Genomic DNA, 576,716 nt, shown 5'->3' with positions numbered 1-576,716 from the left:
GCAACTCCTGGGTAATTCTCTTTGCCTACATCTTGCGTTAATTTCTTTTTAATTAAAACCACTATTTCATTTCATAGAAGCTAGAAAAGTATACTATATTAGATTACATAAGACATGGCATTAAAAAATAATACATATTTTCTTGATTTCTAAATTAAATTATGGATTTAAAAAACTATTTGTGTTCATACTGCTACTGCTAAGTCGCTTCAGTAGTGTCCAACTCTGTGTGACCCCATAGACGGCAGCCCACCAGGCTCCCCTGTCCCTGGGATTCTCCAGGCGAGAACACTGGAGTGGGTTGCCATTTCCTTCTCCAAAACATGAAAGTGAAAAGTGAAAGTGAAGTTTCTCATTTGTGTCCGACTCTTTGCGACCTCATGGACTACAGACTACTAGGCTCTTTCGTCTATGGGATCCTCCAGGCATGAGTACTGGAGTGGGGTGCCAGTGCCTTCTCCGTTTGTGTTCATATATTACTATAAATACCCTATGTGGGTTTGCTCGCTTTTGTCAGTGCTGTGCTGTGCTTAGTCATGTCCAAAGCTTTGTGACTGCATTGACTGGAGACTGCCAGGCTCCTCTGTCCATGGGGAGTTTCCAGGCAAGAATACTGAAGTGGGTTGCTATCCCCTCTCCAGGGGATCTTCCAAACCCAGAGATCGAACCCAGGTCTCCCAAACTGCAGACAGATTCTTTACCATCTGAGCCACCAGGGCAACCCCTGAATACTGGCATGGGTAGCCTATCCCTTCTCCAGGGCATCTTTCTGACCCAGGGGTCTCCTGCATTGCAGGTGCATTCTTTACCAGTTGAGCTATCAGGGAAGACCCCACCTTTGTCAACGCACACCTTAACTGTGTGGAAGGTGAAATTTTCTTGTTCACCCTGCCCTTTTTAGATATCAATCCTTTTTATTCTCCCGGCTGATTTTATTAAGACCTTACCAGTTTTTATCTGGGAAACATACCTTGTCTGAAGCCTTAACTTTTTCCATGTGACTTAACCTGACCAATTTTGGGGTTGATTTTTTTTTTTATTTTGCCCATTAAGAAGGACTTTGCTCTTAAATATTTGTTATGCATCTCATTTCTTTCTCCTGTTAAGAATAATGTTTGATTACTTAATCCAGGTTTAAAAATTTATCCAGTTTAAATTTGTTTGTTAACCAAACTTTTAAATACACTAACCATTTCCCCCAAAGCTGTAAAGTGTGATCTCACAGGAGAAGCAGCTTCACAGTCTTGATGAATATCCCTCTCACAGGGTTTCCCTTACACAAAATATACCCCAAGCACTGGACACACAGCATGCCATCACTAGCTATTTGTAAATGAATAAATCATATCTTTCAAAACATCAAAACCTATTCTCTAAGCAAACAGGACTACTGACTGACAAAGGCTAAAAGTTTTCATAACTTGGATAAGATGCAAAAACCTTTCCTTCTACAAAAATGTTTCCTTAAATGCTATGAACCTCTTGCCTATGAGAATCACATCTCTCAAACTGGTTTTTTTTTTTTTCATACCACTTAAAAGAGACTATCCAAGTTAACCCCTGAGTCTAGAAATATTGGAAAACTGCTAAGTATACTCATGTATCCGTAGGGTAGATTTTACAGATAAAGATAAAGGAGCTAAAGTATCAGCACCATTGAGGATGAGTCTGAGAATGTTTAGGTTCTCCAGGCAAAGAAGACTCAACAGGACAATCTGAGGTGTTAGGACAAAAAAAACACAATATTTTAAACTGCAGACTCTTCGCATCAGGGCAGATACTGCCAGCGAGAGATCTGTGTTTTATTGAAGTCTAAACTAATTCCTCTTGTTTTTTGCTCCTGAATTGTCCATTTGCTTTGGGAGCCTCAGTGGGTATAAGGGGAGAGAAACAAATTAAATCAAAACTGCAAAGACTTGTTAAAACTACACAAGGTGTGTCTAGCTCTCTTATTGTTATCTGATACGCTGGGAGAAAAGAAAAATTGTGGGAATTCCATGCTGACTTCCTAATAACTCACAGCTGATTAAGTCAATCTTTGAAACAGGCAGTGAAAGCACAGAGCAAACAAAAGTTAAAATGCAAGAGCATAAACTAATCGCTGTTTCTCTTTTTGGAAATTGTGTTGGCACCAGGATGAGAAGTAGATGGAAAAAAAAAATCCAAGAAAAACAAAGACATCTCTCTCTAAGCCAGTAAGTTTACTAATTAATGAAAAGCCAGACTTTGCTGTTAAGGATCTGATGCAAAGTGATTATGAGCATATTCCTCCGTAATGGCTACCACTGAAAAGTTCCAAGGAGGAACTCAAATATGTGCCTAGAGAAAGAAGGAAATAGAAACATTTATAACCACCCAACATACACAAAAACACCCTCATCTAATCTAATCCCTGAGTATAAAACTTTACTCATGTAGTTGTAAATTGGGAGATCTCAGGTATAAAACTCTGTATCCAATAAATATATAATGGTTTAGTGGACTAGTGACTGTAGCAGACTTAGTTATTTTTGCTTTGGCAGCCAACAATACAGGATCATAGGGAATCCATATCTCTAAAGCCAGAGAATAGCTCCCATTCATTTGTGGCATCATTAGCAATATCGTGATACTCCTTAAGGACAAAACACATAAGTGTTCTTCTGTCACTTACAATTGTGTCAAGGAAAAAAAGCAAAATGAACTTGCAAAGTCACGCACCAGCTCAATTTTGGAAGGAAAAAAAAATAAATCTTCCTTTGAAGGAAACGAAATCAATCCCCAGTTCAAATTAAATTTGAACTATTCTGTGAAGCTCCAATACACAGCTCCAATGACAATCAGTACTTACAGACTTAAGGTGCAGGCAAGTAATGTTTCATTTAAAAGAAATTGAATGAGGATTACTGACATAGAAAGTTTTGATGCTATTTTGTCATTAGTTAAAGTTAAATCATGCTATTATTGGCTCAGGCGTGAACATCTCAATCCTCACCTTTTTTTTTTTTTCTTTTTCATTTCAAATGCACTAGAAACCCTTTGTATAGTTGGATTTGTGTCTTCATCTTATTAAAACCCTGCTATGCAGATGTATCATAAGTGTAGCCTGAGACTTCTGTCTCATACAAAATTTAGCTTAAATTCTACTGGCATGAAATACTTTGTTATGCACAAACCTTCTGTTTGGTTTGCTGACATTCTTCTTAGTTGGCTCTCATGGTGATTCATTATCTTGTGATATAGATTTCCAAGTATCATCTTTGTATTGATTTTTATATCTTTAATAACCACTCCACAGAAGATGGCTCCACTGGTGTCATTGATTGCATCAAAAATTCAAGGCTTACAGAAATACTAGAGGGCTAATTGGTAGGAGAACTTTTCAGACTTAATCTTAATGCAGTCTTAATCTTCTGCATTAAACCTGCCTGAAGGTATCCTCTTGGAGTCTACAAGGGGAAGTTTAGTGCCTCATTGAAAAACACCTGGTGAGAGCATGCAACAACATTGCAATTAATGGACTACAAACTCGAAAATGCTGCTTAACACACATTCAGAAATTATGAACAATCCTTTCATCTGGAGCCTCCATCTCTAGAATGCTTCTTGCCTTCCCTTTCTATCACCTCTGGCCCACCAGAGCCAGATTTGCTTAATATTTTAGAACCAAATCTATGGTGTGGGGGGAAGGCCTCATAATTCTAAAGCATGTACCACCCTGGGACTTGAAGATTTCCCAATTTAACAATAGAATTCTTCTGCAGAAACTCAGAGCAAACATCCTGTTTATATAAATAACATTAAACTACACATTTATGACTGCTGGTGTAGGGCTAGCAAGTCTGGAGGACCAGTACATGACCACGTATACCGCGCTGTAACTTCCTTCCTCCCAGAAGCCCATTCGTAGAACATCCAGATCTGTTTTAAGTAATCAGAAACCTAACCAAAAGGGAGAAGCAGGTACTTTCTCCAAAGCTTAAGAGTCATTTAATTATAAAGTTGAAACCTGGACTTATTGTATCTTTTTCCAAAACTTTTTATCCATCAACTTTGTGCCAGTCACTGTATCGAAGCACAGATGAGTATAACTTGGTATCTTCCCTAGAAAACGTTACTTTCAGAAACCTATGCATGGAAGGTGGAAAGTAGATAACTAACTAGAAGGCAGGATGTACAAGGATGTGGGCTTTGTTTTTTAGTTTGTTTTTATTTTTTGGATGCAGCATCCAGTATTCTAGTTTCCTGACCAGGGATTGAATCTGTGCCCCCTGCAGTGGAAGCACAGAGTATGAACCACCGGGTTGCCAAGGAAGTCCCAGGATATAGGCTTTGCCATTGGCCAAATCTGAATTCTATTCTACCTCCAAGACTGTGCTCTGTGATACTTGGTAGATTGCTACCTCCCTGAAAAATGGCAGCAGTTAAAAGTTTTTTCCTCATAATCATATTATGTGACAGTGCATGCAATGCTGAGTATTGGGCATGTTACTCATGCACCCATACATTCATTACACAATGTGTGTTACCTATTAGAAGCTGATATAGGAGGAAGCCATGTATCATTTTCCCCTCCCTGTAAAATTTGCAAAATTCACTTAAGAGAATGTGGACAAGATAGAACAATTGTTTAAAAAATTTTGTATCCTATCTACAAACAAAAAGTTAAACATATGCTAGTTCAGCATTATAGATGTAGCATCAAAAACTAAAAGGAATTTTGAATTGTTAAGACACTTGGAATTAAAATGAAGACATTAGAAAAATTGGAAAGACAAAGGGATGAATCAAGATGAATGCCATAGAGAGATTTTTATAAAGGTCATGGTGAATATTTTGATGTTTATCCTTTAGGGACTTGAATCTAGATTCAAATAATATTTAAATTACTAGAAATTAGAGTTGAAAATGTCAAATTTCTTATTTAAAAAATGAGATATAATAATCTGATAAAGAAAGAAACAAATATGTAAGGGTCTAAGCAATTAAGTATCAATTCACTGTTAGAGTTTATTGCTGAGATTATCTTCAAAGTGTTGCATTTATAATATGTGTGGATTTAAAGTATTTTACCTAGAATATGCGAAGAATATTCTAGAATAATTTACCTAGAATGTGAAGTCAAGTGGGCCTTATGAAGCATCACTATGAACAAAGCTAGTGGAGGTAATGGAATTCTAGTTGAGCTATTTCAAATCCTGAAAGATGATGCTGTGAAAGTGCTACACTCAATATGCCAGCAAATTTGGAAAACTCAACAGTAGCCACAGGACTGGAAAAGGTCAGTTTTCATTCCAAGCCCAAAGAAAGGCAATGTCAAAGACTGCTCAAACTACTGAACAATTGCACTCATCTCACACGCTAGTAAAGTAATGCTCACAATTCTCCAAACCAGGCTTCAGCAATATGTGAACCGTGAACTTCCTGATGTTCCAGCTGGTTTTAGAAAAGTTAGAGGAACCAGAGATCAAATTGCCAACATCCATTGGATCATCGAAAAAGCAAGAGAGTTTCAGAAAAACATCTGTTTCTGCTTTATTGACTATGCCAAAGCCTTTGACTGTGTGGACCACAACAAACTGTGAAAAAATATTAAAGAGTTGGAAATACCAGACCACCTGACCTGCCTCTTGAGAAATCTGTATGCAGGTCGAGAAGCAACAGTTAGAAATGGACATGGAACAACAGCCTGGTTCCAAATCAGGAAAGGAGTTTGTCAAGGCTGTATACTGTCACCCTGCTTATTGAACTTATATGCAGAGTACATCATGAGAAACTCTGGGCTGAATGAAGCACAAGTTGGAATTAAGATTGCCGGGAGAAATATCAATAACCTCAGATATGCAGACGACACCACCCTTATGGCAGAAAGCAAAGAAGGACTAAAGAGCCTGTTGATGAAAGCAATGGCACCCCACTCCAGTACTCTTGCCTGGAAAATCCCATGGACAAAGGAGCCTGGTAGGCTGCAGTCCATGGGTTCTCGAAGAGTCAGGCATGACTGAGCGACTTCACTTTCACTTTTCACTTTCATGCATTGGAGAAGGAAATGGCAACCCACTCCAGTGTTCTTGCCTGGAGAATCCCAGGGACAATGGAGCCAGGTCGGCTGCCATCTATGGGGTCGCACAGAGTTGGACACGACTGAAGCGACTTAGCAGCAGCAGCAGCAGCTTAATGAAAGTGAAAGAGAATGAAAAAGTTGGGTTAAAACTCAACATTCAGAAAACTAAGATCATGGTACCTGGTCCCATCACTTCATGGCAAATAGATGGGGAAACTGTGGAAACAGTGACAGACTTTATTTTGGGGGGCTCCAAAATCACTGCAGATGGTGACTGCAGTCATGAAATTAAAAGATGCTTACTCCTTGGGAGAAAAGTTATGACCTAGACGGCATATTAAAATCAGAGACATTACTTTGCAAACAAAGGTCCGTCTAGTCAAGGCTATGGTTTTTCCAGTAGTCATGTATGGATGTGAGAGTTGGACTATAAAGAGAGCTGAGAACTGAAGAATTGATGCTTTTGAACTGCTGTGTTGGAGAAGACTCCTGAGGGTACCTTGGACTGCAAGGAGATCCAACCAGTCCATCCTAAAGGAGATCTGTCCTGAATATTCATTGGAAGGACTGATGCTGAAGCTGAAACTCCAATACTTTGGCCACCTGATGTGAAGAACTGACTCATTTGGAAAGACCCTCATGCTGAAAAAGGTTGAAGGCGGGAGGAGAAGGGGACAACAGAGGATTAGATGGTTGGATGGCATCACCAACTCAATGGACCTGAGTTTGAGTCAACTCCAGGATTTGGTGATGGACAGGGAGGCCTTGTGTGCTACCGTCCATGGGGTCACAAAGAGTCGGACATGACTGAGCAACTGAACTTAAGTAAACTGAACGTAGAATATGATATTTAAATAAATGGCAAATGCTTATATTATACAAATTATTTTTTTCTATTCTAGTCATTATTCTTGCTGCATATTTAGTTGCTTCACATAATTTAGTCATCTATCTGGCCCATAATTACCCATTTATTGATGAAATTCAGTTTGTGCTTTTATTGCATCCTCTTTCCAGAACTGGTTACAGCTTTCAACTAAGAGAGCAAATCATTTTCAAGTGGCTTCATCACAGATGTTTTTATATCATTGCCCTATATCTGCCTTATGAGTTGTCTTCCCACTAAATATCTGATTTTATATTTTCTCCAAGAACCCACCATCCCACTTTCTGGCCTCCTCCTTTTGCCTTTTATTTGCTTTCTCCTTTGTTTCCTTCTTTTTCTTTCTTTGCTATCTTTGGCCTTTTTTCTAAGTTTCTACTGCTTTTTCTCTATTTCACTTCCATGTCTCTTCTCCTTTCCTGTCTTCCTCTTTCCCTAATTATGTTATTACCTAAACTAAAATACAATGCACAGAATTGTAACTCTAATTCAAATTTTATATACCCTTTGGATATTTAAATAGCAATCCAAGGAGTCCCCCAATATAGTGCTAAATTCATTTTCCATCTGTTACAAGAAAGCATTATGACATGAAAGGTAGCAAAAATCCTACCAAATTAAGAAGCCACATATACAGTAAGCACAGTTGTCCAAGTGTTAAGATTTTTTTTTTCCTTAAGCTTTAACTTTCTTTTTTTTTTTCCCTACCATCTAACTGGAATTTCCCTGATTGAGGGAAAAAGGAGAAGGGGGTGACAGAGGATGAGAGTTGGATGACATCACTGACTCAATGGACATGAGTCTGAGCAAAATCCAGAAGATAGTGAAGGACAAGGAAGCCTGAAGTACTGCAGTTCATGGTGTTGAAAGATTCAGACATGACACAGCAACTGAACAACAATAATATCTAACAGAAATTATTAAAGGTCTCTGTAGTCATCAATATAGAAAAAATACTTTTACTCAATAGTCAGTTAGTATGGAACATGAACATTAATTCCATTTTCTATTTTTAAGATGTTAAAATAATACTAAAAAAGAAACTAGATCTCTACTCTTAATACACTGGAAGAAAAGTTAAACATTCAATACCAAGCAGCTATTGTTTACGAAAATGTTTCTGTTTAAACATAGTATTATCTATTCTTTCAGAGATTTAATTTTTAACTTACTAACATAACATATATGATAACTGACCAGTAACCAAAGGATTTTAGTAAAATTCCACTAAAAAATATATTTTAAAGTTTTCCCCTCTAAATTTCTCTTTAATAAATATAAAAAGTACCAAATATCTGCAAAAGTGAAAGTTAACAAAAATTTCCAGCCAAATTAATTTTTTAATAATAGGTTAATATATAAAATGGCCCAGAAATAAAATATGGAAGTTTTGACATTTTCAAAGTATTTCATCTCAGGGCTTTCTCTGATTACAGCTTGCTTGGTATATTCTCCAAATGGTGGCCCACATCATTCCACAGTAGGACTCATCTTTGCAATTACTGGTCTCATTCTTGAAGCAAATCACACATGCCTTTTAATTTGCCACTACAAAATTCCAGTTCAGTCGCTCAGTCGTGTCCGACTCTTTGCGACCCCATGAATCGCAGCACACCAGGCCTCCCTGTCCATCACCAACTCCCGGAGTTCACTCAGACTCACGTCCATCGAGTCAGTGATGCCATCCAGCCATCTCATCCTCTGTCGTCCCCTTCTCCTCCTGCCCCCAATCCCTCCCAGCATCAGAGTCTTTTCCAATGAGTCAACTCTTCGCATGAGGTGGCCAAAGTACTGGAGTTTCAGCTTTAGCATCATTCCTTCCAAAGAAATCCCAGGGCTGATCTCCTTCAGAATGGACAGGTTGGATCTCCTTGCAGTCCAAGGGACTCTCAAGAGTCTTCTCCAACACCACAGTTCAAAAGCAACAATCCTTCGGTGCTCAGCTTTCTTCACAAAATTTATGTAACTTCAAACTAAAAATTGAAGCCCAATGGATTGGATAAGACTGGCACCCTATCTTTCAGTCAAGTAATGAGTCACTGCCATGCTTTAAGCAGCTATGACGCTTTTACTGGTATTATCTTGAATTCTTACAAAAGACCCATTATATGAAAATAATAATATCAGATGAGTAAGCCAATGTTGCCTAAATGCACTAAGTTAATAATTATTCAACACAGACTTTCTGTTCTGTTTGGCAAATAGCACCATTCTGTGAAATAAGTTTCCCAGTGGTTAGTAAATGTTTTTGTTTCACATTGTTTTATTTATTGTACTAAGAACATTTAATAACATGAGATCTAGCTTTAAAATGTTTGTAAGTGTACAATTCTATATAATCAATTATAGGCACAGTGTTGCACAGTAGATTTCTAGAACTTCCTCATCTTGTATAAATGAAACTTAGAATTGTACATTTAACATGTCTCCCACCCCACAGATTGGATATGCTTCTAGGGATTTGAAGAGTTACCCCTTTTACTTTATACATGACAAGCAAAATGATCAGAAATAGGACTAGAAAACATTGATATCTTGATTCCTCTCAATTTGCCTCTGAATGTCATGCCTAACAAGGAGAAAGACATGTCAGGAATGAGACAAGAAACGCTTCTACGGCCACTTCCTAGCACAATTGCTGGTGTTTTCACCGCTTCAGGACCATCTATCTTGTAATGTCTCAGTTTCACATCCAGTTCAAAAGGGAAACAGCAGTTTTTATGCAGATGTGTGACAGCATATGGTCAGGATTTAGATGAGTGAATACTTGCACCTGGAAATCAAATATCAGCACAGCAGACCCCTCCTGCTTGCCCAGGGCAGCATCCACCTCACCGGACACTGAGGGGGCTGCCAAATCAAACACAATCCAGATGTCTCCTCTGCCTCCTCCTCTGCCCATACAACCTTCCATTGTTTTCTTTGTCCTTTGGGAATATTTTTGAGTATTTAAAGGAGCCACAAAAATCGAACAAAACATGTTTTTAAAGCAGAATAAACACAACACCCATTGAGCAGTTAAAGCTTTTTTGAAAAATTAGCTTGTTTCAATCTTTTAAAAAGTTTGATTTTCATTATCTTTTTCGAAAACACGTGAAATTTTTGTTATAATCCTTGATCAGAGGTTTAGAAGAGTGTCCCTCTTAATTTTCAGATTGGCCAAGACAATTTTTGAAATAGTACTGTCTCAGATGTCAGTGTCAATAATGTCCCCAACACCTGCAGTGATTCTGACTTTTACATGGTGCCAACTGCCCATTTATTTCCATTGATTGCATTTTACAATGAAATCTAGTGTTTTGCTTAGGGGGGTACCTCACTAGTAAAGGATCCTGTTTTATCTTTTCAAAACATTTGGTTTTTTTTAAGGCTTGTCATGTAACTTCTTTGTACTTTAATATCTATATGTATACTTCAGAAAGATGAAAAGATAAAATGTTGTAAATGTGTTGAGAGCTTCTGATCACACTGAAGCAGTAATTAATCTTTCAAATCTCCCATATACAGATAGCTTCATAAAGCAGGCCAAAACAAGGTTGGGGGAGAGATCTGCCCAGGAATGAAAGAATGAAATAAAATTTAAAAGTAGTGTGTGAATATGAGTTCCTTAAAGCAGAAATGAATAGTTGGTAGCCCTACAAAAAAAGAAAAGAAAGAGGAAAAAAGGGAGACAGGGGGAAGGAGAGAGAGGAAAAGATAGGGCAGGAAGGAGGAAAGGAAAAAAGAAGGAAGGAAGGAAAGAAGGAAAGGTTAGCCTAATTATCTATGGTTGCCCTTCACAGTATGTTGACAAAATGCCCACTTAGAAGCAAACTTAAAGTAAAAAGAGATGGCAGCTTCTGGTGATTAATTTTATTCCTGTATGATCTACGTATGTGGCATTTGACTTAAAGTTATCAAGTAGTCTGTCTAATTTTCACTCAGTTATCTGTTATAAGTGGAGAAGGAAACGGCAACCCACTCCAGTAAACTTGCCTGGAAAATCCCAGGGACAGAGGAGACTGGAAGGCTACAGTCTATGGGGTCATGAAGAGTCCGACACGACTGAGCGACTTCACTTTCACTTTTCACTCTCATGCATTGGAGAAGGAAATGGCAACCCCGTCCAATATTCTTTCCTGGAGAATCCCAGGGACAGAGGAGCCTGGTGGGCTGCTGTCTGTGGGTCGCACAGGATCGGGCACAATTGAAGCGACTTAGCAGCAGCAGCAGCAGCATCTGTTATAAGAAATAGGACTTGCTCATATTAGCACCTTCCTCCTGTATTACTGACTGTTTAAATATTTGACTTATGACTTTCTGGTTAGTCCAGATCTAAGAAAGCTTTCCATATTTTTTAAAAAAGCAGGCTGTTGTATTTATTTTGTGTAAAGTCATTTATCAGTGGGAGGGTAAAGAAAATTAACAGAAAAATAATACAAGTTGTACAAACTTTATCTAAAAAATATCTATGTAATCATTGTCTTCAAATGTGTATGTAGCAAGGAAGAGTTGGTCAGGCTGACTTGACTGAATCTCACTCCCTTCATTATTAGCTACATTCTTGGTCTCTCTGTAATCATTTATTGTGGCATTTAAATCAAGCAGGAGAACTTAGACAAATGGTTGGGCACTTGGTCAGCTTTTGTTACATGTAATTTCTCCTTACTATTTTTTTCTCTTTAAAATGTTTCTACTATTTGTTGTAAGGGATGGTTCCCCAAACTGAAAGTTTTTGTTGCAAAGTTGTTCCAAAGGCAGCCCTGGAAACCCAAACCTGCAGCTGCTGTCTGATTTCAAACTGAAGAGAAACTGCTCTGTTCTCCCTCCCCCTCTGATTGAACTCGAAAGGTGTTGGGGACAACTGAGTCTTGTTTTTATTTGTCATGGTTTCCCTTTTTTGTGAGATAGTCACCTACATTTGTCAGTGAAATATACAGACAGTAAATGAACCAGAAATGCAATAATCTCCTGTCCAGTCGGTCCTGAACTACTTAATTCATGACATAGTGCTGAGGCTGAATCAGAAGACTGATGTGTGGGAAAACAGTTTAAATTCTTTACAGGAAAGTATTCTCGGTGTCATTATTTATTATTCATAAGAATGAAAATATCACCACTGTGTTTATTAAAGAAAGTTGTAAGGAAGATAGCTTTAAACCTGTTTCTCAAATTTGTCCTTATAATGTGGCAGAGAGAAAAAGTTTCTTTACCCTCTTTCCTTTCCCTTCCTTTTTTTTCTTTTTTCCCAAAGCAAACCAAAATAAGCCCTATTAATGTTCCTATATCTGAAGGAAAAGAATTGCTCATGCACACACTCATATTAGTAGTATGCCCCATTAGGAAATCTTGAAATGATTGATATTTAAAGTGTTATCATCTCAGGTGGATTCTCCCATCAAGTACAGATTTACAGCAGTTGCATTTTTTCCTTCTTTCTCTCTCTTGTTTTTCTTTCTTTTTTTTTTTTCCCCTACATGCAAAGACAAAATGTAAACCCAGAAGAATTCTGTTAGCTACTTTTTTTTTTTGGTCTATTCAGTGCCTTCCTCTTCGCCTTCCTACCCCTCCTCATTATGCAGCTCCAATCTGTACACACACTCCATTCTCCCCTACCCACCCCCATCTCTAGTGGTGTGAAAATAGAAAAGCATCTGAGTATCTGGGCAGCCTATCAGTTTGCTAAGGTTCATTTTAGCTAATCCAGACATCCCGCACAGCAGGGGGAAAACTGCTGTATCTAGTGAAACAAGAGCATGAATAATTAAAACTCTGTTATTAATGAACTTCCAGTCGTTATGTAAATGAAACTGATTTCAAGTCTAATTTGTCAGCCTGAATTCTTTTTCTGTTCTCCCTTTGTCTAGGACAAGAACTCATCATAATGGACTTGATAATAAAACACTAGTAGACATGCTGCGTGCAGTGCCCATCTGAGTTAGAGCTTTTAGTGTGGTTAATTGATACAGTTACTCCAGAACAAGTCTATAAGGCATTTTGTATGGCTCTAAGTTTTAAAAGCCGCTCTTTTCCCCTTTGACAGCGCTGCCTATTCTTCACACATATCTCATTATCATTTACCTTTACATGAGGGGTGGCATATAATTACTGCCTAGTAAATAGTTTCTTTTGCAATATCCATGATGTTCAAAGACAGCAGAGTTCAAAAAGGTCCAGGAGAAGGGAAGTCTGTAGTCTTCTAAGAATGACAAATAGCCACTGGAGAGAGAAAAGAAAAGAAGAGAGAAAGGAATACTTGACAAAGCGCAAGACCACTAAGTACTGATCGCCCACTGCTCCACCATCAAGTGTTACTCATGCTACTGCTGGCATTGTCCAAAGGATACCCTGATGTCTGTGGCCACATATTTCAGCTACATTGTTAAGATCCACTGTATTGTTTGTGAAATCCTTCACTATTAAGGTGACAGCTTCAAATACTACAATCTGATTTCCTGGAGTTACAAATATTTTACACAACATAAAAGCAATAATTCTTTCAACAGAAAGCTTTTCCGCAGTGTCAACTTTACTGAGCTGAGATCTTTCCATTTGAATTTTGAAAAAGTCTCTTATTTTTGGAGAAATGTATACATTAGATATCAGAATTTACTATTTTAGATATTTGGCACATGATTTTATTTGTATAAGACAATATGTAACAAAAATTGACTCATTTTTTATATCTGTTACATTAAAATGATTGTGCTCCATTTTTAGGAGGAAAAAAGTGTTTTCCATTTGGAAAACTATTAAATCTTCTAAGCTGCATATGCTAATAACGTGATTCTTGCTAATCTAGTAGATTTTTAATGGAGGTATAGTTCACAGTAATATTAAGTACTAGAAAATCATTGCTTGTTCCCCCAAGTATGGATGTACTAGTTATTAGAGGGTGCTAGATTTCTCTATCAGCATCTGCAGTTCCTTTGTATATTGAAATTAGAGAAGGGTTGTAGGTATCCTTTAGCTCTGCTGTCTTTTGTTATTTTGTAATGCTGCTTTGTTTATAGTATCAAAGAATAAATAGCATCCTAATCACTTTTGTTCAAATAAAGCAAAATGGATATCTCAGCATCCATATGAATGATATAATCAATATTTCAGAGATCAGTCATTATAGACTCCTAACACATTTTCAGTCATTTAAAATGTGCCAGACACTGGGATAAGAAATAGAAATAAAAGTTTGAAGAGGAAGCAATCATTTTTCAAAAAGAGGTTAATAAAGATCGATTAACCAATATTTATGACTTGATGTGAAAAGGCACTATATATATAGGGTCTCTTGAGAGTCCCTTGGGCTGCAAGGGGATCAAACCAGTCAATACCCAAGGAAATCAACCCTGAATATTGGTTGGAAGGACTGATGCTATAGTTGAAGCTCCATTACTTTGGCCACCTGATGCGAAAAGCCGATTCATTGGAAAAGACCCTGAAGCTAGGAAAGATTGAAGGCAAAAGAAGAGGGTGGCAGAGTAGGAGACATTTAGATAGATAGCATCACTGACTCAACAGACATGTACTTGAACAAACTCTGGGAGATAGTAGAGGACAGGGAAGCCTGGTAGGCTGCAGTCCAAGGGGTTGCAAAGAGTCAGTCACGACTGAGCGACTTGGTTCTCTCTCTATATATATGAACATAAAGTGTACAAAAATGTGTAAAATGTCAGAGAAGCATTCAGAAATAATTTGCAGGAAGCCAAGAGACACAATGCTTCAGAGAATATCATCTTATGTACTTCAGGTAATGGCAAAATGTTACCTAGACCAACCCACTGTCAGTGTTGTCAGGGCAGGGGTCTGGTTTTAATATGATTCATTTTCTCCTGGATGCGCTATGTAACAACCCATGCCTCAATTTCCCAAGCAGGAAAAGGCACACTGTTATTCCAAAACATGTTTGATTTTCATGATGACAAAGTATAAATTAAAGGTGTAAGTTAAATAAATTTGCTGCTGCTGCTAAGTCACTTCAGTCGTGTCCGACTCTGTGCGACCCCATAGACAACAGCCCACCAGGCTCCCCCCCGTCCCTGGGATTCTCCAGGCAAGAACACTGGAGTGGGTTGCCATTTCCTTCTCCAATGCGTGAAAGTGAAAAGTGAAAGTGAAGTCACTCAGTTGTGTCCAACTGCTAGCGACCCCATGGACTGCAGCCTACCAAGCTCCTCCATCCATGGGATTTGCCAGGCAAGAGTACTGGAGTGGGGTGCCATTCCCTTCTAGTTCCCTGCAATTTCATAGGGATGTGACTGGACCCATGGCATCACAGCAGGGCCAGCACAATCGATGTATGATGGTGCCCAGCTTGACCGTGGTAAGGGACAGTCCCATAAGTATCTGTCAGGCTTGCCTTGAGGAAGTTTCATCCCCGTTGTGTCTTTGCAAATCCTTGCTAAAATTACACTGGTCTCTCTCTCTCTCAAACTTGATAAACCTTGAATTCTTTTAAACCAATCTAAACCTAATAACTATTTACACTGAAAGACAAAAGCAATCCAGCAAGATATGAGATGACATATAACGTATATCACACCCGCACTCCTTGTCTCCCTATCTCCCTACTTTTTATCGATGATATGGCTCATGGGGCTAGCAACTCTGTTCATTCTAATTCCTAGCCAACTCCAGAAGAAGTCATAAAAATACTTAATCTGAAATTAAAGTCAATTAAACTACATTGCTTCTTTGGAAAGTTAAAAGGAAAACACACATAAGTAATAGAAATCAATTATTGTATATTCCCAGGCCTGTTCTTATAAGCTGGAGAGGTAATCAATCACTCTAGAGATTTCCTCAAGGTAATTACTGTTTATTCTTTAATGATAGTACCATCTTCCTCTTTTTTCCTTCACATCAGCCCCTTGCAGCTGCCACCTCACAGAAAGCAAATAAGCAGCAGTTAAAAAAAAAAAAAGACTAGAAGAAAGTTGTTGGTGTTCTGCATAATGTGGCCCTTCAGACTGCTGAACTGCATCTCTTTCTGTGACCTGAGGCTACAATACTTTATGGTCCATACTGTATATACACATCATAACTGATTTTCAGTAATAAATGTGGCCATGACTTTGGGAGGAGGCACAGCAGTATAGGGAGAATTAATGGGAAATATCTTTCTTGTGGACATTTAGTCATTTAAAAGAATGAAGTTTAAAAATAATAAGCAGCTGAAAAAGAACATAGACCAATTAAGAATTTAAAACAACTAGCATCCAACTAAGTTTCTTTCTGCTCCTTAGAAAGAAGGGGAGAAAAATACTAAAAATAAATACCACTACTATTATTAAGAGCCAAAAACATTAACCAAGAGATTTCACAGCACTTCAGTCAGAGCTCAGCTAATGAATATATGTCACCTTAGCTGGTTTTAGCTGACTTTGAAATTAAAGTTCCAAACCCTGCATGCAGAGAAAGCTGGACTTGAACAAAATGGACTTGATAAACTTCATTGTGTGCTGAGATCCCTAGTGAGATTTCCTGCCCATCCATGACCAATCGGTATTATTTTTTCAGTGACTGGTACTTTTGTGAGCAAGATTGGGGTTTCTGGGAGTGATTAGCACTTTTCACCATTGATTGACAGGTTCAAACAGAAATGAGACAATAGGAGGAGTCATTAGGAATTCAAATGTAAGGTTAGTGTTTGCAGGCTTTGCCACTGATTTTAGTGGAAAGGAACTATGTATAAGGAAAGGAATTAATGTTTAAAATGCTAAATTATGAAGTAAAATTCATCTTTCCAACTTGAGCATTTTTTCAGAATTTAAATTAATAAAAAATAATAATAGAATGAAATAGCAATAGTTTATATCTTTCCTAGAAATTTCTCAAATTGGTCATGGATACATTTGGTTCTTTGCTTTATATATTTAAGACCCAAACATTTGAAGTCCTAGAGAAATCCTTGATAGTAAATGTTTCAATTTGATTTTCTCATATATTAAAAATCTTGAAAAAATAGAGATGTGTTGTTTTTCTAAGGAAAGAAATATGATGAAGTTCTCCATTACATCTAGAGAAGATTCCTTAGGGAAATAATTATGGTGAGTGATTCTAGCATTGACCAGTAATTGATAATTGGCCACAAATAATTAGGGTAGAATATCTTTACTGGAGTAAATTATGCTAATAGTTCATCCTTATCCCTAGGTGCTGAAGTTGGTTTCTTGTAAGTAATTTTGTTTTAAATTCACATTATAAATTTAAAGTATTATACTTGAAAATTTAATCTTGTTTGGCATCAAAGTTAAAGCAGATAATACAGAATTAAACAAGCCTAATCAAAGAAGAAAAATAAAATGCATGCCATGATTTGTCATGATATTTTAATAAGAGTTGATTTCTTGTGGGAAAATAAGCTTTTTGTGACAACAATGCACACAAACTGTATTTTTTAAAAAAGCAAACTCAAAGCAGAGCAAAATGTGTGATTGAAACCACCTCACACATTTGAATAGAAGCATTTTCTATACCTCATAAGCTGTTAATATTTAAAGGATGATAGCATAATCTAATACCCTGTGCACAAAATAATCACCACATCAGATTTTTATGCATATCCTGTGTCTAACTCAGCTTTCAAGCTGTATTTTTTTAATATGTTGTGACTAATTTATGCCAAGTTTTCATCAACCTGGCATTTTTCATTTTTTCAATTGACATACAAAGTTCTGTAATTTGTGTGCTCAGTATGTTAATATACTGAGACAGTAAGGGAAAATCCAATGTATCACTATAACAAAAATAGACTGTCAGGGAGCCTCCATGGAAGTCAGAGGTCAAGAAGACAAGTGCAATCCAGTGAGGAGCTAGTGTGAGGATTTGTGTGGGTCATTAATAATCCACGCTTCCATATCATGAGACAATTTCTGTCCTTCTTTTTTGACCAATTGACCCACCATCTGCTCCTCAATTTCCCTCCAAATTTTTCAGGCATGCTCTATGAGTGATTCTCACACTTTACAGCAAATTGGAATCACCTGGGGAAATTTTTAAAACTCTGAGGTTTGGCTCCCACCCTACACATTCTGATTTCTTGGTATAGGGTGCAACTCAGACATCAAAAGACTGTTCTTAGCTCTTCAGGAGATTCTAATGTGCAGCAAAAACTGGGAAACAGGACTCTACATGCTTTCTGCCTCCATTTTCTCTAACTTAATCTGAAAAAAAAAAAAACAAACAAACACCAGTGTCTTCTCCTATAAATAGCTAAAAGAAATGTTTCTCTGTATTGCAGTTGATCTCAGGCACAGGCTCCTTGATCTGCTATCTTTTTCTGAGAAGGATCACATCACCATACACAGTGCTTCTGCCAAACTCACTTAAAGCCTCTCATCCACTCTCAACTTCTTTCTTATTTCCCTTTTATACTCTTTCATCCTCTAAATTACTACAGATCAACTGTTATCCTTCTCAGTTTTTAGCTCTTATTCACCTTGCTATCTTTAGCTATCTTTGGTATCTCATTGCCAGTTTAAGCAGGAAAAACTTTCCTTTTCAGTGTTACCTATTTCTTTCCCTTTATCCAAAAACCTACAGGCAGCCTCTAGTCCTTTCTTCAATCTTCATCCGAGAGCTAAGTTAAGACTCTTAGCCAATTTTTATCTCATTATAGAGGACTTTTCTGTTTCAGACTCTAGTTTTCGACTGTGTCCTCCGAATGGACTCATTGCTTTCCTGTGCAAAATGCTGCTGTCAGACTTCTTGTCATTTTACCTGTTCGTTATGAACATCTCAACAGTGTGTTTCTTAAATGTATCCTATCTAATTTACCTCCCTATTGACTTTTCCCAGGGTCTCTTTCAGTCCCCAACTAACCCCTGAATTATACTGGATGAGAATCTGCCTTGGGATTGACAGCAGTACTTAATGCTTTTGCACCAAAGGGATGCTATTTGGAGGGTTGTTCCACAACATGGATGACCAAGAGCCTCTCTAGATATCATGGAATTACTATAAGCCTTAGAAGCACATTTGTTCCTTATCCTTATTCTTTTTCTTCTCATCCATTTAATTATTCAGACTCACACAGCTAACACTGAGCCAGTATGACCATAGAGCCAGGAAAGAAAATATAGAGCTAATAGTTACAAATATCTATGTTTGTAATCTATTCTTAGGCAAATTGCAGACTTACTGAAAAATTTTATAAAATAAATAGATGTCCGTTTGCCTTCTACCTCACAGGCCTTTTGCTACATAAGCTGGGATTTGTAAAATCCGTCATTATCCCTGTGTCTTTCCACCAGTCCTCCCACCCGCCATTTCCCTTCTCATCAGATTCTACAGTCAACTGCTCCTTGCTTTCCCTACTCCTTTTCTTGTCTCAATTACCCACTTTCAAGTTCTATATTCTTTTTACCAAGTCACCATCTTGTATTTTCTCCACTCTGTCTTGTAAATCTACTTCTTTCCATGACACTTTTCTATAATAGTTTTTCATGTTAAGTCTTTTTTTAAAGGAAAAGAAACAAACACCCCCCCACCCCTGCTACATTTTTAAAGTCCAATATATACCAGTGAAAGAAAACTAATTTCTTTCTGGATGCATTATATTTCTAAAGTATTTAATAAACATATATCACATAATTATGTATGTCAGGTTTTGGATGTAGAAATAAAGTCATAATAACATATGAGAAAAATTACTGCTTAAGAATCAAAAAGCAAGATTCGGTTGTCACAAGTTAAAAATGTCACAAAGTGAGTTTTAATGAGTTTTAAAATGACTTATTTAATTAACTTAAGTAATTGGTTAACTTTAGATGAAGTCAGTAATACACACAGTTACTTGTAGATTTATAGAAAGAAAAGTGTTTTTTCAGCATTTGGATTTGAAACAGGACAGATTTGTTTCAAATCTTGAGTACTGTTTTGCTAGTTGTATATAACCCTCAGCATGTAACTCAGCCACTCTTGGTCTGTTTCCTCACTAGTAACAGACAGGTATAACCAATATCTTGTTTGGAGGAAAATTTTAAGGTCTAAAAGAGATGAGAAGATCTGTTAAGCACATTGCAAGGCTGGGACATAAGAGGTACTGTATGAATGGCAATTGGCATTAGTTCTATTGACATGTCTTAGTAAACCCATAGCTTCTTCCCTGGTAGCTCAACTGGTAAAGAATCCGCCTGCAATTCAGGAGACCCTGGTTCGATCCCTGGGTCAGGAAGATCCCCTGGAGAAGGGATAGGCTACCCACTCCAGTATTCTTGGGCTTCCCTAGTGGCTTGGATGGTAAAGAATCCATCTCAAATGCAGGAGACCTGGGTTCTTTCCCTGGGTTGGGAAGATTCCCTGTAGAAGGGAAAGGCTACCCACTTCACTACTCTTACCTGGAGAAGTCCATGGACAGAGGAGCCTGGTGGACTACAGTCCATGGGGTCACAAAGAATCAAACACAACTGAGCGACACAGCACAGCACAGTAAACCTATTACCATGTGTATCGGTATTTTTCCTACAATTCCTGGGTAGCTCAGATGATTCTTTTTTCAGATCAACCAAATCCATTCCCAGCATTTAATATATCAATACAAACAGATTTTATACTTTCTTATCAATACATTAGCAGTAGTCAGTATTATGTATACTTTGTCCATTTTTCAGTTAGGAGAATGTTAAATGGAATTCGTATTAAGATGCTCCATGTGCTTTTGAAATAATATATCTGTTATCAGCCTTTATAGCCACTAGATGTCAATACAATGTTTATCTGGAAGTTTTAATAAAGATTCATTAATATCCTATTTAATGATTAAATAATATATTCCCTTTGCAAGGTATTTTAATATTAAAGGATTTCAGAGCATTTTACTGTAATACTTATGGAATTCACTCCCTTGAAAACTGAAATGATTCACCTCATCTAACTGTAAAGAGTTGTTGAATAGGAACAGAAATTTATGCCAAAATCAAATTAAAATTGCTAAGAAAAGTTTATATAGGCATAATATAATTGCCTTAGTTGGATTTTCCCACATATTTTACTTGCAGAAACACAATTAGATCTTTATTATTCATAACTGAACAAAAACCTAAATTTTAAATATCATTTAATAAATGAAGTCTTTATTATTTATAACTTGATAAAACCAAATTTAAGATTTTAAGCATTTTTTTCATAGTTACACTAGGAATTCTGTGAGAATAAATATTTGAAGGATCGAAGGTATTTCTGGAATGGTTTACTTTGGGATATTGGCTATCTTGTTATTGATTTGGCTAAAGATAATGGAAATTTTTTTATCAAAAATCAGCTTTAGAAGGCTTGAGGATTTTTCCCTGAGCATATATAGCTTCATTTTTGAAGCCCCATACTGATACAAAGAAATGTACCTTTCCTTTGACATTAGAATAACATGACCTACATGTAAAATAGAGAGAAAAAAACTTTGAAGGAAACAAACAAACAATATTCATTTCTTAGCCTGGCCAATTCCTGGCTAAAAGACCACTAGAGGTTGGGTGGGAAAAAAAAAAAGAAAAAAAAAAAATCAAAGAAAGGAGAAAAGAAAAAGAGCCATATTATCTATATCTGAGGGAGGTACTAGATATTTTTCCCAATTCAAACTTTACATGTTTTTTCTCTGAATACATGTCAAATAACTTATCTGTGTATTTTAGCCAAAAAGGTTAACAAGAGAACTTGGAAAAACCACTAGCCTAAAAAAATCTTTAAATATCTGTTATGTGTCCTGGTAGTACCCTATAATACTAACCCCCAGTTCTAAACAAAATGGCTGGGGTGGGGGGTGGCTTCCCACATGGCGGTAGTGGTAAAGAACCCACCTACCAGTACAGAGACCCAAGACAGGTGGGTTCGATCCCTGGGGAAGAGCCCCTGGAATAGAAAATAGCAACCCATTCCAGTGTTCTTGCCTGGAGAATCTTATGGATAGAGGAGCCTGGCATGCTACAGTCCACAGGGTTGCAAAGAGTCAGACACAACTGAGGAACCAAACACAGCACAATGAAATTTTAGGAAAAGAAATAAAATTTTAGCACAATATAAGAAAGTTTCTGGTTTTCTTTGCCTGCTTTCTCCAGCCACTTTTCAAGGTGGCAATATTTTATGTAAGATTATAATTTAGCATATTAAATACTTTAGGAAGAAAGAGTAAGTAAAACTATTTGGGGGGGGTGGGTAGGAAAGAAACTGAAGGCAAGAAGTTCTATTCGAAGATCCACTTATTAGTATCCCAATTATTTTATGGAAATTTTCTTCACAGTTAAGACTCCAGATACTGTTATGTGTCCTGGCTGGATCATCATCCATCCAGTGCAAACAAACCAGATGTGGGGGTGGGGATAACAGTGATAAGACTGACAGAGGGAGTGCGGGCATGCGAGAAAGATTTGTGCAGCTTCAGAGGTTGAATTGATTTATTTAACTGCCCTAGTTTCAGTTAAGATCCAAAAAGTGAGAATAAAAAGTAATAATTACCTTACTTTCAAGAGAGGGACTAGCCCTGGACATTCGAGGGTAGGTGTCAGGTACATGAGTCTATTGAACACATGGAATATTGCTAGTTGATCTGAGATATGCACTAAGTGTATATCAGTTTTCAAAGACTTGATATGAAAAAATATAAAATATCTTATTAATATTTTTGTTCATATGCATTGAAATAATAAAACTTTCAATTAATTTGGATGAATGAAATATATTATTAAAATTAATTTTGCTTCTTTCTTTTGACTTTTTAAATGTGACTGAAAGAAGCTTTTACATTTTATGTATGGATTACATTATATTTCTATTGGACAGCACAGTAATGTAGTATCCAGGAGAGCCTTGTTTACAGATCTCAAAAATGGTTTTGTGACCCTAATCCTATCACCCACTTCTAACTTAATATTGTAAAACAAGAGAGTGAAGAATGCTTTTAAAGGAAAAATATAGCCCTATCAAATGTAGCATTGTGGCATCTTCCTTCCATTCAACAAGGGATGTGCTTTCTCCCCACTTTAATCAAACAAAGAACTTCAGAAGAGAATCCTTTTTTCAGACCTAGCTGCAGATCCAAAGGAAAAACTGACACCTCAGATTATATAGATGCCTACAGAAACCCTTAGGCAAATCTCTCCCCTGTTACATAGAGCTGAAGTTGGAAGAGAGCTTTTAGAAAAACCTAACCTGTGTTTCTTGCCAATAGAAGTCAGAGGCTAGAGTTGGTAAGGGGAAGAGAAGGGCAAGCAAAGAGGTAGAAAGAAGTGAGTGAGGGTGAGTTACACCTATTGGAGGTTTTCTAATGTGAACAGGCTTGAGCTGGAGAAAAGAAAGGCTTTAATAGGATTCAAAATGAACATTTTGATTTGGATAGAACTGTACTGAAAATGATATGTCTAATACATAAAAAATGACCAGAAAACATATGGAATATTTCCAAGTTCAGAGGCTTTAAAATATCTATTACATTTATTGTCTGTCTCTTCCATTAGAATTTAAGCTCCAGGAAGTCAGATTTGTTTTATCTATGTTGTTTTGTTTCCACTTGCATACTCTAAGTGGCCTAAAATAGTGCTTGGCACATAGTAGGTATAAAATAAAGGTTGGCTGAATGGATGAATAAATGAATCTGACATTGTAAGACTGAAAGCAGTAATTGGAGGGAAAGTGCTTCCTTTTGTATATATGGAGTCTAGCATGTTCAATAAACTTAATACTTCTGTTAGGAAAAGCAATGTCTGTCATTTAACAAGCATAAAGTGGCTGGTAGATAAGGGGAGGGATTGCTGATCAGTTCAGCAAATGCAGTCCATTTTAGAAATTATAGAGTATAGTCAAATCATTATATGATACTATACTATCAAAAACTCCTAAATTTTCCCACCCAATAGTCTCATATTAAGGCTTGTGCTACTTAAAATATTTCCAGTGTTTCAGAGTTATTGAACCTCTTTCCATTAGTAAGATCCACAGTAAAATTTCTTCCATGATTCATGGCCAATTACCTTTGCTTTTTAATTACTGGTCATTTTGAGTTTGAGTTTTGAATATGATGAGCACTTTTCATTATCTCACGTAGATTCAAGTAAAATTGACAAAGGTTGCAACTTTAACAGAAATATAAGTTGCCACCTGTTTAAAGTCTAACCTTCTCCAGCAAAACACATTGTTAAATGATTTGTGATCCCTGCACTGAGGACCTAGGGCCTGAGAGTCAACGTGATTAGTTATTTAGGTTTCTGTCAATAAGTCTTCAGTGTTCTACTTCTTTTCTAGAGTTCACTGACATCAATATTTGTACTTCAGAATCAACAAAGATATAATAAAGTGTTAAATTTGTATTAATAGTTAAGAAAAAAAATCTGTGGCTGAACATTCTTGAAAAATGTATTCATGCATGCATGCATGCTAAGTTGCTTCAGTTGTATCCGACTCTTTATGACCCTGTGGACTATAGCATGCCAGGCTCCTCTGTCCATGGGATTCTCCAGGCAAGAACACTGTGTTGCCATTCCCTCCTCAAATATACTCATAGGCATAAAAATATATCCATAACATATTCATGATTGCTGTATTTCAAAATATAAGATGGCACTAGTTATTTTATCTGGGGATGGGAATTCAGCTGAATTGTGTGGATAAACAGCCCTCCCTCTGAGCCCAGGTTGACCCTCACAGCTTCCATTACTCTACTCCATGTCCCTGCAGCTTTCTTTCTCTTTGCTGCCAGACATCTTTTTCAAAGGTAACTGCTCACCTTTAAGCTAAATTCATGAGATCTTTCTCAAAAAACTTTTATGGTGACCTAAACAGGAAGGAAATTCAAAAAAGAGGGGATATATGTATAGTTGATTCACTTTGCTATAGAGCTAAAACTAACACATTGTTATAAAACAACTATTCTCCAATAAAAATAAATGGAAAAAAAAGAATTTTGAACATGCATGTTTTAGGATATTTTATGAAAAGGAATTAGGAACCTCTATTTTTCTACTTTTGAAATAAAATGTGGCAAATTTTCATCTAATTTCCATTATTTAATGGATGGTGAAAAAAGAATGCTGCAACCAGTAATAATTTTATAGATGATTTCATCTTCCTAAAGGAGAAAAACAATTTAAAGGGATAATCTTTGAGAGGAGACGAGCAGAGAGGTATAAAAGACAAAGAAAGCAGTAGGGGTAAAAGACTGGGAAAAGTGGATCAAATAGACAGAAAAAGAACAAAGTGTAAGGATATCAAATTGTCAATTCAAGTGTTAACCTGAGTTAATAGTGGCTTCTTAGAGCAGGTTCTTTAGAAAAGGGCTACTACAATCTGTGTAGGAAAAAGTGTCATGATCGTGGGGCAAGAACGGGGAAGTAAGATCACAAAAGCTGTGTATGTCCATCTCTATTTTAGAAGGTAAAGTTCTCTGCCAAAACAAACAAACAAAAAAACAGTTGAGTGTTCAGAGGAAGAAAAGTCACCATCAATGTCAGAGAATTCTAGCTATTCCAGCACTGAGGAACTAGTTCTGAATTTATTTTTTAAACTGAGAAAAAAAATTCTTTCTACTAGACATTTAAATTTAAAACAAATATGTGGTTTGGAAAGAACATAAACCCAAAGAAGAAAAAGAAAAGGAGATGAATAAGATCATTTGACTATTTCATACTAATTCACATCTTTGAGGTCTTCCCTTAAACCACTGAGACAACTTGAATACATGATTGATGGGCTACTTTAAGTAAAAACAGAATTGTAGAGAGTACTTAATATTCTATAAATCTAGGTATTAGGCAAATATTCTCCTAGTGCTCAGAAAGAAGAGAAAAAGATGAATTATCTTTACTATGGAAACAACAGCCTTCTTCCTTTCCAAAGTAAAAGCCATCTATGGTCTCTCCCCTCATGCCAAGATCCTTCCTCCTTCTCTTGCACAAGTTTATTGAAAGAACGTTGTGCCCATTTACCTTCCATTTTTCTGTTTCCATTAACCTCTCAGCTTCTTACAATGGATGCCATTACGTTCTGCTGAAATCTCACTAAGTTTCTACCTAAAGATTTGCTACATATCCAGTTTACAGCTCATGATTGCACACCTTTCACTGTATCTTCTTTCAGGTAACATTATGTTATTTTGAAGTAAGAATCTTTGGGGATTTTTGGTAGTCATACTACATCTTTCTTAAGCTCCCCATCTGGTCCCTCCTACTCTGACAATATTTTCTTAGATTCTGTCCTCAGCTTTCTCATTCCAAATGTTTGGCTTCAGATATGTTAATGACAACCATGGATTGCCATTACCATTTTCAACCATAGTTTTATATGATGCCCAAATCTATCTACCTGGTCTAGAGAGCCTAAATGTTGGCCTGTGTGCTGGCTGCCGGTAGAAATACCCATGGTTGTCCTACACACACCTCAATTCAACTTGCTTCAAATAAAATTGATTTACTCTGTTCATAGACCCACTTTCCAATCTGTTCTCCAGACTGGTTGACAGTTCCTGGCAACTCTTGAACAAATACTCTATACCCACCATACATTTTGCTACAGTTTACATGTGCATATCATACAGGGAGCACAACAACCCTCCAAGATGGATTATGATATCCATTTTAAAATGAGAAATGGAGGTGCTAAGAGATTGGGTAACATGCCTAAAAGGACATAAGGCTAATACACCATAGAGCCAGGATTATTATTGATGTCTAAGTATTTTGAGAGAAAATAACATTTTCATGTCAATCTGAGGGAAACATGCATAATAAGAGGTAGGTTTATTATGTTTCTATAGAGAGAAGAGCTGGAACAATGCATTGAGATTATGTGAAGATAAAGTTTCTGTCAGTTTATTAAAAAATACTTTAAAGGTGACATTATACAGCAAAGAATCAAGTTTCCAAGCAAAGTAATGGCTTCAGACTCACAACTGCTATACAAGTCTTTGGGTAGAGAAGAAACTTATACTATACAAACTCCTAAACTTCACAGCAGAATAATATTTCCTGGCACTGCCTCATGTGGATGATAGATTCAGTAGTCTGCTTACTAATCATATGAAAAACTGAAGAGACACATAGTGTGTAAATATATTGCAAATTTGAAAATCAATGCAATGGCACCCCACTCCAGTACTCTTGCCTGGAAAATCCCATGGACAGAGGAGCCTGGTAGGCTGCAGTCCATGTGGCCACAAAGAGTCGGACATGACCGAGCGACTTCCCTTTCACTTTTCACTTTCATGCATTGGAGAAGGAAATGGCAACCCACTCCAGTGTTCTTGCCTGGAGAATCCCAGGGACGGGGGAGTCTGGTGGGCTGCCGTCTATGGGGTCACACAGAGTCGGACACGACTGAAGTGACTTAGCAGCAGCAGCAGCACCATGTATTAAATGGTGCAACATCAGGAAAAATTTGATAAAGTTATTTTAAATAGGAAAAAAAGCATGTTTTCTGCATTTTAGTGGTTAGACTGCCTTAGGTCATGTCATGTGCTCTGTTTTGAAGGGCAGTTACCAGGTCTGCTGCAAATATTTCTAAATGATCTGTCACTAAATGTAGTTCATTTGTGCAGTTTCAATAGGAAGAAGGGTGAAAATGTGATGGAAAAAAACTGACACTGTGCTGTAAAATTGAACAGAATGTATGTTGTATGTTGGGTGTGATTTTTGCTTTTTTCCCATAGGTATAGTAATCTACGTTATATGCAGCTTGGGTTTTCATTTGTTTTTAATTTTTTTTTTTAATCTAGTAGTTGTTATCTATATCTCTGCTTTCATAAGGGGTCTGTGCTCAACACTTTGCATCATGTGATTAATTCTTAGGAGGAGTGTGATAAATAGGTGCAATGAACAAGAATGACCATAGTGGGGAACATCTGAAAGGTATCAGATAAGAGATGCTGGAATTCATGCTTGGTTCCTGTGGCCAAGGAGGCTGGGCAATATTTCCAGGGCTCTAGCTGGTTCTGTGGAGGCCACTGGCAGGTGCCTACAACAAGACTCTGTTCATCCTCTGTAATTAGCACCTCATCACTTTCAGCTTGGTGTCACCCAGCTGGCTAGAGCAAGACAACACCTCCAGCTTGACCTGGGCTCCACTCCATTTTCTTGGAGCTCGTGGAGACATGTGATGCTTTCTTTAAGTGCAGCTGGTGCTGGCATTTTCATTGTAAATTTGAATCTCTGTTTAGAAAAAGGTGATAAGAACAGTTTGTTTCAAGTCCCTGGTGTTTAAGCCTTAAGCAATTCCCAGCAAATACATTCAAGGCTCCTTCTAGTTTGATGTGCTACAATTTGTAGTCTTATTAATAGTAGCAGTGTTCAGATTTTTCTTAATAATATGCACCCCAAACAAGTCTCTACATGGGCATCAGTGTTCCTCTGGGGTTCAAAGTTTGTGCTGATTGCTTTTAGTTTTTTTTGGTGGCCTTTGAGCAATACAAGCTATAAGAAAAATACTAGGATCTGCATGCATTTATCTGAGGATTTTTTTCCCTTGTTTCAATGGGACAAAAAATGGGATACTTTTTAGATGCATTGTATTTCATTGCAGTTCTCTGTTAATGAGTGTTATTGTCTAAAACTGCACAGTGAATTACATGTAAGAGCTTAATGTATTCTGTTTTTCTATACAGTTTTTGCACCATCAGTATTTAACCTATTTAAAAATTATCTTGATATGTGTTGTGCTTTAAGGTAATCACGTAAATAGCATTTTAATTTATTTTATAACCCAATTGTTTGTATCTTGGCTTTTGCCCCCAATATTAGAGTTTTTGACTAAAATATTTGCCTTTTAAAAAATTCCTTTCTAAGCCCCTTTATCGGAGAAGGCAGTGGCAATCCACTCCAGTACTCTTGTCTGCAAAATCCCATGGGTGGAGGAGCCTGGTAGGCTGCAGTCCATGGGGTCACACAAAGTCGGACGTGACTGAAGCAACTTAGCAGCAGCAGCAGAAGCCCCTTTATATACTCTCTAGGTATCAGATACCTAAGATTTGGAGACGGGGAATGTAATAGTGCAAATTAAAATTACTTCATGTTTTATTATACTCTATGCAACCATGGGGTTGCTACAAGTCGGACACGACTGAGCGACTTCACTTTCACCTTTCACTTTCATGCATTGGAGAAGGAAATGGCAACCCACTCCAGTGTTCTTGCCTGAAGAATCCCAGGGACGGGGGACCCTGTTGGGCTGCCGTCTATGGGGTCGCAAAGAGTTGGACACGACTGAAGCGACTTAGCATCAGCAGCAGCAGCAGCAGCATGCAACCTATTATATGTCTTTATTTATTCTCTCAACTTTAAGATTATTCTTTTAAAATTATCATTACATGTCATAGTTATATCTTAAATTGTATGCAGACTATTTTCTGGACCTTGTCAAATTTTGTTCTCATGACAATTCTGAATTTTTTAGGTAAGGAAACTGAAATCCAGACAAGCTGATTTATGGGCTGATGTCACCCAGCTGATGACAGAGTAGGCAGATCCCAAGGCCAGTCCCTGTAAACAACACAAAGGTGGAAACCTGCTAACTGGTTCTAGACTGACCTACCTACCTTCCACCGGAATCTCTCACCTAGGAAACAACCAACAAGGGCAATGAGGAGGCCTTAGGCATTAGTAAGGGCCTTAGATGTTTATTAAGCATGGTACTTTGGTCTTATAGCTAAACTTTTCAGAGCCTAGTTATATCATTTATAAAATAGACAAAATCATATTACACTTATGTGATTATTATGAAGACTTGAAAAGTGAAAGTAAAAGATCAGATATTTGGCATTGTAAATGTTAGTTATCTTCATTTCTTTTTTATATCAAAAATGTAGATGCTTAATCTAGTATTACTAGACAAAACGGAAATATTCTTAGTTGGTCAGTTAGGAGCTATATGGTGTTTATCTTGACAATTCACCCTGAAGTAGAGAAATATGTCAAATATAAGTTTTATTTCAGAACATATGATGTAAACCTACCCTACCTCTATATAAAACAGTTGGGAAATATTTTACAAATAGCAGGAAGTGTAGATAAACATATTGGGAAAAATAAGTACATATTTTTTCAGCTCTACTTGTTTATTGTTCTTCATTATCATCATCATAGACCAAGAGTAATAGCTAGCATTCATTATTTAAATACTGCTTGCTTTTTATATATTAATTTTATTCTCACAACAGAATTATCTGATGCATCGCTTTTATTAAACCCATTTTGCAGGCATAAAGAGGCTAGGTCAAGCAGTGCAGGAATTCATGCTAGTCTGTCTGATAATAGTGCCCACATTCAACCATCACAGTACACTGCCTTAAAATAAGCTAACTACTACTTATAATTTTATCAACATATCAATTATAGTAATGAGGAGATGCCCTAAACTTTTGTATTCCCATATTAGATCATATGTATATTTCAGCATTTATGTTATTTCTTTCCTTGCTAAAATCAATCATTATCAGTAAAGCTACACAAATACTGTTGACAATAGATACAAATCAGAAAAATTTATTTTGAACTTTGGGTAACACTAATAAATATTTGTTCATTAAATATTTTTCAGTTATTTCTATCAGTGTCTAGTGACAATTATTTTAATCATATTAAAAATAACTGTAAATATGGGAAAATTATTTGTGAAAATAATAGAGGAGTTAATTGCAGTTTATGAAATAGGAAACCCAATAAACTGTCAACAGGGAAATAATTCAACAAAATTCAAGCCTTAGGAAACAAAACTTTCCTGTTCAAATGATCTCTGATGCAAAATCACATGGAAAGTATTTTTCTCACAAAGGTTATGCGTGAATTCCATAAAGAGAGAGAAATGAATTAGAAGAATACAATATTCAACATCACTTTTAATGCTTTAGTCCTCCCTCTGAGGTTGTTTCCATGGTCTCTGGTAAGGCTGCAGGGAGGAGCTATGGCCCTTAGCTCAGAAGCTCCTGGGCAAATGGGCAGTTGCCTGGGACTCAACTGGCTATGGGCAGCCAGCAGCCTTCTGCCTCTGTTTTGGAGGAGAACCAAGAGTTGTGTTTTGTTAATCTGGGTAACCTCATTTTCTTCTCATTTAACTAGTGGGAGTTAATTGAACTACCTGCTGAGATCTCTGGCACATAGCTAAATAAGGTGAAATGAGGTTACAATGTTCCCTAACCCACTTTTGGCCCCATTTACAGTATGGTCTTGTTTTCGAGAGGGTCAGAAAACACTTCGAAAATGGCAGAGTACATCCAACTGCTTTGTAGCTATACCTATGTAGATTCCTTGGTTTCCCACTCCCTATTTCTACCCTCCCTAAACAGCCCTTCCCTGCTTCTTCCCCTCTATCTCACCCAGATCCACTTCCCCCTTTTCAAGCCAATTACCAGCAAATCCTTAGAACCTTCCCACCCAGATCTATGTATTCCATTGATGTTTCCAGACACATTGTGTCGGCAACTTCTGTTTTCAACAGCTCTTTGTCTCTTAACAGACCTCACTAATCCCTGCTTCAGCCTGAAAAGTCTGTGTCTATACAAAGCTAAACATGGCCTTGAAAAAATAAAAGTCCAATACATCAACTGCTTATATTATTTTAAAATATCAAAATGTTTGATAGTTTAGCACTGCTATAACTGCATTAAGTAATTATTTGGTCTTTAGTAGAAACACACTAATTATTTCTGACATAGAAAATAGAATACACTTTGTGGCCTCAAAAAAGTTTGAATAGAGCATTATATGTTTCTGCATTGCTTTCCCTTGGAAAAGTGTTATTGGAGGATTCATTTCAGTATCCTCTTTCAAAAAGGCATATTATTAATTATCCTTCAATTAAAAATAAATAATTTTTAAAATATGTTTATTATTTTTTACTACTCAAGTAAAATGTGTGTATTAAAGAAAATTCTTTTAATTCAAAAATATAAAATTACTTTCTTCTTTTACCTGAACTCACACATATAATTTATTATACAGAAATGATGCAAACAGCCATTTATATCTTGTTTTGTCTTTCTTAAGCCAAAGCCAAAATATCTGAATTAGAGTTATGTACTGATTGCCTTAAGCATCAACTCTACTATAAAATAATTCACTGAATATTTTTATTTACTGTTGGTTGTATTTCAATCACTATCAGTGCTTTTTGCTAGTAGAATAATAGTAAGTATGAAATTGATATGATATATCACAGCAGTGATATATCATTACTTTGTATTTACGAACACAGCAGACCTTAGATAGGATTTTGTTTGTAGATATAATATAAATAATTCCTTCTTATAGATTATCTTTTTAAGCCTTATACCTGCATTATACACAACCTTACATTTTACATTAAGTACACAGAGACTTATTGTACATCACTCTACTCTTACTTAAATTGGGCACCATCTTCTCCTTGACTTCTCTTGCTTCCTCCAATATATTAATGTATGAATATACCCAAACCTGGAGGAAAATTTTTCTTATTTGGTTTTTCTTCAAATTTACTCTAGAAAGTTGACTACCATGTGACACCAAGAAGGGGAGCAAACTATAATCCCCAGAACGAAGACTTACCAATAAAACAATTCTCCATGAGCTGTTTTAGGAAACATAAACCCAAACCTAACATGAACATCTTAGGATCATTTCTAAAAACCGTATCTGTCTTACACAGCCTCTGATAAAACCCTCTATTCAGACTTTTATGTTCGAGTTAGGAGTGATGAGTGCCTTTCATATTGAATCTTGTTTAACCCACTTCAGAAAAGATCCTTGGTTGGTATATCCTAACAGGATAGACTAATCAGTCAAGGATATGAAGCAGCCGTGGTGAATGCTCAAACATCTTTGTCCTTGACGAAGCATAGAAGTGTACTGACAAATTATAGAATATTCCTGGAGTAAATTTTTAAAAAAGAAAAGAAAGGTACATAAATAAGCCAAATTATTTTCTGATAATAAGCAACTATTTCTACTCCAGGGTAATTTATTCTTTCAATAATAACACTACATAGACCCCAAACTGCATGAGGATGTATATTATTTTTCAGAAGAGAAAAAAAAAAGAGCAACGTATAAACAGAATCAAGAAACTAGACACAGGGAAGTCTTACCCACATCTCCACACATATCGTCAGTCAGAATGATTAGAGAGTAAAAATAGGAGATATGTTGACCAGAGTGCTTTTTAGATTGGATGTGACTTGATGTTTGATTTTAAACAAGGTGTTTTCAACCATATTTCCTTTCATAAAGCTTTTAATAGACATATGGAAATGGAAGACACATGTTTAACAATTATAAAATAAGCTCATTTCAACTCTCTGAAATAAGACTGAAATGTTCTCTAAATCAGGGTCTCTCTAATTTTCAAAAGACTAAATCAAATCCCCAAATGAAAGTAATTGCAATAGAGCAAACTAAGACAACTTTGTGGCTATATTTGATCATTCTTAAAGGGTATAAGTTTCCAAAGAGTATAGATTTTCATGTTTTAAATTGTGTAAGTCTTCAGTATGAAAGGACCAGCTCCCCTCACCAGATGTTTGTGTATACCTGCTGGGGGCTACTTACATACACATAAGGGAGGGGAATAAATTGTCTGTTGATTTGGTTTTTATAAATTCTTTAAGAAAAAAATTCAAAGATTAATCAAAATCACATAATGAAATAAAAAATACCTCCATATTTTCTAATTAAACCTAATTATTTAAAAAGTACCTTCTTAAATCTTAATCAATTTCCTAGTTCAAAAGGCTGATTGGACTATAGAGGAACAAAACAGATTGCCCATGTCAACAGATCATTTTATTTGGGCTCCAGGTTTCTGAATGAACTTCCACACAGACCCTTGTAGACATCTGAACTCCATAAATCCACAGGTGTTTAAGAAGCCCTAAAGGCTGGGTCAGATACCAGTCATGTTCCACTATGACTTTACAAGGATTTTGTACTGTGTAAACAACACTTGCAAGGATTTGTCTTTACTGCTGAGTAAAACCAGTAGCAGCAAGAGCCACTTTTAGTTTTCTTCTCTAAACTGTGATTCAGTTCAGCTTTGATTCAGTTACAAGTTGTGTATAGTAAGTTATCTTGTACACAGTGGAAGTAGGATTTTAGTTTTTAGCTTCATGAACAGGATAATATGGCATAAAACACAGCCTCTAAAAAGAAAAAAAAAGCCATTTTATAAGGGAAAATGTATTATTACAATAATTTTTCATCTTTCCATGCACTGTATTAAAACACAATTTTGAAATGCCCAAATATTACTTCCTAACTTCTCTTCAAAACCAGGAGGTTTGAATATCTCACATACCCTCCCCCAATAAGGGAAATCTGAGTGAAATTAGTAGAAGCAAATGAAAGATTTACCCATAAAATGTCTGGAAAATCTAGTTTTGTCTTCATTTTATTCCTTTTTCATTTTGTTTTAGTAATTGAGCCAGAAAGCAGATTCAGAGGGTAATTCAGAAGAAAAACTAAAAAACTATAGGATGATAAATATACCATATGTCTTGAGCACTATGACAAGCTATGATATTTAAATGTCCCTTGATAGAACATTGTTAGTTTCAGCTAGATTGGAAAATTAAGTCTAAAAAAGAAAAGCAAGGAATATTTTTTTAAGTGCTTGAAGAATGAAAACAAGGTTACCCATCTGAGTGGTGTACAGTAATTAGGAAGTAAGAAAAGAAATCAAAATCATAAGGAGATTTTCAAGATTAGAAGAATTAGGAGATAAAATATAAAGGTCTATAAGGAAGATTGTCTGCCAAGGCAAAATTAGCTCAAATTAAAAGCCTAGAATCTCCATCTTGTTCCTGTTTTAAGATTTAAACTGATTTTAGGAATGTGTTTATGGTAAAAGCTATCTGTCACATACCAAAATAATATACTTTGAAGTATATTTGTTAATGAAGCAGAATAAAAAAATAAACATCAACATGTTCCTTTACATGGTCTAAATGGTACTTCTGTAACTTGGTTTAAATGCAATATTTCCTTTATTAAAAACTGTTTCTAAAATACCTCAAAAACAATGAAAACAAGTATCCTAGGGGAATAATAATTTCTTCAATTCAGTTCAGTCACTCACTCGTGTCCGATGCCAGGCCTCCCTGTCCATCAACAATTCCTCATGTCCATCGAGTCGGTGATGCTGTCCAACCATCTCATCCTCTGTCATCCCCTTCCCCTCCCACCTTCAATCTTTCCTAGCATCAGGGTCTTTTCAAATGAGTCAGTTCTTCACATTAGGTGGCAAAAGGATTGGAATTTTGGCTTCAGCATCAGTCCTTCCAATGAATATTAGACTGATTTCCTTTAGGATGGACTGGTTGGATCTCCTTGCAGTCCTAGGGACTCTCAAGAGTCTTCACCAACACCACAGTTCAAAAGCATCAATTCTTCAGCATTCAGCTTTCCTTATAGTCCAACTCTCACATCCATACATGACTATTAGACTATCTTCTAGCCTTGACTAGTCGGACCTTTGTTGGCAAAGTAATGTCTCTGCTGTTCAATATGCTGTCTAGATTGGACATAACTTTTCTTCCAAGGAGTAAGCACCTTCTAATTACATGGCTGGAGGCACCACCTACAATTATTTTGGAGCCCAAAAAATTACGTCTGCCACTGTTTCCACTGTTTCCCCATCTACCTTCCATGAAGTGATGGGACTGGATGCCATGATCTTAGTTTTCTAAATGTTGAGTTTTAAGCCAACTTTTCCACTCTCCTCTTTCACTTTCATCAAGGCTCTTTAGTTCTTCTTCACTTTCTGTGATAAGGATGGTGTCAACTGCATATCTGAGGTTACTGTTATTTCTCCTGGCAATCTTGATTCCAGCTTGTGCTTCATCCAGTCCAGTGTTTCTCGTGATGTATTCTGCATATAAGTTAGATAAGTAGGGTGACAATATACAGCCTTGATGTACTTCTTTCCCGATATGGAACCAGGTTGTTGTTCCATGTCCAGTTCTAACTGTTGCTTCCTGACCTGCATACAGATTTCTCAAAAGGCAAGTCAGGTCATCTCTTTCAGAATTTGCCACAGTTTGTTGCTATCCGCATAGTCAAAGGCTTTGGCATAGTCGATAAAGCAGAAATACATGTTTTTTCTGGAACTCTTGCTTTTTTGATGATCCAGTGGATGTTAGCAATTTGATCTCTGGTTCCCCTGCCTTTTCTAAAACCAGCTTGAACATCTGGAAGTTCACGGTTCATGTACTGTTGAAGCCTGGCTTGGAGAATTTTGAGCATTACTTTACTAGCGTGTGAGATGAGTGCAATGTGCGGTAGTTTGAGCATTCTTAGGCTTTGCCTTTCTTTGGGGTTGAAGTGAAAACTGACCTTTTCCAGTCCTGTGGCCACGCTGAGTTTTCCAAATGTGCTGGCATACTGAGTGCAGCACTTTCACAGCATCATCTTTAGGATTTGAAATAGCTCAACTGGAATTCCATCACCTCCACTAGTTTTGTTCATACTGATGCTTCCTAAGGCCCACTTGACTTCACATTCCAGGATGTCTGGCTCTAGGTGAGTGATCACACCATCGTGATTATCTGGGTCATGAAGATCTTTTTTGTATAGTTGTTTTGTGTATTCTTGCCACCTCTTCTTAATATTTTCTGCTTCTATTAGGTCCATACGATTTCTGTCCTTTATTGTGCCCATCTTTGCATGAAATATTCCCTTGGTATCTCTAATTTTCTTGAAGAGATCTCTAGTCTTTCCCATTCTATTGTTTTCCTCTATTTCTTTGCACTGATCACTGAGGAAGGCTTTCGTATCTCTCCTTGCTATTCTTTGAATCTCTGCATTCAAATGGGTATGTTTTTCCTTTTCTTATTTGCTTTTCACTTCTCTTCTTTTCACAGTTATTTATAAGGCCTCCTCAGACAGCCATTTTGCTTTTTTGCATTTATTTTTCTTGGGGATGGTCTTGATCCCTGTCTCCTGTCCAATGTCATGAACCTGCATCCATAGTTTATCAGGCACTCTGTCTATCTGATCTAATCCCTTAAATCTATTTCTCACTTCCACTGTATAATCATAAGGGATTTGATTTAGGTCATACCTGAGTGGTCTAATGCTTTTCCCTACTTTCTTCAATTCAAGTCTGAATTTGGCAATAAGGAGCTCATGATCTGAACCACAGTCAGCTCCCAATCTTGTTCTCTTGTTCTTTATGACTGTATAGAGCTTCTCCATCTTTGGCTGCGAGGAATATAATCAATCTGATTCTGGTGTTGACTATCTGGTAATCTCCAAGTGTAGAGTCTTCTCTTGTGTTGTTAGAAGAGGGTGTTTGTTATGACCTGTGCATTCTCTTGGCAAGAGTCTATTATCCTTTGCCTTGCTTCATTCTGTATTCCAAGGCCAAATTTGCCTATTACTCCAGGTGTTTCTTGACTTCCTACTTTTGCATTCCAGTCCCCTGTAATGAAAAGGACACCTTTCTTGGGTGTTAGTTCTAGAAGGTTTTGTAGGTCTTCATAGAACTATTCAACTTCAGCTTCTTCAGCATTACTGGTCAGAGCATAGACTTGGATTACCATGATATTGAATTGTTTCCCTTGGAAATGAACATAGATCATTCTGTCGTTTTTGAGATTGCATCCAAGTATTGCGTTCAGATTCTTTTGTTAGTTATGATGGCTACTCCATTTCTTCTAACAGATTCTTGCCCACATTAGTAAATATAATGGTCATCTGAGTCAAATTCACCCATTCCAGTCCATTTTAGTTCGCTGATTCCTAAAATGCCAACGTTCACTCTTGCTATCTCCTGTTCGACCACTTGCAATTCGCCTTGATTCATGGACTTAACATTCCAGGTTCCTATGCAATATTGCTCTTTACAGCATTGGACCTTGCTTCCATCACCAGTCACATCCACAACGGGGTGTTTTTTTGGCTACATCTCTTCATTCTTTCTGGAGTTAGTTCTCCACTGGTCTCCAGTAGCATATTGGGCACCTACCAATCTGGGGAGTTCATCTTTGAGTGTCCTGTCTTTTTGCCTTTTCATACTGTTCATGGGCTTCTCAAGGCAAGAATACTGAAGTGGTTTGCCATTCCCTTGCCAGTGGACCACATTTTATCAGAACTTTCCACCGTGAGCCATCCGTCTTGGGTGGCCCTACATGGCAGTGCTAATAATTTCTTAGCACTGCTGTAAAGTACATACAAATGTCAACAAATATCAAAGAGTTGTGTAACCTTTCTACATTAGAAAGTTTGCTGAAGAACACAGCTCCTGATTCCACGGAGAGTAAATAAGCATTTGGGAAAGAGAATACCAAATATACTCAAGTAAACATCGATTAGCAGTCCAGCCTGATTCACCTATCAATGAATCATGCATAAATGATGAATCAAGTGGACTGAAGATCAAAGACAATCAGCGCGTAAAAGACAAGACTCAGAGTTAACCTCCACAAGAGATTAGACATCAGCAGAGCCAGCACCTCTGCCTTATGTACAACACTCTCCTCATGCTTTATGTGCATGTATAGCTCAATAATCTTTCTGATGCCTTCCACATACAAGCCACAGTGCTAGCTTTCTTGTGAAAACATACCTAAATCTTTCCTTAAACATGCTCAGCAGGAGGAGATTGTAATTTCTGAGAGGAGTTTGGTTTTGAAAATAGAAATAAGATATTTGTAGTCGTATTTAGTGTGCCAGATGAGTAAACAAGTCAGACAATGCACATGTGGTCATAACCTCTTTGTGTGCATCCTTCTCACTGGCCCTTCCACACTTTATTTACATCATCTGTCTATAAGGCTGACGTTGAAGATCAGGAACCAAGATACTGTCATCTTTCTGTCTCAACTCCTGACACCTTGCCCATTGGTTGAAAAGATCTGACACTTTGGTGTAGTTCAAAAGTAGTCTCTGAAGGCAATCCAAAAGGAAGTCATAACATCAACATTTTTGTCAAAGGGTTAACTATTTGGTAGAAAAAAATACACACATTCTGAGATTTTAAAAGCTAAATCCAATTATTAATAGATTAATGATGAACATTTACTACAAATGGATAAAACCAGTAAAGTGTGTAGTGCTGATAAATAGAAGGGAATTATTGAAATGAATATCAAGTTATACATTATTATTTCAGTTTTTCTCCCAGAAAACATATAGGTTCTGAATTTATGTTTTGCTTCCAGAGTTATAGATATTTCCCCCATGCCCTTTTTTCATTTGGACTGCACTTGGAGATTTATTTCTCATGCTTTGGATATATGAGGAGTTAGAAAACCTATCTCATGTTTGGTAGATTTCTAAATGACTGAATACATTAATCTCTAATTCTAATCTTTAACCTCTAATTTGTGCCTATTGATTGAACAGGGAAAAAGTTACTTCAACAAAATGTGTAGGTGTTTGACAGTGTGTGTGTGTCTGTGTTTAGTCACTCACTTGTGTCCATGCTTTGTGACCCTTAGGGCTGTAGCCTGCCAGACTCCTCTATCAATGGGAATTTTCAGGCGAGAATACTGGAGTGGGTTGCAATTTCCTCCTCTAGGAGATCTTCCCGATCCAGGGATCAAGCTCATATCTCCTATGTCCCCTGCATCTCTTTCATTGCAGGCAGATTCTTTACCCATTGAGCCCTCAGGGAGGCCTTGACAGTGTTTAAGACCTTAGAAATGTAGCAGAAGTGATGAGAGGACCGGATACCAATAACCGACAGGCTAATTGCATGACTTTAAAAGAAAAGAAATATGAAAGGGGCCTTGTTATGCTTGAAGTTCAAGCAGTATAAATACATTTAAAGATAAATTTGTAAATGGGCAATATTGCTGAAGTATAAAAGAGCTAAAGTTGCATATCCAATAACACTGTGAACCCACGTAACCATTTCAAGTAAATACTCTAAAGTTACATTCAGATAACTTCTTACTTACTTGAAAAATGGATAGGATGAAGACAGGGTGTAGAAAAATGTACACATATGTACTAAAGTACATTTTTCACACAAACACTTAGAAGGTGCTGGTTTCTTAGCTACACATAGTAATATTTTTAAACTCAGTGAAATATTTTAAGAATATGCATTAATTATATTGTTTGTTTCTAATAGAAAATAAAACTACCGATCTTCAAGGATATTTCTTGCATCCTGCTTCCAATCTATTTTTATTGTCTTTATTTTAAAACTCTTGTGACTCTGCATATTTGATTTAAATTAATAAAAATGAAGGAAAAACAAACGGTAAATATTAACCATACAAACAAGTTGTATGAACAAAGAAGTGAAGAATACTTTAAATTCTATTAACTTTTTTAATACAAATTTTCAAGTAGATTTGTGTATGTTTCATAAGTTTAAAATTCAGTTAATGTAAAGAACTTTATTGTGATTATGACAGTCTATTGACCAAGATCATATGGGAACATGAAATGTAATAAAACCAAGAAGTACTGAGATTATTGCTAGAAAAAAAAAATGGATTGTGAGAAATATTTGGGCCTAGAAATTCTGTGATACAAATGTGTTTCTAATCATTGAAAATCATCTCTGTGCAATTTTTAAATCTAGACTAAAAATGCTTCATTTCTAAACTTGGAAAAATTGATTACATATGAATAAGATCATACTCAAAATTGGATATAACATTCAATATTCTGAGTTCAGAAAGACACTTTAAACAGTAAGACAGTTAGTACTACCATCCAGATACCCTTCTGATGTGCTGATTCAGGGTGGACTACTGACGTCAATCGGAAATGTGCTGATGTAGAGATTGATGAATCTATTTCCCTTCTGGATTTCTTCCTCATCCAGAAACAGAACAGGAAAGTCTTATGTTTCAGGAATAGAAGAGTATGTGAGTAATATATAATGACTTGAATTATGACCTCTTCTGACATCAAATATATAACATATATTTTTTATCTAGAAAAAATATACAAGTACATGTAAGTGTCAAGGGATAGACAAAAGCTGAAAAAAAAAAGAAATTACAAAATCCTTTTTTAAAAAAATATAGTATCCTAGTAGTATTGAGAAATAATACCCTCATCCAAATGCTATACAGCTCTAACTATCACAAGAGGTAAAGCCATTCCGTCTCTAGGAGATCTGTGAAATATATATCAGAAGCAAACAAACAAAATCCTAAAAAACCAAATGCGATAGCATGATAGCTGAGCAGATGCAATGTCAAGTTGCCCTACAATTCACTATTACAAGACAATGTATTACAGTAGACAAATGCTGAACTCCTAGTGAAAATATATTTGTTATTCGTCAAACATAGGCCAATGATTACAATAAATATTTTTCTCCATATATCATTGGCTACCTGCCTATCTTTAATTTCAGGGCCTTGAAATTTATCTCATGAAATATTAAGATATACTTGTGCTGTCCTATTTTTAGTTCTATTTCTCAAAAACGTTTTATTTGTATAATATATCAAAAAAGAAGACAGAATGCCTGTATGTTTCTTCCCTTTGTTGGGATATGTGGAAGGAAGGGAGTGGAGGTTATTTTGAGCACAAGTTTATCTCTGGTCAGCTGAAACACATCAGTGAAGTAATTTCTATTTAAGTTTTGGCTTTGCCACTGAGTTTGTAATAAGCCAGAACTATCAAAATAGTAAACAGGACACAAATCAGTAATGGTTGGCAGAGAAAGAGCACAGAATCAGAAAATTTACATTTGTAAGGTGAAGGAAGTGGTCAGTAGTCATTCATAGCACGAGCCAGCAGTCTCGTAAGAAGTTTGGGTCAATAGATGCTATATACTTACTTGAAATTCCCATAACTATTTAAAACATGGGGGCAGCTGTGTTGTTCTCATTCTGATTCTTGACATAAATGAAAGAAGAGAAGTTGTTAAGTGAATAGGACAAGATCCAGGCACTTTCTGAAGCAATTTTACGTTAACAACTCTGTTCACTTTTAAATAAGCTGAATACCAAGAGTGTCAAAATTCCCAAACTAGCATCTCCTTCATGTTTTGACAATGTTCACTGACCTAATAGCACCACGTTTTGCAAACTCTCTTGCCTAAATGCCAGTTCTGCATATTAAGTTAGCTCTGCCTTGCTAGTGGTGTCAGAATCTTACTGATTCTCACTCACTGAAGTGGAAGACTTGCTGCTATCAATCAGCAACATCCTTAGCAATTTATCTGTTCCGTGTAAACTGAAACAAGACATGGTGTCCCATTTTTAAAATTTCAACTGTACTCATCATTTTTAAAAGTATAATCAGAAGACTCAGAGTCCCTTTTCTGAAGGTAAATAGCTGTTTCTAAATGGCTTTTCCCTGGGCACAATCAAATGCCCATGCTAAAACCAAATGATAAAGTAACTTTCCCAACATCTACAATGTGTTTCATGGAATAAATAATACAATCACGCAATTTTGCTGGTGGAGAAAACCTTAAATATCACCTGTGGCATTCATTTCCTGTCACCACAGAGGAAACAGAAGCTCAGAGAAATTAAGTAATTTTTCTAAGAGTATACAGTATTTTGGTGGCAGGGTATGGGCTGGCACCCAGAAGTCTTGATTCTTAGTCCAAGATTAGATTCCTGTCAAAATGCCTGGAAATGTTCCTCTAAAAAGGGTACATCAGCACTTTAATTTACACACAGTCTTTCTCTCTCTTGCTCTGTCTCTATCTCTGTCTCTCTCTCTACAGAGCTGCAGTTTTACTTTTTTCTTCACCTTGAGGGATTTAGAATCCACAATTCTTTTCTTGGAATACTTTGTTTTAATATATCACTTTTTTTTTTTTTTTTTGCAATGTCTGTGCCCAAGGACCTTGATAGCTAAAGTGCTCAGAGCTGATACATTCCATATAATGAAGCTGCTAACCTACATTTTTTACTCAGCAAAATGAATTTGCCCAGGTAAACCCTGGGTAGGTAAGTTTGCACCTAGAATGTACCAAGAACAACATATGTGACATAGATGGACAACGATTAACTCCTTTTAAAAGCTTTCAAATGCCTTAGAATGTCGGGAGTAAAGAATCTGAAAACTGCAGATCTTATTCAAATAAATCAGGAGAGAGCAGATGGTTGAAGAAGGCACACAAGCAAGAAGGAAATCTCCTGTTCTCCCTTTCTGATTGCTTTGCCCACAGAGGAATAACGATTCAAAGAAAATCAGTAATCATGGCGGATGTCATTAGCATATTCCCAATAAGGGAGCTTACATAAAATTCCCAGAGAAAATGAATGACTGCTTGAAGATCAATGTGCAAAGAGTACGTTTCCAGCTGCCTGCCTTCTCCCAAAATGTGAGATATTTAAGACTCTTAAAAATTGAACTTTGTAAAAGATATAGGCAAATGCTGAAGGCTGTTTAAATTAATAATGATGTAACTATAAGCAAAATAAAGCAGATACATTTGCAAGTTTGTCAATGACTAGAATGCTTTAGCATCTCATGTTTCACATTTCTTAATTAAACTCCATTTGGGCTGTAACCAAGTCAAAAGACTTATTAAAATATTGAATACCCCTTTTATTCTCACCCCTTTGTAACGGAGGATTAAGAAAGTTGTGAGAAAGCACCTTCATTGCTTTATCATGAATCCATGTGGTAAAATGTGTTTTTTTCTTCCTAATTGATGAGTAGAAATCATTAAAATAACACATCTATTCTAAAGAAAAATGTGCATGAAGCAATTTTCATAGGGGAAAATTTCTAATTCAGGTAACTATGAATTTCATGTGCCCATTTTGAGAAAATATTTTGGGAAATGGGCTTTTTATTAAATGATAAGCAAGAAAATAATAGATGCTCACTGAAAGTCATATGTCATACTTTTGATGAGTTTGTCATTATATATGTTTCTCATTGCTTCCTTGTACACTTTCTAGATTTCTAGTTATTGAGGGGATAAAAAAATCCACTGTTTTTGCCAAGCTGAATATTTAATCTTAAAATATGAGAATAGAGAAATGAGAACTTCCCTCTTTAGAAAGAACAGCAGTCCTCAAATATGCAAACACCTTTCTCGATAATAAATCTCCCGCATAAGTTAACCATGAGATACAATATTGGCAGTCTTCTTGTTAAGTAGAGAGGATCTAGGTAAAGTTATCATTGATTGGACCAGTAGGAGGCAGATGGTTAAATAACACAATGAGAAATGTCACAATAGTTTTATTATTGAAACCCAAACTTTCTATGGTGGTAGACAGATTGCCTTCATTTCTCATCCATAAAACAACCATCTTGAACATTTCATCAAAAAGAACTTTTTCTTACACTGGCATTGCAACCAATAAAACCTTTTATGCATGGCAAGTTGGCAGAAACTATTAATAAAATGTCTGTCAACTGCACATCTCAGTGTTTCTTTAGCAAAAGAAGAGGGGGGTCATTAATTACAGTTTCTGTCACATACAAAAGGCACAATGATTATTCTGGTTTCTTCACAGCCTGAATTCACCTAATGACCACCTCTTCTGTTGAATTTGAAAAGGGATAGGTCCTTATCCATCTAAACAAAAAGCTACAGAGCAATCCGAACACATTGCCTGTGTCTGCCTGGGCAACAAATGTGTTATTTTAGGTTGACTCTGAAAGAGGATTATGAATATGGATAGAATGCAAATACTTCATCTATCTTAATCAGAATACAGGAATTCAAGCTGTTGAGGGGGAAAAAAAAAAGACCTTAGAATTCCCATACAAGGAAAGAAATTTTATAGTGCTTATTGAATTTAGAAGACAGAGATGAGGAATGAACTTAATGAATCCGTTCATCAGAAGACGAGAAACAGACTTAGCAACAAGTGTAGATCAATTACCCTGATGACAAATAAATACAATGAACTTTCAGAGTGGGAAACAACTGTTTAACACAATTTAAAAAGAAAGCATTTTTGTTTCCCTTTTGGCAAATTTGCTTTGTCCTCGCCTTCCTACCTGATCAGTTTTTTTCCTTCTATTAACTATTTTTAAAACCCTTTCCACCCTCTTCATATGAGCTTTCCTCACACAAGTTTTGCAATGTTACACATGATAGAAAAAAAAATTACAACTACATAATTTTTTTTCATTAAACGTAAAAAGAATAAAAGGGTCAGGAGTGACTTGTATAGTTTCCTTCTGAATTCACAACAAGGTTTTAGCAACAACATTGTGTATAAAACTGCCGATTTTCTTTATTATTTCAATTTATCCTCTCAAAGGAAGTCAACAAAAAGGTCTAGGTAGCCAGGGTGCCCTGATCTGGATTCCCCATTTTTTTTTTTTTTTCACATTTAATGGATGCATTAGTTCCAGGTATTCAAGTGTTGAAGTGCAAGAGCATCCTTTGTTTTTTATTTTAAGAAAGTTTTCAATTTAGTGTACTTCTTAATAGGAACACAAATAACTACTAGTCCATCATGCTATAAGTTTTTAAATATATACTATAATTATTTCATAAAATTAATTCAAGGATTTCTTTATTCAGGGTGGGAAATTTGAGGAGTAGGTCTCATCTTAAAGAGCAAAACAACTTTATAATAATCTATACATCCAAGAAAATAAGAATAGTTTTAAGTGCAGGTTTATTACAAATTAATGTTGTTTTATATCTACAACATTCAAATTTAACTCCAGTTTTTATGAGCTGTGTGACTTTAAGCAGACTGTTTAACCTTTCTGTGCCTCACTTTCCTCATCTACAAAAGGATGAAAATACTAGTAGTTACTTCATATAAGAATTAAGTAATTTAAAGGATATTTAAAAATGCCGAAAACACTACTGGGACATAGTAAGTGCTAGTAATGGTTTCCAATTATTATAAATGTGTCTATTTTTACTTGCTCTAAAGCCAAAAATAAAAAAAAAAAATTGAGAGCTAAGCTTAACAATCCAAAGATTAATGCATACACTAAATCTGTACTCCTCCCTGACTACTGACAGAAAAGATATGGTAAAAATTCCAATAAGAGTTCTGCAAAATGAAAGTAGGATCCACTCATTATGAATGGGATACTGTGAGAGACTGAAGATAACAGAGGACAATAACATCGGTAGTGTTCAATATGTGTTGTTTTTTTCTCAGCTAGAAAAAGTGACTAAAAAATCTAGCCAGTATAAAAACTGATACTGTTTACAAAGTTTAAATCCAAGATAAGAGGTTCCTGTGCTCTTTTTCACTCTGACACATGCCTATGCACATATTATGCATGTGTATATATGTCATCTTTATAATCTTTTTTTTAAAGACTTCTATTGAATAGAACTTTTTATTACCACTGGTTAAAAATGTCATATCATAAGAATCTGGCAAGCATTCAGAACCATTTAATCTTTCATCGAGGTTTATTCAGAAGAGGTTTATATCTCTTTTGTGCATTGTGCATTGTCAAGTGCCCACCACAATTTGTCTCCCCCATACTGGACTGACAGATTGAGCGAATAAGCAAAGAGCTGGAACATTTGAGTATAATTGCAGTGTCAGCACTGTTAACTGTATTTATGAGAAGAGAGTTAACACTGTGACATTAATAATTTCATCAGATTACACATGTTTGCTTGACAAACAAGCAAGCTATTCTCTTTAAATTATCTGTGACTAGTGCTGTTTTCAGTTGGAGAACAGCCATGAATTCCAGTTTAAAAAGAAAAATAAACTCACCAAAACACTATTCAACTTATATTGCTACATTTTGGGGAAGGGAAAAAATTAAGTCTTTAAATATTTGCATTAAACCAGACTTTATAAATCCTGGTTTCCTGCCAATAAGAAAGAAAAAATGATTAGGAATGTACAATAAAAAGGAAAGGCCAGGAAGTATAATAATTGTGTCTAGCTGTACTGTAGTTCAAAAATAGCTTCAGGCAGAGACATGAAGTCTTTTAGTTTGCCTTGACTTTTTAAACCACTAGATGCTCACCTGCAGCGGTTTCTGTGATTTGTGGCAGCTTACCAAAGGCACAGGATAATAAAGACAGTTTGTTACCCTCTAATTTTGGAGGGGCATAACACATGAAGCTTGTACAGCAATCTCTTACCTACATATTTCACTCCATAAGGGGAAACAATAAGAGAGAACATGACATGTATTAGAGAAGTAAATTACAATGTTATACTCTTTGGTCCAATAAACCATTGTGGGCTGTCATGGTCCTGACTACTGAAGTGTTGTTTTATGCCACAGCTTAATCAGCTGGGTCTAGGCTGTGCTTTCATATGCCAGCACCTGAGGCAGCATAAATGCGGTGATTCACACACATGATCACTGGAGCCTGTATGGTGAGGTCCACACAAACTGCCATGGAGGTTATTGGCCAGGGTGATAGATCTCCTCACCCTTAACTTAGAAGAGGGAATGGGACTTGAGCTTGATTGCTAAAATTAACACAAAACATTGAGCCACTTGTTTCTCTTATTTAATAGGAACATCTTGCTGTTGTTGATTTAACAAAGGTAATGTTTCATCACTGAAGCCTTGAATCTATGCCCTTGTGAGAACCTCACTGGCAGAAAGTATCTGTATTTATGAAGCTTATGCAAGGCAGCATAACCTCAGTGCAAAAAGTTAAAAAGAGATATATTGATTCCATCACTGCTGCTGCTGCTGCTGCTAAGTCACTTCAGTTGTGTCTGACTCGGTGCGACCCCATAGACAGCAGCCCACCAGTGTCCCCTGTCCCTGGGATTCTCCAGGCAAAAACAATGGAGTGGGTTGCCATTTCCTTCTCCAATGCATGAAAATGAGAAGTGAAAGTGAAGTAGCTCAGTCGCGTCCGACTCTTAGCAACTCCATGGACTGCAGCCTACCAGGCTCCTCCGTCCATGGGATTTTCCAGGCAAGAGTACTGGAGTGGGGTGCCATTGCCTTCTCTGCTAGCAAACCCCAAAACAAAAACCTATCACTTCTGTAAATACATACAAAATATGTCAAAAGAAATATCTGACCTGCCTTTTCAGTATGCTTATGGCAGCATGTATTGATAATATACCAAAAACAAAGAGAATGATTGTAACAGATATATATACATACACATGCATATACAAATAATCTGCAAGTATTACTTGCAGAGTAATTACTATGCTCTCTTGAAAAATCTACTAAATCTGATAAAAAACAGTAATATATTCTTGCATTGAAAATAATCTCAACACAATATCAGTAACTTAGAAATCATATCACCAGAGTTTTATGCAAAATAGGGAAGAAAAAATATTAATGAAACATAAAAAAATAAAGCAAAATTTCCCACGAGGGTAGCTATTATTTTTTAAAACTGCAAAATAGTGCTGAGGATGTGGAGACGTTGGAATTCTTGCACATTTCTACTGAGAATATAAAATGGTATAGCCACCATGGAAACAGTGGGCATATGTGCATGATAAGTCACTTCAGTACTGTCTGACTCTTAGCGACCCTATGGCCTGTAGCCTGCCAGGTTCCTCTGTCCATGGGGATTCTCCAGCCAAGAATACTGGAGTGGGTTGTTTCCCTTCTCCATGGGATCTTCCCAACCCAGGGATTGAAACCGAGTCTCTTATTTCTACTTGCGTTAGCAAGCGGGTTCTTTACCACTAGCGCCACCTGGGAAGCCCACGTTGAAGCAGTATGCTGCTGCTGCTGCTAAGTCGCTTCAGTCATGTCCGACTCTGTGCGACCCCATAGACGGCAGCCCACCAGGCTCCCCTGTCCCTGGGATTCTCCAGGCAAGAATACTGGAGTGAGTTGCCATTTCCTTCTCCAGTGCGTGAAAGTGAAAAGTGAAAGTGAAGTAGCTCAGTCGTGTCCAACTCTTAGCGACCACATGGACTGCAGCCTACCAGGCTCCTCCGTCCATGGGATTTTCCAGGCAAGAGTACTGGAGTGGGGTGCCATTGGTTCTTAAAAAAGTAAACATAGGATTATTATAGGAGCCAGTAGTTCCACTTCTTGGTATATACCCAAAATAACTAAAAGCAGAGAAAGCTTTCAATTTGAACAGATATTTATATACCAATGTTTATAGTAGTATTATTCACGATAGCCAAAATGTAGAAACAGCCCATATGTTCATATATGGATACATGGATGAATAAGATGTGGTATATACATAAAACAAAGGATTATTTAGCCTTCAAAAATAGTAAAATTTTGACATATGCTACTATATAGATAAACCTTAAAGATACTATGCTAGTGAAATAAGGTATACCAAAAAAAAAAAAAAGAGAGAGACAGTTTTGTATGATTCCACTTATACAAAGTACCTGAAATAGTCAAATTCATAGAAACAGAAAGTAGAATAGTGGTTACTGGGGACTAGGGAAAGGGGTGAATGAGGAATTATTGTTTAATAGCTACAGAGCTTCAGTTTGGGATGATGAAAAAGTTCTGGAGGCTATTAGTGGTGAAAGTGAAAGTCAGCCAGTCATGTCCGACTATATAGTCCATGAAATTCTCCAGGCCAGAATACTGGAGTGGGAAGTCATTCTCTTCTACAGGGAATCTTCCCCAGGGATTGAACCCAGATCTTCCACATTGCAGGCAGATTCTTTACCAGCTGAGACACCAGGGAAGCCCAAGTTAGTGGTGATGGTTGTAAAACAACATGAATGGACTTCCCTGGAAGTCCAGTGGTTAAGACTCCATGCTTCTCTGGTTGAGGAACTGAGATCCTTCATGCCACGCAGCCAAAAAAAAAAAAAAAAGAAAAGAAAAAATACAACATGAATGAATGAAAATCTCTAAAATGGTAAAATTTATGTTACAGCGTTTTGTTGTTGTTTAGTTGTTAAGTCATGTCTGACTCTTTGTGACCCCATGGACTGTAGCCCGCCAGACCCCTCCCTTCATAGGATTTCCTGGGCAAGAATACTGGAGTGAGTTGCATTTCTTTCTCCAGGGCATCTTCTGAACCTAGAAATCAAACACATGACTCCTGTGTCTCCTGCATCTCCTGCTGTGGCAGGTGGATTCTTTACCAGGGAACCAACTGGAAAGCCCTGTTATATGTGTTTTACCACAAAAGAAAAAGTTTCTTAAGGAAAAAAAAAATAGGTGCCCTCACCCCCAAATATATCTATCTTACTGTAAATATATATACATATATATATATATATGTATATATATATATATGTTTGCTATGTAACACTAATTACTTATCAAAAGGGAACAAATATAAAGTTAGAAACTTCAATTAGGATAAAATCTAGAGTTGTGGAAATCAAATTGGTGATAATATGTTCCAGCTAGGTCACGTTATCATGTGTTGGGTTCATATCCCTTTGTCCTAGACACTAGAGGTGCTCATTGGTATCCTTAAGATTACAGTTTTAAGGGAAATGTCCACTGCTGCAATGTGGATTGCTTAAGGATAAATTTGATGCCTGTGTTAGACAAATACATGATTGAAAGTATTTTTATCTATACAATGCACTCAATTCACTTTTCTACACAACCTAGCATTTCAACCCTCAAATTATAAGTAAATTTTTATAAGTTTTACTGAGGACATCTAAAGATTTATCTTGAAATAACCTCTCAATAACTTATTGGTATACTATTCTGCAATATTTCTGCTATGTGAATTTGCTAGATCTCTGGGTTAGCCCTTGTGTGTGTTGAGAGTTCAATGCAAGTTATTTCTGCTCAGATCTGCTGTAACTTGAAATCTTGTTTCAGTAATAGCTAACACTCTGTTTTGTAAGTGTACTGTACACTTTATAATGTTTGTATTTTGGCTCCCTCATCAAGGTACAGAACCTTCCTTCCTTTCTATGTTAATGTCAGCCACAAATATAGGACTCTAAAGCCTGGAATTGAGAAAATGAGTGTTGCTTAGTTGATTAATTAATTATATATATGTATACATATATATTGGAATGAAAACTGACCTTTTCCAGTCCTGTGGCCACTGCTGAGTTTTCCAAATTGGCTGGCATATTGAGTGCAACACTTTCACAGCATCATCTTTCAGGATTTGAAATAGCTCAACTGGAATTCCATCACCTCCACTAGCTTTGTTCGTAGTGATGCTTTCTAAGGCCCACTTGACTTCATATTCCAGGATGTCTGGCTCTAGGTCAGTGATCACACCATCGTGATTATCTGGGTCATGAAGATCTTTTTTGTATAGTTCTTCTGTGTATTCTTGCCATCTCTTCTTAATATCTTCTGCTTCTGTTAGATCCATACAATTTCTGTCCTTTATCGAGCCAATCTTTGCATGAAATGTCCCCTTGGTTTCTCTAATTTTCTTGAAGAGATCTCTAGTCTTTCCCATTCTGTTGTTTTCCTCTATTTCTTTGCATTGATCACTGAGGAAGGCTTTCTTATCTCTTCTTGCTATTCTTTGGAACTCTGCATTCAGAAGCGTATATCTTTCCTTTTCTCCTTTGCTTTTTGCTTCTCTTCTTTTCACAGCTATTTGTAAGGCCTCCCAGACAGCCATTTTGCTTTTTTGCATTTCTTTTCCATGGGGATGATCTTGATCCCTGTCTCCTGTACAATGTCATGAACCTCATTCCATAGTTCATCAGGCACTCTATCAGATCTAGGCCCTTAAATATATTTCTCACTTCCACTGTACAATCATAAGGGATTTGATTTAGGTCATACCTGAATGGTCTAGTGGTTTTCCCTACTTTCTTCAATTTAAGTCTGAATTTGGTAATAAGGAGTTTATGGTCTGAGCCACAGTCAGCTCCTGGTCTTGTTTTTGTTGACTCCCAAAGAAAGGCAATGCCAAAGAATGCTCAAACTACCGCACAATTGCACTCATCTCACATGCTAGTAAAGTAATACTCAAAATTCTACAGGCCAGGCTTCAGCAATACGTGAACCATGAATTTACTGATGTTCAAGCTTGTTTTAGAAAAGGCAGAGGAACCAGAGTTCAAATTGCCAACATCCGCTGGATCATGGAAAAAGCAATAGAGTTCCAGAAAAATATCTATTTATGCTTTATTGACTATGCCAAAGCCTTTGACTGTGTGGATCACAATAAACTGTGGAAAATTCTGAAAGAGATGGGAATACCAGACCACCTGACCTGCCTCTTGAGAAACCTGTATGCAGGTCAGGAAGCAACAGTTAGAACTGGACATGGCACAACAGACTGGTTCAAAATAGGAAAAGGAGTACATCAAGGCTGTATATTATCACCCTGCTTATTTAACTTATATGCAGAGTACATCATGAGAAATGCTGGACTGGAAGAAACACAAGCTGGAATCAAGATTGCTGGGAGAAATATCAATAAGCTCAGATATGCAGATGACACCACCCTTATGGCAGAAAGTGAAGAGGAACTCAAAAGCCTCTTGATGAAAGTGAAAGTGGAGAGTGAAAAAGTTGGCTTAAAGCTCAACATTCAGAAAACGAAGATCATGGCATCCGGTCCCACCACTTCATGGGAAATAGATGGGGAAACAGTGGAAACAGTGTCAGACTTTATTTTTCTGGGCTCCAAAATCACTGCAGATGGTGACTGCAGCCATGAAATTAAAAGATGCTTACTCCTTGGAAGGAAAGTTATGACCCACCTAGATAGCATATTCAAAAGCAGAGACATTACTTTGCCAACAAAGGTCCGTCTAGTCAAGACTATGGTTTTTCCTGTGGTCATGTATGGATGTGAGAGTTGGACTGTGAAGAAAGCTGAGCACCGAAGGATTGTTCCTTTTGAACTGTGGTGTTGGAGAAGACTCTTGAGAGTCCCTTGGACTGCAAGGAGATCCAACCAGTCCATTCTGAAGGAGATCAGCCCTGGGATTTCTTCGGAAGGAATGATGCTGAAGCTGAAAGTCCAGTACTTTGGCCACCTCATGCGAAGAGTTGACTCATTGGAAAAGACTCTGATGCTGGGAGGAATTGGGGGCAGGAGGAGACAGGGACGACAGAGGATGAGATGGCTGGATGGCATCACTGACTCAATGGACGTGGGTCTGAGTGAACTCCGGGAGTTGGTGATGGACAGGGAGGCCTGGTGTGCTGAGATTCATGGGGTCGCAAAGAGTCGGACATGACTAAGTGACTGAACTGATACATATATATTTTTATTATATATATGTATATGTTTAGTTTTGTCTGCTCTGGATCTTTGCTGCTGAGCTCACGTTTTCTCTAGCTGCTGCAAGCAGAGGGTTACTCTTTGTTGTGGTTCTCATTGCAGTGGCTTTTTCTCAGGTTGTGGAGCAAGGGCTGTAGGTGCATGGGCTTCAGTAGTTGCAGCACTCAGCTCAGTATTTGTGACACACGCCTTAGCTGCTCCATGGCACGTGGGATCCTCCCAGACCAGGGATTGAACACATATCCCTTGCATTGGCAGGTGGACTCCCAACTGGAATCCTGGACCACCGGGAAGTTCTGAGTAAACGAGTTTATAACTTTGTTTTGTGGCACTTGATATTTATGTCAGTTTTTTGTTCTTTAAAATGGGATGAATGTCATTATCTAATTTTAATTAAATTCCTTTAGAAATCACCATGCTATATATAAGATGGACCTAAATATTCTGCAAAGATTATTACTTGTAGATACAGTCCATTCATTCTTCCTGGAGGAGTTTCTGTACTTATTCTGAGAAAGACAGACTGGTGAGTATGCAGAATTAAAGAAATGCAGAGAACAAAAGGGCAGAGTAACCAAAACGGTGGCGTTTTCTTCAAACACAGATCAAGAGTAAAACTATTTTAATGTGAAACCCAAGAATGTGATGAGACTAAAAGAGTAGAACCTGAGTTGGTAGTACCTTTCTAATTAGCCCCAAAAAAGCTGCCTCATAAAATATTAAAAACCTGAAAGAAAGGAGTGGATTTACTATGGTAAAAGGTTAATTTAAAATTCTTGAGGTCAATAAATTACCACTTAAGATGACATTCCCAAAATGTGTTCCAAAGTATACTTGTTCTAAATGGAAAAAGAATTTCCCACAGTCCAACTGGCTTGTGCACCGTATCTCTATTAGAGATGGACAATGAATATCAAAGGCCCTGTTAAAGTTAAGTTTTGAAATAAAGATAGTTCAGTTTTATTTAACCCAGTGTTTCCCAAACTTGTTTGACCTTCAACCATCCTTCTTTCCCTGACTCTCTTACATTCATCCATCTAACAAATGTTCATAGAGGGCCTACTCCAACTTAAGAACTATTCTAGGCTCTGGGGATATAGCAGTGAAAAAATAAAGACTTTGCCTGGATAGACTATATAATTAGGAGACAGATAGTAAATAAATCAAGTGCTGCACATAACATGTCAGCAATGGGAAAAAACTTTTAAAAATAATAGTGAAGGGAAGAGTGGGTGGTCAGGGATAAGATGACACTTGAGTCACAGGTAAGGTACATTGAGTTGATCAATTGCTGGAGGACTGAGGGGACCCAATGGGAGACCAACACTGTCTGATGAGGGACCCCTTGGCAGTCTCATTGTGACAGGAGACTTCTATATGGAGGCATAGGCATTAAACAGTTCAAAGAAGGGATTGATTGTTCATCTTCTAAAAGCAAATGAAGTCTTTTGGGTCCCTAGGGTATGGTTCATATACTAATTCATTTGCAAATGGTTTGTTCCTTGGCTTCTAATTAGTGACATTCTCCTTGTTGACCACATATTATGAAAGTGTGTTACTCTCAAGTCCTCCATTGCACATTATGTGGCAGCCATTTGCCTTGTTCCTCCGGAGGTTGCAGCATGAGGAATCAACTGGTCATTTACCATTTGTCATAACCAGAAAGGTAGCTATCACATTGCTGAACTGTGTTGAGTGGAACAATGACAGGAGACTGACATGGTTGCTGCCTGAGTTTATTCTTGATACCACAGGAAGGGGCTCCATTTACTATTGTAATCTAGATTGAATAACACTCCATCAAAAACTTCTCCAGTAGCTCAGATGGTAAAGAATCCACCTGCAACACAGGAGAACCAGATTCAACCCCTGGGTCAGGAAGATCCCTGGAGAAGAGAATGATTACCCACTTCAGTGTTCTTGCCTGGAGAATCTCATGAACAGAGGAGCCTGGCGGGCTACCATCCATGGGATCACAAAGAGTCAGACATAACCAAATGACTAAGCACACACAAAGATAAACTAGTTTAGAAAGGTGGAAAGTTTACCTTATGCTATCTGGGGACACAGCACATTTTCTATTTCTCTGGTAGAAATATTTCCTACTTTTAGAGCCAGCTACATATTTGCAGAGTTCAGTACAAAATTAAAATATGGGGCCTGTTGTAGCAAAAAAAAATGCTGTTAAAAGTTCTAAAATATACAGTTTTATTTTCTTTTCCTCCAAGGTCTTTTTCTCTTGACTTGTGCTATTGTTCATTTGCTACTTACTGTCATTTGTAAGTAGAGTAAAATTTTAAATTATTAGCATGAATATTATTATTCAATTTTGTATTGAACAATGCCCATTTTAAATGCAAATATAAGAGTGTTTAAGTTACATGGAATTGCTGAAATTGCACAACTCATGTTCTATAACTTGGAGATGTATTTGCATTTTATTCTTACCAGAACAGTGAAATTGCTACATGAAACTAACTCAAATATTTTCATTTCACCTCTCGACACATGCATGTGCTATCATCACTCTCTACCTTAGTGAAGGATAAGGAAGGATTGAAAGGAAAAAGCCTATGTGTTGCCCTATATTGTAGTTCCTTCTATGTGTTAATAATCACCACCACTTCATAACAGACATATCATGCTTACCTTGTACTCATTTTGAGACTTGCTGAACTCCCACACGTTATTGTGGATTGTCCCATTATTGTCCCAAAATTGTGGATCCACCACAATTTTTTGCTCATGAGACATCACTGATGTTCTATATGAACAAGGAGGCAATAAACAATAGACACACATTGAATGCATGTGCCTGTTTCATTGTCCCATTAGACTTACTTATACAAGTTCAAAGGTAAAATTATTAAGAATTTCTTATATCAAACTAAAGTGCTTCTGCACAACAAAAGAAATAATTTCACAGAATGAGAAGACAACTTGCAGAATGGGAGAAAGTATTTGCAAACCATATATCAGATAAGGGGCTAATATAAAAAATATATAAGGAATTCATATAACTCAATAGCAAATCATCATCAACATTTGACTTAAAAAATGAGCAGAGGACCTGACCAGACAATTTTCCAAAGAAGATATACAAATGGCCAACAGGTAGATGAAAAAAGGCTCAATATTACTAATAATCAGGAAAATGGAAATTAAAACCACAAGAGATGTTATCTCACAAATGTTGAAATCAGTTCAGTTCATTTGCTCAGTCGTGTCCAACTCTTTGTGACTCCATGGACTGCAAAATGGCAGGCCTCCCTGCCTATCACCAACTTCCGGAGTTTACTCAAACTCCTATCTATTGAATCGATGATGCCATCCAACTATCTCATCCTCTGTCATCCCCTTCTCCTCCTGCCCTCAATCTTTCCCAGCATCAGGGTCTTTTCAAATGATTCAGCTCTTCACATAAGATGGCCAAAATATTGGAGTTTCAGCTTCAGCATCAGTCCTTCCAATGAATATTTAGGACTGATTTCCTTTAGGATGGACTGGTTGGAAACATTGGAATGGCTACTGTCAAAAAACAAGGGATAACAAGTTCTGGGAAAGATGTAAAGAAAAGAAATCCATGTGCACTGTTGGCGGAAATGTAAATTGGTACAACCATTATAGAAAACAGCAGTAGTAGAAATCATGGACAGATGAGCCTGGTGGACTACCATCCAGGGGTCATAAAGAGCTGGACACAACTGAGCAACTAAGCACTAAATACCATATGACTCAGCAATTCTACATCTGGGTTTATAGCCAAAAGGAAAGGAAACCACCATTTCAAAGTGATTTCTGCACCCCTCTATCCATTGCAGGATTATTCATAAGAGCCAAAACATGGAAACAACCTAAACGTCCGTGGATAAAGAGTAATAGAATGTTGTTGTTGTGTTGTTCAGTCATCATTCGTGTCCAACTCTTCTTGATCCCATGAACTGCAGCACACTAGGCTTTCTGTCGTCATTCATGTCCAACTCTTCTTGATCCCATGAACTGCAGCACACTAGGCTTCCCTGTCCCTTACCATTTCCTGGAGTTTGCCCAAGTTCATGTCCATTGAACCTGTGATGCCATCCAACCATCTCATTCTCTGTTGCCTTCTTCTCCTTCTGCTATAAATAAAAGGAAACCCTGCTATTTGTGACAACATAGATGAAACTTGAGTGTGCTATGCTAAGTGAACTTAAGTGAGGCACAGAAAGGAATATACTACATGATCTAACCTATATGTGGAATCCAAAAGGCCAAAGTCGTAGTAATAAAGAGTAGAATATTGCTGCCAGGGGTTGGGGGTAGATGCAATGAGGAAATGATGGTCAAAGAGTATAAGCTTCCACTTGTAAAATGAATAAAGTCTCAGTTCAGTTCAGTTCAGTTCAGTCACTCAGTCGTGTCCGACTCTTTGCGACCCCATGAATCGCAGCACGCCAGGCCTCCCTGTCCATCACCAACTCCCGGAGTTTACCATAACTCACGTCCATCGAGTCAGTGATGCCATCCAGCCATCTCATCCTCTGTCGTCCCCTTCTCCTCCTGCCCCCAATCCCTCCCAGCATCAGAGTCTTTTCCAATGAGTCAACTCTTCGCATGAGGTGGCCAAAGTACCAGAGTTTCAGCTTCAGCCAGGACTGATCTCCTTTAGGGTGGACTGGTTGGATCTCCTTGCAGTCCAAGGGATTCTCAAGAGTCTTCTCCAACACCACAGTTCAAAAGCATCAATTCTTCGGCACTCAGCTTTCTTCACAGTCCAACTCTCACATCCATACATGACCACAGGAAAAACCATAGCCTTGACTAGACAGACCTTTGTTGGCAAAGTAATGTCTCTGCTTTTCAATATGCTATCTAGGTTGCCTCTAGGTATCTAATATTCAGCATGGTGACTACAGTTAATGATATTGTATATTTGAAACTTGCTGAGAGAGTAGATCTTAAATTTTCTCACCACAAAAAGTGTAATTATGAGGTGATGGACGTGTTAACTAACCTTATAGTGGTGATCATTTTGCAATGTATATATGTATTAAACACCACACTGTATATAGTAAATTTATACAATGTTTTATGTCAATTATATTTCAAAAAATCTGGGAAAAATGAAATTTAAAAAAGGAGGCTAAGAAGAAAATCTCATTAATAGAAAAAACATTCTGATAAATCAAATTGATTCCAATATTAATAGTCAGTTTAAATCATGGAATTAGTTAACAGCATCAAATTGGGATTAAAGAAAGGAATAAAAATCTATTCTTACAAGTTGTTTAAAAACAAAACGGTCATTGGCTGATGCCATAGTCTATAAATCTGATTATGCTGTACATGATAAAGCATTCCCTATGAGAGAAAAAAAGAATTCCAAGCCTATGAAAGTAGAGCATTAAAGCAAGTGCCAGGCCTTACTGATCGGAGGCCTCTGTGCATGAGTTGTACACCCATGATGATTTTAAATAGAGCACACCAAGAAGCGGAGTGGGAAACACAAATGAGGGTATTGCCATCTCACAAGGAATGTTACAAATGTTCCTTCATTTATTCTCCAGATGTACCTCTGACATAACCTTTAGCATGTGAAATACTCACCAAGAATATATACTAAATATTAGTTTGAAAATAGCTTCAGGACTTAGTTTAAACAACTGAGCTAAAAATGTTCCCAGCCCATCTGTCATTTTCTTTAGGCTCAATGCTAGAAACTTTTGATCCATTAATGGAACAGTTTATTCATCTTTTAATGCATGCAGTATCATAGCTCCTCTTCCTCCTTCTCATGCTGAAATCACATTTCGATTCAAGTCATTCTTTGTTGCCTTCTTTCTTTCAACCACTGCCACATTCTTTGTGTATCAAATCCTTGTCTTTCAGAAAGATTAAAATCTAGAGTAATGGAGTACCCTGACTGCCAAAATCAATTGAAAACTAATGCACAAAAATGCACAAAGCCAACAAGTCTACTAGTAATTCTGACACCCCATTAGCTGTATCTTAGGGTCCAGTTACCCCTACATAATTTCTTGTAGCCAATATAGTCCTTGTTCTGCTCAAGGTGTATTGTTTTCCTTTAGTGCAAAATCACTTAGAAAAAAAAAATTTGTTAGTAACATGGCAAAAACGATGCTGCCTGTAGCACTACACACACCAAAAAAAGTTGCTTCCAGCACATTCCTTTTACCACCGTACCTATTTCTTTGACTTTCTGCCCTATTCAGATACATGCTTTGTAACTGATGTGGAATATGCAGCATTTTGACAGGCAGATCATGTAAGTGTACTGTAAACCTGGTGCCTGCCTGCATTGTAGTAGAAATCGTATTACCAAATGCCTAACAAGAAGCATTATGATGCTGGAAAGTGTTAAAAAACATGAATGAAAAAAGACCCCTTTACACAGAGCCCGAAGAACTAGTTCAAGCAACAAAACCCTATTTTCCATCTTTTATGTAAAGCAAATGGATTAACAACTGGCACGAAGCTGAACTGACACCCTGACTCTCTGTGCCAGGCAAGCTCTCTATTGAATTGTCTGCACCAGCCATTTCTTGTGTGCAAACAGGAGGAACTTGTTCAGGCAGCAGCCACTCTGAATGGTATGTGAGGATTTAGTGAAATACATGCTTAGGGCAGCTTTCTTAATCCTTGCAAGTCTGTCCAACAGAGGGAATTCCCGGGGAACAGATGAAGGAAGTCTCTGAGTCTTTCATTGCATACAGTCAAGTCCAGGAAAAAAAAGTTTGTGGAGCTTTGTTCTATATTCACTTTCTTCTCACCCAACAAACATCGCTGTTAGGAGAAAAAGTTCAATGAATGATGGTAATAAACAGGCTAGTACTACCCACTGATTAAAGTGTCATGATTCCTCTTTAGAAATCAAAGGAGTTATCCTGCTAATGAACTAAATCAGACTGAATTAACATTCATATTAATAATTATTACTAACAGAGCTAGCTGTGTTAGGAGTTATAATGATCATGTGAGAACTGAATATGATATTTCTCAGGTGCATATCTTCCCATTTAAAGCAGATTCAACAGAAACATGCAAGTAACCCAGCAGCCTAATTTTGAAGACTGGAGCAAATTTTTTCGGAGTAAGGATGGTAGATTAGGTCCTAGGTGAGTAATGAAAAGAGGGGTGAAAAACAAAATTCCTTATTAGAACCAGAAGTGTCAACCTGACAAACACACTCATTTAAACTCTTTAATACTATATATGGAGTACATATGGTACTCATTTTCCCTTAAAATGAGCCATGATAAAACACAATTTTATATTCTCAAGGCTAGAACAAGAGAAGATATGCATTGGTGATAATATTGATTTTTTTTAAAATTCTACTGAAAGGCCATTATTAGACATAGGTTATAGTTACAGTGAAAACTGAGAGTTGCTTTTAATCCCCTGGGGGGAAAAATTATGTTGGCTCCTTTTTCTCATTGTCAAGGTGTAGAAAGAATGAAAAATACTTTGGTGTATTTCATTATTAGTACACATGAACAGTTTGAACTCTCCATTATTGGATTGTCTTTTTTCATAGTCAATGCCTTTTTCAGCCTCCTTTCAAAAAACTATTTGACAAGGAAAAAATAGCTTTCTTGGTTTGATATGTGAGTATATACAAGTTCACACAAGTTTTCAGAAGAAAGTAAATGAAGAGCATGCCCTGCAAGCTTAATCATATTAACTCTGAATATAATCAGAGCTTCAAATTTTGACTGTATATTAGTGCTAAATGTGAATGGTATACAAAGACTATCTGGAGATACTTCTTGATCTTGAACAAAAGTTTTTAATAAATAAAAATCTATCCCTACCCCTCAAGGTAAAATTTATATTGTATCTAAAAAAAATATTAAACATCTCAGCTACAGCCAGATACTATCACTAGACCATTTTGAACATGGAAGAAAACCCTCCTGAAATAAGTAGTTATAGGCAATCAAAATGCTGCCATACCTTGAAGATACTGTCTCTCTTTTCAACTAAGACCACAACAAAAGAAGACCACAGACTTTTTAATACACAGATGATTCAGGAGCTTTAGGATTGTTTCTTTAATATTTCAGTTCTCTAAAATTATTGCTGTTAACAATTATAGGTAGCTAGCACCTTTATTCGGGGAAACAGTGGAAACAGTGTCAGATTTTATTTTGCGGGGCTCCAAAATCACTGCAGATGGTGACTGCAGCCATGAAATTAAAAGACGCTTACTCCTTGGAAGAAAAGTTACAACCAAACTAGAGAGCATATTGAAAAGCAGAGACATTACTTTGTCAACAAATGTCTGTCTAGTCAAGGCTATGGTTTTTCCAGTGGTCATGTACAGATGTGAGAGTTGGACTGTGAAGAAAGCTGAGCACCAAAGAGTTGATGCTTTTGAACTGTGGTGTTGGAGAAGACTCTTGAGAGTCCCTTGGACTGCAAGGAGATCCAACCAGTCCATTCTGAAGGAGATCAGCCCTGGGATTTCTTTGGAAGGAATATGCTAAAGCTGAAACTCCAGTACTTTGGTCACCTCGTGCGAAGAGTTGACTCATTGGAAAAGACTCTGATGCTGGGAGGGATTGGAAGCAGGAGGAGAAGGGGACGACAGAGGATGAGATGGCTGGATGGCATCACCGACTCGATGGACGTGAGTCTGGGTGAACTCCAGGAGTTGGTGATGGACAGGGAGGCCTGGCATGCTGCGATTCATGGGGTCGCAAAGAGTCAGGCACGGCTGAGCAACTGAACTGAAGTGAACTGAACTGAGCACCTTTATTTTCTTTTAGGAAAAAGGAGGTGAAGAGAGGGTTTTATAAAAATTAATAATCTCACTTTTCCCACCAAAATTTAGTTATTTAATATGATTATACTTTCCATATGTTTCTTCTATGCTGCTTTGTACTGTAAGATAGGAAAGGTGAGCCAAAACGAAAACATACGTTATGTGAATATTTGACTTTGACAATATTTGGGCCAAATTATAGAGAAAAAGATGTCCTGGAAATGACTATTTTTGTTAAAATTATGAAGTGCCAGGATAGACTTTAGTGAATCAAGCAATCATATTTTTCAAATCATTTCAGGAAAGGATAGGGAGTTGGGAAAACTGCTTTTTAGATCTCAACGTTTTCTAATAGCTTTTTCCATTTTATCATAGGTGAATACTACCTCTTTAATATGCAGGTGTTTGTTCATGATGTAAGCCTATGTGAACTTAGTGTGGTTTTTGCTTCATCATGCTAAATGAGCAAACCAAGTGATTTTTAAAAACATCTACATTGTAATTCATGAGCCCACAGCTTGCTGTGTGTAGTCTTCAATGCTTTATAGTGTGATGTTTCCACATCAATTAAAGAGATGAGAGAATGGGTTACTTGAAGAGTTTGTTTCCTAGTAATCAACTGTAAAGAGACCAAGGTCATGTAACAGATTTCTTCTTCTTTCTTTCTTAGCCAGGAAGACTATGTGAATGCAAATTGCTTTATTGGTGAAGGGAATTAAAATTATAAAAAGCCAGGCTGAAACAAGTGCAAAATCAGGGCTGTGTCAGAGCAGGGACAATATAATTGTGGTATGGATTCCCATATGGGACTAAATTATCTAGATTTTAGTAACATCAGCAGTTCTGTGTAGTTGCTGGAATGCAGCCAATGTGCCATATTTGCTTCATTTTTACGACGGTTCTGATTCTACACAACTTTAAATATGCAGAAAGCCAAAATTGCTCTTGTATTTTGGTGGCACTCTTCAGATACATGTCTTCTCAAGTCAGGAATTTTATTTGACTATTAAATAGGAAACACTGATGTGGCTTTATTTTTCTAAGCAAAATGCCATTTATTATCATTTCTATCTAGGCTATAAGATCCTCCCACTAAGGAAAAAAATGTGAGTACATATCAAGGTTGCCTTCCTTTACAGTGTACCATTCGGTAATACTGTTTTGTAGCAACTCAATAAAGCTGATAGTTTTTCTGGGTTATTACCCACAGCCCCCTGCAGGACAAATTAGCATTCATGACCTGAATAATGCTTACTAGAAAGAGTTCAATGGAATTTACTTAATCAGAATCATTGCTTTCTCTTGGCTAATTTTTTTTTTTTAACATAGTCCCCAATGCCTGCTAATAGCATGTATCTTTCAAGCCAGTGTTTAATACCTGATAGAGGGGAAAAAAAAAACATGAATCTTCAAGTATTGTAATGTCTCTGTGGTCTTGAAAAATACACTTTTATATATAGTGAATGAAAATTAAGATGTCTATGTTCCTTAATGTTTTCTAATTGTATTTATATGTTTTTTCTTTTTTTAATTTTTGTTGATTTTAGAAAGGAAAAGAGCGATTTTTCATTTTTTAATTATTCCCCAACAGTTTCTTAATTTGTTGAGGACGAACCTAAACAATTAGTCATGGTTTTGGAGTGGATCCTCTATAATATCTCTGCATTTCTGTACATCAGAAATTAGACAATTTTATAACAGACAAAGGGTGCTCTTTTTGATAATTTGTTTTTATTTTGTTTGCTTTTGATGCTTTGTTTGATTATTTGAACCAAAATACCAAGCAATGTACTTGTTAGGATATTAAAGAAATGAGGAGGAGAAACTACCATTATTTCGTATGTACAAAACACTTTGCCAAGCAAACTGTTTATTTTATTTCACTAATTCTTGAAATGGTGCAATGAGGGAGGTGCTAATGTCTCCATATTTACAGAAGAGGAAAATGAATTTCAAAATTTAAACTACTTACTCCAGTTTATATATCCACTAATCAAAATATAATACAAAGTCTGCCTGAATAGAAAGCTTACACTTTTTTGTTTCTATGTAATGATTTTACATTTTTTGAAAGGCAAGAAAAGGAAGTCCTAAACCAATTCCACTTACTGAATCTCTAATTTGGAAAAGACTTCTAACCTGGAAGAGGAAATGTTCCTAAAATGAAGTTGTGAAAGAACGTCTTCAAGGAACCATCCAATAGGCCAGCAACCATAGTCTGATAGGAGAAGGAAATGGCAACCCACTCCAGTATTCTTGCCTGGGAAATCCCATGGAGAGCCTGGTGGGCTATAGTCCATAGGGTCACAAAGAGTCGGACACAACTGAAGCGACTAAGTTAGCATAGTCTGATAAAAGTAGAGTAGTCCACAGCAATGAAACCTTTCTCTAAAAGGTGTTTTAGCCCATTTCTCCTCCTTCCTGTCATCTTTCATAAACCCCCACAATCCAGCAGAGTAAAAGACAGGTGTGAACTGCTGGAGCAAAGAGTTCCTGAATGGACCTTTAATGAAGGTTGGGAAGTAGTCCAGTCAAATGAAGCTAAAGGGCAAAGGTATACAATAAGAGTTTACCTATTGTGTTTGCTTATTGTTTATTTATTGCATGTTTTTTGGAGGTGACTTGAGGGGAAGCTGATGTAGTTTATACAGGGTAGTTAGAAACCTCTTGGCTACTTCACTGATTAGATTCTATACTTACAATGTAATAAAATATTTTAATACAACTAAAAAGGGGATTCACTCTTTCAGGCCCCTATGCATGCAGTGCTGAACTCAAATTCATACATAAATTACATTTCCTGGGGTGCAAAATGGTTATCTCATTTCTAAATCTAAATAAGTCAAAATGTTTTTCCAACTTTGGGGGTTTCAGAAAACCCACACACATTTTTGCACAGATTTTCCTTCCAAACACTAGAATATTGCTAGGAAAATTCAATCCATATGTTTCAGATTTACTTAGAGTTGTATCAGAATCTTGTGTTGCAATTGACATTTGATGTTCATGAAGTTTTCTGAACGCTTTTTATTTTCCTTTAACTCAAGAACAGAAAGTTGATTTGTCAAGCTTATATGTACCAAAACCCCAAAATATTAAATTTGGGTTGAAAACAACAAACTTAAAATTCTGCATCAGGCATAAAATTTAATAAAACATTTGTCTTGCCATGTCTACAATGTTGTATACTTGAAGACATGCATATTCCTGGCAATATGGAATACATAGATATGGATTTTTTTATATATATTTACATGGTGAAGAGAAAATGGGACAATGAAAAGAAACAGTGTCAATTTTTTTTAAAATTCTGAGACTCCTTCCTGATTTAAATGTTAACAGTATATTGTTTATAATTCAATACAAAAGACATGTGCAGTGACAGCCTATATTTAATTTTTTTTCCATCCTTCAACAATCTCAGTTCAGTCTCTGATTGGCATTTGAGCTCTTCATCTTCTTCCAGTGTGCAGCAGATGATACATTTTCAGATCAGTGGTGTCCCTCCTCATCACAACCCAGACAGATAACACTAGGAAGGACAGCAGGAATCAAATAATTTCAATTGCAGCATTAGTGTCTTTGGGGTGGAAGTATAAGATGATATTCATTTGTTTCTGTTACTGCTATCTTAAGGGGCTATAAAATGACTATTTCCTTTATTTGTGGCTAATAATGTGGTTCTGCCCCATCTTAGAACATGACAGTGGTGTCTTCCAACCAGAATCTGTTCAGAGAGAGGCATTGCTTTTCCAAGGAACCAAGCACCTTGGGGGGAAAAAATATTTTCTCTTAGCACAAAATAGCTAACAATCTTCTAGCATTTGTTTGTGGCAATGTCTGCAGACAGCGTAGGAGTGGGCCATTTACTTTGTTATGTGATTTGCATGTTGCAGCCTCTTGTGTAGTTTTCACTATTTTTCCTTTCATTGTCTCTTATTTAGAACAAAAATGATATGTAAAAAATAACATTGCAATGTAGAAAAATAAGAAAATGTATGTAACCAGGAGAAAATAAAAAATTCCTGTAACCTCCCTTTCCAAAGATAACTGTCATTTACATTTGTCATATATATGTCTCTCCACTGTATTTTCTATTCATAAGCATGCATGTAGTATATTTTTTACCAAAAAAGATGAGATCATACAGCACATACTACCTTATTCAGTGAAGAGCAACAGAAGATTATGCTGTATTTTAAATTGTTGTATGTCATTCCACTGTTGGAATGAAATATTTTCTCATCCAAATACTAACATATAACCTTTCAAATTTATAAATTCAGAATTTTAATTTTCAAGTTTTTCCAATATATTGACTACATAAACAATACTACAAATAATATATTTCTTTTAAACATTTTTCCATGTTAATAATTGCCTCATTAGGGTAAGTGTCTAGAACTGAAACGATTAGTCAAAATGTCTTTTCAGTCATATTAAAAGAATAGCATGCACTTTACTTTTTCTTTCAAAATGACAATGGATGTATGGCTCTGTCTCCATGACTTGTCAGGACCAATCACTCACCTTTGCAAAAGGCCTGGTAGGTTGGGAATATATAGGGTAGACCAAAAAGTTTGTTCAGGGTTTTTCATAAATTAAACAAAACCCAAAGGAACTTTTGGCCCACCCAATATAATGTGGTGGTAACCGTGAAAGAAAAGTAAGCTTAAGTGTCCAAAGGGGTTAAAATGCGTGCGTTGTTCCAGGATTTCGTCTTGCTATTTAGATTCCTATATTTCCTTCCTGCATTGTTATTTTTCTGTACCTTTTTCAAGACCCTTATCGCCCCTCCTGAGTTTCACCCCTCTAAAGACCTGAATTTTAAGGTCTGTTTTAAGTCTACCCACGAGCCCCATGTGTTTTCCCTGTGCATAGGTCATTTTTATAGTAAACTCTATTTGATAAATTAATATTTAAAGTTAGAAATATTTAATGAATGAAAATTCTTGTAAATTCAGTATTGACCAACTTCCATTTGGGGGTATAATCCTCTATTCTTGCTTGAGAGAAAAGACAAACCTGAGTGGAAATATACATGTATATATACCCTTCAGCAAAAGGCCCAGTTCTATACCAAATCATTCACTTATTCACTGTGTGACTTTAAGCAAATGGATCAAACTCTCTGGACTTCAATGTCCTCTGTCAGCCACTGATATTCATCTTTGTGCCATCATATAGAAGACAGTGGTGCAGTGGGTGCTTAATAAATAGTAAATTCTGTTGTCGTTCAGTTGCTCAGTTATGTCCAATTCTTTGTGACCCCATGGACTGCAGCACACCATGCTTCCCTATCCTTCACTATCTCCGAGTTTGCTCAAACTCATTTCCATTGAGTCAATGTTGCCATCCAAACATCTCGTCCTCTGTCATCCCCTTTCCCTCCTCCCCACAATCTTTCCTAGCATAAGGGTCTTTTCCAATGAATCAACTCTTTATATCAGGTGGCCAAAGTATTGAAGCTTCAGCTTCAGCATCAGTCCTTCCAATGAATATTCAGGACTGATTTCCTTTAGGATGGACTGGTTGGATCTCCTTCCAGTTCAAGGGTCTCTCAAGAGTCTTCTCCAGCAGCACAATTTGAAAGCATCAGTTCTTAAGTACTTAGACTTCTTTATGTCCAGCTCTCATATCCATACATGACTACTGGAAAAAGCATAGCTTTGACTACATGGACCTTTGCTGGTAAAGTGATGTCTCTACTTTTCAATTTGCTGTCCAAGGTTGTCATAGCTTTTCTTCCAAGGAACAATCATCTTTTAATTTCATGGCTGCAATCATCATCTGCAGTGATTTCTGAGCCCAAGAAAATAAGGTCTGACACTGTTTCCACTGTTTCCCTATTTGTCATGAAGTGATAGGACCAGATGCCATGATCTTTGTTTTTTGAATGCTGAATTTTAAGCCAGTTTTTTCAGTCTCTTCTTTTACCTTCATCAAGAGGCTCTTTAGTTCCTCTTCATTTTCTGCCATTAGGGTGGTATCTGCATATCTGAGGTTTTGATATTTCTCCCAGCAATCTTGATTCCAGCTTATGATTCTATTTTAGACATATGTAGACAAGGAAGGTGAAAGGTACTGATTGAAGGCCATTCTAAATGCCTTTAGCCCATTTCAGCAAGATGTCATATCGATCAAAAATTGTGTTCTGCCACAAGTAACCAGAGTACATCGTGAGAAACGCTGGGCTGGAAGAAGCACAAGCTGAAATCAAGATTGCTGGGAGAAATATCAATAACCTCAGATATGCATATGACACCACCCTTATGGCAGAAAGTGAAGAGGAACTAAAAAGCCTCTTGATGAAAGTGAAAGTGGAGAGTGAAAAAGTTGGCTTAAAGCTCAGCATTCAGAAAACAAAGATCATGGTATCTGGTCCCATCACTTTATGGGAAATAGGTGGGGAAACAGTGGAAACAGTGTCAGACTTTATTTTTTTGGGCTCCAAAATCACTGCAGATGGTGACTGCAGCCATGAAATTAAAAGACGCTTACTCCTTGGAAAAAAAGGTATGACCAACCTAGACAGCATATTCAAAAGCAGAGATGTTACTTTGCCAACAAAGGTCCATCTAGTCAAGGCTATGGTTTTTCCAGTAGTCATGTATGGATGTGAGAGTTGGACTGTGAAGAAAGCTGAGGGCCGAAGAATTGATGCTTTTGAACTGTGGTGTTGGAGAAGACTCTTGAGAGTCCCTTGGACTGCAAGGAGATCCAACCAGTCCATTCTGAAGGAGATCAGCCCCGGGATTTCTTTGGAGGGAATGATGCTGAAGCTGAAACTCCAGTACTTTGGCTACCTCATGCAAAGAGTTGACTCATTGGAAAAGACTCTGATACTGGGAGGGATTTGGGGCAGGAAGAGAAGGGGACGACAGAGGATGAGATGGCTGGATGGCATCACTGACTTGATGGACGTGAGTCTGAGTGAACTCCGGGAGTTGGTGATGGACAGGGAGGCCTGGCGTGCTGCGATTCATGGGGTCGCAAAGAGTCAGACACGACTGAGCGACTGAACTGAACTGAACTGAACTGAATAAGTAACCAGAAAGAGTAATTTAATAAAATAAGGAAGCTTTTATATTCCCACATAATTCCACACCCCCAGGTAGGCCTTGTTGGCGTTGATTAGTGGTTTAAGGATGTTAGAACCAAGCTCTTGTGATTAACCTGGCATTTTCCCTCCTCCATCAACACATGGCTGCTTTTGCTGCTTCAGCCACATGTCCTCATTTCAGAAAAAAAGAAGAAAGTGACAAGAAAGAGGTAAAGCACCCATATGAGAAATTCAGAATATACTGTGACCATCTCATTGGTCATTGCCACTTCTCACTGCAAATGAGGTTTGGAGAGCTGGCATTTGCTTTTCTAAGAACGCCAGAGTAATTGCCTGCCTGCCAAAAATGGCTTTCTCCTTTTCTTACTATACCTCTTTCTCTTATGTGCTTCCTGTCTGAGACATAGTAGACTCAGTTGATATGATTTGGATGGACAGTGCTGAAAAGGCCACCCCGAAATTCTTCCTCAACACCAGTTTCTGTTAATGCCTAAAATTTGATGACCAGCAAGCTAAGTTACCACCCATTTTATATTAAAATGCATTTAGCTTTGGAAAGAAAGCTTGCACTTGCTTCATTTCTGTTATCAACCTTAGGTAATCAGTAAGTTAGTTGATTAGATCCTTTTAAAGAGGAAGCTAATTGAAAGTAGGTTTTCAGCTAGGAAAGATGGAGACCTGAATTCTGAGTAACAGACACTAGCCAAGCAGGCACAGAAATGGGTGAGAGGAAATGAAGAGCAGAGGGCGACATGAAGACACCGAGAGGGAGCAGGAGCTATTATGAAATAGTAGGTAAGCACATCAAACGTCCTAGGAATATTTTGTTTGCTCTTTTCTCTTTAGAACTCCATACTAGTAAATATATCTGATCACACGTAGAACTTTATATTGATACACATCTCAACACAGGAAACCACAAAAAAGAAAACTAGCCCAACCTATGTCTATTAGATCCTGCTTCAGTTTCCACATTAGGTGAAGCCAGATGTGGCTACACTGAGGACACACTATCCAGAGGAATGAGGAGTGTTCACTGCACAGGCTGCCACTCAAGTGGAAGTCTGCTGCTGCTGCTGCTAAGTCTCTTCAGTCGTGTCCGACTCTGTGCAACCCCATAGACGGCAGCCCACCAGGCTCCCCCATCCCTGGGATTCTCTAGACTGGTTTACTGGTAAAACCTTGGGAAAGAGGCATTTATCTGAACATTTTTTTTAACACAACAGAAACCTCAGTAAAAAAAGAATCAAACATCCTGGCTTCAAGTATACAAAGAGTATACCCATGCTAAGTTTCTGCAGTTGTGTCTGATTCTTTGTGACCCAATGGACTGTAGCCCACCAGGCTCCTCTGTCCATGGGATTCTCCAGGCAAGAATAGTGGAGTGGGTTGCCATTTCTTTCTCTAGGGGATCTTCCTGACACATATATCGAACCTGCATCTCTTGCAACATCTGCATTGGCAGGCGAGGTTTTTACCACTAGCTCCACCTGGGAAGCCCTACATTATGTAAAAGGTATTTAACATCTCTGTGCCTCAGTTTATGCATCTGTAAAATGGTCATAATATTGTATTTTATCTTTTCAGTTTACTAGGAAGATTAAATGAGATAATATAATTTAAGTACTAAGAACTATATCTAGGATACAGAAATATTTGTTATATTGAATTGAAAACATTCCCTTTTTTATATCTCAGATGTTTCATTAAATATTAATAATTATCTATATGCCTACAGTCTTTTACAGTTTCTAAGGTGTAGCCTTGTCTGTTTACTTGTTCCAGGGAGGTAGATCATGTTTATAATCCCCATTTTATAGATGAGTAAATGGAGTCAGAGAGTCATACCCAAGGTCACACAGATGGTGATAAAGCAGAAATTTCAACCCAGAAATTTGAAGACATGTTTAATGAACTTTCTATTAGCCCACTGATTTCTGTTTAGAAGACAAAAATTGTAATCATGGCAAAATGAATATATCTCAGGATTGATTATTTTTTCATGTACTCATGATCCCCAAAAGTTGTATGTTCATTTAAGTGTAGTCTAGTATACTTTTCTAGGAAGGAAGTATTTTACTTCCTGACTTCTATATAATTTTGTACTGTCTCAGAATGGCCACAACCTGTTCCACTAATATTGAATAACCCAGTAATTATACTTCCAGTAATATACCTGAGAAAAGAATGCTAAGCAGAGAGAGAAAAAAAATGTATGGAGAAGGATATTAACTTTAGAATTGTATACAATAGCCAAACAAACAAGCAAAAAAAATGACCTAATAACTTTGGGATGGGATCAGTTACATAAACTAAGATTCATCAACTCAAAGAGATAATGATAGTCATAATAACTACCAGGTATGGCTCATTCAGTACAAGCCATGCATTTATTAGCTCCTTTCAAATAGCGTTATTTTTTTAAATTTCCTGAGAGTTGGGCATCATTGCCACCCCATTACATAGCGATAACACAAAGCCAAGTAGTATGGTTGATATTGCCATATGATTCATCCTTTGGCCATTCTTGTTTCTTTATTGCTAATGGAACCCTGATTTTGCTTGAGAAGAAAAGTAAACAGCCCCAAGAGATGAATTGAGAATACTCTAAAATGATTAAAGTAGTCCCAATCTCCTTTGTAAGTAGTTAAATTCAGGGATTGGGCAAGCAATATAATTCTGGTCAACAAGACTTAAGAATAAACTTGTGGGAGGAGTCTTCTTTAAATAGTTTCCTCCAACCTTTCTTTTTCTGCTCCCTTTTTTCGTACCTTTGAACATGTTTATGTAAGTAGACAATGCTTGGAGCTGAAGCAGCCATTTGGGGATCACAAACGGATAAGACTAAAACAATGAGAATGATGAGGCAAACAAGAAAAATAATCTAGGTCCCTGACATTTTCAGCAAACTGCCAAGCCACCCTGGTATTGCCTGCATTTGAAGGCTTTTATTTGTTTGCTTTTTTACAGAAACAAAACACATCCTTTTGGTGTAAACCACTGTTCACCTATCAGTTTGGTACTGAAAGCAATTGTATTAGTTGGAATTAGATAAAGTTGTGAGTGATTTAGAATTTCTCCAACCAAACTAAGACTTAAAAACATATAAAAGTCTCTCTCATTAAAGCCCATGATGTAGTCTGAGACAGATATGGCATTCCACAAAGTCCTCAGAGACCAAAACATTTTCAGGTTTCTGTTGCTGCAGAAGTGTGTTCCTATTGCTGGAATCAAGACGGCTGCTTGAACTCCAGCCTTCATATATGCATTCCAGATAGCAGAAAGGAGAAAGGGGTGAAAGAAAGAATATTCCTCCACCTTTTAAGTCCAGGCTAGCAGGTTTCATGCACCATTTCACTCACATCACATTGGATTGAACTGCTAGCTGCAAGAAGGCAAGGAAATGTCATTTTTATTCTCCGAGGTCATACGCTAAGCTGAAAATCAGCAATCCAATCCATTACAGAAAGTAAAGAACATAGAGGAAGACATATAACGTAGATGATCCCACATCTGTCTCACTCCAAAGCCCTGCACTTACTGCTGTATTCCACTGTCTCTGGTAGCTAATTAGACTATATGATGATGGGAGTAATCTTTTATACTATTTTCTGTACTTTATTTTTAAACGTTCACAATTTAAGTATAAAAAGGAGTTTTTACTATGTTATGTAGGATAAAATTATTTACAGATGAGTATGGGTAAAGTTATGCTTTCAAAATATTTGAAGGACAGGATGCATTTGAATTTAGGAATGTAAATGAATCAGGGATTTGTTACTATATTTCTCTATTTTTAAAGGCTTTTTTAATAAGCAAGTAATAATTTTATAATAAAATATCTTACACTTATATATAACCATGATTTCTGAACCACACAGAGAAGCTTTTTCCATATAGCCACTAGCAGAGTCTATAAGTAGTGGATTTTATGAAGAAGAAAAATGATAAATAGCATGTCATTTGATGCTTCATAATTTTTGGTTTGTAACTTTGTGGGTCACTGATTTCTCAAAGAGTTTTCATTCTTTCCGCACATTAGTTAGGTGATTGAGGAAGGTGTCAGGCTACTGAGACATGGGAAAAGATGATGTGGAGGAATTAAATTCTGCTTTTCTTTTGACTGAGTATACAAAGCACGCAGCTTGATTTAGCAGTTCTTCCCCTGTGTGTTTGAACCTCTGTCTGCTGTGGGCAGTATTAAGACATTATCCTTGGCATTCAAATGAGATTCATATTTTGTTTAAAATAAATTACTGATTTTATAAAATCAACGCTAAGAATCGGTGGAATGGTAAGGGCCAAGAAACTTGAGAAAAGAATTACTGGTTCATTGTGATTAAGTTGTATGTTGAGATAGGATTAGGAAGAAATGTTCTTGGAGGAACATTATGAATATAAGACGTCAGTTCAAGAGAGCTTCATCACTGTTTAGTGACAGCACTTGCAAATGTTGCTTTAGCCGTAGAAGAAGTGGTCAGTAGCACATGCCAAGGAGAAATAGAATCCCAGGATTGTCCTGTGATATATACCTTCAAAAATTTTAGGCATATATAATTTGTTGTTGTTGTTGTTTAGCTGAAAATTCGTGCCCGACTCTTTATGACCCCTTGGACTGTCAACTGCCAGGCTCCTCTGTCTATGGAATTCTGTACTTACTGCTGTCTTTCATGTATACTTGCTTGCTGACATTTTAAGGGGAAAAGGAACAAAACCTTAGCATTTATATTTATTTAAACCAGTGAGCTAATATATAATTATAATAAAATTGATAAAATTTACCTTTTATCTCTTAAAGGTAGAGAGCTATCTTTACCATATAAAAGAGTGATAAAGCTAACTTTTGTTAGTTTATATACATATTTTAGTCCCATAAAGTGAATATAACAAAGCTTATTCTTATTCAGCAAGAAATCTATGGTTCATTTCTAGTAATTTATTTACATTCAAAGGTTCAGTAGAAATTTCATCTCTGAATATGTTCTCAAGAAGATGTCCTACCTTCTATTTCTTATGTCATTCAAGTACTGTAACTTGAAGTACAATAAAAGTTTGGCTTTTTAATAGCAATAGGAAAAATATGGAAAAAAATTAACCAAAAGGTTAGCAAACATCATATGAAGAAACTTGAAAATCTACTGAAGAACAGAAATTACTAGATAAAGAGACATACAATGTTCTTGAACAAGAGGACACACATCATAAAGTTGTCCATTATCCTATGATCATCTATAAAAACTGTGTGATCCTATGTAAAATATCAATCCAAGTATATTTGAAAAGAGATAAGCTGATACCAATATTCATATGAGAAAACAATCAAGTAGAGCCATGGAAACCTTAAGAAGTGTTGAGACGGGACTTCTCTGCAGGCATAGCGGATAAGCATCTGCCTGGCCGTGAAGGGGACACAGGTTCGATTCAGGGTCTGTGAAGATTCCACATGCCATGGAGCAATTGAGGCCATGAGCCACAACCACTGAGCCTGCACTCTAGAGCCCACAGGCCGCAACTGCCAAACCCATGTTCTACATTTTCTGAAGCCCGAGTGCCTAGAGCCTGTGCTCTGCACCTAGAGAAGTCACCACAATGAGAAACTCACACACTGCAGATAGCCTCTGCTTACCACAACTAAGGAAAACCCTTACAAAGCAATGAAGACCCAGCACAGCCAAAAGAATAAATTAATCAAATAATGAAAAAAGAAGAGAATGCAAATATTTAAAAAAAAGTCAAGAAGGGAAACTACCTTCCGGTTATTAAAACGTCCTATAAATCATCAATAATTTAAAAAACCTTATAATATTGGCCTGCATGCATATATATACACACACACAAACATGCAGAAACAGAATCATTTTAACAGTCCAGAAAGTACAAAAACATAGGGGAATTTAATATATAAAGAGAGCATATCAAATAAGTAGAGAAGACATTAATTAGTTAATAAAGAATATTGAAAAATAGGATAGTTATGTGGAAAAAAATTATTTTGATCCATAAAATATCCAAAGCATGCATTAAGATAAAAAGTTACCCAATAAAACATGGGTAAAGGAAATGTACAAAAATCACAAAGAAAAGCAAATACTTTTAAATAAATATCAAACTCACTCATGATTAGGGGAAATACAAATCAATATCACCTGGAGATTTTTGTTTTCATGTGTATGACTGGCAAAGACCCAAAATGTTGATAATACACTGTGTTGATGAAGGTATGAAGAAACTGAATTTCTTCCACTTAAATGGAAGGCAATTTTGCAAAAGCTAAAGGAAAGAATACAAACATAAAAACCTTTTGAAATTGAAATTGCACCTCTATACATATACAAGTGCAAAATCACACCTACATGTAATGCCATACTAGGAGCTTTGTGTGTGTCTATGTGTGTAAAAGCAAAAGACAGAAAATAACCTGAAAACAAAACAGTTATAGATATAACGGAACAACCACACAATATAATATTTATGTATGGGTAAAGAAGAATAAAGAAGCTCTTCATATAAAAACATAAAATATTTGTTATATATTTTAACTCAAAAAACAAAATATAAAACAGTTTGTAAAGCATGTCACCATTTATGTTTTTAAAAGGAAGGGATGGGATACACACATTTGCATAGAATATTTTTGTGTTTATACATGAGAAACTGAGAGTGTTGTATATCTTCCAGGGAGGAAAACTTGGTGGGTAGGATATGGGAGTGATAAAAACCTCTCACACACTTTTTTATCTTTTAAATTATTTTTAATCTTTTAAAATATTATTATAAATATTGTTTATCTTTAAATATATATTTAATATATTTTATTTAAATATATGTAGTATTACATTATTAATTAAATATATGTTATATTAATATTCAATTCAGTCGCTCAGTCGTGTCTGACTCTTTGCGACCCCATGAATCGCAGCATGCCAGGCCTCCCTGTCCATCACCAACTTCCGGAGTTCACTCAGACTCAAGTCCATTGAGTCGGTGATGCCATCCAGCCATCTCATCCTCTGTCATCCCCTTCTCCTCCTGCCCCCAATCCCTCCCAGCATCAGAGTCTTTTCCAATGAGTCAGCTCTTTGCATGAGGTGGCCAAAGTATTGGAGTTTCAGCTTTAGCATCATTTCTTCCAAAGAAATCCCAGGGCTGATCTCCTTCAGAATGGACTGGTTGGATCTCCTTGCAGTCCAAGGGACTCTCAAGAGTCTTCTCCAACACCACAGTTCAAAAGCATCAATTCTTCAGCGCTCAGATTTCTTTACAGTCCAACTCTCACATCCATACCTGACTACTGGAAAAACCATAGCCTTGACTAGACGGACCTTTTTTGGCAAAGTAATGTCTCTGCTTTTCAATACGCTATCTAGTTTGGTCATAAATTTCTTCCAAGGAGTAAGCGTCTTTTAATTTAATGGCTGCAATAACCATCTGCAGTGATTTTGGAGCCCCCGAAAAATAAAGTCTGACACTGTTTCCACTGTTTCCCCATCTATTTCCCATGAAGTGATGGGACCAGATGCCACGATCTTTGTTTTCTGAATGTTGAGCTTTAAGCCAATTTTTTCACTCTCCTCTTTCACTTTCATCAAGAGGCTTTTTAGTTCTTCTTCACTTTCTGCCATAAGGGTGGTGTCATCTGCATATCTGAGGTTATTGATATTTCTCCTGGCAATCTTGATTCCAGCTTGTGCTTCCTCCAGTCCAGCGTTTCTCATGATGTACTCTGCATAGAAGTTAAATAAGCAGGGTGACAATACACAGACTTGATGTAGTCCTTTTCTTATTTGCAACCAGTCTGTTGTTCCATGTCCAGTTCTAACTGTTGCTTCCTGACCTGCATATAGGTTTCTCAAGAGGTAGGTCAGGTAGTCTGGTATTCCCATCTCTTTCAGAAATTTCCACAGTTTATTGTGATCCACACAGTCAAAGGCTTTGGCATAGTCAATAAAGCAGAAATAGATGTTTTTCTGGAACTCTCTTGCTGTTTCGATGATCCAGTGGATGTTGGCAATTTTATCTCTAGTTTCTCTGCCTTTTCTAATATATTATATAAATATATTTAATTAATCAAATAGATTATTATATAAACAATATGCTTATTTAAATATATTTATTTAAATTTATTTTATATTTAAATATATTTTAAAATAATATATTTTTATCTTTTAAAATATTTTGAGTGTATTAATATTCAAAGAATAAATTAAAATGCAGCAAACTTTAATCACCTCAGTTTCTAACAGTTGTATCCTGTAAGCATGACTGGTTTCAGACACCTATTTTCTATTTAAAGGGAGAGTGTTGAAGCCAGTTCCCTTTAAACAAGTAGGCTTGAAATAAGTACAAATCAGAGAAGCAGAGTGAATAAAAGCATCCAAATAAGAACATAACATTCTTTGAGTGTGAGTGAAAGTCACTCAGTTGTGTCCAAATCTTTGTGACCCCTTGGACTATAGCCTGCCAGGCTCCTCTGTCCATGGGATTTCCCAGGCAAGAACATTGGGGTGGGTTGTCATTCCCTTCTCCAGGGGATCTTCCCACCCCAGGGATCGAACCCAGGTCTCCTGCATTGCAGGCCAATTCTTTACCTTCTGAGCCACCAGGAAAGCCCATCAAAATGTCAAAATGGGCATCCTGAATGTACTTTCTGACGTAGTTTGTAAAATATCTTCCCAACTCTGCATTGAGTGACATTGCATTGGCAGCCTGTAATCGACTCTAGTGGGAGTATTTACCCCAAGGATACTAACCAACACTACGAATCAGGGTGTAATTAGAGTTTGAGAAGAAGGAGACCCAGTGGTTACACATTGCCCAGCACAGCACTGGCTCAAATGTTCTCTTAAACCATGATTTTCTTTGAGACCCTCAAATTACTTGACATTTTTTTCCTAAAACATGGGTTGATTAAATGACAGTGAAGCTGATGAGAGAGATGTGTGGTAAGAGAGATTAAGCATAATGCAAGTGGAGTGCTAACAATTAAAAATATGTCATCTTGATGCACTATCAGTGGCACCTAATAAGAGGAATGAGAGCATGGAGACACCACTCACTGTATTTTCCCAGTTTAAATGTACAGAGAATTTTCTGTCTCATTTTTAGACAATTACACAAATACTAGATGAATAGAATTAAGCAGTTTTGCAAGCTTGTTTTGTTTCTTTGTATCATACAGTGCATCTCATTTAATATTTGCTTGTTTTATTAATAATTGAAAGCAACTTTGCAACATATAAGAATGCTTTTGACCCTATGGGAATTAATATCTAGTGACAGTGATCCATAGATGATACATGTTGTGATAATAAAAATCCTAGTCATCTATTTTGCACTTTGTGTGCTGTAGATTGTTTCCTTACTAGTATACCCCCCTTCACGTGGAATTCGCATGACAAATACATCTAGGTATTATAGCTTGATAAGCAGCAAACTTCTTATAAATACATGTATGGTTTTAAAACAAATTTAACCTTATTTAATAAATATGATGAAAGAAAAAAAAACAGAATGTCATATGCATCTTCAAAGGAAAATTACTTTGTGTTTTAAAAAAAAAGAACTGCAATTTTTGAAATCATTCTGTGTTAAACTTTTATAAGCCCAAATTAGGGCTTCCTTCTACAGAATGTTTCCTCTAAAGTGAGTATATGTTCAAGAAGACCTTTTTTCAGAAGTGTTTGTATTTTTCCTGCTTCAGAAAACAGCTTCTGCTTATGTAAATACACTTTCCTTGTCATTACCTGTGTCAGTATTTCCCAAAGGGAAGTGTATTTCAAATATACAAACTCTCCATATTTGGGAAATGGAAATTAAATCAGATATTTTTACTTATTTGTTTGTTATTAAAATTCTAGGTTGTTTGCCCAAGGATAGAGTTCATATAGGCGTACCTAACTGTACCATTCTAATGCATATATTTTCTTTATTGAAAATGTTGCATTGACCATTTTGATATACTTCTGGCTTCAACATTTCTCTGGCTATCAGGTTAATGGATATATTTTGATGGTATTAAAAATCAAAAGTCAATGACCTCTAAATCACCTCTAACTATAAAATAACAAAAGCAAAAAATAAAATCAATATATGAAAATAAGAATAAATCAAATTGAACATTTAATTCAAACTGAGCATTTAATTGTGGGTGAGCATCACACACACGCACAAAGCCAACTCAAACCTATCTCCCTTTAGAAATTTCAGAACCAGTGCAGATTATTCATCAGTTGTATGAATTTGAGCAAGTCAAATTAGCTTCCCTAAATTGTAGTTTCCTCAACTCAAAGTGATGTTAGTTGCATAAAATAAGCAATATGCATTGGGTGTCAAAATTAGTGATCCAATGAGTACTATAGAGTTAAAAAGGGGGGAAATTAAATGCTTCAGAATAGAAAGCAACCCTTGTTCATATTGGTAATCTAAACACCTAATATAGTGCCTGGTAAAAAGTGAACACTCAGTCAACGTCTGTTGCAGAATTAGAGTGATCAGTAGTTCTTTGTTAGCTGTTATAGAAGGAAAACTTTATTAATATAATAGAATTTTAACAACATCTTGAAGAATGGGCAGGATTTGTATTGATGAGGAGACTAGGAAAAGATATCATAAATGGGAAAAATAGCAGAAGCCAAACTCTGGAGAGGAAATGAGAAGAGTGTTTTAAGAGGACAATGAATAAGATTTCCAGACCAGAACTAAGAGCACATAAAACCAAAAGTAAAATCTAAATGTTACCAGGAAAGGTGAAAAGAGATTTATGAAGAGCCTTAAAATCCAAGTGGAGGAGTGTGGACTTTATTAGGTAAGTAAATGAGCAGTGGAGGAAAGACATGATGAAAAATGCTGTTTAAGGGAGTTAACCTGGCAGTGAAGGGGGGATAGATTCCAAGGAAGGAAGTTTGAGCTTCAGCCCCACAAGGGGAGGTGGACATGCAGCAAAGCAGCTGGTGTAGAGGTGAAGGGCAGCGAAAACAACAACGGAGGAACAGATTTGGGAGAGATGCTAAAGTAAGAATCCAGAGCATTTAGTGACTTTTAATATGAAGCATGAAGATGAGGGGTCAGGAGAGTAGGATAAAGTTGGTGCTAACAGCGAATTTTCACAAGAATAAACTAGGTTTCAGATGAGCCTTGTGGCATTCTTCTGAGAATAACTACATTGTTTGCTACAATGAACTGTCCAATATATACTGGGAAAAATTAAGTATGGATGGAATCCTTACTCTTCATGCAGTCTGTGCTAGGTGCTATAGGAAACAAGAGAGGAAATAAGTCAGTAACATAGATACTTTCAAGATACTGATTAAGATGAATATTATGAATATTAAGTGCAGTGTGTATCAAGCACATAGAATGTCTCAGGCACATTAAACAGACTGTCTTATTTAATCCTTACAATAAATTTATGAGGCAAGTACTATAATTTGTGCTCAATTTGCTTTCATAGAAAGTTGAGCGCTATGGTGGTTAATTAACTGATCTCAGTATAACAAAGCCAGTGAATAGATTCAAGAATAAAGTCCCACCAGTCTGATCCCAAAGCATACAGTGTCACCACCAGACTGTACATGACTAACATATATGAAGTCATTAATGGATGACATAAGACTAAACGTTATTGAGGAACAACACCTGTGGTATCATGAATTTTGTTTTAGAGCAGGAAGAAGAGAAATAGGGTCTACAAGAGAAGTTGTATAAGCAACTACACAGAAAGGAATGGCATAATGTACCCAGCAACATTGGTGAGATCAGCCTCATGGCTACATGAGAAGGAGCATTGATGGGGAAAGCGTTGAAGGCATAATCTGGGCCAGATGATGGCTACAGAGCTGAGTGCCTGGAACAGAGTTGAGACTCAATGCATACTGCAATCAATCCATTAATAAATATTTATTGATCACCAGTCATTTTTCAGTAGTGGCAAACCCTGGCATTCAGGATAAATGAATCGTCCTCTCCCATTTACCAGGTGTCATCTTAGTTTTCATACCAGTACAGGCCTAGAATGCAATTCATCCAGACAAACACCTCATTTTTTAAAATAAAAATGTACTGCAGTATAGTCAATTTACTATGTTGCCTTAGTTTCAGATACACATCAAAATGAATCAGTTATACATATACATGTATCCACTCTTTTTTATATTCTTTTCCCATATAGGCCGCTACAGAGTATTGAGTAGAGTTCGCTGAAGCACTTATTCCAGTTCAATTCAAGCTGATCTTTCCTCAGGAGGGCACAGACTCAAAAAATGTCTGTGATCTTCATTACACTCAGTTTCACCATGTTCCATCTTGTTACGCTGGCACAAAACCCCTAAAGGCTCTGTGTGACAGGAGGAGAGGAATATTTTAGTATACATAGTAGACTGAAGAGGAAAAAGAACAGAGTTTAGAAAGATAAGTACCTAGCGCTCTATGTGATACATACCTCATATGCAATAAGTATTTGTTAAAAGAAGAAAGAAATTTTAAAGAAGGTATTCTAATATTTCAAGTTTGAGTCAAGAAGGACTTGTGTTAGTAGAAAAGGAGAATCACAAACGAATCAAAAGACATTTCACAGGAAAATAATCAACATAATAAATTGAGTATGTGGGGAAGGAGAGAAAAAAGTTATGGTCAATACCAAGTTTTTGAAGCTGTGCATTTGACAGAAGTAACTGAGAAATTCAATAATTAGAAGTTTTGTTATCATAGGAATTATCTCTCTGGTTCTCTGTTGTAATCCAGAAATTCAGTTCAGTTCAGTTCAGTCGCTCAGTCGTGTCTGACTCTTTGTGACCCCATGAATCGCAGCACGCCAGGCCTCCCTGTCCATCACCAACTCCTGGAGTTCACTCAAACTCACGTCCATAGAGTTGGTGATGCCATCCAGCCATGTCATCCTCTGTCGTCCCCTTTTCCTCCTGCCCCCAATCCCTCCCAGCATCAGAGTCTTTTCCAGTGAGTCCAGAAATTAGCAGCATACTAAATAAATAGTAGGTATACAATAAATAACTAAGGCATTGGGTAACATGTTCATTTTAGGAAGAAAACCAAATTCTCATATCCTGAAGCAATGAGTCTCAATTCAGAGTGATGACATTTACCGCTAAGGATCCATGGCTTAATGAACTATTCTGGAAGGGATTTTGCAATGTCCTTTAATAAGTTAGAATGAGAAATACACACACACTAACACACATGCCTAGCGATACTCTTGATTTAAGGTTAGGGCTAGGCTCATGTCTACCATAGAGGATCTGGGTTTTATATTGGCTGGGTTCCTGAAATCACCTCCAAGATAGATTTATTTACCAGGAAAGGAATGGACCTCTCACCTGCCTGGGCCCCATTATCAATTTTTCTTTAATATCTTAAATTGTTATACGTTTCAAGCCCCACAAAACCTGGACCCACCTTTGAACCACTAGCCATACATTAGGTCCAGCTGGAACAAAAAATTAAGAAATATTTGAATTTCTTGTTGTCATTTCATCATGCCAGATAATTGAAGTTTGGATCCAAGACTTTGGGTTGAGTTAGAACTCAGTTTCAATTATGCCATTTACAAGCTCCATGGCTTTGGTCCACTATTTTCAATTTCTTCATCTCAAAATGGGACTAATAATAACTATCCTTCAGAATTATTACACAGTTTAAATGTGCATGAGTTCAACAAATTCAAGTTTCATTATTATCACTAATTAGTCCAATGATTCTGGACTAATCATTCATTTTTCCCATTTTGTATTTAAAATATACATAATTGATATATTGTTATAAATATTCAGAAACCTATTAAATAAGTTTATCATAATTTTCCCTTTACTTTTCATGTTATCATGCTAAGAGAATTCCTGGATATGCTGATTTACACGAGTTACGTACCAAATTCAGAACATACATTTTCCTTTTAAAAATTTCTGCAATCTCAACATCCATTGAGTATAAGTCTAAAATTGAGCACTAAAATTTTATGAGTAATGCTTTTCCCTGCAGAGATTACCCTCTCACCAAATCATTCCAAGGAATTTTGTCAGGCTGAACAACAACAACAAAAAAAACAAAATCAAAAAGTAACTTAGTGGGCATCATTATTGGAAACCCCTAAAAATGCCAAGGAAATCAATAAATAAAAGCAAAAGCATAATTTGTATTATAACAATCACCAAGTAGGGTGTGATTAGAATTTTTATTATTCTAATGATTATCTTTTAGAAAAGTGAATTTACTTTTTTTTTTGAGGGGAAAGTGTCTCTTACATACTTTTGCCCTTGAATCTGTTACCCTGAATTTGTTCCCCAACTTACCTATTCACTATATCCCTCCAGAATTGGACTAAATGAATTAGGCCAAAATTTCCCAGATTTTTAAAGTCTGAGAAGTCCTTTTTGTAGTAGTCGTATGTATGCTTAAAAATTATAAAATACCAAAAGCAACTCTGAATTCCATAATGTTTTCAGATGAATTTTAGCTGAATAATCTCAATAACAGCTATATACAGTGTAAGCATAGCAATGCAAATGTGTATAAGCTGTATAGAATATTTTAATACAGAGATTGGTATACATTCTTTTAGGAGTAAGTCCTTATCTGCTCCCTTCTGCAACCCTAATTTCATCCTAGGAGTCTAAGCAACGGCAAATGAGAATTATTGTTTCAGGCATTTCAGAGTCATTTGGCAGAATATTGTTGCTCATTCTGAGTCTTAATTCTTTTCCAATATAAGAGAAAATCATCATGTGAATTAAGAAAAGAAGGAATACATATGAGGCCACTTTCAGATTATGGGCTTTTCATGCAAAGCCTCACCATGAAAATCTGAAGAGAATCTCCTTTTACAGACTATGGTAAACCTAAATTCTAATTCTGGTTCTGCCATCCATTAAAATTGGGTGTCACCTAACCATAATGGGCTTCATTTACCTTGGCTGCCCATTAGAATTGTATTAGAAGATAATACTTTTTATCTGCAGCATGCTTTACCAGCATCAAAGCACTTTCACATACATCTACAAAACAACTTTTGAGCTAAGACAAATACTGCTACTCCTACTATTCCCATTTTTCAGATAATAGAATTGAGACATAGATTAACTATTTCATCAAGTTAGACTTAATTAGTGTTTGAGGCATATGCCTAGGAAAGTCTTCTGATTCTTGAATTAGATTTCTGACTATACCCCACTGACCTTCTGCAAATCTAAGATTCTAAGACATGTCCCATCTTAGAGACATTTGACATGGTTTATGCCTGAGATTCTTTGGTGTCTGGTAAGAGCAGAAAAATACCACTATTTTTTAAAGTTTTTTCAAATGTCACAAAATCAAATGCAAGTTATTTTAAAAGATTTTTTACTAATTCAGATACTGACTGAAAATTGTTATTTTTTTTTTAAATTTTGATGACAAAAGCATACATTTAAGAAGCTTTATATTTTCTCTCACCTTTCTTTCTTTAACGTATTGATTGTGGGCTTGCTGATCCTATGTTTTTGGCATTTCTGAATGAATCTCTGTGATTTGAAATGGCTGCTACTGAGTTGTTGCTGAGCACTTTAATACAAGTCTACGCTAAGTGTATACAATATAGAAAGGGTTCTTTTCTGAGGACTGAGACACTAAGCTTCAAGGAAAGCTGAAGAGTTTTGTTTTCCAACAGCTGTCAAGTTTCTTTGAAAGAACTGAAAAGAATCAATAAAGGAAGATGTTAGAGTGATTTTAAAATATTTTAAATATCTTCAGTTTGCCAATCTTTTTCAAATTAAAGTTATCTTGTTAATCATTTCACAGTTGAATGCCTCTATCTTTAGAATTTTGCTCTGAAATTATATGACTCTTCTTTATGTGTGTGTGTTGACTCTGTATGTGTTCCTTTTTTTTTTTTTTTCTTTTCTTTTTCTTTCTTTCAGCTTTTTCTCTGAATGGCAAAGGTTTATCAGAGACTAAAAACTTCTTATATTTTCAAACAGTTGAATTTGTAGTAAAAAAAAAAAAAAAAAAAAGATTTGATCTAGAAATAAAGATGAAGAGGACATGGAAATAAAGTAACATTGGAAGAATAATGAGAGAAGAAACAGGAGACTAAATTGTACAGCAGACCACGTTTAAGCAATTTACTTGGGGTTATGTGTTTTTAAAAGCAACATATAATGCATAGCAGAAATTTGGTAGAAGAAATTGTGTTGTGTTTACTTTAAGGCTCTCGATGATGATAAACAGTTATTTAGTACAGGTAGGATGCCCGATGGTGCACAGAACGCTGAATTAGATATGGTTCCTGCAAAGTAGGTTTGAAATCTAAATATAAATTAGAGAGTCAGAGAATAAAACACCTAACATTCTACACATGTAAAAACTGTCATCATGGGCTTTCTAAGTGTACTTTCAGACATAATTTGCAAAAATTTTTAACTGCACATATAAGCATTATAAATAGAGTCGCATTTACCCATATTTTATATATATACAGATGTTAAAATGTGGACATCAGATGTGCAATTTAAGAGTGATACACTTAGCTGCTAAATACAGGCATCCACCTGAAAATTGCTATCTTTCTGCTCATCTCCCTTACATTTTAAGTTCTTTCTAATTCTTTTTGAAATTACAAGTTTGACTAAACATACAAACATTTGTTGTTTCTGACTAATGTGTGTTAAATATATATTTGGGTAAAATTCCCCCTAAATAATTTTTAAATTTTGTGTTTCATCTCTGTAGTTGCTATTTTTTTACTTTATGAAAACATTTTATTTTTTTTTAATTGGCAAAATGGATAATTGAAGAGCCATGGAGAAAAGCAAACCATACTCTTCATGTGAACAACTGTCTCACGTTGATGTCTCAAAACAAGAAAGATTTCTGCTATTTATTTACCAGAGATGAGTACATATAATTTCATTGTGCATTGATTTTCTCTAAGAAGGGAGGAAGTGTGGTCAGCTAAAACAAAGCATTGAAGTGGGGAATCAGCAGCCTCAACTTCTATTCTCATCTTTATCTTCAAAATTTTCTTAGACTTTTAGAAACTCACTTGATTACTGTTATCCCAGGCTTTTTTTTTTTTTCCCCCTCATGGTTATTTTATTTTTATAATCAACACAATCAGACTTACAGATAAAAATTATTTGAGCTCTTTCATTAGAATATTTTAATTGGTCTGGTCTATAAAAACAATAAGGGGGCTTCCCAGGTGGCTCAGTGGTAGAGACTGCCTGCCAATGCAGGAGCTGCCAGAGACACAGGTTGGATCCCTGGGTTGGGAAGATCTCCTGGAGAAGAAAATGACAACCCACTCTAGTATTCTTGCCAGGATCATCCCATGGATAAAGAAGCTTAGTGGGCTACATTCCATGGGATTGCAAATAGACACAACTTAGCACACACGCACACATTAACACAATATATTGATAAAACAGAAGCTATTCAGGACTATAGTCATTCACCATGCATGTAGCCATATGTTTAGTGGGAGCCTACTGTATGCCAGGCAATGAGCTAGGCACTGCAGAAATATATTGGGTCCTTAAATCAAAATATACTGATAAAACCGTTGTTCTCTGAAAACATAAACTTCCCAGTAGGCCAATACTGAATGAATTAAGGATAATAATTAAAAAAAAAAAAAAGATTGCTGTGCATTTAAAATACAAAAAAATCCTTTGTTTTTGAAAAAATACTGTTAAACACAAAATTTTCAAATCCCTTTAACTGTTTTTATTGCTTTCAAATTACTGTTTTTAAATTTGTGGAATATATCCATTCAATATATATATCTGTACCTTGAAAGTGAAAGTAAGTGAAGTCGCTCAGTCGTGTCCGACCCTTTGTGACCCCGTGGACTGTAGCCTACCAGGCTCTGCCATCATACTGGAGTGGGTTGCCATTTCCTTCTCCAGCGGATCTTCCCAACCCAGGGATTGAACCTGGGTCTCCAGAATTGTAGGCAGACGCTTTAACCTCTGAGCCACCAAGGACACTGTACCTTAACACATATATTAATTAGGACTCACAGCAGCACTATTACTAATTAAAATTATTTTAGCCCTGTTAAGAATGAACCTGCTATTCATTCTGTCCTCAAGTTTTTTATGCCAGTTCTGCCTTCTTGTTTACATTGAAAGATTAAAAAATACACACACTGTCCTTTTCAACTTGTTAGTTTACAGTCTTGCTGTTTCTTTTTTTCATCTATCATCAAAAATGCTTTACAGGATTGAATATTTAACAAGAAATGTGACTTGTGCTAGCTTTTATTTCTATTTTTCTCTTCACATCTGTATTAGATAGGAATCTAGTAAAGCTATTATATAAAAAAGAAATTCTGAAACACAGAGGCTCAAACAATATATGTTTATTCTTTCACATAACAATTTAGATGGACAGAACCACTGGTATACAGCAGCTGCACAATATCAGGGGTGCAGGTTCCCTCTGTTTAATTGCTCTGCCATCCTCAACTGTGGCTTCCATCTCCGGCTCCAGTGTGGCTGCTCTGGCTCCAACCATCACTTTTACTTTCATGCATGCATACTCAGTCACTCAGTCATGTCTGACTCTGCAACCCCATGGACTGTAGCCTGCCAGGCTACTCTCTTCATGGGATTTTACCTTCAGTTAGCAGGAATAGAGAAAGGGGTAGAGGAACCCATCCTTCTTTCTTTTGAGGGCATAATCTGAAATTTTTGCAGATAATTTCTGAAATGATTCATAGCATAACAGAAGACATAATGAAGTACTGAGATGATTGCACTTATACACAGAATCACTGTAAATATAATAGTCATAAATGCAGCTTCATACCAGGATCCTGGGTTATGTTGAGGCAGCATTATTTTAGGTGATTTTCTAAAATGGCATACATACAACTCTTAGTAAAGTTTGGGAGAAACAATATAAAAGCCTCCCTCAATTTACATAATTTTTGCATTTTTGAAAAAAAAGTTTGCTAAAACAGTACAAAATAAACATAAAAAACTTACTGTTGGATGTGAAATCAAATTAGGTTCTAGGCTTGGATAATTATAAGCAGGTTCTTTACCTGCAGAAATGTCTAGCAGGATGTTTGAAAGTCATGGGATATGGATCAATTAATATTGTGTGGGACTTTCCCTTACTTTTGGGACACTTACCATCCCTGGCACCATGAAATTCCCCCCTCTACTTACTGTAACAACCAAAACAACTCCACAAATTTCCAAAATGTGCCCCCCACCCCAGGGACCCAGGGACAATAAAATTCATATAGATAGCTCTAGAGCTACAAGGTATGTTGGCACCTACTCTAATTTCCAGTGTGTCATAGATAACAATTTAACCGTATACTTTGCTATGGTGTAATGAAGGGTCATAAGATTTCTAACCATTAGTGCATGTGTGTGTGTATATATATATATATACATATACCATTGCCACCCATCACCCGCTGCTGCATGTCAAGGATTCTTTTAGGAAAACACACCACTTACCAGTACCAAATTATGCAGTTGTGAGCTTAAACTGCTATATAAAGGAACCCTAAACTGGCCAAATGTTTACTTCCTTTTTATGTATTTGTTTTCCTAGGCACTCCAGGACTGATATGCACAGACTTATAATTTGGGGACCTTCTGTACATCTTTCATTTTGCTCTACCATTCTCCAATATGTTTTCATTCCATGCATCTACTATAGCTGCTCTAGCCCTAACTACTGTATCTGTATTCCAACTCTGTAAAGATTTTTTTTAAAGCTATAATCTTTCCTTTTCAAGGAAAATCTCAAAAGCTACACAGACAACTTTTGCTTGCATCTCTTTCTCCAGAACTTAGTATTTTTATTTTTGAGATTCTAAAGCTGGAGTTGGTAACTCCAAACATCTAGTAGACATTGTTCTACCAGACAAATGGCATAGTAAAATGAATCACAAGCTAGAAATTTTCATTCTGACTATGCTGCTAACTAGCTGCTACATCCTAGGAAGATCATTTAACTTCCATGATTCTTTTTCTCCATCTGTAAGAAAAGGGATGTTTAGCAGCTTATTTCAAATTTCCAAAATTCAGATTATACTATAATGCCAGATCTTATGACTAGACTCAATCTTAAACCCTTTTACATTTTCCTAAAAAATTATTTTTACCCAGTCTCTTCAGTCTACTCATTGTAAGAGATTGATTGTTATTTCTAGAAGTCCTTCCAGTGTTACAAAGTACATTAAAAATGCAGAATTTAACAAAAACATTTTACTTTATGTCTTTATAATAATTCTTTTAGACAAATATGTACTCAACACACATCACATGTGAGACACTGAAATAGACACAAGATATAATGGTGAACAAGATAGGCACAATTTCTTCCCTTGAATAGATACAGAGACAGAAAGTAATTGTAGATTATAGCAAGTGCTATGAAAGAAATGTATAAATGTCTGGAAAAGGGACTAACAGAAGTGACCAACTTTAGATAGGGCTATCACAAAAGACCAAACAGATTTTTAAGAGAGAATGAACTGGCTATGCAATGGAGGTGGGGGGGGGGGGGGCGGGGCGGGGTGTGGCTGTGGGTGGGGGGGTTGGGGAATTTGAGTGGAAAGTGTACCAGGGTGGCTAGAGAATAGTGAGGGCTGAGAGATAAGGGAAAGGGAAAATGCCCCAAGAAGAGAGTGGAAAAATTAAAAAAATAAAATAAAAGGGATGAAATCATACAGATATTGATAGGCTCTGAGAATGAATTTGAATGTGCACCAGTTTATTTTCTTGGAAGGGTTAAGACACTGAAGGAGTTCAAACAGGGGAACTGCATAAATCAATTTGCAGTTTAATGTCATTTCTGCTTTTGGTGAAAGGTTATGAGAAGCCAGTAATCCAAGGAGAAATGATATCAAAGACAGATGGGTGACAATAGAGAGAGAAAAAAAATATTTACAAAGTACAATTTAAGAGGTTTCATTATATCTAATATCATAGAACCAAGAACCAGTCACATTTTGAGGTCCTACATTATGTCCTACGTGGGAGTATAAAGATACATGGTTGTCCCTACCCACTGAGGACTTATAATTTATTAAAGGAACAATTAACATATAAAAATATCAATAATCATATAGAACCTCCCCTGACACCTTATAAAAAGTCATTTTTTTTCTCTTAACAAGGAAGATATGTAGGAAACTGAAGATAATATTTTTGCCTTATAAATGCAATTGTTATGGCTTATTGTATTTATAGCCTGATTTTCCTGTGCTAGTAACCAGAATGTGAGTAAAGTTCAAAGAGGTACTTCATTCATTTCCACATATATATTTTTCTTTATTTAGGCCAGATCTTTGACATGGGGTAGATACCAGATTGAAGCAGGTGGTGGGAAGATTAAAAGAACACTCAAGTTAGATGTTACCAGCATACCAAACTCTCACGCACATACCTGCCTACAGAGATCCTGAACTCTGGCCTCTCACGGAGCCACTCTTTTCTTAATTTAACTGTAGTTGATTTACAATATTGTGTTAGTTTCAAATGTTCAGCTTCAAATTCTTTTCCATTATAAGTTCTTACAAAATATTGAATATAATTCCTTGTGCTTTATAGTAAATACTTGTTTATCTTATTTAAATGATATATATCTGCTAACTTCATACTCCTAATTTATCCCTCACATTCCCCTTGCCCCTTGGGTGACTATAAGTTTGTTTTATATGTCTGTGAATCTGTTTCTGTAAAAAAGCTGATTTGTATTATTTGTTTAGACTTCACATAAAAGTGATATCATATTATATTTGCCTTTCTCTGGCTTACTTCACTTAGTGTGAGAATATCTAGATCAATCCATATTACTGTGATGAAAATATTAATTATTTTCTATGAGTAATAGTCTATTATATATACATATACACATACATACACATATATATATCACATCTTCTTTACCCATTCATCAGTCAATGGACACCTAGGTTGCTTCCAAGTCTTGGTTATTATAAATAGTGCTTCCATGAATAATGGAGTGCATGTATCTCTTCAAATCTTTCCTGGGTATATGTCTAGGAATGACATTACCAGATCATATGGTAACTCTATTATTAGTTTTTTAAGAAACCTCCATACTGTTTTCCATAGTGTCTTCAACAATTTACATTCCCACCAACAGTGTAGAAGCATTTCCTTTTCTCCACACTCTTTTCAGTGTTTATTATTTGTAGACAGTTCACTGATGGCCATTCTGACTAGCATGAAGTGATACTTCATTGTACTTTTTATTTGCATTTCTCTAATAATTAGTGAAATTGAACAGCTTTCCATGTTCCTGTTGGCCATCTATGTGTCTTCTTTGGAGAAATTTGTATTTAGATCTTCTGCCTATTTTTTGATTAGGTTGGTTTTTTGATATTGAGTTGTATAAGCTAATCTGTATATTTTAGAAATCAAGCCCTTAATTAACTGAAGGGTATAAATTTATCTCTGAGCTTTCAATCCTGTTCCATTGATCTATATATCTGTTTTTGTGTCAATACCACACTGCTTTGATTACCGTAACTTTGTAGTATTATCTAAAGTCTAAAAGATTGTGCCTCCAGCTTTGTTATTTTTCCCTTTTCATGGTTCCCTATAAATTTTAGGACTATTTATTCTAACTCTTCACAGGTCTACTCTTGAAACTACTTTTGCCTAAATAAGAGAAAAACTCACAGATAACCAACATAGGGTATTTGCTTTCTAGAAATTATAAGAAACTGATTTAATTTCAAGTAAGAAAAGAGACCAATTGCAGCAAACAATCTCATTTAAAATGTACTATATTAGGAATATCCTTTCAAAGCAATATCTTGGAATAAACTGACAGTAACTTGCCTCAGACTTAAAAGCCCTGGATGAAAAGCACAATACTTTCGGTGCTTAAATTACACTTTGAGGCAAATTTTCAAAAAATATTGACATTGGAGAACTTCTTATGATAGCCTAATGGCATAGGGTTTGTAATCACTACCACAAGTCAAAAACTACCACACTTTCACATTCATAATAATAACCTCAGTTTTTGTGGATGGTAATGTGAATGGCTCTCTGAGTTTGTCAAGAACAACAGGGATAAGGAAAATTAAAAGAAGCTGGAGGCCTAATACTTGTGGCCATTCCCATTCCCATAATGCTTTTTTCAGGAGTAGGCAATGGTAATTCTGATATCCTGGACACAATTTAAACCGAGTAATAACACATTGACTACTTAAATGCACCCTGTAGTTTCAATTAGCTGATTATGCTTCTGAACATGATTTGGCTATTAGGTAAGGCATGTTACAGCCAGCGTGCATTGTTTCAGTGGTGAATAAAAGGGCATTCTCATCTAGAACCAGCTTTTCAGACCTGTGCAAGAGTAAGGATATAATTGAAACATTTATAATGTACAATATAGTGACAGTTATTAATACTGTATTTTGTAACGGAAAGTTGCTAGGATATTAAATCGGAAAAGTACTCAAGAAAAAATTTTGTAACTGCTTGTGTGTGTGAGTGCACGTGTGCTGAGTTGCTTCAGTTATGTCTGACTCTTTGTGACCCTATGGATGGTAGTCCACCAAGCTCCTCTGTCCATGAGATTCTCCAAGCAAGAATATTGGAGTGGATTGCCAAGCCCTCCCCCAGGGGGTTTTCCCAAACCAAGGACTGAACTCATGTCTCTTGCCTACCTCCTGCATCTGCATGTGGATTCTTTATGACTAACGCTACTTGGGAAGCCCATTGTAACTGCATATGTTGACAAATGTTAACTAAACTTGTTATGATCATTTTGCAATTTACACAAATATCAAGTCATTATGTTATACATCTGAAATCAACATAATGTTGCTTGTCAATTATACATCAATTAAAAATAGATTATATGGACCTTAACTTGCAAATGTTTTCTGAACACTAGGGTCAATAACACTTTTATAACATTTCATGTGAAGTTAAGTGGCTCAGTCTTTGTGACCCCATGGACTGTAGCCTACAAGGCTCCTCCATCCATGGGATTTTCCAGGCAAGCATACTGGAGTGGGTTGCCATTTCCTTCTCCCAGAGAACCTGGGTCTCCCGCATTGAGGCAGACACTTTACCGTCTGAGCCACCACGGAAGATGGGCACAATAAAAGACAGAAACAGTATGGACCTAAGAGAAGCAGAAAATATAAAGAGGTGGCAAGAATACACAAAGAACTATACAAAAAAAATCTTCATGACCCAGATAACCATAATGGTGTGATCACTCTCCTAGAGCCAGACATCCTGGAATGTGAAGTCAAGTGGGCCTTAAGGAACATCACTAAGAACAAGGCTAGTGGAGGTTATTCCAGTTGAGCTATTGCAAATCCTAAGAGATAATGCTGTGAAAGTGCTGCACTCAATATGCCAGCAAATTTGGAAAACTCAGCAGTGGCCACAGGACTGGAAAATGTCAGTTTTCATTGCAATCCCAAAGAAAGGCAATGCCAAAGAATGTTCAAACTACTGCACAATTGTACTCATTTCACATGCTAGCAAAGTAATGTTCAAAATTCTCCAAGCCAGCCTTCAACAGTATGTGAACTGAGAACTTCCAGATGTTCACTCAGGACTTAGAAAGGCAGAGAAACCAGAGATCAAATTGTCAACATCCATTGGATCATAGAAAAAGCAAGAGAATTCCAGAAAAAACATTTACTTCTGCTTTATTAACTATGCTCAAGCCTTTGACTGTGTGGATCACAATAAACTGTGGAAAATTCTTCAAGAGATGGGAATACCAGACCATCTTACCTGTATCTAGGTCAAGAAGCAACAGTTAGAACTGGACATGGAACAACAGACTGGTTCTAAATTGGGAAAGGAGTATGTCAAGGCTGTATATTTTCACCCTGCTTATTTAACTTACACGCAGAGTACATCAAGTGAAATGCTAGGGTGGATGAAGCACAAGCTGGAATCAAGATTGCTGAGAGAAATATCAATAACCTCAGATATGCAGATGACATCACCCTTATGGCAGAAAGCAAAGAGCTTTCTAAAGAGCCTCTTGATGAAAGTGCAAGAGAATAGTGAAAAGCCTGGCTTAAAACTCAACATTAAAAAAACTAAGATCATGACTTCCAGTCCCAGCACTTCATGGCTAATGGATGGGGAAACAGTGACAGACTTTATTTTCTTTGGCTGCAAAATCACTGTGGATGTTGACTGCAGCCATGAAATCAAAAGATGCTTGCTCCTTGGAAGAAGAGCAATAACAAAACTAGACAGCATATTAAAAAGCAGAGACAATACTTTGCCAACAATGGTCTGTATATTCAATGCTATGGTTTTCCAGTAGTCATGTATGGATGTGAGTGAAGTGAAAGTGAAAGTCGCTCAGTCATGTTCGACTCTCTGCAACCCCATGAACTATACAGTCCATGGAATTCTCCAGGCCATAATACTGAAGTGGGTAGCCTTTCCTTCTCCAGGGAATCTTCCCAGCCCAGGGATCGAACCCAGGTCTCCCTCATTTTCGGCAGAATCCTTACCACCTGAGGCACAATGGAAGCGAGTTGCACCATAAAGAAAGCTGAACACCGAAGAACTGATCTTTTTGAACTGTGGTGTTGGAGAAGATTCGTGAGAGTCCCTTCGACTTCAAGGATATCAAACCAGTCAATTCTAAAGGAAATCAATCTTGAATATTCATTGGAAGGACTTTGGCCACTTGATGCAAACAGCTGTCTCATTAGAAAAGACCCTGATGCTGGAAAAGATTGAAGATGGGAGGAGAAGGGGATGACAGAGGACGAGATGGTTAGATGGAATCGCTGGCTCAATGGACATGAGTTTGAGCAAGCTCCTGGAGATAGTGAAGGACAGTAAACCCTGGCTTGCTGCAATCCTTGGGGTTGCAAAGAGTCAAAAATGACTGAGTGACTAAACAACAACATTTTCACTCCTAAGAGAGGCATAGCATCCAAGAATATAGTGCTCTACTATTGTGATTATCAATTCAATAAATAGAAGTTTGGTATTATTGCTTAGCATGAATATCCAGTTAATAAATATATAATAACATTCCAAAGCTCAAAAAAATAAAGGATATTCATAACTCAGCAATGAATTAATCAGATTTTATAATAGATATGTCTCAGCAAATAATACTGGTTAAATAAATCATATTCCTCTATTTCAACATTTCTTCCATTGTTCTACAAAAAACTGGTGTCCTTGGAGAGCTTAACAGAAATCCATCAATAACAGTTTCTGTTATCTAACAAGTTTGGAATATACTGAGTTGAATAAAGTTAAAAGCATTTTATGTTTTCACAATGCCTTAATAATACACTAATTCTCATTTTGAACTCCAACATATGTGGAACTATATTTTCCCAAGGCATGTGACTATAAGAACCCTGGAACATGTACTATTATACGGTATGTTTTTACATTAGTTATTCTCTCTACTGGCCTTAAGGATCTTGCTCTTTCACTTCCTTCAAGTCATTTGCCCAAATGGCACCTTCTTAGTGGGACCTACTCTCACTAACCTGTTTAAAATGTCAGTCTCTACGCTTATCCATTTGGCAATCCTGATTTACCTTATACGTTTTACCTGTTATCCACTGCATTTATCATCTACATCATTAAGTAATTTATTATATTTATATTCTGATTTCTTCCATTAGAAAGAGAGCTTCAAGAAGGTAGGAATTTTTACTTTTCTTACTTTTTTGCATGTCCAGTTGTTAGAACAAGGCCTAGCATATATTATGTTCTCAATAAATATTTGTTGAATGAAGAAGAAAAGGGAATGGTTTTCATATATTTTTAAAATCAAGATGTGGCATGTAAATAATGTTTCCTTTTCTCCTGTTGTGGAACTTATGATGTATATTATGATCAGTTATGTCTTAGAATCTAGCAAATATTATCAGGGAACACTTGCATTTTTGGGGAACTCATTGCTGCCAGAGTTAATTTAGCATGTATTAGGAAAGAAAGAATTTAATGTCATTCATGACTTTTCTTTCTCTAATTTTCATCACTCCCCTTCCTCCACCTGAAATTAATTTTTTGCCAAGTTGCCAAGCTCTGCCAACTCCATTTCAATAATAACTTCCTCATTAATATCCTTGTCTCCTCTCCCACTAGGAAGAGCATATTTGGGGGGGGATAGCTGGCAATAATCCTGGGGAGGAGGCCAGAACCTTATCAGAGGTGGCCCTCAATGCAATTAGACTTTCTGTGGGAAGCAATAGTGAGCCACTTCATTGGTTTAAACAAGATTAGAATTTTTAGAAAGTAATCTCTGACAGTGATGTATCAAATGGCCAGGACATCAGCATGATCCTCATTTCTAATTCTACACTAACTCTTGATTTCCCTTCTTGTGATGATCTTTCCATCAGTTTTTCATGAGTTCTCTCTTTGGTCACCGGCTCACATCTCAGAGCTGCTAATTTTCTAAGAGTCTAGATATGCAACGTAACACAGGCTCAATGATGTCTGTGTCCCATCTCCTCTGAGATCTTGCAGCCTCCATGTGCAGACTGACCAGAATTTAACAAGTGGTGCTGGGAAAACTGGTCAACCACTTGTAAAAGAATGAAACTAGAACACTTTCTAATACCATACCCAAAAATAAACTCAAAATGGATTAAAGATCTAAACATAAGACCAGAAACTATAAAACTCCTAGAGGAGAACATAGGCAAAACTCTCTCTGACATACATCACAGCAGGATCCTCTATGACCCACCTCCCAGAATATTGGAAATAAAAGCAAAAATAAACAAATGAGACCTAATTAAAATTAAAAGCTTCTGCACAACAAAGGAAACGATAAGCAAGGTGAAAAGGCAGCCTTCAGAATGGGAGAAAATAATAGCAAATGAAGCAACGGACAAACAACTAATCTCAAAAATATACAAGCAACTCCTACAGCTCAATTCCAGAAAAATGAATGACCCAATCAAACAATGGGCCAAAGAACTAAATAGACATTTCTCCAAAGAAGAACAGATGGCTAACAAACACATGAAAAGATGCTCAACATCACTCGTTATCAGAGAAATGCAAATCAAAACCACTATGAGGTACCATTTCACGCCAGTCAGAATGGCTGCGATCCAAAAGTCTACAAGCAATAAATGCTGAAGAAGGTGTGGAGAAAAGGGAACCCTCTTACACTGTTGGTGGGAATGCAAACTAGTACAGCCACTATGGAGAACAGTGTGGAGATTCCTTAAAAAACTGGAAATAGAACTGCCTTATGACCCAGCAATCCCACTGCTGGGCATACACACCGAGGAAAACAGAATTGAAAGAAACATGCGTACCCCAATGTTCATCACAGCACTGTTGATAATAGCCAGGACATGGAAGCAACCTAGATGTCCATCAGCAGATGAATGGATAAGAAAGCAGTGGTACATATACACAATGGAGTATTACTCAGCCATTAAAAAGAATGCATTTGAATCAGTTCTAATGAGGTGGATGAAACTGGAATCTATTATACAGAGTGAAGTAAGCCAGAAAGAAAAACACCAATACAGTATACTAACGCATATATATGGAATTTAGAAGGATGGTAACGATAACCCAGTATATGAGACAGTAAAAGAGACACTGATGTATAGAACAGTCTTTTGGACTCTGTGAGAGAGGGAGAGGGTAGGATGATTTGGGAGAATGGCATTGAATCATGTATAATACCATATATGAAATGAGTCACCAGTCCAGGTTCGGTGCATGAAACTGGATGCTTGGGGCTGGTGCATTGGGATGACCCAGAGGGGTGGTACGGGGAGGGAGGAGGGTTCAGGATGGGGAACACGTGTATACCTGTGGTGGATTCATGTTGATGTATGGCAAAACCAGTACAATATTGTAAAGTTAAAAAATAAAATAAAATAAAACAACAAAAAAAAAGAAAAAAATGAAAAGGGTCAAAGGGAATGGGGGGTATGACATATATTTCCTATTATAATCTCCAAAAATCTTCTATAATATAAATAATACTATTTTGCAAATGAAGGAACTTCAGTTCAAAAAAACTAAGGATTTGGGCATTCCCTGGCAGTCCAGTAGTTGGGAGTCAGTGCTTTCACTGCCCAGGCCCAGGTCCAATACCTTTTTGGGGAACTAAAGTCCCACAAGTCTTGTGGCACAGCCAAATAAAAAAATAAGTAATTTTACTGAATTTCACATAGGTGGTGAGGTTCAAGCCTAAAGCATCCCAAAAAATAAATGTATAAAACTGACTGAATTTGAATGAACTCATCCTAAAGGGTACAATGTATACGTTACATGAATTATTACATTTAAATTCCAAAAGCCTTAAGAGAAGCTGTATTTCTTATCCCCATTTTACAGATCAGGAGACTAAAGTTAGAAAGATAAAGTAAACTGTCTAAATTTACACTGCTATGAAATGATGGTTCTAGGAGTAGAGCCCATTTTATTTAATTGAAGTAAGATACCCCAACTCCCATATCAGCAATAAACTCCAGTGTTTTCCACCATGCCATCTTGCTTCCTATGGTGTAGACAAGAAGACATATTGGCCCTGCCCTGACCATCACTGCGTGCTGGTCTTTAAGCCTTGGTATCAGTGAGCCCTCTGCTCCCCTTCTGCTGTGAACAAACCAGCAGTAGCCATCTATCCTGCCAGTGTTTGTAGGAAGGAAGGGACCACCCTGGACAGATCAGTGCCCTGAAAACTGAAAATCCTTTTTATCATGTCTTTTCCTGTTTCATTTTAATAATTTATATCCCCTCCACCACTGCCTCTACAACCCTCTCCTACAATTATTGGGAAAGACAAAACTTTAAAGGATAAAATACAAAATTACAGTTAAATTTCAACTGTCAAAGAAAAAAAGTCCTATATAAATTTTAAACATTTACCCTTATTTTTCTGCTCAGGACTGTGGGTTACATGGAGGCTCAGCAGCATTCCATTTGGACACCCAGGGACTAGCTTCTCCTTTTTTTCTTTCATACTTGTTTTTGGTTGGTTTTTGATAATTGAGGTTCAGGATATAGATATCTAAATTATTAATAGTTGTTGTGTACTTTGTCTCTCTGTACCAAAGGAGTTATTACTCAAAACAGTCTATATAAGACAAAGATTGGCACAAATAAAGACTTAGAAAATTTTAATTCCCATAGATGTGATGATAAGACACAATAAAAAGAAAAGCCAGAAGCATCACAAATGTATTTACACTATGGTCAGATGTGAAGGAAATGGGGTTACTTTAAGATTCAGGCTTTATTCACAATCCCACACCCACCAAGTAGTTTAGAAAAAAGCATTTTAGTTAAATTCAAATTTTTGATTCAGTCTTATTTGGTAATTCTTTCCATCTCTTTCTGTAACCTGCTGCTGCTGCTGCTAAGTCGCTTCAGTCATGTCCGACTCTGTACGACCCCAAGACGGCAGCCCACCAGGCTCCCCCATCCCTGGGATTCTCCAGGCAAGAATACTGGAGTGGGTTGCCATTTCCTTCTCCAGTGCGTGAAAGTGAAAAGTGAAAGTGAAGTCGCTCAGTCGTGTCCGACTCTTAGCGACCTAGTTTCTGCCTAGATGAGTCAGGGAAATGCTTGTCAGAGTTCTGCCCTCTCCACCTGGATATACAAAGGATGTATGAGGTATCTGTAATCTTATAGGAGAATACTCTTTGAGTATATGAGGTGTCTTCTAAGCTTCTGGTTTGGCCTACTCCCAGAACTGGTAACATCCCAGAGTGACTTGTCCATACTCTGGGCAATCCAATGCCCCCATTACTAGAAACTGTCTTTAGTGATGATCACTCTTATTTTCTATATTCCGACAGTGCCCTGGGGCACTATTTATCATTGCTGATTGGAACCCTTCTCCACTTTTGATGATGAAATGTATTCCCTGCTATGTGACTGTGATCCCAATAGGACTTCAGCCTACATTGGATGACTTCATTCCCTTTAAGCAACCTCCTTCAGCAAAGTTGCTAGGCAGGTCCTTCAACTACTTTCAGTCAGCTCTTTCTGGTTCATTCCATAGGATGCTCAGAAACTTCTGGATAGATACCATACCATACAGGAGCTGAGGGGGACTCTGAGGCACTTAAATTCAGACCTTTGTGTGCAAAACTATATTAAGTCATTAAATTTAATTTGGTGTTACAGGCCACCCTGCCCCCACCCCCATTTAAGCAGAAGTTTGTGAGGTAATAGCTTCCAATATCCTTGTGGAGGGCAGAAATCACTCTTCAGTTATTTCCCCTAACCTCTCTATAAGATCTCTTCAGTTCTCCTCTCCCACTGAAAACCTTCCCACCCCTAGGGATTAGTGAAGAGAAGAAAAGCTGAGAAGAAAGCTCACCTACCTTTCTATCTTTTTTTACCCAAGATCCAATAGGAACAGAGAAGCCAGGCATGTCCTGCCTTCTTCCTAACCTGTCCCATTCACCTCACATTTAAGACTCTCTAGTATTTTCTGGCCAGCTTCTTGATTCGTTAAAAAAGAAATAAAGGAGTTTAGAAAATCCTTTTCTTTCAAGCAACCAAAATTTCATGACTATTGTCTCAAAAGAGTAAGCTTATGAGATCCAAAACTGATCAACGGCTTCTTTGTCCTAACCCTGGGAATGCCCAGCACCTTCCCTGGGGCTATACGCTCAGGAAGTAGAAGGGGACTTGATTTGCAAGGAACTCAATTTAAAGGAGAATATAAGTACTTTGATTTATTATTTCAAATGATTCAAATATGATTTCAAATAATTCTCATTATAACTCCCACTAAAATAACATTAGGTCTGACTACATCAGATTCTATGCTCCAATATTATTTTATTTTTTTACTCAACTCTTACAATAAACCTATTTTGAAAGACTTATTACACCTATTTTCAAAGAAGAAGACCAAGGCTCAGAATGGTTCACAGCGTTGGTAAGGAGTTCTCGCTCTTATCTTCTGTAGTCCAGAATAGTGTTTCTCAGTATGACTACAAATCACAGTGAAAGTAAAAGAAAGAGTCGCTCAGTCGTGTCCAGCTCTTTGCGATCCCAAGGACTGTAGCCTCCCAGGTTCTTCGGTCCATGCGATTCTCCAGGCAAGAATACTGGAGTGGATTGCCATTCCCTTTTCCAGGGGATCTTCCTGACCCAGGGACAAACCCAGGTCTCCTGAATTGCAGGCAGATTCTTTGCCATCTGAGCCACCAGAGAAGCCCACAACCCCCAGAAGAAATACAATTTATGTCAGAATCCAAATATACAGATTAAAAAACCAAGATTTTCATATAACAATTTTAATTTCTACTCATTTTCTTATATTTTATGCAATCTATTCCTTTCTTTCTTCTTCTTTTTTTTTTTAATCTTGGCCACAACCAGCTAAATAAACTTCACAACCTACTAAAGGGTCATAATTTACAGTTGAAAAATGCTGCTCCAGCACCTATGGTATCAATACTACTGAATTCTAATAGAAATTACTTCAAACTATTTAGCCATTTGGGCTTCCCAGGTAGCTCAGTGCGTAAAGAATCTGCCTGTAATGCAGGAGACGCAGACTCAGTCCTTGGTACAGGAAGATCCCCTGGAGGATGGCATGGCAACCCACTCTAACATTCTTGCCTGGAGAATTCCATGGACAGGGGAGCCTGGTAGGGGGCTGTAGTTCATGGGGTCACAAAGAGTCAGACACAACAGAACGACTGAGCACACAGTATAGCTATTTGGAAGTCAGACTAAGGTTATTTTTTGTGTACATGTTGTAACTGGGAGAGCTCAAGTATGAAAGACTTGAAGCAAGTAAAATAGTGAGTAAAATGTCCATTTTTACTGTTGAGAATTAGCCGTAAAACTCCTTAGCAAGAGAAAATCCAGAAGCTGAATAAACAGAGATTTGTGGTTTAAACACTTATCATTTCACAAAGTCATCTTTTTAAATTTGGCCTCTCAGAACTTATATCTAGATATTTTCACCCTCCATTTTAATCTGTAGACTTCATCATATCTCAGGATTTTAATTTTTTCCCCAAGGATTTAGATTAAAATGCAGCATTGATTCCTTCAAAATTGTATTCCAAATCTCTAGTTTCAAAAAAGAAAGGCTTTCCTGAGATCCAAACTCTTGGATGATAAAGGATTTGTCAGTGGACATTCTGCACTTAGAATATGCAAGATAAACCTAGGGTTGATAACACCAATTAATAATTTTGGAATCAATGAGTGACATATCAGGAAACAGAAAGTAAAGAAAATGTTCAAAGATTGCAAGGTCATAAAACCTAATAAAAGTCAACAAATTTCTGCTTTTTCAGCTCTAGAATCATTACAAGATTGTGTGCTGGAGTACCTTGCTTTAGGCAAATTTCAAGCAAGTTAAGAAATGGGCCTTCTCCCGTGTTTACTTTCTAGTTCTCACTAAACTATACCTTTGACCTCTGAAGCATTTGTAATATACCAGGATGTGGTTATAAATCAGATTAGTATTACCAGGCAGATACTTTTGGTGTGCTGGAAGCACTAATCCATCAGGTACCTATTGAAGCCAAATAGATGACATTAGTACCTCTTAGTTGGGTTAGGTTTTCAAGATGTACAACTGGAGGCCAAACCAGATGCTTTTGAAAACAAGGGAAAAAACTATTCAAAACATGGCAAAGAAAAGTGTACTTGAGTAAATGCAAGGAGACCTGAGTTCTAATGCAACAACCAACATTACCATAAATTAGTTTTAGAAGCCTTGCAAAGTTATTTAGCCTAGTTAAACTCAGAGATCTTACCTATAAATATTTCCTGTAGCTTATCATCTGTCAACTGTTTCATAGCTACTATTATATCAAATATTCATTATTATCCTCAAATTGCACGAGATCAAAAATCACCTTTTAGAATCATTATCCTCAGCACTTCAGAGAATACTGTAAATAATATTGTTTCTAGATTCTATTCCCACTGAGAAAAAAACTAGCACTTGGATTTTCAGGATAGGGTTAAAAAAAAAAAATGTATAAACAAGATTGTGGGAGGAGAAACTCATACAACCTGCAGGGGGCACTAAGGTACTTTTAGAGAAAGGATCAGAGGCCTGGGCAGGAAAGGTACCTGTTACCCCAAAAGTAAGGAGGCAAATGTGAAGAAACGAATAGATGTCTTCATTTATCATTCATCATATGGTTCTGCTACTTGCTGCTTTTGCTCTCAAGTAGATAGCCTAGACAGCAATCAGTGATTATAAAAGATAAACTAGGATAGGAGAGGGATAGGAGAGGGGAAAATATTCCAAAAAAGAAGCTTCTCTCTACAGATTTGATAAATGAACCTTTGCCACCTAACAACTCCAGGATTTACTGTTTAGTCAGGATTAGGAAATCCAAGGAGAAATGTTCAGAGTTCATGACATTGATTATTGGCAGAACTGTGGTAAATTGCTGAAAGGAAGCTTAGTTATTCCTTTATAGGGTAGAGTCAAAAGGAGATCACAGATGGAAGACTCAAGTCAATGCCTTATTTTGCAGGAAGGAATGAATTGGATTAAGAATGATGTCCAGAATGCACTTACCTTTGTATAAACTTAACAGTTTCTAAAGCCCTTTTGTATAGATATTATCTAATTTACTCTTTATGATGACCATTTTGTATTTGAAGACATGGAGGTTAAATGGTTTGCCTAAAGACACACAATAAATTTCAGAGAGGGATTTTTATGAAAATATTCATTTCTAGTAGTTTTTAATAGGTCATTATGCTGCTCTACCTACCAAGTATGTTTGGAGGGACTTATTCACGATGGGAAAATTCTGTTACCAGTCCAAGAGGGTCAGTTTATATTTTAAAGTGAAAATCAAATGGCAGATAGTCACAAAGCAAAATAAGAAGAATTTCTTATCACATGCTTTGTAGTTCCAAAAAGCTAACTGGAGTTTTCACAACATTGTCAAGCCAACACAAATGGCTAATCTTAACAGTACGCTAAATTTGCAGTCATGTCATCTGCCTGATCAACAATATGCCACGCTGCCTAAAATTTATCTCCTTACAGCTCTCTTTGGTGAAAGTATCATTTCTAAGAGGTCCCTGTCAGAAAGTAAACAGAATTCTAGGAATAGAAGTTAATAGAAGTAGAATCATGCTTGCCTTCCTTCCACCTGGCCCTCCCCATCCCTTAACAAAATTCATTTAGTTCAAATATTGATATTTCAAAGCCCCAAAGCCAAAGGAAATCTGGAGTCACAACAGGAAGAACACGTTTGGGTGTGAACTCCAGCCGGAGGCCTCAGGTCTCAAGGTGAGACACAGTGATGTCATGAGCTTGAGAAGGGTTTTGAATTCAGAAACAGGTGGAAACCCAGCTCTGCCCCTTAGAAGTTCTTAGACTTATTGAGTCCTTTTTCATATTTGTGACATACTGATAAAATACTGAGCCTGAAAATTGATGTAATAATCAGAAATAATACATGCAAATGTATGATGCATAATAAATCCTCAGTAAATGATAACTGGAATTTGGGGTCTCTGATGGCTTGGTGGGAAATGTAGCACAGAGCAATGTTGAAAGCCCTGAAGAAAAGTTTGGCCTCTTTCCCAAGCCTGCCACAGCCAGACCTGACCAGATCTTATTGTGGGTCTGCATATGCCAAGGCCAAGGACTCTATCAGAAGACATCTTTTGTCTGTGTCACTTTAAGTTCCCAAGTGTAAGGATTTATTATACTTTGATTTGAACAAGTCCTCCAAGATCAAAGATGGGTTCTGAATGTTAGTTGTCAAATGAACAAACGATTGTGGAAATATAAAAGCAAAGCAATTCATGTTGCCTTAGGAATAGCTCATTTGCAAAATCTAATATGCTATTACATTGACATATTTTCTCATTTCATCTATTAAATCCTCCATGTTAGCAAAACTAATTTGTCACAACCAAATACTACAATTATGTATATTTATGTTCACATTCTATGTGTATAGGCTGCCTATAGTGTCTAACAAAACCTCAGTCTGACTTGAAAAAATCAGGAAATGAAGGTCCAAATATGAATAACAGCCTCTGTATTTCAAATATCTTTGAGTGTGGTTAAATATTTTTTTAATCTTCTGAAATTCATACCTTTCTAAAACTTTAGTCCTTCTGACATGTCAACGATTTAAAAGTTGTTCTTAAAAACAAAACCTCAAAATGAAAAACCTCTGAATATAACACCATGAATTGAAACACACACAAGTAAATGGTAGTGTGTAAATAGGACTGCTCATGAGATACCAAACTGGAGGGGGATTCACTTTCCTGTTCCCTGATTTTTTGCTCTAATCTTCCATCCAGTACATGGCCTATTTTACTTTAATTTGCCTGCAGTTGGCCTGGGAAAAATGTTTATGTAAAGACAGATCTCTCTTTTTTGTGGTATAGATGAATGCACTAGTTTAAACTCCTCTTTAATTGTTGACTAAGATCTTGAAGAGTTCTTGAGGCTCTACCAGGTCCTAGAAGAGTCTATTGAGAGTCTCAACCTTTTTCTTCCTGCTAAGTTCTTTTTTTCTGTTAGGCTGATAAACTCCTAAAGTATTCAAAAGCAGTTGTTTGAAAGGGATTTAACATATTCTCTTGGGTTTCTAGATGTAGGGGAAATGTATTTGGGCCTGGGATTAATCGGTCTCTAGCACAGTTAGACCTTGTTGACTTCTGTTTCTAGTTCTAAAAAGATTGCTGGAATGTGATGAAAACACTGGACTACTTTTCAGAGAATCCTGTTGCCATTCAGTATGCTTTGTCCTCTAATTCCCATCCCAATACAGATATCTCTCTGTAAATTTTAGTCTTTAAAATTAAGATTTCAGGTAATTTGATGTTCATTGTGTTGTTGTTGTTGTTCGGTTGCTAAGTCATATCCAACTCTTTTGCAAACCCATGGGCTGTAGCCCTCTAGGCTCCTCTGTCTATGGGATTTACCAGGGAAGAACATTGGAATAGGTTACCATTTCCTTTTCCAGGAGGTTTTCCCAACCCAGGAATTGAATCTGGATCTCCTGCATTGCAGGCAGATTCTTTACCACTGAGTCACTGGGGAAACCCTTGATGTTCACCAGGTAAATGCTAGCTAGATAAGGTAAAAATGAAGAGAAGAAAGAGAAGAAAAGGGAAAGGAAGGACAGGAAAGGGGAGGGAAGGAGAGAGGAGGGAGGAAGAGGAAAAGAAAGAAGAAAAGAAGAAAGTCATGACACCATGCAGTCTGGGAGGCGAAAGTCTGATCAGATGCCTGAAAGGGTTTAAACTGTTAATTTTCACATATTGCTCAAGTAAGCAAAACTAAAGGCATTTTTCTAATAATCTCAGACATGGTTTCCTTATAATGTACTACACAATCTGTATTGATTACTCTGTGGGGGAGATACGCTTTTAATAAACATGTATTCCAAAGTGAAGTGTAAAATCAAAATTTAAATTACTATATTTGAAAGCCCAGTGTATCAAAACAAAATGTCGACTGGGGAGGAAAAAAAAACTTGCATTTCAATCATTTCTTGAGAAAATAATTCATAATAGGCACTAAGATGAACAGGGCAAAACAGGCAGCAGAGGACCAGAGAAATAAATTCTATACTTTTTCAGACAAGATCAGGCATGTTCAGGGTGGTATGGCTGTAGACTCTGTACTTTTTCAAAACAAATTAGATGTAAGGATGTCTTCCATGAGATCATTTAGGGACAGGAAAAAAAAAAAACCTTAGCTGTGAGTCATGAAAGAAGAATACATTTTTATGCTTCTTGAAAACAAATTAAAATTTACAGTAGTACTTTAAAAGTGTTGAATTCATAAAAATATTTAAATATTAATTCACTAAATATGTCATTTATATGCATGTGATAAAGATTAGATTTTAAGCTTTTAGCATTATTTACAAAGGGCATTATTTACATAGAAGAGCAAATTAATTTGCCAAAGTTAAGAAACCAGTTTCTGAACTTTTAGTATCCCCCAAAGCGGTCTATGCAACTATGCAAAAATTTTACACATATTTAATGTTCTGCAGAAGAGGTCTGTAAGAAAGGAAATTATAAATGTGCAAAGTAGTAAATAGGAGGGGGGATTAAAAGGAAAAGCAAATTTATATTTGTAGTAGTAGGGGGACTATTGTTTTTGATTTGTTATATGCTTTAATCTGGCATGCTATTTCACCCTTCATGACACACATCAATACCTTCTTTATGTCTGACTATTACCACTCATTTAAAAATCTATTTTACATGATTCTTTCAGCCAAAAATGGACCATAATGACACAGAATACAGCATGTGCTTCATAAATTCTGTAAGAATCAATACTTTGGCTGGAAATTTGTCAGTCTCTCAAAGTTATGCATCATTAAACTTTACTGTTATTACAGTGGACTCTTCTTCAAAGTTCAGTACCTAGCTCATATTGGAGAAACGCTTTTAGAGCCAGGAAAGGTTGAGAGAAGCAAAAGCTGCTTGCAGTGGGATATATACCTTCGGATGATGCTTAATTTGCAAAATGCAAATAGAACAAAAGCTATTTTGCTTAGGTATGGGTAGGTAGTTTATAAAAATCAGGTTTCTTTTATCTAAAGGTCACATAGATGATATCTAAACAAGTTTGGAACATATCAAAAATTCCCACCTACTGACCAGATTCCACCTTTAATACTGACAATTATATCAGGCAGATTCAGACACAGATGACTCCTGAATTCCTCACCCATTTGACACTGCTCCCTGGATTAACTTGTAATGAGAACACCTGATGCCTTTTGTTCTGCCCTCTGTGAGAGGCAGTTGGTGATTGCCATAATGACTAGTCTGTGTGGACACCTTTTCAGCCACACCTGTAGGGATTCTAGCTGTAATCATGAACTTACCAAGGGCCTCATCAGCATCAAAAACAAATGTTGACAGAGTTCCCTTTATGTACTGTCTCCTGCTTATGTCTCTAGTCTCACCAGTCAAGACTTCACTATCCTTCTAAACATAAAAACTATTTAAAGTGGCCAGAACAGACTGAACTCTTGCTATTAGGTTCAAGACCTTGAATCTTGTCCAAGGTCCTGCCCTTTCTCAACTATTACTATCTTTATGACCCAAGAATATTTGTAATCTTCTCTGGGAAGTCCTCCCTGATCACCTTAGATTGAGTAGTACTTCTGTATTTATTGAGCACTCTGATATAGTCCTTCATTGTTTTTTTACTTAATGAAATTGCCTATCTATTGTCCAGTTTCTTGATAACAATGACAGTTTCAGTAGGGACTGTGTGTTAGTTACTATCGTACCTCCTTGCCTAACCCAATAGCTGGAACATAACAGGTGCTCAAAAAGCCATTAATGAATAAATGAATGAAATCTTCTATGTGCAAAGTAGAATGGTAAATTCTAAAAATCTCAGTTATTAATCTTAGCTCTTGTTCTTGAGGGCTTATAATAAGGTAAGTAAAACAGTATAGACATGGTGTTTTGAGTTTTTCTAAGAAGGAAAAGAATTTTTAAAAAGCACTCACTAAGAAAACATAAAAATTATTTTCATCAGTTACAGGAAAGTCTTACTTTCTTTGTGATAACACCTTCAATTGATTATTTCTCAAATTAGTCATTTATAGACTACATGAAAAAGTAAAAAACAAATGATCATTTTAATGAAGGAATTATTTGAAGTCGTATGTGTGAATGAAAGTTCCTCAGTCATGTCCGACTCTTTGTGACCTCATGGACTGTAGTCCATTATTCTCCTCTGTCCATGGAGTTGTCCAGGCAAGAATACTAGAGTGGGTAGTCATTCCCTTCTCCAGGGGATCTTCCTGACCCAGGTCTCCAGCATTGCAGGCAGATTCTTTACCATCTGAGCCACCAGGGAAGCCCCATATGAAGTCATAATACCTTTTAAACATAGTTTCACTTATTCCTATAACTGAAACATCTCACCCACTGGTTTGTTGACAATGCCTTCAGGGTCACATTGCCACATTGAAGAGTTTGAAGTGCAAAGATTCCTTTATATTTATTCCTTTACCCAGCATTTCAGCTCCAGTATATTTCCAAGTTTGGCCTGGGCTCTTAAAATTCATTCTTGGGTGGGGGGGACAGGGGGGAGGTAAAAGGCCTGATTCTCATTTCCTAAGAAAGTTAATACAATAAAGTACTTATAATAGTCCCTGGTACCCGGTTAACTACCAATTGTGTTTGTTATTCTTATCTCATACCCCTGATATCTTCAAACTTCCCTTTCAAAAGCACTATATCTAAGCCTAAAAGCAAGTACAGATGGAGAAGAAAAGTGATATAATAAACGTTGCAGCAAATTCTGGAACTATTTCATACATTTAAAATTATAGTTCAGAGTTCAGCCATTTGAGTTGGCTGCTAAACAATAGACATTGTGCCTGGTCTGGGTAGGCGTAAGCAAGCTGGAATCTGACACAGGTGGGATCTTCACTAGGTTGTCATTCTGGCCGTCTGTTCCCTCTTACTTCCATAATGTTCACCTTCAATTTTTCCATCAGCCTGCAGGAGATGTTGGGGGTTAGTCATCCTCCCACCACATGCAGAGAGACAATGTAGCCTGATAGGCTTTGGAGTAAAAACTTCTTGCATTTGAAACCAGCCCTATCATTAGCAGCCTTGAACCTCCTTTTTTTTTATTTGTGAAGATGGAATTAATAATAACCAGTCATAGTTTAAAATCTATTGAGGATAAGTGCTAATTAATATAAAATTAATGGCATAGGTATGCTCTGATCTTCAGGAGAGAAAAAAACTCTTTTAAGTAGATAACTGATTAATGTCAGTCATGAAGGATATAAATACTATGAAGAATTGGTATCATGTACAGTTCAATAGTGCTCTTGTGTGTCACAGTATGTGGCCTGTGCCCAACAGGCTATGGCCCATGTTTTTTTAAATGTGCCTACCTCACCATTTTGCATTTGTTTAGAATTCAAAGTGTATTTTTTAACTGAACAGAACTGACAAGAATCAATAATGACAATTAAATATCATGCTCTTAAAAGATCAGAACATTACTGTAGTTTTTAGACAGAAGAAATTTAAGTACCAAGAAGAAGAGACACCTTTTTCTAATTTATACAAGGACACTTACCTGAGGCTTGCCACTCCCTGTCTCTACAATGCCTGTAACTAACCAGGCTGAGCAAACAGTAGAATGTTAATAAATACTTGGTGAATGACCAAGTGACACAGCAAAATATTTCAAAGAGCCTGGGTATTATGAAGGATTGTAACAACAGAAGGCAATATTGTGAATGGCGAAGAACACAGACTCTAAAGTCAAAATTACCTGGACTCAAGTTTTAATTCTATTACTGTTGTGTATCTTGGATGAGTTATTTAATCTCTCTGTGCTTCATTTTCCTCGTTTATAAAATGGAAAAATAGTAGCATCCATTTTACAGGGTTCCTGGAAGGATGAAGTGAGTTAGTACATATAAAACACTTAGTACTGTGCCCTGTTCAACAGCAGTCTAGACAATCATATTCTATAGTAAGTGTCCAATAGACTACTACAGCCTCTATTTTTTTAATATAAAAGTTTAATATAAAACTGTGCCTAATACACAGTTTTGTACATATTAGAAATTCAAGACATATTTTTGGACTGAAAATGATTGATGAGAGTAAGAAAATTTTGAAAATATACTCACAAACTTATAGACTTATTATTATTCAAATTAAGATGTGTTCAGTAAATGTCTTGGAGATGAAGGTGATAATGGGGAAGAAGAAGGAGAAGGAAGAAGTGGGGGGAAAAGAAGAGGAGGAGGTGCTTACAAGGATGAAAGCTTGGTCAGTCAGGAGTCAAAGTCTTAACAGTGGCTTCCAGGTCTCCCAATGATCTTCCCTACCACCCCAGTCCCAGCCACATTCTTCTCCAGCCCACCTCCCTCACCCCTTTGCTGCCTCTGTTCCAGCCACATTTATCTTTGTGAAGTTTCTTGATTGTACTAGACACACTCCTATGTTATGGCTTTCATTGAATTTATTTTCTAAGCCTCAAATGCTTTACCTTCAGATATTTGCTGGGATATTTTCCTTAGTTTAAGTGTGTGGTCAAATGTCACTTTTTCCACAAAACTTGGCCTGCCATTGTCCCCTATATAATACCACTTGCATCACACCTCCCCTCACCTGCCTCCATACACACTCTCAGTTTTTCTTACCCTGGCACATATAATCTTCTAACATACTGTACAGCTGGTGGCTCAGAGGTTAAAGCGTCTGCCTGGAATGCGGGAGACCCGGGTTCGATCCCTGGGTCGGGAAGATCCCCTGGAGAAGGGAATGGCAACCCACTCCAGTACGCTTGCCTGGAGAATCCCATGGAGGGAGGAGCCTAGTAGGCTACAGTCCATGGGGTCGCAAAGAGTCGGACACGACTGAGCGACTTCACTTCACTTCACTCCCTTTACTCAAGTGCTCTGCCCCCGACAAGAATGTAAGTAAGCCTAAAGAGAGTGGAGGTTTCTGTTCATTTATTTCATTAATATAGCCCAAGGACCTGAAATAGAACCTGAACCATAATAGGTACTAAATAAATATTAGTTGTAAGATTTCTCATTTTTTAATCCTTTCCTCTCTTGTCATTGTTTTTTTTCTTTCTGTTCAAATCCAACAAAAAAATGTTCAATTTGCATTGATATTACTTTAGTTATAGGATTTCCATGAAACAATTAACATTCTCTATCTTGGCCTAGCTCTAATATGAGCAAAGACCATATTGAGCTTAGAAAAGCAAGATTTTGCTTAGTTTTGTTTTGTTATGTTCAGCCAAAACTTTGTGCCTTTCTGGGCAAATTACAAAATACAGAAGTTTGCATTCCTTAAATAAAAGCACTCCTGATTCAAATCTTTCTTGAAGAGGCTAAAATATTTATACATCAAAATATTTTATGCTCTTCTTATTTTATTTTGTATTGGAAAAGAAATAACACAATATTATCATCTTAACCATCTTTTTAGATTTACATTTCAATAGCATTAAGTACATTGACATTGTTGTGTGATCAATTTTCAGAACTCTTTGCATTTTGTAAAATGAAAATTCTGTACCCATCAAACAACAACCTTCCATGCCACCCCCCACTCCACCCACCTCCTGCAGCCCTTGGCAACCACCCTTCCACTTCTTTCTGTCTCTAAAAATATAATTTTTAAGGTACATGAACAAGTGCATATATGGTTTTCTAAGGAATGCAATCAACATTCACAATCATTAATATGTATTTTTAGTTGTAAAGTATGATGCAATAAATAATAAATAGAAGGCAGAGGTAATACAAGTAGAAAGGGGAAACCAAATTGTGCAAAAAGAGGCCATTTAAGAAGGAAGTGCAAAAATAAAATATACAGTAGTTAAATTTTTCTTGAGACTCAGGTAAGAAACATAGTTTACTTATAAACAGTAGTAACTTTTTCTATATGCAAATTCTCAAGTATGTGTACATATATCTACTCCATCCACATATATTTTCATTTAAAGACTAGGAAATAGTTACAGCCAGACTCTATATGTTTAAGGTACTGACATGGTTAATGTACATATTTAATGTAACTAACAGATATCAAAAAATTAACCTTTTTTAATGCCAACTTTTGTTTATATCCACATTTAAATTTTTATGTCCAATCAAAATTTTCTTATGTCCAATAAAATTTAAATAAATTTTATTTGTTACCACTTAGCCCTAAATATTAAATTTTACTTTTTCAGCTGTAAAATATAATTTATATAAAGACTTGTTTTATTTACTGCTGTTTTCTAGTAGATATTTCTATTATTTAGGATTTTAGTAAATTTAATTTTAATATTTTTGTAAACTACATGAATTCTTTCAATTTTTTAAAAAATATTTGACCACATTCTGTGAATATTATTAAATTTTAATATTTACTCTCTCTGCTGCTAAGTCACTTCAGTCGTGTCCGACTCTGTGCGACCCCATAGACAGCAGCCCACCAGGCTGCCCTGTCCCTAGGATTCTCCAGGCAAGAACACTGGAATGGGTTGCCATTTCCTTCTCCAAAGCAGGAAGGGGAAAAGTGAAAGTGAAGTTGCTCAGTCGTGTCCAACTCTTTGCGACCCCATGGACTGGAGCCCACCAGGCTCCTCTGTCCATGGAATTTTTCAGGCAAGAGTACTTGAGTGGGTGCCCATTGCCTTCTCCAGTAACTTTCTCTCTAGTAAGGTCTTTAGAGAATTGCTTTCCCTATCTTGGGTTGATTGTTGTTTAATTTCTAAATCCAAGGTGTTAACGTCCAGAAACTTAAATAGTATAAGAGAAATATTAATGTTTTCATTAATGATATTTAGATAATATCATACAAATCTGTAATTCTGGAAAGCATTTTATTCCTTCATTCATGCATTCATTCATTCACTCATTGACTCATTGCATGGATATTATTGTTTCCTTCATAACAAAAGCAAAGCTTGACTTTTTGCCTTTGATTTGCAGAACTCATTGTTAGGTGGATGCCACATCGTGCCGGGTAATGTGATACGTGGTGTTTAGCTGTCAATATCTATAAACATTTCTCAATATGACCTGTGAATGTTAAACTATGTACAGTGTTTCCTGTAATTATCTCTTCAGAAATGTGACAGAGGAAATGGGCTCATGTCACCCATAGGATTTGAGAAGCCTCTGATGAAAATCATTGTAACTTGGCTTCTATTTTAAGACATTACACACCAATTATTATCATGCACTTAGAGTATTTTTGTGTCTTGCAAAATATTTTAGAATTATTTTTATTGCTTTTCCCTGACAAACTCCTTGCATTCAGGTCACTATAATTTCCATTTTTAAAGGGAAGTTTTTGATTACTTAGGGAATAGAATAAAATCATTTGGGGTTCATTACCTTTCTCTTTTTTTTTTAAACACTATCTAAAAAGAGGAAGAAAAAGGAGATAAAGAAAAGAGACCCTGAAAGAATGATCAATACACAATTGACTTGTTTTGTTTGTCATATTAGTGGCATACATGGCACTGATTGTCCTTGTTTAGTCACTAAGTTATGTCTGACTCTTGCAACCTCATGGACTGTATCCCACCACACTCCTCTGTCCATAGGATTTTCCAGGCGAGAATACTGGAGTGGGTTGCCATTTCCTTCTCCAGGGGATCTTCTGGACCCAGGGATCAAACCCGGGTCTCCTGCACTGGAAGCAGATTCTTAACTGACACAGCTACCAGGGAAGCCCATGGCACTGATGGCATCATTTTATACATACTTGGGTCAGTTACAATGCATACAGACTATAACAGAACTTTACAGTTAACCCCCCTTTTTTTTCAAGGAGAAATCTACAACCTAAAGTGAAAATAAAATTCAAGTCTCTTAACTCTAAAGCTACTATTCCCACTATTTCATCTAGTAAATCTCCATCCTGCCTATAAGAAGCTTAATCTCAAGAGAGAAACATCATATATAAGTTCCAAATTTCCTCTTCCTGATGAAGTATTTGTATATGCAAAAATATGGCAGTTACACCCAAATATACAGAGAAAGTAGAGTTTAAGGTATGAGAAATAATATAGTTTTTTAGTGCCACCTAACATGACCATGCCTTGTCAGTAAACAATATAAAAATAAGGGAAGCAGTCACCCACACACTGTGTGTTCCCTAAACTCCTCTTATTCCAAGGATTGGCTCATAACAGTTCATTGATATTCATAAGATGTAATTAATTATTAACCCTTTCCATGGGAATAAGACTTTTAGGAATGCAAAAGCAAAATATGCAAATATAGTTAATAGAATAAAATTCAAATTAAAGAATAATTGTCATAGAAATAGCACTTTCTGAGTGCTTCTATGCATGCTGCTCAATTGCTTCAGTCATGTCCAACTTTTTGCAACCCTATGGACTGTAGCCTTCCAGGCTCCTCTGTCCCTGGGATTTTCCAGGCAAGAATATTGGAGTGGGTTGTCATGCCCTCCTCCAGGGGAGCTTCCCAACCCAGGGATCGAAACTGCTTCTCCTGCAACTCCTGCATTTCTGGAAAATTCTTTACCACTGAGCCACTGGGGAAACCCTCTGAGTGGCTACTGGAAGTTAAACATTTTTGTTTTACTTTTATGACCTCGCTTTAAAGGAAAAAACCACCTATCTATCATATAGATAGATCACTTCACAGATGAAGAAAAGGAGATTTAGAGGTATTAAATAACTTCTCCATTGTATCAGAGACTGTAAATGGCAAATCCAGACACAACCCAGAAGTTTCTAACTCCAAAGCAATGAACTTATCCATTGTACAGATTTCATGTTACTGATGTTAAATCCTTTTCCAGGATTATTTCCAGAATGTGAGAAGGGCATTTTGTACATAAAGGGTAGGTTAATGGAATTCTAAGTCAATTATTATTTATATAATTCAGTGTAACAAATTACTCCCTGAAAGTCAACAGTTTAAGGCAACACAAATTTTGCCTTACAGTTTAAGTGGTTCAGGAATTTGGGCACAGCTTAACTGGGTCCTCTGGATCGAGTCCTCATTAGATAGCAGTCAGGGTGACCACCAGAGCCACAGTCACCTCAAGGTGAGACCAGAAGGGGACCCACTTCCAAGCTCACTCAGATGGTCATTGACAAGATTCAGTTCCTCATAGGTTACTGGACAAAAGGCCTCAGTTCCTCATCGGCTGTTGCCTAGAAAATTTCTCTGTTCCTGGCCCTGTGGACCTCTCTACAAGGCAGCCAAGACAATGGCAACTGGGCTTCTATCAGGATGTACAAGCAGGAAAGCAACAGAGAGAGTGGGCAGGGCAGAAGCCAGAGTCTTTTGGTAACCTGGCCTCAGAAGTGACACACTATCTCACTTGCCATACTTCATGTATAAGAAGCAAGTCACTAGGTTCATCCCATACTCCAGGGGAGGGGATCCTCTGTGAATACTAGGAGGCAGGGAATTACCAAGAGTCATTTTCAGGGACCAGTCACAGTCAAGAAAGTATTCTCAGAGGATATGAGAATTAAAAGCTCAGTTGACCTTAGCCTACCTCTGGTTCTAGCCAAACCCCTGAAATATATGTCCTTCAGTTCAGTTTAGTCCAGTCGCTCAGTTGTGTCTGACTCTTTGTGACCCCATGAATTGCAGCACGCCAGGCCTCCCTGTCCATCACCAACTCCCAGAGTTCACCCAAACTCATGTCCATTGAGTCGGTGATGCCATCCCGCCATCTCATCCTCTGTTGTCCCCTTCTCCTCCTGCCCCCAATCCCTCCCAGCATCAGAGTCTTTTCCAATGAGTCAACTCTTCGCATGAGGTGGCCAAAGTATTGGAGTTTCAGCTTTAGCATCATTCCTTCCAAAGAAATCCCAGGGCTGATCTCCTTCAGAATGGACTGGTTGGATCTCCTTGCAGCCCAAGAGACTCTCAAGAATCTCCAACACCACAATTCAAAAGCATCAATTCTTCGGCGCTCAGCTTTCTTGACAGTCCAACTCTCATCCATACCTGACCACTGGAAAAACCATAGCCTTGACTAGACAGACCTTTGTTGGCAAAGTAATGTCTCTGCTTTTCAATATGCTATCTAGGTTGGTCGTAACTTTCCTTCCAAGGAGTAAGCATCTTTTAATTTCATGGCTGCAGTCACCGTCTGCAGTGATTCCACTGTTTCCCCATCTATTTCCCATGAAGTGATGGGACCAGATGCCATGATCTTTGTTTTCTGAATGTTGAGCTTTAAGCCTTCAGCAGTCTCCATTCTAATTCAGGCAGAGTTTAATATTATGCAGAGTGAAGCATGCCTGCAGCATGACCTGAGAAACAGTATAATTCTGCCTGGGAGTAACCTAGACGAAAATCCATTGCTTTTCAAAATTACATTTTCATTTTCAAAATCAGAAAATAAAATGGTAGACCTAAGTAATCCTTTTTTGTGTAATGGAAAGAAGGCAGCTTCTGGAATGTTCTGCTGTGTTTAAAAGATGCATCTCAAAGATGCCAGCTGTTTGAACACAGACAACTTCTTATTGATCAGAACCTCAGTTTCTTGACTGTGGTTCAAGGATGCACTAACTCTTACAGGGGAGCTATGAAGATTAAATAAGATGACTTATAGGAGAGTATTTTGTTAACTGCAAAATGCAACATACAAATATGAATTTTGTCAATACTCCCTTTAGCCACAGAACAGGATAGATTGTTAAGAACAGCTCCTTTGCTTACTATTTAACTATCTTATTAGAGCAATAAATATCTTTGGATTATGAATAATAAGTGGAATGTGTTTTGATGGCATTCAGAGTACCATTAGTAGCCACATTTGTTGTTGATTTACAAAAGAGAGAGGAAAGAAAAAAATTATTTCCAGTCAGTTTTGTTTCAAAGAGGCACTTGTGATTTCAGAACTTGCTTGCCTCATCTACAATAAAAGACTTAAGCTTCAGCAGTGTTGAAACCATCTGGCGATGTGAACTTCCTTCAGCCATTTTTCATTCCAGAGTCCTCAGTTGAAATGTTCTATTGTGGGTATATTTGACTTGAGAGAAAGCATTTTCCCATTTCATGTGAGAAGTACGTGGAGTTTAGGCCCCCAATGGACCAGAAGAAAACATTAGCCTTTCTTCTTTAGTGGCCCTGCTTGAAATTTCATCTAACGTTTTCCCATTAGAAATGAGATGGTGAGATGTTTTCTGGGAAGTTATTTAGGTGTACTAAAAATAATCTATAAGGATCTATTGATTAGAAGTAGATGACTCAAACTTGATTTGTGTGCAATGAAGTACCTTGGAAGGTGATGTGATTGACAAGCAGTGCAGAATAGATTTGGGGCTGGAATAGTTAGGATATTGCAGCTCTTTATAAAGTACACAGCAGAGCTGAGCTGTGGAAAACAAAATTTGAGAATGAAAAGTAAGGAATTTAGAGTACTGAAATACACATATTCCATGGTCGTAGTAGCATATATAAGTTCAAACAAAACAAGAATTTTACATACAGAGAGTTATAGAAGAAAAGGAATTCCAGGGTGTTTCCATGAAATTTGAAACTATTCCTGTCATAAGATGATCCTGATTACTTTTGTTCAATCATATAGTTTTAAAATAACTTACCAGCAGATAATAATGGTATTACCCATTAAACTGGAGTCAAACAAACAAAAAGCCCAAATCTGAATGGCTTGTCCATAATCGTGTAATAACCATGGAAGAGATTAGAAAAGGATGAAATGATGGCCTATGAGTTTCACAACTGGAGTAACAAAGGTACAATATATATTAACAAAATAAGTGAAACCCCAGCCAGTTATGAAAATGCAAGAGTCTATTGAAAATTGTATAAATTTGTTATGTCCTTTCACTCCACAGGTTTATTAGAACTCAAGTCATCATTTAAGCAAATAATCTAATATTCAGTTCAGTTCAGTTGCTCAGTCGTGTCCAACTCTTTGCGACCCCGTGAATTGCAGCATGCCAGGCCTCCCTGTCCATCACCAACTCCCAGAGTTCACCCAGACTCACGTCCACTGACTTGGTGATGCCATCCAGGCATCTCATCCTCTCTCGTCCCCTTCTCCTCCTGCCCCCAATCCCTCCCAGCAGCAGAGTCTTTTCAAATGAGTCAGCTCTTTGCATTGGGTGGCCAAAGTATTGGGAGTTTCAGCTTTAGTATCAGTCCTTCCAATGAACACCCAGGACTGATCTCCTTTAGGATGGACTGGTTGGATCTCCTTGCAGTCCAAGGAATTCTCAAGAGTCTTCTCAATACCACAGTTCAAAAACATCAATTTTTGGCACTCAGCTTTCTTCACAGTCCAACTCTTACATCCATACATGACCACTGGAAAAACCATAGCGTTGACTAAATGGACCTTTGTTGGCAAAGTAATGTCTCTGCTTTTGAATGTGCTATCTACATTGGTCATAACTTTCCTTCCAAGGAGTAAGCATCTTTTAATTTCATGGCTGCAATCACCATCTGCAGTGATTTTGGAGCTCCCCAAAATAAAGTCAACCACTGTTTCCACTGTTTCCCCATCTATTTGCCATGAAGTGATGGGACCAGATGCCATGATCTTCGTTTTCTGAATGTTGAGCTTTAAGCCAACTTTTTCACTCTCCTCTTTCACTTTCATCAAGAGGCTTTTTAGTTCCTCTTCACTTTCTGCCATAAGGGTGGTATCATCTGCATATCTGAGGTTATTGATATTTCTCCCGGCAATCTTGATTCCAGCTTGTGCTTCTTCCAGCCTAGGTATTTGAAAGTATATTTTGCCTGAGACAAATACTTTCTCATTTAAGTAGGAAATTATAATATGACTATTTTATTTATTCTAAAAATAATTATTCATACTTGTTTGAGGAAATTTCAAACTATTCATGATTTTGAAGCAAAGAAGATATTCAGTTATACTAATAAATCATAAGTAGAAAACAACTAAATTTAAATTAAATTTCATCTGAGCTGCTCAACTTTATTCAAAAAATAGTTAAATAAACCTCATTTTGTCTGTATATGCAAAATATTTCAAAGGACAGACATTCTCTAGCAAATTTAAATTTATAATATTTAAAAACAACCCAAAGATTGATCACTTTAAACATTATCAAGGTTGGAATAAGACTGTCAGGAGCTAAATATAAGGATAATCAGTTGTAGAATTAGCTGTTGGTTTTTTTTTTAAATCTGGTCATAAATTGTCTAGTTCTGTATTGTTGATATGTTAGCCACAAATTAAAATAAGTAAAATTTAAAATTCAGTACTTTAGTTGCACTAACTATATTTCAAGTGTTCCACAGCCATATGTAGCCTTACATAGCTGTGCTGTAGACAGCACAGTTATAATAGATTTCCCATCATCCCCCATGGCAGCCCACTCCAGTATTCTTGCCTGGAGAATCCCATGGACAGTGGAGCCTGCCGGTCACAAAGAGTCAGACATGACTGAGCAACTAAACACACACACACACACACACACACACACACAAAGTTCTGCTGCACAGCACTGAATTTATCTCCCATTTGCCATGTCTTTATGTATGGTCTTTTTCACCTGTTTAATCAGAAAAATATGTAGAGCAATTGATACACTGTCAAAAATACGGACAATTAGATAGTAATTCTCTTTTTCTCTAAAAGTTAATGAACACAAAATATTTCATGCCAAGGTGTTCCACTAAATTATGGAAGTTATAACAAAATGAAGGTTGAATATACTTAGGATTACATATCAGGTCCAATGAAGCACTAAAATATGCTTATCAAGTCTCCATTTGTCCTCTGTGTTTGGAAAGAAGTTAATGAAAAGAACGTAGTTGTTAAAATGCTCTTCACTAAGCAAAACAATATTATGAAAGGAAGTTCTTAATGTGTGCAAAGATTAGAATGTCATTGAAACAAAATACTTAATAGAGTGGAATGGGCTTCACTCTGCCGGGAGAAAAAGATTTTTCTCTTCATATTCCAATTTGTTCTTGGGAGACTTAAACTGAATGTGTTTAAATGTGCAAAGCCATCAATAATAAGATAAGTCATAGTATTTTTTTTTTTTTTTTTTTGGTATCTGAGAACTTGCTATCTGAGGATCTCAAAGTAATATATTGCTTTGCTGTAAACCATTTAAAAAAAAGTCAGCCTGCTCAGTTTCTTCACTGGCTGTGGTATTGATGAAATACAAAGACTTCACAAAGAAAATCAAGAATTCTGAAATCTTAAATTTAACCATTAAAATGATGGCTTAAATAGAAGGTAGATTTTTCTCTAAGAAAAACAGAGTTGTGTTTCCCTCTGTTAACAAAGAGAAGTTGAAGCAATGGCTTTTCTTCCATGTAATATATTTCTAGAAACAGGGATCATTGTCTCTGAACTTTCTTGACCTTATCCTGTTCTCTTTTGCTAAAGTCATTAAAATGATTAGAACCTCAAGCAGGGTTACAATGTTATGTTCTTTTTCTCTTTTTAACTTTCTCTGAACTGAATCAACCAGTTTTAAATCCTGCACACATCCTATTAATCCCATCTAGGTTTTCTGTCTGTCTAGATGCGTTTCTTCAAGAGATTCCCTGAATATGCGTTAAAAAACATAAATCACTGGATTAAACTTGTAGAGAATGATGAAAGCTAAATTCGTGTATATACATGTGGTGGGACAAATGGACCCTTTTATTATTTAACCTGAATGAAAGCAATAAATCTGAAACAGGTTTAACTGATGATATTGGTAATCCACAACAGATTTTGTAAGTGTTTTTGAATGAACATTGGTTTTGTTCAATAATCCCTTGGATTAAAGAAGGGTTAGATAACTCAAACAATCTGCAAAGAGTAGTATTATTTTGCTATTTATCTTTTACTTTTACCAAAAAACGATATTTATGGTTTAGGCTTCAGCAAATTAGACTAAAAATTGCATATGTCATTTTGTTTTTTAAAATTTGTAGCTAGTGTTAGACTGTATAGTTTTACTTACATTTTGAGGTAGCAGCTTGTTCTTCATTCTCTACTGTTTGCATGTAATATTATGCAATAGTATATATGTATTTTGTTTTCAGGTATCTTAATAATAGGTGTCTTCTCTTAATTGCTTTCTATACTGATCTACTACATTTACTTTAGGTATCCTAAAATAAATAAACTCTAGGATGTGGGATAAAGCTTTTTGTATTTTTTTCTTTTTTATTCTACTATGTATTCACTTAGTTGTCCTAAAAAAGTGAACTCATTGAACTCATTCTTAGGTGAATACTTGGAGTTAGTTCTCATAATAATTAAAAGCAAATAGTTGTTAACCTTTACTTAGCAATTACTACATGCCAGAAAGTCTTCATTCATTATCTCATTGAATTCCTCACAACAGTTCTGTAAGATTGGAGCAATTATATCCCCATTTTTACAGATGAGAAAAGTAAATAACATAGTTAAATAATCTCCCCAAGGTCACACATCTAGCAAGTGGTAGATGCAAGCTCAAATGGAAGCTATATGACATCAGATCCCACACTCTCAGACACAAGATTGATTATTTATTGTTAAGTCACTAAAATTAGTGACTTAAAACAGCATTATCTCGTAGGTTCTGAGGATCAGGAATTCAAAAGTGATTTATCCGGGTGATTCTGGATCCCTGACTCTTAGGAGGTTGTAGTCAGGATGTCATTGAGAGCTGCAGTCATCTTAAGGCTTAACTGGGGCTTGAGGGTCTGTTTTTAAGGTGGCTCACTCACGTACGTGTTGTTCAGATGCCTCAGGTCCTCTTCTGCTGTTAGCAAATGACTTAGTTCCTTGCCCTGGGACCTCTCTGAAGAGCTGCTTGAGTGTTTTCTTGATATAGTAGCTGGCTCTTCCAAAATTAAACCGAAATCACAATGTCTTTTGTAGCCTAGACTCAGAAGTCATAATCCATAATTTCTGCAATATCCTATTGATTACACAAATCAGCCCTATTCTACATAGGATGGAACTACACAAGTAAGTGGATATCAGGAAACAGACCATCTTGGAGTTCATCTGTGGTATCTGTTAAAGTACACTACCTCCCAAGGCAAGCTCTATATTCCCAGCATAGAGCGTATTACTACAAAACTTGGGCATTCTAGCTTTTCATGTCTGTACTTATAGATAACTGTATTGAACAAAAGAACAGCACTGAAAGAGATATCTACTGCTACTGATTTAGATCTTTAATGACAAGGTTATTATTTTTATTACTTAAGAATTTCCAGAATACTATTCACATCATATTCAAAGTTGGAACAACTTTATATCCAAAAGGAGATGCTGAACGTTTTTTAGTAATCCATCATTTTTCTCTCACCCAAATTACCATTATGCTCTAATCTAAATTTCCAAAGGTTATGCATGCTACTTCTGTAAAGAGCCAAATAGTAAATACATTTTCAGCTTTGCAGGTCATACAGTCCCTGTTGCAACTATTCAGCTTTACTGTTTGAGCATGAAAGCAGTCACAGACCATATTTAAGTTATTAGGCATGTGTGTCTCACAATAAAACTTTATTTGTAAAAACATATGGTAGATCAGATTTGGCCAATGGGGAATAGTTTGTCAATCCTTGGTAAAATCATTCTTTATGTAGACTTTTGAACAGTTATTACTTTGATGTAAGGTAACAAAAATTACTTTAAATTTTATGTGACAGAATCTTATTAAGTGGTTTTGTCCTGCCCATAAAATATTGTACAACTTTGGGAAAGTTGGCAGAACTGTCAAGATAGAAAAGATGAACCTCAGTAAAAACAGAACATAATAGATAAGACAAACAATTTACCCATCAAATCATTGTTCTAAAAATATCAAGTCATTCTAGAGTATAAACTGATTTAGTGGGGATGAAATTCAGATAATTCTTAATTCTGTTGATATCTATCTGATGAATATTTCATATTTTCAGCTGACCTTGAATTGTCTAGACTTTATGCACTGCGGCCAGCATAGAATAGGTACTCAATAAATATTTGTTGAATGAATTAAACATTTCACCTATTCTGTATCACACTTTTCTCACCGTTAGGCCTTCACTGCATTTTCTTGTCTCTTCAATAAGTTTGTCAGAAAATATTGTGATACATGAAGTTCACTGTTAGTTTTGCTTTTAAGAAGTAATTCTAGAAAAAGCAAAGGGCATGTAAGAAATAGCTATTGAAAGATAATTGAAGATATAAAGATTTAAAAACAAATTGGAAGATTATAGAATAGAATGAACATTGACTTCAAATAGAGCAGAAAACAGGAGCAATGAAGCATCAGACAACGGAATAATTGGTGAGGAATTTATTGGCCTCTGACAAAGTTATTAAAGACCAGTTCAATTTAGTCTTTCTCACCTTCATTTCTATTATTTTTACTTTGAGGCCAGAAGTTATTTTTTTGAAACTTATAATGTGGTTATATCTGTATCTTAAAGATATCTACTAAAGTGTTTGCTCATTCATTCAAATATTTATTGAATATTTATAAATGTCAAGCACTGTGCAAGTTTTTGTGTTTGAAAAACAAAACATGGACCTTGCCCTTAATCTACTTAAAGGCTGATATTGTTGTTTAATTGTTAAGTCGTGTCCTATTCTTTTGCAACCCCATGGACTGTAGCCTGCCAGACTCTTCTGTCTAATGATTCCCCAGGCAAGAACAGGCAAGAATACTGGAGTGGTTTGCCATTTCCTTCTCCAGAGGATGTTTCGGACCCAGGTATCAAAACCGTGTCTCCTTCATCCCCTGCATTAGGCAGGCAGATTCTTTATTACTAAGCCACCTGGGAAGCCCTCTTAGAGACTGATGGGGGATACAAAAGAATAAAATAAACACGCATGGTAAAAATGAACATGTCATAAGATATAAGTTTCATATCCAACTTAACAAAGTAAACATTAATCAGATGTAGTAACCTTTAATATTTAGTCCCAAAGATAAGAAATAGCATTTCAGCTATTTCTACTTTTCAAAACAAAAGCAACAACAACAAAATCATAAACACTAATACTGCTTTATAACTGTGTTCCAGAGAATGCAAATCATTTAATGGTGTTTTAAAGGGAAAATTTCAAAGCCAAATTTTTTGTAAAATGGTGGGTTCGAAAATAAACAGCTTTTTTTTTTCATTGCAGGACTTCTCAGTGCCTATAATATAGTAATAAATATTGCAGCTCACCCAGAGAGCAAATATGGTTTAGTGTCTTGAAATGTATTTGATGAGGGTATGCTCTTTTTTAAAGAAACAGGATATGAATGTTTTTCAGAATATAGTTTGTGAAACACTACCACATACAATTCTGTATGTTTTAGTCAAATCAAATGAATTATATTCTAGGAGAGCTAGTTCTTTAAGTGAAATATTAAATAACTTTTATAAGCAACTGTGTTTTTACAGAGCTCTCCAATTTTTCATTTTTCAAATCCAGAAATTGGTTGCTTTGCTCTTTTTAAAATAAGCATTTGCCCATGGTCCCATTAAAGACTATCAGGTTTTACTGATCCTCAGATGATCATACAATAGTATTCCAGGGAGCCCAGCAAGGTCACAGAGGCATCTGTAGTCGCAGCCTGCAGAGCACAGCAAGAGGCTGACTGGATTATGCCAATTGATGGGAACACTCAGTAGTGTCCTGAACTTAAGCGCTCTTTTTTCTTTCCATTCCTCCAACACCTTCCTCTTTCTATTTCTTCAAAGCTCCTTTTTACCCTTTCCTATTCTGTTGATTTATTTATTTTTTTGGCTTCCTCTCCCTTTTACCTACTTCCCTTTCCAATGACTTAGGTCTATCTATACTCAAAGACTTAAATTTAACCCTACTGGTGACCATCATAGCAAGAATATTTCAACAGTGTTTTATAATTCATGTCTGGTAATGGCAAAAGTGAAGCAGGCAGCTCATTCATCATGATAGAAGGAATAACAAAACCGTCATCATCAGCACACTGACATGTCTTTTCCCAATCTCCTCTTTATTGACTCTACTGGTAATGGCTCAATCTTGCACAAAGTAGTTTTAGAAGGTAAGACCACACCATCTTAGTGCATGTGTATGGAAGGGGAACCTCTTTTTAGGTAGAGTTTGATTTATATAGTGCATGCGTGCTCAGTCGTTCAGTCGTGTCTGACTCTTTGCGACCCCATGGACTGTAGCCCGCAAGGCTCCTCTGTTCGTGGGATTTTCCAGGCAAGAATACTGGAATGGGGTTGCCATTTCCTCCTCCAGAGGATCTTCCAGATCTGTATATTGAACCTGCATCTCCTGCTTCTTCTGCATTAACAGGTGGTTTCTTCACCACTGCGCCATCTGGAAAGCCCCTTGATTTATATACTATTTGTCTCCAAATCAGGCACTGTATTACTTGAGTATTTCAAATTTTAAGGTGCCCTCTCAAATACGTATTTTAAACAACTAAGTAGGTTTGCAGCAGACATAGAGCCTTAAAGAAATTCAAACAATAGTTTTTTTAATTAATTTATTTATTTTTAATTGAATTATAATTGTTTTATAGTATTGTTTTGGTTTCTACCAAACATCAATATGAATCAGCTATACGTTAGTTTTTTAATTGTTAAGAAGTCTTTTATTGAATTGGTGAAAATAGAAGACAAAGTTAATGCAGACAATAATTATTTCTCGGGAGTCACACTTCATAATTGCAAGTGTTAGATAATATTGTAAACAAGTTTTTATTCAGATTGCTTTCAAAAGCAATGTAGTAAGTTATTACAAAGTGGAGATCAAACAGATATCTACAGAATGGTTTTATTTTAAGTTATAAGCACTTTTAAAAGAAGTCTATGGGAAGCCCTACAGGCTTAAATAGGAAAATCATCTAACATGCAGTGAATACTTACAGAAGCGGGGTAAGGAGGTATGAAAATGAAAATGGTTTAAGGAAAAGAAGGAAGGAAAATCAGAGACTGGTGACTTACCAAAGGAAGCACCTGCTTTTCCGGAAATTAAAATCACATATTAGGTGGCTCTGACTTAATTGCCAAATGGTGTGAAGCCCAGTCTGTAATGTAAAAGGGTCCCAAATTATAATTGGGCATCATGGATTAAAATTCAATACCTGAAAATTTCCTTAGAAATGAATAGGCAACAAGAACAGACTGCAGAGCCCAGTACAATATGCTTCCCACAGCTGACACTGGCAGGTCACTTCATTTGGCACCAAATCAAGTTCCCAAGTGGTCTTTAAGGGCATTCAGCTGCTGAGTGCTTATTTCATTCATCCCTTATTGTGCTGCCAGTAGCAGATCCAAAGAAGTAGCATGAATCAGCTCTGTGGATGGAATTTTCTCAGGCCGAGTGATAGAGATGCAACAGAACTTACCACTTTAGTGGGACCTGCTGGCAGCAATACCCTGAATGGTAATGACACTTTCATACAGTGTCATTCAACAGGAAGTTTGGGGATAAGTTATATTAAAAATGAATACTAGGATACTTCCAAAACAGCATTTTCTGAGAAAAAAATATCTTAAATTAAAAATATTACATATTTTTTTCATTACCATATAACTCAGAAAAATTGTGAAACAAGATGTAGTCCCTCTTTGTACCTCCAGGCAAAAAGTAGAGGCTGACCCTTAAATTCCCTACATTAAGGATAAAGCCACTGTGTTATATTTAGTTCTCTTTAGTTACTTCTTTCTAAGGTACCTCGAGGAATAAAAGTCAATTCATTCAATATCTTTAGTTTTATATGTGCTAATTTCAGAGCATGTACTCAATATTGGAATGTGTTTCTTTGTTTTTGTCAATTTTAGTAAAATTTTCTAATCATAAAATAATATTTTGTGTCATCCCCCATGCCGGCTTAAGAACTGCAGGAGCTAGAGCAATTCTACTGAGGTCATGAACCTGTCTGATGAACTACAGATGAATGTAAAATATTCTTCCAAGCTTAACAGGCTTTATTAATGTGCAGTTCCAGTACACATTTTTTATTTAAATTCAAGGAAAGGTTAAAAGGCAGTAGTTTTTATTATTGTTTCGCCTTTGGTTTAGGACAAATTCTGCATGTATCTACAACAGAAACAGTCTGTTAATTATTTCATATAAATCACAGTTACCAGCGGTATTTAATAGTGCTACTATCTCTGAATAGTGAAGAGTCTTACATTTCCATTAGAATTAGAATGGAGGGCTAATTATTTTAGTTAAATCTAAATTTGATCTAAACGGCAAGCATATTTGGCACTCAGCATAGAAACCCATGGCTGTTATAAAAAGACTGCCTGTGAATGCAGAAGCTAGAAAAATACATACGGATTTTTTTGTTTTCCAATTTTAGGAGAACTTGGTATAGTTACAGTGGGATCATTAACATAAGTATAGTAATATAATGTAATTAATATAAGCTTTCTGTTCTCCTGTTTATGGCCAAATTTTGCAGTATAAAATGAGCTAACTTGCCCCAATAAATTTGGACAAGTATCTAAATGCTTCTCTAAATTGAATTTCTTTTAACTTCTTATTACAGAAAATTCTGAATTTGCACTAAAATAAACAATAGTATAATAAAACCTAATGTACCGGCTATCCAAATTCAGTGATCATTGACCCATTATCTATCTAGTTTCATCTATACCTGAACACCTTCCCTCATTACACTTTTTCTCTTGAGCAGACTAAATGTAGAAGAAAATATTATGAAATTTTTTAATTGAAAGAATTTATTTTTAAAATTGATGCCTTCTCAAGGTCAAACATTTTACTTCAGAGGTATTTTTTTTCCCACTTTACTCAGGAAAGGAGTGGTATAGTATACCCACAACATGAAATGATGGACGAAGCGAATATTTAGTAAAACCATACCTAACACTTCAATGATCTGGGTTTTCACCTTCTATAAATTTTCTAGGGAAGTAATGTAGCGCTCTGGCTTGCCAGTGTAATCTCTTCATGCACGTGTGTTCAGTCACTCAGTCGTGTCTGACTCTGCGACCCCATGGACTGTGCCAGGCTCCTCTGTCCATGGAATTTTCTAAGCAAGAATACTGGATTGGGTTGCCATTTCCTACTCTAGGGGATCTTCTCAACCCAGGGATCAAACCCAAAACTCCTGTATCCCCTGCATCGGCAGGTGAGTTCTTTACCACTAAGCCACCTGGTAAGCCTGGAGTAATCTCTAGTCTTACAAATCTATCATTCCTCTAAAACTCTCAGCCTTTCTCTCTCTCTCTCTTATTTTTGCCTGTCTATAAATAATAGGTAATAATAGTTTCCACATCATAGCTTGTAACATTTAATGGCAGCCTCCAAGGACAAGTGTCAGTTAAATGAAACATATAATTAACATTTGTGCGATTCTAAAACTTGGTTACTTGGCAATATGCCAATCAGAGAGTAACCCCATTCAGTTGACAGGCATGTAGTGATCATCCAAGTTACAGAATGTACAGCAGATTCAATTGAGGCCAGTCTTTGCTGGGTGCCAAAAATATGATGAAATGCTTAGTTTGGCATACCCACTAAGTGTGTGTTTTTATGTGACGGCTGAATTAGTGTTCTACACCTTGGGACTCTGGCATCTAGACTTCTTGTTCTTGATTAATTCATCAATTTGGTTAATGCTATATATCTTTACCAAAGAATTAATTTAAGTATATACACACACACACACACACATATACGGCTTCTCTGGTGACTCAGATGGTCAAGAATCCGCCTGAAATGCAGATGACACAGGTTCAGTCCCTAGGTCAGGAAGATCCCCTTGAGAAGGGAATGGCTACCCACTCCAAACATCCTTGCCTGGAGAATTCCATAGACAGGGGAGCCTGGTGGGCTACAGTCCATGGGGTCACAAAGAGTCGGATATGACTGATGAACTAACACTTTCACTTTTCACATATATATACAAGTACATGCAATTGTCATTATTTTGTAATAAGTGTGATATTATAAAATTATTTCATCATCAGTACTTTCTCACTAAGAAATAGGAAGGCGTGATCTCAGTCTCAGCCCCAGTCTTCTATATACACATCAGCTTTTTTGGATCCCATGCTTTTCCTTTCAGACATGGTTATCATTTCCCTACAAGGCATGTCTCTTGAAGTATCCTTGCGTGCAAAAGCTCTTGAGAGTCATTTGACATTTACTCAAGAGCAAGATCTCTGTCTTTTGCATTGTGCCTGTTAATTCTACTCTTTTAAGTCCAACCTTCTACTGATTTCTGTAACTTTGGATCTACCATTTCTGTCCTGCACTACTGCCAAAAGAAGATATAATCTCTGTTGAGTTGGAAAAATCATATTTTCATCTGTAGTCCTCAGCTATTAACACTCTGCGTGAATCTGTGCCAGGCTCTAATTTCTCTTGGCCCCACTAATCATTGAAATTCAGTCCCTTCTACCCTTGAACTTCCTGGTCTTCAATCTGGATGTTCCACGTGGTCCTCCAACAAGGGTCTCCTCAGCCCATACATGTTTCTTGAACAATATGATTTTTTTAGCAGGTCTTCTCTGTTCTCACCAGGTTCCTTGGAGATACCCTGGCAGGCAGACACATCAGCCAGACTTAGCTCTGCTTTGTAGTGGGGTCTTGAGCCTCAGTGATGTCTCTTACCTGTGCTAATTCTAAAACCTGTGCCTCTGAGAATTAGTGGTCAGACTAAGACAACTTCACTTCCCAAACCAGGTGTCATTTGCAAGATTATCCTGTTAGGAAATTAGCCTGTTCTCTATGCTCATTTACCCAGTTTCCTGTCTCAAATCTTTCCCTTCTCACATAGCCTCAAGGCACAGGGGGGAAAAAATCAAGTTGCTACTATTCAACCAGAAACACCTTCATTTTTAAATTGTTTTAAGATTATTTAGATGTTCAGTCTTTCCTGCCTCACCGTGTGTGGGTTTCACTCTAGCGAAGGCACTATAGAAAGATTTGGATGTATGTTTTCTTTGATTTTTCTTTTGAATAAATCCATATTACAAAAATCAGCCAGAAAAGGCGCAAGCCATTGGGAAAGCATTTAGGGTAGATTAATTGCTTATCGTTTTCATTCTCTCTTCAAAACGTATTGAACCACTTGTTTTACATGAATTCGAAAGGTTGGCACTAGCTTTCACTTCAGGAAATAAATGACATAGGGTATTATATTTTAAGGACCATTAAAACCTTGAAATTGCACAGTGACTTAGAAAACAACAAGTTATTTAGCCTGGATAGCTTTGTAATGGTTATACAATGGGGAAATTCATTGTTAAATGACCCTCCCACTCTTCACATATAATGCTTGGCAGGAAGAGGAAGGAGAAATGAGACCAGCATCCGGGCACTCAGGATATAATGTAAATGATGTAGGAACATTAGGGGTCTGTGTGCCAAGTGGATTGCAGAGAATGCACCAAATCTTCCCTGAAATCTTGTGCTAGTTGACTCACAGCTGGTGATTAGAAAGTATTTTGCCCATACTAACGAGGTTAGTTCATTGCTGCTGTCATAATTCCAAACTTCTATATTCTATGACAAAGTTGCTCTTAACTGTATGTTAATATGTTTGCCATAAACAACAGAAGGTAGCTGTAATATTTTAATGAAACTATTCTAATACGAATGATATGAGGATTGCATTAAGTAGCACTTGAATCTGATGCTTCTGTTGTCTAATTTATGATCTTTCTAACCTTTCCTTTTACACCTTCATTAAAGCATCTAGGAAAGTAATGAAACCTAGCTATCAGACCAGAGGAGGACATAACAAGTTTAAAATAACAAGAACTATAACAAGAAGAATTATTCTAAGCAAAATTATAAACCAGCAACAACAATAAACAAAAAAAACAAGCCCCACCTGTTTTTATGATGAAAAACCCAAATAGCATTTGAGTCTACAAAGAAGCAATAATTGCTTAACTAACCAATGTGACACAGTTCATTATTTTTCTATTGCACATTTATGTAGTTTTCCCCTCTGAAGCACACACATAATTTGGGTTTTTTTTAAATATGATTTACATCTGGCACTTGAGGAAGATGTTTTAGGAAACCATAAATTGTTATTCCTTGTAAAAGCAATGTCCTTTTTTGTTATTGCCAAGATTTCTTTTCCCTAAGCACTCATTCCCTGTTCAAGACAGTGTAGCTACTAATGAGCAAAACACGGCAAGTACCTCAGTCAAACGTTTTCCTTTGTTTATATTCGTGGAGTTCATCCTGCAATGGGAAAAATCCCTTAGTGTCAAATAGTCTAAAAGTGCTCAAATTCTGCCAAGAGGAAAGTTATAAAGCTTTGTGTACCCATGGTTTAAATTAATCTAAAGCAATGCAAAAGTGACTCATCTCAAAGAACATCAACCACACTGCTTCTATTGTCTTCATTTATAAAATGCATTCTATTTACATAAGTCCCATTTCCAGATATAAATGTCACTGATTGGCAATACTACAATATGAGCATTTAAATGACAAACTCTGATACAGGCACTTGCCACTTATTAAAAGGTATATGATGTTTTCAGCCCACTTGAGATTTTCACAGTAGTTCCGGTTACTAGCAATCAGTTTTCGAAAACACTGTACGCCCAATAATAATGAGCACCTTCAGATGAATTTTTTTAAAAGACAGCATTAATTCAGGACATAGATTAAAAAAATAAGTTTGATGGTGAAAGTGAAGTGAAAGTGAAGTCGCTCAGTCGTGTCCCACTCTTAGCGACCGAATGGACTGCAGCCTACAAGGCTCCTCGGTCCATGGGATTTGCCAGACAAGAGTACTGGAGTGGGCTGCCACTGCCTTCACAAACCTACCCACACATTTTGGTTTCACGTAACATAACAGTGTATGAACTCTCCCTGCCTTTTTATATTTTTCCTTCTGAAGGATGTTCAAAATATGCTATTTTAAATATAATAATCCATAAATAAAATACAGTGCTTGCCAAAATTATTTTTTCACATATATTTATGGCCTTTAGATGTTGTTTTGGATGCTGATTTTCTCCTGAGATACAATTTAAAAGCTTTCAAAAATGTATTTTTTAAAATTTCTATGAAATATGTAGAGTTTTTGTGTGTGTGTGATTTGTGTTTCTATATAGCCAAATTGCTCTGTTGTTATAAATACTATATGTAAAATTACCAAATTTCCTGGCATTCCACTTTTATAGGGGATACTGCATCATTAAACACTGAAAGAATATAACTGTTCAAACTGCTTAAAATATTTTGTAACCATAAATTATTATCCAAAAATATTTTTCAAGTAGATAAAAAGAGTTGTCAATTCTGCACAGTGAATGCCTCATAAGGGGCTCGTTTGTGGTTGAAAACTGAATAAAAGCAGTAAATTAAGACCAGACTTAACCATAGAGAAGCTGTAATCCACTGCAGATTTCCTTGGTGAATGAAGTATTGTTATGTGGATTTATCCTCCTTGCTTGTACAGTTAACCAGTCACATCTGTGGCCAAAGTGTTGTCTATGCTCAAAGACAACGTGGCTTCACTAACCCCAAGGAGGTCAGCCCATGCTGGTTTACATTTTATTGATAAGTGCAAAGCAAACTTCACAACTCTTTCACGGGGGCTGCCTGTGAAAGGGCAAGAAGGATGTTGAAGCTGAACTATTTTTTTTTAGAATGGAGATGAGTATCACAAGATGAGGGGGCACTTGAGAATCTGCCAGTGACACTGGGTGTTCACTTCTCTAGTACACATGATGTTAGCAGAGAAGGCTGTGACGAAGCCAAGAGAAAAGTGGGTGTGAAAAAAGCATAGGAGCATCTAGGGTTTCTGAATGCAGTCAGAGCTGAGAACGGGCAAGAATATGGTATACATGAGAGGAGTATCACTCATCATAAATATTCAATTTCAAGAATTTAAATAGTTTCCAGACATAGAAACCCTTGATGGTTATTTTATCCAGCATTATTGGTTTTCTTCTGTTGTTTGTCAGCAGCTACCATAATTAATGAATAAGACCCTGTAAGTCTTGACAATGAGTCAGTTTAATCTTAAGTCTGTGTATTTTTCTTTGTGATTACATGCCAATAAAATAACTCATTTGCCTTTTTGTAAATTAAAGGAAGCCAAATCAGTCATATCTCTGCTATTCTTTTCTTTTAGAGCCCAATGATTCCAAAGGACATTAAGTTTGATTTCTCAGATGAAGGTTTGTGGCTGCCCCTCATGCTTTTCAAAATATTACCAAGTCAGAGCCGAAAAGAAAACTGTAAGTGAACATTATTTCAAATCAGTTATTTTTCATTGTTTGGGAATGTTTTCTCACATTTCTCTGTAATTCATTCTAATTTGTTCACTTTGTAAGAGATGTGGGAAAAGAAGAAAGAGAGAGAACACACAAGTGAAAAATACCCTTTTATTAGGTGGGGACTTGCTATTTTAAAATTTTAAGAATCCAACACCTTTCTAAAACAGCATTTTATAGATAAGGTCAAATTTGCAAGAAATAAGTTCATTATTGAACATGAGCAGGCAACTGTTTCTTACGGTTACAGTAAAATGTGTGTAAAATATGAACTTAGTACCCTGATCCAGGGCTTGAATCTTTTGGATTAAGATTTTTTTTTTGAAATTTTTCAAAATTGTAATATTGTTCCTCTGTGAAAGGGAAAATATTTAGGGCTAATGAGACCTTCAATAGATTCAGCAGCTCTATTAAGGAGTAAATAGGTTATCTGCTCAACAAAAGCTCATCTGGGACTTGAAGTAACATGGATCTGCTAACACTCATAGAGAGCTCCCAGAAAACATGAGCTCTTGAAAATTTGTGGAGATTTGATTTGATTCCTGAAGAATAAATTTATAATTACCATCTTCACTTAATAAAAGAAAACCATGACTCGATTATACCTATTATATCTTTACAAAGGTGTCTATTTCTGAGGAAAGAGGAATCTTAAAATCTTTAATATTACAGAGTATATGTATATGTTCCATCAATACTTTTGGCGTTTCAAAAGCTTTCCTTCTACTTAGTAAAAAGTGGTAGTGTGCTAGTTTCCTGTAGCTTTAGTTTAAATTGACTACAAATATTGTACAAGTTCCTGAACCTAAAGACAATATTTTTTTCTATCAAATACAACTATTTAAGTCATACTCCCAACCCTCTACATACATGTATATCCCTTGGAAGTTGAGGGGAGAAAACGTCAGGAGAAACTCCTTAGCAATAACTTAACTCTCTGGTGCTTTGGAGTTATAAGTATTTTCTAAAATGGTTGCTGATTGATCAAAATAATAATTTATTGTTATACTTCTCCATGGCTTCTGTGTGCTGCAACAATTTAATAAAGAAATAAGACTTCCCCTTAAAATAAAGTGTTTATTAGCGTTTATAATTCCGTGTTGTGTGGCATGTTAAGTGTTGTGAAAAGGTTATGAATCTACTCACTGCAGCATCAAAAGTATAAAGGTGATAGGTGAGAGTCTTTGTTGCAAGTGCTGAGAAATAATCATTTAAAGGTCAGTTGCACTCAAAAAAAGAACACTTGTTTAATAAGTAACTCATTTTGGGATATGCTGCACTTTTAAAGGTTACAGAGTAGACCAATTTGCCAGTGATGTCAGCAAGAAGTACTATTAAAGTCATTGGTCCTAGTAAAACTATCCTTCTTAAAATTCAGATTGCATGCCTTCTCACATAGCGCAGCACACATGAAAACGTGCCCAGATCATTTACAGCATGGTTAAGTACTCAGCTCCTCCTAAAAGCAACCGTGGAGCTTTAGGGAGGAAAACATTAGTACACACATGCATGCCATCCCACATCGGATTCATTCTTTAAATGTTATTAATTTCTAAGAACATGTCATGGGTTACAAGATTTCTCACTGGATCATATCCCAAAAGTGTGTTTCTAGAAACTCTTACAGGAATGAAATAACTATTGATTCAGCTACATAAATGAAACACTATTTATTTCTATCCTTTTCTATTCCAAGAGCAATTTCCCTCCATGGCTTTTCCCTCCAAAAGCCAAAAAAAAAAAAAAATTCAGTTTAACAATAAAATAGAATATTAACCTGATATGTGAAAAAAGAGAAATAACAACAATAATAATATGGGCAAAAATTTTTTAATACAGAAGGGTGTTTTTTTAAGACCTGAATAAAGGTAGTGGTTTATTACTATGAAAAAGGTTGCCCATAGGGAACTGATACACAGCAAATAGAAGCTATTTTGTTGTTTAGCATTTTTGAAGCAGTGTTTTAAGCTAGCAGTAATTTTCTCTAGAAGATAAGATTTCGACCTGAGATGCGTATATGAAAAAAAAATTTAAGAAAAATCTCTGCAGAAAGCAATCTCTCTGAACACTTGATTGCTTAAGATTTGCGTTTACTTCTTTCCTTTTTACATAGGTCGCAAAGCTTCCCAGCTGTGACATTTAGTTTGTGGTAAATAGTGACTTCTTCGATTTTTATAAGGAGCTGATTTTTAACATAACCTGGATAAGAAATTTAATTATAGTTTAAAACAATACATTTTATTGCAAACTTCCTAGATTTGTTATTTAGATTAAAGGAGTAAGAAACCATGTAACTCTTATTCTATTGTAAAGAACTGTCCTTATGTACATAAGACATTTGCAATTAGAAGAAAATACAACTCTTTTATTTCAAGCAACTAAGCTAAGAATCAAGTTATTCTCTTAATTTGCCTTGCTTTTCATTTGAAAAAGGACAAAATCTATTTCCTGGGCAATTTTGCAGAGCAAAGATATTAATACTTTGGGGTTTAATTGTATCCTGTGTTTAAATACACTGTGGGTGAAACCCCAGACCTCTGCTTAATTGCTGTGAGAAAATAGCCTGATTTCTCTGAGATTAGGCACACGCTTATGTATACTTTGACCCAAGAGTGCCTCCTTCAGAATTAATCTTCGAAGGTAGAGGGGTTTGCTTTTATATGTGCTGCAGGGCCATTCGTGACAAACAGGGCCTAATAAACTAACTTCACCCTTCAGACCTCGCTTTTGCTGTCAACATTTTTCTTCATCTATTCATTTCACACATCTCTTGTGCAGTGGCTTATTAGCAAACCCTAAACTGGGCAGGAGGAATCATTTTAATGGTGTTTTTTAATTAGAGGACTTTAAAATTTAAATACTTCAGAAATGGAACAAAAAAACTTTGTTTTTCTAATGAAGCATAAAGTGTTCTAAAATAACTCCATTTAAGTAAATACTGTAGGCCTGTGAAAAGACAAACAATTCATATTTACTTAAAATTTTGTTCTGCAGCTGCATTTAATGTATGAAAGCACTTTTTCTTTCCCATCAGCTACATCAGAATTGTTTTTGTAAGATGTAACAGAATGTTCTGGTTTTTAAATATTTATATTAATCAAAGTTAGAGCTGTTTATATTTTTTGGCAATAGGGCTTTTCTTTAAAAGTGATGCACTTCCATCTAACTAAACAAAAGTGTTGAAATGGCCTGTCATGTAAACTTCAACATAGTACAGTTGGTAATAGAAATTTTGAAGACAGGAAGAGAGGGGAGCTAGTCTCTAGGTTTCAGGTTAAACATAGATTAATAAAATGTGCAACATTGGTCATTTCCAAGATTTTCCTGAGGAAATGTCATTCATTGCCACCTGTAAACTATGGAGTTACCTGGTTGAAAGGTTTGTGTTCAAGTTTCTTTTGTGGTTTCTTGGGGCATTGGTAAGTCAAGCCTGAAAGCTGGGTGAAAAATGACAAATCACTATAGCTGGGAGCTTACTACATCAATCAATTCATAAAAAACTCCTTTACATTTGCTATATTTCTAAACTATTTTTAGTAATGACAACACTACCTTCATATTATATATCTACAATCTTCTATATTTATGAACAAAAACAGCTCAAACTAAAGCATTTTGAAGTCAAACCTCCAGCTATTATTATTGCCATCAGCTTAGGTTGACTAATACAGACTCTTATAAAGGAAGTGCAGTCTCTATTAAAGACATTTAAATAGCAACCTAGGGAATTCCCAGGCAGTCCAGTGGTTAGGACTCAGCATTTTCACTGACTTGGGTCCTGGGTTCGATCTCTGGTCAGGGAACTAAGATCCCACAACCCACATGTGTGGCCAAACAAAGTAAAGAAAGAGAAAGCCAATACTTGATACAATTCATCAATAGTTAACATACTTCTTTTGTAGTTTAGATAATCCCCAATACTCTGGAAACTTGGTAAAACACAACTTTAAGTAGATTGGTCCACTGGGGATTGTGTTGTTATTGTTGCTGTTGTTGTTTTCATTTGGTAGGTCAAATTGCATAGATTAACCTCTATAGAAAATAGTTCTAAACAGGATGAGTGGGACCTAAGCTTTTAGTCCCTAACATGTAAGTTATACATGCTTATGCTTGCAGGTAATGGTAAGCACCTCCCATACAAACAGGAAGTATGATTATGCATTTCAGGCAGAAGGGCTAACAGTCCTCCTGTTCAAACTTTTGGCCCTTTCAGATTCCCTGATCCTGCATTATTTTGTTTAACTTGATGTAAGTCTTGACCAGTAGCTGACTCTGAGAAAACATTTCCTGACATAATTTTCAGAGGTGATGTGAGATTATTATGCTTGCCTTTTCATTTTCGGTTGAGAACGAAAAATCTAATGGTGGTTCCTGGCTAATACTTCATGCATGGTCTTTTAATTACCAAGTCAGACTAATTCATTCCTTTGACCTTTAGCATTCCAAATTCATTTTCAAACAGTGGTTAAAATAATCAGTGCACACACACATACACATTCACAAGCACACAAACACATTTAGAGGGGCAAATACGTGCTATAGTAGAACAAGAAAGAAGTGGACTCTTTTTAATTACCTCATTCATAATATAAAGTGGTGAGGGAAGAGCAAGAAAGGTCAGGGTATAATAAATATAAAATTTAAATCTCTAAACTAATTTACTTTTTTTTGTTGTACCAGCTAAATCCAATGAAAATAAACGTGTATTCCATTATGTCACCCTATTATGGATTATTATTAATATCTTATTTCCAGTTTTATGCAATTTTGGTATAATCCAAATCTATGCCTTAGCCTGGGTAGGGGGTTTTGCTTGAGGTAATTGGTGTTGCGTAGTCCAAAGCACAGAAAAAAGAAGACATATCTATAATCTTTAGTCATTCCCAAACACGAAGATAATCGGACCAATTCTTCTATTGTGTACCCTCCCTCTTCACGCAGAGTTTCCTTTGAAGTCAGAGGGAGCTAGAGGAGCTGAAGCTGAGAATGTAGCTGGAGGAAAAGAGTGAGTATTATCAGGTCAGATTCTCATAACCAGGCTTTATGCCACATTAACCATTGAGTTTCCTATAATGAAGTATCTTTTATTATCGTTTTTACCTTCAGAATTATTCTAAGATCTAATACAATTTCTAATAATATGCTGGGGATTTTTTTCAAGCGTATTTATTTGAACTTCCTAAGGCTACATCTACATCCTAACCTCCCAAAAATATAGAGAAATAATATTTTTAGAAAAGCTGAAAACTTAGCATTGCTTCTGCTTACTTGAATGTCTAGGTGAATCGGAAACACTGCCAATTAAACTGACCTCCAGAGAGACTACAATGCAGACAAGTTAAAAAGGAGGTGGGAGCTGGCTACTTGTAAAACAGTTTTCTTTTGTTCTCCCTGTCATTCACTTTCAAGGAGAGACAAAATGTAGGCTTGCATTGAGGTTTCCTAGCTAAATTTCAGGCTTGCTATTGCCACGTGGCCATTTATTTCTTTGCCCCATTTGTTACAAATCACTGGTGTAATGCATGGGAAGTAAAGTTATATAGATTCATGCAATGATGGACTGAAGGTGTGTGGACAGCCATTTGATTTAGGTGAACAAACAGTTGTCCAGAGACTTCCTTTGGTTTCCAAATCTCCAACAAGAGCAAAGGATTAAAGGCAGGAACTAGAACAGGTCAACTTGTCAGGCTGAGAGGCTGTCTAAAAGCAAGCCAATCTCTTCATTTAGTTATACATATACACATGTGATAATAATTATCACATGGCCTAGCATAGCATTCTCTTTACAAATGTGTACATATTTTTTATTTTTATATAAATATATATAAATATTTTAAGAATACAATGCTAAGCCACGTGAAAACTATTACAGATACAAAAACAAATCACATGACCCTTGAAAAATTCAAATTTGTGTGAGGGAGAGAGACATGTTAATAAACAATCACAAAACAAAAATATGACAAGCATCATAACACAGGCATAGAAGAGTAAAAAGAAGGAAGTTATTAATTCTTCCTGGAATTTGGAAAGAAGTGCTGGATTGGTCAATAACAGTTTCACAGAGAAGTTGATAAATAAGCTGTAAAGTATAAGTATAAGCAGATACATTCGAGCAGAAGAGGCAATCCAAAGCAGAAGAAATAGCATGGATTCAAACCAGAGCAAGTCTAATTGATGGAATAAATAGTTGAGTCTGACTATATGCAGCACATGGTGTGCAGGCTGTATATAAGGGGAAGAGTCTATTAGAATTCACTTCCAAATTTCTGACCAATAAACAAAGCCTTGTATGTTATGCTAGATAGTCAAGATTTTATCCAGGCAATGGTGAAAAGTCACCAAAATGTTTAAGCAAGGTAGTAACATGATCAGAATGTTTTAAAAAGTAGTTGAGGGACTTCCCTGGTGGCTCAGTGTTAAAAGCATCTGCCTGCCAATGCAGTAGAGATGGATTTGATCCCTGATCTGGGAAGATCCCATACGCTGCTGAGCAACTAAGCCCATGTGCCACAACAACTGAGCCTGTGCTCTAGAGCCTGTGAGCTGCAACTACTGAACCCACGTGCAACAGCTACTGAAGCCCACGTGCCCTAGAGCCTGCGCACTGCCACTAGAGAACAGCCCCTGCTTGCTGCAGCTAGAGAAAAGCCCGTTCAGCAATGAAGACCCAGCTCAGCCAAAAATCAATCAATAAAATTATTTTTAAAAAATAGTTGATATCAGTAGAGAGGAAGGTTTGGAGAGTAACAAGAATAGGATAATGGTCATCAGTTTTAGTAAAGTTGAGAATTGAAAATGCATAAGAGCCTTTGCCACAGTAATAAATTGAGGAGAGATTTTAGGATTTTTTTTTTTAATTGCAAACCTTAGTCTATTCAACTTTTCATGTGCATACTACTATGTCTGGGTCAGAGTGATACAGGTGGATAAAAGATTTTTCCAGTATAGTTAACAGTAGAAGATGGTATCTTAAGTTAGAATTCCTAGAAGTAGAGCCCAGGATTGAAATTCTTCTGAAAATGATTTACTAAGGGAATGCTCTTAGGGGAAAGACGGCAAAAAAAGCATAATAGGCAGAAGAAGATAGCCAAGAAAGACATAACTTTGGATGGAAACTAGCTTTAGTTTAGTCTGGTGCCTTGACTAACTATTGAACATAAATTGTACCACAGGATTAATACCTCTTATTCCCAAAGACAGTAATTTTCAGCTGAGTTGGCACTATTCAATGGAGGGCAAATCTTTGGGAAGGGTGCAGCCATGAGCTCTGACCGGCCAAGGACTCACAGCAGCCGGTGGGTAGGAGAAATGCCAGCAGCACAGCAGTCCACCCCCTGCACTGCTCAGACCCACTTGCTTCTTTCTTAGGTTCTCTCTTCCCAGGCACAGCTGCTTCAGCATTCTGGTTAGCGTAGGACTTAGTACAGTACAGTGTTTTCCAGACTAATGTGTAAGAGAATGGATGGCAGAACAAGCTACAGCTTCTCCTGCTGCAGTTTGTCCCAAGGCCATAACATAGTCACCAGCTCCCTCCTTCATCACCCTTCCAGATGCTCCTCCTTATGGCCTAATACTTCTGCAGGTCTAAGTAGATTGCTGGGAGGCGATGAGGGGGTAAATCAAATGAGCTTCTCTAAGGGGTCAAATACCTGGTTACCTGCCCTAATCAGGGTATGGTTGCTGTACTTGCCCATTACAGATAAACAAGGCATGATAATTCCAAAATACACCCCAAAGACCATCTGAATGGCAAACATATTGCTCCCTGTCTCTGACATGTGGCATTATTGCTCCCCCTTCGTTGATAATAAGGTCAGTTTTCTTACCAACATAGTAACTTTTTTGTGCCAGCTAGTCTACTGGTGGGCTTCCTGAATGGCTGAGTAGTAAAGAATTCACCTGCCAATGCAGGAGACACAGGTTCAGTCCCTGGGCTGGGAAGATCCCCATGTCCCTGGAGAAGGAAATGGCAACCCACTCCAGTGTTCTTGTCTGGAAAATCCCATGGACAGAGGAGCCTGCAACGCTACAGTCCATGCGGTCACAAGAGTGGGACACGACTTAGTAGCTAAACAACAGCAAGTCTACTGATACAAGGAGTCCCAAGGTAATGTGACAATAGCTTTAAGTTTACTGAGACTCTTGAAGTTTCCACCAGTGGAGGTTTCCCTTCATTGGACCCAGGATCTCTAAACTCACAAAACCTAAAGTTACAAGGATGGATCACTCAAAGTGACAATAAAAAGTGTCTGTCTTATGTTCACCAATTGATGCCTACACTCGTGTATTCTACCTAATCAGGACAGAGCACCATATATCCATGGTTACAATGAATACAATTCCCTGAACAAATGGTACCCATCCTCACAGATTATCATCTCTAAGCTGGTGCCTTAGTTGTGTCAGAGTGTAGTAGGACCAGTGAAAGCTATGGTAATATGCCCACTGACATATTTTCTTTGCCATAAAGTGAGTGCCTTGGTCCAGTTAACATGATGTAATCCATAGAGTGCACAAGTACAATACTCTGCAGAATATCCAGATAGACTCTGTCCCTTCAGACTATATTTTGCCTGAGGTGGAGAATTAACATAACACTAAGTACCAACAAAGGTCCGTCTAGTCAAGGATATGGTTTTTCCAGTGGTCATGTATGGATGTGAGAGTTGGACCATAAAGAAAGCTGAGCACTGAAGAATTGATGCTTTTGAACTGTGGTGTTGGAGAAGACTTTTGAGAGTCCCTTGGACTGCAAGGAGATCCAGCCAGTACATTCTGAAGGAGATCAGCCCTGGGATTTCTTTGGAAGGAATGATGCTAAAGCTGAAACTCCAGTACTTTGGCCACGTCATGCAAAGAGTCGACTCATTGGAAAAGACTCTGATGCTCAGAGGGATTGGGGGCAGGAGGAGAAGGGGACGACAGAGGATGAGATGGCTGGATGGCATCACCGACTCGATGGACGTGAGTCTGAGTGAACTCCGGGAGTTGGTGATGGACAAGGAGGCCTGGCATGCTGCGATTCATGGGGTCGCAAAGAGTCGGACACGACTGAGCGAATGAACTGAACTGAACTGAACTAAAGTAAAGAATATGGCTGCTGTTGTTCATCCATATGAATGTAAATTGCTTCCAATCCTCCTTGTCAATGGGTATTGAAAATAATATATTTGCCAGAATACTAACCAAAATTTTGTATCCAGGTAATTTGCCCTAGTGCATCTATTACACACAGCATAGCCACAGCTATTGAAACTACACCTTGGTTAAACTAAGAGTCGTCCATTGTCATCCATCCTAACCATCTATTAGTTTATGTATCATCTAGACTGGTGAATTACATCAGGCTTCCCCGATGGCTCAGCAGGTAAAGAATCCACCTACGGGGCAGGAGACACAGGAGAGGCAGGTTCAATCTCTGGGTCAAGAAGATCCCTGGAAAAAGAAATGGCAACCTATTCCAGTATTCTTGCCTGAAAAATCCCATGAACATAGGAGCCTGATGGGCTACAGTCTGTGGGATTACAAAGAGTTGGACATGACTGAGCACTCACACATGCATGATGGAGATCATAATCCCTGTATCTTTTAAATCTCTGAGAAAGGTACTACTCTGTACAACTTTCCTCAGGATATGATCATTGATTTTGATGTACTAACTTGGCAGAGGAGATAATTTCAAGGAGGTCCACTTGACTTTTGCTCATATTTTATGATAGCCGATCAATGATAGAATTCTACCAACTTATAATATATCCAATTATACATTCAAGAACTAAGTATATAAATGACCACTGGGTAAGTATGTGGACCCACCATGAAATAAACCAGGGTCAGGACTCCTTCATTTACTTCCTGAAAAGTATAAATAGCCACTCTAGTAGAGAGCTCATGATGGTGCTTTAGCACCAAATCATACTTTGCATCTCAAAGTCCCAGAATGACCTGAGTATTCCCTTTTCCCTAGTGTACAGTTTTCTGAGTAAATAGCTCTTGTCCTTTTGGGGAAGGCCTAAAAAGAATCACAATTACTTTAATGTTGCATTTCCTTTCTCTTGGGGCCACAGCATCTCCTTCAGTCAAGGAGTTCTGGCTCAGAACTGGCTCAGATCTGAAAAGAGAGCAGGAGATTTAAGATTTTCCAGTCAGTTATCCAACCTCAATATTTGCTTATATTTTGATTATGTATTAAGCAATACATTTGTTGGCTGCCCATCTGTCTTGCCCTTATACGAGGTAGACATTGCCATAGATACTTAACAACAGCCTCCATCCCACCTGCAAGAGAGCCGTTCCAACCTGACTTCCCTTTATGGTGATTGCACCCACTTTGCTTCTGACAATTAAATGCTGCCCTGTAGCCTCTGCTAATCTGGAATTCAACCATCTCCATTGCTAGAGTGGACCACAGTCCTATAACAGGGTCTCCTACTATCCCTGGCCTAAGAAGAACTCTGCTTCTGCACTGTTGGAATCCTCCTTAACAACACATTCTTCATTATGTTAATAAACAGAATGTTCTTCCAACTCCGCTGAGGCAAGTAGACAAAATGGGTCCTTGAGCACTACTTAACCAACCCATTTTTGTGTTCCCATTTTCTATATGTTTTTTCCTTCCTCCACAGTCTATTGCTAGAGTGTTGGAATTTCTACTTAATTTCATGTGGGCCATCACTTTTTCTGAGCAATCAGATCTATCCTAGCCTCATATTAGACCTTTTACCCAGGGCCTTGCTCGCATGTTAAATTCTGTCATAACAGAGCAATCCCATGTTGGCAAGCAGTCCATACAGCTTGATATTCTGCCACCTTGATCCAGGATACTCTAGGTTCACTCTCAGGCATACTCTTTGGTGCGCATATCAGCCAACACCTGGCACTCAGTACATAAACTCATCTCCTCTCTGGAAAGGCCATTACTTTCCTAGTTAGGATATGCCAAATGCAGCCCAAATTATCAGTCTGATGTCCATAATGGAAAGTACAGACCTGAGAACTGTCTTGAAATGAACCTGCCTCATTTGAGGCTTCTTTATAGTTTTCAAGAATGAGGTTTTCATCTTCATTAAGAGAGATGGGGCTTACTAGCTACTGCTGCAAGCCGAAAGTATTTGAGAGAATGTACAGATTTAAGGCTCTCAACTACACAGATATGCCTAATCTCAGACCTCAGGATCCTACTCCTTTTCTTTCAGAGCCCTGACTTTGGCCTAAGTGACTTGCCTAGGCTGAGAATTTAGCTTTCTTTAATGTTCTGCCAATTTACAATTATGATGTGAGAGTGATCTTCAAATCTGTTTGCCCTCTAGCTAGGAGATATGAGTGTCTCTTTAAATGCTGCTAATTTTCTGACTCCCACAGTTTTCTTTAAATTCTGAATAATAGATCTGAGCCTGTGTGGCAGATAGGCTCTTAGAAGGCTCCCAGTGAGCCATGCCTCCTAGCATTTACACCATGGTATCATCCACTTTCTTGAGTATGAGCCTCCTTTGGACTTGCTTTTAACCAGCAGAATACAGCAAAAGTGATGAGATGTCATTCTGTGATTAGGCTACATAAGGTTTTTACTTCATTCTTGATAGCAGAATCTCTCTCTTTCTGGCTTTGATTAATTAATCTGCCATTTTGGAGAGGCCCATGTGGCAAGAAACTGAGGATGGCCTGAAGCGAGTTGGTCACAAGGAACTGAAGCCTATCAAAAGTCATATGAGCTTGAAAGTGGTTACTTTCCCAGTCAAACCTTCACGTGGATGACACCTTGATTACAGTATTTTATTGATCCCACAGCAGAGGACCCAGAAGGGCATCCCTGAACTTCTAACTTATAGCAAAAGGGAGATAATAAATATGTGTTGTTTGGACTGCTAAATTTGTGATCCTTTGTTACACAGCAGTAGTAGCTAATAGAGCATTCTTTTTCTCCCTGCAATGATCAGTGATACTTAATAACAGTCATCCAAATCCATAGTTCTTATACTTCCAATTTCCCCATATCTCCCAAAGCTAGAGATATTGCACTAGCTATGGCATTGCATTCTACCAGTATGTCAACCCATTTTACCACCGTGGATGAAATTTTTAGCCTAGAGTTGGCAAACATTTTCTGGAGTGGACCTAAGAGAAAGTATTTAAGGCTTTTCAGGTCATGTAGTATCTGTCTCAAATGCTCAGTTCTGTCTCACAATGCATAAATGAATGTGCTCCAGTAAAAATTTATTTACAAAAAGCAAAGAACTGATTTTGGCCCACAGGTCATAGTTTGCTGACCTCTGATACCAACAATCACACTGCTACAGAATGCCAGGTCTGGCAACATGCCAGTAGTCTACCTACCACCAGTGACACAAGGGCCAGATTGCTATCTAATTCTAGCATCTCATCTTAGACTCTGCTCCCTAGGACCACTTCCAGAATCATCCATCTTGGTCTGAGTTTCCTAAAAACAGAACCTAAGAAAAAGATTCTTATAGACTTGATTTACTGAGGGAGTTCTCTTAGGAGAAGTGGAAGGGAGGAGCCTGAAGAGGGCAAGGGAAGAAGTTAAGCAAAGCTGTGTGTTCAGCTGAAAACTATGAGAGCCTTGTCCCAAGGGAAGCTCTGGAGCACCAGAGTTCAATACATTCTTGGAACAAGGGGCCTGGAAGCACGACCTTTTATTCTGCTTTTGTATCTGTTAACCACTGGCTGCCCCAGTGGGAATATCCCAAGGAAAGCAACTTCTCTTCTCAGAAGACAGGTCAGCTGTTAGCTGTGAGTGACCATCCCTCACATAAACTGGGGAAGGGGTACTTACCTACTCCATCCTTAGGGCAGCCCTTTCACCCTGATTAAATATTATCAGTAGCCTGGAAGCATTTTCATTAATTTCTAAGAAGTAGAAATGGGGCGATTAAAATACAAGGAATGTTAATGATGTCTGTGTCCTTGTTGTTGTTTAGTCAATAAGTCAGTGTCTGACTCTTTTGTGACCCCCTGGACTGTAGCCCACCAGGCTCCTCCATCCATAGAATTCTCCAGGCAAGAATACCAGAGTAGATTAGCATTTTCTTCTCCAGGGGACCTTCCCAATCCAGGGTTTGAACCCACATCTCCTGTGGATTCCTTACCACTAAGCCACGTGGGAAGTCCATTAATAATGTCTAAAGGATGCAAAATAATTTCTGTTAATTTTTGTTGTATACTTTATAGGTATTGTTATCACTTTCTTTAGCCCATTTGTCTTAACTAGAACCAACAGAGTCAAAGTGGGTGAAATTGAAGGGCAGTTTGGGGAGCATCAAGGGAAACATTGGCAGTACCAAGATGCAAAACAAGTAGGTTGGTGGCTCAGACAGTAAAGAATCTGCCTGCAACGCAGGAGACCTGGGTTAGATCCCTGGGTCAGGAAGTCCCCCAGCGAAGGGAAAGGCAATTCACTCCAGAATTATTGCCTAGAGAATTCCATGAACAGAGGAGCATGGTGGGCTATAATCCATGGGGTTGCAAAGAGTCAGACATGACTGAGCAACTAAGTTCTCATATCATCTGGTGTTTTCTATTCCATAGTATAACAGCAGTCACCACAGAGCCCAACTGCTTCAGTCTCTCCCGATCTATCTCATATTAACTGTGTAAACTTGAGCAGGTCACCTAAAATTTTGTGGTTTATTTTCCTATCTGTGAAATGGAACTAATACCACCATCTAACTCATAAGGTCATCATGGGGGGAAAAACTGAGTTAATAAAGTGAAGTACTTACTATAGTACTTGGTACATAAAATATACTTTTAGTAAATGGCATCTTTATTAATATTACTGTTGCTGTTACATTTATCCACTGTTACATTTAAATGTGTACTTTTTAATATGCACCTAATTGCATTGTGTGTTATGAACTCTATTTCCTCTTAATCCTGTGCCTTGGAATGCTAGAATATAGAATTAGGTTAGTCTGCTCTTAAGCAAAAATCCAGGTCTCCTTCCTTGATCTCAAAGGAAATTTTGCAAAGAGCCATATTCTTGAGCTTCTTCTGTAGAGAATGAATTGGAAGTGTATCTATAACTATAAAAGCAAAACCATGAATTTTTTTTTCTTTGTCCACACCTGAGATAATTATCTTTCAGTAACAAAATTGCAAGAATCTTCAATCTTTAGTAAGGTAAAATTATGCCTTAATTTTGTGAATGTTCTTGGCTTGGCCAACTATAAACAAGAACTTTTAGAGAGTTTGAAAGTATTATCATACATAGATTTGCAACTATGTATACAGAAACATATAAAGAATATTGTTTATTGTATATTTATACATAATTCTTCAGGACATTACAAGTTTCCAAATTTTAGACAAATAAAAATACCTTTGAATTCATAATAATGCTCATACAGTAAGAATTTGTACCCTGGACCCACATGAAATACATCTGATTCCCGTAGTCTGCTTCTTCTCTTCATCTTTATGACTCACTGCTCAATAAACAAGGAAATAGGAACCAAGCAACTAGGGAGATTTGGAAGAAAGAGCACAATTATTTGACAAGTGAAACATCTGGAAAGGGATCATGGCCTCATTATCTTTCAAAAATAGTTAATGAAACTCTTCTTTAGTTCACAGAAGAATTATAAGTGGAAGTGCTTCATCAAAATTTAACTAAGAAAATGTATGCCACTGCTTTGGATAAGTCAAGTTGTCATTCTGCTCCATAAATATTTATCCTGCAGATGGTTTTTAAACCTACTAATTTCCATTTTATAAGAAAAAGTTAAGTTGGTATATTTATTTTAGATTATATTACAGAGCTTTTCAACAGTTGGGATTTTTTAAAAACATGTATTCAATTCCTTTTCCTATTTAAAATCAGTGGCTTGAATTGAACAAATCACAAAGTGGTAGAAATCTTCACAGTTACCAGGCAAAAGATTGGTGTTACCTATTATGTCCTTTCCTAAGCAATGTAAAAATCTGTTTTAAAAAATTGGAAATCTTTTGAAATCCTGCTCTTCAGAAAAAAAATATTTAAAATCAATAAGTCATTGAACAATAAACAACTTTTGGAAGATAAATTGGAGAACTAAATTATTTTTAACCCAAATATGATTATGCATTTCTGGTTTAAAAACTCACTGTAAAAAAAAGAACAAAACAAAATGAAAAAATCAACTCATTCTTTCAACAGGACTTAAGTAGAATATAGTAAGGAACAACTGGTGTCATGTGAACCAGCAAACACATTAAATATATACACACTGCACTGTGTCTATTTGATTCAATCACCAAACACTTTTTGAGCACTAACTAAATGCCAAGGACAGTGACAGGTGCTAAGAATGCAAAAATGAAATGGTGGTTACTGCCTTCAGGGAACTCATAGTCTAATGCAAGGGATGGCCACTTCAACAGTTATCTATAATCTGGGATGACAAGTACTGTGCTTGCAGCAATGGCTACATATTATGGGAGCAGGGGGAAAAAAAAGTGACTGCCCAAATGTGGTTTGAAAATGAGAAATGCAGTAAGAACTTTTTAAGAACTAAGGATCACAAAGAGTCAGTCAGTTTATGAAAGAAGATTATTAGCAACAGCTTCTGTGGGAGCAAATACAGAGGAAAATTCTTAACTGTAAACTCCCAGGAAAATTGGGAGTAAAAGCATTTAGACAGCCACACAATTTCAAGCAATATGCCTTTTTTAACATCTCAAGGATGTTTTGACACAGCCTAAGTTGTGTTTCTAATGACAGACCTCAGTCTGTGCAGTGGTACCCCGATAACTGCTATGACTATAGTAAATTTCACAAAAGTTGTTAACAATTACAAAAGATCATCATTTCAACATGGCAGTCAACCACACACTAAAACTAAATTTGCATTGTGGTATATTCAGTTCTGGGGCAAATGTGGTCACAATCAATTAATATCTAAGAAAATTATGGTGTGACAAAAACATGAAGTGAAGTGCTCAGCTCTTCATTCAGTTAATAAAACTCGTTGAGTCGGCAAAATATAATTACATGAACCTGAGATATGAATATATTGCTTTGGCATTTGCTTTCATATCTCTTTAGGCCATTAAATATATTGCCAACCGCAGTTCTTTATCTGAGTTTTCATCTTCTCCCCCGTTTTGCTTCCAGAATACACAGTTTTATTTCTCTTTCTGGACAGTTTTCTGAGTAAGGCGGTAAAAATGTATCAAGCAACAAAACCTTCTGACTTGACGATTTTTGCCCTGAAAAATTTCACATACATTTGCTTTTATTTGGGGGTAAGAGGTAGAGTTAATTCTCTGCCTCAGTTTGTAATTTGCCCTTTAGATGGTGAGCAGACACTATTATATAAAACTGCTGTTATTTAAATTCTTTCTTCTGTCTGTCCCCAACTTGTCTGGTTTTGGTCAGTAAGAGTTTTGTCTTATCCTTCTGAATATTTGAGTAACATGATTAATCTTTTAAAGCACTCTAAGAAATGAAGATTTAAATTCAGTCCCTGACCCATGAATTTAATATAATGAAAAGGCACCTTCCAAACAAAGAAAAGATGGGAAGATATCCTTTCCTAGAAATGTAAATGACAATAGTGAAAACCAGTTGTCTCTTTTCTGATCCTTTGTCTTTGACATCTGTCATTTTGGGGAGAGGGTTATGTGGGTGTTGGATGGTATTACAGTAGTAGTTGAAAAGTTCTCTTCCTCCTGTGGTACGAATGCTCTATCCTTGTTAATAACTTCCTATCTTATATTCTAAATTTCAGATATGTTTCTCCTTAGCTCACAGGTAAGAATTATATTTGCAGGCATTTTGTACATTTAAATTAAAGTTTGAAAAACAATAACAATAATTAAAAGATGTGAATTTATTTAGTGTTTCACCATTTTCAAAGCATTTGTACAAATATTATCTCATTTGATCCTTACAAAAACCATGTAGATAGGTAGGCAGGTATTACTGTTTTCATTTTCATGTGAGAAACTTAGCTACTTTGGTTGGGCTCCCCCAGAAGCTCACTTTAAGACAAGGATTCAAGTGCAACTAATTTATTTGGGAGTTGATCCCAGGAAACACTGTTGGACAGTGAAGAATGAGATAGCAAATGGAAGAAAGCCAATAAAAAGTGCATTTTCAAAACAGTTTCCAATTTGGCAAGAGGATCTCAGTCCTGTTGGGGAACTCTGAAAGATGGTATAGAATACAACTAAGTATTAGCCCAACTAAGGGGCAAAACTGGAATGTTTATCTACGAACTCCCCATCCATCTTTGGTTAAAGTTGGCCTCTAGAGATAACAACTCTAGGGTATTTCCACCTTATTTTATCTGTAAATTGAACACATTATCAGAGCCAGAATAAAAGTTCTCAATCCCAGCAGCACATGTGTTCACTGTCAGCAGTGTAGTGTTCAGGGTGCAGAGGTGAACGCTGAGGGAACATGGGTGGGTCAGGACAGCTCAGCAAAGTTAGAAATTTATTAATCCAGTGCTCTTCAGTCCAGGAAGAGAACTGGGCCCTTTGATTGTTCTATAGATTTGCTGATACAGTAAAATTGATGGCATTACTTCTGCTCAAAGTTTAGGTTAGGAAGGAGAGAAGAGGGAAGAAAAGATTCTCAACAGCAGCTGAAAAGATTTATTCACCATATATATATATATATATATATATACACACACACACATATATATATATAATTAAATTATGCAAATCCTGAAGCTTTTGTAGAATGCAAAGAAATATCAACATATGATCCTTTACCTAGCAAACACACTAATACCCTGCCAAAATACATTGCCAAAGTTTTCAGTCCAATTGGGACCATTTTGCCAAGGACACTGGAACAAATTTTAGCATTTACAAGTGCCATAATACATTTAGAGGACATGTATATTGCAGAAAATTATGACACACAAGTGGTTAAGCAAACATTATGTAGAAAAGTCACAGCCAATGTGTATGTGTCACCACTTGACAGCCTCTTCACATCATGTCACTCACTTATCAGTGGTAGTAGGTTTTCACAATTGTGAAATATTTGCATACAGATGTGAAGGTATTCTTTTGGCTTACTCAATAAATGAGAATGGGGCTTTATGCACCCCTGAGTTTTCAATTAATGTTGTTGACAGAATGAATGGCTATTTATGCCAACCAGCCTTTCATGTTCATTCATGGAACACAATACCTAAATCTTAAAGGTCTCATCTAAATGGCTCCCCTCTTAGGAGGTTGCTTATGGATTCCATTGTATATATTGAGTAAGCATAAGGTTCAATGATTCTATCTAATCAGCAGAGGGGACCTTACATTTTAGCAAAGCCTGCTGAAAACTTTGTTCTGCAATGGGGTATTATCCTAGAACTTCTACAATAAGTCAAATGTCTGATTGTACAAAAGTCTCAGGCACCAAAAGCTTGAAATTAACTTTCCCAAGTATACCCCATCCTTACCACATCCCAACACTCAAACATTTGGGAGGAAAGATACCTACACAGGAAAATGATTTCCTATGTGTAGTAAATCCTTAGTACATTTATCCATCTGACTGTGTGAACAGGGGCCTAGCACATAATTGGAGCCCAATAAATGACTTTAATCAGAAAGCAAGTTGCGAAATTATCAGCCTTGACTATTCTGTGTTGTAACATTTCTGTAGCATGGTATAGTTTCTGAAAGGTAAAAGTATACTCACCATCCCCAACCCTCCCCCATAATCTCTTCAAATAGGGAGACGAATGTGTAAATATTATCTCAGAAAGATGTTCATACTAGATGCGTGAAACTCCATATTTATACTTAGATTAGAAACAGAAAATTTCACCAAGTTTAGTCATTATTCATATTAGTTCAAATCAAAACAGTAATTCTTTTTTCTATCAAGATTGTTTTTAAAAAAAAAACTTTCACAAATACATTAACTCTTTCTAGTCTCCAATCAGCCCTATGAAATGACTGAGGATTACTGTCTCCATTTTACAGATGAGAAAACTGAATGATAAAGCTTAAGTAATGTCCTTAAAGTTGTATATCAGTGAAAGAAAAAACAGCATTCCATTGAGGTGACATCAGAGGCTAGGATACTAGTGCAAATTTATGAAATGTACTCTAAAATAATACAATTTAAAAGTTCAGACTACATTTCCCAAGTTTTGTGACTCCATACAAAACATATAGGCATGTTTGTTTACTTCTGCAAAGCAAATTAAATGTGTAGTCCATGCATTATTAATGTCTATTATTTTAATTCCTAAGAAATATGTGTATCAAATTGCCTTCACAAGAGAAATATTAAAACAACTTGTATTTACATGCCATTTTAGCTTACATATCTGTGTTTATTTTACCACTAACTTTAGGACAGTGATATAATGTGACACTATTTTCAAACTCTGACATGCTGATGACTGTTCCGGAGCACAGATCAGTGCTTGTACACCAGGGATTTCCAGTCTGGGATGGGAATGTACCAAGACTAGAGGCTTCTCATTAAAGTTCATGGGTAAACAAGCAAAGAAGTCAGACCAAATGGTCACCAAAGACCTGAGTTATAAACTAACCCCAGGGGATCTTTTTAGAATTTTTACAACATTTACCCACCATTTCCAAAAGACTCTCAGTGGTTCTAACCCATCTCTAACTTATTATTCAAGAGTAGCTCATTTCCTCTTGCAATCTTTCTCGTTCTCTGTGGCCAGTAGAAAGGGGCAGACATGCCTAGCACAGACCCCAGGCTTCTTAGAGCTAATTTAGGGCAAAGGCAGAGCGATGCCCTAGGCAAATATTTACAGGGCTCTCAGGAACTCCACCAGCAGTGGAAATCGCTGCCTGATTTGCAGTTATATGCTATGACTTCCAGAATTTTGAATCTGAAAGATAATTTAAAGATTATTTAATACAATATAGTCATTGAATAGGAAACAGTCTCTTAGAATCTGAATGATTTGCCTGAGTCAATTGCAAAGCTAGAGATAAAACCACTCAGAGTAGAATAAAATTTATCTCTTTGTTTAAAAACATAAAATATAATCAAGATAGACTAGTGGTGAGCCTGGCGAACCAACTTTACAGCACAAGATCTCAAAGTAAATCTTGATTTACTTAGAAGCCTTGAGACAGAAAACAAGTCAGGTTGGCCTCCCTGCTTAAATAATGAGGTTAATATTTATTTCTAAAAAGGCTTCGATCTGTCATCTAAAGCCTTAAATCATATCCATCCAATGCCACACTTAAGCATTACGGTAATGAAAAGGAACAGCCAGCCTGAAACGCAGGGGCTGCTGATAGATGCTAAAATAATGAGTATGCTTCCACCTTGTGCGTAGGTGATCATCGGTGAGAGAAGGGCATGACTAGCAACAGCTTTTTCCTTGGTGTGGTGTAGAGTTGAGCAGGATGATTTATAAACCTCAGCACATTGAAGACCAAAAAAATAAATCATTAAGTAGCATGGCTCATGATTCAACCTGCTTTTTTTTCCTCCCTCCTAACATGGGTAATAAATTGTGTGGGCTTTAATAATTTATAGGAGATGTTGTTATAATATGAGAATATTAACTTTAGTGAGTCTTTTAATTTGCTTGTGATGTCAATAGTGTGCTGAAGGGTTCCTTCTACAGGACAGCAATACCGCTGGAGCACAATTGTATTTTGACACTTCTCTCAGAGGCTCCTGGGGACTAGATGAGACAGTTCACTTTAGCACTGAGCTTATCAATTTGGTGCATGTCCCTCAGGAGTTACACGCCACAGAGAGAATTAAACAGAACAGTTGGAAAGCACTTAGAAGCATATTAACACATTCACATACAACCCCTTTTTCCCATGTCCTTGTGGGAAGCATAACCTGACAAAGTCCATTTTATTTCTGTCCAGGACAACTTCTCAGGTTTTTCTAGGGGGAAAAAAAATAGATGAAAGAGAAAATTTAAAAGTTAACAGAATATAACACCAGGAAAGCTACCTAAATATTCTAGATTCATCTAGGAAAGTGGCCAATCTCTTCCCAGCTAATCACATCCTTCACAGATTCCCTCAGATGTTCCCCCATCATTCCACAAATGTGTGTCACAGTAGTGACCCTCTCATATTTTAGAAATTGTTTCTCAATGTCCTGCCTATGTTTCCACTCTAGAAGGAAAAAGCCATATAACACTTAGCATCAGAGCCATTTATAATTATATGCAGGTAAAATAAAAGAAGAAGGAGGAGAGAAAAGGGAAGAGGAACAGCTGAAGAGATGATGCTATGAGAAAAGATAGTGCCAGGGTGACAGGTCTGCAGAGAATTAGAGCATCAGCAAGACATCTTTCCTAAATTTTAACTCTAATCTAGAATCCTCATGTATATATAAGACCTGCCTTTTTCATGTATTTCAAACCAATATCTCTCAATATACAGTTTTTTAATTCTTAAATTTAAAAAACTGTAAATTTGAGAGATTAAAAATGAAATGACCATCACAGACAGAAACCAGCAGAATGAGACAGTGCAGGAATCAATAGTGGTAAAATGAAGAAGGCTGATATTACTAGATTAGCACATGATTGAAGGAGGTTAATAGAAAAATAAACAGATTTAAAGACTTAACCCTAGGTCTGCTTTGCTCTTTTATCTTTCAAATGGCTATTCTTACTTTGAATTTTCATTAAAATAATTTTCCTATGACCTGTAATATCAATATCTCTCTCCAAACTTCACCTGAATTTAGGGTTCTCATAAGCCAAACACACAGGATACCATATATGGCTGACATACTAAGAAAAACTTTGAAATTGCAAGCCTTTTTAATTGTTTTCTTGTGTTTCACAATCCCATCCACTAATCAACCTCCAGCATTCTGAGTAATGCTCACATGTGGACTATTACATGATAATTTGTGCTATCAGAGAATGGGAAAGATGCTCAGGAAGAAAGGACAATTGGGAAAGATTTTTGTTTGTATCAACATTTGACTACTAGTCAGTAGTCTACTGCTACTAACATTACTTTTTTTTATCCCCAACAAAAGAAAAGAAAAAGCAAAAGGCAATAGCTATCAAAGGGTATTTCTATTCCTCCCCTTTTCTTAAATGCAGTCTGACTTATTTATTTAAGTTTAAATAAAGTTAGTTCGGAGAAGGCCCTGGCACCCCACTCCAGTACTCTTGCCTGGAAAATCCCATGGACGGAGGAGCCTGGTAGGCTGCAGTCCATGGGGTCACTAAGAGTCGGACACGACTGAGCGACTTCACTTTCACTTTTCACTTTCATGCATTGGAGAAGGAAATGGCAACCCACTCCAGTGTTCTTGCCTGGAAAATCCCAGGGATAGGGAAGCCTGGTGGGCTGCCGTCTATGGGGTCACACAGAGTCGGACACGACTGAAGTGACTTAGTAGCAGCAAAGTTAGTTACTTGGTAGATTTATGGCTCATCTTTTTAATGGTCAATCTTACATTGAACCCAATGTCTGAAACAGAATGTGGAGGAATTACTTTGTTGAAATGGTGAGAGGAGAGCTGGAACACCCTGTACTCAACTTCCCATGCAGGACTTTCTGTGAACTACGGGAATTCAGTGACATACAGCTTAAAAACTCTTGGGTTAGAGCATAGCATAAAGGGAAGCACAAGTTGCATTCTAACAGAATTAGATCGTTACAGTCAGAGCAAATTGTCAGAACAACAGGTGACAGTGCCAACTACAAGCAGCCATCTCACATTGTTGGTTTTTCCTGAGTAAGTATGAAGAACCGAAAAGCAATCAATCCCAGGATGAAGGAGTTTGGGGATGAAATGTTTTCATTAAAACTTTGGGACAGTCCTGGACAAATCAGGATAGTCGGTCAACCTATTGATGTGACAAGTCAAATTTCATCTTTCAGTGCTGAGACAGTGATGATGGCAACATCTTCAGGTAGAGAAAATTGCTTATTAGGAGTCAGCTGGGCCATGTGTGGTTGGCATTGGAGAGCTCTAGATTCTTTGATAGAGGAAAGTTGGATAAACAATGAAAAAGTACCCCTTTTATAAACCACAACACAGAGGGCAGATGTACAAATGCACACCGCCTACTTTGAAAAACACAGTGTATTAATTTTTATCACCAATTGGTTCTTCCTTAGAGAGAATAACAAAGCAATTGCATGTAATATCATTCCAGCCTCCAAGACAGGAAATTTTACAGATGAAACTGAGCTTCAGGTTTTTTCAGTCCAAATTTAGTCCACAGTGTCCCACTGACCATGCAGCCCTTGTGTATATCGCTTCCCAGGTGGCACTAGTGGTAAAGAATCCACCTGCCAATGCAGGAGACACGAGAGATGCAACTTCCATCCTTGGGTTGGGAAGAGTCCATGGAGAATGAAATGGCAACCCACTCTGGTATTCTTACCTGGAAAATTCCATGGACAGAGGAGCCTGGCAGGCTACAGTCCATGGGATTGCAAAGAGTAGGAAACATCTGAGTGAACACACAACATACATGATTTAGAGTCATAAAGGTGGGCAGCATAGGGGTAACAATTCCCTCAGATGCTGCCATGCCTGCCATCCAAGGTCAACACAAAGAGCCCTTCCCCAGGCTGCAAATCCTCGTATATCAACCCTACCGATGGAGATCAGGCCCTGCTTAATTACAAGGCTGAATTCTAAATGTGCTTGGTGTTTGTCAAGTCAGGAAGAGAGAAAACTATCCTGTCTGTGATTTATGTGTGCCCAATGACAAATTATATTATTCAAGTGAGAAGAGCAGATGGCCCCTAAACAAGACAGTTATGGCCCACAATTATAATAATTATAGTACCCAGTGGGTCTCCAGGATATCAAGAGAGCAAGGAATCTAACAGTCACCCCACAGACACTGAAAGGAAAAGGAGTTTAAACTAAGCCCCAAGTAATAAAACAAGTTGACACTCTTCCTCACCAAGATGAAAAGGTTGATTTGCTCACTGTGAAAAGACAGCACCAAAGGAATAGTGTGTGGTGTATAGACCATGGCCCCATGGCCCCAGGCATGACTTGGAGTTTCTCTAGCTGCTTCTGTGAACATCAACATAGTGAGCAAGGACACTGCATTAATTTGGGTTATCTTGGGAGAAACCTAACTTCTCAAAGGCTGATTTACATCAGTCATTTTTGTCCCTTATTTCCATTGCCGATAGCCTGGTTCTATTGTCTGTGACGATATGCAAATTACCAAAACGCTTTCCATTTGAGACCTTATATGAATAACATCAACTCTAGGCTGTTAAATGGAATTAAATGAAATAGGCTAAACCTGATGACTGAAATTTTAAAATTTCTGCAAGAGGCTCCCCTTCTCCCAACTCCTTTATTAATGGCCAATTGTAAATGACTTTCGCAAATGGAAACACCATTTGTCACCTTTTTTTTAACAAGTGCTGTACTGTACTATCTCAACGCCCCCCACTCAATTTAAGCTTCAAGATTTATAGCTTGTCATGAGCGCCTCTATCTCTCTGTTCCTTCTTTGTACCTCCCCACATGCTCAAGCAGCTTTTTTTAGAATAAAGTGAAGATAGTTTGTACTGAACTCAAACTGAGCATTCTGAGACTTGACTTCAAATATTTGCATTGTCCCCTATTCCCTTAATTCTGTTCTCTCCCTCATATAGTATTACTCCTCTCCTGTTCGAGCATCATCCATATTCTGTATGAGCCTACTCCTTCCTTCAAAATTCTTACTCTATGCATGCTTAGTTTTGTTTTTTGTTATTTTGAAATCTTTCTGTTAGCCATCTGTATGTCTTCTTTGGAGAAATGTCTATTTAGTTCTTTGGCCCATCACTCATTATCAGAGAAATGCAAATCAAAACCACTATGAGGTACCATTTCACACCAGTCAGAATGGCTGCGATCCAAAAGTCTACAAATAATAAATGCTGGAGAGGGTGTGGAGAAAAGGGAACCCTCTTACACTGTTGGTGGGAATGCAAACTAGTACAGCCACTATGGAGAACAGTGTGGAGATTCCTTAAAAAACTGGAAATAGAACTGCCTTATGATCCAGCAATCCCACTGCTGGGCATACACACTGAGGAAACCAGAAGGGAAAGAGACATGTGTACCCCAATGTTCATCGCAGCACTGTTTATAATAGCCAGGACATGGAAGCAACCTAGATGTCCATCAGCAGATGAATGGATAAGAAAGCAGTGGTACATATACACAATGGAGTATTACTCAGCCATTAAAAAGAATACATTTGAATCAGTTCTAATGAGATGGATGAAACTGGAGCCTATTGTGCAGAGTGAAGTAAGCCAGAAGGAAAAACACCAATACAGTATACTAACGCATATATATGGAATTTAGAAAGATGGTAACAATAACCCTGTGTACGAGACAGCAAAAGAGACACTGATGTATAGAACAGTCTTATGGACTCTGTGGGAGAGGGAGAGGGTGGGAAGATTTGGGAGAATGGCATTGAAACATGTAAAATATCATGTAAGAAACGAGTTGCCAGTCCAGGTTCGATGCACGATGCTGGATGCTTGGGGCTAGTGCACTGGGACGACCCAGAGAGATGGTATGGGGAGGGAGGAGGGAGGAGGGTTCAGGATGGGGAACACATGTATACCTGTGGCGGATTCATTTTGATATTTGGCAAAACTAATACAATTATGTAAAGTTTAAAAATAAAATAAAATTAGAAAAAAAAAAAGAAATCTTTCTGTATAATCTTGATTGGCAGGTATAGATTTATTTGTCACCTAGGAACCAATTACACTCAAAATTCTAAATGATTCCATTTTATTTGGTCTTTCTGTAAGGTGTGACCAAATTTTGTTCATCAGCAAATTGCTGTGGCATTATTTTATTTGTACAGAGATTATAGACACCTGATATAACTTTCATAAAAGTCAATGAATACAGTAGACTACCAAGAAATGACCCTTGCATTAGCATACACAAGCACACACACATGTGCACATACACACACAGGCTTCAGCTTAGCTTATATCAATTCAAGATCTGTCTTGTTTTGCTAGTTTATTTATACCAGCAACATAAGAATTTGGCTATAAACTCAATTTTTTTTCCCCTCATCCTATGTCTTTATTTTCCTTCCTTTTTTTGTTTTCTTTTTTTTCCTTCCTTCTTCCTTCTCTCCTTCCCTCCATCTCTTCCTTCCTTCCCCCTTTCTTTTCTTTCTTCCTGTCTTCTCATACACATACACCTTCACAGCCATGCAAACGCACATGCAAATGAATGTCTGAAGAAAACCAACTTGGTGTGGATGCAGGGGGGGGAGGGGAGGTGTTCAGTTTTGTGTGTATAATCTGTCTTTCATCTATTTGCTTATTCAGCTATGGCTTTCATATAAGTACTTGACCTCTACAATCATGTAAGTAGAAAATCTCAAAGCAAACTCTTGTCCATTTTGATGAATTAGACTTCTTAAACAATGACTTGCCTCTCAATTACCTAACTTTGACTTAATACCCAAAAGCAATACTTTCGTAAAGTGAATCATTTTGATGAACTTGCAAAACACAAAATTACTTCAGAAACTTCATCTTTTAAGTCTTTAAGCTGAGCTTTTCTTTGAATTCTGGTTGAATTACCCTGGAGCCAATCCCAGGAGTATATTGATATCTTTCTCTGAGTGACTATGATTGTTAGTATATGGACATGAACAAGGAATTCATATTTACATTGATGTATGCTATGCTAAGTCATTTCAGTCGTGTCCGACTCTGTGTGACCCCATAGACAGCAGCCCACCAGGCTTCCCCATCCCTGGGATTCTCCAGGCAAGAACACTGGGGTGGGTTGCCATTTCCTTCTCCAATGCATGAAAGTGAAAAGAGAAAGTGAAGTCACTCAGTCGTGTCTGACTCTTAGTGACCCCATGGACTGCAGCCTACCAGGCTCCTCCGTCCATGAGATTTTCCAGGCAAGAGTACTGGAGTGGGGTGCCATTTCCTTCTCCATACATTGATGTAAGTTTCCCCAAATACAGCTTTGGATATCAAAATGTAGGTTATAATCTAGTTAATCATTAGTAGTTCAGTTATGTTCAACTCTTTATGACCAAATGGACAGTAGCCCACCAAGCTCCTCTGTCCATAAGTCTCCAGGCAAGAATACTGGGAGTGAGTTGCCATGCCCTCCTCCAGGGAATCTTCCCCACCCAGGGATTGAGCCCGGGTCTCCTGCATTCCAGGCAGATTCGTTACTGTCTGAGCCACCAGGGAAGTCCATATTCTAGTTAAACTGAAACTATTTTAACTGGGGAATTCCCCTGAGGTCCTGTGGTTAGGACTCTGCACCTTCGCTGCCAAGGGCCCAGGTTCAATCCCTGGTTGGGAAATTGTGATCCCTCAAGTTGCATCGTGACATGTATATATGCTGCTGCTAAGTCGCTTCAGTCATGTCCAACTCTTCGCGACCCCATAGACGGCAGCCCACCAGGCTTCCCCATCCCTGGGATTCTCCAGGCAAGAACACTGGAGTGGGTTGCCATTTCCTTCTCCAATGCATGAAAGTGAAAAGTAAAAGTGAAGTCGCTCAGTCGTGTCCGACTCTAGCGACCCCATGGACTGCAGCCTACCAGGCTCCTCCGTCCATGGGATTTTCTAGGCGAAAGTACTGGAGTGGGGTGCCATTGCCTTCTCTGACATATATATATATATATATGCATATGTATATATATATACATATTAGGCATTATATATATATGCATATGTATATATATATACATATTAGGCATGTATTTCCTTCCAGACATTCATTAAACTCTCAAGACTAACCAGTGAATGAGTTGTGATACATGTGATCCCTGTCATCTTGGAGTTTATAATCTAGTGGTAAAGGAGCAATTAAATACATGACCAAGAGTGATAAAGGAAGTTATAATGAGGGCATCTGATCAGGTCCTTTTAGACTAGTAGGTGGCTCAGGAAACACTCTCCAAAGTAAATGTCATCGAAACTGAGGACTGAAGGATGAATGGCAAAACTGATATCAAAGAATTTTGAGTTGAAAGAAAGCACAGATGAAGTTCAAGGGGCAAAAAAGAGCATTCTCCCTTTGTTACTTTTCTCCTTTGCAAAGATTCATGTGACCCTTGTATTAGTCAAACATTTAGCAATGTAATTGTATGCATTTTGGAGTGTTTATATTTCAGGAATCTCTCCCAAAATGTATTTGCCTAACTCTCTAACATGATTTGAGTTTTAGTTGACTAAAGAAAATGAAAGAAGGAAAATAGTCATCTCTCTTTGGCTGTAACTGAGTTGAGAAAATTTAGCTAATTCAAATGTTTTAGTTGCAGTAATATGGAAAAGAGATAGAGACAAATCCATTAAAGCAGATTTTGTTTTCCTTTCTCTTAGTCCCTTGAGTTTATTCTCAAGGGCATTCTCAAGGCCATAAACTCATGAACCTTACTAAAGTGAAACACCTTCCTAATATTTCTCCTAGGGCCAAGAAAAGGAAGCATTGAGCATGTGTGAGCATTAGGCTGATCTTTAAAAGGATGTAGTAAGTGGGTTTCACTGTACTGGCAACTCTCATGGGTTCATTTTTTCTGCTACACTGGGTAGCACGTTCATATCTGATTTTCAGTGCATGATTGCTCCTAGTTATCTTGCAGTATTCCTGCTTCAGGAGGGTTCAGCTATTCCGTCCCTCTTCCTTTCTCTGGGAGAAGGGTGGGTCAGAAGGTAGAAGTAGATGGGGCATTGTTTCCCTGGTTGCTTCACAATCCGGTTGCTGGTGCTCGCCATGCATGAGGTGCACAGGAAGGGAAGGTTAGACTCTTGCCCCAGAATTAGCTTTAGAGGATAATGACAGCATTGCTATTTTCTTTGTCAGTTTCCTAGCCACATCCCTTATGCTTTTCTAAAGCTTTTTTCAATGTTTGTTAATAAATGTCACAGAGAAAAAAGAGCCCCATGCTCAAATAAGTTTGGAAAATACTGGGTAAAACAAAATTAACAAGGTACTTTGGGGTGTGTGTATTTGTGTGTTCCCTTAAAGCCTCTCGGAGCCTTTAATATGCTCACGTGCATTGTGGGTATTCAGTCCTTACCGATCTCATTTAGCCACTAAATATGTTTTTCTTCATAGCATCTCACAGGGCCAGTATTCCAAGAAAGAATATAACTCTGCAACTTCTATCCATTGCCTACTTAAGACCAGGGACTCCTCTGTTGACTTCCTTTCCATGTACCTAATTCTTCATCCTTCTCCCCAAGTTCCTGTTACTCCTGTTCTATTCCTTTCACCATTTTTCCTTCCCCTCCTTTATTCTCTTTTCAGAATTTAAGATAGCTGTTGAGTGACTACAGAAATGCCTCATTGGTCGCAGGCTCTGGTCAAGGCTCTGGAAAGAGATTGCCTAAGACCCCTGTGCTTGAGAGATCTGCATTGGCTGGAGGGGTGGGGGAAAAGTGCTAAACAGGTAAATACATACACAAGTGAATTATATTTACTAATTCTGTTTTATACATAATTTTATTCCTTTATTTATCTTTGGCAGTTCTGGGTCTTTGCTGCTGCTTGGGCTTTTCTTTAGTTGCAGCAAGTGGGGGCTACTCTTAATTTTTTTAGTGCCTGGGTTTCTCCTTGCATCAGCTTCTCTTGTTGCAGAGCCCTGACTCTAGAGTATGCAGCCTTCGGTTGTTGTGGCACTGGGCTTAGTTGCTCCTCAGCATTAGGAATCTTCCTGGACAAGGAATTGAACACTCTGATGCTGGGAGGGATTGGGGGCAGGAGGAGAAGCGGACGGCAGAGGATGAGATGGCCAGATGGCATCACTGACTCGATGGACATGAGTCTGAGTGAACTCCGGGAGTTGGTGATGGACAGGGAGGCCTGGTGTGCTGCGATTCATGGGGTCACGAAGAGTCGGACACGACTGAGCAACTGAACTGAACTGAACCCTGTGTGGACAGGTGGATTCTTTACCACTGAGCCACCAGGGGAGCTCTACATCTTCTAATTCTTGCAAACTAAACCAAAGCTCATTTGGTATGTACACGGCATTTTTTTTTTTTTGTAAATAAGTTATTATAACAAGCTTGGAGATGAATGAGGGTAAACTACTCCCTCTACAACTCTGCCGTTAGGTTGCAGATGAAAGCAAGTCTCAAAACAGATTCTACCACAAATAAAGGCTTTACTCAATAAAATTTATTAGCAAACAGGCATTTCACAATTAATAAAATCTGTCCTGTGGCTTGGTGGGATGCCAACTCTCTGTTCTTGTATGTATTCCCACCAACTTCTTACACGATGTTTTCCTCAAGATGGATTTGACACTATTCCAGAGTGAGGATTCTGATGCCCTCACTGTCAGCAACAGGCAATCAGAAGTCTTCTAAATCAATGGTTGAACCTGGAAGATTTCAAGATCAAGTGTTGTATTCCAATCCTAGAAAGTATTTCTAGTTTTCTAAACATTATTCATGCCAGACTGGGAGATACAGCCAAAATATTTTTGACATATTCATCTTTGATTTTACCATCAAGAATCCATTTCTAGCATCCATTGTGCTAATTAACGAGGTGCTAATTTCACCAATAAAAATCCACTTTTGACACTCACAATGCTAATTAGCACAATATCTTTATCAGAGATAAAGATAGCTGAAGTGCTTGCAGTAGCCCCCTCTGGAGAGTGCCCTTTCTGTACAGCTTTAGCTAACAGCCTCCCACCCTCCTCTGGGAGACTGAATTCTTGATTACAATGCTATCTGCACCTGGGGTGCAACTTCAACTAACTTATCCTTGAATCTCAAGATCTATTCTAAAATATTTTATGTAAATTACGGTGTGGCTTCTCTAAGTCTTACAAAGAAAACAAACAGGTTAGTGACTTGGAATTTATTTGAGAAGGCCTCTGGGAGGAAGACAGGTGATACCTAAAGATATTCAAACTAATATCAGAGTGAAAAGAGCAGCTAGACTTAAGAGCATATTGGGACAGTGTATTCTAGGCAGAGGTAAATGGAGGTGGCAGAGGTTCTCATATATAATAAACTTACATGTTCAAGGAGCCAATGCAAGTCCAGAATGGCTAATGCAGTGAGACAGCACCCGGAAGGAGAGGATATGAGGTCAGAGGAAAAAGGAGAAATTCGATTGCAAAGGCCTTAACCGAGTTTGGATTTTACTCCAAATGAAATGGGAATTCTTTGCAGAGTTTTAAGTAGGAGAGTGACATGGGACTTACATTTTAAAAGAGGTCTCTGGTGAGTGAGAAGAATGGATTACAGGGGTGCAAGAAAAGAATCTGTGAGACCACTTAGGAGGCTATTGCAGTTTATAAGAGATTATGGGGAGTCTAATTTAAAGTGATATTAGGGAAGATAGAGGGAAGAAGAAGAGAAAAATGGAAATTTTTATGCTAAATTTGGACATAAAACCAATTGGACTTATTGATGAATAAGAATTAGGAAGCAGGGTGAGAGTAAAAGGAATCAAATCCTTAGTTTGGGGGCTTGCACAACTAGGTTGTTTGTGGTTCCACTTATTAAAATAAGGAAGACCAAGGGGGAAATGGGATCTTTGAGGGAGTGTGTGGGAAGTGGAATCAATAGCATAGAATGAGATCTTCAACATGTAGATCAGGATCTACCTGTAAGGTCACACATTTTAAACTGATGATTCTCAAATCAGTTTATTCCACTGAGCCTAGCACATTTTTTTTAGAGCTTGTGTAAATAGCTAGAGGCATACTAAAGCCTTCAGCAGTATTATACTATCTACTCCTTTCAATGATCTTACAATAGAAAATCCTATCCTTCTTAAGAATCTAAAAGCTTTGTGAAAATAAAATGTAGTTCTGTTTCATATAAAGACTAGAAGCCCTACTGTAGTAGTCATAGGCTACAAGGCAATTATTGAGGAATCGAATATAACATGGCCTTCAGATTCAGAAGATATGAGATCAAAGTGTGGCTATGCTCCTGACTGACACTATGATGCTGGACAATCTGGAAGCCTCAGTTCTCTCATTTGTAAAAGTGAATACTGATTACAGTATGTGAAAAAAAATTAAGCTTAGTAAAACTATTGTATGATGTTTGCCATACTGTATGGTTTGCTGTTATTTTATTACTATTTAAAAAAAAAGACACATCAGGGCTTCCCTGGTCATCCAGTGGTTAAAAATCTGCCTGTCAATGCAGGGGACATGGGTTCAATCGCTCCAGAAAGATCCCCCATGCAGCGGAGCAACTAAGTCTATGTGCCACAACTACTGAGCCCTCGCTCTAGAGCCCATGTATTTCAAGTACTGAACCCACTCACCACAGCTACTGAATCCTGAGCGCTTAGAGCCAGTGCTCTGCAACAAGAGGCCAAGACAGTAAGCCAGCACACCACAATGAAGCGTAGGCCGCACTCACCACAACGAGAGAAAGCTCATATGCAGCAATGAAGACCCAGTATAGCCGAAATTAAAAAATAAAACAAACAAATCTTAAAAAACATTTCAAATAACACAGGCCTCATTTGTGAATGGAATAAATGTGAAGCGTACTCATTGAGCCTCCTGCATGCAAGACCTTCATTTGACAAGACTTTGATATATAAAATGTACCAATTTTAACAAAAATATATTCTCCTGAGCCTCCAAGAAGTGAGCCCAGGTAACAAATGGCATTATCTCTTAGCTTAAAATCATTTAGTCCAGTGCTATACAAAAATTCACCGCAGCAAAATCACCTAGGGAACTTTCACTAACGCTTGCCCTAAACCTGCAAAATCCAAATCCCTGTGAGTGGGGCCCAGAAATCAATATTTATCAAGTATTTCCCAGGTGATGCTGCTGGCTTCCCATACACTGGCTTCCCACAGAGTAACACTTGGGAATGCCATGTATAGGTGAGAAAACCAAAATACAGAGAAGTAAAGTGACTGACCCTAGACTGTGAGTCTTTTCCAATCTAGATCAACAAGCTTTCTTCCTTTGTATCTCATAGGTGTCATCAAGGGCCTGGGTCTTGCTGATCCTTCTAAATAAGAAATCTTTGAGTGGTGACAATAGTAAAAGCCAAGCCTCTTTGATGCCAAAAATAGTACATGGATCTATGTACTCAATGCAACCACAAAAATAAGCAAACTAGTACTCATGAGACTAAAACTTAAACTGAATCAGAATGGGCTCAAGCGAAGATCAACAGACCTAACAAAAAGTAGACAGAGAGCTTACGTTTATACGTATACTTAGCACCTCCTGTATATTTGAGTGGGGGTTCTTTGGCAATAGTTTGCTGTGGAATCCTACAGATAGTTTAGAACTATTTTCTGACAGATGAGATGAGAATTATGTACCAAAAAAGTGAGGGCCTTGGAGACAGATCTATATAATCTTGAAAATGTTTCTCAACCTCTAAGCCTTAAGTTTTCCAACACAAACTAAAAGTGATTTTACCCACTCTGCAATGTTTGTGAGTAGGGCATACAAAAATGTATGTAAATTGCCCAGCACATATTAGCACTCATTAAAAAGAGGACCCACTTGTGATCCAGCGGTTAGACTCTGCACTTCCAATGTAGGGGGTACATGTACGATTGCTGGTGTGAAAACTACTAATAAAATCCTGCAGGCCTTTCAGTGAAGCCAAAAAAATAATCATAATAATTATCCTTGTGGTTGCCGTATTATTCAGCTGTGTGTACCGTGTGATGTGCTGTCAGTGCTAAGTGAAGAAGACATGGTCCCAGTCCTCAAGAAATTTGTCTAAGTAGAGGAGAGAGGGAACACATTACTATAGTAATATCATTTTAGAAGTATGGGTTCTGGAAGCAGTTTGAATCCAGCTCTGTCACTTACCGACTGTGCAATCTTGGGCAAGTTACTTAACCTAATAAGAAATTTCCTTATATGTAAATCTGAGATCATTATGCTTGCCTCCTAAGGTGTTTGTGATAGTTACAAAGACAATACATGAAAATACGTAGCACAGAGTCTGGAACATAATTAAATGCTCAATAAATCCAGTTATTATTATTGTCAACTTGTTATGCTAGAAGTGGGCAGTGGGTGGATGGCTGTACCAAGAAAGGTACAAAACCAAGCTCCAGGGTGGGGATGGTTTCTGTGCAGGAAAACCTGTGATGAAACCAAGGCCAGAACTGAATCTTGAAGGTCATATGAAGATAACCCAGAAAAGAAAAAGGTATGGAGTACTGAGCAGATGGTGACGTTAGTAGTAACGTCAGGGATGCAGTAAGGGAGCTACAGTTAATTCTGCCTGGATGCAATGAGAAGCACAGAGCAGACAGACGCATGAAAGAGGCTGAAGAGATGGACAAAAATAATGAAGTAAGGGCCTCCTCTAGGGTTGAGGAGTTTAGACTCTATCCTGTAGGATACTCAGAACCTTTCAAAGGCTTTAAGCAGAGAAGTGACATGACCAGATTTGTAGTCTTAAAAGATAAGAATAAGCAATATAATCTAGGAATAAAAAAAGCTAGGAGTAGGAAGGGGTTAGCACTTATAAATATGAGCAATATCTATGAACATTTTCTGAGCTAAATGACTTTTAAAACAATTTCCAATGCTGATTTAAGATACTTTGCACAGATGTGAAAGCATGTTTTTTTTTTTCCTGATGGAATCTCATTTCTGTTCTAAATTCTTTATATCCTTTTATTTGCCCTCATTTGTGTTTACACCACCTGTCAATTTAGAATAATCTGTGATTTTAATGTGTTTTCTCCCTCTTTCAGATCATTATTAAATGCACTAAATAAAACCAGACCCATCACTGCCTCTGGCACTTCCCTCCCTGAACACTTCCACCTAGTTCAATATGCTGATTGTTATTGGCATAATACCTCTAAACTCCTTGAAACTTACTTAGTACACTCTAGTCCATATCTGTGAACAAGATAAATAGACAAATATTTTCTTTTTAACTAGGTAAGATGGGGCCCTTCTAGCTTGTACTTGTGAACTTTGGCCTTCCTGATTTAATCCCAAACAAGGGCATATATACGGAGTCTAAAAAGGATGTTACTTGATGAGGTACATGTAAATCAATGAGTTTCTTGCTCAGTGTGCTTTTCAATACATTCTAGTGGTTAGACCTAATCAATCTCTTCATTCCATAGTATAGTGATTGGAGTGTGTGTGTGTGAGAATATGATGTTGCTTCTGAAGCCAGGTTTCATGGCATCAAAATCTCTTCTTTACAGAGAAGGCAGATCTCTTCCCAGTAGTCCAGAGATTTTTCATGTAAATCTAGGAATGTATAAATTAGTCACAGATGCCTCCCTAATCATTCAGGTCACCCCTGCCTCTGTATTTCTCGACTCCACCTCCAGTTCTACTCCTACATTCCAGTTCTTCAGGAACTCAAACCAGATTCCTGGGCACATTCGAATGCCATGTGTAAGAAAAGAAGAGAGGCTGTTCCCATTGCAGAAGACAACTCTAAAAACAGATACCAGTAAATCCAACTACAGTAAATATAAACATAAAATCTTACTTGGTTCCTAGGTTTTGCCTTTCCATTCATTCCTTCAGCAGATATGTTTTGAGGCCCTATCTAAGAGTTTGGCTCTATAGAGATTGTAAAAAAAAATTTGAAAAATCATGATTTAAAAAATAATAAATAAATGGGCCCTCTCTTTAGGAAGCTAAAACCCAGTTGGAACAAATGACTCAGGGGAAGTAACCCAGAGATTATGTTTCCTTGAACTTTAATTTTTTTTTCCCATATCCAAAATGGCACCTCAAACAGTGGTTCTATTATAAACATGACTTCACCTGATTAAGTTGGGATGAGACAGCTTCAGATTGCATGTACAGATCATCTCACCATACGCATGCCTAATCTCACTTCATAACCTACCTCACACTTCCCCTGTTCTACAAAATGTATGTGTGTGTGTGTTAGTGGCTCAGTCATGTCCAGCTGTTTGTGATTCCTTGGATAGTAGCCTGCCAGGCTCCTCTGTCCATGGAATCCTCCAGGCAAGAATACTGGAGTGGGTTGCCATTCTCTTCTCCAGGGGATCTTCCCAACCTAGGGATCAAACTCAGGTCTCCACCATTGCAGGCAGATTCTTTACCTTCTGAGCCACAAGGGGGACCTCCTACCATCCAATGTCAAGGCCTAAAACAGATGTGGCATTATTTGCTGGTGCATGCCTGCAGAGACAACCCTAGATGCATTTGGAGCCTGGGCCTCTCACCCAGTAAGGCAGGCCTACCTCAAAACACCAAATATAATGAAGCCATACTATTGACAACTTCTACGGCTCTCTGATAGATACATCTGGAACTGAGTTTTAATGAAGTCTAGAAAAGAGGAATAGGCAAGATGCTTCCCTGCCCTCTCCTTTCCATCTGACAACAAACACAAGACCTAGGGAAGCTGCCTCAATTGCCCTAAACAAGAGTGAGGTGCAATTATCTGAGTTCATCTACTGTATTTGGAATTTTGCAGAGTCTGGCTGTTTCTGGTTACTGGTTACCTATTTGGGCTCAATTTCTCAATTCAGGTGCTATGTCTTCAGGTTCTGATCTGTGTGGATAGAGTTTTCAGAGAAATTATTCTTTTCTAGTTGTTGACTCCATAAGACTAATTTTCCCTAAGTGATCTATTTTGTAAAGTCACTAATTCCAAGTCCTCAGCACTGTGTGCTCTTCACTTTCTGTCTGAGGCCATGTACTCAACAGTATCTATTGTGAGTTTACAAAGCGGTTAGGCACTATCTTCTGTGGACAAGTTCATTGAACATTAGTCTATGTGACTGTTGGAAAGATAGCAGGCAACACCACTCACGGATATGCTCCCCTTGGATTCAATTCAGTTTAGTCGCTCAGCCGTGTCTGACTCTTTGACACCCCATGGACTGCAGCACAACAGGCCTCCCTGTCAATCACCAACTCCAGGAGTTTACTCAAACTCATGTCCATCAAGTCAGTACTGCCATCCAACCATCTCATCCGCTGTCCTCCCCTTCTACTCCCACCTTGAATCTTTCCTAGTATCATGGTTTTTTTCAAATGAGTCAGTTCTTCGCATCAGGTGGCCAAAGAATTGGAGATTCAGTTTCAGCATCAGTCCTTCCAATGAATATTCAGGACTGATTTCCTTTAGGATGGACTGGTTCAATCTCCTTGCAGTCCAAGGGACTCTCAAGAGCCTTCACCAACACCACAGTTCAAAAGCACCAATTCTTCGGTGCTCAGCTTTCTTTATAGGCCAAATCTCACGTCCATACACGACTACTGGAAAAACCATAGCTTTGACTAGATGGACCTTTGTTGACAAAGTAATGTCTCTGCTTTTTAATATGTTGTCTAGGTTGGTGATAACTTTTCTTCCAAGAAGCAAGTGTCTTTTAATTTCATGGCCGCAGTCACCATCTGAAGTGATTTTGGAGCCCAAAAAAATAGTGTCTGTCACAGTTTCTACTGTTTCCCCAACTATTTACCATGAAGTGATGGGACCGGATACAATCACTTAGTTTTCTGATGCCCGTGATCTTAGTTTTTTGAATGGTGAACTTTATGCCAACTTTTTCACTCTCCTCTTTCACTGTCATCAAGAGGCTCTTTAGTTCTTCCTCTCTTTCTACCATAAGGGTGGTGTCATCTGCATATCTGAAGTTATTGGTATTTTTCCTGGCATTCTGGATTCCAGCTTGTGTTTCATGAAGCCCAGCATTTTTCATGATGTACTCTGCATATAAGTTAAATAAGCAGAGTGACAATATACAGCCCTAATGCACTCTTTTCCCTATTTGGAACCAGTCATTATTCCATTTCCAGTTCTAACTGATGCTTCCTGACCTGCACACAGATTTCTCAGGAGACAGGTCAGGTGGTCTGGTATTCCCATCTCTTTAAGAATTTTCCATTGTATGTGTGGGCCACACAGTCAAAGGCTTTGGCATAGTCAATAAACAGAAGTAGATGTTTTTCTGGAACTCTCTTGCTTTTTTGATGATCCAGCAGATGTTGGCAATTTGATCTCTGGTTCCTCTGCCTTTTCTAAAACCAGCCTGAACATCTGGAAGTTCACGATTCACATATTGCTCAAGACTGGCTTGGAGAATTTTGAACATTACTAGTGTGTGAGATGAGTGCAATTTTGCAGTAGTTTGAGCATTCTTTGGCATTGCCTTTCTTTGGGATTGCAATGAAAACTGACTTTTCCAGTCCTGTGGCCACTGCTGAGTTTTCCAAATTTGCTGGCATGTTGAGTGTAGCACTTTCACAGCATCATCTTTCAGGATTTGAGATAGCTCCAGTGGAATTCCATCACCTCCACTAGCTTTGTTCGTAGTGATGCTTCCTAAGGCCCACTTGACTTTCCATTCCAGGGTATCTGGCTCTAGGTGAGTGATCACACCACAGTGATTATCTGGGTTGTGAAGATCTTTTTTGTATAGTTCTTCTGTGTATTCTTGCCACCTTTTCTTAGTATCTTCTTCTTCTGTTAGGCCCATACTTTCTGTCCTTCATAGTACCCATCTTTGCATGAAATGTTCCCTGAGTATCTCCAATTTTCTTGAAGAGATATCTAGTCTTTCCCATTCTATTGTTTTCCTCTATTTCTTTGCATTGATCACTGAAGAAGGCTTTCTTATGTCTCCTTGCTATTCTTTGGAATTCTGCATTCAAATGGATATATCTTTCCTTTTCTCTTCTGTCTTTCACTTTTCTTCTATTTACAGCTATTTTTAAGGCCTCCTCAGACAACCATTTGGCCATTTAGGACATCTTTTCCTTGGGGATGATCTTGATCCCTTCCTCATGTTCAGTTCAGTTCAGTCTCTCAGTCATGTCCAACTCTTTGCGACCCCATGAATCTCAGCACACCAGGCCTCCGTGTCTATCACCAATTCCCAGAGTTCACTCAAACTCACATCCATTGAGTCAGTGATGCCATCCAGCCATCTCATCCTCTGTCATCTCCTTTTCCTCCTACCTCCAATCCCTCCCAGCATCTGAGTCTTTTCCAATGAGTCAACTCTTCCCATGAGGTGGCCAAAGTACTGGACTTTCAGCTTTAGCATCATTCCTTCCAAAGAACACCCAGGACTGATCTCCTTCAGAATGGACTGGTTGTATCTCCTTGCAGTCCAAGGGACTCTCAAGAGTCTTCTCCAACACCACAGTTCAAAAGCATCAATTCTTCAGCACTCAGCTTTCTTTATAGTCCAACTCTCACATCCATACATGACCACAGGAAAAACCATAGCTTTGAGCAGACGGACCTTTGTTGGCAAAGTAATGTCTCTGCTTTTTAATATGCTATCTAGGTTGGTCATAACTTTCCTTCCAAGGAGAATGCGTCTTTCAATTTCATGGCTGCAATCACCATCTGCAGTAATTTTGGAGTCCCAAAAAATAAAGTCTGACACTGTTTCCACTGTTTCCGCATGTATTTCCCATGACGTGATGGGACCAGATGCCATGATCTTCGTTTTCTGAATGTTGAGCTTTAAGCCAACTTTTTCACTCTCCTCTTTCACTTTCATCAAGAGGCATTTAATTCCTCTTCATTTTCTGCCATAAGGGTGATGTCATCTGCATATCTGAGGTGATTGATATTTCTCCTGGCAATCTTGATTCCAGCTTGTGCTTTATGCAGCCCAGCATTTTTCATGATGTACTCTGCATGTAAGTTAAATAAGCAGGGTGACAATATACAGCCTTAATGCACTCTTTTCCTATTTGGAACCAGTCTGTTGTTCCATGTCCAATTCTAACTGTTGCTTCCTGACCTGCATATAGGTTTCTCAAGAGGCAAGTCAGGTGGTCTGGTAGTCTCCTGTACTATGTCACAAACCTCCATCCATAGTTCTTCAGGCACTCTGTCTATCAGGTCTAATCCCTTGAATCTGTCACTTCCACTGTATAATCATAAGGGATTTGATTTAGGTCATACCTAAATGGTCTAATGGTTTTCCCTACTTTCTTCAATTTAAGTCTGAATTTGGCAATAAGGGGTTCATGGTCTGAGCCACAGTCAGCTTCAGGTCTTGTTTTTGCTGACTGTATAGAGCTTCTCCATCTTTAGCTACAAAGAATATAGTCAATCTGATTTTGGTGTTGACCATCTGGTGATGTTCATGTGTCAAGTCTTCTCTTGTGTTGTTGGAAGAGGGTATTTGCTATGACCAATGAGTTTTCTTGGCAAAACTCTATTAGCCTTTGCCCTGCTTCATTCTGTACTCCAAGGCCAAATTTGCCACTTGGGTTATCTATTCCAAATATATCAAATGCCATCAGAGCAACTTATCTTTCCTGGCTGTTGATAAGAGTCCTAGTTTTTCATTTTCTTTCTTTCTTCTTCTTCTTTTTTTTTTTTTTTTTTTTTAGTACTTTATCTCCATCTGGGATCTGAACAACCGTGGATTTACAATTATGTCATTGATGTGGAACACACAATCCACACCAAAGACCTTTCCCTTTTCAAGAAAAAACTTGGCTTCTTGGTTGTACAAGGACGGTAGCCGAGCTCAGATGCTTTGTCAATGTTTCTTTAAGTGATATTTTTCATTACAAGCCCCATTCCTGTAGCACAAGCTAAACAATTCTCCATGGAATTACCTCCACACACAAACACACTTCAGTAAGTAGCCCTTTGCCAGGGTCATTGGAACTAAAATGAGCAACAAAAAAATTCTACCCACTCTTATTTCTGATAGTGACCTAATGTTGCTCTTGAAATGTGGAAGGAGTGACACCCTAGGGCATAACCTTAGTTGATTATGGAACTCCCCCTTGATTATAGTCCTCTTTTATTTGCAATTGCTGAATTTTTACAGCTGCTTAACAAAAAGCTTTATTGTTAAAAGCCATGTTGACTGTTTTCACTTTCAGTTATACTGAATATACCTTTGTCTTTGCAGCACAAGGAAGGAGAGAGTAAAATAATATTGAATATTAAGTGATTTAATATATGTGATTTATTTTTATCTTTGGTAGTTTGCATTATGGCACTTAATGCACAGACATGTGGCTATGTCAAAGCATCCAGAAACAAAGCTTAGTAGTGAAGTTTTAGTACAAAAATCAGTTCTTGGTCACCATATAATAGTTCCGTGGATCCCCTGGCTCTGAATCCCTTGCCATCACTCATAATACACTGTTCCCAGTCCTCTCAGAGACTACTATCTAAACAAGATTGACTATCACAAGGGGAAGAACAGAAAGTTTCCCATGTAATGTCACCAATTTTTTTCTTTTCATTCTGAGAATCCTTCCCCAGGCACCAGCACAGTTTTAAAGGCAGAAAGGTGACCATATTTTTATGACAGTTTTTTTTTTTTTTTTTCCTCTTGGTCTGAGGTTGGAGCACAAGAACAAAATAGCTCTTTTTGTTCATTGTACCAAGAAATTCCCTCCTGGATCTATCAAGTGTGACTGTTCACCTAGCAAATAGCTTGGACATATCCAGACATAAACACCATATGAATAAAACATTTTGCAATTGTTGGATATAGTTATGTTTTTACAAAGACAAGGTGTTCTGCTCTATGCTATCTGCAGAAGTTCACAGTAATCATTCTTGACTGTGACACTTTATCTTACTAACTGAATAAAAATACTTTTAATTATCCCAGCTACCTCTGTTTGTTGTGACAGTACATGCATCATTAATTTGGAGACTTTTCTTTAACAGTTACTGTAACACAGTGGCATGTCTGAGTTCTGAATCCGTTTTCTAAAAAGGTTGAACATTTGGTTTCCATACGTCAACTTAGACATTTATTTATATATTTTCCTTTCTGTTAACTTTAAATGAAGATCTTTAAAATGAAGACTAGGGAGGAAGGATTATTACTTGGCTATATCTTGATGTTTTACTGAAAGTCCCACAATATATGCAATTCTGTCCAAGCTCTCTTTTCTGTTTTTGCTGTACCATGTCTAAAGAGACTATAATACCCAAAATAAAATTATCTGGACCACACGGTGAAGTGTAGACTGAGATCAGCACCTTGATTTGCTTTCACAGGCTGAAGAAACCGCCCTAGCACATCACCATTTATGAGTGGACCACTGAAGCCCAACACAGTAGTGGGTTTTTTTTTTTTTTAATGTCTGTCTTCAAACCACCTGCAGTGCCTTTAATACCTCATTGCCCTGGGCACTGACCCATTGGAGATTTCCCTATTCACCAACAATCTAAAGCAATTTGCACTTATTGACACCATAGCAACTAATTGGTCTTCACGACCTGCAAACTTTCAGGAAGGTCAATTTAAACCACCTTTGTTGTGTCAGGGATCAATGTAAAATTCCTCAAATCAGATGCACTTTTGCTCTCTAATCCCACTGGAAAGTTGTCTGAAGCTTTCTTTGTTGCCTCAGTGAGAAAGCATCAGACTTACCAGGTCTGCCGTTTAAAGTTCTGTTTAAAGTTTGATGTAACACTATTTTGTGATCCCTATGAAAAGATTAAATAAAATATACCAATATATCCTATAGAAAGATCATTAAATTATATCAAACTCTTTCTGTAAATCAGGTCTGGTGCTAGGTGAGGGATGAATGTGTTTGTTTTTTTGCATTTAATCATCATCATGTCAGATTAAACCACAGAAACAAGTGTATGAAGTAGTTTAGGGAGCTAATTTTAGAGTCAGACTTTATGGGTTCAACTCCCTGATCCTCACTTACCATGCATAAGACCTTAAGCAAATTACATAACTTCTCTGTGTCTTAACTTCTTTGTCTGAAAAAAAGGATCGTTTTTGGAGATTTAATAAATGAGTGTATATAAAACAGGATTCCCTGGTGGCTCAGATGGTAAAGAATCTGCCTGTAATGCAGGACATGTGGGTTTAATCCCTGAGTCAGGAAGATCCCCTGGAGAAGGAATGGTTACCCACTCCAGTATTCTTGCCTGGAGAATCCCCATAGACAGAGGAGCCTGGTGGGTTACAGTCCATGGGGTGGCAAAGAGTTGGATATGAACAAAGCTGAACCAGGTGGCAAGACAACAGTCTCACTTTGCCATGATGCACGGCGGGACCGGATTCGCCGGAATTGACTCCAGCTCTCCAGAAGTGAAAGGCTATTGGGCAAGTTTGGATGCATCTACTCAAACCACCCATGAACTCACCATTCCAAATAACTTAATTGGCTGCATAATCGGGCGCCAAGGCGCCAACATTAATGAGATCCGCCAGATGTCCGGGGCCCAGATCAAAATTGCCAACCCAGTGGAAGGCTCTTCTGGTAGGCAGGTTACTATCACTGGTTCTGCTGCCAGTATTAGTCTGGCCCAATATCTAATCAATGCCAGGCTTTCTTCTGAGAAGGGCATGGGGTGCAGCTAGAACAGTGTAGGTTCTCTCATAACCCTTTCTGCTGTTTTCCCATGATCCAACTGTGTAATTTCTGGTCAGTGATTCCAGGTTTTAAATAATTTGTAAGTGTTCAGTTTCTCCACAACTTTATCATCCGCTAAGAATTTAAAAATCACGTTCTCTGTTCAGCTGTTAATGCTGGGATCTATATTTAGTTTTATAAGCTTTTCCCTGTTTTTAGTTTTGTTTTGGGTTTTTGGCTCATGAATTTTATTTCTGTTTGTCGATAAGAAATGTAAGAGTGGAATGTTAATAAATTTCAGTTTAGTTCTGTAATGTCAAGAATTTAAGAATTAAAAAATGGATTGGTTAAGAATTAAAAAATGGGATGGCAAAGAGTTGGATATGAACAAAGCTAGTGGAGGTGATAGAATTCCAGTTGAGCTATTTCAAATCCTAAAATATGATGCTGTGAAAGTGCTGCACTCAATATGCCAGCACATTTGGAAAACTCAGCAGTGGCCACAGGACTGGGAAAGGTCAGTTTTCATTGCAATCCCAAAGAAAGGCAATGCCAAAGAATGCTCGAACTACCACACAATTGCACTCATCTCACACGCTAGTAAAGTAATGCTCAAAATTCTCCAAGCCAGGCTTCAGCAATATGTGAACCGTGAACTTCGATATGTTCAAGCTGGTTTTAGAAACAGCAGAGGAACCAGAGATCAAATTGCTAACATCACTGGATCATCGAAAAAGCAAGAGAGTTCCAGAAAGACATCTATTTCTGCTTTACTGACTATGCCAAACCCTTTGACTGTGTGGATCACAATAAACTGTGGAAAATTCTGAAGGAGATGGGAATACCAGACCACCTGACCTGTCTCTTGAGAAATCTGTATGCAGGTCAGGAAGCAACAGTTAGAACTGGACATGGAACAACAGACTGGTTCCAAATAGGAAAAGGAGTACATCAAGGCTATATATTGTCACCCTGCTTATTTAACTTATATAGAGAGTACATCATGAGAAACGCTGTACTGGAGGAAGCATAAGCTGGAATCAAGATTGCTGGGAGAAATATCAATAACCTCAGATATGCAGATGACACCACCCTTATGGCAGAAAGTGAAGAAGAACTAAAGAGCCTCTTAATGAAAGTGAAAGAGGAGAGTGAAAAAGTTGGCTTAAAGCTCAACGTTCAGAAAATTAAGATCATGGCATCCAGTCCCATCACTTCAAGGCAAATAGGAGGGGAAACAATGGAATCAATGACAGACTGTATCTTCTTGAGCTACAAAATCGCTGCAGATGGTGACTGCAGCCATGAAATTAAAAGACGCTTACTCCTTTGAAGAAAAGCTATGGCCAACCTAGATACCATATTCAAAAGCACAGACATTACTTTGCCAACAAAGGTCTGTCTAGTCAAAGCTGGTTTTTCCTGTGGTCATGTATGGATGTGAGAGTGGGACTATAAAGAAAGCTGAGCGCTGAAGAATTGATGCTTTTGAACTGTGGTATTGGAGAAGACTCTTGAGAGTCCCTTGGATTGCAAGGAGATCAAACCAGTCCATCCTAAAGGAAATCAGATCTGAATATTCATTGGAAGGACTGATGCTGAAGCTCCAATACTTTGGCCACCTGATGGGAAGAACCGACTTATTGGAAAAGACCCTTATCCTGGGAAAGATTGAAGGCAAAAGAAGAGGATAACAGAGGATGAGATGGCTGGATGGCATCACTGACTCAAAGGATGTGAGTCTGAGCAAGCTCCAGGAGTTGGTGATGTACGGTGAAGCCCAGTGTGCTGCATGCAGTCCATGTGCTCACAGAGTTGGACATGACTGGCCAATTGAATGAACTGAACTGAAATGAAGTGAAGTCACTCAGTCATCTCCAACTCTGCAACCCCATGGACTGTAGCCTACCAGGTTCCCCGTTCATGAGATTTTTCCAGCAAGAGTACTGGAGTGGGTTGCCATTTCCTTCTCCAGAGGATCTTCCCAACCCAGGGATCAAACTCGGGTCTCCCACACTGTAGGCAGATGCTTTACTGTCTGAGCTACCAGGGAACTGAACTGAACTGAACCACATTTCTTGCTCTTTGTCTATTTCTTGTAGATGTCTCAGTGTGCTCTGATTTGTGTGGTAAGCAGAATTCCAAGATGATCCTAAAATCTTCATGCCCTGATTCTATGAACTGTCTCTGCCCTTGAGTGTGCATAGGATGCTGAAAAACAACTAGCAAATCAAACATATAAACTTCTTAGCATGCCACTCCTACCTAAGATTCTGTTTTAGCAGACTAGAAAAAGATTTCCTGCTAACCTGAAAGAAGCAGTCGTAGCATAAACTCCCTTTGGAAAAAGCCATGTGACAGGCAACTGTAGGTGGCATCTAAGGTCTTAGAGTAGCACACTAACAGCTAGTGAGAGATGGCTATAGCCTTGTGAGACACTAAGAAGAGGACCCCAATAAGCTGCACCTGGGCTCTTACTCAACAGATAATCTACAGACTTGGGGGATAATAGACGTCTGTATTAAGCCTCAAAGTTTATTGGCACTTGTTATGCAGCAATGGGAAATTAATCATCTGACTTTAGCCTAAACAAATGGAGGACAGAATGACACTGGTGTCTGGACCAAAACCACAGCTTGACTCCCTCACTTCTTCCTCTGCAACTAGTTATAGTTTACTGTATACTTACATTTTTTCCTCTGGTTACAAGAATGAGTGGTTCTACTGTAAGTCAAAAGCCTCTCCTTCTTCAATTAATATTTTAAATCTCATCCCATTCCGATATGCAAATAACTCTTTAAAAAGTTGTTGTTCAGTTGCTCAGTCATGTCTGACTCTTTGCAACCCCATGGATGGCAGCACACCAGACTTCTACTTAAAAAAGTAGAGGGACACAAATTTAGATGAAAAAATTGAATGATAGTTTTTTCTTCTAATTATAGAACTAATAATGTGTTCATTGAAAGAAGTAAACAACAACAGGAGAGGAGTCATCTAAAACAACAGCATGAAAAATGACCATTGATCTACCTATCTATCTATATATATATGGCACCATGTATATTTTAGAACCAGCAGTTTTTTTTTCGGTTGTGCTGCACAGCATGTGGGATCTTAGTCCCCTAACCAAGGATTGAACCCATGCCCACTGCAGTAGTAGCATGAAGTTTCAACCACTGGACAGAATCAGCATTTCTGAATTAACAATATACAAAGCACTTTTTCCAAAGTTATTTAATGATTTTTGATATCATTTTTAGTTTTATAATGTGCATGCTAAGTTGCTTCAGTCGTGTTGGACTGTTTTCAACTCTATGGACTATAGACACCCAGGCTCTTTTGTCCATGGGATTTTTCCAGGCAAGAATATTGGAGCGAATTGCCATGCCTTCCTCTAGGGGATCTTCCTGACCCAGGGATCAAGTCTGTGTCTCTCACGTCCTCTGCATTGGTAGGCAGGTTCTTTTATATAATATTCCGTTTTATATATTTCATTTATTTAATCAATCTGGATGAGCTAGAATTTGAAGGGATTTACACATTTTTCCAAGTTAGGCTTTGGAACACTTTTAATGGGCATCAGTATTACTCTAAACCAGAGTTGTCAAACTTAAGAGTATCACCTGGTGATCAGGTTAAAATGGAGATTCTAATTCAAAATCACAATCAGGTCTCTGGGATAGAGCCAGATTTCTTATTTCTACCAAGCTTGTAGCTGACTCCGATGCTCCTATTCCTTGGACTAGATTTTGAGAAGCAAGGGACTATATAAGACAGAGACTAGATTCAGCAAAGTCCTTGGGAATTAAAGGCCTGACCCAGGATAGATGCAGAGGCAGTGGACACTAGAGGAAGTTGACAGATATTTCAAAAGAACAAACAGTAAAACATCATGACGCATTGAATCTAGAGCATAAGTGTGGTAGAAGAATGAAAATCTTCTGTTTCCTAAAAACTTCAAAATTAGTAATGTTAATGACAGAAATGAAGTCGATTTCCAAAGATTCTGATGAGGTTGTTCAGCTATTCTGATTTTAAGGTAAGACTACTAGGTTATTGTTGTGGGTTGTCTTGTGTCTTTTATAAAGATATGTTGAGGTTCTAATCCCAGGTACCTGTGAAAGAGATTGCTCTTATTTGGAAATAGGGTCTTTGCAGATTAATGAAATTAACAGGAAGTCATACTGAATTAAGGCCTAAATTCAGTGACTGCTGTCTTTCTAAGGAGAGGAAACTGAAGACATGGAGATAAACACATGGAGAAGGAAATGGCAACCCACTCCAGTATTCTTGCCTGGGAAATCCCATGGGCAGAGGAGCCTGATGGACTACAGTCCATGGGGTCACATAGAGTCAGAAATGACTTAACAACTAAATAACAACAAACACAGGGAAGTAGACCATGTGATGACAGAATCAAAGACTGCAGTTGACAAAGCTGCAAGTCAAGGAATACCAAAGATTGCCAGCAGCAACCAGACTCTAGGAAGAGGCAAAGAAAGATTCTTTCTCAGAGACTGCAGAGTAAAAGCCCTGCTGACACCTTTATTTCAGATTTTTCACATACAGAACCATGAAAGAATAAATTTCTGTGGTTTTAAGCACTTGATCACGCAGTTTGTGACATATCAGGCAACTCTGGGAAACCAGTGCTATTACTTAATTGTTCAAGTTGTAAAAACAAATAAATGTATGAGATTGAAGAACATATATGCCAAAGATAGAGATCCCAGTTTTGGAAACCTTAGAGACTGTAGTTCAAGTTTAAATAGTTCAAGCTGCTGAGAAGATAAGAAGAGTTGGCAGTATAGTCTTGAGAAATCACTCATAGTTGAAGAAACTGAGCAGGGAAATATGGTAACCCCAAAAAGTCGTTTAAGGTCTCTAAGCCCCACAACCCAATTCTGTGTTAAAGAAAAGGCTGAATTCAATGATCTTGAGTTCTTTTGCAGCTCTATGATTTTATAACCATCATTAAGCTACTTCTTTGGCTAGATGCTGGGAAGCTAAGAAGCAATAAGAGGAAAGTGCAGAGCATTTTGGTGATAATGATAACAATAGGAATACTTTATAGTATGTCTTTCTGGGGAGTTCAAAACATTTTTAACTATATATACTATTAATCCTAGCACCTTCACTATGAAACAGAACAAGCATTACCATCATTTAAAGAATAAAGAAATCGAGACACAAGAGAGTTAAATGAAAAAGATTCTTCAGTTTAATATATTGCCTGAATGAGGCAGAATGCTTATCAGGAGAAAAACTAATGACAAAATAAACAGCATAGAAATACTGGTGGGAGACCCATCACAGTCTTACAGTCTCCTTTCTTTCCTCCCTCCTTTTTTCCCTCCTCCCTCTCTCTCCTCCTCCCTCCCTCTGTCCTCTAAATTACCTTGCCCCTATTTGTAAAAATACATTTTGGTTACAGAATATTTGATACTCAACAAAAGAGAAATAATTGACATGTTGGGTGATGAGGAAAATAGGTATTTTTCTTCCTTGTTATTTCAAGTGTTTTCCTTCTTAGGGCTAATGAATAAAGAATAGCTATGTTAGATACTCTGTCATTTCTGTAAAGCTGTCAGTTTTCTCCAGTCTTTAAGGACTGGAACAGCCATCAATGGTACTTTACTTACAGAAAGAAGCTACAGAGCTGCCAATTCTATGTTGTGAGAGTTGGGCCTCATTTTGTCCTTTAGAAAAAGCCAATTCTTAAGCAGTCTTACCCCTTCCCAATGCACTTCAACAAAGTATTAAAACTGTACCCTTTTTTAGTGTTATAGTTACATTCTTTGGGGTGCTATGACCTCAAAAGTTGGAAAACAGCAACCATCATAGTCTGTATTAAAACACAGAATTTTCCAGCAAGCATAACTTCCGAGTGGCAGTAATCATCTTAAGAGCAAATCATACATGAAAATACTGGCACACTTTGCATGAATTGAATCACGGACTATGTATATTAATAGTTAAAAGTTCTTTGCTTAAAAAGCTGTCAGAGAGGAATTTTCATTCTTTCATTTGCCTTTGAAGAGTGAATAGCCTGCAGCAATCTCAGCTATATTTTTTCCACTATGATACAATAACAATCCCAAGTGACACACCCCCTGAAAGACTAGAAATTGGGTTAGACTATGAGAATTTGATACCCAAAACACAGTATCTTAAACATTCTGTCACAAAGCACCATCCATAATTAGGGTGGTTTTCTCGTAGAATTTTCTAGTGATATTTCCCTAGAAGTGTTCCATTTTTGCCACCACTTGACTGGTAAGTACCAAAGATCAACTAACACCACCAAAGACCAGTAGGATTGCTACCAGTCCATAAACTATTGCTTTTATGACCTGCTATACTTTCATATGGGCTTCGTGGGTGGCTCAGTAGTAAGGAATCCACCTGCCAATGCAGGAGATGAAAGTTGAATCCCTGGGTCAGGAAGATCCCCTGGAGAAGGAAATGGCAACCCACTCCAGTATTCTTGCCTGGGAAATCCCATGGACAGAGGAGCGTGGCGGACTACAGTGCATGGGGTCACAAAGAGTCGGACACGACTGAGCCACTGACACTGACTCACTCATACTTTCATATAACCTGTAAAGTAGGACAAATGTTATCATTTAAAACATGTAAATACTGACACATGGAAAACTTAGTTAAAAATATTCTTCAACTGTAACAGAGTGAACTGGTCAGGGGAGTGGAGCTATGAGACATTCCAAGGCTTCTGGATTGAAGGGCCTATGAAGGGACGTTGTACTTCAGTCCTTTGACCAGTGCTCCAAAGCAGGCATTTAATAAATATTTGCTGAGGTGGCAGTGGAAGCGTTTGTACCTATACTTGACCAGTAGGAAGAGAAAATTGGCAGTTATACAGTTTAATGAAGCTTTAACAACTCGTGAATACCAAAATGGCAGAAAGAATCAGTGGGTGGGGAGGTAAAGAGAGCTGATTTAAAGACGGGGGGGAGTGAGGAGCCCTGCTCTACCTGCTTTGATAGTCTATTCATTACAGTGATGTCAAAGCAGATACACATCCCACATCAAAGGGTTTTTGTAGCACCCTTAATAATTATCAGTGAATGTTATTAAGCTTATTACTATTATTATTATTCTAGAAATGGGTAATAGGTTCAGAGGCCATGAAACCAATCCAAATATCCATAGCAAATATGACTATAAACTCACATGAGCATTTAAAAACAAAAACATACTTGAAAGTGAATCAAATTTATCTAACCAGCTAGGCAGCCTTAGTGGCTTTCTATTCTCCCGGAATCTGAACTCTAGACACTCTGTAAAAATTTCCCAATAGAAGAGGTGGCAAGAATACACAGAAGAACTGTACAAAAAAGATCTTCACAACCCAGATAATGACGATGGTGTGATCACTCACCTAGAGCCAGACATCCTGGAATGTGAAGTCAAGTAGGCCTTAGGAAGCATCACTATGAACAAAACTAGTGGAGGTGATGGAATTCCAGTTGAGCTATTTCAAATCCTGAAAGATGATGCTGTGAAAGTGCTGCAATCAATATGCTACCAAATTTGGAAAACTCAGCAGTGGCCACAGGACTGGAAAAGGTCAGTTTTCATTCCAATCCCAAAGAAAGGCAATGCCAAAGAATGCTCAAACTATCGCACAATTGCACTCATCTCACATGCTAGTAAAGTAATGCTCAAAATTCTCCAAGCCAGGCTTCACTAATATGTGAACCATGAACTTCCTGATGTTCAAGCTGGTTTTAGAAACAGCAGAGGAACCAGAGATCAAATTGCCAACATCTGCTGGATCATGGAAAAAGCAAGAGAGTTCCAGAAAAACATCTATTTCTGCTTTATTGACTATGCCAAAGCCTTTGACTGTGTGGGTCACAATAAACTGTGGAAAATTCTGAAAGAGATGGGAATACCAGACCACCTGACCTGTCTCTTGAGAAATGTGTATGCAGGTCAGGAAGCAACAGTTAGAACTGGACATGGAACAACAGACTGGTTCCAAATAGGAAAAGGAGTACGTCAAGGCTGTATATTGTCACCCTGCTTATTTAACTTATATGCAGAGTACATCATGAGAAATGCTGGACCGGAAGAAACACAAGCTGGAATCAAGATTGCTGGGAGAAATATCAATAACCTCAGATACGCAGATGACACCACCCTTATGGCAGAAAGTGAAGAATAACTAAAGAGCCTCTTGATGAAAGTGAAAGTGGAGAGTGAAAAAGTTGGCTTAACGCTCAACATTCAGAAAATGAAGATCATGGCATCTGGTCCCATCACTTCATGGGAAATAGATGGGGAAACAGTGGAAACAGTGGCTGACTTTGTTTTTCTGGGCTCCAAAATTACTGCAGATGGTGATGGTAGCTATGAAATTAAAAGACACTTACTCCTTGGAAGGAAAGTTATGACCAACCTAGACAGCATATTCAAAAGCAGAGACATTACTTTGCCAACAAAGGTCCATCTAGTCAAGGCTATGGTTTTTCCAGTGGTCATGTATGGATATGAGAGTTGGACTATAAAGAAAGCTGAGTGCCGAAGAATTGATGCTTTTGAACTGTGGTGTTGGAGAAGACTCTTGAGAGTCCCTTGGACTGCAAGGAGATCCAACCAGTCCATTCTAAAGGAGATAAGTCCTGGGTGTACATTTGAAGGACTGATATAGAAGCTGAAACTCCAATACTTTGGCTACCTGATGCAAATTGCCTACTCACTGGAAAAGACCCTGATGCTGGGAAAGATTGAGGGCAGGAGGAGAAAGGGACAACAGAAGATGAGATGGTTGGATGGCATCATTGACTTGATGGACATGGGTTTGGGTGGACTCCAGGAGTTGGTGATGGACAGGGAGGCCTCATGGGGTCGTGAAGAGTTGGACATGACTGAGCCACTGTACTGATACTGATAATAACAGTTGTCTAACGTCCCCTTCTAGGTACACCCAAGAGGGACAAGCCTTTAACTGTGCTGGGTTTCCTAGCCATTGAACTGGGTACAGAGGTAGATTGTGCTATATTCATATACTATAAGTAATATCGTTGTTCAGTCACTCAGTTATGTCTGATTCTTTGCAACCCCATGGACTGCAGCATGCTAGGGTTCCCTGTCCTTCACTATTTCCTAGAGTTTGCTCAAACTCATGTCCATAGATGGTGATGCCATCTAACCATCTCATCCTCTGTAATATTAATGAATTATTATTATAACTAACTGAAAGTTTACTATGTGTCAAATGACCCAATAAACTCTTTGTTTTCATTATCTTATGTAATGTCACAACAACCTACTGGAATGTACTATTATTACTTCCATTTTCCATATGAGGAATCTGAGAATCAGAAAGGTTTAACCTTTTCCTGTGATCATTGTGGAACTGTCTTATTCTGAGTAAAAGCAAACTCTGAGAAGTAAGAGTAAACTTGAAATGATAAGACAGAGACATTGCACCAGATTAGAACTATAAAATCAGCTAGATCTAACTCAGGCACAGAGGCTTGGGAGATCCCCTGAAGCTCCAGATTTTCACAAGCTCCCAAGCCTCCAACTCCAATCTCTCAGTCTTAGTAAACCACGAGATTCCTCAGTCCTGGCTCTGGCCACAGCTGTGATCTGATCCTTGAGAAGCTGGAAGCCATCCTTGGCTAGTTGATGAGATTCACCGTCAGTAATTTGTATCTTATTGGCTTCTTCACAAGTCAGGGCAATCATTTAACAATCATACTATTTTGAGTGAATAACAGTATTTTTGGAGTTTTTCTTTCAATGTTGCCTTGAAGTCCTGCACCATATTTTTTAAATAGCTTAAACTTTCAATGTCACGAACCGCATTCCATAGTTCATCAGGCACTCTATCTATCAGATCTAGGCCCTTAAATCTATTTCTCACTTCCACTGTATAATCATAAGGGATTTGATTTAGGTCATACCTGAATGGTCTAGTGGTTTTCCCTACTTTCTTCAATTTAAGTCTGAATTTGGCAATAAGGAGTTCATGGTCTGAGCCACAGTCAGCTCCTGGTATTGTTTTTGCTGACTGTATAGAGCTTCTCCATCTTTGGCTGCAAAGGATATAATCAATCTGATTTCGGTGTTGACCATCCAGTGATGTCCATGTATAGAGTCTTCTCTTGTGTTGTTGGAAGAGGGTGTTTGTTATGACCAGTGCATTTTCTTGGCAAAACTCTATTAGTCTTTGCCCTGCTTCATTCCATATTCCAATGCCAAATTTGCCTGTTACTCCAGGTGTTTCTTGACTTCCTACTTTTGCATTCCAGTCCCCTATAACGAAAAGGACATCTTTTTTGGGTGTTAGTTCTAAAGGTCTTGTAGATCTTCATAGAACCATTCAACTTCAGCTTCTTCAGTGTTACTGGCTGGGGCACAGACTTGGATTACTGTGATATTGAATGGTTTGCCTTGGAAATGAACAGAGATCATTCTGTTGTTTTTGAGATTGCATCCAAGTACGGCATTTTGGATTCTTTTGTTGACCATGATGGCCACTACATTTCTTCTGAGGGATGCCCGCCCGCAGTAGTAGATATAATGGTCATCTGAGTTAAATTCACCCATTCCAGTCCATTTCAGTTCACTGATTCCTAGAATGTCGACATTCACTCTTGCCATCTCTTGTTTGACCACTTCCAATTTGCCTTGATTCATGGACCTGACATTCCAGGTTCCTATGCAATGTTGCTCTTTACAACATCGGACCTTGCTTCTATCACCAGTCACATCCACAGCTGGGTATTGTTTTTGCTTTGGCTCGATCCCTTCATTGTTTCTGGAGTTATTTCTCCACTGATCTCCAGTAGCATATTGGGCACCTACCAACCTAGATCTGATAGATAGAGTGCCTGATGAACTATGGAATGAGGTTCATGACATTGTACAGGAGACAGGGATCAGGACCATCCCCATGGAAAAGAAATGCAAAAAAGCAAAATGGCTGTCTGGGGAGGCCTTGCAAATAGCTGTGAGAGAAGAGAAGCAAAAAGCAAAGGAGAAAAGGAAAGATATAAACATCTGAATGCAGAGTTCCAAAGAATAGCAAGAAGAGATAAGAAAGCCTTCTTCAGAGATCAACGCAAAGAAATAGAGGAAAACAACAGAATGGGAAAGACTAGAGATCTCTTCAAGAAAATCAGAGATACCAAAGGAACATTTCATGCAAAGATGGGCTTGACAAAGGACAGAAATGGTATGGACCTAACAGAAGCAGAAGATATTCAGAAGAGATGGCAAGAATACACAGAAGAACTGTACAAAAAAGATCTTCACGACCCAGATAATCATGATGGTGTGATCACTGACCTAGAGCCAGACATCCTGGAATGTAAAGTTAAGTGGGCCTTAGAAAGCATCACTACGAACAAAGCCAGTGGAGGTGAGGGAATTCCAGTTGAGCTATTTCAAATCCTGAAAGATGATGTGAAAGGCTGTGCTCAATATGCCAGCAAATTGGGAAAACTCAGCAGTGGCCACAGGACTGGAAAAGGTCAGTTTTCATTCCAATCCCAAAGAAAGGCAATGCCAAAGAATGCTCAAACTACCGCACAATTGCACTCATCTCACATGCTAGTAAAGTAATGCTCAAAATTCTCCAAGCCAGGCTTCACTAATATGTGAACCATGAACTTCCTGATGTTCAAGCTGGTTTTAGAAACAGCAGAGGAACCAGAGATCAAATTGCCAACATCTGCTGGATCATGGAAAAAGCAAGAGAGTTCCAGAAAAACATCTATTTCTGCTTTATAGACTATGCCAAAGCCTTTGACTGTGTGGATCACAATAAACTGTGGAAAATTCTGAAAGAGATGGGAATACCAGAACACCTGACCTGCCTCTTGAGAAATGTGTATGCAGGTCAGGAAGCAACAGTTAGAACTGGACATGGAACAACAGACTGGTTCCAAATAGGAAAAGGAGTTCGTCAAGGCTGTATATTGTCACCCTGTTTATTTAACTTATATGCAGAGTACATCATGAGAAACGCTGGACTGGAAAAAACACAAGCTGGAATCAAGATTGCCGGGAGAAATATCAATAACCTCAGATATGCAGATGACACCACCCTTATGGAAGAAAGTGAAGAGGAACTCAAAAGCCTCTTGAAGAAAGTGAAAGAGGAGAGTGAAAAAGTTGGCTTAAATCTCAACATTCAGAAAACGAAGATCATGGGATCTGGTCCCATCACTTCATGGGAAATAGATGGGGAAACAGTGGAAACAGTGTCCGACTTTATTTTTCTGGGCTCCAAAATCACTGCAGATGGTGACTGCAGCCATGAAATTAAAAGACGCTTACTCCTTGGAAGGAAAGTTATGACCAACCTAGATAGAATATTCAAAAGCAGAGACATTACTCTGCCAACAAAGGTTCGTCTAGTCAAGGCTATGGTTTTTCCTGTGGTCATGTATGTATGTGAGAGTTGGACTGTGAAGAAGGCTGAGTGCCAAAGAATTGATGCTTTTGAACTGTGGTGTTGAAGAAGACTCTTGAGAGTCCCTTGGACTGCAAGGAGGTCCAACCAGTGCATCCTCAAGGAGATCAGTCCTGGGTGTTCATTGGAAGGACTGATGCTAAAGCTGAAACTCCAGTACTTTGGCCACCTCATGCAAAGAGTTGACTCATTGGAAAAGGGAGGGATTGGGGGCAAGAGGAGAAGGTGATGACAGAGGATGAGATGGCTGGATGGCATCACTGACTCGATGGACGTGAATCTCAGTGAGGTCCGGGAGTTGGTGATGGACAGGGAGGCCTGGCGTGCTGCGATTCATGGGGTCGCAAAGAGTCGGACACGACTGAGTGACTGATCTGATCTGAAACTTTCAAAGTCAAATTGTACTTTTAGAACCACCAAATTATGGAGATCTAACCCTGATAAGAAAGTTAGAGATTCAGCTGGATAAATGTTGAATAATATCAGTCATAAAATGTGACTGTAAAGTAAGATTTATTCTGAGGGCAATTCCAAAGCTGAGTTTCAAAGGTGCTGGGAATAAGGATGTCAACATTGCACTTCCCATGTGGCCTTTCAGAGCTACCATTTGAATGTGTAAGTCCCAATGGGTGTGTTGAACAATCAGACAATTTTTACATGAACTTCTCTTACCAGCCTAGGACACTTAGCTAAATGTCCCCTCTTGATGAATCTTGATTGAAATAAATCAATATTTATTGAGTGGCTACTGAGTGATAATAAGCCAGATAGTTAGTGTATTGTCATATTTTTTTCTCACAACAAGTCTGAGAAGTTAGAGTTATTATCCCATTTTACAGAAAGGAAATTGAAATTCATAAACAAGGCCTCTGCCACCTATTTGTAGTATTAGTATTTAAAACCAGTTCATGCTTGGGTGAATGTTTACTTTGCACCACTCACAACTGCTTCAGCCCTGGCCTTTCCAAGCTTCTCTCTAGGAAGAATATTTGCAGATAACACAGTACTTCCTTACTTGTAAATCAATCAAATAGCAAACATATGTCACAACTTCTTCTCAAAAAGAAAATGATTTTTTTTCTAGGCTCAAAAACTAAAGTTGCTTTACTTCACAAATATTTATGACTTGTATCAATATTAGATATCTTTACTTCTCTAAGAAATAACAAGAAATGATGTGATTTATTTTAGATAACTTTTAAGATTGTTGAAAAGCTCTTACATTAAGTATAGTACCTGAATCACAGATTGTACATTATTCCCAGGTCTCATTAGAGTTTTCAAGGAGAAAGTCATCCTTTTATCAACCAGCTAGTAGAATATCTGCCAGTAGAATTTATGGTGCAAGAGTGACCATTAACTCCTACTTTTTTAAAGCACATTTTCTCTTAGAGACCTTGACAGTTTAGATATAGGGCAAAAGCTTCATTTACTGACTTCTAGTTGAAGAAGATGAAAAGGGTATTTTGAAAAGAAATATTAATAAAAAAATAAAGGTTGACTCATATAAGCCTTCGAGGAAGAAGATAAGAATACCATGCAAATGCCAGTTATATATTTTTCCTTGGTATTAAATATTATATCATATTAAATGCCTGAAGGTATTAACAAAAACATCCTTATATCATAAAATGAGATCTTACACTGAGGCAGTATTTTCAAACTGATGGTTACAATTCTCAAGTACACTGTTAAATCAATTTAGTGAGTCATGAACAGCATTTTTTTTAAAGAAATAGAATACAATAGATTATAAAAGAAAATATTAGAATAGAATACTATCAGAATTCTATCAGAATACTGATACTATGTATCAGTCTGCATACTTGTAAAGTTCAGTTTTGTGTTATGAATGTAAGCCCAATATTCACTGCTGTTTCTCCATCAAATAGAACAGAGAATACAGGTTGGCACGCAATTGACAATAGATAGATATTTGTCGTCAAATGAATAAAGATGTGTATGTGTGTCAGTATGTATATTTTCATTCATATTTTATATTAGATCAAAATGTAAAATGTACTTAATATGAACTTCCCTGCAATGCAAGAGACATGGGTTTGATCCCTGGTTCAGGAAGATCCCCCGGAAATATACTCCAATATTCATGCCTGGGAAATCCCATAGACATAGGAGCCTGGAGGGCAACAGTGCATGGGGTCACAAAAAGTCAGACTTGACTTAGCAACTAAGCAACAACAGCAACTTCTTTATATAGGACAGGATCAAAAATTCAGAAAAGTTTGTGTGTGTACATACATGCATATGCATACATATATACACATGCACATGTATTATAATATTTAATAATTATACATACAATGTAACATCTTAGGCAAGATTTCCTGGAAGTAGAGTCCAAGTGCAAATGATATACTGAGAGTGTTTTTAGGAAACACTTATAGAAAGGGAAGTGAGCAGAATAAGACAGTGCAGAGAAAGCAAGGCAAAGCTGTAATTCCAGAAGTCTAAACTCCCCACTTTCTCCAGGAAGGAAGCTTGCTTAAGGACAATACCCCTCCAGAGAAGGGGACAGTGGCAAGCCAGACTAAAAGCTGATATTTATTCATTTATTCAAGACATACATATTGAGCGCCCACTCCATGTCAAGAATACTGTTGAGCCCTGGAATTTCACCTTTAGTGAAGTCACTCAGTCGTGTCCGACTCTTTGCGACCCCATGGACAGTAGCCTACCAGGCTCTTCCCTCCATGGGATTCTCCAGGCAAGAGTACTGGAGTGGGGTGCCATTTCCTTCTCCAGGGGGTCTTCCAGACCCAGGGATCGAACCCGGGTCTCCCACATTCCAGGCAGATGCTTTAACCTCTGAGCCACCAGGGACACCAGGAATTTCACCTTAGCTCATAGAAATTATAGTTTAGTAGGGCAAAGCCCAATTGCAATTTTTAAAAATATAAAATACACATGATAGAATAATTTGTAATAGGCAAGGGAGCCATTTCCACCACAAATCAGATTACTTGGATGATCCTTACTTTCTTTCACTTCTTAGTTTTCTTATATTTTCCTAAATCTTCACAATGAAACCAGAATATGCATTTAAAATGAGGTAACATAAATGTGAAGGCATATATTGGGCTCGATTGGCAGCCTAGAGAAGTTTTGAATATACCAATACTTTTTTACAATATGTAAAGTGTATTACAACTTTAAAGTTTGCAACTGTAAGAATAATTACAAGAAGTAGCAAAGAAAAGAAGTCAACTATGCCATTGGTGTGGGGAAAAAACTATATTTCTAAAGAAAAGAGTTTAGCAGAATCTTCACAAAGTTAACCAACCAAAACAATTTCTAATCAACTGTTTGATTTTACATGTTCTCCTAATTTTAGATGATTTTTTAATGTTTGGATGATTAAAATAATAAGCTATGCAACCTAATTTTGATTTGAAAACATACATTAATATTGAATAACTGAAAAAATTCCATTTATTCTCATTCTTGTACTATTCTCACCTCATTACTGTTTTATTTAGGAGTACATCAGGAGTACCTGGTCAATTTGCATCCAAAATATTGATTTTATCATGCTATTCACCTGCTCCAACACCATCATTATTTGTGACTTATTTACAGTCTAGAATAAACCTATCTTTCTAATCCTATCTCCTACCATTTAAGATGTACTGGATTTAAACCCTGCCTGGTTCCCTAGTGCATTAAATGAACTCTCCCAAGAGGTAAGGCCATCTGCCCTTCATTTGAATGCCCTCTACTCCCACGTCTGCTCCCGGGTTCTGAATCTAGTTCTGGCCCAAATCAGAAAGCACACATTGTGAAAGTAGGTAGATTTATGATTCTCTGATTCACTTCAGAGAATTGAGGATTAATGACTTTTTGTCCTGCCTACTTCTTACCTTGCAGTTTATATTAGTATTTCTCAACATATCACCCAGATCTTATTAAAATGCATATTCTGATTGGTGGGTAGGTATGGAGCCTGCAGTTCTGCATTTCTAACAAGTTATCGGTAATGCCAGAGGTGCTACTCTGGGGACCACACTTTGAAGAGCAACACCTGGTACACTGATTCTCAAAGTTGTCTGTAGCTTGGAATCACTTTATTTGAATGGGGGAAAACCTCATCAAAGAGAGTTTTTAAACTCTCTTCCCCACCCAATTAATTCTAATCTACAACAAGCTGGAGAAACAGTGGTCTAAGATATACCCGAGTTCTGTCATTATGCCCTTGATTGTTCTGTTTCACCTGGAATCCAGTCTCAGTAATCTACACAATATGATTACTGTCATTCTAACTTCCTTCCTCTCAACTCCCACCCCTGAATCAGACACTGGAGTTCCTTCTCTGAATGAATGGGAAATGGCTCTTTCCCAAAATAGCAGGAGACTAGCTAAATTTTGAGAAATTTCCTTGATACTGATTGTAGGGCTTGTCAGCCTAGATGTTTAAAATCTGGGCTCTAAGACTGTTCGCTCTGAGATATCCTATCACAGAAAATTTCTCTTGCCTATCAGATATGTCTTACCTGGCATTCTGTAATGCCCAATAGCCACATGAGAAACATTTGAATACATACATTTTTAAAAAGAATAATTTGTTCATTTATTCAATTACATTCTTACCAAGCATCTCTTATGTGTCAGGCTGTGTTCCAGGATCTAGGAATACAGCATTAAATAAAACAGACCAAGTAAAGCTCCTGGCCTATTGACACCAAATCCTAATAGGGCTTCCCTGGTGGCTCAGATAGTAAAGAGTCTGTTTGTGATATAAGATACCCAGGTTCAATCCCTGGGGTGGGAAGAACCCCTGGAGAAAAGAATGGATACCCACTCCAGTATTCTTGCCTGGAGAATTCTATAGACAGAGGAGCCTGGTGGGCTACAGACTTCTGAAGGGCTTCTGCCAGTTCTTCTGCAATCTCCTCTGGCCGTACTTCATCCCACCCAGCCCCATATGCCAACAGAGCACACTCTGGTAACGCCCCCTCAGGTGGAAGGTGATCTTCAAGCCTGTGGTGCCAATCACGAGTACATTTTTTCTTGCGGTCAGTGGAACAATAAGAGAGACAGATAGCAAGCAAATACATACTTAAACTAAGTCCAAGTAGTGGTGAAAATTATGAAGTATAATCAGTATAAAAGGATAAATAACAACAGAATCTGCTATTCCACATAGGACAGTCTAAGGAGGGTCTCCTGTGTAGGAAACATTTGAGAAAGAGACTAAGGAGGAAGCCAAACACCTAGCTGAGAGGAAGGAGGCTCCAGGCAGAGAGAAGGAACAAGGACAAAGGCCACTAGTGGGCAGTTGGGAGTGTTTATGGTGGAGTAAGGTGGCCATTGTGGGTGGAGCTGAGTATGCAAGAGTTATGTGTTAGGAGGACAGGTGGGCAGGGACTGAGATTAGTGACAACCAGGTCAGACATAGGCAGGACTTTCATTCTAAGTGAAATGGAAGTCTTTGGAGGAATCTGAGCAGAGGACTTTAAAAAGACTGACTTAGATATAATAGATTTTTTGTATCAAAATCTATTTGATAATATTTGCCTAATGTTTAAGGCTGCTAACCTGCCTGAGAATATTTTAAGATCTACTGCAGAAGAGTATTTATTAATCTATATCATCGTCTACTCTTTCCTCATTGTTTAATGGTTAGACAACTGTTCTTCAACTCTGCAGTCCCAATATGCAGAGAGAAACAGAGAGCTTTTATTTGGGCTACATCTTTGTAAGATCCTCTTTTGGCTTTTTAAATATGGATGCAAGTGAAGGAATCTCTCCTTTAGATGGAGCATTCAATTACCTCATGCATCCTATCTGAATGCCTAACACACTTATCAAACATTACAGTCTGAACAGAACCACTGATTTTCTCTGTCAAGTTTATACCTTCCATTTCAGTAAATAGCACCATCATCAAAACTGATTTGGTGTCTTGGATTCCTTCTCATCCTCACATCTAATCCATCATTAATACTTCTTGGTTCTACCTCCAAAATGTCTCATGAACCAATCACTTTCACCACCTCCTCCACTACACTTTTAATCCCCACCACCATTTGCAGAGGTGAGGGGAGTCAAGGGTTCAGTTTTTCACATCTTAGGTTTGAGAGGTCAATTAGACCCTCAAAAGACAATGAAGTTGGTAGTAACATAAATGAGAGAGAAAGTCTAGGCTACAAATATACATTTGAAAGATTTATGGGTGGATCATCTAAGTGGTATCTAAAATAAGGAAAAATGTCCCAGAACTGAGCCCAGGAGCACTCTAAGAGTGGAGACTGAGTAAGAGTCCCAAAGGGGTAGTAGGAGAACCAACAAAAGCTTCAGGAAGCCAAGTCAAGAAAGCGTTTCAAAAAGAAGTGATCAGTTTTGTCAAACACTGCTTATGCACTAAGATGAAGACTAGTAATCAAGCGTTAAACTTAATTGACTATGATCTTTTGCCTGGACTACTGAAATAGTCTTTATTTTAATCTTCCCACTTCTTGTCTTGCCTTCTTGTCATGCAATTGTCCACAAAAAGCAAAACAAACAGAAATCCAAAAATAGCAACAACCAAAACAAAAAAATCCACACAGATCTCTTTCTAAAACTTAATTATATCAGATCATTTTCCCATTTTAAGCCCTCCAGTGGCTACTTACTGCAAATGGACCTAAAATGAGCAAGGTTACACATGATCTGGCTTCCACCAACCTCCCTGAACTCATCTCTTCCTTGTTTTCCCTAATATGCTTCAAGCAAGATAGCTTTGAGTTCTATTCCATGGAAGATAGATATTGTTGAAACCCTGTAATTATTCTCCCTGCCCCTGGAAAGTTTTCAGTATACTGACCTTTTCCTATCTTTAGCATTAAGGTTTCTCTTATTTGCCTGAGGATTTTCTTGAATTTTTCAGGAATTTGCCCGACCTCCACAGAGAAGCCTGGTGGGATACAGTCCATAGGGTCACAAAGAGTCTGAAACAACTGAAATGACTTAGCACGCCCTCCACAGGTACAACCTGAAAGTGCAGGAGTGTTAACACTGAGGGTAATACTCAGCCACTGAGATATAGGAGAAGGCAGTTACATGGCCCAGGCTCCCAGCCCTCTTGTTAGAAAGACTGTCAGGTGAGATCCTTATAGTCCCTCTCAGGGGCTCCACCCCAGAAGAAATAAGTCCCTGTTATCTATAGCAGCAGCCCTCTCAACACAAAGGTTTTTCTTGGTTTTTCTCTCTCCTTGTCCACTTTCTCCATTTTCTCTCTGATACTTCCTGAGATAACCTCCCAGATGAATTACCTGTACCTTGTCCTTGCTAGGTGGTGCGTTAGCAAAAATCTGCCTGCCAATGCAGGAAACACAAGAGACAAGGGTTTGATCCCTGGGTCTGGAAGATCCCCTGGAGAGAAAATGGCAACCCACTCCAGTATTCTTGCCTGGAAAATTCCACAGCCAGAGGAGCCTGGGAGGCTACAGTCCATGAGGTCACAAAGAGTTAGACATAACTCAGCACATGCACACACACTTACCTTGCCCTTAACTCAGGGTCTATTGTGAAATACCCAACCTAAGACACATAACAAGCCATTTCCAATCCTCGAGCTTTTCTAAGTGTTCAGCTTTCAGCTGAGAAACTTCTTTGCTCAACCCTTTGTATGGCATCCTTCTTATGCGTGGGCTTCAGCCAGAATACTTCATCCTCACAGAACCTTCCTGGCCCTCTGGGTTCAAGTAGCTTCCACCAGTCACTCCATCACTGTTGTATCTTCTTCATAATGTTAATTGGTGCTAAAAGTTACCTTATTTATTATTTCATGAGTTTATTGGTTGTCTCACTTCTTCCCCCATCATGGTCAGCATTCAAACCCCCACACATATTCATGAGACACAAGATTGTAAAAATTTCTCATTCATGGGACACAACTTATGAGAATTCCTTTAAAGTACAAAATCTCTCTACCTACTTGCTCAGCCTTTAAAACAGTTCCTAGGCTGGAGAACACAGTCAGTATTTGTAGACTGGCTGACTCAAGGCCCTGCCTCTGATACTAGAGTATATGTACTCCTGCTCAGTATTATACCAGGTGGTTTGCGTTTGTGTACCCAATAAGCACCAAATATGATACATCTTTCACGAAAGTAAAATTGATCAGAGAAAAAGTGTGTGTGTGTGTGTGTGTGTCTAGGAAAGTATTCAGTCATTTACTTCTCAATAATTAAAATTTTTATTTTTATATTTAAACAAACAGATGTCTTATGGAGTAACATGGGAGATTCTCACGGGCTTTCCTGATAAAATAAGTGTTCAGTGTCCCTTGCTTTAGGGGTACTTTGATGGGAAAGTCTGAAAGCCTTCCTCTAAGGGACCCATACTCTAATTGGAAAAAGGAAGGAAACTCTAATGGGAATGGATGCTACACAAGCTGTCCTTATTTTTTTCTTCTAAGCTTTTTCCTTGTTCTCAAGAGCCTTAAAACCATTACCCATACTTCCCCACTTTCTGGCCCAGTTTTCCCCAAACTGAGTTCCCTAGAACCATTAATTTATGTTCTTTAGAGATTAAAGAATCTGTGTTCAAATAAAACTGAAAAACATCAGATTATGCCTCCTTAGAACCTGCAATATGTAAATGTGCATTTTCTTAGATCAAAGAGAGGCTCTACTTGTGTAGAACCCCCCGAAAAAAACACTTACTTGACCCTGAAATCCTTTGGGGAGTTTTTAAAAACAGATTGGGAGCACTATGCTGACTGACCCAAGAGGAAGAGGATGGTAGTCCAAAACTGGAGCGCATTCCAAGTCAAGCATCATGCTAAGTGCTTTTCATAGGTATTTGTATACCCATATGGTAAAGGAGTGATTATTTCCCATAACCCTTAAAAAACCCTTCCAGGTAGGAATTATAATTTTCAATTTTTGAAGAGAACAGTGAGACGTAAAATAATTTGACCTTGGTTCCACAGCTAGTGAGTAGTGGATAAAGAATTTGAAACCAAATTGGTTTGGTTCCAAAGACCCTTTCTTCTATTTAGCATCACTGGAAAAGAAAAAAAGGAAAAACTGGAAAAAGCTTCTACTGATGTTAAAATATAGAATTTCCAGATGTATTCCTCAAAAATAGGGAACTTGGCAAAGGAGATTGGGAATAAAGATTTAATATTTTAAAATTATTGGTTATTTCAGCTGGTATTTTATATTTATATTGGCTGTGAAATGTTGATTTATTTTATATTCCTAGAAACAATTATTTTTAAACAATTGCTTGGAATTTTGATTAAAACACAAAAATTTCAGTTTGAATTCATTCTGTATAGTCAGTCCACACACAATTCAACACATTGAAAACTGAAAATGTTTTCTATGGCAGCATTTAAGAGAGGAATCATGTATATTGCTGAAGTAATTATGAAAGTATTAATTTAAAATTCAACATACAGTATAACTAGTGAATGCCTAGTTTGTGGGCCTGAGGAAGTATCTTATAAAAGGTACCACAGTTGTCTACATAATAGTGTTATGTATTTTTTAATACAAATATTTATGAAGTCTAAATAATTTTTTAAACCTTTACATGCTCTCTTTAATTTCTTATTTTACCAGAGATGTAAAATACAGGACTGCATCACTCTAGCTATCAAACATGTGGCAATCCTACTAGAAAAACTAATTGGAAAATAAAGGTATTTTTTAAAAGATAAACAACAGTTTTCTGATGATCGAATAAGCTAAGTGACATCGGTTAACCAGTCCAAGGTCCTGTTTCCTAGTCTTTGACTTTTTCTTCCATATTTTGCACCAGGAGACCTTGAGGCAGGTATACAGCCCACTTCCCAAACCCCCTCCCACCAGTGTTAATAGCAGCAGGTCAGTTTGCTGATGTAACAAATGGTTGAGATGGTGATAGTATACTGTTGAAGTAAATACTAAATTCTCTCACTCACTGAGAGTCTCTTTACCTAGTGTTCCACAGTTGATGTTTTCTGGCATCCTTTAGGGAAGCCCATAGTTTGGCTGCATTCTTTCTTAAAAAGAAACCATCACTGAACTTTCTGAAAAATCAACTAACTGAGTGAAACTGTGAAGATCTGGCTCTACCCCACTAAGTGATTTTAGGCAAGTGATTTAACCTCTCATGCTCTCAATTTCCTTATTTGTAAAATGAGCCTGTTGAGATAACTAAAATTGTGTCTAAGCGCCTACAAATTCCAAAATTCTAAGATCAGTGTTCCAAAGTGTGCTACGTCTTCTCTGTTACCAGCACTACATCGTATCTTCCTCTTTGTTTTTAATTTATACAAATTCTGAAATGAGTACTGAAGAATGCTGCTGCTAAGTCACTTCAGTCATGTCTGATTCTGTGTGACCCCATAGATGGCAGCCCACCAGGCTCTGCCGTCCCTGGGATTCTCCAGGCAAGAACACTGGAGTGGGTTGCCATTTCCTTCTCCAATGCAGAAAAGTGAAAAGTGAAAGTGAAGTCGCTCAGTCGTGTCCGACTCTTATCGATCCCACGGACTGCAGCCCACCAGGCTCCTCCGTCCATGGGATTTTCCAGGCAAGAGTACTGGAGTGGGGTGCCATCGCCTTCTCCATACTGAAGAATAGTAGAGTTCAATTCAATAAGAACTTATTGTGCACTTTTATCAATTTGGCAGCTGTCGTCAAACACTTTGGAGAAGGCGATGGCACCCCACTCCAGTACTTTTGCTTGAAAAATCCCATGGACAGAGGAGCCTGGTAGGCTGCAGTCCATGGAGTCGCTAAGAGTCAGACACGACTGAGCAACTTCACTTTCACTTTTCACTTTCCTGCATTGGAGAAGGAAATGGCAACCCACTCCTGTGTTCTTGCCTGGAGAATCCCAGGGATGGGGGAGCCTGGTGGGCTGCCATCTATGGGGGTTGCACAGAGTCGGACACGACTGAAGCGACTTAGCAGCAGCAGTCAAACATTTTATCATATTTATTTTTACCAGAGACCTAGGTAAGAAGTTACCACTCTTCCCACACATTCAGATTTTCCACACAACTTTTACGGGGCAAACTGGGATATAACCCAGATCTCCTAATCTGGAATGCACTTTCCACTAAACTGCAATTGAATGTCCTTTAGTTGTTCAATTAAACAAAATTTAATAAATTTTCTTTGCAAAGCCATTTTCTTCTTGTTGCTATCAGAGCTTCAGCGGATATTATTAAAGTTTAAAAATCATAAAAAGCACATTTAAGAACTATCCTCTTGGCTTATTCTCCTCTACTTTCCAGTGTTCAGGCTCTTCTAGTTGAAAATTTAAAAAGAAGATATAAAACAGGCTCTTCTAACCGGAACCAAAGTAGGATATGAGCCAGGTAAATTCAATCCTTTGTCCTTTTGAACTAGGTAAAGTCAGCCAGTTGTCCCTGCCCTAAGCTTTTATCCCACATTCCTATAGAGTACTTCTTTACATTTGCATAGCAAAGACCTTTAGCAAGATGAATGCGCTTCCTAAGACGAGGCTCAGAATTGTGGAAAACGTACTAGAGCTAAAATCAGAAGGTCAAAGATGGCAGTCTATTTGAAACACAACTAAGCAATGTGATCTTCAGCAAATTCTTCACTCTTAAGAAAGGAGCAGCTTGTGCTTAAAACATTTTGAGCAGCTAATAGTTCTCACATTCAATGATTCACTTTAGATTTTCAGAATACCTGTCAATCACATATTAATACATGTGCAGTGCATCCTTTATCCTTTTACATACCTTAGTGCATCCCAGTGAAAAAAAAATCTAGCATGACAGTTCTAAAATCTTTCATCTTCTGCCTCCCGATTTCAGACCTAGAGTTCATCACTTTATCCATTTTAAGTATGTTTTCCAGAATTTTTCTATGCATCTCCATACTATAGGGACATATAAGAATATATAATAAAGGAGATAGATTTAATTTTTTTTAAACCTCACATCACATATTAAATATCTTTCTTTATCAGTACACATTGATTGTTTTCATTTTCTACAGCTACTACCTAGTATGTTGTGATACAAATGTACTCTATTCTGTGAAACTATTCTTTCTTTGCTGGACTTTTAGACTGTTTTTCCCATCATGCTATAATAAAGCATGATGCATTGGACAACCTTACATGTTGCTTTTGGTCATATGTATGATTTCTCATTGATTAGATATTGAGTTTTAATATACCACCAGCACATTTTTCCAACACCACTATACCAACTCATCCTTCCTACCAGCAGAAAACCCCACACCTCACCAATATTTGATGTTACCGAACAACTTCAATCTAAGGGGTGAAAATGTTATCCTTGATTTTACTCATTCTTTCCTGTGCTAGACCTTCTCATCACAGTTTCTGGTCTCTATCCCTCCTAATACCCTAATGATGGTTTGGCCAGTGCCCTTCCTTTTCAGTAAATGTTACCTTAAAAAAGAATCTATGTCACTTGCTTTAGTACAAAAGTAAGTCATTTAGCTGCTATTCTAGTGGATATTTGCACTTCAAGCCTCATCTCTAATTGCAGAATAAAAGGCTGTAGAGCAATTTAAAGAACTATATAGGAGGAGAATTATGTCTTGGACTAGGAACATTTCACAGCTTCAGAAATCACGCTGTTAAAGATCTGGCCATGAACCACTAGGAAAGACTTGTTGAAGTGTGGACAATCATGATTTTCTCATTAGAAAACACTTGTTTATGCTGACTGCTACTCAGATCATCTCAACATCAGAGAATTTAAATAACAAATATGCTAAACCCTTTTGAAAAGTAGTATGATATGGTTGTTGAGGAAAGATGAGATACTAGAAATCTGCAACAAAATTCACTTATATTAACAGGAACCCCATAGCAGCATGGTTGTATATTTAAAAATCAGAAATATTTCCTACAAGCTTAAGAAAGGAGACATACATTTCAGACATTCAGCAGGTCTTTTCTTGGATTGATAAAACAGTTCTGTTCTTTTTTTTTTTTTTTTTTCAGTTAGTAAATATTCTTCCTCTGAGAAAGATCTTTGAGTCTAGGAATCAGTTTGATGAAAAGTCTGACCCCAACCACTCTGGACCTCAATTTTCTTATCTCCTAACTGAAGATAAAATGCTATACCAGCCTCAGAATGTGGCATGAGATTAAGACACTGTATATATATGAAAGTAATTTCTTCTGTTCTAAAATGGATCTGTAATTATTATTAAGTAAATAATAAAACAATATTTTTGAATACCCACACATATCTGAGACTCATACTCACAAATATCTTCTGAGATATATATTATTCCCAAGAGAAAGTAGAAACTGAGAGATTGAATATCATGCTCAAAGTAAAAGCACCAGCAGCTAAATTCAGACAAAATCTTTTGGAGTCTAAAATTCAGATTCTTTCCAGCACATAATCTACTCTCTTCACTTTAAAGTATGCAACACCTAGCAGTGAATATACAAATATGAAAGTTTCAGTTCATTTCAGTTCAGTCGCTCAGTCGGGTCTGACTCTTTGCGACCCCCATGAATCACAGCACTCCAGGCCTCCCTGTCCATCACCAACTCCCGGAGTTCACTCAAACTCATGTCAGTGATGCCATCCAGCCATCTCATCCTCTGTCATCCCCTTTTCCTCCTGCCCCCAATCCCTCCCAGCATCAGAGTCTTTTCCAATGAGTCAACTCTTCACATGAGGTGGCCAAAGTACTGGAGTTTCACCTTCAGCATCATTCCTTCCAAAGAAATCCCAGGGCTGATCTCCTTCAGAATGCATTGGTTGGATCTCCTTGCAGTCCAAGGGACTCTCAAGAGTCTTCTCCAACACCACAGTTCAAAAGCATCAATTCTTTGGTGCCCAGCTTTCTTCACAGTCCAACTCTCACATCCATACATGACCACTGGAAAAACCATAGCCTTGACTAGACGAACCTTTGTTGGGAAGTAATGTCTCTGCTTTTCAATATGCTTTCTAGGTTGGTCAAACTTTCCTTCCAAGGAGTAAGCGTCTTTTAATTTCATGGCTGCAGTCACCATCTGCAGTGATTTTGGAGCCCAGAAAAATAAAGTCTGACACTGTTTCCACTGTTTGCCCATCTATTTCCCATGAAGTGATGGGACCAGATGCCATGATCTTAGTTTTCTGAATATTGAGCTTTAAGCCAACTTTTTCACTCTCCTCTTTCTTTCATCAAGAGGCTTTTTAGTTCCTCTTCATTTTCTACCATAAGGGTGGTGTCATCTGCATATCTGAGGTCATTGATATTTCTCCTGGCAATCTTGATTCCAGCTTGTGTTTCTTCCAGCCCAGCGTTTCTCATGATATACTCTGCATAGAAGTTAAATAAGCAGGGTGACAATATACAGCCTTGACCTACTCCTTTTCCTATTTGGAACCAGTCTGTTGTTCCATGTCATGTTCTAACTGTTGCTTCCTGACCTGCATATAGGTTTCTCAAGAGGCAGGTCACGTGGTCTGGTATTCCCATCTCTTTCAGAATTTTCCATAGTTTATTGTGATCCACACAGTCAAAGGCTTTGGCATAGTCAATAAAGCAGAAATAGATGTTTTTCTGGAACTCTCTTGCTTTTTCCATGATCCAGCAGATGTTGGCAATTTGATCTCTGGTTCCTCTGCCTTTTCTAAAACCAGCTTGAACATCAGGAAGTTCACGGTTCACATATTGCTGAAGCCTGGCTTGGAGAATTTTGAGCATTACTTCACTAGTGTGTGAGATGAATGCAATTGTGCAGTAGTTTGAGCATTCTTTGGCATTGCCTTTCTTTGGGATTGGAATGAAAACTGACCTTTTCCAGTCCTGGAGCCACTGCTGAGTTTTTTTCCAGTCCTATGGCACTGACATATTGATTGCAGCACTTTCACAGCATCATCTTTCAGGATTTGAAATAGCTCAACTGGAATTCCATCACCTCCGCTAGCTTTGTTCGTAGAGATGCTTTCTAAGGCCCACTTGACTTCACATTCCAGGATGTCTGGCTCTAGGTGAGTGATCACATCATCGTGATTGTCTAGGTCATGAAGATCTTTTTTGTACAGTTCTTCTGTGTATTCTTGCCACCTCTTCTTTAATATCTTCTGCTTCTGCTAGGTCCATACCATTTCTGTCCTTTATCGAGCCCATCTTTATTGCATAGGAACCTGGAATGTTAGGTCCATGAATCAAGGCAAATTAGAAGTGGTCAAACAGGAGATGGCAAGAGTGGACGTCAACATTCTAGGAATTAGAGAACTGAAATGGACTGGATTGGGTGAATTTAACTCAGATGACCATTATATCTACTACTGCGGGCAGGAATCCCTCAGAAGAAATGTAGTGGCCATCATGGTCAACAAAAGAGTCTGAAATGCAGTACTTGGATGCAATCTCAAAAATGACAGAATGATCTCTGTTCATTTCCAAGGCAAACCATTCAGTATCACAGTAATCCAAGTCTATGCTCCAACCAGTAACGCTGAAGAAGCTGAAGTTGAATGGTTCTATGAAGACCGACAAGACCTTTTGGAATGAACACCCAAGAAAGATGTCCTTTTCATTATAGGGGACTGGAATGCAAAAGTAGGAAGTCAAGAAACACCTGGAATAATGCAAATTTGGCCTTGGAATATAGAATGAAGCAGGGCAAAGGCTAATAGAATTTTGCCAAGAGATCGCACTGGTTATAGCAAACACCCTCTTACAACAACACAAGAGAAGACTCTACACATGGACAACACCAGATGGTCTACACCGAAATCAGATTGATTATGTTCTTTGCAGCCAAAGATGGAGAAGGTCTATACAGTCAGCAAAAACAAGACCGGGAGCTGACTGTGGCTCAGATCATGAGCTCCTTATTGCCAAATTCAGACTGAAATTGAAGAAAGTAGGGAAAACCACTATATCATTCAGGTACGACCTAAATCAAATCCCTTATGATTATACAGTGGAAGTGAGAAATAGATTTAAGGGACTAGATCTGATAGATAGAGTGCCTGATGAACTATGGAATGAGGTTCGTGACATTGTACAGGAGACAGGGATCAAGACCATCCCCATGGAAAAGAAATGCAAAAAAGCAAAATAGTTGTCTGGGGAGGACTTACAAATAGCTGTGAAAAGAAGAGAAGTGAAAAGCAAAGGAGAAAAGGAAAGATATAAGCATCTGAATGCAGAGTTCCAAAGAATAGCAAGGAGAGATAAGAAAGCCTTCCTCAGGGATCAATGCAAAGAAATAGAGGAAAATAATAGAATGGGAAAGACTAGAGATCTCTTCAAGAAAATTAGAGATACCAAGGGAATATTTCATGCAAACATGGGCTCGATAAAGGACAGAAATGGTATGGACCTAACAGAAGCAGAAGATATGAAAGCTTACATTGTGTTTAAATGCAAAATTCTGAGTTTCATGAGGTTTCACTGCATTTAATATCCAAGTATCTAAACCATAATATCAGTCACAGCAATATCAGTCATAAATGCTTTAAAGTTGAAGGTTCATTCCCAATAAGACAGCACCTATTCCTGGGTAACATACTGAAATCTGGACACACAAAAATGGATGGTGGGACTGACAAAGCAACTAGGAAGTTGCTATTACATGCGGCTTCCCCAGGCTGGGGCCAGTATACATTCTGGGGAGATGCGATAACAGCACATTTTACATCCTCATGTGTTGAAACCAATAAATCTTAGTCCTTCTAGGAGCACAGCCCTGCTTTGGGTTAAAATTGAAGCAATTGATCTGCAGTTCAGCTCTGACTTAACTCTGCCTTTTTTCTTTTTATGCAACCTCTACCTATTTAGATGTCGGTCACTGGGTGGCGAAATGCAAAGGCAACCAAATGTTGAGATGATAGGAGCAGTTGATAAGCCAGTATTTTGGGAATTTCTGCTGCTAAATAGAGGCTGAAAGGGAGAGATTTTACAGCAAATATTTGTTATATCCTAGAGCCAGCAGTGAGATAAGAAACAAGGGGCTACTAATTTAGAGACAAACTAAAAACTACCTTTATATCAAAAATGACTGGTTCACACCAACTCAAGGGATGACAGTCACAGACCAACACATCTGACTCCTCTGTTGTATAGATCATGAAACTGAAATCCATTCAAGAGGCACAGCTGGGATTCAAACTCAAAACTCTAGTGCTCAGTTCAGGGATCTCTGCCCAAGTATGCTCCTGGGGAAGAGGAATTCCTGATTTTCTTACCTGGAAATATTTCAGACAAGATCTTTAAAGGTATAATTTAAATAATGAATGCCAGCAGGTTTCAGAGAGAAAATAATCTGTGCACTCACAGGCATTCTGACTCATCCCACTGGACAAGTGTCTGCCTGCACAACCCCTTGGACAATTGGAACCAGAATGCTGTGCTATATTGCAGGGTTTGCACCAACCAAGTATCCCAGATCAGGCATCAGCACCATGCCAGCAGTGCCAAAGGCAAGCTAGGAGATGACTTTTATTGACATCAGGCAGTTATCAATTCCAACCTACTTCACAAAATAAAGGAAGTTGATTTGGGAATTTTCCCACATTTTCCAGACTCTTCTCCCCGCTTTTGGAAAGCCCTGCCTCTCCTTAACCCAAGCACCCTCAGGCTTCCACCATCCTGACCAAAGGCATTCTACCACTTACCTAATCTCCTCTTCTAGACCCAACCTAACCCTAAAGTGCACCAAAATTCCCTTCTTCCTTCTTACTGTACAGGAAATCTCAAACAAGATATTATTTGACTAAAAGAATTTATAACAAGGTTATCAGATAAAGCTATCATTTTGTTCCTACTACCCCAAAGATTAGTATTTTGAAACTTCTGTTGACTTATCCTAAAGGAATCTTATTATATGAAAAAAAGTGTTTTTGAATTGAGGACCTAGACTTCCTTAGACACTCCCTACTCTCAGCACTAGCCATGACCATATGATACACTAACATTTAATTTCCATTCTGTTCTCCCAGGGCATCTTCTTTCTTTTACTCCACTAACAGAGACTTTGTTTTTAAAGAGTTCCATTTGAAAATTAATAGAGAATTTCTGATCCTGTTTAAAGAATGGGTTAGTCTATCCTACCGAACCATTTCTGGGTTGGACTTGGTGTTAAACACAAGTCTGTATTATAAATAATGAAGACATTCCCACAAACCTTGGAGAGAGGTTTTTTCATGATCTCCATTTTAGGGAAAATGGGCTTAGAATACAACTTGCCTAAGGTCATGGTAAGGAGTAGATTGTGAGTCAAACCCAAATTCTTTGGATTCCAGAGACAGCGTTCCCAGCCTCTGCACCATGATGAGGAAAGTTCTAATTCCCGGTCAGAAGGCCCAGCTCTAAGTCACGGCTCTACCACTAAAAGATGATGAGCACCAATTCCCTTAACCCTTCTGAAACTCCTTCCTCCACTGTAAAATAGGGAGATAATAATACTTATTGTGCCGGGAATGTGAAAAGTGATATATAAAATGGTACCAAATCTATATGGGTATCTCTCACATAAATATGGTGCCTATTTTTTTTTAAATCACCTATTTCCAAGGGAATTTCATGTCTATGTATATGTGAATTCTACAAAAGATGGACTTGTAACATAGGTGACAGTAAGCTGTCTTGTTCTTCACTCTGGCTCTGAATAAATACTTGCTAAATAAATGAATGACTGACCTTTGTAAAACAAAAGAGGAACATGACAGGTAAAGGAAGAGGGCTTCATTAATTGAAAAACTGTCACTGGTATGAAGAAATACAGTCGACTTTTCCACATGACTATCAAAACCTAAGTAGATAAATAGTAGTAAGATGCATTCTGATATCCTATTAAAATGAATGAAATCTTGTGTTGCTGCTGCTGCTGCTGCTAAGTCGCTTCAGTCGTGTCCGACTCTGTGCGACCCCATAGATGGCAGCCCACCAGGCTCCACCATCCCTGGGATTCTCTAAGCAAGAGTACTGGAGTGGGTTGCCATTTCCTTTTCCAATGCATGAAAGTGAAAAGTGAAACTGAAGTCGCTCAGTCATTTCCGACTCTTAGCGACCCCATGGACTGCAGCCTACCAGGCTCCTCCATCCATGGGATTTTCCAGGCAAGAGTACTGGAGTGGGGTGCCATTGCCTTCTCCGAAATCTTGTGTTAGTTTTTAACAAATCAAATGAGTTTATAAAGTTTGACTTGTTGCCCTATTCTGACCTCTATTTAGCCCCATTTAGGCTTGCTAAAGCTACCTTAATCCTACTTGAACTTCTGTACCCTATTTCCCGTGATTTGCAAGTCTTTAAAAATATGGCTGTGAGGAGAGTGTGTTTGTTTAGTCCAGTTCCTTTCCCCGCCCCCCCTTCATCTTCTATTTTTGGCTTTCACCCTTCCCTCTTGTACCTGGCATGTTTCCCAAGAAGTGCTTCAGTTGCAAAGAAGGAAAATACTGACAGTGCATAATTTAAATGAGAGAGATGTGCCATGCCACATTTTCATTAAAATTACAGAAAAATCCAAGCTGTGTGGAGTTTAAGGGAGATCAGAATAGAGTCCAAAGTGCTATCATTACATTTTGTAGTGTTTTTTTAGCTCAATAAAACAGCTGTCCTATATTTGCAAAATAGCTTGGAAATTGTTGGTCTTGGAAAAGGAAAGATGCACACTGGGTTTTTTTCTTTCTTCACTTCAGTTCTCTACTAGTTACAAGAATTAGGGAAAAAAAATAAGTGCACAGTTCCTATAATCTCTACTAACATCTAAACATGAAACCAAGAATATGTTGAAAAGAGCTTCAAAAAGTGAATTGGGACAAAGACTTGCTAATAGATTCACAGATTGTTACCCACAAAGCAAATATTCTTCCTGAGAAAAAAGTTTAATAAAATAATGGCACTTATTTATAATGGTGTTTCAGTAAGCAAAATTTTTTGCAAACTTACATGAAGTGACCAAATAAAGATGTGATTCTGGAAAAGAAGATCTGAAGCAAATATAGAGGATTGAAGGAGATCAGCCCTGGGATTTCTTTGGAAGGAATGATGCTGAAGCTGAAACTCCAGTACTTTGGCCACCTCATGCGAAGAGTTGACTCATTGGAAAAGACTCTGATGCTGGGAGGGATTGGGGGCAGGAGGAGAAGGGGACGACAGAGGATGAGATGGCTGGATGGCATCACTGACTCGATGGACGTGAGTCTGAGTGAACTCCGGGAGTTGGTGATGGACAGGGAGGCCTGGCGTGCTGCGATTCATGGGGGTCGCAAAGAGTCAGACCCGACTGAGCGACTGAACTGAACTGAACTGAACACCAAACAAAACTATGTGTGTGTGTGAAAGTCACTCACACTTTGTTGTGTCCAACTCCTTGTGACCCCATGGCCTGCAGCACAGCAGGCTCTCCTGTCCATGGGATTCTCCAGGTAAGAATCCTGGAGTGGGTAGCCGTTCCATTCTCTCAGGGATCTTCCTGATCCAGAGATCAAACCCAGGTCTCTTGCACTGCTGGCAGATTCTTTATCGTCTGAGCCACCAGGGGAAACAATACTAATTTTCCACTTAATTGTAAGTTTCCACCACTCTTGAGCTCACTCAACCTTTAGAACTGGAGGTCTGTTATATTTTGGCATCAGTTTGTTATGTTTTGACATCAGTTTGAATAACAGAATACTCCTACCATTGAACAGGAGATTTTCATCTCAGTGGTTAATAACTTTCCTATTCATGGCTAACATAATTTTCTTATAGTATCTAAGGATTTAAGCCCAAGTATCAGAGATCTCAATTAACAAAAAATTGTCTTTTCTATTTGAGAATCCAACAGAAAAAAAAAAGTTGAGTGTTTAGTAATCTTAGAAAAAACACTTACTTCACTCATTCTGCAAATGAACTACATTTCTAGTTTCCTAGCTGAAAATATATAATTAGTTCTGAACATAATATCCTTATAAATGTGAATTCATCTTCAGCTTTGTTAACAAATGAGATTCTCATCCTAACATACCTAGAACTTCCATTCTGCCGTATCACCCTATACATAATATGTTTCTATTTTTTCTCTTTAATATTATATTTAATTACACAAATAGCATATGTGTAATATGAACACATCACCATAAAAAGAATAAGCAACAAGAGGACATAATTTGTTACTCTAGTGGACATCCATGAATAGTTTCAGTTCAGTTCAGTTCAGTCGCTCAGTCGTGTCCGACTCTTTGCGACCCCATGAATCGCAGCACGCCAGGCCTCCCTGTCCATCACCGCTCCCGGAGTTCACTCAAGCTCACGTCCATAGAGTCGGTGATGCCATCCAGCCATCTCATCCTCTGTCATCCCCTTCTCTTCCTGTCTCCAATCCGTTCCAGCAGCAGAGTCTTGAATAGTTCAGCTTTTCCAGTTTTGAATTTTTGTCTATTTAATCACAGTTCCCATCCAGCTCTTTCTCACTTATTAAATTATTATAACTTGTTTTAATAAAGTGAATCAATTGATCATTTGTAGTAAATAGATCCCCTCAGTTGGATTTTATTAATTGCATTCCTTTGGTGTTATCCAACATATTTCTCTGGTCTCTGTAATTCATATAAATTAGTACTTGATCTACAGACTGCTTCAGATTCAGTGTCATTCAATGAAATATATATACATATAAGTTGTTTAGTCACGAAGTCTTGTCCAATTCTTTTGCAGCCTCATGGACTGTAGCCTGCCAGGCTCCTCTGTCCATGGGATTTCCCAGGCAAGAATACTGGAGTGAGTTGCCATTTCCTTCTTCAGGAGATCTTCCTAACTCTGACCCTGACCCTGACCCTTCCTGACCCTCATCTCCTGCTTGAGACCCACATCTCCTGCTTAGCAGGTGGATTCTTTACCATTGAGGCATCAGGGAAGCCCCTTCATATACACTTAAAAGTATATTGAAAGTACTTGATACATCATGGGTATTCATTATAAGATATTGTCTCTATAGAAACTTACATTTTACCTTAACAATATGTTTTCAAGATCCCATCCCTCCTCAGTATTGTAGGTTTATCTGAACTCTTTATTTCATAAAATAATATGTATCATAATTTGTATTATCTTCTCTTTTCTCATGGACTTTTAGGTTATTTTCACCTTTATTAACAATGTTACATTGAACATCCTTATATGTGGACTTTAATGCACACAAGTGACACCTTACAGGACAATGAAATCTTTAGCCCCTTTCCTCCTGTGCACGATGTTAAGAGATCTGAAAGGAGGAAATTTTCATTCATAGGAAAAAAAGCAATAGAAGGTCATTTTGTTCAGTGCAAAAGCATTTAGGTTCCTTCTCAACACTGAAGAAGGAAATATTTAAGATAGTTCAGTGATCTCTGAGAATAGGGTACCTGCCTAACAGAGGGTGCTCAAAAGCATCCATGGAGGCATAGGAAAAAATTAGAATCTCTATTTCTATTTATTATTTTCTAAGTGTATATTTTATAATGTACAAACTTGCATGAAATTTATAAACACACACACACACACACACACACACATATATATATACACTTTTATATGTAAAATGAGAATGTGCTCAAAATGTTTAATCAAAAAGGATGTCCTAAGAATAAATGTTTAGATGCTGTGTTTATTTGTTAAATGGAGCTGAGTTCCTCCAAAACTGACTCTCTACTGTGTATCTCCATCTAAATAATTTGTCATCACTTCGAACTCAATCTGTAAAAAATGCAATCATCATTTTTTTTTCCTTCAAGGTCCAGCTTCTTTCCCTGGTTTCTGTGTCTGTTAATGGCATCAGCAGCTTTCTCCCAGTCACCCAGCCTCGAAACCCTGAGTCATCTTTTGTTTGCTCCACCTTCCATCTCAGTGTCTGCAATAGCTTTAACATTTATGTTTCCTCCTTTCCATCTCCACTGCCAACACCTTTCTGTGGGACCATTTAATGACTATCAAAATAAAAGTGTAAACAGTCTACAATGCTTGCTTTATAAGCTGGTATATCCTAAAAGCTGAAACTTTCTAAATCACATTTCTGATATACCACAAGCTTATTGCAACCCCACATGTAATTGAAAATTGTAAATTGGGAAATATTAAAACTACTCCTAAGTACGGAATTCAAGAGCATTCATATGCCTTGGCTTCAAACTCTTCCTCTCTTTTTCCAGGCTAAGATTTATTCAGTTATACCCTTACTCTGTTCCTGATACGTATTTAATGTAAGTTTTATATGACATAGAAACACTGAAGATCCAGAGAAAGAAACCTGAGTAAGTGTTTTCTAAGTTTGATGAAGAGTGGTCATCTAAAACTATGAGTTTAATGAAACTGACGTAAGTGTAGTAAACTCGGGGAAGCCTAGCAAGCCTTGAATGTAGAGTTCTTAGTGTCCCATTTTCTTCTGCGATAAGGATGCTCCTTTCCTCTAGGCCCAAGGAGGGCACCTCTCACACGAAGGTTTTATGGTCTATTCAAAAAACAAGGGGTGAGGGGAGGATTCTGACCTCCTTGCTTCTGCCATTTTTTTTAAGCTCCTGTGGCTTAAGACATTCCTACCCCAAGGTGCCACATTTTGGGGTAGCATGTCCTGAACTCCATTACAGACATATTGTGAGTGTTATCTCATTTAATTCTCATCATACTATATGAGATGGAGGGCTAAACTTCTAATAATGAGATGAATTCCAGAACAAGAATGTCTGGATTCCAATCCCCTTCTTATTAACTGTGTGACAAGTGACTGGCTAGACAGGTTTGCCACCGTCTCCTCTCAGTCTCCTCATCTGCAGAATTGTGACAGTGACTATCTTTCTCACAGGGTTGCTGTGAAGACTGTGTTCACACCTTTCAAATGCTTAGAAACATGCTTGGCACAGAGTAAGTGCTCAGTAAGTGTTATCATAGTCCTTTATTTAGTAGTAATAGTATAATATATACAGCTCCATTTTTCAGAAGAGGATGCTAAGGCTGTAGAGGTTAAATCAGTTTCTCCTGTTCACTCAACTAGTGACTGTCAGAACGGACACTCAAACCCACATCTGTCTGTCTCCAAAACCCATGTCTTCACATAGTCCTTTATTTCCTCCAGTTTCTAGTTTCACCTCTCCTACTTCCTATACCTGAAGCTCCGGTTCAGTCAGTCACACGTTTCAAAGATGCTTTGTAATTTTTTTTTCCTTTCTTTTGTCTTATTTTGCCTTTCCTCCTGATACATCCCCATTAAAATGCATTTCATTCCTCTCCTTCCTCTTCAGTGATGATCTCAGCCTCTTAAGATCTTATCCATTCTTGTGAAAGGCCACCTTTTTCTCTGATACCATGGTTAAAGCAACTGTGATCTGTCTGAGTTGAAGGGCCATATATGTTATGAAGGTTATTATAGTTATCCTTTTAGTACAGATATTTGTGGATATACAGTAGAAACTAGGCTTTTATGTTTGAAAGTCCTCCAGAGACCATCTCGCCTAATGACTGTTTTCAGAGCCCCAGGGTCAAAGGAGGCAGCAGCCCAGGATGCCAGGGGCAGCTGGGAAAGGCTGAGTGGGTGGACTGGTTCCCTCTTTACACACACCCACACCTCTTTAAACAGAGTATCACCTTTTTATTTGTTTCACATATTGGGGTAAATGTCTAAAAACATCCTTTAATAAGTTACTGTCTTCCGTCTCCCACTGTATCCCCAACACTGTGGGAGGAGAGAATCTAATAGTGTGCCTTCTGCAGCAGCTAGCTTAGGGCCTCAGGAGAGTGCTCATTCAAGGCAGATCATAGAGGGAAGACTTCCTGTGTAGCATGTTAACATATCCTGTCTCAATATTTAACCTTTGGATGGTATGGGAGGTAGGCACTCTCTCCATTTTAAAGATACTTGAGTGGAGACCTACCTTGCTGAAGTTAAGAAATCAGCCCCAGTTTCACAGCCAGTGAGTGACAGGAGGAGCGTTCAAACCTAGATCTTGCTGGCTCCTATTCTGAATTTGATGGACCAAAATGCAAATCCCTCTCTCTTGCTAACTAGCTCTGTGACCTTGAAAAGATATTTCATCTTTCTGAATCTCACCTTTGTAATGGACATAGCCGTATCTCCAAACAGTGTTCCTAGGATTCAATTTTGTATGCCAGAATTTGGCATACAGACAGAAATTCTGTCTTTCAACCAAAGTGAGCTGATGTTCTTTTGACTACACTATCTTTCACAACATTTTCTGAGGAAACTCCAGTTATATTAACCTGTGAATCTTCTTTGGCAATAGGTACTAAAGAGCAGCATTCTGAGACATTTTGCCACATAACCTATGTGATTTTAAAATGTTCACAGAGCTATGCACTTTTTATCAGGAAAAAAAGACAGAAATTCAAGGCTCCAACATAAACCCTAAAGAAGGCTGTGTGCCAAAGAATTGATGCTTTTGAACTGTGGTGTTGGAAAAGACTCGAGAGTCCCTAGAACTGCAAGGAGATCAAACCACTCAATCCCAAAGGAAATCAACCCTGAATATTTATTGGAAGGACTGATACTGAAGCTGAATCTCCAATACTTTGGCCACCTGATACAAAGAGCTGACTCATTGGAAAAGACCCTGATGCTGGGAAAGATTGAAGGCAGGAGGAGAAGGTGATGACAGAGGATGAGATGGTTGCATGGCATCACCTACTCAATGAACCTGAGTTTGAGCAAGCTCCAGGAGATGGTGAAGGACAGGGAAACCTGGTGTGCTACAGTCCATAGAGTTGCAAAGAGGCAGACGCTACTGAGCGACTGCACTGCACTGAACATGAAACTTGCCTTATTTGAACACCTACTAGTTACAGTTTTGAGAAGGTAGTGATAAGTATTTGCTGCATCTTTCCCCAGAAGACCATACCAATGATGAAAGAAGTAAAGCTTGAACTCAGAAGGGAAGTATTCTGTAAAGCAGATTAGTATAAAGTTTCTTTCCTATCTAGGTTTTCTATTTCTAAGATCTGGAGTCCATTCTTATTCAAGAACACAGGCAAACTAATTCACTCCTTTTATCAACCTATTCAGAGTACCCTCATTTAGAAAATGAGTTATCATAAGATGTGCAACATCTGTAACACTAGAACATTGCCGTGTGTGGAAGGACTCTCAATAGCTATCATGATTGCCAAGTAACTTGTAGAGGGTTGTTACATATCACCACTACCTTCTTCATTACATTTTCTGTCAGTGCATCTGACTGGGTTACAACATTTTAATCAAGTTCTCATAACTGAATTTAACAGAATGTATCAAAATTATTCCTAAATTACTTTCTTTTTCTGGTATTAATTTATGTAGTGAGCCATGAATCAATGTTTATTGGAAAAGCAGAGTTTCACATACAATGAAATGCTGTTGGTGTGTGGGAAAGCACATTTCTGCAAAGAAAACCATTATTTCAATACACAAGTATTTTCAGAATCTATTACCCTACAAATGCATAATGTGATCACTACCAATGATTTTCAGATTGATTTTTGCCCTTTTGACAGTCTATTACCAATACCACATGGCCATATTTTCTTCCTCCCACATAGAGATTCTAGTAATGAATTGGATATATTCTAAGAACTTGTATTTATTTTCTCTCCTAACTATGGTCATTTTAGAGTTGCAGTGTGAAGGGGGACAGATGACAGAAGTACACTTCCTAAGTTTACAGTTGTTTGATGGGTTCAATTTGTTTTAGCACTCTGCAAAGTAATAACATGCTATCTTTTGTATATTAGGTCTACCATCAGCTGCTTGTTTTTCCAACTGTTAATAAGTTGTACTGAGTAATCCACACTCTTTTTGTGACCCAAGAAAACTCCTTGAGCTTAGAGGTACCATCTGTGACTCTGGGGCAGTTTTTCTCTGTATAAAGCTAATAAAGCCTGCACCCTTACCCTTACTAATGCTGTCTTCTCACAACTGAGCTATGCTAATATGCTAAGTCACTTCAGTCGTGTCCGACTCTGTGTGACCGCATAGATGGCAGCCCACCAGGCTCCCCCATCCCTGGGATTCTCCAGGCAAGAACACTGGAGTGGGTTGCCATTTCCTTCTCCAATGCATGAAAGTGAAAAGTGAAAGTGAAGTCGCTCAGTCGTGTCTGACTCTTAGCGACCCCATGGACTGCAGCCCACCAGGCTCCTCCGTCCATGGGATTTTCCAGGCAAGAGTACTGAAGTGGGGTGCCATTGCCTTCTCCAGTTAAGTAGATGATTTGCACAGAGCCACATCCACACTCAATTTCCAAACCAGTTCTTCCTGTGTCACCGTGGAGATGTATCCTATGGTGAAAATTTATAGAATTTTTAGTTCTTATAAGCTTCTTTTCCCAACTGTTAGTGGAAAAGGGATCTTTGAAAAAAGAAAAACATATGTCTTATTCCATTTCCCGAGGTTTGTCATCAATATTAATGCTTGGTAAAAAATATATTTATTGGTAAATATATAAATTTATTGAATATCTACTTTGGGTCAGACACTGTGAAGTTTAATGATAGATAAAGTTGCATCTCTCAAGACACGAAGTCTAGTAGAGTACAAAGATAAACAATTACAATTAAGTATATAGGGGCATTCAGAATAAAGTTTTAGGATTCTGGGGAGGGTTTTCAAAAGTGTTAGCAAATCATCAAGGGCTGAAAGTTTTCTTTCAGATTCATTTTTCTTTTGTTTTACTTAAGTGTATTTTCCTTTGTTCTGTTTCAAACACTATGTTTAATTCTGTATCTTCTAAGACTCTTAATGCTCTTTTTTCACTTTTTTTATTGCTACACAGATTTTGAAAATACAATATTAAAGCTTAAATATTTTAAGTATTTCCATATGTCCTCCCTAGGAAATTATAACTGACTTTTCTGATCTGTCTAAACTCCTTTAAATTGTCTAATTATGTCTAAATTAGACATAGGTTGAGCATACATCTCAGCCTGACATAATTAAAAATAGCATCCTGTTTTACTTGAAAAGCACCGAGCTTTAATAATAAATTACATGGTCACCCTACATAATCACCATATACTGGTCTAGTAGATTAAAAACAACAGGATAACACCTCCCTATCCATCCCCACTCCCCATTGTGTATCTTCTCATCATCTGTTTATAATGAATACCTATATGAATAGCTAACAGATAAGCATTACTTAAATGTGATAAAATATAGAAGAAAAAAAGGAATACAGTCTGTTAAACATTCTTCAAGTATTGATGGCAAAATCACCTCCATGTCATTTAGTAACTGATCACTGTATTTCGTCATTTTGTTAGGTTAGGACTGATTGATTGCAAGAGGACATGAGCAAGTAGTAGCATTTGGTTGTTAAATACTCCATTTGTGGGCTTCAGGCATTTGCTGGCTATACTATTAAAAGTCAAGTTTAGAAGCATGATGATGGAAGAGAAAATGTTTTTTAAGAATTGACCCATTATTCTCATGATACTTTCTGTATATGACTTACAGATATTTTTAAGTATGGCAGATAAATTTGATGGATACATTTTGTTTAATATGGTTTTGGTTTTTGAAGGGGGAAAGAAGGATGTCCACCTTTGATTGAAGTTATCATATATTCACAAAGCTAAAAGGATCATTGGTAAACTCTATACCCTGCCTTAAGCATGATGCAGGTTATAATATATCTCAATTGCCAAAGGAGAATATTGTATTGTTAAGGATCTTTTTTTCCTTTTTCCTTATTTACTTTTATTTCTAAATTCTCCATATTTAGGAAATCTTGGTATTCTCCACAGTGCCCAGCATGATGACTTATAATTAACCCTCAAGGAAATATTTATCAAGTGAACAAATGAAAGGATGACTGCTTTTCATATTTTAACATATATTTTATAAAATATATGACATAGTAAGGAATGGAGTAAGGTAACATCCCAGATTTATAATTAAACTATTGTTCTCATATTCTTATAGCTTAAGAACATATTAAGATCTGCATATATGTGTGTACCCCTTCAGAAAAGCAATAAAAAAAAACTTCCAAGCAGAGAAACCCATAATTCTACTCCAATTTCACTAACATAGTGTTGATGTGCTTTTTTCTGAAATAATCAGTGCCCATTTTTTTTTAAAAACAGCATGTAGTGATTAGAATATGCATTCCATGAATGGTACCAAAACTTTTTGTGAATCAAATTCTTTCAGTTCTCAAGAGCTTCACTAACCAGGCATAGATTCAAGAAATTTCTCAGTGATTGCCTTGCTTACTAGAGAGTGATTGAAAAAGAACACACACTAAGTCTCCAAAATCTGAAAAGCTTTCTGAGGGCACAAATAATTGAGACAATTTAAGAAAGTACTTTATTTTAGTCTATGAATGATATTATTTCATTATCATTTTGTCTCTATCTCTCTACTGTCTTGGGGTATCTATAAATATTCTGTCTCTGCCTAAATTAATTTGATTTGTCTGATGTTTATTTGGGTAGAATTTCAGACTGAAACTGATACAATAAGCATGGTGTTTAGGTCATATTCATTTGTTTTGTATAAATTTATTTAGTCACTCTGATGTACAAGGTACTCAACTTGATGCTGAGAATATAATAAAAAATGAATCTGACATTGTACCTCCCAGAAGGATATCATAGTCAGAGAGGGGAGGAATGTAAAGAAATAATTAAAATAAATACTGTGTGGCTCAGACAATAAGAAAGGGTAATTAAGTCTCAGTGATGACACAGAGAAGAAAGTGATTCATAGTGACTATATGAGATTGTAAGAAAAATCTTCAGAGATAGATGGACAAACTGAATCTTCAATAACAAGTAGATGTTACTAAGTAAACACAGTTCATTGTTCATGAAGACCATTCTGGGTAAAGGACATGCAAAGATGCATTATATGAAAACCGTAAGTACCTGGATATCACAGGGGAAAAGTCTAACTATATAAGTACTATTTTTTGAAAACGTGATACTTATGTGTTTTCTATGTAGATGATAAAACATTTGACTTTTTGATAATTCTCTGTAAATAAATTAATATCTAAACTGAGATGCACTTCATTGCTTATTAAGCAATATAAGCAATGCATTCTCAGGAAGGCATTACTGATCCCAACTCCAGTTTTAAAATGTCATTTTTCATGCAATTGTGTTTGTCATTGGAATGAGTTAGCCAGAGTCAACATTGGTCCTTTCACTTCTATGGGTCTTAGTCTAGAAATAGAGGTTGATATTTCCTTTGAAAAGTATATTAAATAAATGTCACAATATCTATGTATGAGAAACTCTAGATGTTATAAATCATAAATCTCTGAATGAGACACCATATCTAGAAACCCCCAATATTAACAACAATGCAGGTAGTCCTCTACATGGAGCTGTTAAGGTACCTTCCTTTTCTAGGATACCATGACTAACTCTTTCCTTTACGAACCTGCAGAGAATCCAGTTTATGTCAGTAACCTCCAGGACACCACTGTGATCCTCTTGAGTGGTTCTATGTAACTCTCCTTATGACACATGATAAAGTCAGCTGAACTGAAAGAAAAGAATTCCTGTGAATAATGACCTCACCTGTTAACTCATGCTTTTCTTTCCAGCTAGAAAATAAAATTTCCTTCCTAAAGCTGAATGACTGGGCTAAGTAAGGCAAGGTTGTGAAAAAAATCCTTAAACAAATAAGCAAGCACAACCCAGTAATGCTACTGCTTTGCAGTATGTAATGTGTATGTAAAATGTAATGTGTCTTTTTAAATCAATTTATTTTGGAATGAGAGTCTTAAGGAAAGAAAAAGCTACTGCATGTCACAACACCTGATAAAGTGCATTTATTTCCAACAGAAACAACAGGATGACTCCATGTGGCACTGAGTTTACCAAAAAAGACCAAATTGCTAAAATGATGCAATACCACAAAGAGACATTTGTAAAGTTTGTCAACCCCAGTGAAATGGTTTCTATGGACGCTGCACTTTTCCATGCCCGGTGCATCTCCTCACTCTTATATAAATAAATAAATAAATCTGCCGAAATGATGAAACCTTAATATAACCTTTTCAGCAAGAGATAGAAACATATTGATTGGTAACTGCTGAAGGACATCATTAAACTCTCAATGTTTGATTTCATTTCTTCTTCTTTTATTTTATTTATTTATTTATTATTGTCACCCTCAGGCATCTCTGTATTGACTGACCCTGCTAGTTCAACTATTAAAGAATTTCTCTCTCTAAGGAGGTCTGATGTAAACATGATAATCTGTTTGGCGGCTCCTATGATGACCCATGAATAATACATATGATAAGCTGGTTGGAGTTGAAGCATTTCACTATTTGTGACCAAAAAAAATATTTGGAAGCTGTTGGATGCTTAAGACCAGAAAGAAGCATTGAACCCACTCTTGGTTCAAACTAACCCACAAGGACTGTGGCTAGCTATTGGCTTTATAGTCAACCACCCTACAATATCTCATTAAATGGGACCTAATACAGGGATTGTATTTGAATGCTCCTTTAATTGTGGCAGAAAGCAAGTCTTTGCTTATAGAAAGTACATACTGAATCCTTGGAAAGAGAAGAAAATGTTTATGAGGTGAGATCTGGAAAGAGAAGTCTAAAAACCAAAGTGAAAGAGCTAAAAAGTAGTCACATTATTATATTTAATAGTGTAAAATGCAAAGTTACCTACCTGGCTTTTATGATATTACAAAGAAATGACTGGATATTTTTTGCATTTAACTACCTGTTCAAACCAAGAAAACTTTTAAAACAAAAGAAAGGGTTGCACTATAATCACAGCACTGACAACTCAAAGAGGCAAAACCTGTCCCTGGTTGGGTGGATATTTTCAGGTGGATAAAATCAGAGAGGAATTATTTACCGTGACCTTTCCCACACAATAAGAGAACAATTGTTGTTATAATACAGGTTTGTTTTTAAAGCCCAGTAATTAAAAAACTGCTTATAGCACTTTTTTTTTTTCCTGGAAATCTTTTTTCCTCTCCCTTCGTGCATTGGCTTTGGCCATTAATCCTCTAATTATGTTCCTGCATATATTTAAATTTTGATCTCCTGTAGAAGGAACCATAAAATGAGCATTTTATATAAAGATGATTTTATATTGCGATGTAACAGCTGCTATTGACTAAACAACTTTCCTGGGACTGCCTTTTGTCTGTCAACAAGTTCTCATCATCATCTCTGAAATGCCTTGTACTTTTTACACTGTTGCCAATTTTCTTTATTTCAATGAAAAAAAATAATAAATGCAATTCTAGATACTAGCAACATTTAGAAACTTAATGTCTATTTTTGCATTTCTAGTATACCTTAAAGTAAGCATGATTTTGAGGTTGTATATGAGTATGTGTGGGTTTTGTAAAAATTCAGCATTCTACAAAAAGCACTGTCAAAATTCAGGGGCATAATTAATGTAAAATTATAAGTTAATGTCCAAGACACATCTACTTTAAAAATATTATTAATTATAAATTTGCATCTTCTGCATACTTACAAGGTCTACTCTATATTATTTATGCACCTCCTTTGTAAGATTTAGGTAACTTAATTTAGATATAATGTCTAACTATCAGTAAGTCATTATTGAAAAAAAGCATTTGATTTTTAAATTTTTGAAATCATATTTAAATCTCCAACAATTTCTAAAAAAAATCAACATCTAAATACTTATACTATTCAGTGAGAAAATTACAGTAGTGCCTAGTTCATCAGCTTTATTCATCAACTTAAGTGTTCCACATAAGCAAATTTTCCTGACAACAGTGGCTTGCCCTCTCCTGTACTTTATGAAAATCAAATGAGATAAAGTATAGAAAAGTGCGTTATACACTTAAAAACACATTATACTGGATGCTATTATTTTTATTATGCTATAAGCTCTCTTTTAGATAATTTATTTCTAAAAATCTTTCCAAAATATATACTCTTTCACTGTCCTTAAGCAGCATGTCTGGAATATAGTATTACTTGTATTTTTTAAACTGAAATTTATAATTATCAACATTAAATACAGGATTCCAAAATTTTACAAAGGTACCCTCTGCAATACCTTGCCCCTGATAATGGCTCCCCATAGGTGGTGCTCTGTGGTGCTCTGCCTTCTTCCTTTTTCATCCCTTCTTTATACTCTTCCCTTCTTTTTTTTTTTTTTTTTTCTTCTTGTTTACTACTTGAGTTCGTTGTGCTTTGGGAAAGGAAATAAATAAATCCACTGGAATTGAATCTAAACAGTAAATAGGTCTGAATGAGGATCCAATAAGTTCTTGTATTTGTTTGTGCTTGTTTTATTTGTGTCAGTTGCTCAGTCATGTCTGACTCTTTGCGACCCCATGGACTGTAACCTGCCAGGCTCTGTCCACAGGATTTTCCAGGTGAGAATACTGGAGCAGGTTGCCACTTCCTTCTCCAGGGGATCTTCCCAACCCAGGGATCAAACCCAGGTCCCCAACATGGCAGGCAGGCTCTTTACCATCTGAGCCACCAGGGATCCTAAGTTCTTGTATATGACTTCTAAATGTAAATTCATTGAGCAAGTATTTATTGAGTGGCCTGTGTGCTTCAAGCACATAATTAGATAGACATAGCCCTTGTCTTCATGAAGCTTACTGTCTACCTAGAGAGACATAAAACAAGAAATTATCCCAATACTTAGATAGGAGAAGTGCTGTGAAGAAGATATTCAGAATGCTGTAAGCTCATTTACAAGACCGCACCTAAATTAATCTGGGAGCTTCTGATTTACACTGAAGGCTAATAGTAGAGGAGTAGAATTAAGGAGGACAGATAAAGAAAACAGCATATAAAGAAAGTGCATAGTTCAGAGAAAATTTATTTCTAGAATCTTCTAATTTGATGAGATGAGTAATTTAAAAGTTCTTGTAATAAAAGGGTAGTTTAAGTTTACTACACAGGCTTTCCTGATGGATCAGTGGTAAAGAATTCACCAGCCAAGCAGGAAAAGCGGGTTCAGTCCTTGGGTAAGGAAGATCCCCTGGAGAAGGAAAGGACAACCCACTCTAGTATTCTTGCATGGGAAATCCCATGGACAGAGGAGCCTGGCAGGCTACAGTCCATGGGGTCACAAAAGAGTTAGACACAACTTAGTGACTAAACAACAACAGTTTACTACATAATTTTTCTTAAGGAATTTTAAAAATTTAGAAATTCTGTAGTTCAAGCTCCTGGTTGACAAGAGCAGGGGGGTGGGTAGGGTGTGAGGGAGGGATGGACTAGGAGTTTGTGGTTAGTAGATGCAAACTATTACATATAAGATGGATAAATGATGAAGTCCTACTGTATAGCACAGGGAACTATATTCAATATCCTGGGATAAACCATAATAGAAAAGAATGTATAAGTATGTGTGTGTGTGTGTACATATATATATATATATATATATATATAACTGAATCACTTTGCTGTACAGCAGAAATTAATACATTGTAAATCAACTAATACTTCAATTAAAAAAAATTTTTTTAATCCTATAGTTTAACCTATTTTTACCTGCTTCTCCTTCTAGAACTTGGGGGAACTTTTCTCTAAATTCTCAGAGCATTTGCTATTTAATTGTACAGGAAGATTCTTTGATAACCAGGCCACTTATGCTGCTTTACCTTGAAGATGAATTCCAATTCTAAACTAGACTCTGCTCTCAAGCTGATTGTAGAACTCCCACTGATGGCAGTGAGAGCTGTGCTTGTATATCTAGAAAAGTACACTGCCCTTTGTGTCACTGTCAGACTCCTCTGGCACAGAGCCTGGAAGCCTGAGTGTAGATGTGAGTCTCTAAGGAAACAGAGCTCTCAGCAGTGCCACACTAGCTGTAGTGTGAATGGAAACAGAGAAAGTAGATGAAAGGGAAGGGCATGGCATCAGGACCAGCACGCTTTATCCTGTCAATCCCACAGGAGAAGGAGGGGTGAGAGGAATTGCAGTTATTTTTTTTCCTATTTCATAATATCATCAACTTTATAGTCACAGATTGATTTTTAATAACTACTATAACTCATAACATATACAAGACCTGGGCATGAGTACAAATGGAGACCCAAACTTGAGAAAAACCCTACCCTCTTCCACCTTTTACTCTATTCTGTATCACAAGGGACCTACCAAACATCTGCCTAGCCCCCATCTCCCAATGCTCCCCCGACCCAGACAGGCACACCCTTATGAGAACTGACCCAGGGAAGAGGCCCAAGGTGGGCTTGGAATGGGCTTCAGGTCACTAGACAGGGAATTTCTGGAAACATCTGTTCCTAACCATTCACCAAACTGTCCTGACTTAGATAATGGAGAAATTCATAATGGTTTGCAAAAGAAGTTGCCTGGGTTTTTAAGGATAAGAGGACTGTGCATTTTTTTAAGCTTGTTTTAAAATCAGTACTTCTCAAACAATGTGCACTAGAATTATCTAGGGATCTTGTTAGAATGCAGATTCTGAGTCTGTAAGTCTGGGATGGGGCTCTGGATTCTGCGCTTCTAACAAGATCCCAGGTGATGTTTGTCTGTAGACTATACTTTGAGTATCAAGGTCGATGTGAGTATGACTGGTTTCAGTGTGTGTATCCAGGCTGTTACCCTGGGGGGCGGGGAATATGAACAGTGTGTGTAAAAAGAAAAATCACGTGGCAGTATACATTAAAAATGCATCATTTTTAGATGTATCATTATTTACAATTCTCTCTCAGATGATGTCCCAGATAACAACCTTTGACACCTATTCTTCCTCCATATATATTTGTTCTCAGTGATGTCACCATGCCTTATCTTTAAACTGGGCTCTCAAGTGTTGCTTTAACAGGCTGCTAAAACCCTACAGACTTCTAAGATGCACAGTAGAGCCAATGGAAGACTAAATGTCACCTGGTATAGAAAAGAAATTTTTGTTAGATTTAAACAGCTGCCATCTCCGAAATTTTTCTCTCTAAACCATCTTGCTTTCAACAAGCCTTTATATGTTGCTTTCTTGGATACATGTTGCCCTTGGTATCGTTCTAACTATTCATGTTAACTATATCCTGTGGTATGGAATTAATACATATTTAACAATATCTTTATTAGCCAGAAAAGCACTTGGTTTAGAGAAATTTTACTCTGCCATGTTCTCTGCCATAATAACTATTTTTCCTTGTGTTGAGCAAAATTCAACTACGTGAAGAAGGACAATGATGCTGCAGGCTGCACTGCTAAAAGCAGTTTTGAAAGCTGTCATAAAAGTTATCGCTTATCATTTTACCTAGATGAAATGCAATCCAAAGCATTTGTGTTTTCAAAAGCAACTTAATCTCAATTATCGAGATCCCTGGACATGTAAAAACAAAGACAATATAAAATGTTAGCATTAAACAAAGATTACATAATGGAAAACTGACTAGTGTTTTAAGGATAAATATATTTCAAGATTATGTTATTCTATATTTTTTAAAGTAGAATGTGAAATAGTCTACTGGGTATTGGACTAAACCTCCCCCTGAGAATTTATAGATTATTAACTGAAATGGCAGTTTTCTTGTTAGTCATGATCAAAGTGATTTGGGAATGTCTAAAAACATGTGAAAGTTGATTACACATTTTATTGCTGGCACCACATTGACTGGCCACCCATATGATGGAGCAATTGTAACTATGGGCTAGTTCCAACTAGCCTCAGGGAAAGAGCACACCGAGTTGAGACCTTTAGAAAGCACTTATTTGCTTGCCTCATTTAGTCAAGTGACTTTTATAATTTTCCAGCTTTTAGACTTATTTATTTCACATAATGAGTAAGAAAAGTATCTTATTTCTGGCATTTATAGAAAGAATATCCACCATTTAAAATTTCATTTCAAGATACAGATCCCCACCTTTTTCAAAGAATGTATCTATTTTATTCTTCAGTGAGACAGAAGACATACTTAAACAGAAGAATTCTAATTGATCTTTAACAATATTTGTCTAGTCATACTGACCTCTCAATATCCTATCCATTTTTCATGACCCAAAAAAACCCTTCTCTTCCTGGAAATTTCTAGTTCTCTAGTCAGACTTACTCTTCCCTTCTTCTGTACTCTGACAACAGAATTTATGAACATCTAACTATATGTATTATGTATAATCTTTGTGGATACGTGTACTGTGAGAAGGTGAGTTCTTAGGGAAGAAAAATCATTATTATTCATTTAATTTATTTAAATTTAAAATTTATTTAAATTGATTTTCTTTTTTTTTTTTTTTCCTTCTAAATCTACTATTGCTTTTTTTTTTTTTTTTTTGTCTGTTCTATGCAATGCCATAGTTTGCTGACCAGGGATCGAACATTTAACCCTTGTAGTGGAAGCAGGAAATCTTAACTGGACCACCAGGGAAGTCCAACTACTGTTATTTTTAAAGCCTAACCCAGTGCTTTTTAATAATAGAGGTGTAGTGTATAACGTTTGAATTGAACCTTTATAATTGTCAAAGACCATGGATGAATGCATGCACTGTGGGGTGAGCCACTTTATTCATTAAGGTCACCAAATCATCATATTAACCTTTTAAGAAATGACTCATGGTAAATGATTTTTATAAATTATTAAGGTCCTGACAACATTTCAGAATTTAACATTTGAATATAATTTAGATGAAATAAAATCACATTAAAATAAGTTTTCTATCTTGTGGAACTTTATTTCTGTATTTTTAAAATACAGAAATTTAAAAAATTTTAATGGTATTTTTCTTACTTTTAAATTTCATGTAGCATTTACCTTTCTTGCCTTGAAAATAAATAAATTTGTATGTGCGTGCTAAGTTGCTTCAGTCATGTCCAACTCTTTGTGACTCTATGGACTGTAGCCTGCCAGGCTCCTCTGCCCAAGGAATTCTCCAGACAAGAGTACTGGAGTGTTGCCATGCCCTTCTCCAAGGGATATTCCTGACCCAGGGATCGACTGTGTGTTTCCTGCAGCTCCTGCATTGCAGGCAGATTCTCTCCCACTGAGCCACCATGGAAGCCCCATGCATACTTAATATAATAGATAGGTTACAGAATTTGTATTGCTAGTTTATCCAGATATATTTGTACTATACTGTATTAGCCAAACCAATACATAATAAAGAATACACCTAATTACTATTTCTCTATCCTGTTTGCTATTATAGGAAATTAAATAAGACAGGCCAATAAAAAATTAGAGCCAACATTAAACAGTGGTTATCCTCTGGCTCATCTCAACTCTTTTTTTTTTTTTTTTGCAATAAAATATATAGGTTTATATATTTTCTTTTCTGCTCTCCTTTTTCCTTTAATCACTAACCTTGGCATCTTTTCCTGTTTCCCTATTTTTAAGATGGTTAGCAAGTCCATAGGCATCAGAGGAAATATACTCCCTGGAGCATCAGAATTCAAGAAATGGTATAATGATAACCTACCCCTCCAATCCAGGGAACTATTTTACAGTGGCATTGAGAGACTTTCAGATGAAAAAATATTAATTAGCCATTTAAATTCAGGAACTGAATTCAGCAAAACTTGGGTTTACCAACTGGTTCTGTCACTTACTAGAGGAATGACTTGGAGAAAGTTACCTCATTCTTCTAGATTTTTTAGATTCCCTAATCTGAAACAATTGAAATGATAATATGGTCTACCTTCTGGGTGGTTGAAGAAGTCTAATGGATGTAAAGTGTTTACCTCTGGCTGCCATATAATCCATCCAGAAACCAAGCTTGTGTGATGTGGTGCATCTCATTCGTAAGAGCCAGACCCTGCCATCCATCAGCTAGTCAGGCACTCGGTCTCAGGAGCCTGTGTGTCTCTTCTCCAATTGTTTCTGTTTTTGTTTACTCTCTGGCAAAAGGGAACACCAGATTGTAGCAATTAGGAGTGAAAGTAGAGAACCCTTAAAGTCAGAGGAAAAAAAATCAAAGAAAGACTTAGTCACTAAATCTTCCAGAAGGAAGGAGGAAAAAGAGCATAATGGACTGAATTTTGAATGTACTTTCTTAAAAGGAATTTTTGTGGTAGGGGACAATGGAAAGATACCAAGTTATAATACAAACCCAAGGGCAGGCCCCACGGAAATCAAAGAAAGTGACACTACAGGCACACTGTAGAATACGGGAATGTTAGAAAAAAGAGAGGGCTATGTATTTACCATTTTGCTTGATCTGCATATCAAAAGCAACCTCCAACTGTATATAGAAGATCCTAGCAGGAAAATGTTTCATATGAAAAATAAAAAATAAAATAAAAAAGGAAGAAAGAAGAAAGTGCTGGAAGCCATGTCATTTTTAAATTTTTTTTTTTGTCCCTATTCTTTTTTCCACAGAATTCAGGCCGGGTACAGTAGCTCATGCAAATGAATACCTTCCCAAATCAGCACAAAAGCATAAGAAGATACTGGGAAATAGAACAATCCACCAATACTAAAATGAGATAATGTAACAGAGAAGTAGAATTGTCTGAGGAAAATTAAATGCTTTCAACAGTTAATAACTCAACATTTAAAAAAAAAAAGCACAACTTTTTTTCCATCTAAACTTTTTACTTAATAAAACTCATTCTGATTGCAGAGAAAAAAAAAACTTTAGCTTAGCTAAATTTAGAAATATTTTTTTTGGTAATATATCTCCTGAAGTATTTTGAATCAGTAATATTGAAAAATTGAAAGTCAAATCTCCTATTTGAAAATCTACATTACTCTATCTCATGTATTAGGCCTCATTTCTAGCAGACTGCTTCAGGGCAAAAATTTTTCCTCAGCAAAAAGATGTCTGTCTTTTTTATCTAATGTTAACAGTTATTAGAAGTTTTCTGTTTTTGTGGTTGTTGTTTAGCAGCCCCCCGCCCCCCAAAAAATCTATTGTCTAGGCATTTAACCAGAACCTATAAACAGTTTAATGAAAAAAAAAAAAAAGACTTCATTCAAAATGAAAATTTTACATTTGTCATAACACTAGTCAAGCTTATGATTTCCTTTGATTCAAAAATCTGTATTAGGGTTTTAACAGAAGAAGTTTATTAACACCACCTGAAGATTATGGCAATTTGTGGAGAACACAATAACTATTTAGAAAACTCTAATAAAAAGTTTCCAGTCCTGGCTCAATTATATTCTTGTTATGACAGAGGACAATTTTCTCCCCCTTTCTGAGCTGTAAATAAAATTAGGGTAAAAATATCTATTGTTTATGTCACATTGTTATTGTGATTTGCATAAATTAACATATACAAATGACTCAGGGCAGCTCCTGAGAAATTTGGAGTGCAAGAAAATTTTAGTATCATTTCCCAGTAGGAGTATCACCATTTAAACAACTGTTCAGGTTGTCTCTCTACACATTGTATTAGTTTTCAAGTCCTATCATTTCTACTTCTTAAATATCTCTCAATTACTTTTTTTAATCTTCTCTTGCACTTCCCAAATAAAGCCTCTCATTTCCTTAACTTTGACCAAAATAACGCCAAGTAATTCAATCTTACAGATTCGATTACTGCCAACCCATTATTTATGCTGAATTCTGTTTCTAGAGAATAAACATAATCATAATATCATTTTCCTTGAAACTCCTCATGACTTCCTGATGCCCATAAAACAGAATTTAATCACCCTAGAGTGATATAGAAGAACCTTATCATCAGGTAGTTCAACATCATCTTCTATTTTTATCATATGTGCTATGTAATAGACACACTATACCATCCTTTTCCCAGGACTTCTGTCTTTGCACTTGCTATTCCCTTTGCCTATGATCTATTTCCCACCCTCTGCCAGTGAACAACTATTCATCTTAAAGACACAGCTGAAATGTCACCTCCCACATGTCGCCTTCTCCGAGCACATAGGAAGAATTTATCATTCCTCGAGGACTTATATCATTCCTGCAGGACTTATTTCCATTATACCACACCATATTTTATTAATTACTTGTTGACATGTCTGTTTCTGCACAAGTCTATGAGCTTCTCTGTATAGCATGGAACCAAGAATATGGTCAGTAGTATTTGATAAATATTTACTGAATTAATGATTGAGGACAACAACAAATCAATGATGTTAACAATGGGTCTGCTCATGAATTAATGTGTCCCAAATTTGCAACTGGCCTTTTATTTTTCACTGACTATTTGTAACCTCTGTCCACACAGGGGAGCAAAAGAGATGAAATTGAGATCATTATTTAGGAAAGTCTAAGGAAAAAAAAAATCCGGTAATAATAACCCTTTTGAGTCAATTATATTGATACCAGAGGCCAATGTATCTTTGGCCTAAATTATCAAGTTTAAATGTCTCAGTTCACTCTGCTTATTTAGACACAGCATGAAAACACGCATTTTTATTATTATCAGAAAATACAAATTTTAGATCATCTATTCTTCCCCTGAGCATGCAAGCAGAAAGGAGAGCAGGAGATGCATGCAGCAGCAAACTGACTTTTGCAAAAGGCTTCATCACTGACGCTCAGAAAGTTCCCAGCAACACACTCTTCATCTCGGTTCCCCCTTCTCAAAAATGTACTGGCTTCTATCTTCAGGATGCTGTGGATTTAATGAGAAGATTCAGTGATGATCCTATTTGTTTTTTGTCAGAAAAATAAGAGAGAAAAGTAAAATATCTTGGTATACCATGTAGGAGTCTAGTTTCAGTAATTAACTTCATTTAGTGCCTAGTATAGTGCTGCTGACAGTGAATAAATGTTGCTTGCTGGTGATGAAATACTAAATATAAGAACCTGTGTTTCTAGTTCTGCACTGTCATAAAGCTGCTATTATTTGGCATTTATTAGGTACCCACAGAGTATGAGGCATAAACATGACAAGTAGAAAACACACAGTCCCTAACCTCTAAACTACAATAGACAGATGTACAGGAAAGTAGGTGGACCTCAAAATTGTTTCCAAATGGCTGTTTGTAGGAGGATTCAGAGACTAAGGAAACTGAAGGCTGGCAGGATGGGATTGGACAGTAGTGCTAGGAAATGGGAGGTATAAGGAGTTAGTGTTTTCATAAAAGGAATAGGGTTGGTAGTCAGGCCAATTCCCAAAAACTGAGGAGTGAATATGAGAGATCCATTGGTGATAATGAAGAATCCAAGCGAATAAAGAGGGACGAGTATTTTTCTATGACCTCTGCATGTCTTCTTTTCTAGCAGAGGCACTTCCTCTGGATTCTCTGATGGACAATAAGTGAAAAATCATGATTATTTTAAAGTAAGACACTCACAAGTTAAATGAATGGTTAGCCATCTACTGGCCTCAGCTTCCTCAACTTTAAAATGGAACAATAACACTTCAAAGAATTGATCTAAGAAGATGAAGCATGTAAATAGCCCGCAGTGGTACCTTGCATACAGTTTAGGAAGCTCACCCAGAGCCCCTGAATCTTTGTCCCCTTTCCCAATCCCTGATGTCCCATGTTTCCTACTTTTTTTTTTGCTTTCTCTTTCTTCTTTTTGTCAAAAGGAGTAAGATATTTTCTAGAAAAAGAAGATGAAGTTTAGATGAGCAAAATTAATTGGTAAATATATAGACAGGATTCATGTTAATACTAAGGCTCCATTTCCAACTGAATTGGGGGCCAGTGAGTTTTCAACTTAGTATTTCTTCTTCTTCTTCTTTTTTTTTTTTTTTTTAGCAGTCATTAGATAGAGACCAAAAAAATCACAGTGGGAGCCTTGTAAAATGGTTCTTCAGGGCCTCAAGGGCATTTCTCTCCATCTTTTCATCAACAGAGCTGGTCTGTATTGTAAGTCTTATTTATAAGAAGGCTTTCAGGCAATTTCACACTGCTTTTCTCTGATGCAGCCCCCCAAAAATATGTAAACCCAAGAGATTAGTAGTGACTTAAAGGGAAAATAGTATAAAGTTATACCATGAACCGAGGCAGTGCAGCTGCCTTGATGCACTGTTCCCTTGGGCTCCTACAGTGAATGAAACTTATCTAAGTGGCCCAGTCCACTCCCTCACTGCTAGATCCTCAGTCCTTTGTAACAACGGTAGAATTGCTCAATCTCAGGGGGGCAGCAGAGTCTGTAATGACCTGCATTGTAGAAACACACAGGAGTTCACTATCTAGGAATGAAAACTTAAATCTCCTTTTATATTTCTTTGTTGACAGTTGCAAAACAGGGCTGTGTAAATAAACAAAATGTTTATTCTGGCAGTGTTGCTTTCACAGGAGGTTCAGATACATTTATTGAGTAGGGCAGCAGCCTGAAATGAAAATGAAACGGGGATATCATCTAAGAGCCCTGTAGAAGTCTTGAAAAAGACTGAATATTCTCCAACGCAATCGTCATGAGGCTGGCATACTTACATTGATGATCTCATCAGACCAATAATTAATAAGCATGAATTAAGCTAATGAAATCAGCCAGGCTAATGAAAGGCAGCCTCCTATTTAGCATTGCTATTTTCTTCATTGTTTAATCTCTAACAGAAACTGAATTTGCTGCTCGAGATCTAATTGAGCCTATTTGACTTCGAAACATTTTTTTAATTGTTCCAAAGAGCCTTTAAGAAGGTGTAATTTTGAAAACATTAGAATCTATAGGACACATACAACATTGGGAACACAGATCAAATCAGAGTAACTGCCGGCATTTTCTTCTCCTTTGATAAAGACTTAAATTGCAAGCAAAGGAAATGATGAAGAGGGATTTTTTTTTTCAAGGCTGAGATTTTTAAAAGCAGAGATTTTCCATCCCCAAATGGCAGCTTCTTTAATTTTTTGACACACTTAATTTAGTAAATAATTAAACTGTAACACATCTTTCTCTCAAAGGGTAAGCACTATAAGCAGGATCTGGAAAAGTTAATGGGGATCAAAATTGAGCCCTTTGGCCTGTAGAACAACGCTGTGAAGGCTTGATCTGAAAGTGTACTGGGGAAGATCACCTTCTCTGATGAGCATGCGTGAACTGCTACTGTGTCTTAAATCTGCAAGAAAAGGGTAGATGTGAGTCTCTTGCGATTTGGTTTTGATTTGGCTTCTTTCCAAAGAAAGCTTGAAAATCTGCAAAAGGAATCAAGGGCAAAGGAAGTATGTGCCTCCCTTTCTTCTTTCCACCTAGCAGCATGTGAAGAAGGGGAGTCCCTTGCAAACTGGATCTGTTTGTCACTTCAGTGACTGCATTTGTTCTCATGTCTTCCCTTTGAAGGCAAGTACCAAAAAAGAGACAGGAAGTATGCATTTGTGAGTAATGGGTTAAACCCAGCAGGATGTGTGGATAAAATTACAGTATATTTCCTATTTGATAATACTGGATCTATTTTGAGATTACTTATCAGTTGGTTATTGTGCTAATAATCGCCATTAAAATTAATAGTACATTTTGGGAATTAGGCAAAGAGCTAGCAAGTTTGCTTTTACACAGAGCTTTCCAAAAGCAATCTGGGTAACTTGTTTCTGGAATGCAGCTGTGTAAGTTTTCATTAACATCTTGCAGGTGGAGCCTAATTTTAGTTCAACTTTGAGAAGGGGGAATTGTTCTCATGATAGGCGCAGCACCACAACAGCAGCAAAGCGGGTGGGGCTTCCAGGCACTTGTTTACACTCCTGCTTTTAAAAAACAGATGATTCATATCGTTAATCAGATAGTTTCTATTTGATTTTAACATGTCTTTAACAGAATAGTCTGGAGTACATTTGACCTACAGTTACTCAAATGTGAAACAAAAGCAACGAAATGGAAAATGATAAGAAAATGAGCAATGAATCCTAAATATAGTGGAGGAGAAGCCAGTGAATGAAGTGAAGTAAAATTTAGAAATACATCTGTTTGGCTACAAAAGCATTTTAAAAAGCAACCTTCCAGATTCTAGTTTGGCAATTTGAAGTTGGCTCAGTTAGAAAGTTCAATATATATATATATATATTTTTTTTTTTTTTTTTTTTCTGCCATTGCAAGAAAGAAACTATTAGAAGAAGGAAGCAGTTGCTGGGAAGAGAAGAGCACAGGGGTCAGAAAGGACAACTGAGATGCAGATTGTTTTCTCTTGCAAGTCCTTCCCTCGCCTTTGAATCTCTGGGAATGACTGGTAATCAGCTTAAATTTTAGGTCCTAGGAGAAAACATTTTAAAGAATCAGAGAGTGATTAATGACAATAATTTCTCACTTAATTTGTTTAGGAAATATCTCAAGCTTTATGCAGAGCTTCCAGGGCAGAATTCCCATACCTTTGGTATGTTTAATGTGTTTCAGCACAGTGAGCCTACTGTGTGTGTCTCTCTGGATGCGAGGACAGTGCGATATGGCCATAATACTTCTGAGTGTCATCTGGTTTAAACAGGTGCCTTAGAATACCTCTACCCTGTGGGGTGTGCATGAAAATTTCATTACCTCCACAGAGAGGGGGCAGCTCCCTGTGCATATTTGTTCCTTTCAATTCAGTCTCTTGGAATGGATGGAATTTGTGATAATGCTGTATAGAAGTCTATTGTTCTGAACCTTCCAATAAACCTTTTCTTGAAAGCCCTCTTCTCGACCTTGAAGGTCATCAAGGGCTCACCCCTTGTGAAAATTCCTAACCTGGAAAACAGGTATATCCATGAATGGACTTCAGGTTATTCATGAGCAAACTTTCTTGTTTTGTTTGTTGCTTTATGTGAATGTACACTTTTTCTCATGAGAGAGTCCATAGCTTACCTTGAATTCCCAAAAGGACTTAAAGTGAAAATGTTAGTCACTCAGTCGTGTCCAATTCATTGTGACCCCATGGACTGTAGCCCACCAGGCCCCTCTGTCCATGGAATTCTGCAGGCAACAATACTGGAGTGGGTTGCCATTCCCTTCTCCAGGGAATCTTCCTGACCCAGGGATTGAACCCAGGTCTCCTGCATTGCAGGCAGATTCTTTACCATCTGAGCCATCAGGAAGGATTTACAACCTCCATAAATTGTAACAATTATTGCCTTATACAGACTGTTTTCAAATATTTCCTTTAATGAAAAGGAAATACAATAGTTTACTTTAGCTAATAATGATAACTAAAATATATTTGTCAGTTTCCTTCATATAGTGAATCTTAGTCTGATTTAGGACTAAGCTTAGATTATAAGTATGCCTTCTTACTTTTCCCAAGATATAATAATTCATTCCCTGTCTCTAAGCTGTAACTATGCCAAATGAGCATCTAAGAAGATATTATTTTTCAAGATTTGTTTCTTTATTCAACATAGATTTGTTAAGTGCTACTATACTAAAGGTACTTCCAGATTTCAGAAATATATAGCACAGTCTCTTTCTTTAAGAAGGTCCCAGACCTATGGCAATGACAGTCAACTAGGAAAAGACACTCAACCAATTGATCGGTTTGCAAAAGGGGAAGATATTACATGAGGCCTTGAGATTTTCAAAACATGCTGCACATTCTCATTTTGAAATACAAATACAAAATTAAAAACAGATAACTGAGACTCTTGGATAATATGACAAGAACCATACCACACCCAAACCTGTTGTTTTGCCACTCCGTTCCACCCACCCCAGATATGTCTGGAGAAGGGGCCTTGTAGGTGACAAATAGAGAGTTAGAACTTAGAAATGACTCCCATGAGTGGAATGAGAGTAAAGGTCATCAAAAGCCAAGAAGGAACAAGTTTGTTTGAAGCTTAGACTAAGCAAGTATTTTTGACTGATTTGATCTTACACATTCCCTAAAGCTCCATCAGACTGTGATCTTGCAACTCTCTTAAGGGTAGTACTACTGGAGTTTTTACAAAACACAATGCCCTTTTGTTTTCCCAATAAGTCCAATCTTTAGATGAGATCTCTCTCTTTTAGATACCTGAAACTCAAACTTTGTTACTGTTTCTTACATCCCTGAACATCTGAGGCTCTTCTAATACTGTCCCAAGTTTTTCTTTGACTCCCACTTATTCACAAAAATAAGAGGACAAAGAGGCTTCCCCAATGGTTCAGTGGGTAAAGAATTCACCTGCAACGCAGGTGACACGGGTTCAATTTTGGGTCAGGAAGATCCCCTGGAGGAGGAAATGACAACCCACTCTAGTATTCTTGCCTGGAAGATTCCATGGACAGAAGAGCCTAGCAGGCTACAGTTTATGGAGTCACAAAACGTCGGAAGTGACTTAACCTACAGCACACAGGATATATACATATACATAAACAATAATACATACATATACATATACAATAAAATACATACATACATATACAAAAATAAAAGGACAAAGAAAATGGGAAATGAGTTGATATTGACCAAATGGAGTAGTACTTCCAATTCTCTCTCACAGTGACCCACACTACCAATAACAGACGCCATAGATTTGATCTTCTCAACATTCAGTTTGCTTTTAACCTCATTCACAGTGTAACATTTAGTACCCAACTTCTATTCATCCTGAAATCCAGGACTGTATTCGAGAGGATGAAATGGAGTGTAGCCCTATTTCCAGAAAGTATATAAAAGGTTTTATTGGCTATCTGTATAGAGGGCTCAGTTTTTGAATATTCCTAGTTGAAAATCACAGAATTGGCAACCTGCTTTATTCATGTCTAGGTTGTTTCATTTCTTTGTAAAATTTTCCTACATTTCTCTCTAGGCAAACCTATACTTTTCCTGCTGAGATTCTTTAAGTCATAGAGTAAAAAGTCACTTACAAGAAACATGTGATTCATTTCACTCTTGCTGGTAGGTACATTCAGAATTCTACTTCAAGAGGTTTTTTTCCTCCATTTTTAATCTCAACCTTATTGGGCTGCCTGCAGTGGATGCCTCAACCACAGCTGCTGAAATGAACTCTTTATAGAAGCACTTAAAGAAGACCTGGCTGTTCTGGTGTTGCTTCTGAGGACGTTCCAATCAGCAGCAGGGTAAAATTTATGGGAGGCTTTTGAGATTTTTGGTTTCTTAAAAGAGCACACATGCCACAGAGAATCTGAACGCACTCGATGAAAACTCAACCAGCGCGAGGACATGCACTGAAAACTTGAGCAATCAGTGTGTGTCAGGACCACACTAAAACCACCTCAGACAAAGAAGAGAAATCCTGTTTGGTGTAAAAGCTAAACAAAGAGATTCTGCGATTCTGCTGGGGAGCCCTGCCAACATCTAATTGTTATTTTTAGTTCTAGGATCGGTCTTTAGTATGCGTTGGTATCAACTTTGCTTGTTTTTTTAGCCTACAGATTGGATGTGGAGAAACAAAACTTTGGCCAAAATCTGTGTAAGTACAGGAGAATCTCTACTTTTCAGAGAAGAAATAATAATTTAAAAATAGCATTTTGATAGCTCATACCAATATGTTTGGGTTATGTCTACTCTTAATTTTCTTTTTAGGCTTTTGGTTATCCAGAGTCATTTAGGCTAAGGCAAAATGGTGTATATACGTATACACCACCCACTCCAGTACTCTTGCCTGAAAAACTCCATGGACTGTCACCTGAGGAGCCTGGTAGGCGACAGTCCATGGAGTCGCAAAGAGTCGGACATGACTGAGTGACTTCACACATGTTCACATATATATATATATAATCAAATTAGATAAAGTATTTTAAAAGTGCTTATACTTATTATACTTATACTACTGCCAAAGGAAGAGCCAGTGCTCAAATAACTTGAGTCAGGTGGGATCACAGAGTTACCAACCAACCTTCACTTAGAATAAACTATATTGGACTGATTCATTTAATGTTATCCTATGCTATGTTACGCTATTTTCTTTTTCAGATTTAGATAAAAATAAAGATGGGGAAGAGTAAGTGAGACAAAATCAGCTTGTTAAAAAATAAGAATTGGTGGCATTAATAATAATATAAACAATATTTCAATTGCTATTTTACATTTAGAACATTTACCTTCTTCAGTCGTGTCTGACTCTTTGTGATCCCGTGACTGTAGCCTGCCAGGCTCCTCTGTCCATGGGATTCTCCGGGCAACAATACTGGAGCGGGTTGCCATTCCCTTCTCCAGGGGCTCTTCCCCCCAAAATATGTTAATGGCTTGATCACTTTTGACGGCTCTATCAGAGTTGAAAAAATGAATTCACTTGGAATTTCCATTTCAATCTTGCTAGCAAATATTGCAACACTTAGAAACTATTCTCCAGTCTTACACCTTAAGTCACATCTCTCATCTTCATCAGCCCGAGTTGATGTTCAGTTGCTATATAGCACATTCTAATTCTCAATTTATCTACAAGATGACTTGATCTTTCTAATAATCTTTCTGAGGAATATAGAGCAGGTATTATCAAGTCATTTTGTAGAATAGGAAGTTAAAATAAGGGATTGTAGCATGGTAACAGGGATTTTTCCCCCAGTATAGTATTTAATAAAACATTAGATTACTTGTCAATACTTTAAAATTTGGAGATTTCACATTTAAAAAAAACTGGATATCTGATTTATATATGCAAGTTGAAATTTCTGGTACCACTGGATAACACTAGGCCCCTATTCCCATAGCAACACAGTACCTCCTGTTGCCTTATTCCCAGTCTCCTCACTCCTTAATCTTGACTTGCCTGGCCTTTTTAGGCATTTGATTCCTTTACCATTGGTATAAAAGGATTCTCATAAGGCCAGGCTTTGAGGTCATAACAGAAGCAAGCCTTAAATGTAGTTCTGTAATATGCTTTTATCATAAAATATTCACACCAGAATATGTGGCTAGCATGTTCATCTCTTCTCCCCTCCAAGAACATTTTGCTCTAATGAACTTCTCACAGCTGCCCAAGAGGCCACCTGTGCCCCAGTCCACAGGGGATTGGTGCTGTTCCTGGTACTTTTCATACTGTCCACTTGCCAGTCTCCCTTTTCTTTGCTAAACTTTAATCCCAGTGCTCCATTCAAAGGTGCCCTGCTCTCTACAGCCATCTCAGAGCCCATCTGAAGCTTCCCACTGCTACCCAGGCCATCGTTTAGTTACTCTCTCATTCATTTAATAGATGTCAGATGACTGAATTGAAGGAAGGAATGAGTTGTCCTATGCTAACACATGAGTCTACACTCGACTTACTCTTCCCTCCAGGTCTATGCTGGGATGAAAAATCATTACAGCTTCGTTTTCTGTTTAAACTATGGATCAGATCACTTAATAAATAAAATTTTGGAGAGAATGGCATTGAGCCACATCTGTCAGAGGCAACATGGGCAAACTGTGGGCAACTTCTCTGAGGTAATCCAACCAAAAGCTTGCTGATTTGGTATTTTTAACTTATTTACTTATCAAAAATGCTCCTTGCCTGAGCAGAAAAACTCATGTTTCTTTAGCACTTTAGTAAACAGTGAAACATTAATTGAAAGTCTAGAGAAGGCAATACTCTGCTTTCCCCCAGCAGGAGACAAATTGGTGCCTGGCAGGGAAAATTACGTGTCGAAAAATGATGCAGAAAGATAAGGACTAGCCCCAGTTATTGATTGATTCCATAAATGTTCTTTAAACCTACTGTGTCCTGACACCAAGCTAGGCCCAGGAGATAAGTAGATATGCAAATAAAGAGGTGCAGTGGCTATTACAGGCGTATGTAAGTATCTGTGCAGACTACAGGGTGTACAGGGAAGTCAGCTGTCACCTCTATCCAAAGAAATCAACAAAAGTTCCATAAATAAGTTGACCCTTGAGCTGAGTCCTAATGGATACAAGTATATTTTGTATTCAATTTGAGTAGGATATTAAGGACTACTTAGCTTGACAAAATAAATTTAAAAGGTGAATTTCTCCTTCATGAGGGTATAGATTTTATGAAAAACACTTACTGTAGTGTGTGCATAAAGAAAGCACACAATAGATGCAAAATAAATTAATAGAGATATAGAGTCTGCAGATTCTGCCTGAATTTCAATCCTGGCTCAATTATTTGCTTAACAGTGTGACCCTGGACAAGTTGCTTAAGTACTCTGTGTCTCAATTTCTCCTCTGTTAAAAGGTGATGATAATATTATCTACTTCATAGAGTTGTGGTGGTAATAAATTAGACAATGTGTTGTCTTAATAATAGCAGCACATTAATGCAAAATTAGATAATTAAAACAAAAAAGAAATCTCATACCTAATATGCCCTGCATCATTTATGTTTCAGTTTTGCATTTTATTCTTACTCATCTTAGATAATGAAACTAGACTAGATCCCATAATTGCCCTTCTTCAACTAACTGTTCAGTATTCAGTTTCTTAAATTTTTCAGTGAGGTTCATCTTTCAGACATAATGCATTAGCATAATATTACTCTGCTGATGCCTCCAATACTGCATATTACCAAAGAGAACATTCCCAGCAACAAAGTTTTTACTTTGAAACAGTGATTAAAATTGTGAGTCTTAAATTTTCTGTTACATATACACAAATATGTATATCTCTTTTAATAATATAAGCTAATTTTATCCATCAAAATTTATTTTTATTAACAGACATTTATTTTATTAAAGTATTTTAAAAATATTGAGATTATAACATAATATTCTCTGGAAAAATATTGTCTCAAAAGGTCTTTTATGTCCTGCTAATTTTTTTTTATTATTCCTATGAAATTCATATAAAATTGATACTTCAGTCTTTTCTAGATAGAATGAAATAATCTTTTCAAAAATCTTCCACATTTAGGGGGCTCAACATTCTCTTGACAACATATCTTCCTTTCTTCTACACTTATCTACCAGAAATAACCTTAAGACTTTCTATGTAATAAAAATCTATTGTATAAAAGAATAGATAAAAGGAGTAATATGCTCTTGAAAATATGCTATAATAAAAGTACAATTAGGGAAAAGTCATATTAATAGAAAATTATAAGACAACAGGGTTTTAGTATTTTCTAATACCCACTCAAACTGAAATAATAAAAGTGCTCAAAAAAAAAAACACAAGCTATTTCCTCTTCTAAAGATATTTTTCATCTTACAAAATTGAGATCATTCACTGGATTTCGATCTTGGAGAAAAGGCCCTATTCTACATTATCATTCCAGTGTCACCTCTCGGGTTAGCACACTCCTGAGGCAGCAATGTTTTGAGATTTCAGTGTGAGCTGTTTCAGAATTCCTCCCTGGCTGTTGTCCTGTGTTATGCTCTGGGCTTTCTGCCATGTTCTTGGGCAACACCTCAGACCACTACACTTTTCATATCTCTTCCCTTCTTCCCATGTCCAAGTCTTGTTTCCCAGGCTGACAAGTTGTTTATAATTCATTATGGAGAAATTTAGCTCTATCTATCCAGTGCTGCCTGTCGGGCTATGCCGCAAAAGACTTGACCTTCTCGACCAGAGTGCCTTGTCCAGATTTGCCTAGTTGTTTTCTTTAACAAAAGAATCATTCGTGTGTGATATAAGTATTGCTCCTCCTGAGAAGGCAAAAAAGAGTGGTCTTTTTTCTTTCTTATAAAACAGGTTTGTGGAGCTTTTTTCCTCTCCAGCATGTAGATTTTTTTCAACAAATACTTTTGAAGTGTGTCTAAGTGTAAGACTTTGTGCAGAACAATTCAGTCTTCACTTACTTTCAATAAGTACCATTACAGGAAGTGAATCCCAGGAAGGTGAAGATGATAGCTACATAAATATGTCCTACTGTCTTCAGGAAAGAAAGAACTTCAAATGTACCCATAGAACCTTTGCCAGTTATTTTCATGTGGACACTGACCTAATTTTTTAGGAAAGAAAGATTCTGTGAACTGCAAACCAGTGAGTTTGAATCTCTAGCAAAATTTAGACAGGAATATCAAAGTAAAAATGGGCATTTTGAGAAGATGGTAATGACTATTAAGATATGGATCCGCTAAGAAAACAATTCCAAGCAAACTGATTTACTTTTACTATTCAAAGAAAGTTTAAATTTGGTAAGTCTTCCAATCAAAATACTCAGACATTCTTAGAAGATAAGTTAGAGATAGTTTATAATATGGTTAGGAATTTTTTTCAAATGGCAGAATTACCTCTTTGAGTATCTAAGTATGAACTTTGGAGTAACATAGTTTTGGGGGTTCAAATTGAAGCCCTGCAACTTATCAGCTATGCAAATTTGCATAAGTTGCATAAACTCCTGAATCTTAACCCCTTCAACTCTAGTGAGGGTTTAAAACTATGTCACAAAAACATCATGCTTCTTAAATGCAAAATGTACATGAAGTGCTTTTTTACCTATTTAAATAAGTACTCAATAAAAAATGACATGTGCAATACTTTATTCTCATTAGCAAAGACTGATAATTTTCAATCTGAAGAGAGATTTCTGAGAGGTGTATTAGCACTTTTTTCCCTACTTATTTGAAAGAAATAAAAATAATTACATTGGCAGTCTTCTTGCTATTCTGTGGGCTCTTTCGGGAAAATGACCATGTCTTTCTTGCTTTTGGTATCATCACTGCCAGACTTGGTGCTTGACTCATCATAGCCATTCAGATGCCTTTTAAAGAATGGCACAAAATGAAATATAAAAATCAAGACTCTGGTTAGCAAAATCAAGATTCAAAACTGCCACAAATAATTAGAACAATGGGCCAATAAGCTCTAGTATGGATGGATAGAAAGTCAGTGATTTCCATCCAAATCATCAGTTGCAACAAGAAGCTGCAAGAGATTTGATTAGACAGAATTTGATATGAAAAATATTTGAAATTTTAGTTTTATAAAAGTTTAACAACTAAAAATATGATAATGATACTAACCCTTCCTCAGAGTACGTTTCCTGCCTTCATAAAACTCTAAATTGTTATAAACATAGTCCAGAACAAGGCAGGCATCAGCACCCATTTACTATGCATAATTAGACCACATCTCAAGCAATGCATTCAGTTCTGATGCCACATTTAGAACAGACATGGACAAACTGGAATCCATCCAATATGGTGAGAGGCCTTAAAAGCCACTTCATATTAGAATGATTAAAGGAATGTTCACTTTGAAAAAAGAGTAGACTTAGGAGAAAATGATAGCCATTTTTCAAATATTTGTACAACTTTCATGTGGAATAGGGATTAAATTTATCCTCAAAACCTCATGAAGCTTCAGAAAAAATTCATACCAACGAATAGACAATTTAGGAAGATATTTGTCAAAAATAAGGAAGCGCTCTATTTAAAGTGAGGGTGAATTGTCTTAGACTTAATGTATTCTCTTCAAAGTTCTTTAATTTCAATTTATTTAGCAAATGATCACCACTCACATTTATATGCAAACCTGTATGAAGTCTGTTTAGAAAGAAAGTCTTCAAGAGTTTGCAGGTTACTTGATTTATATCATTTACAATGTTCACATCACAGTTAAAATGTACAGCTAAACATTTACTTAGCAAAAATTTATTGAATATCACTACACATCATTTTATGCTAGGTGGTGGGCAAGTTGAAGAAAAAGCAATATTATATAGAAATTCCTGCTTTGGGTAGGATATTGGAGCAAACTTTGATATTTGAAAATAAATCAATTCCCAAAAAAACAGTTTGCTTGATTTAAATGTCACTGAGAAACTGAGAGGCCCGAGAAAATTAATATCCCACACTTCCAGAGTATGTTGATAAAGTGGGTAGAAACTGTATGTCAAAGACATACCATTTATACATATTGAGACCCATATTTTCTAGACTTTGTTCTGATCATGTTACACTTAAAATTTTGGCATGTTTTTAAATGCTTATTATTTCCATACCTGAATTTCATTTATGCATATGCCTATAAAGAAATATGTAGCCAATCAACTTTTTAAAAATGCCACCATCAATTAAAACAACAGTGAGTGCCAGCTAGTCTAATACTCCATAAAGAGTAAAAGTTTCCCTTTTCCTAAGGATGTTTACAAAGCATTTCATATATTATCTTTTTCTTTTACGAAGTAAAAGAAACGTAACTACTTGTTTTGCTATCAGAAAATTTAAAAGCAAAATGGACAGCATATATAGTGATGTTCATTTTAATTATTGGAGGAATTCCAATTTTGTCTTTCATTTTGCAAGTGCTTGTTTTTAAAAAAGGTTAAAATTTGGTAGTAATTCTCTATGCTTAAAGAAACTATATTTTTAAGGAATGAATATAAAAAAAATCTAGTTTTGCTATATGGTTAGTTAGAAGAGGACAGTTTCTAAAGAGGAAACAAACAGAAAGCAGTAGAACTGCCTAGTCCTGCTCAGAGCAATCCAATCCTGAGTCAGCAAATAGGTATTTGCCAGTAGCAATGAGCATTGTGTACTACAATGACGGTGCTGCTTAACTCGATACTGTTCCCACACCTCTGTTAGTCGGGTCCAGTGCGTGGGTAACTCATGAAGTCACTGGGTACTTGAGCGAAATATTGAAAGCAATGAAGGTTATGAGGGTTTAGAGACAGGTGGAACTGGTTACATGCTCAAGCCACACCCACTCTTAAAGTGTAATTGGCAATGAAATTCATGCCAATAGGACACCTGTCTGCATAGGAAATCATGACAAGACAGAAGGGCAGACTTCAGATCACAACGATAGTTTTGTGACTGATATCACCACAGCCTCTTCAGGAAAGATACTCTTTTCTCACTTGTATGCCAATTGGAATTTGAAGGGAGCTTGCTAACTGATGTTCTATGTGGACCCAGAAGTACTACAAATAAGGTAAGGGCAATTATATCTCTTGTAATCACTAGAGATTATAAGGAGAGTTCCAACTCAATCTTCCCTTTCAAACGTAGATTACTGAGACCATCTTCTTGGCAGTGTATTTCAGGATCTTGAACTCAAAGGATAGAATTATTTGGTGCCTGCTCTGAAAAGAGATATTTGGCCCCTGTAATAGTCTGTACTGTTTCTGGCTAATAGGATATAGAGAAATGGGGAGATGGTGAGCTGAGGTTGAGTGGTAGGTAAGTTTTGATTTCAGAAGAATGTCAAAGCAGATCATCTTCCGGGGCTCTATGTGAAGATGATTTTCATAGCCACCTGTACTCAGAGATTTAAATTTATGAAAAGAGAATCATGATAATATCTTAATTGCTCTAAGGATGTCTTTTCAAAGAAATTGTCACAGAAACAGTTTCTTCAGAGGAACTGAGAACCAAAGGGATATGGCTTTATTGTGGAAGAGCCAAGGAAAGCCTTCTTCCCTAGAAGGTAATGTTTACGGAGCTCTTTAGCAAATAGTGGGCTCCATTGCAATACTTCTCTGTTTGATGAAGATTCAAAAAGTCTTAATCAAATCTAGCAGTTATTGCTGCTTCTTTCCCTCCTAATCTCCCTGATCCTGAATTATGAGATCCTTATCCATTAAAATAAAACAGCATTTGTTAAAGCCTTTTCAAAATTAAGAACAAAACCATCAAAAAAATTGTTTGCTAATATCAAATAAACAATTTTTTTTAATTTGATGAATTGTTTGTAAGTGCTAATCAAGTGGGTGGAGTCATAAAAGAGGGGAGGAAACAATATATGCAATTTGTTTGCATTACTATTTGGGATAATTACAAAGCAGACATTCAAAAGCTATTTTTTAATCTTTATACAAGAAGGAGGAAAATAGGGAGGAAAGAAAAAGCAAAAGAACATGCAGCCATTGTTAGCTGCAATTTAAAATATTACCAAATTCACAATTGTCAAATATTAGCATTACTGAGAATGCCAGGGACAGAAGTGTCACATTGAATGGAGAGTGATAACTTCATAGGAAGGCAAAGCTGAGGATATGACCAGTTCGCAGTCACAGAGAAATCAGCTTTAATTAATTTGAGTGCCAGTTCTGTGTATAATTACACAGCATGAGAGTTTGCATGCAAATGCGGAAATGCTGATTGTTCAAATACTTGCACTTGCTCATTAATACATTGGGACTAAGCGGGGCTGGCAAGCAGACAGGGTACAGCACACACGGTGCCTGCAGGCTAATTTGTATTATACTGTAGTTAGCAAACAGATTTCAGATGTTTCTCCTTTCTTTAAATAATAAGCACAAAAATATGTGCATCATTTTTATCTGTGACATACCTTGTTTTCCTCTTGATTAAAACAAAAGTGTTTTGGGCTTTTAAAAAACTGTTGAGGGTGCAAGAAGCATGGCAATAGCACCAATTCAATGTCAGTGACATTTATACCAGTTATGCTGCTAAGTTGCTTCAGTCGTGTCCGACTCTGTGCGACCCCATAGAGGGCAGCCCACCAGGCTCCCCCATCCCTGGGATTCTCCAGGCAAGAACACTGGAGTGGGTTGCCATTTCCTTCTCCAATGCAGGAAAGTGAAAAGTGAAAGTGAAGTCGCTCAGTCGTGTCCGACTCTTATCGATCCCACGGACTGCAGCCCACCAGGCTCCTCCGTCCACGGGATTTTCCAGGCAAGAGTACTGGAGTGGGGTGCCATTGCCTTCTCCGATACCAGTTATAGGATATTTCTATTTGACGTTTTATGTAGTTATCCAAAATTGCCGTTTTCCATAATTGGTGAGACTATACTCAGAAAAGGTAAATTTATATATCAGTTCCAAAGAGGAATAAAGCAATGGCCACAGTTGAATTACCTATTTGTCCATCAAATCTAGTATCTTGTGTCTAGCATCATTGACCAGAAGTTTCAGGAGAAGGATTGATTAATTTGAGAAAGCACCTAATCCTAAAATGTACTGACCTGAGATTTTCCATTCCAACCCCTGAATCTCTTAGCAGAGATCAGTTTCAGCCAAGTTCCCAGCGTCTTTGACAATACCCTAGGGAAAACATGATCCTTATTCACAACCAGAAGAAAGCATCTGATACTTTCTTCAGAAAACAGTACAAGAATACATGGAATTTACTAAGTCCCCCAAATTTGCTACTACTACCAATGCTACTAGTTCCTTGCCAGTGTACTTAATACATTTTTATACATTTCAATTCTACAAATATTTGTCAAGCTCCTATTTTTGTTAGATATTGCAAAGCACAGGATATACTATGGTAAGCAAGATAGACAACAGACCCTGCATTTGCCATCTCCTTTCTCTCAGGAGTTGCATGAAGGAAACTAATTCAGTTTCTCTGGGAAATACATGCTATTAGCAATGATCATCTTGTAAAAACCCACATTGCAGAAACTTGAATCTGTGGCCTTCCACACACCCAGTTCTTCTACCTTATTTGGGAGACTAATTCCCTCTCTGACGTTTCTTCAACCCCATTCTTGTGTAAGATGAAAGGAGCTGCTTCTAGCCCCAGGTCTGAATGGAAGCTGTAAAGGATATGTGAAACAGTCTATCAAGCAAGTTCTAAAGTTTTATAAGAACAGACTGAAGAAGAAGACTGTCAATACTCTTCTCTGAAAGCCTATAACCTGTACTTTCCCAAAGAGGAAATCTGGACACGTCTTATAGATGATATAGGAGAGACACTTCACACCATTTGTCTGAACAACAGTGTTTTCAATCAGTTCAGGAACAAGGACTAGAAAGCACGAGCTTCCCATCCTAAAATGTCTGTTCAAATATTCCACTGTCAAAGGCTTCCTACAGGTATGGGATATGTCTATGTACAAACGGGAAAGTGACAGTGAAAACACCCAAACATACCACCTAGTCTCCCACTTCATTCTCAGAATGGTCATAACACTCTTACCCTACATATGGAAAATATGCAAGAAGGAAGGAGAAAATCCAGGATGGTGAAAAGAACTCAAGGGTATCTTCCCGATGTAAGAACCCAGTAACGTGGAAAGACTGGTTTTCACAAGCTATGAATTCCAAGTACCCTGAGCTCAAACGATTTTTCCTTTTGGTTTGGTCATAATTGGACATCCATGATCAGAAAACACAGACAAAAATGAAACAAAAATAAATTCCCCAAATTTGTATGTATTAAGAAAATTCCACTTGCATGGTATCAAAATATTTTAAAAATATTTTATATGCAGATATATTAGTGACTTTACCAGGAGAGCAAAAAGTCAGAAGAATTTACCTATAGGAAGCAACTTACAGTGTGAGGTTGTGGTGACATATATGAAATGACGTGTATTCACAGATAATGCGAATAATTTCATGAAACAATTACAGGTAGGGAGCAAAGAGAAGTGTATAGAGAAGAAATAAGAGGATTTCATCTGGAGGGAGAGAGTGTTCAGGAAACATGAGGAAACTCTAGCCACAGACTTGAAAAAAGCCTGTAACCCAGTGTAAAAGCACGACACGCCGGGCTGATTCAGAACAGACAGGTGTGCTGATTGTTGCAGAGTGAAACTCATAGGCTGACAGCAGCTAATGATTCAGCAATAATTAGGTCAACGAGAACCATCTCCAGAGATTTGTGGGTGCTGGATACATATTTCAAAGGAATGAGAAAAATTAAAGTGCAAATAATTGGAAATAGGAAATGTGTGGAATCTCTATTCATAAAGTGAAGGGGAGGGGATGTCCCTGGCGGTCCACTGGTTAAGAATCTGCCTTCCAATGCAGGGGACTCAGATTTGATCCCTGGTCAGGGTACTAAGATCCCACATGCCTCAGGGCAACTATGCTCTCTGCTCTCACACCACAAATACTGAATCTGAGTGCCACAACTAAGACTCAACACAGCAAAACTATTTGTTTTTTTTAAGTGAAGAGGAAGAAGTGAAGCAACAGTGGAGACTTAACCATGTTTGCAGGAGAGAAAATAATTAGTGGAGCAGGAGCAGTCAGGGTTAAAGGGGAAGTGTGTCATTAATGGGGCAGGAGTTGGGGAGAGTACAGGTAGCTGTGCTAGCTTTAGGGATTTTAAAACATATTACTCAAAGGAAGAAAAGGAAAAGAGAGTAGTGACAGAAAAAATCTGAGGGAGAGGTGAGGAAAGTCTTGAGAATATGTGTTGGAAGCCCGTGATGTAGGGAGAATATTGGTGAAATCATTCCTTGGGAGGTATAGGAAAGGGTGGACAAGACATGGACATAGAAATGACTTTATTTTACTAAACAAAGGTAGAGCAAATATAATATACAATTTTAGATAAATAAATGAGGGACAACGGAGAAACAGAAAATTATTCCTATGAAAAACTCACTTAGACATTAACTGGTGCCAAGGTAAAGTGAGCAATGGGACTCGACTCATAATTATAAAACAGTCTATAAGTTTGCATTCTTCGATATCAATACACCTGAAGCAGTTGTTCATGGTTTAGCACTCTGGCATTCTCCACTGAGAAAGGAACTGTGGGGAGATAATCAATGCACAGAAGAGCTTCAGTTCAGTTCAGTCATTCAGTCAAGTCCAACTCTTTGCAACCACATGGACTGCAGCAAACCAGGCCTCCCTGTCCATCACCAACTCCTGGAGTTTACTCAACTTCATGTCCATTGAGTCAGTGATGCCATCCAACCATCTCATCCTCGGTTGCCCCCTTCTCTTCCAGCCTTCAATCTTTTCCAGCATCAGGGTCTTGTCAAATGAGTCAATTGTTCACATCAGGTGGCCAAAGTATTGGAGCTTCAGCTTCAGCATCAGTCCTTGAATTCAGTCCAGAATATTCAGGTCTGATTTCCTTTAGGATGTACTGGTTGGATCTCCATGCAGTCCAAGGGACTCTCAAGAGTCTTCTCCAGCACCACAGTTCAAAAGCATCAATTCTCAGTGCTCAGCTTTCTTATTAGTCCAACTCCCACATCCATACACAACTACTGGAAAAAGCATAGCTTAGACTAGATGGACCTTTGTCAGCAAAGTCATGTCTCTGCTTTTTAATATGCTTTCTAGGTTGGCCATAACTTTTCTTCCAAGGGGAAAGCGTCTTTTAATTTCATGGCTGCAATCACCATCTGCAGTGATTTTGGAGCCCCAAAAAATAGTGTCTGCCACTGTTTCCATTGTTTCCCCATCTATTTGCTGTGAAGTGATGGGACCAAATGACATGATCTTAGTTTTCTGAATGTTGAGTTTTAAGTCAACATTTTCACTCTCCTCTTTCACTTTGATCAAGAGGTTCTTTAGTTCTCCGCTTTCTGCCATAAGGGTGGTGTCATCTGCATATCTAGGTTATTGATAATTCTCCTGGCAATCTTGATTCCAACTGTGTTTCATCCAGCCCAGCATTTCTCATGTTGTACTCTGCATATAAGTTAAATAAACAGGGTGACAATATACAGCCTTGATGTAGTCCTTTCCCAATTTGGAACCAGTCTGTTGTTCCATGTCCAGTAATAACTGTTGCTTCCTGCCCTGCATACAGATTTCTCAAGAGGCAGGTCAGGTGGTCTGGCATTCCCATCTCTTGAAGAATTTTCCGCAGTTGTTGTGATCCACACAGTCAAAGGCTTTGGTGTAGTCAATAAAGCAGAAGTGGATGTTTTTCCAGAACTCTCTTGCTTTTTCAATGATCCAACAGATGTTGCCAATATGGTCTATGGTTCCTCTGCCTTTTCCAAAACCAGCTAAAACATCTGGAAGTTCATGGTTCACATATTGTCGAAGCCTGGCTTGGAGAATCTTGAGCATTACTTTGCTAGGGTATGAGATAAGTGCAATTGTACCGTAGTTTGAGCATTCTTTGGCATTGCCTTTCTTTGGGACTGGAATGAAAACTGACCTTTTCCAGTCCTGTGGCCACTGCTGAGTTTTCCAAACATGCTGGTATATTGCGTGCAGCACTTTCACAGCATCTTTCAGCATTTGAAATTCCAGCTCAACTGGAATTCCATCACCTCCACTAGTTTTGTTCGTAGTGATGCTTCCTAAGGCCCATTTGACTTCACATTCCAGGATGCCTGGCTCTAGGTGAGTGATCACATCATCATGACTATCAGGGTCATAAAGATCTTTTTTATATAGTTCTTCTGTGTATCCTTGCCACCTTTTCTTAATATCTTCTTCTGTTAGGTCCATATCATTTCTGTCTTTATTGAGCTCATCTTTACATGTAATGTTCCTTGGTATCTCTAATTTTCTTGAAGAGATCTCTAATATTTCCCATTCTATTGTTTTCCTTTATTTCTTTTCACTGATCGCTGAGGAAGGCTTTCTTACCTCTCCTTGTTATTCTTTGGAACTCTGCATTCAAACGAGTATATCTTTCTTTTTCTCCATTGCCTTTCACATCTCTTCTTTTCTCAGCTATTTGTAAAGCCTCCTCAGACAACCATTTTGCCTTTTTGCATTTCTTTTTCTTGAGGATGGTCTTGATCCCTGCCTCCTCTAAAATGTCACAAACCTCCATCAATAGTTCTTCAGGCACTCTGTATCAGATCTAATCCCTTGAATCTATTTCTCACTTCCACTGTATAATCATAAGGTATTTGATTTATGTCATACCTGAATGGTCTAGTGATTTTCCCTACTTTCTTCAATTTAAGTCTGAATTTGGCAATAAGCCTTTAGGTAAAACCATCCCTCTGGGTTCCTCTTTCCTCTGCTCACCTATGGCCATGCTGGTGACGGAAAATGTTATTTATTGAACAGAGGAGAAAGCTGTACAGAGTTACCTAGGTTTCTTTGTCACAGTACTTTCCCCTACACAACCCATATTCCTATTGGCTCATACCTCTGGGTTAGGCACCAAAAGCAGTGCAGCATTTCCTGAAAACCAATGTTAAGCATAGTACCCATGTATCACTTGGAAAAGAAAGAGAAGGTCCCAAAGGCCTAAATCTTTGCATAAAATGTCTGGAGTTACAATTAGCACTTTACAAAAGGTGTATTCATGGACTTACCTGGCTATTTCAGCTTTCCTGCCAGAAGACAGGTGGACATAAGTCACTATGTTCCTGCCAGTGGACAAAGAGCAACCCCAGAAAGCCACAGATCTGGGTGTGGTATAACTGGGACATTGTGCATTCTGAGATCCCTAAAGAGATCAGTGGTTGTAGTATATGGATGTCAGAACCCCCAAAGACCAGGTAACACTCAGTAGGCAAAGGACAACACAAAGATTGTCAAAACACTTCCAGTCTGCCACTTGCTCCCAGTTGCTTCTCTAATGTCCTTTTTGCTTGGGTCTCTTTCCCTGCTTTTTCCTTATCCTCCTCCCAAACTTTTCCAGGTCCCAAATCTAAAGATCCTGTTGAAAAGGTAAAAGAGTTTGTAGCATGTAAAAATAGGAAACATAGGTTTTTAAACAAAGCAATAATATTCAAGACAACTCAAAATCAAAAATTTCTTGAGGGTCTACTTTATGTCAGTCACTGCAGTATCCATAGGGGATTTGAGAATAAATATGTGAAGCGCTTTGGGATTCCATGGTGGCTTAAATGGTAAATAATCCACCTGCAATGCAGGAGATCTAGCTTTGATCCCTGGATTGCAAAGATCCCCTGGAGAAGGGAATAAAAACCTACTCCAATACTCTTGCCTATAGAATCCCATGGACAGAGGAGTCTGGCAGGCTGCAGTCCATAGGGTCTCAAAGAATTGGACATGACTGAGTGACTAAGCATGCACGAATGTGAAACGCTTTATTTATGGAGGTCATCTTTAAGTGGGAACACAAAACTGTTAGCCTAGAATACTTGATGATATAGAGGCACCAGTATAAGAGATAGTTCTTCTGTAGGAAAAGAAAATTATTGGTAAAGCAAGTGGTTGAAGCAAATGAATTTAGCTGGGGAAATGCACATAAACATGAGCAAACGCTGTTTTAAAGAGATTTTTTTCTGGCAGCAAATATATAAACTGGATGCAGAAAAGCCTAAAGAACATTCAGGAGACTGTTGGGATAGTGTATAGAAGAGAGAGGATAGAGAAGCAGATAAAAAAGGCAAAGATATCTCAGAGGAAGTACTGGCAGGGATTTGCCAATTATTGTGGAAAAAGGACAGTTCTCGTATTTGACTTTGAGATTTCAAAACTTGGTGATGATGTTTTAAAAATAGGAAGCATTAGGAGGAAATGAAATGTGAGAAGGAAGACATTGAATTCAATCTGGACCTAATAAGCTTTTTGAGATCCCAGAGCCTATCATTGTAGAAAAGAGAAGAGTGCAGGCAGAAATCTGTATCCAGCACTCTGAAATGACAGGTCCTCAGAGAAATGTGTGGGGGTCATCTATAGGAAAGCCCCAATGAGTATATGAAATTGTCAAGGAAGAGAGAGAATAAGAAGAGAGGAGGGCTTAGGAACAACCTTTTAAATCACATATATGAAAAGTGTGAAGAGGAAGGAGACAAAATTTTTAGTCACACAGTTAAGAAATTGGGAATATCCACAGAGAGAAAGGGTGGAGAGGTCTGTAAGAAGGGCTGGTCAGGAGACAAGGAAGAGACACAGACAAGGAAGATGAATTATGAGAATGTTGGATGTCACAATTAATTAGTCATCGATGACCTTCAGGAGAGAGGTTTCATCGAAATGATGGGAAAAGAAATCATGTTAGTAGGTGATAAGTTCTTATCAAATATCTCCAGTATATTTGAATATTGGAACTAAAGCAACACATTAAGCTTTCTAGGAGTTTACCCTTAAATTAGAAAAAGAGAAGATAAGGAAGAATGACTACTTCAAGAGTGAAACAAGTGGTACCAGTTCAACCTGGTTTGCTGCATCATTTTACCAAACCAGAGACCTGTTGTAATCCTGGTTTCTCTCAAGCTCTTACTTCATGTTTTCAGGTGAAGGTGGGTGGCAGTTAATGGGGAAAAGTTAATGATGTTCAAAGATGACTAAGGCTGTAAAAGACAATTGGACTCTTCCTACAATTTATGATTAGGAATTAATAGAATTTCCCCCAAGAAAGTCATCCACCCACCCACTGTCCCTGGCCTATTTCATCTTTTTAACCACAGTTTACCATCATGGTCATGTGTGAAAGTGTCCTGTCTTATGTGGCAAGCCCGTTTGAAACGGTCCTGATAACACTTCCTTCATGAAAGATATGTTCTTCAGCTAGTGGTGATTTCTAAAGGCTACAGAATTCTCAAAAGAGCTTTGTTATTCATGTAGCAAATTCAGTCTCCCTACCTAATTATGCTTAGCATAAGAAGTAGGTTAATCTAGAAAAACCCAAACAAATGTGCATTTTTACTTGGTTTTTGTTTTGATGTATCCACATGCTGTAGGGCTCCATGTCTGGACCTATCCAAAGAAATCCGATAAAAAGTAGTGCCATACTACCACTGGGTAGAAAATTATTTTTGCCCTAATTGACTGCTTTCTTTTAATAAGCCCCACACAAATCCTCCCCAACTACATATTGATGCCTAAGTGTGCATATGAGGTGCAGTATCTAGACTGTTGGCAGAAAATATAATTGTATGTTTACCTAGTAGGTAATCTCTGTATTACCAAAGAGTTATGTCTGGGGAATATGAATTATTTGTATACTGTATTAACATAACATTAAATTGCACATGGTTTGTGTTCTTCTTTTAAAAATACAAGTAGATACTTGATGTGTCTAGGATTTTTCCATATTTATTTTTAGATGGAAGACTATCTCTGCCTCTTTCATAATTCTGCAGAATTTTTATTCATTGAAGTATGTATCTGTATATATAAATGCACATGCGCACATGCTCACCCTTCACTCTCTCTCTTTCTTCTCTCACTCTCTCAAACACTCAGGGAGGCACCTTCATAAACTTGCCCTGCATGGTTGTTGGTTTATCTGTCAAAGAAATTCATTACCAAGAGAATGCCTTGCTTTATATGCTTACTAAATTTTTAAAAAATGTTTTTCATTATATTTATGCAAACGTAACTTGACTAGTTCATAATTTACCAAATGCAAGCATTTGTCAAGGTTATTTCCAATCACTCAGAAAAATGTGCCCTTGTGTATTTTGATTATTTAAAGCAATTTTGTTTCCATTATGCGTATGTGCAGCCAGAACAGCATGACTGTCTTGACTGAGGAAGTGGGAATGCTCTTAATTTTCATATGTGCATCTGCAGAAGAGCTTTTGATTGTTTAACCACTGCACAGATAGTGATGCGGCCATAAATGTTTTTGCACACATTTATTTTTCTTGGCACCTCAGAAGAGAAGGGTAATACAAAAAATTACATATGTTGCTATTTTCATTTAAAAGTATATATGCTCAACTGTAAGCTGAGGAAATGTTTAATATTTTGAAGCCATTTAGGGTACACTCAGAAATCTCTGTCTTGTGATCACATCTTATTTATATATTAACAAAACATCTGGATTTTTTTTTTCCCCTTTGGGCTGTGGGCTGAATTTTTTCCCCTTGTGCAAACTTAATACCAAACTCTGAAGCTATCAGGGATCAAATCTTGTCATTCAAATTTGCTTACCTTGCCTTGAAGCAAACCAGCTTATTTGCTCATTAGATGAGTCTACTACTTTTCGAGGCAGGAAAGGGAAATAAGAGCAATTCAAGGCATTAGAGACCACTTTCCTGAATATGGTGTCACCATATAACTGTGGAATCAAGTTTCATTTAGTTTTTATGGGCTACTAGATTTCATTCAATCTAAAACACTATCAATAATAAGATGCATCAACATTTTCTATTCTACAAAGAAAATGCACAACTCTGCCAATGAAACTATGATGTTTCAGTATTTGAACAGTCTATCCCAATTTCAAGCGATGTTAAAATAGGGGAGAAATTGCAATTTACAGTGACTAAAATAGCATACATAGAATAATTATAAAGGTTTAGCTTTTGGAGATAGTATGTTAACTACATCAGCACAACTCAAAAGTGCTCTTTCCCTGGCAAAAGAAGATTTATTATCTTTCAGTGAGACTAAAAAAAAATGTACTATGTATTTCGAACTGTTTCTACATTTTCTCATTCATGGAGTTATCAAGAGGGTATTTAAGACACTGACTTTATTCTTTTTAGTTTTATTAAGGTATAATTGTCAAAACTGCAAGATACTTAAAGTGTGCAATGTGATGACTTGATACACATATACTTGTGAAAGGATTCCTCTCATCAAATCAATACCCTGTCACCTCACATATGTACATTCGTTTGTTTGTTTCGGTGAGAGCAGAGTTGACTTTGTGTTGAAAGAAACAAAACAGTGGTACAAAAAAGAATTTTTTTTTTTTAGAATTTTAGGCTTTAGAAATTTTTTTTAAAAAAACTTCTGACTTGATTCTTGTTTCTGTGAGACTTTAGGCTATAGATTAATCTAGCTGAGACTGCTTCCCGGTTACTCTGTCCCCTCAAGTCTGTTTTCCACCCATCTAAACTCCCCCTATATACTGCTCCAGGACCAGCAAGCTTTCAAACTTTTGTTACAGGAAACTGAAACAGTGGTGGGCCCTAAATATTCCGTAAAACACTATGATAAAGCAATGTAAGTGAAGTCGCTCAGTCATGTCAGACTCTGCGACCCCATGGACTGGAGCCTACAAGGCTCCTCCGTACATGGAATTTTCCAGGCAAGAGTACTGGAGTGGGTTGCCATTTCCTTCTCCAGGGGATCTTCCCGAACCAGGGATCAAACCTGGGTCTCCCGCATTGCAGGCAGACACTTTACCATCTGAGCCACTTGACAAGCTAAAAAGCAATATAAGAAACATTCAATCAGTACTTGTAAAAAAATCTTCAAAAGATATTAAAACTATCCTGTCCCAAACACACCATTGTAAAATCCATAATGTGATAATCAACCAAGTAAATTCTTGGATTTCACTGTCAGAGAATGAGCTTTAAGAGAAATGACCTATTTCTCTGTCTACTTCCTTACCACCAATACCTAACCCAGTGCCTGGCAAATAATATTTCCCCAATAGATGTTTCTTGAGTGACTTAATTAAGTGATTAATTATGAACAAAGTGTCCCTTTCCTTATCTCACTTGTGGAAATAGGCATTAGGAGGCAAGAAATAATGGTAGGGGGAAAATTAAATTGATTCCTGACGTATTGCATATAAAGATAGTTTCTATTATAGGGTAAGAGGCTTCTGGCACTATGGGCACTATTCAGTTATTCATCACCAACCCATCTAGTAAATAAACATGTACAAAACAGCCATTGAATACTAGGACTCTGAATACAAAGCTGAGTGGTGTTATCCTCTAGAGCAGTGGTTCTTAAACACTTTGGTCTCAGGACTCTGTTCTACTTTCAAATATTATTGAAGATTCCCCAAAGTGTTTGTTTATGTTAATTATATCTCTCAATATTTATCATATTAGAATTAAAATGCAAAAATGTTAAATATTTGTTCAAGTAAAAATAGTGGTAATCCCTAGAGATTTAAAGCTTAAGGGAGCAGATGGATAAATGAACATGAATTTTCTGCAGTTTGTAATAAGTATAGTGATAGAGGAAAGCATAGGATCTTTTAGGAATATTTCCCAAAAGAGGATAAATGTGAGTGGGACCCCAAAGGACACCTAGTTTTTGTTGTTTAGTCGCTAAGGCGTGTCTGACGTTTTTCTACACCATGGGCTGTCCATGGGATTTTCCAGGCAAGAATACTGGCATGGGTTGCCATTTCCTTCTCCAGGATATATTCCCAAACCCAGGAATCAAACCTGTGGCTCCTGCTGCATCTCTTGCATTGCAGGTATTTCTTTACTTCTGAGCCACTGAGGAAGCCCCAAGGACACCTAAGTGTCAGCTAAATAAAGAATGAAGACTTTGGCTGATTTAATCCGGTGCCTTGGAATATTATTTCTGTTTTCATTTTATTAATGGTCTTTCTAAAGTCTAAAATGATCTCAAGCATATGGTTCCTATATGACAACTGGATTCCAAGAAGCATGTATGTCCAATCAAGTAAGGTCATTAATAAGCTATTACTACTCAAGGTTGAGTTACCATGGGAATTTGAAAGAAAGAACCTGGATAGTTGTATGATATTCTGTGTTGGATTGCACAGACATTTTTATGTGGTGAGCCAAATGTCATCTATTGTATGTGCTTCTGGGCTCTGTGTCCCAAAAGAAATAAATTTAAATCGGTCCTCATCAATGTGACCTGGCTAGATATCACTAACCATTTTAACTAACACTAAAGAATGTAGAATAACTGACATGGATTGAATTCCTAATATGTGACTTTGTGGACTTACAGACATTATTGCGTTTAATTATCAAACTATTTGATGGATATTTATAGTATACCAATTTTTAAGACCAGGAGACAGAGGTTCAGAGAAATTAATATGCCAAAGTCCACAAAGTACAGAACTGACTTCGGAGCCAGATGTAATTAACTGAAAAGCCTCTGCTCTTTCTCGTCCTGGGATACACGTAACCTGGGAGCAGACAGAGGTGGATCACAAGGAAGATAAGCCCCAGAGCACACACTGCGCATTGCCCTAAAGCACAGGTTTACCTTGATTGAGGATTCTTAAGATATTTAAAAATTCAAAACAAAAACAAACATATAATGAAATAAAAGGGAAGCTACTTGAATTTTTAAGAATCAAATGTAGACTTTAAAGGAATTTACTCTCAGGAGGGGAGAATCTGTGATTTTCCCAGATGGTCCAAGAGTCAGAGTTCTTACTCTTGCGCCTTGAGGGGACTTTTAAGATCTACTCTGTAACAGTCATTCTTATCACAAACAGAACAATGTTTTTTCCAGTAACCAGACCAAAACAATGTCCAGGTAGTGTTCAAAGCAGTCTCAGTCTAAACATGCTAGTAAAGTGCTCATATTTCCTGACTGCTATAAGTCAAATTTCTAAACATCTTCCACATATATGACATCAGTGAGTACCAGAAAAAAAATGAAGTTAGAAGGAGAGAAGCAATTAACTTCACTAAACAACCACTAATGGAAGATGATAATGATGATTATGAGAATGAGTGTGATGAAAAGTATATTTTTTACATATCTACCATGTGCTAAACACTATGCTTGAATTCATCTTAACTAAACTGTGTGACAATCTTATACAGAGATCTTATTATTCCCATTCGTGTATGTACCCAGACGTAATACTATTGCATTCATGTTATCCCAACAAGTCTATGAGTTATTATTATTATCCATATGCTGCTGACAACAAAATTGGTCTCAGAGTGAATAAGTAATTGCCCAAGTTTACATAGTAAGTAAATGATGGAAATATTCACAGACCCCATGGGCTTGTCTCCAAAGCCTTAGATTTTTCTATGCCAGGCTGCCTTGATATTAGGTAGAACACATTATATGGTTTTTGTCTATACTTGGATACCTTTGAGAGAAAAAGGGATACTATTATCAACTGTGCTAGAGCAAGAGACATAAATTGAGATTAACCCCAGACAACAAGAAATAAATGGTTACCTTATTATTAAAGATTGGGGCTATCTGGTATCAAACTTTCCTAAGAATAAATGCATTTAAATATTTTTGCTTAAAAATATTTACTGATCATTTTACCTTAAGAAATTTTTATATTTTACAGAAAAAAACATCTTTTTTGTATATTTAATACTTGAGAAATAATTTTTTGCTTAGAAAATGTACAAGGAGAGAGTCGAGTAAAAAATATGCATCTTTTAAATACATTTTTATACACAATGAAACAGTCAGGCATAAAACTCTAAAGGGGATAAAGAAGATTTAGAAAATTTGGATTCGGTATTAGAAGTTAATGAATGTGGCACTTGCTGTGTTCTGGATGGTATAACTTACTGACTGAGAGGAGAAAATTCTGAGAAGTGTGTTGCATACCTGAATATTTTCCTATTTCATAAATAATCCTGTAGCAATAACTTGAGGTGGTTTTATATAATTGTGGCAGGTAGCTACTCCACCTTGAACCAAGTACAGGTTTGGGCGTGTGTTTTTTTTTCCCCCCTTTTATAGTTGCTTCTACTCCAATGTATCATAGGTGCAAGTCTTAATTTCTTTCCAGTAAAAGAATAAAAGCTTATAATTGCTTTTGTTTCTTTTTCTTTGATGCAAGGGTTCTCCCCTCCCAGTTTTTAACCTGCTTTGTTCAGTCTTTTTTATTCTGCTCTCATTTTTTTTCCACCTCAGTAGATTTACATAAAGTTAAGTGACTTAGGATGTTTATAGTATTATTTTGGGTTTTTTCTGCTTTTTGCTTTGGCTGCTCCTGATCATATCCAGATTTATTTTCTAGAGGAAGCTATTCTAGTAAAATCTTTCTTTTTTGTTAGCAAAATAAGAACTATAAACTTTCTACTAAACAGGCCACTCAAAAGTACAGATTCGTTCACAAACAGATGAATTTTTCTTTTTTTAATTCTCAAAGCATATAGTACATATATTCTTGAATGATAAAATATGCACTAGCAGTGAACAAACATTTTATTCAGACATTAGGTCTAAACATGACAAAGAGCAACAACTCAAAAGTACATTTTACCACTATGAGATTTTGCTCCCTCTGTGTGTATATCTTGTACACTTTTGTGCTTAAAGTCCCCTTTTAGTCTTTTAAATCATCCTTATGAATCTTTTCAGTTGGCTGGACATAAGAAAATAAGACTTTTCTCTTGAATGAGTATGAGTTATTATGTTAAGTGCTGAGTAAGAGTATGCTGAGCACTTAATGCAATATGACATGCATGGTACTCTCCACAAGTTTCCCTTCAAAAGCATGAGATAGAGACAAATATAGATCTGCATACATGTCAAATTGCCAAGTGCTGGGGGAAATATCTGTTATCCCCTCTGCTTTCTCTTTCATTGTCTCTTTATGAGACAGAGGGCCCAGAACATAATGAGGAACAGAAGTCAAAAGAAGCAGAGTTTTGGATACACTGTGCACATTAGTATCACAATTAACAACTGAGGTTCTGAGGCCAACCAGATCAAGAAGGCTTGGCAATTCTAAAGCTAAGGGTGTGTTTCTTCACTTCACTTATGGCAACCAATGCCAGCACATCCAAAGCCCCAAAGCCTCATAGTTGCTCAAGGTACTGAAACAAATAATATCACTCATATGGTAAAGAAAAAGCAGGAGAGGCACTCCAAGTCAAGATGTGGCTGCTGGTGTCCCAGTCAACAAGCTCCCTACCAGCTTAGGCCCCACCTGCAGTGGCCACTATCCGACCTGGAAGCACTGTGTCCCAGACATACTCCAGGGCTGATGTGACAGTGAGCCCTGAAGATGTTTCGAGTTGCTCCTGGTTTTCAGGGTCCATTCTGTTACATTCCCTGATAGCTCAGTTGGTTGAGAATTCACCTGCAATGCAGGAGACCCCGGTTGGACTCCTGGGTCTGAAAGATCCCCTGGAGAAGGGATTAGACTACCCACTCCAGTATTCTTGGGCTTCCCTTGTGGCTCAGCTGGTAAAGAATCCGCCTGCAATGCGTGAGACCTGGGTTCAATCCCTGGGTTTGGAAGATTCCCTGGAAAAGGGAACCACTACCCACACCAGTAATTCTGGCCTGGAGAATTCCATGGACTGTATAGCCCATGAGGTTGCAAAGAGTCAGACATGACTGAGCGACTTTCACTTTCATATGAAAAGGGATGAGAGAAGAAAGAAGAAAGATGTTAATGATAAGAAGGGAAGAAAGACAGGCATATACGCTATTGTATCTTATACCAATGAATTTACTCCTCATCTCTAACATAATTTGTCAGATCTTAAGTTTATTTCTGGCCTTAAACAGTAGTCTTAAACAGAGTAGCTTTAAACAGTTTGTATTTCTGAATACAGCAAGCAGTTGGTAAAGGGAACACCAAGGTCCCTGGGAAAAGAAAAATCTCTGTTGGGTCAGTTCTGCTATGGACTTTGCATAACCCTTAATCATTTCCTTGATATTTATTTCCTTAGATTACTTGATAACTCCATCTTGTTATTTATAAAAAAACGGTTGCAATAGTACCTGCTGCACAGTATTATGAGTGCTGAATGAGTCCCTGTACCCAAAGCATCTAGCACAGGGTCTAACATGAGTGTGTGACTATTGTTGTCTTTGAAAATACAATTATGTTCCTAGAAACTGCATTTTGTTACTGTTATAATTGTATAAGACCCTTCCTGAGGAATAACAAATTGAGGAACAACAACCTGAGCAATCTCTATCTTCTCTACCCTAAATAATCAGCATTTTTTGAGAAAAATCTCTTAGAGGGAGATTAAAGCAGTATAACCAACTGTGATTTGTCTGGGTCAGACTAAAAGGTGCACTGTATCATCACCAGCAACAGAATCAGAGTCTAAGACCTAGATTCAGTTCAGTCGCTCAGTTGTGTCTGACTCTTTGCGACCCCATGAATAGCAGCACGCCAGGCCTCCCTGTCCATCACCAACACCCGGAGTCCACTCAAACTCACGTCCATCGAGTCAGTGATGCCATCCAGCCATCTCATCCTCTGTCCTCCCCTTCTCCTCCTGCCCCCAATCCCTCCCAGCATCAGAGTCTTTTCCAATGAGTCAGTTCTTCGCATGAGGTGGCCAAAGTACTGGAGTTTCAGCTTCAGCATCATTGCCTCCAAAGAAATCCCAGGGCTGATCTCCTTCAGAATGGACTGGTTGGATCTCCTTGCAGTCCAAGAGACTCTCAAGAGTCTTCTCCAGCACCACAGTTCAAAACCATCAATTCTTCTGTGCTCAGCCTTCTTCACAGTCCAACTCTCACATCCATACATGACCACAGGAAAAACCATAGCCTTGACTAGACGGACCTTTGTTGGCAAAGTAATGTCTCTGCTTTTCAATATGCTATCTAGGTTGGACATAACTTTCCTTCCAAGGAGTAAGCGTCTTTTAATTAAGACCTAGATTAAGCCAGATTAAAAATAAACAAAAGGGCGCACATAAGAATAAAATCACAAAAAGTCAATGTATAGGTGTGGGAGTGGGCAAAATGAGTGAAGAGGGTCAAAAGGGAGAAACCTCCAAGTATGAAATAAATGTCATGGAAACATAATGGACAGCATGGTGACTATGGTTAATAACACTTTAAAGTTGCTAAGAGTAAATCTTAAAACTTCTCATCTCAAGAAACAAAATTCCATAACTATGTATGGTGACAAATTGTGATTATTTCATGCTATATACAAATATAGAATCACTATGGTGTGTACTTGAAACTATTTTAATGTTATATTTCAATTATGTCTCAATAAAAGTGTCAATGTCTATCCCCAAAAGTATGTATAAAAGGTAAATTACATTTTTTTTGTTGGTGGTGATCATTGTCATAGACTGAAGGGAAGGTGAATATTTGGGGTTTTGTTTTGTTTTTTTAATGTTATCAAGTTTTAAATACATTATTTTGTAAGATGCAAGTACATTCTCTCTCTTCATCTTATTAAATAAGTAAACTTTTGCGGGGAAGGAGACTATTTGAAGTTGTTAAGAATGCTGGACATACTACACAGCATTTCATCATCAGAAAAACAGTGCTGAATGTTTTTGATTTTCTGTCTTCTCATCTATAAAATGGGGAAGATATTAGCCCTATTTCATAGGATTGTTCTGAAGCTTATATGCGATAAGGCATTTAAACAATCAGTACAAACTTGAGAAACAGTCAATATTGTTATTAGTGCATGTGAGGTTTTTGACTCTATTTGGCATTGGTTGGTCACATTGTCTCCACTTTTCTCCTGCCTATTTCTCTTAAGTCATCAGGACTTCCCGAAACAAAGGCTTGGAGTATTTGCTTCTACAACACTTGAGTGCATTTGAGAGCTCCATGAGAACAAAGTATTCTGAACCTTTAGTCATGAATCAGTCATATATGATTCTCTGCACTGGTCCACAGGAATCTAAGTCCAGACTTTCCTTCTTTGGAGAGAAGCACTGCATGGCTCCCAAAAGTCCAAAGACACATCAAAGGTCATGCATCATGGTCTGACATTTCACTATCAAAATTCATCTATCAGTGAGACTCAGTTAGTGTAACTACTCTTGTTTGATTTGGCAACGAGCTAAAATGTCAATAGGCTTCCTATTCTGACTAAAATTATAAAATATACCAAAGGGAATATTGCATGTGTATTAGTCATCCCAAAATAAAGATGAGCATACTTTCCTGAAAAGTTCAGCTATACTAAGGGGATAATGGATCACCAGAATACTTTAAATGTGAAATGCATACTTTTTTCACATTCTTGCTTCACTTGGAGAATTGTGTCATTGTTGCCAAAGTCTTGTGTTTCCTTTAGCCTACGCCTGGATTATCCATTGACACTAATGGTAATTTCACCTTCAAGTGCAAGACAGTATAGGAAACTAAAATGACAATAGCAGAAGGTAAAGAATACATTTTATACATTGTGCTACATAATACTTTTCTTGACTGTTTCTGTTATAGTCATTGACTATGGCTAAGAAATATCCATTAGGAAACCCAAAACATTGTCTCTAGAGGTTAGTCTTTTGAAAACACACTTTTACCCATACTTGTCATCACAAATTATATAACAGAATAATTGTAGATCAATCTATATATTTAAAATTTTATGATTAGTTAATTACAAAAGCATATCCCTTTGGCACTGCCATTAGTCTATAAAGTATGTATGCTTCTTTTTTTCCAATCTGAAGGAATGCCATTTTGGGAGGAAAAAAAAAAAACTGTCCATAGTTTAAGGAAATACAATGCAAAAATTGCCACTTACTGACATTTAAAGTGTAATGAACTCTTTGTAGTCCATGTTAATATATAATAACCTGTAGATCTATATAGCATTTAAAAAGAAAACTGGTGTGAGAGAAGAAATACACAGCCCATTTTTATGAGTGACCAAATATCAAAAATGTATTAAAGCGGTTTACAGGCTATCCTGTCCATTATTTTGCTGACTTAGAAACATTGAAGTGTATTGTATCCATTTCATTATCTGCAGAAGTATGAACTGTAATGGAATTTACATAAAAATCCTGCTAGAGAGTGGGGACTTTACTGCATAGTCAGCGTTGCCTCCTAATCCAATCTTCCCCAATGTAGTTGGTAAGGTAGTTGTCAAACTCCAACAGCAGGGTCTCTTTTATAAAGAAAAGTATGAATTTGAGCTCTAAAATAAGCACAAGTATTTTTCTATTACTCTGGATGCTTCCTCTTGCTGAGTTTACGTGAGAAGTCTAGCAGGAGGTGTTATTAAATAGCCTAAGAAATTAGCCTCAAAATAATTATCGTGGTTTAGCTATGTTAAAAGACACAGAGGCTTAATGAAAAGAGCATTTAAATTTTTGTGATTGAATATCTGTTGGACACCTCTGTAGTTATTAACCCTTGTGGGCAGGATTCCAGATTTTTTATTATTTTTAATTGAATTGTTTTTGGAAAACAGCAGATTAAAAACAGTTTTCTTCCCTATAATAGTCAGAGATCCCAGGGCAAAATGTGTAATAATTGGTTCTTTAAAGTTTATTTTAAACCTTGCTGCTTGTCAAGGAGTATACCCTTGTTCAACATAAATTGGTTTTTCATATAGTAGATTTATAATAATGCTCAATAGGAAAGACCATCTCTAGTCATGTCGTCCACCACTACGTAGTTCCTTTACAATCCTCATCTTCCAACACCATGACTTCCTTCACGTTTAGCAGTAAATTTGCCATGAGTTAAAGCTTCCTATGGACTCTTAAAAAGGATATTCCAAGAGTTACTCTTTTTGTTATTGTTGCTTTTCATTTTCCCCTATACATAGCCAGAGTTTTGGCTTTCTTAATTTTGCTTCTTTTCCTATGGTCTTTCTACCATTCCCCATAACTTATCTGTCTTCATAGTATTTGCTATTTTAAAATAATTCTTGGCTCTTATCATGTCAAATCTTAAAAGTTACTTAGTTGCTTTCATCTTTCTTTGCAAGCCCCCCTCCCAACCTCACCTCCCCAGTCACTTCATCATTTTTTTATTTTCTCTTAACTTTCTCCAATCTTCCACATATTTCTGGAACTGAGTTTATCCTAGCTGAATGCACTTTTCCAGGTGCATCATATATCATTCCCAAGTCTGGGATGTGATGGTTCTTTGTATAAAGCCCAAATGCTAGGGCAGTCTGTCTTTTTTTTCCCCTGATCACTGTCAGCATGTTGACTCAGTGTATTTTGAACATCTCCCACTGATTCCTGAGGGAGCCTTTCTAAAATCAGCTATCTTCTATCTGGTTAGTCTAGTAAAGGAATGTGATAGGAGAGAAAACATGATTGTGTGGATTGAGTTAGAAAACATGTCCAGTTACCCCCCTCCCCCTATTCTCTGTTGGTTTTAGAAACACATCTATTTTCTTCGCATTTTCATTTTTGTTAATTATATTTTACTGTGAAAATGGAATGGAAGCATATGCAAACAAATTGCTGCCAAGGCTTTTGGAGTGAAAGTGGAGAACTCAACTCCACTTAGGGCAGAATGATTCTCATAGCTGTAGTGTAGATGTTAAAAAACAAAAACAAAACTGCAAAGGCTTGCACTAAAATTAAAGGATTCTTTCTTTAATGTTAACATGCTGGGTGTTTATATTTTCTTCACCTATTCATTCCAATTATCTTAACTACCTTTACTGGTTGTCAAAGCAGTTCATGGTAGGTGTGAAATTGGAAGTGAGAAACAAGAGAAAAATATAAAATTAAATGTGATATACCAAAACTTTAGTAACATTTAAGTTATACACTTCTTTTTCTCATAAGGAGTACTACTCAATAATATACACTTATTAGGTGGAAGAAGGCTACACCAAATTCAACCACAAGCCACTTCAAGCTGTATAAGAAAAGATCATAAAACATCTATGCATCAATAAAGCAAATCTGGAGAATGTATGAGCAGATAAATATGGGACTTTGTCCTCCCTAAGTTTGATATATTAATGTAAATATATATCATATTCATAGATTGAAAGTGGCTATCAATTATAAGGACTAGCTCCCACTGATTTGATTATAGCTTTTTGGAAAATAAACATCAAATTTGCACACACAATTTCTTTTTGCTAAATGACTCTTCTCTTACTTCTCCTGCATTGGCAGGTGGGTTCTTTACACTAGCACCACCGGGGAAGCCCGCAGAGCACACAACACAACATATACATTTACCTGCATTAGTACACATCACTCTCATCTCCAAAGTACAATCAAAGTCTGATTCAAAATCTTTTTACTTTTTAATATCCTAGGAGTCACTATTGAGCCTTTGTGGTGGCACTGAAGAAGCAACCACACTGCTCTTGAGTTAATTCAGCTTGGACTTTTTTTTTTTTTGTCTCAGTCAATACTCCTTCAGTTACATATTTAAACAGCACAGACCCAAATTATTAATATGTTTAGCAAAAATAAATATTATTGGCTTTTGTAACTTAAAAATCTGCAGATAGTCTTCAGGCACTGTTGGCTCATTGACTCAAAAAAACATTACTGTGGCCTGGTTTCTCTCAATAAATAGGTACTTTCTCTTCCATGCAGTCACCACACTGAGCAGTGTTATCTCTTGTGGAAATTGCAGTAGTTCCAATCTCATGGGGTGGGTCCCTTTTATTCCAAGAGAGCCAGAGAGCTTCTCTCCCTCAACACTTACAAAGTCCTGGGCTTGTCTCTCACTAACCTGATTGTGCCCTTCCCTGGACTCATCACCTTAACCCATCTCATGGGATTTGCTGAGCTGCCTGCCTAAACCCTACAGCAGTAGTCAAGAGAACTTCCTGTGAGGTTGGAAATGTAGAATCTGCACTGCCCAGTATGGTAACCACTAGTCATGTGTAGCTATTAATCACTTGAAATGTGCCTGATGCAACTGAGGAACTAAATTTTAAGTAATGTATATTTAAAATTAAATAGTCACTATAATAATATTATTATTATATTATATTATTATTATAGCACAACTCTAGAATTCAGTGTGAGGGTCAAACCTAGTTAGATCACACTGACTGAGGAGTAGTTCCCCAAATAAAAGGGTTTTGAGTGGGGAAGTAGGTCCTAGTTTACCAGAAATGAGAAATACAATTGCCAGGGATAAAAACAACAGATGTTCACTGTGACTACCCTTAAACTTGAATTTTTATTAACATTTTTTGGACTGATAGTTTAAATTCACATTATATGGTTTGTGTCATATTACCTCTAGTTTTTCTATTCTATATTGTTTTTTGTTTCCTTAATTAAAATGCATACAGTAGAAACTTTGGACACATAACTGCTGCTGCTGCTAAGTTGTTTCAATCGTGTCCGACTCTGTGCAACCCCATGGACGGCAGCCTACCAGGCTCCCCCATCCCTGGGATTCTCTGGATAAGGATACTGGAGTGGGTTGCAATGAAAACCTATTTCTAACTACTGTTATGAATCCACCTTTAATTAAATTATCTTTTATGTACACTGTGCTTATCTTTACAAAAGACATTTTGTTTTATTTTACTTTATTATTTTGGCCATGCCTCACAGCTTGTGGTATCTTAGTTCTCCAACCAGGGTTTAAACCCTGCCTCTTGGCAGTGAAAGAGTGGAGTCCTAACTACTGGACTGTGGGCCAATTCCCTAAAGGACATTTTAAACTATGCATGTGGATCCCAATATAAGTTAAAATTCATGTGGCATTTTCAGCACAAATAACTCAGTGAAGTGACAAAAATATTAATCATCTTATAAGCATTGTTAATGTCAAGCAGGCGCAGTGACAATTGTAATACAATGTACTTCTTTGCCTGAAGTATAAAAATGTTCTTTTTGACACTAGCATATCTATTGATTCAACTAAGTTTCCAAGACACACAAGTTCCTTCTGTCACTGAGCTTATAATTCTCAATATTAAATATGTGAAAATGTAAAACATTATACACCTTAAGTTTGCAGCAAAAGATATCAAGCTAATACAGGTTTGTCATGGAAAATTTAGAAATATAAAAACACAATAAGAGAAAAAGAAAAAGCATCTATAATTCCATCATACACAGGTAACTACCATTAATGTTTTAATATATATTCCTTTCAACTTAAGTAATGTGTATGATTGCTTCATGCAATTTTTCTCAAGAAAAATGCTACTACTGTAGATTAATCCTTTACAGTTTAACCTGTATTTAAATCATTTTGAAAAGTATAATTTCCATGTAGGCAGAAATCTTTGCCTGTTTTTTTCACTGCTGAATTTTAGCAACTAGAGTAGTGTATCTGACATCTAGAATACATTCAATAAATATTTTTGAATGAATGAGTATTGATATACTTCCTATTATAATTCTAGCAACCAAGTATGAGATGGACCATTTCCCATACCCTCATAAACTCTGGGAACTTTTTTTTCAGTTTTGTAGACAGAAGATGGCATCTCATTACTGTTTTTGTTCTAACTTCTTTATTTCTATCAAGTGTATAAATTGCATCAAATCATGTTTCAGTTCAATTCAGCTGCTCAGTCGTGTCCGACTCTTTGCAACCCCATCAACTGCAGCACGCCAGGCCTCCCTGTCTATCACCAACTTCCGGAGTTCACTCAAACTCACATCCATCGAGTCGGTGATGTCATCCAGCCATCTCATCCTCTGTCCTCCCCTTCTCCTCCTGCCCCCAATCCCTCCCAGCATCAGAGTCTTTTCCAGTGAGTCAACTCTTCGCATGAGGTGGCCAAAGTACTGGACTTTCAGCTTTAGCATGATTCCTTCCAAAGAAATCCCAGGGCTGATCTCCTTTAGAATGGACTGGTTGGATCTCCTTGCAGTCCAAGGGACTTTCAAGAGTCTTCTCCAACACCACAGTTCCAAAGCATCAATTCTTTGGCACTCAGCTTTCTTCACAGTCCAACTCTCACATCCATACATGACTACTGGAAAAACCATAGCCTTGACTAGACGGACCTTTTTTGGCAAAGTAATGTCTCTGCTTTTCAATATGCTATCTAGGTTGGTCATAACTTTCCTTCCAAGGAGTAAGAGTCTTTTAATTTCATGGCTGCAGTCACCATCTGCAGTGATTTTGGAGCCCAAAAAAATAAAGTCTGACACTGTTTCCACTGTTTCCCCATCTATTTCCCATGAAGTGATGGGACCGGATGCCATTATCTTTGTTTTCTGAATGTTGAGCTTTAAGCCAACTTTTTCACTCTCCTCTTTCACTTTCATCAAGAGGCTTTTTAGTTTCTCTTCACTTTCTGCCATAAGGGTGATGTCATCTGTATATCTGAGGTTATTGATGGATGGAGCCAAAGCAAAAACAATACCCGGTTGTGGATGTGACTGGTGATAGAAGCAAGGTCCGATGCTGTAAAAAGCAGGATTGCATAGGAACCTGGAATGTTAGGTCCATGAATCAAGGCAAATTGGAAGTGGTCAAACAAGAGATGGCAAGAGTGAACATAGACATTCTAGGAATCAGCAAATTAAAATGGACTGGAATGGGTGAATTTAACTCAGATGACCATTATATCTACTACTGTGGGCAGGAATCCCTTAGAAGAAATGGAGTAGCCATCACGGCCAACAAAAGAGTCCGAAATGCAATACTTGGATGCAATCTCAAAAACGACAGAATGATCTCTGTTCATTTCCAAGTCTATGCCCCAACCAGTAACGCTGAAGAAGCTGAAGTTGAATGGTTCTATGAAGACCTACAAGACCTTTTAGAACTAACACCCAAATCATGCTTAGTTAGGCAAAAACACATTCTATAGAGTAAGAAACATGTAGCCTAATTTTGGCTGAATGTCTCAAAATCTTAAATTTTTGACCAAGCAAAATCTTGTTGGAAGATTATGTGTTTAGAAATCATATTCTAGTCTTCTAAGAAACCATATGACTTAGAGCAGTTACTAAGCATACCTCATATTATAACATATAACGAGCACCTAAGTGCAGGTACTGCACTTTGATACATCACCAGACAGAGAAAATGAAAAAAGAGAGAAATGTTATGACTCCGCCTCATATTTTGCTCTCCCCCTAACTTTTGCAGAACTTTATCTCTTCTCTGGGGCCTAAATTTAACTCATAGCCCAATACTTAAGCACAGTAGAAGTTCATTTTGAAAACAAAAGACCGCTCAAAGAAATCAACATTACGCACTCCAGTCAAACCTCATGTGGAACCATAACAGGTCATGCAGAACACGAACATTCATAGGGATTGTATTTCTCTGAGCACCTGCTTTTCTCTTGCTCTCACCCCTTTCCTCTCTTTCTCTTGTCCCTCAGTGTCTCTCATAGTGTCTCTCTGTCTTAAATCTCTCTCCCTCTCTCTGTCAGCCAAGTGACTTCCTCTGCTTTACCACACGCACATGCTCAAACATGGCTCTGCAATGACTTTACAACATTTTCCTATTCCAGCACTTGATTAACTGTACTCCAGTTCCACATTCCCTAGAGAGAGAGAGTCACATCCACCCATCTTATCTCTCTTCTCTCTGCCCCTAGTCCAACCTGCTATGATGACAAGGAAGGACCCACATAGTTCAAATATGGGACCTACTAGCTACTATAGATATGGGACTATTTTTCAAAGAAAAGGATTAGGATTGGTAAACACCCCAAAAGGCATTTGTCACATTGTGTCTGCTGTCATTAGATGCCAGGGGGCAAATATAGGTAAAAAGTGGCCCCTATTATGTAATAATTTGCTAAGCTGACTATGTGGTCTAATATAATCTTCCAATCATCACCAATTTAAAAATCATTTTTGATACTCAGAAGTGTTTCTAATCTAGTTTTAATTCTATGACTAAACTTCTCTCTGTTTTTCAACTTAAGTATTTTTCCATTTGTCCGTGTCAGAGATCTTGATTCCACAAAAGCAAAATTTTTAAAGTTTGTTGTTATTGTTGTTCTACCAAGTATAATTTCCCATTTGTAGTTATTTTTGACTGAGGTGCTCAATCTAGCAATTTTAGTACTAAACCATAGTACTGTTTCTCTCAAAATTATCTGACTTTGCAAAAACTAAATAAATAAACAGAACTACCTCTTACAATGCCACATTTCAAGCCTTTGGGAGACAATCCATTATTAACTGTGCTCTCTATACTAAGCAAGATGATTCATCTCCACTAGTGATTTAATGATGTGTGTATTTCTTCCCCATTTTCATTTTCTTTACATTTTTCAAATTTCATATTATTCCCTTGCATTCTATTGTAATTTAAATCTATAATGGAATAAACTAAATCATATTCTCCTTATTTAAGTAATTTCTGACAGTTAATCTTCCTAGTCCTAACTATAGTTACTTTGAGGATTAAGAAAATAAATTAGATTTAAATTATACCTATAAAAAATAAACTATTTAAATGAAGCCATTTCTATCATTAATATCAATCACTCTGGCCAAACACCCTAGATCATATAATGTATGATAAATGGCTAAATTTGTGCAATTGGCGATGTTACAGTATCATTGCTTCCCCTATTCAGATAAGTCCTCAAATTGTGGCAATATGTGTGAAATGACAGCCTTCCTTAATGACTGATGGGGATAGTTTCATCATGGTTCTGGCCACCGTGATGAGCATCAATCACAGAGACAGCCAAAGATGTCAAATCTGCTGAGATGCTCTTTAATCCTGTGATCCTAGAAAGTCACAACTGTCAGCACAGATCCAAGCAATTGTCTAGCTTGGTGGTCCCTAACATTTTCCAGTTAGAAGAGTCGTAATTCCACTTTTAGTTTTGTTTGAGGGAAAAAAAGCACACAATAGCCAAAATGTGGAACATCTTTTGAGACATTTTGAACTACCTTAACCAACCCTCTGGTTGCTTAAGAACTGCTACCATATCCACAAAAGCAGCACTCTGAGCTGTATTTAAGAAAAAAAATTTTGTAATGGAAATTTTTATTTACTAATTTAGTATAATACTATATTATACCTAACCTAATAACACACTCAAAAATAACTGTAAAACATGCTATTTATTTGGTCAACAGATAGCGCTTATCTTACTTCAAAAAAGATGACAACCACTGGTCTGAAAGTTTTACACTTTATAAAATTCACTCTTACCTTAATCATTCAGACAATGAAAGAAAAAGTTTTGTTTTGTTGTTTTATTCTTTACTCAACATTATTAATCGACTGGATTCTCTGTTTCACCTAATGTATAATCCATGGGGGGTCACAAAGAGTCAGACATGACTGAGCGACTAACACTTTCACTTTTCACTTTTTTCATACAAACAAGGCCTGTGATGTTATAGAAAACTACGTCTAAGTTATCACAGTTACCTTCCCACAATTCAGGTAGGGTAAAATTATGGTATATTTCCCTGAGGTGTGGTAAAATAGCTTATTTATTACTACTTCCTCAGCATCTCACTCACAGATGGTTAGATTTTGAAAGATATTAACTAGGCTTGTGTAGGCAAGTACAACAATTTGACTTCAGGAAGCCATTATCTGAGCTAGCCTCCCTCCTGCTAGGGCCCAAGGATATGATTTATAGAAATGAACCAGTGTATTATGTTTAATATATTTTTAGAACATTTGGACAAATACTGTATCAAAATTTCCTGTTTAAATGGTTGTATATTATTTGAGTTCATTAGAAAAACTTCCCAAATGTTAATTCCATTAGGCCCTTCACATTCCTACAGTGGCTTCCTAATCTATTAATTTTATAGTTCTCTTTACCAAATCAGAACTCTTACTTCCTTCAAAATTTTATTCAAAACTTATTTCCCCCAAGAACTTTCCACCGTAAACTCCATTTGATTTTGCATTTCCTCCAGAAGCTTTGTAAGGAAGATTTCAAATGTTCTATCATCGTTTTCTTTTTGGTACAGCATGAACAAAAATGGGGTCATAAAGAGTCGGACACTACTGAGCGATTGAAGTGAACTGAACACTACAAACACGCTTGTATATTCAGTTAGAACTTCTTCATGCTTTGTGATATATTAATCAGTGTGTGTGTATACTTACTGTTACTTCCTTATTTCAAAGATGTGTGTGTGCTTGCTCCTCTCTCTCGATCTTGATAATGCTTGGCGTGAGCCTGAGGCATCATGGCTTATGCGGTTTCGCTTTTTGTTTTCACTTCACCAGGCAGGGTTCAGTACCATTTATTAGTGTTGACTAAGCAACTATGTAATATATTTTTCCTAATGAATAGTGATGACAGACTTTGCAGTTTGCTTATTCAGTAATTCACATATTCAGTTCAGTTCAGTTCAGTCGCTCAGTCATGTCCGACTCTTTGTGACACAATGGACTGCAGCATGGCAGGCCTCCCTGTCCATCACCAACTCCCGGAGTTAACTCAAAATCACGTCCACTGAGTCAGTGATGCCATGCAGCAACTTGTCCTTTGTCATCCCCTTCGCCTCCTGCCTTCAGTCTTTCCCAGCATCAGGGTCTTTTTCAAATGAGACAGTTCTTCACATCAGGTGGCCAAAATATTGGAGTTTCAGCTTCAGCAACAGTCCTTCCAATGAATATTCAAGACTGATTTCCTTTAGGATGGACGGGTTGGATCTCCTTGCAGTCCAAGGGACTCTCAAGAGTCCAACATCACAGTTTAAAAGCATCAGTTTGACCGTGCACAGCTTTCTTTATAGTCCAAATATCACATGCATACATAACTACTGGAAAAACCAGGACCTTGACTAGACAGACCTTTGGCAGCAAAGTAACATCTCTGCTTTTTAATATGCTGTCTAGGTTGGTCATAACTTTTCTTCTAAGGAGTAAGCCTCTTTTAATTTTATGGCTGCAGTCAACATCTGCAGTGATTTCAGAGCCCAAAAAATTAGTGTCTGCCACTGTTTCCTCATCTATTTGCCATGATGTGAGGGACCAGATGACATGATCTTAGTTTTCTGAATGTTCAGCTTTCAGCCAACTTTTTCACTCTTTCATTTTCATCAAGAGGCTCTTTAGTTCTTCACTTTCTGTCATAAGGGTGGTGTCATCTGCATAGCTGAGGTTATTGATATTTCTCCTGGCAATCTTGACTCCAGCTTGTGCTTCAGCCAACCCAGTGTTTCTCAAGATGTACTCTGCATATAAGTTAAATAAGCAGGGTGACAATATACAGCCTTGATGTACTCCTTTCCCAATTTGGAACCAGTCTGTTCCATGTCCAGTAATAACTGTTGCTTCCTGCCCTGCATACAGATTTCTCAAGAGGCAGGTCAGGTGGTCGGGTATTCCCATCTATTTTCAGGATTTTCCACAGTTTGTGGTGATCCACACAGTCAAAGTCTTTGGCATAGTCAATAAAGCAGAAAAAGATGTTTTTCTTAAACTCTCTTGCTTTTTCAACAATCCATTGGATGTTGGCAATTTGATCTCTGGTTCCTCTGCCTTTTCTAAAAACAGCTTGAACCTCTGGAAGTTCACAGTTCACATACTATTGAAGCCTGACTTGGAGAATCTTGAGCATTACCTTACTAGTATGTGAGATGAATGCAATTGTACAGTAGTTTGAGCATTCTTTGGCATTGCCTTTCTTTGGGATTGGAATGAAAACTGACCTTTTCCAGTCCTGTGGCCACTGCTGAGTTTTCCAAATTTGCTGGCATATTGAGTGCAGCACTTTCACAGTAACATCTTTCAGGATTTGAAATAGCTCAACTGGAATTCCGTCACCTCCACTAGCTTTGTTCATAGTGATGCTTCCTAAGGCCCACTTGACTTTGCATTCCAGGATGTCTGGCTCTAGGTGAGTGATCACACTATCGTGACTATCTGGCTCATGAAAATCTTTTTTGTATAGTTCTTCTGTGTATTCTTGCCACTTTTTCCTAATATCTTCTGCTTCTGTTAGGTCCATATTGCTTTTGTCCTTTATTGTGCCCATTTTTGCATGAAATATTCCCTTGGTATCTCTAATTTTCTTGAAGAGATCTCTAGTCTTTCGCATTCTATTGTTTTCCTCTATTTCTTTGCCATGATCACTGAGGAAGGCTTTATTACCTCTCCTTGCTATTCTTTGGGACTCTGCACTCAAATGGATATATCTTTCCTTTTCTCCTTGCTTTTTGCTTCTCTTCTTTTCACAGCTGTTCGTAAGGCCTCCTCAGACAGCCATTTTGCTTTTTTGCATTTCTTTTTCTTAAGGATGTTCTTGATCCCCATCTCCTGTACAATCATGAACCTCCATCCATAGTTTATCAGGCACTCTGTCTATCTGATCTAATCCCTTGAATCTATTTCTCACTTCCACTGTATAATCATAAGGGATTTGATTTAGGTCATACCTGAATGGTCTAGTGGTTTTCCCTACTTTCTTCAATTTCAGTCTGAATTTGGCAATGAGGAGTTCATGATCTGAGCCATAGTCAGCTCCCAGTCTTGTTTTTGCTGACTGTATAGAGAGAGCTTCTCCATCTTTGGCTGCAAAGAATATAATCAATCTGATTTTGGTGTTGACCATCTGGTGATGTCCATGTGTAGAGTCTTCTCTTGTGTTGTTGTAAGAGGGTGTTTGCTATGACCAGTGCGTTCTCTTGGCAAAACTCTATTAAAAATTACTTATTGATCACCTCCTGGGGAGCCTGGCACTGTGTTAAGTATTTGGGGTAAGGAAGACACTCTGGCCCTGTAGAATTTGCAGTTCAGATCAAGAAAACACTCAAAGCAGTTGAATCTTGATACTATCCAGCACTCTTTCAAGGTTCACATATTAGTCATAAAGACTATAGTGTCATTCATACCTATTTCCCTTGCTTTTCTCTGTAACCTGTTTATTACTGTTAGCATAATAAAGGAACATGTAGATTATAGTAACTGTAAGAAATCTATATATTTTCAAAAGGAACTAGTGGTAGATCATATATTTATTGTCCTGACCTTGGAGCAGGTTAGAGAAGACACAGAGGAAAGGAATGTTACCTGCTGCCAACTATTGTTAAGACAGAACAATGGGAGATCCACCTCCCTGAGCACTAGTTGATGTATTGCCTAAAAATCTCTAGTAATGTCAGTCATAAGAAATATACCTGATAATACTTCAACAATAAAAAATATTTGAAATTATACTCATCAAGGAAAAGCTTGAGAGAACTATATGATTCTTAACTCTGTTATTCTTGCTTTCTACCTTAGAGTTTGCCAATATCATCACTAATATTTACTGCTTATAATTTATGTGTATTATTTGAATGCCAGCATAGACTTACAGATGTGCTGTTTTTAATGACAAAGATAATAAGTGAGATGGTGATTAAAAATATACTATAAGTTTAGTACCTTCATTAAAATTCCAGAGATTTTTATAAAAGAAATAAAACAATGAACTAAAATAACAGATAACACATAGAAGTTTAAAAAGATAACACATAGAAGTCAAGGATTTTTAGAAGCTCCTAAATTAAATATAAAATGCTTCATTCTAATGAAGGCTAACTTTTAGAATTTGCTAATGGAATATGATCAAATAGGCAACTTAATATACAAGTAAAGTGGCTCTTAAGTTGAAATGGGGTAGAATATCATGTATGTATCTTAGGAATTTTATTTTACTTTATTAGCTAAAATTTTCAATTAACCAGATTTTTTATTATTTAACCTACAAAAGGAAAAGGTAGATTACAAGAAAGCAAGCTTCTAGTATGGATTTTTTTGGGGGGCGGGGGTGGGGGGGCTATGCTATGTGGTTTGTGGAATCTTAGTTCCCTGACCAGGGATTGAAACTGGGACCACTGGACCATCAGGAAATTCTGTGGATTTTTATTTTAAAGAAATTTCTAGTACTCTTTGATCTAAATCCTTTATACCTTTTCAGTTCAGTTCAGTTCAGTTGCTCAGTCATGTCCAACTCTCGCAACCCCATGGACTGCAGCACACCAGGCCTCCCTGTCCATCACCAACTCCTGAGGTTTACTCAAACTCATGTCCACTGAGTCAGTGATGCATTCCAATCATCTCATCCTCTGTCGTCCCCTTCTCCTCCTACCTTCAGTCTTTCCCAGCATCAGGGTCTTTTCCAATGAGTCAGTTCTTCCCATGAGGTGGCCAAAGTATTGGAGTTTCAGCTTCAGCATCAGTCCTTCCAATGAACACCCAGGACTGATCTCCTTTAGGATGGACCGATTGGATCTCCTTGCAGTCCAAGGGACTCTCAAGAGTCTTCTCCAACACCGAAGTTCAAAAGCATCAATTCATCGGTGCTCAGCTTTCTTAATAGTCCATCTCTCACATCCATACATGACTACTGATTTCACAATAACTATAATATTCATTATGATGGTCTGAGATACTAAAGAATTTCAGTTTTCAGGTACGTAAATATATTCACTATATTACACTTAATTTAGCTACAAAATCAACAGAATTTCAGTAAGGTGACACTCCTGGTGTACTAAGTAGTATCTGAGCAGGAGGCAAAGTGAATTCCCTCCACATTGTAAGGCCAAGGCAAACACAGGGTTCATGACCACACTGTAAGCAGTCAGATTCCAAGCATAAACTGCTAGACACCTAAAAAAGAAAAAAGCTAAAGAAAATAGGCTAATCATTAATTTTATGTGTTATATTCGTTTACTAGTGTGGCCATAGCCAAATACCACAGACTGGGTGGCTTAAACAGCAGAAATTTTTTTCCTGAGTTTTGGAGGCTGGAAGTCCAAGATCAAGGTATTAGCAGGTTTCATTTCTTCTGAGGTCTCTCTCCTTGCCAAGCTTTTCTGTCCATGGAATTCTCCAGACAAGAAAAATGGAGTGGGTTGCCATCCCCTTCTCCAGGGGATCTTCCGAACCCAGGGACTGAACCTAGATCTCCTGCATTTCAGACAGATTCTTTATTGTCTGAGCAACCAGGAAAGCCCATTAATGTTAAGGGGGTAACAATCCAGCTACCAGCATGTTTTGTAGTGAGTTGAACACTATCCCCCAAAAGATACATCCACTTGGAATCTCTGAACGTGAACTTTTGTGAAATAAGGATCTTTACAGATACAAAGAAGGAAAAGATCCCTATATGAATTAGATCTTCATGAGTTAGAGTGGGCACTAAATCTAATGATGAGTGTCCCTCTAAGTAACAGAAAAAAAGAAGACATTCAGAGACACAGAGGGCAAGGTGATGGGAAGACAGAGCAGAGACTGAAATGCTGTGTCTGCAAGTCAAGGAACACCAAAGACTGGCCCCAACTATGGAAGCTAGGAGAGAGAAGCATAGAGGAGAGAAGCATGGAGTGGATTTTCTCCCTGAATTCTAGAAGAAAACAACTCTACCAACAGCTTAATTTTGGACTTCTTTCCTCCAGAACTGTGAAAGAATAAACTTCTGTTGTTTTAAGCCACCCATTTGTGATTATTTGTTGAGGCAGCCTCAAGAAATGAATACAGATATTCGTACAGGGAAATAACAAACGTAGCTACCATGCACTGATGAATTCCAGGTGAAAGGTAATACACTTAGTATTATTATCTCAGAAATCTTCTAGGCATCCATAGGAGATAGGTACCATTTGACACATTTTGTTCTGAAAAATTGAGGTCTAAAGGAGTCTAACTAAACTTCCTTGGTAGGCACACTTAGTAAATGTCAAAGTCAGGATTCAAACTATCACTTTGACTCCCTTTTGTAATCATTCCTTTATGCTGCTTGGAACTAGTAGATAAGAGTATCTTGAAGCAATAATGAATTAGAGATTTTGTGCTAAAGGTGCTCAGTTCATTGAGCTTAGGCAGTGATTCATGGAGGCACTTACAGAGAAGAGGCAGATAGAAGAGGTAGTTGCCCTTGATATTAATAGGGAATGCCTTGCCCTAACTTCATCCCATCACCGAGGCTGAGGGATAAGATTATCCTTCTCTTCTATCCTGTATCAGCTGGTTTCCTATGATTTATTTCTTCCCTCAAGGCTCTTCTAAGCCCAATCTCTCCTACAGTAATTTGCCTTCAATTCAGCTCTCTGTTGACGCAGACTGTAAAGAATTCGCCTGCAATGCTGGAGACCTGAGTTCGATCCCTGAGTTAGGAAGATCCCCTGGAGAAGGAAACGGATACCCACTCCAGTATTCTGGCCTGGAGAATTCCATGGACAGAGGAATCTGGCAGACTACAGTCCATGAGGTTACAAAGAGTCAGACACAACTGAATGACTTTCACTTTCACTTTTCAGCTCTCTGTACCTAGTAACTGCAATCTGATTCCTGGTTGCTTCTTTATTGCTCTGGACTGTGAGTATCATAAACAGAATAAGTGGATACTGAGGGCAAGTAGATCAGGAATAGAGACACCAGTGGAGTTTTATGTGAGCACTGTGCTAAGTCGCTTCAATCATGTCCAACTCTTTGTGACCCTATGGACTGTAGCCCACCAGACTCCTCTGTCCATGGAGTTCTCCAGGCAAGAATACTGGAGTGGGTTGCTATGCCCTCCTCTAGGGGATCTTCCTGATCCAGGGATCGAACCCTCGTCTCTTAAGTCTCATGCATCAGCAGGCAGGTTCTTTACCACCAGTGCCCCCTGGGAAGCCCCTATGTGAGCCTTCTTGCCACTTATAAGGTTTTCCTCTTCCCCATTAGTTGCCCTAGAAAGACTTCTTCAATCTCAACTTCTTACCAGGTTCCAGCTGAAAACTTCTGTTGTGTTGATGGAGCCCAGATTTTCTAATATATAACTCTAAACCATGAGAGAAGAAATGTTTCTGTAGCTTAGATATTTTCATATATTTATGTATTTCAAGCTCAGAAAGTACATTTATTTTCTAATCTCCTCAGGAGCCTACAATACTGTCAGCATGATCTAAGTGGACAAGTAGAAGTCCACTAAACACCCAGAGGTATTAGCCATGGAACTGCTAGAGCCATCCTGACAAGTAGAACCTTTAGGATCTGGCCTTTAAAATTAAAGCAATATATATCTATATTTATTTATAGTTATATAAATACCCATTCCTGGGTTTTTATATGAAGAACATAAAGACACTGATTAGAAAAGATATATGCCCCTTTCTGCTTATTGCAGCATTATGTATAATAGGGAAGTAACAAACTAAGGGCCCATTAATAGATGAGTGGATAAAGAAGATGTGGGATATATATTCAATGGAATATTATTCAACCATTAAAAAAGAATGAAATCTTACCTTGTGCCACATTTGGATGCATCTAGACAGTCTTATTGCTAAGTGAAATAAGATAGAGGAAAACAAATACTGTGTGATTTCACTTATGTGTGGAACCTAAAACAACAAAACAAACAACAGAACAGAAACAGAGGTATAGACATAGAGAACAACCAGGTAGTTGCCAGAGGGGAAGGACATGGGGAGAGGAAAGAAGAAACTGAGGGCAATTAAGAGATACAGACTTCCAGTTGCAAAATAATGAGTCACAGTATAAAATGAACAATTTGGGGAATATAGTCAATAACTATGTAATGACTTTATATAGTGACATTTCATAACTGGACATATCAGGGTGCTCATTTTGAAATGTGTGGAAGTACCAAATCACTATGTTTTGTACCAGGAACTAACAATGTTTTAGGTCTGCTATACTCCAAAATCAAACTCGTAGAAAAAGAGATCAGATTTTTGGTTACCAGAGGCAGGGGGGGCGGGTGTGGGAGGGATGGGGAGGGGCAATCAAATGGTACAAACTTCCAGTTGTAAGATAAATAAGTACTAGGTATATAACATATGGGCTTCCCTGGTGGCTCAGACTAGGAATATAACATATAACATGGTAAATATAATTAACACAGCTGTATGTTATATATGAAAACTGTTAGAGTAAATGTGAGTTTCTCATCACAAGAAAAAAAGCTTTTCTCTTTCTTTAAATTTATATCTATATGAAGTGATTGATATTCACTAAACTTACTGTTGGAGAAGGCAATGGCACCCCATTCCAGTACTTTTGCCTAGAAAATCCCATGGACGGAGGAGCCTGGTAGGCTGCAGTCCATGGGGTCGCTAGAGTCGGACACGATTGAGCGATTTCACTTTCACTTTTCACTTTCATGCATTGGAGAAGGAAATGGCAACCCACTCCAGTGTTCTTGCCTGGAGAATCCCCGGGATGGGGGAGCCTGGTGGGCTGCCATCTAAGTGACTTAGTAGTAGTAGTAAACTTACTGTGATAATCATTTCATGATGCATGTTAGTCAAATCATTATGCTGAATATATTAAACTTATACAGTGCTATTGTCAATTATATCTGAATAAAACTGAAGAGAAATAAAAGTTAAATGATGTTTATCTCTATTTACAGTTGCAAAACTAGAAGATGTCCAAATTCCACAACCCCATAAAACACTATTGTTGAAATAATCAAACTATCTTTTGCTACACTGGCTATAACTAAAGACTTGAGAACAAACTGAAACCCAGGTTAGAATTCAACATTTGAAACAGTCTTCTAAGACAGATCACAGAAGCTCTTCAGTCTCACTCTGATTCCCATCAGCAGGGATAGCCCAACACAGGGGTTAATCAAACAGCAGAGGGGAAAAAGAAACCTTTCTACAAAAATTCAATGGTAGCTCCACCAGTTTAGAAACCTAGAGCTGACATTGATTATACTCATGGTGTCCACCGTCAGGAGCTTACAGAAAGCATAGACAAGGTAGGCACAAGGCAGTTAGGGTGAGCCACAGAAGAGACCCCCACCAAGGGCAGTGGGATACTCTTCTTTCTATTACTCAACTAGCAGTTTGACCTTTCCTCATTCTATATAATAAAACTGAACTGTGCTGTGGTTTTTCTACCCCTGTCCCGGATGTAGGTGTGTTTCTGACCTAATTTTCTTTGTGTTGTCCTGGCCTCTCTTTATGCCCTCAACTCTGTGCTATTTACCTGGGATTCTTAACCTAGTGACCTAAATGATCATTTCTCTAGATTCTATCTTCTAAACAATCAAACTGGTTGTAGGGCTCCAACTGGCAAGACTTTGGCTACTTCTGCTGTCACTCATTCTACCAGCTGCTTCTCTATTCCTTCTGCCCCAGACACCAGTGGCCTAGTGCCCTCCTGATAATGCTGGTGCTTTTGCCTTCGGAATAATCAGGCCAAGAGAAAGAGCTTCACAAAAAGACCTTTTGTGCTGGCAACTGTTAAGACAAGGCAATCTATTCAGCATGAACCAATCCAGTGAAGCAAGCCTGGCAGACAGAAAATGAAACAAAACCACAACATCACACAACAAGTTGAATTAATTAACTCAGTTATACTAGGGCAAACTTAGCTCTTGAGAGTGCAGACTCTCCAGTAAAGTTGCAGGATGCACATCCATCCCTGGCTTCTCCAAATTGCTGCAAGACCTTAAGCAAAATGTTTAACTCAGTTTCCTTGTCTGTAAAATGGGGATAGATGTGTTGGGAGGGAAACATGAAGTTATTCATGTAACCATCTACAATAATGCTGGCACATAAATGCTCAGTAGATTATTAATGGTTTGATAGAATCCATCAACCCATTGCCTCTAACTTAGATACAAAACCATCAGCTCAGTCAAAAAATGCCCTGACCTGAAACAATGAGAAGGAACCAGGGTAAAGTTTTATTACCTGTTTATATTAAGACATACTGTGAACTAATCTCTTCTCTGGCCCAGACCTACCCCATAGTAGGCAGATTAAAGTAGAAAATGAACCTAACCTGTAAAAGCTGATTGATAACTAATGATTGGTAAACAAAGCAGGTAAAGAGAGCAGACATATTAGTCTCATCAGAAGTCCTAGAAATATCAGGCTTAGATTCACTCTACTCGAGATACCAAGCAAATCTCAACCAGGTTACCATGTTTCTAAACAAGGGGACTCTTAGGGTGAAGTCACTTTAAAGAAAAGAGTGTAGTCAATGCATTTTTCTTCCAAATAATTCTCTGACAAAATTCTTTTTTTTTTTTTCATCTACTAAGCGAGGGTTTATTAAATGCCTACTGAGTATTTAGCACTACTAGCTGCACATCCACAGACAAAGCACAGTGAGTTTCTGGCATCTTTAAATGGGATTTCTAGTCTATTTAGCAGCCGTGTCTGAAGCAACAAATTGTTTTTTTGAGCCCTGAGCAGTAGCCAGTGACACAGTGTAACTTAACACCAACTTTCTGTTGTCATTTTTGTGAGGCCAAGTCAAACTCTAGGTTTGACAGTAATTCTGTTACAACTTGAATATCTTCTGGCCTGAATGATCCTAACAACGTTGAGACAGGCACATGGTTTTTCAGACACAGAAAGTGTCCAGACAAACAGAGGGACAAGACTCAAAGTTTTTGAGCCCCCATAGTGCTTACTCTCTGTACTACACAGACTTACCACTTGGAGTTCCAGCCATTTCAACTCCACATTGAGGAGTTGAAAGTTTCACCATCTGATAGGCATTCTCCCCTTCCTAGATGAAATATCTAGAGAATCAGCTGTGATGAACAGAAGTAGGGGGCTTTTGAGAGGAGAAAGGCATGCAACACAGCAAAAGGGATGAAAGGGGTTCAGATCTCAAAGAAAGTAATAGAGAAGGAGGGTCAAAACCTACAAGTTGAATGTAGAAAAGCAGAGTGATGGTTTTACAGAATAGAGTGGAAAAAGACACAGTTAAAGGTGTTCATTACCACAAAAAGAAAGGTGTCATATGGAAAAACAGGTATTATAAGCCCGAGCGTTATGTTTTCAGTACACTGATAGTCTCACATCCTTTTGTGTATTAAACATCAGAGGCTAATTTGAGGCAAAGATGGGACAAGAGAATCCTAAGTGACAGGTTCTAGAATAAGGGTAAAGAAATTAGGGAGAAGTTGAAGAATGAAGTCAAAATAGATACAGGAAATAGACTTCCCAGGTGGTGCTAGTGATAAAGAACCTGTTTGCCTAAGCAGGAGACTCAAGTGACATGGGTTCAATCCCTCAATCAGAAGATCCCCTGGAGGAGGACATGGCAATCCACTCCAGTATTCTTGCCTGGAGAACCCCATGGACAGAGGAGCCTGGTGGGCTACAGTCCATGGGGTCAGATCCGACTGAAGCAACTTAGCACAATGATAAAGAAAGGTATATGATAAGGGGGAAAAAAGCATACAAAAAATAACCTTATGATTTCCTTTGAATTTAGACTCATGTTACCTTTGAAAGATAGACATTTTGTACAGTATATTTTAGCATTTTGAGTGCAAAGCATTGGGGCACTTAGTTTAGGGAGATGTAATTATTACATTTCAAGATTTGTATCCTGAAATCAACTTTAACGTAGTAATGATTATACTCATCATATTCAGAACATAATAATTAGATATATTCAATTAAACATTATTAAGTACTACCTTTACTTTTTATATGACCTGTGATCTTTTGCACTCAAAATTTAAATGTACATGTGAATTTTACACAGGCCTATCTACTTTTTCTCTAAAAGCTAACACATTAATAGCCCCTGACTGAATTCCCCTTAGAAGCTATATTTTTCTAAGAGAAATCAACTGAAGACAACTTTAAAATATTTCGAACCAACAGGACTGCAATATTCAATCAAGTTAATGTTATCAGTGTGGTGATTATTTGAATATCTTTGATGTCAGGGCCATGCCTCAGAATTTCAAAATTCACTTTGCTTTGAAATCAAAGTATACATGCTCTCTTCCTACTGTAATATAAAATATATATATTAAAATTTTATCAAAAAATTGGACACACAAAAGGAAAGTGCAAACTTTGCCAAGTATTTTGATAAAATTTTAATTTGTTTTCAAATATCTTATTATCTATGAAATATATAAAACATAAACTAACTGAATGTGGTATATATTTTCTATTTGTATGACAAAAGACTGAAATTTCACTCCCATGGGTTAAACATTAGCATTTGCATTTTTTAAAGACAGACATGTATTTAATAATGGAAAAATAATTGGGTCAGGATTTGGGAAGCCTATGTTTAAGCCTCAATCCTGCCCTTCTTTGTCTCCTAGCTATGCAACTTGCATCATTTTTTTTTTTTTCTCTTTAAAGCTGGTTATAATATGTTCCCTACTTAGTTCATTGAACATTAATAAGGTGGTTTCAAACCAAATCTATAAAATCAATGCATCATAATTAGTTATATAAATGCAGTTTTCTTAGGAGTTATAAACAGCTTTCTCATTTAAAGGTTTGTTATTACTTTGCCAACAAAGGTCTGTCTAGTCAAGGCTATGGTTTTTCAAGTGCTCATGTATGGATGTGAGAGTTGGACTGTGAAGAAAGCTGAGCACCAAAGAATTGATGCTTTTGAACTGTGGTGTTGGAGAGGACTCCTGAGAGTCCCTTGGACTGCAAGGAGATCCAACCAGTCCATTCTAAAGAGATCAGCCCTGGGATTTCTTTGGAAGGAATGATGCTAAAGCTGAAAGTCCAGTACTTTGGCCACCTCATGCGAAGAGTTGACTCATTGGAAAAGACTCTGATGCTGGGAGGGATTGGGGGCAGGAGGAGAAGGGGAGGACAGAGGATGAGATGGCTGGATGGCATTACTGACTTGATGGATGTGAGTCTGAGTGAACTCCCGGAGTTGGTGATGGACAGGGAGGCCTGGCGTGCTGCGATTCATGGGGTTGCAAAGAGTCGGACACTGAACCGAACTGAACTGATCCAACATATGACTCTCTCTCCTCTTATTGCCAAACACTTATACTTTCTTCTACTAGTGGAAGAAGTAGAAGAGGGAAAAGAGAGATGAAAACATTTCAGTTCCATCCCTTTAGTATCATACTTTAAACCATCCTGGTTGAAGATTTTGAGAGAGGCGGTATTGAATTCAACACTTAAAATCAAATGTTTGATGTCTTGTTTGTAGCTTTTGACTTTGAATGGCTTCAAGTAAAGAGTTAAGAATGGAAGCAAAGAATGCAACAAAAAATAACATTTCATAAACCAATGTTCCAGAAAGAGGATATTTTACTGTTAGAATCACTTTTTATTATTCTAGCCCTAGCATAGCAGGGGATCAGGGATATTTATGGTATGAATGAATAAATGAATGAGTGTCTTTATGTTTACAATAAAGAAAAAACTTATACTTAATTATACTTAATTGTTTGCCATGGAGTCACTCTTACCATGAGTTTTTTCTGTCCCCAATTAATTGCTTTTCCCAGGATTTCTGATTTGTTGCCCTTTTGTCAAATGTAGGACCTATAGTCATTTTTAAGTTGCTTGGCAAATTCAGTAGCAACATTTAATCTCTTCTACTTAATCTAGACGTGAGATTTCCAGAAGCATCTTAAAGAGGAACTGGGCTTAGAGAAGTTTTTAAAAAAGCCACTGGCCTTGCAAAAGAGTGATGTAAGAAAGTAAAGAGACAAAATTGAACAAACGAGTTTGGGGAGAAAGCCAGCCTTTTGCAAAATAAAAGGAAACACAAAAATTGAAGTACTTTTGACCAGCCTAATGAAGGGTTTTGAAATTGAGGGTCCTTAGAAGAAACCTGGAATTAGAACAAGTTAAAGAAGTAAAGAATGTAGGAAATGAATGGAGAGGGCTTGTTTGTCTAGGGTTGGTGCCTTAATAGGAAAAAGGCAGGCCAGTAGCAGCGGCTGCAGCTGATAAATTGCCATGTTTGAGAAAGGAGGCAGGAAAGCACAGTGCTAATGACAGTTAGAGATTTTTTTTAAAAGAGCATATGAACTAATCCAAAGGAATTACTTAAAATTATAGTTCACCTTTCTCTCTCTCTCTTTCTCAGAATTCTTTAAAGAGAAGAGAGAGAGGGAAAATAAAGAGGTAATTTATAGGATGTACCTTAGGAACGATTATTACAAGAATAAAAAAGAGAACTGCTGGCAAATGAAAGTGCATTAGAAATGCAGCAATTAAAAGGTTCTATAAGAAAAAGAAAAAAATCAGAGCTAACAGTCTTCTATTAACCTATTGTGACTTAGAACTCACATTTCACTTTTTTCTATTACAAAGATCCCTGTTACCACGTGTAATACCACATGCAATTTTTGTTGTAGTAGCCATGTGTATGAATAGACCTTAATTTGGTTTTGTATATTCCTCTAGCTCATCACTTTTAATTTTAGGTGATGAACCATAGCTACTCTGTTAGCAACTGGTATCTATTTTGGTAATATAACAGTTATCAATAAGTGACAAGGAGAAACAATGAAATGTATAACAACATTGAAGGAAAGAAAAGGACAAGGATAGATGTAACTGGTGCTGAAGTGGACTTATTCTGGGAAAACTGAGATAGTATGCAAATGTTGGAAAGCAGAAAGTTAGAGACTGAAAGGAGTGTGAAGAATCAGTTCTTAAGGAAATTAACCTAAATTCCTGATGGATGTTTAAGCATTCTATGAACACATGAAAGCGCATATGTTTCTAAATGTTAAATTAAGATTTCATGCTTAAATTAATATTTGAGCATTAAATGCTCAAAATTTCATGAGGAATCAATATCCATTAAAATACTCAGCATGTTTGGCAATGTTCAAAACACTCCTCACACTGTCTCATTTAAAATATTTCTAAATTGTATAAAGTAGGAACTAACAAAAACTCCACTTTATAAATGAGAAACTGATGAACAGAGTTGTGAAGCAGCTTACCCAAAGTCACACAGGTAGTTAAGTGGCAGAAATTTCAAATACAGTTTAAGTCTGGGTTTAAACACAGGTTGACTGCTGAGCCAGGCCCTGGTAACCACTGTACCCTCTGTGTCCAGGAGAACCATAAAGATAAAATATTACTCTTGTAAGTGAAATGCTTACCAAAAAGCCAGCAATAGTATTTAAGGACTTCATTGAAAAGGCAGCACTTGCTGAGGAACTAAGAAAGATTTTAGTGTTCTCTGCTCCAGGGCTGAAGATGGTCTCTCCTGGCCTTATTGATGGGCATTGAACCAAATGCCCCTCAAAGATAATGTCTCTAAGTGCCTAAATGATGGCAAGGCAGTGTCTGAAACATTGGTAAAAAACAGAGCAGAACTGAAAAATAGAACAATCAGATGTCCCTGTTTAGGTTCCTCTTTCTTCTGTTGTATATACTCTTCCCCTGGTTCCAGCTCAAATTATATCACATGAAATAATGTTTGAAGATTATTTGTGTGCTACTTGAGGGATGGTAATGTTTCATAAATGTTTTAATATTATCCCCAATAATCCTTGCACCTCATTTTTTTTCAGGGACAGCGTAGGAATTAATTTGAGAGCAAAGGAAAGTACTCCAGTACCTTAATTGTTAAACATTGATTTGATAACAGAAAAAGCCAGAGATGGGTGACTGCAAGTCACCCTGTCAGTTCAAAGGGGAAGCATCCCAGAAGATAAGCACAAAAGCCTTTTGTCTTGATAACTAGATGCAGCATTCCCTTTGACTTATGAAAGGCCCATTGTGAAGCTGAGACTTCCTAATATTAAGAATAAAAGTAGTTTAACTTTTTCAACAATATAAAATTTACAAAGTGCATAGGCAGATATAGTTTCTCTTGATCTAACTCTGAGAAGTAGATACTGTGTATCTTTGGGAAAATCACTTATTCTTCCTTGAGTTTCAGCTTCCTCAATTGTGAGATAGAAAATACAGCCATTCTCCTTAAGCAAGTTACTTAACCTCTCTGTTTCTTTAGTTTGTAAGATGAGAGAAACAATAGTATTAGGTTGAAATTCAACAGTGTTTCACCTACAGAAATGTGAATTTCATCTGGTTTATGCTAATGGTTACAGCACTGTTATAAAGATTGAATGTATAGATACAATTAAAACAGAGCCCAGCTTTTAGTACACATTCAGTATTAGTTGTGTGAATATGATCTCAGTTCACTCTCATAATAGCCCTGTGAAAGATAATAGGGTTCTCACTTTTGAATATAAACTCATGTAAAAATACTTAAATAGTATTTATGAATTTATAATGAAAGAAAATGTAGCTTTGTCCTGTGGTTTCTAGGCTGCTCAATATTTATATATTGTATAAGATCATGGCATCCGGTCCCACCACTTCATGGGAAATAGATGGGGAAACAGTGGAAACAGTGTCTGACTTTATTTTTCTGGGCTCCAAAATCACTGCAGATGGTGACTGCAGCTATGAAATTAAAAGACGCTTACTCCTTGGAAGGAAAGTTATGACCAACCTAGATAGCATATTCAAAAGCAGAGACATTACTTTGCCAACAAAGGTTCGTCTAGTCAAGGCTATGGTTTTTCCTGTGGTCATGTATGGATGTGAGAGTTGGACTGTGAAGAAGGCTGAGTGCCGAAGAATTGATGCTTTTGAAGTGTGCTGTTGGAGAAGACTCCTGAGAGTCCCTTGGACTGCAAGGAGATCCAACCAGTCCATTCTGAAGGAGATCAGCCCTGGGATTTCTTTGGAAGGAATGATGCTAAAGCTGAAAGTCCAGTACTTTGGCCACCTCATGCGAAGAGTTGACTCATTGGAAAAGACTCTGATGCTGGGAGGGATTGGGGGCAGGAGGAGAAGGGGACGACAGAGGATGAGATGGCTGGATGGCATCACTGACTTGATGGACGTGAGTCTGAGTGAACACCGGGAGTTGGTGATGGACTGGGAGGCCTGGCGTGCTGCGATTCATGGGGTTGCAAAGAGTCGGACACGACTGAGCGACTGATCTGATCTGATAAGCCAGTTTACAAGGTCTTTGAGCTGCCTCTCCCTCCCATTCAAATTTACTATTCATGGGGGGATGGGCTAGTTTCATACTTGGGGTTTTAATAAATCCTCATGTGACTTTGTTTACCTTATAAAATGGCTTGAGGCCAAAAGAATTCCTATACTCATAAGTTCAGCATGCCAATATATCAGAGGAAGTTTTTCAATGGATTTGGTAATGCTTGGTTAAAAAGAAATAAAATAAAATACAACTTATTATATAATATTATAATGCACAGGGATAAATAAACTGAGTTCAGAGTTATTTGTTGGTATATTCTGATTATTTTGTGGAAAGTTTTTCATTTTGATTTTGATTTTTAAAATGCCAGTTGTATGGCTCCTTGCTAGTTGACATTGTGCCTTTGCAAATATATGTGTATATTAAAATTGGCATGTATTAAAAAGGAATAATTTATTAAATTGAAAGTATAGGATGATAAATATTATGAAGGCAAAATCTGTAAAAGAAACAAATATTTTTAAAACAATTTAACCTATATTTTATAAAATGCCTTTGAGAATGAACTAGACAAATGATATGCATATTATGGTAAAGTATATTCTACTATGAATAAATGTACTGTATAAAAGTTAAGATATTATTATAGTTAACAAGTCTTATTATTGGATTATCTTACCAATAATTTAAATAGTATAGAGGTTATTTTTGGCTACTCTTCAAGAATAAGTAAACCAATTCTAACTTGTACTTTGAATATTATTTACTTAAGAAAAAATGTACAAGAATTTCTTCCTGTAAAATATTTTTGGACATATGTGAAATCTAAATCACTAAGATATAGTCATATTTTGTGAACACAATAAAAAAATAAAGATCAAAAGAAAAACATACAGTAGCTTTTTCTCCCACCCTTTCTTTTTTCTCAAATTTAATCATTTGAGAGGATTACTGTAATTTTTTAAAAGATCGAAAGGAACTGCAGTAATCTTAGTGAAAAGGAATTTTAATAATTGAGGATACAAAATATTATCCTATTTGACTGAAAAATAATTTTTTCCTTTAGTAATATACATGTGTGTGTGGTGAAAGAGAAAGTGTGTATGTAGAATTACATAGGACGAATAAATTTATATAGATTTTCTGTTTGTTTTAATTCTAAGATCTTATTATTTTTTCACTTTATTTCTTAATTGGAGTATAACTGCTTTACAGTGTTGTGTTAGTTTCTGCTGTACAACAGCATGAATCAGCTATACATATACATATATCCCCTCCCGCTTTAGCCTCCCTCCCACCCCTACATCCCACCCCTCTAGATCATCACAGAGCACAAAGCTGAGCTCCCTGTGCTATACAGCAATTTCCCATTAGCTATCTATTTAACACATGGTAATATATATGTTTCAATGCTACTCTCAATTTGTCCCACTCTATCCTTCCCCCACTGTGTCCACAAGTCCTTTCTCTATGTCTGTACCTCTATTCCTGCCCTGCAAATACATTCATCAGTGACATTCTAGGATCTTATTTCTAAGTGCTGACTTTAGACACTAGCTAACATCATCTTCATTTTACCAAGAAGACAGACTAAGAAAGTTGGAGTGATTTGCAGAGTTTAATCCAGGACTCAAATTCCCTTGTCCAGTGCTCTTCCTTTACATATGGAAACTGGAAAATTCTGAAAGAGATGGGAATACCAGACCACCTGACCTGCCTCTTGAGAAATGTGTATGCAGGTCAGGAAGCAACAGTTAGAACTGGACATGGAACAACAGACTGGTTCCAAATAGGAAAAGAAGTACGTCAAGGCTGTATATTATCACCCTGCTTATTTAACTTGTATGCAGAGTACATCATGAGAAATGCTGGGCTGGAAGAAACACAAGCTGGAATCAAGATTGCCGGGAGAAATATCAATAACCTCAGATATGCAGATGACACCACCCTTATGGCAGAAAGTGAAGAGGAACTCAAAAGCTTCTTGAGGAAAGTGAAAGTGGAGAGTGAAAAAGTTGGCTTAAAGCTCAACATTCAGAAAACGAAGATCATGGCATCCCATCCCATCACTTCATGGGAAATAGATGGGGAAACAGTGGAAACAGTGTCTGACTTTATTTTTCTGGGCTCCAAAATCACTGCAGATGGTGACTGCAGCCATGAAATTAAAAGACGCTTACTCCTTGGAAAGAAAGTTATGACCAACCTAGATAGCATATTCAAAAGCAGAGACATTACTTTGCCAACAAAGGTTCGTCTAGTCAAGGCTATGGTTTTTCCTGTGGTCATGTATGGATGTGAGAGTTGGACTGTGAAGAAGGCTGAGTGCCGAAGAATTGATGCTTTTGAAGTGTGCTGTTGGAGAAGACTCCTGAGAGTCCCTTGGACTGCAAGGAGATCCAACCAGTCCATTCTGAAGGAGATCAGCCCTGGGATTTCTTTGGAAGGAATGATGCTAAAGCTGAAAGTCCAGTACTTTGGCCACCTCATGCGAAGAGTTGACTCATTGGAAAAGACTCTGATGCTGGGAGGGATTGGGGGCAGGAGGAGAAGGGGACGACAGAGGATGAGATGGCTGGATGGCATCACTGACTCGATGGACGTGAGTCTGAGTGAACTCCAGGAGTTGGTGATGGACAGGGAGGCCTGGTGTGCTGTGATTCATGGGGTCATAAAGAGTCGGACAGGACTGAGCGACTGATCTGATCTAATCTGACAACTGACTTCTGATTACTAATCTATCTTAGAATTCAACCATTCCATATTCTTATTTTCTTTCCTCTTAATTGATAATAAAAATTCCTAAATTTATAATGATATTATTAGGGTAGACATATACCTATTGAGCTTAGAAATAAAATGCAAATTTTTGCTTGTGACTAATAGAAGACTTTTGGGTCATATCCACAATCTCAAGGATTAAAATAGGGTCTCTATTGGTAAGAATTAGTGAAATATATTTATCTGGAAAGTGGCTAATGAACAACAGGAAGATTTGCAGATTTTGTCTGTCTTGGTTGCTTCAGTTTCCATTCATTCTTGTTCAAGGACAATGAACTCAAATAAGCAGACTGAATAGTTTTTAAGAATTATGAAGATATTGTAACTCATTTAGAAAATCTAAGCAATATAAGAAAGTTTCTTTTCCATTTTTTCTTGGCTGTGCAGCTTGTGGAATCTTAGTTCCCTGACCCTTGACAGTGAAGAGCAAATCCTAACCACTCGACCACCAGGGAATTCCCAGAAAGTTGATTTTTCAATTTAAAAATCCACATGAACTGCTTTCCCAACTAAGCCTTTCTTTTCCTTCTACTTTCCCGATTTGCCATCTTGTTTGATGTTTTTACCAAGTGATTTAGATGCAACTAAGAATTCACTTTTCATACTATTCATGGGGTTCTCAAGGAAAGAATACTGAAGTGGACCACATTTTGTCAGACTCTCCACCATGACATGTCCATCTTGGGTGGCCCTACACCCTAGTTGGGGTGTAGTTTCACTGAGTTAGACAAGACTGTGGTCTATGTGATCAGATTGGTTAGTTTTCTTTGATTGTGGTTTTCAGTCTGTCCTCTCTGATGGAGAAGGATAAGAGGCTTATGTAAGCTTCCTGATGGGAGAGACTGACTGAGGGGGAAACTGGGTCTTGTTCCAAGGGGCCAGGCCATGCTCTGTAAATCTTTAATGTTGAAGGGTGGGACTGTGTTCCTTCCCTGTTATTTGACCTGAGGCCAAACTATGGTGGAAGTAATAAAAAAAATGACAACCTACTTCCAAAGGTCCCCTGCACTGTATGCTCTGCCACACTCAGTGCCCCCAACCCTGCAGCAGGCCACCACTGACGGAGCAGCAGCCTCCACTGGATACTCCTGGACACTCACGGGCAAGTCTGGGTCAGTCTTTTGTGGGGTCACTGCTCCTTTCTCCTGGGTCCTGGTGTGTACAAGGTTGTTTGTGCCCTCCAAGAGTCTGTTTCCGCAGTCCTGTGTAAGTTCTGGTATCTCTATGGTGGGGATAATGGTGACCTTCTCCAAGAGGGCTTATGTGATACCCAGCTCTACAGCATCCAGAGCCTCTGCCCCTGCAGTGGTCCACTGCTGACCCACAGCTCCTCAGGAGATACCCAAACACAGGTATGTCTCAGTCTCTGTGGGGTCTCTGGGCCCTGGTGTGCACAAGGTATGTTTGAGCCCTCTTAGCATCTCTGGCAGGTATGGGGTTTGATTCTAAACACGATTTTGCCCCTCCTATTGTCTTGCTGGGGCTTCTCCTTTGCCCTTAGATGTAGTACAAACAACTGCACAATTGCGCTCATTTCACATGCAGGCACAGTAATGCTCAAAATTCCCCAAGCCAAGCTTCAACAGTACGTGAACCATGAAATTACAGGTGTTCAAGCTGGATTTAGAAAAGGCAGAGGAACCAGAGATCAAATTGCCAACATCTGCTGGATCATAGAAAAAGCAAGAGAGTTCCAGAAAAACATCTACTTTTGCTTTATTGACTATGCCAAAATCTTTGACTGTGTGGATCACCACAAATGTGGAAAATTCTTCAAGAGATGGGAATACCAGACCACCTGACCTTTCTCCTGAGAAATCTGTTTGTGGGTCAAGAAGCAACATTTAGCACTGGGCATGGAATAGCAGACTGGTTCCAAATCGGGAAAGGAGTACATCAAGGCTGTATATTGTCACCCTGCTTATTTAACTTATATGCAGAGTACATCATGAAAAATGCTGGGCTGGAGGAAGCACAAGCTAGAATCAAGATTTCTGGGAGAAGTATCAATAACCTCAGATATGCAGATGACACCACCCTTATGGCAGAAAGTGAAGAAGAACTAAAGAATCTCTTGATGAAAGTGAAAGAGGAAAGTGAAAAAGCTGGCTTAAAACTCAACATTCAGAAAACTAAGATCATGGCATCTGGTCCCATCACTTCATGGCAAATAGATGGGGAAACAATGCAAACAGTGAGAGACTTTATTTTGGGGGGGCTCCAAAATCACCGCAGATGGTGACTGCAGCCGTGAAATTAAAAGATGCTTACTCCTTGGAAGAAAAATTATGACCAGCCTCGACAGCATATTACAAAACAGAGACATTATTTTACCAACAAAAGTCCATCTAGTCAAAGCTATGGTTTTTCCAGTAGTCATGTACAGATGGGAGATTTGGTCTATAAATAAAGCTGAGCACCAAAGAATTGATGCTTTTGAACTGTGGTGTTAGAGAAGATTCTTGAGAGTCTCTTGGACTGCAAGGAGATCCAAACAGTCCATCCAAAAGGAAATCAGTCCTGAGTATTCATTGGAAGGACTAATGGTGAAGCTGAAACTCCAATACTTTGGCCACCTGATGCGAAGAGCTGACTCATTGGAAAAAAACCTGATGCTGGGAAAGATTGAAGGCAGGGGGAGAAGGATGACAAAGGATGAGTTGATTGGATGGCATCACTGAATCAATGGACATGAGTTTGAGTAGGCTCTGGGAGTTGGTGATGGACAGGGAAGCCTGGCGTGCTGCAGTCCATGGGGTCACAAAGAGTCGGACATGACTGAGCAGTTCTACTGAACTGAACTGAACTGAAGAATTCACTATTAATTTTACCCAAACATAAAAGCAGCAGGCAAATATGAGAATAATTTATTTCTCATCCTGAGAAAGATAATCTCATTGGATAAAACGACAACCTGATGACAAAAAAGCTAACCATCTGTCTAAGACAGTTGTCTAAAACAACCACCTGCCATTACCTCCACTCACTCATACTCTATTTTCTCATTTTTATTTTTCTTCTTAGCATTTATAATAATCTGCTTACCACATATGTTGGTATGTTGGGTTGGTGTCTTTTTTCCCCTCACTAGATAGTAAATTCCATGAGAACAGAAAGTTTGATAGATTTTTGTGTTCTTATAATCTGCCTGGTACATATAGATATTTCATAAATATTTGAGTGAATAAACTAGAAATTAGTTGTTTGTGGAATGTAATTTTGTAGTTAACTGAATAAAACTAACAATATTTGTTAAAAAGATTTCTAAAATCTCTGCAGTGACCATGGTAATATTTCAATTATGATTGAGCTTCATATTATTTTTAGGATCACAGTTCTGAATATCATTTATTATTATACAGTATAACATATAGAATGACATAGGAATTACAGTAAAATCCATATTGACTTCATGAATGACCCTGGTTTGAAAACAGCAATTTTACAATTATCCCCTTAACCATAAGATCAATATTAACATAACAAGTAATTTGCCAACTTGATAGGATACTACTGGGATATTGGATTTGTTGTCTTTTAGTTGCTAAGTCATGCCTAACTCTTTGTAACTCCATGGACTGCATATGGACTTACAGTCCATCCCCAGGCTTCCCCATCCCTCACTATCTCCCAGAGTGTGCCCAAGTTCATGTCTGTTGAATTGGTGATGCTATCCAACCATCTCATCCTCTGCCGCCCTCTTCTCCTTTTGCCTTCAGTCTTTCCCAGTATCAGGGTCTTTTCCAATGAATCAGCTCTTTGCATCAGGTAGCCAAAGTATTGGGACTTCAGCTTCAGCATCAGTCCTTCCAATGAGTATTGAGGGTTGATTTCCTTTAGGATTGACTGGTTTGATCTCCTTGCTCTTGAGTCTTCTTCAACACCACAGTTAAAAAGCATCAATTCTTCCAGGCTCAGCCTTCTTTATGGTCCAACTCTCACATCTGTACATGACTACTGGAAAAACCATACTTTGGACTATATGGACTTTTGTCAGCAAAGTGATGTCTCTACTTTTTAATATACTGTCTAGGTTTGTCATAGCTTTTCTTCCAAGAGGCAAGTGTCTTCTAATTTCATGGCTGCAGTCACCAGCCAACTGTAATAATATAATCACTAAAAAAGGGAATAAAGAATAATTTTACAATGACCCCCTTAACCATAGGTTCAATATTAACATAACAAATATTGTGCAAACTGATAGGATACTACTGGAATACTGACTACTTTTCTTTAAAGTAACATATAAAAGAAGCTTCTGCACAACAAAGGAAACTATTAGTAAGGTGAAAAGGCAGCCTTCAGAATGGGAGAAAATAATAGAAAATGAAGCAACGGACAAACACCTAATCTCAAAAATATACAAGCAACTCCTACAGCTCAACTCCAGAAAAATAAATGACCCAATCAAAAAATGGGCCAAAGAACTAAACAGACATTTCTCCAAAGAAGACATACAGATGGCTAACAAACACATGAAAAGATGCTCAACATCACTCATTATCAGAGAAATGCAAATCAAAACCACTATGAGGTACCATTTCACGCCAGTCAGAATGGCTGCAATCCAAAAGTCTACAAGCAATAAATGCTGGAGAGGGTGTGGAGAAAAGGGAACCCTCTTACACTATTGGTGGGAATGCAAACTAGTACAGCCACTATGGAGAACAGTGTGGAGATTCCTTAAAAAACTGGAAATAGAACTGCCTTATGATCCAGCAATCCCACTGCTGGGCATACACACTGAGGAAACCAGAAGGGAAAGAGACACGTGTACCCCAATGTTCATCGCAGCACTGTTTATAATAGCCAGGACATGGAAGCAACCTAGATGCCCATCAGCAGATGAATGGATAAGAAAGCTGTGGTACATATACACAATGGAGTATTACTCAGCCATTAAAAAGAATACATTTGAATCAGTTCTAATGAGGTGGATGAAACTGGAACCTATTATACAGAGTGAAGTAAGCCAGAAAGAAAAACACCAATACAGTATACTAACACATATATATGGAATTTAGAAAGACGGTAACAATAACCCTGTGTACGAGACAGCAAAAGAGACACTGATGTATAGATCAGTCGTATGGACTCTGTGGGAGAGGGAGAGGGTGGGGAGATTTGGGAGAATAGCATTGAAACATGTATAGTATCATGTATGAAACGAGTCGCCAGTCCAGGTTCCATGCACGATACTGGATGCTTGGGGCTGGTGCACTGGGACGACCCAGAGGGAGGGTGGGGGGGTAGGAGGGAGGAGGGTTCAGGATGGGGAACACGGGTATACCTGTGGCGGATTCATTTCGATATTTGGCAAAACTAATACAATATTGTAAAGTTTAAAAATAAAATAAAATTTAAAAAAAAACATATAAAAGTGCATAATTTCAACAACTATATTATAATATCAAATTTGTCAATTGACAATTTAATATTGACAAAGTTAAATTTATCAGTATTAAATATTTAGATTAGAATATTTCACTCGTGTAATAGAATGAAATGAAATTATTTACTTGTGTTTAATCTCTGGTTTAGTTAATCAACCAAGTAATAATTGTTACTATATCTGGCACACTTGAACTATCTGGAAGATTGTCATTATTATTCCTATTACTAGCAAGAAGTTGTTTAACTTTCCCCAAATGTTAAAAATTTTAATGGAGATTACCTTTAGAAAGCTTTTCCTTTTAGGAGGACTACTCTTTAGTCTGTGGTGTAAGCAGTTAGAATATGACTAGAGAGGTAGGAAGTATGTGGGCCCTAGGTTATTTGAGACTTGATGCCATTTTATTCAAAAGATTTTGCCCTATGTCTAAAAGGCTGCCAGCCTGAGGGAGTCACTTTTTATCAGGCACAGTGGTATGCTGACAGAAGCTGAGAAATAATAACAAGCCTTCTTGGACTTTATGGACTCTTTCTTAGTTTGTGAGAAAATTAACTTTTCACAAATATTGTGATTTGAAGAAATTTATGGTGTTCATTTAAGAAAACACTCAGAATTCCATGTTACTAGGACAAGTTAGACTAAAGTCAACAGCATAGTGTAGTGGGTTCAAAACACGAATCTGCTCTTTAGTTATGGAAACTTAGACAAATTATTTAACCTCTTTATACCTCATTTTCTTATATGCAAAATGAGAATACTAACACCCAAGTTATAGGATTATTATGAGCACTAAATGAAATAGCACATGTTATCTCATTGCTTAAAGTAGTATCTGGAATATAGGAAACACTACTTCTATCCATTATCATAATTATTGGAGATCAGGGAACAAAGACAAAGGTAACATGCAAAATCAGAAGCTACATTAATAATCAGTGATTTCTTGGGACTTCCCTGGTGATCTAGTGGCTACAACTCTGTACTCCTAATGCAGGGGATCCAGATTCAGTCCCTGGTCAGGGATCTAAATTCCATATGCTGCAACTAAGACCTGGAACAGTCAAATAAAAAAATCAATCCCTCAATGATTTCTTAGAACACATTTTGATCAATCACTGTCTGAACAAATATATTTATTGTTACATATCTGACATTGTATGATGGCATGCAAGTACTTTTTTCCAATTTGTAAAACTAGAAATATTAATATCAGTACTCCTCACAGATTTAATTATAAAACTTAGCAAGTTGCCAGGCACTATTAATAAGCACTCAAAAAAATTAGTTGTGCTACTACTATTATTATTATTATTATCATTATGATATAGTAAGATCAGAGTTTGAGAGATACATGTGAGGGCAGAATATGAGAGGAACAGAAGAGCTAATACTTCAAGTCTTTTGAAGAATAGTTTTTTTTTTCCAGATGGAGAGGAGAGGAAGAACATTCATGGATTCCTCATGTGTTTTTACCTAAATTTGATTTGTTTTCAAAATGTCAGTGGGCCTACAGTTATTCCACTGAGAAAATGCTTTTGAATTAACCATGTCCACAGAAACTAATCAATCAACAGGTAATTGAGCATCAAATCTGTGAAATATGCAGATAAAGTGTAAGACAGACTTCCAGCTGGTTTTCCTATATTCACATTCTCTCTTCATTAGCATACTTTCCATGAGGTTGACATACTAATCTTCCTGAATACACTTTTCATCATGCCATCACTGCTAAGAAGCATGGAGTCATTCTCAAATGCCTTCTGTATGCAGCACAAATGACTCTGTCTAGCTTCAAGGATCCTCTACAGCTTTGCACTTCAGGATCTAGCACCAGCACCAATACCATCTGGGAATTTGTTAGAAATAGAGAATCTCATAACTAAATTTAGACCTACCAAATTAAAATCTGCAGTTTAACCAAGATCCCCAGGTATGGAAATTAAAATTTGAGAAGCACTTCTCTACAATACCTGTTAATCTACAAAGAACAAAATCACTTACCCATAATATAACTGATGGTCCCATAAAGAAGAATTAAATCCTTTCTGTAATATTTCTGCCTTCAATGCAATTTTTTTTTGTAAATTAACTAATTAATGTATTTATTTTGACTGTGCTGGGTCTTCATTTCTGCACGGTCTTTTCTCTAGTTGTGGTACTCAGGCTTCTCATCCCAGTGCTTTGTCTTCCTGTGGAGAACAGATGCTAGATCATGCAAGATTCAGTAATGTTGGCTGCTGGGCTCTAGAGCACAGGCTCAACAGTTGTGGCACACGGGTTTAGTTGCTCTGCACCATGTGAGATATTCCCAGATCAGGGATCGATCCCCTGTCTCTGGCATTGGCAAGTGGATTCCTTTACACTGATCTACAAGGGAAGTCCCAAAGCAATTTTTTTGTTCATGTTCCTAACTCCACTAGAAATACTTTATTTCCCTCCCACCTACTATTTAAATCCCATCCATTCCTGAAGGCCCAGTGGAAAAATCTCATATCTTCTGGCAAACTAAAACCATTTTAAGCTACACTAACCTTCCTGAATACTTCTTGCTTCAAGCATTTAAGTCAACACCATTTATTCCCTCTTACTATTCATACAATATTCATTGAATAATCATTTTCTCAATGTTTATTGTTTACCAAGCACTTTTGTACTGGCTAGAATGCTAACAAAGATTTAGACTTTCCCTGCCCTCATTAAGCTCACAATCAGAACAATAATGATTCAGTAGAAATACCTTAAACTCCACAGGCAAGAAGTACCAGCTGGAGGATATAGGGGTACAGATTGTTTTTTTTCTTGGTTAAATTATCTTAAATGAAGGTAGTAATGTTGAAATATATTAAAAGCTTTTGTGTCATGAAATAGATGAACATCTTAACTGACAAAGACAAAACAGATACTGGGCTTTGTTTTGTGTTAAATCCATAACCCTATAGATTATTATAAGGTTTCTTAGGCCAGCCATGTGTTTTTCTTCATTCATTCAACAAATCCCAGAATTTAAAAGTAGATCCTATTTGTCCTTTTGTGGCTCCTTAAGTTTCAGGCATGGCAATCACTAAATAAATACTTGTTGATTGAAGACAGTCTTTGATCTTAAGTTGGGGACAAGGTTTACACACATGGAACAACCATTGCACAAATGCAGCCCCTTCCTCCTACTGCTACTCATGACATAAGGAAATGCTCATGAATTTGCAATGACATTTTAGTTTATTACTAGTGTCTTTAGGATCAAAAACGTTCCTCCAGAGTGCCATGGAAATTTCTGTTTCTCTGTAACTTATGCTTGTGTTCACCAGAGACTTGTTGGAGCACAGCCAACCAAATGGGATTGGCTAATAAAAGTGTTTGTGGGTGAGCATTTTGGAAACAAGTTTCAAGACCATTTGCTAGCAAACTCTCAGCAGGTGGAATTTTAAACAACATAATGTAAAATTTGATTTACAGAGGCCTAAAGGGGCAGATGACACCACCCTTATGGCAGAAATTGAAGAGGAACTAAAAAGCCTCTTGATGAAAGTGAAAGTGGAGAGTGAAAAAGTTGGCTTAAAGCTGAACATTCAGAAAATGAAGATCATGGCATCTGGTCCCATCACTTCATGGGAAATAGATGGGGAAACAGTGGAAACAGTGTCAGATTTATTTTGGGGGGCTCCAAAATCACTGCAGATGGTGACTGCAGCCATGAAATTAAAAGACGCTTACTCCTTGGAAGAAAAGTTATGTCCAACCTAGATAGCATATTGAAAAGCAGAGACATTACTTTGCCAAAAAAGGTCCGTCTAGTCAAGGCTACGGTTTTTCCAGTGGTCATGTATGGATGTGAGAGTTGGACTGTGAAGAAAGCTGAGCGCTGAAGAATTGATGCTTTTGAACTGTGGTGTTGGAGAAGACTCTTGAGAGTCCCTTGGACTGCAAGGAGATCCAACCAGTCCATTCTAAAGGAGATCAGCCCTGGGATTTCTTTGGAAGGAATGATGCTAAAGCTGAAAGTCCAGTACTTTGGCCACCTCATGCGAAGAGTTGACTCATTGGAAAAGACTCTGAGGCTGGGAGGGATTGGGGGCAGGAGGAGAAGGGGACGACAGAGGATGAGATGGCTGGATGGCATCACCGACTCAATGGACATGAGTCTGAGTGAACTGCGGGAGTTGGTGATGGACAGGGAGGCCTGGTGTGCTGTGATTCATGGGGTCGCAAAGAGTTGGACACAACTGAACTTAAAGAGGCAGAGGAGATAAAAGACATGATGAAGTTTATAGTATCCATATTCTTTGAGAGTAAAAATACAAGTTAGCGTTTCTTGCTGTTGCAAAACATTTCATCAGCTCTTTAGGTAGACACATATGCTTCTGGTAGACAGCCTTTCTTCAGTAGATCTCAAGCTCCAAACAACAGCCCTAGAGTACATAAAGTCATAAAGTTTAAACACTATGCAAGGTCTTTCTGAGACCCTTGTTTTTTTCAATGTGATTCAAAAGTATGATCACACAAGGAAATTTCAAAACCAATCTAAGTAAAAAGACTATTTTCAACTAACATAAACCAGAAATATACAGAACCTAGTATTACACAGAAATAAAACTATTACACACATTACTTTGACTCAAGAACCATCAATTTCCTTATATTTATAACCTTCAAGTTGGCTTCAGCTTTCCTTTATATTATTCAGCAATTTTACTAAAGATGAGCATTCCCACATGGTGTGCAATTTTCTCTTTAACTGTTAAATTCTCTGGGTATGGAAGAAAAGCTGTGAACCCTTAATTGAGCAATTATTATTTTCTTAGTGAATATAGAGCTTGAGGATAATGCCAAATCTTCCTTTCATCAAGGAAATAAGTCTGACACAGGCAGTGGTGTACACGTTGCCTGGCAAAACCCCATCTTCAGGTGGAAGAGCCAAGTTAAGACTGAAAACGGAACTCATTCTTCACCTCTAGTCACTTCTTGGTATCTACTGAGGTTCTTGAAGGAATGCCAATTAGGACCAATTTATATGTCTCCTTGTAGATTTTAGATAACTCTTCAGTAAGAACTGTTTGTTTATCTCGTTTAGACCATTTTTCCAGAGCAAGAGTTGCAAACTTGCTGCTGAATATGCTGTTTGCAGACCATTGCTAGGTTTCCATGTGGATATAAAGCACTGGTACTTGAAAAATTCATTAAGAAGTGAGTCATTTGAACTCCCAGATCTAAATTTCTGGAGTGGTTCTACCACATTTTTAAAATGCTGTTCCAGAATTCAAGCAACAGAAAATAAAGAATTCATATGCAAACAGTACATGAAATATACTTAAACAAGGCATTTGTTGCTTCACAGCTTGTGCCATTGTTTAAGTAATTCTAATTGTTTTTATGTTTTTCTTTATAAAGAGCTGGAATCTGCTTTTCTGAACTTGTATCATTATTCTTAGTTTTCAGACACTCACTGTCTCCTTTATAATAAAACTTTCAAATATCTGAGGATAGTCCATGCTTGCCTTCCTGGTTAGATTTCTCTTTTCAATTAAACATCTCCTCTTTCTGTACCTGTTCCTAAGGTTATATAGCTTCCAAACTTCATCATGAATGAGAAATTAGCTTTTCAATAACTACATTTTGAACATAAGCTGCCAATAATCAACTCAAAGTTCAAAATATAGACTTGTATTTTACAGAATGTTTGTATGTATAAGGTTTGTTTGAACCCCATATCTAGTGGGCTGTAATACATGAGGTGCAGTCTAGCCATTACTGTTGAAATGTTAGACTGGTAGACCCAGGTACTGATAGCATATTTTTTGATTGTCTCAATTAGTGAAATTTTTACTAGACACTACTAAGTGATGATTGAAAAAATCGTGCTGAAATATTACTGTCAGCTACTGGTATAAAATTTCTCACCAGAGAACTATCACAACCTCAGAATAAAATGTTTGTTGTCTAAATACAAATTTTAGCAGCCACTAAAATTGTTAGGAAGACCTTAGATCACTTTGCTCCTTGATTATGTTTTAAAACAATTTTTATTTTATTATTTTTTTGACATTTTATTTTTTTTTAATTTTATTTTTAAACTTTACATAATTGTATTAGTTTTGTCAAATATCAAAATGAATCTGCCACAGGTATACATGTGTTTTACACAGTATAAAATTAAAATAGTTACTATTTGCAAAATTCCACTTATTTATAAATATTATTTATTTAGTTATTTATAAAAACATATGCTAACACTCTAAATTCAACCTGAAGATAGTTTGAGTTCCTTATCTTCCCACAAAATTTTCTCTAGTCTTTTGCAAAATGCAAAAGTGATTTGTCCAACAACGTAGCTGGTTAATAATCACCCAGGTGACAACAGCACTTCAATGCATCTTGCTTTCACTTCTCATTAAAATTGCTCTATTACTGAAGCTTAACCAAATTTTCTTCATGCTTGGCCTTCCATTTGAGTCTGATACCCTACAGTTTTCTTTCAATATCAAATTTTGCTTTGTCTTGAATTATTTTCTTTCCTCCTTTAACCTACTTTCAAGAAATAGAAAAAGGCTCTTTGATGTGCCAATTCAAAGTGTGTTCGGATAAAAGGTAAATAATTCAATAGCCTTTTGAGGAGGGTTGACATTTGAATGTTGGAGGTTGTTTCCTTCACTCATCGGCTCTCCTAGTGAGGTCAGCTGACCCATGTTAGTGACTTGCTGGAGTGAGTTTTGAATTTGTGAAAAACTTCTAATAAAGAATAGTGATAGAAATAGCAAAGAAGAATCAATGAAATAGGAAAGTCCAAGTGTATGTTCTTATCAAGTGTTATACTTGTCCAATAGTTACAAACCTCTCTGAAAATATTTATATGTGTGGGTGGAGGCAAGTTGCCCATTAAATTGTGGGAAGTGTTATCAGATTTATCAGGACTTGGTTGTTAATTTGACTACACAGTTTTGGCTCATAGAGAAATGAGGAGGAAATATCTGATTAAAGTGTGCATTGCTGCTGAGGCAACTGAATGTTGCCATAGCAATTGAGATGAAATGTGCAAGAAGTGAGATAATTAAATCTAACCCCTTTAGTAGTTTTGACAGTCAATGCACTGCCAATAGGAAAAGTTATCTACAGTATTAAGATAAAACACATTCCTCATGGAAAGTCTCCTTACTAGTATTTTGTTGTTCCCTTCCTAAATACATTGCTTTAGGTATATAATTTGAATGTTCCCTTGTAATAATCAAATACAGTTTTGACCTTGGTCTGCAGTTACCTAGAATTTCAGCTGGTTTATTGTATCATGGGAGCAGACATCTATAAAAAAAAATCCATTTTTCCCCTCTAGTTCCTAAAAAAAGTATACTAAAGCCAAAGCTGTCATATTTGAGTTTGAAATTCAATAATATCTAGAACGTGCTGCCCTCTTCAGGAACTGATGCTCAAAAATACTTTGAATTTTTTAGCAGTTTAGTAATTATAAATATAAGCTATAACATCAAAAATTATTAATGATTCTTTAGAAATAAGCACTACACAAAATAAAGTATTTCTCAGTCTAAAATTTTCCATTAAAATCTTTCATTAAAATCAATAAATACAAAAAATTGAAATAAAATATTGATACTTATGATTAATATAAAAAGCAGTCTTCTTAAACTATGGTCATGGGAGAACTTCTCAATCATTCCAGAATGTCAGATATCCATAATCATAAGCCATATATTTCTTTAATATTAAAAATATCTTTTAAAAATGTGAAAAACGAAGTAGGACACCTTTCAAATCTTAATTTTATACTCCAGCAAAAAGTCATTAATTTTGTCAATATTTATCATTTGAAATTTTCACTAGTTTTCATTTACTGAAACATCATCTTTCTTGGAAATAATGATTTCAAGCTACACTAACACATTATAATTTTTATTCAGGATTACTTTATTCAAAAATAACATTGAAAGGTCTGAAATGTCACTATCCAAATAGTCAAGTAAACCCCTTTTCTGTATATGTTATCTAAAAATTTCTTAAGCTATCACCGTTTTGGCAGAGGGAGATGAACTGTGTGTTTTTCTTTAGATAAAGTTTATGATACATAAAAGAGAAAATGACAAATATATAATGACGATATATATCAGGATATGAGAAAAGCATATTTTCTTACAGCTGACATGTTCCTTTATCTTAGAACTATTGACATTGAGAAAGATTATTTAGTGCTAATTATTAAATGTAAGAGTCACTGTTAATTTAAACATTTTAAAGGACACAATAAATTCAAGAACACATATGTTTTTTCATAATATAATTTATTGTAATTCTTTACCAAGCAATGCAATTAAAACCTGTTTTCAATGAACAGAAAACAATAAGAAAATATATATCTCTTTATTATCACTTATTTAGTGTGTAAAAATAGGAGCATGGACTCCTAATTTTGTTTTTCAGCTTCTGTATCAGATTTTCAGTTCAAGATTCCACCAAGAAAATGTATTTACATATAAATAGATCTAACAGTCATTAATGCTGACTTCAAGAATGTAAAATGCTCCTCAGTTTTTCCTTAAAGAGTTTTAAGTATGGCTGTCCCATCTGTTTCAGTGAAAAATTCAATCGAGCTAAAGGGGATAAAGAACAACAACAACAACAAAAAATACTTGACAATGTTCTCTTAATCTATTTTTAGAATATTTGTTTGGGAAAAATAAAATGTTTTATCCCTGATTTTGAAAGTAGTTAGCACAACTGCGTAATCCAAAGGGGCTTCCCAGGTGGCACAGTGGTAAGGAATTCATCTGCCAATGTAGGAGACACAAGAAACGTAGGTTCGATCCCTCAAGAGATGCTAGTTTGATCCCTTGGCCAGGAAGATCCCCTGGAGTAGGAAATGGCAACCTGCTCCAGTAATCTTGCTTGAAAATTCCATGGACAGAAGAGGCTGGCGGGCTACAGTCAATGGGGTCGCAAAGAGGTGGACACAACTGAGCAACTGAGCACACCATTCTGTCCAAAGGCATGTAACACATGTTTAAAAATTCTTAGAACAATGAATTGTGTTTTCTAAGGCAATGGCACCCCACTCCAGTACTCTTGCCTGGAAAATCCCATGGATGGAGGAGCCTGGTAGGCTGCAGTCCATGGGGTCGCTAAGAGTCGGACACGACTGAGTGACTTCACTTTCACTTTTCACTTTCATGCATTGGAGAAGGAAATGGCAACCCACTCCAGTGTTCTTGCCTGGAGAATCCCAGGGACAGGGGAGCCTGGTGGGCTGCCGTCTATGGGGTCGCACAGAGTCAGACACGACTGAAGTGACTTAGCAGTAGCAGTAGTAATAGATTTACTTCATTTTATTTTGCTGCTGATGCATTACATTTGGCAGTTAGGATCCCTGTGGATGGAGGTATAATAAATAATAATATTTCTTTGCTTTTCAGGGTATTTATGGCACAATGATAAATTTCATCTTTCCCAGAATGGTAAGTAAAGAGCTCTTTCTATATTTGATAGCACTGAACACAAACAAGAAAAAGTGAATTGCTATAATAGAAGTGGAGTATCATTTGCTAAATGTGTTGAATTATCGGATAATTATAAGGTAGCATATACTCCTCAAATAAATGGATACCACATTCAAATTCTATGAGCATTCCAAAATACTCACCAAAATATGCTACAGGGCTCTTCAGAGGGAATCTAAGGTTTTTGTTTTCTCTGTTGGATTGCATTTGAACATAGTGTATTCCGTAGTTTATTTTCTGGGGTAATTTATTTTAAAATATACACAGAAATAGAAATAAATGTGGCTTACATTCTGTGAGAAGAAAGATACATATTGAGAGTGGGTGAGCAAGAGTCCTTTGGAATTTTTACTGTTACATAAAAACTGATTGTAATTTATGTTTGACCAGGGCTTTGCAGCATCTGTGAATTTAAAAATGTTTGTTTTCTAAGAGCATATATCATAACTTCTCCTAGGCAAGCTAGCTACTATATGATTTTGTTTAAACACATAGTTTTGTTGTCTTTCTCTTTTTATTACTTAAAATGGTAATATTTAGTTTTAGTCTTAATCATAATCTCTTTATAATTTAGATAACAATAAAACCAATCTTATTAAAAGGGAAAGGTTAATGTAAAATGATATTTCTTAGTAAGCTATTTCTGTCTCCTATAAAGTTCTTCCCCCAGTGGTTCTTGCATATTACCTATAAAAAGAAGGAATTTCTCACTGTAGAAAAAAACGCCTTGAAATAAACTAATAATCAGAAAGTGCTATGTTAAGTGAAAAAGCAGAGCACATTATAAATACATTATATATTGTGCTTATGTATTGAGGGAAGAGAGAATTGGGATCATACTATAGGCTTAGAAAAAGGACATAAAAGGTTCACAGACAGTGGGAATATGGGTAGTTTGCTGCTGCTGCTGCTGCTAAATAGTCTTCATTTTTTCTTTATTTTCTGAGTTTCCTATAATAAATAGATATTATTCTTATCAGAATAAGAGCATTATTTGAATAGCAGACTGTTCAAAATAGTATACTATTATTAATTAAATGTATATACATAAAGTTGAGGAAATACCTCTGCATCAATTTCATGGCCAAAATGATCTTATACAATTAAAAACAAACAAATAAAAACCTTCCATTTAATCCCATAAGGATGTAAAAATATAAAATGAAGATTAACTGGGTAAAAGTGTACAATAAAATAATTAAATATTTAAAATACAGTTGAAGCTATTACATTTATTAATTTTACTCTAATACAGAAATACTCCTAGAATTCAGGCATATGTATGAAAAAAATACAGTCATTTTTAAACCGAAATAAAAAGATCTGCAGATTCACATTAGTTTTTAGCATATAAGAATTTGGTGTTTTATGAACTTTTTTCAGAAGAAGAAAAGATTAAGGTAGGAAAAGACCAAAACATGAAGGTACAACTTTAAACTCATACTTTAAATCAGTAGATCGTACTGGTTAATATTAGCAGAAAACTTTGATATAAAATCTACAGTGTGATTTACCCACCTACAACCAATTGTCTTTGCATGTAAGTGCAGACTTATTTTAGGTCCAAGATTAAAACAAAATAAAGTATGTTAGCAAAAAGTGTTGCTTTTAACCTTAAATAATGTTAATAAACCATAAGTTAATAGTAAACATAGTAAATAATGCAACTAATCAAATATTTTTGAGATTAAAGACTTCTTCTCAAGGGTATTTGATTATCCATTGTAAAGTCAGCATTAAAATATCATCGTTATTTCTCACAACTTATCTGGAAATAGGCCAATAATTTCAGAAGACAGTTGAGGGAGGGAGAGGTACTCCAGAAAGGATATAGTAGAGTTCACATTAACACGTCCCAGGTCTTCACGTTCATCCTACTTGCTCTCATTTTACATAAAATTATGACAGAACTAGTTCTCTAATTGCCTAGCTCACAAATTGGAAGGCACACTATCAAAGTTGGGAGGGACCAGAGAAGAACTTTCAAATCTATTCACCACCAGTAAGAATTGAGGAATCAAAGATTAGTGGTATGATATTGAGTAAGATATACCATAAACTTGGGTTTAAAACTCCTGATCTGTTAAATCCAACAGTCATACTGGAAAATTTTTAATAAAATCTAAATTCTTTTCCAGCCCTGGAATTTTGCAACAAAATAGTATATCCTTAAACTTACTACACAGAACATGAGATAATACTGGGAGATTTTGAAGTTGTTACAAAGAAAAAGGTTTTAATGATTAAAAGGGTAAATTTCATTCATCTGCAAAATTCACTTATATTGATCTAAATTATATTCTGTTAATGAGGGATTAAATATTTTGATGATATTTTTCCCATAATACCATTTTTAAGATGTATCTAAAATTTTAACCTGAATTTTCTCACTTTGCTTTGAATTATAGTATGTGAGAGAAAATCTAACATCAGCTTCTTCTAAAGAATGGAGGGCCAAATTCATACCTATTTGTATATGGAAATATAGATTTCTATAGGTTTATGCTGCCAGAATGCTAATCTGAAATACTGGTGTTAAATCCCTTCGGTTGTGTTTGACTCTGTGCAAACCCATGGACTATATAGCCCACTAAGCTCCTCTGTCTATGGGATTTTCCAGGCAAGAATACTGGAGTGGGTTGCCATTTCCTTCTCCAGAGCAATCTTCTCAACCCAGGGATCGAACCCATGTCTCTTATGTCTCCTGCACTGGCAGGCAGCTTCTTCACCACTAGTGCCACCTGGGAAGCCCTGAAATACTGGGGGAACCAAAAATTTAAATTTATAATTTTATGTTTTTAATCCACTCTGTAACATCTTTAGCACAATTAACATGACATTTTAGAAAGATGATAAACAAAATCAACCTCTTGCCCATATTCAAGAGCAGAGTCAATGTGAGAAACTATTAAATAAATACATCTGCTAATTCAAAGTATTTCTAAGTGTGCAACTTTAAACAGCCAAAGTTCTGAATTACTACATGAAACGACTTGAAATGTAAACATATATTTTGTTGACATGTATCTGTTAAAACTGAACTTTAAAACAGAATAATTCTTTAATGTTATTAAAAATTTTTAATAGGTTGGAGATAAATGCCAACTATTTATATAAAGCAAATTTATCAGTGTAATTAATCTGTATTTCAAAAAAATAGATCTCCTCTCTCATTCTCAATGAACAAAGATTGAGTACATATTTCTGTGAATAGTCACAGCATCTAATCTTCAATTAACAATAAAATATACTATATTTCTATGGACATTAGTAAAAATTCATAACTTTATTTCATTAATGATAAAAGTTCCATAATGGATTTAACTATAGACAGTAGTCATTTTGCCATTTATTTTTTAAAATTCCACAACAGTTTCCAAAATATCTAATGTCAATTTTTAGGTCAGATTGATAGTAATATTAAAGCATTGTTAATTGACCAACAGGTTGATTACTTTTAACATTTTGAAAGGAGAAAGATGAAAATAGGCCTCTCTTTTTCTTTCAATTAAAATTGCATGCAATTATTCCTGAAGACTATAGATCTCTTTTGGGATTTCCGGTTTCAAACAACTTTTTGGTTCATTTCACAGGAATAATATTCATCTTAATTAGGAAAACAATTGATGGGCTTTTTACAAGAGGGAGTTCACTCTGTGCACTGCTTACTACCACTAGATTATCCTGTTTAAAGAGAAAAAAAGCCCTTCTTTTAAGCAGTTAGTTGAATATATTATCTATTAGTAGCCATTGTCTTTGAAGACAGAATGTTTTTCTTGATGAATGGTTAATCCATTTTACTTTAACCACCAAATTTTCCTAACCACTATTCTAAATTGACTTCTAAAATGTTTTCAAATATGTAAATACCACCAATCAAATATATAGACCAAAATTATTAAATAAATAAAAAAACTCATGTGTGGTATATTACTGAATTGTTTTACACAGGTTATAAGGTTAAAACACTTGCGGAGGGGGGTTCAGGATGGGGAACATGTGTACACCCGTGGCAGATGCATGTTGATGTATGGCAAAACCAATACAATATTGTAAAGTAAAAAATAAATAAATAAATAAACTAAAAAAAATACACTTGCTTCACTAAAAAATTATTTTTTGATATGCAGTAACTAAAAAAATAAAGTTTCAAATACATAATGAGAAGTAACACAAACACTTGAGAAGTAACCACAAATACTTGAGTACCCTGTGAACTTTCAGGCTCTTGACTTCTTTTCTACAATTACTTAATGTCAATTCAAGGTTAAACAATGTTCGAAATTTTCTCTGTCCCTTGTTTTTCCTTGGGATTTTGTCTCATGTATTTGCATCCCTGCTGCTGCCAAGTCGCTTCAGTCGTGTCCTACTCTGTGCGATCCCATAGACGGCCTCCTACCAGGCTCCTCTGTCCCTGGGATTCTCCAGGCAAGAACACTGGAGTGGGTTGCCATTTGCATTCCTAAACATACCATTCTTTGGTTTACATGCCACAGGACTGGAAAAGGTCAGTTTTCATTCCAATCCCAAAGAAAGACAATGCCAAAGAATGCTCAAACTACCACACAATTGCACTCATCTTACATGCTAGTAAAGTAACGCTCAAAATTCTCCAAGCCAGGCTTCAGCAATACGTGAACCGTGAACTTCCAGATGTTCAAGCTGGTTTTAGAAAAGGCAGAGGAACCAGAGACCAAAATGCCAACATCCGCTGGATCATCGACAAAACAAGAGAGTTCCAGAAAAACATCTATTTCTGCTTTATTGACTATGCCAAAGCCTTTGACTGTGTGGATCACAATAAACTGTGGAAAATTCTGAAAGAGATGGGAATACCAGACCACCTGACCTGCCTCTTGAGAAATGTGTATGCAGGTCAGGAAGCAACAGTTAGAACTGGACATGGAACAACAGACTGGTTCCAAATAGGAAAAGGAGTATATCAAGGCTATATCGTCACCCTGCTTATTTAACTTTTATGCAGAGTACATCATGAGAAACAGTGGGCTGAAAGAAACACAAGCTGGAATCAAGATTGCCGGGAGAAATATCAATAACCTCAGATATGCAGATGATACCACCCTTATGGCAGAAAGTGAAGAGGAACTAAAAAGCCTCTTGATGAAAGTGAAAGAGGAGAGTGAAAAAGTTGGCTTAAAGCTCAATATTCAGAAAACTAAGATCATGGAATCTGGTCCCATCACTTCACGGCAGATAGATGGGGAAACAGTGGAAACAGTGTCAGACTATTTTTCTGAGCTCCAAAATCACTGCAGATTGTGATTGCAGCCATGAAATTAAAACACACTTACTCCTTGGAAGGAAAGTTATGACCAACCTAGATAGCATATTCAAAAGCAGAGACATTATTTTGCCAACAAAGGTTCGTCTAGTCAAGGCTATGGTTTTTCCAGTGGTCATGTATGGATGTGAGAGTTGGACTGTGAAGAAAGCTGAGCGCGGAAGAATTGATGCTTTTGAAGTGTGGTGTTGGAGAAGACTCTTGAGAGTCCCTTGGACTGCAAGGAGATCCAACCAGTCCCTTCTAAAGGAGATCAGCCCTGGGTGTTCTTTGGAAGGAATGATGCTAAAGCTGAAACTCCAGTACTTTGGCCACCTCATGCAAAGAGTTGACTCATTGGAAAAGACTCTGATGCTGGGAGGAATTGGGGGCAGGAGGAGAAGGAGACGACAGAGGATGAGATGGCTGGATGGCATCACCGACTCGATGGACATGAATATGAGTGAACTCCCGGAGTTGGTGATGGACAGGGAGGCCTGGCGTGCTGTGATTCATGGGGTCGCAAAGAGTCAGACATGACTGAGCGACTGAACTGAACTGAACTGAATAATATGTAAATGAAAGTGACTTTTCCATTCAAAAGCAAGTCTTGAGATTCAACCATTTATTGCACATAAGTATAATTCATTACTTTAGACTGTTGTATAGTATCCACTCTATGACATAATTTGTTTGTCCTTTTTAATGCTGATGAATTGTGGGATTGCTTCAGTTCTTTGCTTCTGCTTTTTACTATCATACATAGTGCCACTATGAACATTCTTCAGCACGCATAGATGGATAGATACAAAAATTTCTCTAGGTCAAATAGTTCTCATCCTGGAGTGATTTTGCCCCAAGGGAATATTTGGCAATGTGTGGGAACATTCTGGCTTATCATAACTTGAGGTATGGGCTGTCTAGGTGACTAAGCGGTAAAGAATCCACCTGCCAATGCAGGTCCAGGAAGATCCCCTAGAAAAGGAAATGGCAAACCACCTCAGTATTCTTGCCTGAGATTTGGAAAACCCTGCAGTGGCCACAGGATTAGTAAAGGTCAATTTTCGTTCCAATCCCAAAGAAGGACAATACCAAAGAATGTTCAAACTATCATACAGTTGTGCTCATTTCACATTCTAGCAAGTTTATGCTCAAAATCTTCAAGCTAGTTTTCAGCAGTACATGAGCCAAGAAGTTCCAGATGTACAAGCTGGATTTTGAAGCAGCTTAGGAAACAGAGGTCTAATTGCCAACATTTGTTGGATCATGAAGAAAACAAGGAAATTCCAGAAAAGGATCTACTTCTGCTTCATTGAATACGTGAAAGCCTTGGACGGTATGGATCATAACAAACTGTTGGAAATTGCTAATGAGATAGGAGTACCAGATCATCTTACCTATCTCCTGAGAAACCTGTATGCAGATCAAGAAGCAACAGTTAGAACTATACATGGAACAACTGACTGGTTCCAAATTGGGAAAGGAGTATGACAAGGCTGTATATTTTCACCCTGCTTATTGAACTTATATGCAGAGTACATCATGTGAAATGCTGTGCTGGATGAATTGAGCTGGAATCAAGATTGCTAAGAGAAATATCAACAACCTCAGATATGGAGATGATACCACTCTAATGGCAGAAAGTGAAGAAGAGGAACGAAAGAGCCTCTTGTAGAGGGTGAAAGAGGAGAATGAACAAGCTGGTTTGAAACTCAGCATTCAAACTAACATCATGGTATCTGGTCCCATCGTTTCATGGCAATTAGAAGGGGAAATAGTGGAAGTAGTGACAGATTTTACTTCCTTGGACTCCAAAATTACTGTGAACAGTGACTGGAGCCATGAAATTAAAAGACACTTGCTCTTGGAAAGAAAAACTGTGACAAACCTTGACAGCACACTAAAAAGCAGAGACAGCACTTTGCCAACCAAGTTCCATATAGTCAAAGCTATGGTTTTTCCAGTAGTCAGGTATGGATGTGAGAGTTGGACCATAAATAAGGCTGAGCATGGAAGAATTGATGCTTTTGAACTGTGGTGCTGGAAAACTCTTTAAGAGTCCCTTGGACAGCAAGGAGATCAAACCAGTCAATCCTAAAGGAAATCAACCCTGAATACCTATTGGAAGGACTAATGCTGAAGCTGAAGCCCCTATACTTTGGTCACCTGATAAGAAGAGCCAACTCACTGGGAAAGATCCTGATACTGGGAAAGATTGAGGGCAGGAGGAGAAGGGAGAAACAGAGGATGAGATGGTTGGATGGCATCATCGACTCAATGGATATGAGTTTGAGCAAACTCTGGGAGATAGTGGAGGACAGAGGAGCCCGGCATGCTGCAGTCCACAGGGTTACAAAGAGCCAGACAACTTAGTGACTGAACAACTTGGGGTATACTACTGTTTTTTAGTAGGTAGAGACCAAGGATGCTCTAAATATCCTATAAGGTGCAAGACAGCCCCCACAACAAAGAATTATCTGAACTAAAATGCCAGTAGTACAAGATTGAGAAACTTTGCTCTAGAATATATTCTTGAAAATGAAATTGCTGAGTCATAGAGTATGGAAAATTTCATATTTATTGGATAATTGCTAACTGTTGTTCAAAGTATCATTTTATACTCCTACCAAGAGTATAAAGATCAATGCTCCAAAAGATCTGCCTTTTAACACTTAATATAGTCAGATACTTAAAATTTTTATTGATTTTTGTGAAGGAAAAGTAAAAAATTCTCATACTTTCAATTCCTGGAGAAGGAAATGGCAATCCACTCCAGTATTCTTGCCTGGAGAATCCCATAGACAGAGGATTCTGGCAGGGTACAGTCCATGGGGTCACAAGAGTTGGACATAATTTAGTGACTAAACCACCACTACTTCAATTCCTTGACTACTTTGAACATTTCAACGTTAAATTGTAGGTTTTTTATGGTTATCCTCTATCAAGTTAAGACATTTTATTCTTAATTTCCTTTTTTAAAAATCTTTGAGGATATTTAATTTTACTACGTGTTATTTCTTACATTAATTTAGAGGAAAATATGAGTTTTATTACAAAGGGTTGCTAAGACCTGAAATATCTCTCACCCTAAGGTTGTTTGCTGAGTGAGGTGAACATGAATTTCATGTCTTTTCTGGCACAAAGGAAAAGTGATGAAACCCAGCATTCAGTGCTAGAATGCAATATAGATATGCCCTCATCAGTAACCTGATCTACAAATAAAACCATCCCATGGAGGGCTGCAAGGAAAACTGCAAGTCTTAAATGCGTTAAAAAAAAAAAAAAAAAGAATTCTCCCTTGAAAATTTATAATCAGAAACTAACATTACTGTGTTCCCAGTAAGAAGTTTATAATCTCGTCTAAAGACTGAAAGATAAGAAATTAAGTTTAAACCTGTCCCTAGATATGCCTTTTGTGCCCATCAGAATCAAAAGAAAATCTCCTCTGGAGAGCCTAACTTTACTCCATGCTGCTGAGAATTTTTACAGAAAAAAAATTCCTTAAGTACAAACCCACAACTAGAAATCACAAAGACACTGTAAAACAATCAAAATCAAAAGCAGTGAAAGATAAACAAATAGGAATCAGATTTAAAAAAAAAAAGATAAAAAGCAGAATCAGACCCACAGAGACTTCAAGTATTGAAATTGCCATTTTCATTCTTTCTTGTCCTGTTCTCTTTTATTCCTGTTGCCCAAAAAACTACCTCCAAAAATCAAAATTTTTTAGAATTTAATTTCTGCAAAATAACATGTACAGCCTCCTATAAACTTAGAAATTAATAATATCACTAAGTTTAACTTGTTAAGCTAAACCTAGTTATACTGAGATGGAATTTGGTCTTGACATTCATGTTTCAAACTATAAGAACTGCAGTGAATAAATAAATAAATAAGAGTATAAATAAGAATATTTTAGTCAAATGAACAAGTATCATTGTAAATACTGTAGTAGGTTAAAATAATATATTGCTGGCTATAATATAGAAATTTTTTGTCTTTGTTTTTTTAAATAGATTTCCTTTAGCTAAATACTCAAACTGATAGACAGATTATAAACTTTTATTTGTGCAGCATATTTCCACAACACCGTGAGGCTGGTAGAATCCTAGCTCCCTGATGAGGGATTGAACCTGGGCCTTTCACAGTGAAAGCACTGATTCCCAAGTACTGGCCCACCAAAGAATTCCCAAATATAGTGTTTCTTTTTCAACAAGCTTCAAATATCTTTACATTTGGGTTTTGAAATTTTTAAAAAAGGATTTGTTTTCTCACTTAACCTTGCACACTGATTGGTCTCACGTTGGGCGCGTGGCCAAAGCTGAGCCAGTCATTGTCTGTCCTGGTACTTTTATGAACTGGAATCACAAAACAGACTCCCAGGCAGAGAGAGAATTTATCACTTGATGAACCCCAGGGAAGACTGATTCTGCACCTTAATTCCGTTATTAAACTTTCTAGGGATCTATGAACCAGTAAATTACCTTTGCTGAAGCTTGAGTTGTTTCTGTAACTTGCAACCAAAATAGTCCTAATACCCTTATATAAAGAAAATTAAATTCTGAGATGGTTTTCCTGCATGCTGATAGTCATAGGAGGCAATGATTGAATAATACTTTTAATACCTTTTTCATCATAAGGGAAGGGAATTGGGAAGAGTTCCTGAGTGAATTTTTTTGAAGCCCTACCTGGATCAGAGCATACCTCTCTCCTCTGATTTATTCCAACACAGGTCAAAGTAAAGATCAGTTCAGTCCAGTTCAGTTGCTCAGTTGTGTCCAACTCTTTGTGATCCCATGAAGGCCTCCCTGTCCATCACCAACTCCCAGAGTTCACTCAAACTCATGTCCATCGAGTCCGTGATGCCATCCAGCCATCTCATCCTCTGTTGTCCCCTTCTCCTCCTGCCCTCAATCCCTCCCAGCATCAGGGTCTTTTTTAATGAGGCAACTCTTCACATCAGATGGCCAAAGTATTGGAGTTTCAGCTTTAGCATCAGTCCTTCCAATGAACACCCAGGACTGATCTCCTTTAAGATTATTTCTTATGACAAGGTTTAGGGACCACTACTATATATACAAACTTCTGGAATCTAGAGAGCTTCCATCAGGAAGTCACTTCTGGTTGTAATGTTACTTTCCAGTTACTTTCTACCTGAGATTTTACATGGCCTGAATGGAAGAGGAAAGGACTGAAATTTAAGGGATGAGTATAACAATTACTGAGCATTTTATACTATGTTAAGGACCTGGCTGGTGTGTTTTATTTTTAGTTGTTAAGGGCTGCAATGTGTCCCTCCCAAATTCACGTGTTGAAGTTCAAACTCCCTGGGATTCAAAACATGAATATATTTGCAGATACTCTTTAAATGTTATTAAGGTTAAATGAGATCATTGGGAGAAAGCCCTAAACCAATAAGACTGCTATCCTTTTAAGAAGAGATTAAGTTCCAGACACACAGAGGAAGACGACATGAAGACACAGAGAGAAGATGGCCATCTACAAACCTGGGAGAGCTCTCAGAAGAAATAACCCTGTCTCTCAAATCTACCCATAAAATTTCTTTCAAATGTTGCTCTACTCTTTGTTTTCATTATTACCACCTTAATTAAGGCTATGTTTTTCTTATTTGAAATATTCAAATAACTATCAGTTCCTCATTTTCATCTTCTAATTCAAACATTCATAGTCACACTAGCAAAGTCACTAGATTGTGGATTTGTTGAGAATGAAGTTTGCTCTGTACTCTTTTCTTATCTGCCGTATATAATTTATGATTCCTAAACCCAGCTGTGCATCAGAACTTGGGTGGCATTTTTTAATAGTCTGGTGTCTCAGACTATATCTGTTGAATCAGAATCTACAGGCTTGTGGGCTAGAAATTGGTATTTTTTGTGTTCCTAAGTTGATCATGTAAGTAATGGGCAATTATTACTTTTATTCACCCTTTTTACTAACAATGCTATAACAGCTTCCTCAAAACTTTCTACCTCGACCTTTTTCCTATATTTCTCGCTGTGCCTTCCATTATCAAGATGTGTTTTGAATAATAAATCTACTTACGCTTTTTTAAAGTAAAATGGTTATTCGTTTACACTGATGATGCATTTCAAGAATTTTCTTGTTGAAGGCCTATATCTATCGTATGTTGTGTCCATATCCTGAGAAGCTACAGAAAAAGTGAGGAAAATACTTTAATATGTAAAACAATAAAAATAAATGAAGCCTATCTAATCTGTTCACTGTGAAACTGATTAAGTAGGTCTTAACACTAGGATGTTCCCGTCAATACTGCCTCCAACTATATGAAAGAGTTGGCAGAAACGCTGACTTCTCTTGTAGTTATTTTGTGGCCTGGCTCTGTTCATATTGATACAAATTGTGTGGTAGGAACACAGAGGAAAAGCGGGTTTAGGGTTCACCCTGGCAAAGGAGGAAGTAATGTCTCAAATTCTTTTCTAGTCCTCCACGTGTGCTCAGTTGCTTTAGTCAAGTCTGACTCTGCAACCCCATGGACTGTAGCCCACCAGGTTTCTCTGTCCATGAGATTCTCCAGGCAACAGTACTGAAGTGGGCTGCCCTGTCTGCCTCCTGGGGATTTTCCTGACTCAGGGATGGAACCTGCGTCTCTTACATTGGCATTGTTCTTTACCACTAGCGCCACCTGGCAAGTCCCTAGTTCTCCATATTGTAAGCTTAATTTATACACCTATCATACAGAAGGGCTCTGCAAGTGGTGTGCTAGTGGTAAAGAACTAGCCAATGCAGGAAACCTCATAGGTGCTGGTTTGATCCCTGGGTGGGAAAGATCCCCTAGAGAGGGAAATGTTAACCTACTCCAGTATTCTTGTCTGGAGAATTCCATGGACAGAGGAGCCTGACAGGCTACAGTCTGTAGGATCACACAATATCAAGTGATCTAGCTCATAGCACATATCATATGGAAAAACTTGACAACTTTGTACTCTGAATGGAAAAATCTACTGCTTTTCTTAAACAAAAAGAACAGCTTCAAGACCTAAAGCAGTGGCTCTTTGTATCTACTCACAGACAGAAAACATGAATCTAGAAAAAGATAACCAATTATGGCAATCAGTTCAGTTCAGTTGTCGCTCAGTCGTGTCCGACTCTTTGCACTGACTCTTAGAGACAAACTCTGCTATTAGTCTATACTTAAAATCAAAGGCACTCTCTCTAACCATCCTTAGACAACAAAAGAAAAACTTGCTGAATGTATCAGCCAAATTGATTAATTCTACTGATGTTTGTTTTGTGTCTATTATATCAACCATCATATAAGTAGATTAAAACAGACATGATTCCTGACTTTCTGAAGTTTTCAGTTAATAGACGTACTGGTTTAAAAGAAAAAAAAAAAAAAAAAGAGGGATACTTACAGGAGCCTGGAATGGAGTTAGTGAGGTAAAGTGTATGAGAAGAGATCATGCCCAAACCAAACTTCGTAGAGGGACCACTTATTTTCTATTCAGATGTCAACAGCTGGGAGTACCTTGGAACTTGAACAAACAAATGAGCATGACCTTTTTCAGTAGAATATTTGCAACCTGTGTATACTTTGCAAAAAGGCTGGTACAAAAAATAATATTATCCATGGTCTACTTTCTCTGTTCTAAATGTATAATTTCTGCATTCATTACACAAATATTTTATTCAAAGTATTTATAAAATTAGACCATTTAAGCAGACTTAAAGACCTCAATATGAACTGATATATTAACCAACTACCTAGTCCTTGACTTATTTTTTCCTGGTTTATGTGTCTAACTCTACATATGAACATCACTGGATGGTCAATATTGAAATCAGATTGATTATATTCTTTGCAGTCAAAGAGGTAGAATCTCTATACAGTCAGCAAAAACAAGACTGGGAGCTGACTGTGGCTGAGATCATGAACTCTTTATTGCAAAATTCAGTCTTAAATTGAAGAAAGTAGTGAAAACCACTAGACCATCCAGATCAAATCAGATCAGATCAGTCACTCAGTCGTGTCCGACTCTTTGTGACTCCATGAATTGCAGCACACCAGGCCTCCCTGTCCATCACCATCTCCCAGAGTTCACTCAGACTCACGTCCATCGAGTCAGTGATGCCATCCAGCCATCTCATCCTCTGTTGTCCCCTTCTCCTCTTGCCCCTAATCCCTCCCAGCATCAGAGTCTTTTCCAATGAGTCAGCTCTTCGCATGAGGTGGCCAATGTACTGGAGTTTCAGCTTTAGCATCATTCCTTCCAAAGAAATCCCAGGGCTGATCTCCTTTAGAATGGACTGGTTGGATCTCCTTGCAGTCCAAGGGTCTCTCAAGAGTCTTCTCCAACACCACAGTTCAAAGGCATCAATTCTTCGGCGCTCAGCCTTCTTCACAGTCCAACTCTCACATCCATACATGACCTCAGGAAAAACCATAGCCTTGACTAGATGAACCTTTGTTGGCAAAGTAATGTCTCTGCTTTTGAATATGCTATCTAGGTTGGTATGACCTAAATCAAAACCTTTACGATTATACAGTGGAAGTGACAAATAGGTTCAAGGGGTTAGATCTGATACACAGCCTGAAAAATTATGGATGGAGGTTCATGACATTGTACAGCAGGAAGGGATCAAGACCATCCCCCCAAAAAAGAAAGGCAAAATGGTTGTCTGAGGAGGCCTTACAAATAGCTGAGAAAAGAAGAGAAGCTAAAGGCAAAGGAGAAAAGGAAAGATATAACCATTTGAATGCAGAGTTCCAAAGAATAGCAAGGAAAGATAAGAAAGCCTTCCTCAGTGATCAATGCAAAGAAATAGAGGAAAACAATAGAATGGGAAAGACTAGAGATCTCTTCAAGAAAATTAGAGATACCAAGGGAACATTTCATGCAAAGAAGAACATGATAAAGGACAAAAATGCTATGGGCCTCACAGAAGCAGAAGATATTAAGAAGAGGTGGCAAGTATACACAGAAGAATTATACAAAAAAGATCTTCATGACCCAGATAACCATGATGGTGTGATCGCTGGACTAGAGCAAGACATCCTAGAATGAGAAGACAAGTGGGCCTTAGGAAGCATCACTATGAACAAAGCTAGTGGAGGTGATGAAATTCAAGTTGAGCTATTTCAAATTCTAAAAGATGATGTTGTGAAGGAACTGCACTCAAAGAGCCAGCAAATCTGGAAAACTCAGCAGTGGCCACAGGACTGTAAAAGGTCAGTTTTCATTCCAATCCCTAAGAAAGGCAATGCCAAAGAATGCTCAAACTACTGCACATTTGCACTCATCTTAACACAAGCAAAATAATGCTCAAAATTCTCCAAGCCAGGCTTCAACAATACATGAACTGTGAACTTCCAGATGTTCAAGCTGGTTTTAGAAAAGACAGAGGAACCAGAGATCAAATTGCTAACATCCACTGGATCATCAAAAAAGCCAGAGAGTTCCAGAAAAACATTTACTTCTGTTTTATTGACTACACCAAAGCCTTTGACTGTGTGAATCACAAGAAACTGGAAAATTCTTCAAGAGATGGTAATACCAGACCACCTGACCTGTCTCCTGAGAAATTTGTATTCAGGTCAAGGAGCAACAGTTAGAACTGGACATGGAACAACAGACTGGTTCCAAATCAGGAAAGGAGTACATCAAGGCTGTATATTGTCACCCTGCTTATTTAACTTATATGCAGAGTACGCCATGTGCAATGCCGAGCTGGCTGAAGCACAAGCTGGAATCAAGATTGCCAGGAGAAATATCAATAACCTCAGATACGCAGATGACACCACCCTTATTGCATAAAACAAAGAAGAACTAAGAAGCCTCTTGTTGAAAGTGAAAGAGGAGTGTGAGAAAGTTGGCTGAAAGCTCAACATTCAGAAAACGAAGATCATGGCATCTGGTCCCATCACTTCATGGCAAATAGATGGGGAAACAGTGGAAACAGTGTCAGACTTTACTTTTTTGGGCTCCAAAATCACTGCAGATGGTGACTGCAGCCATGAAATTAAAAGACGCTCACTCCTTGGAAGAAAAGTTATGACCAACCTAGATAGCATATTGAAAAGCAGAGACATTACTTTGCTAACAAAAGTCCGTCTAGTCAAGGCTATGGTTTTTCCAGTAGTCATGTATGGATGTGAGAGTTGGACTGTGAAGAAAGCTGAGCGCCGAAGAATTGATGCTTTAGAATGTGGTGTTGGAGAAGACTCTTCAGAGTCCCTTGGACTGCAAGGAGATCGAACCAGTCCATTCTGAAGATCAGCCCTGGGATTTCTTTGGAAGGAATGATGCTAAAGCTGAAACTCCAATACTTTGGCCACCTCATGCGAAGAGTTGACTCATTGGAAAAGACTCTGATGCTGGGAAGGATTGGGGGCAAGAGGAAAAGTGGACGACAGAGGATGAGATGGCTGGATGGCATCACTGACTCGATGGACGTGAGTTTGAGTGAACTCTGGGAGATGGTGATGGACAGGGAGGCCTGGTGTGCTGCAATTCATGGGGTCGCAAAGAGTCGGACATGACTGAATGACTGAACTGAACTGATGATGATTTAATGAGTGAATGTATATAAATACTGAGTACATGATCCCTATTAAGCACTCAATAAATGTTGCCTGTGTTGTAATCCCTTTACTTGTTGTGTTTTTCCAGTTTTAGCCAGTGTCTAGTGGTCTGATTTTATTCATTAAAAAAATATATATTGAATAGGGCTTGGTTCATACAAGGCCTGGATATACTATACTAAACAAATCAAAGTCCTTGCACTCATAGAGCTTACATCCTAATACAGGAGAAAGAAGTAGCTGAAATATGTAAAATAATGGCAGCCAGTGATTAGAGGAATCAAAATTTTAAGGGTTAGAGGATGTCAGAGGGAATTATTTTAGGAAGTGTGGTCTGGGTCCTCTCTGAAGAGGTGACATACAAGCAGAGATATGAATGAACCAGCAGGGAAGAAACATAAAGGAGTAAAGACATTTTGCTTTCTCTAGTTCATGAATGATTTTTACTTTTTCAACTTTAGAAAATAGGCCTCCTCCTGTATGAATTTTATACCTCATTTCATGCTAAGGAGATCATTTTTGGTTCTCTTTAGCCTTTTTCACAAGCCCCAGCTTATTTTGTGCTTTAGTCTTGCTGATGTTATTTTTATGGGTCTATGCTACTCTCTAATATCTGTGCTTGATTTCATGTCCCTTTTTACCACCTTTTGCACATGCTGTTTGAAATTCAGAGCCTGACAGTAGGTCCCTGTGCAGCATACTGGTTTCTCTAGTTTCCTCCTCATTTTCTTGCTCATTAGAATCATTTGTGTTTGTATATGCAGAACACTGCTTACATCAAACACCAAGAGCGCATGGCTGCTTTTTCCCAAGGTCCCAATCTTTTCCATTTTACCTACTGGTTTCTGTCAGAATTGGGTCCAGAGTAGAGTTCCCCTTACTACTTACTCTGCCTTCTGGGAAATGAAATTACCAGCAAGGCTGGTCAAGAAATTGTCAGTGTTTTACCTTCAGAAGAATGAAGGTTTCTATAGATACTTTGAGACTAATATCCCTAACACTAGGATGTGTTGCTCCCTGATAATTTTCTGGTCTGTACTAGAAAAGCATCCTTCTGGCTGAGAAGTCTGTAACACAGTCATGTAATGCTATTTCTTCTCTGTGTCTCCTCATTTTATGTTCGTCTAGATTTTTCTCCAGTGTTCCTCTACCCATTTGAATTTACATGTAGGTTCCTTGCTTCTAACCAGCAAAGATTATTCACCTACATTTTAAATAGCATGATCGAATTTAAAATAAACTGGATTAAAGATTAGATTGTTTATATCCCTAACCTTTGTAGCACCAGGGACCAATCATGGAAAACAATTTTTCCAGAACTGGGAGTGGGGAGGATAATCCAAGAGCATTACATTTATTGTACACTTTATTTCTAATCTGTTGCTGCCACTGATCTCATGGAAGGTGCCAGTATGAGGCCCAGAGCCCTGGGGACACCTGGTTTATATGACCAAACTTTATACCCAGGAAACCAGGAAGTTTTCATACTGTGTTATATTAACAAGCAGAGTGAAATCCTAGAAAACTTTGGAATAGAAAGTAGATTCTATTCTAATGAAGCCATATACTAGCTTGCAGATTTGTTGCAGGAAGGGGGACCCCTTCCAGGGCCCGAAACCAGGCTCTTGTCTAACACTTGGAAATGAATTGTCCGAGGAGACACATGTGCTGACAGAGCAAGAGATTTCATTGGGAAGGGGCACCCGGGTGGAGAGCAGTAGGGTAAGGGAACCCAGGAGAACTGCTCTGCCATGTGGGTTATGGTGATGGATTAGTTTCCGGGTTGTCTTTAGCCAATCATCTGACTCAGAGTCCTTCCTGGTGGTGCATACCTTGTTCAGCCAAGATGGATGCCAGAGAGGAGGATTCTGGGAGGTGGTTGGACCTGTGGTGTCTCCTTTTGACCTTTCCCGAACTCTTCCAGTTGGTGGAGGCTTATTAGTTCTGTGTTCCTTTCCAGGATCTCCTGTCATAAAACAACTTATGCAAATGGTTACTATGGTGCCTGGCCAGGGTGGAAGGTTTCAATCAGTGTGTTTCCCCTAACAGCTCCCCCCTAAGAGACTTCATACTCAAGATACTTCTTGGGAATTGGGGCGGAGGTCTCTTTCTTCCGTAACTTCTTCCTGCTGTGCATGGGTGTAGGCCTGCCTAGAAGAGCAGAAGTCTCTCTCTACCTGATATCAGTTTATTTCAGTTCAGTCGCTCAGTCGTGTCCGACTCTTTGCAACCCCATGAATCGCAGCACGCCAGGCCTCCCTGTCTATCACCAACTCCCGGAGTTTGCTCAGACTCACAGTCAATGTATTTTTTTGTCTGAAACCAGCATTCACCCTTGTAATAACAGCAATTTAGTTCAAAACTGTTGGCTCCTCTCAGAGATGAAATAGACAGGGGCCAAACAGGAAACCTAACAGAATGGTCTTCACTGGTCCCCAGAAACAGGAGGCAACATTTGGGGTGAGGGCTGCAGGGTCTGTGACTTTTTTTTTTTTTGGTTGGTGGTGAGGCAACAGAGCTGAGCTCCAGGAATCTTGTGTTTAGTCTGAAGTTACCATCATCCACCTGGGTGGGGGCTCCAGTTCTGTAGAAGAACTCAAAGACATTGTTATGCATATTTGAGTAGGAACCAGGACCCTGTCTGGAGGCTGTACTACCATTTGAGTATTTCTCTTGTTTCTGTATCCCCTCTCTTCCCTGATTAGCAATTGTTTGAATCCACCCTTTGGACCTCAGGGAAGGTCTAGGAGGCTGATTGAAGCCTATGTCCTACAGACAAGAAATGGAGAACACACAACAGATCTCTATTTCAGAGCCCCACAGAGTTCTACTTAGTTTAAATTTAGGGAACTAGGCAACTATGACTGTGATAACTTCCTGTGAAAATGGAGCATAGGACTGCTTCAGCTTGGAGTAGAGTATAGTATACTGAATTGGAAGTATTCCTGAGTTTTAAGTTCTAGATCTGAGTCTTGTATGATTAAAATCTCAATCCCTTGGTCTGCCATTTTGGTGTAACAGACCCAATTAGAAGTAGTTGGAGGAGTGATAACTGGAATTTAGTAGACAAATCTCATTTCTTTTTAGAAGAATAGGCCTGAAACCCAGTCTGGACCTGGCACTTCAGGGAGACTTGTAGCCAGGTAGCCAGTTGCCTAGTTTTATAAAAAGTAAGATTGCAGTTACTAGCTTCCAGCAGACATTGTTTTGAGAATGGTGGCATACAAGCCTGACATGACTCAGAAAACTCAAGTGTTCAGCAATACAAGGTCTAATCTGAAAGTACACCTATAGCATCACCCAGTTATTTCCCAGGATGTCTGAACCATAGCTACTCTATTTTGACTTTTAATTGTAAACTTTTCCTTAATAGCCAAAGCAGATTTCACCGTTAATGACGTCAGTGTTTCTCTAGGTATGAGAAGATGCAAGAACTGGGACTCATAAAATCTCCTGAAAATATATAACTATCTGAAGGTCTGTTCTGCCAGTTTTTTTTTTTTTTTTTTCCCAGAGCACAGAGTGCCTCATTCCTGATTTTCACCCCGAACTCCTTTCAGGGGCGTTGAAAGTCGGCAGTTGCAGTGGTCATGATTTAATCTTTGTAGATGTAGATGGCAAGTGTCAGTTTTCAGTTGGCAGAGCCCCTTTTTGCTCATAAACTTGACCATGATTCTGAGGGGGGCATTTCATGACCATTTTATCCCATGGTGCTGAGAATGTCCATTCTCAGGTTTGGCAAAGATTTTGTTCACAGGCCACCCAATGTGCTGTTACTGGACTAGGCCATAACACAGTATCCAAAATTCTCTGGACCACCAGTCTTACTAGCCTCTTGGTCCAGGAAAACATTTCCTCTTGTTGCTTCTTCCCAAATGTAGTGTTACACTATTACCATCATCAATCTCATGTGGAACTATATAGTATCCTATCAGAGGCCTCCGTCACACATTTGGCAGTGTAAGAAACAGCAATTCTGTAAAACAGGTGAAATACAAATAATATAGCCAGCAGCATTAATAAAGTCACAAGTAAGACTTAAGAGCTTCCATTAGATGTATATCTAGGTATACAGTATATCATAGGTCATTGGACTTAGTCTACTCTGTACGAATTTTTATCTTCCAGGGAAATTATATATTGGCACTGTCTATAAGGCACATAGCCCAGTTTTCTAGTGTTACTAGACTGATTATCCTTAGTATGATTTAATTGTTTCCAACATTGAGGAGACTTTAAACCTAAATTACCATAGCCTGGTGTTATCTATATAAATCCATCTCATAATTGTGGGAGATTTTTTCTCCTTTGTTGAAACTTTGCTTGTTGCTCTGATTGAGCTTGAGTAATAGAAGAAAGCTCAAATTTATGGCCAGAGTCAGAGCAGGCATTATTAATTGGCCTGGTGAGAGGATCCCATCTAGTAATATCACAGTGACCTGAATATGACTATAATTTTTTTTAAGTAAATTTTCTCAGGGCCAACCAGTTAGAACCTTGCTTGTAGAAGGCAATGGCACCCCACTCCAGTACTCTTGCCTGGAAAATCCCATGGACGGAGGAGCCTGGAGGGCTGCAGTCCACGGGATCGCTGAGGGTCGGACACGACTGAGCGACTTCACTTTCACTTTTCATTTTCCTGCATTGGAGAAGGAAATGGCAACCCACTCCAGTGTTCTTGCCTGGAGAATCCAAGGGTTGGGGGAGCCTGGTGGGCTGCCGTCTATGGGGTCGCATAGAGTCGGACACGACTGAAGTGACTTAGCAGCAGTAGACAAATTTACCAAGCTAACCCAGAACTAGACACAGGTAATTGGCCACAAACCCAACAATTGGATTGATTTCTAAAACTAGCATAGGATCAGGCCTATGATAGAAAAGCATTTGATTTATATGCAAAGGTCTAAGAAGTCAAGAAAACATTATAAGTGATCATACGAATCAGGTCCAGCATCTCGGGCAAGTTGTCTACCTCTGATGTCATCTTCTCATCCTGGTGTAGAGTAGTTTCTCCTCTGTTTGAGCATCATTTTAAGGTGAGATCAGGTCAGCTGTCTTCTCTATAGACCAATCCAGTGTAGGGGCCTTTGGAAGTGGGAATTAATCTAAAAGTTAATTTCCCTTCAGTTTCGTGCATGCGCTAGTTAAGAGTACCTGATAAAAAAGTCCTTCCATCCAGGTTGGAGATAGTCCCTTAAATTATGTCTTTTTCCAGTTCTGGTTGCAGGTCATGAGGCATCTGATCTTCATCCAAAGATAGATTACTGAGATAAGCTTCAGAAACAAACTTAGGGTGTTCTTTAAGAATTCAATTAAATTTTACATTAATATCACATAACAGCAAAGAACTACCCAAGAAATGAGTCTTACTAGATGCAGACCTCCATTAAAAAACGGGTTTAACATTTTTTGAAATATCTTTTTCTCCCTAAAGTTACCCTCATTTTTATCAAATATAATCAAATTGAGGCTAGTTTGTTTGCAAAATAGGTCTGTTCTCACTAATTTTCATCTGATGATTTATATAATCATAATTGATTATAGACTTTTTATTTTGCTGAAACATTTATAGAGTCTCAGGCTGAACTTTTAAAATAAAACAGGGCTGGGAAATTCACTCCAAAGGCTTATCACAGATTTTGCCTAACAAATCTAGGTGAATTCTTTCCTTTTTAAGGTCTCAAAAATTCCTTGAGATTTTTGTACCTGTTAGTGAGATAACCTTCTTAATTCATTTGCTAAACTTACTGGAAACCTAAGAATTTCCAATTTCTGGAGGAGTCAGATAGAGAGAAAATATAATTGCTTTGTTTATAACGTATAATTTTACCAAGTTCAGTTCAGTTCAGTTCAGTCGCTCAGTCATGTCCGACTCTTTGCAACCCCATGAATCGCAGCACGCCAGGCCTCCCTCTCCATCACCAACTCCCAGAGTTCACTCAAACTCACGTCCATCGAGTCAGTGATGCCATCCAGCCATCTTATCCTCTGTTGTCCCCTTCTCCTCCTGCCCCCAATCCCTCCCAGCATCAGAGTCTTTTCCAATGAGTCAACTCTTTGCATGAGGTGGCCAAAGTACTGGAGTTTCAGCTTTAGCATCATTCCTTCCAAAGAACACCCAGGAGTGATCTCCTTTAGAAGGGACTGGTTGGATCTCCTTGCAGTCCAAGGGACTCTCAAGAGTCTTCTCCAACACCACACTTCAAAAGCATCAATTCTTCGGCGCTCAGCTTTCTTCACAGTCCAACTCTCACATCCATACATGACCACATAGCCTTGACTAGACAGAGCTTTGTTGGCAAAGTAATGTCTCTGCTTTTGAATATGCTATCTAGGTTGGTCATAACTTTTCTTCCAAGGAGTAAGTGTCTTTTAATTTCATGGCTGCAATCACCATCTGCAGTAATTTTGGAGCCCCCAAAAATAAAGTCTGACACTGTCTCCACTGTATTGTCATAATTAATTTGAGAGGAAGGCTTTCCCTACTCCCAGAAAACATTAGATTCAAACCTGTAATTTTTCAGAGAGAAACCATAAAAATTATAAGCATATTTGCTGGTTCATTCAGTCCTTTTGTTAACTTTTGTAAAGTCATCAGGTTTTCCATTAGAATACCAGGACATATGGACAGGGACGCCTGGCGTGCTGCAATTCATGGGGTCGCAAAGAGTCAGACACGACTGAGTGACTGAACTGAACTGAACTGAACCAGGACATATCAGAATGTTAAGAATGCCATATAATTTATAGGATATCTGTATTAGTAATTTTATCATACATTATAATGAGTAGATTTATTACTCATTTGATAATTTTTTAATTTAATTTAACCAACCAAATAAACACAGTTTAATATCTCTCTTTGGGATGTTTCAGGGGCCCTCTGAAGAACCCCAAAGTTAGCTAGAGGTCAAAAATTTCAAAAGAATTCAATGTAGGAAGTTTTATTGAAAAGATCAATTGAAAGGGTTTAGAACATTTGATCAGATTTAGTCAATGGTGATGGGTGTATCATTCAGCTTGTTGATATGTCACAATGAGTGTAAATACCAAGGCTCAAGGTCTAGTGAAAGTCAGCTCCACCATCTTGGACCCAGTTGGCTCTAACCAGTTTTCTTATGGCTGTGTCATTCCTAACAAAATCCATTTATCTAACTAATTGTAATCCAATTTTAGAAAATCCTGATCATTCATAACTCTTTTTAGTATTTTTTTCATACCTTTTTTTTTTTTTTTACTGAAAGCACACTTCCTGCTTTTCTTTAGCAAACAAGAGCTAACTTTTATATTAGCACTTTACAGATTGGTGAGCATAAATACCAGTGATAATTTCTAAAACCCTTGCTTTCTTAAAATATTTTAGGATGGCACCAAACATTATTCATTTATAGTCCCAAATCTCTTTAGTTTTTCCGTAAAAGGAAATCAGTGTTTAGTAGTAAATGTTTCAAAATCTTATTTTATTTGGAAATGACCTAATTATTCAATAGACTTCCAATATTTAGTTTAGCACAACCCTTAGAAATTCAAGTTATGCCAATCTGGAGAGACTATTTTAGACAGATATTCCTAAAGCATAATTATTCATAATAAAGCTTATCTAAAAGCTCATATCTCATTTACTTTTTTATTAGAAGTTTCTTCACTCGAGGTAATTTCCTTGTTGACAAACTTGTAATAGATATGATAATATTTGACTTATATTAAACCTAGGTACAATGAAAATATTTTATTTAATATTAATTACTCTAAGACATGTCTATATCAGATAGGTCAACAAACAAACATTAATATCAGGTACTTAATACTGAATATTTACCAGTTTACATGAACCTGGAATTTATTGTTTAATTTATAATTATTTGATTTTTAAGCACTTACCTTTTTTTAAGCCAATTAAATAAAGCTCATTTACAAATTAACCTCAAAAATATTACCCAGAGACAAAGACATACCAAGACATAATTAGGCAGACACAATGCAAGATCTAGCTTCATTTTCTAAGCTTAGTCATGAATTAGATATTACAATATAAAATCTACTAGTTTATAAAAAACAGTTGGAATAAATAAAAAATTTAAAGGCTTTTCCCCATTTTCCCTCAGTCTCAGGTGTTAGAGATGGTTTACATAAATGTTCCTGAGAGCCCTGGTCCCAAGGCACAGGGAAAGAGAATCAAGTTCTAACAAAATGGCGGCAGGTCTAAACCAAATGGTGGCCAGACAAAACAAAATGGCCATCAAAAATTACAACACAGAACACAGAGTTAAAACACACATATAGACCTGGCAGTCCTGATCAGACACTCCCTTAAATACAAGAATACAGTCTCTCAGAAAACCTCCTATAAAGACACAGAACTTCAGATCCAAGTACTAACAGTGTAAATGAAAATATCTCAGGTCCTCAAACATTTCAAAGGGAGGAAAGGAAGCCAGGTTGAAAGAAGAAGGGGGAGGAGAAGGGAGAGGGGGGCAAAAGGGGTAGCCTTACAGACGTCTCCTACCACCTGCAGATACCCAGGCATTATGGGACTTTACCCTGGGCCTCCAGAGAAGGGAGGACTGGAACTCAGCCCTACCAGAAATCAGACCAATACAGAATCAGAATTCAGTTCTCTGCCAAGAGGAGGTGATCAGTCTCCAATCCTCAGCTCAGGCTGAGGCCCTTTGACCAGATTCCTGCATCCAGGACCGGGGGACTAGAGAAAAAGGGGAAGGATAGGAATGGTTAAGGAGAGGAAAGAGAGAGGGAAGGGGAGAGAGGTCAATAAAGTCTCTCGTTCCTTACCAGTCAGGGCACTCTGGCCAGTTGTCCATGTCAGGAGAGACCAGGAACAAAAAGGTCCCAGTTGCGGCCGCTGGGTCTGGTCCATTGGCAGGTACTCCACTGAGTACCCCGAGTGGTCAGGATGTCAGTTGCAGGGAAGAAGAGTCCCACCAGAGTCGCCGTTTGTTGCAGGAAGGGAGACCCCTTCCAGGGCCCGAAACTGGGCTCTTGTCTAACACTCAGAAATGAATTGTTTCAATCAGTGTGCTTCCCCTAACAGATTCATCATGTGTCAGAATCAAGGGCCATTCACTTAAAGATGAAATATCTAGACCCTCTGCTTTTACGATGAACCAATTGTGGCGTAAAAAGTTAGTTGACTTTTCCACAGTCTCACAGTTTGTTAGGGACAGTTACTGTGAGAAAAGGTGATTTCTTCCTTAAGTCAGTAAATTTCACCCCTACTATGTTAGCTTCCATTTATAGCCCAGAGGCTTATTCTCCTTCTGTGAAATCCAAATAATAGTATCTACCACCCTTTCTACCTCACACCTTGTTGTGAGAAGGGAAGGAGATAATAGGTGTGTAATAATAGTGGCTGTATAAGGTGGTATTATGATGATACTGATTTTAATGACTTAATCTGTAGGTTTCTCTGGAGTTTTTTTCCCTTCTTAAGTGATTTGCATTTTTAAATTTAAATCTGTGGTGAAATGTGCTTACTTTGTTAAAGATTCACACCAAATTGTAGGCTGCATCCCACAGAAGAAAGAGCCTGAGTTCTGGCATGCCTGAGATCAAGATGGTAATCTTTATTTCCTTATTCAAGGGATACATGATAATGTATCCTTTTAACTTCTTTAATTTTAGTTTTCTCACCTGTTAAAGGCTACACATTCCTATCTTTTATTGTTATGAAAATTGATACAAAAAGCCTAAATATCACTGATAATTTTAATTTTTTTTTTCCTGTTTGGTTTTTCTCCTTATTCCTCAGATTTTGAGCTTCTTGATGGCACACACAATTTATTTATCCTTGTATTCCTATGGTTTTGCACTCAGGAGCTACACAGTATGTTTGTTAAATGAATTATTTACCAAGGTGAACAACACAGAGTGGGTCTGAGGGTAGCAGCATTTTGTAAGTCAGTGTTTTTCCAATTCTAAACAGCACAACACTGAGTTTTGTAGAGGTACTTCAGGAGCTGCTAAAATTAGTAATGAGGGCATAACTGAGAGTGAACTGCTCGCCTTTATCTTGCTTTAATCAGAACAGAAATATTTGTTTCTTATTAATATATTGGGCTGCGATATAAGATTGTTTTCAGAGGAAAAGGTTCTCAGCTAAAGGAAAATTGAAGCAAGGCTTTAGAGTCTTAAAAATCACATCTCCTAATACTTCTTTTACCATTAGGCATCTTAGGCAAGTTAACCTTTCTTCGTCACAATTTCCTCATTTATCATAGGACTTACAGCATTTCAGGCTGGTTATAGATGGGCAGGAAGATATCATATGCATAACAGTTATTTCCCAATGTATTCAGCCAAGAATACCAAAGTAAGGAATTCCCCTGCATCCCAGTGATTATGATTCCATGAGCTCACTGCCTGGGTCCAGGTTCAATCCTTAGTGGGAGAATTAAGATTGCACGAGCCACACGGTGCAGCCAAAACCAAAACAAACCAAACCAAAGTGGTTCTACCCGGTTCCAGGTGGCCGCTTGCATCAGGAGCAGGTGCATGCAGGCACTGCGTACCATGGCTTGGCTTCTCTCTTCTTTGGTTTCCCTATGAACCACACCACTGCCAAGGACACTGTTGCTGGGTTGAAAACCACAGTTTTCCAAAACTCAAACTGGTCACTCTAGAAGAATTTATACTCGTGGCCTGGGTACTTCTATGTGGGAAAATGCTTTTAAACATCAGGCTCTCCCAGTTCTAGAACCAAATTAGCACAAGCAAGAAAACCTCCTGTAGGCAGAATGGGGAGGAAATGGCAAAGTCCCTGAATAGTATGTCTGCCTCCAGCTTCAGTGTTCACATCTCCCTGGAAGTTTACTTGGAAAATTAAATAAAGTAGGGGTAAAACTGTAGTATTTAGTAATGTGTAAATGGTTGGGCTTGGGAACCTATAGATCAGAACAGATGCTGGCCATAAACTACCAGCAAGCTTTGCCAAGGCTTGCCAGCTGAATGACAGACCTAAAATGAAGCAATATTAAAATGTCTTCATATCTGACACAAAGATGGTTCTTGACTAATGTTCATCTCCTATCCTGCTTCCCTTGTCTCTTGAACAAAATCCAGTAAAAATTAAACAAAATGGTAAATCCAAGAAGACATCCCCAAATAATCCAAGAAGTCTAGCTTATTATCTTAGTAGTACAATATATGAATAAGGGGATAATTTCTAACACTGAAATTCACTCTGTGGTCTACAGTAAAATAGGTATATTGAAAAATTAATTGTAAACTATTCCCTGAATCAGAACCCACATGTTAAATAATAGTATAGTATATCTTAGTTATATACAGTAGGGCCATCGTCTGTCTTCTGAGTTTATCAGTTTCCTTGCTAGGAAGAGTTAATTCATTTAATTTAGTTATATTCTGTCAGTTGCTTTAAGGCAATGTTTCCCAGGGTTGGCAGTAGAAATGGGGAACACCTTCCTCATTTTGAACTTGAACCTTTTTCTCCACTCCCTCAAGTCCTTCCAAGATTTTGGTGCCTTTCTTCCTACTAAGAATTTGCCAGAATGAGCCTTTGGAAGTGTGCATACAATACACTAGGTAACTTGGCTCAGGAAAAAGTAAAACTAACCGTTGCAGGGTAGAGGTAAGGGGGTGGAGATGTCTTATTGTTGTTAGAGCAAAAGAGAAAAGAAAGAAGACATCTATGGAGCAGACGAACTGTATCAACTCAACAGCAGAGAAGACAGGGTCGAGAGGGCATGGACCAGAAGTAGAGAAGAGATGGAAGGACAAGTAATTGACCAACTTCACCATTCAGTCAGGCTTCTCTCTAGTCTCCCCATCAGGTCAAACATTTGCTTAGCATTGGGAATCTTATAGCAGCTTTTCTCTTTATGGGGCTGCTAAAAAGACTAAACATAAATTTAAGTGGTGGAGGTGCTCAGTCACGTCCAACTCTGCAACCTCATGGATTGTAGCCCACCAGGCTTCTCTGTCTATGGAATTTTTCAGGCAAAAACACAGGAGTAGGTTGCCATTTCCTACTCCAGGGGATCTTGCCAACCCAGGGAGCAAACCCGTGTCTCTGCATCTCCTGCACTGGCAAGTAGATTCTTCACTGCTGTGCCACTTCGGAAGCCCAAATCTAAGGTTATCATACATAAAGGCATATGTTGCCTCTATTGACTTTTCCTGCTCTTTTACTTTCCAATCCTTATTTTCTCTTTGCCTTACCATTCTTAGTTACTTTTTATTTTAATGGAGGTATGAAAGTGAAAAGTGAAAGTAACTCAGTTGTGTCTGACTCTTTGAGATCCCATGGTCTGTAGAGTCCATGGAATTCTCTCGGCCAGAATTCTGGGGTGGGTAGCCTTTCCTTTCTCCAGGGGATCTTCCCAACACAGGGATTGGACCCAGGTCTCCTGCATTTCAGGTGGTTCTTTACCAGCTGAGCCACAAGGGAAGCCCTAATGGAGGTATAGTTGATGTAAATATTATATATGTTTCATGTGTATAACACACTGATTCACAATTTTTAAAGGTTATATTCCATGTGTAGTTATAAAATATTTTTTTATATTCTGTGTTGTACAATGTATCCTCATGGCTTATTTATACATAGTAGTTTGTATCTCTTTATCCCTTACCCCTATCTTGTCTCTCCCTTCTTCCCTCTCCTCATTGGTAACTACTAGTTTGTTCTTTATGTGTGAGTCTTTTTCTTTTTTGTTATATTGAGTTAATATAAGTGACTAACTTGTTTTATTTTTTAGATTGCACATATATATGGTATCATACGGTATTTGTCTTTCTCTGTCTGACTGGTTTCACTTTAGCATAATAACCTCTAAGTCCATCCATACTGTTACAAACGGCAAAATTTTATTCTTTTTTATGCCTGAAGAGTATTCTATTGTATATATGTACCATATCTTCTTTATCAATTCAGCTGTTGATGGACACTTAGGTTGCTTCCATATCATGGCCTTAGTTATAGTTGTTAATGCCTATAAGTCTTTGTAAATTATTTTTGGACTGTGAAGGGTTATAAGTCAACAAATATGAATTAGGATTCTTATAAGACAATCTTTAATTGTATTTAAGTCTTATAAAGTATAAGTTTAACCAGATTATCTTCTTATGGATTTAAGGAAAAACAAACCATTTATACTAATAACAAAAAAAAAGAATGGAAATCGTAAGCTATGAACATAACTAAGAGCAAGTGGACTCTTCAAATTGCTAACAAAATAAACCAAAGTACCAACAAGAACACTGACATACATATCATAATACATTTCTATGTAGTCAATATAAAGCTGTATAGTTCAAAATATACTTCTGAAATTCTTTGTTTTAATATAATTCATGTGGAAAAGATGTAAGAATGTTCAAAATTGTTCCTCAGCAGTTCATACAATTTTAGGCATTGATGTAGCAGCATTTTGAATAATTGTCAAAGAAGGAAATGGCAACCCACTCCAGTGTTCTTGCCTTGAGAATCCCAGGGACGGGGGAGCATGGTGGGCTGTCGTCTATGGGGTCGTACAGAGTCGGACACGACTGAATCGACTTAGCAGTCTTATGGTATTGATTATATCAAAATAATAGCAAATATTTAAGGACTTACTATGTGCCAGGTACTGCCTGTATTAGTTCATATAACACAATACTACTAAGTACATGTAATTATTATTCCCATTTTATAAATAAGAAAAGAAAATAATGGTTAAAGATGAGCTTCTATAACTTATGCAAGGATAGACAGCTTGAAAGTGGTGGAGCTGGGATCTGAACCCAGGTGGCTTGGTCCAAATTTTAAACTTTTAAGTTACTTTGCTTTTGTGAAAACAAAAAACAAAAACACCATTTTTTAAAAGACCATCTTAAAATTAGCATTAACCAAAGTTAACAGTTAAAACTGGACATGGAACAACAGACTGGTTCCAAATAGGAAAAGGAGTATGTCAAGGCTGTATAGTGTCACTCTGCTTATTTAACTTATATGCAGAGTACATCATAAGAAACGCTGGGCTGGAGGAAGCACAAGCTGGAATCAAGATTGCTGGGAGAAATATCAATAACCTCAGATATGTAGAAGATACCACCCTTATGGCAGAAAGTGAAGAACTAAAGAGCCTCTTGATGAAAGCGAAAGAGGAGAGTGAAAAAGTTGGCTTAAAGCTCAACGTTCAGAAAACTAAGATTATGGCATCCAGTCCCATCACTTCATGGCAAATAGATGGGGAAACAGTGGAAACAGTGGCTGACTTTATTTTTCTGGGCTCCAAAATCACTGCAGATGGTGATTGCAGCCATGAAATTAAAAGACGCTTACTCCTTGGAAGGAAAGTTATGACCAACCTAGATAGCATATTCAAAAGCAGAGACATTACTTTGCCAAAAAAGGTCTGTCTAGTCAAGGCTATGGTTTTTCCAGTGGTCATGTACGGCTGTGAGAGTTGGACTGTGAAGAAAGCTGAGCGCCGAAGAATTGATGCTTTTGAACTGTGGTGTTGGAGAAGACTCTTGCGAGTCCCTTGGACTACAAGGAGATACAACCAGTCCCTTCTATAGGAGATCAGTCCTGGGTGCTCATTGGAAGGACTGATGTTGAAGCTGAAACTCCAATACTTTGGCCATCTGATGCGAAGAGCTGACTCATTTGAAAAGACCCTGATGCTGGAAAAGATTGAGGGCAGGAGAAGAAGGGGACAACGGAGGATGAGATGGTTGGATCATATCACTGACTCAGTGGACAGTAGTTTGGGTGGACTCCGGGAGTTGGTGATGGACAGGGAGGCCTGGAGTGCTGTGGTTCATGGGGTTGCAAAGAGTCAGACATGACTGAGTGACTGAATTGAACTGAACTGAAAGTTAAGGGAATTTATACTTTATAAGGCCCTTTTCAGATCTTTTTCAGCTGATCTTTTTCAAGGTGAGGGAGAAGAAAAGGTTAATCTTCAATATAGTCTTATTTTTCAAAAGTAACATCTGTGGCTTTTTTTTGAAAGGATATGTCAAGCCCTTCAGTGGCGATGTTTCAAAAACTTTTGCAAAGTGATTGAAAATGGTATTTACCAAATACTTGACTACACCAACTTGTAGAATTTTAAGAAGTGAATATAAATAATTTCACCTAGGAATAGCCGTATGCGATGCTTATTAAAAGCATCCAGAAAAGAAATCCCACTTCTTAATGTATGTATGTTATTAAGAGTCAAAGATAACAGTAAAACTATTTCATACTTTTTAACACGGACACAGACTAAATTAATTGGCCAAATTAATTATTCAATTTTATGAATTAAATATATCTTTTATTTTATAATTTGGCAGGAAAAGTGAAAAGGAAGGAAAGATAAAATTTTTTAAAAAAGAAATGCTGAAATTACTGGAAACTCAATTTTCTTTTCATCATTTAGAAGCACACTGTAGTGAAAAACAAAAGAACACTTCTAATATGAAGGAGATTCAATCATATATGCCAATATCTGTTTCTAGGTACAGGAAATGATTTGTGATGATTTTCTTTTAAATGGTGTCTATTCTAACAACTGACTGATCTAACTGTTCTAATAGTCTTAATGGTGAAGCTGCCTAGATAGTTCTTTAATAAAATAAAATGCTAGGCAGGTGTTTGTGCACTTTAAGAAAAGAACAGTTAGTTAAAAATTTTATAAAGCTGTTATGACTTGGGCACAAAAGTCTTTTTAGAATGGATATATTACCTGGGATTTTTAACTGATACAAAGGATATTATGCAAATAATATCATTTATAGGAATTTTTAAATACAAGCATGTTTAATGCAAGTGATTTTCACTTTGTGGAATAATTTATTATGATCACATTTTCTAGTTTGCATACTTATATAAAATAAAGTTATATTCCATGGGAAAATGTTTTGACCTATAATCATAATTCATAAATAAAAATACAAAATAAAATAAAATAAAAATAATGATAGTACAAGTAATACTAAAAATAAGAAACACACATTTGCAATAGTAAAAAAAAAAAGATTCTAACTCAGGTTCAATAGATAATCTCAATTCTAAATAAATAGTCTCCTTTGAAAAGTATAACTTTAAGGAAGAATATTTTTGAATATATCTGAGACCATCAATTACTTTTAATAATTTTTAGTAAAAGCTTAGCTTGTTTGCTTTAAAACATTTCGTACTTAATGGTTTCTGCTAAATTAGCATGTCTTAATTATTTGTTTAACTAGCAAGTCTTCTGAACTATATGTATTAGTCCTTAAAAGGGTGTTTATTTTCATTTTTTTGGTTGAAAAAGACTGGTTCCTTTCATTTTTTTCTCCACTGGTGAACTATACTTATGGGATATTAGGTAATACAGAAGAATCAAAACAATCATTTGGTAATGCCAAGGTTTTGTCTCATGTAGGGAAACTAGACTGGTCTCAGAAAGAAAATAAAATGCAAGAGTAAACATCAGTGGAAGAGTGGTGGAAAGTGGTTTCAAGTGATGAGTAAAAGAGAAAATTATTACATGTAAACATAAGTAGAGAGGATTAAGCCAATCAGTAAGAATAAGGAGGGCACTATAACTTTATTATTGAGCTATGTAGTAAGTGCACAGATGAGTTAGTGTACATGGAAAACCTAACAAAAAAGGACTATGACTACTATTTAATATATTTTCTCATAACTTAAAATGCATATTAACAGTATATGAATATCACACATTTGTTTACATATAAATTACTGGTCACTGCAGCTCAAAAATTAAAATATTTAACATGAGTCAATAAAAAATGTTAGTAAGTGAAGAACAGTTGGGTGAAATATATAGTCCTCTTCATTTGTGATTCCATTTCCCACTTTACAGAGATAATAGGTGAAGATACATTTCACTTTTTCTGAATGCCACTGTTAAAGGAGAACATAAACAAACAAACAAAAAATCACAAATTGGTTGACTCCTGGCACAAGATACTGCCTTGGTTCTAAGAAGGTAATAAGGAATAGTGGACAGTGTGGTGAGTCCAAGAGTGAATCTTTTGTTTGAAAGAGAACGCTTCTCCTGCTGAGGGTTGCTATGAGGTATTCTACATCAAGAGGAGAGTAAAAAAGCTGGCTTAAAACTCAACATTCAAAAAATTAAGATCATGGCATCTGGCCCCATCACTTCATGGTAAATAGATGGGAAAACAATGAAAACAGTGAAAGACTTTTTTTTCTTAGGCTCCAAAATCACAGTGGATGGTGACTGCAGCCATGAAATTAAAAGACTCTTTGTCCTTGCAAGGAAAGCAATGACAAACCTCTACAGCATATAAAAAAGCAGAGACATTACTTTGCTGACAAAGGTCCATCTAGTCAAAGCTATGGTTTTTCCAGTAGTCATGTACAGATGTGAGAGCTGGACCATAATGAAGGCTGAACACCAAAGAATTGATGCTTTCAAACTATGGTGTTGGAGAAGACTCTTGAGAGTCCCTTGGACTGCAAGGAGATCCAACGAGTCCATCCAAAAGGAAATCAACCCTGAATACTCATTGGAAGGACTGATGCTGAAGCTGAACAATACTTTGGCCACCTGATGGGAAGAGCCGACTCATTGGAAACGACCCTGATGCTGGGAAAGACTGAAGGCAGGAGAAGGGATGATAGAGGAAGAGATGGCTGGATGGCATCACCAACTCAATGGACCTGAGCTTGAGCAAACTCCAGGAGATGGTGAATGTCTGGGAAACCTGGTGTGCTGCAGTCCATGGAGTCACAAAGAGTTGACACAACTGAGTGACTGAACAACAATTCTATGTCAAAAGTTGCTGGACCTACCCCTGCTCCCCTCACGCCCTTCCCAACCACCCTCCCCCAGCCCACACAAGCTGAAAATCCAACTTTAACTGAAGCCTTTCAATTTTTAAAAGTTGACAAAAAGTAGATTAAAAATAAAACACTGTGTGGCCCAACACCTATGGGGCTAATAAATTACTTTTGTGGTTAGATTTTACATAAAATCTGTTACATAAATAGATTTATTTAAAAGATTTTATATAATATATGACCTCTATTATGTGCTGTGCTAAGAGCTGGGCATATAAACTTTAGTGTCATTTTAAGGAGCTTACTATTTGGTAGGGGAGGAATAAATCAATAAATACAGTGATGTGTGTAATAAGTGCTATGATAATCAATGGTCAATTGATGGTCCTTCAACACTGAAAAATTCTATGTCATCAAAGAAAGATAAAATAATATTCAATATGATTTTCTTAGATAAAAAAGTACTATCCTAATATATTTTGGAAAGATTAAAAAAGAAAATGGAATGTAAACAAAAAGAAACAATATTTAAATTATCAGCGGGAAGTCAGAACATCTTCCTTGATAATTTTGATTAATTAATATACTCTAACATTGCTGGTGATGAAGGAAAAAATTGATAAAAATTCTTTTTGGCTCTTGAATATAGGGTTCCAGTCTTTGCTTAGTGAATCATAAGTGAACTAAAATGGAAGTATGGTACCTTTTACCATAATGTAGAAGATGTCAGGGATTTTGCTTTTAAATAAGACCAAAGTGCCAGGGTGCAAAATATAACCCTTGAAAAGTTCCATGTAAGTCTTCTGATTCAAATTTCTGAGGTTCCCTAGAAACATCTTTACCTTATAAAAGTTGTTGAGACAGAAGCATTTGAAGGGAGAAGAGGTGTTCTAGGTAAAATGGAACAATCAACTTTACAACTTCTCTGAATTTAAAAACTCAAATGCAATAATTATTTTTCTGTCTTCCTTGATATACTTCCTATCTCCCCAATATACATAGACACAAACACACACAAAGATAATTAATGGTGCTAGAAACTACTTGAACATTTAATCTATATTTGTGTTTCTCTTTACTTAAAAGCACACATACACACAAACAATATTATCAAATTAATTTTTGGAAAACATTTAAATTTCATTTTAATCACTAATTTGTGTAGATATTAAAATATTTACATATGATCTATAAAAATAATTCAATAAATTGGCTAAACAGATTTGTTAAGATTTACATGCATATTGTTTATATGTACACTTGTGATAAGTACATTTGCACAACATTTCTAGATTGTTTGACTTTACAATATCTGTATCAGCAAAGCAGTGCTTTAATGTTTGTACAACAAGCAGCTGCCTTATTAAACTAAATATTATAACAGTATTTATGATTATAGGATTCTAACTCATTTATTCCATAAATGCTTTCCAACAACCAATTATAGCTCAGGCTCTTTGTTAAACAGTAAAGAAGACACTATTCTTAAAAAATCGAGAGTTGGAGAAATGATTAAAAAAAAAAACCCAAAAACTGCTTCGATTGGTACATACACTTCTAAGCAGTATGATATCACTTACTGAATCTTACAACTTGGAGGTATTTGGGGGAGTATTTACATTTTCTAGATACAAGAACATGGGTAGGGAAGACGGTGCTTCCAGAGAAATTTAGAAAGCAGTTTTACACAGAACATTTAAAAGACTACTGTCTCCCCAATAGTTCATGGTGCTACTTTGGTATATCAGGGACTTTATAAAAGTTGTATGAGAGTGCTGAGGGATTCTTTCCTCTTTACTAAGGTTTTGCTTTCCTGGTGGCTCAGAGGTTAAAGCGTCTGCCTGCAATGCGGGAGATCTGAGTTCAACCCCTGGGTCGGGAAGATCCCCTGGAGAAGGAAATGGCAACCCACTCCAGTATTCTTGCCTGGAGAATCCCATGGACGGAGGAGCCTGGTGGGCTACAGTCCACAGGGTTGCAAAGAGTCGGACAGGACTGAGCGACTTCACTTCACTTACTAAGGTTTGAGTATTGTAAGGGGCATACACTGGGTTTCTCTGATAGTTCAGTTGGTAAAGAATTCACCTGCAAGGTAGGAGACACCGGTTCAATTCCTGGGTTGGGAAGATCCGCCGAAAAAGTGATAGGCTACCCACTCCAGTATTCTGGCCTAGAGAATTCCATGGGTACAAGATGTTATGGTGATATATATGGATGGTTGGACAAGTGGGAGAATCCAGAGAAGACCAAGGCTTTACATTTTACTACATGTCACGAGCACAGATTGAGATTTTCACTTGTGTAATGTTAGTACTGTCCTGGTAAATTAAAGTTATATGAAATTTGTTGAAAAGATGGGTCACAAAATTAAAATAAAACCCAAATGAACCCACAGAACCCTAACAGAGAGGAGAACAGTGCTGCAAAGAATAAACTAGATGAAGTCCAGTAAAAAGTTGACTTAGATAAAAACAACATATATATGATAGAAAACTTGTTCTGTTGTGTGCAGGAGATAAGCAACTGAAACTTATTTTCTGGCATGTTTAAAAATAAAATTGAAGATAACTTGTGGCAAATTTATTCCATAACTTCACTAAAGTTGGGGGAAAATCCAGTGGTTCCACTATTTTTTTATAAGTAAAAATGCATATTCAAAGGAAAAAAAAAATAATAAGATCTATTTGAGAGAAAATGTTGTGAAGTACCTGTCTGAAGAAATAGTATATAGTTAAAATTCCTGAATGCCATGCATATTAAACATATTATTTAAATCTTTATGTCCTAATTATTTTTGTGTATTTGCTTATAAATTTTTATGTATATTCTTATTTATTTTCCATGTGAATTTGCCCTTTGTTTCCACAGATGATATATTTCTCTGGGGAGGGAGTATAGTAGCACCTAGAGCACCGAATGGGGGAAAGCAGATTTTCTTAGCGTTGAATAATTGCTTTTATTATCCTAACAGTTTGAAAAATATGTCAGCCTACTATCTCAGTAAAAATGCAAAATTAAAAATGAATATAGAAAATAACATGCATGTTTCTCTGACATTAAATCACCCTTTTGTACCAAATGTAGCACAAATGGCCCTTAAAGGGCGGGGCAGGGGGATGTCCTGTGCAAATAGTGGGTGATCAAAGAACACATGGGCAGCTACACTCAGTGACACTGGTGGTGTCAAGGACAATGTATTCTGAATTCTATTTTGTATTTCTTCTGTGATGTTGTGCCAGAACACAAATATACAGACACAGATATATACATATATGCGCTCATATATATATATATTTTACAGAATTTAAATAATTCACTCAAATAAATTATTTAAATGATTTAAAAATTCTTTTGTCAAACAGATTAATGGAACCTTCTTATTCAAAAGATAAATCATTTTATATGAAGTGGCAAAGACTTCAAGGGCTAATAAAGGTTTTATGAGAGATAAACTTTTAATGAATTAATATTCTTGCATGTAGTTATTTTCTATAAACATAAATATATACACAAATGCTTACAATGATATATCAACCTTTTTGACTGATTTTTAAGGAACCAGTATCCACAGTGTTAAAAATAATGTATTTTTATAGATTTGATTTTTAGAAACTGATGGATTATAATTCACAAAACAAAGTAGAAGGAAATTTAAATAACAGTGCTATACATGTTATTATTTGTGGAATGAGATAAAATAAACCTCTTTCTATTTGTAACCAAATGAATCCAGTAATCATTTGTCTTGAGCAATTTTATATATGCCGTTTTCTAGGGCTTGAAATGTGTTTGGCACTTAAGTCTTTTTGCTGTGTAGGTCTTAATCAGAAATATATTTTGCTCTAGAAAATTATGGTGAACTAGTATTTGTATAACAAGACCTTAAGACCCTGGGAAAATTTTTAAGGATTTTTATGAATCTCAGTACACATTCTTCAGCTAAATTTTGGCATAGTTTCAATTGAGACTCCAGTGAAATTCAATTGGTTTATTTTATAATTAAAAACAAGGAAATCATAGTAACAAAAATATATAATGTATAGCACTAGTGTTTATAATAGAAACATCCATAAAGAAAGAAACATGTTCTAACTTTTCTCATTATTCCAAAGGGAATTGCATCTTTAATCACACAAAGCACAACTGCTTTCTAATTTTGTTTAAAGTGTTTCAGTACTTACAAAAACCAGATCAGGTTATTGTAAATCTAGAGCAAATTAGAATCCCTGGCCTCTGCTCAGCTCTATGTAAGGGTTCTATGTAAATCATAAATTTAATGGCATACTAAGACACACATCTGTTTCAGTTTTGTAGAAGTTAATAATCTAACTACAGAGTATTTAAACACTTCTTTCATTAACTGGAAAACTGAGTCAAAGATAGATTTCCCTCAGTGATAAGGTGTAACAAGTTACCTCCAAATTTTGATAAGCTATAAATTTACCTAAACAGTTAAAGAGTTCTCTAAAGATTGAATTTAGTATCTATTTTGACATCACATGATTTCCTCCTGTATAGAAATATTCAACATAAACAAACTGGTCAGCGTTATCATCTCAAATCTATATCTGCATAAATTTTTTTGATTTATATAAATCATATTTAAAATCATTTTGTTATAGGGCACCGGAGAGAAAGTAAATATTGAGCAATTATATGAAATGTCAAAAATCATTTTAAAAAATATTTTTCAGATTCCTTATTTGATTATCCATAAGTTTATTTTAACATGATAAATGATAGTCTTCTGGGGATCCATATTATTTAAAAATAGGTTACATTCTTTGATTTCTGGAATATTTACATTTTATAGCTGGAAGTTTTTTCTCTGATTTTATTTTAACAAATTCAATTATTTTCTCTGATTTTAACAAACTATAAATATTTTTCATGTTATTTCCATGACATCTTCCTTGAGATATGCCACTTCATATATAGCAGTAACAGCATATTTGCATAAATTATTGCATTTCAATTATCATTATATAATAAACAGGAAATTAGCTTTTTTTGCAGTGTAGTCCACATTGTCTGAACAAGAAATATATGTGGTTTGAATTTGGGTCATTAAATTCAGGTAGTAAAGACATAGTACTAATTAAATTGGTGTCATAAATTACATTCCCATAATGAGGGGGAACACTCTTTTAATGCAATAATATTCCTCTTAAGTTATATTGTAGATATGTGATTTTTGGTAACCAGTACAGTTGGATAAGAGATGTGTTCAGTACAGCACATCCCTATCACTGAATCAAAATCATTCAAAGAATATATTATCCACCTGATGGTTTGACAACTTTTTAATGTAGAACAGCTGGAGAGATTATTTATATGTTTTTATTGTTTCACCTAAACCAAAATTTCTTCATTAAATATCACGCAACAAAACCTTATCATTACCAAATCATTCAGTACTTCTTTGAGATGCAGACTACATTTTAATGTGATTCTAAATTTGGATACTGATTTAAAAAAAAAAGATTCTTTTCTAATGCACTTTACTTATCACAAAAACATATGCCTATTACATCATTGTTTGGTCTAGGACCTAAGTGATGGATTTCATAGTGACTTTAAGTATGCATTGTAAAAGAGTTACAATAAGTTGAAAACCTAATTATAAAGATTTAAATTATTCTTGAAAATAGAGATGGCAACATTGTATTATCTTATCAAGAAACTATGATGAGAACTAGGTTGAGAAGAAAAACCTTTGCAAATTGCTGTTCTAGTTTCCATATGCTCAAACTTATTTTTATTAAAATATATACAACAAATAAAGGTCTTTTAAAAATAAAAAAGATGAGTTAAAAAATAACCACCATATTAATTAGAGAACAAAATAATGAATAATGTTAGTAACAGCTAATATATATGATCAGAAAAATCAAAAAGTCCAGGTCAAACATTTCCTGTTACATCATTATAGATGATCAAATATTTTCAAAACTGAAACAATTTTGTGTTTAAAAAATACTAAAATGACATATTTCAATTATTATTTTATGCTGTATCATTAAGATACCTTTAATGTGTTCTAATATGAAATATTATAAGTTTTATATAATTATATTTTTGACTCACTCTCTGAAATGCAAAGAGGGCATTTGTGAGTTTGTTTCCTGACTCTTAAAAGCATTTTGCAAGTTTTGCCATATACAATACAATGAACTATGACATGAATAATCAAAGTCATATTCTCAGAGGCACTAAAAATTCAATTTAGACTTCTGTGAATTGCTATTTGGTTATCTTTGAGGGTTTAGATTCAATCAAAGTGGAGTTGCCTCTACCATTAACCACTGCCTTGCTCTTGTTCTCATCCGATGCATACTGCTTTACTAAGAACTGCCCACTTTATTCGCTTTATATTTAAAACAAAGTTGTGATTTTAGGTTACTTTTAGTTTTAGAATTTTTCAAAAAATTTAAAGAAGTTTCATCTGTATTGTTGATAGAGGTTTGCATATATAGAAAAGAGATGAGAATTTATGATAAAAAAATATTATAAGACGTCATAGGCAGCTTTCTATAAAGAGAGTGTTCTTACACTTCCTGGTTCGACAGACACATTTATAGAAGATCTTTAGGACATGATTACAAAAAATCCTCAAGGTGCGGAGATTACCCAACAGTTATGAGAATAATCTATGGAAAGAAAGATTAACTTTGAGTTTGGTAAGACTCAGTGGAGCAATGATTATGAGGGGTATCTTTTTTAACTTGCTTACTTTTGAGTATCATAATGGTAAAAAAAAGGTACAATCTTTTGTACACAGTTAGACAAATATAAATACTGTAGGTGCACAGAAAGAGTCAAGCTACCGGTTATTTTGGTAGATATTTAAAGATGGGGTTTCCCTGGTGGCTCGTAAAGAATCTGCCTGCCAATGTAGGAGACATGGGTTCGATACTTGGGTCAGGAAGATCCCCTGGAAAAGGAAACAGTAACCCACTCCAGGATTCTTGCCTGGGAAATCTCATGAACAAAAGAACTTGGAGGGCTACAGTTCATGGGGTAGCAGAGTCAGACATCACTTAGCAACTAAGCAACAACAACAATTATAAAATGATATGTGTTTAATAAAGGATGTGATTCTATACTTCTAAATAATATTAAGCACAGTACACCAGAATCACATTTATAATACAGTTGAAACTATCATTAGTTTTGGAGACTGCATCTCTACATTTTAGATAGGGTTTGTCCTTCTTGGACCAAGATTTACTCAGCCTGGAGAGAACCGGGAGAAGAGTTAAAAGCTTATTGGCTTTGGCAAGTGCCTTCATATGTTTCTGCTTTCATGGAAAATGAGTTTTGATTTCTTTTCAGCCTACATGCATGGCAAAGTTAAGATGAAAAACAAAGCTAGGAACTTTCAACCAGCTCTAGTTTAGTTTGGGTATTTATATATGGCTTTGATTTGCTCTAGAGCTTTAAAAGATTTATTTTCTAGAGTAGGGAAAACTAGTTTCAGCACTAAGCATCATTGAGCAGTGACAATGAAGAAAAGGGAACACAGAGTTTAGGATGAAATCTAGCTAATTTTATTTCTATTTCTGTGTTAGAAACCAGACCAGTTTCACCTGTTTTTTGCTTAATTTTAGGACTCTCACAGAGCTCTCTCATCACAGGCAAAAATAATGAATACAATCTAGTCTCATTGGTTTCTACAGAGTGTAGCTCAAACTTCATGTAATTTTTGGCCCACTATCAAGATCTGGATCTTCTCCCTGTACCACCCTAGTCTTCCTCTGAGTCCCCTTTTAGAATTGGCTTACCTATATCCAATTTTGCTGGAGTTGGGTGTTGAACAGGTTACTCCCAGTGTTCTGCTGGCTTAGACTAACCACAATATTTTGCAACCCTGCTCATTTTCATACTTTTTCAGATTCTTTAAATTGGTACCTATACTATTAGTATTCACACTTGTATTTTGACATGTACCTCATCACTTTGCTCTAAAGAAAGATGCCTGGATGGTAAATAGCTTTAAAAGTTAGCATAATTTCTGTATCAGAAATATGTGAACCCATTGAATAAAATAATCTTTAGTTTCTTAAAGATGTTTAAATTAAAAACACGAGTTTCTACAGTTGGAAAAAACATGTATGGTTAAAATGTTTGAAGCCCATCAATCTCTCAAACCCATAAACTAATGAGTTCCTTCTGTTTTCTTTGAATGAAATCACCATGAGTGGTTAGATGTTGATTTAACATAAAACAAATGGGAATGGGTGTTTCCTTTGTCCTTTGTAGGATTTATTTTTAAAAACAATTAGCAAGTATTATGAATAAGTCAATGATTTTGCCATTACTTAAAGAATAATATAGATTGAGTAGTTAAATTGATTGGATTGCAGAGAATGCATAACATACTCCAACTCTCCTTAGCTTGCTAACATCTGCAGACATTATTAAGCTTCTCATTTCATTTTTTTCTTGCCATAACACCTGTATTGTTATAAATTATGTTTTGAATTGTCATGAAGTGTCAGGCAAATTATGTTGTCTGGATATGTGTGTGTGTCATTTAAGTGTTCCTTTGTAATGCAGGTTTGTGGCTAACAGCTTAATCTTGAATATATCAATGCAATTAAAAAGCTCTGCTTCAGTCCTTTGTGAATACAGAGAAGGATGAAGCATTATTATGTGTGAAGGGTAAGGAAAGAATTAAAAATTCCTTAATATTTAAAACATTACCTCCTAGAGAATGAATACATTTAGATATAATTTTAAAAACACCAAGCTTATTATATTCTTAGGAAAAAAGCACTGAACCCTTTGAACTCTATAAAATACATATCCTATTGAATTAAAATTAAAAACCTGTATGAGGCATTTCCCACTCCCTATAGTTTTAACCCACTTCTGACAATGTCTTCCCCCTCCCATGCATCCTCCTTTTTTTATAGTCTCTTCAGGAACATAGTGGAGAGTGACTCACTTATGTCCTGAACATCAAAGTACGTCACACCTAAGAAATGTAGACAGTGAGTTCTTCCTGAGATTCTTTCTGAGAGAGTTAAATAAATAAGTAAATGGGCAACAACATGGGCAGCTTAAATCAGGCAAAATTTTCTACTGATTACTTACTAAACTTACTAAATAAAAACTTCAGCCCAAGTTTTGCCTCCCCAAAGAAAATAGGATTCGACTCATCTATGCATTCACTGGGAATCGTTCCTGGATAAATGAAACATCTTCAAAGATGAACAAAAGAAAGGGCTAAAATTTTTCAGTAAATGCAAATTTTTATCTGTTTGAAAAATTTTGGTTTATAATCGTGAATAAAATAATTTTAAGTTCCAAAAGGAGACCATGATATAAATGACCTCTGAGGTCTGAGAGTTCTGTAAGTTTACCTTCTTTTTGACTAAATTGTGACAGATGTAAAAATGAAATAAGGTTTCACACTAGTTCTGCATAACTATGTTTTGTTCCTAAACTTGTTTATATCCTGCATCAACAATATTTGAATTATGTTATGCAAATGGAAGTGTTTATGTAGTTTAAAGCACCAATGCTCTAAGTGGCTCCTCTTATCTTTAATATTGGTGAGAATATTAAAACATCAACACATTGAGTAGAAAAAAAAATTGATCATCAAGGATTCTTGTTTGAATCTGAGAAAATTAAAATGAATCAACCAAAAGAGCATGTTTCAGTTATTTACACATATGTACTTTTAACTTGATTTTTTACAAGTTGAGAGAAAACTTGACCAATAGTTGTATTTACTTTAGTACTACAAATATCTGGCTTTGTGACAAAATATAGGTATTTAGAGTCTTCATGTCTTTCGAAAAATCTGCTGTTGACATTTTAATAACACTGTTATTTGAAATGATTTCTGAAGTATGATGACTGCAGCATACCCACAGCAACAAACAGTCTATATTGTTTCTGAAAGCAAAGAATCTCGTTTCATTCTATTTTCTAGAGGTTTTAAATCTTGGAATATCAGTTTTTTCTGAAAACCAATGCAAACATGCTTCTTTAATTGATGTCTGCATTCATTAGCATAAACAGGGATTTCGAAATACATCTGAAAATGTAGTCACTTTCAGTTCAGAAATTTTGTAATTAAAAAAAAAAATCCAGGTTTGATTTTATTCATATGCAAAGGACACAACTGGGTTTCAAACATTTTTCAAGCACGATTTTCTCCGTCGTGGTCTGTTCTCTTCATTTTGGGTCCATCGTAGGCGCTGCCTGGCTGTTTGCTGACACTACCAACAGAGAGGTGCAAGGAAGTGTGGTCAGAGGACAAGAGCAAACGCAGTTTCAATGTAAGGAAATGAGGGAAACAGACCTAAATAGCGCGATGAATGCACTTGCGAGAAAAGAGCCTTGTAGTCTCCTTTCCTTCCTTTGCTTATCCTGGTGGATTTAATCAAAAACAAACAAAACCCTCTTGTGAAATACAGTCAATAAAGTCAAAGTTTGGCTAGCTCTCTGTAACTACAAAGAAAAAGTCATCGCAATTAAAAAAAAATGTAACTTTCATTAACAAGCCCGCCGGAAATCTCAGGTATCAAAGACGCATTAACCCTGGAGCGTCCCCCGCGCGCCGCAGCCGGACGGAGGCAGCCGAGGCGAACAGACGTTCTTTCTCCTTCGAACAGTCACACAAAAGAAGGGCCGCGGAAACTAAAAGTTTCGGGGCCTCCGGCTCGCTGCGCGGAGAAAAGAGAAAACCTGGAGACGGGGTGGGTAAAAGACGCATCCTGGGCGCCTCTCAGAAGTGCAGGCAAGGAGAGAGCTCCCGAGCCTGGAGGGAAGCGGGGAGGGGACCCCCGAGCTGCAGGCCAGCCCCCAGCGCCCCGCCTCGGAGGCCGGAGTTTCGCGGTCTCCCAAATACCTTTCACCCCGTTCCAGAAATAAAATAAATGTTTTTAAAGTGCGTGTGTGTAGACAGGATGGACAGCGCGCGCTGCAGGAGCGCGCGGAGGATCGAGCGCGCAGTGAGTGGAGTTTGGGGAGGTGGGGGATCGGCATGGAATGGGTGTGTTGATGCGGAGGGGCGGTGGGGGGTGGACTGAATGCGGAGCCCCGGGACCGAGGGGAGGGCGAGTCGACGGGGAGGGGAAAGGAGGGGCGCTAGCCACCACTGGCCGCCTCCGGGGCGCGTTCCGCGTCCGTGCGCGCGCGTCCCTCGCCGCCGCCGCCGCCGCCGCCGCCGCCCGGACAGCCCTGCGGCCGCCGGGCCGGCGGAGCAGGGGCCGGCCAGTTCTCTGGCGGCTGCTGGGCCACCGCCGCCGCCACCCGAACCTCTCGAGCCCGTAAGTGTCCCCTTTCGCTCCCCTCCCCCTTGCTCGGGTGCACCACCGCCGCAGCTGCTCAAATGGAGTGGAAAATGGCTATTGGGCAGCAATGAGTTATAGATTATCTGCTCCACGTTTTGTACTTAGCAGCCTGTAATCTTTTGAGTTTGCCTGAGCCCTTTGCTGGAAAAATCAGGAGGGAGAGATTTATCCTTTGTCGCTGTACACGCTAATATGTTTATATGATTAGCCGAACTCGAGGGGCTGGGGAGGTGGGGATTTGGGGTGGAGGAGGAGGAGGCCGAGGAGGAGGAGGAGGAGGCTGGAGGTGACTCCAGTTCAGACCTCGCGGAGAGTCTGTGTCAGGACTTCGCGCTCCCCCGTCTCGCTCCTTCTCTCTCCCTCTCTCTCTTCTCTCACACACACACGCAGAGGTACCGAAGCGAAATCGGGAGCTTACCGGAGAATTCCTCGGGATCGTCGGAGTCGGGAGGCGGGGGGGGGGAACCTCCCCTCCGTTGCTGGCGTGACTCGTCCCCACACCTCCCCGCTTCCCCAAGCCCCAGCCCTCGCCTTCAGCCAGTCTTGGGGGGGCAGCGGTCACCGTTCCACCTCGGCCTAGGGACCCGAAATGTGAGGAGGGGCCGCTGCCGTCTCCCTCCCCAGGCCGCAGGGTCGGCTCGAGGATGCCAGCCCGGCCGGCGCGGACGGCGGGCTGAGTGGCTTCGCCTGACGAACTGAGTTGGCCTCGCGCCGCCGGCGTCTGCTCGCCCCTCCCGCGTCTGCCGCTCGGAGGGGACACTCAAGTCTGCGCACCTCTGTCGGGTTCTTTCCTCCGTCACCCCTTTCCCTCCGCTTCCCGAATTTCTGATCTTTCTGAAGGAGCGTGCGGTCTGGGGGCGCGCGCGCGCGTGTGCCAAAGACCCCTCTCGCGGAGTGGTGTGTGGGAAACTGCAGGAAAATGTTGACCTAACCCCAGGAGCCGCCCGGCGCTGGCTGCTTGGCTGGAGGAGGAGGAGGCGGCGGCGGCGGCCAAGCAGGAGGACGAGCCGAGCCGCGGCGCTGTGTCCGGCCGGCGAGTCGCGGCGCTGCCTCCCGCGCGGACTCGGCGGCCGGCCTCGGCCCTCGCCGGCCCGGGTGGCCGCAGCCCTCTGCGCCTCTCCCCGCGCGGCCCCTGCGCCAGACGGCCCGCCCCCGGGGCGCGCTCGCAGACCGAGGTAAGAGCCGCGGGAGCGAACAATGTGCCTCTGTGCCGGGCTTTGGAGACCTGTTTGCTTTGCGCCTCCCGCACAGGGGTGGATGCTGGAGGTGTAGGGAGCCGAGGGTGAGTTGGGACTCCGCTGTTGAAGTTCGGCGGGGGCAAGAGGGAGAACAGCGCGGGCTCGGGCTACTCGCCCCCACCTCCACCTCCCCCTCCTCGGAAATCGATCCGCAGAACTCCCCTTCCTGTCCAGCCTGCTGCTGCTTTGCCCTGCCAGTGTCGTGAAGTCCTCTTGGTTACAGCCTAGTTGCAGGGGACTCCGGGGGGGATAGGGGAGTGTTTTTTGATTTACTGAGAGCCTGGGTCAGAAGGTGCCGTTCGCTCTTTCACAGCCTGTCTGGGGAGTCAGAAAGTGGGGCGCGCCCCCGCCGGAGGCCCGGCAGGGAGCTCTTCCCTGTCCCCCCCGCCCCTCTTACTTGCAGATCCGTCCGGGGCTGTGAGTGCAGCCGGGAGGCCCCGGCGGGGAGCTCGCCCCTGTCCCCCACGCCCCTCCTACTTGCAGATCTGTCCGGGGCTGTGAGTGGAGCCGGGAGGCCGAACGCTGGGAGCGAGTTCGGGGCAAGTGGGCGGGGGGTGAGGGGCCGATGGGATGAGTTGTTGTGGGTGGTTGTTTCTTTTTGTCGGTGGTTAGGTGGTGTGGAGAGGCGAGGATGACAGCAAAGCGCAGCCAGATGTGGCCAGGCCGGCACGGGGGCTGGCAACGATTAAGGGCGGCGGGGCCGGGCGGGCGGCGGGGCCGAGCACCCAGCGGGCCCCAGGAAGGCCAAGTGCCTCCCGCACCCGCAGTGAGAGGGCAGCAGCGGGCTGCGCTGGGCCTGAGGGCGAAGTTACGGGGTGTGGGCTTCTGGGCTTGGCGCTGGGGCTGCGAACTTCTGGAAACCTGGCTTGTGGGACCAGGGTGCCGGGTGGGGAGCTGAGGGGGGAAAGGCGTGGGAGGGGCGCGAGGCAAGGGAGATACCCTCCCCCCCCACCCCGTCACTGACTCCCCGCTCCCTTAAACGAGCGTGGGCTCCTTGCTTAGCTGGGGCCACCCGGCTCTCCTGTGGAGAGGCGAGGGCGAGGGGAGCTACAGAAGCGCCTCAGCCGTGGGAGGCACTTCTGTAAGACTCCTTCGCTAGGAATCTAGAAAGTTTGTTCCTTTCGCCAAACTACGGGGCTTGGGTTAGGAGAAATCGTTGGAAGCTTTATTCTGTGCCAAAGCGGCAGTGTGCGGCTGCTAAGGCACGGTTTTCTTTATCCCTAAATATTTTTTTATCCCCTACTCAGTCTGTCCTCTGAAAGCATGGTTGGAGGGGCAAGTCCTGCGGTGTCCATCTCCTTTCCCCACCTTCTATGGACTCCTCCCCCGCCCCCCCCCCCCCCCATCCTTTTCCCCCTTCGCTGGCCCCCTCATTCCGTTCTTCCCGATGCAAACTGTTTTGTCTCAGATTCAGACCGAGGAAATGTTTTCCTCCTGTTTCTTGAAAGGTGTCAGGCTGCTTAGCAGCTTCTCCAAGCAGCCTGGGAGCGTCTGAGCCGCAGCCACCAACCATATGGTTCCCGTTACAAAGGCCAGGTTCTTAGGCACTCTCCTCCGCGCCCCGCCCCCAATTCTTAAATTTTCTTCTGCATTCTTTACACGATGTGTACTTATCTCTTTCAGAGACGTACATTTAACGGACATGGTTGGTCCGTTCATTTTCCTGTCAATGTTTGTGTCTGGAACGGGCCCCACCGAGTTTGCTCTTTGCTCAGCTCAAGAGTTACACAATGAGGAAAAGTCACATCCGTTTGGTAAATAATTGCCTGTTGGGATGTCGTTTATTAAATCAAGTTTGATCTTGGGCAGACCTTAAGAGATGGGCACCAAGGAGGCAATGTGCCTCCATAGCAGAAAAGTAGAATGGTTTGTATGGTGTCTTTGGCAACATTCCCAGTTGTGATGGGACTCTTGACCTAGGTAAAGGGTAACTTTGTAACTTAAATTTAGTATCTTTGTAATACTTGAGAAACCCTTTATAAGAAAATATACTTCGGTTCAGGTGTGTTGTGGAACTTTTTGTAGTCCCTCGCCTCCATCCTCCAGTAGGTTTATGCATGATAGAAAGCTGCAGAACAAATGTTCTGTTGTTTAGTTTCTTCAGACATTCCGATTCTCTCCTTTTGTTGCTTGCTTCTAAAAGAGGTGCCATTTCACATCATTCTGCACAAATTGTTTGAATTAATGCAAGTGTGAATTCTTACCGTTTGAAGGGGACTATTAGCATATCAAAGGTTTCTTAGCTTCAGCTCAATTGAGAAAACTTCAGCCTGTCTTCCATTTGCTTCCAAGTGGAGGCCCAAAGGGCAATGAGAATTGTAAAGGGTAAAAATGGGGAGGTGGATTCAGGCTGTGTTTCTGAACTTTTACTGTTCTGTAATTATGTGAGCTAAAAACATTGTCTGTTGCTGTGGAGCCCTTGCAAATGGAAAGACAATTATTTTCTATTGATAAATGGTTTGTTCCTAGAAAAAGAGTGACCTTTTATTTTATGAGAGTCACTGTTGCCTGTCTTTTGGGGTCCCTTTAGTGGAAGAGAGAGTGAGAAAGCTTTTCCTGTTAACTTAATACTTTTCTAAGGTCTGCACTTTGTTAGTAAAATGGCTGAGAAAGTTTTAATTAATGTATAAAGCAATAGAATCTTGTGATGAAAGGACACTCATTTGTATACTCAGGAAACTTTAATACACTTGCTAAATTTATAGGTTAAAGTCCGTGGAGAGTTTTGAGTATTAAAAGCAACATAAACTTGGTTAATGCAACTTCTGTTGCAAGTATAAGTTTGAAAAAGATTTCGAAGTGATACTCAGATTTTTCATGAATTGTGTATGGAGATAATTGCTTAAATATTGATTTGTTTTGTCTCAAATTTTTGTATTTTATTGAATAGTGAACTCTGGAAGTCAGCTTAGAGATTTTTCTTCATATGTATATAGCGTATACTAATGGCTTTTTTTGCACTTGGAGAGAAATATGTTCTCTGAATTTTTTAAATAACTCAATATTCATGAATAAAGAAATAAATAACAGGTACTTAGGTCATTTGGATTATTTTATGGCAAGCAGATGGGCCAAGGGAGAAATACTATCTTCAACTTCTGGGGAAATATTGGTTTTATTTATTTAGCTTTAGATTTTCTAAAACCTAGTTTTAGGATGAAAATAAATCTCAGGGATGGTTTGGAGATTTGTAAGCAGGTATCTCTTACAGTTCTACCTTTGATGGTTGGTTGATTTTGAACATGAACTGATACCCCTTCATTAGAGGGGACTTTTTTTTTTTTTTTTAAAAAGGACACATTCGGAAGTCCTTGTTTTCCTTTTAAAAGTGAAAATTAATAAAAAGTTTTGGAGAGAAAAATAACCATTAATCACCTAATACTGTAAGTCTTCAGTGAAATAGGATAATTTTTTTTCAGATTAAGATGAATTTTTTTTTAGTGGCATTCAAATTGTATATTATTACCCTGAAATCATTTTATGATAGTTTACTTATCTGATCTCTTCAGTTGTCTGGGAAGTACTTTTGAGGTAAAAAAGCCCACATTGATGTAATTGCTATTATTGCACTTAAGTTGCTGTTAACTAGTCTGCTTTGAATGCAGAGTGCTATAAAGAAAACACATTATCCTTTAAAGCTATTAGTGATAATCTAAAAATTGTCTTGAAAACATTGCTCTTCATTTTATATGATGGTGAGCCTGAATTCAACAAATCTCTAAAGGTGTAAAATGCAGTGAAAAGATTTTTCAACATTTAGATGACAAAATTGGACTACTTAGAGAAAAATTAATGTGTTGTAGAAGCACTTCAGCTGCCATTTTCAATCACTGAGTTACTATGTGTTGGCAACAAAACAAATTTAGAAATGCAGATAGCTCTGGGAGCAGGTAGTTGGGGAAATCAGAATATTGAATCATGTGGGGTAGAACAAACCAATTAATTACTTGAGGTTTGGACTTGAAGATTTCCAATAAATATAATTTTTCCAGGCTTTTGATTCTCTGCTTTATTAGTGGACTAATATCAAAAACAGACAACAAAACTTACAGATGTTATAAAAACTAGTATAAATATACAGATCTCACATGGAGTACTCTTAAGTCTTAATTTAAGACAAACAGTTGGGGTTTCTATTGCTACACTTTTCACAATGAGCAGAAACGTTAACACCAAGCTTCTGGGCGTTTCCTTTCTTAAAATTAGCAAGAGATTGCTTTAAAAGCCAGGTTTACTTAAGGTTAGAACTTTGTTTGATTATTATTTGAGCTTTGTGTGTTTTATTAAAATTTTTAAAATAATATTTTAAGGTCTTAAGTAATACAGGAATATGTGAGTTAAGACAAATGTTGGAAAGGTCAGAAGATCACTAGAAGCACACCATAGTGATAAAATGTTATTGCTCTGTTTTCTATCAAAATATTTATTTGACCTAACTTTTGTGAATAAATACTCAATAACACTGAGTTTACTGACAAGTGTAGTATGAAATGAAGAGAGTTTTACAGTCTATTTTTCAAGGAATGAGCCGAACCCTACCTGGTAGAAATCTGTTCTCATATTAATAGAATCCATACCACTTGCACAGATTAACTGCATATAGATTTAGTTTTGGAAATTTGAAGAATTTAGTATCCTATAGGATTGCTATTTAAAAACAATAACTTTGCTGCTAGACCTGGAAAGGTCTTAAAATCCTGTTTTGGTCATATCAATTACTAAGGTAATTTGTTTAAGTATTAGTTCACATTACCTTAACAGATACAGGTTTAGGTTTTGTAACTATTTACAAGAAAGGTGAAAGCATTTCTATTTTAAAGATAGACTAAAATCGTAGCTTCGTTAAATTCTTTCTTATATAACACTAAATAGTCTATAGGCCCACCCAAATATTCATCTCTTCAAATAATTATTGATTGAATTATTTGAATCAAGAAAGATTGAAAAGTATTTGATCATCTGGATTACTATAATTAGACTTAATGTTATCAGAAAAATTGAAACTGTTATTAAAATCTTTTTGCTACCTAAGATGGGTGAAGTAGTGGTTATTATTATTTTTTAATGCTTTCAGAAAAAAGGACATTTATTAATTTAGAGATAGTTACTACTTATTAGAATTATGGAATTAGAATATTAAAATAATATCATTTTTCTTGACCTGATGTGATAACTTTTAAAGGAGTAACTACAACTAGGATCTGATTCGTAAATTTTATTCAAGACTTCAGGGTGGTCTATTAAGTTTAATATATAGGTTTTGTTAATTATATGTTATAAAGTATGAGGGCTTCCCTGATGGCTCAGATGGTAAAGAATCCACCTGCAGTGCAGGAAACCTGAGTTCCATCCCTGGGTTGAGAAGATCCCCTGGAGAAGGGAATAGCTTACCCACTCCAGTATTCTTGGCTGGAGAATTCCATGGACAGAGAAGCCTGCTGAGTTACAGTTGATGGGGTGCCCATGGGGTCACAGGGTCAGACACAAACGGGCGACTGAGTAGGCACGCACGCATAAATTATGAAAATCCCTTAAATGCTGTTTTGATGTAAGTAGGTATTTTTTAAGTGGATCTTGGTGTAATGTAAGAAAAAGTCCTAAATGATAAAAACTAGTAAAAAAAATTTTAGGTCATTTATCTGATGTATTAAATGTAGGCAATAATTTACACTTTCCAATAGATTCTTACCAACAGTTTTTTAAAAGCTATTTTTACCAGAAAAATTCTTGGATTTTGTAAAGATTATCTTTCAAAAAAGGTAGAGCAAATGAAGAAACCGCTTAACACCTGCAAGTAAAGTGTAGCTTATAGCAAAATGCTATTGCTTGCTTTGGAAGCACAGAGCAAGTTTAAATACAATTTGTTTAATTACAACAAAAATGCAGTTTTATAAAGTAATATAGTTTGTCTTTGTAAAGGATTTTATGCATTGTGTGGTGGTAAGTAAAATCCCATCACAGTTGTATAAATTTGTTCAATTACCAGACGGCTAAAAGAAAAAAAAATCAATTTACTTTGAAAAGCAACAGAAATTAGATTACCTTGGTTAGTAGGAACTTGCCAGCAGTGTCTAAATTGCTTAATAATATCAAAAGTTACCATGTTTCACAGTGTAAGAATATTGGCGCCTGTTTATATACACATACATCTTGTTTACTTGGGGACTTTCGTTATAGGAACATTTTTTCTGTTTGCTCTCCTTTTTTTTTTTAAATGGAAGCTATTCCATGACATTGTTGCTTTTCTGGATTTCCAGAATTTGTAATCCGTTGATATTTCAAATCATTGTAGTGAAAAATCAGATGTAATTTTATGAATCAAAAGACACTAGTCCATCAGTAGTAATAGCTAGGTTATTATCAGCCAAAGAAACACATACTCAAAATATTTAATGACTCCAGAATTCCACTGAACTCTAAGTCTTAAATTCTTGTAGCAGTAAAGTGGCATGGGATTCATCTGCGCAGTAGCTGGGCACCTGTTTTATTACCACCTGGATTCATTCTGGCGCCCAGATTTACTGAAGTGCAAGGACAGGCACAACTGCTCTTCACAGCCACCCGGTGGTTTTTAGGTCATGAAGTCAACTTCCTGGAATTTCTGGGGAAACCAGTTGAAAAGGGAGGACAAATGTCACTTTAAATAGAGATGTTTAAATCAGATTTCTGCCTGAGGGTAAAATTTAGGACTGTTTTAGCCCGGATGTAATGTCTCCCTCTACAGAGCACAGCATTAATCACGACCTGACAAGAAAACGTATGCTGAGCAAAACGGGCCCCTGTTGGTCTTGCCATTGATTTTTCCCAATCTGTGAGGAGTCCATTATAAACATTAAAATTCACACCCAGGGATTACACCTTAATCTTTGAATTTCAATATTTCAAAATGAGTTCCTTGAAAGAAGCCTACTTAAAGCTGAAAATTCTTTGGGAGACTTTTTAATGGATAGATTCAGTACTTTAATAAACATAGAAATGCAAGATTAAAAAGCAGGCAGGTTGAACAGAAGTTAACTTCCTGAAATAATCAGATCTTAATTCTGTTTTAAGATGCATGAAGTAACTTTGAAATTTTTTTCATCAGGTAGCTGTGAAAAGAAACACGGATAAAAACAGTTTTGAATGTGAGAGAGAGAAGAAGTTGAAAAAATGTTTAACTTTAGACTCAGATCAATTCGGTCACATATTACTTTGTTAGAACAAAACCAGATACAACCCTGTATCTTTTTCTGGATGAATAACAAAAACATTAGCCATTGTAGTAGCAAAGAAGAATGCATTGTGAGATATATAATAAAAGAGGAAGGATTTAATTTTGTTCTTTCAGTTACTAGATAATACTCTAAATCATTTCTTGGTCAAATATATACAAACATGTAGGTACATAAGCATACATTTTCCATTTTGTTCCTTTGTATACATCAGTGTTAATTGACAGTTATTGGCTAAAAATTAGCACAGCGGCAAGTTTAAAATGTAAAATGATTAAGATATCTGTTTTTAAACTGACTTTGAAAATGATATGACTTTACTTGATCTGTGTTTTGTTCTCAAAGGTATTTCTTGCCTTTGGACCATTAAATTCTTGTGTTATGCACACTTTGCCTCATTTTGTAGGTGTTTTTACATCAGTCCACACCCCAAACAGATTATTGCACTGGATTTAGGTGAGAGAATAATCTAACCCCAATTACTGTCAAAGATGGTTCTTGGCCGTCGGGGGCGGTCTACGTGACCTTGCTTTTGACTCATGCTTTCTCTAGTAGAGGATAGTAAGTAGTGTCTATCTGTAGAGAGAGGAAAAAGAATTCTTTGTGGTTTGTTTATAAAGTGAGCTTTAAAAAAAAAAATAAAGTGAGCTTTAATTTTAATCATTTATTCTTAAAATTAAATACTGTGACATCATTTCTTCACGTAATGGGTAAGTTTACAAGATTTTTGACAAGGTCTTTAGTTGATAGATTATTTCTGTTTTATGTAGATTATATTTACTTAGCTGTCAACTACAAGTTACTACATAAAAAAAATCATGTTGAAAACTATTTTCCCTGTGTCTTTACTTAGAAGCAAGGATTTCTTCTTGGAATTTTTATTTTTTTATTCTACTGGAAGAATAGATATTTTATTCCTGTGCTTTAAAAGCTTACCATTTTTTACTGTTTACTGTTGTTGTTATTGATTAGGTGTTACAGAACACATTTTTTATATAACATCTTCTTCACTCATCTTTTTAATCTTAGGATGCTTACGGTGTATTTTAAATCTTAAAATTCTTGACTTTTCTATGGTTTAAAATGTTCGAGACAGCTTGGGAATCATTAATTTTGATGAGGTAAGCTTATATACCTATATCCCAGTGACTGCACATATTTTCATAGAATTTGATAAAGGTGTAGTGTTTTGAATGAAGCATTGATCCATTTTACATATCTTGTTCCATTTTGAAAAAGATGGACGTAATCCTAAAACACTTGATTTTGCTTCATATGCATCAGCAAATAAAAATTATACTAAAATTATAATATCCTTGATATTTTCACCTTTACTAAGGACACAGTTGTTTTTGTCCTTTTCCAAGTTCTGCCTGCTGTGTGAAAGATGTTTACTATTTAGGTGCCTTCTCTTGATAGTGCTCGCGATGAGGTATAATATGGGGAAGGCCCCTCCTTTGTTTTTTTCTGCTGCAAATGCTTTGTCACCCATAGCCTTTGGAACCCACTTTTTATATTGCCTTTGATTTTAAACTAGGTCTGCAGTCTGAATATTTAAAAATATAAGTGAAACAAAATTTTATTTCTTTCTGTTAAGCAAAAATCTCACTAAAAACTCTGCTTATTTTAAGTTGCTTTTCCTATTAACCTTATTTTCTTTTTTAATTGGAAAAAATAAATATAATTGATATCTATATTTCTGTATGTTTTAGCATGAAAGTTAGCATATCTTTCATAATAGTTTGTTTAATAATCTTAGTTTGTAAAAAATCACTTTTGATAAGCTTGTCAATTCATTTATAGGTAAGTCAAACAATTTGCATCAAATTTACAAACACTGCTTATACCTTATAAAGGTGGGGTATGCCAAAAATCTTAAAGGAGAGAGGAATTAAAACGAAACATTTTTTTGGCAACACCTTGCCCCAAGAATTTGAAATGGTTTTTAACCTGGCTTTTTTTTTTCTTCATTGACAAGGATCCATCTTATCTCTGTATACCTGGGCAAAGGAACGTGGCAAAAAAGGAGAATGTGTAAACAGAAATCTAAAACAGATTCTAAAAAAGATATTATGGAGAGATAAAGAAAATTTTTGGAAAGCAATTGAATTTCTTTTTCTTTGTATTGAATTAATGAAAATACATTTAGTTTTCAAAAGAAGATATTCTCTGGGTTAAATTTATGAATTATTCTAAATAAAAAGAAAATGTGGTTGTAACTGTAGTTTAAATACGATTTTTTATCTTTGACTGTGAGTCAGTCCTAAGAAGCCACTTTGGGATTGCTTGCTTTGCATTTAGTAGATGCACCAGGTAAACGTCTTGGGCAGCTTTGGTTTGGGTGAATTGCCAGTTTCACACTGGTGCTGTGTAAGCAAGGTAATGCTTCCTTTTCCTTGAAATACACTGTGAGAGTACCTCTGGGTGAAATATGAAAAGTTTGTGTATCCTGACTGCTCTAGCTGTGTTCTTAACCAAGATGTTGGGCAAGAGTAATCATGCTGAACCACAGATTTTCAGGAGCAGTTATTTATCAAGTAATTGGTAAGGAGGAGGAACAATGCTAGATAATAGTATTTTTATACAATTATGTTCTGCATCTTTACCACACAATTGCCTACATGTTTCAAATATTTTTGCCAACCTTTGTTATTACCTGTAGAGGGAGCTTGCATATGAGATAAAATAATCAAGGCAGTATAAATTGATCATTTCCCTTTTGAAAATGATATTTTATTAACATTATTTTTGTTTGAGAAAAATTATTCTAAGGAAAATAAAGCATTTTGAGATTAGGCAAATTCTAGTGAAATTTACAGTAATAAATGCCAGGTTTTTATGATTTTCTGTATTTACAGATTACAGATATACTTTTTACTTTTTCTTAATTAGTAAAATTTCCTAGATAGACAATGAAGATAGTGAATCAGGTTCATCTTGAGATTCTGCTTTTTTTAAATGATTGGCCAAAGCTCTGGGAGGATAGCTGCAGACATCTTCTGCTTTAATACTTAATTGTTAAAAGATTCAAAAATTTTAGATAATTTTCCAGATTATGCAAAATATAAAACAGTCAGTTAATGATAAGGACTAAATTGCATTCCTCTACATTTAATTAGTAGATCAGATTAGATTTGTTGCATGTATTCTTTTCTAAAAACAAAAACAATCACGTGGATTAGTGATTTTTACTTGCAAAGATGGATTGATTTGTGTAGTGACACTTAAAATGGGTAAACTACTAATAAGGACCTTTTATTAAGTAGGTTAGAAAACTGCTTTCTAGCTTGGTAAAAAATGAATGCAGATATGAAAGACTGCTTGATTAGAAACAGAATTTTGTTTGTGAACTCCGAGTCAACTAATTTCTAAAAAATTATTAACCAGATACTCAGAAATAATAGAGAGTTTTGCAAGCAGGTGTTTTGATAATCTAAATGTAAAGCCTGTAGGAGCATTTGGATCAAATTTTTAGTGAGCAGATTTTTCAAATTACCTGTGTATATTTAATTGTGCCAGGAAATTTAAGGATAGGATATCATGTTAAATTCTACTAAAAATGAATCATTTTATTTTAATTTTTACATTTTGGTATGGTAGCATTATCAGAATTTGCCCGTTAGGAGGAAGAAAGGTTATCTATTTAAGCATACTTGAAAAGAGATATAATAGTTCATTTTTTCCTTAGTTTACCAAGGGATGAGATGACAAAAATATTTATTTTGTATTTTAAAAGACTGTTTCTTGATGAAATTTACTGTTGTGGGTTTATTATATTATTAGCTAATCTTTACTAATGTGGAAAGTTGAGTTATTCACTATTATACTGAATGCCTCTCTGAGTATGAAAACTGTTGTCTAATAAGGAGATTTATGGTAGTGGCATGGGCTTTTGTATAAGTATTACCTTCTCAGCATGGTCATGTATTAACAAGTCTGTGCTACATTGATGCAGAACATATTCATATCAGGGTAAGAATATTAGCAACAGCAATTATGTTTCAATAGGATTACATGCTATGTTTTACAAACATATCCACATGTTCCTTTCCATAAAATTATGGATAGACATCCTGTACTGCCAACTTTGCTTCATTGCCTTAAATAATATACAAAGAGATTTCTTACCATACCATGTCATAGTTGGTGCTAAATATGATAGGGATATTGGAATATGGAATCTGATATTATAGTTCATTACTCTTTTCCCTTAAATGCCACACCTCTCTTTGCAGTGAGCTAAGGGTTACTAGAGAGAATTCATTCCAGGAAAATTATTACGTGAGGAACAGTAACTGTCACAGAGTACATAACTTCTGTGAGGTTATTGAAAGGCACAGCTAGGGTAAGTTCTACCTGTTTTGTCTTTAATCTAAAGGTAGACTACTGAGCGACTTTTAAAATAATGAAATTTGAATTGTGAAGAAAATGTGCTAGTGAAAAGTTAAATTATTGCTGTAGAAAGATTATTGTTATTTTATTATATTGAGGATGTTTATGATGAGAAAGTTAATTGGCATCTGCTTTTCCATTTAAAATAACCCTGGCATTCTTAGTAAATAACCAAAAAATTTCTATTAAACATTTAGGAATGAACAGTAAAAAAGAATATGAATTATGATAAGACATCATGTCTTTTGTATTAATGTTGAATATATATTGTTTCTGCATCTATATGGGCAGATTGCTTTTTTAAATAAGATATTATGAATAGACTACAATATAAAGAAAAATTCTCCAGATAAGGGTAATAGTGTTATGAATATATATTTGAAATAATAAAAATAGAAATTCTAACTGTTTGAACTCAGAGGTAAATATTTTAATGTTTAACATCTTAAACACATTAACAAAACTATATCTAAATAATAAACTCAAAGTAAACTCTAAATAGTATTTATCCAGACTTTTATATATACCTATTTGAAGAGTCTGGAAATGCAAAACTGTGAACTGTATGTTTTAATAACTATATCAGAAAATAATTTAAAAATATATTTTAAATTGCCTTATTACCAGAATTTAAAAACTATACCTTTCATTTTAATTGTAAAAATGAACAGTGTCTTTGTGCCTTCACGTTTCAAAGGCATTTCTGATTATCTATTTGGTAGATTTATTCAAATTGAAATCTAACAGAAGTTTAAAAAGATTACATTTTATTATGTACACTTTGTATGGTATGATTTTGTGACATTCTAATATTGCTAATTCAAATCTATATTAAAGTGAAAATGTTTAAGACCTTAGAATATCAAATTTCTATTCATTTTAAAAAATATTAAATTTTAAGATATTAGGTATTTTTAATAAAAAGTATGCTATTTTTATCAACAAAGATATTACAAACTACCAATAATTTAGACATAATTGATTTACCTTATAAACATCCAACACCAAAGCAAATACCTGAAATTTAAAAATACTGATGATTTTTTACTTATGGACAATTTTGTCTCTTAAATTTGATTTTTGTATTTCAATGTAAATGTGATCATTAATCATACACATGATTTATATTTTGAGATTTATATTTCTGTTTAATAGATACTTTTTTTAAAAGATATCTTGTCTTAAAAGGTATCTATTGTCATTTAATTAAATCAGTTATAAGAAGGAAAAGAAAACCCATTGAATCATTGAATTTTTGTGTAATTAAAAAAAGAACTTTTTATTTAATGCTCTTTTAACCAGTTTATGGATTCAGAAGGCATTTTTGTTTTGACCAAATGTAAGTCAAAGCAAGGTAGTTATTATTACTCATTTGAGAGGCCCTAAGTAAGAGTTGATTTAGGTTCAGGGAAAAGGTTTAGCCATGCATTTTACTACTTGTTAGAGCATCGTAACAAATGCTTTGTTATCTCTTAGAGTAATTAATTAATCAGGTCCACAATACCTGATATAAAAATAAATACTGGATCTTTGAAATTAAATTACACTTCAAAAAAGTCTCTGTTTTAACTCTTTGCTATGTGGGATTCGCTTAACAGCTGCAACACACTAATATATTTAAGAACACAGTTCTCAAAGCACTTTTCTATCTTTATAATGTGTATAGGAGTTTATGGTTGAATAGTGCTTATAAAATATTTTGTAGAATTGTGGTGATGTAGAATTATAATAAACTTGATGGTCAATCATTACTTTTATACTTGGCTGTTTTAATAATGTAGTTGCTCTCCCTCTGCCGCGTCTCCCTTTTTTTTTTTAATTTTTTTTTTGTGTTGTGTTACTAATATATTAAGTACTTAAGTTCTTTAGACATTTCAGCCTGGAAACCTATAATTGATTTCATTAAATGAGAATAGATATCTTTTAAGACAGTTATTATTCAGTTAATAATATATGATTAAAAAACATAAGAACAAATCTTTAGTATCTTCAAATTCACATTTTCTAGAGTTCAATTTTTCAAAAACATTTAGAGTTATTTTTTAATAGTATAAAAATATCCTATAAAGAAATTAGAGAACAAGAATTAGAGCTCTTTAAAACAGTACTAAATTGAAAACTATACTACAACTATTGCCTAAGTATTTTAAGAATATTGAGAATCATACACTAATAGCTTCATTCTCTATATTGCCTGTTAATTCTGTGAAAACCAAGACGAGCCTATCAAGAGGGTTGCAGTTAGCTCACCAAGATGTTAAGTTTTAATTGGAAATAAGCTAAAATATAGTTTTAATTTGTTAGCTTACTTTATTAAAGCTTATTTTGCCTGTTTTTTAAAAAAGTTATCACAGATCTTATTTATATTTATAAAATTGATGATAATATCAGGTATTTCTTGCATTCTTCTTAAGAATGTCATTTTGGTATGTTGTGTATTGCTTTTGTATTTTTGGCATTCCCTCTGATAGAGTGTTTTCTTCAGGCCTTTTTTAAATAATTTGATATCATTCATTTCTGAATTTATGGCTGAGGGCCTTATTTCTCCTTTAAAAAAATTAAATCATGTTTTTCATTTGACTTCCCAAGGAAGCTGCAGTTTGACCTCCTAAAGAGAGCTAAGATAAAAACTGAGTGATTAATAATCAATGTTTTTTGTTTTATTTAATGTGAAATAGTTTTTGTTTTATTTAATATGAAATCTCATTATTTGTTGGTGACCTTCAAAGTTTTTCCATATGACTTAATATGTATTGAGTCCCCATAATTTGTTATACTTTCATGCTTATCATTCAACTCTTGTAAAACATTCTTTTAATGTTAGTTCTGACAATTCATTGTAACATAAGAGGGATCTTTTTATACTTTGCATACTTTTATTCAACCTACAAAATAAAAACTCTATTTCATATATATTTTTCTCATAGAAAATAAGTTTTTCATTGAAGCATCATAAATGACTGAGGAGTGCATATGTACTTCCATCCTTTAATTACAATTTGTGTTATGAATAAAATTATTTAAAAGAAAAAAAAGTAGTTTGTGTATAAAAAGGACTGATATGGGCAGCTACATTGCATAGTCGATGCCTTTGATTGGCCTGCCATCCTACTTTATTTAGATTTGTTTCAGCCAAAATATGGTAAGGAAAGTGTATGTATTATATAATATCATATCTTTGCTAGGATTTACCATTGTTTTAATCTTATTTTTTGGCTGAAAATTAGGCTGTATTATCTAAACTTATAAATTATTGCATTCTGCATAAGACAAGTTTCTGCTAATTTTCTCTTATCTTTTCTTTTAGAATTTATGACTTTGCTAAACTTTGTGGCACTTCTACTGTTTTAACTTGTTGACATTAATTTGTATTTATTGCATGAAAGAGATCTAAAAACAGTAGAAAGTTTATGCAGCCCTGTATAAGGATAGGCTTTTAGATAGGGAGCTATAACAGGATCAATAATTAGAAAATCAAACTAAAACTATTAGAAAGAATTCCAGGAAACAGTATGTAGTTTTAGCTACGTAGTTAAATTTTTCATTAACACTGCTAATGAAAATTAACTTTTGGACAGTATCACAATTAGACCATTCAGAATTTTTAAAGCTCCACTTATCTGTTTGAACATTCATTCCTTACTTACCAAATTGACTTTTTAATGCTGAACTCTTATTAAAGCTTTAATATTTTACATCATTTTAACACACAATCAAAAATTGATGAAATTTAAGTGTTTGACATCTAGGTTAAAATCACCTATTACGATGGTATAGAAACCGTTGACTTTTTTGTCTCTATTGCAACAATTATGAATAGATTGAAAATTATTTTTACAAACAATTCAGTGGAAATTAGAAGCTCCCAATCTTCAGTGGTGAAATTCCTTTATGTACTTTGAGTTTTGTTGATTCTATGCAAGCACAACGGGTGAAGAAGTTGAATAATAATAAATCTAGAACAGCAGAGCTTTTGGTTTAATGTGTATATAATTTATTAGAAATTGTAAAAAATTGAAAATTGTTCTAGTGTGTGTGTACCTGTTTGTGATATAATAATCATAAACTTGTCTTTGTCTTTCACCGTATGATACAGATACCTAGTGGTGTATTTGGTTGTTTAGCTGAAAGGCCGATGTTTCCATTTTTGGAATTAGCTTATATTCCAGACTGTTAATCTAATTAAAACTCCTTACATGAACTTTTAATGTAAAGGGACATTTATGGGGTACAAATAAGATCATAAAGGTAAATTTGAAAGAAGTAAATCTTAATTTTTAGGTCAACCTTGTCACCATTCTGTGTTGTGCAATTTATAGGTTTCTCAAAGTCAGAAGATGTCACTAATCCAGTGCCATCCATCTTTGGCCATTATCCTACAATTTACTCCCAATTTTGATAAGTTGAATTGTATTACGATACACAGTGGTGGCCAATTTTTACTATAATAAATAATTTTGAGAGTTTAATTAAAATAAAAGTCATACCTAAATTATCTTTTGAAAAGTAGGATGTTTCATATGCAGGTATGTTCTCAAGGTACAGTTAACTCTTCTGTAGTTCACAGTAACCTTTCCTGGCAATGTTGTATATATATAAATGACAGTTAACGACTTGGATTTACTTTAATAATTCACAGTATTTGTAACGCTTTGGATTTTACTTTCAGGGTGTTATTTTTGGTTTCCTACAATTGCCACAGAGATTATTATGGCTGCACATGTGGTTTTAAAAATGTGACTGTACTTACAGTATCGAATTTGTCAAAATTGCCATACCAAAAGTATACACTTACTTTCATTGGTCTTAAAGTCTATATTTTAAAATATTGTTTGTTTTTACTGTTTACAAGTGCAGTTTTTCCTCCTAGCACATTTCATCTACTTATCCATTAACTTCAGAGCTTTAATTGTTTTTATATTAAACCAACAGCCATTTATTGAGGCCCTGCCTGAAAAAATGTACTGTATAAGGACTGTGCTCTCTAGGTGCTTAAAATCTCATCAGAGAAACAGATATCTCCGCAAATAATTATAATTATACTGTAATATTCCAACCTGAAGTGTAGAGGAAGGGCTGTGGAAATACAGGGTAGCAGGAGTGAATTTAAAATGAATAACATGGAAAAAAGAGAATCCATTTAAACAGATCTGAAAACAGAGGAGGGTTTTTGCAGATGAAGGCTTTTTGAGGAGGAGGAGAAGTCAGAGACAAAGATGAGGGGGAAAAAAAGGCGGATGGTACCTTAGTAAGGTGCCTTAAGAGGAAGTATGGAAGATATGGATTGCCCAGGAAGTAGAGGGAGATGACACTGGGATCTTAGGGGCATGTTTACAAAGAGTCTTGTATGCTAAGGTTAGACATTATCATGAAGGCCATAAAAAGCTGTTAATATTTTCAATTAAGCAAGTGTTATATTTAACTGCTGTCATCATGGTGTAACTAATGAACTAGAGTACAGAAATACTGGCGTAAACAGAAACCTAGTTAGAAGGTGTAGATAACAGTCCAGATGAGAGGCAGTGGCAATAGACAAACTGGAAAAGTTTTTAAATGATGGGATAGAATTTGGCCACTGCTTGAATTCGGGGTAGAGGTAGAGCTAGGAATCAAAACCTAGGTTCTATACGAGTCGTTCATTCCTGCCATTAGCCTATTGAGAGCGAGGGAGGAGGAACGAACCCATTTTTCTGACACTATTTTGAGGTGTGTGTATTATGCCTAAAGAATATCAGCTGTGCAAAAATTGCTTCAAGTTGATATGTATATTTTTAATGTGACTTGTGAAATATTATTATTTTGCTTCCTTTAGATGTCTCTAAAAATATTCTTGAGTATATACCTGCATATCTTTAAGAGATATTCATGTTTTATCAAGTGCTGATAAAAGTGAGAACTTATTATGTGGATTTGAAACTATTGGTTTAGGTTTTTGGTTAATTTGTGTTCTACTTAGGTTTGTAGTTTCCTTCAGATTTTTTAAAAATTATTTTTTGTTTTATATGGGAGTATAGTTGATTAACGTCATGTTAGTTTAGGTGTATATTTGTGTTTTTATGAGGTGCCTTCGAGATAATGAAGATTATAAAATTCAGCAATTATAATTTGGTTAGGGAGAAATATTCATTTATTAGTGAAAGAGCTCTTTTGTCATGATTAGACTTGTTGAGATACTCTTTGTTTCATTGCATTTTAGTAACATTCTTAGTACCTCCTTAACCAACTAATTCGATACTCTTAGGTTTCCTTAGCTATCAGCCTGCCTCCCCCCTTTTTAATTCATTGCAATTTATCTTTATTTTAGCTTTCTTTTTTTCTAAATCATGAACTTAGATATTTATTCTGTTGGTACATAGGAAATTTCCCAGCTATGTCTTGTTCATTATAAGAAGAATGAAATCATTTCCTCAGTAGCTTTCTGTTATTTAGACCCAGCACTAACATTCAGGTTTTGTAGCTGATCCTTTATATCTTGTTAATTATGGGTGACAAGGCTGAACAACAACCAGAAGCACCTATCAGCCCCAATTATTAGCAATTAACTTGGAGTAGCCTTCAATATATTTTTGAATAAACATTTATCATGGATGATAATGAAGATCACAATAAATTGCACTAGAACTTAACCAGTTTCTGATTCCTCTTAAATATAGGAATTATAAGGATAATAATAAGTGTAATAAGTATAGGCTTGGTCTTTTGACGTCTATTATCATTCTTTAAATTTATTTTTTCTCTCACTTTTCTTTGGTATGTTCCCTCTTACTCTTTTTCTTAAATCTGCCCAGAGGTTTTGAATATTTTTTATGATTGGTATTCTATTATTCTTGCTATCTTCCTGAATCTGGTATGTCACTAACTGACCTGACTTTTATCATAATTGATGTTCTCATACTGAAAACAGGAAGTATTGATGTATACCCATCCGTCCACCTGTGAATATAAATTGTCTTTCTCATTTTACTCTTACAGTAAAGATGCCTGATTGAATTACCATATGAAAACCATCCCAAGGAAGGTTTTTTTTGGTAGTTCTTCTTCCTGACCTATAATCATAGCTTCAAAATCCCTGCCCCCAAATCATCCTAAAGATTAGGTTCCTCCCATGTAGTCACAGTTTTAAAAGGAAGTCAGTGGAGGGTATTTGTCAGAATTGTATCCTGGTATGAAGGCTGGCTTCTCACCCTTTTTCTACTGCTGGATCAGTTATGCTGAAAACAGATTCACATTAAGGTAATCAACCTGAAATAAAGGGAGGTTAACTAAATGTGGTTATTGATACTGTATTGTGAATTTTAAGATAAAATAGAAATGTTTAAAAAGACATCTTTAAAAATTTTTTTTAAAGACATTTTTAATGGTCATAAGATATGTAAGAAATTTTAACAAAATATTCTAACAAATCCATGGTGTAACCATCTACTCACTTAGCAACCTGTGAACAATAGCATTTAATATTTTATATAATCTTTTAGCAGAGGTGGCCCAAATTTTGGCATCAGATATTTTGTAGTATTCAAAGAGTCATTCTTCTGCAATTTCTTTCTTCAGTGGGTAATTAGATATCACAGGTGGATTATCTTTACCTTTAATTTGAAGTGAAAGGTTTTTAGGGGGTGGTGGTGGTTGTCTGGTTTCCAAAATGTTTTCTAGTGGCTAATACTAAAATCTGATTAAAATCTCATTGTGTTCTGGTATTCACAGCAGAAAACTACTCTAAATTGCATTATATGAAGCTGAATAATAACTATGGTTTGATTAAAAATATTAATAAAATTAAATTTGTAAATTGTAGCTGTAGGGTTTCAAGATTTAAGTTAGTGAAACGCCAGAACGTATTTTTATATTTAGTGTGATTAGTATTATGTGAGAAGCTCATCTTCCCAAATTAGGACAGACATATATAGTGTACCATTTACAGAGTCTAATTATTAAAACTTGTTAAATTTCATATTTGACATTCAGACATCTTTCTGCAAAGAAGCTGCTTAGATTTATTGTCAACGTTGTTTGACTTGTATATTAGTCAATTTAATTGCAAATGCTGTTCTGTGGAAGGGTGGAAAGTTAGGATTTAGAAGTAGCCATGGTTTTTCAACAGCTGCAGTAAATCAAAAATACTAAAAAGAAAGAAATCTGCAGTGCCGACCTGTGTGCATTATAGGCAATGTCAGATACCTTAACTGCAAACTAAGGCTGAAGTTTAATTCCCAGTGTGAAATTTACTGTTTTTTCATATAGAGGTGAGATATAAGCCCGAGATTGGTGTTGGATTAGAATGCTAATGTCAGTCCTGTAATTTTGGAGCAGAAACGAGGTGTGGGTTTTAATTTTTTCATTCTTTGTTCTGAATGGTGATTAAGTATGTTATTGTACCTTTATATTGATCTTTATTTTTAAAAATGGACTTGTAAGAGGATTTCACTTTGGAAACAGTGTTTTCTCATTCAAAACATTGCTGGGAGAATATGTAGATGTGGAAGCCCATTTTGTCAAAAATTTTTGCAAGAGAAAATTATCTTGCCTGTTTTTAGCGTACTTTGAAAATAAATGTCAGATTTGTTTATTTACCCCGTACTGTTTTATTTAAAAGCAGATCTCTCAGATATACTTAATATAGTTTTATGTAATTGCACATTTTGTAGTACTTTTTAAAGTTTTAAGTTATTTTCAGTATTTTAATTACTGAATTTTCAAATACAGATGGTCCTTGATTTACAGTGGTTTAACTTAAGATTTTTTGACTTTCCCTTTACGATGGTTTGACTTAAGATTTTTCGACTTTCCCTTTACGATGGTTTGACTTAAGATGTTTAGACTTTACCTTGGTGTGAAAGTGGTATGTGTTCACCAGAAGCCCTACTTCAGATTTTTGAATTGTGACTCTTTACTGGCTAGCTGTACGCCCTACAGTATTCTCTTGATGCTGGGCCATGGCAGCGATTTGCAGCTCTTAACCACAATGACAGATATCTGTTCCTATGCAATCATTCTGTTTTTCACCTTCAGTACAGTATTTAATAAATTCTATGAGATATTCGACATTTTATTATGAAATAGAATTTGTGTTACACGGTTTTGCCCAACTGTGGGCTACTGTGAGTGTTCTGAGCACATTTTAGATAAGCTAGGTTTTTGTGTGTTAGTCGCTCAGTCGTGTAGCCTGCCAGGCACCTCTGTCCATGGAATTTCCCAGGCAAGACTACTGGACTCTGTCCATGGAATTCTTCAAACAAGAATACTCGAGTGGGTAGCCATTCCCTTCTCCAGAGGATCTTCCCGATCCAGGCATTGAACCCCAGGTCTTCTGCACTGCAGACAGATTCTTTGCCATGCGAGCTACCAAGGAAGCTAGTTTAGATTAGGCTAATATATGATGCTTGGTAGGTTAGATGCATTAAATGTATTTTTGACCTAGATATTTTCAACTCATATGTGTTTATAGAGATTTAAGTAACCCCATCATAAGTTGAAGGAAATCTGAAGTTTTAAAGAAAAACTTCATCAGGGGATTATTCTACTTGAGTTTAGTTGGGCCTAAGTTGTAGGTTTAGTTTCCCGACTAATAGTGGACCTTTTTGCTTCCTCTTACAGTGAGGAGGCTTGGTGGTTTTTAAAACTTCCTTGAGGGAGTTTATTTGACGTCTATAAATGATAACAGAAACTTATTTTAAGCCAAACAGTGATAAATTCAACTTCTGAAAAAAAGCTATTTTTGTTTTTTTGTGTCTTAAATGGGCAGTTCTTCAATATTAAAGTATTTCAAAAAAATGCTTAAAATTCCCTATTTTAGGAGCTCTCTAAATTGTTTCTCATTTAAAAATGTTGTTTTTCAACTTTATACTTCAGTTTCTGAGTTCATTTACTTTTCTTTATCTTTCTCAGATCGATTCCTGAACATTCAGTTTATTCATTCACCCCTTCCTTCCTCTCTCCTTTCTATTTACCTAATTTCTTTCCTTTTTTGTTGAAAATATTTATTATATGCTATTTGCCAGGCATTACTCAAGGGTACCCGAACTGAGGTTATAGATGTGAAAGTCATGTGTTCTATTTTCATTTAACGCATGATTTTGAAAATACTTCAGAATCTTGTGTTAGTGGTAGGCATATTGTATTTTGTACACAAATCCCATATTCCTCTGGTGTGTGACATGGAGGCTGAGGGAGGGACAGAGTAAGATAGTTAAGTGATCGGCCTAAAATGAGTCTTGGAAGAGGAAGAGCCGTTAGCAGAAGGGATTCTAGGCAGAGGGAATAGCAGAAATATGCCAAGAAAGGTGCAGAGGAGAGGATAAGCCTCCCATGCTCCAAAAATTGAATTACTTTAATTGTTAAAGAGGAAGAGTAGGAAGTAAAGGATGTTTATTCTTAGGTTTAGTTGTTAGCCTAAAAAGAAATCCATTAAAAATTATAGTAATTAACATCCATTAAAAGTTATAATAATCTTCCACATTATTGTATTGTACAGTACCAGATTCAATGCCTTGAACAGAGTATGTATCCTGGACATTTTTCTTTTTTTGGTTTGAAGAGACTTACATTGAAGAAAAATAAATATTGAAAATGTTTACAAAAGAGGTTTTTATGATAGTTTAAAAGCTTAATTGAAGAGGAGTTATAAGCTAACCAACCCAATCACTGTTATACAAATGGTACACATAGTGATTGAAGGCATTTTAAGAAAGAGGTTTTTTTTTTTTTTTTCAGTTGGAGGGGATCTTCTTGGCTTTATGGCATAGGTGGAAGTTTGTAAAGAATTTCCTTAGGTGGAAAGGAGGGGAATGTTTTCTATATGGGTGAAAATAAATCTTAACTAGAATTTGAAGGGCATATTCAAAATCAAGTTCGACAGAAATAGAGGGTTGAATTATTTTTAAAGTTAGATCCCTTTGGGCTCTATTCCTGTTTTTTACTTTTTGCCAATTTTTTAAAAAACATTTTCCTTTTACCACTGCCCCTCCAGTCCCTCTATTGTTAAAACTGAGATACTAGGTTTGTTGTGATACTTAAATTACAGTGAGATGATAATATATGTACTTAAGAGAAAATTTGCAAATCAGCACTTCTGAGATCTGCCTTTGTTAAGTCACAACCCTAAGCGTTTTTGTCTTATGTATAAAGTGATTTCTAGGATTAGTTCCAGTTTTACACATTTTTATGGTTTAGAGTGAAATTAGGAAGATTAATAGAAGTCGGCAAGTTGGTTGGAGGGCCAGAAATTAGCCAAGAAATTTTATACAAGTTGAGAAAGAAGTAAGGGCAGAGGGAATGAAAGGAATGAAAGGGGATTAAGACATCTCAGGGAAAGAATCAATGAAACTGTGAGTGAATGCGTACTACCTGAAAATGAAGTAACTTTCATCTTCACAGCAGTGTATTTTATCCTAACTTACAATTAATTCTTCAGAGGATTTTTTTGGTTTTAAAAACTTTTAGAGACTGAGCTAATTTTGTGTGTGTATGTATCTGTGCATGTACTGGTATACTTAGTAAGCTTAGGTCAAAGGAAATCTGTTACTCCATAGTGGGTGTGATTTTTTTTTTTTTTTAATTTTACCATTTCACATTAATGTGTTTCTTTGTTACTGTGAAGCATAAATGCATAATTCATGCTAAATCAGTATATTGGTCTAGAAGGATTTTTAGAAGACTAATAATGGTGTAGAGTCCTCTTTAATACATGTGACTATATAAAACATTATTAATGTTAACAGATGTTGCACTTTAATCCCCTAGAATGATTGTTTGGTACCAGCAGGAGATTTATTAAGCCTGAATTGTGTGAAATTGTGTGTGCATAAGCTGCTACTTAGATTGTAAAAATGCTATTGAAAACTGTTAAAAAGTTTTAGCTATAATTGGCAGAGAAGTATTAGCTGTGCTAAAAGAAGTATGATATATAGTTGACCCATGAGCCTTAACCTTTTTATCATTTATCTTCTTGTATTAATGTCACTAAATTATTAATTCATGAGTCAGGGTGGGAAGTGTGAAGGCACCATTTAAATGTGTGGCAAATTTATCCTTATCGCTAGAGACATGAAAAAAAGTCATTTTGTGTTATCTGTAAAACTGAAAGGACATTTTCAGGACTGAAATTTCATTTACAGTAATCCACTTCACTTTCAGTAAAACACCTAGATTATTACTACCATAATATAATGCTCTTATTAAAAATTTGTAACCTTCTCCGCTCTTTTGTCTTATATATAATATTGATAGAAAAGTTTAGCCTTCGTGTATTTTAAATGTGATACCTATTAATTGTAGCTTAGAAATATTATTCTTGTGGTATGTTACAGTGTGGCTGTTCAATTTCAAGAAATATTAGATTGCAGAAAATAAAAGTATTTACTATAATAGTAGCAGTCAAATATTGACTGGGAAGAGACTAGATATAGGGAATTGGAAAATTCTGAAAATACTTGTTCTAAAAGAAATGTATGTATTTATTGTGACATCATAATTTTTTGGAGTAAGATTGGTGATTTTGGTTTTGTAGAATTTTTAGCTTTATAGCAGAAATTGAAGAAACTAGAATTTAGTAGTTTCCTTTTGAATACAGTATGTGGGACTGAGATATATCCAGTATTTCATATGAGTGAATAACAGTGCTGACAGAAATTTCACAAGTTTGAATCCACTTTTACTGACAGCTATTTGAAACCATCATACTAGTGGTAGAATACCTCAAGGGTCCTTGTCTAAACCTCATTATTTTTCAGCCTCCCATTACTTACTGTTTTGATTGGTTTTACCTTCTACCCTGCCAAAGTAGTAAGATATAGCTTCTGTGGTAATGCCTTTTATTTTCTTTTCTGGAGTTTCTCCCCAATCGCTGTATGCTGTCCATCTGGCTCTGTTACACACACACTGAAACACTAATTTGTTATGGTCAATATAATGCTGCTTTATTTTGTTTTTCTTGTTCCAACATGGTTAATTTATCTTTAACATTTAAATATTTCTTAAAATAATAGACTGAAGTCGGTTTGAATATTTTGGTAGACATTGATATTGATCAGTTCATTATTTGACTGAACTGTGTTCAGTTGTCCCCGTCTTGTATGGGAGCAAGAGTTGGTAAACTGGCTGGCAGTTTTTATAGTAAAGTTTATTGGCACTCAGCCATGCCCATTCATTACGCATTGTCTATGACAGGCTTTGTGCTATAGAGGCAGAATTGTATAGTTGTGATGGAGATCCTGTGGTCCTTGAAGCCTAAAATATTTACTTATCTATTCCTCTACAGAAAAACTTTTCCTGATCTCTACTTTATAATATCAGTCTGTATAATTTCTTGCTTTTAATCTTTCTAAACATAATGGGATATTATTGATAATTTTTAGATTAAGAGATTTGAAGAATTACTTGTTATCTTTGGTAATTATTAAGGACAGTGTTTTGCTTTTTATGTGGAGGAGTGACAGGGGGTATATTTTTCACAAATATCAGTATTCTGATTAGGAAGATTTATTTAAAAATTGCTGAAATGCTGCAGAAATACATGTTTTACCAGATAAGAGTCTTGACAGGTAATTCAAGCTTCTAGTCAGTTTTTCTCAGCCTTTTATAAGCAATATTTCTTTTTATTAAACAGTTTTGTTCCCACTTTAATGTTACCTGAAATTTTAATAGAGATTATAAAATTATATTTTAAAGTTGAAAATCCTTCTTCTAAAAACCACATACCTCCCTCACTCCGTGAGTTTAGTAATTAAGAAGCACTGAAACATAAAGTTGTATTTTAATTTTATAATGAACTACAGTTTATGTTTTTAATTTTTTAAAATATTTAACAATCATTCAAAATAATTCAGTCCATGTTGTTTCTAAATTGTGTCTATAAATATTTTTCTTTCCTTCCCCTACAAGTCTTTGAATGGTCTTTAAAGAATCAGACCTGTAGACCACATAGAATCTCAGTCTAACACTGGAAGTAAGAGTCTGTTCTGTTCATTAACTTAGGCTACAGCTTTATTTCTAATGTTGTTAATGAAGTTAGTTTTCAAAAGTAGTGATGGAGAAGGCAATGGCAACCCACTCCAGTACTCCTGCCTGGAAAATCCCGTGGATGGAGGAGCCTGGTAGGCTGCCGTCTATGGGGTCGCACAGAGTTGGACATGACTGAAGTGACTTAGCAGCAATAAAATACTGTTATTTTAAGTTTTGCTTGTAGACACAGAACATAGAGTATGGAATGCAGGGTTTCATGAAGAATGACCTTGGTTAAGGCACAGGAACTTGCCTCTTTTGGAAGAAGTCCCTTATGTCATCTTGCTGTTTGATCGTGTGTAGTTTTCCCGCAAAGGCGATAATATTGGTTGACCTAAGTCTGCAAGGTACACAAGGTTTTCAAGGGAAACACAAGTTCATAAATTTTATTTCTCTTCTCTTTCATAATTTTAGTGTAAAGTGTCTTTATTACCATTAAATTTTGAGGAGTTTAGCAGTTATTAATGCATATTTGGGGTCTTAATCATTTTCTAATGTATTTAATTATCCTTAGAAGACTTAATTTTTTGAAAGTGGCAATCATATCTTCATCTGTTTCATAATCCTTTTAGAACCTAACACAGGACCAATGCATAAATATAATAATTAATAGGTAACACTCATTTCAGTATCAAAAATATCTAGAATGTAATCACGAATCATTGGCTTAAACTGACATACATGCAATTTTATTGTTAACATTATTTATTTTATTTTAGAATTGCAAGTTGAGATGACACTATATATACTGACATAGCTTGCAGCTGAATTTTATCATTTATTGATTATAAAAGGCAATGTGCTATATACTTCACAAAATTTTCTTCAGCTTCTCATCACGTATTCTCTATAGTTAATTTTTCATTTTTAAGTTCATTTGACATACTTTACTCAGATTACCTCATTACATTTAAGAAACCCCTGATGGTGATATTGATGATCTAATATATGGCAGATCCTGGGTCATTATTATTTCATTTAGTGGTTATATATATAGACCAAGAGGGAATCTGAATATTGATTCAGAGAATGGCTAGTAACAATGATTTATGAACAAAGGATCCAGTATAGTTAGCTGAGTATAAGATTGCATCTCATGAGCAACATTGAATTTTTTATTTTCTGTTCGCATGAACAGTGATGAGACCATAATATCATAGATATTAACATTAAAACGTTCTTTCCATGACTATTATGATTCATTGTTAATTCTATTTGATGAAATACTTAGGTTTGTAATTTGACTCATAACCAACTTCACAGGTATTTTGGTTCATAAGATTCATCTGTCCAGAATAATTTGTTAATTTATAACATATATTGTGAGTACTTAAACTAGCACTAAAAATGAATAAAATTATGATGGCTCACTGGAAATACTAAAAATTAACATTTAGCTATCATTACCTGAGGGATGTTAGTTTTACTTATGTAAACATTTTGAAAATCAACTCATTATTCTTTTGGTATTTCTTCACTTTCATAATCCCAAAATGACTTTGTTCTATTTCTATTTTTGATTCCAAAGGGAAAGATAATGAAACACACAAAGTGAGTAGGTTTATCTGAACTACTTAATTAGTGACAATAGTGATTGTAGACCATGGTCTTATATCCCAGTCCTGTTACTATTTACTGTCCTTGAACAGGTTAAGTATTCTCATTTTAAGGGAAATTGGGGATGATACTTTGTATTTCCTCAGGATGTTGTGAAGATTTCATGAAATAATATAAGTAAACTATTTAGTTTATCTGTGTAGTCTATCATTTTGGAGGAACCTAGCTATGTGCCGATGGCACCCCACTCCAGTACTCTTGCCTGGAAAATCCCATGGACGGAGGAGCCTGGTAGGCTGCAGTCCATGGGGTTGCGAAGAGTTGGACATGACTGAGCGACTTCACTTTCTTTTCACTTTCATGCATTGGAGAAGGAAATGGCAACCCACTCCAGTGTTCTTGCCTGGAGAATCCCAGGGACCGGGGAACCTGGTGGGCTGCTGTCTCTGGGGTCGCACAGAGTCGGACACGACTGAAGCGACTTAGCAGCAGCAGCAGCAGCAGCAGCTATGTGCCAGGCAATTGTAGCATTTTATTTAGAAAAGGTTATTATTGAGCTAAAATGTAATCTCCCTTAGGGTTAGGAGTTTTGTCTCTTTTGTTTCTTAGCACTTATCATGTGGTATATCCTGTTAATGTTTGCTGAGTGAATAGTTTAGCACCTAAGGAAAAATGTCCTTGTAATTATCCTTGATTGGAATTCAGGCTCTGCTACTTGCTAGCTGAGTGACTTCCAGTAATGGAATTTCTTTTCTGAGCCTCAGACTTCTGACTCTGACCTTTAAATATTGACCTTTATATAAGGGTTAGTGATATGTGTCTGACACAGTGTTTCTTTTGCATATTAGCATAGTAGGTGCTCACAGAATATTTCTGTCCATAGTACCTGTAATTTATATTCAATTCAAAAAAGTTGCATGAAATTTCCAGATAATTAGAAAGTTAAAAAATAAAATGTCAATTTTGGAGAGAACTGCTGTTTAAAAATAGCTTTCCCATTCCCCCAGATTGGGGAAAACACTAAATTCTACATTGTAGGTATACTATAATTTAACAATAAGTACAAAATATTTTAAACAAATGGATTTATGATTTTTTTTTTTTTTTGCTGGGGGAAGCCATCAACTTTCATGTTATATAAGGTAATATTTTGAACTGGGTTTGTAGCTTCATTTTTTTCCCTCTTCTTTTGAAACTTCATTTGCAACTTTATGTTCAGTCATAAAATGTCCCCTGCATTCCTTTGAAAATGACAGCCATTTGTTTTTATTATTTCAACTGGAAGCATTTTAATGAGAATGGCAGACTGCCCTGGTCTGTGCCTCCCAAGTGTCCTCAGGTACAAGCCTCTTTTGCCTGCTCAGCATGACTCCTAGATATTATGGCAGATAGCAGGTATAATTTACTGGAGCGTTCCTGAACTCTTTTCTGCTGGTCCTCTGAGTCCTCTCATAGGAGAATCTGTGTCTTCACAATGCAGAAGACTCAATAAAGACCAAAAATGAATGTTAAGGGTACTTTAAAATAAATAGTTTAATGCAAGTACTGTATATTTGATACCAATATGTGCAGAAATGAATCAGAGAAAGATAGTGGCAACTAGTGTTTGGCCACATGGTTTTTAAATCCCTGTTAGCATTTCCAGCCCAGCCCTATCCTTGTGAAGGGAAAGAAAATAAACTCAAATGGAAAAGAACGTCAAAGGTCTGGAGTTAAAAAAAGACTTTTTGATTAGTGATAACAGGGGTTTACTTCTGCAGCTTACTGAAAGAAAACTCCCAAGGGTGTCCATGTTTTCTCTTCTATTTAAAAGAAGGGGAATTTCTGTAATTTATTTTTCATTTTCTAAATCTTTTCAGTGGGGGCAGAGTGGGTTGGTATCATCCTGTTGTTTTGGTAACTATAGTTTTTAGAAGAGCAGCTTTTATTTGCTAGTAAATTCTGTCCCATAATGATTATAATTTTATAGCACAAATTAGATTAGACAGACTGATTTTGTGCAGAAATCTTTAGCTCTCATTTAGTTGACATACATTTAGTGCTTAGAATTTTATGCTTACCCAAAGCATTAATGTTTCATTTTACACAGCATTAGTACATGATATCAAGGATGGGTAACTTTGTTAGGTCTCCCGCTTAGATGGCTCTTTTTCCTGTTCTCATGCTTTTGGTTGTTTGGGCTTAATATCCAGTGTTCACAGTAGTTCAGTGTCCATGAGAAGAAATCAAAGATAAAGCTTTAGATATGAATCTTTATAGTGGCTGTGCACTTAATACGATATCAACCTCAGTTAACCATTTTTAGAAAAATTTAAGTTATCTTTTTTTTCCCCATTGATTTGAAGCGTGCTATATCCTGCTTCTGTCATTGAGCTTTTCAACAAATGGGTTTTATTTGTTCTATTTTTGCTAAACAGATGTCAACATATATAAAGTTAAGTATGATTTTTTTAGTAATGTAACATAAATACAGAGATACTAAAACTGATTAGTAGGATTTCTTAAATTTGCTGACAATTTAAGGCATAGGATATTTAATGCAGCTAATAAATATAAGCAGGTTACTGTTACATGGCTATGGCTAAGTATACATTTTAAGTAGTGTATAAAACATTGAGGACTGTTGGGATATAAACAGTGCTGAGGTATGCTCCTGGAAGTTGTTGTTGAGCTTTGGAAGGTTTAGTAGTAATGATGCATTAATTGACTTTTTACATGACAGAGTAGTAGGATACTTATAAAAAAAATCTTGACAGAGGTTTGCTAGACAGTGTCATGTAGTTATAGAAACAGGGTTAGGATGAAATTGTTTGAATTTTAAAGGATAAGGATAAGAAAAGAGTCATTCATAATTTAAGTAGAAATGTTCTATTTCAGTTTTTATTAAGAAATGTACTGCTGCTTAGCATTATGAGGGGTTTCATCTGTGCGCTATGCCTTCATACTCCCAATTTTTCCCTGAAGTTCTTGGGAAGGGTAAGAAAAAATTGTTTTTTTAATATGAGGAATCCCTTAGTCTTTTCTGTTTAAAGTGTAATAGCCTTTTCCTGGTTTTGTTCCTTGTTTTTGTTTTGCGTTGTGAAACACTTAATGAGCTGCCTTTTGCAGGTAATTATAGAGTTTGAGGGACAAGTCTGTTGGCTCCATTTATGCCAGTGAGAATCTTGTGGCTCCAGTTTGATTTAGGAGCAGTGTTTTGTTGGGACTAATTTCACTATGTTTGATTATTTGACAAACATTATATGACTAATATTTGATTATTTATTCATTCTGTCCTTAGCCAATTGTGGTCTGCTAAGTATTTCAATTTTCATTAACATTTTAAAATGGAAGGTTGTTTTTCATTTGAATCACAGCAGTAAAATCTTTTGATTGTTTTCAAAATTGCATTTAAAGCTTGAACTTTTGAAAATAATTTTATTTGATGTGAAAGTGGCTGTACGTAGTAGAATGAGAATAATCAATTTGATATTCTTTTACTCATTGAACAGACAGACGGATGGACTTAAGCTTTATTTGTGTGGGAAAAAAAGCCATGAATTTGTTACATTTTGGAATCTCTTTCTGTTAGAAACAGTCATTTATACTGTCTTATAATTGACTAGAGTGTATTTTTAAAATTGTGTTTCACATTTAAACCTCAAGAATACACTGAAATTTTAGTATAGTTAAATCAGTTCATAAAATGTTCTATCCTGGCCAGAGACCACAAAAGAGGTCTGGCTTGTGTGGTTTCCTCCTCCTTTTCCCTTAACTAACAGAGGTTTTCCTATCTTGGCAGCTGTTTCCTACAAAGCAGTCATCAGTCCCTGATTTCTTCCTTCTATTTCTTCCCACAAACAAGGACTCTTTCAAATAGCCAGTGACCAGAGACACACTGATCTTGAGTTGCTTGAAGAAAGTGGAAACGTGTTCAAGAGTTGTGCATGTAGGCAAGCAGCCCATATGCATTAGTTCATTGAGATAAAAGTACCTATTACAGCCAAAATCTGGATAGTCAGAATTCTTTGCTTGAACTGGGAGCATTCCAAAGGCTGACTTAATTACTGCAAGTAACATTAATGCACCTCTTCCACATATTAATGTTATTCTAATTGCTTGATACAATCATTGACCAGTCTGTGGCATTTAAGAAACTGTTCATGATTGGCCTTTTAAATGTGACAGGCCATGAAATTATCTGACTTCTCTCTGTGCTTTATATAAAATAGCTTGCAGTTTTAAGGCAGGTACTTTGTACAGCAATTGTAAATGAAACATTTACTTTCAGTTTTGTCTTCTGAATATTCTTTGGGAGCTCAGAGTGAAAAATGAATAGAGAGCCAGCTGGTTTTGCAGGGTTGTATGCCATGTGTTCTCTATCAGATTAATTTTGATGTATCTTTTTTCTTTGTGTATTTCTGTCATATTGAGGAGGAAGCTTGCTTTTCCTTTTGTTATTGTTTTATTTCTAAGAACATCTGAGGTGTTCTTAGAACTAGGTAAGCCAGTTCTGATTCCTTTCATTATGATGCCTAATTTTGTCTTAACAGGTTTTAGAGAGAGCTGAAAAAATAGGTTGGTTATGGATCATGGAGTGTATATAGGGAAACAGCTTTATCTCAAACTATAGGCATGATAAAATAAACTCATTATAGACTGTCTTGCTAATTCCTTTTGTAGTTCTATGAATCTTCATATATAAACACTAGATAATAGCTTCAGATTAATTTTTTATGTTCTTTCTGGTATGTTTGTTGCCAAAGCAAGATAGTGACTTTATAGCTTGATCAGTGTTCCAAACCATTTAGAATCTGACTTTTTTTCCATTGAAGTTACATTGTAGGAAACTGATAATAGAATATAGTGACCTGCTATAATAGAATCACATATGGTGCATTAAAGGGTTTCCCACGTAGCTCAGCTGGTTAAGAATCTCCCTGCAATTCAGGAGACCCTGCTTCGATTCCTGGGTGGGGAAGTTCCTTTGGAGAAGGGATAGGCAACCCACTCCAGTATTCTTGGGTTTCCCTGGTGGCTCAGCTGGTAAAGAATCCACCTGTAATTCGGGAGACCTGGGTTAGATCCCTGGGTTGGAAAGATACCCTGGAGGAGGACATGGCAACCCACTGAGTATTCTTGCCTGGAGAATCCCCATGGCCAGAGGAACCTGGAGGGCTGCAGTCCTTGGGGTTGCAAAGAGTTGGACACAACTGAGTGACTAAGCACAGCAGCATGATGCATTAAGCAGGTAGCAAATTCAGAATACCTTAACTGCTGTGAAATAAAAAGCTCAACATTATCTAGGGGAAATTTGTTTTTTTACATTTTCTTTATGCTTTAGAGATAGCATCTAAATAATGTAAGAGTTCATTTTGAGTTATAGACACGACCTCATAATGTGGGTAGGTATACCCATCACTGCTTCACTTTAAAAAACCATTTGCAAAAGGTTAAGGAGAGCTTGGGAAGACTTTACAGGAAGAATTTGTAATTTCTTTCCGCTCAGATGCTAGATGAGGAGGCTGGCTCTGTTTGGGAACTGCCTTCATAGTGTGTATATAGTAAGGCTGGTATTTATGGTATTTACTCTGACTCCTCATGCTATGCTGCTACTGCTACTGCTAAGTCACTTCAGTCGTGTCCGACTCTGTGCGACCCCATAGACGGCAGCCTACCAGGCTCCCCTGTCCCTGGGATTCTCCAGGCAAAAACACTGGAGTGGGTTGCCATTTCCTTCTCCAATGCATGAAAGTGAAAAGGGAAAGTGAAGTCCCTCAGTTGTGTCCGACTCTTCATGCTATGCTAGAAAGGAGTAAAACACTGCAGTAGAACCTAGCAAATAATCTGGTTTCATGTGACCCTGGGAACGTGGACATGCTGATTAAATCACACCTGAGTTGGTTTTTTCCTCTTCAGTTGAAAAACTGGGCACTTAAAGGCTAGTTAGAATTAGACTTGGCTCTTCGTTTTAGTGATGGTGATGCAAATTTGGAGATATATAACCATTATGGTCTAGATTTTTATTTGGGTCCAGTGGATGGGTTAAACTACTCAAGGACATGGGTTTGACCTTACTAAGTTTTGCTGTAAGAAAAACTCATATATGAAAATCTAAAACCTTAAATATTTAAGAGACAATCACATTATTAAATGATTTCTATGAATAACTAGCAGTCAGATAAATAACAGTTTGCAGTGTAGTGTTTGGAATGCCATAATTATAAAAGCTACAACCATATATTAAAAATTGTACACCCTTGAGTAGAAAAATAAACTGTTTCATTATATCTGTAATCTATTTTACTAGATAATAGGATAAAATAGTAGATAATACTGCTGTTACCATCACTAGAAGCAAAGTATATGTATTTATGAAATTTTGTTGCAGGTATTGTATTAATATATTAAAGCTGGTAAAAAGACTACTACATGACATTGAAAGACAGTTATTTATTCTGGAATAACTTTAATCTTTCCAAGAAAAGTTCATCTTTGGGAATTTATATAACTACTATGTGCATTCATATGTTTTGATTACCTTTAATTTGGGGGGCTTTGTTTTCAGAATGCTGTTGAATATAGAATCAAAATATATGGCTTTTTTTATGCTTCAGAGAAGGAGGGAAGAAAGGTTGGAAAGAGGGGAGTTGTGGCTATTGTTTTTTCATTTTTTGTGACATTGTAGGATCATAGAGTAAATGATGGATTTGTTTGTTTTTCAGATATGAGGATCAATGATGCAGACTGCTGGGTTCGATGAAGCTGGGCATTTATAACTAGATTCATTAAGGAATACAAAGAAAATATTTAAAGGGATCAATAATGGTGTCTTCTGGTTGCAGAATGCGAAGTCTGTGGTTTATCATTATAATCAGCTTCTTACCGAATACAGAAGGTAAGATACAGTTTAAATTTTTACTTTTTAAGTTCAGGAAAACTTAAAATAGTCAATCTTTTTATATATATATAGGAGTGACTAGAATGAATATTTTTTATTATTTTAGAATTAAGCATTAAATAGATTTCCTGAATATCATATTCTTTTTCTGATGATTGAATTAGTTTTTTACATAGCTGTGTATTATAGAAAGTGCTAGAAGTCTAAATTTATATTTTACATATATTTATAAATATAATCATTATAAATAGTCCTGAGAGAAGAAACCAAAAGCTTTGCTTTGGTATATATTTTACATTTATTGATTGACTAAATTTTTCCAGTAAAATTGAAAATATTTCATGATAACTCTTTCATTTCATCTTTAGTTTTGTCTGCTTCTTAAGTGTGTGGTCATTGTTCTAAAACTTATAAATAATTTTTTTTAATTTTCTGGAAAAAGGTGTTTTTTATTAGTTCTTCCTTTCTCATGTTATCTTTTTGAAGACAGACCTGATTTTTGAAGAAAAGAATACACTTAGAGGGTTAATTAACTAATTGAAACCATAGTTACTATATGGATTTTCTGGTATCCATTATTTTTTTAATGTTACATATTATTTCCATGTGAAAATGACGTTCTTTCAGGTGCTTTTTTACAGAGTAGGTCTGAAGTTAATGTGGCGCTAAAATATGTTAATTTTATGGCTAGTTGGTAGTGGTAGTCATTGTATTCAGTATGGAAAATCTGTGAAAGAAATGTACAATCTCTGAGAAATGTATGTAAAATGTAATGGATTTTTTGTCACAATTAAGTATTCTTGAAGAAAATGTCTTAGAATTTTAAAATTGGCTTTATATGTACTTTTAAATGGTCCCATCCCATTTATACCTATTAACAAAATAGTAGGTAGGGAAAAAAGAGGCATACTATCAACTAATAGATAGTAGATTATAATTCCAATGTCTTTGTAATAAGCTTCAAAATGTTACCAGTTTTCTGTTCTAGCCCCTACTTTCAATATATTGATATAACTTAATATAATTTAGATAAATAACAAGTTGAGAAAAATTTTTAAATAAGAACTTTTGTGTTCAGGAAGTAAATAATGCTCACCTGGGTTTAAGTCACACATGAAAGTTGAAAATGGGTTAGTATTTTATTTTCAGAAGATATTGCTCTTTGCATCAGAATTGAAAGATACATCAAATCTAACATTAAAATGTAGTGTCTGAATGAATAGTACTGTAATGATAAACAATGAGCAGAAACTGAGTTAATATCAATCTCTGGCTTGAAATTATGAAAATCTTGTGTGTCATGTATAATTTTGCATCTGTTTTTGGAGGGGGGACACTAACTGAATTCGTGCTGTTATATTTGAATGTTTTCATACATTTAAAAAGTGTGGATCAGTGGCTCATTAGTCCACATAATAAAAAAATTTCCAATCAAAATAGAGACCACTTTACTGACACAGTTGGTTAACTTAGCAGGGGGCTAGCAAACTAGTGACTTTTTCATGAGATACTGCAGTTTTATTTCTAGTGTCACCTATTAGGTCAGGATTCATATCTGCTGTTAAGAGAATTTCATTTTTTGGCACATGAGGCCAGGGGGTGTTACTTTTGAAGCAGTTCCCTCCTACAGGTAAAAAGAACCTGGGAGGAACCCACACTGCTAGCTGCGAGAGCACACACAGTTACTGCGCACCGCACTGTTAACAACATTGTTCAGGCGTCACGTGGTTTTGTCTTAGAAAAAGTTTTATGTGACATGATAGACCTGTTTTGCCAGCCAGCAGATAATGCTCTATGAACACCTATAGAGAAAACCTATCAAAGTTAGGTATGAGAGCACAGGAAAGAAGATATAAAATTAACCTTTTAGCCATTGAGTTTCTTTGGGTCCCTTATGTGATTGTTACCTTTTTAGATCTTACAGAAATGAGCACTTTTTGTGTCAGCTCCTGAATCTTTGCTGATAAACTCAGATAAGGCTTTTAGGTGGTTTCTTTCCTCCTTCCTCATTTATTGCGTGACTAAATTTGAGCCAGTTGTTTAGGGTTCAGACATATGCAAGGCACGGTCCCTTCTCTTGAGGAGTTCGTGGTCTTGTGCGGGGGTCTAAACCTCAAATAACTCCTGGAGGTCTGCAGTAGGCAGGAAAGTGCTTGCGGGGGGACCCATGATTGCCTTTCCAGTATTTAGCCTGCTTTTGCCAATCTTCCGATTTTTGAGTAGAAACCAGACATTAGATTTTTAAGTAGTAGCAACTAATTTAGACTAAAAAAAAAAAGAAAAAGCCTGTGTATTGTGTTCAGCCAGGGACCGTGCCTTCCTTTTCAAGGCTTTCTTTTCTTCTGTTTAGAGAAGTGTTTTACCTTAGTATTTGATTTTAAAGACTTAACATAATTTTAGATTTGTTTGACATGTCTGTATATGAAAGGTTAATTTCCACATATGCAAGAAGGAATTACATATTTGTTCTCAGTCCAGGCATATATTATAGTTAGGTCATGTTTTGTGTGCATGTTAAAGAACAGATCACTAAGCTTATTTTTGTGTGTTTTACCATGGTAAAAGCTAATTGTATAAAGGTTTAATTGTTAGAATTAGCTTATCTTACATTGCTATCTGTCTCCATTTTTTTATAAGCTACTATTTAATAGAATAAAGTTTCATCCATTGAAATTTACTGATTTTTGCAAAGTAGGAACAATATTTTATTGTTTATCCTTGCAAGTCTTTCCTGTGTATTTTTGAAAGTTATGTTTAAAATTTTCAAGAAAAATGATTATAAAAAAAACAGAAAATACTCTGAATTTTTTTTAGAATTTATTTTACTCCCAGAGAACTAACCTCAAGCCTTTCAAAAATCAGTTTTGTTGTGCTTTGGTTCTTTTGGCCAGTTTTTATAAGACTAGTAACCCACTGTGGAATCATGTATCAGTAAGTAGGAAAGTAAATTGAATTTTTGTGTCCTGGAGAATTAAATTATGCTATATAATGGAGCCCTAGCAAGTATAAGTCAAGATATATGAAGGCTTGCCAAAGTGACAAGTTACAAATAATAGCAGTTCTTCAGCAAAGTAGGCAATATGGATATCAGGTTGAGTTCTTTATGCAGTGAGTATGTAATTAGATTTTATTAGTTGAAATTTTAGTTAATTAACTCATTAAATTGTTGCTTATCCTTATTTCAGAGAAACTATTATGCCAGGTATAAATGCCAGATATGCCAGATAGAGCTTCAAATATTTATATACATACATACATATATATGTATATATACACACACACATTAAGGAAATTTAAGAACATAGCTGTAGAAGTAGTATCTTAGAAGCTTTTATATTTTAAATTTTCTAAGAACATTTTACAGTGACTTTTGTGTTAATGATGTCTCAGGAAAAAATGTTTGGCTGTAGGATATAGTTAGGTGGCAGGAAAAAAGTTGATCTAGGGGTCACATATGAATTTTAAAAACCTGTTTTTGCCCATAAATATTTTTTCAGACCTCTATTTATTTATTCCTTTTAATCTTTCATTCTTTTATTGGTTGTTGCTGCTGCTAAGTCACTTCAGTCGTGTCCGACTCTGTGCGACCCCATAGACGGCAGCCCAGCAGGCTCCCCCGTCCCTGGGATTCTCCAGGCAAGAACACTGGAGTGGGTTGCCATTTCCTTCTCCAGTGCATGAAAGTGAAAAGTGAAAGTGAAGTCGCTCAGTGGTGTCCAACCCTCAGCGACCCCATGGACTGCAGCCTACCAGGCTCCCCCATCCATGGGATTGTCCAGGCAAGAGTACTGGAGTGGGGTGCCATTGCCTTCTACATACATATAATGAGCTGTTCAGAATTTATATTTACACACACACAGAAAAGTCACCTTCACAAAGGCAAGGATCTTTTTTGTTGTTCATCGACATGCAAGTGACTAGAACAATGCCTGACTTATGGTAAGCACTCTATATCCATCACATGAATAGCATAAATCTTTAAAGAGGGTCATAGTCTCAATAGTTGAAAGCTTTAAACAGTTGTAATAACAGAGTGATAAGTGCCATGATGGTGATATTTCAGAAGCGTTGGGATAAAGTGTAGGTGAGTGAGTATGTATGTGTCTGGAAATGCTTCTAGCCTGATGTGATGTTGATTCTCGAACTGAATCTCAATTTGGGCTGAACAAGCTTGGTAAAGACAATCGTGAGCATGGCAGTAGAGAAAAACAACATAGAGAATAGCATGGATGTGGAATAGAGTACTGCAGTGGTGCTTAAACTTGAGGAGCAGATGAATCACCTAGAAGTTCTTGGGTGGGGCCCACCTATTTGCATTTCTGACAAATTTCTGGGATGAGGCTGATGTTGCTCAGCATCACAGTTAAGAACCACTGTGATAGTATATGTGTATGGGTGGTTGAGGTGAGGTATATGGCAACATGGGTGTGGATATAAACTAACTTTAAAAGGTTTTTTCAGAAAAAGTTATGATTTAATTCACTGTGATTCAGAAGTGGTAACCAGTTATCTATACATTTTCATATGATTCTTTATCCTTCTGATCAGCCTCCTTGGGCATAATTTTAGGCTTCAAAAGGGGATTTTTTTTTTTTTTTCTCTTTTTAAACTTTGTACTGAGAAAGAAAACAAGTGGAAAATTGACTTGAGATTGAAAATTTCAGCAAGGTACATGGGGATTTGGCTGTATCACTCCTATTAAACTAACTCCCATTAAATTAATAGGAATTGTACAACATATCTGTGTTCACTGCATGGCAAATATCTTATTTTTTTAATTTGCAAATTATGTAAGTTAACACTGATTTGAAACAAAGCATTTTTTAAAATGATTTTATTTATATTTTTAGTGCAGATGAATGTGATTTTATTCCTTAAGAAAGTATCTAGCTATATTGGTCTTAGGACACTTTAAATATTCTTTATTGTGTTATATGTGTGCAGGGTTAATTTATTTGCAGCAGATTTCTTCTACATAAGTAGTGATATAATTCTGTATCAAAAATATAAATATAATTAATGCCACTTACATACTATATTAAGTTCCTCCGATCTTTTAAAAACCAAATGCTGCAGAGTACTCCTACTAGGATTTTACCAGTTCTGATTATGACTCAAAATTTAAAAAACAACAAAATATTAATCTATTTGTTGAAAACAGTAGCATCTTTAAGAAAGTTAATTTGGAATATACTTTGGTGATTTTAGATATCAATATTCAGTGTCCAAATATGCATATTTAATATACATGGAGATTAAGTTCTAGTGCTCGGTTGTTGATTTTTTTTCTTCTTACTTTTTCTTCTCATTTTCCACTTTAAGATTAAGCCTCTCTTGCTTCTTTTTCCAGTATTTGGAAAAGGTTAATTTGTCCATGATCTCTGTTGATTCACTAGTAAGTCTATTGCTGGTGGAAAAGTGTTATAAGTCAGTGTGTTACACACAACAGCCACGCAACATACCTCTATAAAACTCTATTGCTTGGCTGTTTAATTTTTTTAAACTTTTGTGTTCTTACTGGAAAGACTGCATCAAAGATTTATTTGTTTAATTTATTTAATAAATCTTTAAATTTATTTAATAAATCTTTAATTAATTTATTTAATAAATGTATTATGAAGTAATTTGCTAAAAAGTAAAGTGGTCATAAATTTGTCCATACAAAAGTGAATTTTTGTAATATTGATTTTATATTCACATTAGACATTTATCACAGCTCTTATTACAGTTTGAAATGATCAATAGTATATTAAAGGCGGCTTAATTAAAAGCATAGGAGGCATATAGAGCACCTTAATTTTGCTGAATGGTAATTGTGTTCATTCCTCTGAAGTAATTTCAGTTTTGATGAATCTCTTGCCTCATTTTTGGAATTAATACACCTTTTCACTTTTTTATGTACTGTGGTATTAGAGACTAAGATAATATAAATGATTGAGCACATACGAGTATTAATGTAGAGCCGCTATTTCTCTAAGAACTATTTATCTGACACGTTACTAAGGGAGTGTCTTACTGAAACATATGCTTGGTACCCTATGGTACTCTTTATTTTCTTTTCACCTCCTACAATGACAGAGAATGACATGACAGCCGTGCAGTCTACATTTATTAGACATCAATGTGGATTAGTGAATATCTCATGACATCTTTCAACCCTTTTCTTGAACTCCTTTGTCAACTTGAGAGAAGTGATTCCAGGAGAATACCTAGCCTTGGCCCTGGGATCTTTTGGTAAGGCTGAGAAGGGAATTCCATATCAGAGCTTTAGAGCTTTAGGAACCAAAACAACATTTATAATCCTTCCTTAGCAGCATGGGACTCTACTGAATTTGACTTTTATGTTCACCATTATTCTTGCTTTGAGGGTTTATTTTTCTTAAAAGTTTTCCCCTTCTCCTGAATACATTCTCACTGAGAAAGGATAGAAAATAAGAAAGTTAAGAATTTAAGACTGTTCATAATTCTAGGATCTAAATATAACTAACCACCATATAGTTCCCTTTGTTTCCCCCAACACACATGATAAAACAAAATTACAATGTATAAAACAAAATTAGGTTCTTCCTTTCCATATACTGATTTTCTACTTTATTATCATAATTTGTATTACCTTGTCATTATATATTTAGATAAAAGATTTTAACAGCTGCATTGTAATTTATCGTGTATATGTCAAAACTGATTTAATACTCCCTATCTGTTGGCCATTTGAATGAAATTTCTTTTAAGTAAATTAAATATCTATATCTTTTTCATCATATTTGCTCATTTTCTGGGAGTGAATTTCTAGAACTCTGATTATTATATCAGGCATGTGTACATATTCCAAACTAGTCTTTGGAAAGGTTATGCCCATGTTCACTTTGATTACTAATCTGTGAAATACCAGTTTATGTGCTTTACTGGCATTGATTTACATTTTTAAAAGAATTAACAGTCATGTAAAAAAAAAAAGAAATATCTTATTGTAAGTTAAATTTGCAATTTGAGAGATAATTGTGAGGACAAAAACATTTTATATGTTTTTTTTCCATTTTATATGGGTTTACTTATTGACGGATTGTAATTTTGATGTAAATTTTTTGTTCATTACCTTTCCCAATTTTTCTATTTATGTCGTTATAGGTATTTTTATTTTTTAAACTCTTTGATGATACCATTTTGTCATTTTTATTATAAAAATTGTATTTGCCTTTTAATTCGTATTGCTTAATTTTAAAAGAAAATTTCAAATAGAAGAATTTTATAAAATAACACTAGCCACAGATTTAACAGTTATCAGTATTTTACTTGATTTGCTTTATTTATCTCTTTTTCCAACTTTTTGATGTTTAGCTCTTTGCTTCTGTGAAGTCTTACATTATTTTTCCACTTAAAAATCTTGAGATTAAATGTTTATTCACTTGTATTTCCCTGTGTTTCTTAAATGCGTTTATTTAAAATTTTAATCATTAGGAAATTACTTTGTTATAAGGTGAGAGCTAAGGTTTCAGTTAATTTTGAAGGGAATAGACTAACATTAAAGCATTTGAAATCAATCAGATTTTAACAAAGTAGATGAATTTGGGACATACCCAAATTAAAAAATGGTAATGGAAAATAGTTTTTAAAAAAAGGAGGGAAAAACATAATTTATATTTACACAGATTTGAACTATGGATGAAAATGTTAATGTTATGATTCCAATAATAATGCTACTGAAATGATTTGTTTTTGCATAGTCTGTTTAATAAAGTTTGTTTTTAAGGAATTTTTCCTGTTAAATTGAGAGAAAGCGAGACTGGCAAGCAAAAAATAGGACATTAGTGATTAAAATACTTTTTGAAATACCCTGTAGTGATAATCTTTATTTTGAGAATTTTAGAATATCAAGAAACACAACAATTTTATGGAAACAATAGAAGGATTCAGATAAAGTAGAGTTTTGTTTTGCATATAAGGATTTAATCAAAAAAGATTAAGTAAAATTCTCTTTTATTTTGCTGGCTATTTATAGAGCATTTCTTATATCGCTGTATACCTGTTTATCTAATGTGTGTGTGTGTCTGTATTAATCATTAGTTCTCTCTCCACTTACTGATTTTTCTTTTTCTCTTTGTAGTACTAAAATCTAAACCAAGCAGTACATATGCCTGATACTAAATTTAGGTTTTGATTAGAATCAATATAATAGGTTAGTAAGAGTGTCCAGGACTTAATAACTTAGTCAAAGACAGTAAAAAGGGTTGATGGGGCATTGCTGTTGGTAGTGGGGAGAGAGCTCTTTGTTGGATTTTAAGCGACCCACTTTTATATGACAGAATGCTGTGGTGAGGTGGTTGATGGTGGCAGATTGATTCAAAAGTTGTAAGTAAAGTGAAAGAGACATGTGGTGCAGGTTAAGTGCATTCTATTGTTTAAAGAAAGTACTTTTTATAATTTTCTTTTTTGACTGTTTGTAGTGAAAGTGAAATTCACTCAATTGTGTCTGACTCTTTGCAACCCCGTGGACTATACACAGTCCGTGGAATTCTCTAGGCTAGAATCCTGGAGTGGGTAGCCTTTCCCTTCTTAAGGGGATCTTCCCAATCCAGGGATAGAACCCAGGTCTCCCTTGCAGAAAGAAGGGAAATGGGATTCAGTGCTAGGACAGGAAGACTCATCTAGGAAAGGAGAATGTATATTTTGATACAAGGAGAGGAAGGTTCAGGAAGGGATGTGTACAGGAGAAGAAATGTAAGGGAGGTCTTGCTGGATGTTTTTAATCTTCTTTATACTAGTGCTCCTCAAAATTTAAATCTACATATAAATCACTTTGTTGTTTTGTTGATCAGTTGTGTCTGATTCTTTATGTGTGATGTCTTAGTTGCTCAGTTGTGTCCAACTCTTTACCACCCCATGAACCATAGCCCGCCAGGCTCCTCTGTCCCTGAGGATTCTCCAGGCAAGAATAATGGAGTGGGTTGCCATGCCCTCCTCTAGTCTAGGGGATCTTCCCAACCCAGGGGTTGAACCCAAGTCTCCCACATTGCAGGCTAATTCTTTACCATTGAGCCAGCAGAAAATTCCTTAATTCACTTGGAGAAACTGTTAATATGTAGATTCTGATTCAGGAATCTGGAATGGTCCTTGAGAATCTGCATTTCTAATAACCTCCCAGGTGATCTTGAGGCTGATGATCTGTGAGAGGACATCTGGATCAAGGAGTTTGAAGTATTAAAATATTTAGAGAATCAGGTTTTGCATGACACTGATTTCTACCTTTGCAAATTGAAGTTTGTTTCTTACCTTACTTAACAGCACAGTTGAAATATTAAAATATTATCACTTTCAGTTTTATAATTTCATTTTATTTAAAAAAGGAACTAAGCTACCTTGGAACTTTCTACTGAACTTTTCTGCATTTTGTTACACTTTTAGACCTATTTTGTATGCTTTCAACTGACCTTTTATCTGATGATTTGTATTGAAAAATCCCTGAGTAACAATGCAGTTTGACCCTTTCTCCCTTATATTTTCCTCTATTCCCCATTGATCTGGCCTACTTTCATTCTGTTACATGGAAGCATCATTTTAATAGCATTATACTATAATTGTTATTACTTAAAGTAGCATTATAAAGTCAGGTATTACAAAGTGTATATTATTAATTCATTTAGGAAAATTTTATACTTTACTAACTTTTCAAAGTCAACATGTTTCAAACTAAGAATTGTCATTTTCACTTCAATATTATTACCTTGACATGTTAATACCACAAAAGTAAGGATGTTGTAAACCTGTTATCAAAAACAGCTCTACTTAAGATCATCTAATGGTTTTTCCATTTTGTAGTATTATGTATAATCAAAGCTTTTATTTCTTTATTTTAATTTTATTTTCTTTTCCTGTCAGAGATAAAGTTACTCATCTAATTTATTTTGGCTTTATGATAATACAGATCACAAATTACATTTATTTATTCATGAAGTTCATTAGGTTCATTAGCTTTTTAAAGCCAGATAAAAGGTAAGTGCACAGCAAATTTTAAACAAAGAGAATTCTATATAGGATTTTAGAGATCAAAATAGTTTTACAAAATTTTTTGGTGGAATTGAGGAATTTTAGACTTAAAATCACAACTTGGAAATTAGTTAGTAGTGTAAATGTTTTTGGTTTGCTAATGAAGAAACAGTCCTGCCAAGATTGTTCTTTTGCCAAACTCTAGTTATTGCCAGTCCATTTTTCTTTTTGTGGAACTTAATATTTAGCCTCAGATCATTGGTGTATTTTTTTAACTCATGAGGTTGTCATTCAGAATATTTCAGAAATACCTGAAAGTATATTGCCTACATTGTTTAACTTGATGAAGATAAAAAAAAAAAAATCGCTTATTTCAGAGCTCTTCAAATTGTTACTATTGCACATTAAAACCTGTACTGATTGACTTTATTTTGAAGTATAAATAACTTATTACAGAAGGACCAATCTTGCTAACTCTCTGCAACTTTTAGATAATCTTCAGAAGTTATACAGCCACAGGCATACTTTTCTTATAAAAATGTCATTATTTCTCTTTAAAAGTACAAACGATTATTGAAAATGATTAACTACCCAGAACTCTGAAAAACTGAAAAAGCACAGTAATAATTTAAACTTTCACTGTATTTATCGCTTGACACTGATTAGCAGTCTTTTGGAAAGCTGAGGCATGCCTTTGCAGCCCCTCCTTCAGGTATGGGTTTTAGACCTTATCTTTTCCCTTTTGTTTCCTTAGGACAGGAAGCTCATTTAATCCTTAGCTTTGTTTTAGAGTTTCGGCAAACAGAGACTATCCCTGTCAGCTTTCAAAAGCTCTTACTTTTGTTGCAATAATGGCACTCAGTGTAGATTCTGGGATCCTGCTTTATTTACCAGAAAGCTTACCTTTGAGAGCTGCCACATCATTCTTTCAAATTGTGTTGTTAATTGACTGATAGCAAAGATTGAGTGGAAAACCTTTACTGACAAAAGATTGGATATAGGTGTGACTCTAGTCTAAAGGCTGGTGAATCTTTGCTTCTTGATCCCATTTCTATTTGTTCTAAAATACTAAATACAGACTAAAAGAACAAAGTACATTTAAAAGCATTCAGAAATGTTAAGCAACAATAAAACTCCATAACCATTTAAATGGCAGCAGCTGACTATTTGAATTAACTTTGTGTTTGGCTTAATTTGGGGCCATAATTATTCCTAACTTACACATGAGTAGATTTCAATTATAATATCCTATAGGGATTTGTAGCTAAGGCAACTAAAAGAATCATTTTACATAAAGTACTTTTGTTCAACTGATTAGGCAGGTTAAAATGTAATGATGTAAAATTGAAACCCTTCTGACAAGGTCCAAACAAATGTTTCTAGAAAATTTGTTAAAAAAAAATTAACTAATTTTAATTTTAAATAATATTTTGGTCTTTTGGGAAGATAGACTTCATTGTAAAACATATAGACAGACACTGATGTGTCTTAAGATTACATGTTTTATGAAGTAGTGAAGAATTGAAGACATGGACAGATATGTCAATGGAAATATTCCTAAGTAATGTTTATTTGCTTTCTAATCCTTGACATGTAGTTTGACAGCTTGAAATACATAGATTTAGAAGAAAAATACAAATAAATAACTTAAATGACCAGCACCTCTTCTGTATCTTGGAATGCATTTCAAGATGCATTTCAGATCGGAGACTCATTTATAAATTTGAAATGCTATATACAAGAAGTGCAAGGGTTCAGGAATAGTTGACATTGTGCTGCAGTCATAGATACAACCCATATTTAACTTCTCTTTTTAAATACATTCCCTACTGCAGAGCTCACAGTAATTTTGAACACTTTTTCCGGACTGAAACCACTTTATGACTATTAATGCTAGATGATACTTTGGATCCTTACTAATCTATATTATAGAGCAAAGTATTAAGAAAGTGTTTGTTGGCATCAATAAGATAATTTTTAAGCTTAACAATTAACATTTCATTAGTCTCAGCTGTTTAATGTTAGTCTAGCATAGTGAAGAGAATTTAGAACCAGCAGCTCTGTTCTCATTCTATCTTCTCAGGTTCCCTGTGTCATTTATCCTCCAAGCCCTCAATTCCTCTTTATCCTGTCTCTCCTCCCCTTCTTTACCCTTTCTTTCAGTTTATGGCACCTGCTGCCGTTAAAAAAAAAAAAAAAATCATTGTCAGTGTATCTTAATGTATATAGTGTGATACTTTTCAGCTGCCAAAACCATAACAGCACACATTTCTACTATATATAGAGTTTACTCACTTGTTTTTCTAAATTGACAAGAGAAAGCAAAGCAAAGAGGGAGGGAGACACACAGAGACAGCAGAGTAAACTTGGAAATGCTAAATAAAAAAGAAAGAAATTTAACTTAAATCTAGGCAGGTTTATTTTCCATATACTTTTATATGACCATATTTTGAAGAACTATTGATATTATGTATAGGCAATTAAGTTAAATGTTATATTCTTATTACCTTCATATTTACATAAGAAATATGGGAACTGTGCTTATGAAGTACTATTGTTCTGGAGAATTCCATGGACAGAGCAGCTTGGCCCGCTACAGTTCATAGGGCTGCAGATTCAGACACAATTGAGCAACTAACACTTTCAGTTTTTGAACATCTATGTTAGTTGTTGTCTTTACATGCTATATGTGTATTATTCAGTTGTCAATTCTATGACCAGTTTTTCATGGAGTTAAAATCTAAAAAGTGTAGCATATAATTTAGACTTTGACTTCAGAGTGCAGTTTTCCTCCTGTAGCTTCAGCCAATCTATATTACTAATAATTCCTTAAAAACAATGCCAAGATATTCCAGCCTCCTGGCTATTCATTCTCATTTGTTCTTTAGGGAACTTTTGGAAGCTGGTACCTTTAAAAGGAGACTTTTTCTAATTTAAACAGGAATTCTCTGAATTTATATAGCAGCACAGTTCAGTAGACGAAGTCACTAGTTACAAGTCGTTATTGAGCCCCTGAATGATTAATACGAATATTGTGTCTGGAAAGATACATTTTTATTTTATTTAAATGTTTGTTAATTTAAAATAGCCCCAAGTGGCTAGTGGCTACTATACTGCACAGAACAGTTTATAGTTCTTTTCTTTGTTCACATATGGGGTTTTTTTTTGGGGGGGGGGCGTCATTTCTTACATCTTTTTATGTTTTGGAGAATTCCTTGAAGTCAGGGACAATGTTTTACCTATGTATTATTTATTTTCCATAGTGGAAAAATATTTCAACTAGTTGGGAAGTAATCAGGGAGTGTTTGTACTAAAGCAGTATTTAAAAAACATGTTTCATGCATGGTATAGCAGTTTTACTATTTATCACTGAAAGCAGTGTGGTGAGTTTGTGAATATGGCAAAGAATTACATAGCTGTACCCATAGTATGTGGCTTGTAGGAATGGAGTTTTTGGGATTAACAGCTGAGTATAAACCCTAGTTGCTCACAGAACCCTCGGTTCTTAGATGATTTTAAATTATCTGGATAGTAATAACTTTCATCTAAGTCAGCTCATGGTGGCCTCTCTTCTCTAAATGGAGCATCCCTCTCAAAATCCGGGGATTCCTTGATAGCTCAAACAGCTCAAAGAGTTTGCCTGCAATGTTGGAGACCTGGGTGTGATCCCTGGGTCAGGAAGATCCCCTGCAGAAGGAAATGGCAACCCACTCCAGTATACTTGCCTAGAAGATCCCGTGGATGGTAGAGCCTGGTAGGCTATATACCATGGGGTCACAGAGTTGGACATTACTGAGCAACTTCACATTCACTTTTCACTTTCACTTCTCAAAATCCATTGATGAACCCAGCTAATATTACCATTTGCTTTCTATGGTTTGAGAGCTTTCAGTTCAGTTCAGTCTCTCAGTCATGTACAACTCTTTGCGACCTCACGGACTGTAGCATACCAGGCCTCTGTGTGCGTCACCAACTCCCAGAGTTTACTCATGTCCATTGAGTCAGAGATGCCATCCAACCATCTCATCCTTTGTTGTCCCCTTCTCTTCCCATCTTCAATCTTTCCCCGCATCAGGGTCTTTTCCAATGAGTCAGTTCTTTGCATCAGGTGGCCAAAGTACTGGAGTTTCAGCTTCAACATCAGTCCTTCCAATGAACACCCAGGACTGATCTCCTTAAGGATGGACTGGTTGGATCTCCTTGCAGTCCAAGGGACTCTCAAGAGTCTTCTCCAACATCACAGTTCAAAAGCCTCAATTCTTCAGCTCTCAGCTTTCTTTATGGTCCCAACTTTCACATCCATACATGACTATTGGAAAAACCACAGCCTTGACTAGACGGACCTTTGTTGGCAAAGTAATGTTTCTGCTTCTTAATATGCTGTCTACGTTGGTCATAACTTTCCTTCCAAGGAGTAAGCGTCGTTTAATTTCATGGCTGCAATCACCATCTGCAGTGATTTTGGAGCCCACCAAAAATAAAGTCTGCCACTATTTCCCCATCTATTTGCCATGAAGTGATGGGACCAGATGCCATGATCTTAGTTTTTTGAATGTTGAGCTTTAAGCCAGCTTTTCACTCTCCTCATTCACTTTCATCAAGAGGCTCTTTAGTTCTTCTTCGCTTTCTGCCATAAGGGTGGTGTCATCTGCATATCTGAGGTTATTATTATTTCTTCCAGCAATCTTGATTCCAGCTTGTGCTTCCTCCAGCCCAGCATTTCTCATGATGTACTCTGCATATAAGTTAAATAAGTAGGGTGAAAATATACAGCCTTAATGTACTCTTTTTCCTATTTGGATCCAGTCTGTTTCCATGTTCAGTTCTAACTGTTGCTTCCTGACCTGCATACAGATTTCTCAAGAGGCAGATCAGGTGGTTTGGTATTCCCATCTCTTAAGAATTTTCCACAGTTTATTGTGATCCACACAGTCAAAGGCTTTGGCATAGTCAATAAAGCAGAAATAGACATTTTGCTGGAACTCTCTTGCTTTTTCGATGATCCAGCGGATGTTAGGAATTTGATCTCTGGTTCCTCTGCCTTTTCTAAAACCAGCTTGAACATCTGGAATTTCACAATTCACGTATTGTTGAAGCCTGGCTTGGAGAATTTTGAGCATTACTTTACTAGTGTGTAAGATGAGTGCAATTGTGTGGTAGTTTGAGCATTCTTTGGCATTGCCTTTCTTTGGGATTGGAATGAAAACCGACCTTTTCCAGTCCTGTGGCCACTGCTGACTTTACCATATTTGCTGGCATATTGAGTGCAACACTTTCAGCACATCATCTTTTAGGATTTGAAATGCTCAACTGGAATTCCATCACCTCCACTAGCTTTGTTCATAGTGATGCTTCCTAAGGTGCACTTGACTTTACATTCCAGGATGTCTGGCTCTAGGTGAGTGATCACACCGTGATTATCTTGGTCGTGAAGATCTTTTTTGTACAGTTCTTCTGTGTATTCTTGCCAACTTTTCTTAATATCTTCTGCTTCTGTTAGGTCCCTACCATTTCTGTCCTTTATTGAGCCCATCTTTGCATGAAATGTTTCCTTGGTGGCTCTGATGACTCACTGGTAAAGAACCCACCTGCCAATTCAGTAGACTTGGGTTTGATCCCTGGAAGATCCCCTGGAGAAGGAAATGGCAACTTACTCCAATAATCATGATTGGGAACTTACATGGACAGAGGAGCCTGGTGTACTGCAATTCCATAGGGTGACAAAAGAGTTGGGCATGACTTAGCAAGTCAACAACAATTGTGAAGGCATCAGTTAAAAAGTGATGAGCAATGAATGTCTCTCATCATTTAGAACATTCTGGTGAGTTTGGCTTGTGCATTTCTTCTTCTAGTAACCAAATAGATATCTGGTTTAACATGCTATCTCTGTCTCTTACATAGGGGGAAAATAAAAGACAAAATCTTTGTTTAGTAGAAATTGTGGTAAACATACAGAGTACTGAAAGTGTTTTCTGTACTCATTAATTTTGGAAAAGAAACCATTTGGCTTAGACTTGGGAGTTATAAAACACCGAAGTTGTACTAAATGGTGTAGCTGTAAATACTTTGTAATTAAAAGATTTGCCTAGAAAATTAAGGAATTTTAATTAATATTTTCAGCATTCATTTCTGGTTTCAGAAATGTTAGTTTCTGAGGGTAACATCTAGTAGTTGATTATCACTTCTTGTTTTATAACGATAAAGATGTCTCTTGAATTGAAACATTATTTTATCAACTTTATTCCTGACTGATTTATATTTATATTAGTAAGTCACTCCATTCTTAAGATGTAAGTTCGGAATTAAAAAAAAAAAAGAATTTTGCTGCCGTTTCAATGGTGGATGTAATAGTAAAGTTCCAGAAATGGTTGAGCTGTACCATGGCTTCCTTACTGGGACAGGTGGTTAATCATCTAAGTGATGACCTGGAAGGAAAAAGGTATAGATTGTTAAGGGAAGAGATACTTATGTATATAACCTAGTATATATGTAGGAGAGAAAAAAAACACCCAAAACAATAGTACTTTATAAGCACAGTTCATATATTTCTTATTTAAATTTGAAGGTAATTAAAATATAACATTTAACTTAATTACCTGTGTATAGTATCAATAGTTTGTCAAAATATGGTCGGATGAAAGCATCTGGAAAATAAACTTGCCTAGATTTAAGTTAAATTTCTCTTTCTTTTTCATTTAGTATTTGCTGGTTTACTCTGCTGTCTCTGTGTCTCTCTCCCTCTCTTGCTTTCTCTCTGTCAATTTAAAGAAAAAGCTAGTAAACTCTATATATATAGTAGAAAGGTGTACTTTTATGATTTTCCAGCTGAAAAGTATCACACTATATACATTAAGATACACTGACACAGTGAATTTTTGTGTTTTTTTTTAACCACTTCATTAAATTACTTTTCTTAATGGTACATAAGAAAACTTTATTGGTGTTTGTTCTGCAGGAAGATCTACCACTTACTTCAGTTTTTCTGTTGGTGGAGTTGAAAAAAGTGCCCAACTGTCAGTCCATTGCAAATTTGAGGAAAGCAGATGTAGCTGGTCCAGAGGATAGAGGGTCTAGTTGGTGCATAAAAAATTCATGTCAGCATTTCTACACTGCATTCTTTTGGGGTATCTGTTATCACTGAATAGGAAACTGTTTCAAATTGACAGGCAGACAGAGTGTTGTGCTGAATGTGTAAATTGGAATTATCACATATAGCAGTTCCCTTCGCCAGGTGCCGACTTGGAGCTCAGTTCTACACTCATGTCGAGGGAGTGCCAGGAATAGTTTTATTTGCTAATTATCCCTCATCTCTTCCAATGTCTCATGTTTTTGGTAAACAGCTTGCCCAGGTGTTTTAGGAATGCCTAGCAGGACAATGCAAGGCTGCAGGTGCTTATGTGGCAAGGAGATGCCTTACAGAACACTGAAAACATCTATATCCATGTCTGTGAAGAAGATTATTGCTGTCCAGGGTTTTACTCCCTAAAGCAATGAAAACAATACTTGTCAGTATTTTGTTGGCCCAGAGAAACTGGCTAGGCCAAAAAACTGGGGGTGATTTTAGATTAGAACATTTAATGAGACTTTGTGTTTGAGTCTCTGAAAATAACTGAACAGTGAAGTTTTCCAAGATTGTAAAAAAATGAAATAAAATCAAGTGTTAAAGAAATATTAAAAATATTTTTGTTTCTTCAGACGTTTTGATATTACTGGAAGATTTACTGTTACATGATATAATACTTGTTTTATTTTATTTATTTAGAAAAAATCTTGTATAGTATAGTACTCTAATGTTGAAAGCAAAACAGAGAATTTTTCATGTTTTATGAATTTATATCACAAGCTATTGCTAAGTACTGCTCAAATTAATTTGTGCTTGAAGCATTTACATTAGTGTTACTTTTCTTGAAATTTAATAACTTGGATCACAAAATTATTCTTAAATTAGTTCTGTTAATTGTGTTTTTGATTGTCATAAATAATTTTCTAAAAAGAGTTTATGATCTATCTATCCTTTGGGCATTGAATTTTCTTAATACATTTTCCATTGTAGATTGCTTTTTCATTTTCTTTTTTCTAATCATTTTCCCATTATGTTAAGATAATGAAGTACTAAGTACTCAAAATGTGAAGATTTTTATGAAATTTCTTCTAGTTTGCCTAGAACTGTGAAAGTTATCATGGCTTTTTGACAGCCAGTCACATTTCAGTGATACTGCTGAACAATTCACAGGATTTATCCTGTCAGCTTTGATTTAGGATTAGATATTATTGTCTTTTGTATTGACTTTGTCTCTGTTTTTCCTTTCACTGACATATCCCATAGTGAAATTACATTTATACCAGAGTTTCCCATAGAAGTGAGAAAGGGTATATATTCAAAAGCAGAAAATTTTGGTCATTTGTTCAAATTCTGACTTTTTAGCTATGTGAATTTGTGTGAATTATTTCACTTGAGTTTACATTTTCATTAATTATAAAATAAGAGAAATACCTGCTTTTTATAACTGTTGACACTTACAAAAGTGATGTTTAAAAATCATGTATTCATTAGTAACTATTGAACACCTGCCACATGCCAGGACTATGCTGTGTGTGAGGCATGGCTCTTGCTGTTAATAAACCTTACAAAAAACTGTGGTACCTTACGATACCTATAAGGGAACTAGAGAGAACTAAAGGTTTTCTGGCAGGGACACTTGAACACACAAGAACTGACCTGCTGAAGAATGAAGCATTCTGGGAGAGGGACTAGCATGTGTAAAAACATTGCCACTGAAAAATGTGAATTGCAAGTGGTTCAATGTGTTTCCAAGGTGAGAGGTGACAGGAGATAGCATTGGATGAAGAATATGGGATATGGGTCAGATCATGTGAAAGAGTTAGGATTTTATCAGATAGGTAACAGATAATTTCAAAGGTGATTTTGTCATATAGGTAACAGATAATTTGAAAGGTAATAGATTTTTGTCTTGGAAGTATTTAGGTTGAGTGGGTTGACTGCTGAAAAGCAGAGAGAACTTTGAATAAGTTCCTGTAGAGTCATGCAATTAACTTGAAAAGTGAAGTAGGTAGAGTATAAACAAATGAAATAAAGCTGGAAAATGCATTCTTGTCTAAAGTAGACAGAGGCTACTGAGCTTCAGGTGATTAATTTGTTATTATTTGGTATTTTGTCAAAGTGAGTATGTCAGTTGAACTTTTTTTTTCCCCGAAGAAAACTCAGGTTGGTTTTACATGTTACATCTATGTATTGATGTATTGTTGGCAGTACAACTTTGAATTGTTGACAGTTAATTCAGACACTGAGGGGGTAAATGAAATGTACCTGTGAACTAGATTCATCCTATGGTCTGCCCATTTGTATCCTTTGTCTTATGATCATTTAGATGACAGTGATCTAGGTGAGGAAGAATGAGACAGTGGCAAAATTTCCAGTGGAATTCAATAAAAAGGAATGAATTGATGAGATTTCAGAAGGAGAATTGATGAGATTTGGTAAATCACTGATGAGGAAAAGAGTTATCTCTTCAAGTTTGCTGGTAGTAAAGAATGGAGAATAATGGGTGTGTGGGAATAAAATAAACTGGACTGAATTCAGGGAGATTGCCTGTCTGGCTTGCCCTGTGGGATTTAGAAGATGGAAGAAAACTGGTCATCATATCCAGCACAGATCCAAGATGTGGTGTAGCAGGGGTCTGTGGCACTCTGCTCATTTGAAATAGGTTTCCTTTGTATCTGCCTGCTCTTCTCATAACTACCCGTGGGATTTCTTTCCCTCTGCTCTTTCTTTTCCTTATCTTTTTTCTCTTTGTCTTACTCATAGTTTCTGTTCCCTCACATTTTATCTGAGGATGGTATCTTGTGTAATCCATTCAGCCTTGATCCATCATGCAACTTCAGCTTTTTCATTAATCCTGAAATTGCCTCTTGTTTCCCAATTCAATTCTTGAAAAAGAGGGAAACTCATTGGCCTCACTCCTATCTACTCATGGAGCCATATCATACACTGTTCTTGGGATCATGTCTGGCTGCCCTTGAGTTGAAGACCCACATCTTGATCAATTGTGTCGGGTTGTTGGTATGATCTCAGAGTTGGGTTGGTTTGCCTTCTCACCAGTGCCTATGCACCAGACTGTTTTCAGTTAGAGCAAACTCAGTGCTCACAGAAATAGCTGTTTATATTAAGGAATGATGAGAGATAAATGTGGGGAGTCTAGTTGCATTCTGAATTCATCAAGATAGGAAATACATAAAGAGAAATAGATTTGATGGACAATTTGTGTAGTCAATTTAATGAAGTTACCACCATTAAAAATGTAAGCAATAATAGTGGGCTCAGACCTTGACAAACTTAACAGTGGGGCATAAATACAGAATTTAAAACATATAAGAAGTAGAAATTTACAATTAACCTTTCATATGGTCTTATGAGTCGGCTCTTCACATCAATACTTTGGCCACCTGATGGGAACAGCTGACTCGTTAGAAAAGAACTTGATGCTGGGAAAGATTGGAGGCAGGAAGAGAAGGGGATGACAGAGTATGAGATATTTAGATGGCATCATGGACTCAATGGACATAAATTTGAGCAAGCTCTAGGAGATGGTGAAGGAGAGGGAAGCCTGGCCTGCTACAGTCTATGGGGTCACAAAGAGTTGGACATGACTGAGCGACTGGTCAACAGTGGTCTTGATAATGGGCTTCCCTGGTGGTCCATTGGTAAAGAATCCGCCTACAATGCAGGAGAGGTAGGTTTGGTCTCTGGATTGGGAAGATCCCCTGGAGAAGGAAATGGCAGCCCACTCCAGTATTCTTGCCTTGGAAATCTCATGGGCTGAGGGGACTGGGGGACTATAGTCCATGGGGTCACAAAGAATTGGACACAGCTACTAAACACACATGTGGTCTTAATGTTCCATAAGCCTACTATATGAAGCTTGCTTTAATTATAAAATAATAAACATGGATAATGCAAGTCTATGCCCCGACCAGTAATGCTGAAGAAGCTGAAGTTAACAGTTCTATGAAAACCTACAAGACCTTCTAGAACTAACACCCCAAAAAGATGTCTTTTTCATTATAGGGGACTGGAATGCAAAAGTAGGAAGTCAAGAAACACCTGGATAACAGGCAGATTTGGTCTTGTAGTACAGAATGAAGCAGGGCAAAGGCTAATAGAGTTCTGCCAAGAGAACACACTATTCATAGCAAACACCCTCTGCCAACAACACTAGAGAAGACTCTACCCATGGACACCCCCAGATGGTCAACACTGAAATCAGATTGATTATATTCTTTGCAGCCAAAGATGGAAAAGCTCTATACAGTCAGCAAAAACAAGACCAGGAGCTGACTGTGGCTCAGATCATGAACTCCTTATTGCCAAATTCAGACTTAAATTGAAAAAAGTAGGGAAAACCACTAGACCATTCAGGTATGACCTAACTCAAATCCCTTATGACTATACAGTGGGAGTGGGAAATCGATTTCAGGAACTAGATCTGAAGTGCCTGATGAGCTATGGACGGAGGTTCATGACACTGTACAGGAGACAGGAATCAAGACCGTCCCCAAGAAAAAGAAATGTAAAAAAGCAAAATGGCTGTCTGAGGAGGCCTTAAAATACCTGTGAAAAGAAGAGAAGCAAAAAGCAAAGGAGAAAAGGAAAGATATTACCATATGAATGCAGAGTTACAAAAAATACCAAGGAGAGATAAGAAAGCCTTCTTTAGCAATCAATGCAATGAAATAGAGGAAAACAATAGAATGGAAATGACTAGAGATCTCTTCAAGAAACTTAGATACCAAGGGAACATTTCATGCAAAGATGGGCTCAATAAAGGACAGAAAGGGACCTAACAGAAGCAGAAGGTATTAAGAAGAGGTGGCAAGAATACACAGAAGAACTGTACAAAAAAGATCTTCACGACCCAGATAATCACGATGGTGTGTTCACTCACCTAGAGCCAGACATCCTGGAATGTGAAGTCAAGTGCACCTTAGGAAGCATCACTAAGAACAGGGCTAGTAGAGGTGATGGAATTCCAGTTGAGCTATTACAAATCCTGGAAGATGATGCTGTGAAAGTGCTGCACTCAATATGCCAGCAAATTTGGAAAACTCAGCAGTGGCCACAGGACTAGAAAAGGTCAGTTTTCATTCCAATCCCAAAGAAAGGCAATTCCCAAGAATGCTCAAACTACCGCACAATTGCACTCATCTCACATGCTAGTAAAGTAATGCTCAAAGTTCTCCAAGCCAGGCTTCAGCAATACGTGAACCGTGAACTTCCAGGTGTTCAAGCTTGTTTTAGAAAAGGCAGAAGAACCAGAGATCAAAGTCTAATATCTGCTGGATCATCGAAAAAGCAAGAAAGTTCCAGCAAAACGTCTATTTCTACTTTATTGACTATGCCAAAGCCTTTGACTGTATGGATCACAATAAACTGTGGAAAATTCCGAAAGAGATGGGCATACCAGACCACCTTATCTTCCTCTTGAGAAACCTATATGCAGGTCAGGAAGCAACAGTTAGAACTGGACATGGAACAACAGACTGGTTCCAAATAGGAAAAGGAGTACATCAGGGCTGTATATTGTCACCCTGCTTATTTAACTTATATGCAGAGTACATCATGAGAAACGCTGGGCTGGAGGAAGCACAAGCTGGAATCAAGATTGCTGGAAGAAATAATAATAACCTCAGATATGCAGATGACACCACCCTTATGGCAGAAAGTGAAGAAGGGCTAAAGAGCCTCTTGATGAAAGTGAAAGAGCAGAGTGAAGAAGTTGGCTTAAAGCTCAACATTCAGAAAACTGAGGTCATGGCATCTGGTCCCATCACTTCACGGCAAATAGATGGAAAAACAGTGGAAACAGTGGCAGACTTTATTCTTTTGGGCTCCAGAATTCCTGCGGATGGTGATTGCAGCCATGAAATTAAAAGATGCTTACTCCTTGGAAGGAAAGTTATGACCAACCTACATAGCGTATTAAAAAGCAGAGACATTACTTTGTCAACAAAGTTCCGTCTAGTCAAGGTTGTGGTTTTTCCAGTGGTCATGTATGGATGAGAGAGTTGAACTATAAAGAAAGCTGAGCACAGAAGAATTGATGCTTTTGAACTGTGGTTTTGGAGAGGACTGTTGAGAGTCCCTTGGACTGCAAGGGTATTCACCCAGTCTGTCCTAAAGGAGATCAGTCCTAGGTGTTCATTGGCAGGACTGATGTTGAAGCTGAAACTCCAGTACTTTGGCAACCTCATGCAAAGAGCTGACTCATTTGAATAGACCCTGATGCTGGGAAAGATTGAGGGCAGGAGAAGGGGACAACAGAGGATGAGATGGTTGGATGGCATCACTGACACAATGGACATGGGTTTGGGTAGACTCCAGGAGTTGGTGATGGACAGGGAGGCCTGGCGTGCTGTGGTTCATGGGGTCGCAAAGAGTTGGACACGACTAAGTAACTGAACTGAACTGAACTGAAGACACGGATAAAGTTTGGAAAGCTATTATTATAGATATCCAGACAAACAGTATTGAATTTCTCTCCTTAACTTGTACTTGTAACTTAAAACTAAAAGAAATGGCTGCCCTTTGTTGGACCTGTACTAGATATCAAGGACTATGCTAGGTGTTTTCTCATCATTGTCGTGGGTAATACTTCCAGCAGCTGTGTGGAGTCAGTATTATTTTCTCAATTTTGTACCTGAGGAAACTTATGTGTATTAAATCAATAGCATTAAATCAGTAGTAAAGGCAGAGGTGAGATTCATTCATCCCTATGACTGTTAGAACATTCTTGATGCTCTTTAATTTGTGTAATAATGAAAATTCACTTCTTGTTTAGTTGCAGTGTCATGTCCGACTCTTACAACCCCATGGACTTTAGTTATGGAATTTCCCAGTCAAGAATACTGGAGTGGGTTGCCTTTTTCTCCTCCAGGGGATAAACTGCAGTTTTGGAATATTTCTAGATGTATATAGCATGGTGCCTACAATTTAGCCATCCATAATTTAAGCAGTGCATATGTGTAAAAAGGAAATGGCTTTTAAAAAGGTTTATAAATGAACACACACTATTCACACTCAGGCTATGTGTGTTTTGATGCCTGACAGTCTATTGAGAACGTGGATGATGTTGGCATTCACCATATGCTTTTTGTCTCTGGTGCCAGACATCTTACTGAGCTCTAATTTTTCACTGCGTTGACTGCATATTCAGGCATTATGTCAATAGAAAAGCCTCTATCAGCCCACAGATGGTTCCTTCTGGTGGCAACTTTCTTAACTCAGATTCACTATCCATTGACAGCTTCTGCACTGTGCTTTTGTTCCTAATCAATAAATAGAAAGTGAAATATTATATTTGAGTGGAAGATACTGCTATTTTTTAATTTTAATATTTGCCCTCTGGATATATGAGCGTATTTAAATAGTTATTGAATAAAGAAATTAAAATTAAAAAACCCACTTTGTGACATATTTAGACAGAATATCAATGGCCAAATATGCCATTGGTATAACCATCTGTGGACCCCTTAGGAGGACTTTTCTTATGTTTGTACAGCAGTCAGTCTTTTCCAATCTCACTGTTGTTGTCTAAATCTTTACTGTTGCATTGGGATTTTGAGACTGATTGTTGATAATGTATTGGAATGGTAAAATTAATGGTTAGTTTGGAAGAGGGAAATAAGGAAATGTAATGATCAAGATGACTATGTTTAGACTTAAGGAGATGAAACTGGGAATCAGGGAGGATGGAAGTTGAATATTCTAATACTCTAACTCTCTGAGGTATAAGCAGTTATTCTAGCCACTGAAACATTATTATTTTACTCAGATAATAGCAATGTTGGTTTAAATGAGGCTGCATATAAGAATTTTTAAATTCTATATATGACATGTCAGAATGGAGAAAACCAGATCTAATTATACTTCAGTTCAGTTCACTCTCTCAGCCATGTCTGATGCTTTGCAACCCCATGTACTGCAGCATGCCAGGCCTCCCTGTCCATCCCCAGCTCCTGGGGTTTCCTCAAACTCATGTCCACTGAGTCAGTGATGCCATCCAACCATCTCATCCTTTGTTGTCCCCTTGTCTTCCCACCTTCAATCTTTCTCAGCATCAGGACCTTTTCCAATGAGTCAGTTCTTTGCATCAGGTGGCCAAAGTATTGGAGTTTCAGCTTCAGCATCAGTCCTTCCAACGAATATTTGGGACTGATTTCCTTTACGATGGACTGAATGGATATCCTTGCAGTCCAAGGGACTCTCGAGTCTTCTCCAACACCACAGTTTGGAAGCATCAGTTTTTCGGCGCTGTTTTCTTTATAGTCCAACTCTCACATGCATACATGACTACTGGAAAAACCATAGCTTTGACTAGACCGACCTTTCTTAGGACATATAATAAATACCATTGAGCTAATAATAGTACTACTCCTCCTTGACTTGATTTATTCATAATCATTTGTTATTTCTTTCAGCAAATTCTGTATTTATTGAGTTCCTACTATGTGCAACGTACTTTTGTAGTTGGTGTGAGGAACTGAAGCTAAGAATAAACATCATTTTTCCTGTTTTTATAAATGTCTTCTTAAGGCAAGAACAAATACATTATAAAAATACTTAGAGATAAGACTTAAGGCTATATATTCCTTAATCTTATCTTTGCTGCCTTTCAAAGCATGGTGCATCCTCATGTCTTTTGAGATTCAGCTTCAGTAGATTGATTCAAGGTCAGTATTTGACTTAGTGTTCTATTTCTGAAAATTGTCAGAAATGGGGATGATTACTTACATCAGGGCCAGTGAAATTTTAGTACCTTTAAAAATGACAGCAAGTGTACAAAGATCTGAAAAAAAAAACCACTTACAAAATTTAACAACAAAAAGAAGAAATAAACTGTAGACACATTTAACATTTTTCCTTGAATAAGAGTGCTTACTCTTTAATTGGATATGACTTCAGTCTGCTATGAAGCTTTTATTTTAATATGACATGCAGTTTATAGTCACATATTCATGCCATTATGTATTTTCTACATGTTGGAATATAGTTTTGATACACACCTCTATGAAATTAATTGTCTAGGGTTTATTAATTATGTTTGAACATTCACATTTTGGAAGTTAGTAAGAACAGAGATGAGGTTACCAAAGGAACTGTAAATAATGGACACAGGTTAAGAAAATAAAGTAAAATATAATGACTTAGTTTTAGGATATTTTAATAATTCAAGCATCAAATTATTAACGTTTGCTACTTCAATTCTGACAATATTGGATATAACAGTTCTTGTATTTTTTGAAAAGATACTGTGTTTTAATCATTTGTGTCCATTGAACAGTATTATTTTTGTTTCTGTGGTATAGAATTTTTGAAGTATTTCATCTTTCTACTCTGTGATTAGAAATTCTCTTATTAGTAAAAGTGATAGCATAAACAACACTTAATGATATTTAATTAATGTTAATTTTTTTGGTAGTTGATTTTTAGTCTGTAATACTGTGAGAAGCTTTTAAAAATATAAAAGTAGTTTGATGGCTTTATTGAATTCTAAGAAATTCAAACATAGAATACAATAAAGAAAAAATAAAAAGGATTTGAAATCTTGACATCCAGAAGCCAACATTTTCTTGGAATATCTCTTATTTTTTTTTTATAAAGTAAAAAAAAATGCTTTGTTTTCTGTATTTTAAAGAGCAAATGATATGCCATTACTCTGAATTCTTTCTCTAAGTACAAAGTGTTAAATGTGCAGTATATCTGGCACGTTTTACAATCATATATTGTATGGCGTTAATCACTAGGATCTTTATATGAAAAAATGTTCTGGGGTAACATGACAGAAGAGGTACTTTGTGTGTATCATCAAAAATGATTTCTAGGAATCCAAGATTTTTGATCTTAAATCAATGTCTATTAGTTAATTTCCCTGGTTCAATTTCCTTATCTTAATAAATTGGGAAATTGTTAGATGGAAGGAGCTGAATATCTATGAAATATCTAAACTATGAAGTAAAGGTGCTTACTTGGAACAAAGTATATGTTTGCAACTTAAAAGTCTGCTTGCCTTTAGTGTACTTCTTATTCTTTTTTTAAATTTTGTCATAACAATACTGCTTTCAACATGTGATTGTTAAATGCATGATTGCTTTCCAGTTGAAAGCAACTTCCAGTTGCCTTCATTAATTTTAGAACATATGCACATTTCACTGACGTTTTAATAGGATGATAAAGTATCAAAGTATTTTACTGTAGCTAATTTTGCATAGAATTTAATGTTTTCAGTAATGTTCCACATGTTTGACTAAAGGTGTTGCTAAGCAGTGTTATACCCAGAAAAATTTACATTTTATTAATTCTGTCAATATTTTAAACTGTATTTTAACATTTTATATTTTTTAATCAAATAAATAAATATATCGTTTACATCTTTAAGATTTTCTGTCATGAGTTATTTTGTTATAAAAGAATTTAGACTTAGTGTTTTTGCCCTACATCAGTCTTATGTCATAGAATATAGCGGGAAGTAATTTATAGAAGAAATTTTATATTTAAGCTGTACTTTTATTTCACATGGCTAAAGTTAAAACCTTTGTCATAGAGTATCAGAGGAAGTAATTTATAGAAAAATTTATTTTTAAGCTGGAATTTTATTTCACATGCTAAAATTAAAACTAGCAATGTTTGTACATTAAGAGAAAAGAAAATTATGTGTATTGATCATATTATGTTAAATACCAAGAAATTTAAATTTAAAACGAAAACAGAAATAGATGAGAGAAAAACTTTTTAAAGTTTGAAAAGTAAGTATGTAAAAAAGAAATAGATTTGTCATGATATTTTCACATTATCCCTATTGGTAAATTTGCCAGAAAAAAAAATCAACTGACTAATAATAAGCTAATTAATACTCCTTTTAGTAACTTTTGTTTCCTTTTTAGTTTGCTGTCACTAATTTTTGAGCTATCTTTTAGACTCTTTGTCTTCCTGTAGACTTCACTATTCTTATCTGACAGTTACTAGATAACTGTTCTTTTCATGTACAAAATAGACCTTGATTCAAAGCTAGTTTTTTGAGTGTTTATTGTAGCTTCCCAAGGGGAGGGACCATGCCTTCTGATAGTTTGTATTCTTAGAATTAAGTAAAATGCAAGACACAGGACGTATTTTTAAATGAATAAATATTTGATGAATGGCTAGATTAATGAACAAATGAATTTTCCAGTAGATGTAGTCATCTATTAATAGAACATGAGTAAGCCTTTTATACAAAGCTGGATTGTTTTTTATAAACTGTAGAAAGAAGAGAATATTAAAATTTTCATAGCAGTTTTTATTTTTGACCAACCAGGACCTGTTTCTTCTCTCTTCTATTGATGTCTCCAATGCAAGCAGAGCTATGTATATGTAGTTGTTGTTCAGTTGCTCAGTTGTGTCTGACTCTTTGCAACCCCATGGACTGCAGCACGCCAGGCTTCCCTGTCCATCACCAACTCCCAGAACCTACACAAACTCATGTCCATTGCATTGGTGATGCCATCCAACCATCTCATCCTTTGTCATCCCCTTCTCCTCCTGCCATCAATCTTTCCCAACATCAGGTCTTTTCTGAGTCAGGTCTTCACATCAGGTGGCCCAAGTATTGGAGCTTTAGCATGAGTCTTTTCAGTGAATATTCAGGGTTGATTTCCTTTAGGATTAGCTGTTTTGATCTCCTTGCAGTCCAAGGGACTCTCAAGAGTCTTCTCCAATACCACAGTTCAAAAGCATCAATTCTTCAGTGCTCAGCTTTCTTTATGGTCCAACTCTCACATCCATACATGACTACTGGAAAAACCATAGCTCTGACTAGATGGACTTTTGTAGACAAAGTAATGTCTCTGCTTTTTATACACTGTTTAGCTTTGTCATACCTTTTCTTCCAAGGAGTAAAGAAAGAAATGAAGAAAGTGAAGTCGCTTGGTTGTGTCTGACTCTTTGCCAAACCATAGACTGTAGCCCGACCAAGCTCCTCTGTCCATGGGGATATTCCAGGCAAGAATACTGGAGTGGGTTGCCATTTCCTTCTCTAGGAGAACCTTCCTGACTCAGAGATTGAACCCAGGCCTCCCGCACTGCAGGTAGACGCTTTACCATTTGAGCCACCAGGGAAGTTTCCAAGGAGCAAGTGTCTTAATTTCATGGCTGCGGTCACTGTCCCTGTGCTTTTGGAGCTCAAGAAAATGAAGTCTTCCACTGTTTCCATTGTTTCCGCATCTATTTGCCATGAAGTGTTGGGACCAGATGCCATGATCTTAGTTTTCTAAATATTGGGTTTTAAGCAAGCTTTTCCACTCTCCTCATTCACCTTCATTAAGAGTTTCTTTAGTTCCTCTTCACTTTCTGCCATAAGTGTGCTCTCATGTGCATATCTGAGATTATTGATATTTCTCTGGGCAATCTTGATTCCAGTTTCTGATTCAACTAGCCAGGCATTTTGCATGATTTTGCTGCCTGGCATTTTACACGATTCATCCAGCCCAATACCCTGTGTAAGTTAAATAAGCAGGGTGACAGTATACAGCCTTGACATACTCCTTTCCCAATATTGAAACAGTCAGTTGTTTCATGTTTGGTTCTAACTGTTGTTGATCTGCATACAGGTTTCTCTGAGGCAGGTAAGGTGTTCTGTTATTCCCATCTCTTCAAGAACTTTCCATAATTTGTTGTGATCCATACAGTCAAAGGCTTTAGCGTAGTCAGTGAAGCAGAAGTAGATATTTTTCTGGAATTCTCTTGCTTTTTCTATGATCCAGTGGATGTTGGCCAGAGGAAATGCTGCTGGTGATACTGCTAAGTCGCTTCAGTCATGTCCAACTCTGTGTGACCCCATAGACGGCAGCCCACCAGGCTCCCCCGTCCCTGGGATTCTCCAGGCAAGAACACTGGAGTGGGTTGCCATTTCCTCCTCCAATGCATGAAAGTGAAAAGTGAAAGGGAAGTCGCTTAGTTGTGTCTGACTCTTGGTGACCCCGTGGACTACAGCCTACCAGGCTCCTCCATCCATGGGATTTTCCAGGCAAGAGTACTGGAGTGGGGTGCCATTGCCTTCTCCAAGAGGAAATGCTAAATAGATATTTGTTGGAGAAGTGAATATACAAATGATCCTTTTTATATTGATAATTATTGTAAAGAAATTACTAGCCCTTGTTTAGAAAACAAAACAAAAAAAAGTGCCCATGAAACCAAATAACATAAAAACCATGCTTGTTTCTAAATACTTAAATCCCAAAGTAAAGTGTGCAAACACTGGAAGGATGGCTATATGGTTTTTAATGTCATGTACTTTCTCATATAGAGAATAGGTTTTACAAAGTCTGGGGTTTCTTCATTTTATGGAGGGTCTAGCAGTGAATTTGAGAAGGAAATGGCAACCCACTCCAGTGTTCTTGCCTGGAGAATCCCAGGGACGGGGGAGCCTGGTGGGCTGCCGTCTTGGGGTTGCACAGAGTTGGACACGACTGAAGCGACTTAGCAGCAGCAGCAGCAGCAGCAGCAGTGAATTTAGATGATTTATTTATGGTCTACAGGTAGGGTTAGTTGTCAGAACATGAATTTGGGATTAACACACACACTGCTGCTGCTGCTGCTGCTGCTACTACTACTAAGTGGCTTCAGTCGTGTCTGACTCTGTGCGACCCCATAGACGGCAGCCCACCAGGCTCCCCCGTCCCTGGGATTCTCCAGGCAAGAACACTGGAGTGGGTTGCCATTTCCTTCTCCAATGCATGAAAGTGAAAAATGAAAGTGAATTCGCTCAGTCGTGTCCAACTCCTAGCGACCCCATGGACTGCAGCCTACCAGGCTCCTCCGTCCATGAGATTTTCCAGGCAAGAGTACTGGAGTGGGGTGCCATTGCCTTCTCCAATACACACACTACTACGTATAAAATAGATAATCAACAACTCCCTACTGTATAGCACCCAGAAGTATACCTAGTATTTTGTAATAACCTGTGCACCTAAGCTCGCAGTCATAAGGAAAAAGAATCTGAAAGTATGTGTGCCCTCCCTTCCCCAATCCTACAATGCGAGCAGTGTGCCATTTTGCTGTAAACACTGGTGACTCTCTCCTGTGATGATTTTCAGGTTGCTGTGAATGGGTTGTAAGTGAGTACCTTAAGAGATGGCAAGATGAGGAGGAATGCCTCAGTCCTTTGGTGTTATTTAAATTTGATTTAGTGTAAAGTGAGATTTAATTGTTTACATTAGGACTAATTAAGGGGGGAAACCCCAGGAAACCAGCTATCATATGTGGAGAGCCTACAAGAGGATAAAGGAACATGTTATCCCATACCAAAAGATTGGTAGTTGAGTTATATACGTTAGTTGCAAAAAAAATAATGAAGTTGTCTGAAAAGATTAGAAGTCAATACATATAACCCAGACTTATTGAATTACATGTCACAAGTGTTAAATCACCTCTAGACTCTTGTAGTTCCTTAGTACCAGGAATTAAATTTATCTGAATAGCAGCAGATACTTTGTTTTTCAACATTTTTAAGTATTTATAAGAACAACCTAAAAATAATTACAATTTTCTGATAGAAGTAGCAGTCTGTTGTGGAGGAAGAGCTAAAAATGCTAGAATCCAATTTTTCTTTATCATAAGTTACTAAAACTATGAAAACAGTGTTACATTTTCAGCATTTCAGATCTTTTAATATTATATTTTACTGTGCACTTATTTGGAGAAGGCAGTGGCACCCCACTCTAGTACTCTTGGCTGGAAAATCCCACGGATAGAGGAGCCTAGAAGGCTGCAGTCCATGGGGTTGCCAAGAGTCGGACAGACATGACTGAGCAAATTTACTTTCACTTTTCACTTTCATGCATTGGAGAAGGAAATGGCAGCCCTCTCCTCTGTTCTTGCCTGGAGAATCCCAGGGACGGGGGAGCCTGGTGGGCTGCCATCTATGGGGTCGCACAGAGTTGGACACGACTGAAGTGACTTTGCAGCAGCATGCACTTATTTATCATACATAGGGTTCAATGGTAATTTAACAACAATCATAAGCTTCCTAAATAGTAAGTTACTGAATATATTTCATGGTTTAATTTCATATATCCTTCTAACAACAAGGTGTGAGCCCAAGAACTGTCAAGCATGAAAGCTTTGTTGTATGCAAAATTAATTGCTAAGTAATGTGTTTGAAGGCAGCGTTATCATTTGGCAAATATGTACGTATTTAGTGAGGACCTGATTCAGAGGAAATTGAATATGATTCCTATTACACTGATAAAGGGCATAAAACAATTCTTTTTCTTTTTTCTCCAAATAGTGGTCATTGACATATGTAGGATATTGCACCAGAGAATGCATAGACAAATGAATTGACCTGTAGCTTCTCTATTAAGGGTAAACTTAAAAAAAATAAAGTTGTATGGTTATTATACTTCCTGTTTAATTTTACATTTAGCTTTATTTACATCTTTGTTAAAACGAAATTTTAAATTACTATAAATGTATAGAGAAGTAGAAATATGAGAATTTTGCATCTCCTTGGATTTGATTGTCTATTTTACTTTATTTCTAAAACATGTGAGAGCTCCCACATATTTCTTTACAGGTGGCTGATTCTCCATATGTTAGCATCTCTACCCCCTTTCTCTGTTCACTATTTGTTCTAAACAAATGTATTTAAGAGAGACATTAAGTTCACTTAAGTGCTCTTTCTTTCAGTTTCCTATCTATATTTCTGAAACTATAACCTTGAATTAATGGTTTTCTAAAATTTAATGTAATTTTAAATTCAAAAAAACAGTTGTGACACTTGCCAAAATTTTTTCTTTCCCTGCCATCATTCAGTTCTAATGCTTTACTAGCTAAAATATGTTGAAATATTGAGAATTGATGAGAGTCGTGTATGATTCATTGTTGTTATAGTCGCTAAGTTGTGTTCATCTCTTTGTGACCTCTTGGAATGTAGCTCTCCAGGCTTCTCTGTTCTCCACTGTATTTGTGACCTCATGGAATGTAGCTCCCCAGGCTTCTGTGTTCTCCACTATCTCCCAGAGTTTGCTCAGATTCATGTCCATTGAGTCTGTGATGCTATCTAACAATTTCATCCTCTGCCACCCCTTCTCCTTGTGCCTTCAATCTTTCCCAGCATCAGTGTCTTTTCCAATAAATCAGCTCTCTGTTTCAGATAAAGTATTGGAGCTTCAGCTTCAACATCAGTTCTTCCAATGAATATTCACAGTTGATTTTCTTTAGGATTGACTGGTTTGATCTTCTTGCAGTTGAGGGAACACTGAAGAGTCTTTCCTTTATACTTTTCCTTCCTATATGAAGAGATCACTTTCCTCTCAGCATGATTATTTAGAAGCTACTTGTTCTAGGAATTAATCTCTGATTCTTCATAATTTCTTACATTTTTCTCAAATGTGCGATTAGTAGTTTTTGCTACTAATCTTGAGCTAATGATTCATTTCTCCTGAGAGATACCCACAGATGTGAGGAAGCCTTTATATTATTTAAGTAACCTTTGTTATATGCCCCACAGACAGTAGTGAGAAAAGAATTCCCAGAGTGACAATTCATCACCCTAAGGGAAGGGGAGAGAGGGCTTACATCATCACTAACCATGAAATCTTGATTATGTTAAGGAACACTGAAAATTTTAAGGGACATTTGAAATAATTTTATTTAAAATGTTCTACATAGATTGTAGAATGTCTAGTGAAAATGACATTTGTTTAAAGTTCAAAAAAGATGAAAGGGACATCAATTTTGGAAGAAACAAGGAAAATTTATTGGGTGTTATTTGTTTATTGAAGATACTTTTGTCAAGAGTCAAAGTATGGATCTTATTTTCTACAACGTGGATTAGGGAAAAGGGGATTAAAATGTTTCAGTAACTTACTGTCCAAGAGCATACAGTTATTAAACTAGTACAGCCATGATTCAGATCTAAACTTATTTTTTTGCAGAGTCCATGTTCTTACTAAGTCATGCTAATCTTAGAGGAATAGGAAAGAAATGTTACCATTGCATGTATTTGCCTTCTTTCTAGAGAAGAACATGGAACATACTAGACTTTCTCTTTTGCTTGAAAGTCATTCCTGAGCTTGTTGCGTTATTGAGTATTTTCTCCTTCTTCAGGCCTTAGATCTAATTAATGTCAACCCCGAGAGAGGCTTTTCATAGTCATTTTATGGGAAGCAACTTCCAAGTTACATCATCCTATTTATTTTCTTTCTTAATAGTTCTAGTACCTGTAAATAGTTTATTTGTGTGTTTTGTTTCCTCAAATTCTGTTTTACAGATTAGTACTTGACACACGTTGGGTGTTGGCATAATTAATAGCTGTTTGTTTAGTGAATGAATACAATTCTTTATGTATTTGGCTTCCTTGTAAATATCTAGACATAAACTTAACAAGTACTATTTCCTCAAAAATTTTCTTAAAGAAATAATTAAAACTGCACTTAGGTTTTAATTTCCAGTTGTTACAGTGGCAGTCAAAAGTTATTTTAAAGAAATAATAAGTTATATATAAATTTCCATGAAAATCATTGGGAATTCTTAATTGAAACTGGTTTACTGATACTAGTCATTTCTGTAATTCTTACATTCATTTCCCACACAAGACCCACTTTTGCAAGCATATCTTAATGATTGAATTATTAAGTAGATTGTACCTTACGCAAAAACATGGTAATCTCTCACTGATTTGGAGGATTTATATGATTTTAGTTTTTGCATGAAATAGGTTCTGAGGACTGTGTATAGTATGCATTGGGATAATACATATGTTAACATTAACCAAGGGTGAAGTTAAAGTACAGAATTGTTAGTGGCAACAAAATGCTTTCAGTGCTAGAATACAAAATGCTATCTGTGGCTATAAATACACAAAGTTATTTAAGAACTGAATTATGCTTCCAGAAAGAAGAATTTGAGATTATTTTATATAAAATAGTGATTACATTTTAAACTTTGAGAAGCAGAAAAATATTCCACTAATTTAAGTAGTTTTTCTTAAGTCAGTTTAAGTGGGAACTTTCTCTCTTTTAGACTCTCTTATCTATTGTTTGAAAGGATAGATGAGAGAAAATAAACCTAGTAAAATATTTCTAGTGATCTAGTAGTAGCCAATTGTTTCTGCTTTAACAATTACAGTATTTACTGTCAGAATTCTAATTTGTCTTGGCAATAAATAACTATTATTATTAGTGTTTGATGATTACTAAAAGCACAGTGTTTTAAAATGTCTACTTTCTAAAAATAACAAAAAATAGCCTGGATGTAATAGTGTTTTGTTTTAATAGTGGACAGGGTAGCATTGTTGCTGAGCCCTTGGGAAGAGGGGAACTCTCTTTTGGGGTCTCTAAAAACAAACCAAACTTCTTCCCTGGGGGTTCTGACTTCCCTTTCTCTGTGCATGTGGGTCAGTGCCATGTATCCCTTTTTAGATCTGTATTAAAAAAGTCAGAGGCAGAGGCAGTTCTATTCATGTATAAGAGAGAGAAAAAAAATCTACATTGGCAAGTAACTAGTTTGTAAAAACTTTCTGTTTATATACAGAGTAATTTTTATCCACAGACACTTTTTGAAAGGTATGATTGTACTCTGCTTTTCCTTATTTGGAATTGCTAATATCCAACAAAGGTCCGTCTAGTCCAAGGCTATGGTTTTTCCAGTAGTCATGTATGGATGTGAGAATTGGACTATAAAGAAAGCTGAGCGCCGAGGAATTGATGCTTTTGAATTGTGGTGTTGGAGAAGACTTTTGAAGAGTCCCTTGGACTGCAAGGAGATACAACCAGTCCATCCTAAAGGAGATCAGTCCTGGGTGTTCATTGGAGGGACTGATGCTGAAGCTGAAACTCCAGTACTTTGGCCACCTCATGTGGAGAGCTGACTCATTTGAAGAGACCCTGATGCTGGGAAAGATTGAGGGCAGGAGGAGAAGGGGATGACAGAGGATGAGATGGTTGGAAGGTGTTACGGACACAATGGACATAGGTTTGGGTGGACTCCGGGAGTTGGTGATGGACAGGGAGGCCTGGCGTGCTGCAGTTCATGTGGTCACAAAGAGTCGGACACAACTGAGCAACTGAACTGGAACTGGGACTAGAATACTAAGTATTCAAATGAAATACAGTTATAAAGTTCAAATATTTAATTGAAAAGTAAAGAATAAGCAATGCTTTTTAAAATTTTTAATCCATATGATATTTGCACTTCATTTGAGTGAATGTCAGGAATTAATTTATTATCTATAAAGAACCAAGATTCTATTTCAATTACTGTTTATTTTAGATTGTTATCTCTCTCTGTTTTGTGAACACCCTACCTTCTAGATTTATTGTGAGATGGAGGCTTTAGTGGTTCTTAAAATTGTGGAGCTTGGAGACTCCAAACGAGCTTTGGAGACTTCGTAGAGAACCTCGTAAAAGCTGGGCAACAAGTCCCAGATAAATGTGAAGGTTTGCATAGACACAAAGTGTATTTGTGAAATCTACTTAATAATAAAGTTCAGCTTTGGATAGGAGTGTGAGTATGTGTGTGTTATAGAAATTACCAACTTCTTTGTTTTACTCTTTAAGGGTTTCTGTGGTAATATTGATCTCTGCCACTGCTATATCTGAGAAACTGGTGATTTTCTTTTTCATAATTTAATTTTTTTATTTTAGTAAACTTTTATATGGAAAGAATTTCAGGTGTACAGAAAAGTTGCAGAATAGTACACGTTTCCCTTATAGCCTTAACCAAGACTTCCCAATTGTCAACATTTTACCACATTTGTTTTTCTCATTCTCTTAGAATTGTACTGTTCTTATGTTAGAGAACATCTTTGTTTTTAGAAAATGCACAAAATTCTTTATTCACATCTGCAACTTACTCTCAACTGTTGCATAAAAAAATAAGAGAATAGCACAATTAAGTTTTTAAAAAGGATAAAGAGTCAGAAATCAGAAAATGCTAAAATGAAATCCCAGATCTCAGTGTTTATAACCCAGGACAAGTCACTGTCTCTGAGGTTCAATTTCTGCATCTGCAAAATCAGAATAATAATATCTACCATGCGGGGTTAATGAAACATTAAATATAAGCTATTCTTAAAGCACCTACCCTAGCATAAAGAAATTGTTTAGTGTGAGCTCCTTTTATTGCCCTAGAAACCATAAGCAAAATAGGAACTTATTCTTCCTTAAAAAAAATATTTTAAACTGGTGATATTGTTGAAGAAAAACCAGACAGGTTTTAATTTGCACTTAGTTAAAATGTGGGGGAGACCTGCATTAACTAAAAAAATGATAAATGGGGTTTGTTTTACAGTTACGGTTCTTGGTGCAGTGGTTACACACTTCTATCCTTGTCCCCCACTTTCTTCATTTATTCTCCACAGTCTGGCAAAAGTGAACTCAGTAAAAAGTAAATTGGGTCCTTTTCTTTCTCTATTAAGAAAGCTTTGGTGGCCTCAATAAGTATAAACCCCCTAAGTGATCTAACTTATGATTCTCTCTCCAACTGGCATGGAGCCAGTATTCAGTAGGGTTCCTTGACTTAGACATGATAGACTTCATATAGTTTCTGTGAACACCTGAGAGCTTTTACACTGTAGTTTGTTTATTCTGAATCATTCGTCTCTCCCTTGCTCACAACTGCTTTTTGTTTTTCCTTCTATTTTAAAATTTAAATGTTCTTATTTCAGAGAAATTACCTGCCCAATTAAAACCCTTGATATCTTTGAGTTACATTACTTTAGAATACAATATAAAGATACACAGATCAGTTTTTTTTTTTTAAATGAAGACTAATCTTGCTATTGCTTTCTTAACAAAATCCAATTATGGTTGGCTACCCCTATTATTAATATTAGATATCTATGTATAATGACTCTACCATGTCCAAATTGGACAAGTAGGAAATGTATATTTTCCTTTATGAAATGATAGCAAAAAAAAATTTGTGGCGTTCATTATGAGATTTGTATGAAATTAATGACTTGGCTTGTGCCAGACAATTATTCAGAGTTAATTTCATACATATTGGTGTGTGTATCTCCACATAAAACTTTTTATCCACATTCATGAGAGTTTTTATAAGAGGAGAATAAAATGAGGTTAATTTATTAAAAATACATTTTGGTAACCTAACAGTTGTTCAAACGGAAGGCTTGTACAAAAACTTATATTTACTCCTAATTATCTAAATTTGGAGTATTTGGATTCCTTAGATCTTTTTTAGCATACCTACTTAATCCATAAACAAGGAATAACTAGTGTTCCTTTTCCATTTGTACTTGAAATGTTCTAAGAGAAAAACTGAACACTCCTATTTATCCTTTCTTGAAACATTTTGGTATATGAACAAGTGACTTTATAAAATAATATTTCTAATTGTAAGAATCAGTCTTCAAGTAAAAGAAAGGTGCAAATGGGTTTTTCTTAGTCATTTCAAATAATAGTTTTATATTTTAGAAAGTACCATAATGATAATCCAGTTTTAGCTTATTTGAAAATTATGGACTCTGAGGTTATTTTCAAGATAAAAGAATATAAACTGCATTTCAAGTTGCCAGAACTAGTTCCAATGAAGACATTTTTGCCTTTATATGCAGAGAAAGAATGTTATTAAATGATCAAGGTTTGGGTTTTTACTGCTGTTTTTTGTTGTTGTTGTTGTGGTGCTGGTGGTGGTTTAGTTGCTAAACCATGTTGGACTCTTTTGAGACCCCATGGATTGTAGCCCACCAGACTCCTCTGTCCCTGGAATTTCTCAGGCAAAAATACTGGAGTGGGTTGCCCTTTCCTTTTTAGCAGAGGTAAAACAACCAAAAACATACTTAAATTTGGGGAGGTGTTGTTTTTCCTTTTTCTACTCATGAAAATTTTTATGTTTATATTGGTTGGCATTTATGTAAAACTACCTTTCAAAAACCTTTGTAACCCCTTAACTAGTTAGAGCATTAGTAAATGATAATCTTCTTAATCTTTTTAGAAGGCATTATTTTTATTGTCTGATCAGGTGAATGATAAATAACAAATGAGTATGTTGTTGATGGAGATTGAAAAATACATAAAACTATACTTTTCAAGTTACATTTCAATAGATCTTACTTTATTTCCCATTAACTTTAAATATTAATTTGTCCCTGGACACTGATACCCAGAGGAGTTAGAATTGTTTAGATATGTAACATCTGTTTTTAAGATTAGAATGTAGATTGGTTTGTTTCCTTCCTATCTTTTTTGTAACTTCAGAGGAAATGCAGGTGGCCACAGGGGTAAAGAAAAACGTAAGTCAGATCACACCCTGCTGAATTTTAGGTTTTCATGGATATGGAGACAGTGTTTTTTAAAAGGCTGATTTAGTCTGAAAATTTTCAAATCACCTCGTCTCCCGGAAAAGATTTTTATCAACTTATAAAACATGTTAGGTTAGTATTTAGTATTTTTATTTTGAAAATGCTTGTGATGCTGATGATTTGAATATTTTCTGTATTCTTTTCTGTTGACAAAGACTCTCACAAAGACTTAATTTATTCACATTGTATTAAGTATTCATTCTGACTGAGTTTTGTGTTTCAGTCTGGTTCTTGGAATACTTATGTCAAGTTAGGTTGAAGGAGGTATATGTCTCTGGAAATTATATTAAATATTAAGTATTTTTATTTCTGGAAAATTGCCAACAGAAGATGCGAAGATATTTTTATACGTGTATCTACATAGATATATTTTGTACAATGTAAGGCTAGTATACAGCTAATATAATAATGACTTTCCCATTGTGATGGTTTAAAAAATATTTTAGCATTCATTAGTGTAAAGGAATGCTGACGAGTCTATGGTGTGCAAAAATAAAATGAGAATATAAGGAACATTTATAGTTTCTTACTAGATCATTTGTCAGCTTTATTAGCTTGAATGCTCAAGTTTTCAGAGAACATGCAGGGTTAAAATAAGCAAATTTGTGGTGTGAAAACAGTATGTGGAGTATGGATTAAAATAAGAACAAACTAAGTACTATATTTATTCTGTATTACCGCATCTTGTAGAGAAAATGATGAAGTTAGAGCTCAAGTTTATTTTTAATTCAGGGTCTTGACTGAAAAGTAGAGGCATTTTCAGCCACCTACCTATTTCAAAGGTGGGATGGATAGACACCTGCTGTTAACATGCTTTAAGGAAAATGAAAGGATGTAAATGAGTTTTGGTGATTTGCCTGCCTCTGAATATAAATGAAGCTGAAAATCTGTCCTATGCTTTTAATAGTGAACTACTAGAGTGTTCAAACCTTTGTGTAAAAAGTAAAGGATGTTTTAAGGGGTTACTATTAGTGTATTTTAATTATTTATTATGTGAATACTTCTTAATACTAGATGATTAAATATAATTCCATTAAAATAAATACTTATATAATCATTAATATTTCTCTATAATTAATAGTGGTGAAAATGCTTTGACACATACTGATTGAAATGTAGAAAAACCTATTTTATTTGAAAATTATAAATAGTAGATCAAGGTTATGACTAAATATTAGAAAGAAAATGGAGTAGCCTTTAAGTAGAAAGTCAACTTAGGTAAAGTAGTAAAAGCATTTTTAGAATTCACATGCCTTCCACATGACCTAATAGTGGTAAAACTTGCCAAGTGTAATTAGATAGCATGAACCTGGAAATTTTTAAAAACATGGATTATATATTCTATGGATGGTATTGTAGTCTCTGAGGAGAGAATGAGGGAACTAGATATAGTCACATGATTCTTAGTGCCCCCCTCAAAATGGCAATATCTGATTCTCGACAGTGTTCACATCCAAAGTGCCAGTGTTTCTAAAAAGAACTTCAGTTTTGTTTTAGTTATCCTTTAATAAAGTTTACTATGGGTTCACCTTCCTTGTAATGGTTGTATGTCAAGATAAGACTAACATTAAAACTCTGTAATTTTAAATATGACTAGAAAGATATGATAGTGAAAATTATATTTGAATACTTATTTAATTCCAAAGTACTGTTATTAGATGTTTGAGTTGTTTAATCTTAAGAATGTATGAAGAGTTTCCTAGATCTTTTCCTACTCATAAACTTTCAAAACCACAAAGTCATGATTCATCTTGTATGACGACTGTTCCAACACGCCTTCTTTGTTTTCATCTGTGGCATTGAAAACTGGCCATTCCACCTTTTCTGCATGCCTCTGTTTGGAAGCAACTTAATTGTATGATATTGTCATAATGTAGCTTAAGCCCTTCTGAACATCATAGGTCAAGCTGAAAATTAAAGGTGCGCCTTGCTTTATATTATCAATTAGATCTGAAGTTTCTCATTGTGAAACAACAGAGAAGCAACATCTTAGAATTTATTAATGTGCTTAGTCACTCAGTCATGTTCTACTCTTTGAGACCCCATGGACTGTAGCCCTCCAGGCTCCTCTGTCCATGGTGATTCTCCAGACAAGAATACTGGAGTGGGTTGCCATGCCCTCCTCCAGGGGATCTCCCCAACCCAGGGATTGAACCCAGGTCTCCCATATTGCAGGCGGCTTCTTTGGCATCTGAGCCACCTGGGAAAGCCCTAGTATTTATTAATATGTGCTTGTAAATACCATTTTGTGATTAAATCTGTATTTTATACTATGTCATGTAGATGTAAAGGAAAGAAGATTTAATGGAAAAGTCATTTGCCAGTTAGTTTTAAAGGAAAAATGTTTAAAGTACTGAGAGAAAACTTTCAGTCTTGATTTGCTCAAGCTACCAAAAGAAAAATGCTTGCTTGCCTGTGTTCTGAAGTCTTAATTCTATGGGCTGCACACACTTTCTTCTACAAATCTCTGCAGCAAGTGACCTTGTCAAATAGAAGTGGGGACTAATGGGAGGCAGCCTAGGAAAGGTGGCTTATTTACAAGCAGCTGTTGGCTACTGTCAGAACAAAGGCAAATCAGAGTTTCATTAATGGAATATGGCGGGCAGAGTGAACACTGTCCAGCTGCCAGCCCACTTCCCTAATAATACTTATCTTCTGCTGTTTGGTTGAAAAGTTGACTGACTAGGTATTTCTCAGGATATGGGCAAAATTGTATAAAAAAATAAAGATACATTTTTATCATTAAAATTACAGAATTATTAAGTACAATGAAGTGAAAATGAAAGTCGCTCAGTCGTGTCCGACTCTTTTCAACCCCATGGACTGTACAGTCCATGGACTTCTCCAGGCCAGAATATCCCTTCTCCAGGGCATCTTCCCAACCCAGGGATCAAACCCAGGTCTCCCCTATTGCAGGCGGTTTCTTTACCCACTGAGCCACAGGGGAAGCCCAAGTAAAATTAAAGCACCTAGCTTTTGAGTAACCAAAACATTGTGAATAACATTACTTCCTATAGACTTAATTATACTATTCACTGTTAGGTAGTATTTGTACCATAGTTTGATTAGATTATTGATGTACTTTGGGAAAATTGGAATAACAGTTAAATCTTCTTTAAAATAGTAATTGAGTGCAGTACTCTCTTTACGTGTTCACATGGAAAAAGATGTGCATTTTATTTTCAGCTTGATATGTAATTTGCCCTTTTGTTATTGTTTTTGGAGGGGGACTTGGGGTTTACTATGTGACTTATACGCTGATGTGAAATGAAGAACATTGCCCTTATCTGGCATCTGCATTTTTTAAATATTGCTTTTAAAATGTTCCAGAGAGGTACATTTTCTTCCAACCAGCCTCTTTATTGCACAGTTAATAATATGTCCTTCACTTGAACTTTTTCCCCCATAAATCAATTATTCATTTGCTGTAGTAGTTCAACTTTTTAAAGTGCATAAAGGAGAATACTGTGTATCAAGTGTTTGTGGAATAAACCCTTATTCATTTGAGTAAGAATCTAGACCTTGAGAATTTTCACATTTTTATGTCTTTGAGGAACGGTTAAAGATACTTCACAAAATTGACATTTCTAAAAAAAATTAGCATATTTGAGCTAATTTTTAGAATATTGAGAAAAGTCTATCAAACTGCTTTCCACATGTGACTTTATATAACTGCATTCACAAATATGAAAAGGTTTTAGTGCTTCCTTAAAGTGGACTTCAAGTTGATTTTATCATATGCTTTGAATATGTTCCTGAAGTATTTTTTAATGAAGATGCTTGTATATTGATCTCTTGTCTCATTCACTTCTCAGAACATTGTATGTAGTCTACTGTGAAATATTTAAAAATCTCAACCTGTTTTTAAGGCTGTACTTATATATATAATTTTCTTATAAAGCTCTTAATAATACTAAAGTGGGTAATATGTGATCTTTTACGCTCATTCAAAGTGCTATAAAATTACTTTTTCCATTGCTTAGGCCATTTTACATTATGAGAGAAATCCCTGATTTATTCTTAACAAGCTTTTTATGTAATAATAACAAGTAGAGTTACTTGACTGTCAATAAATTTTTGTTGACCTTGAGTGACTAAGTTAAAGTCTATAGAAGTTTAAAAGGGACTTTGGAGATAATTTGTTTTGGAGATAATTTGATCCAACCCCTTCATTTTTGGTTTGAAAAATGGTTCATGACTTGATGTTTATTTAGGTTAACATAGTAAGTTAATGGCTGAATCGAGATAACTCAAACAGAGAGAAAGTTGTTAAAAATTCTGGACTTAGAGTGTTACTTCCTGCCCTTGGTTTATACAGCTAATCTACTTTTCACTGATTGATAAATTCTCAGCTGTAGTTTCCAAGCTATGGACAAGTGGGATATGTATTACCACAACCAGTCTCTTATGCAGCAGAGTCAAAAGTGCAATTAATTCTTTTCCTGAGACAGGATTCTCTGGGTGCTCATCTTAACCACTCCTGTTCTACACCTCATGCTATAATGTTGAGTCTTAATTCCTATTTCTCTCTCCCTAGTCATCACCCTTCATAATAATTTTTTGAGTGCCAGTGAAGTAACAATGTTTTGTTAAGATAGGTATTCTCACATTAAGATGACATAAAATGGGATGGTTCTCAGCATTCACTTACAAACTAAAAAATTTTTGCTTTTATCTCTGCATGAAAATGGCTTGCTGCAATTGACATGACTAAGATGACATCCCATAGTGCTTGAGAGCATAGGGGCCAGAGTGGTTGAATATGAATCTCAACCTGTTCAGCCTTTAATAGGAGTGCTCAACTGTTGGTGACTTTGGCCAGTTAACCTCTTTTGCATTGTTTTACTTATCTTTAAAATGAGGATATAATAGTATTTCTAGGAGGATCCCAAACCAGGGACCTTGCCCTTAGAGGTTGTTGTGTATGGCTGGCTTATCTGCTTAGTATTAATCAAAACTCTTTATAATGTTTGCCAGGTGTTAGTCATAAGTCAGGCTTGACAAAGGTAGTTTAACTGTGTTTGAAAGAAAAAAATCCCGTAAATCATGTTTACAAATTTAATAACAGGCTAGGAATATTTAGAAGAACTATAGTTTTCCATTTGTTTACTGTATTAAAATACTGTGTAATTTCAATGAATAGGCATTTATAGTTCCTGGTTCTAAAATTGTACTATAATTTGGATGGGAGTTTTATTCTCCTTTGGTAAGCGTCAAGGGATTCAAGGAAGCCATGGTTTTCCATGTGACTAAATCTGGTCAGTTCAAAGCCCATCCTTTACTTGCAGGAAGACTAGAAGACTGTCATGGTAGCCTTCTTTGCCCTTCTTCCGTAACATAACCTAGGATGATGGTTTCTCACTAGGTACACAGTTTAAGCACTTGCTATAGGTTCCATATTACACATACATAGAAATTACTTTAATAATTACTAACAGTATAGGTCAGAAATCTATTATTTGATTTGACATTCTTATATTTATAAATAAACATTTGTCTCTTTTCCCAAGTCAGTGAATATGGACAACTTATATTTTTGGAAAATGTTTCAAAATAGATGAAAATTTAACAATCTATGAAATTTAAGTTACTGTATATGTTTTTTAAATTATACATTTATAAGATATTATTGTTTGGGACATAGCCTATCTATATGTATGAATAAATTTGAAGACATCACAATAAGAATTGATAGGAAGTTTGAATTCTAGTTGTCTGCTTTGTTTGCTAATATACTTTTTGACTTAGTATAAAAGCTAGATTTTAGAAAATTTATTTATACTTTTAAAAAAGCATGTGTTTAAATATTATTCTTTTGTTTGAAAGTTGTAAATAATAAATGAAGAATACTTTTTTCATGGCACTGAATCAATCTGATTCATTTTTCTTTTTCTGAATTTCTGTCATTTAATGGTCTTCTTGGAGTGAAGGAGGACATTTATTCATTACTTTGTCCAAATAATGCAACCTCAGTACAGATGGTTATTTTCCAACTTGAGTGTCTTCACAAACGGAATTAAAATAGTATCATACCAGAGAGAAATGTTATAATGTGTCCCTTTTAAATTAAGAGATCATTCTTTTCAACTTGTCTTATTGTCTTATTCTTGAAAACACTAGAAATTATGATTTTCTTAAAAGGATACACATCATATACTATGTGTATTTTGGTTCTACTGGATTCTAGTACAATTAGTTCATATCAAAAGTTTGCAGTTTTAAAGCTTAATACATTCTGAAAGAAGGAACCTCTCCCTAAAACCATTTAATTAAATCGAATCAATGAAATCACATATAATAAATAACTTACCTGCCTCTTCCTTTTACACACACCTCAACCCACTCAAGATGTGATTTGTACCTCTGATTGGCTTTGAGGCTTGAATTATCTCCAGTGTGGTACCAGACTGAAGATAGCATTATAGGGTTAGAAATTCAACATATAGATGAATAGATTTGGAGTCAGTATGATTAGGAAATTCCTGGAGAAAATGAACTATTCATAAAACACAGAGTCATTATTGAAAAAACTTGGGAGAATTAAGGATACTTAGGAGTAAATGTTTGAAAAACTAGAATCATTACAGTTGCAGGTAAATCTTTTGCTTTGACTTTTCTCTGCCACTAAATGGCCACTAAATCTGTATCCGAGGGCAAGAGACTTAGAACTGGGCTATCATTTCTTCATCTAGAACATTAGCCAGTTGGATTAGACAAATCTTAAGGCCATTTTTTAAGTTTTGTAACTAATTGATGGGAGATGAATTGCTCAATTCAGAATGAAAGTTTTGAAATGCATTTGACAAGTGAGCCAGGTATATCTGTAATGAAATGTAAATTTCTTACAATGACTGTTCTTCATACTTCTAGTAAAAAAAAATCAAGTGTTACAGAAAGTAAAACATCAAACAAATAAATTTGATTTGGGGCTCTAATTACTAACATAGAACAAAACAAATCCTTTAAATATGTTTAGATTTGGTCTCTCATCTGAACAGTGGTCATAATAATACTTTGAGTTCTTCACTGTGTCTGAAGAGATATCTTGATGTTTTGCCCTTTTCCAAGAGTGACTATATGTATATCCTTATAAGTGCCCTTATTGGAATGCTTTCTAGCATTTTACTTGAGCCTTAGATAATGTTGGAGGATGTATTTCTCAAGTAGTTGGATGTTCTTTGTCTCCTGAAAAGTAAAAGAGATGAAACAACCTGATCGGATTTTTACAGAGATGCACAATTAAGTCAGCATAAGTTCTTAATAGCGGTTTCTCTGGAAAGTTTAAAATCTCTTAGCCCTGCCTCTTCAAATTCTGCCTTTAATTACAAGAGCATCTCTCAGTCTTTAACATTGTGGTGGCGTTACTTACCCCGTGGAACCAACCTCATTTCTTTCTACATTTGTGTGAAATATACTCAAACTGCATACTATGGATACATAGGTTTATATGCTACTGTGAAACTATATATCGTTATGAAATGGTATGGGGATTAATGGATCCAGGCCACAAAATGATGTGGTAGAACTTTGGGTGGGGGGTGTAAAGCCTTATATTTCTTTCTCAAATTACTTCTGTTATTTTGAAGTGTTACAAATAGCAGTTAGTAATAAGCAAGCAAGCCAGCCATCTTTGAAATTTTTTTTCTTCCTGGTTGTCCATCCTCCTTTGTTATCTATCTTGTTCATCCTTCAGGGTTAAGCTGAAATCTCTCCTATATAACATCATCTTTCCCAGTTCCAGTTCTTATGAATCTGCCTTTATCCCAGTTTTTACACCACACAGTTTGTGCCCCCTAATTATTTACTTATATATATTTCCTTGGATGGAGTTGTTTATGCGGACACAAGAGATTGTTTTCATCTTGCCCTAAAGCTGCCTTGGACTATGCTAAAGCACCAAGTGGTGGTTGGTAAATATTGATTGATTCATCAGTTTGTTCTTTCTTCTCTTTATCTGTTTTCTTTCATTGAGGGTGAAAATTTCCTGGTGATCAACACCCATTTTGCTGGGTTCACCGTATCAACTGATCTCCCTGATTTTCTGCTATGCCAACATAGATGTACTTTGGAAACCTTTAGATTTATATACAATTTGTACAATTTATTTTCTGATTTTAGGTATCTGGGGAGAATTGGGAAGATAAGAGAAATGATGATTCATGACATTTGATCTAGACATTTGAGCTAGACATGGGGAAAGTTGGTTAAACATCCAAACATCAGGTTGGTGCTCAGTAGTCAGAGGTGGTTTTTTCACATAATCCTTGTGGCTTGCAAGGTTTACTGACTTCTGTTATCACTAAGAGGCACTGATTTCTATTATCACTAAGAGACACTGCTTTCTAGCAAACTTATTCAAAGACTTTGTCATCCACTTATACTGCTCATAATTACTCATAGATTCTAAGCTCTTTTGGTATTCATCAGGGTAAAAGTCATTTTTATCTCAAATATTACAATTAAAAAAAAAGAAACAACCCTTTTTTATTTTGCAGTTAAAAAAAAAGTCATGCTTTCTGCAAAGTATGTCCAAACAACCAGAGCTGTTTATGTGGATATAATGACATAGCAAATGTGAAAGCACTTTGAAAACTTAGAAACATTGTAAATATACAAGTTAACTTTCTGGTTAGAAGATAACCCTGAGGGAGGCATTAAATGCCATTTGTGTTCATGACATCTTTTAAACTGAAGCCAGTTCTCATAAGATGCTTTACTAGCCCCTTTCAGCTATTTCCAGGGGATAATTTAGACCTTACATATCCATGGAATATAATGAATCAGTTTCTTTCCAATGTAGCTAGAAGAGCAGAGTTAGAAAAATAGACCCTGGATCATTTTATGAGCTTTATTCTTTTGTGGAATTCTTGAGAAAAGCTAAAATAAATAAATAAACAAATAAATAACCATCTGATTTAACTTTCATTTATATAAAACTTTATTTCCCCACAAATATGTTTTTATGAGCTTTCCCCTTCTACATTATTATTTGACCCAAATGGTTAGTGGTTAAGATGTATTGACTATACGATGTAGTCCAAATCTGGTTGGCCCTAGTTGTTTTCAAAGTTTAAAATGTTGTAGCCATGTTTTATTGACAGCATTTTTTCTACTTAATTATGTCTTTTGTTGGCAGCTCAAACTGTCTCTATTTACTTTTATTTAGAATGCAGCTGGCAACAGCAGTTGGTTTGTGAAACCAAAGCACATAATTAACTTCCCCAGTTAAGGTATGGTGTGTTTCATTGGAGAGTAAGGCTTTTATGGGGCATGCTGCTTTAGTCTGAGAAGTTATGCAGTTTATTTTCAGCATAATTAGAAGAGAACTTAAGCAGAGAATTTTTAAAAATGTATTACATTCTAATATAACCTGAGTACTAAAGTATACTACAAAAGTACTTTAATTTTGTTTTTAAGTTAACAGCTCAATCAAGAAAATCAGATACCAGTATTCAAATATCAGATTAACTGTAGTTGAGCCAGTAGGAACATTTGGGGACATGTTCTTTTCACATCTATTTGCATTAATAATTTAAGGTTTGACTATATTGCTTTGATGAAAGTTTTTGAAGAAACAAATATCCCACTCTCTGTATTTTCAAGGATAGTTGGTAGTTACTAATTGTAAAAGAAAATAAATAAATCCATTTAATTGAAACAAGAAATGGAGAGAAAATATTTAAGTAATAAATTTCATAATATAAGATTAATATATCCTGGCAACTTACTGATTTTCTACTAATATTTGTACCAAACTTTGATGCTAGATCTTCCTTTTCCAGGTGTCAGACAGTTTAGTTTCATTATTTTTCCATTTCTAATTCTTTACCTGAATTTCCATAATTATTACACTTTTTTTCATTAGTTTAAACTAGTTACTTTCTTTGCTTAGATGCTTATTCAAGACAGTTTTCTTTGTTTTTTAAAAACTTAGGTACATGGTATTTTTGAGATAAAAATTATAACCACAGTAGTAGTGACACAGTACAAAGATTAAAAGAAAAAGTGTTTAGTTGCTATTTTTTTGTACTCATAAGTGTTTTGATTGTTACACTTTTTGTCTGGTTTCAAATGAAACTATTTTCTCCATCGCTTATCTGAATTAAGGAACCCTGTGTTTGTGAATGATTTGTTAAAGAATTCTGACACCTTTTTCTTTCTGGCAATATATGTTGAGAGAATATAGTTGCGTAAAGGCTACTGCAGAATTTTCTTTTATGTTTTAGCAAACATTCTGACCTGTTCTTCCAAATTGTACAATTTACTTGCCTGATATTTTAATTTTAAATGGAAAATGGAAAAATTGTTAATATTGTTGAAAGCTAAAATTTAATTAAATGCTTTCTGAGTAAACAGTTATTGACCAGAGCTAAACATTATGTGTGCATTCTTTCATATACTACTGTATAGTCAGTGTTATTATCTTTATTGCTAGTTAAGTGTGACAAGCTCTAGAGAAACATGGTTTGTGAGTCAATATTGAGTTTAAATAAATAAAAGAGAAAAGAATGAATGTGTACATTGAATTTTGGAAGTTTTCCTGCTGATAAGATAATTTTCATTTCAGTGTAGACTGATAGCATTAAAAAGTACACAGGTAATTTTACTTTTATACCATTTAATAGTTGAAGTGAGTAGAGAAAGCTTCAAAATTGAGTGATCTAATTGAGCATTCCAGAATACATAGCAATTTGAATTCAAGAAATATATTTGAAAGCACATGAGAATTATATTAGAAAACAAATGGTGATAATAAAATACAGTTAAGGAAGTCAAAATAATTAATAGAAAGCAATAGAAGCAGCGTATAGAATTAGAGACATAAAACTGCCCATTTACTTCAGGATTTTATTTTATAATAGTTACTAAAAATGACCGATATATGAAAATAGAAGGAGGAGAAAGTTAAGTAACCCATTTTAGCTGATAATACATATTTGGCACTGCTTTTACTGTTTTATTTATAATATTTCTTTTATAAATATTAATGCTTAAATGTAAATATTTGTCTTATTAAATGTAATATTTGATCTTTATTTTCAAAGGGATTAAAAATTTGTGTTTACCTCTAAGACATTAATGATTGCTGGTTCACAAACAGATCTTGTGACAGTAAATCAGTTAGTACAAAGTTTCTACACACACAGCTACTAAAACATGCCATGGAGACATGTTATTGTTATCTAAAGCTTGGTAGAAATATACTGCTGCTTACTAGTTAATTACTGTCTCTATATAGAAAAGGAAAGGCCTTGAATTCAGCGTTTGTATGGTCGCATGGCCCTGTTCAGTCAAGCTCAATGCATGTTACATGATTGCCTGAGAGGAATAGAAAAGCTACTTTCTCAGTCTCTGACCAGAATGTATGATAAGGATTGGTGTCAAAGGGGGCAAGATGGGGATCGCAGCAATTATGGCAAAGGCAAAGTAGTTTCCTTGACAACCCGATTGAGGATTCATTGTGATTTATTATTTACTATTTCAAAACCTCATTCTGTGATTTAGTTAAGCACTGGAATTTCCATAAATTCTGCCCCCTGCCCCCCTAATTTGAATACCCTATTACTGTTGTAGAAGTGTACACTGAAACAGTCCGGAACTGATGTTACTTGAAGACAGGGACAAATTAAGCATGCCTTGTTACTTTGTGAATTTCTAGGCAGGTCACTTAGCAGTTACCTAAAACTAAAAGGGTCTTATGTTGGAATGTTTGTTAATCAACACTAATTAAAAACTTAATATTTAACAATGCCCCTGAGATCTTCAAAGAAGCATGTTTGCAACAAGTAAATTTTACCTTTTTTTGTTGAAAGCAGTTTAAAATAGTGTGTACATGATTTGTATTTCGTGTATCATTTTAGATGTAAAATATACATGTTATTTCTTTGCAGTTACTTGCATAATTACAGACCTTTTATATTGCCCAAACTATAAATGCCCAGACTTTTAAATCTGGCAGTAATCAGATAATTCTTTGCTAGAAAGCAAAAGTTCAGATTCTTAGAGCAAGTTAAACATCAGCTTTTGTATTTCCTCTGTCTTCTCTTCCTATGTATTCCTCAGATATTCACTGCCTTGGCCAACGAAGCTCTAAGTTGACTAGTTATTCTACATTATTAATAATCAATGTGATAGGCTTTTAAATGTGTTCTTACTTAAACAACAAAACTGCCAAATAAGGATAATTTTAAGCCTTTATTGAATTCCTATTCAAAATGAAATATTTGTATATATTCTTTTTAATTAAAATGGCATCTGCTTAGCTCGTTTACATTCTTTCTGTCAGAATTTCTGCCTGAGGATTCTATATATAATTAATGTAAGAAAAACAAGACAGTAATCCCTTGATAGAAAACTGGTAATGGATTAAAAGACCATAGCTCTGAAATTCCAGGAATGTGACATACTTTCTCAGAAAGATGCACTTAGTCCTGAAGTCTAGAGACGTTGAAAAGTGCCCCCTAGTGTAATTAACCAAAGATAGACATTTGGATCATATGTTTTGTATGTTTAATAGGGATTATTAAGTGTATATTCAAATAGATATTTGATGCGAAGAGGATCATTACTTTATCTTGAATAAAACTTTGAGTGCCCATTGGAAGCTTCAGATTTCTTACCGAACCAATTGGTAAAACACAAAGTACATATTGAGAATGTGCAGAACAGTTGCCTAGGCAGTGTAACCAGTCTCTTAGAATATTGTGTCTAACATTAGTTCAGGAGTTTCTGTGAATTCACATAAGGATCCTGGGATCTTATTTCTTTATTTAAGGATTTGGACTAGATTGGTGCTTTTTGAATTGTAAAATACCACCGCCACCCATTAACAATTGTGAAGATAGTATTTAGTGGGTTATGATCAGCACTTAAAATAGCACATGAACGACATTGTAATGAGTCCATTTTTGAAATTTGTGTTAATTATATGTGAACCCAATAAGAATATTGTTTTGATATATAGTATCATACATGTGGGTATAGTTTATGTGTGAGTGTGTGTAAAGAAATAATTGGATGGATAATCCTAAAAGGCCCTCCCAGTTCCAACATCCCCAAATGAAATTTTAGATGTTTAAATTTTTCTTAGATTGAAATTAAAAAAAAAATGGAACTTATCACTTGCAGATACTTTTAGGAATAAAAAGACAAATAAGGAAGATGCAACAATTGATATTCTAAAATAGTACCTATAAAAAAATATAATTATTCCTAATTAGTAAATGTGATAATTTAGGTCTTTCTAAAATCTCTGAGAGCATACAGAGCAAGTGATTATTTCAGGTAGTCAGGTTCAGAAAATACCCTGTGATGTTAGTGTATGTCACTGAAAGATGAGTACCGTTTTACTTACTTGGGGTAGAGAATTGAAAGGGGTCTAGATACTTTGAATGTGACTAGAAAGTCAAGAGGTCTTACATGCCATACTTGGACTTTTGAAGTTTATCAAGAAGACCTGGGAGTGCTGTCAAATCTATTAAACCTGCTGGAATTAGATCAGCTTTTAGAAGGATAAAGGTAGCAGAGTGGTTGTTGAACTGAAGTAGAGAATGACTAAAAGCACAGAGATAATGAGTTATGAGAGAATTTCAGAAGAGCCATTCATGAAATGATGAGGGTGGGGCTGTAAACAGTGAGGCAGAAAGACCTCTTGATAAATAGTGAAATAAAAATCAGTTTTACAGTCTTTATACACACACACTAATTGAATTTTATTGAGTTTCTTAGTACACTGAGTTTTATTTTAATATTTTAGAAATACCAAGAATTATTTGATAACTTCAAAATAACCAAGCAAACATATATGAAATGTTGAATCACTGAAATGAGGTAGCTTTCTTGATTAAACAAAAGCTATAGTGAGAAGAAATGTTTTGATGCGACACTTTCAACTATGCATTCCATGTATTGTAGTTTTTTTTTTTTAGTGAATGTTCTTACAATTAAAAATAGTAATAGGTTAATAAGTGACCTTGATGTGGTCTTTATATCATTTCATTTATGAGTAGAGCCTTACCTGTTTCTTGATACTGGCAATTTTAAAACATTATCTTTCCTAAGGAACCTTCCTGGACACTCTCCTGTTGACATAGTTTTCTATCGTCCACCTTTCTCTCATTGTATGAGGTGCTCTGTGTCATACTTTTAAGATTGAACTGCTTAAAGGTAGAAACTGAAAATTTTATTTTTAGTATATTGTCTTGCTTATTTAGCACATGGTGTTCACTCATAAATGTTTCAGTGATGCCCAAATGACCAAAAAAAACCCCAAAATATACAGTAAGAACAGGGCTATTCATAGAAAATGGAATTTGAAAGGTTTAAAATGGAATTATTGCAAGAAATTAAAATTTGATCTGATAGCATTTAGACATATGATAGGTTATATTGGCATGTTAATATATATTTATCAAATACTCACCTTGTTGGGTGCTGTCATTATGTTGTGAACAGAATAGAATCTATACCATCATACAGACTTTTCCATCTTTAATCTTGAAAGTATATGAATTCAAATTATAGTATGGTGGCTGCTGGGAAGATATCATGAAGAAATTCCTAATTATACTTGAAAAGGTAGTGGTTGTTGTTCGGTCGCTCAGTCGTTAGCTGACTCTTTGCGACCCCCCCATGAACTGCAGCACGCCAGGTTCCCTGTCCTTCACCATCTCTAGGCATTTACTCAAACTCATGTCCATTGAGTCAGTGATGCTATCCAACCATCTCATCCTCTGTTGTCCCCTTCTCCTCCTGTCTTCAATCTTTCCCAGCATTAGCCACTTTTCTGGTGAGTCTGCTCTTTGCATCAGGTAGCCAAAATACTGGAGCTGCAGCTTTGGCATCAGTCTTTCCAATGAATATTCAGGGTTGACTTGCTTTAGGATCGACAGGTTTGATCTCCTTGCTGTCTACGTGACTCTCAAGAGCCTTCTCCAGCAACACAGTTCAAAACCATCAGTTCTTTGGTGCTCGGCACTTTTTATTGTCCTGCACTCACATCCATACGTGACTACAGGAAAAGCCATAGCTTTGACTAGATGGACCTTTGTTGGCAAAGTAATGTCTCTGTTTTTTAATATGCTGTCTAGGTTTGTCATTGTTTTTCTTCCAAGGAGCTAGCATATTTTTATTTCACGGTTGCAGTCACCATCCACAGTGATTCTGGAGCCCAAGAAAATAAAATCTGTCACTGTTGCTATTGTTTCCCCATCTATTTGGCAGGAAGTGATGGGACTGGATGCCATGATCTTTGTTTTTTGAATGTTGAGTTTTAAGCCAACTTTTTCACTCTCCTCTTTCATGTTCATCAAGAGCCTCTTTAATTCCTCTTCACTTTCTGCCATAAGGGTGCTGTCATATGCATATCTGAGGTTATTGATATTTCTCCCCGCAATCTTGATTCTAGCTTGTGATTCATCCAGCCTGGCATTTTGCATGATTTACTTTGCATATAAGTTAAATAAACAGGGTGGCAATATAAAGCCTTGATGTACTCCTTTCCCAATTGTGAACCAGTCTGTTGTTTTGTGTCTAGTTCTAGTTTGTTTGTGTCTTGATCTTCATACAGGTTTCACAGTAGGCAGGTAAGGTGGTCTGGTATTCCCATCTCTTTAAGAAATTTCCAGAGTTTGTTGTGATCTACACACTCAGAGGCTTTAGCATAGTCAATGAAGCTAAAGTAGATGTTTTTCTGGAGTTCTCTTGCTTTTTGTACGATCCAGCAGATGTTGGCAGTTTGCTCTCTGGTTCTTCTGCCTTTTCTTAATCCAGCTTCAACATTGGTTCTTGGTTCACATACTGGTGAAGCCTGGGTTGAAGGATTTTTGGCATTACTTTACTAGCAAATGAAAATAAGTACAATTGTGTGGTAGTTTGAACATTCTTTGGTATTTCCCTTCTTTGGAGGGTTGGAATGAAAACTGACCTTTTCCAGGTCTGTGGCCACTGCTGAGTTTTCCAGATTTGCTGGCGTATTGAGTGCAGCCCTTTCACAACATCATCTTTTAGGATTTAAAATAGCTCAGCTGGAGTTCCATCACCTCCACTAGTGATGCTTCCTAAGGCCCACTTGACTTCACACTCCAGGATGTCTGGCTTTAGGTAAAAAGGTGGTGGAGTTGCTGTTAGTTATGTAATTTCTGTTACTGAAGTTACTAGCACTAGATTTTTGACATCATGGTATCTCTCATTCTTGCAGATCATATAACATTTAACACATCAAATGGGAAAAAGTGAATGGTAAGAATATTTGGCAACAGTGGGAAACAAATATGTGATTATTTTGGTTTTGATGAAATAGTGAAATATAGGAGATTAAGATACAGGGGTCTAGGAAAGATGACAACCCTACCTAAAAATATAAGCAATAGTTTTCCAGCTCCAGGAATCACAGTCTGTGCGAGCTGTATCGCTTAGGAAAACCTTTAGTTCCCCATGTAGAATGATCTCTTTCTTTACAGTTTCCAGAGGGCATACCCATACAGACTTCCAATAGACACTTATTACAAAAGGATGTGTGGGCAAGCGTGTTTCTCAGACATAATGAAATTAAATTTTATTAAGCGGTTAATTTATTCAACAAGCTGACTTTGCGCTGGACACCGAAAGCAAAGGTGAACAAGGCAATAGAGCAGAATATAGAACCTTTTTAGTCTATTTCTTTTGAATCCTGCAGAGGTTTGTTTGTTTGTTTTTTTTACAGTGTTTGATCATTTAGTTTGGATAATAAAAGATGTTGGCCTCTGAATGCTCAGAAAAAATTATAATAATGTAATGAAGTTTTCATCATTAAAATCTTTGTTGATAACCTTTGAATGACTTTGAAATTTTGCTTATCAGATTTCCAAATAAAATTTTGGCTTGTGTTATCACACAAAAATGTTACTAGGTAAGGAAATCATATACTCAAACATATAGTTTACAAAACAAGTTTAATGTAACCTCTGGAAAGTCTATGAAAAATTTATTATGTTTCATTTTAATGTGAATCTGATGGATGTATTTTAAACGCCTAGGAAAAGTTGTGAGGGACTTCTTAGAATTGCAGTGATGTCCATGGTAAAATCTGCTGTCCAGGTGCTGACGTGAAGTGGCCTCAAAGCGCAAAAATAACTACTACTTTACAATGTACCATGGTCTAATTAGAGGAGCAATACAGCCAGTCTTCACATTCCTTCTGTAGTAAATTGACCTTGGATAAATAACCCAAAACCTCCCTTTTCTGAGCTGTAAAATTAATGCCACATGTGTACTAAGTGCTTACTATTATTAATAATATAACCAGACACTCTGATAGATGCTTGGGATAAAAATAGGAATAAGTATCCATTTCTGTCTTCAAGGACTTTTTAGTTTTAAAAGGAGAGACATAAATAGATAAGTGTAAAGCCTTGTGATAGTGCGAAGAGTGTCCATTGATGTATTGTCAACATTATGGCATAGTTTAGGGAGTGAGGTGGGATAGCTTAGGTTATGGTCAGAGAAAACTCATCCCGTTTCTAATCTTAAAAAAGGATGAGTAAGAATTCGCTAAAAGCCAGAATTCTGTGGATTCAGCCAAGTCATACTGATAATGGGGTGAGATAATGTACACTGTGTCTAGAATATTCTAAATCTTTGTGTGTCATAACCCCTTTTCCTTACGTATCTGCTAGTGTACTATGCTTGCATGTGCACGTGCATACACACACGCGCGCGCGCACACGTGCACACACACACACACATACACACACGCACGCACACTCACACACACACACACACACACAGTTGGCAAATGAACTTTCTGCCCTTAAAGAAAGTATATAAGAGACAGATGGAAACAATAGAGACTACCTTATTTCTCGTTACCTGTAATTATGATTTCATAATCTTCAAATTGTCTACATATAATGAGTTATTCAGTTTTATCTGAGTTATAATTTAACCAATTAGGCTGTTTCCTTAGTTTACTGGAGATGAAACTGAGAGCTTATACCAGGTATCAAGTGCACCACTTTTTAAGGAAAGTATGTTGACTGAATTGAGTATTTTATATTTGTCAAACACTTTTGAATACTTTACATACAGTTACTTATTTAATCCTCACAAAACCCTATGAGATGTAGGAACTATTTTTTGTTGTTATTCAGTCACTTAGTCATGTCCGGCTCTTGGCGAATCCAATGGACTGCAGCATGCCAGGCTTCCCTGTCCTTCACTGTCTCCTGGAATTTGCTCAAACTTTTGAGTCAGTGATGTCATCCAGTCATCTCATCCTCTCTTGCCCGCTTCTTCTCCTGTTTTCAGTTTTTCCTAGAGTTGGGGTCTTTTCCAGTAAGTTGGCTCTTCGCATAAGGTGGCCAAAGTATTGGAGCTTCAGCTTCAGCATCAGTCCTTCCAGTGAATAATCAGGTTGATTTCCTTTAGGAATTATTATCCCAATTTTATAGAGAAGGAAATCTGAAGTACAGATTTTTACTTCTGAGCAATATCACACATCTAGTAAACAGGAGCTAGGTTCAAATCTAGATGTTCTGTGCTAAACAGTGTACATACACATAATCGAATATAGTTAAAAAGTTCCTAGAAATAAATCTTCTCTTTCTGGAATATTAAGACTTTTAAGATATATGTGGAGCCAACAACTAGGCTTTAAAGCGTACAGGAAGGAAGCAATTAGCCAGCTTATGCAATATAATTGGATCCTTTTCTACAAGTGATTGTGATTGACAAGCTTATAGAATACTGTTGCAGAGCAGAGCGGACTCTGGATGTCAGAAGTCCACATCACCAGGGAGATGGAAAGAGCCTCTCACTAAAGGGCAGGAGTGGTTCTTTGTCTCTGCATTCTTACAGCATCCTGAGGAATCTGGATGTGCTGGCTCTTACTGTTTGCCTTTTTAGAAGGACTCAGAGTAGAAGAATGGTGCATGCAGGGCACTACGATAACCAGGGAGCCTTCTTTACTGCTCTTTTCCTTTGTGAACACCTTATCTCTCTTTGAAAAACTTATAAACATTTGTTAACATGACTTGGAGAGTCTTGTGTACATAATTTTTGTAAGTTCAAAAATATCATTCTGTCTCTGATTTTTTGTTAGTTTCATGATAATTGTATGCTGTGTCTTCTGCTAGGGAGAGCTTTAAGAGAAGGGAGATTTTGAGCCCTTAAATAAGAAAGAAGCCTGGAAAATTAACATACATGCAGTAGAAAATTCTGTATGCAGAAACTTGCAAAAGCAGTCATACACAAACTATGTTTTTAGATTATGAATATATTACTGAGTCAGTTCCATATACAAGTAGGTTAACTGTACATTTTAATAAATTGTATGAAAAAATAAATTACTGGACTTTCTTACATAACACCTTGGTGCCACGGGTATCATTTTCTTCTTTCTTTTTTATAAATAGTTAATTCCATAAAAGTAGAGTACTCACTCACCTTTCCTCATATAAGGGTTAACATGAGCAAAAACAGAGTGGCATCCAGGGTATACTGGGAAGAAGCCTAGACTGGGTTGGGGAAATCTGAAACAAACAGGGTCATTATGAGCTGTAAGGGGTGGGGAGTAGGAAAAACTCATGTAATCTATAGGAGGCAGGCCTTGCTTTAGCAAAATACTTCTTTCCTTATTGAATCAATATGTTTGGGCACAGACCACCCAAGAAAAATGTATATCTGATGCAATGAGGGAATTATGATGTAAGGAGCAGGGGCATATTCAGTCTTTGGAAAAACCACCTTGTCTGTATAGGCATCTGGGGTACAAAGTCTGGTAGCTAAGAACAAGAAAGGTCTCGGAAACACTTTAATTCTCAGGGTGAGAGATGGTATATTTTCAGATCATTCCCCAGAAGGGGAACAGGATTTTCATTATCCTACTTGGCACAGTGCCATTTTGTTCACCCATTCACTTTAACCCAAGTTCTGCTTCTTGGCACTTCTGGTTTGTTGGTTTTCATCACCTCCTTGACAGCTGAGCCCAGTTGGTCTTGAATAGTTGGTCATTCTTATCCCAAAAAAGGATGTCTGCTTTCTGGGTTTCTTTTTCTTCCTACATGTTTATGTGTATATTATTTTACATTATTCTCTGAAAACACATTCCCAAATCAGTAAATATTTCTTATTAAATTCTTATTTATAGTATTTATTATCACTTATTAATTATAAAATTGTTTATTAGGATTGCATCATTCCATTTTATCAATGTACTTTTGAGCCATTTTACTATTTTGATTCCTTAGTTTGCGTAACTTTTTCATTGTTACGAGCATCGTTTTATCCAAATTAGTGTCAAATTTTGGGTTCTTTTCAGAACGTATTTTTTGCAAAAGAAATTCATTAGACTGTTTTCAGAAAGATTGTATCAGTTTGTAATCTCAGAAATACATGAGGCTATATGTTTTACAATTCTCAAACAAATAGATCTTTGGTAATTTGATAGAAGATTTCATCAGATTTTAATTTTTTGCCTCCTTGTTCTTACCAGTTAAATAGAGCATTGTATATGTTTGTTACTTATGTTTATTTCATTTTCCTTTGTTTTCCTTCACCTGCTTTTAAATTGATTCTCATGATTTGTAAGCACTTCTTATATAAAGTATTTAAACCTTGTGGTATTTGTTTAGACAGTTTATCTTGGGAGTTGTAATTTTCTAAAACATGCCTGTTGTCATTATAAATCAGATTCACCCAAACTTGCTCTCATTTTCTGATAAGAAGTGCTTGTTTCTAAGACCTTTATCAAGCCTTTCTTCTTTTTCTTTTTTTAATAATAAGGGAGCTTTCTTTATCTGGCAATATTCAGCTTCATAAGGGTGAAATTTGAAAGTATTCAAAGTTTTAAAGGGAAATAAACATTTAAACTACCAGGGAAGGGACAGTAGATAATATACTGAGTCACAGCAATATAGGCTGAAACAGGATTCCTAAGAGCCTTTTCCCCCTACAATTCCTTTTAATTCATTAAAATGTCTGAATATAGAAGTTGGAACTGCTGTGTTGCCTCTGTGCTGTTGGTTCATATAGGGCACAAGTATGAAAGATGACACCAGGCTGTGTATGTAAGGGCAGGGTCTGTACACAGTTGGATCTGCCACCGTGCTTTTCTTGTTCTCTTTATGTTCAGTTTAGCAGTTAAATACAAGAAAGGACATAATTTTAACTGCAGAAAAGTAGTAGTATTTGTTTTTTAAGGCAGCATTTTCACTGTACAATGTCAGTTCAAATTTATTCTTCCCATCCCCTCCTCCCTCCCTGACTGATCTGGTGACACAGATTTGAGAATAGTTTGAGTATGTTCTTTAAAACCTCATCTTTCCGTTAAAAATTGAACAGAGCTCAACATCACAACGTAAATAGTAACACCGAAACCAACCGTGAAATCAGTCTTTATATTGTCAATTAAGGAGTTATATGATAAGCTTCATACCTTCATTTTGGGAAGTGGTTTCTGTTTTCACTAAGAGTAGCACAGTAGAATACTTGTGTAAGTTGTCTCTTTGTCAGAGATAAATTGTATTGCTGCATGGGCTTTGTGTGGTTTGTGGAAGTGGTAGAGTTGACTCCAACTTGGGAATTTCGTTTCTTCTTTCCTTTTTTTTTTTTTTGCTTTTGAGAATTGTTAGTTTCTGTGGCTCATATCAGAATAGTCTGGTGGAGAAATTAGAATATGCTGACAACACAAATACACGTGAATGAATGACTGAGCAATAAATGTGTTTAGGTGGAGGTGCCAAAGATGTTAGTAAAAGATAACTTCAGAAATGATGATTCCCGTTTGGAGGCGGTTTTGATTATTCGAGTTTGCATTTTCAAATGAAGTTCACAAAATGGGCTGAGGACTGGGTTTGGTTTCATTCATTTTATAGCTTTTAACTGGTCCAGGAGCATTGGAAAATATAATGGCACACTACTACAATGTTCAATGGATTAACTTTTTAAAAAATGTTTGTTTTATATATCTTAAATAAACTTGGTTAGTTATTCCAGTTGCTCTGTATATCTTGTATAAATTTAACTTTACAACTTGTTCATGAGATAAAATATAGCCTTTGTTTATAAGGGAGAGTTACATGTTAGTAATACCTGTTAGTAATACCAAAATACTAGTTTGGGGTTTAAAAAGTTCCATATATGTACTGTAACTTAATTATGTATTTATTTTTAAAGACATGGAAGATTTTTTTTTGTGGCACATAGCCTCAGTAGTTGTGGAGCATGGGCTTGGCATTTTGGCATTTGAGATCTTTTCAAGCCCACTCAGCAGTAGAGACTACCTGCAATGCAGGAGACCAACCGACGTGGGTTTGATCCCTGGGTCAAGAAGATCCCCTGCAGGAGGGCATGGCAACCCACTCCAACATTCTTGTCTGGAGAATCCCATGGACAGAGAAGCCTGGCAGGCTACAGTTCTTAGGGTCATAGAGTTGGACACGGCTGAAGTGACTGAGTACACACAGCAGACCTGAGATGCAACCTCTGTCCCCTGCGTTGGCAGGTGGATTCTTAACCACTGTACCACCAGGGAAGTGCTGCAATATAATTCATAATAAAATTTTAAACTTTGTTTTGGGGAAAGGGGAGGAAATTAAATAAGTCAACTTTGATCTCAAGAGGTTTCTTTTTATTAAATAAATTATGTTTTAGGGAAAGAGTCTTTTATGGCATGTTGGAAGAAAGACACAAAATTTTTCCCTTTTTCAGTCAGGAAAAGGTTAAATGCTTGAAACTTTTTTTTTTTTTTTAATGATCAAAGTGTTAGTGTGGCTAACCGTTTGTGAAAAAGTCAAGATAAGAGTTCAGACTAGTTTCAGGCTGTGTTATCTTTCCTACATGAAGTGAGAAATAAATACCTCATACGAATGTTTGTGGAGATACAATGCCTTTCCCTTCTAGGATACTTGTTTGAGTCAGCAGTAGTGAATGTGATTACCTTTGAATCCCTGTTTGAGAGAGAGAGAGATGAGTGGGTGGTTTCAGTACAGTTTCAGTGTAGTTAACTCAGAATTGGTATTAATTGCCCCTGTTATAGATGCCTTTAGTGAGGAAGCCAGTTGTAACGCTGGTAACTTCTTCACAGCTTTAGAGTTTATTGTTACCAAATAAAAGTTAGTTGACATGAAAGTCTTACACACATTGTTGTCCTTCTTGTGATTCAACTAAAGTGTACCTTTTCAAAAATTAAATTATGGTTAATAGTTTTTTGTTGGTGTGGGGCTTTTAAATATTGTTTATGTTTAAATAGAAGATATTAACAAGAAGACTTAAAATCTGATTTTGATTCTCTGATATGAGAGAACTTCCTGGGGAGTACTTTAAATAAGGTCTTCACCCCTTGGTAGTTGTATTCATCATACTAATACAGTGATGGGAAAGGAATAGGGTCCTTTAGCTGGTTGGCTTGGGGTGAGTCACTGGATGAAGGAACAAGACTCATATTTTTGCTTTGTTTAAGTGCTTTTAAGAATGTATATTCTAAAGTTGGGTGGGGTGAGGCAAGCTAAAGGAATTTCTGATAATAGGAAGAGTAACAAAAAATAATAGAACTGTTAGAAAACTTTTAGTAAATAATCAATGTGAAAGTAGAAATAAGTTATATCAAAAGAGATGATAATATTGTTATTTTCTTACTTTCTGTGATTTTTCTCTAGTTTTTTTGCTGTTGTTGTCAGTGAATAATTCATATAGAATTACTTACGAATTTTGATTTGATAGTTCTAGTCATTCTACTTGATAAATTGCATTTCTTATAGTAACTTTTTAATGTTAAACTGGTTTTAACTAGCAGTTATAAAAATAATAAATATGAAGATTGTTTACTGAGGGAAGAAAAGGGGGAGTGGTAAAGTTGCTCTTCTGGTTTCTTTGATGATTTTATGTGACCAGTGACCACAACTCCTGGATGATTTTGAACTCTAGCAGGTGATCAGTCATGTAAGGGTGCATTTCATAGTTGAGTCCTATAATTTGGGGACTCTGGTGAGGATGTCATCTTAGTTACATTTTTATATATATATATATGTATATATTTCCTGACATCTGGATTTCTAAATAAAACATTTTCTGATAATGTACTTAGCTTAAACTTCCAAACTAGGAACTTTAACATATATAAAAAAAAACAATTGTGGTTTGTGTGTTTTCTCCCCCTCTATAAAAACATCTTCATTTTATATTCTTGGGTATATTTGACATATTAAACTGTACAAGAAATTAAAGTATGTTTAATTTATTTAAATTATGAATAAAATAATGCATAAAATAAAATTAAGCAAAAGTTGAATGTTATGTGCCATGCACTGTTTTGGAAACTAAGGATACAAAAATAAATAGGCTTCACTTTTTTCTATTCATCAGCTCAGAGTTTAGTAGGAGAGGAATAAAAGTAAAGAACATGTTGAGTGCTCTGATAGTGGAGCTCATAATTTTTCATTCTCTCATTGCATTCCTACACCTGTTTGTTTAACATGTCTTTATTTTATATCCACTATAAAGAGACCACTGTAAGCTGACTCTTTTAGGCTTGGCATTGTATCGGTGAACCAAATATGTAAGATAACTCCTCAAGGAGAACTCACTCTCTATGGAAGCTGCCCAGACACAGGGATCATTGTTATTTTTTTCACTGTTATATCCCAAGTGTTTGTAAGAGTGCTTAGGCACAGACTAGGTGTTCATAAATATTTATTGGAAGAAAGAAAACGGATGACCCAAACCTGAGCTCAGGTTCTTCTTTCCCTTTTGTTTGGGAATCCTTGAACTGGATTTTGGAGAATAATTGTTTCCTAAGAGAAAAATGACTAGAACATCCTGTGCAGAGGGCTTAGGCCCTGGGTGGTAAGGATAATATTGAGGCTTAATGCAATATTCACTAGTATTTCAGAGTAGATCAGAATGAAAGTATTGTATGTTTATGAACTTTCCAGAAGTTGTAGCTATCAGTGTATGCTGAGGCTATTAAAAGAATCTATCTGTAGCATATATTATTCTTATTAAACATAAGGGATTTTTATTTTAAAGTTCAGTATTAAACTGATAGTATTTTATAACTTTTAAATTGCTATGTATTAATAGCACTTGTGAATTATTAATCAATGCTGGATAATTTACAAGATTTAAGTGGGAGAGATCTATTTCTTTCTAATAAGGAATTTAATGTTCAAATGTTTTGAAAGACTTATAATGCATACTTTCTCCTTAAAATATTGAAAGCCTTTTCTGGAGTAGTCATATTTGAACCTAGAAGCTGATAGCATTTGACAGTATATTTTTACCTTTTGAGTGTCTACATTGTCCAGAATTTTGTTGTTTTAGCAATTCACACAGTTTTTTTCTGGCTGTCTATGTAATTGGAGTTAATTATGCATTATTTTTTATCATATATTTATTAGGAATGTTTGTGTATTCCTATGTAAATCTTAGTATTTTGCGTATAAATTGGTTTTACTTGAAACTGTAAACATTCATCTTAAAAAATCCTTGTTCAAAGTACCTTATAATTTTAAATATATCCAAAATAAAAACAATTGGAAACCAGAACAACATAAGAAGTTAAGTCATATTGCTTATATATAGTGAGTTGACTATTTTGTGGTTGAGTGAGTGAAAGTTGCTCAGTCGTGTCTGACTCTGCGACCTGTTGAACTGTAGCTCACAAGGCTCATCTATCCATGGGATTTCCCATCAAAGAATACTGGAGTGGAGGGAATCTTCCCCACCCAGGTCTCCTGAATTGCAAGGATATTCTTTACTGTCTCAGCCACCCAGGAAGCCCAGTTTTGTGGTTTCATGATCTTAAATATTTTGAACACTTTGTTTTACAAGAAATTTAAATATTTATAAGGATTAGTGTTTCATGCTAACTAAGCTTATTAACACACAAATTGCAACATTTACAAGGCCAGGATGCCGGAAAATGACATTGCATTACTTTATCTTCTCTATTCTTGGCATGAACACAAGTTCAGAGGTGAAAGTAGTTTTTGTTATTGTTTTAAATTCTACATAAGTCGTGGTTTAGACTCTTCACATAATAGTAACAGGTTAAAGAACTATATGTTAATGAACACAAAAATTAGTTATTTTAGGGTTTGATTGATAAAAGTTATTTCTTAAATTGAACTAACAGAATAAAACAATAGAGTGACATTATGCAAAGTTACATGGAATGAGTTTTTAACACACTGCCTTTAGTATATAAAGATTCAGTTCAGTTCAGTTCAATTTAGTCACTTAGTCATGTCTGACTCTTGGTGACCCCATGGACTGCAGCATGCCAGACTTCCCTGTCCATCACCAACTCCCGAAGCCTGCTCAAACTCATGTCCATTGAGTTGGTGATGCCATCCAACCTTCTCATTCTCTGTCATTCCATTCTCCTCCCGCCTTCAACTTTCCCAGCATCAAGGTCTTTTCTAGTGAGTCAGTTCTCCACATCAGGGGGCCAAATTATTGGAGTTTCAGTTTCAGCATCAGTCCTTTCAATGAACATCCAGGACTGATTCCTTTAGGATTGACTGATTGGATCTCCTTGCTATCCAAGGGACTCTCGAGAGTCTTCTCCAATACCGGAGTTAAAAAACATCAGTTCTTCGGTGCTCAGCTTTCTTTATAATCCAGATCTCAGATGCATACATGACTACTGGAAAAACCATAGCTTTGACTAAACGGACCTTTGTCGGTAAAGGAATGTCTCTGCTTTTTAATATGCTGTCTAGGTTGGTCAAAGCTTTTCTTCCCAAGAGCAAGTGTCTTTTAATTTCATGGCCGCTGTCACCATCTGCAGTGATTTTGGAGCCCAAAAAGATAAAGTCTGTCACTTTTTTCGTTGTTTCCTCATCTGTTTGCCATGAAGTGATGGGACCGGATGCCATCATCTTTTCTGAATGTTGAATTTTAAGCCAACTTTTTCAGTCTCCTCTTTCACTTGCATCAAAAGGCTCTTTAGTTCTTCTTCAATTTCTGCCATAAGGGTGGTGTCATCTGCATATCTGAGATTATTGATGTTTCTCCCGGCAGTGTTGATTCTAGCTTGTGCTTCATCCAGCCCGGCATTTGGCATGATGTACTCTGCATATAAGTAAATAAGCAGGGTGACAATACACAGCCTTGACGTACTCCTTTTCCGATTGGGAACAAGTCTGTTGTCCCATGTCCAGTTCTAACTGTTGCTTCTGACCTGCACACAGATTTCTCAAGAAGCAGGTCAGGTGGTCTGGTATTCCAGTCTCTCTAAGAATTTTCTGCAATTTGTTGTGATCCACACAAAGGCTCTGGCGTAGCCAATAATGCAGAAGTAGATTTTTTTCCGGAACTATCTTGCTTTCTCGATGATCCAACGGATGTTGGCAATTTGAAAGATTTTCATACAAAGGCAGGTTTTATTACAAATCCTTTTTTTAAAATTTACTTATAATAATCTCATTAATATGCAGTAATAAACGAAAAAGTTGAGCAAAGTGAAATAATTTACCTTTTAGGTTTACTTTCAACATTCTCTTTTCACCAAATTAAAATGAAATGCAAATAAATTTTCTGGAAGCTTCTAAACTAGAGTTTAGCTTGGTAGAAATCTCTTCATCAAGTATTTTTCTTATTTCCATTTTAGGAATGAAACTCATTAACATATATAAATAGAATAAATCAAGGATTTCATATGGCAATACTGGTAATAGACTGTGGTCCGCGTTAATGTCTGTAGGGCTTGAAGTCACAGCCTCAGTCCCATAGAGGACCCTGATAATCAAATAAGTGGTGCTTACAGGGGATGATTGAAAGTGGGCGGTGAAGGGGACGACAGAGGATAAGATAATTGGAGGGCGTCACCAACTCAATGGACATGAGTTTGGGTAAACTCCGGGAGTTGGTGATGGACAGGGAGGCCTGGCGTGCTACAGTCCATGGGGTCACAAAGACTCAGAACTGAACAGGGACCCTAGCTGCCATGAGCAGGAGCATCCATGACAAGGTTTAGTTCAAAGTAAAACCAGCAAAGTTGAAGTTTTGGTTTTATAGCTTAATAAGAAGTCTTTTTAGAAATGTATGATTTTACAGAAATGTCCAAAGACTGGACTGATGGAGACAATGTTAGAAAAGCAAAATGTTCCTAATCAAGAGCTTGAAGTCCAAGCTTATCACAGCATACTATTTATTGCCAGAGTAACATATTTTTCGTCCAAAAATGCTCATAAATGATGTGAAATCCAGTGTTAGAATTCCAATTCTGGTCTTACAAATTCCCATCTCATAGCAGTACGTCTGTTTATTAGGAATGTGAATGTGAATGATTTCGGTCCTAAGTCACTGCACCTGTTGCCAGGAGGTATTTATTCCAATCACTGGCCTAAATCACAGAGAGTTATCGCTTGACGTTTTATAGCTTGGGGAGGGGGGACTGTCTTTTCAAAATCATTTGTTTATAGTAGAGAAAATGGAGCAAAACAGTTTATTTTACTCCAAGTACCACTATTTGCCACTGTTCACATTTGCACAGCACAGAGCAGCAGCAATATTGATGTTTTTTCACAGGGCCTCCCATAAATTTTTTCTTAAATTGTCAGAATTGTAAGATGGATTGGCTTATATTTTGTTTGTTGGGATGCTTACTTTTTTCTTTGTTGAAATAGAAATAGATTGAAATACAGCTTAGAATAAATGTCATAGTGTGATTAAAGAGCTTTAATTTGGACATTTCATTATGCTGTTGATGTTGATTAAGCAAATTCGTTGACTACTTGACCATCAGAGAACTATTTCCTTTCTTGCCCTTCTTGCACTAGGAGGCACCCAGCATATCCTAACTATGTTCTTTCCAATGGTGGTCCCCAAACCTGCTGCTAATTGCCATTATCATTTGGATGCTCATTAAAATTACATTGAAGAACATGAATTTGGGAGCTGTAGTACTGGGGTTTCAAACCTTGATTCCATTCTTACTAATGTATGATTTTGGAAAACATGATTTTTCGGTGCCATAATTTCCTCTTTTGTAAAATAGTAATAATAATACCTATCTTGTTTGGTTGTTTTGAGGATTTGTAGTCAGTAGTAAATATTTGTAAAGTCCTTAAAGGGACTTCTAGTGATGATGGGATGAAGAGAGTAGCAGTTCCTCTTCCTGCAACAAGTATAAACCTGAACAAAATTGTCAACAACCGCATTTTAGGGCTTTAGAAATTAACCAGAGCCAAATAAGAAATCAGGAAGGATTTCTTTATGAAAAGCTGATGGAACTTGCAGTATACACAGTTGACGTTTAAAGCCTTCTAGCCTTGGGCTGTCCTTACAACCCTTGCCCCTCCCACCCCCTGCCACATTCTTTGGCTACCTCATTGTGGTTAGTTTCATCAGAGAGGGCAGGTCTTGAAAATCTATGACTGAACTGCCTGGAAGAGTTGGCTTGATTTAGAGTAGAGGGTGGAAACCCATGCCTAGGGGTAAAAGTAGTAAACACTGTGGAAACCCCCTAGCTCTGCTAACCTGAGGTTGTGGTCCCCGTGGGGGAAACTGAGGGTCAGTCTGAAGCATAACCAGGAAACCTTGGAAATGAAAGAGCCAAACACACGTTCTGTGCATTCTTGACTGACTGGAAAGCTATACACATAGCAGAGGAGATGTGAGGGGATATTGCAGAAAGGAAAGAACCAAGGCCGACTTGAAAAGCGCTTGAACTTTGAACAATCTGCCTAACACACAGATCAATCATCAGAGGGTGGTGACCTTATTATGGGTTCATCGATTTTGTGCGGAAGTCTTTGCTCAGTCATTGGCTGATCACTAAGCTATGCAGGGACAGGTGTAATCCTTAGAAACTCAGACTAGAAAATAAAAATAAGTTAAAATAACAATGACAGCAATAGCAATAATGAACATAGACATAGCACCTTCTAGCTACAGGAGAAGTGTGCGTACGTGTGTGCTCAGTCACTTCAGTCATGTCCAGCTCTTTGCTACTTTATGGACTGTAGCCCACCATGGGATTCTCCAGGCAAGAAAACTGGAGTGGGTTGCCATGCCCTCCTCCAGAGTATCTTCCAGCCCGGAGATTGAAGGGGATCGAATCCGTGTTTCCTGCATTGGCAGGTGGGTCTTTACTGCTGAGTCACCGGGAAGACAGGAGAAGACAGCAGATTAAATTCAGTCAGAACACTAAAAGGAAAGTAATATTAACAACATCAATTCTCAGGGGAAAGAAATTTAGAGTTGCTAACAGTATATTATTTAAAATGTTTAGTTTTCAAGAAACCCAACAAAATTTACAAGATAGGAGAAACAGGGAAGTTGACCCATACTGCAGAAAAAAAACATTCAATACAAACTACTACCTCTGATGTGGGCCCACACGTTAGATTTACAAGATAAACATTTCATAGTGGCTATTATGAATATTTTCACAGATCAAAGGAAAACTATATTAGAGAGTTAAGAGGAAATAGGAGAAGGCAATGGCACCCCACTCCAGTACTCTTGCCTGGAAAATCCCATGGACAGAGGAGCCTGGAAGGCTGCAGTCCATGGGGTCGCTGAGGGTTGGACGAGACTGAGCGACTTCACTTTCACTTTTCACTTTCCTGCATTGGAGAAGGAAATGGCAACCCACTCCAGTGTTCTTGCCTGGAGAATCCCAGGGATGGGGGAGCCTGGTGGGCTGCCGTCTATGGGGTCGCACAGAGTCGGACACGACTGAAGTGACTTAGTAGTAGTAAGAGGAAATATGATGATGACCTAACAAATATGTAATAAAGAAAACCCATTTTTAAAAAGCCTTAGAGAAATTCTTAGCACATCTTAGTTATTATATCAATGTGTTACAAATAAATACATTTTCACCAAATACAGATATCCATCCTATCTTCATCTGAACCCAGAGATTCTGATTCAGTAGGACTGGATTAGGGCTTGAAGATCTGTCTTTAAAAAAAAAATACTTTCCAGGTGACTCTGATGCAAATTCATATTTGGGAGTCAGTCATATACTCCTAGCCAGTTATTTTAAAAATTGTTCTGAAAAATGCTTAGTATAAAAAAGTAAAAGAAAGTATTAGTGGCTCAGTCATTTCCAGCTCTTTGCAACCCCATGGACTGAACAAAATTGTCAACAACCACATTTTAGGGCTTTAGAAATTAACTAGAGCCAAATAAGAAATCAGGAAGGATTTCTTTATGAAAAGCTGATGGAACTTGCAGTACACACAGTAAGTTTAAAGCCAGGCTTTAAACTTCCAGGCTCCTCTGTCTATGGAATTCTGCAATAATACTGGAGTAGGTAGCCATTCCCATCTCCAAGGGGACCTTACCAACTCGGGGATCAAACCCAGGTCTTCTGCATTGCAAGCAGATAGATTCTTTACCATCTGAGGCACCATGGAGGCTCCAGAACAACTCTGAACTCAAAAGGAAGAAAGTGCAATTAAGATAAGGTGGTTACAACTCTGGTGATTTCTTCTTTTGACTCACTAAGTCTTTAGAGAGTGAAAGTCACTCAGTCATGTGCGATTCTTTGCAACCCCATGGACTGTAAAGTTCATGGAATTCTCTGGGCCAGAATATTGGAGTGGGTAGACTTTCCCTTCTCTGGGGGATTTTCCCAACTCAGGGATTGAACCCAGCTCTCCCACTTTGCAGGCAGATTCTTTACCAGCTGAACCACAAGGGAAGCCTAAGAATACTGGAGTGGGTAGCCTATTCCTTCTCCAGGAGATCTTCCTGACCCAGGAATCGAAGCAGGGTCTCCTGCATTGCAGGCAGATTCTTTACCAACTGAGCTATGAGGGAAGTGCCCCACTAAGTCATTAATGTGATATAAATAGCAATGTAGATAGATACATGTTTTTAGGAGTAAGTTTTGTTCTGCCTTTTCACAAGCTTTACTTAGTGAAAATACTGAATTTTAAAAATTAATGTTAATTGCAATAGTTTTATTTAAGACTTTCCAAACTTCTTTGAAGTTCTTTGCTGGTTGAAAGAGTTTTAAGTTTTAAGCCATACCCCTTGACGTGTACAGGAAAATAGGGAGAAAAGGCCAAAGAAAGAGTAACAATTTACATTTTTCTTAAAAAATGTATGCTTTCTGCCATCCTCTGTCACCATGGTGCCTGTGAAAAAGCATGTGGTGAAGCAGGAAGCAGGTCTTGAAGTTTATTCTTGATGTACTCATCTTATAGAAGATGGAAGCATGGATGCTGCCAATTTCGAGCAATTTCTTCAGGAGAGAATCAAAGTGAATGGAAAAGCTGGGAATCTTGGTGGAGGTATTATAACGATAGAAAAAAGGAAAGCAAGTTCACTGTAACTTCCAAGGTGCCTTTTGCTTATGTGTAGTTGCTAACAACAAAGTTATGAATTGCGTTACTTTTAGATTAATTTTACTTTTGCATTAAAAAGTAAAATTTGCATTACTTTTTAGATTATTTAGAGGAGGAAGATGAGAATTAAAACTCAGTTATCTGGAATATTTTTATGAGTTCCTGAATAAAATTTAGGAACCCCCCAAAATTTTATGTATGTTTTTCTTTTGATTTCATAATTGGCCATGTTTATTGGCCATGTTTATTTTCTCTCTTCCAATAAATTTTTGATTAAAATAGTTAATGCAGAAAGATCTCTGCTTGTGGTTTATGTGTGTGTGTGTGTGTTAGTTGCACATTTGTGTCCTACTCTTTGTGACTCCATGGACTGGGGCCAGCCAGGCTCCTATGTCCATGGAATTCTCCAGGCAAGAATACTGGAGTGGGTTGTCATTTCCTTCTCCAGGGGATCTTCCCAACCCAGGGATTGAACCTGTGTCTTCCCACATTGCAGGCAGATTCTTTAGCATTTGAGCTACCTTGGCTAATTCATCTCAGGAGCTTTTGAGAGTTTTCATGGCAGTACATACAATCTACATTATTTGCCATTGTCCATCCTAGCTAACATTATCATATATGTTTATGAGCAACAAATTTATTCATTAGCATGTATACTTGATTAAAAGGTGTTTGCTTGTTTTGAATCATAGATTGGTGAAATTTGATAGGACTTTGAAATGACTTTCATTCTTCAGAAAAAGAAATTAAAACCCATAAAAATAAAATGACTCAGCCAGGTTCACAAGTCTGACCCAGACACCGGTTCCAGTAGTCATGTATGAATATGACAGTTGGACTATAAAGAAAGCTGAGTGCCGAAGAATTGATGCTTTTGAACTGTGATGTTGGAGAAGACTCTTGACAGTCCCTTGGACTGCAAGGAGATCTAACCAGTCCATCCTAAAGGAAATCAGTCCTGAATATTCATTGGAAGGACTGATGTTGAAGCTGAAACTCTAATACTTTGGCCACCTGATGTGGAGAGCTGACTCATTTGAAAAGACCCTGATGCTGGGAAAGATTGAAGGTGGAGGAGAAGGGGCAATGGAGATGAGAAGGTTGGATGCCATCACAGACTCAATGGACATGAGTTTGAGCAGGCCCTGGGTGTTGGTGATGGACAGGGAAGCCTGGCGTGCTGCAGTCGATGGTGTCGCCTACTCAGACACACCTGAGTGACTGAACTGAACTGAACTATATATATGTCTATACTTGAGCAATGTAGATGTTGCTCTCTTGATAAGTTTATGGCACACATCACTGCATTTCCATAAATATAGTTTTCATCATTATCTATATGTTGTGTGAACCTTTAAAATAATTGTTTCCTGTCAGTTCACTAACATTTTTGATGAATTTCAGATGGTATGAAAAATTATAAAATAAATCTTGTTTATATTATTGACATGGAGGCTTGAAAAGTCTCAGAATCCCTTTCTGTTCATGGCTGTTACTGAGAGCATGGGCTCTGGAATCTGAGAACCTCACCTGTGTTAAAATCTAACTCACAGTAAATCCTTGAAACCTTGAATGGCCTCCTATTTGATGCCTTAGTTTCATACTCTGTAAATTGGTATTATTACAGTAACTACTTCATTTCTTTTATTGTTGTAATTGTTGATGATGTTGGTGAGCATAAAAAAGGGGGATCCATAAAAAACATTTAGGGCAGTATCTAAACATTGTAATTGCTATATAAATGTTAGCCACTAAATATATTTCTTCAGATTTGTTTTTTATGAATATAAATGTTTATCCATAGGATTTAAATCAAGTTAAATAAGATAATCTTCATAGACATCTCTCTTTTGAGAAATTGTAATGAACCCCAGTAGTACCTAGAAAATAATAAATTGGCAGAATTTAAATATTTTTCTTGTTTTGAGGATACACATAATTTTATTGATTATAGTTTATTTTTTCTCAATGCACATTCAGTTTTCACTGCCAAAGAAAATAGATTACATACTGTAATTTAAAAAATAGGAAACACATTGTAATTTATATTGTTTCAGACAAATACTAGTTGTTAAGTTTAGCAATTTGTTTTGACAGAATTTATTGGAATTATGTATCATGTACCAATCTAGGCACTGGAATTATAACTATCATCACAGTCTAGCAAGGAAGACATACATTAAAAATGAATGTAATAACAGCACCATGTGGTAAAAAGTATTTAATACTATGAATAAAAAGTGTTTAATACTATAATATTAATAACATGCTATGTTAATACTATTTTAATAACAAGTAACTAGATAAAAAATATTTAATATTATGATGTCTTAAATCATTGTTCACCTGTTTTTGAGCAAGATTTTAGGAAAGAGAACACTTAACGATTTAAGACAATGAACATTGTAGTATTAAATAAATCAAGGTTCACCATGAAGAATTCATTCCGTTCTATGCAGTGAAAGTATAAGTACCATTATCTTTTTTTCAGAAGACTCTGTATTGGAAATCTATATTAGTAAATTGTTTACATGTTTATATTTTTTTCCTTTTATTTTTCATACTTTATCTTTTTGGATGACTAATATTAAGGCTTAAAAATCTTTTATCTGAACTAACAGCCAGACTTCTGCCATTTTTCAAATATCTTTCAAAAGCAGAAGAAAATTCACTTAGAATCATGACTATAATCCTGCAAACTATCATCAACAAAAATTAAAGCTGAACCACAGCGCTTCAGAATGAGTTCTATATTTTTGACAAATACTACAACGTATGAATTTTGACTCCAAGCCAGAATAACATGTTCTTACAATAACACGTTCTCATTTGTAATATTCTCTAAAAATATGATCTACAGGAATTACAATTGCAAATCATCTCTGCTTTTAAAATATGCTTTGCTCCCAAATTTTATATGATGTCACTTGTTTGAATTTTCACACAGCATTTTTCGTCACACAAATAAGTGTCAGCTTCTGTCAGCTTCTTCATAGTATTTAATACTGTGATGTTCATTGTCTTAAATCATAAGTGTTCGCTTTCCTAAATTCTTGCTCTCCCACCTGATTTTGAGCAAGACTTTAGGAAAGAGAACATTTAAGATTTAAGGCGAAGTGTCATTGAGACCATAAATCTTCTTAGTAAAAACCTACCAAGGTTGATGTTTGCCTCAATCCTCTGAAGACTTTTGTGCTCTAAACTGTGTCCTTTTCATGTCTCTCCATTTCAATTACATTTTGTTTTCTCATTAGAACTGAGAACTCAGCCAGGTTTCAGACTTGCTTATTTCCTAAATGATACCAACGTGTGACCCAGTAATCCTTTTGCAGGATTATTTGCATCTTAGAAAGAAGATGCATGTTTGTTTATCCAGGACACTTAGTTTTGTTCATTTAGTGAGAGGCGTTGTACAGTAGTTAAAGCGAACAGATTTTTGCATTGGATTGACCTGGGCAGAACCTAGTTTTTCAACTTGGAAGTTTATGTCTTGGGACACTTTACTTCTTAATATCGTTTTAATTTTTTTTCGAGTAAAAAGGGATGTGAGGGAAGGCTTATATGATGTAAAATAATTTATAGAGATAAGAAAAAATACTAAAATTAATGCTTATCTTTTATAACAGGAATGCTATAGATGGCAACAAGTTAGAGAACTGAAATAAGAAATTGGGTCAATGTAGAAGTTATGGCACCCGACTCCAGTACTCTTGCCTGGAAAATCCCATGGATGGAGGAGCTTGGTAGGCTGCAGTCCATGGGGTCGCTGAGGGTCAGACACGACTGAGTGACTTCACTTTCACTTTTCACTTTGATGCTTTGGAGAAGGAAATGGCAACCCACTCCAGTGTTCTTGCCTGGAAAATCCCAGGGATGGGGGAGCCTGATGGGCTGCCGTCTGTGGGGTCACACAGAGTTAGACACGACCGAAGTGACTTAGCAGCTTAGCAGAAGTTTTTGATGTGGTCGGTATCCCATAGGTAGCAACCAGCACACATAGATGTGCTGTGTCTACACATAGCGCTTCTTGGCTGTCCTTGGCTTTCTCGGCTTTTTCCTTTGTTTTCTGTTCTATTATTAGAGGACCCCTGGTTGAAATTTTTAAAACCTAAAATCCTAATTTTTTATTCTATTCTAAATTGTTTTGTATCACATTCATGAACAGTGATTACCTACATTCAGCCTGATACACCGTACGTAAGTTCATGTGGCACTTTCAATTAAATGCTTTTCTGCACGTATCTCATTTATGAGTCACACTGGTAGGAAAAGTAACATCATAGGTGTTACATAGATGTTTCACCTCCATTTTTTAAATGACAAAACTAAATCTCAGAAGTTTTGCCCCTTTGGAAATTTTCAACTTTTTGGACTAGATTGGAGCAGTGCTAGGTCCTATGAATACCCATCTGCTCAATCCTTTTACTTGTGTCTCAATCCTTTCACTTATGTGAGTTTTCAGTAAAGGCTCTACAAATTGAAACGCATTAGTATGCCATAAGGGGCTTCCCAGGTGGTGCTAGTGATAAAAAGTCTGCCTGTTAAGGCCAGAGTCACAAGAGATGCAGGTTTGATCCCTGAGTCAGGAAGATCCTCTGGAGTAGGAAATGGCAACCCACTTAAGTATTCTTGCCTGAAAAGTTCCATGAGCAGAGGAGCCTGGCGGGCTACAGTCCATGGCATTGCAAAGAGTCAGACATGACTGAGCAACTGAGCACAGCGCACACACATTGTTCCATGAGGGTGATACTGGCACAGTGTCTTAGTTATTTTGGGAGATACTAAGACAAATGTACAATGGTGTGATCACTCACCTACAGCCAGACCTCCCGGAATGTGAAATCAAGTGGGCCTTAGGAAGCATCACTATGAACAAAGCTAGTGGAGGTGATGGAATTCCAGTTGAACTATTTCAAATCCTAAAAGATGATGCTGTGAAAGTGCTGCACTCAATATGTGAGCAAATTTGGAAAACTCAGCAGTGGTCACAGGACTGGAAATGGTCAGTTTTCATTCCAATCCCAAAGAAAGGCAATGCCAAAGAATGCTCAAACTACCACAGAATTGCACTCATCTCACATGCTAGTAAAGTAATGCTCAAAATTCTCCAAGCCAGGCTTCAGCAATATGTGAACCGTGAACTTCCTGATGTTCAAGCTGGTTTTAGAAAGGGCAGAGGAACCAGAGATCAAATTGCCAACATCCACTGGATCATCGAAAAAGCGAGAAGAGTTCCAGCAAAACATCAACTTCTGCTTTATTGACTATGCCAAGGCCTTTGACTGTGTGCATCACAATAAACTGTGGAAAATTCTTCAAGAGATGGGCATACCAGACCACCTGACCTGCCTCTTGAGAAACCTATATGCAGGTCAGGAAGCAACATTTAGAACTGGACAGGGAACAACAGACTGGTTCCAAATAGGAAAAGGAGTACGTCAAGGCTGTGTATTGTCACCCTGCTTCTATAATATAAGTTATATTTAACTTCTATGCAGAGTACATCATGAGAAACGCTGGGCTGGAAGAAGCACAAGCTGGAATCAAGATTGCCGGGAGAAATATCAATAACCTCAGATATGCAGATGATACCACCCTTATGGCAGAAAGCGAAGAACTAAAGAGCCTCTTAATGAAAGTGAAAGAGGAGAGTGAAAAAGTTGGCTTAAAGCTCAAGTTTCAGAAAACTAAGATCACGGCATCTGTGCCCATCACTTCATGGCAAATAGATGGGGAAACAGTGGCTGACTTTATTTCTCTGGGCTCCAAAATCACTGCAGATGGTGACTGCAGCCATGAAATTAAAAGACGCTTACTCCTAGGAAGGAAAGTTATGACCATCCTAGACAGCATATTAAAAAGCAGAGACATCACTTTGTCAACAAAAGTCCATCTAGTCAAGGCTATGGTTTTTCCAGTAGTCATGTATGGATGTGAGAGTTGGACTACAAAGAAAGCTGAGCGCTGAAGAATTAATGCTTTTGAACTGTGGTGTTGGAGAAGACGTCCCTTGGACTGTAAGCAGATCCAACTAGTCCATCCTAAAGGAAATCAGTCCTGGGTGTTCATTGGAAGGACTCATGCTGAAGCTGAAACTCCAATATTTTGGCCACCTGATGTGAAGAGCTGACTTATTTGAAAAGACCCTGATGTTGGGAAAGTTTGAAGGCAGGAGGAGAAGGGAACGACAGAGAATGAGATGGTTAGATGGCATCACTGACTCAGTGGACGTGAGTTTGGGTTAACTCCAGCAGTTCATGATGGACAGGGAGGCCTGGCGTGCTGCAGTTCATTAGGTCGCAAAGAGTTGGACATGACTGAGCGACTGAACTGAACTGAAGACAAATGTATTTTAAGATAATCAACATAACAGCAATTAATATGTGTACATTAAGCAACATAATATACACCATTGTCCTGTGTAACACAGCTTTGATTTCATTTATAAATCTAAATGTTCCTTTATTAAATATTGCATTCTGTATTTGTTAATCTTGTCATTCTTTTAAATTGATTGATCAAATGTGTTGTTTTTCTTTGGATTTACTCAAAAAGAGCCACTCAGTTTCCAAATGTGACTAGGCTATACAGAAAATACTTTATTAAAGTAATTTAAAATTCTTATAAAATGAATACTCCAGCTAAAGATATATTTAAAAAATCTAGTAATAAATTGCTGATTCATAGTCAAGGTCCTGGCAATTAATTAATAAATGTATGAATGGATGGTTTGAAAAACATACTTTGTTTGATACCTCTCAGATATAGATGTGAGTAATATTTCTTGAAAATAATTTATTAATATACTTCATACATTATTTCATTTTAACTTTTTTTTTTTCTTTTTTAAGGTTTCAGCAGAGCAGCTTTGCCATTTGGGTTAGTTCGTCGAGAATTATCCTGTGAAGGTTATTCTATAGATCTGCGATGTCCAGGCAGTGATGTTATAATGATTGAGAGTGCTAATTATGGTCGGACAGACGACAAGATTTGTGATGCTGACCCATTTCAGATGGAGAATACAGACTGCTACCTCCCAGATGCCTTCAAAATTATGACTCAAAGGTAAACGTTCATGTGTTAATATCCAGTTTTAGCTACAACATCCAAATTAGTGAAAGTGTTATCATAATTCCATATTGGATGGACACTGTCCATATCTCAATGTATTCATTAAACTGAGTTAGAGTTTTCCTCCTAATGTTGATTTCCATTTTATATAGATTGACATATTTATACATTGACATAGATAATGAAATAGACTGAATTATTATATGTTTTTTATATATCATACAATAAAGAGTAATCAAAATATAGTCTAGTTTTTTAAGACTTCAAAATTTTGAAATATTTTATAATATCAAGAATGCTTCAGTGTCTCGGTCTTTGGCAGTAATTGCTTCTTAATTTTTTTAATGAGTAAACTTCATTTTTCAGCAAAAATAAGCAGAATGTACACAGAATTATCATATTCCATTTACACGTATGTGTAACTTCCTTAACCATTGACATCCCGACATCCCTTCCCACAGTGTTACATTTGCTTTAATAGATGAGCTCACACTGACACGTCATTATCACCCAAATCCTCCATTTGCATTAGGGTTCACTCTTGCTGTTGTACATTCTGTGGGTTTTGAAAAATTTATAGTGACCCTTGTCTACCACTACAATATCATACAAAACATTTTGATCTAAAAATCCTGTGTCCCACCTGCTCATTCCTCCCCTAGCAACCACTGAACTTACTATTTTCTTACAGTTTTGCCTCAGTTGGAATCATGCAGTATGTAACCTTTTCAGATTGGTTTCTTTCACATAGTAATGTGCAGTTGTTTCCTCCATGTCTTTTCATGGCTTAAAAGCTCATTTTTTTTAAGTGTTAAATAATATTCCATAGTCTGGATGTACTAGAGTTTATCCATTCACTTACTGAAGGACTTGTTGATTGCTTCCAAGTTTTGGCAATTAGGAATAAAGCTTCTGTGAACATCTGTTCAGGTTTTTGTGTGGACATAAGTTTTCTGTTAATTTGGGCAAGTACCAAGAAGCATCATTTGTTGGATCTTATGGTAGGAGTGTATTTAGTTTTGTAAGAAACTGCCAAAATGTCTTTTAAAGTCGCTGTACCATTTTTCATTCCCATTGACAATGAATGAAGGGTGCTCCGTACCTTCACCAACACTTATTGTTAATGTTTTGCATGCAGTGAGTGCTTCCCAGGTGGCTCAGCAGTAAAGAATACACCTGCCAGTGTTGGAGACACAGGAGACATAGGTTCTATGTCTGGGTCAGGAAGATAATCTGGAGGAAGAAATGGCAACTCACTCTTAGTATTCTTGCATGATATTCCATGGACAGATGAGCCTGGCAGGCTGTAGTCCAAGGGGTCGCAAAGAGTCAGACATAACTGAAGCCACTTTGCACACATGCATGCAATGACATATCATGTTGAACATCTCTGAATATACATACTCGCCATTTATTTATGTTTATTAGTGAAGTGTCTGTTCTGGTCCTTTACACTTTTTTAATTGGGTTGTTTTCTTATTGTTTAGCTTTAAGAGATTTTTTATTTTTACTTCTAATTTCTTTGGGCTGTGCTGCAAGGCCTGCAAGACCACAGTTCCCCAACCAGGAATCGAATCCATGCATTCTGCTATGGAAGCATGGAGTGCCAACCCCTGGACCAGCAGAGAATTCCCTTTAAGAGTTTTTTTTTTTATAAATATATTTTGGATAAGAATCCTTTCTTACATATGTCTTTTGCAAATATTTCCTCTCAACCGATGACTTGTATTAATGCTCAGTTTTAAAAAAAGCAAACAAGATAAAAACAACACACTATCAAAGCAAAGAAAACTCAGTAGTGCTCATTCTCTCTCTTTCTTGATTGACAGACAGACAGAAAATGGTGATAGTTTAGTCGTCAGGTCTTATCTGGCTCTTTGTGACTCCATGGACTATAGCCTGCTAAGCACCTCTGTCTCAGGCAAGAATACGGGAGTGCATAGCCATTTCCTTCTCCAGGGGATCTTCCTGACCCATGGAGTGAACCTGGGTCTTGTATGTTGCAGGTGGATTCTATACTGACTGGGCCACCAGGAAAGCCAAGAGAGAAAATAGATAGAGAGAATGGAAAGAAGGAAGGAAGGAAGACAGAAAGATATTTGGGTAATATACAATTGGTTAATTTTGGGTTTTAAGATTGATGTACTGGAAAGTATTATAAACTATAAAACATATGAATGGTATCTCTTAACTGGAGCATTACCTTCCTACAAGTAAATAGAATATGAAAAACTGCTGCTAATGTTTATGGACTTTCTCTGCCGTAACACAGATTACCTAATTCTTGGCATCTTTTTTTGTTTTGTTTAGTACTCGTGGCATCTTCATTAGAGTTTTCTTATATTTAAGATATTAAAAGAAGATTTAGTTATGATTGAACTAAGACAGTAATACCCAGCATTTCCTGTTATTTAGAACATAAAAGGAGAAGGCAGTGGCAACCCACTCCAGCTCTGCCTGGCAAATCCCATGGACAGAGGAGCCTGATGGGCTGCAGTCCATGGGGTCTCTAGGAGTCGGACACGACTGAGCGACTTCACTTTCACTTTCATGCATTGGAGAAGGAAATGGCAACCCACTCCAGTGTTCTTGCCTGGAGAATCCCAGGGACAGGGGAGTCTGGTGGGCTGCCGTCTATGGGGTCGCACAGAGTCGGATACGACTGAAGCGACTTAGCAGCAGCAGCAGAACATAAAAACTCTGATGGAAAACAAGTTTGACAGAGTTTATTATTATTGATTTTAGATTTTTTAAGAAAAAATACTAGGAAAGCCCTTTATCTTTCTGTTCAAAGTCTTTACTCTCTCCTCTTGACTCTTTTCCTCCACTGAAAACAATCTTTTGTCCAGTTTTGTAGCTTATATGCTGCTGCTGCTGCTGTGCTAAGTCGCTTCAGTCATGTCTGACTCTGTGTGACCCCATAGACGGCAGCCCACCAGGCTCCCCTGTCCCTGGGCTTCTCCAGCCAAGAACACTGAAGTATGTTGCCATTTCCTTCTCCAATGCATGAAAGTGAAAAGTGAAAGTGGAGTCACTCAGTTGTGACTATAGCTATCCCATAGACTGCAGCCTACTAGGCTCCTCCGCCCATGGGATTTTCCAGGCAAGAGTACTGAAGTAGGTTGCCATAGTCTACCTTAAAGTAGAACAGTAGATTTTTGGGGTCTGATCAGTGTAGGCACAATGAAAACATCCAAATGTGATAAGAGCAATGAAGGAAATAACGGAAAAACTATTTTTAAAAAAATCCAGTCCCTAAGAATATGGGTACAAATTGTTGTAAAATCTCTAATTTCATGCAGAATACATATTAACATTTTTATTGATAGCACATTATAGTAAGTAGGTTTTTTTGTTAATGTTGATACTGATCAAGATATTTTTAATAAATAAGAGAATATATAATACTTCTGAAAGATTGCCATCAAAATGATTTTATGTTTAGTTTGAAAAGAGTAGTTATTAAAAAAAAGGTAAAATCTTATTTGCACAAATGGCACTGCATAAATGTGTTTTGGTTTTTTTGCACCGAAGTCCTTTATAGACGATGTTAGATTTGAAATCTAGCTTGTGAAACAAACTGCAAAACATAATTTACCTTCTTTGGAGGAATGAATTCTGTGCTCCAATAAGATAGTAATAGAACAATTTGCACACAGTATTTCAAAAATTGGGAACCGCCTATATTAGGTGGACATTTACATGTTGATCCTACTGTTCATTGGTAGTGATATGAGATGAACATCTAAAATTATGCCAGAGAGAAATAGGAAGTGAAAAATGATTATGTATAATTACGTGTTTTTATTAGCCTGGCAGGCAAAAAGCAGTGGGAGTTAGTACAAAGAGAATCTGAAAGACCTGGCTCTGAGGAATTGTACATTGTAGGTAACTTTTGTTTATGAGTTTATACATTTAAATACATGGTTGAGTATCTATCACAACACATAAGCCTTATCCTACTTCTAAATATAATGACATGTTACAGTAAATGTACAAAATAAAATAGCAAGTAATTTTCATTGTTTTATTATATTATAAAAGCAGGGCTACTTTTTTACAGTACTTTTTTTTTTTTTTTGAATTTTCACTGGGCTGGGTCTTCGTTGCTGGTTGAATTTTTTCCTCTGGTTGTGGCAAGCAGGAGCTACTCTTTAGTTGCAGTGCATGGGCCTCTCATTTCAGTGGCTGCTCTTGTTGCAGAGAACAGGCTCTAGAGCATGGGCTCAGTAGTTGTGGCACATGGATTTAGTTGCCCTGTGGCCTGTGGAATCTCCCTGGAACAGAGATCGAACCCATGTCTCCTGCATTAGCAGGCAAATTGTTTACCACTAAGCCACCAGGGAAACCCTGATGACACATTTTAACGAAACTAAAATTTGTGCATATTAAATCCTGTGAAAGGGTACTGCTGTCTCCTTGTTATGAAAATTTCTTATCAATTTATGGTGTGTTAGTGAAAATAAAGAGTTCTAACACTGCCTATAGAAACTCTATTTTTAATTTGTTTTATTATATTAGTGGCTTTGCTGTTGCTGCTGCTAAGTCGCTTCAGTCGTGTCCGACTCTGTGCGACCCCATAGATGGCAGCCCACCAGGCTCCCCGTCCCTGGGATTCTCCAGGCAAGAGTACTAGAGTGGGTTGCCATTTCGTTCTCCAATGCATGAAAGTGAAAAGTGAAAGTGAAGTCGCATAGTCGTGTCCGACTCTTCTCGACCCCATGGACTGCAGCCCACCAGGCTCCTCCGTCCATGGGACTTCCCAGGCTAGAGTACTGGAGTGGGGTGCCATTGCCTTCTCCAATTAGTGGCTTTATAATTATGTAATCAACACAGTGACGATTAAAATGTTAACATTTTATTGACAAGTAATACAGTGTTAAGATGACTTAAATAATGAGTTTCACAGTGGTAATTTATCAGTACTCCATTCTGTGTATGTTAGATTAAAAACCCTAAAGGAAGTCTACCATATCTGACTGTTACATAGTTTCAAATAACTGTGAGAAAAATAGGTAGACAATATTTTTGCAACTGAAATATTACAGAATAATTATTGACTATGTAGAATACTTGTCCCTTTTTAAAGATATTCTTTCAGTATTTACAAATAAAGTAAGAGCTTTTTCACCAAATCCTAATAATTTGGCAAAAATTTTCCATTTATAATCACAAAAGATATGTTAATAATTTTTAAAATCAGACTTTTTTTCTTTAATGTAGGAAATTCCTTTTTGGAAAGAGTTTTTTTTTTCTATTGTATTTGAAACTCCCCACTTTTTGCATATAATAATAGATAACACAGAAATTTCAATGCCATGAATATATGTTTATATTTTACTTCAAGGCTTTCCTACCTGCCTTCCTCACTGTCATCACTTCACCAGTTAAGAGTCAACTAAATAAATACACTCGTAATTCTTTGTGGTAAAAGTGTTAATAATTGTTATTTATTCTCCATTTTATATTTCCTGCTTATTTAAAACTATGCAACCAAGAATTTTTTAGTAACTGATTCTGTTATCTTTTAAGTACATTGAATGGCTCATCCTGAAAAGTAAGAAATAAAACTCTTTCCTAAATGATAAGTGTTTTAATACTCTATAAAATAATCACCATTAGAGATAATTTTTAGCACTGTGAAGATAATTGTTGTGAGTTCACTTAAATATGAAATAGTTTCAACACTTTGAGTTCATTAAGGCAAATAAAACAAAAACCCTCTTACTACTCATCAAGTACTCGAAAGCATTTGGTGAATAAGTAAATTAGAATTTTGCTAAAAATAGTGTTTGTTTGTAGCATTGGGTACAATCTAGTTAAAGTGATGTGCTAAATTTGTTTCTAAGTTACTCTTCTGTTAATTTTTTATAACTGTCTCTGTTCATTTCTTCACTCTAAGAATTTGCCAGTTCTCATCCAGGTAGTCTGTTGCCTTAGATTATGGTTTGCAGTTGCCCTTAACGTTTGTTTTAGCACTCTGGTCAAGAGATCGGAAAGTGAGAAAGCATGTAAATGTTTACTGCGTTTAAAAAAAATAATAAATATTGGGTTAATGGGCATGCTCCTGTTGCTGCTAAGTCGATTCAGTCGTATCCAACTCTGTGCTACCCCATACACGGCAGCCCACCAGGCTCCGGTCCCAGGGATTCTCCAGGCAAGAACACTGGAGTGTGTTGCCATTTCCTTCTCCAATGCATGAAAGTGAAAAGTGAAAGTGAAGTCACTCAGTCGTGTCCGACTCCTAGCGACCCCATGGACTGCAGCCTACCAGGCTCCTCCGTCCATGGGATTTTCCAGGCAAGAGTACTGGAGTGGGGTGCCATTGCCTTCTCCGAATGGGCATAGGTAGGTTCAGTTTTTCAGAATCTGAACTCATACTATTAGATGTACATCAGTGTACCTTTCTCATTGCAGAGAGGTTCTAAAAGTAATCTGTACTGCCCTTGAGAAGATGGTAAAAATATTCCTCAGTTCTTCCCTGTGGTGGGAAAGGTATATTTTGGGTAACTGATTCCAAGATAAGTCCTTTTGTTTGTGTGGAAATTACCCAAGGAAAGTAAAATAGTGCCCTAGGCTTAGGGAACTAGCCTGATTCTTTTTAAGATTTTAACCAATTTTTTTAAGCCCACTTATGGATACCAACTGGATAGAACCTCATAGAACAACTACAGTAGGTTTCTTATTAAATAAAATTGATTATATTTTTGGTTGTTAAACTACCAATTTAAATTCCTCTAAGTTGGGAAACCTGGTGGAATATAAATAAGTAGTTAAGCGATCCATTGTTAATACAGATCTGGCACTCAAAAGAGTGTTGAAAGAAGAACATACATATGAAGCAAACATAAATGTAAGGTTGGTAGTTTTAGCTGAATAGATGACAGTACAGAGGTTATGCAGTTGGTATGTGCAAAAGCTCTAGAGAACCCCTACACTTAAGGGGAAAAGGTAAAGGTACCATCTAGGAAACCAGAATGAGAACAGGAGGGTAATGTCTCATAGTGAAGTGAAGTGAAGTCTCTCAGTCGTGTCCAACTCTTTGTGACTCCACGGACTGTTGCCTACCAGGCTCCTCAGGCGACAGTCCATGGAGTTTTTCAGGCAAGAGTACTGGAGTGGGTTGCCATTTACTTCTCTAGGGGATCTTCCCGACCCAGGGATCGAATCTGGGTCTCCTGCATTGCAGGTAGATGCTTTACCATCTGAGCCACAAGGCAGCACTAAAGTGTAAGAGAAATTCATTTTTTCCCCTATTGATGCTGAAGAATTTTATTCTACTTAAATAAAAGAACATACTAGGATTTTCAGGATAGGAGAGTTTCAGCATGGAAATCGGCAAAGCAGCATTCAGCCTTGCATAGACCAGAAGAATTAGGTACTACTCTACAGTCACAGGCATCCAAGAAAGGAATAAACACTAGATTAATGAAGTAGGAGTACAGTTCAGAGATCCTTAACTTAAGGGAAAAAAGTCTAGCTTTTTGCACATGGGAACAATTTAATAAATTAAGTAAGAGACAAAACTGATTTCAGAGCCTAGATCTTGTCTAAAAAGTTTGGGATGATGAAAGTAAGCTTGATGAGTAGGGACCAAATTAATATATTCGCATCCTGTACCCCATTCAATAACTTCGGTATCCTTGAATTTTCTTCTTTTAAACTTTTCAATGCCCCAACCTATTATCTTTAAATATGATAATTGCATTTTAACATTGTTAATACAATAGCAATTCAAACGGTGATGATTTCTTGTGTACATGCGCATTTGATAAAAGGTGTCATTTTATATATATGTGCATTACTTTTTTGTTTTCTGTTCCATGATTCTTTATGTTACAGTAGGTCATAGAATTAGACTGAAAAAATGCGCACATTAACTTTTTAACCTCTCTTCTTGCTATGAAGCAGGACAGACAACTAGGGACCCTTTTTATGAAGGAAAAAACGTAGGGCATTGCTTCTATTTTAAGAGAGTTATTGAATAACAGATTGTTGGAACTGCTGAGAAATTTGGGACTCATCATACTGTAGTTTTCTCATTTCACACTGAAAAGTCAACTGTCATTGCAGTCAAAGCACTCATTCACATTTGTAGCACATATATTCTCCTCACTTATTTTTAAAATATCTTTGGGAAGAAATGGGCAATATGATACCCTCTTTTTACTTTGTGAACCTTGAAAAAGGTTGAATTATTCGTCTCAGAGGCTAAAACCTCAAAGTATCTATATCTGGAACCTCATTAATATCCTAGTTGCATGAAAATTGATTTTAAATAATATTTAATAATCATTTTAAAATAATTCTGTTATCTAGGTTTTGTATATATACTTCTATTGTTTTCAAGTATACTAACAGATACTGTGTATAAAATATTTAAAGAAAGGAGATACTTAAATGCACGCACAGTTCCACACAAAACCCTCGTATGACAACTGATGGATGTTAGAAGATTCTCAGAAGTTAAACAAGAAAATTCATTAAATTCCAGTTGCAATTCTACAAGTGTTCTCTGGCTAACTTAATGATTATAGATTTCAGTGTAGGCATGCTCTCCTTGACATAAAACCCTTTCCAATTTTATACTGATGGTTCAGTCTTTATAAAGAAACTTTATGTGCAAGGCAGAGCTATATGAAGGAGGTTTTATTTCTTTGTTCCCTGATCTCTTTATAGGTATTGATAAACTTAAAACCTGTCTAAGATATTTATATCCCTTTCATATTAATTTTTAGTGGGAAAAATTAGCTAAATCTGCCTTATCTAATTCGATGTTTTATAATATTTTAGGGGTTGGCATATTTTATTTTTGTATTATTATCCATACTTGCTAGTCAGGGGTACCCTTCTCTTGCTTCAGATCAGATCAGTCGCTCAGTCGTGTCTGACTCTTTGCGACCCCATGAATAGCAGCACACCAGGCCTCCCTGTCCATCACCAACTCCCAGAGTTCACTCAGACTCATGTCCATCGAGTCAGTGATGCCATCCAGCCATCTCATCCTCTGTCATCCCCTTCTCCTCTTGCCCCCAGTCCCTCCCAGCATCAGAGTCTTTTCCAATGAGTCAACTCTTCGCATGAAGTGGCCAAAGTACTGGAGTTTCAGCTTTAGCATCATTCCTTCCAAAGAAGTCCCAGGGCTGATCTCCTTTAGAACGGACTGATTGGATCTCCTTGCAGTCCAAGGGACTCGGAAGAGTCTTCTCCAACACACAGTTGAAAAGCATCAATTCTTCAGTGCTGAGCCTTCTTCACAGTGCAACTCTCACATCCATACATGACCACAGGAAAAACCATAGCCTTGACTAGACGAACCTTTGTTGGCAAAGTAATGTCTCTGCTTTTGAATATGTTATCTAGGTTGGTCATAACTTTCCTTCCAAGGAGTAAGCGTCTTTTAATTTCATGGCTTTCTCTTGCTTAGTATATTTATTCAATGAACCTCTTCATTCTCATAGGGTTTAAGCCTGCATTTCTGAGAAACTGCAGTCTTACCTTTATGCTGTTTGTCCCAAGTGTTTTTATCTGTGGTGTCAAGTTTATCAACCATTTTCCATTAAGATAAAATGCATCTGGGGAAAAATAAATAAATACTACTAACTCATCATCTATGTGATGTATTTAGGTTATTTTCTGTTGAGTGATGGATTTGTGCTAATTCTTTCTCTCTCGGCTTAGTTTGTTTTAAGACACCTAACTGGAATTACAAACATCTCTCTTTGTCCAAGGATTGGGAGTTTACAATACAAACTCTTGAACCTTAGTACAGTAAATAACCATTAAAGCTGTTACTGATATATCTAATTGAACACATACTTTGCATGTCACTTCAGTTCAGTTCAGCTGCTCAGTCATGTCCAATTCTTTGCGACCCCATGAATCGCAGCACGCCAGGCCTCCCTGTCCATCACCAACTCCCAGAGTTCACTCAAACTCCCGTCCATCAAGTCAGTGATGCCATCCAGCCTTCTCATCCTCTGTCGTCCCCTTCTCCTCCTGCCCCCAATCCCTCCCAGCATCAGAGTCTTTTCCAATGAGTCAACTCTTTGCATGAGGTAGCCTAAGTACTGGAGTTTCAGCTTTAGCATCATTCCTTCCAAAGAAATCCCAGGGCTGATCTCCTTCAGAATGGACTGGTTGGATCTCCTTGCAGTCCAAGGGACTTCTCAAGAGTCTTCTCCGACACCACAGTTCAAAAGTTCTTCGGTGCTTAGCTGTCTATATAGTCCAGCTCTCACATCCATACATGACTACTGGAAAAACCATAGCTTTGACTAGACTGACCTTTGTCAGTAAAGTAATGTCTTTTCTTCCAGGAAGCAAGCATCTTAATTTCATGGCTGCAGTCACCATCTACAGTGATTTTGGAGCCCAAAAAGATAAAGTCTGTCACTGTTTCCATTGTTTCCCCATCTGTTTGTCATGAAGTGATGGAACTGGATGCCATGATCTTAGTTTTCTGAATGTTGAGTTTTAAGTCAAATTTTTCACTCTCTTCTTTCACTTTCATCAAGAGGCTCTTTGGTGGAAGGTCAGGTATCATATTACAATTTGAATGTGTCCTATGGGACATATAATATATGTCAGGTGGTAGAGGAATAATGTTTAAAATGTATGGAATTGAAAGCTAGACTATAAAATTCTTTTAGTCATTGAATGTGTAAAACTGCAAGCGGGAGATTTGGTTCTTATTGATAACTAATCAAAACTGAAGTTCTTTCCTGTATATTCTTGGTGGATTATATACAGAACATAGAGAACAGATCAAAGGTAGTATGTATAATTATAAATGCACCATACTGTTCTCCTTTTTTAATGAGTATCATATAAAACAAAATCTATCAGAATACCTGTGTTTGTGGAGCACAGACTATTAGCATTTCAGTGAATATGAGCACATTGTAGGTGTTTACTTAATGTATCCAAACCATTAATAATGAAAAATAAATTTTGATCCGCAGTTTAGGTAGAAAAAAAAAATTATAGAAAGTAATAATATGAAATTGTGAAGAGACATTCTTTAGATATTTGGTGAAAAAAATATTAAGGAAAGTATTGTAAATGAATGGAAAGCAATTAAATTATTAAAATGTTTAAATGTATTATGTTTAAAATTATTAAAATGTTATTTTTGTTTTCTGTGGTTTGTTACTGTGATACTTGTAGGCTTTTAAAAATTAGTGATGTTTGTTGTGCTTTCCCTTTTTTTCCTAAATAATTATTCACTTTTGTACTGTATTTTCTACTTGTAATTTTTTCTTAAAGTGGTAACCCTGTTTTATAAGATGTAGACTTTATGTATAAACTAGAATCCACTCCTATTTTATTTATAATGTGTTACTAGAAATTGGCACACTTTTCCACTATACAGTCTTAGGTTAATGTGTGCATTTCAGGATATTTCTTTCTTTTTAATTGTATTTTATTTTGTCTCCTTTATATCCCAAAGATTTAGGGTTTGAAAGGAGAAATTGAAAAGTTAAAATTTTAACAAATCAGTTTATTAATTTAATTAAGTAGATAGCAAAATATGTATTCATTCAATAAAAGGGCTGAGATAGGAAAACATTAGCATTTTTACATTTTTTGTTAAATGCTTGGTTTGAAGCATTTCTATTATAATATAAACTAAGGGAGTTTTAAGCTATATGAGGTTTAAAGAAGCACTCAAGAAATTATACTAATGGGCTTTGTTTTTATATTTTCTTTACACTGTCCAGTTTCCCAAGTTTGGAAATTTCCTTCACCTCCACTTCCGACACCTATTAAAACCTTTATGTAACAGAAAACATAATTTTTAAATTATGATGATTTCATAGTAATCATTAAATGATTAATAATGATTTCAGTGGATTTCTATAACATCATCAAAAATCTTTTGATAAATCAAAGGTGTGTTTTTAGTTTTACTCTCAGAACTTTTCAAAACAATACAGCAAGAGGATGGAAGAGAATGAATTCTAAATTTTCTATCACATTTAAAAATTTTCTCATTTTATTCCACACATTAAATTATTTTATGACACAGCCCTAAGATGTTATCATTGTTAATTAATAGAATTCTGTGTATATAATCTGAAAGACTGTTTATAAGTAACTTTTGAAGTCTAGCTGCAAGTCATTGTGTGGGTGAGTCTATACCTTTTAAAACTGTATATAATCAGGTATGTTGGGTCGAGATATAGATTATGGTCATTGCAAATATATTATCTGATGCTTTGGTTTAGAACCTTTATATGTGCATTTCAGTTTCTTTCAACCCTTGACAAGTAGACCTTTATTAAGCTGTGATGATTACTGAATATGAAATGTAACCAAGATTATTTTTATTCAAATATAATTTAAATATTCATCAAAGAGAAGTTATGCTTGAGACTGACAGAGACTATTAACATCAAAAAATATAATTAACTGCATTGGGTATCATGAAGCAGAGTTAGCCAAATAGCCGAGAGGTCTAATTGCTCTAGAGTTTGAGAAGCATTGGTTTTATTTTATGCTGTAGCTGTGGAATTAATAGTAATGTGGTTTCCTATGTGGGCCAATTAAAAACTGCCTGTTAAGGTTCATTGCTCCATAGGAAACCCATTGAATATCGCTTAGTAAACAGGATTGACATATTAGTGTGTACAAGAAGATAAAATACAATAAAAACCATGAAAATGAGAAGTGGTAGTAAAAGAACTGTTTTTGCAAACAGTCCATTAAACTCTTTACAGTTATAGCATTGCAGTGGATATTATGGTATGCCCCCCAGATTCCCACTTCAGACCAGGCCATTTTCCCCCTCAGCTGCCAAGGGAGTTACCTGAGGAGGGGCTCAAAGTGAGTCCCTGCCCAGGAACTGCCATGGGCTAAAGGGATATAAATCCTTCTCCCTAGAGGAATTCCACTGAATGCCAGAGTGCCAAAGGTTGGCCTCCTCATTTTTGCTGCATTTTAACACATTCCTGAAGAGCTGTCCCAAGCTCAGAGCTCCCACCCCCGAGGAATTTGCTAAGCCTTTATTTGCAGCCAAATTGTACTTCTCAGACTACCTAATCCTGCTTCAGTTAAGGCTTCACTGATAGTTCTAAGGACATTATAAGCATCTCAGAGACTGTGGCTCAAATTTTGCTTCCCGTGTTACCCAACCTAAGAAAGGTAGTAATAGTAATTATAAAAACAAGTCCTATTAGTGCTATTGGTTACAGATATTAAAGAAGTCTGACGATTAAAAACTAAAACAGTTTAAACCACATTTTAAAAATGCCCAATTCATGTCTAAAACGTGACATTTTACATTCTAAAGTTTATCTTTTGTCATCTTGTCCTTTGTGTGATGCTATTCTGCGTTTTAGTTGAATACAAAAGGAAAGTATTACTGATTGAACCCAGAAGATTTTTTTCTTGTCCAGGATGTAGTGATGTAAATAAGTGGCAGACATTCTAATGGCATCTTGACAGTAATGAAGGTGCTAAAATGGAAGAGCTAAAGGGTCAAAGATAAGAGCAGTAGCAAGATCTTCCAGTGTTCTTTTTCATAATAATGACATCAAGTATATTTAATAAACTATTATTTCTAACAAAATATGTAGTGTTATGTATGAGTGTACTATTTTAAGTATTAGACTACTTTTTGTAAATAAAAATAATTCTAAAACTCTGGCTATAAAATGTGCAACTTCAGATACAGATTTACAGATAATCTTGTATTTAGCTGTATTTTTTGTAAGACATTAAAATCTAAAAATAGCAGTAGATTTTTTTTTGAATTTAAATTTATTTATTTTAATTGGAGGCTAATTACTTTACAATATTGTATTGGTTTTGCCATACATCAACATAAATCCGCCACGGGTATACACATGTTCCCCATCCTGAACCCCTCTCCCACGTCCCTCCCCGTACCATCCCTCTGGGTCATCCCAGTGCACCAGCCCCAAGCATCCCATATCCTGCATTGAACCTGGACTGGCAGTTCTTTCTTACATGATATTAAACATGTTTCAATACCATTCTCCCAATCATCCCACCCTCTCCCTCTCCCACAGAGTCCATAGACTGTTCTATATATCTGTGTCTCTTTTGCTGTCTCGCATACAGGGTTATCATTACCATTTTCTAAATTCCATATATATGCGTTAGTATACTGTATTGGTGTTTTTCTTTCTGGCTTACCTCACTCTGTATAATAGGCTCCAGTTTCATCCACCTCATTTTAATGTGTACAATATAATTAGGTAGACATTTTATCTTTAATTTGCAGTGATAAAGGTGTTTTCCTGGTCATTCATTATTGAGTATGCTTACCCTGTTTATATCTGTGGCCTAAGAGGGCATGTTAGCTTTCAGAAGAGCAGTGTTGCCGTTTCACAGCACACAGCCCTGTACTCCCAAAGCCTTTACATGGTGTTAGTGGTATTTAAAACTCTTGAGTCTAACATTTTATAGGTCAAGATGATCTGAGCTTTCGTGATGAACTGAGCTTTCACGATGAACTGAGCTTAGTTACTGATATGAAGCTAATTTAGGCTAGGAATGTTACATGGAATGGAAGCCTTCTGCCTTCAACTGTTAGAAACTTAAGCAAACCATGTTAGAAACTTAAGCAAACCATGTAAATCAGAGTTTTACATGGTTATAGAACTATGCCTCACTTCTGAAAATTATCTTTCATTCATTGATTTATGCTTTCAAATAATTACTGAGTTGTGTGGTGGGCAAACTAATGTGTCAAACACGCTAAGATATTTGGGAACAATTGGTAAGAAAATATATATTTTTAAGTGTACACACTGGTGTTTCTGAAGTCAGTACGTTTTAGAATAAAGCACAATGCTAGCCATGTGGTTCAAAGATGCTTTAGCATATGCTCCCCCTTCCAAGATATTATAATCTGTAAAGAAGATGAGATACATACAGAAATAACTCTGATACCAGATCTTTCAGATAGCACAGTAGATTTCTAAAAACTGATAGAGAAAGGAAAATGATGTGCAATGCAGTGAGGTAGGAAAATGTTGAGGGAGTACTGAATAGGTCTATTAAAGGAGTTATACAACTTCTGTCCTCACTTTTTTAAACTTTCTAGACCACACCACATCTTATTAATGTTCTCCTTCCTTTGGGGTGTTCTGAATTCTCTTCTTGCAATTAGACTACACAGGAAAGGATTTTTCAAAGATTGAGTTCTTTATATATTTCTCAAAATTAAGAAATAGTTACATAAAATATTATATTTAAAATTTTAAACTCTGTAATATAGAAAAATAGCACTAGGGTTTTAAGCCCTTCATATGGACTCTGAGAACAACAAAGTTTCACTTACAGAGAATGGTAAAACATAATTTCATATCCATATGTTTATTTTCTGCTTCTTAGATTTTGTTTGGATGTGGTATAATAAGTGTATAACTGTGCTTTCAAAATTGTAGGTAATTCTGTAACTAGGGTATAGCAGCAGATAATGTCTTGTATCACTGTTTCTAGTACCGGAACCACCAGTGGATATAAAATTATCTTTTCCTTCCTTCCATCCTTTCTTTCTTTCCATCAGTTTAGGTATCTATCATTTATCTATCTGGTTTTAGATAATTTTTGCCTTTGTGACTGAGATGTAGCAGAGGGCACTTGCCTTGATCTGTGCTTTTTTAAAAAATGAGCACTTTTGGTAATACACTGTAGACTGAATGCTTATGGGTAGGTGTTCAGTTATCGAGAATGCCATCAGCAATGCCTTGTTGCTTTCTTATCAGCTACTTCCTGCTGTCAGCTTGGCACTTCTTTCAATAGAAAAGGATTTGCATCAAATGTAATGCCTTATTATATACAGCTAACATGGGGTTTTTAATTGTGCAAACACAGGAGACTCCTGCAGTGATAGTCAATTTGATAAAAGGATTAGATTATGAATATTTGGTCATGATTAAAGATTAGTTCTGATTTATCAGAAGTAAGCCAGTGAAATTTGCCATATATTTATCAGTTAGGTGAGACTCCATTAATTTTGAGAGTGTATGAACCACAGAGTATCCACCTCTTTATAATTCTCTGATGAATTTGATTGTTTATATTCAGATTATGAGTATTAAAGATTGTTTTTAGCCTTCTGCACCTGCTCTACTACTGAGTATCCCATGAGCCTGTGGTTCCAGGCTTTTGTTTTTATTGTTTTTCGTCTCTTGTCTTACAGAATACTTAGGTAAACATCTCTACAAAATTTCTGCAGTTTTTATTAATGTAAATGACATTAGTATGTACCAACAGGAGATTTTCAGTTGTTCCTTCAATTAAAAAAACCCTCAGTAAAACATAGAGGAATGAGAATTCCAATTTAGGAAGTAGTTACTGAGTGAGCACTTTTTGCCCTAAATAGGACTAGGCATTCCAAGGAATTTAAAAGAAGCCTAACAATATCTAACTGTGGAGATAAGACTAGGGTCCTAGAAACAGCTGAAGGCATTCATGGTATGAGAACTGATACAATGAAGTGCCTAACACTCTTTGGGGGTGTTTGAAAAAGAATATAAACAAAAACATAAGGAGTTTACAGCTTAATTTTAAACATGGAAAATACTGGTGAGTTAAATAACAATTGTATGCAAAATATAGAATAGAGCCACAAAGCAGAATATGATTAATTGCCAAATTAATTATATAGACAGTTAACTGCCATAGGGAAAGGAGAGAAAGATCGCTTCAGGTTCGCGTAAATGGGGAAGAATTGAATACTGTTTGGCCAGAATAGTTGATGTGCTAGCCTTTTCTTCCTCTTCCTTAGTACATGCTTCTTGCAAATGTGCGTTTCTTCTTTGGCTTGCATTAAGGGCATCACTGTGAGTTGGAATATAGGAGATGCTCAGACTATTAGTCTGGTGTCCTCAGTTCAAAAAATGCTCTACCCTCAGAGAAAAGATTCTTCAAATGGTTCTTCCATAAGGGAAGAATAGCTCAAGAAGTGTATAGATAGTGTTTTCTGTGAGAATTCAGATGCATCTTTTAAAATTAGAATAACATAAGGATAACAACATTATGTTTTTTATGAGGCACAAAGTTAAACCACATAATTAATAAAAAAGATTCATGACTTGCAGAATAATTGCATAGCATTTTGTTTTCCGAGAGTTATCCCTTTGTTGACCATTAACACTATGTATTTCCCTGTCCTCCAGCATTAATGTATCAGTTCAGTTCATATTATTAAGATACTGCTCACTTTTGCTTTTTCGTCTCCCTTTTACACAAAACATTTCTATATACTTTTTATAAGCTTTATAAGTTGCATGAGGAAAATAAATTACTGTAAAATAAAAGTAATAAAAAGTGCATTTAACTGAAAAACAAGTTTGATGAGGAAAGAATGTACTAAAAGTTGTGAAAGATTTCTTACTGAAAGAATTCATTTTGGGTAAAGAACAGCAGTGCTTTCTTGCCTCTTGATTAAAAAAAAAAAATGAGCACATACAGAATGTAGTCATTTTAATAAAAAGCAAAAAAAAATTTCCTGAGTCAATTTAAAATACTTGAACAAAAATTGTATTTTTTTGACATTACTTTTGCCTAGATAGTAGATTTTTTAAAGCCACATCACCAAAAGTCTTATGAATTTGTTTCTGTGCTTTCATTTTGATTACATAGGAAGTTGTGTGAACATTAGCTGCTGTACTGTAATCAAAGTGAGGTCTGTAAAAGAAGAAATTTATTAGCTGTCAATTAGACTAGAGATGAATTTCTTTTATATGCAGAGATTTATATTAGACTGAATAAATGACATCTCATGAAACATCTTGGGAGGCAGAAAAAAAATATTTATGGTATAATTTTCCTGTTTGTCAAAATCACATCTAAACCAAGGGTGTTATCTTTAAGGGGAATTTAAAATAGGAACAACAGAAATCTAGTTTACTCAATTTTGCCCTCTAAAACTCCTTTTAGTTGCATGTTCTTTTGCATTATTTCAAACTCTAATCCTCTGAGCGGGCAATTAACAGACCAGAAAAGCCATTTGTGAAAAAGAAGAGCCATAAGAGTGAAAATATTTCTTCACGGAATGATCTTTAAGAAGTAAATAATTACAGAAGGCAAAGATTTTGGATGACCAGTCTAAATCTGAGGATAATTAGAAGGAATAGAGTATGAAAATCAAAATGCTTGAAATATACAACAATTCTCATAACAAGACTAATTAAATATTTAGGAACCAAAAATCCCCTCACAATTTGAGGAAAAATAACCCATGACAAAAGGGTCTGTAACTTTGCAGATAATTAGCAAGGGTTATAGAAAGGAAAAACATCATAGATTGGCTCCAAGGCTCTGCAAGGTCATGTCTTATTATGCTGTGTCTTTTATATGGTCTGGTAACAAGTTTCTTGCTAAATTTAATCTAACTAGGTCATCCCATAGTGATTTCCCATTTCCCTTGTTAAAAAAATGTGATAGTTTCTGCAAGTACAAACTATAGTAGGTTAACATTTTTATAAATAATTGTTCTTAATTGATACAGGTCATAATTTTTTGAATTATTAAAAGCAGAGGTCTTGAAAATTTGGACTCAGAAGCAGTATTTTTAAAGTACTTCAAATATTTATAGTTTTTATCCTCACTTAAATTATCTTGTTCTTTTCATTAAGTAGTTAGACCTGATGACCCTGTGAATGAACCAGTCTCAGTGGCATGCTTTGTAAATAAATATTTCTTATTTTGCTATTAAAAGCAAGTGCATTTTTGTTGAATATGCATTTCTACAAACAAGAGATTTTGTACTGGATTAATAAGGCTCTCAGTCCAGCCTAATTTGCATTAAACTGACCCCAAGGTCCAGTAAAAACTGCAAGGAATTTCAAAGGTTCCTAAAACATAGAGAGTTGTTTTTAGAAAATCAGCATTGCCATTTCAAAAACCTTATTTTAGTAATTAATGTGGAATTTTTGAGGGGTTGTTTTTGAGTTTCTGAGATGCAAATTTAACTATAAATATTAAAGAATGCATACTTTGTGGTTTTAATTCCTAATACAGAATGATTATGGAAGGTATCAGTTTCATGTTATCCCTGTTTTCAACACAGTAAAAACTAGAATGACAACCTTCTGGATAAAAGCCTACACAGGATTTTATATCAAGCTTTTGTTGATTTTCTGTAGGTTACCTGATACTTATTTTTTTCATTTTCTATTCTTACATATTTGTTACATATGATAAATTTTTTCAGTCAAATAGGTTTATATTTAAAATTGATAGGCCAGAAAAATAATTTGTAGTTTTGCATATAGTTATTTAAATAATAAATTGACTTTTTCTATACTTTTTTTTCAAATACAATTGCAAAGATTAAATCACAGTCACAATTTTTAAAAAATTAGGACTATATTTCAAATTTTTGAAAATACCAGTATATAGGAAAAGGAATGCAATAAAATTATATATTATTTTTCCAAATTATGTATCCACGCATGTATCAGTATTCAAATATATTTTCCTAGAGATTAGGGTAGCAACTTCATTTCAATAATTCAGTTTCATTTCAAGGATTTTAGAACACTTTAGAAAGCACAATATATAATTCTTTGAGTGTAACATCCTAACATGCCTAAAGAATTAAATACTATATGATGGATAGAAATCTTCTACAATACACAAATTATTAAATAAATTATGAGAACAGTTATGTGACAAATGGGAACATTACTTTAGGAGACCTCTTTTTTATCATATTAATTACACATCATTTAGCTTCCTAATGTTATGTTTATATAGCAATTAGTTAGGCTCACAAATCATCATTAATAAATATTTAAAGAAAGCAGGACCCACTTTCCTTAGCTGTTCAGAATGGAAGTTTAGGTGATAAAAGAGCATTTCATTATGCAGTTTAAAAAAAAGGCTTGATTTAACATTCAACTCAGTTTCCCTCTTTTATCTGTGAGGATTGTTGTAATTTTATATTTTGGGTCATAACTTCTTTTTATCCCCTCACTTTATTTGATTGCTTTGTTTGAGAAAATTTATTTGGTAACGTAACTATTCATGTTTTAAGGTTATCTGCTATGTGTGTAGAAAATATACAGTAAATACGGACTCAGAAAGACAGGGTCCCAGTGCCTGGAGTACTGCATTCCTTGATCATTTGGAATTGTTAGTGCATGCAAAAGTTATTTGGAAGATAAAAGGTACTTTTTCCTCCACCCTTTAAATTAGATCTGTCTCCCTAGTGTTGTATTATTGGCTTTTGTGATACAAAACTCTATCCAAATTGACAGAATTCTCTGAGAATCAAGTACAGCTGATTGAAGCAGAATTAGATGTTTGATATTTATTTTCTAATAACTTTATTTACAAGCAGCAGTAATCAGATTAACCATTCATCATTATTCATTCAAAAGCAACTACTGAATTGTTATTATGTACCAGGCATATAATCACCTCCAATAAAAATGTATAGCCTGACAGTTACCTTTTTTCTTTATTTTCATTTTATTTTTCTGTCCTCTCTAGTAATGTTTGTAAATTTTAAAAATTAGTGTGCTTGAAGATAATACAATTTACTTTTTGACATATGATAATTTTTTGGTAATTGAGACTCAAGAATGAATATCATTTCTAGTCTGTTAATTAGGGGATGGGTTTATAGTATCAACTGTAGGCATTCTGTCCAGTTAGAAAAGTGCAGATTCCCCATTTGGATGTGGTTTAAACTCTTCCAAAGTACTCCTGTGAATGTGGTGTTTACATTTGGCCCTTTGGAAAGGAATATCATCACATGTTACCCTTTTTCCTTGAAAGCATTTATTTCATCTCCAGAAGGTATCTCAAGAAAGAAACAGACTTGTTATTACTCGTATTTTATAATTGAATTTAAAAAATAACAGATGCCACTAAGAAATTGAAATTATTGGAGCAATCTACACTACACATACATTCTCAATAAAGAATTGGTCTAATTCTAGAGGGTGACTCCAAATTTCAGCAAACACTAATTTTTAGTTTCTGTCATGATACATTGAGCTTTTCTGTTGAATGCTGGAGTATTTGTTCAAGTCGGTAGATTTTGCATTTTTAATCTTCCTTAGAACTGTGGTGAATAATAGCCCCTGGCAGGAGATAATGAAATTTTCTTAATTTATATTTTCAAGTAGAATCTTCAATGGAAAATGGCATCCTATGGCCTGGAGACATAGCTCTAGAGTAAGTTTCAGGGGAGATGCAATAATAATGCAGTGCCATCGAAACAGGAGTGATGGGACAGTGAAGAAGTAATTTAAGGAAGAAAAGAGAATGTGCCAAAGCTTTTTTGTAGCATATCTAATGATCTGGGGAAGATTCCCAATGGTTTTTGGAGCATGACTGGAGAGACTAATGTTATCTTGCCAAAACAGAAGCCCCTGCTTAATCAGCAGAACAAGACTATTGATTAAAACACCTCTCACAATAGATTACACATGGAATCTCATCTCCATACTTTGCACTTGGTAAAGTGTAATAATGAGCAGAAGATAATCAAAAGAAGAGTAAAAGCAATTTGTTGGGCATTGTACACTTCAAAATTAGAATTGGAAAGGAAACAAATTTGCTGACTACTTCAGCCTGTTTTTAAAGCCATATACAGGAAATCATATGGGAAATACAGGGGATGCTCTGGAAGAACAAAAGATGTTCTGCACCTTTAAGGTTTGCAAATCTATGTCCAGTTTATATAAAGGAGTACTTACTCTTACTGATATTTTTGTTGTTACTGGTAATTCATATTTGTTGAGGGATTGTGCAAAGGGTTTACTTTACATTATCCTATTTAACCTTAATGACAAACTTCTAAAGGAGGTATTATGGTTTACAGATAAGAAAGCTAAGGTTGAAAGGTTTAGTACATTGCTTATGGACTCACAGTTAAGTAAGCAGCAGGGCTGGAACTAAAACCTCAATTCTGTTTTATTCTAAAGCCTCAGCTTTTAAGCACTAATCTCCCCAATTAGCAAATAATTTTGCTTCTGAACAGCGTCAAATGATATGGTATACTGATGATTTTTATATACTTTATTCAACAGATTATAATAAGTAATGTGTGCACTGTTCCTTCTTTCATTTACAGTTTTAAAAGATTAAGGAAAGCAACATATTAATAGTTTATTTGCATTATTGATGTTTCATTAGAGATGAAGCACTACTGTCCACAAAATAAAAAGATAATGTTTCTTTAAAATACCACTGTTAATCTGTGCTGATAATTTCTAAGTAATTTCCATATACTAGTATGTAAATTAATGATAATATATATTTATAAAAGACATTTTTATCAATTACACATTTTTCTTGGCAACATTTATCTTAATTTCAAAAAATACTGTAGATATCTTAGAATTTAATTTTGAAACCTAAGAACATTGACTACCTCTAAAAAATAAAATAGACTTATAATACTTTGAACTTCTTACCATCTGCTAATTGTGATGGTTAAAAGATACTCTAGATATTCCTGAAGGTATTTTTCTCTTACATACTCTGCACAAACCTAGACAATATCACTGACTTTAAATATCATACTTTAAGTTTTGCTAATAAGCAGGTATACTGGTACTCCATTATACATGGAAAGTAATCTAATAGACCATTAATCTCCGAAACTTTTTGTTTTATTTTCTTCAGCTTTTGAGATGTACATTTAGCTTTATTTTTGAATATAATTTTTCCCACTAGAGTAGAAAGACAGGAATGATTTTCTAAATAATTTTTTAAATTCAGATGTTTTTGCTCCATTTAAAGCAGCTCTCTGGCCTTTAAAGCAGGATTTTGGATTTTCTGTGTGGTGGGTTTTATGATTAAAATGTAAATTTTATGAATATTAGTATCAGAAATAACTATATTCTAGTATCTCAACTTGATCATGTTACCAAGTATTTATTATTAGATTTATTTTACTTTACATATGGAATTCTAAGGATGAGTGTTACATTATTTATATATTTTAGGTTTGAAAATTAGAGGAAGAAACATTTAATATGATAGAAAGTTGTAACCTAAAATAATGCATAGAAATAATACATAGGTGATTTTTTTAATGGTGCTTTTAAACCAGTGATGTGAAATAATGTGTAGCCTTTTACCTAAACATGCAAACTTTGTGAAATTTTTAGAATGTCATTAGAACATTAAACATGACTATATGCTTAGAATTTGAGATTTGAGTACATATATAGTTTTACATTTACTTATTCGATGATGTTAAATCATATATTATATCCAAGAAATTGCTTAAAGGTAAATTTTTGTAAGGACTGCCTTTATGTCCCTTGAGTTCTTTCTAAAAACAATAAATAGTATGTTTTCCTGTAGTTGAGCTACTTTATTAAAATGTGTTTGAATAGATAAGTCAAAGGTTAAATATAGAAAAATTTGCAGTGGTTTCATTGGGTTTTGATTTGATTTCTGTTACTTTTAATGACATCTTGTGTCTAGGAAACATAACATATTTTTACAGATTACCAAAAATTTTATTTCCAGGTGTATTTAGTATTATATATTTTCATTAGCTAGGAAAAGATTACACTTTCCCTCTGTTGTTGAAAATGGGCTCAACATATGATATATACATGTGCTTAGAATTTGTACTTACTGAGACCTCTCAGGTTAGGAATCAAGGGATCCTTGATTCTTATGATCAAAATTAGCAATAGAAGATACGTTAACATTGTAAACTGTACCATGTACTTGCTGCATAAATCATATTCATCACTAAAGGCTTTTCTATGTCACTTGTATTTTATTAAGACTTATAGAGCAAAAGCATGTGTTCCCATATATAATCTAGTCTTTACTTAGGTACCTAAACCTGCCTCTAACCCAGTGGTCCCCATAAATCAGAATCATCATTGGAGCTAGTTAAAGCAGATTCCTGGGTACTAACTCCAGAGTTTCTGAGGCTGTTAGTCTTTAGTGGGGCATGAGAATGAATTTCTAACAAGATCCCAGTTGATGCTCCTTGTCTAACAACCATATTTTGAGAACCAGTGCTTTAACTATCCTAACTCATTGTGTATCCTTACAAACATCTAATAAAATAAGTTCAGTTATTTAAAAGCTGAAATGTTTCTTTATGAGAACAGTAATTCCATTTCCTTCAAGTCATAATTTAAGTCCACCTATTTAAAAAACCCAGTTTATCCTCTTCTGCCTTGTTCTTATTCATACTGAATTTTTATGTTTTGCATTTAAGAAAAGTATAAATTTTTAACAGAATGAGTCCCCATGGTATTACTAAATATACTGATACTTTCATTGTTCATATAGCCATACCTTTATGATAAATCTTTTTCTCTGGAGGAAGAGAGAAAAGCTCAAGCCTGGAAATGTTCTTAGGGCTGAGAATGCAAACAGCTGAATGCCTTTCCTTTCTGGGCTTAGTTGTGACTTTTTATTTTCATTAGAATGAAAACTTGAAGCTGAGCAGTTGGTGGGAATTTACTTTGCCTCTGTGGCTAACTAATTGCTTTCTTTTTCCCTGTCTTCTTAAATAATAGCAGTTTGTAGTTTTACAGCCTTACTAACAGCATAATGGTGAAGGAATTTTGGGATTTTTCTTAGTACTAACAGCTCACATAGGGTATTTCCTTTTTCCTTGATCCCTTACACTTTCTGTATTTGGAAACTTAAGACTACTTGCTTCATTCATAAAAGAATGTACATAGTCTGTATTTTTATTTCCATCATTTGGTCCTCTAAGATTTTAGGTTTTCTTTCCCATCAATCAAGATACTGATATGCAAATCTGATATTCTAGCACCTTTGTGTTCCTCTTCTTGCTGACCCTTTACTATTTTAGTACCCATATTCCTTTTTTTTTCCTCAAGATCATTTTCTTGCACTTCTGATACGTAAAATAAACCTTTTTGACATCTTAGGAGGCTGTGAATTCTAGAAGTCTGTATAACTGTATTTGTAGGAACTCCGTTAAGTTTCTTAACCTTTTCAATTTTACTTAAACACTTAGCTCTAAAATTAGTACTTTTTGCTGTCTTGTGCAGTGTGATTATTAAGTGAAATAAAAATTGTGTGATATAAATTATTATAATTGCTTGTGACATTAATTTGAACTTGTAATTGTGGTCAAATGACTAATTCAGAGTTATTCAGAAAAAGTAAATATGAGCAATTATTTTTCATTTTATGGTGTTTATCTTCTTTTAAACAAATTAATGAAAGCAATACTACTTATCTTTTATATACTTCCTGCAAACATATTGTGACATTGATTGTTATTTTATCAGGTTTCTATCATGAGTATATTTTGAATAAATATTAAGATTGTTTTTATAAATATTAAAACATGGCAGAGCTTTGTTGAGTGGCTATAACATGTATATAGAAGGGGTATATAAAAGGGGTATCTAACCCACAGGAGTTTAGATTTCTTTGTTTTTGAGAAGTCTGAGGGTGAGATAAAGGGAGAATCTTTGTTGGTATGAATAAGTACAAGCAAGGAAATTAACGATTTTAATTTTTGATGGGGACTAGATTAGTGGTTGAGAATTCTTGAGATCAAGAAACTTTAAAAGAAGTGATGAACTCTTATGAAATTAAGAAGAAAGTGAACCAGTTGAAATAATAGACATCGATCTATTGAGAAATCTTAAATCCATTTGTGATTTAAAATTTTAGGATATCAAAATTTTCCATGAGTCATGTTAAAATAATACATTTACACTAAATGGAGAAGCACTGGCAAATTTCTTTAAATGATTGAACCATTTAAGAGAATTACTGAATAAAGGGATTTGTGCATTAGTTTAATATTTGTATAAGCAATTTTAGTTATAATTTACTTAATAGTTAAAGCATCCACTTGAAGTTCATTTTATTATACCTTGACCTATAAAATTTGCATAATTGATCCTATAGAAGTTTTTAGGTCTTGCTGCTCTGCAGGGAAAATCAACCTGGTTTGAGCTGAAGTGGCTCGAAGGTTCATGACTTACATACCCACTCCTCTCTGACACAGTTCTCCTTCCCCTTACTTGACTTAGTTGTGCTAAAAACTAGGCTTTCGTTCTTTATTTGCCATTCTATAGTCTAGTAATGCACTATGGAATGTCTTACACTCAAATTATTAAGTAAATTTTGTTAAAATGCTGTTGTTCTGCTTGCTTTGTCTTCCTAATTTATATACTGACAGAAAATATGGTAAGAACCCTGCAAACGTTCCATTGGGTTGTAATCAAGTCAAATTTAAAAGAAATTAAATTAAAATTAAATTTAAAAGAAAGTTAAATTTAAAAGAAAGTTAAATTTAAAAGAAATAGTTCTTGCCTTTATATAGCTTATAACAAGATCATTGGGACAAATTCATAGAACTTAAATAAGTAATCATCTTGCCTAGAATTCTAACTTAATTCTAATAGTCTCAATGACAATGTATCATTGACAACACAAAATAAGAAAATACTGCCAATTGGAATAAATAGGGCATTCCAGGTCTCATATTAGTGACATTCTTTTTAATGTTGTATTTCAGGGAGTGTTAATTTAGAAAAAGTGACTGTATAATCATATGTTGAAAATATATTGATCTGTGAAAATAGTGAGTGTAACGCAATGCTTAGACATTCACTATGTACCAGACACTATGCTAAATGCTTTCAATGCATTCTATCATGTAGGTAGGCCAAAAGCACGGAAGGTGTAATCCGTTGGCTTGGTATCTGGTATTCAAGAGTGTATAATATCTGTAATAGAATACAACACAAAAACCTGATTTAGAGAATAAACTTAAAAACCTGGCTCTTTCTTTGTTTTAATATGTTTTCAAAATTTATTTCCACGCTGTTCAATTTATGACTCCATCTTTTGTTCAGTTCCATTCTTCTAGGTGCAATTTTAATTCTTAAATATAGTAGGAAACCAAGTAAGTTTTATTTTCAGTACATGTTGAACATGTCAAAAACTTCAATTAAAATGTATACTAAAATAACAGAAAACTATCAGTGATTTTCTTTTTATTTCCAGTTAAAAATTCATTGTGACCCATGATACAGAGGTATGACAACATAAATAAAATAGGACTTTTTGTATCTCTTTATAGTAAGCTATTATCAGTAGAATTTTTAAAAGTTATGGTACTAGTTGCTTAAAGACAATATGGATCAGTTATCTATTATATTTTTATTAAGAATAAACAAATACATTGTTATTCCACAAGTTTGATTTGTTTTGTTTTCCAGGTGCAACAATCGAACACAGTGTATAGTAGTTACTGGGTCAGATGTATTTCCTGATCCATGTCCCGGAACATACAAATATCTTGAGGTCCAATATGAATGTGTCCCTTACAGTAAGTATGAAGTTTATATTTTTCACTTTCTACAGCATTTCTCATTGATGCTGAAAGAGGACCCATATGAAAGAAGCATATGTTTATGGCCTACAAAACTATTATGCATGCAGAGCACTAACAGACTTGGGCCTCCAATTAGCTTCATGAAGTGTGGAAGGAAGCCATAGTGTGAAGCTGGCCAAGTGTCTGTCTGTGTTCTTAAGTGTTTGGCTTTTAAGGCTAGTGTTTTTCCAGAAAACAAACTTGAATTAGCTATTCAATAGGGCTGATAGAAATCTGTACTTTTGCCCAATACCAGTTGCTGACAAATTGGTTTGGCTCACAGTTTTCTAAAGAAGGAACTGACTTCAGTTTTAATAGTAAGCTACTTGAATGGCTACCTGCTGTTGTGGTAACTTTAATGCCTGGTAAAAGCTACCACTGCAGTTAACTGAGGCAAGTGCTTTCCTATTTGTCCCTTGTTCTTAAAGGAGCAGTCCTTTACCAGATTTGGTGATAAAATCTTAACCAAAAAAAATAGATGTAACAAGTATGTAACACATTTTTAATTTCTCAACATCCATTTTTAGTAATATCCTTTAGCAGGATATTTAAAATTTAATTGGAAACTTCATAAGTAGGCTTCAGCTAATAGTGTAATTTTGTGTAGTTTTCCTTCTAACCTCAGAATTCATACTTAGAATTGTATTCTGCATTTTCAGTAGGAAAAAGCACTTTAGATGATTAAAAAGATTAAATATATTTTGTTTGGTATTGTTCTTATCACCTTTACTTTTTAAATTAAAAAAAAATATATATATGTGTCATGTCACCTTAATTCACAGGCATTTGAGTTAAGAATTCTTTAGCAGAAATTTTATTGATTTGCTTTAGGAGGACTTCCCTCCTTAAAAAAACGATGGACTCTAATAGTGAAATTGCTTTTTCCAGAACCTTAAGAACTAGATTTCTATGCTTAAACTATCAATATTTCTGAAAACAAAGGGCCAATTTTAGATAACTATAGTATGTCCAGTATGGTAGTGATACATTCTTACACATCCCGTGAAGGCGCTGTCTCTCTTCTCTGCCCGCAGTTTTGATAAATTGCCTTTGTGTGGGGGATCAAAGGCCAAACACAGATTATCTTTTCTTTTCATTCCTGCTCTGTGTTCCTGTGTTACCGTGAAATGGATGCTTTTTATGTTTTCAGTATTTTCTATACCATTTGTAGGATTGGAAGCCTACTGAGTGCACTGATCTTTATATCATTTCTCTTGTGTGTAGTGTTGGTGGCTCACATAATCATTCTCCTGTGCCACTAGAGGAACATTGTATTCTTTGGAGCTAACCAAAATTTTGTTCCGTAAAGTCACTTTCGCGTGAATTTAGCATGGTCTCTGTCCTCAAGTTAGAAAAGGAATACAGCATCCATTCCCACACAGTGGAATCAGTCAGAGCTGCCAAGAATTGTCTCTCTGGAGCCAGTTCCTGTAACCTAGTCTGTAGATCAAGAACAGTGTTAAGAAAATATTATTTTCAGACTTTTAAGTTATTTCTTGTGCTTTTTAAGAAAGGAAAGTGTGGATATCTTCTGGAACATCTAACTTTCAAAATTTTACTTTTTCAGTTCTCCAGAAGTGTTGTACATTGTGCACCAAACTTGCAAATAGCTATTCTCAAGAGAAGTATTTGTTTTTTTTAGTGTCTGTCCTTTAAAAAAAAAAGACAGTAATCAATTTGCTGTTACCTTTCTAGATATTTGCACGAAGCAGAAATAAGTCTGTGGCTTTGTAGAAACTACTCCTTGCTAAAGAATAGAAGTAATTATACTTCCTATATACCGTACAGTGGTGACACACTATAAATTCCAGGACTTTCACTGCCAATGATCTTTTTAGATAGTTTTGATCTTATTTTGGGTCTGTGTTATCTCCTCAATCTCTTTTCCTCATGCTTCTGTCTGTTATAATCATCTCTCATACTTGGTTTTATTTTAATCTCCTAGCTTTCACTTTTCCCTTGTTTTAATAGTGTTTTAGTAGGTTGTAATGTTTGCATACTCCTTTTATCCTTTGCTTAGTTGATAAAAACTGTCACCAACAAATAGCATTTATTATGTGTCTGTTATCATCTGGCTTTATGCCACTGTCTATCCTGAGCAAATGCCTCAGGAACATATCCATCCCAAACTATTTTCTCTTAGTTTAAAAACAAAAATTCAGAAATTTTCCATGATCTCTGAAAATTTTATAGTAAATTTATGCAACAGAGTCCATTACACATGCTGTAGTTTGTTTTACTTTGTATGTTTATAGACAGACACGTGTATTATATTTGATTAGTAATTGAATGAATATGCATTTAAAACAAGTCATAAGGATCCTATGCATAAAGGAGAATAATCAAATCAAAGTTTCCGTGTCCCATAGGCATGATTTGTTTTTGGTTTTTGAATCCTCTTATTTCAAATTAAGTTTTTAAAATTATACCATAAATTTAGCTATGTTTTAGTTGATGAGTAAAAAAAACTTTTACTATTGATATGTCGTTATTAATGAATAAACAAGATTATTTAGAATGAAATAGTGTGTCACTTCAGATACAGAGTATGTAGGTTTTGTTTCAGTCGACTTCTTGTCTTCAAAACTATGTCCTCCACTGTTGTTAGTGAGTCATGTGTTTATGTTTGTTCTATAGCATAGTAAATGTATTGTTATGAATTAATTCGTACAGCCGCTTAAGAAAAGTTACAGCATATATTTGTGATAAAAATACTAATTTCATTAGCTTTATTGTATTTTTCTGGGTTGATGAAATTTTGACTAATTTGACAGAGCTATATATCTTTTAGGTTGTCATAAAAATCATAATGTGAGGTCTTTTGTTTTAAATATCCATATTTTATACACTTTATCAATCATCAAAGGTTTTAATTTATTTTTACTTTTACATTTGGATGTTACTTCTCAGTTTTCATTAAAATTGTAAATTTTATGTATAATATATATCCATTTTATTTTTTATATAAATGATACCAGTTAAATCATAAATGAAGTCTTACCTATTTAATATTTTGCATAGTAACTGCACTGTCGATTTAGTGTATCAAGTAATAAAACTAACTCAGCCATTTTCAATTAATAGAAAACAAAATATACTTTCTACATCCTTTATTGAACTTGTTTTAATTTCTGTTTTAGATGCATAACATATTTTTAAATTTATTATTTCCATTCTTTGCATTTAATTGATTTATTTGAGTAAAATCATCCTTTCCTAAAAGGAAAGAATATAGCTGTATATAGAGTTAGTCTGAGCAAACTCACCACTAATGATTTCTTTTATCCTTATTTTCCCACCACGCCCCTTCCATTATTGATTCTATGCAGGTATAATATTGCTCTTCACTGAGCAGTAATTTTAGGACTAGTGGTTAATAAAGAAAAGAATTGTTCCATGTCAGTAACACTGAATTTCATTTTTACTGGATGTAGTCAGATTTACTCATTAATAAAGCAAGTATGTTTCCTGAAAGTGGTTAAATTGACCAAGTTGGATTGGGGCAGGGTCTCTTAATGTGGGTGGAAGGTTTCCTATGACAAAACTCATTTTTCCCTAAGGTATTTCAGGAGGTCAGTATTTAATCTTGATGAATTATTGCAATTTAAGAAAAATTAATCAAGCTAAGGCATTTAATGAAATGTGCAACTACAGTATCTTTGAGTACCCATTTGGAGTTACAGTATTGACACACCCTAATGCATTTTAATAAGGGAAGAGGGGGAATCACAGACATTAATCTTATCACTTTATGAAATTCAGGCAACATACTTCAAAGCCTACATACAATCTAAAATAATATTTTATAGTTCATAATTATTTAAATATTGTTTACCAGCAAGGATATTCTATAGCACACTTCGTAACTTTATAATCTATTTCTTTAAATATCTTGAAGGGAGGATTTTTTCTCCTGTAACTCTACTAATCAGGTTTGTTTTATGAAAGCATTTACCTTTCATGGGGTCTGTGGAAATCAAGGTATTTGCTTTGAATGCTCAGTATGATTGTTGCATGCTAGCTTGCTTTTGTGTAAATTGATGATGGTAGACAATGTCATAATAAGCTAACCATAATTCTTTCTTCCTTTTTCTCCTTGCCTACTGTGCTTGCTTTTTCCTTGTATGTATTTTGCTTACTTTTTTTAAAAATAGATTTTGTATTACAAGTTTAGGAAATGTGATGTAGAGAATTTAATGAGAATTTTATAATATTAAGTAAATATATGTGTAAATAAGTAAAGTTACTAATTATAGTGGGGAGGAAAAGTATATTATCTTACCCCACCCTTTAATATAACTATTGGGATAAAGGGGGAGGCTTATATATTCCTGAAAAGGAGGCTAATTTTTTATAGTTAAGATGGTTTTTTCTAGAAGCAGAATTTAATAGAAAAAATTGAAACATACTGAGCTGCATAATTATATATTTCTTCTAACATACATAACTTTGAAAAATGTAAAAATACTGGTATTCATTACATTTGACCTGAGCTTCAAAATTGAATTGCCATTTTGTAAACATATATCCTTGTTGTTATGTTTACCTAATTTTAGTCAGCTTAATAATGAGTTCACATGATAAGATAAATGGAAATAACACAGCCTATGCATGCAGTTGTGTCTGTAGCATACCTATTTAAAGTAAAACTTAGTAAGAATGCTGAGTGACTTTGGAAAGGCAAGAGTCTGTATACCACACATTAGTGAAGAGTCTCATTATTTATTCAGGTACACTAAGTGAAACAACATGCCAACATATTTGTATTGCCTCCTTAATCTACTAAAATGATTGATCCATGTTCTTTTATGTAACTTTAGTATCTTTCTCCTGCTAGGTTTTCCTGTTGTGTGTTTCTCTTTATCCAAAGTAGTGCAGCTCTTATTCTTCCTATATTTAGCATCTATTACAAATTCAGTCTTAGACTAATAGTCAATTTATTTTAATCTTTTTTCTTTTTTCCTTGCACTTTTTTTTTTCTTCCGATGCTTAAAATAGAAGTGGAGCAAAAAGGTAAATAACGTATACGGTTTGAACCCCAGCTCCTTGTTATGTGCCTTATGGATGTTACCTCCTCCCTTCCCTTCCCCCACAACATTCCTGACATTAAAACACAATCAGCAGGATCTCATAAATGCACCTCATAAAGAAGTCAACTGTTTACATTGAAATTATATGACTGCTAAATCTGGTGATGGGGTAAAATTTCTGAAGTCGGCGAGGGGGAGCTGTCCTTTCTCTGTTTCTTTTCACCCTTTACCTCTTTTTCTGACCCCCTTGGATATTTTATTATTAAAGTGTCATCTTGCCTGGCTTCCAGAACCCTCTCCATAGCATGCCATGGTTACAGGGTCTCCTGGTCGTTTCATCACTGCTTTCCTTGTATTTACTTTTCTCTGCTTCTAATTGCATTTTCTGAATATTTATGTTCCTTCAACTGAAGTACTCTTGTTTTCAGTCTAACTTCCGTAGAAGTTCTAAATAAGCCTTCACACTGGACTTTTTGTTTTATTTGCTTTATTTTGGTGTTTTGCTTTTGCGGGTTATAAGTGGGCTAAGGGGGGGAGGGTGCAAAGTTTGGTCTAAAAGTACTTTGTTCACTTTTATGCACAAAGCACAAAGTTTTGAAACATAAAAGAACTGTAAGATAAAACACATAGCAAAAGTATAAATTGTTAGCTCGATTATGAATGATCTTAAACTTTGGTTTGTATTTGTGAAAATAAACTTGTGCATTGATTATGGCAACTTGAAGAAAGGTAGTATTTGTCTTAAGTATAAATTTTGGTAAAATTAAGTGTTAATAAGGTGAATTTTTCTTTTTTGACCTATAATCATGGAAACTTATGCTTCCTTGTATAATCTTTTAACTTTGCTTAATTCTTGTTTTTTCTCTATGAATGATAGTTTTTGTGTGCCCTGGGACCTTGAAAGCAATTGTGGACTCACCATGTATATATGAAGCTGAACAAAAGGCAGGTGCTTGGTGCAAGGACCCTCTTCAGGCTGCAGATAAAATTTATTTCATGCCCTGGACTCCCTATCGTACTGATACTTTAATAGAATATGCATCTTTAGAAGATTTCCAAAACAGTCGCCAAACAACAACCTATAAACTTCCAAATCGAGTAGATGGTACTGGATTTGTGGTATATGATGGTGCTGTCTTCTTTAACAAAGAAAGAACAAGGAATATTGTGAAATATGACTTGAGGACTAGAATTAAGAGTGGAGAGGCCATAATTAACTATGCTAACTATCATGATACTTCACCATATAGATGGGGAGGAAAAACTGATATTGACCTAGCAGTTGATGAAAACGGCTTATGGGTCATTTATGCCACTGAGCAGAACAATGGAATGATAGTTATTAGCCAACTGAATCCATACACTCTTCGATTTGAAGCAACGTGGGAGACTGTATATGACAAACGAGCTGCCTCAAATGCTTTTATGATCTGTGGAGTCCTTTATGTGGTCAGGTCAGTTTATCAAGACAATGAGAGTGAAACAGGCAAGAATGCAATTGATTATATTTACAATACCCGATTAAACCGAGGAGAATATGTAGATGTTCCCTTCCCCAACCAGTACCAGTATATTGCTGCGGTGGATTACAATCCAAGAGATAACCAACTCTATGTGTGGAACAATAACTTCATTTTACGATATTCTCTGGAGTTTGGTCCACCTGATCCTGCCCAAGGTAAGAATTTTACTTGCTAATGCTTATATCTTTTATAAACAGTTTATTTTTAAGACTTAATTTATCCCTCTTTATTTTCTTCCCCTTTTTGTAGTTAAAGGGCAGGTGATAATATTGTGGCATTTCAAGTTGTCATATAGTGTGTACATTTTAGCCTTATTTTGGTCCATTTTCTTTTTCTGAATTTCATTTAAATGTTGGTTTCAAAAAATTGTCACATCCTTCGTCAGTTTAGATTTCCATTGCTAAAAATGTATTGCCAACTACAAACCTGTTAGTTTTGTGTGTTTTTTTCCTACCTGACTTCTGAATTGATTAGAATCTGTGTGCAGACCTCTTAACTTCTTGGCGCCAGTGGTTAAAGGAAATGTGTGTTAGGAAGTCCCAGGAGAATTGCTAGGCTTGATGTACAGTGCCAGGCATAAGTGTTCTAAAGTTTTGGTGTCTGCTGTCTCTAGATCATCATGTAAAATTACATGTTTTTATTTCCCAATAAATTTGTGATGGTATTAGGTCAATATTTCTGGATTTTAACTGTTACACATGGACTAAGCACTAGATGATCCCAAGTATTGCTTTATGAAGACAGTTCTGCTAGCATTTTTAAAATTTGTGTTCTCTTTAAGTATCTTTATAAAGGATCATTGCTTTATAAATCTTTGGAAATATATTTTAGTTTGTCAAGTTACTTCAGTTCTGCAGTAAACAAGTTTTGAGGGTAAATTAAGTTTTGAATTTTCATTAAAATAAGATTACCTCATACTCATGATAAAAGAATGATCTCTTAATATATTATTATGGAGTTTACCTAATTGTAAGTCTTTTCTAGTTGAACAATAATATTTGTATTTAAAAGATCTGAATTATTTTTTCAATTTTATGAGTTAATTGAAATTTTCACATTATTGAGTTATTTCAGAATTGTAGGAACCAGAATGTTCTTTGGAGTAACTAAATCAATCTCTTCAACAAGGTGGAACAGGAATTAATATCTTTTTCCTCTGTTAAAGCAATATATAACCATATGCTTAAACACAGCTACATATACATATACATATTTTTAAGGAATAATGTAACTTATTAAGTCAGTCAGTAAGTAAGTGACTTAGTAAGTCACCAAGTCCTAAATATTGTCATAGGCTTAGGACTACAAAAGCATGAGCCATTGTAGTTGAATTCTAACTTGAGTTATAGAATATGAAATGTGTGATTTTTCTTCATACCATATGGGTAGTAATGACATGCCTTAGTGCTGTGCTATGCTGTGCTTAGTCACGCAGTCATGTTTGACTCTTTGTGACCCCAAGGACTGTAGCCTGCCAGGCTCCTCTGTCTATGGCAACTCTCCAGGCAAGAATACTGGAGTGGGTTGCCATGCCCTCTTCCAGGGAATCTTCTCAACCCAGGGATCACACCCAGGTCTCCTGCACGGCAGGCAGATTCTTTATCATCTGAGCCACCAGTGCAAGCCCTCTTTTTGTTTAATTCATGTATATCTAGAATTTGTTGGCTAAAAATTGTAGTAGTGTGCCATTGATAAACTTTCAACAATGAAATCTTCCATTAGGTCATGAAAATCTTTATTGATATTATCTTAGTATCCTTTATTTTTAAATTCAGACATATCTTTTTCTCTTGAGGCCAGCAAGGGATAGTTCCTATATCTCAGCTGTTTTCCTAAAAGTTAGTACCATGGTTCTCTCATATCCTATAGTTTTGTAAAAGGCAAAGTTTAGTAATTGACAGAACTTGACATTGTAAAAGGGTCTTCCCTGGTGGCCGAGTCGGTAAAGAGTTTGCCTGCAATGCGGGAGTCCTGGGTTCAATCCCTGGGTCTGGAAGATGCCCTGGAGAAGGAAATGGCAACCCACTCCAGTATTCTTGCCTGGAGAATATGTATTAATCTTTTTTTGTAACCTGTATTGCCCTCACAGTTGTTAAATGTTTCTTGGGTAGCAGTAAATCTCTTCCCCTCCATTAGGAAAAAAAAGTAAAAAAAAAAAAAAAAATTAATGCCGATTATAATTAAATAACTCCTAAAGTTGAGTACAGGTTGATTGAGCTCAATAAGGAATCATTGCCCGCCTCCTTGTCACAGAGCACTTTATGGAATACAAGATGAGTAATAATGTCACTTTCCACTTGTGGCATATGTTCTAGTAAATAATTTGACCCATTTCAGATGAAAAAATCTTTGATAATTTTGGGTGATTTTTGAAAAGAACAGTTACTAGCTTTGAAAATGAGAAACTTTGCCATATGTGGTAGCTTTATTCCTACAGCAGTGTTGTGTTATCCAAAATAGCCATTCTCATATATTCTCAGAAGGTGAAAGTCCATACTGACTTCTTATTAAACCATTAGTGGTAAAAAGTTTTATTTGACCTAAATTTTTCTTGCTGATGTTTGAAGCATATTCTCTTATTTGCTTGCTCTTCATAACTCATCTTCAAATGCTTTTAGAGAGACTCCTGCCTTGCTCGTCCAAGATGTGTGCTGATATCTAACTGCATGTAAATGGGGCCTTGCAGAACTATTCTGGCCCATACATTTAGGTCAAACCAGTAAGCCACTGCTAGCAAGTCTATGTACTGGCTTTGCTATCATGTATGTAGCCAAGATATATATTGTGTTGTTAAATGGATAATTTTAATTATGGACTGTTTCACACTGTATTAGCTGCAGTATTTTTCCCTATATAAATCCATGCCTTCCATTCCTAACAGCACAAGTATGTTATTACTTTGCCTTCATAGTGCTTTCAAATACATCTTCCTGTTTTCTTTAAATTTTTAGCTTTCTGTCTTCTCTACTTAGTTAATTTGCTCCATTATCCTAAACTAGATCTGTTTTTTCTCTTTTGCTTTCTTCCTCTATAATGTTGGCTTAGGGAAAAAAAGCCATTTTGGTCATATATTAACTGTTTTCTGTGTCTTAATCTGAATTGATTTATACTTACTTAATCTGTCTGCAGATTTGTTATCCGAAACATTATGGAAAAATATTGTCTTGAGTTCTGATGGTTTCTGAATATCTGACTTAGAGTAATAATGAAGCATGGCAAACAACATGAGGGACATTTTTTTAAGAGAGCCAGTTAGATTTATTATTTAAGAAGTGTTTAATATAGAATATTTCTTAAAACATCTTCCCGCTGATAATGAATGGTTAATTAAAAGATGATTGGTGTTTTTAGATATTGAATAAGGGTAAATTTAATAAATCTGCTGCAGTTTTTGCCTTACTAGACTATATTCTCACTCTAGCTTGTAATAATGGATGAATTTGGGGACTTGGAAGAGGGAAATAACTACCCTCTCATTTATCATAAAATACATATTATCTTTAAAATGTTTTCACATGGGAAAAAGCTGATAATAATTAGCAAGTTCTTAATAAATAACTGGCATAGTAAATTTAACCAGTCTGTTTGTTGAGGTTTTCATGGGTACTTATTAATATATATGTGTATTAGCATTAATGTCACTGTTTCTAGGTCTCTGTACTTAAATGATATATGGTAGGTAGAATGCTAAGTCATTTAATCTGTGTGTTGATACAGCACCTGATAACTCTGGGAAGGCTGTGTACAGTAGGGTTCAGATTTACAATATAATTCTATTGTGACTTGTCATGTTTCCTATTACCATTTATAGGAAGTTCTTGAGTTTTGAGCCTTTTGCCACAAACATTTCATTGTGAAACTTTTTACTATTACTGTTTTAGTACCTTATATTCCCACATTTTTTCTTCTTTTAGAGATTTACACAGAGCACAGTGTCAGTTAAATGCTCCAAAATAAGGACATATTGCTTGTGGGGTGTCACACTTTCTCAGAGTCTATTAAAATCTTTTGTCTAGAAAAGTAAGATCATAACATTTAAGAGCATTATGGACAAGTGACCTTAAACTGCTTAACCTCCTCCAATGCTTAGTTTTCTGTTTTGTAAAAGAAAGATAATCATAGTGCCTACTTCATGGGGTTGTGGTAAGGATTAAATAAGATGATCTGATGATCCATGAGTGATGATTAACACAGCATCTGGTACATAAATGCTGAGTAAATGTAAGCTTTTATCATCATGGGGTGCCCTGTTGTGACCTGTCTTCATCTAAGGAAAGAAACATTAATTTTTATAAATATCTCCTCATCTCTAGCTTCAGTATTAGAAAATTGCTTTTTATTGAAGTTCTTAAATCTTGTCCTTGCACAGTTTTGTAGTTGTCCTCCTAACGGGTTACATTTTGCCACTTAAAGTTGATGTTCAATACCCCAAAATTTCATTGATTCACAAGTGAAGAATGTGTTGCTTAAAGAAGTTTAACTTCTTTTAATGAACAAAAGATAAAAGATATGAAAATATATTATCAGTGACACATGGAAATGGGCTACAGAATATTTCAGAAAGTTTTGTGCATTTAATAGAGGTCATTTTATTGCCTACCTTCACTCATTTATTTGAATCTTTACTGATGCTTAGCTAACAGATCACTAATTGTATATTGTTAATACATATTTCAGTCATTAAATATGTACTAATTAGTACAGTGTCAAGGGATACATCAGATGGGGTAGCATTAAACCATTCTGCTCTGCCCTTTTCTCTTTGCTCCTATTTCCCACCCCCTTTAAGATTTGATTCAACAACATTCATTTAACACTTCTTCAAAAGATTGTGATGCTTTTGACAAATGTTAATTGAGAAAGCACTGAAAGCTTGGCTGCATTGTAATCAAAAGAAAATTATGAGGTTTAACAAGATGTCAGGCAAGTGCTTTACAGAAAAAAGATAAACAGGTTTGAATAGGTTTCTGCAACAGCTGGCTAGGCATGATGCTTGACTAATGTACAAAGGATTCTCTCATATGATTAGTAACCAATGCCTTGGAAATAAACCAGTTGGTTAAGAAGTTTCTCTAGTGAAAAGAGACTGTCAAAAATGTATCTTGCACTTATTGGTAACAAGAAGTTTCTCACAACTAAAGAACTAGAAATAGGTGTACACTGCTTTTTCTGATAAACTTAGCATACTCTGTCATAGAGTCAGAATTATGCAAACTATCTAGGGACCAGAGCTTAAAATACTAATTATGTCAGTGATAATATGAACTTGTTTTCTAAGAAGTTTTAATGTTCTAGTCTGGTTCTTATGTGTAGCAAAACCATAAAATAACTTAATGTTTTATAAGATTATCATTAAAAATAGTTACTTTTAATTTGCTCTACTTGATTTAAATTTAAAGCCTCAAAATTATAAAGTCTTAAGATTCAGTAATCTAAATGTTGATAAAACTTTAGTGTGATCACCTAATAGATTTTAAACGATGCCATTAAAGTTTTACTGACAGAATTTTTTTGTTTTTTAAACTAAGTGGTCATTAATGAAGGAAAACATTAAACTCCATTCTTATTTTAACCTAATGGATTTAACAGTTTAAAAATAATGTTGGAAGTCCAGAATAACCTTAAATTTTTTTTCTTTTTAAATTTCTGCTTGTAAGTGAGTTAACTGTAGGTCCTTTTAAACTCTCTGTTAATATGTAGAATTGGTTTTGAATTAGGCATAATTTGGTCCAACTTGTTATCTTGATGAGATTACAATATAACTTCTGATCAGAACTAGTTTCTTTTCATATCTATGTTTTCAAAAGTAAAGATGTCAAAGCCTCAGATGTTTCCTTAGTAAAACAGAACAAGCATGCCAAGCTTATCTTCTGTTTGGATCTAATCAGCCATGCTCAAAAATCTTTCAAGCAAGAATGGCTGCTGGGTGGAAAGATGTCACAGTATTTGTTTCCCTGTAAGATGTAGAGTGGGTGACTTGAAATTTTCTATTGTCCTATTTGTATGTAATGGTCAGACTTTTGTTGATAACTTTGAATTTTATTGTTTCAGAGTATGAATTTGTATATAAATGGCTTTTTCTAAATTATGTATCTGATATGACACCATATTTGATATGTATATTGAAACTTTATATTAAACTATCCTGCATTTCCTGTTAGATGATATACGTTGAAATTGTACATAAAATGTTTTACCAAATATTTCATTGAGAAGTAAACCTAGGACACAGTCAGAGAGCAAAATCTAGGGTAGAACCCAAACTGCCAGTCGCTTAGCCAACAATATGAATGAGTTGGAATAAATGAAGAGATTCATTCTTCTTCCTACCCTGTGGATATTCTCAGTGATCCCATTTTGTTGGTTTGGGATGGTTGTGTTTTTTGTGTGTGTATGTGTGTGTGTGTGTGTGTGTGCCTGTGCAGACGTTCACATGAATGTGATGTGTGTTTGAGATTAACATACTCATCTCTTTTCCATAGTGCCTACCACAGCTGTGACAATAACTTCTTCAGCTGAGATGTTCAAAACCACAGTATCAACCACAAGCACTACTTCACAGAAAGGCCCCATGAGCACAACTGGAGCTGGATCGCAGGAAGGAAGCAAAGGGACAAAAGCACCTCCAGCAGTTTCTACAACCAAAATTCCTCCTGTAACAAATATTTTTCCCCTGCCAGAGAGATTCTGCGAAGCATTAGACGCGAGGGGGATAAGGTGGCCTCAGACACAAAGGGGAATGATGGTTGAACGACCGTGTCCCAAGGGAACGAGAGGTATTTCTGTCAAATATTGATACTACATATACTATTAAAACTTTAAGGAGGTTCTGAATTACACTGAAGTGATTTTATTTGAGGAAAAAGATATTTACAATAGCTAACTTAATTGTTATTTTGTTACTTTAGTAATATAGCACATGTAGACAACTTAAAAGTTTTGAAACTATAAAAGTCTTTTAAGATCAGGCTTTGAATTCCCGCTCCTTCTTCAAGTCCTAGGTCAAGCCTGAGATTTAGGCCCATGGATTCTCTAGTGAGACTGCCTAACAGCTGTGTTTCTCATTGCAAAGTATCATTTTGGATGAGTCCCAAGAAAAAGGGCTTTTTGTTTGTTTGCTGTAAATGTCTGATATTTCTGTGCCGACTTTATATTTACTGTTTATATTCTGCTCTTTGTCAGTTATTGTCAACTACTTCCATTAGCGTTTATTCAAAATTTAACACATGGAGTAGAATCATCATAGTGGATTTCCCGAATGCATGCAGGAAAAATGGTTTCAATTTCACTGTTGTTTTCTGCATCTGTTGTAGGAACTGCCTCGTATCTCTGCGTGCTTTCCACTGGAACATGGAACCCTAAGGGCCCTGATCTTAGCAACTGTACCTCACACTGGGTAAATCAGCTGGCTCAGAAGGTTGGTTGGAACCTTTTAATATGATACACATTGGTGATTAAGGGCTTTAACTTCTAACATAAATAATTTAGCTTTGTATGTTAAGACCAGCTTCGATGTTCTTTGTTCAGTATGAAAGTAAAAAATTATGCATAGTTTTGTCTGTAAACTATTTATTCAAAGTTACATATGTTTTAGGGCATGCTGTTTTCTATGTGAAGCTTTTTAATGAGTACATACTTGCTTAATTTCATTCATATTTAGTTTGTTCTGTTTCTTTTGATGTTCGTAAGACAAATAGTGCACTGGCCTAATAAATCAAATATCATTAAGTTTGCAACTGAATCCACAGAATGCAAGCAGATGTTCATATCACAGCTGATTATGACAGAATAAGTAAAAATGACTTTAAAGGCATTAGTAACTTTAATACAGTGCAATGTAGTGACATTTTAGTTTTACCACCTTTCTGAAAGGCAAGCAGTAGATAATAACCCTCAGTGTTATACTGATTACATTCTGACTTAAATTTCTGGATCATTGGAATAAATTAATAAGATTTTTAAGCAGCAGTTTAAAATGGTTTCAGTGAAATGAGAGAGTTGTCTCAAAAAATTTTTAAAGGACTTTTTTTCTCTTTTGTTCCCTTTAAATGCCTGCCTAAGAATTTCTTTTTGAGGATCTAAGAACCTTTAATCATCTGAAATAAAGAGAAAGTTATTGGTCTCAGTTAGTTGCAGATTTTGACATGTTTGTGTATATTTTTCTCACCACAACAAAGATCCTAGGGAAAAGAGCAAGAAGCCACAAACAACAAGAAATCTTTACTGAGATAATATAAACTCTCATTTCAGATTAGAAGCGGAGAAAATGCTGCTAGCCTTGCCAATGAACTGGCTAAACATACCAAAGGGCCAGTGTTTGCTGGTGATGTGAGTTCTTCAGTGAGATTGATGGAGCAGTTGGTGGACATTCTTGATGCACAGCTGCAGGAACTGAAACCTAGTGAAAAGGATTCAGCTGGACGGAGTTATAACAAGGTAGGTAGAAGCTTTCTGTTATTTTAAAGTAGATATTTTGTATGTCTGCTCTGGATTCTTCGGCAGTTGACTGCCTAACTTTTGGTCCCGATGACACACGAATAGAAACAAAACTTCTAATTTGGTTCATATCTCAAGAAATAATTGTAGTTGTGAAAGCAGCAACATGCACTCCCCTTGCTGCCCCCAAGATGATGCTAATTACCTGAGGAAAGGTTAGTCGGTGGTAAACTTCATCTACCTGGTTGTTGTCAGTGCTCTCACTTTGGAAGGCATTATCTGCAATCGGAGAGATTGTGTTAAACAACTCATATACTAATACAGGCAACTCTTGTGATTATAACAAAATTGTAATGCATATAGGAGTGTTAGATACTAAAAAGTTGTTTTCAATATTAGGTTTGGGGAGAAGGACAAGTTTTTTTTGGTAGAAGTATGTGTGTTAGCGCTACAAATTTTTCTTACCTTGTCAAAAATTTGATAGTTATTTTAACCATACTATAAAGTGTTTATATGAAATTCATATGAATCTGAAATCTGTGGCTAAAACGCCTTTATAGGTTTTTTCTTGCTTTTATCACATATTTTGTCTCTAGTTTTATCAAGATACTTTGCATTATTATATTTAGTAAAATAAAGCTAAAAGCTGTAAATGCATGGTCTTGGCAGTCAGTATAGACTCACAGAAATCCAGAGGACTACAGTACATAATAAACACTGAGCTCAGGACCACCAATTTAATTTTTGTAGGATTTCTTCTTCTTTCCCTGTATGCAACAGATGAAAATCTAACCTCTGATTTTCTTTTCTTTTACTAAAAAGCTCCAAAAACGAGAGAAGACATGCAGGGCTTACCTTAAGGTATCTCTCCTGTGCTGTCACCCTGCTTTCTCCCTTCTTCAGCTTCCTGCTACGCTTTATCATCTTGCTGCATGAACCAATGTATTTCAGTCTTTGATAATTATATAATGTGCCCCATATCAGCTGTATAAATGTTTCTTTTCCCAGGTATATTACTCTCAGAATAAGCAAATAGCTTATTTTTATATTTTTTGGTGTTTTTGCATTCATCCAAACATACAGGAATTTAAATGAAATATCCTCTGAATTGGAAAGTAATCATAAAGTCTTGTTATCCCCTGTTGTCATCTCTGTGGATTAAAAACAACTTCAGTAAAACAGCTATGATATATTCTTGGCAGTTTATCATATCAAAGACTGTATAGTCATAATGTATGTGCATGAAAAAGTCACTGCTTTCTTATCTCTGTGGTGTACTCTTAAATAAAATAGGCTTTGTTTTGAAATTTTAGGTGTCATTACTAGAATCAGGTTGATATTGGGAGGGGCTACTAGGAATAAAACATAAGTAATGTGACTGTACTGTAGATATATATGTTTTTGTGAAGGATAATAGGAACATAAAGCCACCGTTTGCCTCAGAATCTTTTTCTACTGAAGCCAATTTTCCTCGCTGGTATATACAAGTAAAATAGGAAACATGGTGAGGCTAACCATAGAATTATGCCAAGCTAACTGTATGATAGATCAAAATAATAATACTACATTGCATTTTGTTTTATTCTGTGAAGTTTAGAAGTTCCTTTTGCTGGGTATATTTACTTTCTAACTTTACTCATCTGGGGACCATATTCCTAGTCAATCAAACTTTGAAGAACTTGTTTATATACGAATGAAAACAAAACAAAAGAACTTTGTAAATTTTGTAGAATAGAGATTAGTCAGAAGCTATGACTTCACCAGTTTTGGTTGGCAAGATCTGGAGAAATAATAGCATTTCACTACCTAGTAATAGACATTGTTGGATCTGAGAACTTTAAAAGAAAAACCAGTGGGAAAGTCTTTTTTTAGGTATTAATATTTTGAAAGTCCCTTATTAGACTGTTTAATGGGGTCAAAGAATTACATGCTGAAATTTATAGAATTTGTCATACTGAAATTTTCAGCTCACCTTTAAGGTGTTAGTTAACGTGTGAAATGTAGTAATTGGTATGTTGCCCAGGATGTATATCTCAGTGGGAGTAGAACAGCTTTTTTTCTTTGGCAGGGAGACTACTTCAGGAATATGATTAGCGTAATGATCATTTTGATTCCACTAGAAAAATACAAATGATAATAAATAAGGAGCGATTCAAATTAATGAAAGCATGCCATCAGCGAGTTATGTGTATAGGTAGTAAATTTCAGCATGACCTTAATTTCTGACCAGTGTCGTTTTCAGTATGTCTCAAATGAGCTTCTCTGTTCAGATAAGACTAATAAAACACCTTAAATTACAAATTAGAAGCTGACTTACACTATGCAAATGAAACAAATTCCTGCTTTATGACAAAGGATTCATTTGTAGCTTATATTAGAGGCTCCAGTCTGTATTTCTTGGTAACTATTGAATCTGGCCTCAGCAGACCACTTTCTATTCCACTCCAGTTAATGGATGCAACAGTATCAATGTGAGCATTTTGACAATTTTATCTCCCAGTAGAGATAGAGAAAAGCCTTGGACTCCACTTGCAAGTATCTTCTACTTGCCAGGAAGGTCTTGGTGACTCACATGGCAGACAAAACAAGGATATTAAGATGGATTAAGCTAATTAATCTGACAGTAGCCTCAAACAACTTTTCCACCTACTCATTTCAATACAATACCTCAAACAGGCCATTTTTGTTGTGTTTGTACAATGTATGTTCTTTTTACTCAATGATTGCCAGTAGATCAGAGCAATTTATATTTGGGCTTAATGATGCACTATGACTCAGTACATGGAGAAAGAGTAAATAAACTTAGTGATTTCAGTTATTAAGCCATAGTCAGTGTACAGCTACAGTAAGTATCAGTGCAAAAGCCAACTTTCAATTTCATAACTGACTGGGTTACATTTTTATTTTATATTGTTTTGCGTGGTAATACACTAAACCTGTATATATGAATATTTATAACATATTTATAAAGACTTTATTTTGCCTTTCTGTTTTTATTAAATTATTAGTCAGACTTTAAATATTTTGACTGTTTTCCTGATCCCCTTAAAAACAGATCATTGTTTACACATGATGGTATACTCTCTGGTGTTTTTAGCTAGCCAGGGAATTGGAAGAGTGGAAATGTTCACAAATAATTTATAAACTGTGAAGTCATCTTGGTTTTTTCTCAGTGATAATAGTAGACAATGTTATAAGGCACAAATTTGGACACTATTTTAGTTCAGGTTCCCAAAACCAACATGATTTAATTTTCAAGCAAATATAGTAGGCTACTCTAGAGATACCAATGTTTTCTATTTAGAACATTTAAGTCTTGAGGTTATATGTAGGAATGACCATGCATGTATGTATAATACCTCAGATTAAGAGCTGACACTGGTTTTCTTTCTTTTCAATGATTGAGATACGATTAGATAAACAGAAATGAGCTGTCTCTTTATACTTAGTCTTTATAATGAAATAGTAGTTTACTAATCTTCAGTTAGTTCTATTTTGAAAGGGTCAGACATCAAGTTGGCCAGATAGTGTGTTGTCCAGGTATTTTTCCATAAGAGTAAATCATCATATTTTTATCTTGATATAATAAAGTATGTGTAATATGATAAATACTACAAGATTGATAAATATTACAATTTCACTAGTCAGTGATTGAAAATCACCTTGGTGTACTAGAAGCAGTCAATACTAATGATGGTCTTCTAATGGATGCAGGCAATTGTTGATACAGTGGACAATCTTCTGAGACCTGAAGCTTTGGAATCATGGAAACACATGAATTCTTCTGAACAAGCACATACTGCAACGATGTTGCTGGATACATTGGAAGAAGGAGCGTTTGTCCTGGCTGACAACCTCGTAGAACCAACCAGGGTGTCAATGCCCACAGAAAATATTGGTGAGTGAATCTATTGTCAAGTTTAATTTTTATTTAGAAGATAGATGTTTAAGAGAATTATGATTCCATTGTGAATCTTTTGAGTTATTTCCAAGTGCTAAGCTTTTCTTTTGTCAAGTTATGTTTGTCCCTTAATAAGAAATATAACTGATCACATTCATAAAATTAATGCAAAAGCCAAAGTCTATGTCTTATGAAAGTTGGTTTGATGTACTTTTTCCCAACTAAAAAATCATTAAAGGAAAGAAGGGTTTAGAGTACTTAAATGCCAGAATATGGATTGCTTAAGTAGTGATAATGCTTGCTATGGAACTAGGGCAAATGCTTTTCCATTTATATGGTATGTTCCTAATGAATTTAAATTACTTTCTGGAATGTGTTCTCCCAGTCAAATATTTTAGGCACACAGATATGTGAGCCAAATGTTGATATTAAACACAACTGCTTTCAGGTGAAAATGTGGTCAGTGATGTACATCCCCCATACAGCAGAATGTTCATGCTTTACAGATTGCAAAATAGCTGCAGATAGTTTTGGGGGATCATTTAGAATTTAAATGCTGGCAGTGAGAGGCAAGAATTCACTTTTGATGATATTTGAAAGAAGTTCCATAAGTTCAGTGAAATTATACTAATGAATTAGTATAATTCTATACTGATTATACTATAATATATAATGTATATATACTAAATATATAATGATTATACTATAATCAATATAGAATTGACTTGTCAGTCAGTATCGGCTTGACTGCTTTAGAATTGTTATTCAGTGTGGTTGGGCTCAGATGAAGTTTATAGTATCCCTTAGTAAAGTAAAGAAATTTCCAAAGCGTAAATGTGAAAAAAAACCAAAAGGGAACACAGACTACTCTGTCATTGAAAAAATGTATTGGAGCAGCAGATATTGAATGAAGTTCTGCTATCTAGGATGCCATATCTTATTGCCTTAACGTACCTACTGAAACATGGGACTTTATATTTAAAAATGCAGAAAAGCAAGTTGTATGGGAAAAATAGAGATAAATCTAATTATGATACATGGATTTAGATACAAAATTTTAAATAAGTGAGTTTTTAGAAAGAGGATATTATTAAAATTGTATTTTTATTTATGAGGTTTTGAAGTGATAAATAACTTAATTTTAAGTCAAAATAATATGGCTTGCTTTGGGAGAGCAACACAAGGAAAGTGATAGTCTACCATTGCTTAGTACAAATAGAAAATAAAGGTTCTCTTTTCTGTCTAGAGCTGTTATTTCTGAGTTTAATTTATTTAGTAGTCTAATGAATTTCCTAAGATACACATTAAACAATTCTTCTCAGATGTTTTCAGGGATTTGCCTATAAGGTTAAAGGAGTGTAGACTTGATTATCTCAGAAGATAAATCATAAAAAGTATTTGAAGTGTTGTGTTGGGACCTCCATTTGTTTTTTAAATCTTTTGAAGACTATTTTAAAAGCAATGCCCCCCCGCAAAAAAAAAAAAACCCTAAAATTTCCCACTTAAGCTGCTTCCAAGAGTGCAAGAAGTTTTGATAGGCCAGGTTAATTTTTTAATTAAAGAAAGAACGTTATGCATAGATATCTCATAGTGTATATAGTACATGTTTTACCGACTTCTGAAAAATAATGCCCCGAGAGGGAAGTTTGAGGGAAAATCAGTTCAGTTCAGTTGCACAGTCGTGTCTGACTCTTTGCGACCCCATAAACTGCAGCATGCCAGGCCTCCCTGTCCATCACCAACTCCCAGAATCTACCCAGTCCATCGAGTCGGTGATGCCATCCAACCATCTCATCTTCTGTCGTCCCCTTCTCCTCCTGCCCTCAATCCTTCCCAGCATCAGGGTCTTTTCAAATGAGTCAGTTCTTCACATCAGGTGGCCATAGTATTGGAGTTTCAGCTTCAACATAAGTCCTTCCAATGAACACCCAGGACTGATCTCCTTTAGGATGGACTGGGTGGATCTCCTTGCAGTCCAAGGGACTCTAAAGAGTCTTTTCCAACACCACAGTTCAAAAGCATCAATTCTTCGGCACTCAGCTTTCTTTATAGTCCAACTCTCACATCCATAGATGACCACTGGAAAAACCGTGGCCTTGACTAGACAGAACTTTGTTGACAAAGTAATGTCTCTGTTTTTTAATATGATATCTAGGTTGTTCATAACTTTCCTTCCAAGGAGTAAGCGTCTTTTAATTTCATGGCTGCAATCACCATCTACAGTGATTTTGGAGCTCAAAAAAATAAGTCAGCCACTGTTTCCACTGTCTCCCCATCTATTTGCCATGAAGTGATGGAACCGGATCCCATGATCTTAGTTTTTTGAATGTTGAGTTTTAAACCAACTTTTTCACTCTCCTCTTTCATTTTCATCCAGAGGCTCTTTAGTTCTTCTTCACTTTCTATCATAAGGGTGGTGTCATCTGCATATCTGAGGTTATTGATATTTCTCCTGGCAATCTTGATTCTAGCTTATGCTTCTTCCAGCCCAGTGTTTCTCATGATGTACTCTGCATATAAGTTAAATAAGCAGGGTGACAATATACAGCCTTGATGTACTCCTTTTCCTATTTGGAACCAGTCTGTTGTTCCATGTCCAGTTCTAACTGTTGCTTCCTGACCTGCATACAGATTTCTCAAGATGCAAATCAGGTGGTCTGGTATTCCCATCTCTTTCAGGATTTTCCACAGTTTATTGTGATACACACAGTCAGAGGCTTGGGCATAGTCAATAAAGCAGAAATAGATGTTTTGCTGGAACTCTCTTGCTTTTTCGATGAACCAGCGGGTTTTGGCAATATGATCTCTGGTTCCTCTGCCTTTTCTAAAACCAATTTGAACATCCAGAAGTTCACGGTTCATGTATTGCTGAAACTTGGCCTAGAGAATTTTGAGCATTACTTTACTAGCATGTGCTGCTGCTGCTGCTAAGTCGCTTCAGTTGTGTCTGACTCTGTGCGACCCCATAGACGGCAGCCCACCAGGCTCCCCCGTCCCTGGGATTCTCCAGGCAAGAACACTGGAGTGTGTTGCCATTTCCTTCTCCAATGCATGAAAGTAAAGAGTGAAAGTGAAGTCGCTCAGTCGTGTCTGACTCTTAGCAACCCCATGGACTGCAGCCTACCAGGCTCCTCCGTCCATGGGATTTTCCAGGCAAGAGTACTGGAGTGGGGTGCCATTGAGATGAGTGCCATTGTGCGGTAGTTTGAGCATTCTTTGGCTTTGCCTTTCTTTGGGATTGGAAAGAAAACTGACCTTTTCCAGTCCTGTGGTCACTACTGAGTTTTCCACATTTGCTGGCATATTGAGTGCAGCACTTTCAGCTCATCATCTTTTAGGATTTGAAATAGCTCAACTGGAATTCCATCACCCCCACTAGCTTTGTTGGTAGTGATGCTTCCTAAGGCCCGCTTGACTTCACATTCCAGGATGTTTGGCATTAGGTGAGTGTGAGTGATCACAACATCGTGATTATTTGGGTCGTGAAGATCTTTTTTGTACAGTTCTTTATATTCTTGCCACCTCTTCTGCTTCTGTTATGTCCCTACCATTTCTGTCCTTTATTGAGCCCATCTTTGCATGAAATATTCCCTTGGTATCTGATTTTCTTGAAGAGATCTCTAATCCTTCCCATTCTATTGTTTTCCTCTATTTCTTTGCATTGATTGCTGAGGTAGGCTTTCTTATCTCTCCTTGCTCTTCTTTGGAACTCTGCATTCGAATGGGTATATCTGTCCTTTACTCCTTTGCTTTTCACTTCTCTTCTTTCACAGCTATTTGTAAGGCGTCCTCAGCCATTTTGCTTTTTTTGCATTTCTTTTTCTTGGGGATGGTCTTGATTTCTGTCTCCTGTACAGTGTCATGAACCTCCGTCCATAGTTCATCAGGCACTGTCTATCAGATCTAGTTCCTTAAATCTATTTCTCACTTCCACTGTATAGTCATAAGGGATTTGATTTAGGTGAAATAGATGCCTGTATGTGTATGGCTGAGTCTCTTCTCTGTTCATCCAAAACCATCACAACATTGTTAATCAGCTATACCTCAATACAAAAAAATAAGGTCCTGATCTTAATGTATTCATCTATTGATTACCCAAGAATTAATGCTATGAAGATCATTTTACATATTCCAATATATTCCTATACCTTTTATTTCATATTTTGTGAAAAATATCACCCATAATTTAATGACATTCAAGATTCAACTTTTTCCTAGGAGTTGTTCTCTTTTTAGATATGAGGACTAAAATATCCCATTATCCTTTTATGTCTTCATTCTATGTTCTTATCTAAATTTATAGTGTGGCTACAGTATCTTTGTTTATTAAGACAATTTGATTCTCCTCCTTAGTGGTTTTTCCTTGAATCCCTATTTTCACTTGATTATATGATTTACCCTTATACATGACCTCATAAAATGGTAAAATTATATGTTATAATTATATCTGAGTATAGCTTTTTTAAATCCACTTTGAGGTATACTTTATATACAATAAAAGCAACTGTTTTAAGTGTACTTTTTGATGAGTGTTGACAAATGTACACCCATTTAACCAACTGCTTGGTCAATATTTCAACTACCTCAAAAGGGTCCTTTATAGTCTTGGATAGTTTTTTTTCATATTCCCAGCCCCAAGCAACCACTGATCTGTTTTATGTCACTATAATTTTGCTTTCTCTAGACCTTCAGTTGATGGAATCATAAACTATATGCTCCTTTTGATCTTGCTTCTTTTACACAGTATAATGTTACTGAGATTCATGTGTTTTGGTGCCAGCATCAGTAATTAAATCATTCTTATTGCTGAATTTCCATTTTAAGGACACAACCCTATTTTTGTATCTACTCATTTGGTTGGTCATACATTTAGGTTGTTCCCAGTTTTTGACTATTACTAGTCAAGTTGTTATTTTCCCAAGTGGTTGTACCCTTTTATATTCCTAGCAACAATTAGAGTTTTAGTTGCCTCACATTCTCACCAGCATTTACAATTGTGTTTTCAAATGTCTTTTTCATTTAAGCCATTTTAGTGGTTTGTAATGGAATCTCATTTTGGTTTTACTTTTCATATATAAGGTTGCTAAGTTACATTTTACTGAAAACTGTTTGAACTTTTCTTGTGCTTTTTGGCTATTCATATATCTTTTTGTAAAGTATCTGCTTATATATTTTGCCCATTTTAGTTGTTTGTCTTATCATTGGATTGTAGAAAGTGAAAGTGAAAGAAAGTGAAATCACTCAGTCGTGTCTGACTCTTTGCGACTCCATGGACTATAGCCTACCAGGATCCTCCATCTATGAGATTTTCCAGGCAAGAGTACTGGAGTGGGTTCCCATTTCCTTTCACAGGGGATCTTCCCAACCCTGGGATCAAACCCAATTCTCCCACATTGTAGGCAGATGTTTTACTATTAGGATTATTTATATATTTCTGAAACAAATCTTTTGTCAATCTATGTATATGCTGAGTGATTTCCCTTAGTATGTGACTTTCCGTTCTATTTTCTTAATGATATCCTGAGAGAAGGAAAAGTTTTTAATTTTGATAAAAACTCCTCATTACCCAGCTTCAACAACATCTAGCTAATCTGGTTTCACTTATTCCCTCACCATTGTATTATTAAAGCAAACCCTAATATTACATTATTACTATAAATTATTTAATATGTATCTTAGACTTTAAGAAAAAAGAGCATAAGCCATTGCCATACTTTAAAAAATTAAAAAAAAAATTGGTGCACATGATAAAAAAGAGATTTCAATTATTTAATTTTTGGAAATTTGTTAGTTCCTAGTTTGTTTATGGAGAAGGCAATGGCACCCCACTCCAGTAGTCTTGCCTGGAAAATCCCATGGACAGCAGAGCCTGGTAGGCTGCAGTCCATGGGGTCGGTAAGAGTCAGACACAACTGAGTGACTTCACTTTCACTTTTCACTTTCATGCATTGGAGAAGGAAATGGCCACCCACTCCAGTGTTCTTGCCTGGAGAATCCCAAGGATAGGGGAGCCTGGTGGGCTTCCGTCTATTGGATCACACAGAGTCAGACATGACTGAAGTGTCTTAGCAGCAGCAGCAGCAGCAGTTTGTTTAACCAGTACACAGACAAGTTCATCTACATCTGACTGATGCATTGCTCCTATAGGAGAGAAAAAAATTTTCCTTCTACTTTCTAGGTTCTTTGGCTCATCTAATAACCTCCAATTTAAATTCCACTCTACCTGTCCCTCCCCACCGATAATTTTCTTTGCCTCTTATGAAAAGAAACACATACTTGATTGTCTTTCTTTATGATCTTAAGATTGATTAGGTGGTTTAGTTATTATCAGCCTACTCCAGCATTATAAAATTTCCTATAGTTTATTGTCTCAGTGTGCTTAGCAGCCAACTTGATTGTATATATCAATTTAAGCCTAGTTATATTGTGGTAACAAAAACCCTGAGTCACAGCAGCTCTAAACAATAAAGTTTATAACTCCTGAGTCCATGTCACCTGAGCCTCAACTTTGCTCTGCTCCGTACCATCTACTGCATGTTCGTTTTACCCTGGGACTCAAGCTAGTGGAACTTGGTACAATGCTGGTCGGCTGCCAGAGGTCCTAGATTTTCCTATACACTCTCTTACTTTTCTTCCCCTTTCCACTCACTGCAGCCACTACTCAGAAATGAATTTGACAAATATAAGGAGACATAACTATATTAAAATCCCATCAACAGCACTGGCTCCAAGTAGTTCTCCTACGGATCAAGTGTATTCACTTTTAGGACATATGTTGAACAAAGCATATATTATTTGAAGTATGCAAGAGTATAGAGAAGATCATAAACATCTGTGTACCAGCCACCCACTGAGCCACATCGTAGCATTTCACCATATTTACTTCAAGTTTGGGGGAAAGAAATAGGTATATATAATTTAGAAATCCTCTGGGCCCCTCCTTCCTAATCAGATTAAGAAGGGGGTAGCCATCATTCTTGTAAGCATTAGTAAATTTTATTTATTTACTTATGCTTTACAGGTATGTGTGTTTAGCAACTACTTTTCATATTTTAGGGCTTCCCTGATAGCTCCGTTGGTAAATAATCCACCTGTAATGCAGGAGACCCTGGTTTAATTCCTGGGTTGGGAAAATCCCCTGGAGAAGGGAAAGGCTACCCACTCCAGTATTCTGGCCTGGAGAGTGCCAAGGGGTCGCAAAGAGTCAGACACAACTGAGTGACTTTCACTTCACTTTCATATTTTAACATTAATGATTTCACACTAAATATAACGGTACATTTTTCATATTTATGCCCATTGATATGTGCATCTCTTCTTCATTCATTTGTCCTAAGAATGCACAGTTATTTAACTATGCCTGTGATAGATATTTTAGTAGCTTATGCTTCTTGATGATATTAGAAAAACTGAGGGGAAAGTTTTTTTTATGTCTCTTACTCATACTTTATACCTTTCTAGATACATATGCACACACACACATACACGCACACACACAAACCTGGAAATAGTTTTGGAGTGATAGAGCATACCCATGTTTAACTTTACTAAATACTGCCAAATTGCTTTCTACTGCTTTACCAATTTTACACTCTTATCAGTAATATCACTGTTCCCTACCACTCTCTGCCAAAGTTCTATTATTGATATAAATTTTGTCATTCTAATAGACCTGAATTGATCACATATTTTAATTTGCAGTTCCCTGATTACTTAATGCATTTATTTGGGTATTTTAATTTTTTCTCCTGTGAATATGTTCTCCACATTTTTTCCTGTTTATTTCTTTCTCTCTAGGTAATGCATTCTGGAACATTCTGGAAACTAATTCTTTGAAGATTACTTTGCAAATATTTATTTTATCTGTGTCTTCTCTTTTTTACTTTGCATATTAATATTTTGTTTTACAGAATAATAAAATCAAATTATGAGTTTCTTCTTTTAAGATTGATACTTTTTTTAAATTTTTTTAATTATTGTTATTTTTTTACTTTACAATATTGTATTGGTTTTGCCATACATCAACATGCATCCGCCATGGGTGTACCTGTGTTCCCCATCCTGAACCCCCCTCCCACCTCCCTTAATTTGTTGATACTTTTGAAATCTTGCTTAAAAATACAGTGTGTTTTTTCTTTTGGTTTCCTGACCAAGAAATTTTTCTCTGCTTTGTAGTGATAAAGATTTTATACTTTATTTAGAAATGAAAAAGCTTTGCCTTTTTGCGTTCATGTTTTTAATCCAACCTGAAGTTTATTTTATTGATGATACTAGTGAGGGAACTAATTTTATTTTTTTCCGTATGGATAATCAGTTGTTTCAGCACTTCCAAAACATAATCCATTCCTTTCCCCAATGGTTTGTCAAGGTATCTCTGTCGTATATCAAGTTTCTGTACGTGTTGGGAGTGTCTGTTTTACGTTCTTGTTTTTTTTTTTTTTAGTAATATTAATATCTGGTGAGTTCTTTCAACCCTGCTCCTTGAGGAATCGAATTCCTCTTAGCTGCTTTTTGGCATGTCTCTTCCATGTGCATTTTAAAATCAGCCTGTCAAGTTCCACATACTCAAAAATTTTTTGTTGGAGTTTTTATTAGAATTATACTGAGTTTGTAGGTAGACTTTGAAAGAAGTGTCACAGATTTATCTCTTGAGTTCTCCCAGATTGGAGAAGGATAGAATTCTCCATCTGCTGTTAGGTTTCCTAGGAAAGTTACATATTTCTCCCAAAAATGTCTTGGGACATCTAGGCTTATTTCTAGGAAATGACACTATTTCTATTGTAAATAGTATTTTAAAAAGTTATATATTCTGATTGTTTATTAGTATACAGTTGATTTTGCTGATTGCAGCTTGCTAAATTATGTTCCTTCTGATAGTATAGTTTTCCTCACATTACTGTGTAGTTGACTATATTTTCTGTAAATGATTAACAAATTGCTTTTTCCTCCTAGTCTTTGTACCTTTTTGTTATCCTTAAATTACTATCTTAGCTAGGTCTTTTATACAGTGCTAAGTAAAACTTAGTGATAGGGATCAACCTGACTTTTAAAAATATGCTTCTAGTTTTTCATCATTTTTTTCTATAGGTTGGATACTAACCCTTAACTGATAATTAAGCCTTTATCTGGGCAAGGAATTTTTGTTTTATCCTTCTCGTTTTATAAAGACTTTTTATACTACATGAATGTTGAAATTTGTTGAATTCTTTCTTTAATATTTTTCTTCTTTCTTCATTTGGCTAAAGACATTAATATGTTTTCTAATGCATTAATTTATGTATGCCTTTTTCAGTTAAACTCAATTTGTTTAAGATATACTTAACATGTATATATAATTAAATATTTTACATAGTTTAAATAAGTGAGAATATTCTGTAATTTTTCTTTTTACTGTTTTATGCATCAAGATTATATATATCTTATGAAATGAGTTGAAAAACATTTTTTTAACACATACTGGATCAGTTTGTTAAAGATTCAGTATATATTTAACCATGAGTTCATTTTCTTAAGTGATCATAAACTTGAATTTTTGTTTTAGTCAGTTTTGTTTCTAGGAAATTTCCCCTTTGTCTATCTTTATTTGTAGTATAAAGTTGATTATTGCATCTCTACTAAGATCTATAGTAATGATCCTGTTTTTGAAAATTCAAACAAATTATTTTTACTATCAACATTATTTTAAGCATTATTATATGTTAAATGAAATTAACTCTTTGTTCATATATATTTGGGATATTTCATGAAAGCTTAAAAGATTTCCGACTACTCTGTCTTGTCTTGTTTTAAGAATAATTAATAATTGAGAACCCCTTTCAGTGTGAAGAAGAGGGAGGTATATTTTTGATGTATATTTTTATCATTCATCTTGTCTCCTTCAAATCATTACCCACACACATGGAAGTGATCATCTACATACCCACCTGCTTAATCTTTCTAAGCAAAGTATCTCAACCAGCTTCTGCAGCAGGTAGAATTCTAAGAGTTATAGGTCTGTCGTTATAAACTTATATTTCAGGTGCTTGATATGTGGCCTCATAGCTTATAAAAATCTCTGTAATGTTATGATTTCATATTTATAGTTGAATCTGTAAGTATTTTACAAACGAAAGTTGAGAAAGATTTAAAAAAAAATAGCATCCAAGAGTTATTCTTTAATGGTATGAGTTTGTTTTCCTCAAAGGCAAAGAGTGAATTCATTACTCACGTTCATGCACACATTAACTCTGTGTGTATGTGCATGTGCTTGTGTATGCACATACAAACATATGTATACGTGTTATCTAAGTACAGAAATAGCTATTCAAGGATATATGCCATCAGAGAGGGTAAAATTTAGAGAAAAGTATGTGGACTGTATTTAGTGAATTATGTGTTACTTTTAAAAATTCAAATACCTGAAATGAAAATTTTTCCATCCACTTCCTCTCATTTCATCAGTAAATGGCACATTCTAAGTACTAATATGAAATAGTTTACTCTAGTATAAACAATAATATTTTTTCATTCTTTTTTAATGAAAGTATGCTGATATAAAGTATTTATAATCTTTATTGGATTTATAGTAGACACATTTATGTTGAGACTATTACTATTTTATTTTTTAAACAGAGTTGAGCAGTATTTTTTAAACAGTCTTGCTGATCATATAAATGTTCTTAATGTTTCTTTATTGACTTGACTTCATTTCCTAACATGTTTCCTTATGTTCCTACCTCATTAGAATTTGTGAACTTTGGATCGTACTGCAATGGTTTGCAAACTTTTTCTATAAAAATCCAAGTAGTACACATTTTAAGCTTTGCAGGCCATGTGGCCTAAGCTGCAAATACTTAACTGCCATAGACAATATGTTAATAGATAATTGAGGCTGTGTCCCAGTAAAACATTATTTACCCAAACAAGTGGCAGACCAGATTGCCCGACTTGAGTATGTAAAAATTGATCAGTACTAGTGAGAATTAATGGGAAGTTTGAACATAATGCCAGACGTAGACGTTTTCTCATCAATAATGCTATGCTGGGCAACTACTTTTAGAAATTATCAAAAACTTATTACTGCAAAATTGACCTATGTAATCTTATGTATTAAAATACATTATGTAGCAATACATAGAAATAGATACCTACATGCAGTAGAGGTATTCAAATTTTATACTTCATATTGTGTTTTACCATTACCAAGTAATGGTCATTGAAAATTACTTTAACATAGAGCCAAAAAATAATTTTGAAATATTTTTGTTTAACATGATTTCAGTGAAACTTTGATCAGTTCAGTTTAGTTCAGTTCAGTCACTCAGTCGTGTCTGACTCTTTGTGACCCCATGAACAGCAGCACACCAGGCCTCCCTGTCCATCACCAACTCCCAGAGTTCACTGAAACTCATGTGCATCAAGTTGATGACGCCATCCAACCATCTCATCCTCTGTTGTCCCCTTCTCCTCCTGCCCTCCATCCTTCCCAGCATCAGGGTCTTTTCCAATGAGTCAGCTTTTCGCATCAGGTACCCAAAGTATTGGAGCTTCAGCCTCACCATCAGTCCTTCCAGTGAACACCCAGGACTGATCTCCTTGAGGATGGACTGAGTGGATCTCCTTGCAGTCCAAGGGACTCTCAAGAGTCTTCTCCAACACCACAGTTCAAAAGCATCAATTCTTCGGCACTCAGCTTTCTTTATAGTCCAACTCTCACATCCATACATGACCACTGGAAAAACCATAGCCTTGACTAGACGGACTTTTGTTGACAAAGTAATGTCTCTGCTTTTTAATATGCTGTCTAGGTTGTTCATAACTTTCCTTCCAAGGAGTAAGCGTCTTTTAATTTCATTGCTGGAATTGAAATTTTGATAGTTGTGTGCTGTAAATCAGACACTTCATATTCATAGGCCAAAAGACTAGAATTAGTTGACAAAAGATAAGTAAAACTCTAAAGAAAATTTTAAAACGATTATACCAAAATTTTTAAAGTAGTAAAATTTAAGACCTCTTAGAATAATTTAGTTGTTTGTTCATAATTTTGTTGTAATTGAACACTGAAGTTTTTAGAATAGTAAAAATAGAATAATGGTTTCTGTGCAATTTGCCTTTTTGTCGGTGAATATAAAGAATGCCCCTTTGTTCCCCTCCTTTATCTTTTACCTCATCCAGTTCTGGAAGTTGCAGTACTCAGTACAGAAGGACAGGTCCAAGACTTTAAATTTCCTCTGGGCATCAAAGGAGCGGGCAGCTCAATCCAACTCTCTGCAAATACTGTTAAACAGAACAGCAGGAATGGTAAGATGGAGCAAAGTCTTTTAAAAATTGATAGGTTTTTTTGTTCAGTTAAACCTGTTAATTCTAAAGTGCTGAGTACTTGACTCCAATACGGTTTAACATTTAAAAGCAGATTTAAAATAACATCTACTCTTTCCCAGTAAACTTAATCTGAATAAAGATTTCATAAGGATTTCATTTTGTTATTTACTGTGTCTTATCTTATTCATAAGCATATTTTCTGTAAAGACATATGACTGTTTTTACCTTCCTAGGTCTTGCAAAGTTGGTGTTCATCATTTACCGGAGTTTGGGACAGTTCCTTAGTACCGAAAATGCAACCATAAAACTGGGTGCTGACTTTATTGGTCGAAATAGCACCATTGCAGTGAATTCTCACGTCATTTCAGTTTCAATCAATAAAGAATCCAGCCGAGTATACTTGACAGATCCTGTGCTTTTTACCCTACCACACATTGATGTAAGTTATGTATGCTAATGAAGTAGTGGAAGGTTATAAAACCAGTGAGGAAGGAAAGCAAAACTGACATGCTGTGGATTGAGAGAAGGGGAATGGAGAAGTGGCAGAGAGGAAAGAAAAGACTTCCTATTTGAGTTTCTAATCTTGGACAGGTCAGAGACACAAGTTTATTTAAGTCTGCGAACATAAAATTAAATGAGGCTGGTTCAGTGATTATTAGAATTTAAGTGTATTCTTAATGAAAGCTAATTCAGTAATCAACAGGAAAATGTAAATACCTGTAATTTGTTTTAGAATGAAAATTAACCCTTACCTTACCAGCATGATAACAGAGTTCTAGGACTCTGCCTTTTTCATGTGGCAGATCTTTTTGGTTTGTTTTACTGATCATATTAACAGAATCATTATCAAGCATTGTGTTTTTAACAATATAGAATTGAAGAGATGTGATTCCTCTGCTATACCTTAGAACGTAAGTTAGTAAATAATTGCACTGTGTTGGAAGACTGACTGCTGAATTTGGCTGTAGTTATAGTAGAGTGAATAAGTGGGCATAGATAGCCATGTAAATCTCCAGAACTGGCAAAGTTCAATACATTTGTGTGGCTATTTTCTTCTCATATTTTCTGTAGTTTGCTTCACTCTCTATAGAGCCTTGACATACTAACTATAGGATTTGAGTCATCTCTATTGTGTCCCTTAGAACAAAAATGGGCCCAAAACAAGATGGATTTTTAAACACTTGGTCCTTATAGAATTTATCAGAGCAACTTTTGTCAGAAAAGAAAAAATGATTCTGATTACCATCAGTATGTAAAATCAGAAGATGGAAATTGTAATTGTGTAAAATGGGTCTTTGGTAATTTAGAGTACATTTTAGAGTGTTTCGGACTATAAAGCCCCTTTTAAGTTAGGTATCTGCCTTGTATAACATAGTCTACAATTTTGCTGATGAAAAACTTTATAGTCCGAAACATGCAAAGTTTAATCTAAATTACCTTTTACACATATTAAACAATTGCTATTGCCATCTTAGAGTATAAAATCCTAATTTTATCTTGTCATTTTATTTCCCAGCCTGACAATTATTTCAATGCAAACTGCTCCTTCTGGAACTACTCAGAGAGAACTATGATGGGATATTGGTCTACCCAGGGCTGCAAGCTGGTTGACACTAATAAAACTCGTACGACGTGTGCATGCAGCCACCTAACCAATTTTGCAATTCTCATGGCCCACAGGGAAATTGCAGTAAGTATTTGCACTTCTAATTAGTAGCAGAGAAAAACCTCAGAGATTCAAAACAGCTTGTGTAATTGTCCCTTCTTTGGGTGCTTATCGTAACTAAAAAGCAAACAAAGTAATGTGGATTTCTAATTGTTTCTCCACTGTCCATATATTTTAAGCAGTTTCGACACTGTATTGTTACTTCTCAAAATCATGTACTTCATAGACTTGTTCTCAGTTTTTCTCCTGTGGTCTGGTGTTAAGCAGAGGCGTCAGGGATTTAAAAAGCTAACAGCAACAATAGATTATAAAAAAGAGACAGAGGGTTCTAAATATTAACCTCCCCTCCCCATCTTAAATGTTTGAATCTCATTTCAAAACTTTTCTATAAGTTCCCAAGCACTTTGCACACTCTGTAAGACTGCAAATTTCAAAAGATCAGAAAGATTTCTGGGATATTTTATAATTCATTTCTTCTTCTGATTAAGAGAACAATAGCCAGAAGATAAAAATATTTTAAGAACTACAGCATGAAAACTCTCAGATCTACTATATACTTAACTCTTAGTAATTAAAATCTCAAGGAGAAAATTAAAACTTAAAATTTGACTTTTTAGTCTGGAAATTCAATAAAATGCCAATTATTTTTAAATAACTAAGTGGTCTTTATTATAAAATGTTTTCTGTGTTTATGTAAGTAATAATTTCAGTCGTTTTCTAAGTAGAATCTTCTACTTTCATAGATCATTCTTTGAATATAAAAATCAGTAAGATAATATTGGAACTATTACATGATTGAAAAAATTTGTTTTAGCATTGAGCCCCATTTGAACACACATGAATATTCAGAGTTTAGGTAAAAGATGAACTCTCACACGTGTAACTCATATTTATTTAATGTAACATAGGAATACTAAAGTCCCTCATATTTATTTTTTTTATTTTCAGTACAAAGATGGAGTTCACGAATTACTCCTTACAGTCATCACCTGGGTGGGAATTGTCATTTCCCTTGTTTGTCTGGCTATCTGCATCTTCACTTTCTGCTTTTTCCGTGGTCTACAGAGTGACCGTAATACCATTCACAAGAACCTTTGTATCAACCTTTTTATTGCTGAATTTATTTTCCTAATAGGCATTGATAAGACAAAATACATGGTAAGTACGCCTTCCATTTGTTGACCTTGGATCTCTGAAAATTATTATTATAACAAGTTATCCACATATGCTGCTATTAATATTTGACCTTATAACTTATAGTAACTTATAACTTATAATATAGTTGACATGGCAATACCTAAGGATAATTTGTAATAAAAGACAACCCAATCATCATTAAGTAATATTGTGGGTTAATTCATTTCTTATGTTAAGGTACAGTTGCATTTTTCTGGGTTTTAATAAAACACATAATTTGAGTCAAAGAATGCTGGGGACACTAAAAAGAAAAGATATTAAATTTTTCATTTTGTTTACCTAGTCATTCTGACCAGATCATTTCCTCATAATCTGAGCAATTTATTCTTTATCATGAGGTCTCAATGTAAGAAAGATAACTTAGTTAATGCTTTACACTACAGAATGAATTTGAGAATGCTCCACATATGACAGGAAAATGATGTTAACTAATTAGAGCTAGTATATTTACCATTAAAGCAAAATTTTTAAAATTCTGTAATAGAAAAAAATAGAACTTATGTTTTTGGAAACAGTTTTTGTAAAGATTTTTAAAACAAATTATCTACAAATAGAATCAGATTTTAAAATATGTAATTCTAGAAGAGAAATTAATGTTTTCTTATTTGCATTTAGTTTTACTAAAAATATAAATGTCTTATAGTGATGATATTTTTAGCACACCTACCATTACACTTCAAAAGCATTGAGTCATATTTAGCAGTATTTTCACTTATTAAAAGGTTTTTAAGAAGCAGTCATTTAAATAATGATGTATCTTATAGGCATTATCAGTGAATACTGTATAGTTTTGGAGTGGGTTGTTTGTATTCACATGTTCCCTTTTGGGTTTTTGCTTCTTTCCTTTATAGATTGCATGCCCAATATTTGCAGGACTGTTACACTTTTTCTTTTTGGCTGCTTTTGCTTGGATGTGTCTAGAAGGTGTACAGCTCTACCTAATGTTAGTTGAAGTCTTTGAAAGTGAATATTCAAGAAAGAAATACTACTATGTTGCCGGTTACTTGTTTCCTGCCACAGTGGTTGGAGTTTCAGCTGCTATTGACTATAAGAGCTATGGAACAGAAAAAGCGTAAGTAATTGCAAGTGACCTGAGTGTTTTTCAAGTGAATAATTTTTTTAAAGCCTGTTAGCTGTCAGTGAGGGTCCCTGACAGACTAAAATAGCATCTGAAAGCTTTATTGGTAAGAGAATGGGCATGCCGTGCACAAATTACAATCAAGTCTTTTGTAATTTTCTAGGTTCAGAGGATTTGTACTCTGGTGAGGCAGATTCTAAATTATGGACTTTCTTTTTAACACAAAAGATTGACCTGAAACAAATTGAAAAAGTAAATAACTTTTTAGCCTTAGAAAGATATTAAGCAAAAAATTCTTGTGAACTTAAAGCATCTGACAGGTTTAACTACTGAGTTTTTAAGCTAATGCTTCATTAGCTCTCTTTGTGCAGCCGACCCTCTAGCTAACTCTTGTTTTGAATTGTGACAGTACCACATTCCATCCCATATGTTTTACTTTGATAATATTTTATCAGGCAGTTTGAAAGGATTAAAATAAGTGACTGTCATTCATTTATTAAAAAAAATACAGATATTTATGGAAAGTGACAGAAGGTAGACATAGCCATGTTTCTAAGGATTTTGTTTGCTAGAGGCATGAATTTGCCTTCCAATTCTGTTTATTTTTTCCTTTGATAAAATTAGTTATATAAAGATTCTTTGGACTAAAGAAAGCTTTTTGACTACACAGATGATGAAAGACAAAAGAAATTCGTTGGGGATTCAATGTTATATGAAGAATGAACTACTAAGTAAAGTCTGTCTTAATAAGTTTATGCATCATTTACTCTAATGATGTATGAATTCTGTGCTTGGATTTTTTTCCCCTAGTATACATCCATTCCCAATTGAGGTGTTATATTTGTGATACACTGTTTTACAACAAACATTACATCTGAACACTTATTTTATTTTATTTTATTTTTTTTTTATCCTTTGTGTGCCATAGGGTGAAACATTTTAGCTCAGTTGTAGATCTGAAAGGCAAATTTTGAAGATAAGAACTTTAGAACAATGAGACAATTTGGAATGCTGAGTTTCAAGTTTTTCTTAGTAAACTTAGAGGTTTTAACATTTCAGGATTAGGGTGGGAGTTATTGTTTCCCCAACACAATTATGTATGTCTTTATCAGATTTAAAACCTGAAATGAAGAACAGTAGTTTGAGGTAAATAATTACTACTCTTTAAGTCAGAGACAACTCAGTTATTAAAATTGTTCTTGTCCATGATAAATTAATTTTTAAAGGCAATTGTAAAGATAGTTTTGCTTGTTAGATTTTTAAAATTCTGTCTTACTTGTGATTTGAGGATCCACTTAATGTTCTTTTCTTTTCATAATAGTTGCTGGCTTCATGTTGATAACTATTTTATATGGAGTTTCATTGGACCTGTTACCTTCATTATTCTGGTAAGCAGACTCTGCTTTGCTTTCCTTTTTATTCTTGCCTTTTTAGCTGTACAATGGAAGTAGGGATAATTTGTTTTACTGTTTATTTGTCTATACATGCAAAGATTTTTTCAACACGTCTAGCTTACAAAATAAAATAATGTAGTATATTTTACCTATGATATAGTTATTGAGAGTTTATATACGTGCTAATTAGTACTATTTCTGAAACCCTCTTTCTTTTAAGAAGTACTTTTTTCTTCATTTGTAATTTAGTTTGCAGAAATGTGGTGTCATAATCTAATATATGTATACATGTAAGTGTATATATAAAAGCCATGTTAAGATTGTATGAGTTGAAAGTAGTTTGAGAATTAGAAAGGGATAATACGTGTAGCATATTCTGTTTTTGACTAGTGGAGTTTTTTACTAAGAGGTTTAGTTTAGGTAATTATGTCTTCAGAATCTATAGTATTAGCTCTGCACCAAGCCTGTATAGCATTTATGAATTAAATAAATGTTTTATAGAAGTAAAAGAAAATTAGGTTAATGTTTATCATAATTTCTACATAGTAATTTAGTACTTTTAAATAAATTCCACACCCAGATTCTTTTTAAGAGACGAAACAGTTTTTTTTTTAAGCTTAGAGTAATAAAATAATATTAAATAAATTTTAAATTCATTAGAAATAAAATTATTTTTCTGAGACTTAAAATACCAAATGCACATATTGGTTTCTAAGAAATTTAGTTTTAAAATAAATTTAATACAACTTAAGTAAATTAAGACATTAAGATTTCTTTACTTAAATTATCGCTAATCAAATATTTGAAATATATTTGAAATTTTTATAAAAGCTAAAATATTTGGATTTCAGCATTTCAAAGCTGTTCACTCAGTTTTAACATCATGCTGTTACAAATAATGGTTTCTGACTATTGTAAGATTGAAAATGAGGCATAATCAACTTTATATATCACCTATGTCTTTTTATTTCTATTGTTTTTTCTATAAAAAATGACACAGTAAGCTTATTAAGATATTTCCTATGGTTAGTAGTATCATAATTATAGTTACTAGTATTTTAATAAATTAAGAAAAAATTTTAGTAGTTCAAGGACACTTAAAACTATCTCAAGTGTATATACTTTTGTCATTAAAATGAATTATTTTATACAGTTACTTATAAAAGTAAAATGAAAATTTGAGATGAATGCCTGTAGGAAGCACACCAGTAAAACACTCCCAAGTGTTCCTTGGAAAGTTGATTTCTCATCAGAGTTATTCAATCGAGATGATTGCCCCAGTGTTTGTTCTTGGTTTACTTAAGTTAACACAGCCTGAGCCTATCTTGATTTCAATGACAAACAGCTGAGTTAAAAAGGTATGGTTCTCAAAGACACAGGCTTCTTTTTTCCCTGAACTCTTGGCCAAACATTGATACCTTGAAAATTGTAAAGACCATTGTAGGGATATTTGATCTATATGTCTGTCTTACTGCAGTTTTTCTTTATTTTTCTTTTTTTTATACAGAAGATAAATACTGACTTTAGAATGTTAAAAATCCTTTCACTTGGCAAAAGGAGTTAATGTTCATTTATCCTCAGCTTCCAGCAAGAAAAGAAATAAAGGATGTTTTATTATGTTGCCCATTTATAGTGAGAGCCTACTATTATTTTATAGCCTTGTCCTTATTATCTTCTACCAAATCATTTATATTGAGATGTGAAGGGCTTTGGGGAACAGTGTTCTCAACTTAAAAAACAAAACAAAACAGCAGGTTGCAATCACAGTACAGATCCTTGGAGTAATTCTCCTTCAATTGCTTTGCCCTCTAATCGTCCCAACATAGAAAGACAAAGAATTGTATTGAAGTGTAAAGCATTATCTCAAATGTAACCTAAAGTGAGATATATGATTTTTCAGCACATGTTTGTTTAGTATTAATGTGTGTGTGTGTGTATATATATATGTATATGTATATATATATCCTTATGGTGATATAGATCATTTGAAATTCAGTTCAGACACAGTTTAGCAAATTACACAAAATAAATTATATTGTATACTACCCTTTTAAGGAGTAACAAAAATTACATATTGATATTCCTAGAAAGCATAGTTTTGTATTTCCAGCTTTCTGATTTGAAATCATGTAACTTTAGTAGTATTAAATAAGTGTACATTTTTAATCATTTTCAATGAAGGGAAAAAAAACATGTTATAGGAGATAAAACTTCCTACTTCTGTATTTCTATAGGATGTCTTGCCTACAGGCACTAGAGTTATTATATCTATGAGAAAAGTGCTTGTAAGTAATGAGCAGTGGGAAACCATTAGTATGCCTGAAATAGTTTAATGAAAGCTTGGATCATGACACGTCAGGAGCTGTTCTTATCATTTGGACAGCTCCATCTGCATCATTAATAATTAATTCAGTTCAGTAAGAGTTCAGCTCACACACTCATTTAGAAGTCTTCCTCCGAGAACACCTCTCTGGCTGCTAGTCCCAGGGAGAAATAGGTTTCTGCTTGGCTAACAGCAAAGATCTGGAGATACAAGTGCAGTTTTAGAGTTGCATTTGCTAGGTAGCAAAAGCTCTAGGGAGGACAAAAAGGGTCAGTACATGTGCAGTTCAGTTAGGTTACTTCAGAGTGGTGTTTCTGTTCTTCTGTCTTATCATATCCATGTCAGCATTGCAAGCTGTGGAATGAATTTTAAGCTGCTAAGCTCAGACGGATATGATTCAGTTGAGCAGGTGGATGGCTATAAAACAAACCGTGCACTTCTGTAATGTATGGTACCTTTTTCTTTCTTTAAACTTCTTTGTATTTTCATGATCATCAATGTGAGTGAGAATTAGCTAGGCTATATCATCAAGTAGTGATGAATTCTATCAGCAAATTACACTGGCAGAGTGTTTTAGCAGTAATTTATGAAATATTTTGGGGGGATAGGGAGGAGAGTATTATTTGTTATTAGAAGAGAAAATGCCCTGTTTAGTGATTTAACACTTTTTAGCTGAAATTCTTTTCAATTTGCTTTCACTCTTTCACATAGAATTCTATTAAGAGATAACTATCTACTTACCTGTGTACACACACATAGAGAGAGCAGAATTAAAATCTGATTAATTCCTGGATGAGTTGCTTCATCTCCAAACTTAATCTTCATTATGGACATTTAGGCTGGTGAATTAACATAAAACATGTAACACAACTCTTTTACTTTGTACTTACTAGAGGCTTCTACATGAATGATTACCAACATATATACCAGCTATAGACAAATCTTTATGTACATAGCTGTAACTCCATCTTTTTCATTTCTCAGTGATGCATAACACCTTTCAACTTATCCCAAAATACTATGTTTAAACTTAGTAGCATTTATGTTGGAAAGAAAAAGAACATGAGGTCAAAAAATGGTTTCATTGGACTTGAAGGGATAAGAAGAGTGGTTGGATGGTGAAGACAATTCTCATCACTTTTGCCTGCCTTCCAGTGGAGAAATCCTCATTGATGGTTGTGATTTCTTTTATTTGTTAAATGCATACGAAAGGCAGGAAAATAAATCAGAAAGAAAAAAGCGAGGAGAAAGAAATCACTTACTCTAAATAGAAAAATAAAAGGCACAAAGGTATATGGCTGGAAAGAGCCGTTTATGTCATAGGGAAAATGCTAAGACAAAAACACTCAGTATGTCATTTGAAACTAAGGTTATCAGTCTTCAAGTGACTATTTTGAACAATAGATTTTGTCAAAGATGTTTCTTTTTGCTGCTCTGTTTCTTGTTTTGATTCTCATAGTTATATTTTAAAATAACAAGAGTAGAAAAAAAATCTATTGAAATGTCTTATTATACAAAATTATGACTTATTTGAATGCATTGCCTCTTGAGAAAGATCATAGGAACAATTTTTATCAATGACACTAAAAATTAGCATTTACAGTTTTAGACACTGAAGAAAATACGAGAACTTTAAACCAAAATTTAAAAAATTTGTTTATACTATAGTAAATATTCTGTTTAATTTCAGAAAATATTTCACTCATGTATTTTGGTGATAATGTATTAAAATGTTCAATTCTTAGACAGTAGACATATTTTTTCAGAAATCATATATATTAGTGATTTTTAATGTGTTGAAGAAAAATATTTCACACTTAGCACTTTTTACTTTTATGATTCACAATAAGTCTTGCATGTCTTTTTTCATAATTTCTTAAAATAATGATAATATATCCTAATAAAGATACCATTGTCTCATTAATTGTGTATCATCATAATTCAAAGACTAAATGAGTGTCAGATTTAACTAAATTTCTTAGCAACCTGACTGCTAGTGCCTTGGCTAAATTTTTATTTTCAGTTTCTGTAAATTGGAGAATTCACAGGCACTTGTGAAAGAATCTGATACAAGAATTCTACTGTGGTTTTATGATTATTTTTCTAGGATTTTAGATTTTCTTTTTTAAATAGACTCACTTTAAAAACACCTTTTGGAAGCAATTTTAAATAAGTTAGAAACAACAGCTTTTTTCCTCACTAGGATTTTGTTGGTTTGTGTGATATTTATCTGTGTGTGCATATAACTAGCACAATCATGTTTAAGAAAACAAAGCTATTCAACATACAGTTTGGCTATTAGGAATAGCATGTGGGCATTTTAGCCATTTGCTGATTATGGATGGTTGTGTTTTGCAAAGGGAATGGAGAATTGGTTATTATGGCAAGTCCATCAAGTAGGAATCATTTGAAGAGCACACCTTCTTATGTCATTCATACAGGATTTTATGTATTAATTTTATATATTAATTAATATTATATCTTCATTTATCATCTCTTATTGATTTGTAAATTAGATTACTCTATAGAGAAGTGGAACCTTTTTAAAAAATTTACAAAACTCTTTGTATAGTTTATCTTTGTTTTGCTAGAGATTCCTAATTTTCTCAACCAGAATAAACTGATTTATTTTATTGACAAGATTGGGCCATGGAGCTAGAAGATAGTATATTGAATCTCAGCATTGACACTATATTAATTGCAGCTAAGTAGTCTTTGGTGACATACTCAACATCACAAATTTGTAAAATAATCAATTCAATGGGTTTCCCAGGTGGCACTAGTGGTAAAGAACCCCCCTGCCAGTGCGGGAGACCTAAGAAATGCAGGTTCAATCTTTGGGTCAGGAAGATCCCCTGGAGGAGGGCATGGCAATCCACTCCAATATTCTTGTCTGGAGAATCCCATAGACAGAGGAGCCTGGTGGCTGCAGTCCATAGGGTCTCACAGAGGTGGACACAACTGAAACGACTTAGCACGCACGCACTTCTGGAATAGGATTATAGGTTCTTGGTGCTGTTTCTTTTTTCCTGTAATTTTCTATATTGTCTGAACTTTATGTCTTGTGCATGTTTGCAGCTAGGACAAAACACTGAACATATATATATTAAGAAACCCTCAGTAGGGTAAGGGAAAAGAAGGGAAGATATTTTTTAAGGATTAAATGAAATATGTTTTCTGTGGCAGTTCCAAATTGATTAGTTCTATCTTAACAAGAAAAAAATGTCCTTGTATCATACTTAAGCTCTAATTTTACATAGGTACACTTCATTTTTATTTCAATTTTATTAGAAAATGAGCTAGTTCTTAAATAACTGATTTTTTTGCTTGGTTTTTCTTCACTGAAAAATATGTTTGGATGGATTCACCCCCACAATTTCACATTTTCTACTCATTTTCTTTCTATGGCATAATACTTGATACATCCATATTTTTTCACATTCACATTCTTTTCTTTCCTTGTATTAGTAGTTTTGACATGACAGTGGATAATATCTTTTCTCTCCTTAAATGTACTACTATTTTATTCCTGAGGGGGTAGTTAATATGTTTAGGAAGTAATTAGCTCCAAACTGTGGCCCTTTGTACTTTGGAAAATTATTTTAAAAAAAGTGTTAGAGTGGAGACGCAACCCTAAGTCTGTAAGTTTGTAATAAATAAATGGTTTCATCAGGACCTTCAAAAAGAAGGGTCAAAACGTTTAATTGATTTTAACTTTGAAGCTGTTAAGGCAGCCATTCTTACCTAAGAGTTGTAATCAGTTTGTTTCTTTAAATGGGTTTTGGTTTGTTTGTTTTTAGGATATGTAGAGTACTTGTTTTTAATCATTCTTAAATTGTCCTGGTTAAGGCTTACTGTTACGTAAAATAAAAAATAAAAACATGGCTGATTTTGCCTTTACAAAAATTATAGAGGTAAACTGTACCATGATTCTTTAAAAACCAAATTAAATATTTATTGTACTATCAGAAAGATGTCCCTAATTTCTCAAAGGCAAAAAATTGTGTCTTACCCACAATACAATAAGCATGTTCTTGTGTAGAGCAGTAAGGTCAATATGAAATGCAAATATGAAATGCATGATACTGTAATATCCCTGAAAATATAAGCTTTTATTTATATATGACTAACTGGACTTTATAACCTCCAGAATACAAAGCTAGAAATTTCTTTTTTTACAAAATTATTTACTTTTTTCTCTAGACCAATATTTTAAGAAATTAATTTTTAAGTGCTTTTTTAAGCAAAGAGCTTTTTTGTCTTCAAGTAATTAACATCAAACAATGGAATGCAATCTGCCAGCACTTGCAAATTATTCCCATTAACCTCATTTTAGTCCTTAAGAGGAAATTCTATATCTAAGAGAAATAACAAGGCACAGTAGGCAAAATGACTGATATACAGCTTAGATTAAAGCTTTTGCTCTTTTCCTGAATTTATTAGGAAGGACTTGGAAATTTTCTTTATTGCCTTACATCATTTTTCCTAATTATAAAATCGGAAGTAGTGATGTATGAGTAAAATAGTCTTATCATTTTATCAGATAGTTTTGTGACTCAGAAAAAATTATGTTACTGTAACAAAGTTATGTAGATTATTTAAAACTAAGGAATTGCTTTTGTCTTAACATACTTCTAAATATACCATTTGTGCTTGCACTTAATCACAATGCTCACAAAATAACCTCATTTTGTCTTTTTTAAAGTAGTATTCTCAAGTAAATAAAATGTCAAAAAAAAATCCAAGAGCAATTTAACATAGTTTTATTTTTGGAGCATAAAAGTGGAACTGCCTTCACTCCATGTAGCATTCTGCCAGGCTTCCATAGAAGCAAATGCAAATTACAGATCCCTAACTCTGCTCAGTCAAAACATACCCCTTTTTCTTCTGAAGTTCATTCAAGCTGCCTCCCCAGACTGTTCTTCCATGTCAGGTTCCATCTTCCCTAGTTAGTATTCGTTGCATAACTGAGTGTTTAGAAGGACTCGAAACAGCCTTTCTTTAGAATTTACCTACTTCCATTCAGTGTAGAGACATCAGGAAAAAAGAAATGATGTCCTTTAACACTAAAATAGCAAATACATTTATATTTTTTAAAAGTCTGTCTTAGTTTATATAACCAGGGACCATACTTCATATGTTATCTCATTTGATCCTTAACCATTACCTTACAAAAGGATTGTTCAAATATTATTTTCCTCATTTTATCAGTCAAAATCAAGAACTAGACTCTTAACTTAAGATTTAGGGTCCCAAATTCAGAGATATTTCCATTATAAACTGCATAATATAAATGCCCCTCCTAAAGAACTCACTTCATATTTTCATTAGGTGGTTTTTAGGCCCTGGGGTACCTCTATCTAAAGACACTAGGCTTTCTAATTTATTTAATCATCACCACATGATACTTATTTAATGAGGTTGCAATTTCATGTCAAATGATCTATTAAAAAATCAGTCATACATGGCCAGAAAATTTTTCATGTAGACTCAACTTGATTATTGCATAAGTAATGATAAGTAAACTAAAATTGAGTCAGTTTCTACCACATATTCATGTTTTTGATATTTAATTGCATTAACCCATTAAGTATATTGTAATGATGTATTTAACTTTTTCTCATAGTTATCTAATTCCTTCTTTATTTGTTGTAACAGCTAAATATTATCTTTCTGGTGATCACATTATGCAAAATGGTGAAGCACTCGAACACATTAAAACCAGATTCTAGCAGGTTGGAAAACATTAAGTAAGTATTTTGTATTTTAATTTTAGTGCTTGACAAACTGAGTGAAAGATATTCCCCACAGCAAATTCATGAATACCATCTTTCAACTGTAGAAATTATTCAGAATGAAATTTTACTTATCAAGGTTGAACCTCACTGTTACCATGTCACAGACATTGGTCAGAAATTAGATAATAATTTCTGTCATGATCTAGAGCCAAAAAACTGTTTTAGTGCCTTTATGAAAATTCCATAAACTAGCAATCTCATTTAAATTTAAAATGCAGTTCAAAATGATGTTCCTGTTTGCATGACTGATATGATTATATTAAGTTTGTTTTGTTAAATGACTTTTTGATTTAAGGATTCTGAGCAGTTTCTACTTCTAATCCTGTTTTCCTAAGAGAATTTGCTCCATTACTATTGTTAACTTGGAGATTATCTGTTGCTTTCATGATAATTAAATAAATGTTTACTTTAATTCAGGATTGAAAAAATGGAAATATCAATGGAAAAAGTGCTATCTAACGAGAAAAAATCGATAGCTGTTGAAAAAAATTGATAGCATTTTCAGAGTTATTTTTTAAAATATGAGTTAATTTAAAATCTGAGGAGATATTGTTCACGTTGGTTACAATGGGATGTAGAAAATATTTTAAATGTTAAAAATGGCAGATCTTATAGTAAAGGTAATTTTTTTTAAATTAGATGTTTTAGATAGGTTAGTGCCAGCTTCATTGCATGTTGCATGGTAAGAGAGAGAGCTAATCTTTAGCATCTCTCTCTTTTCTTCCTTTTCCTCTTTCTGTCTTCTCATCTACACCAGTAATTACCGTGTTTGTGATGGCTACTATAATACGGACTTACCTGGGTAAGGTAGAATCCTACATTAACAAATTTATGGCATGATTTATATTTTTACAAATCCGTCAATATCATGAATTGCCCTTAATTTCTATAATTATTTTGGAATATCTTATTTGCTAGAGTATTTTAAACTATAATATGCCTTTATTTTTTAATTGCTTGCCTCTGCATTTTGACTTTCTTAATTTTGACTAATTTTATAAAATATATAAATGCTTTCTTATTACTTTCTATTTTAATTCTGTCTAATAATTTTGTTTCTCTTTTCTGCTTATAATGCTTTCTAGCTATGAAGATAATAAGCCATTTATCAAGTAAGATCATTAGTTAGACATGGAATGCACTGACTTTAAATCCTCTCATTCCGTCCTATTTTCTACAGTTCTTTTCTCCTTAAGCTATTCATGATGAAATCTCTCCAAAATTATTTTATTTTGAAGTTGTTCTCATGTTTTTGTCCCATTTCAGCTAGGCTTCTTCATGCTTTAGTTATAAAACCTTAGGTTCACCTAAGATTAGTTTCCTAGAATCTGAAGTTCAGGTGTTAAGTGATTATCTGCCATTTAACCTTTCTGTATGTATCACATTATTCAGTGTCATGAGTGCACCACAGGAATAAAAATATAGGAGTAAACTAATTAAGGACTCCTTAATTTCTTTTACCACAATGCACATAAAAGACAATAAAGTCATGGGGGTTAATTTATACCTTGTATTTTAATATAGTTTTCATACTTATTTATTCTGAATAAGAAAAGGTCATACCTGCTGTTGCTGTTTTCACTGGAGACTGCAGTACTAAATGCTATTGTTCTTTCTTTAATCAATGAAAGGTTAAAGCCAAAATGCTGTTGAATTTGAATATGAATATAGAGAAAGTCAACTGCTACTAATGATATGCTAATATTTAAGTGTGATATGTGTTGTTCTCTCATTGAATCTGTTAATAAAATTCACTTTATTTTTTCAGGTCTTGGGTGCTTGGCGCATTTGCTCTTCTATGTCTTCTTGGCCTAACCTGGTCATTCGGGTTGCTTTTTATTAATGAGGAGACTATTGTGATGGCATATCTCTTCACCATCTTTAATGCTTTCCAGGGAGTGTTCATTTTCATCTTTCACTGTGCTCTCCAAAAGAAAGTAAGTGACAACACTTGGAGGCTCTGCTTACTTGTTCTTTGATTTGAAAATAATACATTTAATAGAGATTTTAAGTTACCACTGGCATATTATTAATAGCATCATATTTTACTCATAAATTACTTGTAATGCAAGTCAGGAGGTTCAGGCTTCACATGTAAGATATGTTAACACCAGTCATCTCTTGAATCTCAATTTGGCAATATTATAAACTAGATACTTGTAAGATTTTTTCTTCAAAGTCTACGAAAGTGCTTTGTGCAGAGGGTATACAAGATAAAAAAAACATTTAAATAATCTTGTTCTTTCTCAATATAAGGAATGCAGTAGTTCAAAACAAAAATTGAGTATAAGGTTAAGTGGTATAAATTTTAAAAGCATAAGATATATAAATATGAATATTAATGTTGCATTTTGAGTAATTTTGAAAGAATTTAAAACCCAATAATTTCATATTTCACATCTTATTATTTTTTCCTGATTTAATGTTAAGTGGAGTCCTCAAAAATGATTCAAAAATTAAAGTTGCAGGTGAAAAATTTTAATCTATTGTAAGATGTAAACCTAAGAGAATAAACTGGCTGCCATTTAAGTTTAAAATTTCCATGCCTTTCACTAGGTATCATCCTTTCCTCGTCTGTATATCTAATGTAGTCTTTTTATTCTGTTATTATTAGTTGGTCACTAAATTGAACAGAGAAATAGAATTGTGAAAGTGAAAACTATTAAGTTTTCAGTCCTGACAAGATGATAGTGTTGTTATTTCCATCAGTTCTGAATAAGCTGTAATTTTGAGATAATGACAGTGGAATGTGCAATACTGACAGATAATATACATTCATAGCAATATAGGCATTAGGCAAAACCAACACCAGAGGGTATTATTTTGATAAAATACCATTGTGATTGCCATTGTCTTGGTTACATAGCATTTCAGAGCAGTTAATAGCCATTAAATGTACAAAACTTTTTTTGATGTATCATGTCTTATTTAATAACACTGAACTTTAACTTGCTAAACGTTATATAGGTATGACCTTGTAATTACTTTGGCTTTTATATATTTTCTACATAGATGAGCAGGTTATATACATGCAGATGATCACATATTCATAACTTCTGTCAGATGTTTCTGATAAAGCATAAACTTAGAAGAAAAAGAATGACATTGTCATTATTTCCTCATAGGGTTTGGGTATTAATTTTGCAGAGATTTTGCTGTGCTTGTTAATTAACAATTATCTCTTTAAGTTATTGTGTTACACTTCATTTGAACAAGTTCTACTTAGTCTTGGATACGTTGTATTGGATATTGCCATGATGAGTTGTTAGAACATAATATAAGATGATTTAGGTAAAATACGGTTCTAACTGCTTGAGTGAATATATTTAGACAAAGGAAATACTTTGTCTAAAAGTTTAACCACATTGTTATTTGTTCTAATAGCTATAATTAAATAAAGCTAAGAGAGTGAAAATGCAAGTGCACTTAGATCTAAAAGGTCATTAGTGACTTTAATTCTCTAATTTCCCAAGTAATAAGTGTCAAGAGTTTTGGTCTTTGCAATGATAGTGCTCACAGAACTATGATCTGCAGGGAGGGGGTGTGGAGGGTTGTCAGGGGGCTTTGAGTGTTTTTTGAAACCTACCAGAAAAAAATAATTTCATGTGCAGCCTTTCATCCTTCCTTCTTATAATTTCAAAGTCTGGCTCTTAGCTACATGAAGCATATTTGTATGCCAAAATATAGCTGCACAGAATCCAGAAATATCCCCCACTCCTCCCAATTCTTGACCACCTAAGTGGAGCCCTATTATTTAGTATTGCTTGGACTCCACTTTTTAAAGTGTAATCTTTCATTTAGGCCTAAGAACTTTTCTATCTATTCATATATCCAAGCTTCAGGGGAAAAGGGAAATTACGTGGGTAACTCATTAATGTGAATGGAAATTGCATAAATAGTTCCCTTATGTGCTAATGAAGTGAATAAGCATCTTAGACTCTCTACACTAAGTGTTATAACAGCTAGACATATTCAGAAAATGAGGAAAACATTCCATCCTAATTAATGGCATATGTATCAAAGGACATTATTTCCCCTTTATTCTTATGCCAATGTAGTCTTTCATTATAAAGAAGTTACCCACAACGCTGTGCAATCCAGTTAAAGTTTATGTATTGACCTACCTAAGAGGACATAAAGCATATGAAACTTAAATGACTGAATTACGAGTGGTTAAATGTAATTAAGCAAGGAAAATACTAAATTTTTATCCTATTTTCTTGACATGAGATAGAAAATTGGTTTGACTAAGGCTATTGCTAGAATAAGGCTTTTAAAATATTGCCATTGTATTAATTAATAACATTTGCACTATGATAATAGGGTAGAAAGCATATTTCTACATATTATATCACACTTTAAAATCCTATTGGACTGTCTAGTGGACAGAGGTGTTTTTCCGATTACCAATTCAGTTGAATTTGATTTTGTAATCTCCACGGAAAAGGGTTAGTGGAACTTTTCATCTCCTCTGCTCATTTAATTAGAGAGCAAGAGGAGCAAGTATGTTTATATTAATCCCTTGGTCTCACGGTTATTCCATGCAGGTACGAAAAGAATATGGCAAGTGCTTCAGACATTCATACTGCTGCGGCGGCCTCCCGACTGAGAGTCCCCACAGCTCAGTGAAGGCATCCACTACCAGAACCAGTGCTCGCTATTCCTCTGGCACACAGGTAACAAAGACTTTGACAGCATCTTTAATTAACCTTTATAGAATGCCTTCTGAGACATGTTCTGTTCAGATGCACTAATTGTCTTCTCAGTATAATATCTAGGTAGCAAATACTTGCCCTCTTAGTTTTTTGGTTTTAATATCTTCTTAAGTATTTCTGCAAGATGTTTCTTTAGGTATAAACATCCTTTTTCGAGAGGTATACTTCTTTAAGAAGTACATCACAATAGTTTGATATCCTAAGCTCACATAATACAGGACTCAGGGAGCATTCAATAAACATTTGTTAGTCAACCATCATCTCCACTTTAAACAAAGACAATAATTGAAAATTTCTTTAAGATTAGAAAATTAAATACTCCTTAATAAAGAAACACAGCAATATAGACTTCCTTAGTTTAAGAACAGAATCAATACACATTTTTTTTTAAGTCAAAAGATAATCCTGCACAGATTGTTTAAGGTAAATCTTTGTGTTTCTTTAATGTAAGGTAAGCTTGGGAAAGCTAACATAACATGTGTCTTGCTATTTTATGTTAATAGAGTCGTATAAGAAGGATGTGGAATGACACTGTGAGAAAACAATCTGAATCTTCTTTTATCTCAGGTGACATCAATAGCACTTCAACACTTAATCAAGGTCAGTTACTAGGAAAATTTGAGTTTACTATATAAATTTTGTGCCTTTTGCCAATTTACAATAATTCTAGAGGAAACACTGACTTTTTCTCTCAAATGAGTTTATATCATAAGCTCTTTCTTAAACCTGCTGAGTCATCTTTTATCCTTTATTAAAGTACATATAAATTCTTTTTATTCAGTAATGTAATGCAAAAAGTATAATTTCAAACTCCACGTTAATAGAATAAGGCTGGAAAATGTAATTTCTGAGAGCATACTTTGCCACAGATTAAAATATGTTCCTAGGGATACAAATTATTCCTTTCTAAATGTACATTTATGAAAATTTTCTTCTTAAAAAATTAATATAATTAGAATAACTACTGCTCACATTAAACAGTGCCAGTTTTGTAGTAAAAAATCTTATTTGTAAAATTCTTCTGTTTTTGTTTCTTTCAAAAAGTAAATGTTAAAAACATAGTAACTCTTCATAAATAATAAAAATACATGAGCACTTATGAAGTAATTTTTACATTTGAATTGTTATTTTTAATGTGTCTACAATTATAGCCTTATCACATAATCAGTATAATTCTAACTTAAATTAATATGGCAAATAAAATAACTGAGCAAGATAAGGACACAAGTGCATCTACAGACACATATTCCTGAGTACAAGCTTAGTAAATTTTAATGTATTATGAAAAAAATTTTATATGTTCTTAGAGGTAACTTATCAAGTAATTTCAGTTTTGATGTATTATTATAATTTAATATATTTTATCACAATGAAATATTAAAGACATTTTTCATTGTTGGCATTGTTCTGATGAGATTCTGTTTTAAAATGAAAAAAGCATATGTATGGCATCAAAGCCAACTTGAATTTTAAAATATTTTTAGCTAAATTACATTAGCTATGCAAAACATATGTTTGATAAGTATTGAAAGGTTTGTAATTTGTCAATTAGAATGAGTGAAATGTGTGTTTATTCCATTGCTCTGATGTTTTACCTAATTCTGTTAAGATGAGTATCAAAAAGGAAATGAATTATTCAATGATTCATTTTTGAAACCTGGCAAATAAGATCATAGAAGGAAAAGTCTTGTTACATAGAATCGGTGAACGGTCTAATAATTCATTATATGCAGTCTCTTTTTTTCCCCTCAGCATGTGTGCTCTTGCATTTACTAAGAGAAGCTTGGTGCAATGCGTCATACTTTTTACGTGTTTGTGAAAGTTGTTTTTCCTCCTGCTTGTGTCAAAGTTGGTATTAACACAGATGTTTTCATGAGGGATAATCCCACACCTGTAAATCCTGAAAGTTTGAGATTCCCTCTTCTGGGCTTCAGTGGTTAGGTTTTTAATATTAAGCAGTAACATCTCGAAACATAATGTTGATCTCTGTGCATTTAATTGCCATTTTTGTTTAACAGTGATTTTGTATAAATTAGTAAATGTCATCCTCAGCAGGTGTTTACTTGGGGGACTTACAAAGCACCTGTGAATTATTGAAATTTAACTTTCCTCTCCCCTTTCTCCTTCAAATTAGTAGTTCAAATACAATCAGAGAATTTCAGCAGATTTTCCTTTGCCAACTTATCCACTACCCTTGATGAATACAAAAAGTACTTTACTGCAACTGTAACACTAAAACAAGAGAACTGATGTATTTTTTTCTGTTTCTTTGCTTTAGGAATGACTGGCAATTACCTACTAACAAACCCTCTTCTTCGACCCCACGGCACTAACAACCCCTATAACACATTGCTCGCTGAAACAGTTGTATGTAATGCCCCTTCAGCTCCTGTGTTTAACTCACCAGGTGTGCTTATACTTACGAATACAACTACCTTTCTTTGCTGCTAAACAGAGCTCTGATCTTTACCCTTTTTCTAGAATACTCAAGTTGCCATATATTTATTATTATATCCTTAATTTCTCAATTAAAAAGAATTATGGTATTGCCCATGCCAGGCTTCTAAAACTGCACTATATTATAGTATAGTAAAAATTCAGTCGTGATAGTATTTACAAATAATTATCCATGTTTTTGACACAGGTGGCATAAATCTTAATATATTATTACAGGACTGACATCACATGGTCCGAGAGCCCATCTTCAAGATTTATATCATTTAGAGGTATCCTATCTATGTAATATACTATTCAGTTGACTCTAAAGCTTGCTGAGAGAGTTTGTTTCTGGCATGACTTAGCTAATAATTTGGATGCCTAGGTATAGAAAACTGCATCCAGCATTATCAATCTAACCAAACTATAGTATAGTGCAGCTTTATGGTAGTTTTTCTTTTTTTCTTAAAAAACTTTGAGAATAAAGTTAATATTAGTTAGTTTCTATCTGTAGTTATTTTGGGGGGAGGAGGAGAGATTGTCACTAACCCATCCTGTATTTTATTATGTTTTCTAGTAGCTTATTTATTTTAAAAATATATTTAATATTAACAGAATTTGCAAGATTTGGGGGAAAGTTATTACATAATTACTATTAGCATAAAATTTTTATTTGTAATTGATATTTGTCACTAAATTAAACACAGAACTTCGTTTCCATTTTTTTCTTGAAATTCTTTTTTAACGTAACTGCAGCTTCTCTTTTCATTCTCTTGTTTTTCTTACTTTCCTTATGCTTTCCTCTAGCAACCTACAGAGAGACAAGTATGGGAGTAAAACTTAACTTTGCCTATCAAATGTAAATTTTTTCAGCATGATTTTTAACCGGCACAATTAAAACATAAGTAGCAGTCATGAAGTAGACTCAGCGGGCAAGTGGTTCACAATTTGCAACTCACATGTTTCCAAATTCAAACAGTACATTTACATGTACTGCCTTTTGTCAGTAATAGAGGTCTGTAGCAAATGCTGTTCATACTTAAGTACATGCAATGCTGAAATAATTTGCTTCTTAAAGCCTGAGGTACTGTCAACCCGAATGCTGAATAATTGACTTATCATTTCTGCATTCCCACAGTAATCTTGCTACAGGCTGTGGAAAGTCTTCCAGTGAATTACCTGAACTTGGGCAGAAAAAGTTGCCTCTTCAAAACCAGCCAAAGATGTGCTTAGATCTGCAGTATATCGTAGAAAACACCTTTTGGATTATCCAGTATATATTCTTATATTTATTAAACAACAATACAAAGAAAGAAAAATGACAAGATCATACCTCTATGGAGGAAACAAATGCTAGTGACCGATCCTGTGTCACTGTAATTTAAAACATCAGATGATTCCTAGTAATAGATCTTCTAAAATTTGTGGCACATATATGAATTTATAAAGCTAGTGAATCATGTCAGCCAGGCTGAAGGAAGCCTTGCAAAGAATTGTCATTACTTCATTTTGTTATATGTGCCACGGAGCATAATACGAACCGAATTGTCAATTTCTCAAATGTAGAAGTTGGATCAGAATTTTTAAAATAGCATGAGTCAACAATATGATCCCTCCTATTTTCTTATTTTCTGCTAATGATAATTAATTGAGCAATTATGAATTATTTATTGGTTGTGACAATGAGTTTTCTAGGATAATCTGCAGCTTCATAAGTGGAGTAAGCACTAAAAAGGGAAATTTCCTATTTTTTCCAAGAATTATTTTTTTTTCCTAAACTCCTCCAAGCCTTGCATACAATGCAGCAGCCTCACAGTGGTCAGTTTCATTTCAATAACATCATTTCATTCTTTTTTTTTTCAGACCTATCTGTAGACAAGTGATTTTTTTCTCTAGGATTTTGAGAATGAATAACCTAACTTTCCATGGTACAGACCATTTAATTTTCTCTTAAACTTTTTTTTTCATCTGCCTGAGAAGCACTGTGATGTCTTAGTTTACATGTTTATGTGTCTAGAAAAATACAAAGAGAGCATGTTATCATATTTTTTTTCCTCCTGAACCTCTTTTCATATCTTCAGCAGATGTATCCAATCTTTCATTCCTTTAGAGATAAAAATATATTAGCCAAGGCTGACACCCTTTTCCCATTCCACAGTTAATACTTATTCTTGGTTTAATTTCTGTGACCCATATTTAAGAAATCTCCTAACATTTCTGCGTTTAACCTCCATGCCCATGGTGTCTGTGGGCCAGTCTCGTACAGTAGACTCTGCTGGTTCATTAGAAGCTGTCACTGTGACTGATGCAGACTGCAGGGCTGCAGGCAAACTTTGACCATTAGAAGCCTGGGGCCATTGCTATTAGAGTATTAGTACCAAAACAGAAGTTCAAAATCATAAGAAATATTCAATGAAAAAGCAAAAGGCTGCTATTGCTGGTAATCTAATTTGTTGAACCCTTGCTCTGACTAAGTTGCTGAGAAGCTCAGAAATTCTTCATCATGTTACAATAAATCATTTTACTTTTTTTTGTATATCAGCTACTCTTAGGCCAGATAGCCTGAGCAGACAGACATGATGTGAGTTGTCCAAAGTGAGTCATTCCACCTGCTGTCTATCGTGTTGTTGGATGGTGCTTGTGGGCCCCTGGTCCAGTCAGTGTGAGAGATGGCTATCTTTGTTTAACACGAAATCTTTGTGTCTGTCCATTTTTTCATTATTTTTTTTTTTACTTCATCTCCAGAAAAAGGAAATGTTAGAATGTTGTTTAAAGAGTTGCTTGCCAGTTTTGTGGGTTTATGTTGTACATTTGCCTTCAGTTTTTGTATGTGACTTATTCCCTTTTAATTTAGTGTTGTTTAGGACAAATTCTGTTAATTTTATTTTTATAAACCATAGTCTCGTACTTTAAAATGTAAATGTCACTAATGAATTGCTTTGCATTAACTATGCAAGGGCATGGAGTGAAGTCTTCTTTGTAAGAGTGTCAGAGATTTGACCAAAAATCAATTGATAAATACCGTCTCCTCAAAATTGATAAATCAACATTCTGTATGCCCTCTTCCCTCCCCAGAAAACAGTATTATTTTTTCACACTTGTTCCTGTTATCTAAGGGGTTGCAACTGTTTACAGTTGGGAACGCGGGAAAGCCTGACACTTCCCAAGTGTTAGCTTTCGAATACAACTTTGTCCTGAACGACATTAAAAAGTTTTGTTCTAAAGAAGTAACGATCCTCTCATCAGGAACAGAGACAGTAATGGGATCCCTCCCTTTTCTGTTTCAGGACATTCACTGAACAATGCCAGGGATACAAGTGCCATGGATACTCTACCGCTAAATGGTAATTTTAACAACAGCTACTCACTGCGCAAGGGGGACTATAATGACAGTGTGCAGGTTGTGGACTGTGGACTAAGTCTGAATGATACTGCTTTTGAGAAGATGATCATTTCAGAATTAGTGCACAACAACCTACGGGGCAGCAGCAAGGCTCACAACCTCGAGCTCACACTACCAGTCAAGCCTGTGATTGGAGGGAGCAGCAGCGAAGATGATGCTATTGTGGCAGATGCTTCATCTCTCATGCATGGTGACAATCCTGGACTGGAGCTCCATCACAAAGAACTCGAGGCCCCGCTCATCCCTCAGAGGACTCACTCCCTTCTGTACCAACCCCAGAAGAAAGCAAAGCCCGAGGGGACTGACAGCTACGTATCCCAGCTGACAGCCGAGGCCGAGGACCATCTCCAGTCCCCCAACAGAGACTCTCTGTACACAAGTATGCCTAACCTTAGGGACTCTCCCTATCAGGAGAGCAGCCCCGACATGGAAGAAGACCTGTCTCCGTCCCGGAGGAGTGAGAATGAGGACATCTACTATAAGAGCATGCCAAACCTTGGAGCTGGCCACCAGCTTCAGATGTGCTACCAGATCAGCAGGGGCAATAGCGATGGTTACATAATCCCCATTAACAAAGAAGGGTGTATTCCAGAAGGAGATGTCAGAGAAGGACAAATGCAGCTGGTGACAAGTCTCTAATAGTGCCACTAAGGAATTCCAGAGGCCACATGCAAGTAATGAATACAGACAGACTCCACTGGCCCTATGCAGCTCCCTCAAAGTCCGCTTGAAGAGATGGCCCTGTTGACCTGTGGTTCTCCAGTGTAAAAAAAAAAAAGATGACTGAACCGTGCAGTTCTGTGAATTTTTATAAAACATAAAAAAACTTTGTATATACACAGAGTATACTAAAATGAATTATTTGTTACAAAGAAAAGAGATGCCAACCAGGTATTTTAAGATTCTGCTGCTGTTTAGAGAAATTGTGAAACAAGCAAAACAGAACTTTCCAGCCATTTTACTGCAGCAGTTTGTGAACTAAATTTGTAAATATGGCTGCACCATTTTTGTAGGCCTGCATTGTATTATATACAAGACGTAGGCTTTAAAATCCTGTGGGACAAATTTACTGTACCTTACTGTTCCTGACAAGACTTGGAAAAGCAGGAGAGATATTCTGCAGCAGTTTGCAGTTGACTGCAAACCTTTTACATTAAGGCAAAGATTGAAAACATGTTTAACCACTAGCAATCAAGCCACAGGCCTTATTTCATATGTTTCCTCAACTGTACAATGAACTCTTCAAAAATGGCTAAAGAAATTATATTTTGTTCTATTGCTAGGGTAAAATAAATACATTTGTGTCCAACTGAAATAGAATTGTCATTAAAAATAATTTTAAAGAGTTTGAAGAAAATATTGTGAAAAGCTCTTGGTTGCACATATGTTATGAAATGTTTTTCCTTACACTTTGTCATGGTAAGTTCTTCCCATTTTCACTTATTTTCCACTGTATACAGTGTTCTGCTTTGACATGTTAGTCCTTATTCTTACATTTAAATTGCTTATTGCCAAAAGAGCGTGTTTTATGGGGGAAAAAACTCTTTGAAGCCAGTTATGCCATGCCTTGCACAAATGTGGTGAAATCTAGAAAAGGTTGTGTGTCACCCCTCTGTTTGTTCTTGAACAGGGGGCAGCGAGGGCACTGGGCACTTCTCACAAACTTTCTAGTGAACAAAAGGTGCCTATTCTTTTTTAAAAAATGAAATAAAACATAAATATTACTCTTCCATATTCCTTCTGCCTATATTTAGTAATTAATTTATTTTATGATAAAGTTCTAATGAAATGTAAATTGTTTCAGCAAAATTCTGCCTTTCTTTTCATCCCTTTGTGTAAACCTGTTAATAATGAGCCCATCACTAATATCCAGTGTAAAGTTTAACACGGTTTGACAGTAAATAAATGTGAATTTTTTCAAGTAGCTAATGTGCCCTTTTATGTATGACATATAATTGGCTTTAATATATGAATACTTTGCCACCCAGCTCACCTTGGGTATACTAGGTCCTTTCACAGTATAACCCACAAATATGCAAAAGAATATACTTCCGCTGCCTGATGGCTCTATGTGCTGAAAAGAATATATTTGTATTCTAATTGCCAATTACCAATGCACAAAATCTGGCAGATAGGTTTCAATAGGGAAGTATACTGAAAGTACTTGTGTTTGTTGCATTGCAACAGAGCCAAAACAAATAAAAATGAAAAAAGATGCATTGGAAATTCTCCAAATCTTTAAAAAAACAAAACAAAAACTTTTCAGCAGTATTGAGAAGAAAATTCTAAAACATACTTTTAGAGTTTGAAGATTATAAGTATTCCTATAGGCAGCTACAGATGACGATGTTTTTTATCGTGGAAAGGTTCAAAAATCATATAATTGAATCTCATCAAATAGATTTTTCCTGTCTACATCATCAGCGTTTATACCAAATTCTTCTAAACCTTATTGGTTCTCTCAAGTGCTTCCACCAACTTAGAAATCACTTTATTTCATGTGGACACACTTAGTCATGCCTATTTAAAAAGAGTAATAAGAAAAACATTTTAAAGTATTCTTATCTAAATGTGAATGTAGTAAGGTAGATACTATGTAATAAAATATTATCAGTATTTAGTAGGGTCACAATGGAGGAGTGTATTCACATACGGTTAATTCCTAACAAGTTGGAAATTGACCATAAAAATGATATTAATATTCAAACAGATTTAACAGTCCTCTGAGAAGGGTATTCATAGTTCCTTGGGTAAAATTTTACAGGAATTTATAAACCTTTATCTGCTAGAAGAGGACATTATATAATCAAGCATTTTAATTTTCTGCTTTGCTATATATTATCCTGTGCAAATGTGAAATTTTACAATGTAATATGATCTGTACTTCCTAGTATAAAGACCAACTATGGTTAGGTTGGTTCAGTGATGAGTTGCCAAAAAAAAAAAAAAGGCAGCACTGATCATTCAATTCATAGTATTTCTCTTGAGGCTGTTCTAAAACTGGTATGACGTGAACTAGTGCAGAAGTACTTGGTACCTAAATGGTTAATGTTCTCTTCAGCATAGTTAATTTACAAGTTTTCATATTAGAGAATACAATTTGGAAGCTATCATTCATCTTTCCTGCTGAAAGAATCTCTTTAAAATGAATTTTATTTTAAAAATATATAAATGTTGCCTTAAATTCTATCCATGATTCCCCCATACAGATTAATTTCTTAGGTTTAAAATTATTAATCTATTGACTGATGTATTATCAACCCAGTAGTTTCTTTGGGTCTGCCCAGACTTCACCTGGATATACAATTTCCACATTCTTAATTGTTTCTCTTTGTGGTAGTAAAAACCGTGAATTTTTATAAAGTTACATTATTATACCTTATCTCAGGGACAGTTAATCAACTGGCCTATTAATAATAAGGAATGGTTTTTATTTATTTTAGATTTGGCTTAATGAATGTTAGTCCAGATTGATCGCTTTTATTTTAAAATAAAGGCTTGTGTTTGTTCTCTTCACCAATAGAAAAAAATTATTGCTTATACATCTGTATATATTCATCATATAGACTTTCAAAATTATTTATGTGGAAGACAATCCCTTAAAAGCCCATAAATGAGTTAAATATGTCAGCAGCTCAACTCATCCACATTCATTTGAGCGTAATTATATATATTAACCAGAAAAACAAGAGCAATAATTATTTGACAGAAAGTTACTGTCACTGTGGTTTCCCCTTGGAAGAAGCATCAGACACAAGTTCACTGCCCAATATTAAGAGAAAAATTCGTGTGCACTTGTTATATGGGTGTATTCAGGATGCCTGATTTATGTATGTATTTAAATGATAAATGAGAAAATGTAATTTTCCATCAATTCAATTTTGAACCTCACGCTTAAGGCTGACCTTTAAGATGTTCTTGTGGGATAGAGTGTTTTGTAAAAAACTTCAACTTAGTAAAATTTTTATTGCAGTTATACCCTTCTAAGTAGAAAAACTTAAAAGAATGCATACAAGTTGAATTTCTGAAATGAAACAGCTCTTCATATTTTATTGATACTGAAATTTTCTTTAAAGGCAATAATCCCTGCAGTGTTTTAAAAATAAAACTTAGTACCAAGATTTCACATGGTTCTGCGTTCCACATATTTCTCTTTCCATGAAATTGTTGTGTTAAATCTCAAACAGTATGGAAGGTTGAATATAGATGAACATTGCTTCACTGGGTAATACAATTAGTATGCTTCCTGCTAGTGAGTATCACGTTGATTGTGAATAGTCCTTTGATAGCATGTGTTGACAGCCTGGAGCATTAGTGCTCAAGGATGAGTGAATACTAGTGGGTTTGGAGGTTAACTTATGACCATCCTAATTATCATTTGAAATGCAAATTTTCTGTCATGTCACTCTGAGTCTTTCTCCAAACGATCGTAGAGACACATTATGTTAGCTAAATGGCACCAAACACAAAAACTTGAATGTTTAAAGATACCACATTTTTGACCACCATGTATTTTGTGTACTTTACTAGTTCAGTTCAGTTCAGTTCACTCAGTCGTGTCCGACTCTCTGCGACCCCATGAATCGCAGCATGCCAGGCCTCCCTGTCCATCACCAACTCCCGGAGTTCACTCAGACTCACGTCTATCAAGTCAGTGATGCCATCCAGCCACCTCATCCTCTGTCGTCCCCTTCTCCTCCTGCCCCCAATCCCTCCCAGCATCAGAGTCTTCCAGTGAGTCAACTCTTCGCATGAGGTGGCCAAAGTACTTTACTAGTACTTTGTTCCAAAATGTATGGGGACTAATGGAAATTCCTGGACATTATCCAAGTTCATTTCAAGGCGCTATGGGCACTGAACTTTCAAGGCCATATATCTCTATCAGAGGGCATTAATAAGAAGCTGTAAGTGCACCATGTAATCAGACTAATTAAATATACTGTAAGTGTTTCTCAAATATTGGCAATAGACCACCCCTCATCTCTTAATAAGGCTTTTTTTTTTAGTCTCCATCCTTCTCCTGGTGGCGTTACTGTTTACTGAGTGTGAAGTTTCTCAGAAAGAAGCCTTCAGATGTCAGTTTGACTTTTAAAGCCTATTGTTTTAACTTGTATTTTTTTTCTGAATTCATGCATTGTGAAATGCTGTTAGGTATGCTGGCACTAACATTATAAATCACTCTATGAAATAAGAAACAACAGAACAGGTAACTCAGTATAACAGAGCTAACCAAACCCTTTACTATGGGAAAAAAATTGCCCCATGAGTCTTTCACACGTTTTTCTACTACGTGTTTATTAAAGCTCTTAGCTTAAGTAAACCAATGTTGGGTGAGAATAAGAGACTAGTGATGAACGATCAATTTTTGAGTGGTTTACTGAATATATTTTTCATAAGCATTTTTATATTGTGTGTCAGAACTAAGCTTTTAAAAAGCATTTTGGCAGTCACAGCAACATGGCTTTTTTTGTTGGATTTTATTAGGCAAAAAATGACTAATCTTTTGTTCTTTTCTTAGAAAACTGACAGCTACTACATAGAACACCCAGGAACAATGATAGGTATCAGAGATATTGATTAGATGAAAGACTCATTTATGTTTCTCTCCTGAGATATCAATCTTAATAAACAGATGGCTTTTAACCAAAACATGGCAGTAGTACATAGTAAAGCCTTTTAACACTGTAATAAAGAAGCTACAAAACAAAATTGCTTCCTAATTTTTAAAGATATCTCAGACTCAATGATTTTGTCCCATTTAATACTTTTCATAATATTGCAACAAGATTAAAAGTACTAGCACCTACCATTTAATAAATGCTTCATACATGCCACACTCTGAACTAAATACTTTAAATACTAAATACTTTATTGCAGTTAATCCTCTTAACAATCCTCTGAGAAGGGTGCTCATTATCCACTTTTGCAAAAGAAAAGTAATTTGCTCAAGGCCTTGCGCTAGCATCTGTTTGGCTCCAGAGTTTGAGCATTTAACCAACATGTACCACCTCTGGTTTCACTCAGGGTCCCAAGCATATCTCTTGCACCTCGTGGACTGTTTCTCTGCTGGTAGAGAAGTTTGTTTGTTTTGAATCCATAGAGTTATAAAAGAAATGCAGTTAAAAAAAAAAAAAGTTTAAATAGGTCAAAGAGTTTCAGAGGAAGATACCCCCGCTAAAAGATAATTATTTACCTCAGATTTTAGAAGTGGGGCTGTTAGCTGGGTAGTAGTCAGATGTAGTTTATTAGTTACTGATTTGCTCCCTGTGGAACTAACTTAAAAGACAGTCATGAAGCAGTTGTAGTAGGGAAAAAAAAAATCACAAGATTTTGAGTCAGGATGTTACATTTTTAATCCTTACCTGACCAAGAAAATAATACTGGTTTACCTAGTCAATCTGATCAATAACCACAAAAAATGAGAAACAATTTATTCATCTACATGCTTTTTATTTATTTCACAACTGAGCCATAACTATAATGGAAAAGGCATGTGAAAATCACAATATTTGATTTCTCTTCAATTCTTTTAAAAATTAATAGTTGTTTTAAGTAGTGTGTGTGTGTTTGAGAGAGAGAGGATGCGTATGTGTGCATTTCAAACAGGACGTTTCAAGTTCATAGTCTCACTTTGTCTTTAACATTTGGCCAGAGACCTTTCCTGTGAACAGTGAAGTGTTTGGACTAAAATAGTATATATATATATATATTTTTATATTTTTTTTTTCCCCCCAAAAAAGTGTTCTGCAGAGCCTTGGAATTAAGTGTGTCGAGCTCAGAAGGACAAGCAGATTAGGGATTCTCTGTGAGTTAAGTTGTTCACTGTCCTGTGATTCTCTGTGAGTTAAGTTGTTCACTGTCCTGGGATTCTCTGTGAGTTAAGTTGTTCACTGTCTAAAGACAGGCATTATACTGAGCTTTATGATTTATTGCATTTGTTCTCACAGCTATGGAGGGTAAGTGTTTTTATAAGTGAAGAAGCTGAGCCCCTACGTACGTCACCTTAACCGACTGCACAGCTGTGGGTGAGAATTAGACCTTAGCTGGGTGCCCAAGCCAGGCTCCTCTGGATTCTGCCTCTGGGGAGCGCCTGGCCCACCCAAGTTGCCTGGGGCTCTCCAACAGTCGGGGCCACAAAGGTGTGTGTTCCCACTTTCTAAGGAACTGCACATTACCTAGCTGGCTCTGGGTGATGGTGATAAGGGGCACAGGAGACCTTGTGCTGTGGGTTCCTAGCCCTTGCCCTCGCCGCTGCAGCTGAGGACTGTCTGTCTGCACAGCCTTGCTGGGCCTTACTCCTGTCCCTGGCTCCTTCCTGTCCCCCTTTATTTTTTTCTCTTCTCTGTTTCTTTCCTCAAGTGTTTTTGTTTTAATTTTCCCTTGCTTTTTTTGTGTGTGTTATTTACTTGATTTAAAAACATTTTATCTACTTTTATTTAACGTCATTTCATAGATTTTAGCCTTTTTTCTTACTAGAATGTATTTTAGTCTGGATTTCCTCTTTCATCACATTGTCTTCTGGTTCTTTTAAAAATCTGGCTTTTTAAAAATATCCCATGTGTTTTATATTATTTTTTAGTCTTAACCATTACTCTTTATTGGAATATAAGGTCATTTACATTCAAATTTCTCCTCAATTTTACTTTTCAGTTTCCTTCTGGTTTTCCTCTTACACTTCACATTCTTTAAAAATTTTGAAAATCTTTCTTTTTAATTTTTCTTTCTTTCCTTTTTTCTTTTTTAATAGTTAGCAAGAGTTATAACCACAAAGATAGTAGCATTGAAAAAGTCTCCAGTATTTCAGTCTTACTTGTTATTCTTACATATTTATCCCAATTTTAGTGTTCATTTTATATGGTAAGATATTCATATAAATAATTTAATGAAGTAGAGGTATTAACGGTTATGGAAACTTTGGATTCACACAGACATAGGTTTAAGCCTTTGCTCTCTCTTGGGCAAGTTACTTAACCTCTCTCAAATTGTTTCCTCCTCCGTAAAATTGGAATCAGCCTACCTTGCCAAGGGTTGCTGTGCGGATTAGAAGTAATGTATGTAAAGTGCCTTAGCACAGCTCCTGGCATGTGATAGGCACTCAATAGATCATAGCTTTTTTTTTTTTTTTTCTTTCAGAAGATACTGTGAGTAGCATAAACATCTCCTGACTTTGAGTTTTGTAAAAGTAATCAGTCATCAGGACTTCAACTGGATTGTCATTATCTGCCTCAAGCCATGTGGACAGGATGTATCAGTAACACTTTCATGAACAATGCCACTAGGCTTCCTGCTCTAGGGGATGAATGACTGTAAGGAGCACTCAGGGGCTGCAGGGATCCAGGTTGATGAGAGCCAAGGGAATGAGTCTCTTGGAATATTATTATATTTTAGTTAATTAAGAAATATTTATCTTATGCAAAGAAGTTTATCATTCAGTTTTTCTACTTCTCCACTTTCTCTTTTGTCTTGTCATTCTTTCTTACAAAGTAATAGACAAGTCTCTTGCTTTTCCTTAATAAATACTGATTAAGTATTTACTACATGTTCATGCGTAAAAGTAAGTGGTAGAACACAGAAGTGAAGGATGTCCCTGCCCTTAAATTAATGATGTTGATAACTAGTATATATTGATCTGTACCTACTGTTTGCAAAGTTCTGAATTTAAACCCTTCATGAATATTATTTCATTTAAAATTGTAATTTTTATAATAATTCCATGACATAAAAACTGTTATTGTCTACATTTTATAAGTGAATAAAGTGAGGCTTAGTATAATGAAGTAACATACTTCAAAATTAAAGGGATATTTAAAAGGATAATTACAACACAATAAGATAAAGATATAACTATTGTGTACTGAGAAAAGCTTTGTTGAAGAGATAGTACTGGAGGTGTGTTTAGAAGGATTAAGTAGAGTTTGCTAAGAGAACATAGTAGAAAGTGTTCTAGATGGATGGAAAATTATGAAAGGCAAACAGGTTTGAAAAGGCAGGAGATGATTTGAGTGAGAAGTCCAGTGAGGCTGGAAAAGTATGACGTTGTGTACCAAAAGTCTGGGATGATAGATTAAGGCCAGATTGAGAGGGGCCTGGAATACCCTGTGGGTGCTTAACCTGATGTCTGCTATTTTATGCCCATGTTGAAAGAGGGAACAGGGATTGGTACTAGTGTACAGTGAGTTCTCCTATGTGCTTTATTATATTATTTCATGCCTTATTTATTATACGGTATTTCACTTAATTTTCACAATCATACAAGGAAGTAGTCCATTGTTACTATCATCATCTTTACTTAAAATATACAAATTACAATGGTAGCTCTTTCCAAATTTTCACAAAATGAGCACATCAATGTAATTAATGCCCAGAACAGAAAACAGTATGGAAGAGCAGAAGCTGCCTTGTTTCCTCTTCCAGGCATTAACTCCCTAAGAGTAATGCTACCTGACTTCTCACACCATCGATTAACCTGGACAGTTTTAAGTGTTATAAAGTGGAATGTTGCAATATATAATATTTTACGTGGTTTCCTTTGTTCAACATGATGCTTGCAAAGTACATTCATGCAGCTGTAGTCCATTCCTTTTCATTGCTGCATAATGTTCCCTTGATGACTACATCATAAATTATTCATCCAGCTTAAGAGTAGTTATTTTTATCTGTCTTTCACAAATGATAAAACTTGGAAAGTTAAGTAATGAGTTTAAAATCACAGAGCTAGAGAGTGCCAGAACTAAGAATTGGATCCAGTATCATCTTATTCTAAAGCCCAAAAGGCAATGAAATATGGAATTTGAAACATCCAATCTCTAGGCAACAATAATTGATTGAGTGCATTACACAATAATTTATCATTTTCCAGGTGCTTTTCTAGCTGCTAAGGGCATAGTAAGGAGCAGAGCAGACTCCATCCTAATAAACTCTTAAAGCAGAACATACGTCAGCTACCAAAAAGTACTATGAAGAAGATAAACAAATATAGAATGCTGAGTGTCTGTATAGCAGTCGCTGTACTAGGCATTTTGCCTGTATTACTTCATGCAATTTCAAAACACATTCAAGAGTTAGGTACCATAGGTGTTCTCATGACCCTAATTTTACAGATGAGGATGCTGAAGCATGGGCTTCCCAGTGGCTCTGTAGTAAAGAATCCTCCTGTCAATACAGGAGACATGGGTTCCATCCCTGGGTCCAGAAAATCCCCTGGAGGAGGGCATGGCAACCCATTCCAGTATTCTTGTCTGGGAAATCCCATGGACAAAGAAGCCTGGAAGGCTATAGTCCATGAGGTCACAAAAAGATCAGACATGACTTAGCAACTAAACAACAACAATGCTGAAGCATGGAGAGACCACGTACCCTGTCTGTACCCCACAGTTAGTAAACAGAGGAATCAGGGTTCAAATCCAGACAGTTTGGCTCCAGAGCTTGTGCACATAACACAGTGATCTGAAGGGTGAATGACAGAGAACTCTACAGCAAGAAGGTGGGGAGAGGGAGCGTGCTGGGAAAGGCTCCCTGTGAAGGCCCTCCCAATATGAAGACCTGGCTGGTGAGGAGAGGTATTCAGTTGAAGATCTTGAGAGAGACGATCTCACACATAGGAGCAGCAAGTCAAAAGGTTCTGAATGAGGGATGAGCGTGGAGTGTTTAAGTTCAAAAAGGAGGAAAATGAAGGGAACTGAGATCCTGGCCAATTCCAGGCTGGGAACTATAGAGACGTGGGTTGAAATACCACCTTCACATTTTTGTAGGTGTTGTTTTTCTATGTTGCTGTTTCCTAATCAACTGCATTGGTCTCTCCTGAAGAATAAATCTAGTGAGTTCAGTTCAGTCGCTCAGTCATGTCTGAGTCTTTGTGACCCCATGAATTACAGCACGCCAGGCCTCCCTGTCCATCACCAACTCCTGGAGTTCACTCAAACTCATGTCCATCGAGTCGGTGATGCCATCCAGCCATCTCATCCTCTGTCGTCCCCTTCTCCTCCTGCCCCCAATCCCTCCCAGCATCAGGGTATTTTCCAATGAGTCAACTCTTCGCATGAGGTGGCCAAAGTACTGGAGTTTCAGCTTTAGCATCAGTCCTTCCAATGAACACCCAGGACTGATCTCCTTGAGGATGCACTGGTTGGACCTCCTTGCAGTCCAAGGGACTCTCAAGATTCTTCTCCAACACCACAGTTCAAAAACATCAATTCCTCGGCATTCAGCTTTCTTCACAGTCCAACTCTCACATCCATACATGACCACTGGAAAAACCATACCCTTGACTAGACGGACCTTTGTTGGCAAAGTAATATCTCTGCTTTTTAATATGCTATCTAGGTTGGTCATTACTTTCCTTCCAAGGAGTAAGCGTCTTTTAATTTCATGGCTGCAATCACCATCTGCAGTGATTTTGGAGCCCCCCAAAATAAAATCTGACATGGTTTCCACTATTTCCCCATCTATTTGCCATGAAGTGATGGGACCAGATGCCATGATCTTAGTATTCTGAATGTTGAGCTTTAAGCCAACTTTTTCACTCTCCTCTTTCACTTTCATCAAGAGGCTTTTTAATTCCTCTTCAATTACTGCCATAAGGGTGGTGGCATCTGCATATCTGAGGTTATTGATATTTCTTCCAGCAATCTTAATTCCAGCTTGTGCCTCTTCCAGCCCAGCATTTCTCATGATGTACACTGCATATAAGTTAAATAAGCACGGTGACAATATACAGTCTTGATGTACTCCTTTTCCTATTTGGAACCAGTCTGTTGTTTCATGTCTAGTTCTAACTGTTGCTTCCTGACCTGCATATAGTTTTCTCAAGAGGCAGGTCAGGTGGTCTGGTATTCCCATCTCTTTCAGAATTTTCCGCAGTTTGTTGTGATCCACACAGTCAAAGGCTTTGGCATAGTCAATAAAGCAGAAATAAATCTTTTTCTGGAACTCTCTTGCTTTTTCAATGATCCAGCGGATGTTCGCAATTTGATCTCTGGTTCCTCTGCCTTTTCTAAAACCAGCTTGAACATCTGGAAGTTCACGGTTCATGTATTGCTGAAGCCTGGCTTGGAGAATTTTGAGCATTACTTTACTAGCGTGTGAGATGAGTGCAATTGTGCGGTAGTTTGAGCATTCTTTGGCTTTGCCTTTCTTTGGGATTGGAATGAAAACTGATCTTTTCCAGTCCTGTGGCCACTGCTGAGTTTTCCAAATTTGCTGGCATATTGACTGCAGCACTTTCACATCATCTTTCAGGATTCGAAATAGCTGAACTGGAATTCCATCACCTCCACTAGCGTAGTGATGCTTTCTAAAGCCCACTTGCCTTCACATTCCAGGATGTCTTCATGAAGATCTTTTTTGTAGAGTTCTTCTGTGTATTCTTTCCACCTCTTCTTAATATCTTCTGCTTCTGTTAGGTCCATACCATTTCTGTCCTTTATCAAGCCCAGCTTTGCATGAAATGTTCCCTTGGTATCTTTAATTTTCTTGAAGAGATCTCTAGTCTTTCCCATTCTGTTGTTTTCCTCTATTTCTTTGCATTGATCCCTGAGGAAGGTTTTCTTATCTCTCCTTGATATTCTTTGGAACTCTGCATTCAGATGCTTATATCTTTCCTTTTCTCCCTTGCTTTTTGCTTCTCTTCTTTTCATAGCTATTTGTAAGGCCTCCCCAGACAGCCATTTTGCTTTTTTGCATTTTTTTTCCATGGGGATGGTCTTGATCCCTGTCTCCTGTACAATATCACGAACCAAACCTCCATCCATAGTTCATCAGGCACTATATCTTAAATCTATTTCTCACTTTTAATGTATAATCATAAGAAATTTGATTTAGGTCATATCTGAATGTTCTAGTAGTTTTCCCTACTTTCTTCGATTTAAGTCTGAATTTGGCAATAAGAAGTTCATGATCTGAGCCACAGTCAGCTCCTGGTCTTGTTTTTGCTGACTGTATAGAGCTTCTCCATCTTTGGCTGCAAAGAATATAATCAATCTGATTTCGGTGTTGGCCATCTGGTGATGTCCATGTGTAGAGTCTTCTCTTGTGTTGTTGGAAGAAGGTGTTTGCTATGACCGTTACATTCTCTTGGCAAAACTCTGTTAGGCTTTGCCCTGCTTCATTCTGTATTCCAAGGCCAAATTTGCCTGTTACGCCAGGTGTTTCTTGACTTCCTACTTTTGCATTCCAGTCCCCTATAATGAAAGACATCTTTTTTGGGTGTTAGTTCTAAAAGGTCTTTTAGGTCTTCATAGAACCGTTCAACTTCAGCTTCTTCAGCATTACTGGTTGGGGCATAGACTTGGATTACCGTGATATTGAATGGTTTGCTTTGGAAACAGAGAGCATTCTGTCGTTTTTGAGATTGCATCCAAGTACTGCATTTCGGACTCTTTTGTTGACCGTGATGGCTACTCCATTTCTTCTGAGGGATTCCTGCCCACAGTAGTAGATACAATGGTCATCTGAGTTAAATTCACCCATTCCAGTCCATTTCAGTTCGCTGATTCCTAGAATGTCGACATTCAGTCTTGCCATCTCTTGTTTGACCACTTCCAATTTGCCTTGATTCATGGACCTGCTTTCTAGGTTCCTATGCAATATTGCTCTTTACAGCACTGGACCTTGCTTCTATCACCAGTCACATCCACAACTGGGTATTGTTTTTGCTTTGGCTCCATCCCTTCATTCTTTCTGGAGTTATTTCTCCACTGATCTCCAGTAGCATATTGGGCACCTACCAACCTGGGGAGTTCCTCTTTCAGTATCCTATCATTTTGCCTTTTCATACTGTTCATGGGTTTCTCAAGGCAAGAATACTGAAGTGGTTTGCCATTCCCTTCTCCATTGGACCACATTCTGTCAGACCTCTCCACCATGACCCGCCCGTCTTGGATGGCCCCACAGGGCATGGCTTAGTTTCATTGAGTTAGACAAGGCTGTGGTCCGTGTGATTAGATTGACTAGTTTTCTGTGATTATGGTTTGTGTGTCTGCCATCTGATGCCTCTTGCAACACCGACCATCTTACTTAGGTTTCTCTGACCTTGGACATGGGGTATCGCTTCTCGACTGCTCCTTACCTTGGATGAGGGGTATCTCCTCACTGCCACCACCCCTGACCTCGGGCGTGGGGTAACTCCTCACGGCTGCCGCCCCTGACCTTGGGCAAGTGGTAACTCCTCTCAGCCACGCCTCTGCGTGGTCCGTCGCAGCCGGCGTGCTCCTGCCGCGCGGTAGTAAGACACAAGTAGGAAAGGCAGGTTCTTATATTTAATCTCAGTCAGTCATTTGCTTAAAGCAATCCAATGACCCATCAATTATTAAAACCTTTGATAAAACAAGTCATAGTCATGGATTCTCTGCTATTTGCTATAGAATTACCTGGAATTATCAAGAAAGAATATCTTTGATGAGGTAAATGTTGAACCATCATATAAAAACTTAGAAGTCTTACAAGACAAGTAGTAAGTGTTCAAAACTTTGTTTTTTCTTGTCCTTGCTCTCCCATGGAAAACAAGAACAGACATTTCTACACCTACAGAGATGTGCAACCAAGAACTGCTGGATGTGTCAATAGCTTGTGAAAGAATGTGACTGACTCATATTTTCTAGGAATTCCCTGCCTGCTCTTTGTCATTACTGATTGCAAAGCATCAACTGGTATTTGCATCATCACAAAGGGCATCTCAGTTCAGAATCCTTTCCACCTTCAGGTAGCAGATGTGACAAGGGTCAGAAAGAAAGGAGAGGAGGACAGAAAGAGCAGGAGGCCCAGTGAATCTTTACCAGGACAGGTCTGAAGCCCCAAATTGCTAGGAGTCTGTCTGGATGTGTTTCAAAGGAGAATACTGCCTCTGTTTGGGAGTTCTTACTTTTGAGACAGGATGCACTGTTTCAAGGTGAGACAATGTTATGTGCTGTTCTTTGGGTGAACCTGTTCTAATTATATGCCTCCTTGATTGTTGTTCGGCAGGTTGATTAGAATCATATTCAAGACATTTGTAGATCATAGTTCCTGGACACTTCTGTAAGTTAGCAAATCAAGTGTGATTTATCCCTGGAATTATTGGTTAGGGATGGTTTCTTTTTTTCAATGTGTGTTCTCTCTAGCTTATAATTTTAATTAGTGCTTGCTCCCAGTTCACACCGAGAATAGGGATGATTGTCAATCCGGCACTGAAGTACAGCCTGAGCTTGTAATGCAGCTTTGACTTTTGCATTCAGATTCCTTAATCAATGCAGGATGTAGGATAAGGGAAACTGCTGAATTAAAGTCCCAGTGCAATAGGAAACTCACTAGCCCTTCTATTTAGGAGGTGAACTAGATTCCTGATAGGCAAAGCTGAATTTTACAATCCAGGTTGTAAAAATTTTACAATCCTTATCTACCAGGCCCAATTCTGGGTAGATCTTCCTCTCCCCACAGTCTAACCTAACTGCACGTGACTAGACCCCCAGAGGGCCCGTGCCACTGGGGAACTCTGCTGTGAGCCTTTTCTGTTGCTTGCAGCTTCCGAAGAAAGTGAATCATGGCCATCACTGGAGCAGCTTTTGCTGCATAGATTGCTTCCTTATCTTTCCACCTGCCACACAGAGACATCACATGTTCTCCCTTTTTTCTTTTACAGTTGGGGAAGCAAGCAGAGCCTTCCTTGGCATTTCTCTTATCTTTTGTGGCAAATGTCTGGGTAAGAGGGAAGTACAATTTCTTCCTGAAAATGTAAAATAACTACAGAAAACCTCCTTTGAATTTCTGATTATCCTCTTTCTACTCAAGATAATACCATATTGTTTCTTGAAAGACCTAGTATCTTGAACAAGATAATTATATTCTTCCCAATATTCAAGTAGAATTTTCCCTCTGTGAAATACAAGAGAGCTACCTATTTCAGAAAGATTTAAGTTCAAATTTAATCACTCCGTCTCTTAACTTCAAGTGAAATTTAATTATCATTGCCTCAACATACATCGACTAATATACAAACGGTGCCAATGAAAGCAGAAAAGTGAGAATGTATGCTGAAGAAAAAGAGGAGTTTGATGGAAGTTTGGAAGTTTCAAGAATGCAATCTGTTTCATTGAGTTCAAGCTCTTTTCTTCCTGAAAATGCAATTGGTATTAAAATATAATATTGCTTGGCAGTGCAAGTATGAATATTTAACGGTTAACAAGTTGATGCACTGTAAATGTTCCTCAACCCAGCTGTAACAGAATTTTGTAAGGAAGACTTTCATGAAATGAAAGATGTTTGAAATGACATAGAATATCCTTGAGGATTTTTAACACCCACTTAATCTTAGAGAAGACTGTTTTATCATAGAGTTGAGCTTTTGATTATCAGAAAACCAGTGTATACTTTTCCCTAAACAAACTGTCCAGGTAAGGAAAGATTTTTTTTCTAACTAAAATGAATGCTTTGATATTTGTTGTATTAGGCAAACCTCTCCAGAGAAAGAGAACCAATAGGATGTGTATATAATATACATAGGAAGATATTTATTTTAAGGGATTAGCTCATATGATTGTTGAGGCTGGAAAATCCAAAATCAACAGGGTGGGCAGGCAACCAGGAGACCCAGGGGAAAGCTGATGCTGCACTTTAAGTCAGAAGGTCATCAGGCTCAAAAATTCCCTCTTGCTCCAGAGAGGTCCATTTTTTGCTCTGTTTGCACCTTCAGCTGATGTGGATAGAGCCCACTTCCCTTACTTCTCAGTAACAGCAAAATAAAATTTGAGGGTTAACATTCAAAGGTCTCATGGTCTGACCACTCGCCCCAGACAAACTGTTGACGTGAGCTCCATGCCTGCCTCCCACTAGTTTCTAACCAAGTTACTCAGTGTCTCATCCTGAGCCCAGAATGCTGCCTCACCATAAATCCTGCCCACCATCCTACTTCAGAAGGTTCTCTGACTTCCAGACACCATGATCTACAGTTTAATGAACCCTCCAACCTACTATTATCTGTGCCAGGGATTTTGTTTCAGTATAAGTGAAAATTAAACACTTTAATACCTGTATTTCTTATTTGTGATTTTTAACTCCAATAGAATATGATTTCCATTAGAGCAAGTAGCTTGCCTACCTTTCCTTCCTGGTATCCAAGTTTCTAGCAGAGTTCTTGATGCAAACTGAACACACATTAAATATTTGTATATAAGGAACATGCATGCTTAGTCACTCAGTCATGTCCAACTCTTTGCAACCCTTTGGGTTGTAGCCTGCCAGGATCCTCTGTCCATGGAATTTTTTTTCAGGCAAAAATACTGGAGTGGGTTGCCATTTCCTTCTCTAAGGGATCTTCCCAACCCAGGGATTGAACTGTGTTTCCTGTGTCTCCTGAATTGCAGGCAGATTCCATACCAGTTGAGCAATTGAGGAAGCCCCATATATGGAACATATATATTAATAAACTCTGGTCTCTTGCAGTGGAGGTCTAGATATCCTAAGATGTTATCTCACTGAACATAGTTCAAAACACTAAACAAAATATTTAAAAATGCATGAATGAGCTGGCCAGAAAGTAAAGCAAAAAACTAAGAGAAAGAATCTATAGAGATAAACTAATCCAAGCTGAATGCTTAAAACAAGGGCTAATACTGAACCTGGGCCATTCAGTTGTCATGGTACACTGAGGACAGGCATCAGAGGCAATGCCCAGGGACCTCTCCTTAGAACGTATGCCTGCAAGTTTGATCTTATGTAGGTTTGCACCTCAAGCTTTTATTGGGAAATCTCAAGTCTGAAATTATTTTAGAATGGGTGTGAGTATATAAAACAATAATGAAAAGTTAATGCTCCTTAAACATGCATCCCTAAACCACTCAGAACACCAAGGGGCTTATCATATACTGTTTGGGCCTTGCTTTTGCATGAGGCTTGAGAACTAAATGCACAACTGTTTCTCTTTCCAAATCCATCAAAGAAAGCACATAGCAAAGAAAATATTGAAATGACCAGTACATTGCATTCTGGGAGGTACAATGCATATGTACATAAGTCATGCACTTTTTATAGCCAGAGTCAGGAAGAACCATATCAGTACATCATGGAAGCAGTTATTTTTCATGAATTGCACTGGCTTCCTAGGTGGCGGGAGCTGTAAGAGACATGGCTTCGATTGTGGATCAGGAAGATCTCCTGGAGGAGGGCATGGCAACCCACTCCAATATTCTCACCTGGAGAATCCCATGGACAGAGAAGCCTGGTGGGCTACAGTCCATGGGGTCACAGAGTTGAACACAACTGAAGTGACTTAGCATGCATGCACCAAGCTGAAACAACAAAGGTCCTGGTAGTGCCTAATCTTGCCTCAACTCGGGAGAGTTGTTTCTCAAGAATACATGTAATCATTGGGATTTGGGCTAGGAATTATTTGTATCAACCTGCCCACCAATTGAGGAGCTCAAGAAATGGCTTCTAGAAAGGCAAATGATAGTGGTTGGCAGTCATACATGCCAGTGAGCATATGAGAAGAATAATGTGGCACTATGATAAAATGTTAAAGCAAAAGCAAAAAAACCCCAAAAAACAAAAAATGGCTTCTCTCTTATTTTCAGGTTTTTTTTAAAAAAATAATTTATCTTGGCTGTACTAGGTCTTTGTTGCTGCTCAGGCTTTTCTCTAGTTGTGGCAAGAGGGGCTACTCTCCAGTTGTGGTACATGGGCTTCTCATCACAATGGCTGCATTTGTTGCAGAGAATGGGCTCTAGGGTGCACAGGCTTAAGTAGCTGTGGCACATGGTCTCAATAATTGTGGCTCCCTGGCTCTAGAGCACAAGCTAACAGTTATAGCCCATGAGCGTAGATGCTCCACTTCATGTGAGATCTTCCTGACCCAGGGATAGAACCCATGTCTGCTGCGTTGACAGATGGATTCTTTACCACTGTGCTACCAGGGAAGCCCCTTATTTTCAGTTTTGGAAGATGAGAAAAGTTCTGGAGATGGATGGTGGTGATGATTGTTCAACAATGTGAATCTACTTAATGCCACTGAACTGTATACTTCAAAATGGTGAAAATGATAAAATTTATGTCATGTATATTTTACCATAATTTTCAGAAGTTCTCTGGACTATGGTTCCATGTTTAATTCCCCATTTATTATAAAGTATCAATTATTTAATTAAACATTTACCTGACCTATCTACAAATGATATAAAATAGACTCAGAGACCAATTGAAAGAGTTTTTCCTAAAGCAGACTCTTGGTCTATATATTACTTTAATGTGTAAAAAATATATTTAAAAACTGTAGGAAATATTTTTACGTTTGGGGGAAAAATGGATAGCATCTCATCTGGGGTGACATGCACAAAACAAACTAAACAAAAGCCTGAACATAAAAGAGTTAAGTACAAAAATTAGGATTTTTTAAGTTTAAAAATGTAGACAAAGAGGTTCAGATATAGAAAGATCTTTTAAGAGTATGGGAAATAGCACATAGCCAAGATGGCATCAGTCAGGCTCTCTTGCCCCATGCTTTCACAACCTCTTACCTCAAACCTGTAAACAATGACTTTGCATGGTTATGTAGCAGCTGAGATCACTTATGGCTGAGAAAAGAAAAGATGCAAAAGGCAAAGGAGAAAAGAAAAGATATACCCATTTTAATTCAGAGTTCCAAAGAATAGCAAGGAGAGATAGGAAAGCCTTCCCCAGTGATCAATGCAAAGAAATAAAGGAAAACAATAGAATGGGAAAGACTAGAGAGCTCTTCAAGAAAATTAGAGATAATAAGGGAACATTTCATGCCAAGATGGGCACAGTAAAGGACAGAAATGGTATGGACCTAATAGAAGCAGAAGATATTAAGAAGAAGTGGCAAGAATACACAGAAGATCTATACAAAAAAGATCTTCATGATCCATATAACCAGGATGGTGTGATCACTCACCTAGAGCCAGACATCCTGGAATGAGAAGTCAAATCGGCCTCAGGAATCATCACTATGAACAAAGGTAGTGGAGCTGATGACATTCCAGTTGAGCTATTTCAAGTCCTAAAAGATGATGCTGTGAGAGTGCTGCACTCAGTATGCCAGCAGCAGTGGCCACAGGACTGGAAAAGGTCAGTTTTCATTCCAACCCCAAAGAAAGACAATGCCAAAGAATGTTCAAACTACTGCACAATTGCACTCATCTCACACGCTAGCAGGAGAAGGCAATGGCACCCCACTCCAGTAGTCGTGCCTGGAAAATCCCATGGACGGAGGAGCCTGGTGGGCTGCAGTCCATGGCGTCGCTAAGAGTCAGACACGACTAGGCGACTTCACTTTCACTTTTCACTTTTCACTTTCATGCATTGGAGAAGGAAATGACAACCGACTCCAGTGTTCTTGCCTGGAGAATCCCAGGGATGGGGGAGCCTGCTGGGCTGCCGTCTGTGGGGTCACACAGAGTCAGATATGACTGAAGTGACTTAGCAGCAGCAGCAGCAGCAGCTTGATGAAACCAGCTCTCATGCTCTGTGCTGAAATAGTCCTATAATGTTACGGAGTCCACTTACACATGGGACTTGATTTGTTACAAGATCAAGCAAATGGAGCAAGTTATTCTCTCCACCAAAAGAACTCTCTGGGGTATGAAAATTAAGTTTTCTCTCAGAGTTCTTATGTATGCTTATATAAATTAGATTAAATGAAATAACAACATGACAGTGCCTAACCCAGGGCCTGGTCATGGGGGACATCTCAGCAAATAAAACTCATTATATTAGCAGAACATATAGTTGAGAATTGGGAAATATATACTCTTACATTCAAATATTCAAAGTTGAGCTTACATAGCACTGTTTGTGAATCCTCAGTCGTTCAGTCATGTCCCACTCTTTGTGACACTAGGGACTCTAACCCTCCAGGCTCCTCTGTCCATAGTGTTTCCCAGCAAGAATACTGAGTGGGTTGCCATTTCCTCCGCCAAGGGATCTTCCCGGCCCAGGGATCGAACTCCCATCTCCTGTGTCTCCTGCATTGGCACGTGGATTCTTTACCACTGTGCCACCTGGGAAGCCCCCACATTAGTATTACAAATAAAAATATTTAGAGCTTTAATTCAGATAATGCTAATTACGTGCTGGACACTTATTTACTCCTTCAGTGTTGCTGTAAGGGAGGCGCCATTATTATCCAGTACAAAGATGTAGAAACTAAGGCACAGGAAGATTGTAAGCAATGTGGAATGTGAATAGAAGAGGGGGTGATCCTATTGGAAAACATTCTGAAGACAGATTGTGGGGGATTTAGAACGCCATAAGAAAAGTTCGTATTTTATTCTACGAAGGACTTTGTGTGTTTCTGAGGTGAGGAATGGCCAACCACAGGTGTTCGTAGAGCCTTGTGTGTAGTTCTTATTCCAGTGGTAAAAGGTGGCAGAGGAGAGAACTTCAGTCTCGAAAGGTTAAAGTGGTTTAGATATTAGGTGGGAGACAGATGAGTGGGAATGAGATTCACAGGATTGGATCTCTAATTGTATGTCCTGGAGAAGCAAAGGGAAGTTGAGGCTAAGTTTCTCTTCATTAATATATATTTTTAAGTAGAAATTTTCATAAATAGTATACACACATACTTGACCATAAGTTCTGAAGTGAATTGGTTATACACATTATTAACTTTTGTAATTTTAATATTTGTTTAGATTTTAAGATCTTGTCAAAAACCCAGGTCTCTTCAAACATAAAAAACAAAGCCAAGCATATTCTTGAATTTGTGACTAAATGACAAAGATTCAAATAGACTCGGGCAGTTAATCAAATACAGTAGCTCAATAAATGATCCTCAAATGAGCGGGTTAAGCAGGTAAGCTGTCTCTTCCAGACTATTGTGAATTCCTCTAAAGCTGAGGACTTCTTGGCAAATTTTTGAGCTTAATCAAAAGTTCAGACAACAAAAACACTAGTCATAGTGTGTGTACTGTGCTCATAACTGTCAAGAAATTTGAAGAAGAGAAGAAATTGGAGAATCAGTACTTCTAATTAAGCACTCAAGGAAACAGCACCATACAAATAGGTGGTGTGAGCAAAGCAATACAACTCTCAACTTCTTTCATTCATTCTTGTTGTTCTTGGCACCCTCATGCACTCTTCTCTCTCCTCCCATACTAATCTTCTTACCACTCAATTCAGTTTTTCACCCTTCCTTCAGTTCCTGCTCTCCTTCATTCTGGAGATACCTCAATTTTCTTCTAATTGCACACCTTTTTTGCCTTTCCCTCCCTGTGTCTAGAGTGTTTCCCCTGCTTGATCTGCCAAACACTTCCCTACAGCCTTCAAAGATCTCTTTCATTTTCCTTCCTCCTTGTAGCCCATCACAACAATAACTTGTGTGTGATAGTGAATCTCTCTTTTATTCTGCTGTGCCACTCACTCCACAAAAACCACAACTGCTGAACTCAAAATATAATGTAATACTTATTTAGAATAGGTATGCTTTTGCTCTAATATCACCCAGGTTGGATAATTCTATTTTGACCACATTAATATTGTGTGGTCTGAAATGCAGGCATGTAGACAAGAGGAATCAATTCTATTTAATTTGCTTAGAAAAGCATATGCACAGAACAATGGGACTAAATGCACTATTAATAAATGCTGCAGTGGATGGACTTGGAGGCTGTGGTGCTTAGTGAAATGGCAGACAGAGAAAGGCAAATACAGTATGCTATCACTTATCCATGGAATATGAAAAATGAAACAAACTAGTGAATGTAACAAGAGAGAAGCAGACTTGCAGATATAGAGAACAAACTAGTGGTTTCCGTTGCAGGGAGAGAGGGGTGAGGCAAGATAGGAGTGAGGATTTAAAGAAGCAAACTACTACATATATATGTGTGTGTTAGTTACTCAGTCATACATGACTCTTTTCAACCCCATGGGCGATAGCCTGCTAGGCTCCTCTGTGCATGGAATTCTCTAGGCAAGGATACTGGAGTGGGTTGCCATTTCCTTCTCCAGACATTATATATATTTAAGTACTGCAGTGAATACCATTTGTAACACTAATACTAAGAATCAGATGAAGACTATATGCTGAACAGCCATGTTCTGACTATGTATATTTGTGTTTCATGGTGTAAGGTTTGGACCAATGGCGTAATGATTCTCTTGAATTCAAGGATTGGGGAACAAGTAAAAACAAACAACAAAAAAAGATGAAAATCACGTGTATTTTATGAAACTCCTTACAGTAAGTCAGTCTGGTTTCTATCCCGATGGAAATGTGTTAGTTCCGCTACACACTGGCTTCAGTTCAGTTCAGTCAACTCAGTCGTGTCTGACTCTTTGCCTCCCCATGGACTGCAGCAAGCCAAGCTTCCCTGTCCATCACCAACTCCCAGAGGTTGCTCAAACTCATGTCCATTGAGTTGGTGATGCCATCCAACCATCTCATCCTCTGTCACACCTTCTCCTCCTGCCTTCAATCTTCCCCAGCATTGGGGTCTTTTCCAATGAGTTAGTTCTTCACATCAGGTGGTCAAAATACACCCTAGCTTGGACTGCTGCTATTATTTCTTCTCACTCAATCCCCCCTCTGCTTCATTAGCTAATCATAGAGCAGGAGTTGTTCCACCCGCATGCACTGTTTCTTCTCACTCTGCAAGTAAAACTAACACTCACTGCTTAATCACTTTTCTCTCAACAGGTAAGGATAATAAAACAGTGAGAAAAATGACAAAATTTAATGCGCCATTTTCAGTGTTAGGAGTCATGTACTAACTTTTTCTCTGACATTCAATCACTTATGGTAGCACAGCGAGAAACTCACACAGGTGGGACCTCAGTGTCCTCAGTCTTGAAATAGGAATCGGCAGGATCTTACAGTTCAAACTGCACTTGTAGTGCCTGCAGAACTGCCTGCAAGATGGCAGTAGAGGTCCAACCAAAACTCCTTGGACCATCTCTTCTGTAGGACTTCCGTAGTCCACAGTGCAACCAAGGCAAATACTATGAAATGGAGATCTGGAAGAGACACTTATCAATGGCAACTACTTCATGGTCTTGTTTATAGTTTAAGGAACCAAGGCCCTTGAGTAGATGTGGCTTGCCCAAGTGACTTTGGAAATTGAGTAAAAACGGGAATTGAGTAACTGACTTCTGTGCTAGATTGCTGGGTTAAGTAGCATCAGTGAACTCCAATAAACATTTCAGGTTTTGGTTTATTTTATCCCTATACACACTTTTTTTGCCACATAAAATGTTGACAATCAGTAGCTACTTCATATGTGCAAATTAGAATAGATTAGACATTACCAGTGTTTTTGAATATGAAATTCTCTTCTCTTCCAAAGACCACTGAATACTACCCTTCTTGCAGTTGAGTGAAACAAGAAGTCCTGTGTGTCTCTTCTGACATCGGGCAGTGAACATGTGCACAGTTTTTCTATCACACACACTCTCTCTCCCCTCATTGTTTAAGGGGAGGCAGTGAGTTGAGGTGGCTGAGCCACAGGACTGAAGCAACTGGGATTCTTTAGTCACCATGTGGGTTATTAGCTACTCTGGAGAATTGTCTGAAGATGAAAAAAGTTGTTTTAAGGAACTGAGATTTTAGAATGGTCTGTTCCTGCAATCCACCCACAGTATTCTTGCTTGGGAAATATCATGGACAGAGGAGCCTGACGGGATACAGTCCATGGGGTCGCCAAGAGGCACATTTTGTATATAATGTCCCTAGCATAGGGCCTGGCACAAACTAACTGATAGTTGGAGGTTAAAAATAAATGTGGTAATAATATAGCTTGCTAAAAATGTATAAGACTTATGCATACTTATTATCCATCATCCTTTTATTGGATTGCTGAGCAGTAGAAAGGGTAGCTCTCATTCCTATTGTACTTTTGGGGAAATAGAGACAACAGGCAGGATTGGATGGTAGAGCTGGGAGACCCAAGAGCAGAAGCCAAATTTCCCAAGACCAATATGTCTGGTTCTCTTTATTTTACACTACCTTCATTCTTAAGTCATGATGATTTTTTCCAGTATTAACATTTTAGTTGAGCACTGAAAGAGCGAGGCAAGCAACAGAAGACCAGCATGACTATTACGCTAGCGTTTCATCTTTTACCTGACTTTTGGTAGCCATCATGAGCTGAACTTTCCTAAAAAGAAAGAATTCCTTTATTCCTTTAATAACTGAAGAATAGGTGAACCATAGATTTATATCTGATATATAAGGCTGAAGCATTTGGAGAGATTAAAACAATAAATAGTGTAAAAGAGTAAAATTCAGATTTATTTTTGATTCACTTTTTCATAAAAAAAAAATTAAGAAATCAAGAACTATTGTTTTGAACAAGTAAACAGATGGAAATCTTGGTTGTCTGGCAAAATAGGTAATGAGATGTCTGGCACTGTGGACATTTCTAAATAAAAATGTTCATAGAATATAACTGTTTTGGTTATAAGATATTCAAAATATAAGCAAAAAGAAAAGAAATTGACAGTCTCAATAGTGAGAATTAATTTTATCTATCTCTAAATTATATTGGTTTATAGGTAGTGAAGTCGCTCAGCCTGTAGCATACCAGGCTCCACTGTCCATGGGATTTTATGGAGTGTACTGGAGTGGGGACTGGAGTGGATACTGGAGTGGGTTGCCATTTCCTTCTCCAGAGGATCTTCCCAACCCAGGGATCGAACTTGGGTCTCCCACACTGCAGGCAGACACTTTACCATCTGAGCCACCATAATCCAGAATATTGGGCATGTTCTGTGTTTTATTCCACTTGGCAAATAAACTCAGTTATCTAAGTAAACTCACAGTTATCTATCTATTATGTGTGGGTATGTGTGTGTGTGTACACATATATGTATATACACATATCTGAATATACCCTATCTATAAATTTCATGTTCTAGGGAATAGGTAATAGTTAATTTACAGTTAATCCAATTAAAATAAGTGAAAGACTTTTGAACTTGTTCCAGTGAGCAAGGGAAACAATTTAAAATCATATTTATGTATATGTAGTATTTAGTTGACAGTACCTTACATTACAATGTATTTTTAAATTTTCTTTAATAATTATAATAATACCAAACTCACCCTTAAAAAAAAATTTTTATCTATCTCAAAATCAATTTTTTTTCACTCTCCCTCCCTTCCTCCTTTTCTTTTCCTCTCTTCTTCTTCCCCCTCAAGCTCTCCCTCCATCCTTGCTTCTTTCCCTTTTTTTTCTCTTTCCCATACAAACTATTTTGTTTCTGAAAGTGAAAGTCACTTAGCCGTGTCTGACCCTTTTCGACCCCATGGACTGTACCCTGCCAGGCTCCTCCATCCATGGGATTTTACAGGTAAGAATACTGGAGTGGGTTGCTGTTTCCTTCTCCAAGGGATCTTCCCAACCCAGAGATCGAACCCGCACTGCAAGCAGACTCTTTACTGTCTGAGCCACCGGGGAAGCCCCCGTAACTGGCATTTTATATTAAACATTATAGTCTCAAATAAAATTTGGAGTTCAAAGGAAAATTTACTTTCTACAAATTTCTATTGCTTGGCAATTTTACCTAGTCTTTCTCAGAACATTTCCAATTGGAGGATTCCACCTGACAGTTGTACAACCTACTCACAGGGCTTATTTTCCCAAAGGTGATGTACTGATATCCTAAGGACTCAGCTGAGATTCAGTGAGAATCCTAAGTTCACTTGACTCCCCCTTCCCCATGTGCACCGTGCAGTGACACACAGAGGTACTGGCCCTTGTCATACATCATTAGGCATTGCCCTGGGAATTTACATTCTTCATGATGAAATGTTGAGTTGCCCAATCACAGTGTTGCAGTTGCAGATGTATCCTTTTTGAAATTTCAGAGATTTCAAGAATGCTCTTAGGAATGAAGCTGTACCATTTGGAATGAAGGAGGTGAAGCAGAGATGTGGATGGACTTAGAGACTGTCATACAGAGTGAAGTAAGTCAGAAAGAGAAAAACGTATTAATGCATATATGTGAAATCTAGAAAAATGGTACAGATGTGTCAGGAAGCATTTAACAGGAGGCTTCCTGTGTGCTGTTTTGGATCTGGCAGGAATCCTCTGTTCCTTATTAATTCCTGAATATTCAGGATTTAAGAGGAGAGGCAAGTCTCTCCCAGGGCTGAGGGATCCAGGCATTTCCTTTGTTAGTTTTTCTATATGGTGATAAGTGCCTTCTTCCTTCTTGTGAACCATATGGTAAAAGTGATTATTTACAACTCTCTCTCTCTCTTTCATATGGATCGCCTATGTTTTATAAGTCTAGAATTTTAATCTTTATCTTTGCTGAAAATAACTACAGTATATATGCCCACACCATGTTGATTAAAACACCTTTGCTCCATCAGAGCTCTGGTCCCCATGTCTTTTTTTCTCTTTCTTTCTCTCTCTCTCTCTCAGGCTATTTATTTCTTTGGAGCACAGAGGCCCTCTGAGTTCACTTTCCTGCCTGGGCTTCTAAGACCCTCTCAAGAAGGCGCTCTGTGCCTTCACCCCATTGAGAGGGTGCCTCAGGCCTCCGTAAACAGAGCAAGCCCCGTGCCAGGGGCTTTATTAGCTTTCTGCGTAAACCAAGGAATAGCAGCCCTTTCTCTCCTTTACTTTCTTATCGTCGACTCTGGACCACCAGGTTCCAGTCCATTAAAGGACCTCAACACAGATGAACCTATTTGCAAAGCAGAAACAGAGACACAGAAGTAGAGA

The 576,716-nt window shown here is 36.4% G+C and overlaps 1 protein-coding gene and 2 long non-coding RNA genes across 18 annotated transcripts; 1 reads left to right on the top strand and 2 right to left on the bottom strand.

Annotated features, from left to right (window-relative positions):
• Window positions 1-306,459: 306,459 nt before the first annotated feature.
• LOC139182212 (uncharacterized) lies at window positions 306,460-331,300 on the bottom strand. Its single transcript, XR_011565828.1, has 3 exons — window positions 325,286-331,300; window positions 320,287-320,406; window positions 306,460-308,559 (listed from the first exon to the last, which is right to left on the bottom strand). It is a non-coding gene; the product is annotated as an uncharacterized lncRNA (long non-coding RNA).
• Window positions 331,301-349,457: 18,157 nt separating this feature from the next.
• LOC139182213 (uncharacterized) lies at window positions 349,458-353,084 on the bottom strand. The gene is made up of 2 exons (XR_011565829.1): window positions 352,945-353,084; window positions 349,458-351,449 (listed from the first exon to the last, which is right to left on the bottom strand). It is a non-coding gene; the product is annotated as an uncharacterized lncRNA (long non-coding RNA).
• ADGRL2 (adhesion G protein-coupled receptor L2) lies at window positions 351,785-550,872 on the top strand. 16 transcript variants are annotated; one of them, XM_070786244.1, is made up of 23 exons: window positions 352,347-352,502; window positions 387,627-387,799; window positions 466,298-466,511; window positions 493,709-493,818; window positions 499,771-500,571; window positions 506,899-507,192; window positions 507,730-507,833; window positions 508,667-508,852; window positions 509,675-509,713; window positions 512,567-512,750; window positions 524,907-525,032; window positions 525,287-525,492; window positions 526,570-526,743; window positions 527,668-527,877; window positions 528,768-528,988; window positions 530,316-530,382; window positions 538,370-538,461; window positions 540,278-540,446; window positions 543,057-543,185; window positions 543,728-543,824; window positions 545,503-545,631; window positions 548,203-548,255; window positions 548,948-549,083. In XM_070786244.1, the coding sequence occupies exons 2-22, from the start codon at window positions 387,727-387,729 to the stop codon at window positions 548,238-548,240; spliced, it is 3,663 nt and encodes a 1,220-aa protein (XP_070642345.1). In that variant the 5' UTR covers window positions 352,347-352,502; window positions 387,627-387,726; the 3' UTR covers window positions 548,241-548,255; window positions 548,948-549,083. The 16 variants fall into 16 exon arrangements, with proteins under 16 accessions (XP_070642338.1, XP_070642340.1, XP_070642345.1 ...); XM_070786245.1 differs by lacking the exon at window positions 548,203-548,255 and adding an exon at window positions 547,524-547,588 and having other exon boundaries at window positions 548,948-549,042; XM_070786237.1 differs by lacking the exons at window positions 352,347-352,502; window positions 548,203-548,255 and adding an exon at window positions 351,785-351,929 and having other exon boundaries at window positions 548,948-550,872.
• The last annotated feature ends 25,844 nt before the right edge of the window (window positions 550,873-576,716 follow it).

This window comes from Bos indicus, chromosome 3 (assembly GCF_029378745.1).
Source record: "Bos indicus isolate NIAB-ARS_2022 breed Sahiwal x Tharparkar chromosome 3, NIAB-ARS_B.indTharparkar_mat_pri_1.0, whole genome shotgun sequence".
Classification (NCBI taxonomy): domain Eukaryota; kingdom Metazoa; phylum Chordata; class Mammalia; order Artiodactyla; family Bovidae; genus Bos; species Bos indicus.
Note: the sequence above shows the minus strand (reverse complement) of the source record. Positions and strands in the feature narration are given on the sequence as shown.

Excerpts from the sequence above, each read along its gene's own strand:
- ADGRL2 (XM_070786237.1), top strand. The coding sequence starts at position 387,727 with ATGGTGTCTTCTGGTTGCAGAATGCGAAGTCTGTGGTTTATCATTATA. Across the intron at positions 466,512-493,708 it reads TTCAAAATTATGACTCAAAG|GTGCAACAATCGAACACAGT; the intron begins GTAAACGTTCAT and ends TTTGTTTTCCAG. Across the intron at positions 530,383-538,369 it reads CTGTTACCTTCATTATTCTG|CTAAATATTATCTTTCTGGT; the intron begins GTAAGCAGACTC and ends TTGTTGTAACAG.